General features: G+C 45.3%; 2 protein-coding genes and 6 long non-coding RNA genes across 14 annotated transcripts; 2 read left to right on the top strand and 6 right to left on the bottom strand.

The window, feature by feature from the left end:
• Nucleotides 1-13,594: 13,594 nt before the first annotated feature.
• LOC137474934 (uncharacterized) lies at nt 13,595-16,077 on the top strand. The gene is made up of 3 exons (XR_010999558.1): nt 13,595-13,749; nt 15,225-15,283; nt 15,379-16,077. It is a non-coding gene; the product is annotated as an uncharacterized lncRNA (long non-coding RNA).
• Nucleotides 16,078-22,583: 6,506 nt separating this feature from the next.
• On the bottom strand, nt 22,584-28,502 carry LOC137473595 (uncharacterized). The gene is made up of 2 exons (XR_010998880.1): nt 28,288-28,502; nt 22,584-22,794 (listed from the first exon to the last, which is right to left on the bottom strand). It is a non-coding gene; the product is annotated as an uncharacterized lncRNA (long non-coding RNA).
• A 16,973-nt stretch (nt 28,503-45,475) lies between these two features.
• LOC137474933 (uncharacterized) lies at nt 45,476-51,010 on the bottom strand. Its single transcript, XR_010999557.1, has 2 exons — nt 50,691-51,010; nt 45,476-45,642 (listed from the first exon to the last, which is right to left on the bottom strand). It is a non-coding gene; the product is annotated as an uncharacterized lncRNA (long non-coding RNA).
• Nucleotides 51,011-75,747: 24,737 nt separating this feature from the next.
• Nucleotides 75,748-207,172, bottom strand: CHCHD3 (coiled-coil-helix-coiled-coil-helix domain containing 3). Of its 3 annotated transcripts, none has more exons than XM_068189374.1 (9): nt 206,943-207,172; nt 205,351-205,426; nt 185,663-185,747; nt 169,694-169,838; nt 129,023-129,037; nt 128,035-128,118; nt 102,219-102,289; nt 81,476-81,611; nt 75,748-76,457 (listed from the first exon to the last, which is right to left on the bottom strand). In XM_068189374.1, exons 1-9 carry the CDS (start codon nt 207,021-207,023, stop codon nt 76,431-76,433), a joined length of 720 nt encoding a protein of 239 aa, XP_068045475.1. In that variant the 5' UTR covers nt 207,024-207,172; the 3' UTR covers nt 75,748-76,430. The 3 variants fall into 3 exon arrangements, with proteins under 3 accessions (XP_068045475.1, XP_068045477.1, XP_068045478.1); XM_068189376.1 differs by having other exon boundaries at nt 205,357-205,426; XM_068189377.1 differs by lacking the exon at nt 129,023-129,037.
• Nucleotides 207,173-245,165: 37,993 nt separating this feature from the next.
• Nucleotides 245,166-249,450, bottom strand: LOC137473593 (uncharacterized). 2 transcript variants are annotated; one of them, XR_010998878.1, is made up of 4 exons: nt 248,507-249,450; nt 247,495-247,511; nt 247,342-247,390; nt 245,166-245,960 (listed from the first exon to the last, which is right to left on the bottom strand). It is a non-coding gene; the product is annotated as an uncharacterized lncRNA (long non-coding RNA). The 2 variants fall into 2 exon arrangements; XR_010998879.1 differs by lacking the exon at nt 247,495-247,511.
• Nucleotides 249,451-258,642: 9,192 nt separating this feature from the next.
• EXOC4 (exocyst complex component 4) lies at nt 258,643-568,357 on the top strand. Of its 3 annotated transcripts, XM_068189371.1 has the most exons (18): nt 258,643-258,802; nt 278,277-278,466; nt 283,220-283,414; nt 297,741-297,925; nt 300,054-300,163; nt 308,347-308,590; nt 314,641-314,818; nt 353,271-353,416; nt 358,013-358,101; nt 423,145-423,241; nt 494,508-494,727; nt 515,011-515,147; nt 522,615-522,770; nt 525,808-525,986; nt 541,307-541,448; nt 544,881-545,059; nt 546,332-546,491; nt 567,085-568,357. In XM_068189371.1, the coding sequence occupies exons 1-18, from the start codon at nt 258,717-258,719 to the stop codon at nt 567,320-567,322; spliced, it is 2,931 nt and encodes a 976-aa protein (XP_068045472.1). In that variant the 5' UTR covers nt 258,643-258,716; the 3' UTR covers nt 567,323-568,357. The 3 variants fall into 3 exon arrangements, with proteins under 3 accessions (XP_068045472.1, XP_068045473.1, XP_068045474.1); XM_068189372.1 differs by lacking the exons at nt 494,508-494,727; nt 515,011-515,147; nt 522,615-522,770; ... (3 more) ...; nt 546,332-546,491; nt 567,085-568,357 and adding an exon at nt 456,464-456,695; XM_068189373.1 differs by lacking the exons at nt 423,145-423,241; nt 494,508-494,727; nt 515,011-515,147; ... (4 more) ...; nt 546,332-546,491; nt 567,085-568,357 and adding an exon at nt 405,084-405,115.
• LOC137473592 (uncharacterized) lies at nt 264,251-268,091 on the bottom strand. Of its 2 annotated transcripts, none has more exons than XR_010998877.1 (3): nt 267,636-268,091; nt 265,526-265,625; nt 264,251-265,018 (listed from the first exon to the last, which is right to left on the bottom strand). It is a non-coding gene; the product is annotated as an uncharacterized lncRNA (long non-coding RNA). The 2 variants fall into 2 exon arrangements; XR_010998876.1 differs by lacking the exon at nt 267,636-268,091 and adding an exon at nt 266,654-266,693.
• Nucleotides 506,620-508,564, bottom strand: LOC137473589 (uncharacterized). The gene is made up of 2 exons (XR_010998875.1): nt 508,095-508,564; nt 506,620-508,009 (listed from the first exon to the last, which is right to left on the bottom strand). It is a non-coding gene; the product is annotated as an uncharacterized lncRNA (long non-coding RNA).
• Nucleotides 568,358-576,716: the final 8,359 nt, after the last annotated feature.

Here is a 576,716-nt window from a genome sequence, read left to right as displayed (position 1 = left end):
TTGTGCTGGAGGTGTGGCAGCTCAGGGGTGTCCCCAGAGCCACAGAAGAGTCTCAGGTGGGATCTAAAAACACCAGGAGTCACGGATGGATGGATAGATGCATGGATGGATGGATGGATGGATGATGGATGGATGGATGGATGGATGGATGGATGGATGATGGATAGATGGATGGGTGGATGGATGGATGACGAATGGATGGATGGATGGATGGATGGATGGATGGATGGATGGAAGGATGGATGGATGATGGATGGATGGATGGATGGATGGATGACGAATGGATGGATGGATGGATGGAAGGATGGATGATGGATGGATGGATGATGGATGGATGACGAATGGATGGATGGATGGATGGATGGATGGATGGAAGGATGGATGATGGATGGATGGATGGATGGATGACGAATGGATGGATGGATGGATGGAAGGATGGATGATGGATGGATGGATGGATGATGGATGGATTGAAAGAAGGATGGATGGATGGATGGATGGGTGGATGATGGATGGATGGATGGATGGATGGATGGATGGATGGATGGATGGATGATGGATGGATGGATGGATTGATGGGATGGATGGATGGATGGATGGATGGATGGATGGATGATGGATGGATGGATGGATGGATACTGATGTTACCCAGCACTTCCCATCACCTAAACCCCAGAATTACCCCAACAAGATTCCATCCAGCAAGATCCCCGCTACAGACGCCTGGGAAAGGGCCCTCTCTATTTAGAAACATCCAGAATTTGGGTTTTTTCTCTCAGGAATTTGTCCAACAGTTTTTGACCCTGTGCAAATCCCTGCTGTGAGGATGCAGCCTGCAGAAGCAGCCCCCACCTGGAGGATGTCCTGGTGTTTGTTTTCAGCTTGGTTTTTACAAAGTGCTGCCTGCCTGTCAGAGTGGATGCCCCCTGGTTATTGTATCTCTCAGTGGTATCTGTGGTTTTACAGACATCTCCAGGATGTCGTTTCTGGCTCTAAGCCACAAATTGAGCAAGATTTGCAAGGAAACACAAAACTTCGCAGTGCCTGTGCTCCTGGCTTGCTGCAAATCACTCTTGCCTCCAACACAAATTTATTTTTCAGCCCTGTCCAAACTCCTTGAAGTTGAATTCGCCTCCCCAAACTCTTTTTACCAGCCAAACATAGATATTTGCTGTAAGGGAAGATAAATCCTTCTGTAGAGTGTCAAAGGACTTCAACCACCAGCTCCAGCTTTATCTGAGCTGGCTGAATCCCACCTGTGGGGTTTGGGAAGGGAAATTCAGCCTCCTCCTTCCCACACATCTCCTACAAACACAGGCAGCTTCCCCCCATCGCAGCACTGTTTAGAAGCTCAATTAACTAATGGCCTCACAGTGCTGGCGAGACGGATGGCACCCTAGGAACAGAAGTTGTACTTCCATGGCTTTTTTAATAATAAAAAAATAAAACCCACCTGACAAATCCATGGCTAGAAGGGCCCAAGTTGTCAAAAGAGATGGACAGTGAGTAACTGAGAAGGGGATAAGATTCCAATTCATCTTCCAGCTGGCGTTTGTTTCATTTTTATATCTCCCCTTCAGCTCGAGGGCCTGAGAACAAGGTAGGAGAAAGAAATTTTGTTGTGGACTTATGAATGTCTCTGATAAAGACCAAAAAATCCTCCGGGGCATGACAGTGACCCTCCTGTGTGTTTGCTGGTTTTGCTATTTCTAAAAGTAAAAATCAGGCAGGAAAGGTAAAAAAAAAAAAAAAAATACAAACCAAAAAACAGCTAGAAAAGACCTTTTCAGGTTAGTTTTTAGTGTCATAAATAAGTGGAGAGGTGAGCTAAGCTGTTGTTTTTCATAGAATCACAGAGTCATAGACTGGTTTGGCCTGGAAGGGCTTTAAAAGCCCATCCAGTGCCGCCCCCTGCCATGAGCAAGGACACTTTTTACTATCCCAGGTTGCTCCAAACCCCATCCAGGTAGCTCCAAACACTTTCAGAGATGAGAAATTCACAATTTTTGAGTCCAGACAAGTCGGGAAGGTACAAACCTTTCTCCAACATATTTTTTCCAGCGCTTTTAGCCCAGGATCCTTTCCCTTGCTGCAGGCCTGGCCAGTGTCACTGCCCAGAGATGAATTCCTGCAGCACTTCAGGCTCCTCTGAGCTTTCTGCAGCAGCCTCATGCTGTCACCAGCGCCGTTTGCAGAGCCTGAAATACCTGAGCAGGGCAAATCCCCCCAGCTCCCAGAAAATCCAATTTCATGGGCACAGCTAAACGTGTGTGTGATGTGTTGCTGGGTGAATTCCTGAAGATCATTGCCTCCTCAGGGCTGTAATTCCAGCTCTTTTCTTGCATGGTGTTTTCCCACCATGGGGCCACTCCCAAGGAGTGGGATGCAGGAGCAGTGTGGGTGTTGGAAGCCTGGTTACTGAGAATTTTAAACGTTCTGTTTAAAATAAACAGGATTAAAATAAACAGAATTATCAATTTCTGTTTAAAATAAACTAACACACACTAACCCCCAAAAGAACGCTACGTTTGACCTAAAGCTGTGGAAAAAGCTTCCAAAATTAAACGATTAAATTAAGGTTGTGAGTGTTTAGTTTGAATAAAAGTGTGCAATATCACATACTAAAAAAGTTAGAATTCAAAGTTTTAAAATATAATAATATGTATAAACCAAAAGTTTTTAAACAAAAACTAATCCTTCTTCTTCATAAGTTTAAGTAATATTATATAATTAAATAAAAAAGTCCACATTACAAACCACAAGTAATTAGTAATTAAATTAAAAATAAAAATAATTTAAGTATCATTTCTTAATTAAACAATTTATCGTTTAAAAAACCTTATAAAAATACAACTCCATTTTTTTAGTTTATTATCATAAAACACTATAAAACTCACAATTTATAGAACTATTGCACAAATAAAAGCTAATAAACATCTGAATCCAAGCAAGTTGTTCAGTGGGCTCTGGGCACTTTAACTCTGCATTTTCTGGCTCTTGTGGCTTTAAATCATAATTTAATGTTGCATTAAGACAGAGGTTTTCCCATGGAAACAGTGATTTTCATTATCTTTTATCCCAATGAATTGACTTGGAGAGGGGTTTGAGAGTGACATTCAAAATGTGGGGAAACTGGAGAGATTGACTCAATTCCTATACAAAAAAACACATTTTGGGGTTACTTTAAGGGAGGGTGAACACACCATAAAACCACTTTGTTGAGGGTGAATGATGGTATGAGACCTTTGTAGGAACAAGAACCACATCCATAAAAATAGAGCAACAAACCCACCAAAGGGGCTTTCTTAGTTTTGTTTTATGTGGAAGTATTTTTTTTTTAAATACACAAAAATCACAGCTCTGTGCTCTTAGTAAAGGGAATTTTTCCACCTTTCTGTCCTTCCTCTGAGCTTCACCTCTCCTCATATCCTTCCTTCTTTGTTCTTTTTCTGAGCACTCTCTGTGACTCCCTCTGCTCCTACATTGAGTGTTTGCCCCATTTCTCCAGTCCCTGAAGACTCTGGGTTTTTATTTAATGATCTTTGAGAGACAAAACGAGTTTTTATGAATTTGCAGAGCACTGGACAAATATTAAATGGTTATTATTCATTTTCCTGCCTTGTGAGCAGGGCTGGGGGTTACAACTATTGAATAATTTTCAGAACCACTGTTTTAGGTATTTTTTTATCCATATTTATTTTATCAGAGAGAGCCAAGGATTCAATGCTCTGCCCTTGGATGGGATTGTGGGCAAGGAATGTGCCAAAGATCACTTTTGGAAGTTTCTTTTTTACTTGCTTGGACATCAAGGCTCCTCCTGACCTTTCCAGGAATAAACTGCTCCCAATTTACAACATCACAACAACTAATAGCAGAGATAGAAGATTGCAAAGGATTTAATGGATAAAATTGTTATTAATATTAAAAAAAAAGGCATGACAAACTGGATCACAGGACCCTTTCCAGGCCTTGCATCCAGGACTAGGACAGTGATTCCACATCCACAAAACTTGTGGAAGAACAGCTTTTGTATTCCCACACACTTTGCAATAGTATCTCCTGCATCCAGTGGAAGTGCATCCCAAAAAATACAATTTACTTAGCAGGGAAAACAAAAATAAAAATAATGGAAGGAAAGAACAGCATGGCAAGCAAGCAGCAGGAATTGAGAGAAGATTTCATGGATTGTCTAGGAGCACATCTGGATATATGGAATAATCCAGCAAGGAGCTGTAATCATCACCTGACACTTTTTGTTGTTGTTATTATTCTAATTGTTAATTAGATGTTGACATTAATTCATTTCCTACCTCACAGCCTGCTGGACACCAGAGATTCCTGTTGTTTCCAGCAGCTTTTGGACCAGGACATTTCACTTGTTGCATTTCAGAGCTGCAAGAAAGACACTAGCAAGAGAAAAACAAAAAAAAAAAAAAATAAGGCAGAGATAGAGACTTAGTAGAGTCTGTAAAAAAAGAAAATACTTATGCAAAATAAATGGGGATAAATGTTGAGGCCAGGGATGGTGTTTGCAAAAATGGCAGCCATTGGCCAACGTTCCCTTTCTGATTATTCCTCATTTGTGGAAGAAAATCAGGCATTATCTCCAGGGAGGCTTTCTGAGGTAAATAGATGAGCAGGCATGTCCAGCTGATTTTTGCCATCCCCAGTGTTTATGTTTCATATTTTTTCCTGGGCACACTTCAATCAGATTCCATCAAAACTCGTGGCCGGATCGGGGGGGGTCGGGGCTGAAATGAAGATGAAACGTTGCTCCAGACGATTTCCAGCTGTCCAAAACTTGATCTAGGAGGAGCTGAGCCATTTGTTGGTCACTTTCAGAGCCTCGGTGGGTGGAAGTTTAGTGCAGATTTGGGATTTTTTGTTCTCTGCTCTCACCAGCTCTCCCTGTTAAGAGGAATTTCTCAAATCCTTGGGGTGTGTAGGGCAGTATTTTCTTTTTTTTCACTGCAGCTTTGAAACCAGGGGGCTGAATTTGAGCACTTTTCCATCTGGGCACATCCAGAGGGACTGGTGGAGCCACAGAGTCTGGACCAGCCCCTCTGCAGAGTCACCTGCCAGCTGTGTCCTCTATGTCACCCAGGAGAGTTGTGCTAGGCTTGAACCATATCCAGACAAAGCCCAGCTTAGGAAAACTTGACCTCTCAAATCAAGTTTTTCATGATGTAATTTTTTAACATATTTTTCTTCAGGTCCTGAGTTACAGCAGGACTCCGGGTGAGGTACAACATTTCAACGGGGCTTTGTTACTTGAAAAAATTATAATTTGGGGCCTGATGGGCATCCCCACAGTTATGCCCCACTCAGAATTTTTCCAAAATAATTTGTTGCCAAGGAATTGTGTTCATACTGAGCCACCACATGAGCTGGGTACTTTAGAGACAGCAGGAATACACCATTTGCACATTCTCCTTGCTCCATCCATCTTTGGACAAGGCTGGATATAATTTGCCTGATCAGGTGGAAGTGATTCTTCGGGAAATTCCTTTTTTGTTTTTTTTTTTTTTGCGTGGTGCACGAGATGACAGCTGCATGAGTGGTAAAGAAATCCATTAATTTCCTATGGATTTGGTGTCCTAGAACAAAATAAGTTATTTTTCTCACAGCTGAGTCTGGTGGCACAGGGAAGAGGCAAGTCAAGGACTCATCCTGCCAAAGGAGAAGGATCTTAATTTGCTGAACATCTGCAGCCCCTGCACCATGGGAAAGATTTGGGACTTTCACAGCTCCTCCACAAGATGGGTTGGATCTCCCCTCACTCTATAACTGGGGAAACATCATCCTAAGAGGGTGCCTCGGTGCACGGCGTGTCTTAACCTGAATTAGATGATTTTTTAGCTGTTTTATTGAATGCTGTTGATTCACACCTCTCAGCCCTTGGCTGCTCCTGGCTCTCTGCCCTCGGCTGACGAGGAGCAGGGCTGTGCATCTGTGTCTGGCTGCTGCCACACGAAGCAGGTCTCCTCTGTCACACTCAGATGAGACTTGGCTCCGTCCTGCACGGCAGGCAGAAGGAAATCCACAGGAATCACAGTTCCCCAGGTATAAAAGCATGAAGGAAAAAAAGTAAAATAACAGGCTGGCAGTTTGCAGAGAGCTGATGGAAGGCACTGATGTTGCTCTGCCAGAGTTTGTGATTTCCCTGCCGGCCTCTCAACATCTCAGGGTGTCTTGAACCAGTGGAAGGGTTTTGTGTGGAACAGCAAACGTTGGGCAGATGTGGCTGAGGAGCAAAGCCAGCACACGTGAGCCCTGCAGGCTGTGAAGCCAGAGGGCTGCAGAAGGACCCCAGGTGCCAGTGCTTTTCAAACCCTGAACTGCTTTCCTTTTCCACTCTGGACTGGTGATGGTGAGATTAATGGCTGGACTGAGCCTGTGCTCTCCAAAGTTTCTTGCTACAACGACTGATCCCTGAAGATTATCCCTACATCTTCTTCAAGCTCTTTGTATTTAAACATTTCCTTCACAAAGGCAGCTTTCAAGCCTGCATTTGAGAAAAAAATATTAAGCTGTTTTGACAGAGAAGAGACACATATCAGAAAGGGTTTCTCTCTGCAGCCTCAGACCTCCCCAGCTCCTATTTATGCTGCTTTTGAGCATAAGGAGAGTCTGCTTTTATCTGTCCAATGGATTTCTGTTGCTGTGATCATTTCTCCCCTGGGAAAGGTGTCTGTGGCTCTTTCCACCACCACAGAAACACAAAAGACCCCTTTCTTTTTTTTTTTGTCAGGGAGCCAATGTCGAGAATTTCCTGCTCTCTCACTTGGGGGTAGTGACTGACTGGGAAAGAACATCTCAATTGAGTTTCCCCAGATGAAACACCACTTACCCTTCTCTTCCCAGTGCCCTGAACACCAATGCTCTCCAAACACTGTTTTCTTCTTCATGGGGGATTGGGGAAAAAAAAAAAAAAAAGAAAAGGAAAAAGAAAAGAAGAAGAAGAAGAAGAGGAACAAGAACAAGAAGAAGAAGAAGAAAAAGAAGAAGAACAAGAACAAGAAGAACAAGAAGAACAAGAAGAACAAGAAGAACAAGAAGAAGAGGAGGAAGAAGAAGAAGAAGCAGCTTTGCTAATTTGTGGCTTAGAAGAATGTCCAATCCCTGTGTCTCCAGCAGGTATTAAAGATTGCCAAGATGTGCCCTGTGGATGATAAATCGTCCTCCAACTTCGAGCAGTGCTGGGTGGTGCCTCAAAGTGCAGGGAGAAGGAGGGCAGGGGAAGCCAGGAGAGCAGAGCCCAGGCCCCACCATGAGTGGAAGGCTCCATCCTCCATCTGTGGAATGCTTTCCATCTGGGTGTAAGTGAATTATTGTGCTGGGGGCTGATAGCCCCACTCGATAGCCTGCTTGCCTTTAATGGGTTGATAAAAGGATGGTGACAAGGAGATTAATAGAGATAATACTCCAGGCTTCTTGCAGGAGAACCATTATCATTAACAGCATTAATTAGCCCATAATACACTGTACAAAAACATCAGATCCATCCAGTCCAAAGGGAAGCAACCTGACAATTGTCAGTAATGTGATAGCTCGGCATTAGCATGCACTGATCATTGAATATCTTTATCATCCTAACCTGGCCTCTGGAAAAGGGAAGAATTCCCAAGGCTGCCTTGCAGGCAGCATCTCCAGCCAAGTCATTAAAAAGATACATGATTATGGAAGTGAGAGCTGCAAGGATGGGAGCAGACTCCAGAACCCTTTGCTGTCAAGCCAGCCCATGCAGGATTAGTCCAGTTGTACCCTCTGGAAACCTTTTTAAAGGCACATTCAGGTGGACTGAATTCCCTCTAAACCTGATAGCATTTCCCAGCAGAGACTGGCAGGGCCTTTGGAGAGCCTCCTGGAGAGATCTGATGAAGAGAAGTGGAGAGATTAACCCATAGGAAGTCACATGAAGAGGTAGAATTAGAATTAGAATTAGAATTAAAATTGAATTAGAATGAATTAGAATTAGAATTAGAATTAGAATTAGAATTAGAATTAGAATTAGAATTATCCATTTCTCTATAGAGGTATAGGTAGAATTTGAGTATAGCCCCAGACTGAGAGGTTCCAACCTAAAATCAGCCTCATCATCCAGCAGCCTGGATGTGCAGAGATGATAAATTATATAAAGGCAGAGAGAAGCATTGCCCTGTTACCCTTGGGCCAAACCCCAAGGCTCGTGTTACGGAGAGAAATGAACTGTGGAATCAGTTTGGGTTTAAGGTGACCAGTTTTCTTTGCAAGAAATGTATCCCAGAATCACAAGTGAGCCCCTTGGATCAAAGCTGAACCAGGGACATCTGGCTCATGCTCAACAAAAGTTTGTCTCAGCTGAAAAGCTCTAATTGGGGAATTTCACAGCCATTCCTGTTCAGCCACTTTAGCATTTTATTGTGAACATGAATTCCAGTCTCTCCTATGATCCAAACTGAACTTTTTTGCTGAAAATTGATCTCACTTCTTCTTACTTTTCTCCTAGAAAACCCCGAATTGCTCTCATCACTTTTTCAAGTATCTCCAGCCTCCTGGAAGACTATTATTCCATCTCCACTTGGCTTCTGTTTCCTTGGCTGAAGAAATACCATTCCTTCAGCCTGTTTTGCTGATTCCAAAAGTAATCAAACTGCCAGAGAGGTTTCCCTCTGAGCACAAAGCCCCTCTCAGCCAGGAGCCCTGAGACTTTTTTCACGAAGCTTTTCTGCAGGTTGCTTTTTTTCCCCACCAGCACTAAGTGCATCAAGAGGAACGTGGAATTCGAATCCAGCTGCTCCTGGTGTCTCAGCAGCCTGAGGAATGTGGACTCTGGGAAGGTTTTTGGGAGGTGCTGGGGGGTTAGGCTGGTATCCAAATGGATCTATTGCCTGACACTGGAGGTTATCACATGACTCTCTGCATCAGCTGTGGCTTTGAGACAACCTTTCCAGGGAGCTCCCAGAAAAAGGCTGAGAGGATTTTTAACTCAGAACCCCAGGGCTGATTTTAATAAAAACCCAAAAGCAACATCTCCAGGAGATGTTTTGTCCCAGGTGCTGAACTTAGGCTGGAATGAAACACTGCTCTTGTGGAGAGAGACCCAAACTTTGTTCAGCCTGGATGTCCAACCTTTAGAGGAATTACACTTGATGAGACTTGAATTACACTTATGCATCTCTTGTTTTAACTTTCCTGTCTCACAAACAACTCGGATCCAAATGGAAGGAAAGGTTTATTTATTTATTTATTTATTTATTTATTCAGTGATAGAGACAATCTTTGTGTTCGCTATTCCTTGGGTTGCCACCCTTTCTCTATCTAAAAGAATTTATTTTGCTTTCTCACTAACAGCTTCAGTCCAAACAGAAGGAAAGGGTGAGTTATTTATTTATTTATTTATTTATTTATCTAATTGCTTTTTTATTTAGTTTGTGATACGGGCAAATGTTTATGCTCCAAATTCCCTGGGATTCAGCACTTTTATGTCTAAAAGCATTTCTTTGACTCTCAAAGTTGGTGCTTTGACCAAACCCATCCTTCCAAGAAGAGGGACAACCATGACAAGCCTGTCCTGGTGTGGTGAGATGAACACCTCTCAGCAAGGCTTTTGCAGCTCCATTTCCCAGCTCTTCCATTTCCACACTGTCCTTCCAAGAGGGATCTGGCTTGGCAATGCCAGGGAAGAACTGTGCTTGTCCACAGAATTGTATTTTTTGGTGACACAGTTGAGCTGTGGGCTTGGAAGTGCTGGTTTAAAGGTTGGATTCCATGACCTGAACAATTCTCTGACTTCACCTGTGCTCAAGAATCAGCTATGGAAGCATTTCTAGCTGTCCAAATCCTGCAAAAAAAGCCCATTCTGCTTGGGAGGAAGGGAGGGGAAGAACGAAGTCTTCCTTGGGGGTATGAAAGCTGAGGGAAATGAAACAGAGCAGGCAGCAGAAAGACTGACAGCCAGAGCCTGCTGGATCTATGACTATTGACTGCAAGCTTGGTTAAGGTGGCAGTTCCCAGTTATAGCATCACCCACCTAAAAGCAGAAAGGAAATATCAATAATGAAATGGTAAATGCAAAAAAGAAAAAAAAAAAAAAAAAGAGCAGAGCAAGGCTGTGAAATAACAGGACTGCACTGATTAAGACAGACAGAAAGTGATGGTGCTGCAACAACTCTTGGCAGTGCTGGGAATGAAAGTCTACATTTCATTGTGAAAAAAAACATAAAAGGAGATGAATTTGTTCCCGTGCTGCCTGCAGCTTTTGGTAGGCTGTAAAACAGTTTGCCTGGTTTCTCTAAAGGAATTGCTTTGAGCAAATATCCAAGTCAGGAGGGTTATTCTTTTTTTTCCTTGCAGAAGACACCTGGATATAGCACCTACTCGTCCAGTTCTGGATGGACCCACACCTCTCCCTGTATTTTATGAGGTCTGAAATGGCTGGAGGTCAGTGGTTTCTGAAGAAAACAAATGAAGCAATTGGTTCTTGCTGCTTGGTGCATATTTCCCATTGCTTGAGGAGAAAATTGGCCCTGGAACTGTGAACATGCATCAGCGTGTGAGGGAGCAGGGGTCAGGCAGGCACAGCATTGTTGTAAATAACAGGGAAATTTATCCCTTTGTATGGTGCTGGGATCCAGGGCTTATTTCCCTGGAGCTCCACACGTCCCAAGTTATTTATGATCTCTAATGACCCCATCCCAAATGGTGGCTGCTCCACAGATGGGCCCGGTTCCCCAAAGGGGACTGTCCCAGGAGCTGGGCAGCACCAGCCACCTCCTCCCCACTCTGTTATTGCCCAGGGCACCCTGGAGGAGCACCTTGCTTTGGGGTCAGGCTCAGTTCTTTACTATCTTGAAGAAATACTGGTTGTGCACAAAACTTTGAAGTGATTTTGAAGCGCAAGGCGAAGCCATGTTTTGTGCAAAGAGTTTCCTTGCAAGGGAAGTTTTTAACATTATGGCGCTCCTCTACTCAAGATCAGCACCCTAAATCCATGGATTTCCTCCCCAGTCCTTTGTGGGCCCTCAGCATTTTGGGGTCTGTGCTGAGTTGCCCCCAGATCACACAAGGCTGAGCTTTACAGGGTCATCACTTGTTCTATAAAACTTTGGAAGCCACTTGGAAAAAGAGCCACTTGTTTTCTGTTGGGATTGAAACGGTTTTGACCAAAAATGGGGCAGCTTTTTGCACCTCCTGCCCATTCCTTCGATCAGCACCCACCCTGGGAGGAGGATCTAATGAATTGCAAGAGGATGGGACTGGCCCTGCCCTGTCAGGGCTCCTTGCATGGATTTATCCATGGAGAAATCCATGGATTTCCTCCCTTGACATCTCCAGCTCTGTGTGTGGCAGGCACATTCTTCTCTCTCTCAGGATTTTTTCACAGAGGACCACAGAGGAAAGGAAGAGAAAACAATTTCTATTTCTGCTCCTTGTTTTCCCATGTGGAATGTGTTTGGAGAATTGTTTACCTGGGGTGATTGCTTGGTTGGATTCTGGTGAGGATTGTTTGAGCCTGGTGGCCAATCCAATCCACCTGTGGCTGGACTCTCAGAGAGGGTCACGAGTTGTGAGTTAGATATGGTAGTTAGAAAAGTAGGTTTGTAGTTTTAGTATCTCCTTTAAATAGTAAATTAATGTATTATAGTAGAATTATAATAAAGAAATCATTCAGCCTTCTGAACTGGAGTCAGACATCAGCATTTCTTCCCACCAGGGTCACCTACATTTACAATATCTGTGAGTCTTGCTTGCAGAAAAATTTCACATAATCTCTTTTCCTGATGCAAAATCACCTCAGGAAACCTCGGCCTCCCTTTGCAGCTCCTTTTCCCCACACCCAAAAAGTGTCCCAGGACAGCTTCTTGTGGCACCACACCAAAACTCACATCCCTGAAACATCTGGGCAAAAAAAAACCAAAAAAAACCTGCTGGGGGTTGTTTTGTTGGTGCTCTCTTGGATGAGGAGTTGTGCATTTAAGGGTTATTTTCAACCAGGTTTATTTATGAGATTTTCAAGATCATCCCTATTCAAAATACCAAGTTTGTGATGGCACAAAATCTGTCCTTCCCCCCTAAGGCGAAGGCAGCTGCTCCCCCTTATTTTTTTAGCACAGATCAGCCCCTGCAGTCCCAGGCTCAGATTGGATATTTGAGAAAATTTCTTCCCTGAAAGGGTTTTCAAGCCCTGGCACAGGCTGCCCAGGGAAGTGGTGGAATCACCACCCCTGAAAATGTTCAAAAAATGTGCAGATGTGGCACTCGGGGGATGTGGTTTAGTGGTTGGGCTTGGCAGTGCTGAGTTAATGACTGGATTTAATGATCTTCGAGGTCTTTTGCAGACTTAATCATCCCATGGGTAGCCTGTAAAAGAGAGGAAAAAAATCTGTTTTACCAGGGGAATATTTCCTCAGCTGGTGTAAAAGTTGTAGCAACGCGTTTCCAAAGGCCAGGATGGATGATGGCAGCCCAAGGATTTCCCACCAAACTCCACAAATTCTGGATGAAACAAGCACAATTCATTGCTAGTCCTTAGCAAAACAAGCACACAGCTTGGTGCTTAAATTCCCCCACCAACTCAGCTATTTTTATGTACAGACAGCCAGCTCTGTATTTATTTTCCCTGCTTGTTTTACAGGAGCAGGGCTTGACACACAGGGCATCAGGCAAATAACTCGCCCAGTGCTTCAAAAAAAAAAAACAGAAAAAAACCCAGAAAAAAAGTCAGGAATCACAGCCTGGCACCATGCAAATAAACACATCTGTCCTCTGGAAAACTGCAGGCGTGGGATTTGGGGGAAGGTGGGGGATTGGGAGCAGGGGGAAGGTGCAAGAAAAGGAGCTGAGTTCAATGAGTGCTTGAGTGGGAGCCACTTCAGAGGCTGCTTTGTGGGGCCTGCATCACACATTCACGTTCATCTCCCCTCAAAGCAGTTTGAGTTTCCTTTACTCACTACCAAGGCAACAAATTCCTGCAGGGAGTGGTTGTAAACAGCAGTGAGAGCAGCCACTTGTAGAGGTTCAATGGCCAAGCCCAGAGCAGCTCAAAAAATCCAGAAAAAAAACACTTTTCTGGCATCTAAAGACATCTCCCTACCGAACCCTGGGGTCGCCCTCACCAACACGCAGTGCAGGGTGCCCCTGTGCGGGACAGGGAGCGTCAGATGTGCTGCTCAGAGGCTGAGGGATGCTCAGACACGCTCAGTGACCTGTGTTGATGGTGCTGGCGGTTTTCCTTCTCGCATCTGACTCCAAACTCCTGTCCCTCAGCTCAGCTGCTCTGAAAACTGAGCAAGCAGAGGTGGTTTGGAAGGAGCTGGGAGCCGAGTGAGCTGTGCAGGGCATTCCGTTAATGGTGATGATCTGACCTGTGGGCACTGCAGGTGTCACAGCCTGGATTCGACCCTCAGCAACCCACACTGGGGCAGGGACTGTCCCCACACCTCCTGGGGAGCCAAACCTCAGCCCTGTGACACGACAAGGAGAGGGGCAGCTTCGCCTGTCACCTCTCCCAGCAGGACTGCAGGCCTCAGGGAGAGAAGGGCTGGAGCTCAGCTGGTGGAGCCTTGGCTTAGTTACAGCATCGCTGGTGACCCCGTGGCCTTTGTGACAAAGTGTGCTCAGCCCTGGGGCTGGAGAGCTTGGACACCTCTGGCTGATTTATCCAGAGGCACCAACACAGCCCAGCAAGGTCCCAGCCCCGGGAAGTTTGTGGAAGATGGATAACACAGCACAGATATTAATGGGCCATAGGGGAAGGCAGCAGGAAACGTGAGGAGGGTCTGTACCTGACACTTTGCTTCCAAGTATAATTGTGCCTCGTCTGGTTGATGGAGGGACTTGAACCTGGAGCTTCCAGTGCTGGGAGCACAAATCTCCAGGGGATGTGTGGAAGCGTGGGGGCATGGCTGCACTGCTGACCCACCAACGGGGAGGTTCAAAGCTGAATCTCCAGCCAGGCATTCCCAGTTGAGAGCAGGAACAGAGGAAAGCTTCTCCACGCCCATCCTCATTGTCTGCCCTTGGCCAAGCCTGAGAACAGCAGAGAATTTCCCTACACTGCACATTCCTCCCCAACAGCTGGGCAAGTTTGGGGTCCCTGTTGGCACAGCTCCTTGTTTGTTCAATCCTTGGGTGCTAAGGGTGGCTTCCTGTCCCACCAAAATCCAAACTGATCACCTGGTCCTTCCTCAAGACAAACTATCACAGGTAATGCAACACATCCTAAAATACAGATGGGAAAGAGATCAGCCAGGCTGAGCCTTGGAACACGGCTCCTGTGAGGATTGGGATTGTTCAGCCTGGAGGAGGCTCCAGGCAGAGATTCTGGGACCTTTTAGTGCCTAAAAGGGCTCCAGGAGAGCTACAGAGGGACTGGGGACAAGGCCTGCAGGGACAGGACACAGGGAATGGCTCCCACTGCCAGAGGGCAGGGATGGATGGGATCTTGGGAATTAGGAATTCCTGGCTGGGCTGGAATTGCCAGAGAAGCTGGGGCTGCTCCCGGATCCCTGGCAGTGTCCAAGCCCTTTAATGATTGCAATGTGAAGTTTCCAACCAAGTGGAGGAGAGGTGGGAATTTATCACTCTGCTACACGGGACAATAAAATTCAAAGAATTCACAGAATGACCGGGTTGGAAGAGACCCTCAACATTATCGAGTCCAACCCATGCCCCAACACCTCAAATGCATCCCAGCTTCTGCCTTCAACCTTTTCTTGACAAGACTTCTCCAGTTATCAAAAGCAACCAGAGATTTTTGGATGCTTCTTTTTCACAGGGCCAATTTCCTGCCCCTCGAAGAGGATGGAGCTCCAAGAAGCCCTCTGAATGGCAAATCCCCCTGAAGGGTTTCCCAAAGGCCACCTAAATATTAATCCTCCAAATTCCCTCAGGAATTGATTCCCAGTCGCTGTACTCCAGTCTGCACCTGATTTTTCCACGTGTCCCATCATCTCAAGTGCCTGACTCTTTTCAAGGTTTGTCCTACTTTGTTTCAGCTGAGGGTTTGAAGCAGATTGAGGACAAATGGGGGTTTGGAGTGCTCCTCCCACCCCATTTCCTGCTGGCAATGCGATTTATCTTTCCCCAGACACACAATATTATGTGATTTTGATGTTCAGATGAACAATGATAATCAAGAAGACAAGAAGGAAAAGATTCATTTAATTTTTCTCTGTTCATGTGATAGGTTTTATGCTCCTGCTTCCCTCCCCCTGTTTACTCTGAGCTTTCACTGATTCTAGGATCTGTTACTGGGTATTCCTTGGAAACAACTCATCTCTGTTTACTGTCTCTGCAGGAGGTACTATTGCCTCTCACAGCTTAAATTCATGATTTGTTTTTCCTGTTTGTCTGTGTTTTTCCATCTCCAACCTTCCTTCTTGCCTCCATTTCCAGAGCACGTGGATATTCCAGCTTCTTTGGAGACAAACCTTAGTGTGGCAGGATATTAAAGGTGTGCAGGACAAGGGCTCAAGGTCAGGAGCTGCTCTGGGTGCCCTGTTTTGGTACCTCAGTGATGGAACCTCACCAGCCAAGGGACTCCCCTCCATGATAACCCACGGGGTGAAGGGGACAAAACCCCAAATTTAACCATTTGTAGACCGAGTCACCTGACTATGAGACAGGACTTGTCTTCCAGGACAGTGGTGATTGATTTTGGAAAGACCAAGATGGTCTTCTAGCAGCGAGGGAAAGGACAGACCTCACGATTATTTCCTCCATGACTTTGGACATCAGGAGGAATTTCCTCATGGAAAGGGTGGCCAGGCATTGGCAGGGGCTGCTCAGGGAGGTTTGGTCCCCATCCATCCCTGGAGGTGTCCAAGGAATTCCTGGATGTGGCACTCCGTGCTCTGGGCTGCTGACAAGGTGGGGATTGGGCACAGCTTGGACTCCATGACCTTGGAGATCTTTTCCCACTTCAGTGATCCTGGGATTCTGTGACCTTCATTTCCATGGGCACCAATGTACCTCCGCTGTTTTTCCTGAGAGAGGGATACAGTGCCTGGAGATGAGGCTGGGAGATCTCCATGGCTTACTTTGAGGTGACAGATAAGCTGTAGCCCTCAGCTTGGTCACTGATTATACAGGAACATTTTCAAAAGAGCCATATTTCTTTTTTCTTTTATTTTTTTTTTTTTTTTAGGAAGCACTCCTCATCTGACAGTGCAGGTTTCCTGGGGTCAGATCTCTAGGGTCTGGATTCTTGTCCTGGGGTCAGCTCTAGGGTCTGGATTCTTGTCCTGGGGTCAGCTCTAGGGTCTGGATTCTTGTCCTGGGGTCAGCTCTAGGGTCTGGATTTTTGTCCTGGGGTCAGTTCTAGGGTCTGGATTCTTGGCCAAGACCATCAGGATGGGCACCAGCCTCGTCTCCTCCTCCAGCACTCAGCTGTGTCAGAAGGAGCTCACCCCAGTCCCAGTAGGAATGACGATGTGAGGGATGATCCTTCAGTCTGAGGACGCTGGACAAGGTTGTCGTGGAGCAGCCTCAGTTTCTGGTGTTTGTCACCACCCCGGTGGCCATGCTTGGGTCAGCCCCTGCTCTCCCCATCTACAGAGACTTCCTGCAGGGGTGGCTGGAGAGGGCAAGGCTGACCCAGCTCACTGCAGGGTGCCAAGGACAGAGAGCAGAGGGGACAGAAGGGGGAAAGTCCAGCAGAGACCCAGCCTGTGGAAAACCATCCATGCCTGCACTGACCCTTCCCCGGCTGAGCCAAGGCTGCAGCTCTCATTTCCAGGCAGCAAGCTGGAACTGTTTCCTTGCCTCTCTGCAGATGCCAAAGGTGCCTGAGCTGAGACAGAAGCTTTCAGGGTGGCTCGTCATGAAATGCAGCACCACAAACCTTCCCAGGGCTGGAGCTGAGCCTTCCCCAGCTCTGTGTGGAAACTGTGCCTTGCTCCATGGCCCAGCACAGCCTGCCAGGAGTGGGACAGGCACAACCTTTGCCTGTCAGGCTGGGGGATTTCTCTCTGTGTCTCTCTCTCTCTTTCCCTGTCTCGGTGCCTTTGGTGCAATGCAGTATTTTCTGCTCTGGCTGCTTTGCTCACTGGAGCCCTGCGAGCGCTGGAGGAAATGAGGGAGCTGCTCTGCAAAGCTCCATTCCCATCTCCAGAGGGTCCATGCTCAGCCCAGGGATGGAGCAGAAGACTCCAGAAGGTATTTTACACCCTGGCTCTGCTGCTCTTAGCAAAGTGAGGACTGGGAATGGAGAACCAGCAAAGCTGTCCAGTGGGACAGCCCAGTTTCTGAGGATTTCGGGTTCATAGCAGCTCAGAAAACATCTCAAGATGTTTCTTTCTCCATCAGCTGATGTGGAGAGGATTAGGGAATGCATCAGTGATGCATTGCTTGTCACATCTAGGATGGAAAAAAAAAAAAAAAAAAAACAAAAGGTAAATCCAGAGTTTTTCTGGTCAGCAATAGGGAAAAGCCCATGTGCACCAACCTTTTGGCGTCCATGTCCACACCACAGAGCACCTGACCCATGGCTTGTCCATCACTCTGGGACAGAAAAATTAAATTTTGATAGAGTTTTTTATCTCCAAAATGCCTGAAACATAAAAGCTATCACCCAAAAGTGTTTTGACTTTTGTCTGAAAACACAAAGGGGTTTGAACAGAACTGTGGAAGTGAGGAGAGGGAGGGAAGGAGGGAAAGGGAAAAGGGAAAAAGGGAAAAAGGGGAAAAGGGAAAAAAAAAGGGAAAAAGGGAAAAAGGGGAAAGGGGAAAGGGGGAAGGGGGAAGGGGGAAGGGGGAAGGGGAAAAAAAAGGGAAAGGGAAAGGGAAAGGGAAAGGGAAAGGGGAAAGGGGAAAGGGGAAAGGGGAAAGGGGAAAGGGGAAAGGGGAAAGGGGAAAGGGGAAAGGGGAAAGGGGAAAGGGGAAAGGGGAAAGGGGAAAGGGGAAAGGGGAAAGGGGAAAGGGGAAAGGGGAAGGAAAGGAAAGGAAAGGAAAGGAAAGGAAAGGAAAGGAAAGGAAAGGAAAGGAAAGGAAAGGAAAGGAAAGGAAAGGAACCCAGAATTCCCATTTTCTCCTCACTCCTGTCCCCTCTAATGAGAATCAGGCAGAATTCCTCTTTCCCCAGCAGCCTTGGAGCCTGTTTGAAGCAATTTGGAGGCAATTGAATGAAAAGGAATAAACGAGTGGATATTGCAGTTTATGGATGGCTGAGTCAAACCCAGAGGCAGTGATTAGAGGCCCACAGTCCCTTTCATGCCCACAGTAAGAAAATTACTTACATTTGTTCCATTTTAGCTCCAAACAGGAGGTGCAGTTGTAGTGGGCTGGAATGTCAGTTATGTCACCTTTTAATATTCATCTGGAGGGAAAACAGAACAGATTTTTTTATTTTAATTTAAATAAAGTGTTGGTCAATCCAAAGCAAATTTCTCTGGCTTTGATCATCTCCTGTGAGTTTGGATGCAAAGAAATGAGGGTGGGGAAAAGAGAGAATAAATAATTACAACTTCCCTGCTTTTTCACCCACCTTCATTTGCCCTACAAATAATTTCTGAGGCAGCTTTTTACCCACCTGGCCCCTTCTTATCATGATCTATGGTGGTTCCTCACCTTCCTCACCTGTTACCAGTCTTGATATTCTTAAACTACCTCCTCACATCAGTGTCACTCTCATGATTTTGGGTTGTTTATTTATTAATATGGGAAAGATTCCATAAGATTTAAAATGTATTTGTCAGCTTATGACTCTTACATTCTTGTTTTTAGCACTCCTGGGATTTAGCCACCATGGCATCTGAGTCTGAATTTGGATATCAAACCACATCCTCTGCAAACTGATGGAAATATGACATTTTCCAAGACTTTCAGAGACATTACAAACAACAGCAAAAAGAAAAAAAAAACAGGTAAAAATATCTGAAAAGTCACAGACACTTAAAGCATCAACTGATGAAGACATATCACCTTTTCAGTGGATTAAAAAATGAGAGAAATAAAACAAACACCTGGTGGATGCTGAATTTCCATGCTGCTGGTGGTAACTCTCACTCTGGTCCTAAGTGCTGCAGTGTTTGTGCTGTTGTTTGGCCAACTCAACTGGGAAGGGATTTTTAGAGCTCACATTTGGCAAAGACAAAAGTGGAATGCCAAAATGATGCCACAGGAACCTGCAGGCCCGCAGAGCCATGGGTTTTCCAGAGGGGAAGGAAGAGGATGATGAACATGGGCTGAGCTGTGGGATGGGAGCCCAGCTCCTGGGGCAGCTGCAGAGCAGTTGGGTTTATGTCACTCTGTCTCGTGGAGAGGATTTGTTTAAAAAATGGACACTTGGAAACAGCATTTTATCAGTTCTTAGGGAAGCTGGAGCTTTCTTTTTAAAAAAAGTTATTTCTGATGAAAAATGTGCCCATTCAGAGAACCCCCTTCTTTTTTCGTTCTTATTCTTCTTTATTCTTTTCATTTTTTCTTTTTATTTTTTCTTTTTCTTTTTTTCTTTTTCATCTTTTTCCTTTTTTTCTTTTTTAATCTTTTTTCTCTTTTTCTTTTTCATATTTTTTATCTTTTTTCTTCTCTTTTTTTTCTTTTCCTCCTTCTTTTTTTCTTATTTCTTCTTCCCTTTGACTTTTTTCCTTTTTCTTGTTTTTTTCTTCCTATTTTCTTTTTTCTTTTTGTCTTTTTTCTTTTTGTCTTTTTTCTTTTTTTTTCCCTCTTTTCTTTTTATCTTTTTTTTTCTCATCTATTTTTCCTTTTCTATCTTGTTTTTTTTCCTAGTTTTTTTCTTTTTTCTTTTTCTTTTTTCTTGGTTTTTTTTTTTTATTTTTTATTTTGGGGGTGTTTTTTGTTGTTGTTCACTTTTTTTTCTTTCCTCTCTTTAATTTTTTTCTTTTCTCTTTTTTTTTTTTTGTTTTGTTTCTCCTTTTTCCTTTTTTTAACTTGTTTGTTTGTTTTCCAAAAACAGTACCAGCAACAGAAATCCAGCAAACAAATCCAAGAACTTCCTATAGAAAAAGCCCCCAGGCTCCTGACCAAGCACCCAAGTGAGGAGATCTGATTTCCCAAAGAACCTGCAGGACCCCGCATTTTTATGAGGAATACTGCGCCCATCAGAAACCATTCCTGGCTTTTTACAAGGACTCAGTCAAAACCCTCTGAGATCTTGGTCTTCTCCTTGGGACGGGAGATCTGTGCTTTGTTTTGGGTGCCAATGTAGGAATTCCATAAACAGGAACAACTGAAGTGCTTCACAAAGCAACCCCAACCACAGAACCATGGAATCTTAGCTTGGAAAAGCCTTCAGGATCATCAGGTCCAACCATTCCCAGCACTGCCAAGGCCACCACTGACCATGTCCCCAAGTGCCACATGCACATGGCTGTGAAATGCCTCAGGGATGTGACTCCACCCTGCCCTGGGCAGCTGTGCCAATCCTACAGCAGGGGCCAGAGATGATTCACAGAATTCACAGAATTCCCAGAACCCCTGGGCTGGGAGAGACCTCCAAGAGCATCAAGTCCAGCCCAGCCCCAACAGCTCAGCCAGACCCTGGCACCCAGTGCCACCTCCAGGCTCTTTAAACACATCCAGGGCTGGTGACCCCACCACCTCCCCGGGCAGCCATTCCAGAACTTTGTCACCCTTTCTGGAAAAGCTTTTTCCTGATATCCAACCTGAATTTCCCTGGGCTCAGCTTGAGCCTGTGTGCTCTGGTTCTGCCAGTGCTGCCTGGAGAAAGAGCCCAGCCCCAGCTGAGCACAGGCACCTTTCAGGAGCTGTGGAGAGTGCTGAGGCCACCCTGAGTCTCCTTTTCTCCAGGCTGAGCACCCCCAGCTCCCTCAGCCGTTCCTCACAGGGTTTGAGTTCCCAGCCCCTCTCCAGGCTCGTTGCCTCCTCTGGATGCATTCAAGAAAGGTTAACATTGTCCCTGTCCCTGCACTGCAGCAAACACCAGTCCTGCCAACTGCAGAGTTCTGGGAGCCACTTTCCCACCTCCTCCTCACTCACGAACCATTTGGAGCTCGGCCACAGCCCTGGAAGAGAGCCCAGATATTGATGTTCCTGGACCTTGGCTCATGGCAGCCAGTGTTTGGTTTTGTGAACAACTGCTGATTAAACAGAAATTCCCTGCCGGGCAAACAAAAAGAATCTTTTCTTCCCCATTTTTGCCCATCCATTTCTATGCCTGGGCTGGACCAGGAGTGTTTTGCCAGACAAAATGTCCTTGGTAAAGTCCAAGCTTTGGCTCACACCTGTGCTGATGTTCCCAGGGCTTCAGAGCCTGAAGAAACTGGGAGATAGTATTGGATGAGGAGAAAGTTAAACTAACATTTAGGTAAAATTCCAAAATTATCTTCAGTGCTCTCCATCAGCCCAGCAGGGTCTGGTCTCTGTCCCTAACATCAGTTTCCACTGGTGACAGCCAGACTACAAACCTCACTTTACTCAGCCCTTCAAAATGCCCTCAATTTCCCTAAGATAAAAATGATGTGAGAACTCTGCAGTTGCAAAGCTGAGATGCAAAGAAATTACAGTGGGGTAAACAGAGAATAAATAATTACCACTTGAGCCAAAAGTAGCTCAAATTTGGCTCAATTTGGCCTCCAAGAGATCATTCTGTCCATCCCAACAAGGCTTTGTTATCTCCAGCTGGAGTCTGTGTCTTCCCCCAGGTTTGTGTTTGCATGGCTCGTGACCCAGCTGCTTTCAGCTCTGGTGGAACTCTGTAGTTCGGGGTGCTGTACATCCCAAAATATTTATAAAGGGAATAAAGTAGATGATGTTTGGGAACAAAAATAATAAAGGTAATGTATTGTTTTGAAGACAGAGGATGGCTGGAGGCTGGCAGTTCTTGGCCATGAGCTCATCCACACTGTACAGTTAAAATGGTATTCACAGTTCACAGAATCATGGAATGTGCTGAACTGGAAGGGGTCCATCAGGATCATCCAGTCCAGCTCCTGGCCCTGCACCCCAACAATCCCACCCTCTGCACCCCTGAGAACATTGTCCAAACACTCCTGGAGCTCTGGCGGCCTTGGGGCTGTGCCCATTCCCTGGGGAGCCTCGGCAGTACCCCACAACCCTCTGGGGAAATTCCTGTTTCAGCCCTGCATTTAGGGATAAACGTAATTTTCCCATCACAAATTATTTCTCAAAGCAGTATTTTTTTCCCCCCAAACTAACTGTTTTCCCAGCAGCATCTTCAACACCAAACCCAGCAGCTCAGTGGCTCAAACCTGAAGTGTTTGGGTGAGCATTTTTCACTTGCCTTTAGCCTCATTCTCTCACAGTGGGAGACTTCCTACCTGGAATAAAGCATGGAATCACATAATGTTTTGGATAGGAAGTGACCATAAAGTTCCTCTAGTTCCAACCCCCTGCCATAAGCAGGGACATGAAATCTCTGTCAGGGTTCCACCACCCTTTTTCCTCTAAGATCCTAGAGGAAGATGCTTATCAAGAAATACATCCAGAAAATAATGGAGCAATTCTCTTTAGGCAGAGGAGAATGATCCACTGGAATCAATTTTTCTTACTTCCCAGCCTTTGTCTTCCCGAGTTAACATTTTCACTGAACTGAAAACTTGTGTGAATGTAAAGATAGAAATGTCTTCATCCAGCTGTAACTGCAATGGAATCCCATGGAATAAAAGTAAAATGGGGGTTTCCAGCTGTCTTTCACCCTTCCATTGAAGTTAACTCTTCTGGAAGGAGCTTGGCATCCCACTTTGGGATGACAGAAGAGATGCTGGATGATTTCAGTGATGCCATTTCTGGGTTGGCTCTGTCACTGCTGCTCATCTCTGCTCAAGAGGCTGAAAAGTCATCCAATTTCCCTTGGACAAGTGACCCTCTGACCTGGACAGCAGTTCCTGTCAGTGGAAATATCCCTTGTTTAGATTGACTTTGAGGCAGTGACCTGGAGGGGAAAGCCTCTGGTGTCCCCTTACTAATCGTGGTCAAGCCAAAGGGACTTGTAGGACACAGTTACTGGAAAAATAGCAAAGCACCTACATGAGTATTTTGAGTCCCAAACATCAAAGAGCCACTAAATCCGTGGAGAATATCTCTGAAAATAACGTGTTTGGATGGAAGTAAGTAAAGAAAAAAGAGCTTTACCCTGACTTATTCCCGATTCACACCAGCCTAAAAAGCCTAGAGGAGACTGATGGCAATGGCTAAATGAAATGTGGTGCCCTTGGAAGAAGGGAAAATTATTCAGTTTGAATAATTTTGAGTAATTTGTCTTGGGCTGAACCCAATTTTTAGAGAGCTCAATCACCTCTGGACACTGAACTGAGTAACCCAGAGGAGGCTCAAGGAGAAAAGCTTCTCTTAAATGCCTGACTCTGAGTTTACAGGAGAATATTTCACATCCTCACTTCCACTTGGATGGAAAATGAAAACAGAAGTGGTTTGCGGCGTTTGATTCCAGAACCAGGAAGTTCAAAACCAGAGTTAAAATCAGATATTTAAGAGGAAAAAAGAAGAAAAAATCCTAAACCAGCTTGATGTTGAGGTCTGGGGCAAGCCTTGCTCTGTTCAAGTCCACATTCCCAGCCCCAGTGATTTGGCTGTGGGAACAGCTGTACCTCAGGAGTCACCAAGACGTGGGATACAACCAAGGTAGCTCTTGATATACTTTCCCCAGCACCAGGAGAATTCAGATGAATTCTCTCCTCTTAGACTGGGATGGAACTGGCAGCTGTGCCTGGGTGCAGATCTCAGCGGTGGAGAAGTCTCCTGCAATTTTCCCTCTGAAGTTTCCTTCACGTGGGAGAGCCCCAGGGGCTGGCACAGGGTCCCCCTTTTCCTTCTGCTCCCTTCACTCCACAAACAATCCAAAACAGGGCACAAGACACCCCCACCCACTTTCAGCCCAAGTTTTAGGACAAAGGAAAGCAGCTGCCTCAAAGAGCAGGCCTGGGATGATGTCGTCCTTACTGAACTGCCTCGCCAGCGTTTTGTACGGCACTTTAAAACACCATCAAGGCACCATCAAACTGTCTTTCACTTCCAAACCCAAATGGCCATGGAATGGAGCCCAGAGTGAAATGTTAAATTGGATCCCATCAAACCGGCTCAGATCACACAGGCTAAGCGGGAATGAATGGCTCCTAACGATGGAGTTCATCATTATAAAGTAATGACAAAGGATACAGAACCACCGGGGTCTCCAGCAGAGCAACCAACCCTTCACCCACCCCCTCCTCTCTCTCCAAATGCCTGCTGATTTTTTCCTATTAGGGTGAAACTTTTTTTTTTTTTTTTTCCTGGGGTGTGTTTTTTTTCTCCCTGTAACTGCCAAAGGCTCTCAGGGCTCATTCAGGATAAATTATTCAGTCTAAACGGAGATGCCATAAATCTTAAGTGGCAAACAATAGATGATTCTCCCTTTAGACACACGGAGCCTGCAAAACTAATCTCCTGCTAAGCAATGGTGTGTCCCGCTCCAGCTGCTGATGGCAAAATTTACAGGGGGTAGCATTTGTTTCCTTATGTGCATCTATATTTAGGTTGCCACAGGGCCTCCCCTTCCCACAACAACGTGTGAACTGGTCACCGTGGGAGAGAGAGAGACAGGGAAACAGCTCACCCAGTTTGGGAAAGGCTCCATCATGCAAACTTCCAGCTATTTCGCCTGTTAAATAAGGACACTTCAAAGTGGGAGAAAGGATGGAGCAGCTTGTGTAAGTGAATTAGGATTAGCAGCCCCATGTGTTGTTTTGCTGAGATTTAAGCCTCTCACGTTACGTGTGCTTCTCTCTTTGGAAAGCTTGGCATGAAATCCATACTGCTTAAAGCAACTTTATGCATCCTGAACCCAGCGGACCCAGCTGGAAGGAGGTGAAGCTTCAGACCCACCTGCAGCACTCTAATCCCTGCTCCATCACCCAGGCCAGCTCCTCCCTTTTCCTCCTCCAGAATTCAAAGCACACATGTGGCAGGCACATTCTTCTCTCTCTCAGGATTTTTCATAGAGGAGCACAGAGGAAAGAAAGAGAAAACAATTTCTATTTCTGCTCCTTGTTTTTCCCATGTAGAATGTGTTTGGAGAATTGTTTACCTGGGGTGATTGCTTGTTTGGATTCTGGTGAGGATTGTTTGAGCCTGGTGGCCAATCCAATCCACCTGCGGCTGGACTCTCACGAGAAAATCACAAGTTGTGTTAGCTGGATATGGTAGTTAGAAAAAGTAGTTTTAGTATCTCCTTTAAATAGCATATTAATGTATTATAGTATTGTTATAATAAAGAAATCATTCAGCCTTCTGAACTGGAGTCAGACATCAGCATTTCTTCCCACAGGGTTCACCTGCACTTACAATAACTTTGCAGCATCTGGAGGGTTTTGCCGCTCCTTAAGGAGGAGAACCAGCTCCAAACACAGAAAATCCCCAGCCCAAGCTTCGGTGCCAGGAGCCAGTTGAAACAACACTGTGGGCTAGCACCAGCTCCGGTCACCGCGCGGGAACGGCTGCCAGCGGATCCTGGGGAAAGCACATTTCCCCTGGCTGGGTGAGGAGTTGCCCTTCTGTGTTTAAATCTCTCCTCACACTGCACACCCACTCCTCCCCGCCATCTGCCAGGCGCGCCGTGCCCCGGGCCAAGTCTGGAGCCGGCTGCTTCTCCCGGCAGAACCTTCCCCAGCTCAGATCTGCCCGAGCGCTTCCGCACGCTCCAACTGCTCCTCTCCACACCCAGAGGAGCCAAGTTGGGAGCCCTGCTGCCATTCCCCCTACCCCCACATCTGCTGGAGCAACACTGAGCAACTGCTTGGGCTCCTCTCTACCTTCCAGGGCCATCTGGACAAGCTCAGACCTCGTGCCGAGGGGGATGGAGGAGGGCCAGCAGCACCTTGGTGTTGTCAGCCAGGAGGAAAGTTATAGTCTGGAAGCAGGAGGTTTATGTACATACATGAAATGCTCACGGCTTCCTCCAGCTCCTTTATGTCTGCCGAGTCCTCTGGGGATGGCATGGACTCCTAATGGATGCTGCATTAGCTAATCCAGTGATTCAATTACTCCTAAATACTCTCTGGTGGCCGGGGCTGGCCTTCCTGCTCACTTACTGGAAATAAGGGGAGGGGAGCAGAGCTTCCATTATAAGAAGCATCTCCCTCTGTTTTCTTTGTCTTGTCCTTCCACAGGGAGTGCTCAGCTTCCAAGGGCAGGGATGGAGGCAGACAGACCTGACTAGGATCCACTGCCTCCTTCCCCACGGGACAGGCACAAACCCTTCCTGACTCCATGACTTGGGGGGGTCACACCAGCCCAGCACAGCGATGCCCCAGTAGCCACCAGCTGCTGTGAGCTGGCCCGTACTCACCTAGCTCAGGTGAAGCCAGAGGTGCTGAGTCCTGGTGACACTCAAATCCCTGTCAGCCTGGGAACAGAATCCAGGTGATGTCACGGGTTGCCTCACCCATTTGCTATGGCCATCCTTCAGCTGGACAGCCCTGTGTCCAGTGCTGGGGGTGTGACAGACATTGAGGGGCTGGAGAGTGTCCAGAAGGCAGCTGGGAAGAGTCTGGAACCCCAGGAGCAGCTGAGGGAGCTGGGAAGGGGCTCAGCCTGGAGCAAAGGAGGCTCAGGGGGGACCCTGTGGCTCTGCACAAGTCCCTGACAGGAGGGGACAGCCGGGGGTTCGGGCTGTGCTCCCAGGGAACAGGGATGGGATGAAATGGCCTCAAGTTGCACCAAGGGAGGTTTCTACTGGATATTGGGGAAAAATTTCTTCCCTGAAAGGGTTGTCCAGCCCTGGCACAGATGTAGTACAATCACCATCCCAGGAGGGATTTCAATCCATGTGGATGGGGCACTTGGAGACATGGTCAGTGGTGACCTTGGCAGTGCTGGGGAATGGCTGGATTTGATGATCTTAGAGGGTTTTCCCAACCTAAATGATTCCATGATTTTATGATCCCTAAAGGGGATGGCAAAACTGTGGATACTGGGCTAGACAGATGCCTACCCAAGAAATCATTATGGCTTCTACTGCCCAAATTCACCTTGCAGCTTTAAAGGGACATTTCTTCATTTCCTACACACTCTGCCTCTGGGTGGATAAACCCGTGTGTCCCACAGCAAATCTTAGTGCTTTGCAGTATGGACAGAGATTTAGAAGCCCAAGATCACCATTAGTCTCAGTTCTTGAAAGTTGAAAGACGTCTTGAAAGATGAGATAAAAAACAAATTTGCCACTTGGAGGAGTAAGAAGCTCCTGCCAGAGAAGAGGAGGTTTGATCCTGAAATGTAGGGTGGCTGCAAATTGGGGTGGATACACACATGGAAATAGTGCTCCCCTCTGGAAAGTGCCCAGCCAGACCACAGGAGGGGTTGCCATCAGTCTCAAGTGGCTTTTACATAATAAAACGCTTCCTTAGAAAAACTATTTCTTCGAAACAGACAGAAAAACGAGGAAAAAATTTGCACAGAATGGGAGTGCCAGGTACCCTTTGATTTGTCAGGGATGAGCCATCAAAGAAGATCCACTTTTGGCTTAACTTTTACGTTAGGATTTCTATATTCAGTTTTGACCAGGGAAGAGCTAAAGTATGTACAAAAAACATTGTCTGCATGGCCTTGAAAGAGAAAGATAAAATCTTACAAGCTTCTGCCAAAAACTTCATATGGCCAGAAACCACAAGGCAGATTTCTTACATTGGTTCTTAGCCCTAAAGAGCAGAAGAGACCAAATGGATATATTAAAAAAATATATAAAAAATTAAAGCGCATTAAAAATAAAAACATGAAATATTCAAAAGTATATTTAATATATATGTCTGTATATACACAAATACTTCTCTTCAAGGCTGTTCCAGTATTTTCAGGGCTGAAAATTCCAAATTATATTTAGGGAAAACCCTTTGTCTTAATCCAGCAGTCATAGGTGGGACACATAACATGGAGAGAGTGGGAAGGGAGGTATAAAGAGAAAACCTGCAACACAGGACAGGCACAAGAGGCCATAAATTCAGGGGAAAAGAATCAGACACAGCTTGAAATTCAGATAAATAGTGCCTTTTCTTTGCATTGCAGGACTAATTTAGAGAAGAAATTATGGATGAGGAAGGGATTGGAGTCACCTCAGAAGGTGGAACAAATAATGAAATACCTTTGGTCCTGTAACCCAGGAGGTGCAAAGTTCCTGCTGCTCTTTGCCTTGGTGGGTCTGGAGACAATCACGTGGTTGTGGGGACCCCTCAGCCCCAGGGACAGGAGACAGCCAGGCCAGACCCTATTTAACATCCCTAAAATCCTTCTCAACCCTTCAGACCAAACTTCAGGAATTCAGGAAGAGCCAGAGTGAGACAGGAGGACCACAGGCCTTTCCAAGCCCTGTTTGTGCACCTCAGTGGTGGCAACGATGGAGTTAACTGTGCTCCCATCTCCATGTGGAGCAGGCAGCCTGCCAGAGGCTCCAAGTCTGGGAAATCAGCAGGCACATCTTGGCTCCCTGGGAACAGATTGTTACCTCGGCTCAGCTCCGGGTGAGAGGACTCCATGGTCATGGCCGAGCGTCCCCGTGTCACAGCAGGGGACTGGGCACCTGCAAGGGGGAAATGGCTTTGGATCTCCACCAAGTTCTGGCTCCAAGTCGTTGCTCCACCAGCATCCCCTGTCCTGGTGTAACCTGCTGATCTGTGGATGCTTCGTGTTCCTCCCCTGGCAACCCCCAGACTCCCACGCTGCTCTCAGGGGGTGGAAGTTCCCCAGATCTGCCCTGAATCCTTCCCCTCCTTCTGACTCCAGTGCAAGGACCACCAGACTTGGTGGTTTGAGCTGGCTTACAGGGCACTGACACACACTGAAATCTTGTGAGAGTCTAGAGGGGGCAAGGTGGGCACAGCACCATCCCCTCTCCCGGCAGCCACCTCACCCAAAATGCTGTGGCTGTGCAGCTGAGCACCTCTGTCCACCTGAGGAGCATCTTCCCAAGACAAATGGACAAGATCCAAGAGGGAATTGCCTTCTCCAGCATTATTTCTGGGGCAGAACCATCAATTGAGCTTCACGTAGTGGAGCTGATGCCTTAAGTTTTAGCTTTCACATTTTCCAGATTCTGTACTGCATTGGTATCTAACTCTGAACTTCATATAAAGTGTTGGCAGTTCTCCTCACAGCTCAGTCAGACAAAGAAATCATTTTCCAGCCCCAGAACCAAGGACACCATTGCAGCTTCAGACCCAAGAAATACAAACAACAGGGAACTGAGGAGAGCAATCTGGGAGGATGGGACTGCATAACCTGGAGCTGGAATTGGACAATGAACCACAATATGGAAATGGACCAAAACTTATAGAAGTGTGAAAACTCGCAACCTGTTTTCTATCTTGGGTCCATCTTGAGTGGAGCCACAGCCAGGCTCCTGCACTGCCCAAAGTGTATCCTTTGAAGGCCTTTTTAATAAATCCCTTCTTTATTCCTTTAACTCTGTCTAGCCTCTGTTCCAGGGAGCCTCTCAAGGCATCAGAGCCACACCATCAAGCCCCCTTCTAGAACCTTCCAAATCAGAAAACACAGCTGTCAGGAGACCTGGGTAAATTCTGGAATGTGATCCATTTAGCGGGGGAAAAGCCCAGCAAATCCACAGCTCACCCTGTGCTGTTCCCTCGAGCTGGAGCTCAGACATAGAATTATGGGCCTGTTACTTGGGCTGGAGGGAAAATCCATCAGGAGTCATCAGCGTAGGGCACGCAGTGCTCATTGGAGCAGCTTCAGCTCGGGCCAGCACAAGCCGGGGGGACTCCATCTGCTCCAGCCAGCTTTGTCACAGTGCCATGCTTGCATTTTATTTGTGCGTCCTCGCTGCAATTACCAGGATCTGCACAGGATCTCCAGCCCCTCCAGCCCCTCTCCTCTCCAGCCCCTGTTTGCTCTCAGCATGCAGAGAATTCAAAGCTGCACTCCCGGCAGCACGAGGAGTTGGAGCAGAACTGTCCGCAGCGTCACCGAATCAGCTGGAAAGTTTGCAGAGCTGCAGCGAGGCAGGCGGGCTCATTTTTCTCAGCTGATGAAAAGCCTGGAGAGCATTTTTATTAAATCCATTGAGGGGAAACCCCAGGATCGGTGGCAGAAGGGGACAAGGGGTTGTTATGGAGAAAAATCCTCTCTTAAACCACACAGAGCTCTTGGAGAGAGGCCCAGTGGAGGCACAATGAATTTATGAAAAGTTATCAACAACTCCTACAATTGAAATGGCCACAGCGCTGTAACAAATCAGCTCTAAAAAATACACTCTCAAACCCCACTGGGAGGTGGAATCCAGACTGTGTGACAATATGGCTTCATCACAGCCCACACAGCAACCTGGGGACAAGTCCTTGTGCAGGCACAGAGCTGCTGTTCGCCCACCCGACCCAGAACAGACCCACCAGGGTTATATCCAGCAGCCAGGCACCAAGCAGGTGCTGGTGAGAAGCACCTCTGTGATGTGCAGCTTTGAAAGCCTGTGCTGTACTTTGAGTCCTTGCTCTGAACCCACCCCAGTCCATATCCCTTCTTTACTGAAGCCTTCTGCTCCTTGGTGTCTGTCCCTGACCAGGAATTCAGCTGTGCCTGCTGCTTGCACAGAGCCTTTCCCTGATGTAGTACCTGATGCCAGCTCCTGCCCCTTCCCTGCTCCTTGATTTTGTTTCATGCCCTGGTTTTTTTTTGCCTTCCATCCAACTCTAACCATCCCTTGCTCGTGCTTTGTGCAGCAACAGTCACAATTTGGGGACCTCCAACACTGGCTTAGTTTCCAATCACAGAATCATGGAATGGTTTGGGTTGGAAGGGACCTTAAAGATGATCTCATTCCAACCCCCTGTCATGGGCAGGGACACCTTCCACTATCCCAGATTGCTCCAAGCCCCATCCAGCCTGGCCTCCTTCCAGGGATCCAGGGGCAGCCACAGCTTCTCTGGGCACCCTGTTCCCACAATAACCTGTATCTGAACATAGTGAATATCCAGGTGTCCTCTTCCCACTGCAGGATTTGGATCCCACTGCAGGATATTTACATGGAATTCAGGATTTGAAAGCAGCCTGGCAGAAGACTGGGGGTTTTGCCATCAAAGAGGCCAAAAGGAAGTTGGCCAAGTGCCTTACCCATAGGGAGTCTCTGTGAGGGAATCCCTCACCGCCATGGAGCATTTCTGTGGCAGATGCTCAGTGGAGTTGATTAGAGAGAAATAATCTCCCCCTCCCAGACCACCCCTGGCCCTCCCTCTCAATTCAGGTGGGGAAAGGGGCTGAAGAGAGAAATCTCTCTCCTTTTCAAGCGCTTCCTCCTCCACACTACAAAGTGTTGCTCCCACCCTCCTGTGCAAAGTGGGAACGTGCAGCACATCACCCTTTCCCTGGGAAGCAGACTCCCAAGGAACAAGTCCTACTATTTTCTGCAAGTGAACTTTAAAGAGGAGGAAGCCTTTGTTTCTGGGCTCCTTTTAGATGCTGATCAATACCAGAGCTTCAAACCGCCACAAACACACCTTTCCCTGCAGTCAAACCAAGCCTGGAGTCTCCTTTTGCTCCTTCTGATGCTGGCCAACCTTTCTTCCAGCCCTGCTTCCCCACCCCTCTGCCCACAGAGCGGGACCCAGGTCTGTCACATTCTGTATTCCAGCCAGCTCCACATCCACCAAGCCAATTAGTGACCGATGCCTCTTCCTGGGGTGGGCCAGCAGAGAGGGTGACATCTCGGTGACACAGGGTGTCGGAGTCCAGGACATCCCTCTGGCTGCCCTGGCTGTCTCGAGACTCTGGCAGAGGGCTCAGAAACCTTGGCATGAAGTCAAAAACACCTGTGGCTTTGATTTTAGCCTGTGGAAAACTGCCAACTCTGTATGAGGAATTACAAGCCACAAGGGTTTGAGTAGTGTGGTAGTTGAATTAACACAGGGTGAAAAAGTAGAATTTTGGGGTTTTTAGAATATAGTTCAGGGTGTCAAGATGGAGGAATTTGGGCCTGTCCTGGCCTTCTTCTCCTTCTCCTTGTCCTCCATGTCTTGCTGTGATGGTGACACTTTTCTGTTGGTTTAAGGTAGAGACACTGTCCAACATAAATGACAGATATTGGCACGTTATTGTAAACAGACTATACGTAACTTTTGGTATAAAAGGTAAACACCTCCCGAGAGGGCAGACAGAATGCCATGGCCTCCTTGCTAGCCAGAGCTCAGCAGGTCAGAGAAAGAATGTTCTAGATAAGGAAAAATAAACAACCTTGGGAACACGATCCAAAGCATTCCAGACTCCTTCTATGGCTGTGGCAGGCAAGGAAGCAAAGAATTTTACAATCTTGGGGTCGTTCCAAAACAAAGCAAACCCCGACAATGGGGCAGCCCATCTCAATCCCAGCTGCATGTCCAGCTCATCCATAATGCAGCTGGGCTGCTCACGGCTTCTCCCTGTTACTTTCAACACCGGATGAGCAGGAAAATCACTGATCATTAGCAACAACAGACAGAAGGATCCCAAGGGCAAAATTTGTGTTGTGCTCATAAAACCAACCCTCCTCGCAGGCAGTCTGGCTCCCCGTGGCAGGGCTGCAGCTCAGAGCATCTTGGAAAACACAGGTTTTATTTCAGCAGTGCCCAAAAAATCAAGGCCACCTTATGCGAGGCACAACAGGGTTTAAGGAGATCATCTCTGCCCTGTCGAGTTTAAAATTCAAATAGTCAAGAAAATGTGGGAAGGGAACAAGAGACTTAGGGAGGTGAGCTGGCTTTCCAGAATCGGATTGGAAATTAGTTCAGGGCTAGGAATGCCCCTGTGGTGTCCAGCCAGAGGCAGAATCACAGCAGCATGGTGGGACTGTCCTGTTAAGAACATATTTAAATATTCCAAATGCTGGAGTGTTTATCATTTTTCATGGTTGTACACCCTGGCCATCAGGAATTGATGCCGCTGGTATTTAGCATGGAGTGCTACTCTCCTCAGTCATAACCCAGTTTACTGCCCAACATTATTTCTCTCCTTCCCTGGTTTTTACACTCTTCAGAGATCTTGAGTGTTTTAGGATCTGTTGTAGGATGTGCTCCAACATGTCATTGCCTAGTGGAATTACACACCTGCTCCCTGATCCTCTCACTGCTCTTCCCTGAATAATTCTGGTTTGTGAAAGTAATTCAGGTTATACTGTGCCAAATTACCAGCACTGGTCATTTGGAGGTAGCCCCACAAGAGAAAACTACTTTTATTTGAAGATCATACCAGAAAATAGTGTTTCCCACCCTGCATATGTGCCACCACCATGTGCAGACACCTTCCAGGTACCTGACAGGATGGCACCAAAATGTCACACCCTTAATCCCAAGCCTTGGTAAAGTCAGGTTGATTTAAAGTGAGGCAATGGCCTGACAACTTCTTCCCATCAAATCAGCTGGGAGCAGCAGGGTCTCTCTTTGGGATGCAGCTGATCCCTCAGCCTGGTTTTATAGGGATTAAAGAAAAACCTCTGACCTCATTTGGGACCCATAAACAGAAACCATAACACCTGATGCCAGCCCAGCACCATGAATGGCTGTGGCCAAAATTATGTGTCATTGCTAGATAAAAATTCATGTTTGAAACCACCCTCCATGGCTGCAACATCCTGTGAGGAGAAGACCATTCCTTTGGAAACCAGGGAAGGATGTTTATAGCAGCATTGTCCATATAGATTTAGAGAAATAAATATATAACTATAGAAAGGAAGCAATTCAGGCATAACTGTTCTGAGCAACCTGGCCTAGAGGAATGTGTCCCTGCCATGGCAGAGTGGTTGGAAAAAGAGGGTTTTTAAGGTCCTTTCAAACCCAAACCACTCTATAATGATTCTATAATTTAATTTTTTTCTTTTTTTAAAATCTTGGCTCATTCAATGGTAATTTGAAACTGTGTTTTGCAGAGCTGGAAAAGCATCAAATCTCACCAGGATTTTCATTTGGGGCTGGTACCCTCTAATGTTTGTTTTTTTTTACTACTGATTCAGACATGGGACATCATTGAATTTTTGGGCGATAATGAAGTGAGGCCAGTTGCTGGCATTCAGGAGGACACAACCATTTTGCAGGCTGATCTTAACAGAGAAGGTGAGGAGGCACAGAAGTAGAATATGAATTTTACTGTGACCGAGTGTGGAGTGACTCACGGGGGTAGGAGCAGTCTCAAGCACAGCTCAAATGATGCTGAATGAGCAGCACAAGTAAAATTCAGACTTCACCCACAGATTCAACATTGCACAGGGATGTAATATAATGGCTAGGGGGGTCAGGGGTCAGCAGGAGAAGCAGGTGAGGGCACCAGCAGGCTCAGCTAACGACCACTGAAGTAGTTAGAGGAAGACTCATTTTCTCCCCTTAAAGGCTGTCAGGCGAGCCGGGCTGCTCACACCCTGCTTCCTGATCTTTATTACTTTGCCAAAGTTTAATTGGCCCAGCTGATGCTTCCCAAGCTGAGAGCCTGCTGCAGGCCGGGGAGTTGGTTATTTGTGTGTTGTTTGCCAGAGGAGGTGGAAGCAGGGAGGAGGGGAGAGAGCTCAGGTTTCAATACAAAATGACTGCAGTGCATTCCGAGTCAAAATGCATGGGGCAAACCATGAGAAAAGATTGTTTCAGCTTTCATGGGGAGCAGGGCTGGCCCTTCCATGTTTTGGAACAGGGTTTTGACACGAGAAAAGAGAGGTGGAGTCATTCTGATACCTGGGGAATGGCTTTTTCCACTCCCTGGAAGCAGTGTATTTGCTAAGTTAAAAATCCTCCAAAAACTTCAGCTTTCCAATTATTCAAGAAAAGCTTGTTAGTACATGGTGACCACATCCCCTGAGTCATTTGTGTGCACTGGCCATGCTCCTTCCCCTTACTCATCCAGGAAAGCAGCTGGATAAACCCTGGAAGATTTGCCTTGCTAGCCCACCCCAGCAATGCTCCCCTCTTATTAAGGACAAGAATTTGGAGCAAGAAAACTTTTCTCCATAAACTCATCAGGGCCTCTTTTGGCTTCCCAGGCATTGACTGATGAAAGGAATGCAATGGGATGGAATGGAGTACAGAATTTAGAATAAAAAAGTAGAATAGACTAGACTAGGCTAGACTAGATTAGACTAGACAAGAATATTTTGTTTGGAAGGGTCCTAGAGTTGGACCATCCTGCCCAACTGCCTGACCAGTTTAGGGCTGTCCAAAAGTTCAAGCCTGCTTTTGAGGGCATTGTCCAATGCCTCTTCAACACCAACAGGTCTGGGGCATTGACCATCACTCTAGGAAGCCTTTCCCAGTGTTTCAGTGAAGAAATGCTTCCTAGTATCTGGTTGAAACCTACCCTGGCAGAGTTTTGAACCATTCCCACATGTCCTGTCAGTGGATACCGGGGAGATCAGCACCTCCCTCTCTGCTTTCCATCCTCAGGAACATGTAGAGAGCCCCTCTGCCTCCTTTTCTCCAAACTAGATAAACACAAAGCCCTTGGACATCCATCACAGGACATTTCTTACAGCCCTGTCACCAGCAAGAGTAAAGAACAGAGAAGGAATGAGAGAGAAGAAGAACTTGACGCAAGCAGATGTTGGCTGAGAGTCTCTGGATTGATAGGACAGATACTGATTGTCCAAGCCATGACAAGGCATCATTTTGGGATGCACTGTTGGGCTTGGACCAAAACCTCTCCAAGAATCCTGCTGCCAGCCCAGATCCTGGCCCGTGTTTGTCAGCACTGACGTAGCCTGGTGCTCCTATCCCACAATTTTTCCACTGTCAGGAGACAGAAATTAGATTTTTCTACTTTCACCTGCTGCTCAACACAGAGCACCCATCACACTCAGCACAACTCTGCAGGATGAATCTCAGAGATGAATCCTGGTGACAACCAACAGAGCAGGCACAAAGGGGGAATTCACAGAAATTCAGCCTTTTTTCCTTATTAAAAAAGGAGAAAAGCTAAGAAGAAGAAGAAGAAATATGTTTATAACCCTGAGCAAAATGAACATCGGTGGTTTAAAATCAAAGCTAAGAAAGGCCCAAATTTCCGGTGTGGATACTTGAATCCAACCCCTTTCATATATATTATTACATTATAATCTTGATTACATGGCTGAATGGGTTTTGTCTGCAGAGTTTGGTTCCCAGAACACAACTTTCTTACGGAGACAGGCACCAGGTTTCTCCCTGTCATTCAGGGGGTGACCCCATCCCTTCTTTCCATGGGATTATGAATTTCCTTTCAACACACTCTCCCAAGATGAAGCTGTGGTGTGATCCTCACATTAAATCCTAGGAGCTGATACACAGATAAAAAAGATACATCCATTAGGGCTGCTTGATTTCAGCTGCAAAAACTTGTTTCTTTCCAAAGCTGAGCCTTTTTTAGAGCTTTCTTTGTTAGATCTCTAAGGTACCATTATATTTTAGCTGCAATTTTAGCTATTCAGCATTTTTACAAAGTGAATTTCTTGGTTTCAATGAATGGTCAACAAAGAAGATTTTAGTCTAAATTACTTTCTGTGTGTGCAGGATGAAGGGACTTTTGTGGGAGAGCCAAGGCTGAAATAGGGCTGGTCACAACCCAAAAATTCTCTTTTGAAGAAGGATAAATGAAAAATCAAGATTTATTTTTTAAAATTACTAATCAGGTTTTAAATGTTTGAAATACATTAATGAATCTGAGACCTTCTACAAAGGATGAGAGGGCAAAAAGAAGTAGAGTTGTGGTCAGGTTCTGTTTCTGGAATGAGTTTAGGCCAAAATTTAGTCCCTGATCAGAATCAAGCCACTGCTGCAGACCACAGCCTTTGCAGCTCCTCTGCAGTAGAGGAGACAGACCCTGTTTTAAAAAATGGGATCATTCTGACAGTTTTCCTTCCCTTAATAAATCAAGGGAACTGGAGATTTGATAAACCCCAAAGTTTTAAGTGAAAATGCCACAAAGTCAACAGGAAAAAAAGAATAAATTGGAGAATGACTTGGGCTGGAAGGAACATCAGGGGGTGTCTGGCCCAGCTCCCCACTCAAAGCAAGGCCAACTGCAAAGTTAGATCAGCTCTGAATTCAGATGAGGTTGCTCAAGGTCTTCTCCTTGGGCTGTGGGTTCAGCAGAGAAACAATCCAGTGTCATAGTTTAATCCCAGCTGAAAGCAGCTCCACACATCCATGGGATGGGGAGACAGCGGGAAGGGTAACAGTGAGAAAATTCATGGGTTGGGACGAAGATGTTTTGATAGGGAAAGCAAAAACGACTCACAAGCAAAGCAAGAGAGGGAATTGACTGCCCAATTCCCATCACAGCCACTGCCAGGACAGTAGGGCTCCATCACATGGAATGGTGACTTGGGAACAAAATGCCATCACTCCAACCATCCCCACAGCCCTCTCCTCCTCCCAGCTTTATATACTGACCATATGGTCTGGAATGTCCCTTTGGTCACTGGGGTCAGCTGTCCTGGCCCTGACCCCTCCCAAGCTCTTGGTCTGGAATGTCTCCTTGGTCACTGGGGTCAGCTGTCCTGGCCCTGACCCCTCCCAAGCTCTTGGTCTGGAATGTCCCCTTGGTCACTGGAGTCAGCTGTCCCCTCCCAAGCTCTTGTGAGCCCCAGCCTCCCCAGGGCTGGGTGGGATGAGGAGATTAAAAGGCCTTGGCTCTGTGCAAGAGCTGCTGAGCAATAACCAAACATCCCTGTGTTAGCAAATCCAAAACGGCCCAATTCCAGCTGCTATGATAAAAATTTACTTTACACCAGCCAAAAACAGCATATCCAGGGGTTTCCCTTGGAAAGGCTCCTCAGTCATGGGCAGACACTTGTGTCCAGGGGCTCTTCTCCCTCTGCTCAGGAGGTTCCTGGCTATAAACATGTCCTGATTCACCAGAGTAATAAACTGCCTTGTCCACATCCCAGCTGTATGACATGGATTTGTCCATCCACTGCCCTAATCCAAAAATGTCCCAGCTTTGGAAACTGTCACCAACACTGCCTTACTTTGCGGTGGGATAACCCAAACCACGTACCTTGCTCTCCCTGGAGAACTCCATAGCCCTAATAATAAAAACACATTTAATTGTTGTAGATGTCGGCGAACCCAATGGGAAGAATGATGATGTCTGACTTATTTCAGAAGGCTGAATGATTTCTTTATTATAATTATGCTATAATACATTAATATACTATATAAAAGAGGATACTAAAAACTACATGCTACTCTGTCTAACTATCATATCTAACTCACTCACAACTCATGACCCTGTTCTCCAGAGCCCAGACACAGGTGGATCCCATTGGCCATCAGGCTCAAACAATCCACCATGATCCAACCAAGCATTCACTCCAGATAAACAATTCTCCAAGCACATTCCACAAGAGAAAAGCAAGGAGCAGAAATAGAAATTGTTTTCTCTTTCACTTCTCTCTGTGCACCTTTATAAAAATCCTGAGTGAGAGAGAAATGTGCTTGCCACGTTTAATTGTATCCATCGTATGTTCAATATAATGCCATGCCAAAGAAATGAGCGCTGAGCGTGTCACCAGCCAGAGGTGTGACAAAGGTGACGTTCCAGGCCACGGGAGCATCTCACGAGGGGCAGTTTTGGTGACATTCTCCCATCCTTTACCCTCGTGCAATTAGAGCTCTTCTCCTTATCCCTGTCCCCACGTGGGCACAAGCCACCAGCATCCTGCCCCTTCCCAACTTCTGAGCGCTCCTCTTTGTAGCCTTAATGTCCTTTTAATGCAGAATTTGGGATGTAATTATTTATTTACATGACCGTGCAGCCTGGAGGGGCTCGCTTACAAGGCTTGCGTGAGAAGGCCGTGATTACTGGGGCTTTGCAGAAGATGATTAAAGCAGCGTGACTAAAGTGTTTCAAGTGATCTGTCCAGAAGAAGGGCAATGCATAAAGTGCCCTCTTCCTGCAGCTGCTGCCTGTGTTCAGAGACAGATTTGTTAACTGCAGTGACAAAAGGAAGCTTTTTTCCGCTATTCCTTCTCATCGCCTCGGCGTTAATCAAATACAGCCTGCGCTGGGTTTTACTCCTTCCAGTTGCCCGCTCAAATTGTTGACTCATTTCCAGGCAGCTCCACGCTCACCAGGCTCTTGACAGCAGCGAGGTGGGAGACGGGTCCCCAAAGGCATAATTTGAAGACAGGATATTTTACAGAGCTGTCAAGAAGTTCTTCATTTGGGCTGCCGAGCCTTTATTACTCGTGACGTGCTGTAAAACAGAGAGGACCCAACTCGCATCTCGCATTTCAGGATGAGTTTGCAAGAGTGAAAAAGAAAAAAAAAACCTCCACACCAGCAAGAGCCCTTCTCTTCAGTGTGGAGCTTATCTGAGATGCTGCTTCGCCAAGGGAGATAAACGTGGGTCCTCTCAATCTGATTATCACAGCCATTTCACAGGCTCGATACCATCATTAATCCACGGGCCACTATGAAATTAAACTGGCTGATCTGCTCGGATAGAGGCCAGGCTTGAATGGCTGAGGGATGAAAAGGAAGGGTGTAAAAGGGGAGGATGGAGGAATTTCTTTTCAACTCCTGGTTCGTACAAAGCCAGGCTGAATATTCATGGTGGGTGGCAAAGTTTGGGAGAAATGGTGAGGGGGGGAAAATAGGAAATCTTAACTTGAGGGAGCTTGTCTGGTCACAAATATTTTCCCTAAACATTTATAATGGAAATGCTGGATGCTGCCTGCTTTTGGTACACAGATGGAATTAGCTATCTGCTCCAAAATCACAGAATAAGCTGAATTAGAAGGGACCCAGGAGGGCCCTCAAGTTCAACTCCCAGCCCTGCAACGAGAAAGGAAGAAACAGGTGGAATTTAGGAGCATTTACAGGGATTTTAGAGCATCTTCCCCTGGACAAAGTGGGAAGGATGTACCTTGGAATTACAAAACCTCTCCTGAACAGTAGCAGCAGCCTCCTCTCCCACCTGTAAAGGTTAGGTTTCCATGAAATCTATGTGATCCTGTGGGAAGAATCATCAGCACAGCCACGTGGCCTTATCCAGGAGAAAGGGGAGAAAAGGATGAAGCAACACCTGAATGTGGTTTGTATTTGCAAAAATGACACTCACAAGGAGGGATCTCACAAAGGAACCATTTTCCAGAAGGCAAGACCCCTCCTTCTAAATAATCCCCACCCTGAGGTAAAACTCCTCTATGCAAATACCAGGTTTACTCCCCAGAAGAGTTCCTCCTCAAGCAGAGAATGAAAGGGGGGAATTCTGCCCCATGCAGTGTGTGATTCCGCCCCAAAGTGTGGTTTTTCTGAAAAGTGGCAAACTCCACCAGTTTCAGTGATGCCACAGAGAGCAGAGGTGGGGCTCGGTGACACAGAAAAGGCCTCAGATTGTCCCCGCCACCGCGGGCTCGCTTTGGTCCTGTCAAACTTCCACCGCAGCAGCACCAATCCCACAGAAACAGAAGCAGCAGGAGAGTGTGGGAGAGGCTGGAAAGGCTTTCATGGGAGGAGAGAGGGGCTGGTCACCTTGCCTTTGAAGAGGCAGAGCCCCAGCCTGGAGTTGGAGCCTTTAGAAACAGAGCCGTGTGAGGAGTTATAAATGGAGGGAGCTTTTAATCTCTGAGCGAGCTACAAATCGAAGGTGAACCTCATTAATTTGGACACTTTGTGTGCTAAAAAATGAGAAGCGTTTCACGTAATGGGGAGCTCTTAATAGGTGTTGTTTTTTTGCTAAATTATCATATTAAGCAGAAGATAATTAACAAGCATTTTCTTAATGTGGTGCTTTACTGATAAAATCTCATTGTCTATAAATCATCAAGACACTAAAAAAAAAAAAAAAAAAAAAAAAGCCAGAAATTGCTTTTTAATTATGCTGGGCATGATGGATAAAAAGTCCAGGTTCAATTGTTGGGGAACTAGGAAGGAAAGACAAGAATCTCCAACCTGCTGGGGCATGCATGAGGTCCCTTCAGGTAAATCAAACCCTTAGGGCTGGTTTTTAAAACACTTTACAGTACTTAGGGACACGGATGTGTCATTATTGAAATTGCTTCATCAAGGGTATGGTGTGGCAGAAGTTTCAGAAAAAATGTCAGCTCCCAGTGATACTTTAGAGGACATGGGGGTGCTTCCTCTAAGAAAAAAAAAAATCCTGGAAAGGAAAGTGAGCTGAGATGAAGCCTTCAAGGTATTTTTTGAAAGTAGTGGGATATTTAATACCCACTTGCTGTCAGAAAGATGCAGCACAGTGATGATGCACTGGTTCTGTGTGGCCTGAGAGCAGGGAACTGCCAACACAGCCATCCCTGGATGGCTTGGTGTCTCAGGTTGGAAATTCAAGATGTTGCTGAGGTGTGTGTTTGCTCCCCATCTGTCAGAGGTGGGGCAGTTCTCTGCTGCCCCTGGGGCAGTTTTCTTTACCTCTCCCACACCCAATCCTCCCTCCAGGAGATCTCTGCTGTTCATGGCCACTGAGTGTCCCTGCAGGGCTGAGAAAATTCCATCATCCCATGGGGAGATGCTCCACCCAGGGGAGGAGCCAAGCATTCCTACCTGGATCCAATCTGACTCCTGCAACACCGCAGCAGCCTTTGCCCACTGCATTGCCAGAGGAGCAGCTTTCTTCTCCACTGCATTCCCAGAGGGAGCCCAGGCCCATCTCCAGCAGCCCTGGAGCTTCAGAGGAAAACTCCGGCCTTGTCCAGGATCCCTGCTCCAGCAGAAGCACAGCTGGCACTGCAGGAGGGCTGAGCCACCATGGGATGGGACTGCTGCCACCTCCCTGACCCACAGGGGGTCAGCTCTGTTCAGACTCTGGCAGTGGAATTTTGTATTAATGCATTTTTATTTTTATATTTACTTTTTTTTTTTTCCTAATAAAGAACTGTTATTCCTACTCCCATATCTTTGCCTGAGAGCCCCTTAATTTCGAAATTGTAATAATTCAGAGGGAGGGGGTTTGCATTTTCCATTTCAGGGGAGGCTCCTGCCTTCCTTAGCAGACACCTGTCTGTACAAACCAAGACACTTGGAGAGCAAAACTTGGGTGATGTCCAAAGCACCAAGGCCTCACCAAGCCCCTTCAGCTGTGGCCAGCACTGCTCATTGCACACCAAGCCAGGAGATGGTGGAAGGGGCGCTCCAGTAAACCCAGTGCCGGAAAGACAGGTTGGAATTGGCGGGAAGCTCATCCCATTCTACGATGCCCTGCATTCCACTTTGATTCTACCAGTTTTTACTCCATGTAGCCATCCAAATAATCCCTAAGAGTTTTCTGTATTAATTCTAATCCATGTCTCTCTATCCCTTGCTTCAGGACAAAAGAAAGCTGTGGTTAAACCCAAAGCTGACCTGCAGTTTCCCAAGTCCCTCCTGTTCCTCCCAACCCAGCTGTCTGTTTATCAGGACAATGTCTGCACAGGAGAATGTCTCCTCTCTGTCTTGTCTTGTGCCCAGACCTGGGACCAGCACTGAGGCAGTGGGTGCTGCTCTGCCTCTTCCCAGCTCTCATGGGAAAAGGAGAGACAGAGCTGGAGAGACAGCATGAGGTGACAACGCATGAGAGTGGAAAATAAGGGGAAACTGGAGGAGAGCAGAGCCCTCAGCCTGACCCTCTGTTTGTGACCTGCCCTTGGCACTTGATTTTACATCCAGCAGCACAAGGACTTGTCAGAGGTGACTCAAGACCACCAGGAGCCTTCATCCGAAGCTCACACAGTGGAAACTCTTCCAGCAGCACTCCCTCCCTGACAGCTCCTCTCCCTCTCCTCCTTGTCTCCTCTAGGTCACGGCCAGAGCTCAACTGGAATTACCTGGGGCTGCTGCTGCACCAGCTCTGACCTCAGCTGCAAATGTTTTCAGGGCAGGGTGACTGACAGGGAGCCCTGGCTGAGCAGTGGGAGCTGCACACCCTGGGTGTCTTCTCCCTCCAGCCATAGTGGGGAGGGCAGGGTTGTCTGGGGCTGTTACAGCGAATTTCCTCCGTGATTTATGGGCAGGGAAAAACCATTTGTAATTTAAAACTGCTTTCAGTGTTCATGTGTCTATGTATATGTAATATATATATAATATAAACCTTAATTTTATTTTTATATTTTTATATTTTTATATTTTTATATTTTTATATTTTTATATTTTTATATTTTTATCTATATTATATATAATACAATGAAGGTTGTTTATTATTACAATGAATTTATAAAATAGATTCATTATAATTTTATTTATATATGTATTTATTATATTTATTTTTATGTATTTATAGATTTATTTATATATTTACTTGTATATTTATTTTATCTATTTATGTATTATAATAAATATATGAATATATATTTATTCTATTTATAATTTTATAAATTATGTTTTAATTTTTTGTAATATATTACTTTTTAATATTTATATTTATTAATATATAAAATATACATTATAGATGCTTATATATCATATATTAGATATAAAATTTAAATTATTAAATCAGTTACATTATATATATAATTTATATGCTATATAAGATTGTATATATTAAATTAATATTATATAGAGAGAATAATTTTATTATATAAAATTATATGTAATATATATATTGTATAAGTAACCAAATATATGTAAAATCAAACCTAGCAAAAAGGAGAGGCCCAGGGGTGTTTGCCAGGCAGGGAATGTGCAGCAAGTTTTACAACTGTCTGGCATTTTCAGGGCATTTGGCCACGAAAGCTCTGGATTGAATTGCTTAGCATCCCTCTGTGTCTCCCTGAGACTCCTCCGTGCATCACAAAGCTGGGGAGCACCACGTGAAGTTGCAAAAGGAGCTGTTTTTGTGAATGAGATAATCAGTGCTGCCTGATCAGCCGCGGTGCCTCCGTGTAATCCCTGCACCTCCAGAGCAGGGCACAAAGCCACGTCCAGATAATCCCCTTGGGTTTTTCCTTGGAGCTGCCTGTGGGCCCTGAGGCAGGAGAGGAAGGAAGGATTATCCTGCCAAGAGCCGAAGCACGTCTGTGTTCTTACAGCTTGGGCCTCCTTAGGCCAAATTCCAGGTAAAAAACTCCAGGAATGAGGCCACCATGGGGCCACCAGCCATGTGGCACCTTTGGGTCCCTGTAATGATGGTACAGAGGTGACCCCATTGACCAGCCATGGTCAGCCCCAGAGCCCTGAGCCTGCAGATGGGACATCCACCCACGAGATCATCATCTCCTCCAGCAGCTGAGAACACGCCTCAACCACAACTGTTTTGTTCATTTTCTTTGTGCTGGTGAATGCTTTTCAGGTTTTTTAAATAAACATGTTTTTTCCCCTTTTCTCCAAGGAAATATTTTCCTGAACCAGCTGGGGGACAGGCCGCTTGAATCTGCTTTCTCAAGAACCCCTTTAGAGGTTTTCTCCCAAATTCACCCTAAACCAGGACAAAGGTGAAATCCCAGCCCATAAACGGTGCCAGGCTGCCTCGTTGAGAGGCGTAGGACCAGGGGAAAAGGAAATTTGGGGTTACTGAGGGTGCTCAGAGCACCTGAGGGAGGGAGAGGAGCTGCTCTGGGGTCTGGGCTGCTCCTGCATTTCACTACAGAGCCCCTGGATCAAACAAACAGCAAAACCCAGGAGGAATCCCAGAAACTCTTACATCCCCTCTGGATTTTTGTGCTGTGGAGGAAGGGTGTGATGTGCAGGGAAAGGTGGGCAGGAGTATGGCTGTGCTTGGGTGAGGGTGCACAAATGCACACCTGTGGCTGACCAAAAAGCACATTTCTGACCCCACATCTTCTGCATGAGTCAATTTGCTGATAAAAACAGCCTCAGAGCTGCCTTGCTGAAACCAACAGGTGAACATCCATCCTTGGGATCTAAGTGTGACCTCTGTGAGTGGGCAGGATGGGCTGTTCCAGCTCTTGGGCTGGCCTGAAAGGCAGGAGGGGGCATTTTCCTCTCTTCCAACAGGTAATTCACACAATGAGGTGAATACAAAGGATTTGGGATTAGAATGGGGGAGCCTGCAGGAATGATAGGAAGGCAAGGGGCTGTCCTGCAGAGTGGGGATGGTTATCAGAGGAAAAGAATGGCCAATCATTAATTCATGTGTTTTAAAGGCTCTCAGTGGTTAAAAACACTGAAGAGATGCTACAGAGAGAGAGAGCCTGAGTGAAACCTCAAAGCCAACAGGGTGGGTTTGGCTTCCTTCCCCTGAAGTGCTCTGCACTTCAGTTTAAAACACAGAAAACTGCATTCCCCTTTCTACAAAATCCACTCCAGAAAGAAGCAGCAGTTCCTGTTGACTGTCTTGGGAGAGCCCGGCTCCCTCCAGACAGAGGAATCTCCCGTGCTGACACACATCCATACCCACCTCTTCCTGCTCTGAGCGTCTCCAAAGGGAGCCATCACTCTCTCCAAAGCACTCTGCTGCTGTCAGTGGTGATAGGCAACGTAATGATACCTTTTATTGGGTCAATACATCAGCTGGAAAACAGCAGCCATCCCTTTCTGCAGGTGATGGCCAGAGAGTGACCTGTGTTGAGTGGGCAGGATGGGCTGTTCCAGCTCTTGGGCTGGCCGGAAAGGCAGGAGGGGGTATTTTCCTCTCTTCCAACAGGTAGCATGGTGTATTTTCCTCTCTTCCAACAGGTAGCAGGGTGCATTTAGCTCTGTTCTTTTGTCTCTCGGTGCTTTATTGCATTTCCTGTTCTCTGAGCAGCCTCAATAAAACATCTTTCTGAAGGGTTCTCGGCTGTGCAGTAAATATCCCCCTTCATCTGCCAGCTCAGATAGAGATCAATCAATCAGAGGAAGTCCCTGGGGATGCCAGGGTGCATCACTCAAGGTTAGGGACCAGACAGGCAGGTGACAGCAGAAGGATTGCAGAGCTTCTGCCAGGCATTAACCCCCACCACCCATCATCCTGCTAGCCAAAGTAATATTAAAAAAAAAAGGGTTGGAGGATCCTCCAAAGATGGGAAAGTTTCGTGTCCCATCCTCAGCAGAGTTTCCTTAAACAGCCTGGAGGGAAAGAGGCATCCCTGGATGTCAGAGTCCAGGACATACCTCTGGCTGCCCTGGCTATCTCGAGACCCTGGCATGGGGTTTGGAGACCTTGGCATGAAGTCAAAAACACCTGTGGCTTCGATTTTAGCCCGTGGAATTTTGTATGAGGAATTTTGTATGAGGAATTTGCCAATTTTGTATGAGGAATTGCAGGCCACAAGGGTTTGAGTAGTGTGATGGTTGAATTAACACAGGGTGAAAAAGTAGAATTTTGGGGTTTTTAGAATATAGTTCAGGAGGTCAAGATGGAGGAATTTGGGCCTGTCCTGACCTTCTTCTCCTTCTCCTCATCCTCCATGTCTTGCTGTGATGGTGACACTTTTCTGTTGGTTTAAGGTAGAGACACACTGTCCAACATAAATGACAGATATTGGCACGTTATTGTAAACATGGCACACGGAGTTTTTTGTATAAAAGGTAAACACCACCCTAGAGTGCAGACAGAATGCCATGGCCTCCTTGCTAGACGGAGCTCAGCAGGTCAGAGAAAGAATGTTCTAGATAAGGAAAAATAAACAACCTTGAGAAGCTGATCCCACACATTTCAGACTCCTTCTTTGGCTGCATGGGCTGGGGAATGAGGACTTTTACAATCTTGGGGTCATCCCAACACAGCAGGCCCCGATACCTGGAATCACTCATTTGGGTGGCTTGGTGTGGTCAGAACAGGATGCCTTGGGCTCTCCTGCCAGGGCACATCAAATCCAGCCATGGACTGGGGGGCACCACACATGCAAGGATTTGGGAACCTTCCCGTGGAGAATAATCTCCATGGGCAAGGACTGGTGGTGGCTCTGTGCTGCCAGTACAACATGAAATGGTAAATTTCCAGCTGGTAAACCCAGGGTGGCTCCAGTTTGAGCCACAGGAGTCAGTGTCAGAGCAGCTGTCCCCATGGAAAGAGTTTCCCGACTAAGCCTCAACAACAAGGTTTTCCTGCTGTCTGTGCTTCCCAGCTCTGATATTAACACTTTGGTGCCTTCCAAGATGCAAAGAGGAATCCAAAGGATGAATTTATTGCTCTGTTGTTAACATATTAAAATGTCAATATTGGCCTTGGATGGGAGAGGGGAGTGTGGAAGCTCTTCCTGCGAGGAAGCTGCAACCCTAAGTAACAATGACCTTTTAATTGGTCCATTATAAGGTCAGAGCTTGGCCACCACGCTGGGAGAGCTCCCTAAGCAGTTAATCCACTTAGCAGAGCCTGGATCTTTGGAGAGGGTGTAAGTGGTGTGGTTGTTGTCTGAGCTGCATTTGAGAGTCATTAAAGGGTTGCTTTGTGCAAGAGGAGTCTCGTTTTAACAGCATCAGCTCCTGGCTGGAGCAGGAATTACCCTTCGCTGAAGCTGCAGCGATAGATTTCAGCTTATAGTTTCTGTGGATAATAAATGACAGCTCTCAGACATCCTAGAAAAGGGCTTCCAACTGGAGTGGGGAAGCAGAGAATCCATCCAGGCTCAGGAGTGAATTAAACCCCAGCTCTCTGCAGACAGCTCCTCTCTCCAGATGGACAGGGGGTGAGAGGCTGGGTAATGTTTGCAGGAGGTGTTTCCTAAATTCCTCATTTCCTAATTTGGGATTTGCAAAAGGTTTATCCTAAGGGGAAAGGTGTCACTTTAGTTACAGAAACCCCTGACCAGGCAGCACCAGCCAAATTCTGTCCTCTGGTAAATTCATAGGATGAGGCAACAACTGAATCTGAAGGATTTGGGATTAGAATGGGGGAGCCTGCAGGAATGACAGGAAGGAAAGGGGCTGTCCTGCAGAGTGGGGATGGTTATCAGAGGAAAAGAATGGCCAGTCATTAATTCATGTGTTTTAAAGGCTCTCAGTGGTTAAAAACACTGAAGAGATGCTACAGAGAGAGAGCCTGAGTGAAACCTCAAAGCCAACAGGGTGGGTTTGGCTTCCTTCCCCTGTCTGCTCTCCCTGCCTTTCACTCTGGTGGAGCTACATCAGGATGCTGTGCTCTACCAAAAATTATTATCCCAACTGCAGGGGACCCTCTAAATCCTTTCCTGGTCAGAGGGACAGTCCTGAACCTCTCCTCCAAGACAAGGAGCCCCAGTTACTGAGAAATGAGAGGGTGGATGGAAGTTGCGGCCCAGCAAGGGCACTCAGACCATGGGGCTCACCACGAGGCTGCAACAGGACAAAGTCCCGCAGGCCCTCTCCTGAAGATGATGGGAATCCTGGTGGGATCACCTGCAGAGAGGAGAGCTCAGGCTGTGGAGGTGCAAACTGCTTAGGTGGGGCAAGATGACACCAAGAGTCAGGGTCAGGAGGGGGACCTGAGCCACCCATGGCTCCTCCTGGTGACCACAGCACTGGGATGAGCTGCCCCATGGACAGAGCTGCACCTTGCCCAAACTCCACCTGCTCATCCCTTCACATTCCTCTCTCCAAGCTTCTATTCCCAGATATTCACAGAATTCACAGAATGTCTGGGTTGGAAGAGACCTTCAAGATCATCGAGTCCAACCCATGCCCTAGCACCTCAACTAGATCATGGCATCGAGTGCCATATCCAGTCTTTTTTTTAAACACATCCAGGGACGATGATTCCACCACCTCCCCAGGCAGTCCATTCCAGTACTTTATCACCCTTACTGAAAAAAACCTTTTCCTAATATCCAACCTATATTTCCCTTGACGCAGCTTGAGACTGCTCTGCCTCAGCCTCCCAACCCCCAGACCCATCTGTATCTGAGCCAGCTTTGACTCCCAGCCTCAGCCCAGATCAGAGCCTTGCAGACAGAAGCATCTTTGTGCCCAAGCTCTGACCTTTGGCTCGGCTCCTGATCCCAGCAGGCTGGATGTGTCCAGCTGTTTTTCTTGCTGGAAAGAAGGACAGGAGAGGGGGCTGAATGAAGCTGGGGTCTATTCTTGGCTCCATCTCAGACTTCCTCCCTGACCCTTGGCCAAATGACCTCCTCTGTCTATTCCCAGGGGTCATTCCCTGCTGCAGTTGGTATCCACTGGAAGTGCTCATAGCAGGAAGAGGTTCAAAGGGTGGAGGATAAATTTGGGTGGATAAGTGTTGCTGCAATTGAGCCTAAAATCCAAATCTGGACTTTCCAAAATCTCAGATGGCCAAGGACTGCAAGGAAACGAGAGGAATTGTACAGATTTACTGCCACACCTTCTTCATCTCCCAGACCTTTTCCACCCCCACATCCCAGCCCTCCCCAGCACAGCTTCCTCCTCCTCTAGGCAGGATAAATCCAGACCCCACATCTGCCCCTTCCTCCCCATCTCTGGGGACATTGGTCTTACTGATGTTCCTCCACCTATTGCTGCACACCTCAAACCTGGAAAATAACCAAAATTTTGACATTTCTCAAGTGTCAGACTTGGCCTTTGGGTCCACAGGCCATATTCTTGGAGAGTTTGGGTCCTACACCCAAAAACTTGTTGTGGGCAAAACCAGATCAGGCCAAATTGAGGACAACAATGAGTTTAATGATTGGGGGTGTGATGCTCACCTTGCCAGAGTCCTTGTGGGTCCCACAGTCAAAGAGCAGAAATTCTGGTGGGTCATCACCATCCTGCAAGGATGGGAGGGATCTGGGAACAGATCTCCCCAGAGAAGTTGTGGAGTCTCCTTCCCTGGAGATATTCAAAAGCTGTCTGGACACAATCCTGAGTAGCTGCTGGAGCAAGGGGGTTGGACTAGGTGACCTCCAGTGGTCCCTCCCAACCTTCCCCATTCTGTGATTCTGGGATATCCATCCCAATCCTAATGGAAAAAAACTGGGAGAAGGTATTGACCTGCACTCTGCATGGTAAGATGGCCACATTTCCTACCCTGTAGACAAGTACAGTTTTTACCTCTACACTCACAAGGGAAGCAACCAATCATACTTACCAATATTTTTTACAAACTTTTACTTCATTAAGTTTACCCCAAAAAGTAAAAACAGACAATAAACCCACATACACAGCTCAAACATTAGCCACATTTTTAATAGAGTCGAGTGTTCACCACGCTTTTAGAATTCCCTATTCCCCCACAAGTCAAACAATTATTAAAAAGACACACCACACTCTAAAAACACATTCTAGATCAGCAGAAGTGGGGAGTGGCCCAAGCAACACCTCAGACGAGGCTGAGCAAAGCTTTATATGTCTTTAATTTTTTGAATAGCTCATTTGTAGGACCTAATCCTTATTAGACCTAACCTTGTTAGGATTAGCCTCCTAATCCTGGAGGCTGCAGTCAGACCACCCCAGGCAACCCGTGGATCCCGTCAGTCTGTCCTGGCACTACAAAGACCCTCTTGGTCATTGCCACGAGGGCAGGAAGACCCAACAGAGCCCTTCAATGTTCTTATTGCCTTCCACCCTCAAGAGATCAGCTCCACCATCATTCCCATGTCCATTTTTCCATTTTGATGATCACCCAGGACTGCATTTCAGACATTCCATGGCAGCAAAAACAAAGGAGGACAAAGCTGAGCATCCCGGGGGAATGAGCTGAATTCTACCCTCGAGCCCACAAAGGTCAAACCCCAAAATTCTTAGAACTCATTTAAAGTCCAGATACAAGATTAATTTGACTGACAAAGGACTAATTGGTTTCAGGACTAATTAAGTACATATACTTGTCTTTGCTTAATCAGTGAAATTTCCAGTGGCATTAAAATGTCCAAGAATACAAATCCCAGGAGATTTAAAGCAAATAGTTAAAATCAACTTAGATCCAATTATCATATAAATCACTAATGACCTGGGTAAATTGGAAGCTCTTTGGCTCAGCCTCTAGGGAAGAATAAACCTGATAAAAATGAACATGGTACCTGGATTAATGCACAGGCTCAGGGGAATTCATGGCAAATATTCCAGGAGGACTTTTTCACTGACATTGTTATTCTGTGCAAAATGCCAATATTTCTAAACAAACAGTTTCCACAAGAAGGTTTGGAGGAAACTTTCAGCAGGAACTTTGTGTTCAGCATCCAAAGCTAAAATCACTCAAGAACTGCCATCTATCCATTGCTGGGCATATTCCTGATGGATGCTTTTCCTGGGGGGCTATTAGTAATTTCCATGTTGTCTTCCCACCCTCTGCTTTTCATCTTGCTCATGGTTGCAGTCTGATATTCCAGTTATTTGGAAAAAAAAAAAAAGAAAAAAAAAAAAGAAAAAAATAAAGAAAAAGAAAAAAGAAGAAAAAAAGAAGGAAAAAAGAAGGTGATTAATGATTTTGCATTTGGGTTTGGATTATTTTCATCTACACTCATTTTTAGGTGCATGTCAGAAGATCCAATCTTCACTAACCACCTAAGCTGTCTCATCTTGACCTGTTTATTTTGCTTATTCCGACCTTATTCTCCATTCCTGGGAACATGAAGTTTGGAAAAAGTGGTACATGAAGGGAAAAAAAAGGAATAAAAAAGACTAAATACTTGAATAATCTATGAAATACAGATTTTATACATCCAGTGATCACAAACCCCGGGGTTTGCCAAATTGCAATGCACTTTAGGAAGTGTTGCCAATAATTGACATTCAAATCCTTCCTGTCCCGACTCCAGAGTTCAGCCAGGAACTGCTCCCAGTCAGAAAATCCCTCCCATTCCAGAATGTTGGTTCTATTGGTCGTTTCTTAATGCCCCACCTAGGAGTTAATCTGAGTACAGAGAGGCACAAATGGGACGAAGAATTAACAGCAAATATCTCAGCACGACGGGATAAAGTGATTAAAGAAATGTCCTTGGACCTTGGGCCATCAGCCACGCCAAAAATACATGAAATTAAAGCTGTGGTCCCTCCAGCTTCTGCAGAGCCGTGTTTGGACATGATTTTGTCCTTTTCCCTTTTATTCCAAGCTCCTGCTCTGGAATCAGAGCAGATTTTTGTTGAGCCCACCCAACAGAGAGGCAGCATGAAAGAGGATGCACAACGGGCTTCCAAGGGATCTACAGGGGCAGAAAACCCTCCCAAAAGTCACATCAGCTTGAGCAGGGAACCTGGTTTTTACAGGATGGAGTCCATTCAAGCCACACTGGGCATTCCTGGTTGACCAAAGCACCTGATGAGACCCAGGTGGAGGAGATGAAACCAGCCACGCCCTCCTCCTTGTCTCCCCTCTTCATCTCTGCCCTTCCCACTCCATTGTGTTATTTTTGCTTTGCTACGTGCCCAGGAACTCTCTGTGAGCTTAAAAAACTCAGGTTCCCAGGCAAGTAATGAATATTTTTGTCATTTCATGGCACAGAGCACGTCAGTGCTTGAGGTGCATGTGGATACTTTTTGTTTGCTTTTAAAGGGAAAAAAAAAAGGCAAAGTAGAAAACAAAAGAAACCCAAATTCCTCCTGGCTCAGCCTCTTGCTCCTCAGGGATCTCCAAAAACTCTCAGAGGTGGTCCAAGCACAGCAGCTCATCACTGTTCCTTTTCTCCCGTTTCATTAGGGGGATTATTAGGGGTCAGAGGCTAAAACAGCTCACAAAAATTTAAGCCTGTGGCTAAAAAAAGCTCTGATGGAGAAGCTCTCTCAACCCCTTGCTGCCAAAAATGCCCAGCAGCACCAAAGTGTCCCAGGTGTAGGCAGGCAGCAGATTTGGGATGGATTTGGAGGTGGGAGAGGAGGAGGAGGAGAGGCTGAGCTGCAGGGCAGTGGTGGAAGTGAACTGGCTGCTGCTCTGGTTTTGCTGCTTTTCCCATCCTTCCTGGGTTAAAGGAAATCCTGGGAAAATTTTTGGATGTCAGGTCCCCACAAAGCCAAAGTAAGGCTTGCTCCAAGACATGAGAGATGATGAAGCAGGGCTGGAGAGATGGAAGTTCAAGGGTTGCTATTATAAAGGGATCTCCCTGCAGCTGGTGAGAGGATGAATTTGGTCCCTGAATTTTGTTTTTTGGGTTTTTTTCCTGTTTTTGTTAAGGTTGGGATTGAAGGTACTTGAGATGGTATTTTGTGTTTAAGTTTAGATGTTTATTATTTCTTATTTATAAGTTGTGAGTTCTATAGTATTCTACCAACAAGTTAAAAAACTGTAAACTATTTATCTTTATAAGGATTTTTAAGGCTAAACTATGTAATTAAGAAATGGTACTTAAATTATTTTTAACTCAATAACTAATTATTTGAAGCCTGCAATGCGGGCTTTTCTGTCTAATTACAAAATACTACTTAAACTTATGAAGAAGAAGGTGAAGAAGAAGAACTAGTTACTGTCTTAAAACTTCTATTTTGTTCTATATATATTGGTCTAGTCTAAAACTTTAAACTTTATCACTTCTACTCAGTGATATTATACACTTCTAATCAAACAATACAGTTGTAATCTTAGTGTTATTAATCAATTTTGGAAGGTTTCTCCACAGTTTTAGGTTAAATAAAGTATTTTCTTGTGGGTCTGTGCCCTTCAGCACAGAAAGTTTAAAATTCTCAGCATCCAGGGTTTTAACACCTGAATAAAAGACCTGATCCTGCAGCTCCCTGTCAGGACCTCAAACACCTGGGCACAGACCCCACCAGGCCATCACCACGGGCTGTGGAGTGACAGCCCCAAGAGAAGTGAGGGAGCACCAACCCCTCCATCTGCAGGGCCCTCCTGGACCAGGCTGGGGCTGACGGTGCTCCAAAAGGCTGGGAAAAAACCCCACCAGGGCTGCAAAACCAGGCCTGAAAGGACAATTCCCACCAGCTCCTGGGATGAGGTGTGACCCTGACACGTGGGCTGGACTATCCTGATGTTACCCTGTGGATTTCTTCTCTCTCAGGGTTCCTATGGGTCAGGGTGACCCCAAGAGAGATCCAAAAAGAGTCTTTGCTTCCTTAACCCGAACGTCGCCAAAGAAGAGGTCTGGAATGCTTCCAGTTGCTTTTCCAAGGTTGTTTATTTCTTCTTATCTATAATATTTTCTCTCTGACCTGCCGAGCTCTGGATAGCAAGGAGGTCATAACATTCTGTCTGCCCTCTTGGGCAGTGTTTGCATTTTATATCAAAAGTTACGTGTGCTATGTTTACAATTTATTACCAATACCTAATATTTATGTTGGACAGTGTGTCCCTACCTTAAACCAATAGAAAAGTGTCACCATCACAGCAAGACATGCAGGACAAGAAGAACAAGAAGAATGTCAGGACACGCCCAAATCCCTCCAACTTGTCCCCCTGAACCCTTTATCCTAAAAACCCCAAAATTCTATTTTTTCACCCTGTGTTAGTTTAAATATCGCACTACTCAAACCCTTGTGGCTTGTAATTCCTCATCCAGAGTTGGCAGTTTTTTCCACAGACTAAAATCAAAGCCACAGGTGTTTTTGACTTCTTGCCAGGGTCTCTGAGACCCCTGCCAGGTTCTTGAGACAGCCAGGGCAGCCAGAGGGATGTCCTGGATTCAGACATAACCCCAGAGGACCTCCATGCTTTTAAATCACTCCCTGCTTTTTATTCTGTGCCATCCCTGTGTTGTGTTACGTTACTAAAGTATCCAACCTCATTTTATATTCATTTATGACCCCACTTGATGGCTCTCTGCCCAGCTCCACAGGCAGGCACCGTGTGCTGAGCTTGCCCACCCAGATATTCCTCACACTGGACAATTCCAAGCTGGGCTCAGCCAGTCCACATCCACTCACTTTGGCCTAGGGTCTGAATTTCAGAGCTAAAAATATCTTTACATCTCTGTGAGCACCAACTGGGCTGCACTCAGGCAGGGAGGGACATCCAAGTGGAAAACCACATCCTCCCTCACGTGACAAGTCACATTTGGCCTGGAGAAGTGGCTTTTCTCTGGGGAGTCTTCATCTCTAGTCAGTTCATGAGATAAAAATAGGTCAGATCTTGTTCCTCCTCAGGGTTCTCCATTGTGGGTTTGTTGTTTATTTTTTTTTTCTCTTTGTGCTGGAAAATCCCTCCCAGACATCCCAGGGAGCTGAATCTGGGATTTCCCTGCACACCCACCGGTGGCTACCAGCTTGGGTGTCCCCAGAGCTGTGGGTTTGGGGTGGAAAGGCTGGGATTTGCTCTGCTGGCTGCAATCCCCAAAATTTCCAGGGGAACACCCACGACGCCTCAGGTTTTAGCTTTTATATTTTTCAGACTCTGAGCTGCTTTAGTGTGCGGGTCTGAGCTTCATATTATGGGATGGTGAGCTCTCTGCACAGAGCAGGGAGACAAAACCATTCCTGCTCCAGCTGGGCACCAAGGACAAATGATCCAAACCTCAGGCCCAGGAGCACAAACAACGTGGGCTGAGGAGAGAAAAACAAGCAGGATGGGACTGCATGGGCTAAAGCTGGAATGGGACAATGAACTCCAACGTGCCAATGGAGCAGAGCTGATCCCAGTGAGAGCCCCCGGGAGCGCTCGTGCATTTTGGGACCATTTGGGTTCATCTTGGGTGCAGCCCTGGCTGGGCTCTGGTGCTGCCCAAGGTGGATCCATGAGGAGATCCTTTCAGTAAATCCCTGCTTTGTTCTTTAGCTCCATCTGTCCTAGGTCAGATTCTCAACGCATCACCCACAGCCAGGGCAGCTCAGCACTGACTGGAGCCTCCCCACAGGCAGTGGGACACAGAAATTCCCGCTCTCTGTGGGGTGTCAGTGTTGGCAAACCCCGATTTGGCTGTTACTAAGCTCCGTGGAGCTGATGGGTGAGCTCAGGGAAGCCCAGATCCCAAATCCATGGGCTGAGGAGAGGGTTGTGTGTGCACAGGGAGCCACAGGAGACACTTCCCTGCACAGTCAAGGCTGCAAACGCAGCTTCTGGGACAAAACCCAGGGACAGCCCAGGGCTGGGTGGCATGGAGAGCACACAAAGATGCTTGAAGATGTGGTTTCGAAGCTCATGGAAGCTTTATAGATCTTAGCCCCTTGCTGTAAAAATAAAATCAAACTTTGTTATGTAACTCCCAACCCCTTTAAAGCTTCCAGCAGATCCCTTTAAAATATATATATATTAAAAAAGGGAATATTTTAATCTGGAAAACCCCTCAACCATCAAAGTAGTCAAAAAAAAAATCCTAACAAACAACAGCAAAGCAAATAAAACCCACACCCTGGCCAGGGGGAAGTTACAATACAGCCAAACTGGGAGCCTTCCCCTCCCACCCTCACCGGGGTCTCCCCAGTGGCAAGGCAGACCCCCGGGGGTTTTGCCTGCAAGTTTTTTGCTGTGGGGGCTTTTCCTCAACTTTTCCTTTTCCCACCACTGCTGTTTAATGAATAGAGCCTAATCAATAGTCCTAATAAAGCTTCCCAGGTGGTAGGAGGGAAAGAGACACCTCATAATTACCATTTTAGTGGGAGAATTGATTCTCCCTCCAGTGACTCAGCACCCCAGGTCACAAATCTGACTTCTTCTTTGGCTCTGACTGGTTATGGCCTTGCCGGCGTGGACAGATGTCCCCGGTGTCACATCATCCAGCCGAGGCAGAGAGGCCAGGATGTCCCAGCTGCAGCCTGAGGTTTTCCAACATCCCAGCACCCCATGGAATTGATTTTCCAGGGAATTGGTGGCATTAATGCCACTTAAATCCACCCCATCGCTTGGCAGGTGCTTCTAAGAGCAGGGTTTGGACTGGCTGGTGACCAAGGAAGGGAGGTCACAGCCTGGCAGGGAAAGTTTTCCTCAGTGCCTCCTAGCAGGGCATTTCTGGGGGTATTCCTCCTTGGAGAAACTTTGCATGTGTCCAGGGCTTTACAGCAAATGTTTTCTGTCTCCAGAGCAACACAGCTCGGTGAGCAGGGAGAGCCTGAGTGCTCCTCAGCGGGGAAGGAGAAGCAGATTCCCTGGGAAATTCAGCTCCTGGCTCTTCTGCCAAGGCCACCAGCACTGGGAGCAGTGGGTGCCTCTGTACAAACCCCTCTGGGCTGGATCCAGGGTGATCCTCTGGGTCTTTTCCAATCCAAATGATTCTGTGATTCTGTGATCATCGGCCTGGGGTGGGGCTGAGCCTCCTGCTCCTGCCAGGCTGCTCTGGGACAGGAAAAGCCCAGCATCCAATGAGCCCCACGTGCTCCAGGTTCTCCCTGTCCAGCCTTTTTGTGAATGAATTAAAACCAAAAACTGGTCTCATGAAGGAAAACTGCTGTATCCAGCAAAGACCAGGGATCAGCAGGCAAGCAGCTCCCTGAGAATCCTGAGGATGGGATAATTTGCCCAAAAAAACTCCCACAGACCCATCCTCCCCCTGCTTTTGTCCCATGTTTGATGGAGATAGGGATAAACAGGGAGCACAATCTGCAGCAGCACGGAGAACTGAAGAGGGAAGAGATCAATCTCTCCGTGTCCAGGATGCCAAGGCTCCATCCAGAGATGCCCTGCATCATCCATACCCTCCAGGTGATGCCTGGAGAGGCTACCTGGAACACAGGCTGGACAGAGTTAAAGCAATAAAGTAAGGATTTAGTAAAGGCCTTCACAGGAGAGACCTTGGGCAGTGCAAGAGCCTGGCCATGGAGGGACCCAAGATGGACTCTGAGTCACGAGTGTTCACACTTTTATAAGTTTTGTTCCATTTCCATATTGGTGTTCATTGTCCAATTCCAGCTCCAGGTTATGCAGTCCCATCCTCCCAGACTGCTCTCCTCAATTCCCTGTTGTTTGCACTTTTTGGACCCAAATCTGCCCAAACCCCAAGCTGTCCTTGGTTCTCAGGCCGGAAAAGGATTCCTTTGTCTGACTGAGCTGTGAGGAGAACTTGCTGACACTTTGTATGAAGTTCAGAGTCACACACTAATGCAGAATCTAGAAAATATGAAAGCTAAACCTTAAGGCATCACAGGGATCTCACCCACCCCTCTCCATGGGAGAAGAGCATTCCCAGCCCCTGGATGCAGAGCTGAGCTCAGCACTCAGCACAGAGCAGACAGCTGGGTTTAAGGTCCTGAATGCCATTTTTCTGTCCCAGTTTCACGAGGCTGTGATGAAGAGTTCCCAGCAGCAGCTCCAGCCCCAGCACAGCCTGGCAGGAGCAGCCGAGTGGGAATGAAGACAAAGCTCTGGGAGGGTTTGATGGACGACAGGCAGAGCTGCTGGTGCTCACCCAGCACCCAAACGAGGACACAAATCAATGCCAAGTGCTTGAACTCCAGGGAGAAAAGGAAAATCAACACATCCATCACACTCTGGCACACATCCACTGGAGTTCGAGCGCTGGCAGAGCTTCGGAGCAGTGGAGCAGCTGGATGAATGCAGGCTGGGGTGGGCATTCAAAGGATGGGAGCTCCCCTTTCCTGCACTAAGAGGAAAAATGCTTCACCTTCAGTGTCATCATTGGGATACACATGTTTTGCCTGAAAAAAAAAAAGATTTAGCCCCACTTTAAGGAAGGGACACTGAGGGGATGAATCCTAACCCATGGCTGAGCTTTGGAGAAGAAGAATAAATTTGGGTTAGGAAAGATACTGGGGAGGAATTCCTGGCTGGGAGGGTGGTGAGGCCCTGGCACAGGGTGCCCAGAGCAGCTGTGGCTGCCCCTGGATGTGTCCAAGGCCAGGTCAGACAGGGCTTGGAGCACCCTGGGATGGTGGAAGGTGTCCCTGCCATGGCAGGGGGTTGGAATGAGATGAATTTTAAGGTTCCTTCCAACCCAAACCATTCCAGGATTCTAGAGAGGGGTAAGACACCAGACCACAGCCACAGATCCTCACCTTTCTTCTAGCTCTGGAATGTGGAAGAGGCTCCCAGGGACCTCCTGTCCCTCTCTGTGTCCCCACTTCATTAAGGTGATGGAGTTCACTGCAGCCCACGTGGGACTGAGGCACGGCCTGGAGTTTATTAAACCCTGCCAAGCATTGATTCTTTTTCCCTGTCAGTGATCAGCATCCTCTGGGGGGGTCCTGGGCATGCAAATGAAGCTTTAGCTGGATTCCACAGAGCTTGGTTGGCCAGTTTTATCTGACACTGGGCACTTTGGCAACACCACAGGGGGAAGCTGTGTTCTCCCCAGCCTGGATGTCTGAAACACCACAATGTTCTACAGCCTCCTCCTTCTCCCAGGCTGAGCCATCCTCTTCCTTGTGGAAATTCCAAACCATCCACCCTAACAAACAACTGCTGCACCAGTTTGTTTAAGATTATTAAGATCATGGCTATCAGACTGCTCTAAGCATTGCAAAGAGCCTAAGAACACGGAGCAAATTTATAAAAATCAGATTTAATGAGGAGGTTCTTAATAGTGGGAGTCATTTAGGGAGACTTTCCCATCTGTCAGAAGTCACTGGACTCTGGCAGAGTGTCCTGCAGAGATTCAGTCTGTCTGCACACCCTGGTGGGCACTTCCAGCCTGCTCCTACTTTGTCATGGCTGTGACCTGACTTTGCCCAGAAAAATGCAGAAGTGCCCATTTGGATTTATCACAGAACCATGGAATAGTTTGGGTTGGAAGGAATCTTAAAGATCAGCCTGTTCCAACAACCTGCCATGGCAGGGACACCTTCCACTGCCCCAGGGTGCTCCAAGCCCCATCCAACCTGGACTTGGACACTTCCAGGGATCCAGGGGCAGCCACAGCTTCTCTGGGCAACCTGTGCCAGGGAAGAGTTTCTTCCCAATATCCCATCTAACCCTGCTCCCTTTAACCAGATTTGGAGAGAAAAGCACCAGGACCTATTGTAAATGCAGGTGAACCCTGTGGGAAGAAATGATGATGCCTGACTCCAGTTCAGAAGGCTGAATGATTTCTTTATTATAACTATACTGTAATGCATTAATATACTATTTAAAGGAGATACTAAAACTACAAACCTGCTTTTTCTAACTACCATATCTAACTCACAACTCTGACCCTCTCTGAGGGTCCAGCCACAGGTGGATTGGATTGGTCATCAGGCTCAAACAATCCTCACCAGAATCCAACCAAGCAATCACCCCAGGTAAACAATTCTCCAAACACATTCCACATGGGAAAAACAAGGAGCAGAAATAGAAATTGTTTTTCTTTCTTCTCTCTGTGCTCCTCTATGAAAAATCCTGAGAGAAAAGAATGTGCCTGCCACAAGGACCAGCCTCCAGCTCCCAGATCAGCTGCTTTGAATCCTGGACAGAACCACAATGCAGAGATCCACTGGAATCCATAAAAAAACACTCTCCTGAGCATTCCCAAGGCTCACTTGGGTCACACACAGAGGCTGGGAGGACTTAATCAGAGTTAAACTCAGATTTATAACCACAAACTCATTTCTAAACCTGCAGCACTTTGGGGTCATTGCCCAGCTCACAAGGTTGGAGCAGAAGCCCTTCAAATTCCTGTGGGATCCAGCAGAAGGGAAAACTTGAAGCAGCCCCCTGGGTATTCCCATGTTCCCTACAAGGACCAGGAGACACTTTATGGGGAGCACTGGCTCCCTGCTGCCCCTGTAATGTCCCTGCTGCAGAGGGCATCAATCCCTCCCTCCCTTTTCCCTAAAAACAGGATGCAGCTGCTCTTCTGGATTTCTCCACCCCGGGGTTTTTTGAACCAATGTTGGTGTGCAAACAGAAGGTTTGGAAAATGGACTCATCAAGGGCACTGTAAACTCTTGGATTTAGGGAGCAGGTTTTGTGCCAGCCCGTGTGGTGCCAGCCACCAAAGCGTGACCAGAGATGCTTCAATGATCCCAAATAATTCCCTTTTAATGGGCAAAATGAGAGCTGGTGCAAACTGGCCAAACATCTGCCAGGGAGGGTGAGGTGAAGTTCACCCTGCCCCAGGGTGGGAAAGGATCTTCTGGAGCTGTCTGGAAGAACACGGGGGCTTCATCCAAAACATCCAAATCCTTTTCTGTGACATCTCCTTCTGACACCTCTCCAGACTGGCCCCTTCCAGGCCCAGGGGTCTCCTTCTCCCACAGAAAATGCACTCAGACCCCCAGAATTGCAAATTACAACAGCTCTGGGTGCAAAGAAAACACAATTTTGTTATTTGACTGGGTATTTGAAATTGCAAGAAGCTCTGAAATCTGTAAAACAGGGCTGTGCTCCATTCTCACAGAGACATCAGCCAGAGCCTCTCCCCACCATGCCCAGGCTCACCTGCTGATACTCCCTTTTTGCCAACACAGGGCCAAGAAGGAAAACCAGTGCAAGACAAACCAGTGAATATCAAAACAGTGAATATCAAAACAGTGCAGGACAAACCAGTGAACATCAAAACAGTGAATATCAAACCAGTGCAGGACAAACCAGTGAACATCAAAACAGTGAACATCAAACCAGTGCAGGACAAACCAGTGAACATCAAACCACTGCAGAGCAAACCAGTGAACATCAAACCAGTGAATATCAAACCAGTGCCCACCAAACCAGTGCAGGACAAACCAGTGCCCACAAACCAGTGCAGAGCAAACCAGTCCCAATCAAACCAGTGCCAATCAAACCAGTGCAGGACAAACCAGTGAACATCAAAACAGTGCCCACCAAACCAGTGCAGGACAAACCAGTGCCCACAAACCAGTGCAGAGCAAACCAGTCCCAATCAAACCAGTGCCAATCAAACCAGCGCACAGCAGTTACCCCAAAACTCTCCCTGAGCACCCCATGCTCCCCCCACCTCAAAATCTGGGTGCTGGTCCCCTGTTCCCCCCAAGCCCAGCCCTCTGTTGCTCCTTATCTCCACTATAGAAGCCCCCAGTAGCTTGTTCCTGTCTGTATCTTAAATCTTACTTTTTAAATGGCTTTCACCTCTCAGGAACACTCTGAAAAGGACCAGAATAAACATTTGCCTTTTTAATCAGAGCGCACACGAGGAGTGACCCCTGGGGAGAGCCCAGCAGCTGTGGCCAGATGTGTGTTCAGGTCAATCCCCAGCTGTTGTCATTGCCCAGGAGCAGACAGGCACAGCTCCATCTATTACAGCAAACCAGACAGGGTCGGGGCACAGAGCAAACTCCAGCTCACAATTACACATCCTTTTAAGCTCTGGCAGCTCTGTCACAATCTCAGAGCACCCTGAGCAGCCTCCCAGCCACTGGGCAGGCCTGGGAGGTCTTCACTGGGCTAAAGCACTCTGAATCATGGGATGGTTTGGGTGGGAAGGACCTTAAAGCTCATCTTGTTCCCATACACCTTCCACTGTCCCAGTCCTCCCAGTCCTGGCCAGCCTGACCTCCCCAAATCACAGACTGGGTTTGGTCACCCTGTTCTGGAAAATGAGGACATTTCATCATGGAAACACAACTATGCCACGCTGAATTGACCTCTTTCCCATTTTATTTGTGGTGGACAAACAGCCCTGGGCTCTTCTGCATCCTCTGCTCTCTCTGCAGAGTCCTCCTCACACTCTGAGGGTGGAAGCCATTCAGACAGAGGAAGGGGCAGAGAGGGCTGAAGGAGGAATTCTGTAAAAAAACCAAAAAAAAACAAAACAGCCCCCAGGTTGTTCCCCAGGAGCTCCAAAGCTGGCATCAGCATGGCCCTTGAGTGCCACCCTCCTGCCCTGAGATCAGCCCTGGCTGTAGAGCTCCTTGCCGAGGGAAAAGCCTCACTCAGTCTCAGGAGAGATTTGGGAGAGCTGTAACCAACCCCCCCCCCGCCCCACCCCTGCACCCCAAACTTCAGTGCCTGATGCTTTCACATTTTACCTTTGGAGATGGGAAGAAAGAGAAGCTCCCTTCCCATCTCCAGGGGAATGGCTGGGATGGGAGCCCACCCAGCTGGATGGGGCAGATTTGGGGTGTGTTGGGAGCCTGGGGGGACCCTGGCTGCCCCATCCCCTCCTGCCACCCGAGCTGGGGGAAAGACTGGGGAAAAGAACGTGCTGAGAGATTTCCAGTGTGCTGTCACCATGGAAACCCCTTCCCCAGCATCCCAGGGATGCTCACGGTGGCCACAGAGCCCTGGGAGAGCACCCCGGGTGGGAATGGGCAGGGGAAGCAGAACAGGCGTGGCAGGCACATTCTTCTCTCTGTTAGGATTTTTTCATAGAGGAGCACAGAGGAAAGGAAGAGAAAACAATTTCTATTTCTGCTCCTTGTTTTTCCCATGTGGAATGTGTTTGGAGAATTGTTTACCTGGGGTGATTGCTTGGTTGGATTCTGGTGAGGATTGTTTGAGCCTGATGGCCAATCCAATCCACCTGTGGCTGGACTCTGGCGAACAGGGTCACAAGTTGTGAGTTAGATTTGGTAGTTAGAAAAAGCAAGTTTGTAGTTTTAGTATCTCCTTTAAATAGTATATTAATGTATTATAGCATAGTTATAATAAAGAAATCATTCAGCCTTCTGAGCTGGAGTCAGACATCAGCATTTCTTCCCACCAAGCTCACCTACACTTACAATAAACAGGGGAGTCCCTGTCCCTAGGAGCAGGACAGGGTCATGTTGCTATTGGACACAAAATGAGTACACAGAAGCTTGGTAACTTCAAAAGAGGAAAATACATAATTTTATTTCTGACTTTGCAATATATAGAATTCCAAAAGTGACAGTGGATTGGAGGATGGAATTGCCACCTCTCCAACCACACTGCTCAAACCAACAGTCTATTAATTCTTTCTTCTTACAAAGAAGAATGTAAAACAATCATTATTTACAGGAACAGTGCGTGAGAACTCCAGTAGAAATATGTAAAGCTCAGAAGGTATAAGAAGTTTTATGAGAACTTTAAAACTTTCAAAAGAACTATAAAAGAAAACACTTCTGAAAATCAGGGCAACAGGGTCAGTCTGCACACCCCAGCCACGGGGAGTGGCAAACTGAGCCCTGCCTTAGCCCTGGCACTGCCTGGCAGGGTTGGCAGCCCCTGAGGAGCCTGGGGGACAAGGCTGGGGACAAGCAGGGACATCCTGGGGGCACGGGGGGGAACGGAGCCAGTCCAGGGTGCTGCAAACCAAGGGTCAGAAGGAAAGTCCCTTTAGTCCCATCCTCTGGAGTAACCCACCATGGGCAATCTGCCACAAAACCAGGAGAGCAGGACAGGGAAAATACTCCATGAAAATGCCCTGCTCATCATTGCCTCCTGCAGCAGCTGTGCTCAGGCATCCATCACGGTGCCCTCCTGAGGAGCCCTGGTCCCTTCTCCACCCCATGCTCGAGCCAGCACCATCCTGGGCACAGCAAAGCCCCCCAAACTCACAGGGTGTTCACAGGGAGCCGTGCAAATCCCCTTCTGCTTCCCAGGAAAGTGGTGAAGGAAGGATGGAGGATGCATGGGACATCCAGACCCCACCATCACAGTCTCCCTCTCCTCCACCACCTCAAGCAGCTGCTCCCAAGTCTTTGCAAGACCAGGTCTGCAGGAAAGGAGTTTTGGGGCCACACCATCATCTCTTGGAGGTGCTACAGAAACACTTGGAGGTGGCAAACCCCACCTTGAACCGTGGTTTTAAGCTCTGTTGTCCTCAAGGGAAACTGAGCTGGATCAGGATCAGAAAACCTACGTTTTGTAGGTGTTTGACACCTTCTTCAGCATGTTTCAGGATTTTATTTTTGTTTGTTTTGTACCACACAGTATTTATTGTGTGTTTTACCAAACGGCAAGAAAGAAGTAAACAGCAAATGATCAAAGCAAGAGAAATTTTCTATCTAAAGGCAGGCGAGCCAGATGGAATTAATTAATGAAGATGTTTAGCAAGAGAGGGGTTGGTATGCTAACAGGTTGTTCCCAGAAGTGTCAATCTAATCCAATAAACAACTTGTGGGGGTGTAAGAAATGCTGCTTTTGTCCCTTCCTTCCCCTTACAAAGGGCTGAGTGAAAACTTTTGTTGTCACTGTTTCATCCTGGTGAGAGGGTTTGAGTTAACAGCACCCAAAAAATAATTCCCTGCTCCTTTTGGAAACATCCTGTCTGCATGTCTTGATCCTGTTGCTTGAGGCAAAAGAGGAGTCAGGGATGCAGAAGCAAATTCCATGCTCAGCCTGCCAGCAAGGGAATTAATTATGGCCAACAAAAACAATGTGGACATCACTGCAACAACTGCAGCCAGCCAGGAACCCTCTTCCCCATCAGAGGATAATTCAGGATGTTGTGTCAGGTTTTATTTTTATTCCACAAGATATTACCAGACATAAACCTCCGCGATGCCCCACGGGACGGCCCCTTCAATCACCCTGCTCTGTGATCTGCCCCATAACTCAGGTTTACAGTCCAGCTCTCTGCCACAGATTATTGATCAATCATCTGGCTCGGGCTGCAGCAGGATGGGAGGCCAAGCCAAGGGAAGAGGAGCTGGCAGCGTGCTCTGGGCAGCAGGGATGTGCGCAGAGCCACGGGGGGTGTTCAGAATTCCTGAGGGCTGCAGGGATGGGGATCCAACAGTGTCGGCATCTCCCGGCAGAGAGAGGAGTGAGCTGAGGGAGATTCCAGAGCAGAGCAAGGACTTGGCTCCATCTGCATCCAGTTAATCAGCTGCAGGATGGACCGCGGGGACAAAACAATGATCCAAGTCTTATTCATGGAAATCCATGGTTTGGGTTGGAAAGGAGCTTAAAGCCCACCCACTGCCACCCCTGCCATAGCAGGGACACCTTCCACCATCCCAGGCTGCTCCAAGCCCCGTCCAGCCTGGCCTTGGACATTCCAGGGATGGAGCATTTGGGAAACCACACCAGGTCCTCACTGAGGGCAAAGGCATGTTATTTTTGTGCAGAAAAAAAAAAAAAAAAGTCTGAAATCTGTTTCTGTGCAGCCTTACCTGGGTTTTTCCAAGCTCGGGGTCTGAGACACATGGAGATAAATGACACTGCTGAAAAAGAAGCACTCAAACCCCTCTCAAAATGCATGTTGGAAGGGATGGAGGGGGGCTGCAGGAAGAAGAGGCACTGACCCAAGGGCTTCCAGCTGTAGGTGATGAACAGAGGGTGGTACAACCCTGAAATAAAATTATCCTGATGCTTTCTTTCCCTGTGTCTCTGACATCTCTCAGGAGCCCGCTGTGACCACAGCAGCTTGGGGTTGCTAAGTGATCTTCCCTCAAGACAAACAGGTTTAGAGTAACCATACCAAGGACAAACACCAAATAAGAGGTTCCCCTGGGTAAGGAAGTCTCCAGGACAGATCCAGACTCAATGTGTCTCAAAGCAGGAAAGTTCCCAGCTCTGGGATGATGGGGCAGGATTGTGACTGGAAAATGGCCTCGCTCATCTTCATCTCACATCTCCACGGGTCTGTGCTGGAAAAGGAGGTGGGAGGAAGGGTAGATCTGGATGTTTTTTGCAGTGGCAGCCCCGTATTGGCATCTCCACAGGAGATCCTCTCCCAGTGAGAATCTGGTTTGTCAAGGTGAACATTCCCTCTGGGGCTCCTGAGGGAATGTGGAGATCTCGAAGGTCCCTTCCAACCCCACCCAACCATTCTGTGATTCTGTGAACTTTCAGGTAAAGTTTTAAACCCAAATGGGGTGAGATTTGCTGTGTTATCCCCACACCCTGGCTAGGAAAGGTCAGATTTGTTTGTAGACCTGCTGACACCCCGTGAATGCTGTGAGCAGACACCTCCCCAGCCTCCTCCAGCATGGATCGACAACAGCTTTTAAAAATTACCCTCAGGGAATGAAAAGTTTGGCATTCACACCCCCTTAGGTGGCTGCAACTACAGAGAATGAACATCAAGCTGCAGCCAAAGGGACGTCCCTGGAGCCTGGAACGGCCTTGGTGACGTGAATTGATGTGAAGTAGCAGCAATCCTTTGTGTTTCCTTCTTCAGCAATTTGGCTTCTCTCCCAGTCAGCCTTGAAGGGATCTTTCCTGGCCATGGGGACAAGGGCACTGCACTGATGGGTGTCTGAAGGCCCAGTTCAGGTGTGTTTAACACCTGAAACCCCAGCCCAGGTGTATTTAACACCTATAATTACAGCCCAGGTATATTTAGCACCCAAACCCACAGCCCAGGTGTACTGAGAACCTGTAATTACAGCCCAGGTGTATTTTACACCTGAAAACACAGCCCAGGTGTATTGAACACCTAAAACCCCATCCCAGGTGTATTTTACACCTGAGAACCCATCCCTGGAGTACTGAAGACCTGTAACTACAGCCCAGGTGTGCTGAACACCTGAAACCCCAGCCCAGGTGTGTTTAACACCTGAAACCCCAGCCCAGGTGCATTGAACACCTGTAATTACAGCCCAGGTGTATTTTACACCTAAAACCACAGCCCAGCTGTATTGAACACCTAAAACCCCATCCCAGGTGTATTTTACACCTGAGAAACCATCCCAGGTGTATTGAAGACCTGTAACTACAGCCCAGGTGTACTGAACACCTGAAACCCCAGCCCAAGTGTGTTTAACACCTGAAACCCCAGCCCAGGTGTATTTTACACCTGAGAACCCATCCCAGGTGTGTTTAACACCTGAAACCCCAGCTCAGGTGTATTTTACACCTGAGAACCCATCCCAGGTGTGTTTAACACCTGAAACCCCAGCCCAGGTGTGTTTAACACCTGAAACCCCAGCTCAGGTGTATTTTACACCTGAGAACCCATCCCAGGTGTGTTTAACACCTGAAACCCCAGCCCAGGTGTGTTTAACACCTGAAACCCCAGCTCAGGTGTATTTTACACCTGAGAACCCAGCCCAGGTGTGTTTAACACCTGAAACCCCAGCCCAGGTGTGTTTAAGAGCTGTGTGCTCAGGACCACAGCCCCTCTGCAGGCACCCCAGGCACGGAGCTGTGCTGCAGGTCCCCACATCCCCACACTGCTGCTGCTTCTCCTGGGACTAGAACAGAAACAAGAATTTGGGTTTTGTTCCTTGTCCCTCCCTGCACTGCAAAGAGAAGGGTGTGAAATGCAGGCAGGTTAGAGAGAATCTCCCTGGCAATATTTCACACTGCCCCCGGTCCCTTTTTTCCTGCTGAGGATTCCCAGCCTGAATATTGAGCAACCCGAGCTCCCAAACACTCTGGGAGGTGATGGATTGCTGCTGAATGCAGGCTGAAGTTTTAAGCCAACAATTACTTTTCTCTGAAGACTTTTTCCCCACCAGAAACTGGGGGGCAGAGCATCTCAGAATTGTTTTTATGACCAATGCTGTCTCCTCCAGGGGAACTGGGATCTTTAAGGGATGCTGGGTTATGAATTGCTCTCATTACTGGGGGGGGGGAATGCCCTGGGCCACGTTGGTGGTTTTTGTACATGATCTTGCTCTCTGTGAGGGGATTAATCACCACTTTTAAGGAGGATCAGAGCTGAAATGATTTAACCTCTGAGCAGAAACTCCATTTAAAAAGGAAGGAGCCCACTCAGGGATCCTGAGCCTTCTCCTTCCTGCAGCAGGGAGGGAACTGGGGCTCCCCAGGGGCAGCTGGGATGGACCTGGGCACTAGGGATGTTTGTAATCCCTTAAATCAGGTGGAGAATCACTTGTGGCAGGGGAAAGAGATCACTGAAGAACAAACCCAGGAGAAGGGCTGAACCTCCAGAGCATCAGTTTGGTGTTTCTGCTGCTTGTCTTTAGTTTGTTGGAAGTCAGAGTGTGACACGTTGTACACCACCCCATAAAAAATTAAATAACCACTGAAAAAAAGGCAGCTTTCCCCTTAATCCAACAACATTAAATACATTTAATAAAAGGTTGCCTCTGCTTGAGGGTCATGAACTTCCTACAGGCAACTTTTGGGGCCCTTGCCTGCCCTCAGCACCCCATGGTCTTGAGCAAGTGATTGTTGCAGGCTGAGACCCAAGGAAAATAAACACCACAGGGCATCAGGGACAGCAGTGACAAACTGATATTTTGGTATTTTTAAACCAAGCTGGGCAAAGTGGTTGTTTGGACTCATGTTTTTCACCTGCTGAGCTCAAGGGCAGAGCTGCTGAGCCATTTCAGCTTTCCCAGCAAGCCCAGGGTGTCCCAGGGAGGACTCGGTGGCCACACAGCTCCAGGACAAATCCAACACCATTCCTTAATTCAGCTTGTCCAAAGCAAAACTCAGAAAAAGGAGAGAAACAGCCACCCACACAGCCAGAGCCCACTCCTGGTGGGTCCATTACACATTCCGTGTCCTCCAGTGCCCATGGAGTGTTCTCCAGCCTGGCAGAGATATTTCCCCCAGGAAACAGAGGCATGAAAAGGCTGAACGATGCATTTAGTGATGCTCAAATTAGAAACCACGTCCCCTGATCACAGAATCATCGGGGTTGGAGAAGATCTCTGGGACCATCGAGTCCAAGCTGTGCCTGATCCCCACCTTGTCCCCAGCCCAAAGCACTGAGTGCCATATCCAGGAATTCCTTGGACACCTCCAGGGATGGGGACTCCAAACCTCCCTGGCCTGACCACCCTTTCCATGGGGAAATTCCTCCCGATGCCCAGCCTGGGTGACCCCCATGGAGCACTGGGCATCTCTTGCATGGACCAAAACTCAAATTCTGGTTGATTCAACTGGGGAAAGAAGGGAGGTGACACCACCTTGTCTTGAGTCCCACCTCCTGGAATGTTCAAAAAAGCCCTGGAGGTGGCACTTGAGGACATGGTGTAGCGCTGGCTGTGGGCTGATGGTTGGATCTGATGATGTTTAAGATCTTTTCCAACCTTAACCGATTCCATGACCTCACCTTGAGCACGGGGTCCCCTGGGACCTGCAGGAAGCTCCAACCTCGCTGGGCAGCAGCAGGGAAGGGCCTGAAAGGCCACCAGGTCCCAGAGGTATTGGGAGGAGCAGCCCAGCGAAGAGCTGGGGCTCCGTGCGAGCCCCGAGTCACCGAGGTTCGATGACACACACGGGTTTGATTCTCTCTCCAGCTCCTTGGTAACAGCTTTGCTCAACCCCCCCAAAGTGCTGCCACGTCAGACTAAAATCTTTCCATTTAAAGAAAAATAAACCCCACAGCAAGGCCAGGCTCGGAGGTGACTCACAGTGATGCCGCTTCAGAGGCTCCCTGAGGGTGCACTTGGCATCCAAGGAGCACACGGAGCTCGCTGATTCTGATCAGAGGCACACCCCAGACCTCTCGGTGCTTCCCGGGAAAACACCTGCTCCAGAGGGCCTGGAGTGGATCACAGCCAGCTCTTGTTTTACTGGAGGTTATTTAATATCCCTGGCTGTCTCTCTCCCGCCTCCTCTCTCCAGGAATTTCCCCCCAGACCTGCAGGAACACAGAACTCAGGCACTCGTTTGCCACAGCATTCCCTTGCTGCTCCTCTGAGACCAAACTGGGACCAAGGCACAGGAGCTGGGAGATTTCCCTTCTGTTTGATGCTAAAAAAAGTGGTTTTCTTTCTAAATCAGTTCCATCCACCTGCTCCAGCCTCACTCAGGTGTCCCCTTCCCAGCACTTCACATTATTCCCAAAAAAAGCAACAGGACCAACATCCACGGTGTAAAACACAAATCTCTCCTGCTCTGCTCCTTTCCTGTGCTCAGCAGCTGGATCCTGGTCACACACTTGTTGTGGCAAAGGTAATTTTTTCAGGCAAAAGCAGAGGTTTCATTTATCTGCCCAATTCCAGGAGTGGGACTTCTAGCAAAAACAGAGCTCAGAGCCCTTTCCTTGCCCTCAACCCCCCCCTGGCTATCAGCCAGAGCTCACTCAATGCTGCAAACTCCTTTATCAGGCTCTGCTGTTTAAAGGCAGCTCTGGGATACAGATTTCTTGTTTGCCTGCTTTTCACAGAGAGTCAGATTAGAAGACATTCAAGCTGACTTTGACCTTTTCAAAGCAAACCCAGTGTTAATAACATTAAAACTGAGGAGGGGGAATAAAAAAATTCTCACTACCTGACACAGGAAACAGGAGAGATCCAGTGAATTCTCATACCTGGCAAAAATATTTTATCTGTTAATAGGCTTTCATCTCCTTGTTCCCACTACACTTCACCCACTGAACCTTTTGCAGATCTGATCCCTCCACCACGATCAGACTTGTGAGCAACGTGGCAAGGAGCTGAAGGAACTTGTGAATTTCTTGCTATCAGTTTTTATGGAATAGTGGACTCCAGCATGTGCCAAGTCCCTCCCAGCCCTGCTATTTCTGTATCAGCAACAGATGAACACGAGGAAGAATCTGCTTCGTTTGCAGTTTACTGGGGAATTAGATCTACTTCCTGCAGCTCCAGCCTGCCAAATGAGCACCGGCAGTTTGGTCTTCATTTTGGGATTACTGGGACAGCTGCGCTGCCCTGTCCACCCACAGGACTTGGTGAGGGAGGAAGGATGATTTTCCTGGGCAGAAAATATCTGGTTTCATATGACACGGGCAGAAAAAACTCCCCTCCAGGTGCTGAGCTGCACCCCAAGCTGGAAGTGGCTCCAAGGCCAGGGTGGATGGGGCTTGGAGCAGCCTGGCCTAGTGGAAGGTGTCCCTGCTCATGGCAAGGGTGGGGGATGAGATGATCTGGAAGGTCCCTTCCCATCCAAACCAACCAGGGATTCCATGGAATGCCTCTGCTGAAGCAGCAAAGCAGCCCAGGGGTGACGGGTTGTGAGGGATCCAAGACAGGGAGGAGGGATCAACTTCAGCAGTGACACTGGGACACACCCAGGCGGCTCCCCAAGAACTGTCCCCACCCAAAAGGTGTCCCCAGCATTCTTAAGGAAATATAAAACCTTGCAATAAACACACCACTGCTGGGTGATCTGCCTGGAATCCTGCCCTGACCATGGCATAAGCACTTCTGGGTGTCATCAGAAGGTGGCTCAAAAGATTTTGGGCACAAAACCCGTGACAAACTGGGAGTTTAGGGTTATTTTCCCTCCAAACCACCCCATTTCCACCAATGTCAGCTGCAGCTTCCCATGCAGGGGGTGAAGGGTTAACCTCGGGGGGTGCTGCAGCCTGAAACTCAAGGTGCTCCCTCCAGCACTTCCCAGCAGTTACTGGCTTGAGAGAGAATCAAACTAATTACCTTAGTAATTACCAAACTAATTACCTCTCTAATTACCCAGTGTCGTTGTTCACATGGAGCTGACATCCTTGAGGAGGAGCCCTGGCTCAGTGCCCCAGGTTCTCTTGGAATTTTGCTGCCTCTCTCAAGGACTTGAAGACCCAGGTCCCCCTCACACCATGGCTGAGCTCTGGTCCTGTCCCTCTTCCCCAGGGAGGGGCTGATGCTGCTCCAGAACTCTGATGATCAAACCAGAGCTGGCCTTGCTGCCAGGCCCTGTTTGACACTTCGGAGAGCAGCCAGGGAGGTGACAGAGCCAACACAGAGCTGAAAGCAGCAGGGTGTTCACCAGCAGGACCCACCAGCAGCACCCCTGCCCCTGTGCCTCGCCTCCACGTGAATCCTGCCCTGGGGGTCACTCACTGCTTGTAGGAATATAAAAAGGTAAAAGACTTTAGAAAGTGCAAAAAGGCCCCAGAAAGTAGACATGAAGCTGAGAAAGGCTGGGAAATTTCAAAACCTTCTCATGGGAAGCCAGGAAGTTAAGAACCAAGTGAATGCATTTATATTTATCATAAGGAACAAGAAAGAACAAGAACTTATTGATAGTCCTAGATATATGCTTTGCAAAGATAGAAAAAGTTCCCATCTTAAATAATGAATTATTGTGTATTGTTTGAGGCTCACAGAAGTCCTTTTGTTAATGTCAAACCCACGTGGGTCCTTTTCTAATTGCTTAGAGTATAATGACTTTACACCTTTTCCTTTACGCTGTTGGTTCACAGAATATGCAGAAAAAGGCTTTGCATGGGCTGCCATCTTGTCTCTGATCTGTGTTTGCATGGATGTTGTTATTTTCCTGTGCCTCTTGCTTTTTGATTGTATGAGGCAGACAGATAATAAATCCTAAGTCTGCAACCAGTCAGGGTCCCGTCCCGTTTGTGAGACATGCACCCATCCGGCAGAAGTGCTGCCCCGTGTGAGGGCACCACAGTGTCCTGAGCTCTGCTGTGACAGTGGGAACAGCCCCCAGCTCCTCAGGAGTCAGTGCTGGAAAGCAGGAACATGAGTGGTGTCACCAGTGCTGGCCATGGCCCCCAGAGGGCTTTGTGGGAAGAGAGGCTGAGCACAGAAAGGGCTCTCCTGGCTGCAGGACCTCACCACCTTCTGCTCTCTCCTCCCACATCCCCTCTTGTGTCTCCAGCCAACTCCCAGAGTGTCAGCTCAACACAAACCATCACAAATTATGGACTGAGCAGGTCACAGAATCCACATCTGCAGCTGTTTGTGGCCAGCTGTAAATCCTTGTCTGCATTTGCCTGCAGCACCCAGTTCCTGATGGAACAGGACTGACCATGGGCAGGGAGCCACAGCGTGCTGTCCCCTGGCACGGGACAAACCATGACTTCTGGGTCCTGCAAATCCCATTTGACACCCTGGACAGAAATCCTGGCACTTCTCCACTCTCTCTGTCCCTGCTACTGGTGAAGGAAGCTGGCCTTGCTCTGTCCCAGCAGTGCCTGCTGTCACCAACAGCTGGTGTTGGTTTGGGATCTGCAGCTGCTGAAAAAGGTCACAGAATCATAAAATTATGAACAGGAGGGAAAGTTCTCCATAGGTTTCCCATGCTAAAAACTCCAGGAAATGTGGTAGTATATTTCTCTTTCTCTTAGGATTTTTTATAGAGGTGTACAGAGAGAAAGAAAAAACAATTTTTATTTTTGTTTTTTGTTTTTCTCATGTGGAATGTGTTTAGAGAATTTTTTACTTAGGGTGTTTGATTGGATTCTAGTGAAGATTGTTTGGGCTTGATGGCCAATCAGATTTACTTGTGTTTGGACTTTTGAGAACAGGGTTATAAGTTGTCGGTAGTTAGATATGGTAGTTAGAAAAGTAGGTTTGTAGTTTTAGTATCTTCCTTTAAATAGTATATTAATGTGTTATAGCATAGTTATAATAAAGAAATCATTCAGCCTTCTGAACTGGAGTTGGACGTCATAATTTCTTCCCAGTGGGTTCACCTGCATTTTACAATAAGGAAGCTTCCAGGATTTTAGTATTTCAGCACCCACACCAGCAAGTGGTGAGAAGGAAAGAATCCAAACACCTACAGCAGGACAGGGATGCAGGTACACAAAACCACAGGTGGCAAAAACAGAGATGGTGGTGAAATACCAGAAATATCCAGAACTACTGCTCTACTTTAAAGTCAAAGGTTGTCCACACCATGGACAGTTCTGCAGTCCACACCATGGATAGTTCCGAAGCCCACACCATGGACAGTTCTGAAGTCCACACCATGGACAGTTCCAAAGTTGAGACCAAGGACAGTTCTGCAGTCCACACCATGGACAGTTCTGAAGTCCACATCAAGGATGGTTCTGAAGCTCACACCAAGGACAGTTCTAAAGCCTACACCATGGACAGTTCCAAAGTTGAGACCAAGGACAGTTCTGCAGTCCACACCATGGACAGTTCTGAAGCCCACACCACAGACAGATCTAAAGTCCACACCATGGACAGTTCTGAAGCCCACACCATGGACAGTTCTGAAGCCCACACCATGGACAGTTCCAAAGCCCACAACATCTACAGTTCTACAGTCCACACCATGGACAGTTCTGAATCCCACACCATGGACAGTTCCAAAGCCCACACCATGGACAGTTCCGAAGCCCACACCATGGACAGTTCTGAATCCCACACCATGGACAGTTCCAAAGCCCACACCATGGACAGTTCCGAAGCCCACACCATGGACAGTTCTGAAGCCCACACCATGGACAGTTCTGAAGCCCACACCACCACCAGGGCCATTTTTAAAGTCCTTACCCTGCTGCTGCCACCAGCCTCGCCCAAGCCCAAGCCACACAGGCTGCAGATGCCAGCCCTGATGCCACAGAAGATGTTTAAAGAACACAACACCTCAAACACAGTTGAACAAAGCAGGCAAGGCTGGCTCTCATTGCTCGAGGCTGTCAGGATGAGAAACCAATAAACATTTGGCAGTAACAGAGACCTTCCTTCCTGACACAGCTCTTCCCCTGATTTTACAGCATCATCTGGCCTGAAAAACGTCTGCTTTTCCTCTATGCTGTGTTTTGCTGCCAATTCTGAGTCTGGCAAGGCTGGCTCTGCCAACTTCTTGGCTCTCTGTTACAAAAGAGAACATTAGAGAGAAGGATTTGTGAGTTAGCTGATTTGTAAACACTACAGCAAGTCACCGTGTAAACACGGTGCTTATGGCCCTGTTGTTGCTCCCGAGCAGTTTACCTGGCACCTGATGTTGAACTCCAGGATCCTCCCCTCCCACCAACATTACAGTTGCTTGGCATGTAAAAAAAAAATCCCAGCTTCTCTGGGTAGCATTAAAAAAAATCCTTAATTAAACAGTGCTCACAAAGCATCTTGATAATTAGGAAACTCACTGGTAATATTTTGCATGAATAATAAATGAGATCCACAGGTACACCCGCAGTTGTTCAGTAGGATGAGGTTCAAACACAGCCAATTAGAGAGGGAGAACAGGTAAATAAACAGCAGAAGGCTCCAGACTCGCTGCTCATTTGACATCATTACTTTCACTATTGTGTAAAAAGTCCCTTCTAAGACTCCTTGGGACAAGGAGTGTGGCAGTTTTTTTACCTGAAGAAAAGGAATTAAAGGAAACTGGGTTCTTGCACAAAGCTGCTTTGGAGATTTTGGGGGGTTTCTGCCCTTTCACAGAATCCCAGAATGGTTTGGGTGGGAAGGGATGCTAAGACCACATCATTCCAACCCCCTTCCATGGGCAGGGGCACCTTCCACCATCCCAGGCTGCTCCAAGCCCCATCCAGCCTGGGCTGGGACACTCCCAGGGATGGGGAACCCACCCCTTCTCCAGGCAACAAGAGCTTGTGCTGCTCCATTGACAAGCATTTCCCAAGGAGGGAAGTGGTGGTGGATAAATCACAACACTCGCATCACGTGGGATCCTTTTAGGTGGCTGTGATGGAAAACAGCTCAATCCAAGCCCCGTTCCTGACACCAGGGCTGGTTGTGCATGAAAGTCTGTGCTTGAAAGCTTCAGCAACAACATCTGCTGGGAAAGCGTGATTGACACAGCAGAGGGAACACCATCCACCCCCGAGGAGTGGGAAGGGAGACAGACTGCAGCATCAATCTTGTGCATAAGATAGATTTATTGTTGGTACAGAGCGAGGCATTTTTGTCAGGACTTGATACGAACGAGGAGCACAACAGAACCATCCCATGGAAATAAAGGCCATGGAGCACCCTAAGCGCTGGGTCACAAACATCATTCCAGCAGAAGGCCTGCAGAGAGAGACTTCATCAAGCCAGGTCATTTGGGAAATAAGTTAAAGCACAATTTACAATTCTACACTGCGAGGAGAACTCTGACACCAGGACACCAGGACCAGGGGTTACTCCCAAGGAACGGCCGCGTCCCGGCGCTGCAAGGGTTGCACCCCCTGCCTCTGACAGAGAGACATTTCTGAGGAGATTCTACAGTGAAGTAGCAGCATTTGAAGGATATTTCCCCTCTCTGAGGTCAGAGAAAGGCTCTTTTCTTTCCCTTCCTTCAATCACCCATAAGTGGGCTTTGATGCGGCGGAGCAGCGGCCTCGGACGGGCGAGCTCTGATGGAACAAGATCCAGGTCTCGGCTTCCCGAGCGCTCAGGCTGATTGAGCCGTGAGGATGCTGCCCTTCAAATGGCTCTTCCACTCCTTCTCTTTATTGGGCTGCCCTGCAAATGGGCTGCTGGGTCATTCTTGGGGAGAAAAAAAAAAGCTCTTCTGCTGAAATTAGTTGATGGTCTTGTGCTTGATTCGGACAATGCCTTTATCCTCCTCTCCCAAGCATTCTCTGCTGCAAAAATGATCAGAGGGGAGGGAGGAGAGAGGGAGAAACACATATTTCAGTAACTCCAAGTTATTCTGAAGTTTGGCTTCAATTCCTTCCTAGGATTGCAATTTTTAAAAAATAAAAACACAGAACAAGAAGCATTGTTGATAAACACATCGTGCCAGAGACAAGTCACAGAAGCAGAATGAAGCAGTTTGAGGACTCAACAAGGCAGTGGTCTGGAGGCCTGGAGAGTCTCACTAATGATCCATTTTCATCCCCCCTCATGCTATCACGGCTTTAGTGCTGTGGCTATTAAAGGAAATTAAAACACCTGACCTTGAAATAAGAAAATCCCGTTCCCAGCAAACTCTTGAGGAAAAATATCCTGAAAAACATCCAACACTGAGTATCCCTTGCCTGGCCCATTCCTGGGTTCTGAGTCAGAATCAAAACCCCAACAGTCTGAACATGTTGCACTCATCTTGGGCTTCATTAAAGAACCACAGATCATGGAATGGTTTGGGTTGGAAAAGACCTTAAAAATAATTTAATTCTTTTCACTAGACCAGGTTTCCTGTCCCTGGAAATGTTCCAGGCCTGGTTGGACAGGGCTTGGAGCACCCTGGGATAGTAGAAGATGTCCCTGGAATGAGATGATCTTTAAGGCCCCTTCCAACCCAAACCATTCTTCTTGCCTCCAAAACCCATCAAACAAGTAAGGACTAATTATAAGTCTCCTTGCAAGAAATGGCAGGAAGGGATTTGATAATTCTGAGGCTTTATGTCAGGAACAAACCCAAGTTTAAACCTTGAAATCTTATAGGTGACCTCCAAACAGCTGATTCAGGTGTTTGAGCAACACTACAGAGCTTGGAAGTCTGGACTGCATTGTCACAGTCATGGAAATGAAGGAAAATTAACAGTAAAGGGAATTAAAACCATGCCAGGTTTGGCTTCAACCAAATTCTCATATTATTCCTAAAAATAACCTGGTAAACTGTGCTATTCCACCCAGTTCCTAAAAGGGTTAAGAGCTGCACTTAGACTGGATTTTAGGAAAAATGTCTTTCCCAAAAGGACTGTCCAGCCTGGCACAGCTGCCCAGGGGGCAGGGGTAGAGTCCTTCTTCCTGGAGGGATTTAAAGCCCTTTAAAATGTGGATGTGGCACTCGGGGACATGGTCAGTGGTGGCCTTGGCAGTGCTGGGAATGCTTGGACTCCATGACCCTGGAGGTATTTTCCAACCTTAACAATTCTGACTTCAGAGTTCTCCGAGGCATCCACACCAACAGGTGGTGCCTGTCCTTGTGCCCACAAAATCCTCCAGCATCCACAGAGGAGAAGAGGCTGATGGCATAAAAGGAGTCAGTTTTGTGCTCCTTGGGTGCATTTGCAAACAAAAATCCGGGGAAATTTCATCCATTACCAAGACCTCCAATCCATGGCACCCCCATGGAGACTTCTGGAAAGCTCAGGAAGGCTCCTCTACCTGGAAAACTCCTTTTTGCACAGGAATTACTGACTCAATCCAAGCCATCTCTGGGCTGAATATTAACTTTATGTCCATTTAACACTGCACAAGTTAACAGAGGAAATCCCCAAGAGATCTGAGGAAAAATGGGCTACTTTTGTTCACTGTCCTAAAGAAAGAAATTGCAAATATTTGTTCATCATATCCAGATTTCTGCCCACAAAATTCCACCTTCAGACAAACAAGGGTGTTCCAAGCCTTGCTTTGATTTTATGTACATTTTGGGGTTTTTTTAGTGTTTTTTCTTTCCTTTTTAAAATTAATGCATTAAAAAAAATATGTATATATATATATATATATTTACATAACCCCATGGAGGGAAGCTGGTCCATAAATAACTTCCTTAACGAGGGCAGTGTTAAATGATGAGGTCTTTTTGTTGCATTTCAATTCAGTGTTTCCAGATACACAAACTCCATGTATTTTTCTCTTAGACTGGAAATTGGTATCAAGTAAAAATACTGGAGGATGAGGCTAAAATCCTGGTTTTATTCTATTTAGGATGCATAATTAAGGACCCACTTGGTCCAACAAATGAAAATAGTGGTTACAAGGCTGAAGGATAACATTTTGTAGCCAGGCTGTCAGGCACCAGCAGCTGCTGGTATTGTTATTTTAAGTATTCTTAAACCTCACCTGCCTCTAGAGGCCTGAATCCTTCTGGAATTCAATGGTTTAACAGGAAAATATTTCACAGATTGTTAAACCATGCAGTAAGTTGTGCTTTTCTATAAGAATCAGAACTTCTTGTAACCCAGGAGGGAGAAAAATTGAGAAAAACACCCCAAAAATGTACATTTTAACAGCTATTGTCCATATGAATGTCTAGAAAACCAGGAAAAAGGATTAAAAAGCCATGGCTGGAGTTACTTCAGCATAAATAAATGCCAGACACAATCCAAATATCTTCCCCTTAATGGCTCCATTAGGTTAAGTTTTCCTCTCCATTACTGGCATTATCATTATAATAACATACAAACATTAATAACAGAGTTTAATTTATCTCCCCAGCTTCTCATGACTTTGGGAAGAGATTTCAAGGGAAGATACAACAATGTGTCAAACCCCTCTGAATTAACAACTCTCTGGGCTTTTCTAAAGAGGGGAGAAAAGGACAGATAGAGACATGAGATTACAGACAGCATGAGAAATAAGGAGCACACAGAAGAGAGGGGGAGATAATTATAAGCAAGATAGGAAAGAAAGAGGAGTCAATAAATTCAATTTATGAAAAGCACAGAGTGTGCTCAGCCCGAGCACAAGTGCCCAGACTCACCGCCAGGAAATCGGATTAGTTCACTTATTTGCTTTTCAATATCTTGCTCTATTCCCTCTAGCAAATTTTCTTCTTCCTTTGTTTCTTGTAGCCAGTGTCAGTTAACTTTTTCATTTCTGAATCTGCCATTTATCCCCCTCCTCTGGCTCCCAACCAAGTGCACAGGGAAGGTAATTTTGAAGTGATTTTATAGCAGCATTTAGGAATTATTTCAAAGTAGCTGTCTGGACATGTGGGCAAACAGTGAGTAAAAATAATTACAATTACAGCTGCAGCCCATGGAGGATGGGCTGCAGTTCATTATGAAAAACAATTGCTCCTGCTTGCAAATATTTCCATCATGAAAGGCTTCTCCTTCTCTGTTATCATGAGAGAAACCTCTCTGAATTCTCATCTTGAAGCATGTGTGAAACAGAGTAAGAAACATTTAGGAAACACTTTTAACTACTTGACAGGCTTGGATGAAGATCTTCAGAAAAAAAAAAAAAAAAGGTGTTTAAAAGGGTTCAAAAACCTAATGTTCATATTTATGCAATTTGCTTTTCCTGCACCTTCTGAACATGAATTAATTCATCCCCATCAGAGTCTTCTGAAGAAATTCCTATCAGATACAAACTCGAGTTAGAGCTTAAACATGTCTAAGTAATTAATCCTTTTTTTTTTCTGGTTACTTAAAAAAATTATAAAAAAAATTATACATACAGTAAATTAGTGCTGCAGATGCTGCAGGGCCATGGGGAAATCCACTAGAGAATAAACCAAAACAGGGCTACAAGTGACAGAACAAGAGGAAACAGCCTCCAGTTGCACCAGGGGGGGTTTAGGTTGGATATTGTGGAAGATTTCTTCACTCAAAGGCTTGTCCAGCCAGGGCAGGGCTGGAGTCCCCATTCCTGGGGGGATTTCAAAGCCCTGTGGATGTGGCACTTGGGGACAGGGTCAGTGGTGGCCTTGGCAGAGCTGAGGAACAACTGGACTGGATGGGCTTAAGAATCTTAATGATTCTGTGATTCTTATGTTACTCACTGGAGAATAACTAGGAAAAGAATCATTTTCCTAAAAAAGGAGATTGGTGCGTTCCAAAATGGGCAGGAGGAGAAATGGAATCACACAAGGGCTTGGGTTGGAAGGGACCTTAAAGCCCATCCAGTGCCACCCCACCCACAGGCAGGGACACCTCCCACCATCCCAGGGTGCTCCAAGCTGGCCTTGGACACTTCCAGGGATGGCACAACATAAAGGATATAATAATAAAAAATATATAATAAACAATAAAGGATATAATATAGGAAGTGAATTGGAAGGGACAGGGAGCTCTCAGTGACTGAGGAACAACGAGCAGTGTTAATTCCAGCAGATCTTTGGGAATACCAGCTTGAGGCTGCAGCATTTTAAAGCAGAAGGTCACGGAGAAGGATCAGAGGCAAAGTCTCAGGGATTTTCTGCCCAGGCAGAGTTAAGCCCAGGGAAGGTGATTACCATGATCAAACACCAGCCGTGCTCGCCAGGTCTCCACTATCACCTGAACATGGGTGTCCTCACGTGCTCAAATATTAACTCACAGATTTGGGCAGAAATAAAGATCAACAGACTGATTTAAGCAATTTTACACATCCTGCATGTGAGCTGTGAGCACATCTCCTGGTTTGTTTAAGAACACAGCTGAGGTCAATAGATGCATTTCTGCATTTGAAAGATGCAAGCTGATGAAAAAGAGTCAAACTGAGAAAGTGTAGCTTCTTTTAATTGAATGATTTACATATTACTGTCATTTTCCTTCATGCTGCACTAATAAAGCATAAAGATTTTAATTGGCAGTGACATCCATACCCTACAAAACTGGAAGAGAGGAGGGCAAGAGCACGTAAAGGGCAAGTTTAGAGCTTTGCATAACACATGACAGAAGAAATCAAGAATTCCAAGTGGTCACCAATGCAGTTTGAGACATCCATGAGTTTCTCATATTTATGGCAAAGACTACCAGGTATTTTAATCCCCTTTTTTACTGCTAAAACTGTAGATAACAGGAAACAGCTGCCAACAGCAAGAGCTGCTACACTAAACAAGAGCTCCCCAGGGGAAGAGACGGAAACCTGAGCATTTAAATCAACTCCAAGTGGTCTCCACAGAGAACACATGCACTGGGAAATGCTCAGGCATGGAGGAAAGATTAATTGGAAATTCCTCTGCTCATCATTCCATCATTTTTCAGTGAGAATAAGTCCAGCTCACCTGTTTGGCATGATTGACACAGTGCAGGTACTGGCTAGCCAGGGCAGAGCAGCTCAGGGTCTCTTGGGCATGTTCCCGGTAGCACTGGAGGATTTTATCCTGCAGCTCCCCACAGATGGGGTGGGACTCGTATCTCCTGTGGGAACAGAGAACAGCTTCAAGGTTTCCTTCAAAAATATCTAAGGAAAGACAAAAAACTTTATTATTATTATTATTATTATTATTATTATTATTATTATTGATTTGGGTTGGGTTGGGTTGGGTTGGGTTGGAAGGGACAAAGCACATCCAGTTCCACCCCCTGCCCTGGGCAGGGATGCCTTCCACTATCCCAGGGTGCTCCAAGCCTTGTCCAATCCTGCCTTGGACACTTCCAGAGGAAAGAATTCTTCCCTGTGAGGGTGGTGAGGTCCTGGCACTGATTGCTCAGGGCTGCCCTGATGCCTCAGGTTTAGCTTTTATATTTTCATAGCTCAGGTTTAGCTTTTATATTCTGAGCTGCTTTAGTGTGCGGGTCTGGGCTTCATATTATGGGATGGTGAGCTCTCTGCACAGAGCAGGGAGACAAAACCATTCCTGCTCCAGCTGGGCACCAAGGACAAATGATCCAAACCTCAGGCCCAGGAGCACAAACAACGTGGGCTGAGGAGAGAAAAACAAGCAGGATGGGACTGCATGGGCTAAAGCTGGAATGGGACAATGAACTCCAACGTGCCAATGGAGCAGAGCTGATCCCAGTGAGAGCCCCCGGGAGCGCTCGTGCATTTTGGGACCATTTGGGTTCATCTTGGGTGCAGCCCTGGCTGGGCTCTGGTGCTGCCCAATGTGGATCCATGGAGGAGATACTTGCAATAAATCCCTGCTTTGTTCTTTAGCTCCATCTAATCTCTGTTCTAGCTCAGCCTTGTCAAGGCATCATCCCCATCCCTGGCAGTGTCCAAGGCCAGGCTGGACGGCGCTTGGAGCACCCTGGGATGGTGGAAGGTGTCCCTGCCTATGGAAATGGGGTTGGAACTGGGTGATCCTCAAGGTCCCTCCCAACCCAACCCACTCTGTGATTCTGATTCTCATTTTGCTGATTGGCCAAGGCAGATTTCCTCCAGCAGGGAAATGAAACACGAAGCACAGACGCTGCTCCTTTGGGGAATTGATTGCTTGACAATCACTGAAGACGTTGTGCTAAAATAAAGAGACTGTTAAGTCACCTTGATTTTACAGTATATACCTATATAAAACATCTCTTCCTCCTTTCATTCATTACCCTGAATCTGTGAAATCTAAACCAGAATTTAAATGCAGTCCCAGGTGCTTCCACACTTGATGATCTCCAAGTTCAAACTTCTGCAGACTCTTACAGAGGAGGATTTTCCCTTAATCCCCCCTCTGCTGAGATCAGCACATGCTTCAAAGGCATGTCAGGCATCAAAATGTGCAACCACAAACTGCTGCACATGGAGGGAGGATGGCAAGGTCTGGATTGGGACAGGGAACACAGAAACAGCAGGGATGTTCTCTGTAGCCATCTCCCAGCAGTGATGATTTAGGTCCAACTAAACCAGAGCTCGATTAAAATGCCCAAACCCCTGGTGTGAATTGATAAATCAATACAAGAGAGCCTGAATGAACTAAAAATACCCACAGTAAACCTTGCTGGGCCTTTATTCACAGGTGATTTTGAAGTGAACTCTTATATACAGGTGAAGGGGGAAAGGAATGGGCTGCTCTAGCATCACTGCATAAATTCTGTCAATGTACATAAGGCCATTTCAATGGAGGAACTCTCTAACCCGTGATAAAGAGCTTTTGAATTGTGCGGTTTTTTTTCCCAGAGTCATGCCATCCATTACCAAAATCCAAGTATGTAAAATCCAGGTATTATTCCTTATTTGAATGTTCCAAAGGATTCTGTACATTGCCAACCCTATGGGAGCCCTGTGAGACACATCATCTCCTGCCCCTCAGTGACTTGTTTTCACACTCTGACTTTTTCCCTCCCATTCAGGGGGGATTTTTGAAAACCTGCTCTCAGTTCTGGCCTTGTGAGAACAAGGCCACTTCCTTCAAGCCAACCAAGTCCATTTCTTGGATTAATCTGAAGGTGAGAACTGTCTCTGTATTGATCAGCTGTGCTTGTTCCACTCCCCTAATGCTCTGTTGGCACTTTTGGGAAAGCACTAAATGAAATTATTGCCTGGCATTAGAGGGCCATAAACCACAGGCTGCAGGATCTCCTGTTGGGAAAGGAGGTTCCAATGTGCATTATGGGAACCCCTCCAAAGGGTTTCCCACTGATTTCTGGACTCACAGGAGTCCAGATGGATGGTCAGAAACAACAGCAAGGAAACTCCTCCAAAGGGGAATGAAATATCTCCATAACAGAGAACCTCCTGAAGCTGCTATGATTGCATCAAATAATGCTTAAATGGGATATTGGGAAGGAATTCCTGGCTGGAATGGAGAAGCTGTGGCTACCCCTGGATCCCTGGAAGTGCCCAAGGCCAGGCTGGATGGGGCTTGAAGCAGCCTGGGATAGTGGAGGGTGTCCCTGCCATGGCAGAGGGTGGGACTGGATGGGCTTTAAGGTCCCTTCCAACCCAAACCATTCTGTGGTTCCATGAATAAAGGTCATTTTACAGAAGTATTTAAGGGTCTGTGGGGTTTGACTGAGGGAAAAGCTCGTAAGAAAAGGTAAATAGTGAAAACCCAGCAATTACATGGAATCTATTGGGAAAATGTGGAGGTTTTAAATGCCTGAGTAGATAAAGCAACCTGGTCTGGTCCCAGGCAGGGCCAGGAGATCATTAGAGCAGGAGGTCCCTTGCCTGAACTATCCCACGTCCTGAGAGCGATCTGTATTTTGGGACATGTGGCAGGAAGTGTCACCAGAGTATCACGGAGTGGTTTGGGCTGGAAAGGACCTGAAAGTCCATCCAGTGCCACCCCTGCCTTGGACAGGAACACCTTCCAAACCCCAATCCAACCAGTCTCACCACCCCCACAACCAGGAATTCCTTCCCAATATCCCATCTAAATCCCCCCTCTTTCAATTTCAATCTCTTGCCACTTGTCCTATCACGATCTGCTCCTGTAAAATAAAAAAGATTGTGTCCTACACCATATTTAATTAATTCATTCATTAATTGCTCAGGGATTTCACAACTAAACTGAAGGAAAACCACAAACCATGGAAGTGCAGCAGGAATGCCAGGGAATGCTGACAGATCTCCAGCGGCAGTGCAACTCCAGAACCCCTTAACAGAACCAACGCACTCAAAATCTCCACCGCTTTTCTCAGCACAAGTCAATATGAGCAGCAGCCACGTGGCACGCGAGGGACAGCGTGCTTTTATTAAGTTTGCAATTCCTTGATCTGCTTTCCCTTCTCCAGCTGCTCCTGAAGCACCTCCCATGCCAGAATAATCTTTCAGTGCTGGAATAAACCTCTGAGGGAGCCGTGCACCCACCTTTTCCAGAGAGCTGATGCATCACAACCTCATAAAGGTAATAGGATGAAAACACAAAAGGAAACGAGAGAGAGACAGTCTTAAAAAGAAATATTCTATGCTAAAGCATGAAAAGAAAATTTAATGAAGGGAACTTTGTACTCATCTGGGCTCTCTCAAAGAGCATAGCTTATTGTGCTCCTGGGGGCTTGGGGAGAGGAGCCCCTTCATGGCATTCAAACAAAATGTCTACTAAAGAGGAAATTTGAAATCACCACGGTGAGCTTTGCGAGTTTCGCGCTAAAACTGACACTCTCACTGAAGGAATCTGAATGGCTGATGAGTTTCCAGCTGTGCAGGTATCTGGCATAATCCCCCCCCTCCCAGATCAGGACTTCAGGCAATTGTCATAAAATATGGGGAAAAAAAATAGCAACAAAAAAAGAGAGTGTGAGATAAAAATAGTGCCATGAGATGGGCAGGAGTACCCAGGGCTTAATTTAATTCCTCATTAAAGTGCTGACACCTATCAAAGGCAGCTGATTTTATTTATGTAACCCTTGGCTACTTCTGAAGTACTGAATTAAACAGACCAGACTCATCCTCTGTGTCCGAGCAGCACAGCACAGCTCTTTAAGATCAAATCTTGCTGTGCCTCCTCCACAGAGCAGCTCAGCACATCCAAACCACAAACTGGGGGTGGTTCCCAGCATGGGGCCGTGCTGGGGAAGTCCAGGGAAGTCTTAACTTGAAAACAAAACCCTACAAATGAACGTGATCCCACTGAGCCCCAGAGCAGCAGCACAGGAGGGTGTTGGAGAGGATGTTCTGACCTGTTTTATTTAGTCCTGCTGATGGAGAAGAGGAGCCACGCTGTGACCAGACCCGGCAGAATGCAAAATAAACAACAAAAAAAGGAAGGTGTTTCTTTTCTCAGTGTTCTCAGAATAAACACGAAGATAAGGAAGAACAAATGGATGGAAACAAATGGTGAAACAAAGGAAACGGAGGCAATCCACACCCTCGAGGTGGGCAGCCCATGAAGTGTGTAACAGCTGAATTGTTTTCAGGTGCTTTATGAAGAGCCAAGAGGGGTTTCAGAAGGATTTGTGGGAGTTTAATCAATTAACATTGTCTGTGTCCAGCAGAAATTCCTTCTGAGAAACAGCAAAACGTGTTTCATGGAATCATGGCATTGTTTGGGTTGGAAGGGACCTTAAAGCTCACCCAGTGCCACCCCTGCCATGGGCAGGGACACCTCCCACTGTCCCAGGCTGCTCCAAGCCCCATCCAGCCTGGCCTTGGACATTCCAGGGATCCAGGGGCAGCCACAGCTGCTCTGGGCAGTTTGGAAAGAGGATGAGTGAGGGGTAAAGGTGGAGTCACAAGTGCTTCAGAGAGAAGCCAGCAGGGAACTGGAAATAGCAGGGAAGCAGAAATGGGACAGGCAGGGCTGGGAGAGTGAAGATGTGTGATTTTCCTGATGAGGAAGCCAGCAGCAGGATGAAAGGGGATGCTGTGAATTTGGGGTAGCAAAATCTGCTTTCACCAGACACAGGGCAAGATTCTGTTTCTTTTGGCCAAGAGTAAAAAAAAAAAAAAAAAAAGTAAAATAAGGGTTGGTAGCCTGAGCAGAGATGGAATTAGCTGAGCAGATGGACAGGAAAGGCCACAGTGGAGGGATTCAGCAAGAGAAACGTGAGCCCAGCTCAGGAGACCCTGAGGGAAGGGAAGCTCCAAGCTGAAGTGTGGAGGACACCTCTGAAACAGCAGCAAGGCGCTTGTGCTCTCCATCACCACCCAAAAAGGTGCTGGTGAGAGGATTCTTCTTTGTTTAACATTACCTCACCCAAAAAGCCTCTCCCAGCAGCATTGCTGCCGAGCGAATCCACAGGATGGGTTTGTAGTGCAGAAAATAATTGTAAAACACAGCCCAGGGAAAAAGAAAGACAAAAGGGCATATGGTAATGAAGGTCCTCATTGCTGCACCATTATTTTTAGTTTTTACATTAATTTACTCTTTATATTAAACTATTTTTAAAGATTGTTTTCGCACATGCAGTAGGTGATGACTCGAAGGCGCGTTACGGAACGTGTGAGGCACAAACCAAATGGTTCCGTTCTTCCCTGAGTGGTTTGGAAGGAATAACACAGATCTGATTGCTGAATATCTACAAATGCTGGTCCCCAATCAAGCTGTGCCCACACAGAGCCCTCACAATCACTGCGTGGGAAGTGCTGCCAGCAAAAGATCAAGTACTGCAGAGTTGATTCTTGCTTTTATTTACACTTGGATGCAGAGTGTGACTTCTCCAAAAGGTGTAAAAGAAAGAATTTTCCTAATGAATCTCTGCTGAAATGCTGGAAGAGAACCATGGTGGTTTCTGCTCTGCAATTGAGAATGCAAAATCTACAGAGTAATGCTAAATACATGACTTAAAGATTGGAATACAGCTTACTCCACCTTTTGTGCCACTCTTAATCAAGTCCAGTGTTAATCTTCCCCGTGTTATTTTTATATCCTTTCTTCAAAAACCCCAGCACCCCCAAAATCCCAGGGAAATGTTTGTCATCCTCTCATTTATTTCACCTCTTACCCAGCCTTGTCAAAAGCAAATAAAGATCTATTTCAAACTTTCTGACCTTTGGAATTGGGAAGGGATCCAGAACTGGAAGGGCTTTAAGGTCCCTACCAACCCAAACCATTCCAGGATTGAGCAATTCCACATTTGCACATGGGAAGTTATACACATCCTTAAAGCCTTTCTTGGGCAAGGACTGAAGAGGCAGACAACAGGATGAAGATCAGGAAAAAATATCTTGGCTGTGAATCCTAATTTGTTGGATGAGCAATCTTCAGGCCCTCAGACCACAGGACAACCAGATCTCTTCAGCCCAGAGAAGGATCCAGCAAGAGCTGGATCTCAATTATCAATGAATTACAGGATGAAATCATCAATGGATTACAAGACAGAGGCAACCAGACAGGTTTCCTAGCAGTGGGTTTACAGTGCAAAAAAAAAAAAATCCAAACCTTTCCCAAAGAACAGCTAATGAAAAGCTGGGACTCACTGTCCAAGGATACTGGGGTTATCAAAAGCACATTTAGGTACAAAAGTAATCCTGCAGGAAGGTGTGAGGTGCCCAGCAAGAGATTGAAAGCAAGATCTGCCTCAGGAAAGCCCCATGCCACCACTTGTTTGAAGACAAAATGGTACCACTGATCATTTCCTTCATTTTTACAGTATTCCCTAAAAAAACACTCCCAGCTCAAGAGACTCTGATCTGACCTGCTGTGGTTGCCTAAATTCCTAATAGCTTGAGGAGCAAGCTATCAAATAAAGACAGGATTCCCATCCACTCTGACAGACAAAGTGAGTTTGAATACTTTTATTTAAACTGATATGAACCGATTTGCATGATCCCAAACCACTGCTTGTTTATGAAATTCCCCTCCCCTCCAAAAATAGAAGAAAAACCCTCTTCAAATCCAGAGCACACCACCATTAATGCACAAATGTACCTCTCCCACAGCTGGTTCCTGCAGCTGCAAAGGGAGCAGCATGTTGGAGTTACCCAAATTTAGGATGCACTTTTCTTTTTAGCTTAAGGGACAGTTTTTAGTGAATAGCAGGATACTAAAATAAACAATCACATGGATGGCAATGATACAAATTCCTTCTAACAGGGGCAGGGATGCTGCTACAAAGTAGGAAGGAGAATTTAGCAACTGCAGGCTTTAATTAGAAGGAACTCAAGGAGGAGCAGTTTTAACTCTGTGGAATATTTTGTAGTACCTAAATGTTATATATAGAAATATATAGAGAAATACTTCTTGGCCTCGCACAGATCAAACCCAGCTCCTAATTTTGAGAAATTCTGAGCCAAAGAATGATCCCAGATGTAGCCAAGCCTGTCCCACCACTGCTGAGGACAAAATCCAAACTCTTCCCAGCTCCAGAGTCCCATCAGCTCAGCGTGGATGGAGCCAACCCCTCCAACTCCATGATCAGCAGACCAACATTTGCATCCAAACCTCATCATGTAAACCCAGATCACAGACTATTTTTAGAGCTTGCATGTGGTATCACTTGAGCTCAGCCTTACTCACTTAAAAAAGAATTATTTAATGAAGACTGGCAAGACTCCACTTGGCTGCTCAGGAGAACACAAGTCAAGGATCATCACTGCAAACAACACCATGGGCTAGAATTCCTTACTATTTACTCCTAATAAGGAATCTGGAGGGGGTTTCTGAAGTTTAGGGAAGCAAAGGAATCGAAGCTCTCCTCAGCTCCAGCTCCAGCTCGTGGAAAGGCAGATCCAGGCTCTGGGAGCCTGAATTGATGCTTTGCTGGTATTTCTTATAGAAATGGCTGATGCCAGCTGCAGGACTACTTGGATATATAAATTACCATTACATGATAGATTAAACCTCGATATTTCTAATTTTCAAAGGAAAAAAATAATTCTGCAACAGTTTGAAACCTGCTTCTATATGAAGGTGGCAAAAAAGACTGAGTTTCATCCACTTAAATTTTCCATTTTAATGTTATCCCTATCCCTGCATTAAACTTTCCACAGTAACTTTACATCACTGAGTGTGTAAAGCACACAGACACACAAAAAAATACAGACAGATCCAAATGAGCAGCATAAACCAAATCCAGGACAGCAAAGCACATTGTGGATTTATTACTGCCACTTATTTCCTGAGAGCTACAACTCACTGCAGGCTTTGTAAAGGCCTAAGATCACACCATCATCCCCAAACCCCGGTGATAAAATCTTTACTGAGCCTCACACTAAAAAAAAAAAAAAAAACAAAAAAAAAAAATCTAAAACCAACCAGTTTTGCCTTTCTAAAGGTGCTAAATAATATGTTCTAACAAGCAGGCACTTTTCTCCTCTCTAGCAAAGGTCAACTACAGCACTCAACACAAAGCACCACAAGACACTAACTCGTGGCACATTATTATCCAAATATTACTCTCCAGAGCAATATATATTTAACTATTCTCTTCAGCTATAAAAGGCCCCAAACCCCTGTTAACTGACCACAAAAATAGAAGATATTATGGGCAGAAGCAGCATCCAGAAAAAGCAATCACCAGTTAAACACTTCAAGCCTCGCCGCTTGCGTGGGTGACGATTACTCGAGGCAACTGAAGGTTGTAATCTTAGGAGAAAACAGAATAAATGCCAATTTTTCATTTGGGCATGAAGTTATTTAAGAAAACAGGCTTGGATTCACTCTGCTAAGCCACAAAGGCCACGTGTGATTCTACAAATCTTGGATTGGGATGAGGCCGAGCCACTCTTTCCATAAAACAGAATCAGCTGGGCTGCAGCAACAATCAAATGTCATCAAGTCCAACAAAGAGCAATAATCCCACTGAGAAGGTGCTGAAAACCAGTGGCCCTGCACCTTGCTCTAATTTATCTTAGCCTTAAGATATCTGGATGATTTTTTCTCTTTTTTGAAGTGCTTTTGTTGTTGTGTTTTTTCTACACAATGATGTTATTGATGTACTGTAGATGTTTTGGAGTTTTATTTTTTTTTTAGTGTTGCTTGGGTTAGTTAATGGTAGATGGTAGGATTGTGCTTTTATTTTCGGGGTAGTTGGTTTTAGGAGTACTGTATGTTCTTCTAGGTGAAAGTAAACTGTATTTTGTTGTTAAAGGAATGGAGAAAAATATGTTGGTAATGTTAATAGGGGTATATAATTTTGTTGTTCTGGATTCTAGTTTGTATTGGAGTTTTAACATGTTTGGTATAGTAGTGTTTAATGGTGGAGTTATTTTATTTAAGGTATGATAGTTCACAGTTAATATTTATTTTTAAATAATAATAATTTTAATAATAAATTTATTTTTAATAATAAAAATAAAACAGTACTGTTTGGTATAGTAGTGTTCAATGGTGGAGCCATTTTATTTAAGGTATGATACTTTATAGTTAATCTTTATTTTAAATAATAATAATTATTGTTTTAATAATAAATTAGTTTAATAATAAAAACAAAACAATAAATTTAATTTTAATAAATAATAAAATAAGAATATTTTAATAATAAATGTACAATGCATTACAGAAACATTAAAACAGAATGCCCTCAACATCCTTTGTGGCACCTGAGGAAGGAAAATGTTCCTCCCACCAGGACCAGGTCAGGAACTGGAGATGGAGGGATGAGCTGTAAATGACAACACTCACTTTTTTTTTTTTTCATTATTCTCATTATTTAAATTATTTTTCAAATTTTCAAGTAATTTTTCACCGCCTGTTGGTGGGTGTTTCCCTCAGGCTGTTGCAAGACATGACAACAGAGATGCTCCCAGGGCTGGAGACCCTGGCAGAGCTGGGGGTGCTCACCTGGAGAGGAGAAGGCTCCAGGGAGAGCTTCCAGCACATTCCAGGCCCTGAAGGGGCTCCAGGAGAGCTGCAGAGGGACTGGGGACAAGGCCTGCAGGGACAGGACACAGGGAATGGCTCCCACTGCCAGAGGGCAGGGATGGATGGGATCTTGGGAATTAGGAATTCCTGGCTGGGCTGGAATTGTCAAGAGAATTCACAGAACCCCTGGGGTGGGAGAGACTCCAAGAGTCCAGCCCAGCCCCAACAGCTCAGCCAGACCCTGGCACCCAGTGCCACCTCCAGGCTCTTTAAACACATCCAGGGCTGGTGACCCCACCACCTCCCTGGGCAGCCATTCCAGAACTTTGTCACCCTTTCTGGAAAAGCTTTTTCCTGATATCCAACCTGAATTTCCCTGGGCTCAGCTTGAGCCTGTGTGCTCTGGTTCTGCCAGTGCTGCCTGGAGAAAGAGCCCAGCCCCAGCTGAGCACAGGCACCTTTCAGGAGCTGTGGAGAGTGCTGAGGCCACCCTGAGTCTCCTTTTCTCCAGGCTGAGCACCCCCAGCTCCCTCAGCCGTTCCTCACAGGGTTTGTGTTCCCAGTCCCTCACCCTCACAGCAGCTGGGGCTGTCCCTGGATCCCTGGAATGTCCAAGGCCAGGTTGGACACTGGGGCTGGGAGCAGTTTGGGGCAGTGGGAGGTGTCCGGCCATGGCACTGGATGGTCTGGAATGTCTCTTCCAACCCAAACCATTCCCTGGATCTGTGAGGGCACCAGGGGAGCAGTCTGAGGCAGAAGGCAGAGAGTGCTGATGGGAAACCTCAGCGCCAGCTCACAAAAACCTTTCAAAGGTGTCTCCTCACCCCCTCCACGTGCTGGCAGCATTAATTAAGACACTGACTTATTTAACAGAACTTCATTCTGCTCTAAGAAAATCATTCTTGTGTTTTATAACCTCAGCACAGATGATTTTAAGCTCCTACTTCTTTTTGCAAGGTCTTCAGGTAGTTTGGTAAAGGGATGCTTTTAAGTTAAAGCAGCTCAAGTTTGACAAAGTTTAGATTAACCACTCACATTTTTCCCAGTTAGGTCGTGCCCCTTGATTTCAATTGGTTCTCACTAAAGTTTTCTGCTAATTGCTGCCGAGTGAAGAATTCATCTTGCTGCTGCTGAGGCTCATCTTGTTACAAAGGATGGTGCCAGGCTGAGAGAGGGAAAATAGTTCTGAAACCTGGTGATCTTTGCCATCATGCTGGGATTTTTGGGTTTGTTTTCAAGGGGCTTAAATGCAACAGTGTCACAGAACAGTGATAATTTAGGGGAAAATGAATCAGTGATGGGAATTGTAAGAGAAATAGCATTTTTTACCACAGACCTTTCCTCCTCCTCCTCCTCCTGGCATCATTTGTTCAAGCAGGTATAATTTCAGTGAGCTCCTTCATCCCATACAAACAAGAAAGACCTCTTTTGGGGCTGCAGCCATGAGAAACCAGCAGGATTTTCTCACCTTCATCCCACTCCAAGGGAAAGGTGAGTCCACTTAAAAGCTGAGGAGAGAATAAGTGCAACCCCCCACCCCAAAAGGTAGAGGGAGTTCATAGAGACAATAATGAACATAATTACAGTTAGTTATTGTTTGCTCTACTCACAACCCTACTTTATAATGCTCCTGCCAGCAGAGCTGCTTTATGGGATGTCTTTTTCATGCAGCAACCTTTTCATAAATCAAAGCCTCCAAGCAATACCAGGCAGTTTCTCCTGCAGCCTGTTTGAAAATAAAAGTTAACACCGAGCCCTGGCTGTTATCAATCTTCATAAATGTGTCCATGATACAGCAAATCTGTTCCATATTACCCCAGCTCTGCTCCTAATGCATGCACAGGAGCAAACCCAGGGGCTTAATGGAGCTCCTAAATGGCTTGGAAGTGGGAGCCACGCTAAGTGGCATGGGAAGTTTGAAAGGAAAAACTGCCTTGCTCATTTCTTTCCATGCTGGATGAAATTATTCCCCTTCTAGCTTGAAGAATGTGTACTGTGCTACAAGGGGAATTTTCACCCACAAAACAGAGACCCCCCAGGAAAACGTGGGTCATGTTCAAGGAACTGCACTTAGAAGGGGAAATTATCAGGATTTCACTCATTCCTTTTAGCACAGATCTGTGGGACTGAGGGTTTTCATATTCAAGCACTGAACTGAAAATCTGACAGAATTAATAAACTTATTGCAGTGGCACCCACACCCTCTGAAGGAGGAGAAGGGGAACCTGATCTGTATTAATTTGTATTTTCCAGGGCCTGAAGGGGCTCCAGGAGAGCTGCAGAGGGACTGGGGACAAGGCCTGCAGGGACAGGACACAGGGAATGGCTCCCACTGCCAGAGGGCAGGGATGGTTGGGATCTTGGGAATTAGGAATTCCTGGCTGGGCTGGAATTGCCAGAGCAGCTGGGGCTGCCCCTGGATCCCTGGAATGTCCAAGGCCAGGCTGGACACTGGGGCTGGAGCAGCCTGGGACAGTGGGAGGTGTCCCTGCCATGGCAGGGGTGGCACTGGGTGTTCTTTAAGGTCCCTTCCCACCCAAACAATTCTGTGATCCTATGATTTAACCACTTTAAAGAAACCTAAAGAATCATTTTACAAACCTTATTTTCCAAGTCTGAGAGCCCTTTGCAAGCACCCCCATGATTTGAGACTATTTCCCCAAATATTTACTGCCTACTTTGCCTTTAAACTGTGATTTCCCTCAGGTGCAGTCCAAGCAGAATGGCTGTGGTGTATTTTTTCCTTGATTTTTCAACACTACTGGAAAGGAGATTTAAAAAAAAAAAAAAAAAGAGAGGGGAACCACATGTCAAGTGGTAACAGAGATAACTAGTAATTCATTCTTCACCCTGTACCCAGGAACAGGTGAATTCTCCTTAAAAAAAATCCCACCAGCAGCTCTGGGAAACATTCTCCCCTCCCCAAAGGGAGGTCTGTGCTGGAGGCTCCCAGGTGAGATTTGTAGGATTTGATCCTACAGATGGCTTGGCCTCATTAAAAACATCCTTAGAAAAGGTATTTGTAAATCTCAGCCACAAAAGATTAGGAAATACAGAACAAATGAATAATAAAAAGGAGCTGCTGTGGGGTTTCACCTCCCAGCTTTAATGCTGTAATTGGGAAATCTGCGACTCTTGTTCACAGGAAATCCCAACAAAGGATAAGGCATTAAAACAAGAGGTTTTATTATTCCTTGTTGGGAATAAACCTGGGGAGGGAGGAGGCAACCAGATGTGCCCTGGAATGCCAAACACACCAGGAGGAGTTGCTCATTCCTCAGCAGCAGCTCCCAACCCACTGCCAGAGCAGGGATTGTCCCCAGTGAGGGCATCCAGGAATTCCCCCAGCACTGGGCTGATTCCCAGCACAAATATTTATAAACATGCAAACGATTTATAAATTCCCAAAGGAGAATCAAAAGCAATTCCAGGAGGCCACCAAGGTGAGAGGGCAGAGTTTCAATCACTTTTTTCATAGGGAAATCTTTAAAATGACTTTGTTTCTCTGTAAGCAGAAAATGCTTGGAAATGGAGATGCAGAAAATACAGAAAATGGAAAAAAGCAGCAGTGGCTGAACACATTTCTCTTTCCAACCCATCCACTCTGAACAGGAAAAGGACCTTCTGAATAGGGAAAGGACCTGCAGATCATAAAATCACAGAGTGCTTCAGCTTGGAAAACACCTTAAAGATCATCAAGTTCATCCAGTTCCAACTCCCCTCCCACAGGCAAATTTTCCCACAGTTATCCCACAATATCCTACAGAGTTATCCCACTCCATCCTACTCAGTTATCCCTCTCTATCCTACACAGTTATCCCCCCCACAACAATATCCTACAATAATTATCCTGTTCTACCTGTGCCCCCTCCCAGAAAATCTTTTATGTATTAATTCATGTATTAAAAAAAAAAAAATCCTACTCCTGACTCGGTGCTTTACAAATATTAATTTTAAGATTGCTTTCTCCATTGCAGAGAGTAAAGGATCTCACTGCAGGAAAAGCTGGGGATAGCCTGAGGGGAGATTTAATGAATGTATCCATGATTTCTAGAAAGGGGAAAAAAAAAGATTATGCCAAAGATGGAAAGAACTGACTTGCCCTCTTTATTAATGTGCTATCTAAATTTTGAATAATGGATTTTAAAAGTTAATGTAACTCTCAAAAAACACTGTCAGAGCTTCAATCCTGCCTCCTGACCAAACAAGCAGGTTTAAATTTCACATCAGAGCTCAGAGATTTCAATGAAAACACATCCCCATGCACAGATTCTCTGTGAAAGGCAAACACAGATATTCCACCAGGCTCCCAGTTTGTTCTGAAGGGATCTGCATCCAGCTCCAAATGCACAATTCATGTTTTATCCAGCCCTGAGGAGAACCCTCGCTCCTAATGGACTGCACTGATCAAAGAAACAAAGTTAAATACCTGAGTGGCTGCAGGGAAACGCAGAGTTGTCACGGCTGAAGTGACAATCACAGGTAAACACACGGCAAAGTGGCTTTAGGGAATTCTGAGATTCCAAAGGATCACTGGAGAACGGCCAAAGGATTCTCTTATTTGTTTATAGGTGCAGAGCAACTGAGACAGAGGAACTGCTGCCCACCAAGTCCCCTCTTTAAACTGGAACTGGGCGGTTTTTAAGGTCCCTGGGTCAAAGCACAATCTCTTGTACAAAGCAGCAGAAAGTCCAAGAGATTTCTTGAGTGAGCTCTGCTCCTGCAGCCCTCAGGTGAATCCAAGCCCTGACTGAAAAAACTGAGCAAAGAAAGGAGTTTATTCTAAAGGAACAGGGTTTGAGATGTGCAGGATAAACAAGAGGCTGGAAAGATTAACTAAAGTCTCTTTACCAGTGTCTCTTCCCACCTGAAGCAGCTCTGTGCACTCAGAATCTGGGCTGGTTTCAAGCTAAGAGGGGTGACAGCATCACTTCCATGCAGGAAAACTGCCCCTACACTTGGCTTGTGGAGTGAAACGTGTTTGAGATCACACACCTCTGCTTGAAGCACTTCAGAAACCTCTCCTGGTGGCAGCACAGCTGTGTGTGAAGAGGTGCAAGAGCAGAAAGAGAAATGAGACCTCTGGGTACCTCTGTTGCTAAGAAAAGCTGAGTGGCTGAGCTGAGCTATGGTATTTAATTCTTTAATTCCCAGCATCACTTACAAACAGCTCACACCTCTCGTGCTGGAATGCAAGCCTCTCTGAGCTCCTCAGAGAGAGAGACGAATGCAGGGGTTGAGTCAAAGCCTTTAGAGAAATTAAGATATACTAAGCCACACAGATATGAAGTAGTAGTGTAGGTTTAAGTTTTAAGTGGAAGTGTAAGTTATAGTTTTAAGTAAGTAGAAATACATTTTAAGTCCCTTAAGAAACTGTGCTAGCTAGTAAAGGCCCTAAGGCCTAGCTTGAAAGTTCTTAAAGCAACTTAGTTCCAAACATAACAAAAACATAGCAGAACCTTGCCACTAGAATAGATAGAATTATTCACATGAACAGATAAAATTACATGTGCAAATAGAACTATTCACGTAAATAGATAAACTTATACATGCAAATTTTAAGTAAGAAAACAGCACATTTGCATAAATAGATAATAATATATATGTAGTTTTTTAGGTAAGAACTGACACTACTTTTGCACATTAGAATCAAGTTTAGATTGGTTCAGAAAGAATGTTTTAGAATCGTGTTTTTAGCTGATTGGATGTTTCATGAATAAAAAGCCCCATAAGTGGGATGCTAAGATCATCACCATCAACAACAATGACCACCACAGCATCAACTCAAGAAAAAGGAGAAGGAGGAGAAGCAGGAGAAGGAGGAGGAGGAGAAGCAGGAGAAGGAGGAGAAGCAGGAGGAGGAGGAGGAGCAGGAGCAGGAGCAGGAGCAGGAGGAGGAGGAGAAGCAGGAGGAAGAGGAGGAGCAGGAGGAGGAGGAGAAGGAGAAGGAGAAGGGGAAGGGGAAGGGGAAGGGGAAGGGGAAGGAGAAGGAGAAGGAGAAGGAGAAGGAGAAGGAGAAGGAGAAGGAGAAGGAGAAGGAGAAGGAGAAGGAGAAGGAGAAGGAGAAGGAGAAGGAGAAGGAGAAGGAGAAGGAGAAGGAGAAGGAGAAGGAGAAGGAGGCAACAGAAAAAGATGAAGGCAACAGAAGAAGAAGAAGACAACAGAAGAAGAAGACAACAGAAGAAGAAGACAACAGAAGAAGAAGAAGAAGAAGAAGAAGAAGAAGACAACAGAAGAAGAAAAGAAGAAAGAAGAAAAAGGGCTGTGGCTCCTGCTGCTGGGGACATTGGACTCTGTGCCAGGGAACAATTGTTGCTGCTGCTGTTCCTGCACAGAACCTGGCACTCCATACCAGAGAGCAGCCTTGCAGCCCTGCAGCCTTGCAGCCCTGCAGCCTTGCAGCTGCTGCTCCAGCCTGGGACTCTATGCCAGAAAGCTTTAGCATGGACTTTAACACCCTGAACTCTCTGCCTTTGAGACTGATGTATTCATGCAATAAACAACTTTACAGCAACCCACAACTGCTCGTGTCTCTTTGAAGACCCCAAATCCACCAACACCTCGACACTCTCTAAGGGATGTCAGGAGGAACTTGGGACCATCATCTCCAGACAGAACACGTGACAAAAAAATCAAGGATACCACCAGCAACAGCGTCATCAGGGCAAAAAACCCTGCAGTGATTCTCTCCTGACAAAGCACAACATATATTTGCTGTATTTGTAAGAGAAAACATTAATTCAGGAGGTTTCTGTGCAGAGCTCACTGCCCTTGGCTAAGCAAAAAAAAAAAAGCTGAACTAAAGGCACAAAGCCTGCAGGATTTTTTGTAGCTTCCTATTTTCTGTTATTGACAAAACAGCATGTGGTATTTCATAAATAACTGGTAATTTGTAGTTTTAACTTCAGGTTTTAAAAGCAGCTACTTTTAATTCAGGGCCAGGCTGGTGCAATTTGGTCTAGGGAGGGTGTCCCTGCCCAATGGGAATGGGATGAGCTTTAAGGTCCCTTCAACCCCAACCATTTTGGGAATCAATGATGTTATTTAAGGTACAAACTGGAAGTCTGGGTCTGCACAAGGAGAAATAAAGCACAAATTCCTTGCCTGGCTCTCTGCAACACAGATTTCTATGTTACAGAGGTATGAGAGCATGATGGTGACTGAAGATATTTGCATTAAGAAACTATCAATATTTCTAATTTACAGGCAGTGCAAGGGCCCTTCAAAAGTCACCATATGTGCCCCAACATCAGAAGGGTAACGAAGACAGGGAAATAAAGCCACACTTCCCTGGACTCGGTCCAAAGTCATCAATAAAAAGCTGATTTTCTCTCTACCCTTCTTTTTTTCCCCTCAGTGTCCAGAGAATTGGCACCACTGCTTTGTGAGACAATTATATCTGAATATCCAAGTGTTGCTGTTATTAATTTACTGTGGTTTCATTATGCTCCTTCTCAGCTTCACAGCTCACAACAACATCAGTCAGAACACACAGGAAATACTGCAAATATTTCAAATATTCACAGCTGAGCATCAAACAGAACTTCATGGGGGAGGTGTCCATGGCAGGGGGTGGAACTGGATGATCCTTAAGGTCCTTCCCAGCCTAAACCACCCTGTGATTTTCTGATGGCAACAATGCCTTAAATTTTATTTTCAGTAAATATTAACGATCCAAGCTTTGTGACAGAGAAATCCTAATTAAAGGGAGATATGAAATTGATGATTTGTCACTTATTCCCATTCATTCTAGGGGGATTGATGGAGAGAGTCATGTCCAAAAGACTCATAAGAAAGGAATAAAGCCCCCCCCAAAGTCTGTGATTCAGAATAAACACCCAACACTTCCAGCTGCATCCTTTGCATTACAACTGTCACTGGCCAAGCAAACTTTGGGCAATTAATTCCACTATTGGGGAAATCCTCACCCCAAACTGATCAGTCAATCCCCCAGGAGGACTTGGGGTTTCCATCAGTGTGGATGGCTGGGAATTAAGTTTTCCCCCAAAAAAAACCCAGCAGCAAGAAGCAATTCCATGCTGTCCACGAGAGCAGCGGAGCAGGAGAGGAATGGCAGAATCTTTAGGAAAAAGCATGGATGCACAGCTATGAATTCTAAATACACCACCAGAAATCAAAACCCACCGAAGATAAAAACATTTATTTTAGGCTGCCTTTGCCCTGTCTGCTTCTTAAATGAATAATGAAGATGTCACTTGGCTCGAGACACCACGGGGGAATAAAATGTCACCACTGCAGCTGCCGAATTTCCCGCTGCCAGCCCTCCAAATTAAGGGAAAAAACCCACAAAACAAAGGGAGAATTTGATTAGGAAAAGTTCAAATCCTTGCCCAAAGCCCAGCTCTTCCTGTACTGTTGCATTCTTCTTTTCTTGTGTAAACTCCTCATTATAACAGAGCCATCTTCATAATGGAATAATTGGGGTTATAATGTAACTGTGGGAAGGTAATTCCAGCTTTAGGAGGGGCAGCATGGCCCTGTAATGTTGTTTTAATGTGATTTGGGGACTGCAGGAACTGCCTGAACCTGCTCATTTAGGATTTGATCAATGGGAATTAGGCTGGTAAAGAGATGAAGCATTTGATAATTCCCAATTTGATCAATGTGAATCAGGGCCTTCGTGGAGATAAAACATTCCTCATGGATATTTGGAATATCAGTTTAATGCAGGCAGCAATAGGAACTGCAGACACAAGACTTGCCAGGTCCCTGATCCAAACCCATGTGGGATATTTGTATTTTTTCCCCTTTTAATGGAGTTTAATTATCCCTAAAGACTGATGAAGCTACAGTTGATGTAATTTCAGGGATTAAATGGAGGAAAGAAAATCCAGGAAATATTTAAGATATAACAACACCATCCAATTCTTGCTCTGGGAAGTGATGCAGCTTAAAAAGTGGAAGAAATTCAAGTTATAGCACTTAAACTGGGTACCTAATTCTAGACATGCCTAAAATAAAGTCAGACTATTTGCTAGTAACACCACAATTAGATCCATTAATCTTGCACTTGGAGCCTGCAATCACAGGCAGCACATGGCTTTATGCATTAACAAAATTTAGCAGCTCAACCTTATTTAATTCTTCTTTTACAGCCAATTAAACAACTCTTTAAACACCACTGGAGCCTCTGTCCTCTCAATCCTCACGTGCAATTAAACTGCACATGAGAAGTGCCAAAAGAGCATCTCCAGGTCTCACTAAATCATTCCTCACTTATCCATGAACTTCCATAAAAGAGGCAGTGATAAAATAACACCTCCTGCATTGAAACCCTCAATAAAAAGACACGGTGTTTAAAAGGATTTTATGTAAGGAAAAATCTTTAAATTGTAAAGTAATATTGGTATTTCAGGCACTTCATCAAATCTGCCACTATTTATGTGCATATTTCAGGCACCTTTTTCTTTCCTGATTTTTTCCTTTTGTTTTCTTGGAAGGCAATGGACCAGTACAGGATCCACTGATGTAAAAATTCCCAATAATTTTTAGGAAATTTGGTTTGAAGCGCAAAAGCAGCACAGTGATTGCAGTACTGCTATTACAGAGCAGACAAATGGATGACTTCAATTTATACCTTTAGTTTCCAGAAAATTAAGAGTGCTAGGAATGTGATTCCTGGTCCAAATCCTCCTCCTCAGTTAATATTCCTTGATTTCTGCACCCTACAAAATGGTTTTCTTAAATTTCTTTGATGCTCAGAACTGGCCCCTGCTCTCTCTATCAATCAGCTCCATTTGTGCACAAACAGGAACCCAAAGTATGTGATTTCCTTAGGAAATCCTTTATGTATCAGGAGGAAAAACCCAATCCCAAACTCACCTCTGCCCACTAAACCCACCCAGAGCCCTTAGCAAAACTTCAAATCCCAACAAAAGCTTCTTTTGGAATAATGCATGTGAAATGAGGCAATCATTTGATTTAGAAAGCTGAAAATATCCCCCTGTAATAGAGGAAGGAGACACCCAGGTGGGAATTTCATCCCAACCTTCCTGGATTTCCAGACATGATGGAAAACCTTCCAAATTATGCTTAAATCAGACCTTGGTCAATGGTCATCCTGTCCCTCTTGTTTAAGGGACAGATGAATTTAGTGCTCAATATACTCTGACCATCAAACACTACCAAATATTTATATATACACCAAGAATATTCAACAATTCCTGCTGTTAAAGAGATAAAATGAGTTTTTCTTTTGCTTTAAAATTTTATTTGTACCATTATCAGCAGCTCAGAAAGGATTTATCTCTTCCTGCTCGTCAAAAACCAAAACAAAACACAAACCAGAAGGAAATCCCTCCACAAATCTACAAAAATCGTGGCAGAATAATTCATTTTCTGCAGCATTTCTCGGTTAGAGGAGAGAATTGAGGTTGTAAAAAGTTCTGTGTCCTCACTAAAATGATAAATGGGCCCTCGAGCCTGAGGGATGAAGCAGCCCAAAGGGAAGGTCCAAGGCTAAGGGTCACTGTCACTTTGATCCATCAATTACCAGATCTGCACTTCACTTTCTTCAGGACTAATAAAAATTATTTAATCTGACCTTCACTGTTGAGGGCAGAGTGAAATTCCTCATTTAAATCCTTCCCATGGTGCGATTGTGATGCCAAGGTGGAATCTCATTTTTGGTGCTCCATCAGATCTATTTTTAGACTATTTAATGCTTCTTATCAGCTATAAATTAATAAATGTATGCAAAGTGTGCATCCCATTTCTCTGCAGCTTATGGTTCCTGTACATTGGCCTCCAAATTCTCCCAAATTCCCTCCTTTCAACAACCAGAGGGACTGATAGGATCTGTGAGGGAGGAAAGGGGAATGATTGTGCATTTTAATGTGGTAAGAACTCATCCAGCTGCCAGGAAAAAACAGGAGGGACTCACTTGAACCGAGCTGAGACTTCATCAGCAGCTTTTTGGTATTGCTCAGTGGTGACTTTGTAGAACTGGGCACTCTGGAAAAAAAAAAAACGGAATAAATACAGATTTCAGTTAGTATCATTTACAGGCATGCTACCATGTAGTCAATAAAGCTGATTTTGGATTTAAGTTGTTTCAAAAAACTGTCAAAACTTAACCATAAAAGGACAGATTTTCAGAAATCGCTTTTTTTGGGGGTTTTTCTTTTTTTTTAAATAAGTGTGTCCTGATTATGCAAAAGGAATGGCTCCTGGGGAAGAAACTCTCAAGGGACATGAGGCAAGAATCCCATATTTAGCACAAGGTGCTTCTGGAGTCTTTGCAACTTCTTCATTAGAAATTAAAATCCAAATACTGATCCTAGACTTCTCTGCAGTGCCCTGTTTGTGTTCCTCACACCCATCTCCCCCCTGCCTCACAGGTAAACTTGAGCCAAACTTCCAAATCCCACAATAAATTAACAATAGCTCGACTTTCCCTTTTGCTCTTTGTCTTGAAAATGCCTCTCTGAGGATTTACCGGAATATTCCAAACTCTCAGGTTGCTTCAAACAGTTGCTAATTTCAGTTTTTAAAGCCAGACAGTTTCAGAACAGATTTTCATCTCCCCTAAACCCAGGGATGGCTGCGACTCAGTTCTACAAAATCATTCATTCCCAAAGTACAGGTGAGAGGTGCTCACCAAGCAACAGAAGTTTCCTAGGTGTGAAAATGCTGTGCCAGGGAAGGCTCAGCTTTGATATTGGGAAAATTCCTTCATGGAAAGGGTGGTCAGGCTCTGGAACAGCTGCAGGGGTGGAGTCCCCACCCCTGGAGGGATTTCCAAGCCTTGTGGAGGTGGCATTTGAGGACACGGCTCAGTGGTGGCCTTGGCAGTGCTGGGAATGGTTGGACTCGATGATCTCAAAGGTCTTTTCCAGCCTGAAGAATTCTGTGATCCTCCAGGCTGAGATAAATCACTGGAATGTTGTTTTGCTCCATGTCTCAATAACACAGAGGTGACATTTTTCAGGAGGTTTTTATAGCCTGGGCACAGCTGGACCTCAGCTCTAATAACCAAGGCACCTGGCTGCCCAGCTGGAGGGAGAAAGCAAAGTTTGAGCAGCTCCAAACTTCTCTGAAACCATTTTCCTGGGAGTGCTGCTGGAAACAGGGCATGGAGAGGCAAAAAGCTCGTGCTGGCACTTGCAAGAACTCTGGTGTAGCTTTTGAGTCATCGGCATCCCAGGGAGTGATGTTAACATGGCAACAAAATCCTGACAATGCCACGCTGTGTGATTACATCAAAGCCAGCTGAATCTTTATTTTAACAACCTGGACTTTCTCCTGTGCTTTGGAGTTATTGATGCCTCAATATTGATTTGCCATCTTCCAAATATTTAACTTGTGTCAGGCTGAGGGAGCTGGGATTGTTCACCCTGGAGAAGAAAATGTTTTAGGAGAGCTCAGAGCTCCTGAAGGGGCTCCAGGAGAGCTGCAGAGGGACTGGGGACAAGGCCTGCAGGGACAGGACACAGGGAATGGCTCCCACTGCCAGAGGGCAGGGATGGATGGGATCTTGGGAATTAGGAATTCCTGGCTGGGCTGGAATTGCCAGAGCAGCTGGGGCTGCCCCTGGATCCCTGGAAGTGTCCAAGGCCAGGCTGGAGCAGCCTGGGATGGTGGAAGGTGTCCCTGCCATGGCAGGGGTGGCACTGGATGGGATTTAACCCTATTCCATAATACACATGGATGCCATGATCCAGTCCATGGGAAGCATCATTCCAATTTTAATTTTGGGTAAAATAAAGCAGTTTAGCTTAAGACATTGATGTATGGAAAAGCAATATGATGAAAACATTTTTAGGGGGGAAAAAATGGAAAAGGCTTTAAGTGGAGAGATCACTCTTCCGTAAAAGTCACAGATGACACAGGTCTGTGGTCACTGGGTGAGTAAACATGTCCTGAGGAATATTTATCATTTTATGAGCAGTGCAGGTCTCACTCCTGCAAAAACACTTCCTGAAATTCTAAAAGAGGCAGCACCAACTACAAAAAATTACAAAGAAAAACATTTTTCCTTCCCACTTAAAAGATTTCATCTTCCAAGCTTCTTCCTGCGAACGATAATCTTGAAATGTACTGAAATCAGTGAATAAAATGCCAGCTCCAGACAGGGGTAAAATTGTATTGCAGGGCTAATATTTTCTCACAAATGATAACAAATTGGGTAAGAGGCACTGCAGGCAAAGGTCAGGCCCGGATCAGCAGGAGCAGAGAGCTCTGCTGCACTCCCCACTGCCAGCCCCACTCCTCATCACTCATTTGCACTAAAGCCCAGCTTTCCACGCACGCTCATTTATTTTTTCATAAATCATCGTCGGCCAGCGAGCAAATGAAAGTGAAATTCTCCTCACACCACTGACCCCCTGGCATTCAGCAATCCCAGCCAGGCCCAGGGGGATGGGATGGGATGGGATGGGATGGGATGGGATGGGATGGGATGGGATGGGATGGGATGGGATGGGATGGGGGAAATGATGCCTCAGGTTTTAGCTTTTATATTTTTCAGACTCTGAGCTGCTTTAGTGTGCGGGTCTGGTCTTCATATTATGGGATGGTGAGCTCTCTGCACAGAGCAGGGAGACAAAACCATTCCTGCTCCAGCTGGGCACCAAGGACAAATGATCCAAACCTCAGGCCCAGGAGCACAAACAACGTGGGCTGAGGAGAGAAAAACAAGCAGGATGGGACTGCATGGGCTAAAGCTGGAATGGGACAATGAACTCCAACGTGCCAATGGAGCAGAGCTGATCCCAGTGAGAGCCCCCGGGAGCGCTCGTGCATTTTGGGACCATTTGGGTTCATCTTGGGTGCAGCCCTGGCTGGGCTCTGGTGCTGCCCAAGGTGGATCCATGAGGAGATCCTTGCAATAAATCCCTGCTTTATGCTTTAGCTCCATCTAATCTCTGTTCTAGCTCAGCCTCCTCAAGGCACCAGGATGAGCCCATGACAGGCAGTGGGGCGAGCGTGGCTGGGGCAGGTCTGAGATGATGAATGGTTCTCCATCACCCCCTGTCCCCTCCCAGGCCAGCACAGGCTGGAATCTTATTTAGGCTGCCATTTATCTTTCTTTGGGCCAGTCAATAAAGATGAACACAACAGTTGTAAGGATCGATTGCCATTTTTTCTCATTTTCAAGCATGAAGGAGCATTTCTGACATAAAAACAATATTTGGGGTGTACTTGTTCTGCTTTTTAATTGCAGTTCAAGTGATCAACTGAGCTGCTCTGTATGCCCAGAAGTTTTAATCCTACAAGCTATCAAGAAATCATTTGTTATCGTGGCTGAAGTGTGCTGTTTGTTGGCTCAGGTCTGCTATTGAAACTCGCTCAGATTCTCTTTTAGAGATAAACTCTCCTTAACCCATAGATGAAGTTTCATTTTCCAAGTCCTCCCTAATCCTCCAGATAAAAGTGAAGTGGTCATTTCCCTAAATACAGATTAAAAATGGTGCGGTAGCATCATTTCCTCATCTCCAGATAAAGGCAGACATTTATTATCCTCATCCCTGGCAGTGTTCAAGGCCAGGTTGGGCAGGGCTTGGAGCACCCTGGGACAGTGGGAGGAGTCCCTGCCATGGGAGGGGTGGCACTGGATGAGTTTAAAGATCCCTTCAAACCCAAACCCAGTGGTTTTGGCCCAAACATAGTGAAGATATTCAATTAAAATTGAGTAACAGGTGGGGTCTTTTCCAGACCTACCCTCAAAGTGAACTGAGAGAAACAATGGCTGAACGAGAAGTTATAGAGAACTTCAAATTTACTTCTAAATTCATCCAATTTGCCCAGATACATACACAGAACCACAGCAAATATACATAATGCCATAAGTCAGGAAGAGAAAAGTGAGACCTTGCCACGGGTGAAAGTGTTTTCACCACGTTTGCCACTGAAATAATTTTCTCTGAGCAAAAATGGAAGCAGAAGCTTCTTTAAGCTGGAGGAATAAGAGGAGAATTATTTCTCTCGAGAGCTCTGATTTCAAAGGTCTGTGTCAGAAAATAAATTCCTGGAGCCCCTCAGAAGGTCACTGTTTTGTCTGCATGGAGGAACTCAAAGCATGAGTACACGTTTCACTCTGGGCTGAAAATCTTCAGATTTGCAAGCAGGGAAAGTTCTGAGAGATCCTGTGTCATCCAAGCTGACAAAAGATTATCAAAAGAACCAGGAGAACTTGAGATCCCTCATTTAATTTCACCAGAGATGCTTCACCTATATGCACTATTTTATTAAAAATGTGGTGAAACTGTTTTTACTGCAGACAGACCATGACTGATTTTGGTATTGAATTCTTGCTTTTAAGCCCTTAAAGCCCTGAAGAGATTCATTAGGAGAGTAACATTCATGCAAACTCTTTAATTTTTTAAAAATTAAATTTAATAGTTACATAGTTAACAGTTGATTTGACAAAGAAAAAAAAGACTTTTGACTTGCATACAAAAGAGACAAACCTGCCCTTTGCTTCAAGTTAGTGCTGGGAAAGACAAAAATGAGCCCAGCTTGACTCCAGCTCAGCTCAGCACCTGCTCCACCCACCAAAGGAACCAAGGGCTTGGGCTGTTTGGCACCTTTGAGAATCAGGGGAGAACTTTTAATTTAAAGACTTCTTTTTCCTTCTCATCCTCCCCCACGAAAAGACTCAAAGCATCGGCAGGCAAAGATTATCCTGTTCCCTGAATGGCAAATTGAGAAGTTTTCTGTGCCTCTTTTTAATCCATTTCTGCTGCAGTTAAGCTTCTTTTCTCCCTTAATTGTACTTGTGGCCATTTCATCTCAGGGTCTTTAACAAAGCCATTTGTGGATAATAGGGAGCATTTTGTTTTAATCATCCTGTTGACACAGAGCCTGAGATCTGAAGAGATCAGCCTTAAAAGAGATTTCCAAAGCCACAAGGAAATTGTTTCACTTATTTTAGTCCAAACTCAAGATCGACCAGGTTGCTCCAAGCCCCATCCTTGGACTTGGGCATTTTCAGGGATCCAGGACAGCCCCAGCTGCTCTGGCAATTCCAGCCCAGCCAGGAATTCCCAATTCCCAAGATCCCATCCATCCCTGCCCTCTGGCAGTGGGAGCCATTCCCTGTGTCCTGTCCCTGCAGGCCTTGTCCCCAGTCCCTCTGCAGCTCTCCTGGAGCCCCTTCAGGCCCTGGAATGTGCTGGAAGCTCTCCCTGGAGCCTTCTCCTCTCCAGGTGAGCACCCCCATCTCTCTCAGCCTGGCTCCAGAGAGGCTCCAGCCCTGCAGCAGCTCCATGGATTCCTCTGGACTACAGAGAAAAAGGCAAGATTGGAAGAAATAAACTTGAAAACCTCCAGTCATGTTTCATCTTTGGAACTGCCACCAAGTGAGCGAGGAGAGAAGGAATTAGGGAAGAAAAAAGAACAAAAAAAGAATTAAACCATCAACTGTTCTGTGCCTCCACCCCAGTTCCAAATTACATTAAATTAAAGCTTTATAAATATGACCATTCTGATGGCATTTTCATTTGAATTTAAAGCCTCTATTTGTCCCTGAATTGATTTTAATAAGCTATGGAAAACCAAGCATTTAACATCAGACAGCTTCCCAAGCAACAGTGCATCTTCATTCTGCCTCCAAATGATCTATGGATGAGGGAATTTCTTCTGAAATGTCAGCAGATCAGGCCTGTGCTTGAATTTTTAGATAAGTTATTCTTTATACAAGTTCTGACTGCTCTCATTTGATCCAGCTGCTCTAGTCAGTCAATTGATGCAGTTTTTATTCTACAGATGAAACTAAGGATGTCCAAATCCACATTCAGAGATCCTACATAACACTTAAACTTCTACTCTTGCTTATAAACCCTATGATGAGCTCCTTTTTAATGAGGGGACTGACTGTCCTCACTGGGGAAAAGCTCTCTGGATCTGCCACAGGGCTGAAAATCAGGTCTTTATGAAATCTATCCAAATGGAGCATCACTGGCTGTTGCCCAAAGCAAAACAGTTTTCCACTCCTGAACTACAGCATCAAAGGTGCCTTCGGAGAAGGACCCAACAAATCCCTCCCACCACAATTCAGAACAACTCAGGGACTAAAGATGAACGGACAGAGCAGGGCATGAGCTTTTACAGCAGAGGAGAACTTCTTCATGTGCAACAGGTGGGAGAAGTGGCTGCAAGGCAGGGAGAGGGAATTCAAACTGAAAGAGAAGCCCCACAGGAAGAAAAAAAAAAGAAGCAAAAGAAGCAACATGGGATCCTGGACTGAGGCTACAGAGGACAGCCAGATAAGGAAGTTGAGATCAAGGCAATTATCAGGATTTTGGAGCTTGCCTAGAGCCCCCTATTTCAAATTCAAGTGCAATTCCCTCTCTTCTGCCTTTAGAAAACGTCCTCTGTTTGTTGTCTCCTGGAAGAAGCTGGGTCAGGACCAGGCTGTCCCTGTGACAGAAGAGATGCCTGAACTGTTATGGACTGGAGGGAGGATTTGGGACACCCAAAACCACCCAGTACCTGCTCCTACAGAGAGGTAAAACCCAAAAAGTATCCAAAGGTGTTGAAAATGCCACAGATCCAGCCAAACAAAAACCTGGAAGGTGTCCCTGCCTGTGGCAGGTTGGGATGACATGAAGTTTAAGGTCCCAAAGCAATCTGTGATTCCAAGAAACAAAGGAGCAACCTGCAGAATGGAAATTCACTTCCCATCAGTGTTTGTTGGATTCCATGATGGGTGTTTGTCAAAGATTTCAGTGATATTCAAATATGTCAAAGATAATTCAGAGTGCAGCAAGCAGGGTAAAATACTTCACTCAGTTACCAGCAGAAAATGGGGGAAAACAGAGCCATTTTTGACCTTTTCTTTTGAATTTCCAACTCTGTTTTTCAGGCACCACTAACTAATGCCTTTAACTGCAACTAGTAATAGCTCTGAAGTTTCTCCCCAGCCATGCCTCACTTCCCTTTTCTGCCCTGCTAGAACATCGATCTCTAATTTGTTAACACTCAGAGCTGCCAAAGAAAATGAAAACCTTGGTGAAAAGGACAAATCTATTCCAAGTTCTTACAGCTATTCAGCCAAGCAGCTAATCTGCATGTAATTGTAGTAGTGGTGTTAATACAAATGTGCTTAGGCTTAGAGATGCACCTGAAAATGCACAACTGTATTTATGGCCCCTCCTGATGACGAGAAGCCTCATTTAAATCTTTCCCGTTTACAATTTCCCTTCTCAGCTCAGCCCTGTTGCTATTCCATGGTTTAAATTATGTTTTCCCAATGGGGCTATTTCTCCACGACCTAAAGCAGGCTTTGCCCCCCAAAATGAGTGTGGTACATCTTTGAGGCACACAGGAATGGGAATTGTTGCTGCCAGGGGTGATGGCCGAGAAATTTAAGTTGGGAATTCCCTTCTGTTGGCGGCATCGGGAGCAGACGGCAGCACAGGGATGAGGATTTCAAATTCCTGGTGCTGGTTGCTTTTATGGAATTAATTCTTAAATACTGGTCCAGGGGGTCACTTATGCAAAGCAAAAACCACACCACGGGGAATCATCAGCTCAAAGCAAACCAGGATCAGCACGAATCCTAAAATCCTGGAATGGTTTGGGACCTTCAAGATTATCCAGTTCCACCCCCCTGCCATGGGCAGGGACACCTCCAGCTAGCCCAGGGTGCCTTCCAGGAATGGCTGTGACTTCCAGGGAAATGCCAGGGTTTTATTCCAAGGTACAGAGCTGTCCATTCTGCACGTACCATTTCCAAACACAGAGCTTTGCTACAGCAGCACCAAGTCAGCTCAGCCAAAATCTTCCATTCCATTCCTGCACAGCTCAGCTCATCCTGCATGGATGACTCCCACAAACTCCTGAGGCATTGGAGACTCAAAGGAAGACAATTTGAGGTCAGCCATGAAGCTCTTTTGGCAAAACTTCAGCAGAGACAGCGCTGAGTCCAGGGCAGCCTGTCCATGGTCTACAGCAGCCACAATTTTAAGAGGAAGTCTCAAAGTCAGAGAAAATCTGAGGAAATCCCTTTAACCACCACTTGTTTCCAACTCATTTTGGCCAGTTTTTGGAGGCAGAGATCCTGTGAAAGTGGTGAAAAAAGTACCTTCCTCTAAGGATAGTTAAGGGACAGGGATCACAAGAGGTTGCGGTATCTCCAGCCTTGGAGGTCCCCAAAAATCCCCCTGTCAAAGCCCTCATCAATCTGCTCAGAGCAGGTGCTTGGACCTCCCAGGGCCCCTTGCAGTCAGAATAACTCCATAAATATGGAAATTCAGATCTGCTATCAGGGTGAAAATCTCTTTTGGCTTGTAGATGTGCAATCTTCTCTGCAGCTGGAGGTGAAATTCATCTTGTGGCAGAAGCCCAACAGAAAGAATCACAGATTAGCTCTGTCTTCTTTCAAATCAATGGAAAATGGCTGGCTTTAGCTCTGTTTATTAGATCTCCCCCATCACTGCTGCCTGAGATTGGCTGCCTCAGGCCATAATGAGTGCAAGATTACCATTTTTTGAAAAGCACAAATAACACTCACATGCCAGCCCGACAGAGACCACAAATAAAGTTCCTGAAGAAAAATTCTAAAATATTCTGTCTCTCTCAATCCAACAACCCTGGAAACAATGTCATGGCACAGGCTTGTTGCTGTTTCTCCCTCTGCTTTAAAAAGTTTTGTCTGTGGTTTTCTTTTGAGCTGGTATTTATGAGAACTTTCCTCAGGAACCAGCTTGATCAATCCGATCAAATTCTCATTTTGTGGAATTATGAGCTGCAGTATCCAAATAGGATGAGTTTGATATTCAAAACCACTTTAGCATTTGCATTTGGTCAGAGCTGTGAACTTCTTTGAATGTTGCTGACACAAATAATGTGAATTTTGGTCTCTCTGTCAGGTGATATTTTGATGGTCGGGATCAGCAGGAGAACAAAGAGGGGGAGAATATGGAGAGCAGGTTTTTCACTGTGCAAAGTTCATGACCCAAGTGAAAACAGCCACAAGAGAAGGCAGAAAATCTGATACCAACTGACTGGCAGCTGATGCTGCCACAAGAAAAGCCAAACTGCAAAAATCTGAGGATCAATAACAGGTTTTGGTGATGGTGAAGCAACTAAAGAACTTCAAGGATGGTCTCTGGCAGCTGCTTTGAACACCAGGTGAGAGCAGTGAGGAGGAATCAGCACTGGTACAACAAAAATGCTGAGGATATGAACAATCCCTGATGAAAAACAATGTAGGTATTTGTTTGGATGAGTGATAAGCACCTGAATCCAAGAAAACTGCATTTTACATCCAGATTAGATGGAGAAATCTGCTCATATTTAATTTAGTGAAGCAAGAAAGGAAACAAGTTCTGAGTGTGTTTAATCAAAGGAATGGGAGAATTTTTCAGTGCTTTTCCAAGAGTGGATCCCAGCAGACCCACTGAGCTCAGGAACTGCCTCCTCAAGGAAAAGCAGCCACAACTAAGGCAGGTGGGCTCTCCCTAAAAACCTGCTCAGAATAAATCCAGGACCTAGGAAAATGAAAGCATGACAGAGTGGAATTACCAGCACAAACACAATGATCTGGAAGTTTAAAAAGTCACAGCATTGCTCTCAGTAAGGCAAAATCCATCAAATTCCTACAGCTGGATGACACACGAGGCCAAATAATTCAAACACAGACTCCTACAAACCTTCCTAATTTCTATCTGTGTTTTGTGACCTCTGAAGATGATTCCCACTCTTTCCTGGGCTCTTTTTTCCTGCATTCCTCATGGGTTCTGTTTATTCCCACTGGTCATTTTTCCATCTCCCTCCCACAGTGCATCATTGAAGCCAGAGCTGTTATTCTGCATTTCAGCCATCCCACAGGTATTTGGGGGATGTTCTGTCCTACAGATGGATTTTTTTTTTCCACTGTAACCTTTATTTTTCCTTCCCATTCCAAGTGTTCCATTGTGCTGCACACCTGCATTTCTCCAGACATTCCACCCTGCTTGGCCTGAACAGACTTTCAGTTGTTTTGTGAATTCACAGCCATTTCTTGTAGTAAAATCTGTGAATTCAGTATTTCCCTGTGTAGGGTTATAAAAGGTCTGCCAATCCCTGTGTCCATCCTGGAATTTGTCTTTTAGGATGGAGTTCACCCCTGGAAGTGTCCAAGGCCAGGTTGGATGGGGCTTGGAGCACTCTGGTATTTGGGGGATGTTCTGTCCTACAGATGGATTTTTTTTTTCCACTGTAACCTTTATTTTTCCTTCCCATTCCAAGTGTTCCATTGTGCTGCACAACTGCATTTCTCCAGACATTTCACTTTTTCCCTGCTTGGCCTGAACAGACTTTCAGCTGTTGTGAATTCACTTTGTGTCACACACACTGTCCCCCTACGATGGCCATTTCTTGCAGTAAAATCTGTGAATTCAATATTTCCCTGTAGGAAATTCCTGTGTAGGGTTTTAAAAGGTCTGCCAATCCCTGTGCCCATCCTGGAATTTGTCTTTTAGGATGGGGTTCACTCCTGGAAGTGTCCAAGGCCAGGTTGGATGGGGCTTGGAGCACTCTGGGATAGTGGAAGGTGGCCCTGCCATGGAATTGGATGGGCTTTAATGTCCCTCCTGACCCAAACCACTCTGAGATGTACAAAGACACCATAATTTAGACCCACAAATGCTCTGTTACAGACTTGTGTTATGCCCAAATAACACCTCACAACTGAGAGAAGAATTCCACATTGCAGTTCTTTCAAAAAGCCACAAACACAACCATTTCATTTACAATTCTCCTTCACTCCTCACAGCAGCAGGTCCAGCTGGATAAATTCCATCCCTGTATTGATTCCCCAGCTGTCTGATAACGTATGGAAAAACTTGTAAATTTGGATTTTTTATTTTACTTTATAAAGCATGAGAGCATTGAGGATGAACTTGATATAACCAATATTTTCTTCTCCTTTTTCTCCCTCCAAGTACAAAAGTGACTCTCAAAAGCTCCCACATCTATGATCTGGGCAGCTCCAGGAGAAACATCTCTTTTGCTACTATAAAATCTGGAATCACCTCGTAGGGACAACGCCCTCAGGCACAGGGTGGGATTTTTGGGGTTGTCCTGTGCAGGGCCAGGAATTCCTGCCAGCAGGAATTGTATTTATAGCACCTGTACCCTGAAATTTCCCATTAACTTTGTCTTCAAATTCTTAAATCCTGGGCAAGAAGAGGAGTAAAACACTGCCAGTAAACTCAGTCACATAAAAAGAGGTTCACATGTCTGAAAACTTTTAATTGCATCAACTACTGCAGTAAAAAGACATCAAAGGTCCCCTCAAACACTTGCACTAAATCCTTGCTCTGTCAACCACTGGTAAAACTCCCACTGCAAAAATATCCCACATGCTGCATGGTACAAACACACACAGCACTTTACACCTGATTTTCCAATATAAAAGCACAGGTCTTGTAAGGATTTTTCAGTTTTTCATGAAGTTCTTTCAATTTTACAAGTACCTGAAATAATCTCTTGTCAGTTCATGGCAACAATTCAAAGAAAAAAATTCACTGATGTTTTCTGAATTTAAAAGGGTCATTTACTGCTTTTTAAAAGGCCTTTAAAAAAACCCAATTTCTGCACATTTTCTAACAAAAGGAAGCCCAACCTCTGCTATTATCCAATAATTCATCTCACCTATACACAGCATTATTTTGTTTTGCTCAGCTGAGATCCCACTGAAAAGCTCCTGCCTGCTCAGCCACAAGAGATTCTCAAACCATCAGCATCCTGCAGATTATTTTAAACAGATAATTAAAGAAAGTTTCCCAAAAATTCAGTGACAGGAGCAGCAGAAACTCTTCAGAAGTAAGGAGGCTCATGAAAGCTGTTAGAGAGGCGCAATGAATACAGTCTGGGCTGGATTTGTTTCACGGGGCGTGTTCGGCTGGCAAGGAATTACTTGGAAGCGTGAAGTGTAAAAAAAATACTGCACCTATTCAGAGGAATTAGAGGGACATGGGAGAAAAGATATCAACAGTTTTTGATTTAAAGACAGCAAATGGAAGAGTTTCAGCTACAGGGAACTGCATGGAGTAAGGACAGGCTGAGCTCCTAAGCTCTGGCACACAGGGAATGGCATTCCCTGATTTCACACTGGGGCTCTCCTTTCATGCCAAAACAACTTTGAGTTTCTTCTTAAAGAATAACAAGATGGTTTGGGTTGGAAGGGACCTTAAAGCTCATCTCATTACACCCCATCCATGGGCAGGGACACCTTCCACCATCCCAGGCTGCTCCAGCCCCAGTGTCCAGCCTGGCCTTGGACATTCCAGGGATCCAGGGGCAGCCCCAGCTGCTCTGGCAATCCCAGCCCAGCCAGGAATTCCTAATTCCCAAGATCCCATCCATCCCTGCCCTCTGGCAGTGGGAGCCATTCCCTGTGTCCTGTCCCTGCAGGCCTTGTCCCCAGTCCCTCTGCAGCTCTCCTGGAGCCCCTTTAGGGCCTGGAATGTGCTGGAAGCTCTCCCTGGAGCCTTCTCCTCTCCAGGGGAACATTCCCAGCTCTCCCAGCCTGACATTGGATCCATCTCCTCTCCAAGAAATTCATGGACCCAGGGGCTTCACTTGGAATCTCAGGAAACCATGAAGGGTCTCCCTTCCCTTTTCCTCCCTTTTCTGTCCCCATCTTCCATAAAGATCCTTCGGGATGGATTCTGAGTGTCCCAAATCCCAGAATCTCAGACCAGTTTGGGTGGGAAGGGACCTCAAAGCTCATTCCAGGGACACCTCCCCTATGCAGGGTGCTCCAATCGTTCCTTGGACATTCCAGGGATCCAGGGGCAGCCCCAGCTGCTCTGGCAATTCCAGCCCAGCCAGGAATTCCTAATTCCCAAGATCCCATCCATCCCTGCCCTCTGGCAGTGGGAGCCATTCCCTGTGTCCTGTCCCTGCAGGCCTTGTCCCCAGTCCCTCTGCAGCTCTCCTGGAGCCCCTTCAGGCCCTGGAATGTGCTGGAAGCTCTCCCTGGATCCTTCTCCTCTCCAGGGAACATTCCCAGCTCTCCCAGGCTGGCTCAGAGCAGAGGGGCTCCAGCCCTGCAGCAGCTCCATGGATTCCTCTGGAATCTCTCCAGCAGCTCCAGGTGCTGCTGCTGTTGTCCCCAGGGCTGGGGCAGCTCTGCAGGTGGGGTCTCACCTGAGTGGGGCACAGGGACAGAATTCCCTCTCCTCTTCCTCTTTATAGAGGCAATCCAGAGCTTCCAAAAAGGTTGTGTTTTTCTTTTTTTTTTTAGGTATGTTGTGTCCTTTTTCAGCTTTACCTGCTGAATACAAAGCTCTAGAAACTGGAAACCAGCAGGAGATGGGAATGAGAAAAGGAGGGAAAATCTTCCTATTATTGTTGTAATCCCAAAAAGCCACACACACATCCAGTGTGTGCAAATACCACAGAGTGGGGTTTGCTGAAAACTGATGCATGAGTTATTTCAGTCTAACCCAGAACAGTCCCTAATATTCAGTTTTGTGACCTGCATTTTGCTGTCCCACTGCTCTGCACAGCCAATCCACGTGAAACAGGGGCCGCCCGATATGACAAACAGCAATTCCTCATCTTAAAAGCTGGAATCTGATCCAAAAAGGGAAGTAGGATGCACACATGTCAGACAAGGAGTGCCAGAAATGAGTAAATAATCATTCAAAATCACGCCCTCACAAGTTGCTGAATAAAATGGTTACAGGAAAAGATTGCACATTTTAACTCATGTCTCTGGATAAATAATGAATTGTGTGCTGCCTCTTTGTACAGAATTTATCAGAGAATTCACTCAATATCTGGACGGTTCCACTGCTCTCCTCTTGCCTGCTGAAAGTGAGGCAGTGAAAAAATGGGGAATTTCCCCAGGCATGAAACAAGCAGTTCCAGTGAGGCCCTGGGCTGGAATTGCCAGAGCAGCTGGGGCTGCCCCTGGATCCCTGGAATGTCCAAGGCCAGGATGGACACTGGGGCTTGAAGCAGCCTGGGACAGTGGAAGAATCCCTGGGGTTGGACTCGGATGAGCTTTAAGGTCTTTTCCAACCCAAAGCATTCTGATTCCATAATTCTCTGAACTCCTGAAATCCATAGGAAGCTTGGCATGAACAGACATCAGAGCTGGCACGGAACAAAAATTATCTGCAGTGCTTTTAAAAACACATGTGGTACCAAACAACAGAAAATATTCTGCATTATTGTCTCAGTCTGTGAGAAGCAGAGAATATCTTCTTTGAGACTTAAGTTGATAAATAGACAAATTTTGTTGCAAAAAAAAAATCTCTGAACTGGATTAAGGTGGCACCAGATATGAAAAAGATAAGACATTGAAAACAATCATAACTCTCTTCTGAGAATCAGACAAACATTTGAACTCCTCTGCTATGGTTCATTTGGATTTGCATAAACTCCCTAAGTGACTCTGGCCTGCAAAGGGTTAAACCCCCTGCCATGGGGGAAAAAATCAAGACTTCTAAAGTGGCAGGAGAGCATCTCCTGATTTCAAACACATGATTATCCGGCCCTGTTTCAAAAGGAAAGGCCTTTAGAGGCACAGCAATGTGCATGTGAATAGATCTGCATTGGAGTCCCAGCTCTCAGGTATGAAAATGCTTTTGGTTCCAAAGGAGTGAGATCTAGGAACTTTCATTTCTCCCTGACACACTGAAGGGGCTGAACATGCCATCAGAACCAGCAGCTCTGAATTTGAAAGGGTCATTTCTGTCCCCAGCTCTGAGGGTTCAGCCACTTCTGCTGTGTCACATTCCCAATTAAAACCAAGACCAACGATGAGCCCAGCTGAGCAGAGCTGGGCCTATTCCACATCGAGCTGGTGGCAGACACAGAATCCACAAAGAGGGTGGAAAAAAGTTCAATCAGAATAAAAAAGAGAAGAAACTTCCACCTTGCAAGGATTAGTGTATAAATGGCACATTATTTTTCCAGGAGGATCTCCCAAATACAGAAATTGATGCCATCTCGTCTCTCCTGAAGGATTAGGGGGTCAGAGATATTGAAGGAAATTTGCAGTGCCCAAGACCAATTGGTTTTGCTCTTTAAAGCAAAAATTTGGCTGCAAAGAAGTTGTCACTAGGCTTGTCACCAAGTCCATTACTGATTTTCTCTCTTCTCTCCTGTTTTCTGCCATTTTCTTCCTACAACTCCCTCTGATCATCTTTAATGAGAATTCCCTTCACCTAGTTTTAAATTCAGTGTTTCAGTTTCAAGGGAGTTTCACAGAACACAGAAAAATACAGAATTTCGCTTTTTGTAGTGAATTCTCAAGGCAAAAGAAAAACCTTTACTTAAACTTTCATTCCTGTGGCCAAGTCTGGCCAAAGCTGGGATCTGTGTCACAAATAATGTGAGACAGACCTGGTGCAGTGTTGGATTAAGCTGTTCTCTGACCCAGAGATGGGGCAGCTGAGAGGTGTTTTTAAAACTTTCATTCCATTTTCAGTCTCACGAGAAGGGTGAGACAATACAGATGTTATAATTCACACCATCACAATCAGAAACCAATTATTTCTTAATTACAACACATTGTAAGTGTTTCTTGGTCTGTCAGCTTTAGCCACACCATGCTGCAGATGCCTTAAAGCCAATCCTCTAAAATTACCCCTCGTGGGTCCTGCTACACTGCATCTTTCACAGTTCTATCTCTCCAAAGTGTCCAGCCTGATTTGTAAGGCCACCCTTGGAAACTTGTTTCCAGTTCCATTTCTCTCCCAGCAATGTCTGTCCCACTCCAGGGCATTTCTAAGTCAGCATTTCTCATCTCAAGGTTTGCATCCAGATGCACGCTGGGTGAGCTTTCTGTCAGGCTTTGAGAATTCTCTACAAACCCATTTCCCACAGTGCAGCTCTCTTCTCTCTGCACTGGGGTCACATCCCAGGATTTTGGTTCAGCTCTCGCTGTGAACGGACTCTCCCTGATTTTAAAGATGTTGCCACTGGACACAACTGCTCCTGGGCAGGGCTTGACCTCCTGCACATAAAAGCACAACAAATGAGGTGAAAAAATGATAAACTCAGAGCAGGACGTGGTGCAGAACCCAGATTTCCTCAAGCATTGTAAAAGCTGTATCCTTTACACAAAGCTTTCCCCAAACCCAGCATCCTCTGTGTTTAAATTACAGAAACAAAAATGACTTTTTTTTTTTTTTTTCCTGTAACACAACGGTGAACCAACAAAACTCATATGGAAAAAGCTGGGTCTAAGTCAAAGCTTATTGTTCATAAACCTAAATCAACTTCCCAAAAATCCATTGCTGCCACATGTCAGTGGTCCACCTCCAGCTCCTCCAGATCCCTCTCTCCCACCGAAGGCCAAGTTATTAATAAATTGTTTTTCCACTTAGATTGGATTGATCATTTATTTTCAAAATCCCTTTTCCCATCATTTACTCATTACCCGCCTCCTCTTGATGTAAGAGGACATTTATTTCCTTCTGCATTTATTGTGCTGGCAAACAGAAACACTGAGCAGCATTTCCTGGGGATTCTCTAATTTATCTATCAGTTATGGGACTGGACTATTTTTAGGGGCAGGAAAAAATAAAATATCACTCAGAGTGACAGCAGTGAAAATGAAGGCAGTGAGCCTTCCTGTAATAAAGGAAGAGTGTTCCTATGATTCCATTATTTCAGCCCTTGGGTTTGCAGGACTATTTACAATTAAAAAAAGGCATATTTTCTCATAAACATTATTGCTTTCTAATGAGAATAATTACTAACTAATGCTTAGGCAAAAAGGGACTGTTTTCCTCTAATCATAAAATCATTCAGGTTGGAAAACCCCTCTGAGGTCATCGAGTCCAACCATTCCCAGCACTGCCAAGGACATCACTGCCATGTCCTTGTCCCCAAGTGCCACACGCACAGGGCTTCTTTATCCCTCCAGGGATGGGGACTCCATCTCTGCCAGGGTGGGCAGCCCTTTCCAGGAAGGAATTTTCCCTAAAATCCCCCCTGGGGCTCCCCTGGCCCAGCCTGAGGCCGTTCCCTCTCCTCCTGTCCCTGTTCCCTGGAGCACAGCCCGACCCCCCCGGCTGTCCCCTCCTGTCAGGGACTCGTGCAGAGCCACAAGGTCCCCCTGAGCCTCCTCTGCTCCAGGCTGAGCCCCTTCCCAGCTCCCTCAGCCTCTCCTGGGGCTCCAGACCCTTCCCAGCTCCCTCAGCTTCTTCTGGTTCTCCAGAGCCTCCCCAGCTCCATTCCCTTCCCTGGACACGCTCAGCCCCTCTGATTTGATGTCCCTCAGCAGGGCCAGCACAGGGAAATGGTCACTTCAATTTAGAGCTGTAATCATTTCTAATTACGTTACCTCAACTAAGAAATCCTCCCCGAGGGTTGCTTTAATCCAACATTAACTTAGCACAGTATTTGTTCCCAAACTTCAGCTTGTGATGGGAAGATGGTGGGAGGAGGGAACAGACCCGGGTGAAGCGAAAGCTGCTTATTCATTACCTCCCCATATGTTAAAACATTTTGCCATATTCTATGCAAAGCGATAAATACAGCTCTTAACATTCAAAAAACTCCTTCCCTTTGGTCCTTTTTGCCTATTTAAAACGGTTCCCTCTCGTGACAGCTTTTCTTTGCTCAGTAAGAAGGCGAAGGGGAAAAGCTCAGATGAAGCTACACTCAAAAAAATCCCCACAATCACCAGGGGGCTGAGGAAATGCTGGAATTTTGACTCAAAAAGTGACTGGTGCTGGATAAACGTGGCTTCACTGGGATTTCACTATCCCAGGCTGCTCCAGCCCCAGTGTCCAGCCTGGCCTTGGACATTCCAGGGATCCAGGGGCAGCCCCAGCTGCTCTGGCAATTCCAGCCCAGCCAGGAATTCCCAATTCCCAAGATCCCATCCATCCCTGCCCTCTGGCAGTGGGAGCCATTCCCTGTGTCCTGTCCCTGCAGGCCTTGTCCCCAGTCCCTCTGCAGCTCTCCTGGAGCCCCTTCAGGCCCTGGAATGTGCTGGAAGCTCTCCCTGGAGCCTTCCCTTCTCCAGGCTGGGCACTCCCAGATAGTTTGGAGCAACCTGGGATAGTGGAAGGTGTCCCTGCCCATGGCAGGGGGTGGAGCTGGATGAGCTTTTAGGTGCCTTCCAACCCAAATTATCCTGTGATTCTATAAACACAGGGGTTCTGTGTTAGCAATTTCCACCCAGATACCATCACCCCTTGGACTTGTGCTGATTCTTCCAAAACAAAAACATGGAATTAAGTCATATTTTTCCTTGGACTGAAACTACAAAATAATCAGAAATCTTTCTAAACAGTTTTTTTTTTTTTTTTTTTTTTTTTGCACATGCTAGAGAAATAAAAAACTGCAGCAACCTGTGGTTCCACGTTAAAAGTTACCAGGTGTCTTAGTGCACAGCAGGAAAAATCCTGGAATATTGGTTATCATGGGTTTTTTTTTGTTCTCTATAAAGACACACATACATAATGCAAAATAATCTATATACAAACATTTAGAGAAACATCAATATCTGCTATTCAGCGTGGAACAACTCTTCATTTTGTTATTAAGCAGCATTTTAGCCTTGCTATTGATTGGATATGTGATAGTGAAAGATGAGACTGAAGCAGGTCTTTTTCATAGCAAACATGAAACTCTGCATTTTTCGTGCGCTTGGGGGAAAAATGCATGGCTGAGGTGTGTGTTTAATAATAAACATCTTAGCTACTTAGTCAGAAAGGGTAAATAGAAGATTATGAGGAGGGAAAAAAATGAAATCAAGGCTGAGACCCAATTGTTCAGAATAATGATTGTGGCTGGGCAAGATATGGAGGCAGAGCATTAAATACAACCTCCAGCCTGGCTGTCAATCAGGTGGAGGTTTCAGATATTGTAATTGGTAGCAAGTTTCCTAATCTCAACCTGCCAGGCAAGAAGCAATTCAACAAAAGCTCTGTCCCCCAAACAGAACGAAATCTGAAAAGAGGAATTTTCTAATGTTGGCAAGATCACTGGGTGGGTTGACAGCTTTATTATGCTAAACTGACAAAAACATTACACTCTGGTCAGTGCTAAAAAGGGTGGTTTTTCAGGAGCAATGTGGAAATACAAAGCACTGGGAAAGTCTGATGAACTCCTACTTTTATCTCCCTGGTGCAGCACATGAGCTGAGACGTAGAAAAGTCTCTTGGCCCAAGTACAAAATGAGAAATTAATATATCTTGATTTTCTCCTCAGGTCTCCCACCGCAGCCATTTGGGAGAGCTGCAAGAAGTCACTGTGGCAGCTGAATATCCATTTAAAAAGGAAAAGGCCCCACTAACTCCACAGAAATAACACAATTCATTAACAATGAGGTGATATGGCAGTCGGTGGAATTCATCACATGGAAGCTGTAATGTATTTTATTGCTTCTATTGGAAAAGTGCTTGGAAATAGAGTTAAAGTATTGACTCTGTGTGTGTGGGTGCATATATACATTTATTTATTTGATACAGAAAGAGAAATAGAGCCAGGCAAATAGAAACAGGACACAACCACCAAGACTATCTCAAAAACAGGAGCAGAGTGGGAATGATGGAACTATTTTCTTTCAAACCACGAATATTTAGGGAATATTGGAGTAATTCCATGCCTTCATGGGAACAAGAACACCAGGTTTATTGAGCTGTCCCTGCCTCTTCCCTAAGTGCTCATCAGCCAAAATAATTTCCTACTTGGCTGGATCCAGCCTCAAGTCTCCAAACGTGCACCTACACCCCTGCTAGCTGGCTTTGGAATGTGTGAAGGAATGCACATAAATGTGGGGAGAGTAAACATGTTTGCTCTGGCAAATACAGACTTCTAAACACTCTGAGAGGTGAGAGCAGAATCATCCTCTGCTTATGGAATTCTCGCTGCTACAGCCACGTGAGATCACTAAGAGTAAACAGACTGATAACTGAACACAAATACAAACAAAAAAAAACCCTTTAAATTGCTAAATTACCTTGTAGGGAATGAAAATGTTTATGGTTATTATCCTGCTTTGTACCAGTCCCCCCTCTGTTATCTACATCTTGCAAACTCCACTTTACAAAAAGCCCAGCAAACAGCTTCTGATTACTGAGTTGTTGGGATCTGAAAAGGTAAACAAGGCTCTGAAGCATCTGAACAAATGTGGGGCTGGCACTGCTGGCACCTGAGCACTTGTGCTGATGAGAAACTCCCACAAAAGCCAATTCCTGGCTGGGAAGCTGCAGATCAGCTCCTCAGCTCAGCACTGCAGCTATCACTGCAGAGCATGTTGGGCCATCCTAAGCCTTGAACAGAATAAGGAAGAGATCATTAAGTTATAATTTCCCCACACAATTGGTATAAGCAATTCCTACCAACAGGATTAGGATGAATACAAGATCCCAGAATAAAGCTGCTCAGCAGTGAGGATGGCAGTTTAGTGTCTAGTAAATTTGATTTCTCTGAAAATCCTGACACATCATAATAGCAAAATCCTATTTACTGTAGCAAGCAGGATGGATAATACCATTTAACACCTGGGATAGAATGTGCCATCAGCTCAGAGCTTTGTGCTCTGTGTGCTCATCTTACCTTAAGGTTAATGCTCCTTGACAGCCTCCATGGAAAGCAGAATCCCCAAATTAAGTGCCTAGCTTGGGATTTGCAAATCCTTCCTCGACATTTAAGGCAGGGGAAAAATGGATGCAGAGAAGTGGATCAACATTTCCTGAACTTAGTCTGCATCCCCAGGCTGGGATCTGGCACTGAGCCCTCTGTGGAGCAGGAATGTCCCCACACAAAGGCCACCACAGCCCCACCACAAGGCTGTGTGGGGGCTGTGGAATGGGCCAGGAACTGTCAGAGCAGTGAGTTCTAGGCTGTTAAAGGTGTGGTGAATCCAAGGTAACACTGAAACCTCCAAATTCCTACAGAATGGCAGAATCGTGGAATTTTCTAGGTTGGAAATCTGAAATCTGATGATCTCTGAGATCAATCAAGGCCACTAGCAAACCATGTCCCCAAAGTGTCACATCTTCAGGTTGTTTAAATCCCTCCAGGGATGGGGACTCCATCTCTGCCAGGTCTGGACAGCCCTTTTAGGAAAGGAATTTTTCCAATTTCCAAACCTCCCCTGGCCCAGCCTGAGGCCGTTCCCTCTCCTCCTGTCCCTGTTCCCTGGAGCACAGCCCGACCCCCCCGGCTGTCCCCTCCTGTCAGGGACTCGTGCAGAGCCACAAGGTCCCCCCTGAGCCTCCTTTGCTCCAGGCTGAGCCCCTTCCCAGCTCTCTGAGATTCGTGCTGCAGGATAATCCTATTGCCTCACCCCACAACCACACCTTCACACCAAACTGCTCAACACCCAAAAGTATTTCTAGGAAACTCAGGAGCACAGAAACTTGGCTCCAGTGGAAAATATTATGATTAATATGGGGATCCATATCTTGCTCATTCACACTGATAAACTAAGTAGTTGTGTCATACAGCAGGGTATTAAAATTAATTTCCTTCTGCTGCCATGACTTGGGGCAGGATCCTCCTAATGATGCATATTAGCATGAGGAAGCAGTGCAACATGAAAATAGCTGGGCTTGCTGGAGGAAATTGGAACTGGGGAGTCCCATCAGTCTCAGAGACAGAGCAGGAGCAGACACAGCTCACTGAGTGTCTGTGTGATGCCAAAACTACAGCGAGAAGCAGGAGAGGGTCATGTGCCCTTCGTAAGAAATGCTGTAAAGCAAAAGCCAAGGGGTGAAGGAAAACTGGGATGTCGTCTGCTCTGCATGGAAATTGTGTGCAAGTGTTGGTGGGGGCTGGAAGCTGCACAGCAAAGGGACCCTGGAGATACAGAGCTGGTTATGAATAAAGTCTGTGGACACCAGGGCTTGGGACTGGCACTGAAACCAGGCAAAAATACTACACCTCTCCACTGGAATTAGAGGGACAAGAGAGCGAGGATACCAACAATTTGTCCTATAAACACCAGAACTGGAACAGCTTCAGTTACAGGAAGTGCATGAGTAAGGACAGAGATCCTGAGCATGTGGCACACAGGGTAGGAATGGCCTTCCCTGAAAAAGGGCTCTGATTTCACACTGGGGCTCTTATCTATTCCAAAACAAATTTATTTTCTCCTTAGAGAGTCACAGAATGGTTTGGGTTAGACAAGACCACCAGGATCACCCAGTGCCACCCCTGCCATGGCAGGGACACCTCCCACTGTCCCAGGCTGCTCCAGCCCCAGGGTCCAGCCTGGCCTTGGGCATTCCAGGGATCCAGGGGCAGCCCCAGCTGCTCTGGCAATTCCAGCCCAGCCAGGAATTCCTAATTCCCAAGATCCCATCCATCCCTGCCCTCTGGCAGTGGGAGCCATTCCCTGTGTCCTGTCCCTGCAGGCCTTGTCCCCAGTCCCTCTGCAGCTCTCCTGGAGCCCCTTCAGGCCCTGGAATGTGCTGGAAGCTCTCCCTGGAGCCTTCTCCTCTCCAGGTGAGCACCCCCAGTTCTCCCAGGCTGGCTCAGAGCAGAGGGGCTCCAGCCCTGCAGCAGCTCCATGGATTCCTCTGGGCTCTCTCCAGCAGCTCCAGGTGCTGCTGCTGTTGTCCCCAGGGCTGGGGCAGCTCTGCAGGTGGGGTCTCACCTGAGTGGGGCACAGGGACAGAATCCACCCTTCCCATGCTGCCCACGGGGGCTTCTGGGTCCCACTGCCCAGGGCCAGGGCATGTCCAGCTTCTCCTTCACCAAAATCCCCAAGTCCTTCCCCCACGGCTGCTCTCCATCCTTTTCTCCCCTCAGCCTGGATTTGTGCTTGGATTGCCCTGACCCATGTGAAGGACCTTGCACTTGTAAGTAAATAATTAACACAGCGTGGGGCACAAAAACTCCGTGACTTCAGCCCTGTTTTATCTCTGAGTTTTGCTGTAGTCAAGGGCCACCTTCATCCCCTGGGTGGACAATGGAAAACAGCGACAAATCCCCTTCCAAGCTCCACGTGTGTACACCTAAATCACAGCTGCACACCCCAGTCAGATGCAGAGCAGGGCAAGGCTGTTCTTTAACTGCTTTGTTAAACTCTCTGCTATTGCTCTGCTGCTGTGGAGCATGTAATAACTAATAGCTTATGTGCTATCTTTGACCTAGAAACACTGGCAGCTGTTCGGGGAATTGCTGGGTTTTGGGGAAGTATCAAAAGGTTTTTAGCACATAAACCAAATTTATGAACAGTTATTCCCCCTGAGAATAGAATTGTTGATGTTTTACTATCGCAGCTGTCACTTGTGCACAGTTATTTTGTCCTGTATTAATACCCTGCAAAGGTTGAGCATCTTCCCTCAGTCACTGAAATATTTTATAATTGACAGGCTTCATCTGGCACTGAATATGGATAATTTTCTCCATAAGGAGCACACTGTGCTGACACTAATCTGTTCTGTTGTCATCTCCCTTTATTATCAACGTCTGCATTGTTTTTTCAGCAGCACTGAGGAACACAAATACGAAGCTTCTAATTGAAAAGGCTAAATAATCAAAAAGCCAATTAATCATCGAGATGAGCTCTGACACTCCATGATGCAACAGGCAGAAATACCACACAGGCATAACTGAAGTGTTTTTAAAGTGTGCTTATTTGATGTGGGGATGATCTGAGATTGTAATTAGCATTCTTTGTCACAGGTGACAGCCTCGGATTGAACATTTCTTCATCCTGACATGAATTCTCTGAGCTCCACTTGCTCCCACCCCACCTCCTGTTCCGAAATTCCCTCTGTTGAGCAGCCCATGCTCTATCTCTGTGCACCTCCCACTGAAATCAGGACAAGTTCAGGAACAACAAACCAGCCTCTTTCCATGCTCTGTCATTTCCAGACCTTTTTTTTTTTTTTTTAACTCTATTTCCATCCCCATTTTCAAAATTCCCAGCACAGAAGCTCCCAGATGACCCCAGTGAGGGAAGGTGGGATTGCAGGAGCTGTGACCCCTCTGCTTGTCCAGGTTTTCACGCTGAAATCTCCACCTCTCTGAAGAAATTCCATGTCAGGTTTGGAACACAGAGTTCGCTCCTCTCAGAGCTGGAACAGCACTTTTTTGTGTAGGAGAGAGATGAAAATTTACCTTGATGACAAAGTGGATGACAACTTGGAAAAGCAGAGGATTTTAACTCACAACTAAGGAGTCAGAATGAAAAGAGAAGGCTTGGTACCACAGAAACTCCACTCTGAACGCAGAGCAAACATCACCCATGGTACAAAACAAGGAATTCTGGGATTTCCAATCCAGGCAGAGAATCCAAGAGATGGCAGAATTTCCTATTTCACATCCCCTGGGGGTGGCACTCCAGCAGAACTCAAATAAAGTTAGTTAAAGTTCATTATCTCCCTTGCACAGCACAAAAATGTATTTACACACATTGGAGTCTTCCCTAACAGGGGCAAGTGAAGCCACTGTGCCAGCGATCTACATGAATGCAAAAAATGACCACGAAAAACATCTAAAAAGATGTGAGAGGTAAAAAAAGGTGAAAGAAAAAGCTGTCCAAGATCCATGGTTTGTCAGACATCTTTTGCCATGAATTATTCCACACTAAGAGCATAGCTACAACCCCCCCAGAAAAATCCAGTCTGGATAAAATCCCACTGAAGCTTTTTCCTCTAACACCAAGCCAGTTACTGGAGAAAAAAAGAAAGTGTTCTGTGGAGTTTTTTTGAGGAGGATCTTAAATTTTAAATGAAATATATGAAATAATTTTAAAACATGTTTAAATAATGCACCGATTTAGAATCATTAAACTGATTTCCCCTCATCCTTTCAAACTCTTTTTCATTGCCAAGAACATGGGACTTCATTAATGTCATCTTCACAAAGGGAGGACAAAACACCGACACGGTGTCGGATGTACCCTCCATTTAAAATATTCATTAAGACCAATTACACACACTGATAATTTATGCAACATGTTCTTCCTCCTAATCCAGAAAAACAAGGGGTTTACTTCTGGCCTGCTAAGCTGCATCAATGAATATGGATCTTGTTAATAATTTTCACAATCGACTAACACCAAAAAAAATCTGAATTAATCACCAATATATAAGCTCAGGAAGAAGGCAGAGGGGTAAAGGAGGCAAATGTATTCAGGCTGGAGGTTACAACCAACCTGGGAGCCAGGAAATGATGACAGCAGTAATTATTTGAAATTAACATCCTATAAAATAATACCCTGTAAAGAATAGGAATGTTAACAGCAATATGTTAAGCCACTGTAAGCAAGTCCCACAGCTTTCCAAGCTGCTCTCTACAGTTTAATTTCAAGACTGTGATGAGATAAAGACACAGAAGTGCCTTTTAAACATGGTATAAACTTGGAATTAAAATTGAACTCTCCATGTACTGATGGAGCAATCACTAATTCCACCCACTGAAAGCAGAAATTCACTATGTCCCTTCACACTTCACTTTTTTTTGTTCTTATTTTAATTTAAATTATTTTACTTGGTGACACTTCTTCACTTCCACTGGCTCTTCATCAGTGCTAGTATAAAATAACCTCATTATTTCATTTTTCTGTCTGTAATTACCATGACAGATGAAATCCCACGGCGAATGTGAGAACTTTGTTAGTAAAGAAAACAAATATTCTCCCATCACACCTTCCACCTTGTCAATATTAAGCCAGAAACAGCAGAAGCAATACAAAAATAACCCCTCTGGCCAAAATTTTAATCTTTATCTCCTTAAAAAAGTCATCTTGCAAATATAACCAGGAGCAGAAATGAACAGAAAGGGGGAAAAAAGGGAAAAATGTTCATTAAAAGGGGAAAAAAAAAAGGTTTTACCCTCTCTTCCAGCCGAGCCAGCTGCTCTTTGTAGTAGGCATCGTGTTTCTTCAGCTCCCTGTCCTTCTCTTCCAGCTGCCTGGCCTAAAAAAAAGGAACAGAATAATAAAAATACTGAATCAAGGATATTTTCCACAGTTCTGGGCTTTTTCCTCCCCTCCTCAACATCTCTGCCTGAGTTTGCCCAAATGGATTTGGAACCGTCACCAGAATGCACCAGGCTGGGATTTATTATTGGTTTTGATTTGAATTAACTTGGCAAATCACTTCTAAACTTAGGAAAACCTAATTCTAAACAGGTGGATATTTGGAAGAACAAAATCCTTTTATATATTTGCTAGAGTGCATCCAAAACTCTCCCGTTCTGTTGAATTAGCAATCACTCCTCTGGAAACTCCCAGATTGACTGAAGTATTCACTAAGCTGAAAAACTTGACCACAGGATCACTCCCATGTCCAATAATCTAATATAATATAGAATAATTTAAAATATTTATATTTTCAATCCTAATATGACCTGAGTGTTCTTTTAAGACATACTGCTCCCAGCAAATCGATGGTTTTGAGTTTTCATCTGCAGTATTTCCCATTTTCAATGATTAAGAAGACTCATTAAAAATTAGAAAAGCATTTTAAAAACATTTAAAAACATTAAAAAGCACATATGCACAGAGGAATTTATTAAAAATATATAAAGCTGTAAGTCCTGCAGTGTAAATAGCAGATAAGGGATTTTTAACAAGCTATGAAGGATTTAACACCTAAATTATCAATGGAAATATTTTCCAGGTTCAGCATTTTTTAATAAAATATCTTTAGTGACTCATAATTATCTAATAAAGGTCATTACAACAATTACACCACATATTGTACAGATACAAGATTTGATTCCCTTTGTCAAGATCAATTTTTTGGGTTTTTTAGCAAACACCCAAGGAATACATTAAAAATTTTGGATTTTCCCTTGTTTCCTCATTCAACTGCTTACCTTTGTTTCTATGTCCTGAAGCATGTAAAAAATGTTAAAATTCAAATTAAATTTATAATATAATGCTGAACAGAAAGAGTGCAAAAGTAAAAAAAGAAACAACCCACATGCATGTCAGGTGTATCTAGAAAAATACAGGAAACTACTTGGAAATTCTTGGGGTATTTTGTGCAACTTCTTCAAAAATACCCCAAAAAGCCGTATTTTGGATGAATCAAAAAAAAAAAAAAATCCATGGAACACATGCCCTGTCCACCAGCATTTAAATCAGCCTTGCCTCGTTAATTACAGCTTTTCCAGAGCTCATTCCGTGAAATACTCCAGCCAAATTCCCATATTTTGTATTGGTCATGGTTTGTTTCTCCTTACAGATAATCCCTGATGACGTCCCAGACCCGGTGGTTACAGAACCCCTAAAATTCACTGCAGGTTTTGTGTCCCCCCCAAACCATCCTCTCCCAAATACGGATTCATGGAATGGTTTGGGTTGGAAGGGATCTGAAAAATCATCTCATTCCAACCCCAACACCTTCCACTATCCCAGCTTGCTCCAAGCCTTGTCCAACCTGGCCTTCGACACTTCCAGAGATCCAGGGGCAGCCAAGTTTCTCTAGAAACTTGTGCCAGAACACCTCATATTCCAGATCTAACATTCCATATCTCATATTCCAGATCTAATATTCCAGAGCTCATATTCCAGAGCTCATATTCCAAATCTCATGTTCCAGATCTAAAATTCCATATCTCATATTTGAGATTTCATATTCCAGATCTAACATTCCATATCTCATATTCCAGACCTAACATTCCATATCTAATACTCCGTACCTTATATTCCATATCAAATATTTCATATCTCACATTCCAGATCAAATATTCCATATCTCATATTATATATTGCATATTCCAGATCTAACATTTCATATCTCAAATTCCACATCTCATATTCCAGATCTAACAATCCCTATCTCACATTCCAGATCTAATATTCCATATCTCATATTCCAGATTTAATATTCCAGATCTAACATTCCATATCTCATATTCCACATCCCATATTCCAGATCTAACATTCCCCATCTCATATTCCAGATCTAATATTCCATATCTCATATTCCAGATTTAATATTCCAGATCTAACATTCCATATCTCATATTCCACATCCCATATTCCAGATCTAACATTCCCATCTCACATTCCAGATCTAATATTCCCTATCTCATATTCCCTATCTCATATTCCAGATCTCATATTCCACATCTCATATTCTATATTGCATATTCCAGATCTAACATTCTGTATCTCATATTCCATATCTCATATTCCAGATCTAACATTCCCCATCTCACATTCCAGATCTAATATTCCGTATCTCATATTCCCTATCTCATATTCCAGATCTCTTATTCCACATCTCATGTTCTATATTGCATAATCCAGATCTAGCATTCCGTATCTCATATTCCATATCTAATATTCCAGATCTAATATTCCAGATCTAACATTCCCCATCTCACATTCCAGATCTAATATTCTGTATCTCATATTCCCTATCTCACATTTCAGATCTCATATTCCACATCTCATGTTCTATATTGCATAATCCAGATCTAACATTCTGTATCTCATATTCCAGATCTCATAATCCAGATCTAACATTCCCTATCTCATATTCCAGATCTCATATTCCACATCCCATGTTCCAGATCTAACATTCCCTATCTCACATTCCAGATCTCATATTCCACATCTCATATTCTATATTGCATATTCCAGATCTAACATTCCGTATCTCACATTCCATATCTAATATTCCATATCTAATATTCCAGATCTAACATTCCCTATCTCACATTCCAGATCTAACATTCCCCATCTCACATTCCAGATCTAATATCCCATATATCATATTCCCTATCTCACATTCCAGATCTCATATTCCACATCTCATGTTCCAGATCTGATATGCCATATCTCATATTCCCTATCTGCAAGGCATCTTCATGGGTACCCAATGCAAATATTCCATGTGTAACCATCCCATGATCCCCAAAACAATGATCTGCAGAACATTCCTGTTGTGCAAAACAGGCCAGTGGCAAAGAAAACATACCATTAATATTCCACAAAGCTCAGGAGAACTCGGTTAAGGTCTAGTTCTTACAATCCAATTGTGTTCCCCACGATTCTATCCATGAGCTAGAACTAAAACTGACTTTGGAAAGGCAATGGGATGGAATAAAACCCAGGGAAGAACCTCCTGACTGAATTCACTTGCCCCACTTCTGACGATTCACGAGGGCACAGCTTTGCAGGGTGTAAAGCACAACGGGTCAAGGGCACAGCAGTGACAGAAGAAGACAAAACCCATCCTTATCCTCCAGGATTTAAGCTGAGCTTAAATCCTTTTCCTCTGTCTTGCTGTGATCAGGAAATGCAATAACATTTATTGCAAGAATATCCCTCTGAATGGAAGATTTTGCCCTGGGAATTTGATTTACTTGGGAAGTTGGTTCATTTTTTGGGGTGATTTTTGGGTTTGGCTCCCTGTCACCCCTCAAAATAACTAATCATCCAACCAGCTGGATTTTACTGCTCTACAGTGACACTGCTCATTGCAATGATCTGCCACTGATAAAGGAGAAATATTGTATATAAAATACTAAATAATCTGTTTATCCAAAGGCTTGCTTCCCTGTGTTGTGAAAGTAACTGGAAGATTTGGTTGGCAAGAAAGAAACTCGGAAAAAAGAGTTTCTTCCACCCCTGACACTTGTACAGTAACACAGACACAGTAAAGTTCAAATGAATAAATAATAAATAAAATTATTCATTTATACAGGAGACTATAAATATGCCAATAGAGGAGAACTGAGTGCCAAAATAAAAACCTGTAAAGTAATATCATATTTATGGGGCTGCAGCAACAAGATCCCTGTGAATGTCAATGAGCTGCAAGAAAATAATTAAGAACAGCCATATTTTCAATTAGCTGAGCGCTGCACTTTGGGTGTAAGTGAGGTACTGGAACAGGTTGGCTGTTTCTTCATGAAAAGCTCTGACAAACAAAACCTTTGCTTGGGTGTTTTCTAAAGAACAGCTTCAAAAAGCCACCTTTGCTTCCCAAAGCACCCGAATTTATTACCCAAAACAGATCACTAATATTAAATATAGGTCCTTCACAATCACAGGGAAATTGGACCAACCAATTAAAAGGTAGCACCTGGATTTGGCACAGCGCTGATAGGAATTGCCATCACTGGAAAAATGGATTTCTTCTCGATGAAAAAGTTCCAGGAATCATCTTGTACCTGACTGCAGGGACACCTGTGACATAACCAAGCCCTGCTCACGCTGCATACAACAAAAACACATTTATTTTGTCCTCTGTGAGGCAGAATAAAGCAGCAGTTGAAAAGTTATGTTTAATAATTAAATTTTAAAATTAAAAAAAAAAAAAAAGGAATCTACTGCTGGATGGAACCAGATTCCAAGAGTGTGTGGCCATAAATTGCTATAATTTAAGGAATGGATAGAAAAAAATCATTATCAGGCTTGTATGTAGGTTTGTAGGCAGATTTCAGACTCAGCTCCTGAAGCCTTTGGCAGTCCAAGGTTTGGAGCTGCCCCTCAGCACAAACTCCAAGAATTCCTTTTAAATTATCACTACGCACAAAATCATCCCTAAGCACAAAAAAAAATCATGTGGACACATCACTTGAAAAGAGGGATGCTCATTTCCACTTGTGAAGGTGGAGAATTGTTAGGAATTGGAAATGGCAGCACCAATAATGCATCATAAAACGGAGTCTTTGACAAGTGTAATTAAAACAAGCCTTTGTAATTACCACTAAATGTGCTACATTAGTACATTTTCTAAAAATAATGAAGTCCTAAAAGAGTGAGTCGAGCAGATAAAAAAGATCGCATTGAGAGGAGGAGGCTAATGGAGAAAATTAAAAAATTGAATTTATGAACAAGTAAGGATCTAGTGTAGAACAGAAGATGTGACAAGAAGCTTCATTAACTGAATCTCATTATAGACCAAAGGAGAAAAACACAAATGTACAAATGCCAAGAAAAGAGTTACAGATTCCAATCCTAATGTGAGTCATGGGAATATGCACAGGAAAACCCACAGGAACGTCACTCTCCACCAAGGCAGAAATTCATTGACGTTGTTGCCCCTGATGCCTTGTGGAGGCTGAGCTAGAACAGAGATTAGATGGAGTTACAGAATAAAGCAGTGATTTATTACAAGGATCTCCTCATGGATCCACCTTGGGCAGCACCAGAGCCCAGCCAGGGCTGCACCCAAGATGAACCCAAATGGTCCCAAAATGCACGAGCGCTCCCGGGGGCTCTCACTGGGATCAGCTCTGCTCCATGGGCACGTTGGAGTTCATTGTCCCATTCCAGCTTTAGCCCATGCAGTCCCATCCTGCTTGTTTTTCTCTCCTCAGCCCACGTTGTTTGTGCTCCTGGGCCTGAGGTTTGGATCATTTGTCCTTGGTGCCCAGCTGGAGCAGGAATTGTTTTGTCTCCCTGCTCTGTGCAGAGAGCTCACCATCCCATAATGTGAAGCTCAGACCCACACACCAAAGCAGCTCAGAATCTGAAAAATATAAAAGCTAAAACCTGAGGCATCACCCAACAAGAGCTTCTATTATGCCAGAATAAACAGCTGAACAAGGAAAATCTCAGAATGCCCAATCCTCACCTTGTCCCCAGCCCAGAGCCCTGAGTGCCACCTCCAGGTGTTCCTTGGATACCTCCAGGGATGGGGACTCCAAACCTCCCTGGGCAGCCCCTCCAGGATGTGGGACACTGGAGGAGGAGCTGGAAGATTTAGGGAGAGCAGACAGACCCAGAGAGATCCCAGAGGTTTCTGCTCAAACAGGGCCAAGGAAGAGGGCACAGCTGGCACTCCAGGGCTGTATCCAGCTGGGGTTTGAGAACTTCCCAGCCTGGAGACAGAAAAGCTCTGAAGAGCCTTCTCCATCTGCAAGGTCCCTCAGACCACCTGCAGGGACAGGGCTCATGGAGGAAAAGCAGCAGGAGGGAAGTTTTGAGTCACCACTCACTCACTTGAGAGGGACCCTAGGTTGTTCCAGCTTGATTTATTTTATGATTCTACCCCAAAACGAGGGACGAAAAAATCACACATTTCTACCAAATGACCAGAAATGAGCAATTACAGAATCCCAGCCTGGTTTGGGGTGGAAGAGACTTTCAAGTTGATCTCATTCCAACTCCTTCCACCAGCCCAGGTTGCTCCCAGCCCTGTCCAACCCATCCTTGTACAATATCAGCACTAAAGAAAAGCTGCCACTTCTCACCAAACTCTGAATGAACCATCTGGTTTGCTCAGCTCCAAAACAACAGACTCTGAAGACTTTATTTCCTTGCAAATAAAAATTAAAATACACTCATGACTATTCTAGTGATTAGCAACAGGCAGAAAAGCCTCGTGTTTCCATCCAACCGTGGTTCAAAGGAAAAAGAGACGCTGAAAAAAATCTGAATTACATCTCTGCGTGTCACTGGGAATGAAAGAGAGGCATGACTTATTCCTGAAACTCTATCCATGCTTTTCAGTCAGCCAACACAGTCCAAGGAGATCAAACATTTTAAAGACTATCTGTACTGCTGCCAGGTATTTGCAGCAATTCAAATATTGTCTCTAACCGTGGCTGACAGCTTCTGATGTTTCAGTCATATGTCAAATATGTAGTTTTTCACTAAACTGAAAGAAGCAGACTGCTCCCCATGAGCCAAAGTGGATAAAACAGAGCAAGAGGACCGTTATCCTGTAAAATTCAGGGAAAAATCTGTCAGTAAATTGATTTAGGACTGTGTTATACATCTATCTTTGTTCTTACACTGCTATTGTAGCAAATCATAAATATTTTTGCCATTTTTTACCGTGTTCAGAATTGATATTAATGATGATTTTGCAGAAATACTTTTCAATTCCTAAATTAAACAACAAAAGGGTAAAGGTTATTGCTAAGCACAGTCAGCCAATATTTGATGCATTTTTAAACATGATGTAAAACAAAGCAAAACATAAGGAAGCACTGCCCTTCCAAAAAATCACCACTGAAGTCCAAAACCAAGCCAGAGAGAAGAAATTTGCACCTCAGTTGCCTCAAAACCAAATATTCAGAAAAAAATGTTGAATTTAAGCTTGCCACATAGGACTCTTCATTCTTCTGTCCAAACCACAGCACCATTTATCAACAGTGCTGTATTACCATCATTTTAAAAGCCCCAATTCTCATGCTTTGTAAACTGAAGATTGAATGGACTGCACATAAAGAGTGAAATAATTCTTAGGGATGCTGCGTTAATAAAAGCAATAAAGATTCACCACCTCATTGAAGCCCCTTCAGAGCCAATCTCATTTGGAATCCCATTGAAAATCTCCTGTATTTTGTGTTTATTAGAGGCCTCTCAGCATCAGGGGCCATTCTCCAGAGTTATTTTCCATCTGTGAACATCTCACTTCTATCAAGTGATCCAAACTCTGCATGAATTGATATCATTCCCTCTCAGCCTCATTGGAAGTGGCTGCCCAATCTGTGATCCTGAGAACCAATTCCCACTGAAGGCAAAAAATGACGATGACCAAGGAGGGAAATCCACTTTGGAATAGCAAATAAATGGACATTTATTGCTGCTCTGCTATTCAAGGCATTGATTTCTGCTCAAGACAAAGAACTGAGTCACTCGTAATTACATCAGGTGTTTCTCAATTTGAAAGATACAACACAAGCAGAACCTTCATCTCTGGATGCTCAAAAAGGCAATAAAAAACCAGATATTTGTTGTCTTAAAGGTATTTTAGCTGTGTTTTGTGGAATTTTGATCTTGTTAATTTGAATTCTTCTATTTAGTAATAAACAAACCACCCAAACTCATTGATTCTGTCTCAAATTATGCAGCCATTTTATTTCCCAGATATTTTCCTCTTCAGCTGGAGAATAAAAGAACTGTAACCAGCAGATAATTTCAGACTGAAGATGTAACTCAGAAACAAATTCATCTTTAAACAGACTATTTGACTTAACGTGAAATACAGTGATTAGCCTCAGCATTGCCAAGGGAAGATAATTTTGCTGGACTTTTGGAATGTCCAACTTTCCCCATAGACCTTTTGGCATTGAGACACACAAAAAATTAATGTGGTAAGGAAAATATTTACACTAGTGGTGTGCACATATATCAAATGAAACATTTATCCCAATTAATAAGTCAGGTTTTAGCTCTGTTTCATTTTTTCCAGCACTCTGAAAACTGAATTCAAACAATTAACAGGACAGTTTGCAGTTCTTCACTTTATATCCATAAAGTATTTAACTAAGTGTGAAAATCCTAAGTTAATACCATGTAGTTACCATAACTCTTTAAATTACTACCTACAAACAAAGATCCAGCAAAGCCTTGGGAAAGTGGGAGAACACAGCAGGATTTAATGCTCTTTGTATTTTAATTACTAAATTACAACGCTGGTCTTTCAGCGTTTTCTTTAAAGATTGAACAACTTATTCTGAAATAAAAGCACCAGAGAATTATTACCTTGAGCAGAGCAGCTCTGAAAGGGGCTGGGATTGATTTATGCATCGATTATTGGTGAGCATCTTCCTTTTATATAATCCTATAACACATGCCATTGAATTTCTGTGTCCAACTTCCACTCACTGCACTTTTATTTCTCTTCTCATTTGACTGCAGAGTCCCCAGGGCAGAGCCTGGAACTCACTACACATCTGTGCAGTGTTTAACATAATTATACTTCAAGCTCTGCTGGTGTTTGTGTTACTCTAACAGAAATAAATAATAGTCTAAGCACTGAAAATATTCAAACTGGATGGAAAAAGCTGATTTAATGCAAGACAGGATGGGAAACAAAGACCTGAGTTTTGTGAAGACCATAGTAGAAAAATAAATTACGATTTTTTTTTAATAAGCCCTTGCCCTGTTCAGATGGTAAATGTCTGAGTGTGGCAGAAATTTGGGACTGGGCAACTAAACAAACCCTCAAACTTATGAATACAATTAAGTAATTGGAGGCAGGAAATACATGGAAGAGAGAGACTGATGCTGACATTTCTATTCCATGCTCTGACATCCCTGTCATGAACACTGGCTGACATAACATTTAAAAGGTTTAACACTGCAGGGATTGTTCCAAAAGCATGGTTCTACTAAAATGTTTATACAGTTCAGTGTAAATTTTTGTCACACTTGGAAAGAATAAAGCAGCTGTGCGACAGGATATTCAAAAATAATTCAATAGCATCTTACGCACAGAAAAATGTAAAGCAAGTAATAATGAACTTCAATGAAATCCTCAAGGGTTTCATGGAAATTACTGGATTGAAATGGCCAAAAAGATCAAGCCAGAGTAGATCATGGCAGGTAAAATCCCAGAAGAGTTTGGGTTGGAAGGGACCTTGTAGTGCCACCCCTGCCATGGCAGGGACACCTCCCACTGTTCCCAGGGTGCTCCAAGCCACATCCAACCCTGGACACTTCCAGGGATGGATCCAATGAGGATGAGTGGAAAATAACGTGAAGGCAAAAGTCAGCACCAGCCAAGTGAAGCTTTTTTAGCCTGACTACAAAGCCCCAGAGACAAACTTGATATTCCTGCAGGAAAAGCCAAGGAAAACTTGTTCCGTGTGTTAAAACAACAAAATAAAAACAGGAGGAGATTTAGGAAGAAAAGGGGAAGGAAAAGACAGCACCACACTGAGACCACAGTATTTGATACAAATAAAATTCAGATCCTCCCAGAGCTCTGGTCACTCTCTGTATATTTATATTCTGGTCACAGCAGAGGAAAGTTTTGGAAAAGAAAAAGCTGGAGATACATAAAGACCAAACCCCTGAGAAGAGCACTGTGTACAGGAGAGAGGTACACAAAATAATTAAATGTTCAGAGAAGGTGAGCCAGGCTCTTCTATTTACTCTCTCTCATAATACAAGACCAAGGAAATATTCAGTGAACAGTGAAATTGAAAAGCAACAAATTTGAAACCAATTAAATGCATAATTAACCTGCAGAACTCATTGCCACAAGTTATCAGCGAAGCCGATCACTCAGCAAAACCTGGAAAGTTGAGATGTTTGTATTACCTCTGAAAACATCCACACTTTTACCTTTAGGCTACCTCAGACTCTGGATTCCTTGAAGCATTAACCCTCCTTTAACAATATAATATTATTATAAAACAATTAACTACATTGAGATCTGTCATGTGTCAATTACTCGAGATCATAAGCAGAAGGAAACTCCAAGGAACTATTTCATTTCTGGTGATGTCTGACAAAAACCCTGATTTGAGTCCTAAATTTCAGCCCCTTTCAGCTGCTGTTTTTACACAGCCAGGTAAACAAAGTAAGTTTAAAATCAACCTTGCCAGCTTTTTATACCACACTCAAGATGAGAATTTATATGGGGGTGACAGATCCACACCCAGAGCTTTGTGCAGAGCTGCCTCTCCTTGTTTGGGGCAACAGCTAAAGGGGGTGAGGAACTGCTGTTAAATGGAACTCAAGGTATAAAACAACAGCATCTCATCAGCAGGGAAAGTAAGAGTTAATGAGGAATTCAATACTGCTGAGCCACAAACCCTGACTGGATCCAATGGCTTGAGCAAGTCTCTGCTCAGTGAATTTTCCAAAATCATCCTCATCGTCCTGAACACAGAGAAATCCAGGCAGCAAAAAGAGCAATGTCCAGCCTGAAGAAGAACAAAAATGCTGAGGAGCACATGGAAGACAGGGACAGTGATTCCATGGCCCAGGTTCACCAAAGGAAACCACCACTGGTGGCTCCTCAGGCTTCTCCCTTCCCACTTCCACTCTGGAGAGGAGAAGGCTCCAGGGAAACTTCAGAGCCTGGGGGCTCCAGGAGAGCTGCAGAGGGACTGGGGACAAGGCCTGCAGGGACAGGACACAGGGAATGGCTCCCACTGCCAGAGGGCAGGGATGGATGGGATCTTGGGAATTAGGAATTCGTGGCTGGGCTGGAATTGCCAGAGCAGCTGGGGCTGCCCCTGGATCCCTGCAATGTCCAAGGCCAGGCTGGACACTGGGGCTGGAGCAGCCTGGGACAGTGGGAGGTGTCCCTGCTCAAGTAATCCATGGTGCCCTTCCTGCATCTCCCAAAAATAACCCCAAAATTGAGGAAGCACCATCCTGTGCAGGAGGATGAGCTGTGCCCACGGTTCAACTCCTTGTGTAGCCTCAGGAAAGATTCTCTTCTCTTCTCTTCTCTTCTCTTCTCTTCTCTTCTCTTCTCTTCTCTTCTCTTCTCTTCTCTTCTCTTCTCTTCTCTTCTCTTCTCTTCTCTTCTCTTCTCTTCTCTTCTCTTCTCTTCCCTTCCCTTCCCTTCCCTTCCCTTCCCTTCCCTTCCCTTCCCTTCCCTTCCCTTCCCTTCCCTTCCCTTCCCTTTCTCCTTTCCTTTCTCCTTTCCTTTCTCCTTTCCTTTCTCCTTTCCTTTCCTTTCCTTTCCTTTCCTTTCCTTTCCTTTCCTTTCCTTTCCTTTCCTTTCCTTTCCTTTCCTTTCCTTTCCTTTCCTTTCCTTTCCTTTCCTTTCCTTTCCTTTCCTTTCCTTTTCCTTTTCCTTTTCCTTTCCTTTTCCTTTTCCTTTTTCTCTTCCCCTCTTCCCTTTTCCCCTGGCTCTCAGTCATGCCTGCTAGGAGTCTGAGTGCTGTCTGTGCAGAGTTTGGAGACTCCACAATCCCTGCATTTTCTAAAGGAACACCATTATTCTAACATGAACGTTTTTTCTGCTGTGGGTGAGAGCATCTGGAAAGGAAAGCAAACACTTAAAAGTGCTTTCTAAAAAAGAGGTTTCATCCCTGTCAATAGGATGCTTCAGGAAAATAGAAGCTGCCAAGTATATCTATAATAACGGGGGTGGGGGGGGAAACCACCACCCTCTTTTGGGAGTTGCTAAAACATGTCGATTTTTATACTGTCTTTTTTTCCTGCCCAATGCTGTGAGTGCTCAAAAGCAAAGCTCTGCTGGATTTGTGAAGTGTAATTTTTTTCCTGCATGCCTCCAATCTATTTGTCATGCAATACAGCTTGTCCTAGCCCACAGTGAGAATTAATGCTTAATTTTCTAAACGTGGAGAGACACACCAACTATTTGCACAAGTAATGGTACTGGTATTTTCATGAAATTGGGAATGGCAAAGAATTGCTCAAATTAGATTAATTTGGAAATAATAGAAGAGTTACAACTTTGCTCTGTCCTTTAAGAGGAAGAGGGAAAATCTGCAGAACAAAACATGACTGATCATAAATAGAGAAAAGGATCTCATAAAATGTTTATTCAGCCTTTAGAACAGACTACACGACACCCTGCTGAGATTCAGGTTATTCAACAAGATGTGGTTCTGCAATGAAATTGGAAAAACACCTGGGTAGGAATTGCAGGAATTCTCCCCTGGGAGGGTGGGGAGGCACTGGGATGGAATTCCCAGAGCAGCTGTGGCTGCCCCTGGATCCATGGAAGTGCCCAAGGCCAGGCTGGATGAAGCTTGGAGCAGCCTGGGATGGTGGAAGTGTCCCTGCCATGGCAGGGGTGGCACTGGATGGCGAGGCTGGAGAGGGGCTGGGAACACAAACCCTGTGAGGAACGGCTGAGGGAGCTGGGGGTGCTCAGCCTGGAGAAAAGGAGACTCAGGGTGGCCTCAGCACTCTCCACAGCTCCTGAAAGGTGCCTGTGCTCAGCTGGGGCTGGGCTCTTTCTCCAGGCAGCACTGGCAGAACCAGAGCACACAGGCTCAAGCTGAGCCCAGGGAAATTCAGGTTGGATATCAGGAAAAAGCTTTTCCAGAAAGGGTGACAAAGTTCTGGAATGGCTGCCCGGGCAGGTGGTGGGGTCACCAGCCCTGGATGTGTTTAAAGAGCCTGGAGGTGGCACTGGGTGCCAGGGTCTGGCTGAGCTGTTGGGGCTGGGCTGGACTCGATGCTCTTGGAGGTCTCTCCCACCCCAGGGGTTCTGGGAATTCTGTGGATTACCTTCAAGTTTCCTTCTACCCCACTCTAAAGAAATTCTCCTTTTAAAAATTTTAGCGCTAGAGGAGTAACAAATACAACGGAGGTTAAGAGACTTCAAAAAGAAATTTCAAAAGGAGGGAAAAATACACCTTTGCAGCACAGGAAACAAGAAATTATATGACATGTTTTATATATAGCTATAATTACATTTAATTGCCTTGCTACTATCAGCAAGTTATCCCATCTATCAGCGTGGTAACTCAGATACTCAAGTTCACCTGACACTCTGCCTTTATTTAACACAGATACCCATGGATGGAGAGGCTAAAAAAAACTGGTTTTCCAAGAGAAATCCCACCTTTCTCGTGATATTTTCTTATTATTTTTATTAATAAGTTCTCATTTCTTATTCTGTAGCAATCTCTGACCATCCAAAATGATATAAAAATTATTTATATGCAAGAAAATACAGGGATCTTCTGGTGCATTTGGAATTATGGAATCACAGAAGGGTTTGGGTTGAAAGGGATCTGGAAAATCATCTCATTCCAGAAATTCCAGAGGCAAGCTGGAATTGGGAATTTCTGTTAGGTGGAATATCACCCCAGGTGCAGAAATTCAGCTGCTGCAAACTAAAATTCAAGAGAGTCTTGTTTGCTCCTGTGAAAGCTGAAATCTGTAACACAGAGTGAGCAATAATCTTATTTAATGATGGGGAAAAACCTCACATCACCTGAAACTTAACTGGAGTTGATTAAGAAAAAAACCAGACACGGCATTTTCCCTGAAATTTAAGCTGTGAGGGTTCAAAATCTTAAGAGAGAAATGAATTTTCATGTCTCTGAATCTCAGCCAAAAAGTCCAAAATGCACAAGGTCTGTGCTTCACATAAACAGAGCTGCTGCATCAATGAAGACCTAAAAACAACCCAAAAAATCCCCAAAAAATTGAGATAAAATCAATGAGCAATCCTCAGAGTGGAATCTACCAAATTAAAGCCAGACATTTTTATTATATTTGATTTTTTTTCCCTGTCAGTGAGTTTTGAGGTCTCACCTTTCAGTGCTTTTACTTCTGCCAAAGTCTACATTACTCTAAAACCAGGGAAATATTCCAGAAAACATATTTTTATTCCTAAATCCATATTCTAGCAGCAAACAAGTTGATTTTCAAGGAACCATGGAAGTATTTAATGTTCAGGATACCCAAATTAAATGAGAGCCAATAATGGAGTTGTGGTCAAGTGACATAAAAAATGCAGGCAGGGATTTGGAATTCTTAATTCCACCAAAATTAAGCTGGAAAGTGAACACAGGTGGATTTTTTCCTCACTCTGAGTATAAAATTTTCACCATCTGTGTGTGTGATTAGATATACATATATTTATATTATTTACAAATGTATTTATTATTTTATTTATTTATATTTATTTACATTAATACAATTAAAAATATATTTATAAATAGAGTTATTTTTATTTATGTCTATACTTAATTCTGTGGGACCAAAATCAGACAGTGATATTTTTACAGGGTTGGGGTTTTTTCTGTTTATTTTTAATATAACATGGAGTATCAAAACCCCTGCAGCTCAGCTCCTCAAAAAAACTCCAAAGCTTTAACACAAACACTCCCAAACTGCTCAAAAGTGAAAAGAATATTTTAAATGCATTTTTTGCACAACAGAAAAGAAAATCTTAGGACAAAGATTCACCCTTTGGAGGTATAAAACTGTATAAAATAATTTATAAGGGTGCAAGCACAGGAGCCCTCAGTGTGCTTTGAGCTCCATGAGAGGAATCACTTTTATCCTCCTATTCCCTGAGTATAATTTAGTTTTCTGTCTATTATTGAGGGGAGGAATAATTGTGCCAAGGATTTTATTGCCCTCTCTGCTTGCAGATGTATTTACATATTAAAAAAATTAAAAAACCAAAAAAAAATTCCTTAGAAGTTGGGCAGCAGAGATGGTAAAACCCCAACCACAGCTCATCTCCTGCTCCTGAGATGTTCTCAGAGCAAGACTGATAAATCAAAAAGATACAGAAATGCAAGAATTATGGAAAAATGAAAATAAAATGGGAAAAACAATGAAGGATTTGGCAAGAAAACATAGAAGGCTGATAGAATTCTCCTCCTGAAGGCTACGAAAGGCTTGCTGGGGAGGTGGGTGAGGAGGATAAAGAGAGAATGGTTCTCCCTGAAAATTTATTCCTCCCCATGGAAGTCAGAGGAGGAATTGGGGTCAAAATCCAGGTGAAAATCTCCCATTTCCATAGGGGTAAATCCCTGCTTTGGCAGGAAACCAGGAATTCTGGAAGGAAGAGCTCTGGGATCTGGAGTAAGGATGGAGGAGGATTCTCCTTCCAGGTCTCACTTGGCTCAATTCCACCTTTGGACACCAACAAGGAAATGGGAAAGGAGCGGGAAATCCTTTTATAACTCCAATTTTATATATTCTAGCAATAAAACATGATTAGAATAGAATAGAATAGAATAGAATAGAATAGAATAATGTTGTATTGTAATATAATATTGTAATATAATACTTATACTATTATTATTATTCATATAATTCCAAAATTATAACTAATAAAGACAACTGGACAAGGGGAGGTGAGCCACAAAACGACCTCTTCCACCTCCCCACCAGCAGCTGATTCCCTCAAGGATGGACTGCAGAGGTAAGAAAAGTTTTTTTTGGTCCACACAAGCTTTAAAAATAAGATTTGTGATGTGCCATCAAGGAGAAGAACCAAAAAGGATCAAATCAAGGCAACAGAAGTTTCAGCTGAGGGTGGACAAGTCAAAGGTGACAAAACCCCACGTTATGGCTTGAGAACCTGGTTTACCAAAAACCACTGGGAACTGCAACTGGAAGAAGAGAATTTTCTTCTTTTCTGGTGGATTTTTTTTTCTTTTTTTGAAGCTATCGATGGATTTTTTAAAATTAAGTTGCACCCACAGGATGAGGAATGGGAGATACAATCATGCTGCTCTTTTCCTTGGGATGTCTGCAGTAAAATCATTTCTAATATTTCCAGAGGTACAAAAAAAAACCAGGTGTGGAATGCTCAGAAATTCTTAATTACTCTTGTAAGCAATTCAAAGATTGCCTTGCTATTAAAAAAAAAAACAACAAAAAACTCTGGATAAAAAGGAATAAAAACATCTAAGAGAATCAGTTAAATGGAGTAGGTTAATAATTTGTATTATCACTGAGGTTTAGATAGTCATAAACCCATAATGACAGGGAAATTTAGATTTAAAGGAGAAATTACATCTATAACCTTACCCACTTGCCTGAATATTAAATTTTAAAAAAATTAATGACCTGCTTATGAAAAATATCAGATCAGAACCATCTCAGCTCAGTGCAGAGGGAGGCTGGATCCCCATTTATTGTGAAACCATTCCCACTACTGGAAGCACTCTGGAATTCCATCAATAAAAGTCATTATCATAAAACCTGGCTCCACTCTGCCCTAACCCTTTCTCCCCAAAACACTGAATTATTGGAAAAATTATTTACATTTTACACCAGTGCCCACATGTGGGACAGTCTCAAACATCACTTCAGGCTGAAGAGCCAAATTCAAGGGATCCTCTTTTCTGAAATTGTTGGTGCTGACCCCACAATTCCTTAAAAGCTTCACAAGGAACAAAAATTATGCCAAATAATCAAGTTATAAACACTCTTTATTTAACAGATTTGACTGATTCTCGTTAGCACAACTTCCTCCTGCCTTAAATAAATCACAGGGTTTTTTGTTTGGTTTTTTTGTTTTTGTTTTTTTTTTTTAACTATGGAGTCTACTTTTATGTAGAAATATTAAAAACATAAAAATAAAAAAAAGCCAAGCACTCAGCGTGCAACAAAATCCAGCCATGCAAGCTCCGCATGCACACAGGGAGATCTAAAGCAGGAACAAATTAATTTCATCTTATTATTTGAAGGTCCAGGACTGGAAAGAGCTGCTGAACATTTGTGGGGAACCTGTGTCACTCTGATCTGGATTGTCACAGAAAACGCAGAAAAAGCCACGTGATGTTTTCAAATTCAAACCATTCCTAATAAATGAAAGCAGGGCAGAGAACTCCGAGGATTAAATGGGTTCAGGAGAGTCAGAGGGTGAAAATAATAAAAATACAAATTTTCTACAATGCTCTCCCACCATGTCAGATCCTTATTTCTCCAAAATTTTGTCCTAAAATTATTTTTTTCGCTACATCATGAAAACCATTGTGGAAGGAGGAATGCACAGTAAAATATCAGCTGTACCTGATGTCATTCTGCCCCTGACTCCAATGAAACTGTGACTAAGAATTAAATCAACCCAGGAAGAGAAACAGGAACTTTTCTGTTCTAAAATTAAAAATCAGAGGGCAGGAGTTTCATTTTCCCACCTGTTAGTACAGCAGGGTTAATTAAATCCATTCCTCTGTATTTCAGTCTCTATTTCCAGAAAGAAAAACTGGCAGTGATAATTTTATAGAGTATTTGATCAGCACTGATGCTGGGAATGCAAAGCAATCAATGCTCACTCTTATAAACAACCCAGGTAAAATATTAAATACATTAAAATTAAAATCTTGTGATAATTCAGCCTCAGGGTAACTTTGAGCTAGTGTCTTGAAAATGCTTTTTTATTAATTTTCTGTGCTCCAAGCAGTTTCTTAGTGATGATCATGTGAAGATTTCCACCACAAGCCAACAAAAAATCATTAATTCAAAGCATAGATTTGGGGAGACCTTTTTGTTTTGGTTGGGTTTGGTTGGGGGTGTATTTGGGTTTTACTGGTTGGTTTTTTTTTCCTCAGAACTAAGCTTTTTTCACTGTTTTAACCTTCTCAGAAATATCCCCATCCCTGAAAGTGTCCAAGGCCAGGCTGGATGGGGCTTGGAGCAATCTGGGATAGAGGAAAGGGTGGAACAAGATGATCCCAAAGATCCTTTCAACCCAACCCAACCCATCCTGGGATTCTCACTGCTAAAACCACATTTTGAGGAAATCCAACCCCCTTCAGCTGAGCCAGGTTTAGCAGGGGATTTAGCCCAGCTCTTCTGGAATTCCATAAAGATATTTTTGGTTTTCTTTCTGAATAACTGTCACTGATTTTGAGCTGGCAGTGCCCCTACTCCGAGTTCATCCTTTTGGGGCACACCGGAAGTTGTCAGGACTGCCCTGTACAGGCTGCCTTCTTAAATATTCAATCAGCAGAGCTTTGGGGAGAGAAAAAATTCCTTCCCCAAAGGGTTGTCCAGGGCAGCGCTGGAGTCCCCATCCTGGAGGGATTTAAAGCCATGTGGAGATGGCACTTGGGGACATGGTCAGAGGTGGCCTTGGCAGTGTTGGATGGTTGGATTCAATCTGGGAGGGTTTTTCCAACCTAAATAATTCTATGATTGTATGAGAGTTGTAAAGTCTCAAGTGGTGCAAACTGCAGAGGATAATTTCATTTTTAATATCTGCAGATACATTTTTTAAAATATCTTTTTAAATGGTCTTGGCTTTGCAGAATTCTGGAATGGCTTTGATACCATCCCAGAGCTGAGTGCAAACAACCCAAACTGCTGATTTGGGACCAAATGCTGTGGTCAGATACAGTTTGTTGACTAAATTTGTTTAAGTTGAACTGATGTTTTCACTTCTGCTTGCAAGTTTGAGCTCATTTGCTGTTTTCTGCTGCAGAATTCCAGAACTGGGCAGTGCCGAGTTCCAGGCAAAGACACAAACTCCCAGAAATATCTTAAACCAAATCTGATGGAGTTATAAAAGCACAAATTCTTGAGCTGCTCCTGAAGATACCAATTTTTAGCAGCCCTGATTGCAGGTGCTTTCTGGCTGTGCTTGGTTTGTTGGTTATTTGGTTATTTCTTTTTGCTCAGTTGTGCTCAACACCCTGGACCTCAAATTCACTGCTTTTTTTCCCAAGAAACAAAAGAATGAGCAATTTGGAGTTATCTGCTTCAGCAGCCATCCCTGGAAAAGGATCCCTCTCCAAAAATGAGCAGGGGCTGAAGCACTGAAAGCAGCAGCTGCTTCTCCATCCCCACCAAAAGGCCTGAGCCGAGTCCTACAAATACAACCTCAACCTCACCAGAGCAACCAGAAATGACCAACAAACCAAGCACAGCCAGGAAGAACCTGCAATCAGGGCTGCTAAAAATTGGTATCTTCAGGAGCAGCTCAAGAATTTGTGCTTTTTTAACTCCACCAAATTTGGTTTAAGGTATTTCTGGGAGTTTGTGTCTTTGCCTGGAACTCAGCACTGCCCAGTTCTGGAATTCTGCAGCAGAAAACAGCAAATGAGCTCAAACTTGCAAGCAGAAGTGAAAACATCAGTTCAACTTAAACAAATTTAGTCAACAAACTGTATCTGACCACAGCATTTGGTCCCAAATCAGCAGTTTGATACCTTCCTAATACATCTTCTCCCTTTAGCTCCACTAGCAAAAATCACCTTTAGAGACCAAAAGCATAAAACAACCAAAGAAAAACCAAAATATTTTGCTACATCAGGCCTGGTGTAGTGGAAGGTGTCCCTGCCATGGCAGGTGTGGCAATGGATGATCTCTAAGGTCCTTCAAACCCGAACCACTCCATTATTCTGTGAAATGAATATGAGTTTTGATGAAAAATTCCCTCCTCTCACCTACACCCATCCTTTGTGCCCATGGAAATATTGCAGACCTGGTGGTGACAAATCCAGCACATCCAGAACGTGGTAATTTCTCTCTTTTCACTCCAATTGTGTTTAATTATTATCTTTCATGTGGACAACTGTTACAGGCATGACACCCAAACGATCAGGGAAGGTCATGTAAAAGGAAATTAAAGACAGGAACAATGATTATGGACGGAAGGCTCAGTTTGATGAAGCTCATTCTCTGAAATTATTCCTTATCTCAGCCTCCATCAGCACTCACCAGCTCAAGCTACAGCCTGGTTTTCTCCAAGAAATTTTTATTATTAACTGCAGCTCTTAATATTAACTTTGCTGAGGTAAAAACAAGCTGATCGAGACACAGGCGTGTTTTGAAATTCAAGTGCCACTACAGGTCGTGCTGGAAAATAAAATAATGGAGGAAATACTGTGTACAAAAGATCTTTCTCAACCACTGAGTTAAAGAGCCTGGAAAAAAAAAGCAATTTCAGGTAATTCTGTGCATTTTTAAGGCCTGGCAAGAAGTATTGTGATAAAGAAATCTTCCAGACACACAAAATGCATTCCTGTTAAGTGTAGAGTTCTTCATGGGCATGTTAAAAAATAACCCAAAAATAAAATACCTGTGCTGGGGAACAAGGGGATTACATGGAATGATTAGTGCAGGGCTGGAATTGCTAAACTGTCATCCACAGGTTTTAGTTGTCCATAAAACCAGACAAAATTATGGTTTTTTGGGAAAATTACATCTTTAAAACTACTCTTTTCTTTTCAAGTACAACATATTATTGATCTAAGTCATGTTCATTCTCTCTTTATTACACTCAATTTGGATTTCCAAAGGAAAAAAATATTTTAAACAATAAAGAATTGCTAAAATATCTCTATTTGTAAATATTTAACTCAATATTGGTTGTATCCTGCTTATTTTCACACCCTCCAGCTTGAAAATAATTTCCTCCATAAGCAGAAAAATAAATAAAAGACAACTAATAAGGGGAAAAAAAAATCTCTGTTTTTTGAATTATTTTTCTCTCAAAGCTTGTCTGTTTGTAGCCCCTCAAAGCCTTCTCTGACTGAAGATATTAATGAAGAATTCTGGAAATTAAAGCTGGAATGTTGCTGCACTGCAGGGATTTGCCACATGGGGGATCCCAAAGTGAATGGACTTGAAAGGAAGTCAGGGGGAAAAAGCCATGAGATGATGCCATGGAAAAAAGGGAAAAAAGGACAAATCCAAGCAGATGTATATAAGCATGGAAATGTGTTGTTCACTAAGCAGCTTTAGAAAAATATCCTCTTTTTTCCCCTCCTCTGAAGCCAGAGCTATGCAGGTAAATTGCTTCTAGCAGTATAAAATGATAAAAAATCCATAATTTTATTTATTGTCAGTATTCAAATATTTTCTATTTCACAGAGATGTCAACTTAAAAATGAATTATCCATCTGTAAATGCATCCCTGCACAGAAACAGATGCATGGGGATTAGCACACGTGTCAAATCTCTATTTCATGCTAAATATTTTCACTATTATTTCAAGAATTCACACTTATTCACACCTAGGAGTAAGTCTGAGGTCTAAAGCAAACCACAATTCATTCCACGAGTAAATTAAATTTTGTTTCACTTCACTGCTAGGGATATGGGGGCGGGAAGGAGGAAAAGGTTTTTGCTGGAACTCAGATTGGTACCAATAATTTGGGCATTAATTTGTACTTTTTGCACTCCCTTTAACATCCCTTAGACTTCAGCAGAGCACAGCATGCAGGTGGCAGCTGCTCTCAAAGAGAAAAATACATGAAAAGGCCATGTTTAAAAACATTTACTGCCCAAGGGAAATGATAGAAGACATGGATTAAAATCCCATTTTTTCATCATTATATATCAATGCCTGTTTATTTTATTTTGTTACCACTTTGGAAGGAGATCTTTCTGAGGCCAGTACTTGATAAAAACCGCACTACTCTAAGTGGTGTTTTAAAAAGGATTTCAGATCAAAGCCTCAGAATAATTCAATTACAGAATCATTGAATCATTTAGGTTGGAGAAACCTTCTAAGATCATTGAGTCCAAGCATTCCCAGCCCTGCCAAGGCCACCACTGCCCATGTCCCCAAGTGCCACATGCACAGGGCTTTGAATCCCTCCAGGAATGGGGACTCCACCTCTTCCAGGACAGCTGTGCCAGGGCTGGACAAACCTTTCCAGGAAGGAATTTTCCCCAAAATCCCCCTGAGGCTGCCCTGGCCCAGCCTGAGGCCGTTCCCTCTCCTCCTGTCCCTGTTCCCTGGAGCACAGCCCGACCCCCCCGGCTGTCCCCTCCTGTCAGGGACTCGTGCAGAGCCACAAGGTCCCCCTGAGCCTCCTTTGCTCCAGGCTGAGCCCCTTCCCAGCTCCCTCAGCCTCTCCTGGGGCTCCATTCCCTTCCCAGCTCCCTCAGCCTCTCCTGGGGCTCCATTCCCTTCCCAGCTCCCTCAGCTGCTCCTGGGGCTCCATTCCCTTCCCAGCTCCCTCAGCCTCTCCTGGAGCTCCATTCCCTTCCCAGCTCCCTCAGCCTCTGCTGGGGCTCCATTCCCTTCCCAGCTCCCTCAGCCTCTCCTGGGGCTCCATTCCCTTCCCAGCTCCCTCAGCCTCTCCTGGGGCTCCATTCCCTTCCCAGCTCCCTCAGCCTCTCCTGGGGCTCCATTCCCTTCCCAGCTCCCTCAGCCTCTCCTGGGGCTCCATTCCCTTCCCAGCTCCCTCAGCCTCTCCTGGGGCTCCATTCCCTTCCCAGCTCCCTCAGCCTCTCCTGGGGCTCCATTCCCTTCCCAGCTCCCTCAGCCTCTCCTGGGGCTCCATTCCCTTCCCAGCTCCCTCAGCCTCTCCTGGGGCTCCATTCCCTTCCCAGCTCCCTCAGCCTCTCCTGGGGCTCCATTCCCTTCCCAGCTCCCTCAGCCTCTCCTGGGGCTCCATTCCCTTCCCAGCTCCCTCAGCCTCTCCTGGGGCTCCATTCCCTTCCCAGCTCCCTCAGCCTCTCCTGGGGCTCCATTCCCTTCCCAGCTCCCTCAGCCTCTCCTGGAGCTCCATTCCCTTCCCAGCTCCCTCAGCCTCTCCTGGGACTCCAGCCCCTTCCCAGCTCCGTTCCCTGGATGCTCTCCAGCCCCTCCAGGTCCTTCCTGAACTGAGGAGCCCAGAACTGACCCCAGGATTCCAGGGGGTCCCTCAGCAGTGCCCAGCTCAGGGGACAGTCCCTTCCCTAACCCTGCTGGCCACTCCATTCCTGCTAAAATCCAGCTGCCATCGGCCTCTTGCCCACCTGGGCACAGCTGGGGATGTCCAGCTGCTGTCACCAGCACCCCGAGGGCTTTTTCCAGCTTTCCAGCCCTTCTGCCCCAGCCTGTGGTGCTCCATGGGGCTGGTGGGACCCAAGTGCAGAAGGAGCAGGAGCAGCCCCAGGCCCCACTTCATTCACTCAGACACTGCTCCAGTCACGTCCACTAACTCCAAGACAGGAATTTAGTGGCTCCACCAATCAGTATCACAAAGCTGGTCCCAAATAAACTCTGGCTGCTGCACCAGAGCAGACCTAACCCAAAATTACATGAGCAACATGTTCCAACTCCCCCAAGCAGCCTCATGGTAAAAGGTAACAGGATCACAATTCCCACTTTAGACACAGCTGAGTCCTTGCCTAGGAGCCGTTAAAGCTCCACACAAAGCTGCAGACCACGTCAGATGTTAATTCCACATCCTCTGCTCTGAAGGAAATCCAAGCCTTCCCTGAGCTCTTACTGCTGACTAATTTTAGGCTGAGCTTGTACTGGTCTTCCTCTCCCTGGTCTAACACTCAGGTGTCGTGGTACACTGGATTTCAACAATACAAGGACTGTATTTTTCTCATTTAACAGCAAAATTTCACATAGATCTTCACACCATAAATTAGTACTGTGTTCAATCCCAGGAAAAAAATATTTCAGTGAATAGTGTGAGAAAATGTACTTAATTATATATTTAACTCGCAAAAGCCCTTTGAGAGCCCCGGAGATAGAATTCATTCTATAGAAGCTCTCTTTATTAATAAAAGTACTTATACCAATTACTTTGAACTTCTGTAGACAGTGCCTTATTTCAAACTATTTTAATCAATCCTCACCAAATCTCTTGGCAACGGCCTGCAGAAGTATACAGAGGCAAGGGAGTCGTGGTGCTTCAGTGGAGCTACCACTTCTTTATGTTTATTATTCATCTTTACTATGCTTTTTAATTAATCACACAAAATAAAACGTGGTTTGCCAGCCTCCAAGTTCTCCTTTATTAAAAAAGTGATTACATCCAGTAATCTGGAGTTAATATTAGAAAGGCTTAGACAATTTTCCAGTCTATACTACTCACAAAGTAACTAATCATTGCAGAAGATTTAAATTAATTTGGGTCAAATGAGATTCAACATCATCTTGCAGGTGCAGCTGCTCCCTCTGCAAAGGTTGCTGATCCCACTGCCACGGTTCCGTGTCAGTCCAGCGGCGAGGGAATGGGATTAGCTCAAAGCATTCATTCCAACTTTCCCAGCAGAGGGATAATGCCCTAAACAAATCAGGGAAGCGTTTGCATGAATGGCTGCAGGGTGAGGGACACTCAGCTCCTGCAAGGGGAACAGGAGGAGCTGCTGGAGGCCTTCACTTCCTCCACTGATATTCCTGGATGGAGAAGGTCCTGGCCAGAGCCTGGAGTCTGTCCAGGCAGGAAATGATGGGGATGAGCCATCCACTGACTCCTTGTTTCAGCTCCTACCCTGTGGTGCTCTGCCTGCCAATAATCCTGAAATTATGGGCAACGGGAGATGATTTCCTCTAGAGCCAGCCTGGGAGAGCTGGGGGTGCTCACCTGGAGAGGAGAAGGCTCCAGGGAGAGCTTCCAGCACATTCCAGGGCCTGAAGGGGCTCCAGGAGAGCTGCAGAGGGACTGGGGACAAGGCCTGCAGGGACAGGACACAGGGAATGGCTCCCACTGCCAGAGGGCAGGGATGGATGGGATCTTGGGAATTGGGAATTCCTGGCTGGGCTGGAATTGCCAGAGCAGCTGGGGCTGTCCTGGATCCCTGGAATGTCCAAGGCCAGGCTGGACCCTGGGGCTGGAGCAGCCTGGGACAGTGGGAGGTGTCCCTGCCATGGCAGGGGTGGCACTGGAGGGACTTTAAAGTCCCTTCTCACCCAAACTATTCCAGGATTCTCTATCTGAACACTCTCATTCTCTGTAACCAGGGGGATGGAATGGGACGAGCTTTAAGAATCCCTCCCAAGCCAAACCACTCTGTGATTCCATGATTTATATTTTATGGAATTATTAATACATTTTACACAAGAAATGACAAGCATCTTAAAAGCAGGAAGTCATCTCTTCAACAGAAGTTACTTATCATAAAAACCAAAATGAGCTTGATTTTACAAGCACCCATTTTATCTCCTACTGAGATCAAGTGATCGTGGCCCAGCCCCAGGGGTTACTCTGACTATTTTATTCCCTCTTTGGAGCCAAAGCCAGCTTGAGGACCATGAGCAGTGCCAGATTCTCCCCAGCTGACAGCTCATGTTAAGCTAAGCCCAGGCTGGTGTCCATTAGCAGGAAAAGTGGGATTGCTCTGGCAGAGCTCGGCTGGTAGTGCCCGTGTGGGAGCTCTGTGATTTAGTGAAATCACTAACAACTGCTCAGCCAGTAATTAAACCATAAAGGCCAGAAAGCTTCAGCCTTTTGAAAGCAATAACCATCAGAATTCCCAGCGCCAGAGGACAATTCCCATCTCAGATCATCAGCCCTGTCTGTGCTATCATTCACTGCCAGCTCACCCTCAACTCTGCCCCTGACTGCTCACCCCAAATGCCCATCCCTCACCACATCTGCAGCTATTTCTCATCACGAGATGGGGATAAAGTTTTAGCAGCTCTGTTTATTCACTCCCAGACTGGCAGTCACCAGGATACAAAAAAAAAAATAAATTTAAAAAAACCCAAAAAAAACCACCACCATGTGAAGTCAAATAAAACTTGAAAGACTGGCCAATTGTTTTCTTCCCATTTTTTACACCAAAGGCTGCATTAGCTAAATTTCACGATTCCCCTAAGTGCCTTTAAAATTACAAGCAATTTAGACTGTGATTCACTTTCATGCAGACTCTGACTGCATGCAATTTTTTCCCCCCGTCTCAATTATATCTTAATATTATGGGGGCTGAAATGCATTAAATAAATCATATTTCATAGTAAAGCAATAATACTTACATGCATTTTAGAAGAAATCGTCCTGCGTTATAAATGTATTTATAATGTCATTACCTTATTTTCCACATTGACTGAAATATTAGACAGCAGCCACTGCTCCGAGCTACGGATGGAAGCTTTTAGCAAACCTTATGTTTATTCTGCTCTGGTAATTAGCTGGTTTAGTTAATATAATACAACGTTTACAAACAGCAATTTATCCAATATACAAACTCGCTCCTGTAATTAGTGAAACATTGTTATTGATTAAGATTTAATATGGCTGTTGCTGTTTCTGCAATGTTCTACACAAAGGGAACCATCACTAATTTGTCCGAGGACAGTTCCCCAGTCAAAGTCATCTCCTGGCAGAGGACCATGAATTTCATTATCTAGAAAATATTTTCTGCAATGTTCTACCCAGGTTTAAGCAGTTTTAAAGGAGCAGGTACCAACAAAGAGAAATTCAAGAAGTAATTACATACCCACTCTCTCACAGAGATCAAAACTATTTGATTATTCCTTTAATACAAAACAAGTTTAAGGTGACATTTCTATTATAAATCTACTCAAAAATACTTTGAAGAACACACACAAAACCCAAAATATCTCTGCCATCGCTGAAAATTCAACACTACAATGGTATTAAACACAAATATCAAGTGTTTCATCAGTACTATCAGTGAAATAATGAGCACTGGGACAGGGTGTCCAGGGCAGGGGTGCAGTCCTCATCCCTGGAGAGATTCAAAGCCACGTGGAGGTGGCACTTGGGGACGTGGGTCAGTGGTGGCCTGGGCAGCGCTGAGGAATGGCTGGACCAGAGGAACTTAAGGACTTTTCCAACCCCACTGATTGTATTTTGTGTAGGAGTATAAACATGAAAACTGATTTGTCAAAAAGAAGATTCCTTTGGGGAATGTTTGCAGTTTTCACAGGAAAATAAAAAGTTGATGTTATCTCCTTCCTCAGTTAAGGATGAACTCCCACCACCAACACTGGAACCTGAACTGCAATTTCTATTAATGGCACTCTAGATTCATCCTTAAATCCAGCACTTTTACCCCAAGTCAAATATCAATTCTGGACACTTCCTCTACACCACTCACTGGATTAAGCAGTTCCCTTTTAGGAATATCACATTTTATACTTTCATTAGCAAAAGGAAATCAGGCAGCTCTAAGTGAAGCCCCATTTTAGCCCTTTAGATGTTCACATCAGGCACCACACCTCAGGAAAACACAGAGGTAACACACTCAGAAGTACCAAAACACTGTATGAATAAACAGAACTAGTTCTCTATTCAGACATTTATCTACAACTTTGAAAATTTCAGTCAGCTTTTAAATTCCACATTTTAAAAAATGCTGCTGTCCAAAAGATTTCAGTTTTGTTGTCTGGGCTTTTTTTTTTTTTTTAATCTCCAGGCATGTTTTATTTTAACAATGCTACTTTGTTTGGAGATTTTTTCACTAAGAAAAAATTAGGACATTTTCACTGGCAAAGCAAAGGGCATATTTAAGAACACAAAGCAGTCTAAAAACCTTCCGGTGTGCTTGAGAAAATGTATGAATTATCTGAAAGTTCAGTATAAAGTAGAAAAATCATCAATATTCTGGTCTGGAAACAGAGACATCCTCACAATATTACATTAGGTGTTTAGACACTTCTGGAAATAATAGAAATAACCAATAAAAATTAGACTATTAATTAAAATGAGCAAAATTACATCTAGACACTACATATATAACTTGCCCGAGTGGGTGACATCCCTGCCTAAAACAGGGGGGTTGGAGTGAAATCATCTTTAGTGTCCCTTCTAACTCAAATACATTCTATAATATATTTTAAATCCATTTAAGGTTGTGGAGCTCAGAGCAAGACTCAAGGACTCACTTTGGAATGGACTCTAATCATTTAACCCACTTCCATCCATACAATGACCAGGGGAATACTGCAGGAACGAGGTTTCTGTTACAGAGAAATTCATGAAAATGATGATATCCATTAAAATGCTCCAAAAACGTCGAGTTTATCATCTTTGCTACAGAACAGAGCAGGCTGAGCATAAATTATTTATGATGTGTAACAGTTTAATGGAGTATAAAATAGCTTTTTTTCTTCTCACAAGTAGTACAAGCCCTGATTTTTTTTTTTTGTTGTCAGCTCCACACTCGGCGATGCGCTCAACCCATTTACAGATGTGACATGCAACAATTTGTAAAATTGTTCTATAGAAACTCTAACTTAAAGGAACAACTTACACAAGCTATTTATTACTCTCTTAAAAGTGCTATCACAGCATGCTGCCAAGAACACAGCAGGAAATCCCAAAAAAGCACAGGCAGCTCCTCCAGAAATTTAGGGAAGCCCTTGCATGAGAACCTGCAGCACAACACCAAAACTCCTCTAAATCCACTTCCATTCCCCTGTGGCCACATCCATAATTCATCCTGCCCCAATCATGGACATGCCCCAGTCCTAAGGAATGCAGGAATGAGTACAAATTTGGGACTTTAAAGCCAAAGAGTTAAAACCTTAAATTAACAGAATTATAGAGTGTACAACAGATCTCAAAGGAAAAAGGGAGCCTAGTGTAAAGCCCCTGACTCTCCCCAACTCTTCACAAATTATTAAAAGGAAAAAAAAAATGTTCTGATAGGGAATCCTGGAATGGTTTGTGTTGGAAAGGACTTTTGGGATCATTTAATTCCAGCCCCTTGCCATGGGCAGGGACACCTTTCACTGTCCCAGGCTGCTCCAAGCCCTGTCCAGCCTGGCCTTGGACACTGCCAGGGATCCAGCGACAGCCACAGCTTCTCTGGGAATTCTATTCCAGGGCCGCCCACTCTCATCAGACAAAATTTCTTCCTTCTATCCAACCTAAATCCATCCTCTTTCAGTTTCAAACCACTGCTCCCTGTCCTGTCACATGGATGTTTCTGGTTTATAATCAACAACTTTTGTGTACCACGGATGTGGGGGCCATGATAATATTTACATCTTTTGTGTGAAAAGCACCTTAATTATTTAAGTTTAACACCTTAATTAATTATGTAAGTTTAATCACCTTAATTATATAACAGGAAGACAACCAGAAGCCCTCAAGCCAGAGAGGCATTTACAGAGACACGGCCACTTCTTCGGAAAAAACCACTTCATCAGAAAGCTGACATCTGAACCAGCTCAGACTGCACTCTGAAAGCGCCTGTATTTCTTTAATATTAAAGAGATCTGAGGGTGAAAAATTCTGGCACAGCTGATGACACCTGTAACCACCTGAAATGTTGGCAAGGAAAATGTTCCTCTCTGGGCCAATGACTGTGCAGGGATACTTTGGATTAAAGCTTTACAGCTAGGCCACTACACAGAAAAAAATCTAAATACTAAACTTTTAAGGCAGCATAAACTGGAGATTCCCCTAATTAGTTTTGTTCCTCTGCATAATTAATCATCACACGCTTAAAACCAAATGTGAACAGTAAAACTGATTTTAAAACCCCCTCTTTTCCTTCCAAGTTATGATCAGACTTGCACTGAAAACTACTGGGAAAAAATAGTCGTCTCCTTACTGTTCCACCAGTACAAAAACCTTGTGTCACCCTCTCCATAAAATAAAATTACTTTCCATTCATTTTCCACTCCACAGACCCTCGAGCTACAGTTCCAGAAGCACGAGAGAGAGTTAAAGATGCTCCACGCTTCATCTCCACCTTTTCTGAGGGCCTAAGCCAAATTCATTCCATCCATGTCAAAAAGAGAGAAAACCCTTCACTAATAATAAGCAGAATTTCATTTTCTTCTGCTGAGAAATTTCAGCATTCATGGAGTTTCCAAGGAATCTGGTTAAGAGCTAGCAGAGACGTGCCCACCATGACAGTTTCAGGGCATTTCCTCTTTTTATCTCAAATAAAGTCAAGTTTAACTTAACCATGCCCATAAGACCCTGGGGTAAAATAAAATAAAATAGAAAAAGGGAGCCCAGAGATCTCCAGAGCTTTGTAGAACACAAAAAGTCCTTGCAGGAATGCAGGGATTATAGGGAATTCTGCTGGCAATTATTCCTTCCACCAACTCTGGAACATTGCAGCATCAGGCAACAGAGGCCAAGAGGACAAAATTAAATAAAAGAATGAAGAAACTCCCAGGCATCAGAGAAAAGAGGCAGAAGTTTGTCCTGAAAATAGGGACAAAAGGATCTTGTGGCTCTTCCATAAGGAGAGGAGAAAAAGGGAGAGACTTGGAGAAAAAGAAAGGAAAAATGAAGAACCGGGGTGACCAAGGCCAGGAGGAACCTCCAGGTGCTGGCAGAGATGTAAGGAAACAGATTTGAGGTGTTGGGAAAAATTTAGATAGAAATATGACCAAAAAAAATAACCAGTTTAAGAGCAGAATGTATGAAAGAAATAGCCACATTTAAAAAGAAGAATTAAAACTCAGATATGAGCCGACACCAAACCAGCACTGACTCACAATTCCAACACTAAAAACTATTTTTGTTTTCAGGACAACTTGGGAAGTTTAAAGAATGTCCTGGGTTTGTCCAGCAGTTCACATGGAATAAGAGCTTTATCACTCTCCCCAATATCTAAAACATGATATGAACTTCTCTGGACTTTGGAAGGATGAAGAAGAGGAAAATTTGTTTTTTAAAAGAGAAAAAAATTACTGTCAAGCAAGCAACACCAAAACAACAAAACACAGCAAAATCATTATTTCAGGAGTTATTTTATGTGATATTTCTTCTCTGGTGAACTTCAGTTCTGAACTTTGTATTTCTGTAATCTTTAAATCTCATTTATTTATCACTTTTACCCACTCTCGGGCACCAGACTCAGCACTCTGAACAGATAATTACAAACAGCTTTTTTCACGATATTCCACATCCAATTCACCCTCACAAGGAAAAAAATTTTCCTAATCTCCAATTCAAACCTACTCTCTGTCAGTTTGGTGTCACCTGCAGATGTGCTGAGGGTCAATATCCCGTTATATTCCTCAAGGTCAAGTCTGTTCGTAGAAAAATTTAAAATTCACTTTCCAGACCTATCAAAGGTGGCTATTTTTGTGCTGTGCATTCTCTCACTGGCAGGTAGTTGGTTCAAAGAATGATTTGCTCAAGTTCAGTATCTCCTTCCTACATCATTACTTTGAAAGGGAATAACTACAAGCGTTTGGGAGTTTTTCTCGAGCTTCAAACAGGCAGATAAAAGTGAGCAGGGAAATTAAAATACGACATGAGTTACTACGATGTAAAACAAAGATCCAGCTGACCTCTTTATCTGAGCACTTCTTCAGATGTCCCTTTATGAAGGCAGAAACAACCCCCACTAATTATCCTTCTTTCCAGAGCATTACAAGAAAACCTGGTAGTTATTCCACAGAAGTATTTCCTCACTCCAAAACACCATGTACACGAAGCCATTGCTGTGAGTCTGCTGGCATGACTTGAATATTTGGGATATTTGAATATTTCAGCTGTTTTACACACTGGAAATGACTCGTTATTGCTGCACACAATAATTCTCTTCATTCCCAGAAGATTTCCAAGCAGCTTTCTGGCTCCAAAGGCAGGAACCTCAATGGGTTCTTCACAGGCTTAAAGACATAATCAAATTTTGAAAGTCAACCTGTAACCTCCAAAATGACTTGAACTATTTTAATTCACACTCACACTCTCCATGCTCCACACTCCAACACTTCACTCAGCCTGCAGCCCAAACTCCTTTCTCAAAGTCATGGCTTTTTGCCTTTGTGGATTTGAAATGCCCTGATTTTGGAATGCAAGCATTCAAGGTGTGTTAATGACTCGGAATTGTGACAGCTGCTGCAGAAAGCAGCCCTTGGCTCCAGCACAGCCCCATTAAGCATCCATCAGAAACTACTCTGCATTTACTCATTTATTACTCCTGCATGGCCCAAGGGGGGAAGAGGGGGAACAGCAAGACTTTCTTCCTCTGAAGCAGTATCATAAGCCACTTGCTTATCCTAATGTCATGATTCCCACTGTTTATCTGCATGATAATTAGGAAAATGAGAAGTAACGAGGTTTATTTATTTATTTATAAGCATGATTTGAATTCAAATATCTCCAAGAAAAAGACACTGCAGTATCTTATCATGTTATCAGAGGGGTGGATTTTCCGAAGTCAACTAAATTACTGAAAGTAAAGAGACAAGAAATATTATCATCTTCTTTTGATTCAGCCACCCCAAATTTATGTTGACAAACTTCTCCTATATTACTCCTGTGTGAAACTTTTTAGAGCACTGACAGCTGAAACTAATTTCTGCTTTCAAAATTAAAGTTTTATTGGCTACTTGTTGAAATCAGGACTTGTGTGAAGTGGAAGAGATGCCTCAGGGTTTAGCTTTTGTATTTTTCAGATTCTGTGCTGCTTTAGTGTGTGGGTCTGGGCTTTATATTATGGGATGGTGAGCTCTCTGCACAGAGCAGGGAGACAAAACAATTCCTGCTCCAGCTGGGCACCAAGGACAAATGATCCAAACCTCAGGCCCAGGAGCACAAACAACGTGGGCTGAGGAGAGAAAAACAAGCAGGATGGGACTGCATGGGCTAAAGCTGGAATGGGACAATGAACTCCAACGTGCCAATGGAGCAGAGCTGATCCCAGTGAGAGCCCCCGGGAGCGCTCGTGTATTTTGGGACCATTTGGGTTCATCTTGGGTGCAGCCCTGGCTGGGCTCTGGTGCTGCCCAAGGTGGATCCATGAGGAGATCCTTGCAATAAATCCCTGCTTTGTTCTTTAGCTCTGCCCAGCCTCTGTTCTATGTCAGTCTTCACAAGGCATCAGAAGATGCCTCTGTCTTAAAATCCTTATATTATTTACATTATTCAAAGTTTATTTTTGTTTTCCATTTGTAGTATTGTGTCAGATTCTCCAAACACCCAACTGTACACACAAACACCACCAGCATCACAATTCCTGGCAGGAGGTGGAATTCCCAGCTCCAAAGTCCCCTGCACTTTGCAGGGCTGAGTGCAATCAAAGACCCTCAGCCTTACGAGGATTGGGCTGTCAGGAGATTGTTACTACTGAACTAAAAGGGTGTTTTAACATCCTCTATTTATTAAGCCTTACATTAAACTCTTCCTTTCTTTAAAAAACAAGGAGGCAGAGTAGTTTTTCCCCCAGGCACATCTTGGTACAGCTACCAAAGAACAGATTATGTAACACTTGATAGGACTGAAAATTTTCTTAAAATTTGTATAAAACCCCCCAAAACCTACAGACTTCACCATGACATTCCATTTTTTTCCTCATCCTCTCCCTGAAATATCCTTTTTAATTAACTTGTGTACACCTGCTTTAACTGTATTGGCACTTATTGCTACAACACTTGAGCACCTCAATATATTCCAGACAGGCACTGATATGAAAAGATATTAAAAAGATATTAAAAAACCCTTAAAAACTTGAAATTACATCTGAAAAGGACTTCCCTCAGGCTCTTCTCCAAGACGAGCAAATCAAGTTGCTGGAACCCTGGCTGCTGAGAATTTGAGACTCTCTGTGCTGGCAGGCACTGACCCCCAAGAGAACACTGCATTGACCTGAGGCCATGCAGAAGCTTCCAAAATGGAATGACAGAACTGGGATTGTGGGGATGGAGTTTGAATAGAAGTGTGTGACATCACAGGGTGGGAAACTCAGAGTTTAGGGGTTTAGAATACAGTAATATCTATAAAGCAAGATGGAGGTTTTGGGGCAGAGGCTGCTCCTTCTTCTTCACCTCCTTCTCCATGGGTTTGGGTGGTTTTGTGTAATTGGATAAAAAAGTCCACATTGCAGGGCACAGGTGGTTGGTTATCGGGTTAAAAGTGAAAATAATTTAGGTGTCATTTCTTAATTGGACAGTTTATCCTCAAAAGGCCTTGTAGAGAGGGAGATGGGGCTCCATTTTTAGTTTGTTAGAGTGAAGTGCTGTAGAACTCAGGGTTTGTGAGACTGTAACATAGATAAGAACTAATAAACACCTGAGTCTGAACAAGAAATACCATCTCACACATTTAATCTTGACTCTGGCAAAAAGAAGATAAAAACTCTACACCAAGTGACCTCAGCCACTCCTGAAAACAGCCCTAAAACAAACTGCCTGACGACTTCCCTCCCCTTGTCCCTCAAAACACCTAAATCTGGTAATTCAACCCAAAACGAGGACAACCAGAGCACTCTAAAAGTGAACATATCCCTACCCAAAAAACCAGTTTAACGTGACAGCAAGGAAATACTGAATAAAATCAGAGGAAGAGAGGCCCAGGCGATTGTTTTGTTGAGTGGAGGAGCCTCGCCCGCGTCGCGCTTTGAGCGCGGTGTCAAACGAACACGTTTTAATCCCTCGCCTGGATTTGTAGCATGTCATGTACAAGGACAAGCCCTGACAAGGCTTTGATGCGGTTTTTGTTGTGTCACACAACTGGCAGGGTGTACACGCTCCAAAGGCCCACGAGTAATCAAAAGGAGCCTGGCTTGGAATATTTATAGACAAAGAAGGGGATTTTCAACGTTCTTCTCGTGCTACCTCCAGGGCAGAAGGAAGACTTGTCCCTGAAAGAGGGAAGGTGTGTGGAAAAAGGGATTATTAGCCTCACTTTTTGCCCATGCATGACAAGGAATGATGATATTCATTTGGGGAGATAGCAGGGCAATTTTGTTGCCGTTCAATAAAAAGGGAGTAGCACGAACAAATTGGTTAATGAATGAGGGAGGAGAGAGCAGAGTATTATGCAGTGAATCTATAAAAATGAACTCAATTTGAATTCAACCCAAAGAACAAATTGATGGAGCAGCAGGCTTTGTAAAGCACTAGATCTTCATCTGAATGCTGAAATAACACAGTGATTAATTTTGCTTCAGTCAAATATCTTGGGGTTTGCTATATAAGAATTAAAAAATAACATGCTTTAAATGCTGCTTGACTATCAAAACACATTCACCATTCAAAAAGAAAGCTTAAAGAGAATAAATGCTCCTTTTCTGTACTTTGCTTGCCTTCAAAATTCTCATTTTGCCATGGTTTTCCTGTCTGTCAAACTTTGACACGGAGGTAAAAAAAGCCATTAACTGTTACACAGAAAAATTATAAAAAAATACATCTATAACATGTTGCCAAGTGAAATGCTGAAGGAAGGAGAAAATTATTTCTACTGTTCCACTGTAACAAATATTTTGAATGTCAGCATGGGCATTGTAAAGGGACAGAAGAGAAGAAACCCAGGAAAAAGCAAATTGTGGTTCCCAGGCCCTTCATGGCAATTTCAGAGAGGAAGTAAAACATTTATTTACCAGTTTATGTGACAAATCATACTGGGATTCCAACTCCAACACCACCCACAGACTATTTTAAATTCTTTTTACCGTTTTCCTCTATCACGGTGGAAGGAAAACTGTTCACTCATTAATTTTATTAATTAATTTTCACCAAATGGGCCTTCCCTTCTTCAAGGCCAGATAAGAAAATCACTCATGATTTGCAAATATGTGACAGGCAGCCCCTTTTCTCACCGGGGAGAAAATGATCAACTTTATTTGCTTAGCAAGAGCTTCTTGCTCACACAGTAGTTTCACATCACCTGTATAAGATCCCCTAAAAGACCTACCCCAAAAACCTAAATTTCTATCCCAAACCTTTTAGTGCTGCAGTAGAAATGCTAAAAAAGAGGGAGAGGAAGAAGGAATGTGTGCCAGGAGAGACATAAACCAAAGGAGCAATATTCTGTTTATTCCAAGGAACAGGAGTGCAGTCAGTGCAGTAGAATTGTGTATATTCCTAATATAAATGTCTTGCTAATTGTAGCCCACTTCCTTCTCCAAAAACCAACCAGATTTCTTTCCCCCAAAACAAAACACACAAAAAAAAGACAGCTCCCATCCTCAATATTCCAAAATACCTTCTTCCTCCTGTCTCCTAGGACAGAAACAACCAAATCCAGGTTTGCCCATAGGAAAAAGAGTTTTTGCTGTAACAAAACTGCTACTTCCAAGCCATAAAAACATCACAAAAAAACCCCATGTGTGTAGGACTAAATAAGGTTTTATGAGTGAAACTCCCCAAATCTCCACTTCCAAGGAGGTTTCATGAAAAATTTCTACTTCCTAAATTATAAAACTGAGGAACAAGAGACAAAACAACTGTCAGTAGATTTAATTTTGTACCATGTGCTTCCCAAACCTTAAATCTCACGTTCAAATATGAGCCTTTAGTATTTTCACTGCCATAAATTGTGAATTACAGTCTCTGCTTGTGCTTACTTCTCTAAAAGCCCTCCCTGAACCAAGCAGTCCTGTTTTGCCTCAGGCTGTGTAGTTTACCTCAAATTATTTCAGAATCATCTAAAAAGATTCATTTTTCTATTAAAATGATGAATGAGCTAAATGAGGTATGTAATAAATACTGCAGGTTTGTAAACAGACTTTTCTCCTGAGAACTAATGCCTTAACTCATTTAATTCTTCCCCCTGGTATTTCCTAGTGAAGTCATCCTTAAAATATGGTTTGTCCAGGCCTGGTTGGAAAAAGCAGGAAGGGTCAGGATTTAATCTGTTTATGGAAAATAGGAAACGTCCTCATGACAAAGTTAATGAATTGAGGACAGGAAAAATAAATGTCCCCCAAAGGGGAGGTCATTGCCCAGCACTGACTGGGACCAGTCACCCCAGGGTGATGGGGAAAACACCAAACCATTTCAGGCACAGAGGAGCAAAAGACACAGTTTTAACAACCTGTATTAAATTATGACAACAGGTCAGATTTCCTCCTCACATAACTCAACACACTTCAGCTCTGATATTGCCAGGAATGTATTTTGTCTATTGATTTCAGGGCTCAGACAAGTAAAAGAACTTCACATCTCAAATAGGATTTTGCCAGGGAAAAAAATCTCCAATAATTTGATTATCACAGTGACCTAAACTGCAAAAAAAAAAAAAAAAAAAAAAAGTGCTTTATAATATAAAGATACTTCTACCAAATTGATTTTTTTTTTGAGCAAGGAATTTTTTGATAGAACTTCTTGTGCAGAAAGTAATTTACAAAACAATGAGATTCCTCAGCACCACCAGATTTCACTCTCAAACAGGTGCTTCAACTGGAAAAACACATGGACAAATAGATGTAATTGCATTAGTATGGATACAGACTTCTAATGATAGCAATAATCAAATTTTAATGTTCTGGTTACAGCACATGAACAGAACAATATTTCTGTGCCTCTTCAAAGGGAAATGAGACTTTAATGTCATTGGCAGCTCAATAAAACCATTTTCTAACATAAAGGCTCCTAATGACAACTCGTTTCAGTCCACACAGAGGAGCAAATGTGTTCACAGTACACTCCAGGTCATTATTAGGAGATGGAAAGACAACAGGTCCTTTGCACTTTGGATAACTATTGATTTTCTACTCCATAATCTCCTCATCTCACCCTGACTTTCATAATGACTCAAGTGATGGAACATCAATAAACTATTTATGGCAAAGCCACCACACTGAAAGCCACTCTACAAGACTGTGCCCAACTCAACCAGGCCCAATTCTTAGATTTGTAGCAAAAATCTCCAATAATAAATATGGCAGAGAACAGGTCTAAGTGATGAAATATAATTGAAGTATTCTTGGAACCTTCATAAGGACCTTCAGCTCCACCCTTTGCTGCAGAGAACCACACCACCATCAAAAGTCTTTATGGCTGGACTGAAAGAAAAGATTTGATTTATTCTGAAGCCCTTTTTCAAGAGGAATGGGCAGAAAAAAACCATCATATCCACACTAAGAGCGTGTGGAAAAAAAGGAAGTATTTTTAACCAGCTGCAGTTCTTGACTTCAAGCACGTGATGCACTTTGTCCTTCGGCTGAAATCACACTGAGATGCTTTGCAAATGTCACAATTCCAAAGTGAGTAAAGCTAAAGGTACAAAACCACCTCGTTTGGTGGCAAGGCCAGTTCAAGCAGTTCTCATTTTGCCCCCCTGACAATTGCCCTCCACACAGACTCTGCAGTTTCCTCAAAGGAGCTGCTTTTGGAGTTGTTATAAAGCAGACTGGCTGCATTTGGAAAGGGCTCCAGGATGGCTTTGTGAAGTATTTGCCTCAGCTCATATCTGCACTGACACGACAGAAAAGGAGAAAAGAAGAAAATAAATGAATTCTTCACCATCAAAGCACTCCTTGCACCCAACTCTGCTGTACTGGGAGCCCTGGAAACAGCCCTGAAGACAGGGGAAGAGCAGAGGGGATAAAAAAAAAAAAAAAAAGGATAATCTTGGAATTATAGAATGGTTTGGGTTGGATGGGATCTGAAAAATCATCTCATTCCACCCCCTGCCATGGGCAGGGACACCTTCCACTGTCCCAGGCTGCTCCAAGTCCCATCCTTGGACACTTCAGGGATGGAGCAGCCACAGCTTCTCTGGGAAAACTCTGCCAGGGCCTCCCCATCTCATTCTTCCAGGTTCAGCTCATTCCAGGATCAAATATCCCCCAGCCAGAGATGAGGGAGAAGCCAGAGGAGCTCCAAGACCTCCCCAGCACCTGGAGAGCATCACTTTTCCAAGACACAGCCCCAAATCTGTGGGATGAGGCAAGCCAGGCTGTGTCCAAAATACTCCCAGTCAGTGGCATTTAAAGGATTGCTACAGGGATCAACGCAGCTGCCTTAATTTCTGCTGAGTTAAGCACCAAGAGCTGATTAAATCCTCACAGTGACCCCACAAGGGATTGCCAGGGTTTGGAAATGCCACTCTGAACAATAATTTCTACATTTGCTGCCACAGATGTCAGAATTACTGCTTTGCAAACCTTTGGATCACCCCAAAATATGTTTGATGATCCAAAATATTTGGATCACCCCAAAATATGTGGGTGATCCACATATCCTTCTTTATAACACATCATTTCATCCTTTTTGCCCCCCTCATTTGTATAAAAAAGCTAATTCTAACATTTGGGATAACACCATCAATTTCTTCTTTCTGAGATTATAAGCAGCAGCTGGTATTAAAATTCTTCAAGAATGGGAAATGTGACTTCATTTTACACCTATTTATTAAAACCTGAATTAGCACCCTTCACAAAGGAAAACTCAAATTCTTTCTTCCTCACTGTAATTTCTTTTTCCTTGCACTATTGGAATAATTTAGCAGCAGCAAAGGAATTTATTTTGCCACTGACACTGCAGGAACACTTTTGTTTTTCTCCAAGAAGAGTCTGACAAATCAAATCTGGGCTCCATAAATTACAAACCTGCTGTAGCAGTTTACTAGAACGCAGAATTCTTCACAGTACCTGACAAAGGATACACAGAAATACATTTCCCTATGGTACAGATTCTGAATTCAGCTTTGATACAGGAAATAAATGCACGGGTTAGGGTAAGCAGTGAGGCCAAAGAAATAAAATCTGGCCAGTTAAAATAAAGGAGCTGACTTATAGGAAGGTGAGAATTACTCAGTATTTTCATTTTTAAGGAAACATACAAAACCTTATTGTTATTTTGCAATCTTAGAGTACACACTTCAAAGAAAGAAAAAGCTACAGTGGGAATGGCAAATTTGCAGGAGTGATAACAAACCTGCACCCAAGAACCACCAGGTATTTCCAAATTTCACAGCTGGAACCAGGAAGATGGATCAAAACCGAGATGACACAACTGCTAACTTTGATATCCTGAAGCAAATGAAAATTAACCAGCAAAATAACTAAATAAAGCAGTTTCATATCCATAATAAAGAATTCCTCGAGCATTTGGCTGAGGAGAAATCCAGCCTGTGCTTCCCAAAATCACCACAACAGGGAGAAAAAGATGCAAACCCCCAGTAATTATGCAAATAATAGTCTCCATTATAAATCTTCAGCTCCTCATTAGCTCCAGGAAACAAAACCCTTCTCTCTCCCCCACAACATTAAGAAATCAAGGATTTAAAGCATATAACTAAGGCTGTACCTTGGTCATAATTCCTTCCCATTCTTCTTTGTTCCCATGTTTTACAATGACAAAATATTCAACATTTGTTTACAACACTGAAATTATTTTTCAACAATAATGTTACCACAGAGGTGAAAAAGCATCCAGAAATGGCTGGAAAAGATACTAACACTGAGGTGGAATTGGTTTGGTTTTAAATTGGGATTTGGAAAAATAACATGAACATCAGATTTTAAATCCCACAGCAGAAACAAAGCTATTGCTTATTGAAGTGATTGATTACAAAGATACCAACCCATAAACCTTAAAACTTTGGATTTTACTCCAGATTTAGAGAGCCCAACAAATATTTATGTTGCTGCTGACATAAGTAATTCCCATTTATTTTCACAGCAATGCTCACATTAAGTATTTTCAACTTTTTGCCTTGAAAATAATGATTTCTTTAGTATTCACACAAGTATATTTATATTTTTAAAGCATATTCCCACCTCAGACAGTAATGATTATTGTTAGAAAGAAGAGTCAATAGAGACTCACTGCAGCAAGCAAACACTCTATAGAGGAAGTTATAAATCTGCTAGACATTTGAAATGGACTGAACTGTATAATGTCAGTTTTCTGAGGAAAATAGCCAACCATATGTTCCAATTTCCTAGTCAGGAAGGTTTAATACATCAGCTCTAACGAGAAATTATTCTTTCAAACAGAATTTTTCACTGAGCTGGTTCCAAAGTTAGAAACAAGCAGCAAAACCCCTTAAAAGAAGGATATTTAACCAAAATAAAATGACACGCTGCTACCTAGCCATGAAAAAAAAAATAAATAAGAGATCTGCTCTCCTCTTCTACCAATAGGCCTGAGGAGAAAGTTGCTTGGAAAATCTGTGATTTCTGTAAATATTTGAAAGCCTGAGAAGAGAGATGTGGGACTTCAGGGGACTCTTCAACATGCAGTTTATCGTATCCAAGATGCTACAGCAATCCAGGGTCCTGGGTGACAGAGCCACACCTACAGCTGCCAGCTCCAGCTGTAGACAAGCCTGAAGACCCCTCAGTTTTGCTTACATTGCATGATGCATTTTTCTTTGCTGGGCATCTTAATATATCATCAACCAATCTGTCCCTTTACTATTACCCACAGCCTATCATAACTACTGTCATTACCATGCTATGGTCAATGCTATCCAGCCACATGAGTTAGTGCGTTACAGCTTAAGCTGAAAGTTCTTTTTCAGTTTTCTTGCAGTGGAAAATTCTTCTTTGTAATCTTAGAGTACACCCTTCAAAGAATGAACAAGCCACAGTGGAAATGGAAAATATCTGTTTGGTGATAACAAACCTGCACCCAAGAACAACCAGATATTTCCAAATTGCACAGATGGAACCAGGAAGACTGATTAAAACCGAGATGACGCAACTGCTAACTTTGATATTCTGAAGCAAGTAAAAATTAACCAGCCAGATAACTAAACTATTTTCTACTCGCCACATTGACATGTCTTGTTTGCCTGTGGTATCTTTCTGCTTGGTAAAAACATCTTTTTGTTTGTGGCCAGCTTATCCTTTGCACTAAGTCATAAAACCTCTTTTCAACTCAACTTAACCTCTGCTTTCTTAGTTGTCCAGCAAGACTGGCTCAGCAATTCTCAATTTACACACCTATTACTCTTCTATATCAAAACTTGCTTCTATTTCCATTTCCTTCTCAAATTCTACATTCAGAGAACTTTCTGCCAAGCACACATAGCTGTGAAACTTTCTTGTCAAACTTCCATCCTTCCCAACATTTGAGGACTCACAAAGCGCTGAGCCTTCTGCCGCTCCTCCTCTGTGGCCGCTCTCTCCCGAAGGATGGCTCGAGTCAGGTGCTCGTTTGAGGAGATCCTCTCCCGTTCCAGGAGCTTGCCAAACTCATCCCGAACGTACATTTGTTCTTGTTTCAACCTACAGGAGGTGCAGGGAGACTTAGGCTGAGAGAAAATTCAAAATCTACTTTCCAAGTGTAGTTTCAAGTCACTTTAAAAGCTGTCACAGAAATGCTTCTTACTCTTGGCTTCTTAGGACACCTAAATACAAATAATCACTAAAAGAATACAGAAGTTGTTTTCAAATTGAAGTATCAGAATCTGAATACACAAAAGTTACAAGTTTTGACATCACTGTTCATCAAATCACATAAACTAAAACTGATTCAAATAAATATATGCAGATGGGTTTTTGTCTGGTTTTATGGAACCATTTTTCCAGGAAAATCCTTTCTCCAGCAGCCAAGCAGGCACTCAATTTCCACCTAAAAGCTTTCCTGCACTGGGAAAGTGCTTTCCTCCCTCTAAACACACCATAAACCCAAGGACTTCATCCATTTCCCAAGCTCCACGAAGATCGAAGAACCATCATCAACCTTTTCCAGCGATCTGAGAGGAGCAGAGAAAATACTTATTGAACTTGCTGGAACAGAGTTAATAAAAGCAACTTCAGGCGCAGAAAATTCTCAATATTTCTATGTCACAAGCCATAAATAGATTTGGAACCTTCAGTGGAGTGCTTGAGACAAGCACACCATGTCTCATTTTCATGGAAACACTCAGTGAATAAAACTTGCGTGTTGTGACTCCGAGCATGGAACTCAGAGCAGTAATGGAGCTATGAAACACTGGGTTTCAAATAGTTTGGGTTTTTTTTTGTTTTTTTTTTTTGAAAGAGTGATGGAGAGGAAGCTTCAATATTCTCAGTGCATTTATCTGTTGTCAAGGGAGCTCTGGAGAACAAATCCTAATGAGTCGGGTCACTTTGTAAAAGGTACCAGCATTAGAGCACATTAGATTCTTCTCCAGGGAATACGTTTAAGTGAGGTAGGGAGGAAAAAAGACAATTACAAGATGTATTACTTCAGTGCTCAGCTCCAAACCCTCTGAAATGCAGCAACCAGCTGGGAATCTTTATAAAAGTTTATTAAGCTGCATCTTCAATTACTCCAGTTTAAAAAAAAAAAAAAGTCAGATTATGCAGACATGGACCAAATTCCATTAAGTGATTTCCCAAGGTCCCCCAAATTACTCCAGCAGGATTGATATAACAAATCCTTCTTACAATCATAACAATCCTTCATACAGCACAGTCAAAACATGCTGGTTGTCTTTTGGATTGGAGAAATCATGTTTTCTCTAAAAGGGAAAAAAGTGTCAAAATAGTAGTCTTAGCACCTTTTTCTGGTGAGCAAAAAAGAGCATTTAATGCTTCCCAAGACTGAAGGAAGATCCTTCCTCATCCTTCTTGGATTTGACCCCCTGCAAGTGGTTTTCCCTTAAAAATGTCTCTTCTTTATGCTGCTGTACATAGCAGAGTCATTAAAAGATATGAAATATATTTTACAGATAAAATAGCTGAAAAATGCAGCCCAAAGTTTCCACGTTATAAACTCTGAGAAATTAAAAAATAAAAAAAAAACCCTCATGAACAAAAAGCACCCAAAAAAAACCCGAAACAAAGCAACCCCACAACACTCAGATATTTACATTTAATTCTTCTTTACATCAAATTAGATCTTCTCCCTAATCTCTCATTTAAATCTAGATCAAGACACTCAAATCACCTCAGTCAAAGAAAATGCATTTTACTGTTTGGTTTTTTCCTCCCTTTCCATTTGCTTGCAGGGTGTTCTGCTATAGAAGAAAATGACACTAATTCATTATCAAATTTTATACAATTTAGGCCAAAAAGGAACTTTTTAATGTCCAACACGGCCCCTGGCAGCACTTCAAGCAAAAATTTCAACTCTTTTTTTATCAACTCTCACCCACCTTTGTGTGACCAGGTTTGCACAACACAACGAGTTAAATTCCTCAAGCATCCACCAAACTTTCATTTAGGGCAGTTTTTACTCCCAAAACAAAATTCCTAAACAGCCATCCCAACTGATTGAAATTCAGCAGAGTTTTTTAACAAAATAAGCGGGATTTTGAAGTAATTTTCATTTATTTGAGTTCCATAATTGGGTGGCTTGTAGGAGCTTAATGAAACAAACATTCCCAGATCCTGCTGATTGCAAACATTCGCCTGCATCAACCTCCAGTAGGGTTTTTTCCTTGGCATTACAAATTCATTTTCCTGGCATTTAGCATGTACCAAATAAAGGCAAACATCAGCTGGATCTACAGTAATAAATTATATTATTATATTATTACCTAGGCAAAAGTAAAAAACAGAAAATATTATATATATATATATATATATATATATATGTGTGTGTGTGTGTGTGTGTGTGTGTGTATGTGTGTATATATATACTTGTCACTACTCCAGGAATTCCACAGGAATTTTTCAAGGGACATTTTTAATTACAGCAGAGATAAAGGCTCAAATTAATGGTTCTTGTGTTTGAGCACAGAACTCCAGACAACAGAGAGCATTACACTGATCATTTATACAGAAAGGATGTTAAAAAAGCTGCTGAAGCAGCAGAAAAGGCTGCTGGCTATACATTTTCCCCACACAATTGATATCTTTTTGAATAAAATCCTTCTAAATAATTATGAAATACTGCTTTAAGAAGTGTGGAGTGGCTGATTTAATGAAGTGTGGCATGCAAGGCAATCACTTCTCATGGAGCTATTGGAAAACACATATCAAGCATTAAGAAGCAGCTCCAGTTTAAGTCTGCGTTAACACTTCACAATATTTCTTTTCTCAACTGCTTTATAGCATACAGCAAACACAAAAAAAGCAACAATTCCTGCCTTTCCCCAGCACTGTCGTTGAGAACTTCAACACTCTTAACTCAATGCTATGAAGAAAATGTATATATCTGTATTTTTTGGTAAGAGGATGGGTAAATCCTGACAAACCAATCACCCAGTATTTAGGGATCTCAGAAGATTCATTCCTGTTGGAGGGGCATAACAAGAATTTGAGTAGTTTTGTTATCACATTGTCATATTTAGGCTCCACTGTTAAGACAAATGTTTGACTGTTTTAGTCCTGAAGTCATTTTAATCAAAAGAATGTTTGCAGTACATTCCACCTCTAAATCAGATTTGGCTCACATTGAACACAAAAGCCACGACATCACCTCGAGGAGCAATTACATAACAACAAGCAAAAGAATTCTGGAAGACACTCCCAGATATAAATATATATATATATATATAAATATAAAAAAATTAAAATATATTTAAAATATAAATAAATAAAAAGCCAGGTTTTGTTAATTTTGATTTTCTGAGATGTGGGCAGGAGGTACAGAAATCAAATCCATGTGATCAAACCACTCATTCCAACCTCTTCTTCATTTGGTCTGAAGCTCTGCTTCAGACCAAATGGAAAATACTTCACCAAGTATTCATGTTCAGCATTCCATCTTTTTATTCCTCTCTTTTCTTTCTGGAAGAGCATGGAATGTGGGATTTTAGTGGCATTTGTTATTGTACAGCTTTTGAACTATGAATGTCCTACATGCAAGATTAGGCACAAGAGAATTTACCTGTGAATTTGTCAAATGTTTCAGTGCATTATCTAAAACACACTGAAACACTTAAATCTCTTAAAATCAAGCAATAACAACATAATAACACAAAGCAAAATAAGAGGAAAAATAATTTCTCAATTAAGTCACAACTTAAAATTAATAACTGACAACCATCGTATCAGGTCCAACAAGGTAAGAGAAGCCAAATATAGAAGTGGCTCCACTTTCCAATTAGAAATTAGAATTTGAAACACAGAAGTAGAAATTTAAGACTCAAACAAGACAGTATCTGTGAGGGCCAAGGAGCTTTCTGTATCACAAGAAATACAAAAATACAATCTAAAAAAACCAAATTAATAAAACTTTGCTGCACTCCAAGTAGTTTCCATCCTTTTCACATCTAGTTTTTAATTAAGTTCAAGAAAAGCAAATTGTTAATTTTGCCATGTGGATTTATGGCCCAGGACTCTCCTTATGCCCAGCAGGACCCCTGTTAGCCACAATAACAAGATGAGTAATTTAATTCTAAATCCACAAGAACTCCCTCTTTTGTTTACTTCAAAATATCCATTTCTGTTGTTCTTGAAAAACACCTGCAGATGTTAATTAAGAAAAAAGCACCTTTTAATTCAGAGACAACAGCAACACACTGAGAAAAGCTGAAAAATATTAGTTTTGTGCTTTGATGGCCACTTCACGGTTTATTCTCCATTAATCAAGAATCCACAGAAATCCAAAACTGGCAAACAATACTCTTAGAGAAATACAGTGATTTGTCATTTCCAGCCCTTATTTTCAGATATTGGAAATTTATTACACTATCAAAGCCTAAGCATTTCCTTTTTGCTATTTTTTCAGGGCAGTGATTACTTGCCAGTTGTTTTATCTTTATTACAGTCTCCAAGCTACACAATCTGATTGATCTGTGACGTTCCACCATAAACTCACTCAAGCCTAAAGCATGAACCGTGTCATTTTTCATTACTTCCAACCAAGCAAAAATCAAAATATTCCCTGTTCCAAAGTCCACTGTCAGGAAAATCATCCTGTCCTCTATGAATCAGGGAAAAATTTAATGAGGTATCATTCAATATGGAACCCAAAAACTCACTCCAACTGGAGATAAGATACAACATGAGGAGGATTCATGAGGTTTTCTGCTTTCTTGAACCCCAGCATCTCCTTAATTCCTCCTGACAGACTCGCAGAAGATCCCAAAATGTTTTGAGCAATGAGTTTAGGCCACGCTGCAATATTAATGAGTGAATTATATTTGTGAGTTTCAATATTTCATGAGCGGAACACGGGATGTGCCGCGGAAAGCCATGGCTGGAAATCGGCGGAGCTGACGAGGAATTTGAAAGGATGTGAGAGACATCAGGAAAACATCTCCCAGCTGAGCTGAGCTCTGAGAGGTGTGAAATGGAGATTTCTCTGACTCCATCTCACCTGTCTGCAACGTCGGGGAAATTACCTCAAGTTCATCTGATTTTTACAAACACATAACTAAGGACAGAGACAGGGAAACAAATTATCTGGAAGGTCAAGACTCAGAAAACACAAAGAAGTTCTTCAAAACTGAAGTTTCTACCACTGTTCACTCATTAAAAACATTATTCTCCATTCACATAAGACTTTGCACAGCACAAGTGACAGGAGCTGTTCCTAACATTAGTAGCAACCACATTCTTAACAACTGTTCGAAAATTTCACCTTTAAACCCTTCAGATCACGCAAGTAATTAACAGAAAATATCATTTTTCTGCACCTGAAAGCTGTGGTGTCAAAAGGACATTCTGCCTTCACATTTTTGGTGCTCCTGTTGCTCAGCCTGAAGAAAAGGAGGCTCAGGGTGGACCTTCTGGCTCTCCACAACTCCCTGATAGGAGGGGACAGCCAGGGGAGGATTTGGGATCTAACCCGAGGGAACAGGGACAGGAGGAGAGGGAATGGCCTCAGGCTGTGCCAGGGGAGTTTTTGCTTGGATATTGGGAAAATTTCTTCAAGGAAAGGGCTGTCCAGCCCTGGCACATCTGCCCAGGGACCGTTGGAGTCCCCATCCTTGGAAGGATTTAAACAACTTGAAGATGTGGCACATCCCATGTGGTTTAGTGGTGGCTTGGCAGAGCTTGGACTCCATCTTAAAGGAATTTCCAGCAAAAAGATTCCATGATTTCAAGATTCCAAATCCAAACCCAGAATTCTGAAGCTTTAAAATCACGGGAATATATGAATTCAAAAAGGATCACGCAGCTCATCAAACCCAGAGTTATCACCATTTCATGAGGCCTTAGTGCAAAACCAGTCAAATGTGACAACAGGGACCAAATTGGTCCCACTTTACCCACCAGACCCAGCACCATTAAAACTCTCTGACAAATCCATCACAAGTGACCAAGAGCTCTTGTGACTCTGGCACAGGCAGAAGAAAGAAGGGATCACACTTCTGAGCAGTTATGCTTGAACTTCACATTATTAAATTTAATGAGAACTCCATCGCTTCCTTCCATATCCACTTCTTCCTCAGGGTGACTGCTCCTCCTTAACATTTGCCATACATGAATATAAATTAGCCCTTGATTCATTATACATGGTACTGAGAACAGTGAAGTGATTCCAGCACTGATCCCTGAGCTGGCACTGACCTTTTCCCATCCCAATAACTCCTCCCTCGTCTTTGGTCCATCCCACACGGTCACACAACTCCCACATGGGTTTGGGATGTATTCCACAGCAGAGACACGGAGGGCAAGGGATCGGGGGATTCTCATCTTTCTTTAGGCTGAACTCCCACCTGGAGTTCTGTGTCCAGCTCTGGGACCCTCAACAGCAGCAGCACCTGGAGCTGCTGGAGCAAATCCGGAGGATTCCATGGATCTGCTGCAGGGCTGGAGCCCCTCTGCTCTGAGCCAGCCTGGGACAGCTGGGGGTGCTCAGCTGGAGAGGAGAGGGCTCCAGGGAGAGCTTCCAGCACATTCCAGGGCCTGAAGGGGCTCCAGGAGAGCTGCAGAGGGACTGGGGACAAGGCCTGCAGGGACAGGACACAGGGAATGGCTCCCACTGCCAGAGGGCAGGGATGGATGGGATCTTGGGAATTAGGAATTCCTGGCTGGGCTGGAATTGCCAGAGCAGCTGGGGCTGCCCCTGGATCCCTGGAATGTCCAAGGCCAGGCTGGACCCTGGGGCTGGAGCAGCCTGGGACAGTGGGAGGTGTCCCTGCCCCTGTGGAATGAGATTATCTTGAAGGTGCCTCCCAACCCAAACTATCCCATGATTCCATAATTCCATGATGTCTGTTCTCAAACCCAAGCAAACACTGAAAATACAATTTTAAGAGCTTCCACCTCATCCCACATAACCATCACGCCCCAGTTGCTCCTATTTCAAACAGCAGACTTGTCACATCACCCAAACACTCAGTCCAAGCCACACCATCCAGCAGAAGAACCTCATTATCCCCCTCCCTTTCCCAGCTGCCTTCCAACCCCAGCCTAACATCTGTCAAAGGAAAAATCCCTGCTAATGGCTGGCCACGTGATTTTATGTGCCAGTCCTTGATCAGAAGATCCAAGATTCATTTCATATCTCAGTTATCGACTCAACTTACTCCAATTAATTCAATTTATCAACAGCACTTCCATGGACAGCTTGTGAACACTCAGAGCAACAAGGACAGTGACTCTCGTCAGTGGTTGAGTTTTCTTGGAGATTCCTGAGTTGTGGGAGTGTTTTTGGGGCAGTGTTTGGTGTTGGAAGGAGGAGGGGTGAGTAGAAAGGGGGGCAGGTTGTTTGAGGGGATTTTTAATTACACTTCATAAAGCCACTATTTTAAAATATGTGCATTTAGATCAGTATTATATAGAGGCAAAATAGATGAGCAAATTCCCACTTTTATGCCGGAGGGACATGGAGAACCCGAGTTAGAATTGTAAAACTGCTTTACATAATTTGTGTATGTTTAGCTAGTCACATAACTCTACTTGAAATTACTTTCCAACTTAATATCCTTCCCCTTGGGATCTGCAAAAGCAGTCCTGGAATTATGACAACATTAATTATCCATTAAAATGAAGTGACAGGTAAAATTTTTATTAGTATCATTATTATTATTACTATTTTTAAGTGTTTCTCAGCTGCTCATTTGCTGCTTTTCAAAATGAAAGAGCTCAGCAGTTTGAAAGCAAAGGTTTGTTTAAAATTGCCAGGGGGGGAATAGTTTTCCTCTTTCTTACCTGAATCTGAAACTATGAAGCAGGATTATTTTTGTGGATGCTCTCTCACTAGCTGCAAGTCATTTTCCCATCTCTCCTGAAAATAAACTGATCAAGATGAACCTCGGTATCCAAGTTGTCAGCTGAGATGGCAGGTTCTAAAATCCATGTGAAAAATAAGCCCTTGAAAATTGGGGTTTATAAAGGCAGGAGTGAATTATAGCTCTGCTTTCTCCAATTTCCACCTCCCATCTCCAAGATTCATCTCTCCATATCCTGAGAGCCAGACATAATGGTATTAATGGAGAATCAGAGCAGGAAATCTTAGAGAGTAACTCTGCCATTGCCAAACGCCTTTTTTCTTCTGAAAACAATACCTTTTTTCACTGAAAACAATAAAACTTGAACAGGCTTCTAAGGCAGCTTGATACTTCTCAACTTCATAAACATTTTTATGCTTCCTTGACATTTTGCACGTAAAAATCACACACTAAACTTTCCTGGTTTGAAGAGCTGGCTGCCCAAAAAGGCACCTGTTGGAGCCCTGACTGCTGAAAATTTTAGACTTTCTATACTGACAGGTACTGACCCTCAAGAGAACACTGCACTTGACCTAAAGCTGTAAAAAGCCTGCAAAATTGAATGATAAAACTAAAATTATAAGTGTATAGTTTAATAAAAGTGTATAATGTCACCTAATAAAAAACTAAGAGTTTAAAGTTTTAGAATATAGTAATATAAATGAAACAAGACAGAAGTTTTAAAACAAAACTAGTCCTTCTTCTTCACCTTTTTCTTCATGAGTTTAAATAATATGGCATAATTAAATAAAAAATCCACATTATGAGACACAAGTAGTTAATTATTAAGATAAAAGTAAAAATAATTTAAGTATCATTTCTTAATTAGACAGTTTATCCTTAAAAAAACCTTATAAAAAAAGAAATACGTCTCCGTTTTTAACTTATTGGAATTAAATACTACAGAAATCACAACTTATAAAGAGTGTAGAACTAAGAAACATCTGAATCCAAACAAGACACACCATCTCATGATATAATGCCAACCTTAACAGAAAAAAAAATCAACAGGCACCACCTACAGCTAAAGGCTCTCAGCAAAATCTTTTACTGAGCTTCACATCAGACAAGAGAAGTATCTGCTGAGAGAGGGGGAAAAAATGTTGGAGAAAAGGAATGGCTGGGAAGGAAAAATAGGAGGAACTCAAGGTGGGACGTGAGGCCAAAATCCACTGCTGCCTCCAGTCCTGTGGCTGAAGGGGCCCTTTGGCACTCCAAGGTTTTTTTTATAAATTTTAAATTTTTAAGTTATTATTATAGTTAGGTTCCTCATAACTATATTATTATTACTATTGTTACTATTCTTACTATTCTTAATGTTATTATTATTATTATTCTTACTATTCTTAATGTTATTAATATTGTTGTTCAAATAATATAATAAGAATATATAATATAATATATAATTATATATTATACTAATATTATGTAACAATATATTTAATTAATAATTAATATTGTTATCCTCACACGACCCATTAAATGTTGGGTTTTGGTTTTTGGTTTTTTTTTGTTGAGGTTGGGATTGAAGGTATTTGAGATCACAGCTTGTGTTTAGATTTAGGTGTTTATTATTTCTTATTTCTCTTATAGTTTTATAGGTAGTGAGTTGTGCAGCTCTTCATTAGTAAGGTACAAAATGGCCAACAATCTTTTCCTATAAGGTCTTTTAAGGTTAAATTATTTAATTAATAAATTATACTTAAATTATTTTTAATTTTAACTTAATAACTATTCACTTAAAGTTCACCATGCGGATTTTTCTGTCTAATTACAAAATACTACCCAACCCATGAAGAAGGTGAAGAAGAAAGACAAGCCTTTGCCCTAAAACTTCCACCTTAGCTCTGCATATATTACTATATTCTAAAACCCTAAACTCTTAAGTTTTCTACTTTGTGATATCACACACTTCTAATTAACTACACACCTGTAATCCCAGTTCTGTCATTCCATTTTGGAAGCCTTCTCCACAGCCTCAGGTCAATGCAGTGTTCTCTTGGGGGTCAGTGCCTGGCAGCACAGAAAACCTAAAATTCTTAGCAGACAGAACTCCAGAAGGGAAAAGGACTTATTTTAAATTTTCATAAAATCAGTTGCCCCTATAAAATCCCCTTGCCTTCCTCGATGTGATTATCAATTAGGATGTCTGGTTTTACCAAACCAGTGCAGCTTCCCTTGCCAGGAGATATTAAACACTTATTTTTGAGCTATCTCAAATCAAAAGAATTATCAACACTTTTACTGCTTCAGAGTATTCCCAGCTTTTCCTCTGACTGTCAGCAGCAGAGAAGATGCAGAGTTTTTCCAGACTCTTTTCCCACTTAATTCAAACAATACCAACAGGTCCCTGTGGCAGAAGACAAAATAACAACTATTTCCTAAAATGGAGCTTTTTGCTCCCCCTGAGGACAATCCTACATGAAAAAGCAGGTTTCCCAATTCAACATAGCTGATTACTTGGGAAAAAATAATCATTTAGGAGGAAAAGAATGCTTTGAAGAAGTTTTCACCACAATTAGTTCACTCCCCATATGAACTACAGATACATTAAGATGCTCCTCATACCTTTGCCTCACTGAAATATAAAATGAATATTGTAAAGAAATCCATAATTTTATTTTCCCCCTTGTTCTCCACATGTGTGCCAGGAAACTGGAATAAACATGTCATTACAAGAGAAATCAATAGGAAGTTTTAGAGTATCCACTAGCACAGAAAGGTCAAGCCCCAGTATTGATTTCAATATAACAATTTTGGTTTGTAGTTTCCCAAAGGCTTCTTGTCCAATACTCTTCTTCATTCTTCTCTCACATTATATCTCACTGGTGAATTTGTTCTGCACCAGCTCTTTACTCCAGGTTTACTAAGAGCTCATCATTTATGCAATGTACTGCTGAGACATGACAAAAAAAAAAAGGGTTGGAGGGAAGAGCTCAGAGCATCAATGAAACCCCAGAGTGATGAGCAGCTATCTCCAGACCCTCCTTGAAGCACAAAAAAAACAACAAATAAAAAATCTAATGGTTACAACTTCCATAAACCACCACGGAGCAACTCTGTGCACCAGGGCAGAGTCAAAGCTGATTTACAGCTTTTGACAGAAAGCTTCCTCCAAACAGATGAGGATGGCACAAATTGAGGTTGCAATCAGTTGTCCAGCTGGTGACAGATAAAATGTCACATCCTCTGAAGCCCAGTGAGCCATGGAGAACAGAATCCAACAATTCATTCCCAGGGAATGTGTCTTAGGTCGAAAGATGTGACTGGGGTGTGTGTTCTCTCCCCATCTGTCAGAGCTGGGGCAGTTCTCTGCTGTCCATGGGGCAGTTTTCTTTATCTCTCCCACACCCAATCCTCCCTCCAGGAGATCTCTGCTGTTCATGGCCACTGAGTGTCCCTGCAGGGCTGAGAAAATTCCATCATCCCATGGGGAGATGCTCCGCCCAGGGGAGGAGCCAAGCATTCCTACCTGGATCCAATCTGACTCCTGCAACACCACAGCAGCCTTTGCCCACTGCATTGCCAGAGGAGCAGCTTTCTTCTCCACTGCATTCCCAGAGGGAGCCCAGGCCCATCTCCAGCAGCCCTGGAGCTTCAGAGGAAAACTCCAGCCTTGTCCAGGATCCCTGCTCCAGCAGAAGCACAGCTGGCATTGCAGGAGGGCTGAGCCACCATGGGATGGGACTGCTGCCACCTCCCTGACCCACAGGGGGTCAGCTCTGTTCTGACTCTGGCAGTGGGTTGTTTTCTGGTTTGTACTATTGCATTTGTATCTTTAATTTTCCTAGCAAAGAACTGTTTTTCCTATTCCCATATCTTTGCCTGAGGTCTCCTTAATTTCAAAATTATAACAATTCAGAGGGAAGGGGGTTTACATTTTCCATTTCAGGGGAGGCTCCTGCCTTCCTGAGCAGACACCTGTCTGTTCAAACCAAGACAGAATGCTCGATGAGCTCGTCTGCATTACTCAAGGAAAGGATTTTTCATGTGCTTTTCAAGAGAAAAGTTACGCAAGTTTGACCAACTGGTCATAGGTGATGAGATGGCAGAGACGCACAAAAAACACAGTTATCAAAAGCCACCAGACAATCCTGGAATGGTTTGGGCGGAAAGGAGCTTAAATCCCATCCAGTGCCACCCCTGCCATGGCAGGGACACCTCCCACTGTCCCAGGCTGCTCCAGCCCCAGGGTCCAGCCTGGCCTTGGGCATTCCAGGGATCCAGGGGCAGCCCCAGCTGCTCTGGCAATTCCAGCCCAGCCAGGAATTCCTAATTCCCAAGATCCCATCCACCCCTGCCCTCTGGCAGTGGGAGCCATTCCCTGTGTCCTGTCCCTGCAGGCCTTGTCCCCAGTCCCTCTGCAGCTCTCCTGGAGCCCCTTCAGGCCCTGGAATGTGCTGGAAGCTCTCCCTGGAGCCTTCTCCTCTCCTCCTCGATCATACTTTAAGCGCTTCTACGACAGAGCTGGCAGCAGAATTACTGTAAGGCCACCAAAACAAACCAAAGTCTATTTTTAAGCCTTTTCCTGCCTTACAATTCCTCCTTCCAGCAGGAGTTTTCCTTTAAGAATTAAGCCCTGGAATCAGAGCACGTCACAGGACAGTCACAAGCGAACAGCACAGGGACAGGTTTCTGGCACACAAACACCATTCCAGGGATGAATATATTGAAGACTTCAACAAAATACATTTCCTGCACTATTGAAGGCACTGCCATGCATAGCAGCTTGCAAAAACACCTCACTCTACATATAATTAATATTTGCCCCTTGCCAAATCATATTTAAAAAGTGGAAGCCGGGAAACACTCGCCAAGCAAGAAACTGAACCCCGCCCAAATATAATTAGCCTGAGCTAAATGATTAGCAAAATAAAAAGACTGAAATTTCTCTGATTTTCAGGGGGGGGGAAAAAGGCAAGTCATCATTCAGGAACGTTCCATTTCCATGGGAAATCACATCCATCACTTGCCTCTGAAGCAGTGGTTTGTATATTTTAGTGGAGGAATCCAGCACTCTGATGAGCTTGGCAGTATCTAAAATTTTATCATTATGCTGATGATGGAAGTTGTTCTTTTTGCTGTCTCAAAATACTTTTTACTTTGCCTGCACTTTTCATTTAAAGCAAACTTGAAAAACAGATTTACTGAGCACCATCAGTATCATGGAGCCCAACAAATGAACAGCTTTGTATCCAAGGACAAAGTTAATGGATGGAGTGGATAAATTCCACTCTGTTCTCTGATGGGAGAAGGAAATTCACTTACTTCCCCAATGCCTGTGCTCAAAGCCATAACATTAAAAAATTTTCTCATTTTCTTGGGAAATTAGAAAAAAATGCTAAACATTTGCTGAGTTTGTCTAGAATAGGCAGAGAAAAGGCAAAATTCAAATTATCACCCATTGGTCAATTGAGTCATGTGGATTTCTCTTATTTATTATTCAGAATTCTCTTAATTATCATTTCTTACCTGTCACCACTGTCAAGCTCAAGTTTTTGAGCTTGAGTTTTTGAGTCCATCCTCTCATTTTTGTGTTCCCTTGAGTATCACCCTAAGACTGCAGCTCTGCCACATTAACTGCTCACAGTTACTACTGCAAAATCTACAAATTCTGTTGTAAATTAATCATCATCAATTTTCTAAATGAACTTTCCAAAATGGAAACGCTTTTCAGATGAAACATTTCAAAATGTTCAAAAACCAAAGTGAAGAACAACAGTTGGGCCGAGTAAAAGGAGGAGTAAAGTGGAATCAGTGCAGAATTTTGGAAATATATTCTAAGGTGGGTCTAAACCACTATTTTATTAATTATTCCAAGTCCTGTTAAATAGAAACTGTAATGCATATATTGTTAGAGAGTTGATGGCATTAAAATACAATTTAAGAGTCATTCTTCAGCTCTAATCCCCAAAATAAGCACAGATTTTAACTTTATATAGCAGCCCATCTGTACTGTGTATGGATGTGTGAATAAAATAATTTATCTACAAGTTCAAATTAAGATTTCTTCCCTTCAGTCTGGAATGAGTAAAAGACATTTTGCAATCAAATCCAAATGTGCTCATGCACTGCTCATGAACAGCACCAAAATCAGTTATTAGGCAGCTGGAATCAGACAACAGTCCAAAGTGTCAGATATTTTTATGTTGCAATGTTATTTCATTGAAATGTTGGGAAAAAACCCTGGTTTAGAGAAAGAAGTGAGAATATAAATATGTAAAATATACCATCCGTGGTAAAACAATCCATAAAAAAGAACGTGGAGGTAAAAAACTTTATTTTTTGTGTCACATCCCAACAGGATTTATCTTTAAATTAGTGGGTTATGAAATGAAATTGTTAATAAATCACAAGTGCAAGGTCAAGAAGCTTAAACGTAGAGCTCAGGGTTTTGTTCTGTTTTCCAAAACAGCATCAATGAGTTTGTATTTATATTACAAATTACTACAGCTTATAGTCCACATTTCTATTAGCTGGAACATTCTGCACATGGAAGACAAAAGCATTTATGTGAATAATGTGAGTTTCCTGAAAGCTTTTAAAACACAAACCTCCACCAGAATTCAGCCCATAAAGACCATAAGTTTTACGTATGAAAAAAGATCTGTTTCATCCAAGACAAAAAAAGTCTCTATGCTCTGTTAAAAACAGATTTTCATAATGCATATACTGTGAAAAAATTATAATAAAACAATCTTTGCTATGGCAGAAAATTAATTAAATAAAAATTGGAAAAGATGTAAAGCTGTTAACAAGTTTTGATATTTTTCCTTTCTTTATCATCATCATCATTAATTTACTTTGATATTTTACCCAATCTGCTCCCTCCCTTTCACAGACCAATGCACAACCCCTGCGAGGTGAATTCTGGAAGGTACTGAAAGTGTCACATGAGAAAACGCTGAAGTTGCAAACCAAGTATTTCCAGATTTTAATCCCATTTAGCTGAAGTCTTGAGCACTCAAGAAGCTCAACAACAACCCATGTTTTCCTGTCAAAGCCCAGCTGAGGAGGGGGGGATTTCACTCTAACTTATTGATTTCCTTTATTGCTGATGCAAAAAAAAGAAAGAGAAAAGCCTGATTTTTTTTTCCCTGGGACATTAATACAGTCCTATCTAATTATATACTCCATCAACCTAACTCAATTAAACAACAGAATGCTGGGTAGGAAACAACTGAGATCTATGCAGACAGTTGAAGTAGTACTAATTACAGCCTAATTTTTTTTTAATCCATCATAATGAGCCTTTCTCCCCACCATTCTCAGTGGAGGACAGTGTGGAATATTTATATTTATATTTATATTTATATTTATATTTATATTTATATTTATACTCGGTGTGTTGTGTTATCTATTTACAACAATCACTGAAAGGAGAAATAAACACAGAAGTTCAGCAGATACCAATATTTCGAAATTTAAAAGAAGAATTTTTAATTGCTAATAATGGCTCTGATCAGGCTTTCAGAGTCACTGCAATCTCTGAGAAAAAAATGCCTAAGAAAGGAATATTTCAATATGCAGAAAGGAATCAAAAGGGTTTTACTGGTGTGAACTGGTTTGATACAGCATTTTACATAGTCAAAGTACCTCAAAACATCCTGGGAATTGCAGAATTCCCAGAAACCTCCAGAATTCCCATTTCTGCTGTTGTTCCAAGGTACTTTTGCTCAGCCCCCGGGGTCACAGGGCCCCCACCCCTGCTCTGTCTCAGCAGCACAAAGTGATTATTTGGGCTCCAGAGAAATCAGCAAAGCTTGAGCTTAAAAGGCAGCAAAAAAGCCAAGCTCAAGAGGTCAAAAGGGATTTAGAGCAACAGTTTGGATCAGCTCTTACAAGGAAATTCCAGCTCATTTGTTGTTGAACATGGATTTAATATCCAAACCTGCTGCAGCCCCCAGAGCTCACCCAGCCAGTTTGTGCACAAAATATCCAGTAAGCAGATAAATAAAAAAAAAGCATTAAGTCCAAGTTTGTTTGAAATACTGTTATTATTAATGAACCAACCTCCTTTTCTGAGCTTCAGAGTCTCTCCTGGCTCGTTCCAGTGCCAGTTCCTCAGCTATTCTTTTCTTCAGCTCTTCATCATTAACTGCAATTAAAAGAAAATTCAATGAAATGTTAACAGAACACAACTTATCCCCAATTACAGAAACAACTGCATAATACAGTGCCCTCAATTGTTCATTTGCTTTTTTCCTCACAGCAGTTGGAGTTGCTTTCTTGTGGTTCAACCATCTTTGAAATTTTAGCACAACAGTGAGCCTTTAAAAAATTTTCTTATTAAACAGCTTTTCAATTAGTGCAATCTTTCGAAAATTAAACAACATGGACTATACATTAAATTAAATATTTTTCTTCAGAAGTATGTCTTTGTAAAGTAAAACCATGGGGATGAGACAGAGACATAAACAGTAAAGTCATAAAATGCTGCTTTTTATTCATATAGAACCAAAAGAAATATCTTTGTGTAACGAATCAAGTATTTGCAGATGCATTTTACACAACAAAGCTCTTACAACACCCTAAATATTCATACTTCTAGATCCTAGACAACGATTTTGCCCCAAATTCTTCTGATTTTGTTGAATCCAGGAGATATGGAAAGAATATTTCCTTCACTTAGATTCTGTCAGATGAATCAATGAAACTCTGGTTAAGAACAAAAAGAACAGGGAAGCAACTTCTTCGAGAATACAGAGAATTCAAGAAAAAAGAGGGAGAAAAGCTGGAGAGCCACCAATCCTACAAGGCTGAAAAACATCTCCAAAACCCCCCAAATCCATCTTAATCCTAATCCTGCCTGGAATAAAGCCCTACCGACACCAAGCTGAACCTGGGCCATGCTCTGGATTTCCAGGGAATTCCCTCACTCCTGGCTCAGATCCCCCTCCATGGAAGCCCAGAGCTCCAGGACGTGATCCCATCCCACAACACCCAGGAAAACAGAGCTGCTGAATCCTAAAAAGGGACACAAAACCCCTGCACAGGGAGGTGAAGCCCAGAGAATTTCATTTTCAGGCACTGGAGGGTCTCTGTGACCTCATCTCCAGGAGCTGGATTTATCTGCAAAGATTATCCAAAATCATTATTCCACATTTCTGTTATAGTTCAGCCTCCCTGCAATTCTGCTCATGGTAAAGCAGCCTCACAAAAGGGTTTTATGAATGGATGAAGCAGCTTCATCAATTTTATGGGAGTTCTGGCCAACTAATCCAGTTAGAAATATCTTTGGAAAAGCAGCAGGAATCGATAGGCATCGTGCCAGGCCCAGGAAATGCTGAGATCACAGAAACAGAGGGAAAAGTGGGGGGAAACTTGTGAATTACCAGTGAGATCCCAGCCCAAAAATACTTTAAAATTAAATTTCAGAGGGAAATATGAACCTTTCAACAGATCTCTAGCAAAAAGCTGGGTGAAAAAGGAAACCCCCATTTTATTGGGATTATCTTGACTGACATAACAACATTAATTATCTTGTTCACCAGCATCTACAGAATGAAATTTATGGTTCTGGTGCAAAAAAATGACTACAAGAACTCCAAGAGACCAGAGGATGGTTTATGTCATAATGAGGAAAGATTCGGGCAGCAGCCAATAAAGACATTTGACCTTAACAATCAATTAGGGTGCCCATCGATCAGGCAAATACTAATAGGGAATAAAAGTGGAGCTATAGATCATTCAATAGAATTATTGTAAGATGTAATTGGGTAGCTCCCAAATGGGAGCTTTATGATGTTTCAGTTAAAAAAAAAAAAAAGAAAAGAAAAAAACTGCAGTTCTACAAGGAGGAGGGATTTGTTCTAGGGGAAAAAGCATTTCAAAAGAGAAAAGATAACTTATTTGAGAGGGGATCAGGAAAAGAGTGTTTAAATGTTAAATAACATTTTTGATGGCCATCTCTGGTCACACTACAGGGCATTAAAAACACATAGCTGACCACCGACATACTAGAGAATGTTAAACCAGGAGGGTGTAAGACTGCTAAAATATTAATATATTAACATTATTCTATTAAAAATTAAATTATTATTGCATAGCCATTCCTACCACCATGCCCTTTAATAGCAGAAGTTCCTCAGGATGCTGAAATCAGCGTCAGCTTCATCCCAGAGCAAAGTGGGAAGATCTTCAGGTACATTTAGGCAGGTCACACCTGCATCCCAGGGCTTCCTCTGCTCCTCCAGGAGCACAAACCAAAGTGCGAGGTGAGTGTGAGAGTGTTTAATGCACAGCTCCCATCACAAACCCATTTGTGAGGCAGGCAGCGAAGGGAACACACTCCAAACCCCCAGGAACAGCTGCTCTGTCCCCTCAGCACCCCCAGGGATGAGCGTTTGATTGGCAGCGTTCTCCTGGGATAACGGGAATGGAAAAGCACCGGGATAATGGGGATGGGCACCCCCAAAGAGGCTGCACTGATGCCTTGAGAAGGCTGAGCTAGAAGAGAGGCTGGGCAGAGTTAAAGAATAAAGTAGGGATTTCTTAAAATGATCTCCTCAATGGATGCACCTTGGGCAGCACAAGAGCCCAGCCAGGGCTGCACCCAAGATTCACAGAATCACAAGGTTGGAAGAGATCTTCAAGACCATTGAGTCCACCCCAGCCCCAACACCTCTCAACTCAACCATGGCACATCCAGGGCTGGTGACCCCACCACCTCCCCGGGCAGCCATTCCAGAACTTTGTCACCCTTTCTGGAAAAGCTTTTTCCTGATATCCAACCTGAATTTCCCTGGGCACAGCTTGAGGCTGTGTGCTCTGGTTCTGCCAGTGCTGCCTGGAGAAAGAGCCCAGCCCCAGCTGAGCACAGGCACCTTTCAGGAGCTGTGGAGAGTGCTGAGGCCACCCTGAGTCTCCTTTTCTCCAGGCTGAGCACCCCCAGCTCCCTCAGCCGTTCCTCACAGGGTTTGTGTTCCCAGCCCCTCTCCAGCCTCCTTGTCCCCTCTGGATGTGCTCAAGCATTCAAGATGAACCCAAATGGTCCCAAAATGCACGAGCGCTCCCGGGGGCTCTCACTGGGATCAGCTCTGCTCCATTGGCACCTTGGAGTTCATTGTCCCATTCCAGCTTTAGCCCATGCAGTCCCATCCTGCTTGTTTTTCTCTCCTCAGCCCACGTTGTTTGTGCTCCTGGGCCTGAGGTTTGGATCATTTGTCCTTGGTGCCCAGCTGGAGCAGGAATGGTTTTGTCTCCCTGCTCTGTGCAGAGAGCTCACCATCCCATAATATGAAGCTCAGACCCGCACACTGAAGAAGCACAGAACCTGAAAACCATAAAAGCTAAACTCTGAGGCATCAGCACAATGCTCTGAGAGGCACCAAACTGCTCCCAGACACAGAATGGTTGTCCTGGTTTGTGGAGGCAGGGTTTGGGACCAGGGAATATGGAGGTGGTTTGTGGGAGCTTCCTCCACGTCCAGCAGAGCCAATTCCAGCCAGCTCCAGGATGGACCCACCAGGCTGGGCCAACCAGGAGTGGTGGTGATGCCTCCGGGATAACGGATTTAAGAAGAAAAAAAAAAAGTTTTGTGCAGCTGGACAGAGCAGAGTGGAGTGAGAATATGAGAGGAACAGCCCTACAGAAACCCAGGAGCTGCTTCAGAGCTGAAATTCCCAGGAGATTCCATGGGAATTCTATTATGTCTCCCCTGTCCAGCTGTGGAGAGCACTGAGGGAGAAGCTTTGGTGGGAGTCTGGAATCCACACAGGCTCAACAGTGAAAATCCAGAAAGCTCCTGCCAGGATCTGGCAGGGACTGTCCAGGCACAAGGAGGTTTTGCCATTTTGGTGGACTCTGGGAAACAGCACCCTGACTTTTCTCATTTATGCACTAATTCTTCAGGAAAAGTTTGAAGGACAATTTCTTCCTAAAATCAAATCTAAACCCACCCTCCTTCAGCTTAAGGCCATTCTCCCTTGTCCTGTGCCCTTGTGAAAAAGCAGATTTCAACACTTCTCCATTCAGTGTTCTCCAGAGCCCAAGATTCCAATCCATCCAACATCCTCTGGCAAACCTAAGAAAGGCTTATCCCACCACCTTTTTTAAATGCCACAAACCTTGATTTCTACTACAAATATCTTTTATTAAGAGTGTACAAAGCCATATGCTTAACCCTTTGTATGAATGTGCCAAGCCATTTGCTCAACCCTTTGTATTTATTTTTTATAAATATTCATTGAATATTTATTCAATATTTTATTTTTGTTAATTTGAAGCCCACTTGCGCTTCAAAATCAGACAAATAAAGAACCAGAAAGCCAAGATATTTCCCAGGATCCAAAAGGTTTTGGGTAGTTTCAAGGACAACTGATAAGGACAGAAGAGCAAAAGGGACTGAAGGACTTCTCACTTCCTATCAGTTCCTGATGTTTCAGATGCATAAAATATGCTCTGCCTTGGAACTCCAAAGGCCACCCATGAGCAGGATGGGAGCAAAGCTTCACGTGATGCCAATTCTTGAGGAACCATCAGAAATTTTACCTCCACATCTACAATAGTTTGGCACAGAATGATTTTTACAACTCTTAAAGTATTTGACTCCAACTCCTCAGCCTTTGTTAATCAAAAGATCCAAATCCATACATTCTTCCTCTCTCTCTCTAAAGCAGTTGCTTCACGGAAAAGAAACAATCAGCAGGATGTCAGGATTACACCCCAAGCAGTAAACAACAAACCTCAGGGAAAGCAGACACCTGCAGCCTCAGAAATGTTAGCCTGAGAAATCAGGAATGCGATATGGACAAATTATTCAAATAACTTCCAGCCTGCAGAGCTGGGAATCTGCCCATTAGCCCTGCATTTGGAAAAAAAAATCCATTAATGCAAACAGCATTTAGTAGCAGGCACCTTCACTAAATTCTCTGGAAAGGGCAGGTGCATTAAGTTATTAATGAAGAGACACTTAGGTTTGATACAATCAAATGCCTTTTAGAAAATACTTAGCTAGGTAATGTTCAGATAACGAATTCAAACAAAAAAACACCACACAAAAGAGGCCCAAGTTCTGTTTTTCCTTCTAGTTGAGCTCGGCTATTTAAAAGAAAAATGCTGTCCAGTGAACAGGATAGTGGGAGGTTGTTCCAAGATCTCCACACAACCTGTTTTTCTTCTCCAGGCTGAACAGCCCCAACTCTCTCAGTCTCGCTCTGTAGAGGACGTGTTCCAGTCCTTTTATTAAATTTGTGGCCTCCTCTGGGCTTATCCAACATGAGAAGGAAGAAGGCTGAAGGGAAAAGAGAGGATGGAAAGAATTAAAGAATATGAAATATTAGTCAAAAATGAGGCACACCTCCTTCAGCACCGTGTTCAATCAGCCTATCCACACCACACTGCAAGCCAGGATAAACTTTGCTAAAATCTCTTTCACTTCCACTAAAATTCATGGACTTGAAACAACAATCCCTTTGAAACATTCCCCAAACAGAGACAACAGCTCCAAGGTACCTCTCAGCCACAGGAAGACTCCTTTTAGTGCTGGAAAAACCAAATCCAGTGAATTCTTGCAGTTTCTTGCTTTCACCTCTGGCATCTGGCGTTGACAGCCAACATCAGGGCAGTCAAACCATGGATCCCATCCAAGGGGAAGTTCTCCCATCCCTTTAAGTAGGAATATTAGGGGATAGGAATATAACCAGATCCTTTGGGACAGGGCACCTGGGGGCTGCCTTCAGCCCCATCATCTGCCTCAGCTGCTGGCACAGGGCAGTGGCAGCTTTGGGGGAATTAATGAAGATGTCACCAGGAAGGTTCCTAATTGTGCATTAAGGCTCATAAATATTGGATGAGGAAGCCCACGTGCCTGGTGCCTTCCCAGCTCACATTGAGGGCTCGCACACATCAGGGCTCCTCCACAATTAAAACAATTTCCCACCCACATTTCAACTTCAGACGTGTAAAACACAGTTATTATAATATGCAAATAGCCTTGATTTATTCTTTCTGCCTAATAAAAGCTCTGGTTTGGACCCTATCTAAATTCCACAGGTCACCCAAAAATCTTCAGTAAGAACAGGATGAAATTGTTCCTACAGCCTTGGAATTGTCCAAGGCTTGGAGCAACCTGGGATAGTGGAAGAGATGATTTCAATGTCAATTCAAGCTGTAGGAAATGTATTCGGTGTGTTTAAATCAGGTGGGAAGACAACAACACCATAAAATCTATTCTGCTTTCCTTAGTTTTTAGTTCTCAAAGAGCCCTGGATTTGCTGGGAGCAGCATAGGAGAGAAAATAGGAAATTATTTTAAAAATTTATCAGGTTTCAAATACTGCTGTACCTGGTCTTTAACCTTATGAATAACCCAAATTAGCCTGGCACTCAATAAAAACAATAATGAACCATCCCTTCAGTGAAAAAACACTAAAAAAGTCATTTCTGTGCTTTAAAACCCAGCATTTAAACTGCTTAAATATTATTATTTCCATAAATATTATTCTTTTTAAAAAGCATTCTCAAGAATAAACTCTACTTTCAGATTCATACAAGTTCAACTACCAACACATCCAGCAACTTTTCCACTGAAATTCCCAATTCCAGGCACTTCTTCCAATCAGCAATTCAGTACAAACAAAGCTGCCCTCCAAGGACAGAAATTTTCATTAACTGTTAAATATTGGTAATGTGCAGGAATATTTCAGATGAGCTCATAGGCTAATGAAATACAAAAACAATGCAATTAAGTGTGCATAATTTGAAAATATTTAATATTTTACTTTCCAAAGGCGCTCTTGCATAGATTACATTCCCTATTTTCCAATGTAAATGTGGGTATCAATCAATTTATACTAATTTCAATTAGAAACAAGACAGTGCATGGCCTAGAAGTAACAAAACAAAGTCAGTTCCTATAATATTTGGAATATTCTCCTTTCAATATCCTGTTAATGTTGGGATAAAGCAAATCACACTGGATTTATGAGGGGGCTGGAAAAAAGAGAATGAGGAGGATTTCCCCGTGATTCTTTGAATTAGGTTCCACCTGCCTGTGCTAACAGCTCTGTTTTATAAAAATAATTCGTTTCTGAGTCACACTACCAAAAATATGTGGGTTTGACATATTTTTGATATTTTGAAATCTCCTATCTTGAAAGATTTTAATTTGATAAACAGGTGACAGACACAGGGATGTTGTGCAAGAGAAAAAAACATGAAATATGTTCAATACAACTCAAAATATGTGAGAGTCCATAAAATCAGATATTTCCCACCAATAAGTGCACTGAGTTAAAAAAGCCAGTTAATAAAAATTCCCTTAATTTTTAGTTTCTGCAGGAACTCCTGCTGTGTGGATAAATGATTGTGTGGAGTTTTAATGTGACTTTTTCAATTTTTCTTGATGCCCCTGGAAGGTAGGGAATTATTTCAACCAAACCTTCTTCACAACCCATCCTTCCCCCCCAACTCTGTAATCAAATATAGAGATAATAACTTATTTCAGCAGCTGCTTAGCCATAAGTCATTTTGCCCTCCTGTTAATTTAAAATAATTAATAAAAATAATGAAACAGAAGTATCAAACACCTTTAAAATACCATCCTTGCCTTAAACTGAATACAGCAGTGGAGAAAATTTCCATTTCAGCTGTTTTAGTAATCCCTGCTCCACATACAGTGGAAGGCTTTTCTTGTGGAACACAATGGATGAAAGCATCAGGATTCCATAATTCAACATTAAAAAATAATAATCATATTGTAAGCAACGATAAGAAGGATTTGATGATTCTGCTTTCAAGAGGATTAAGCATGTGGTGTCCTTTCAGGACAATTTAAGTTGTCCAGTTCCTGATCTTTATGGTTCAGAAGTTTCTTGTAAAGCTATTTTATCCGACAGTGCAGGCAAATTTACTGGTGTTCTTTTCATCTTCTTGGAAAAAATCTGTTTTAAATTCTTTCTCATGTATTTCAACAAATTCCTTCTACCACTGCAGAGGGCAGGGAAATAATTATGGATTTTTACATGTAGCAGATAAGTAAAAGGGTTTTTTAACTGAAACACCTCTTAAAAGTCACTACTAATGGCAAAGAATTGCCAAGCAGTCCTTCTCAGTCCAACACTCCCAAATGGGCCTCCCTGCACTGCCAGGGCCACAAAAATAGCAAATTCTGATGTTCGGTTCATCTGCCACCATCACCTCTAAGGAGGGATCTCCAGCTGTGATTGTGCACTATCAGTGGCACTGAAAAGTCATTCTTCCCCCATTTCAGCTCTGCACTGGAGCCACTTTGGGCAGGAACAAGGAGATCACAAAGCTGCTCATCACTCACTCACAGAGGCCTTGAGGGAGGGTATTTTTATACCTTTCCATGGGCAGGAGTACAGGCTCCAGGCACGGAATTTTACTGTCAAATGTTCACATCCCGGCTCTTTGTGGCACAGGTGGCTCTGCTTTTATAGATCAGCACACCCCAAACCTGCACCCAGCGCTCATTTTAACTCGTGTTCATTACAGCCATTCATTAAGTTATTCCTTGATGTCATAGATCAAATGTGTGTGACATAAATTCTTTTTTTAAGGTGGGGATATTGGCACAGGTTGCCCAGAGAAGCTGTGGCTGTCCCTGGATCCCTGGAAGTGTCCAAGGCCAGGCTGGATGGGACTTGGAGCAGCCTGGGATAGTGGAAGGTGTCCCTGCCATAGCACAGAATGATCTTTAAGGTCCTTCCAAGCCAAACCAGTCCATAATTCTATGATCTTAAGGGTCTTTTCCAACCTAAATGAGTGAGGAAATTCAGCAAGAAGGAGGATGGAAAGAATAATGCAGAATTTTAAAAGCATGGGTAAGGTGGAAGGGGAAGCAGGTGAGACTCAGAGAAGCAAATCTACAATTAAAGCAGGAAAAGACAAGAATGATGGAAAAAGCAAGCGGACAATAATGATGGAAAAGGTGCTTTAAGAGAGGTTTTGTAACCATTCTGCAGCAGGTCCACATCCAGCATGAATTTTCCCCATCTGCCCTGAGCACATCCCTCTGAGGAAGCTTTTATGAATGCCACGAATCTCTGCACCAATGCCACTGACACCAATCCAGTCACAAGATTTCAAAAAACATGTGAATAAATTAATTATCCATGAGAAATCTACCTCTGTGGGTAAAACTGGTTAATAACTTTAAAAGCTGTTCTGGGAGAGAAAAACATAAGAGTCCATAATCCTGTGAAAAAAACAAGCAGTGGAAGTGTCCTTATAGGGAAAGGTTAATGAAAAAAAAAGAAGATAACACTCATCAATAGCTCTGCTGATCCCATTAAACAGATTTCTCTGTGGTTGGAGTCACATGGGAAGATAAATCAGGATATCAAACTTCCACATTGTACATTTAAAACCATTTAACACCCGAGCATTAAATTTTAAAGGGATTTAAAAATTTTTCCCAGCAGAAGCTGAATATTGAGGAAAGTAAAAAAGGTGACTATCTCCACATCAAGTCCTAATTTCATTTATCGATGACAGGGGCACCAAAAGGCTGCACAAATTCTGAAAGCAATCACTTCATCTCAAACTGGGGACAAAGAAAGCAGCAGTGAGAAATAAGTGGATCTTTAGCAGCTGTTGTGGTGTGCTCAAATCTCATCTCCTGTTCATTCAGTCAGGTGATAACAAGAGGCTGCTACAAAGGATCCAGCAGAGCAGAGCAAACCATAATTGTACAATTTGTTTATTCAGCTCTGATGGAAAACCCAGCACGTTCAGGCTTGGAATTGCTGACTGAAGAAGGGATGAGGGAAAGAATTTAAACGTTTGTACAACGTCCTGGACATGAGAATCACTTTTAAAAAGGAGAATTTCCAAGTATTTCCTTATTCCTTGAAGACAAGATTTCTATATTCCAACACAGCAGCTTGTTTATTTTGGAGAATAATCTGGAAGTGAGTTCAGTGACCAAGTGGAAAAACATTTATTTCATGTAATATTAACAGCAGGAGCCAAGAAGTCAGCTTAGAAATAGCCAATATTCACATTTTAAATATCTGCACCCTCTAATAACTCCTAGAAAGGGTTTATTTCTCTCAAGGAAACTGGAGGTGATTTACACACTTTGTGATGCTTTCTCTCCAACTCCTGCCAAACCAGCTTTTTTTATTGAATTATCATCACACAGCTACAGTATTGTCAACTTTGAAATGTGTGTTTTCAGCCCAATATTCAGGCCTGTATTGCTGCTTTTAATAATAACTGAAAGCAGGCTGTAAACAATACGTAATTATGATGTTTATGGTTATTTTCATTATTCAGAAATTGTATAAAAATAAAAGATAATGCTGAAATGCTTGAAATTCTCACAACATCATTAATCCAACACCTGCATTTTTAATGATTTGCAATGAGATCTGCTAATAAAAATCACTTGTACCAATGACTGGTCTCAGCTGATGCAATACTTAACTATAAATGGTGTTTTTTTAGTATTACAAATTGTAAGCAGGAAGAAAACCAAGGTACTACAGGGGAAAAAAAGAGGCTGAAGAGGTGAAATATGAAAATCTTAAGGAGAAAGAATAATTTGATTATCACAAAGATGCTCCCTGATAATTCAGGAATTCCCGAGGTTCGCTTTGAATTTAACATTCTCTTTTCTTCTGCCAACAGAGTAGAATAAAAACAAAAATAAATGTGTTCAACACTGGCATAGAAACACAAAACCACAGAGTTTTGACCACTGTGATCTGGTATCAGTGCTGCTCCTCCAGCAGCAAAAATTCCAGCTTCCTTAGGTTTCTGATTAACACCAAAATCACTCTTCTGAATAACCACTGCCTTTTAATGCTTCCTACCCATTTCTCCTGATATTCCTTTTGTCCTCCTTAAATTTCCTAAATTGGTGCCATCTCCCCTCGTTGAGAAATGTCAATCAGTAGGATCAGGGATGATGGAGACCTTTATCAAGGATAAACTGCCTCCCTCAAAAGGAAGGGGGAAAAGGAAAGGGGAAAGGAAGAAGAAGAAGAAGAAGAGGAGGAAAGGAAGAAGAAGAAGAAGAGGAGGAAAGGAAGAAGAAGAAGAAGAGGAGGAAAGGAAGAAGAAGAAGGGGAGGAGGAAAGGAAGAAGAAGAAGAGGAGGAAAGGAAGAAGAGGAAAGTAGGAAAACTAAAGGTGAAGCATCTTGGACAAACCATTCAACTTCTTCAGTGAAAACTTCCAGAGATAAAAGGAGAAGCAGAACCTTTCTGGGAAGAACCACCATCTCCCACCCTAAAAAAGCAGCTGAGATTAAATGCTTGTTTTTATGTGATTAACATGAGGTGAAATCAAACGTGGTTAATGAAGCTAAAAATGAGAATCTGATAAATTGGTTTCGTGAAGCATTGCCAGAGGCACACAATAAACCTTGCAAAAAAAAAAAAAAAAAAAAGGGAGAAATGTCCTTTCCTTGCTCCTTAAATTTCAATTTCAACCAACAGGTAAGACTATCTGAAGCCAAATTTTCAGCCTGGTGTTGGCCAAAACCTTAATATGACATCGTTGAAAGTCAAGGAGTTCAAAACACAAGTAAAGCAGAAAAAATTGCGGCAGTAAAAGTTTTTCCCATTCCCTTGAGGCTGAGGAAAAGGCTCTCTAAATGGTACCTCCTGTTTAACTAAAAAACAACTGCACAAGGCTTTCAAGCAGCAGCACCAACAAAACACTTAACCTGCCTCAGCTGACAAGTGATGAAGAGCTTTAGGAACACTTTGCTGCAGCCTGAAGATGAAAGAATAAAACAAAGCTTTTCTTTTCATTTTAATGCGATTAAATCGTCCACTTAAAGTGTTTTTTTTTTTCTACCACACTGAGGAGTCTCTCTCTGTAAATAAATTGGGATGGGAAGAAAAGTAGCAATTTACTATTAAAACCTAAAGGTTTTATTACGTGGAGGTCTCCTCATGCTGCTGAAGTGGTGTTATATATCTAACAAGTGCTATTTTTCTATAATACAAAGGAAACAAATGCACTTAAACTCCTCTGCTCCTCCAGTCAGTGCAGAGATAAATTTGGATAAGAATATCTGCTGTACTATAAAACCAGAGGGGATTCTACACAGCACAATGACAATTTCCTTGCTTGCTGCTATCAAGATTCGTGTTGGCGAAATCAAACAGCTCTAATTTACTCATTGGGTTTATCTCCTTAAAATGGTCAATTGTTTATTTTGTTCTTTAAGATTAAAAAAAAAAAAAATCATTCAAACTTCCCCAAATGACTTCTATTCCAACAATCCCTTAAATTACAAAGCTCTTTATCTGAGCCAGCTATCTGGACTTTCTGACCTATAATCCCAGGAAGGTCTCTGAAGGACAAAGGAGGAATGGGACAGAACAGAGACAATTCTGCAAGAACACACATGGGAGATTTCTAACAAAGACCATGACAAATAGGTCCCAAACATGCATTTTCTGATTTTTAATGCATAAAGTAACCAAAACTAAGAAAAAATGAAAGGAAAAAAAGCCCAAACAAAACAAAGCATGCTGTTAGAGAGGTTTTTAATTAATTTTAACACACATAAAACTCCCAAACTCAAAAACCCTTCTACACAAGTCTGGCTCGTAAACAGTAGCTAAAACTCTGGCTGCATTTTCAACAAGCTCAGCCTAAGGCTGGGCTCAAAGTCCTAAAGCTTTGCCAGGATTTAACTACAAAACAATTTACTCAGAACTAGCAAAAGGCAATGGCACCACTTCCATCCATAAATGCATAAAGATTCAGTCCTTAAAAGTCATTATTTCCTGATGTTTTGCAAAGGGCTCCATGAACTTAACTCTTCCTCCTGAATTGAGCTTAGTAAAAATTAATACAAAATCACACAGCAGCCACCAACAGCTGTTTTCCAAAATTATTTTCCTGCTAAGCACTGGAAGATGAGGCTTTAACAAGCACAAATCTTGTGCTCCCACATTAAAAAGCAGAAGGTTTTAACTTTTAACTCACAAGCCATTGCTAAGCAAATACTTTGGATGTGCTTGTTAAACAGCAGCTACGACAAAAATCCCTTTATTTGTGTGCTACACAAGATTTGGAGAGGCAACGTCTGCACTCAGCAAACCCTAATAGAGCACAGGCAGCCTAAAGCAGAATAGCATGAAATTTAATTTCCCCAAATCCACCAGAGACCCAAAAAGCACATGGAAGGCAGTACATAAAAATTACCTGTTCCTAAGAATAGATGGAAACAAAAAGCGATGTTTCTAAATGAAGGCTCCTTGAAAAATAAATTCTGCCTCTCTGCAAGAAGCCACACACAGAAAATCATTTGTAAGAGGCAAAAACTATAGAAGAAAGTGACTGTCACTGCAATGAGTGTGCCTGAGACCTATTTACTTCCACAAATGAGGACAGGACCTGGCACATCCAGGGCTCCTGCTTTAAATTTCATCTGGAATAGCCCAAGTTTTCCATCAGTTGTAAAATCAGAAACCATTAAATCAATTAAATGTCCCCATGATATCTGACAATAGTCATGGGATAAACTGCCTTTCGCCCTGGCCCTCATGTAGGGAATGAAAGCAAAACCACAGCTTAATCCCACAGATTGAAACACTGAATTCCTCCATTTGCAGAACCCTTGTAAACCTCAGAATTGGTTTCTTTAGTTCCCTTTCCAACATTGAGTAACAACCAATAAAGCAACAGTGGGAGCAGAAGGGGGGCTGGGAATCACTCAGCGCCATTCCAGCCTTCAGTGCCTCCCACGGGGGCCACTTTTCCCATAGAGAGTTGAGCTGGATTATTTAATTCCAAGGAAAGAAACAAAAAGAGGAAGGGACAGACAGAGAAACACCCCTGCTACATTTGGCCTGGCCAAACTGCACAGTGACACAACCACAGAATCCCACAATGGGTTGGAGTTTTCAGCTGGTCCAGTCCCCCCTGCCAAGGACACCCACCATCCCAGGGTGCTCCAACCTGGCACTGGGCACTTCCAGGGAATCCAGAGCCAGGCACAGCTTCCCTGGGCAACCTCTGCCAGGGCCTCGCCACCCTCACTGGAAAAAACTTCCTCCAACCCAGATTTCTATCATGTCAAACTCGAGGTTCATGTTAAGTGGCATTTCTTGGAGCATATTTAGATATATTTCATTATATATTTAAGATGTTCTGGTGGGGAGTTTCTGGTGGTTTAAATCACTGCACACCACGTTAGGATAATGAGCACATGAGGTTCATTGTAACATCAATTATAGGTTAAAAACATCACATTTGCAGGAGATGTTCCAACACCTTTTGCCTTTTATTCCTGCTTGCCTTTAGTGTAAAATACCTCATTCCAGGGGATGTCTCAGCACTTAGAAAGTACCAAAACCAGGCAGCCCAGAGGTGCAGGGCTGCCAAAATCCCAACAACAGTGCTTCGGAGGAGATTCAAAATCCTGCTTGGGAATAGAGAACCACAGAGTAATCCAGCCTTTTCATTCATGCCCTGCAAGATGGAAATTCACCAGGTTCTAGATGCTCATGGAATGGTTTGGGTGGGAAGGGACCTCAAAGCCCATCCAGTGCCACCCCATCCATGGCAGGGACACCTCCCACTGTCCCAGGCTGCTCCAGCCCCAGGGTCCAGCCTGGCCCTGGGCACTGCCAGGGATCCAGGGGCACATTCCTTTTACACAATCATGGATATTTTCCATATTCGATTCCCCTGATTTGCCAGTTTTTCCCTGGAATTTCAGCACCATTTGACAAGGGTTTACCCAGCCACCTGAAAGCACCCACAGAACACCCTGCACATCACCTACACAGCAAAAACTTTTAATTTCTGCAGCACTTCCTCCAATTCCAGTGCAAAATTCCATCTTCCCCACTCTCCTGCAATCCAATAACAGGAATGTCAAGCTCCTCTAAAAATTTACTGTTCCACTGCCAGCACTACAACTTTGGCACCTTTAACAACCTGGTGAGTTACAACACGTTGCACCTTTGGATAATAAAACATTTCCATCAATACCTTTAACCTCACTGAAAATTAATATTATTATTTTATTGTTATTATTATTATTAAAAGAATATAAATATATAATGTGTAATATACATAAATATATAACATTAAAATATATATTTATATATAATGCAATAATAATGTTGAATATAATACTATATATTGATATTATATACTAACATATAATGGTATAGTGATAATATTATTAATAATATATAACAATATATAAATATATTGTTATAAATTTTATTATTATGTATTGTACTTATTATGAATATTATTATTAATGATAGTAATATTAATTTAGATCATGGCCTTTCAGGCTATCAGTGATGTACAACCATCTCACTGTTGCCTGAGGGTCCTACTCGATTTATTTCAGGTTTCCAGTAAAAGTTTAAAACTCTTTTTAGAAAGAACTCCCAGAGCTGTAAACAGGGGAGGGCAAATACACACAAATGCAAAAGCTAAGCTCTCCTGGCTCCTGCTGCAGGAAGGAAAGTGGAAACCCCTCATCAGGAACTTCCTGAGCTTTCCAGGTGTCTCACAGCAAAGGGAATCAACCCAGGCACTGCCAAACCTCTGTTTTTTTTTTTCCTGTTCTAAAAATAAGAGCAATTCTAGAAAGAGACAATACAAATGTCAGTTTATTTCATCTTTCAGTTCATGCAGAGAAAAAGTGCTGTTGGAATAAAAAGGTGGATGGAAGCAATTAATACATGAAAGGGCAAAGAACTGCCAGGGTTTATTTGCAGAGGATTCTTGCTTAACTGGCAGAAATTCAACCCAACTCTCTAAACTTCTAGGTGCTCACAAAAACTGAAAACACAAAATAATTCTCACAAGCAATACTGCAGAGTCCTCCTTCTCATTTCTCCTGAGACATTCCAGTTTTAAATTCAGCTTTTCATGCAGTATCCAGCTATCCATAATTATTAATAATGTCAGGACATGCTGCAACTCTTCAAGAATATTAAATTAAAAAAATTAATAATCCTAATTTTCTTGAGTACTGGAATGTGCTTCCATGTAACAGGAACAGGAATGTCCTTAAGGATCTCCCACCCTCCCCAACTGTATCCCTGAGAGCTTTCTCCTATGTGACCCCACAACCAAAAGGTGAAGTTTGTTCTCCTAAAGTTCAGTTAAATCCTGGGTTTGTCTCCAATTAGAACCCAACACTTGAAATCCTCATTCCTGAACATCCCAATAATATCTTTACATGTTTCTGACTGACACAAGGTATCCAGAGCCACTGAAACTCCACCAAAACCAGACAGCAACACCAAAAAAAAAAGACACCAAACCCACAAAAATTAATCCATGAAAACAAGAAGGTATCACCCAGCTCCTGAGGAGGCAGGGACTACACCCCTACACAGTATTTTCTGACAGGGGGCCCTGGCTGATTTATTTAATGAGGACATAATAATAAATACAGTGTGAAAAAAAAGGAGAAAAAAAACCTCTGCGCCCTTAATAGAATCTGTTTCTGCAAAGGGGAAAAAAATTACTGAGATACTTACACTCTTGATAATTTAAGCATTTATTCTTCCTTTTCCCCCCCTAATAAACTATTAGTTTTTCCAATATGCACTAAGCTAAAATGAATGAAACCATTCCCTCTGTCTGAAGCTTTAGGTATAATACACACCCAGGGAAAAAAAAAACTAAACCTCGTTGCCTGACCAAATTACTTTCCATCAATATTGCTTTAGGAATTACAGACAGTCTTGAAAGATTTTACACTTGTTAAATATTTTAGTGCATTTAATATTACTCAGAAGCCAGCAAGTGAGCCAAGCAAGCCGAGATGCTTTCAGACATTGTCTTTAGATGTCAAGTTTCAATGTAAAGTGGATGTAATTTCATTTTCTGACCCCAAACTGAAGTCAATAAATTCATCATTATTGGCCAGCAACAAGACACACATTCTTCCATGTAACTTAATCCATTATTCCTCCACCAAAAGCTATCAGAGGCTTGCCTAGAAGAAAGGGCTGGGTTTAAGAGCTCTAAAGTTTCTCCCTGTAGACATCTTTCCTTGTTTTTGTAAAGTGTTAATTGTCTGGGATACAGAAGCACTTCCCCAAAATCACAAGTTTTTCAAGGAAAAATACACTTGGATGTTTTCCAAGCTTGAGAAGGTCAAGGGTGGCAAGCACACTTCTCTCTCACTCAGGATTTTTATAAAGGTGCACAGAGAGAAGTGAAAGAGAAAACAATTTCTATTTCTGCTCCTTGTTTTTCTCTTGTGGAATGTGTTTGGAGAATTGTTTACCAGGAGCAAATGCCTGGTGTGATAACGGTGGATTGTTTGGGACTGATGGCCAATGGGATCCACCTGTGTCTGGACTCTGGAGAACAGGGTCACGAGTTGTGAGTAAGATATGAGAGTTAGACAGAGTAGCATGTAGTTTTTAGTATCCTCTTTTATATAGTATATTAATGTATTATAGCATAATTATAATAAAGAATTCATTCAGCCTTCTGAAATAAGTCAGATATCATCATTCTTCCCATTGGGTTCGCCGACATCTACAACAGTCAAGCAATTCATAGAATCCTGGAATGGTTTGGGCAGAAAGGGACCTTAAACAGCTTTTAATTCCACCCCATCCATGGGCAGGGACACCTTCCATCATCCCAGGCTGCTCCAGCCCCAGGGTCCAGCCTGGCCTTGGACATTGCAGGGATCCAGGGGCAGCCCCAGCTGCTCTGGCAATTCCAGCCCAGCCAGGAATTCCTAATTCCCAAGATCCCATCCATCCCTGCCCTCTGGCAGTGGGAGCCATTCCCTGTGTCCTGTCCCTGCAGGCCTTGTCCCCAGTCCCTCTGCAGCTCTCCTGGAGCCCCTTCAGGCCCTGGAATGTGCTGGAAGCTCTCCCTGGATCTTTTTCCTCTCCAGGAGAAAATTCCCAGCTCTGCCAACCTGACATTGGATCCATCTGCTCTCCAATTCATTAATGGACTGAGGGGCTTCACTTGGAATCTCAGGAAACCATGAAGGGTCTCCCTTCCCTTTTCCTCTCTTTTCTATCCCCATTTTCCATAAAAATCCCTCAGGATGGATTCTGAGTGTCCCAAATCCCAGAATCCCGGACCAGTTTGGGTGGGAAGGGACCTCAAAGCTCATTCCAGGGACACCTCCCCTATGCAGGGTGCTCCAATCCTTCCTTGGACATTGCAGGGATCCAGGGGCAGCCCCAGCTGCTCTGGCAATTCCAGCCCAGCCAGGAATTCCTAATTCCCAAGATCCCATCCATCCCTGCCCTCTGGCAGTGGGAGCCATTCCCTGGGTCCTGTCCCTGCAGGCCTTGTCCCCAGTCCCTCTCCATCTTTCTTTAGGCCACAGTGAGGTCACCCCAAGCTTCTCTTCTCCAGGCTGAAGAATCCCAGTTGTCCCAGCCTTTCCTCACAGCAGAGGTGTTCCACCTCCCTGATAAACTCTAGATTCACTCCAAGTCTTTCAACTAAAAGTAAAACCCAAAACAAACAAAAAAGAACCTAACTAACCAACCAAAATAAAAAAAATTAAAAACACTATTTCCCACAAAGAGAAACAAAAATTAAAGCTCAAGATATGCAACAGTGTGAATTAGCAGAGAATTCCTGGGGTCTTACATCCCTCCCACACCCCAAAAATCCCAGGAGCTTGCTCACAAGACCATTCCCAGAATTCACATTTATAGACGAACAGCAAACAGCACAGCAAAGCATGTAAGACATGCAAGTGTTGCTCCATAAAAATCCTTTATCTGGAATAGTTTCCTCACCATAATGAAATCCAAGGACACAATGACACAAAGGCTACTATTTTTTAAAAAATTAGGAAAGAAGATTCCCAGTCCATGCTTCCCTGCCCACTGCAGGGGGCTTGGAATGAAGAGATCTTTTAAATCCCTTCCAACCAAACCACTCTGGGATTCTGGGATAGATCCCTCCAATTAACAGGAAATCACATTTATGCTCCAGAAAAAAAGAAAGACGCTAAATTCTGTTTACTCAAGTCTTGCTGCGAGGCTGCCACTGGGGTTTCATCAGTGCTGAGTTTGTTGGGATTTCCTGTAAGGCAAAAGGTCCTTGGGGAATTCTGCTCTCGTGAACGCTTCTGGAGCACGGAGAAGAGCCTTACTTGAACTTCCCAGGTTTCAGGGAGAGCCCAAATCACCTGCTGCAGTCTCTGCCACTGCTCCTCACTCATGCAGCAGCTGTCCTGCTCCTTGTGCTGAAGGATTTTAAATTAGAGCAGAGCACTCCTGCCATGAGGTTTGATGCATTTCAACAGCCCTCAGTAATGAAATATAAGGAGTTAAGAAAACCATTGATCTATGTGAGCTGTACATCACTTATTTCCACCACTCCAGGGTGGGAAAAGAGCACATTCTCCTTTTAATCTTTCCTTAAGTGTCTTTCAGCAGAACATTCCCAAACTGAAAGTCAGTTTTGATTAAAGGACTAAGAATTTTCCCTTCAGAACTCAAGACATATTTGGATATTTGCTTGTTCTAGGGTGTTTTGGAGTTTTTTTAAGTCTTTAACAATGGATAACAACATGAAAAGCCAACTCCAATTTGTGTTTTACACTTGAATGTCAGCCAGAAAAAAAAAAAAAAAAAGAAGAGGAATTAACTCCTCTAAAAGTCTACAAGCTAAAGATGAGCCAAAAAAGTTAATGTCAAAAAAAACCATCCCTGTGAAAGGCCAAGGAGTTCATCATGATGCTCTGAAGGGCACATCTGATTTCTTTTTTCCCATGGAAAGCTGAAAAGCAGGAGCAAACCTGCACCTGATCCTCGGTGCTGTCTCCCACTGGGTGAGGAAGGTTCCTTCATCCGATCGATGACGCTGTCCGACAACTGCAAAACACAACAGGGGCACACTTGAGCTCCTCCCTCATCCCCATTTCCCCTCCAAATGGAATAAAACCTGACAGAAACAGAGCCTGGGGCTTCTCTACAAGACATGGCAGCTGCTAGAATTCAACCCCCAACACAAAACAACGCCCTTACTTGTTCAGAGCCCTCCGCTCACAAACAAGCAGAATAAAATGATTTTGGCTCTCGCTGAGGATACAGGGATGAGTAAAGGAAATAACACTTTTGGGGGTGTTGCTGGCAATTAAGCAGCATTTTTGCCTTTCTCAGTGATTTAATCTGCCTTTCTGAGGTGCAGAGCACTCAATCCAGGAAGAATTTCTTCCTGGGAAAGCCCTCCAAGGACTTGTGGTCACAGGTGATCACAGTGGAACACAAAGTTCATTCTGATGTTGACACAAGCACAGAAAAACACTCAAAATATGCAGGATCCATCAGTGCAAGAGCAGCTTCCAGTTCCAGATCCATGGAAGCCCATGGGTAAAACTAACAAAAGGGAAAGAATTATTAGAATAAGGGCTTCTGGTTTCCAATCAAATCACAGATTTATTTAGGTTGGAAGAGACCTTAAAGAGTTTTAATTCCAGCCCCTGCCATGGCAGGGACACCTTCCATTGTCCCAGGGTGCTCCAAGTCCCATCCAGCCCAGCCTTGGACACTGCCAGGGATCCAGGGGCAGCCACAGCCACATTTCAGAGCACATGAAATCCACTCTCTATGGAATATATAAATTATATTACACTTATATCACTGTCACCTATTTACTCAAGAGCATAAAATGACCAGAAATGGAAAATACCCATCTGCTGAAGCAGAATGAACTCTCAGGGCTCCTCCTGCACCTCTCCCCGCTAAAAGCAGCAATAGATGATAAATTATCACTCCTGGTAGGAGCCACACAGTGCCTGGCATGGGGAAAAATCCCTAAGCTGCAGGAATTCCCGAAGTGCCTTGTGCCACAAGTTGTGTCCGGGATATTACAGACAGCAGGGGTGGCATTCCTGCCACCTGCCCTGGAACTGGACGTGGCTGCCCCTGCATCGCTGGAATGTCCGAGGCCAGGCTGGACACTGGGGCTGGGATCACCCTGGGACAGTGGCAGGCGTCCCTGCCACGGCAGGGGTGCCACTGGACGTTCTCTCGTGTCCTCCCAAGGCCAAGCACGCAGTGAGCGAGGACAAACGGAGACGGGCGCGCAGGAAGCTGCAGCCTCGGCGGGCACGGCAGCAGGACTCGGGAAAGGGAGGAGCTCGCTGTGGAGGTCACGCAAAGACAAACGCAGCTCCCGCAGGCACACACCGCCCCTAGACCGCCTCACCCCGCGGGCCGCACGGCTCCTTATCCCCGCTGAGAGGGGAAATCACTGCGGGACAGGGAGGGGAGCGGGACACGAGCGGGGGCAGCGGCAGGGACACAGGGGAGGGAGAGCGGGAAGGGGAGCCGCGGCCAGGCCAAGCCCGCAGCGCTCCGGCGAGCCCCGGGCCGGCCCCGCGCTCACCCGCACGCCCTTGACCACGGTGATATTCTCATTCTCGTCCGCCTCGAAGGTGACGCGCCGGGTGCTGCCGCCGCCGCCCATCTCGGCCCGCGGACACACGCACGGCCCCAAGGAGACTCGGCGAGCACGCTGCCAGCGCGCCCCGCAGCAACGCCGCTCCCCATTGGCCCGCCGCGCGCCCCCGCCCGTAGAACGCCGCTCCCTATTGGCTGAGCCGGCGCGTCGCCATGGAAACGGCGCAGCCACACCCCCCCGAGCGACAGGTAGCCGGAAAGGTGCGGGAACTTTTTCGGGGCGAACTTCACGGGGGGCGCGGGGACTACAAGTCCCGTGATGCTCCGCGGAGGGAGGAAGGGGGACGGGCGTACCCGCCCGCGCGGGGCGCGCTGGGTAGTGTAGTCATGTCCGTCCCTGAATCCCTGCGGTACCCGAGCACCTCCGCGCTGCTGAAAATCCTCTGAGGAGCAGCTGAGGGAGCTGGGAAGGGGCTGGAGCCCCAGGAGAGGCTGAGGGAGCTGGGAAGGGAATGGAGCCCCAGGAGAGGCTGAGGGAGCTGGGAAGGGGCTGGAGCTCCAGGAGAGGCTGAGGGAGCTGGGAAGGGAATGGAGCCCCAGGAGAGGCTGAGGGAGCTGGGAAGGGAATGGAGCCCCAGGAGAGGCTGAGGGAGCTGGGAAGGGAATGGAGCCCCAGGAGAGGCTGAGGGAGCTGGGAAGGGAATGGAGCCCCAGGAGAGGCTGAGGGAGCTGGGAAGGGAATGGAGCCCCAGGAGAGGCTGAGGGAGCTGGGAAGGGAATGGAGCCCCAGGAGAGGCTGAGGGAGCTGGGAAGGGAATGGAGCCCCAGCAGAGGCTGAGGGAGCTGGGAAGGGAATGGAGCCCCAGGAGAGGCTGAGGGAGCTGGGAAGGGGCTGGAGCTCCAGGAGAGGCTGAGGGAGCTGGGAAGGGAATGGAGCCCCAGGAGAGGCTGAGGGAGCTGGGAAGGGAATGGAGCCCCAGGAGAGGCTGAGGGAGCTGGGAAGGGAATGGAGCTCCAGGAGAGGCTGAGGGAGCTGGGAAGGGAATGGAGCCCCAGGAGAGGCTGAGGGAGCTGGGAAGGGAATGGAGCCCCAGGAGAGGCTGAGGGAGCTGGGAAGGGAATGGAGCCCCAGGAGAGGCTGAGGGAGCTGGGAAGGGGCTCAGCCTGGAGCAGAGGAGGCTCAGGGGGACCTTGTGGCTCTGCACGAGTCCCTGACAGGAGGGGACAGCCGGGGGGGTCGGGCTGTGCTCCAGGGAACAGGGACAGGAGGAGAGGGAATGGCCCCAGGCTGGGCCAGGGGAGGGGCAGGGGGGATTTTGGGAAAATTCCTTCCTGGAAAAGGTTGTAAAGCATTGGAATGAGCTGCCCGGGGTGGGAGTAGAGTCCCCTCCTTGACCCTCATTCATGGAGAAGGCCTCGTAAGCCTCAAAGTAAACTAGAGACCGCAAAAGTGTGGAATAGATCGTAGGGATTGTAGAGAGTAGCTTAGTGTGTCACATGGGTGAGAAATGTAGATTTTAGGATTTTTAGCATATTATAAATGTTGTAAACGCCAATCACTTGGTTTTTAAAATTTTAAGTTTAATAATAATAAAATAGTTATAAAAATAGTAATACAATTAGAGTAATGAAAATTTAGAGTTAGGACAATACAAGACAATAAAAAGCAAAGAATTACGGATGTCCGGATGCTCTCGGGCACTTAAGCCCAATAAGCATGCCTTGTGAACAAAGGAATAACCTTTAAAAGCAGTAGCCTGTTGCATATTCATACATCTCGTACGTGATGCATAAATCCCTTGCAAATTAAGAACTTTTCTGGTTTTTGTCAACTTCTTCCCCTTAATCCTGGTGGTTCCATAAAGACGGAGAGAAGGTGGAAGGATGTTTGTCTTTTCCGATAAGGAGGCAGTAATTCTTTATGGGCCCCCATCATTGTCATCTCTGTGTGAAGAGTTTCTTCATTATCTCATCCCTTGCTTGAGCTAGTAAAAAAAAAAAAAAAACCACATACATAGGCTCTATTTTAACTACAAAACCACATTTACCATACTATTAAAATGTTAATACAGCACTTCTAATCAATATAACATAATACATATAGTATTCAATTTAATATTTGCGTAAAGCCAATCATAAAATATGCATTTTTCACAATAAAGAAGTACAAAATAAAAAAATACAAAATATTACCTCAAGTTCCTTCTTTCTTCTTCTTCTTTCTTCTTCTTAAATTTAAATAATATCTTATAATTAAGTAAAAAAAATCCACATTACAAATCTTTAAAAATCAGTTATTAAATGTAAAAAAAAAAATCTAAGTATCACTTTTTAATTAGGTAATTTAGTTTTTAATTAAACTTAAAAGGACAACACAAATTCATTAACCATTTTATACTGTTTTCACATATACAAAGTCTAAGTACGAACAGTATACTAAAGTCTTAATAAAATAACAACAAAACAAAAACCTAAAAAAAACCCCAAAAAATCCTATACATCTACTTTACCTAACAGAAGGCTACTTCAAGAAGGTTTCCCCCCTACCAAAAAATAATCCAGGCAGGGATTTAAAGCCCCGTGGATGTGGCACTTGGGGACATGGGTCAGTGGTGGCCTCGGCAGGGCTGGGAATGGTTGGACTCGATGCTCTGAGAGGACTTTTCCAAGCTAAACACTTCCACGGGGCCCTGGTGTGCCGTGGGGTCAGTGCCTTGCTGCAGCCCTGGGCCTGAGCTGGTGCCTCATCCCCTTTCCCACATGGAATTCCCATTAGCACAGCCCCTTTGGGCATGTAATTTCCTCTACAGTAGATTAATAATGCTATAAATGAATTGTCTTTTCAGCCTCCAGGATAAACTGCATCTGGATCTGGCCCTTCTGGGAGCCTCCTCTTTTTTCCTCCTGAAGTCCCAAATCTTCTGCCGGGTCAAATGCTAACAGGTAACAACAACCATGGTGTTTGGGAAACTTTCTCTTTGCTTCTTTTCCCCTTCCCAGTCCATTTCTTGGCCCAAGGAGGGAGAACCCATTTGCACCAAAGGGATCCCAAAACCTTCCCCTGCCCTTTGTCCCGAGGTGGTTTTTGCACAACAATCCCAGCAGCTTTTTGCAGCCTGTGCGACGTCGCTATTGGACACAAAATGAGCACACAGAAGCTCGGTAAGTTCAAAAGAGAAATAGACTCAGTTTTATTCAAACATCTGCTATTTATAGAATTCCAAAGGTGACCGTGGGTTGGAGGATGGAATTACCACCTCTCCAACCACACTGGTCCAAAGATCAATCAATCATTTCTCTCCACCCACAGAGAAATACAGAAACTATTCTATTTCTACATGAAATTGTGTGGGAGCTCTGACTCTCAAATATGTAAACATGATCAGAAGGCTAAGGAAGCTTTATGAGAACTTTAAAACTTTCAAAAGAACTCTGACTCAGTGTCGTGGTTTGACATGGAAGTGAATTTTTTCAGGAGGAGGAGTGTTTTGGAAGGTCTTCATCCTAGGTTTAGTGTCTGTGTTTTTTATAGTAGTAGTAGTTTAATAAAGTTTTTTTCTTTGTTATCAAGCTTGGGCCTGCTCTGCTCTGTTCCTGATCACATCTCACAGCAATTATTTAGAAAGGTGCATTTTCATGGGGGCGCTGGCATGGCGCCAGTGTCGAACCATGACACTCTCAAATGTGTAAACATGATCAGAAGGCTAAGGAAGCTTTATGAGAACTTTAAAACTTTCACAAGAACTATAAAAGAAAACTTAACACTTCTAAAAATCAGGGCAACATCGTGATTTCTCATCTCGTTTCTCTGCCTGCACACAGCCACCAGCAGCAGCATCAGCTGAGCTGCCCCTGCCTCCTTGATCCGTTTCCAACCAATTTTTATTTGGGTATAAAGTGTCTGTCAGCCAACGTTGCAGCAGTGTCTGCCTTCCTTGGGGCTTAACATATTGCTGGAGCCTTGGCTGATGGCCACTTTGCTACCAAATAAAAATTGCTGGGGAGTATTTCAAGGACATGAAGCTGTTCTCCTGAGGGGTGTGGCGTGATGTTTATGGGCTGTTTTTATAGATGTTAAACCACTTTCTACAAGGGGGCACTGTTAAGAATTCACCATCCCTGGAACTGTGGGGTTTTTTCCAGGGAACAAATGTGGATCTCTCTCTCTCTGTCTTCATTCTGAGTACCTGACAGCGATGAGTTTTCTTTATTTTTCTCCTCTGGGGATGTTTTTAAAGGGTCAAATTGTGTTTATTCAGTGAGTGATGGAACTTGTGGAAGTGCTCAGCTCCAAATCAGAAGCAGCTCTCCCCAGTTATATTTGGCAGAGTCCAGACACAACCCTCGCCTCGCTGAACAGAGAGATTTATATTTAGGAATTAAGACTTTAACAACAGCTCTTTCCTACCAGGGGCTTTTTATGATTGTTTTCTATGGCTGGAAATAACAGAACATATGCAGAGATTTCAGCAGTGGGGGAGAAAAAAGGGGACAAATGGGCAGAATTAAATCTCAAAATGGCTTTGGGTCATTTTGCTGTGTCTGGGAAGTTCAGTGGCAGTGGAAAGAAGGACTGAGGTACCCCAGAATTTATGGCTCCCCTCTAATAGGTGGAAATGAAAGAGTCTGCTGCAGGCCAGGGCTATCTATATGTCAGGAGCTTCTCTCTGTGGACTGTCAGACCTATTGGAGAGCTCTTTGGAGGGTATTGCTAGATGGAAAAAAAAAATACTGTTAGAAATTAATGTTGGAAAAAGCTACAACAAATTTGCAGTCCAAAAATCATTTGTTAACTGCTGGCAAATAAACCCGTGTCCAGCTCACAACTCTCAGGAGCAATTTGCAAAGAGAAAGGGAAGTTGTGCTGTGTAAAAGTGGAACATTTTATATGTTCACATAAATAATGGGCTTATTTTAGGAGTAGTGTAATTGTACACTGGGATTGTAGGAGTTCCCTTCAGGGGTTAGTAGAGAGTGCGTTTCTACCAGGGAAAAAGGCAACAAAAAAGCAGAATGGCAAATAAATGTGTAGTAATCAATAAACATCTATTAATCGCCTCTGATGTTGATTGATCTGAACCGACTTCAGACGTGTGTAAGTAGAAAATCCACCTCAAACTGGTAAACTCCAGGTATTGAATTGAGAATCTGGAAAACAAGCAGGAACTTCAAATCAGAGAAATCACAGAAAAGTTTGGAAAAGCCCTTTAAGATAAAGTCTGACCACTCCCCAGCACTGCCAAGGCCACCCGTGTCCCCAAGTGCCACATGCACAGGGCTTTAAATCCCCCCAGGAATGGGGACTCCACCCCTGTGCCAGGGCTGCACAGCCCTTTCCAGGAGGGAATTCCCCAAAATCCCCCTGAGCCCAGCCTGAGGCCGTTCCCTCTCCTCCTGTCCCTGTTCCCTGGAGCACAGCCCGACCCCCCCGGCTGTCCCCTCCTGTCAGGGACTCGTGCAGAGCCACAAGGTCCCCCTGAGCCTCCTCTGCTCCAGGCTGAGCCCCTTCCCAGCTCCCTCAGCCTCTCCTGGGGCTCCATTCCCTTCCCAGCTCCCTCAGCCTCTCCTGGGGCTCCATTCCCTTCCCAGCTCCCTCAGCCTCTCCTGGGGCTCCATTCCCTTCCCAGCTCCCTCAGCCTCTCCTGGGGCTCCATTCCCTTCCCAGCTCCCTCAGCCTCTCCTGGGGCTCCATTCCCTTCCCAGCTCCCTCAGCCTCTCCTGGGGCTCCATTCCCTTCCCAGCTCCCTCAGCCTCTCCTGGGGCTCCAGACCCTTCCCATCTCCCTCAGCCTCTCCTGGGGCTCCATTCCCTTCCCAGCTCCCTCAGCCTCTCCTGGGGCTCCATTCCCTTCCCAGCTCCCTCAGCCTCTCCTGGGGCTCCAGACCCTTCCCAGCTGCCTTCTGGACCTGCTCCAGCCCCTCAGGGTCCTTCTTGTCATGAGGGTCCCAAAACTGACCACAGCAATCGAGGTGGGGCCTCCGCAGTGCCCAAAACAATGGTTAGGTTATCATTATTATTATCATTATTATTATTATTATTATTTTATTTTTAGGTTAAAAGCTTTCACTCTTTGTGCTGCCATGTGCTTTTCCACCTTTGCCATTTTTATGGCCAGGTTATAAATGCCTGATTCTTTGTTAAAACACAACGCTCTTGTCCAATCCAGTTTGTCCTTGTCTGAACATATTCCACTGTGGCAGAAATATTTCTTCCCCCACTCAATACTCAGTTTTTCTGATGTACTCAACCAGTACTGAAGGACAGCCTTGCCAGGCATTCCCAAATAAATCCTGATGAGCCCAGGAGCAAATAACAATTAAAATTCCGGCTCTTGTGTGAGGAATTTTAAAATGCCATGGAAACCCTGGATAGGTGAGGTGCTGACGGCTCATTGCACTCCTGCTGTCAGGTTTTGCTCTGTGGAGCATTGTCCTGCTCAGTCACTGTCACACTGAGTGACTTTGCCAGGTGTCCCTTGGTGGTCCTGTGTGCTCCATGGAAACGTTCAGCGTGGAAGGGCTGGGATTGTTCCTCAGCTCCTCCTCAGCAGCCACTGAGCGTTGCAGCATTGTCTGCAAGGTCTCAGAGCATGGAAACAGCTCTTTCCTGTGGAGCCTTCTGCTGGAAATGGGATCCCACTGATGCCTAAAGAGGCTGCCTGGAACAGAGGCTAGAAGAGTTAAAGGAATAAAGAAGGTATTTATTAAAAGGCCTTCAAAGGACACACCTTGGGCAGTGCAAGAGCCTGGCCATGGCTGCACCCAAGGTGGACCAAAGATGGACCCAAAATGGACTCAAGATGGACTCAAGATGGACTCTGAGTCACGAGTGTTCACACTTTTGTAAGTTTGGTCCATTTCCATACTGGGGTTCATTGTCCAATTCCAGCTCCAGGTTATGCAGTCCCATCCTCCCGGACTGCTCTCCTCAATTCCCTGTTGTTTGCACTTTTTGGGCTCAAATCTGCCCAAAAACCAAGCTGTCCTTGGTTCTGGGGCTGGAAAAGGATTGGTTTTTTCTGACTGAACTGTGAGGAGAATTTGCCAACACTTTATATGAAGTTCAGAGTCACACATTAAGGCAGTACAAAATCGAAAAAAATATGAACGCTAAAACTTAAGGCATCACAATGAGAAAATAATGAGTATCTTCAGGACATGCAGACAATCAGGAATGATTTGGGTTGGAAGGGATCTTAAAGCCCCTCCAGTGCCACCCCTGCCATGGCAGGGACACCTCCCACTGTCCCAGGCTGCTCCAGCCCCAGTGTCCAGCCTGGCCTTGGGCACTGCCAGGGATCCAGAACAGCCCCAGCTGCTCTGGCAATTCCAGCCCAGCCAGGAATTCCTAATTCCCAAGATCCCATCCATCCCTGCCCTCTGGCAGTGGGAACCATTCCCTGTGTCCTGTCCCTGCAGGCCTTGTCCCCAGTCCCTCTGCAGCTCTCCTGGAGCCCCTTTAGCTCCTGGAATGTGCTGGAAGCTCTCCCTGGATCCTTCTCCTCTCCAGGGGAGCACCCCCAGCTCTCCCAGGCTGGCTCAGAGCAGAGGGGCTCCAGCCCTGCAGCAGCTCCATGGATTCCTCTGGAATCTCTCCAGCAGCTCCAGGTGCTGCTGCTGTTGTCCCCAGGGCTGGGGCAGCTCTGCAGGTGGGGTCTCACCTGAGAGGGGCAGAATCCCCCTGTCCCTCCCCTGCTGCCCACAGGGGGTTCTGGCCCTCAGTGCCCACCAGGGCATGTCCTGCTCTCACCCACCAATGCCCCCAAGTCCTTCTGCCAGGACTCTCCACCCATTGTCCCTCCAGCCTGGATTTGTGCTTGGGCTACCCTGACCCTTGTGCAGGACCTTGGCACCACCCCTGCTGTGCCATACCCTGGTGCTGTTGGTGCTGTTGGCACAAGTTTCAGTTCCTGTCAGGTTCACACTCTGATCAGTGATGATTTTTTCTGAGCAAAAAGTAAAAAGAAAAGCTGAGTTCCATGCTTGATGTGTTACATGCAGGACCCTCAGGTTTACCTGTGGACTTCAAAGTGTGATGTGTTACCATAATGTCACATTAATCTGTGATAATTTATGTTGATATCCTTTTATCTGACTGGTGTGGTTCCCATCAGCAGCAAGTGAGCTGTGGGATTTGTAGCCAGCCCGACTGTCATCTCCAAGCCCACATTTGATTCATGGTCTCATTTCCTGTTTTTTTCCTCCCACTGCTCACAGACCTTTTTTTCTTCTTTCCTTTTCCATGGTCCATTTATTAAATGTAGAGTTAGAAACACAATTAGAATTTACTCAAGTCTATAATGTCTGAATATTAAATCTTTGGAGCAATAAAAATTCTTTCCCACACATTTCTTATCTATGTTTTCTTTTCAGCTGATGAACTTGGGCCTAATTACTGAATGACCAAAAAGAAAGGACCTGATTTGATCCATTCCAAGCAATCACTGTGTGAATAATCCTGACATTCCCAAGCACAGATAGAGCTCCTCTAATCTTAAATTAAGCTTCATTCCAGCACCCAAAACCTGAACTTTAGGGATGACTTCTCATCCATTCCTCAGTACAAATAAAATGTAAATGAAGATGGTTGTGGTCATATAGAGCACATTGTGTATGGGGGGTTTTGTCTTGTTAACAGACAGAAATCACCAAGGGATTTCAGAAATTAATTTTTAAGTGGCTGTTTCCAGCAGAGTGCTGGACTGGATGCCACAAAGAGCTCCATGGGTTCAGGTGATCCCTGAGGACAGGGATTGCCTGTCAGGGGTGGTGTCCTGTGCCTGGCTAAATCCAGGAGGGCAGGGCTGAGCTGGAGCTGGGCTCCAGCTGCTCGGGCACAAAAGCAGGAGGATTTCGTGTTTAACATCAGTGTCAGTTCCAATGTTCCCTGACCTTCACCAGGCTCTGTCCCCTGTGGAGTTTTTCATCAGAGAACTTGGCTGGGCTGGAGCATCATCCAGGACACATCCCAGAGCCTCCTGCAGGGAGCATCAAGGGCTCGGGACTTCCATGGAGAAAGCTGCTGGTGTTGAGTCACGAGGCCTGGGAGCAGCACTTTCACCATCAGGGTTTTGATCATTCTCTGTCCTTTCTGCTCTGTCTGAACAGAGAGAGATTTGAAGTTCTCTCTGTTAATATTCACTTCTTTCATCACATCGTTAAATACCTCCCTCCCCTCCTCTTTTTTTTTTTTTTGGGGGGGGCGGGGGGCTGAACTGCAGAATTCCCCTCTGGAAAACATTATCTAATGTCTCTGTTTATTTGTTTATTTTTGGTGCTTCCTCAGCAGCTAGGAAGTGCTGTAGTTGAGATGGAGACAGTACAAAGCAACACTCTCCATTTTCAGAAGGCTCCAAACTGTTTTCATTCTGGCATGCATGCTTTTTATACATTCTTACAAAACTCATAAATTTACACTTATTGATCACGAGAGACAAACAAAGTGCTCATTGGAACAGGCAGCTGCACTTTCTCTTATTTCTCCTTCTTTCTTTCTTGGTTTCCGTGTCAATGACCTTGGTAGGAAATTCTTTCAGGGGTAAATGGATCCTCTTATCGAACATGGATCCTCTTATCAAACATGGATTCTCTTATCAAACTTCTCCCTGGCTCACAGAAGTCGCTGTAGAACCTCTTCCACAAGGAAGGCCAGGCCTGGTGTGCACAGGGAGCACAGGGGAAAGAGCAGCGTGGTCATGGTGACCTCCATGGAAATGTGGAAGAGTCACTGGGAGGGACTGAGTGTCCATGGGGACATGGATATTGCTGATGAGCTCAGCCCCAGCCCAGGAAAAAAGCCCAAGAGGGAAAGAAAAGACAGGAAAAATTAGAAGAGAAATTACTTTTCTAATGTGAAAGGTGGGTTCTCCTTGAGGGAGCATGTGAGGAAAAGCTCTGAAGTCACAGAGGATGGGGAAGTCTTTACTGTCCCCCAGTAATACAAATAAAACAAAAAAAATCAGGATACAAACACGTGCTTGGATACGAATACAACAGCCTTCACCCTTCTGTAATTAACTTTTCTCTGCCTTGTCTCTTTATTTATGGGTAGGATCCTTCTACTTCCACACTGCTCTTGTCCTGAATCCCATTCCCAGTCCTTTCAGCAGACATGAGAGGCGTCATCCCATGTTGGGACATCACCTCCACTGTCATTAAAATTGACTTTTCTTCTTAGCAGCTCGTAAACTAAGTAAGAAACTTGAAAAAGGTGTAGGATGCAACTTAAAAATTGTGTAAAATACAGCTTAAAATGGAATAGGATTCCTGTAAAATTCTTCAGAGTTTTTGTTAGTTTACTGTTCAAAAGAAAAAGCAATTCTTAGCAGTCCTGGATATTCATTCATTGAAACCTCTCCATTTCTACAGGGAAATTCAAGCCTCAGTCTTCGGGTTGATCTTTGGGGAAAAAGTGAAACCCTTGGTTAAACCCAGTGGCCTAAAGTTTATTAGAGGAAAATGGATCAACATCACTTTGCTCCACAATGCCTAATAAAATATTTTATTCTTCAAGAGACCTTAATTCCGTGTATCCAAACCCAAAATGGAGAGCAGTCAGATTGTTTCTTTACACAATTTTCTTGGAGAGCTTTCCCCAGGGAGATCGTGGCTCTTTAATTGAAATGTGCTTGTATTTCCTTCAGCTCATTATAGGAGCTTTAAACGAGACCCAGTCTGTGGGAATCAGCAGGGAAAAGTCCTTTATTTGCCATCCAGGTTACTCCACTGGCACTGTTTGCTTTTCCAGTAGTAAATTTTCCAACAGGCTGACAGCTCCGTGGTTAAAGTGCCATAGTAATTAAAGAGGAGATTAAACAATTCAGGAGAACAGTGACTAATTGAAAGAGGTGAATTTCCCTCTGAATGCAGCATGAGGGACACCAGTGATGACATTCTGCCCCAAAAATGTGTTCCAGAGGTCGGTGCACTGCGGATACAAACCCAGGAAACAACTCAGTGGTGGAAATAAAGCTTGCCAGTGAGTCAGGGAGTTCAGTGTTTGTGCCTTGACTGAAAGATGACTGATGGGTTATTTGATTACAGAGCTGAAACACTTCCACAAGGAGAAAACCCTGGAGCTTTTCAGCCTCACAGAAGGAAGTGTAACAGAGGATGGGTGTTAAAGGAGGAGAAGTACTTTTTATGAGACAGATCTGCAAGGATTTGGGACAAGCCTGAAGGAAAAGTAAATCCCCTGTGTCCAACCTGGGTGCCTGGAGCAGGTTCTCCTTCGGGAGTGTTGGCAAGGGAAGGAAATGTTGTGGCAGGAGGGCAAAGTGGATTAACTGGTGTTGAAAATGAGGTCCCCGGAGCTGCCACGCATCTCAAAATCATCAATTAATCTGCATATTGTGGGCACACGGAAGATCAAGGTGAGGAACAGACTCTTGCACTGCTCTGAAAACTCAGGTGTCTCCTCAGATTGGGTTGGGGACAGCAGGGGGAGTCTGGGGAACTGTCCCATCCTACTGCTGGTGTCAGACACCTCAGTGTGCTGAAGATGTGATTTTAGGAAGAAATTCTTTACTGTGAAGGTGGTGACACTGGCACAGGTTGCCCAGAGAAGCTGTGGCTGCCCCATCCCTTTGGAAGTATCCAAGGCCAGGTTGGACAGGGCTTGGAGCAGCCTGGGACAGTGGGAGGTGTCCTTGCCATGGCAGGGGTGGCACTGGACGGGCTTTGAGGTCCCTTCAACCCAAACCATCCTGGGATTCTGTGATCCCCAGAAATGGGAGCTGGCTGACCCTCACTGAGCCAGCCTGCCACTCCAATTTTTGCCCAACACAATTCCTTCCAGGGAGGCCAGAGCTTTCATTGTGAGCTGGATGAAATCTCTGCTCCATGGCTGAGTTTGCCTCACCCTAGCAGGGAGGGAGCAGTGGCCCTTCCATGATGAGCTTGGAATGGGAAACCAGCATAAAAATAAGCATTGTAGGAATCAAAGTGGAAAAGAACTTTGGTTGTCCTTTCCTTTGGCACAGCCTTGACAAGGACCTCTTGCCTTTGCTGACACCTCAGCAGCTCTAACATATTAAAACTAAACGTATTCCTAAATTATTTTCTTAATCAGATTCTTATTAAGATAAAATACACCCATCTAACATGAATATTTCTGTCCATGGCAGCTGTTGTGGCCACACACTGGGGAAAGCTGGATCTACAGATGTTTGATCCCTTATTGGGGAAGGTTTTTATCTCTAATGTTCCACTCACACAGCCCAGAGCTCTCAGGTTTGTGTGGAGAGGTCGCCAGCTTCTCCAGATGTTTGTTCTGTGAAATTTGCTCTTTTCCTTTCTGGAAGAAATCGTGCAGTCAACTGCTTGTGTGTGCAACAGAGGCAATCCAAGCAAAACCCAGAGTTGTGTGTTATTTGCCAGCATGATCGGGAATGGTGCAACAGCAAACTGATTAATTATGCATGACCCAGGCAGATTATTTACTCAGTCAGACACTAACACAGGATCTTTTGTCTTGTTTTCGGTCTTGCTTGCTAATCTGTTTGATTTGGCAGTTTGTAAATAACTGGTTAATAAAATTTGGGAATATTAAACCTGAGTGGTGAGTAAAGGGCAGCCAATGCTCACATCAAAGGGCAGAGAAAGAGACAGATCGTTTTTAATCAGCTGCAGTGGGGAAGAAGTAACAAAGCAGGGAGAGGAAACAAAGACAGGCACCCAAAATGCAGATTTGTGACCCCACCTGGGGTGCTGTGTCCAGGCCTGGGGCTCAGAATCACCTCTGCTAATGCACCATTTCTGTCTGACACAACTGGCATCACCCTGTAAATGCTTTATGGCTTTAGCAGCCTTTCCCCTCCCATCATCGAATATTTAACAGGTCTAATTTAACACTGGGCTGTTTTGGCTGAGCTGGTTGGGCCATGGACTGAACGATGCAGATCAGAGGAAATTGTTTATCAGTCACACACTGAGGAAGGACATTTTGTGTTTCCATCTCCAATCCCTGTTATCCCACAATCTCTTATATCAAGGTTGTGGCTGCCCCTGGATCCCTGGAATGTCCAAGGTCAGGTTGGACAGAGCTTGGAGCAGCCTGGGATGGTGGAAGGTCCCTGCCCATGGCAGGGGGTTGGAATTAAAAGTGCTTTAAGTTCCCTTCCAACCCAAACTATTCTGTGTTTCTGTGGTCATAGTTTTGAAAAGCTTTAGTTTACATTGAGAAATGCACCTATATAATATATAATAAATAATATTATATATATCATATATAATAATTATAGAGTATAGAATATAGAATATGTAATATTATGTATTACATATTATATTATATTTTATTGTATTATATTATGTAATATTATATATAATATGTAATATATATAATCTATAATATATAAAATATAATATAGAATATAGACTATAGAATATGTAATGTATAAATTGATAGTTTATATTGAATAACATTTTGCTCACAAAGGCATTTGGAAAGGGAAGCACTTTTATCCGTATATTACAGGTACAGAGCAGGGGAGTGTCTGGCTTGGGATCACACAACCCCTGGCAGAGCTGAGAGTTCCTCAGGGTTTACACTCTGGATCCACTATATATAAATATATATAATACACAGATAAATATATATGGTATATATTTAATATAACAGGATCCACTCTGTGGATCATCCTGAACATCTGGTGTGGCACCCATCCCGATCCCATCCCTGCTCCAATTTATTTCCAGCTCCGTGCTGTGCTCCACAAGGTCTCTGACCCTACAGGGGACCATTTGCTGATCCCTGGCAGTGTCTGTGCTGGAGGAATGTTAAACACCTGATCCCACAGAGATTCCTCCTGCAGGACACATCCCTTCCATGCTGGGATAACGGGGTGGGTCTGATCAGCAGCCGTGGGAGGGTTTTCCACACCCTGGGACCGTGCGTGGCCCCACACTTTTATTTTCTGCACACTCTTCAATCCCAGCTCTCCAGGCAGTGATTAATGCTCTCAAGGACTTCTCCATGGCAACAATCAATCTGGCATTCCCTAATTTTCAAGTGCTTTACTTTGCCACATTAACAGGGTTTCCTGTTAAAGGACGTGCGCTGTGTCCTGTATGTTTTTAATGCGGGATTTGAGTCCTGAATGGGAAGCTTAAATTTGTACATTTCCTTTTAGTCCAAAGATTTCTGAGGTAACAGCAGCAGAGTGCTTTTCCCTCCAGACGATGTGGTGGCCTGTGATAACTGATAAGATTTTTGTCCTATATTTCTATCTAGGGTTAGTAAATAAATGTTTCCACACCGCAGAGATGCAGAAGCTGACAAGAGCATCGGAATCCATTGGAACAGGGAGGCAGGAGGTCCAGACAGACACGAATGGGAACAGCAAGGGGCAATTTCCTTCTCAATCACGGAGCCTGTGCCCAGCAGTGTGTCCTCAGCAGAGTCCAGTATGTAAATTGAGTTTCTATTTTCGTGGCTTCGAGGTAACCAGCAACAGATGGTGTTTTGAAACACTCGTAATTTTGGCTAATAGAGTCACTGCTGCCAACTGTCCTGTCCTCCAAGCAGTGATTAATATATTATTAGCAATAAATATTACCTAATGATGATACAAACAGTCCAAACCCTGGAGTCCTTAGTCCTGAGCAGCTCCCACACTCCCCAAGACTTTGTGCTCCCACCTTTGGATGGCAAAGCTGTTTCACTCGATCCACATTCCCAATGCTCATTTTTATTAACACACATCCTATGGGCATCCTCCAGATGCCACCTCTCCGGTGGGAATTCCATATGGCTGTCAGGAACAGAGCTTGCTCATGCAGGACTCTGCCATGGAAACTTTGATCAGAGCTTCCACTGAATTCCCAGAGCACGGGAGTCAAAAAACTCTCGCCGGCATTGCGCGCTCGGATCCAGATGGTCCCTTCCAACTCCAGGGGAAGCATTTGAAAGGAAAAGTGAAGTCCCATCTTTTATGGTTGTTGCAATAACCTGGACAGGGCTGGAAGGAGAGCCAGGACTTCTACCTGAGTGAGTGAGCAGTGCAAGGCCAACCATTCCCGACAAAGGAGCTTCTTGTGTTCCTGCCTGTTTGGAAACAGGACAGAGCGCATGGAAAATGCAGCAGAAGGTGGGAGAGACTCCAGCTTGTGGCCAGGCTTCAAAAAAGGGAAGCAGGATAAGCCTGGAAGTCACTGTGCTGTAAAAGCAATGCTTACACTTAAATGAAGGGGAAGAATAATGTTAGGGAAAAAAAGCACTTCAGGATAAGTCAGTGTTATCCTGAAGGATCAGGGCAGAGGCAAGTGAAACAGAGATACTGGAGCCTGGAATGGCAGGTGCAGTACAAGCACATTGCATTATATATTATATTATATTATATTATATTATATTATATTATATTATGCTATATTATATTATATTATATTACATTACATGATATTACATTATGCTATATTATACAATTTATGCTATATTGTATTACATTATATTGTAATTTATATATAATATACAATAATAGGTTATATACAATATATATTATAATATATATTGTATATAGCAGTATCATATAATATTATACTGTATTATATTTATTATATTATTCCAAGTGGAGAGACTCATCTCTCTCTTTGTACGAAAGGTACAAAGCCCTTGCACATCCATGCAGCTCAGAATAACCTTCCCAAAACCAGCATCCCAGGAATATCATCCCTCTCCCAGAGAAAGCAGCAGCATTTCAGTTCTCTCCTGTGTAGCACATCCAACGTTTTCAGGCAGCTGCTGAAAAAAAGGAGTGCCTGATCTGGAATTCCTGGATTTCCCCCAGTGCCCAGGTGGGACATGCTGCTGTTCCCTGGAGTCTTGCTCCTGCTCCTCTGCACACTTTGCTCATCCACACCAATTTCTCGGGCACTTTTGCCAGAGAAAGCATTGATGATTTAAAAACTTGGCCCAAAACTTCAGAGCAGCAGAGGCAATAAACATTAGTCACTGTAGCAAACTAATTTGTTTTCCATATGGCATTTTCAATGGAGTGTGGAAGATTCACAAGTGAAATAATAATTACAAATGAGGAATACTTTGGAAAAAAGGTGGTTTTCTCCCAGTGCATCACTTTAAAGGGTTTCTAATTAAGTCAATACTTGATTATGCTGGAGATGACATTGGCTGCCAAACTGCAGTTTGTTGGGTTTTGTTCTCAGGGAAAGATTGTTCCCAAGGGCAGTAAAATTCCTGCATCTATTCAGCCTGCGGGGCTGCTGAGATGTGAGAGAGGTGAGAGAGGCGTTTAATTCCCTTGGGAATATCAGGAGGTGAACATTTTCTTAATAACACTCCTGCCTATAATAGAAAATTCTGCTCAGCAAGATGAGGGTCTGATATTTCTGATTCAGCCGAGCCGAGGACAGATGCTCTGAGATACCCTTGATCTATACCTGGCAAAATCCAAATCAGAGCTGGGAATTGTTCTCCAAGGGAAAAGGGACAGACCTCCCTGAGATCTCAGCCCAAAGATAACAGGAATGCAGAGCGCCTTGTTCTCCTTTCAAACTCTGGTGTGGGGCGTTGTCACCACCCTGAGCTCTTCTTCCCTGTCAGGGGTGTGATGTCCATGGGGGGGTTTCTTCTCCTCACTCCTGGCTGTTCCCAGGGGTGTGTCCATCCTCCCGTCCCCACCCAGGGCTGGTTTTTACTGGGAAGTGGCCATGGGGGTGTCCCCAGAGATGAGCTCAGGCACAAAGTCCTTGTTCAGGGGACATTTGTGGTCACAGGGACACCCAGCTCAGCAAGTCCAGAGCTGTCCTGAGACCTGAGACCTTTTGGTGTTGGATCAGTCCACAGACTTCTGCAAGTGATGGCCAGAATCTCCTTTACCAGGCTGCAGTTTCAGCCCAGACTCTGAACCACTGGCAGGTTTGGATCTGGAGGTTCAATTTTAAAATATAAAATGTAAATTTTGATGAAGGTCCAAGATCTGTTTCAGGTCTCTGTTCATTTTCCAGTCTAGTCTTGTAAGGACATCTTTCCTGCAGGGAGTTTTGCAGAGATTTTCTACTTGTAAATAGGAAGAAATATAAGAGTGATTTGTTCCTACTCCCTTGTAACCAAGGGATTTTTACTCCAACATCCATTTTCCACCTCACAAAGCAGGTTCAGGCCAGTCCTCAGCTCTGATTTTCACTGCTAGTCAATCAGGGAACTTGCAGAAGTGCCACATCCACAGATGACCGAGCTTGTGCAAAGATTCAGACCCCGTGCCTGCTTTTTTTTTTTTTTTTTCAGTAGCACAAATGCTGATTGTACTTTTCTTTCTTTCATGCAACTTGGGCCCTGTCTATTCAGATCTTTATACAAATTTGGATTGCAGTTCTTATCTTTTAATGGTTGTCCAGCACAGAGCAGCCGTGGCAGAGCCCTGCTCTGGAGGCAGCAGAACGGGGCTGGATTAATTAAATGACCCTCAATGAAAGACAGCCAAGGCCTGGGGCCTCACATCCACAGGGAAATGTCCATTTCTGTCACATTTGTTGTTCCAGGGCCTAAAATGCTTTAAGGGTGAGATTTTTCAAAAGACCCTGTGGAGAATGTAATTCTTCTTTCTCTCACTCGACTCCTTTTGGGAAGTGCCCAAACCAGACATTTATATTTTTTTTGTCAGGATTATCCCAAAATAGGCCACAGGCCATGTTCTGCTACAGTTGAATTTGGAGGAACATGTTCTTTTTTGCAAATGTATCCAGTCAGCAGAAGAGATGGAAAAGCTAAATCACAGATCCATGGAAAGGTTTGGGTTGAAGGGACCTTAAATCCCATCCAGTGCCACCCCTGCCATGGGCAGGGACCTTCCACCATCCCAGGCTGCTCCAAGCTCTGTCCAACCTGACCTTGGACATTCCAGGGATCCAGGGGCAGCCACAACCTTGATATAAGAGGTTGTGGGATAACGGGGATTGAAGATAGAAATACAAAATGTCCTTCCTCAGTGTGTGACTGATAAACAATTTCCTCTGATCTGCACAGGTGCTAAAACCATAAAGTATTTACAGGGTGATGTCAGTTGTGTCAGACAGAAATGGTGCATTAGCAGAGGTGATTCTAAGCTCTAATATCTGACTTGAGACTGTTCCAGGTTTGGGAACATGCAGAGCTATTGTCATGGAAATTTATGAACAAACTCCTGAAGCCACATTTGTTTTCTGTTTGTTGTTTTTCCCTGACTTTCATGAGTCCAGGGTTGCCAGTGCTGGAGGATAATTGATGTTGAATTTTATTGTCTGGTGTTGTATCATCACCATTTCCCACCTGGGTTTGGTTTTGTTTTTTTGTTTTGTTTTTTTTTTTTTTTTTTTTTTTTTTTTTGTTTTTTTGTTTTTTTTTCTTTTTTTGGTTGGTGGAATTCTAAGATATTGTGAAACTTGTAAAAGCCAGAGCACAGACCTCTAATGTCACTATCAGAGATATTGTCCAGAAGTCGTTCCCATCTGCCCTCTCCCCATCCTCCTTCACCAGGATTATTCTGAACATGACAGATTTGGTACAGAAAGTGCCCGAAGTCCAGGGAGGAGGACGAGATACAATTGCCCTACATCAGAATATGCAACTGTGAGCAGAGGAAAAACCCTTGCCCTCAGGAGAGACGTAATAAAATTAACTTACATGTCAAGAGCCTCACTTTGAACACAAAAAGATCCACATCACATTTAAAAGATGTCAGAAGAGGATTCAATTGTGTCATTGTGCAGTTCAAGCCCTTAAAGAACTTTGCCAAAATTGTTAAGACTCTCTCCATCCTTGGGTGTTAATTAAATTGTGAGATCATGCAGGCAGTGTTGTGGTATTACTGAGGTTGCAGCGTTTGAAATGGTCCCTGTCAGCTGCTGAAAACTCTGCCAAAATACTGCTTTGGGGGTGACATTTTTCACAAGGTTTGTCTTCAGAGCAGGGGCAGCATCCTGGAGTTGGGAAAAGATGCCTTGGCATGATTTTGGGGAAGAGCCCACCTAGGAAAGGCTGTTGTGCATGAGCCAGCCGAGGTCTGTTCAACTCTGAGCATCAACAGCTCCCGTGGAACTGTGTCAGGCTGGATTTTAGGGAAAGGTTCTTCCCCCAGAGGGTGCTGGGCACTGCCCAGGGAATGGCCACATTCCCAAGGAATTCCCATTCCCACACCACTTCCAGGGATGCACAGGGTGGGATTGCTGGGGTGTCTGTGCAGGAGCTGGACTGGATGAACCTCGTGGTCCCTTCCAACTCTGGATATTCCGTGATCCTCTGATTCCGTAATGACAGAACAGGGGCAGGGGATTATATCACTCTGGAACTGCGGGGTGGGGGATTTGAGACAGAGATCACTCGAGCTGGAATCCAGCCAGGTCACTGGATTAACCCCCTGGCTGCTGGGAAGTGCCGAGGGGTCTTTCATGGCCCGAAGTGCGGAGGAGCTCGTCTCCTCTGCTGGCAGGAGAGGAGCAAATTATTTACTCTCTTTAACACTGGGCTTCTGTACCGCCAGCGTCACAAAAGATATTCCTTCTCAGGCAGATGTTGGCTGCCAGTGGGAAGCTGAGAAATGCCAGTTTTAATTAAAAGCTTTATTTTCAAATACAATCCGGAGATTATAAGCGGTGAGAGGGACTTCTCCGCTGGGAGGCTTCAATGTGCGGCCCTGAGCAAAACAGCAGTAATTGAAAGACAAGGCCTAATTCCCCTTCTCCCAGCTGGGTCTGAGCACGAGGCAGGGACTTCAATCCAGCCCTTGAAGGAGGGCTGGCAGCATCTCGGATTTGTCATTGCCTCTGTTGTCAGAGGGAAGGCAGCCAGAGCAAGGCTTTACATCCTCCTGTCCCTTCTCTCTCAAGTCTGCTTAGGAAGAACAAACAAAGGAGAGGGGCAAAAAAGGAGAGGGCCCTGCAGATTTCCGTTAGAAAATGGCGTTTCCACGTTATTTTTGGTGCACTTGCACCGATTTCTGTCCATTCCTGGATGGTTCTGTGTTAGAACCCTAGTTACTTGGAATATGAGACTTTTCTGTACTAACACTGACCCCCAGGAGAACACTGCATTTGACCTGAGGCAGTGGAGATTGAATAATCCAAAACCGAATAATAGAACTAAGATTACGAGTGTGTAGTTTGAATAGAAGCGTGTAATATCACATAGTAGAAAACGGAGAGTTTAAGGTTTTAAGATATAGTAATATATATATAACAATATACAAGTTTTAGAGCAGTAACTAATCCTTCTTCACCTTCTTCTTCATAAGTTTAAGTAGCATTGTATAATATCACATAGTAGAAAACGGAGAGTTTAAGGTTTTAAGATATAGTAATATATATATAACAATATACAAGTTTTAGAGCAGTAACTAATCCTTCTTCACCTTCTTCTTCATAAGTTTAAGTAGCATTGTGTAATTAAATAAGACAGTCCACATTACAAACCATGAGTAGTTAGTTATTAAGTTAAAAGTAAAAATAATTTAAGTATCATTTCTTAATTAGAAAGTTTATCCTTAAAAGACCTTGTAGAGAGAGAGAGACAGCTCCATTTTTAACTTGTTAGAGTGAAGTCCTGTAAAACTCACAGTTTGTAAAACTATAATATAAATAAGAACTGATAAACATCTAAATCCAAATAAGAAATACTATCTCACACATTTAATCCCAGCCCTAGAATAAAAAGAAAATAAAACTCAACAGTTCTGGGTCACAGGAAGGCTTTTATGAATTCAGCAAATTTAACCATTTTCCATCTCAAATGAGCACATAGGAAAAATGGGACAACACCAGACATGAGCCCTCTACGCTGCCTTTCCTTAGATGGATAATCCCCAGGGCTTTTATTGGCCACTTTTAAAGGCATTCACTACTTTTTAACAAAAAATCAGCTCACATCAACAGTTCCACCTGTTCTACAAATCAGCCTCAATGTACCCATCCTCTGTCTTTGGAGGGTTTTTGTGGTGTCTGCACATCAACTTCTGATTCCTTGATGGGTTCTGCTTCTCACTTACTGGAAGTCAAAATCACAGAATCACAGAATCACAGAATAAAATAAAGAAAATAGAATAAATTCTCTCCCTTCTGGATGTAATTCCTACTTTCAGTTATCCACATGAGATCCTTTTGTCCTGGACAGCAGTGATCAAAGCCTCGCTGGGAAACTTCTGCTAATGCCTGACCAGTCTCATATAAAAATTTGTCCTTATTTCTAGTCTGAACCCCTCCTGCTCCAGTGTCCACTCCCTCCAAGTCTTCCTGATGCCTTGGGAAGGTTGAACTGGAGCAGAGGCTGGGCAGAGCTAAAGAACAAAGCAGGGATTCATTGCAAGGATCTCCTCCATGGATCCACCTTGGGCAGCACCAGAGCCCAGCCAGGGCTGCACCCAAGATGAACCCAAATGGTCCCAAAATGCACGAGCGCTCCCGGGGGCTCTCGCTGGGATCAGCTCTGCTCCATTGGCACGTTGGAGTTCATTGTCCCATTCCAGCTTTAGCCCATGCAGTCCCATCCTGCTTGTTTTTCTCTCCTCAGCCCACGGTGTTTGTGCTCCTGGGCCTGAGGTTTGGATCATTTGTCCTTGGTGCCCAGCTGGAGCAGGAATTGTTTTGTCTCCCTGCTCTGTGCAGAGAGCTCACCATCCCATAATATGAAGCTCAGACCCACACACTAAAGCAGCTCAGAATCTGAAAAACATAAAAGCTAAAACCTGAGGCATCACTCCCACAAAACATCACCATGAAGGGCCTGGTTAAACTGGCCAGGAATGATTTATGCTTGGCAAATCCATGCTAACCCTTCCTGCTTGTTTATTCTCCTTCTTGACCCCAAGGATACAGTACAGGAAGAATCCCACCATGGTTTTCCCAGGTATCAAAGTGAGTTCTTTACATCCCCAGATCATTTTTTGTTGGCCTTTTATATTTTTTTTTTGTCAGCCAAATCACAGAGTCATGGAATGGGTTGGGTGGGAAGAGACCTGAGCGATGATCCAGTTCCAGCCCCTGCCATGGCAGGGACACCTCCCACCGTCCCAGGCTGCTCCAAGCCCCAATGTCATACCTGGCCTTGGACACTTCCAGGGATCAGGGGCAGCCACAGCTTCTGTGGACAACAACCTCTGAGGAAACTCAGGTCACCTTATCTGTCACATTCTATTTAAATATGAGAACTGATTTAATAATGACAAAAGGGTAATGATGCAGTTTTTATTGGGCTGATGAATAAAAATGGGTTTGCTTTTAGAAACGCTGTTTTTTGACTAAAATAGCAGGGAAATCCAGAGTTAAAAGCATGAACTCTGCAGGCTTTTTATGGAATCATGGAATACACTCAGGTAGAAGGGATCAACAAGGATCCAGCTCCTGGCCCTGCACCGGCACCCCCACAATCCCACCCTGTCTCTGGGAGCATTGTCCAATGCTCCTGGGCTCTAGCAGCCTTGGGAACATGACCATGGATTTCTGGGAATTTATATCCCAGGTTGTGCTTGCCCTCACCTGAGATGAAAGTGACCCATTTCCCTAAGTCCTTGTTCTTAGTTTGTATTGGCCTGAACTTGGAAAAACCCTAAATTGGGGCAGAGCTGCAGGGCTTTCCCTCCCTCTTCCCAGACTTTTTTTCCCCTGCCTCTCCCAAGCCCCGCTGCTGTTGTACCATATCAAGCTCTGTACATATATTTAAATGTAATAAGATAGATTACAAGAATTGATTTTCCCCAGGGTCGGGTCGATAAGGCTGCATAAGCAGGGAATATACAATGGATCAGGAAGAGCTGGCTGGAGTAGATTAATTAATGAGATGCAGGATAGAAATATCCGAGGAGCCGTGGCTCCTCTCGGCTCACCTGAGCTATTAACAGGAATCCCTGGCGGCATCGAACGCTCGCTGCCAGCCCAACAATACACAAATTTCTCTTGGAGTAATCACAGCACTGACAGAGCTTTTGAAGATCCAAAGGTTACTCTGCCCTTAGTCTTTCAAGGGGAAATCACAGTGGGAAGTAAATAAACTTTTGAGCAGCACAGCGCTGACCTACCTAATCTTTATTGCAATCTAACGGGGGAAAATAAAAAACCTGCTGTAAATTCCGAGTCGCTTCTTGTTTTCCCAGGGATGTTCAGTGTTTGGAAACAACAGGGAAAAAAGGAGAGGGAAAGAAAAAAAAGAGATGCTGCTTTCTGGCAGAGTTGGGAAAAATATATTGGAAAAGATCACGGAGTCCAACTGTCAACACAACACCATTAAATCATGTCCTCAAGTGCCACATCCACGTATTTTTTGAACACTTTCAGGGAGGGGATTCCACCACTGCCCTGGACAGCTGTTCCAGGGTTGGACAACCCCTTTGGGAAGGACTTTTCCCAAAATCCACCCTGAGGCTCCCCTGGCCCAACCTGAGGCCGTTCCCTCTCCTCCTATTTTCTGGAAGCAGAGCCTGACCTTGCATGTGCTGCATCCTCCTTACTACATTTCTTTTCTGTTATACTTTCTTGACTGTTTTTTTGGTTTGGTTTGTGGTTTTTTTTGGTTTTTTTTTTTTTTTTTTTTTTTGCCTCCAGATAAAATATTTGTTTAAATTTTTTTTGAAAAATTTCCTGCAAAAGAAAAAGACATTTTAAACATCAACACTTTCTTCTGAAAGACATTGCTAAGCTCATCAGGAAAAATGGGTTAAAAGTTCAGCCTGAGCCAACTCTGACACGTGGTGCAGTCACTGCAACTTCAAGATAATTTCAGAGCAAGGACGGGGTTTAGCTCTGTGAATTAGGATAGGCTGGACACAAAAGAAACAGGGCTATAACACTGGATTTTCACACCAGCAGTGATTTTCCAAGCTCATTCACCGAGCAGTGAGATTTTCCTAACAGGTTGCTTGACCTTTTCACTACCATTATTTATGGGCCAGTAATGTGCAGCATCTTTTAAAGCCTGGAAGGAGCCCTGCTGGGTGAAAGGTTGATATTTTAAGGGAACTTTCTTCTGCTTCAAGTTTATTATTGCTGAAAGTAGTGCTGTCGACATCTGACATTTATGGAGTCTGTTTAACCTCTGCAAATCCCTGAACATTTGGCAAATGAATGACCAGGTGCTGAAGGTTTTCCTGGCTTCTGCAATATCACCAGTGACATCCTAATTTACACCAAATGTCTGTATGGGGCCTGGCAAGGCAATGTCCTTAATCAGGACAACTAATTCCTCCCTAGGAGACAAATTTTGGGATGCTTTGCTGCTTCTTTATGATTTTTCATGATCTTTAGAGAAGCTGGGGGCACTCAGCCCTTGTCTGTGTTTTCCAACTTTTTTTTCTTGATCAATTTATCACCATTCCCTCACCTTCGTTTCCTTGGGCAGCCACAGAAGGTCAACACAGCTCTGATTTTGCCAATATTTCCTTGGGTTTTGTGTGTGTGTGCCACGAGCACTGTGTGTAACGCTGGATTCCTGGTCTTGGGAAGGATAAAGTGGAGCTGGAAAAGGTTATATGGGAAGGAAAAGGTTATATGGGAAGGTTGGGAATCAGCAGGGTGGCTCCCACAGCAGGAATGGTTATAGAGGTACCACAGAGAAAAAATAAGGGGAAAGGGAGAATTATGTTAGAAATCTATAAAAATATTAAGGTCTTGGAGAAAGTGAGTTGGAAACAGTTGTTCACTGACTTTTGAAGCCAAGACTTAAAGGAACATCAGTGAAATGAGATGACTGGTTCAGAGCAGAGAAGGAAAGGCCTCCCACTTCCTACTGCAAGAGGCGGGTGCTGAAATGTCCCAAGCAGCTCAGAGAAGCATGAGTGGATAAAGCCCCCAAAGGTTGTTAAACACTAAGATGGCAATTAAGACATACAAAATTCATTACCTACAAATTTCTGGAGGCTGGGAGAGCACACCAAGCAAGGCTGTTTGGGTGTTTGAGCAGGACACTGAACAAGATACACCTTTGGCGTGAGCTGGGATATTTTTTCTTATGTTCCTCTCTATGAATTGGTAAAGTTCAGGTCCTTAAATTAGAGGTCAGGCCTGCCTTTTTTTTTTTTTTTCCCTGTGGAATGACCCAATTTTTCCCTGTTTTCTGTGTCTGCTTTAAATGGAGACCTGGCAACTCCATTTCATCTGGAAGCAAATCCACAATTCACAGCATAAATTGGAGTAACAGAACCAGTGGGATGTTTTCTGAAGGGGAATTGTCGTGGTGCATTTGATGCAGACCTCGGGTTCTTGATGTGATGTGTTCCTCTGTCTAGGAAATGTTTCATTCGTCTTTTCCTCCCAAAGGTGATTTCACTTGGTGTTTTCATTCTGGGGCTTGAAAGTGGTGGTAGCACGTCCTGGAATTTAGCAGCAGTGCTAAATCCATGCTGGGGATGTTCTGATTTGAATTAGTTATTCCCCAGTTGTGACTGCAGATGGAAAAATGGAATAGATGCTAAGAGAACAGCTGAGTTTTATTTTATTTATATCACTGCCTTGCCTAAGTGCTCTGACATATTGCACGTGTTGTCAGCATGTAACGCGAGGGTAACGCAGTCTGCTGGGTTGGATCACATCAGCCTGGGCTCCACAGGTGTTTACTATGACAGGTTATGACAGAAAGTGCTTCATCCCACCCTGGAGTGCTCAGCTTTGCACACAGACACATCTCCAGTTAGACCAGACTCAGGATGGTTGTGGGATCAACAAAGATTCCTTGTGAGGGATCTGCATCTCCACATTAAACCAGGCTAGCTGGGGAGCTAATCTTTGCTTTCTCCTGGGCAGGAGACATTCCCTGTTTCACCTGTCTTAACTTTCTGCTCAGCAATGTCCTTGGAGCAGCTCCAGTCTCTCTCCATTGCCTGCAGAGACAAATCAGCCAATGCAAACCAGAGAAACACAAAAACAAATTCAAGGGGAAGGGACCTTAAAGCTCATCCCATTCCAACCTCCTGCCATGGGCAGGGGCACCTCCCACTGTCCCAGGGTGCTCCAAGCCCTGTCCAGCCTGGCCTGTGACACTTCCAGGGATCCAGGGGCAGCCACAGCTGCTCTGGTCAACCTGTTCTAATGCTTAGATATTCTGAATAAAGAATTTATTCCTAATATCTAATCCAGCCTTGCTCTCTGTCAGTTTAAAACTACTCCCTCTGTCCTGGCACTATCTGCCTGTATAAAATGTCCCTCTGCCTCCTTTTTGGAAGCCCCCTTTAGGCACTGGAAGGGGCTGTAAGGTCTCCCCAGAGCCTTCCCTTCTCCAGGTGAACACCCCCAGCTCTCCCAGGCTGTCTCCATAAGGGAATAGTATACAGACACTCACATCAATGGGCTTTGCAGCATTTGGACATGCAGCATTATCAAATATGATGCTAAACCAGCATTCCCATGGCTCAGCACCAATGCAAGAAGCAGGAATGCTGTGGGTCTTCCTCCTCCCTCTCCTCATCCCATCCAGTTCATTAGCCCACTGTCATTATTCTGGGTGTCTGAACTGCTGTGCTGCTGCAGAAATGCAAAGTTCAAGCACGCTGCCCCTGCTGCTTCTCTGGGTATCTCAGGCATGTCCATGTAGGACAGCCCTGCTGTGCTGCGCAGGATCCCACTGACACCCTGCATCCACTCCAGCTGCTCCCAGAAGGACAGCTCAGATGGGCAGACGTGGGAAAAGTTGGAATTTCATGTTCAAATGTGTCCTTGAGACGGTCGTAACAAACAGAAGAACACCATGCACTTAGGAATTTCTCTCCTTTTTTCATTTTAGCAGCACGCTGTCTTTTTATATCCCCTCACAAAGTTTATACCTATTCACTGGCCACGATAAATCAACATAATGTTCATTGGTGCAAGGTGGCCTCCACCACTGTTTTCCACCAAAATCTAACTGCAGGCCCCTCGTTTATCTCTTCTCCTCCTCCGTTTCCACGCTGATGGCCTTGGTAGAACTCCTTTCACGGGCAAAGGCGACTCTTACCAGCTTCTCTTCTTCAGCTAACTCCTTCTGACTCACAGACCAGCTGTGAGCCCTTCCACACAAATGGTCCCCAAAGCAGATTGCTGTGGTTACATCGTCATTGCTTCCACTGCCTGCTGGTGGAAGCAGCAAATTCCATAATTCCATACTGGGAATGGTGCAGAGGAGGGTGGGAACACCTCCTGTGCTCAGGGATAAGAGACTGTGTGGGGACTGAGGGTGTGGAGGAGCAAGGGCTCTCTGCCTGTTGACATTTGGAATTATTATTGCTGCTGTTTGTCACTCTCCCAGTCAGAAAACGAGGTACAGAGTTTGGCACAAAAGAGATGGACCTTGCCCAAAATAGATGCACCTTGCCATGAAATCAGTCCACTACAGGATGGGTTTTCCCTGGCTGAGGATACTAAGCAATTAAGAAAATTAAGCATTTATTAACCTGCTCTGAGATCTTCGCCCTTCTCAGGAGGCATGAAAAGCAAGTGAGACATCTCAGCATGTCTGGAGAGTCTGGGAAAAATGGGACACAGATTGGGATGTTCATCAGTTATTAATCACAGAATCTCAGAACGGTTTGGCTTGAAAGGGACCTTAAAGATCATCCAGTGCCACGCCCTGCCATGGGTAGGGACACCTTCCACTATCCCACGTTGCTCCAAGCCCCATCCAACCCAGCCTTGGATCCAGGGGCAGCCACAGCTTCCCTGGAAAACCTGTGCCAGGGTCTCAGGAGTAGCTGAGCATCAGTTGTGTATCTCAAGGTACTTGGCTCCAGGAGAAGCAGTGCCTTGTCATCAGTGCCACGGGAACAGCATTTTAGGGATTGATGAAGCAGAGATAGACAGTGGCATATTGATTTAGGAAAGGTGGGAAGGTAATTTAGCTGTCAGGACAAATAAGGGAGGGGTGGATTTTCGCAGTATTCAGTAGGAAGGGGGAGAAAGGAGAAGTCAAACATGATCTTGGGTTTCATCAGCCAGAAGGCAAGAAGAAGAATGGTGTTATTAAGTGTGTTTAGTTAACAGAGGTAATAGAGGGAGTTTAGAGGGAAGTGACTCCTTTGGGAAGCTGGAGCTGAGTTCTGCAGCTCCTGGAGTGCCCCAGTGGAAATTCAGATAAAGCTGTAAACAACTGCAGATGAGTGGAAGGTGAAAATGAATGATGGGATAAACAAGATCCCGAATATCAAATGAGGTCAGGCAAAGCAGATTAATGTCACCTAATTTGTGCTCCCCAGATGAAAGAATATGCAAATTGAGACCTCAGGAAGGTGGGGGAAGATGCAAATCAGAAGAGATGGACTGGAGAACAGAAGGCAGATCCCTGCAAGCCATTGATGAACAGGAGAGTTCCAAAGCTGCCTTAGATTGAAACTACCACTCGATGGGTACAAAACCCCAGAGGATTCCAAAATACAGGGAAAAATGGGAGGAAGAAGGGGATGGCTGCAGAGAGAGATATACTCAGGGAATATCCACAGAGATGACAGTGCCACCAAACCATGGAAGTCAAGAGAAAGCAAGAACTCAAAGGGAAAGATCACGATGGGGGATAAAAATAAAGCAAGGTTTGGCCACTTGTTCAGGTAGGAATCATTCCGAAGTGGTTTCCATGGAGACAGATGATGCTGGGTGGAGGCAGGTGAATGGAGAGGGGAAAAAATGAATGCAAGAGAGATACATGGATAAAAGGAGTGAAAGGAGATGGGGCAATAACTGGAATCACAGAAGGCTCTAGAAGAGTGTGTTTTGTGCAGGGGAGAGTGTTTTTGAAAGGGGAATTAAAGAATGAAAGGGAGAAGAAAGTGTCCATATAGCAGACGAGAGGTGGAAAGGAAAGTTGGAGCTAATTTTAAGATTTGAAAGTGAGTTTCATGCAAAATTAATTTAAACCAACACGAGAGCTGCAAAGCTTCAGAAGGAGCAGGTCCCACTTGTGCAAGTCCTATTTGAAAAATTAGGAACAGCCACATTTGCACACAGATGAGATTTTAGACCCAACTGTTCCCAGCTTTATTCCCATTCCATATCCGCTTGCACTGAGCTGATCATGGCAACGTCTGCTTTCTGGCAGCTCTGGGTCTTGCCAAATCCCTGCGGACCTAAATTGCAGCCCAAATTTAATTTACAGAGCCTGGATTATCACACATAGTGCCCAGACAGAGAAATGAGCTCTCCTCTGCTGTCTGCATTAAAAACCAGCACTGGTTTGACAGCTGTGGAGAAGCAGGGCCTTGGGAAGCCAGGCAGGGATTTAATTCCTGATGCAGAGCAAAGGATATTGATGGATTCTTGGACAACAGTGTCCAAACTTTCCATGGACTGGGAAAACCCATCAGCTCTTCTCCTGAAACTCACAGGATGGTGAGTCCTGACCATGAAATCACCCCATATGGAAAACAATGACATCTCTACCCTTCCCAGCCAGGATTTTCCTCATTTGTTTCAGCAGTGGCTCAGTCCAGGAGCCAGCATGGACATCACTCATTTCACCCTTCCCTTCCCAAAATTCACACCCTGGTAGGAGCCTGCAGGCACAGAGGTGCCACTTGGTGGCTTCCAGTGGTGCCACTTGGTGGCTTCCAGTGGTGCCACTCGGTGGCTTCCAGCTGGAAAGGGCTGGGCTGGGGCATGGCCAGGACAAAACTGCAAATGGAAGAACATTCCACTTTTAAATCCCTTTATCTTTTTCGGGATTAAGCCCAAGTGGCAGCAGCCATAGAAGCATAGAATTATAGGATGGTTTGGGTTGGAAGGGACCTTAAAAATCACCTCATTCCAAGACCCATCCATGGGCAGGGACACCTTCCACTAGACCAGGTTCTCAGAGCCCCTCCTTGGGCCCCATCTAGGGCTCCCCTGGCCAAAGCAAGGTCCTAAATCACTTGGATTTATCTGAAATCACCACTATATCTGACTAAAAACTACATATCAGAACTGCTCCTCTGTGTGTCTTTCCGCACTCATTCAGAAGAACTATGGCAGATCATAAAAACCCAGCAACATCCCCCAAGCCCAGAGGGTTTAATGAAGAATTAAGGAGATTGTAACTGCATAGCTGAAATAATACTGAGGAAATGGAATTATTCCACCCATATTAAATGCATATATTGTGGGGGTTTCTCCAAGCCAAAATGACTCTGCTAAGCCATGGTGTGAAATCCAGGCTGTTTTCACACGGGTGCATTAAACAAAGCTGCCTGCTGCAGTACAGCAGCTCTGAAGAGAGCAGAAAGGCAGCAGGATGAAAAAGTGCTCCCGACGTACGGTTATGTCAGCTCTAAATTGTCTCACAGATGTTTCTGGCTCCATTAAATGGAACACTGGGTAATTTATAGAAGTCATTTTTAACAATTTGATTGTTGGTATATATCTGCTGAATTGATTGGCTGGGGAGACAGATCTTTATTTTTATAATGGCAATAACATCCTTTGCAGATTACTGCTCAATTTATCCCTGATGTTAACCGTGCTAGCCAGCAACTCTCCATTTATATTATGCTGTTATTTCTTAATTATCAGCTTAATTGCAGGGAAGAGTCTAAGATGGATGAGATTGGCTGGGCTGGACAAGAAACCACACAAGTGAGGAGTTCAGCACTTTCCCTTTGGAGCTGCTCCCAGCTCCAGCTGAGATCAGTGGGATTAAAACATTCCAGCTTTGTGCTTTCAAATCTTTTTTTGAAGTCTGCTAATCCTGTGTGGATTAGAGTGATAGTTCCCACTGAAATCAACGGGTTACAGACGAGACCCACTCAGATAATGTTCCCATTTTTGCATCTAATGATGCTGGAGATGCTTGTCCTGGCAAAGAAGGAGCTTCCTATTCAGATCAGAAGGCTTTGATAGGCCCGTGGGGATGTCCATGGATGACCACAGCAGTGGCTGATGTTTTTGAGGGCAGTCAGTGTCATTTGACTCCCAGATGGCTCAGCTCTTGCTGCTCTGTGTTTTGGGAGAAATTTGTCCCCAGCCTCTCATAGTCCAGATGTGGTTTATACCTTGAAGCTTGGCAGTATTTTGTCTGCTCTGAGCTCTTTTGAAAAAGTGCATTTGTTTCAGCTGCCTGTTCGAATTTGACAAAATAGCATTCACACCTTTGCTTTCAGTCCTTCAAGTCTCCAAGCCTCAGTGCTATTCTGGGACAGTGAGATTTGCAGATTAATTAAGCAATCTTTGATAAAATACCTTTTTACATTGAATTTGTCACCTTTCAGCTTTGTTTCACCATTCCCAGGATAGAACAGAACTGGAAGTCTCACTCTGCTCTTCATAAGTTTCTTGTTTTCCTGCATATTTCTGTCAATTAAATAATTAAAATTCTGAGGTACAGTTCTCTTCTGCATTTTCAGTCACCTAAGAGAAGACATCACTCAGTGAAATAGATAAGGAACTCAAGTCTTCCCCAAATTCCAAGCTAAATTCCTATGTTTTGTGCTATTAAAAACTAGTCCTTGGTAGATGAAAATCTCTTTTCAGGTGTTAACTTCAAAAACCAAATGCAGGAATTATATTCAGTGTTCCCCTGACCTTGGACAATGTTTTGTTTGACCAAGAATTTGGGAGGGGGGATTAAGTCCATAGTCTGGTAAGCAAGGGACTCTCTGAAATACTCTGGTTTTCCTGGAATGAAAGGGTGGAGGAAAGGAGTGAAAGAGTCTGTTGGAAAACAATGGAAAGACCCTTTCTGCTTTTTGGACTTTGTAAATTTTGAGGCAGGAAGGAAAAGCAATGGAAGCAGAGGTAACTCGTTCTCCCCTTGCTCAGGGTGAGTTAACAGTAGGTGTAGTGAGCACTTAAAAATACTGGTGTTATTTACCTTTGGTGCTGCTCCTGGAGAGGTTTATCCCTCCCTTCTCATGTCACAGCCAAGTTTCTTCCACTCAGACAGTGACACCACTGATTTATAGAATCATGGAATGGTTTGGGTTGGAAGGGACCCGAGAGATCATCTCATTCCACCCCTGCCATGGCAGGGACACCTCCCACTGTCCCAGGCTGCTCCAGCCCCAGGGTCCAGCCTGGCCTTGGACATTCCAGGGATCCAGGGACAGCCCCAGCTGCTCTGGCAATTCCAGCCCAGCCAGGAATTCCTAATTCCCAAGATCCCATCCATCCCTGCCCTCTGGCAGTGGGAGCCATTCCCTGTGTCCTGTCCCTGCAGGCCTTGTCCCCAGTCCCTCTCCAATTTATGTCACAGGCTCTTCATTCTCTTTCATCAAGGAGTGAACTGTTACTGAAATTCTGCTCAGAGGTTCTTATTAACCCCTGGATTGTTTGGGGATTGTTGAGAGCAGGATCAGAGCCCTGGGCTGGGATTTTTTTTTTATAAAATCTATTCTGTATGTATTAAAAAGAATTGTGTCCACATTGCTTAAATGTCACCAAGCCCAGCAGGCTCAGGGTGACATCAATGGCTTGGATATAGAGAGGCAGCAGCTCCCCTGGAGTTTATCAGTGCAAATCAAACCAGTCTCCACTCAGCTGGTAATCCAGGGCTTCTAAGTGATGCTCAAATCCAATTTATTAAAAACACATTTGTTTTTCAAGCACCCAGGATTCCTGATTAATTTCCAGCACCGTGGGTTATTTAATGCTGTGGGTCTCATTGTCATCTTTGATTTTCCACAGAGCGCTTGATTGATAGGAGCTATTGTGAGCCCGTTCTTTGAGCGCATTGTTCTTGTCAAACAGCAACGTGCATCTTATTGATGGAAAGTCAGCGTGCCTTTTATAGATGGCAAAATCAGCCTGCGCGCTCGGGGACCATGTGCTGAGCATATGCACAAATGAAGGAGGGCTGGTGAATTCCACCAGGAAAGTTTAATGTTGTCAGGAAGTTCCTGTGCCAGTGGAACAGTCGAATTCAGCTGGTGTGACATACCCAGCAAGCCATGACTCAGATGTTAATCAGTGTTAGATGCTCTTTTTATTTTTGTGCTACTGCTGAGAGGTACAAAATCAAGTGTCTTGTACAGAGAGCGCAAATCAATTTGAAATTAAATTAGCCTTTTGTTTGGGAGGCACTTGGGATTTGTTTGGGCTTTGTTGACTGCCCCCAGCAATGGCTTTGCAAATTGCAGGTGGTAAAGGGGAGAAGAAGACTCTGCCTCATATTTTGGTTCATCCTTCTGCTGCCTGTAGGATTTCACCCTATACAAAACCATCTCCTTTGCCCCTGGAGAGCCAAATCCTACCTGCTGCTCTGAGGTGTTGCTGGGGAAGGGAGTGCAAACTGCTTTTTAGGGGAGCAGTGAGATCTTTGATGCCTTGAGAAGGCTGAGCTGGAGCAGAGGCTGGGCAGAGCTTAAGAACAAAGCAGGGATTTATTGCAAGGATCTCCTCATGGATCCACCTTGGGCAGCACCAGAGCCCAGCCAGGGCTGCACCCAAGATGAACCCAAATGGTCCCAAAATGCACGAGCGCTCCCGGGGGCTCTCACTGGGATCAGCTCTGCTCCATTGGCACGTTGGAGTTCATTGTCCCATTCCAGCTTTAGCCCATGCAGTCCCATCCTGCTTGTTTTTCTCTCCTCAGCCCACGTTGTTTGTGCTCCTGGGCCTGAGGTTTGGATCATTTGTCCTTGGTGCCCAGCTGGAGCAGGAATGGTTTTGTCTCCCTGCTCTGTGCAGAGAGCTCACCATCCCATAATGTGAAGCCAAGACCCACACACTAAAGCAGCTCAGAATGTGAAAAACATAAAAGCTCAAACCTGAGGCATCATCTTCAGGCATGAAAACCAGGAGTGAAAGGGTCTCTGTGCTCCTGTCAGGGCACCCTCACAACTCCTGGGCTGTGGCACTGATTGAACTCACAGAAATGCAAATCCAAAGGTCAGACAACTTGGGAGTGGAGCTACAACCTGGAGGAAGAGGTTTCTCACATTCGGGGTTGCTTTAAGAGCAGAGAAGTCACCTCTGAATATCAATAGGCACCTTCACAAGTCTTCCAGCTAATGATACATGAGCCACAAAAGTAAATATTTTCCTTTTCTCCTCTTGTTAAGGATAGAGATAATATCTTCTCACTCTAATCCCACATAATCAAATGTAGGACAGATAACACATTAGAAGGTGGAAGACAGGAATTAAATTCTTTGTATTAGAGTCTGGGAATTAAATTGTTTGTATTAGAACCAGGGGAGATGTAGAAACCACAATGTTATTTTTTTTCTGCCATTTTCTGCACTTCTAGCAGGATATTTCTGGAGGATTCTTTGTAGGTCCAAGGACTTTGTAAGGCTTTGCATATGGGAGAAGAGTTCAAGGATTACTCCATCCCATGGCTGAGCAGAGCCAAATCCTCACCATGGACTGGTAGCTCTGTGTCTGGTGGACTGTTCTGAAATGAAATCAGATGCAAACTCCCACAGTGAGCTGTGGTGGGCCAGGCTGGTTGAAAGAGGATTTTGTGATCAAAATCTTGCTAATCTTTAATCTAAATCTTCATCCTTATGCCACAGCAAGGCCTCTTCATAAGGACTTTTTGATATTAGGGTTCATGTCCATGAGTGGTTTTATGTCAGCTTCATTTTTGGCAGTTCTAAACTCCACGATGAAACTTTCTTGGCTGGTCAGGCTGTCCACAGAGCTGCTAAAAATCTCTTTTTGCACTGCTGTCAGCAAGAGAATGCTTGTGTTTGTGGGGATTTTCTTCCCTACTGTTTGGGGGTGTGACATATTTACTGCCTCTGTTTGCCAAATGTGGGGGTTTTTTAGGGGAATGCCTGAGTCAGGATAAGAAAAATGGCTGGAAAAACTCACTAGCTATGGAAGAAAGTGGCTTAAACCTCCTCAGCACCCTTGACTCAGGGCTGAGCTCCTGTGTGCAGATTCTGAACCTTCCCTTATGAATCAGCCCCTCTCCGCAGCTGCTCTAAGCTTTGACATAAAGTTGTATAAATCTCCCACTAAAATCCCTGATTTTCCCAGTGCTGGTAAAGGAAGAACATTAATTACCTGAAATTGTCTCTGCTCCACTGAGGCACAGCATTTGCCTCCAGCATAGCTGATTTTCCAGGATGAAAGCGACTCCACACACGCCTTCCTTTCCTCTTTACTCTTGCCCACACTCCTTGAAAAATCCCCTTGTACCCCTCAGCATAAAAAGCCCCAAACTTTTAGATTAATCAAGATATAAATTGCACTCCTGGGAGGGAGAAACTTCTCAGTGTCTCAAAAAAAAAAAAAAATCCACACTTTTTACTCTGCTGCAGTCCAGCACCTTGGCTTCAACAAGTGTGCAAGGAGCTGAGAGCCAACAGATTGTCTGCTTTGAAACTGAGACACAGCAATGCATCAAACATGCAAATCTGCTCTGCTGCTGCAGCTCCTTTCCAGGATATTTGCCCAAGGGAGCCGAGCAGCTGCTGCAGGAGCTTTGATAGTTTTAGCACGGAAAATCCATTATTCATACACACACACACTGGAGGGAGGATTAATGGGGCTTCAAAGTTGTGGAAGGATGTTCCAATCTGTCCAAGCCAAGAGTGGAATCTCCAGCTCCAGAAGGAGCAGGGTGGGAGTTGGGTCAGCTTTTGAGAGGAGCAGGGCTGACATCACTTCCAGGTGCTGCATCCCACTGGATGAATCACAGGATCACTAAGGGTGGAAAAGACCTCCAAAATCGAGTCCAGCCTTTGATCCCCACCTTGTCAGCCACAACAGAGCACGTCCAGTTGTTCCTGGAACAATTCCTTCAACTGTTTTTCTGGAAGCTGTGGGTGTGACTGTGCTTTGTTAACCCTGTGACGGGGTGAGAAGGAGCTGCCCTCTCCTGCCAACCCTCCTGCCCAGCGTCTCCTCCTGCCATCATGGAATCATTGAGATTGGAAAAACCCTCTAAGATCGTGGGATCCAGCCATTCCCCCAGCACTGCCATGCCCACCCCTAATCCATGTCCCCAAGTGCCACATCCACGTGGCTTTTAAACCCTGCCAGTGGTATCCCTCTGCCCACTCAGGTGAGGTCCCACCTGCAGAGCTGCCTCCAGCTCTGTTTCCAGGAAGGACCTCAAGATGTTGGAGAGAGTCCAGAGGAGGCACCAGGATGAGCAGAGGGATGGAGCAGCTCTGCTAGGAGGAAAGGCTGGGAGAGCTGGGATGGTTCAGCCTGGGGAAGAGAAGCTTTGGGGTGAGCTCAGTGTGGCCTTCCAGGTCCTGAAGGAGCCAACAAGATGTAGGAGGACTGTTTGCAAGGGATGGAGAGATAGGACAAGGGGGGATGGCTTCACATAGAAAGAGAGTAGGAGGAGATTGGCTATTAGGAAAAAATTCCTGTCTATGAAGGTGGTGAGGCCCGGGCAGAGAGTACTCAGAGAAGCTGTGGCTGCCCCTGGATCCCTGGAAGTATCCAAAGTCAGGCTGGACAGGGCTTGGAGCACCCTGGGATGGTGGAAGGTGTCCCTGACATGGCAGGAGGTTGGAATGAGATGAGCTTTAAGGTACCTCCCAACCCAAACCATTCCACAATTCTGATTCTCTAGTGACTCCACCATAGCCAGTTCCATGCTTGATCACCCTCTGGTGAAGAAACTTTTTCCAATATCCATCCTAAACTTCTCTGATCACTAGACCTCCCACATATTTTCTCACCCAAGGCACTTTCTGGTGTGCCTCAGACCCTCAGAAGAAACACATCTGCACCTGAGCACAGTTGCAGAGTCTGTCCAGGCACAGATCAGGAGCAGAGCTGGTACCTGGAGATAACATAGAGGTATCCACAGCTGTCTGGAAATAACAGAATTTTCACACTCTGTGCCTGGGCTACTTGAGTATTGTAATATTTTACCTGCGTACACTCGTGCCTTGTATCATCACCAAAATGTTACAAACAGACACCAGCAAAAAAGAAGGAAACACAGTGACTGAGGTGGGAAGAGACCTCTGGATGTCACCTGGTCCAACTGCAATATCTGAAGCAGTGAAGGATTAGTGGAAGCCTTTGGGTGAGTAGACAATCAAATCCCCGTGTCCTGAGCCTCACTAATGTGAGTCACAATAGTATGTTCTAAAATCCTCAGATTTATCTCTGAAATAATCAGTGTTCACAGCAAGCCCCAGGGATGGAGAGGTTACTGGGGGGGTGCAGCACTTGAGGAGGCTGAGAAGAATAAATTAAAAGAAGCCCATGTGGGGTCCTCTAGTCTTGGGTCCCTCCTAAACAGGACAGACAATGTTGGCATCTTCCTGAAAAAGATTTTTGACATTCTGATGCATCCTTTTTAATTCATCAATAAATCCCTCTTTATTTGATCATCCAAATTTCCCTGAAATCCTGATTTCCCCAGAGCATCTTGCTAAAAGTGCAAAACTAGAGGGAACAAAAAAAAAAAAAAAAAAGAAAAAAGAAAAAAGAAAAAAGAAAGAACAAGAAAGGAGCAAGCACTAGTCCTTTTCTCTTTAATGAGTTCATTTGCTGGTGTTCAACTCACAGATTTGCTACTGATGTTAAATTAGCTGGTTAAATTAGCTAATTATAGAAAATGTGTACAATTCTCTCCATTTGGGACAACTGGCAGGGAACAGCTACTCAGCTAAACTGGTGAAGAAGTTACATTTTAGACCATAGAAATTAGAAATAAAGGAAACATTCAAATGAATCAGTGGCCTCTGGTCAGTATCCTGAGCATCCACAATTCAGTATTTGAGCAGCCTGGTCTGGTGAAAACTGTCCCTGCCCATGGCAGGGGGTTGGAATGAGATGAAATTTTAGGTCCCTTCCACCCCAAAATATTCTGGGATTCTTTGAGTGAACCAGCCATGTGTTTTTGATGGAGCTGCATTAATACATTTTATATTTTTACATTTTAACATGCCTGGCTATGGGCTGTGTTTGTGTTTGCACTCACTTTACACAGCAGCAATGGGATGGTCCATGTTAGTCTGGTGTCATGGGACACTCAGGAATTCTGGATTCTCTTCCTGGCTCTGCAACCACCCTTGGCTTGAAAATGTCATAGAACCAAAGAATTAGTAAGGCTGGAAAAGATCTTCAAAATCATCAAGTCCAACCTTCAACTGAATGCCCACTAAACCATGTCACAAAGAGCCACTTCAATCTTTTTTTTTAACACTTCCAGGGATGGGGACTCCAGCACTGCCCTGGGCAGCTGTGCCAGGGCTGGACAGCCCTTTCAGGGATGAAATCTTTCCTAATATCCAACCCAAACCTCCCCTGCCCAGCCTGAGGCCATTCCCTCTCCTCCTGTCCCTGTTCCCTGGAGCACAGCCTGACCTCCCCGGCTGTCCCCTCCTGTCAGGGACTCGTGCAGAGCCACAAGATCCCCCCTGAGCCTCCTCTGCTCCAGGCTGAGCCCCTTCCCAGCTCCCTCAGCTTTTTCTGGTTCTCCACACCCTTCCCATCTCCATTCCCCTCCCTGGACATGCTCCAGCCCCTCAGTGACTTTCTTGACATGAGGGGCCCCAAACAGCCCCCAGGTTTTGAGGTGCCTCAGCTGGAAGGGGATTTTATCCTGGGCAAGTGCAGCCAAATAAATGCAAGTTGATTCAACTCTTGGAGCCCACAAGCTGATCCAAATGACTCCTCCTATCCCTCTGTGCCTTTTGCATTCAGGCACCACACAGAGATTCCTTTGACTGGCATTTGCTGACACTTTAGCATAAATTTACACTTTTTGCTGCCTGTGAAAGCCAGCACATCTCATTAAAAACCGATATTGATACACCGTCGTGGCACCTTGCTCGGGATGCAAATTCAATTTCTCCTTGTTGCCATACCCTGTTGAGCAAACATATGTCATGGCCTTTGAGGCTGAACGTGGCAGATGTCTAATTGACCTGAATAAATTTCCAGCATACGCCATAATGGGTCAGTGGAAGGTCCTAGAATCCCCTACAAAATTTTAATCAAACCTAATGAGACCAACAAGTGAATGCAGAGCTGAGTTGTGCGATGCAGCAAATGCATCTAGAACCACGGGCGATTAATTTAACCCCAATTTTCTCTTCCTGGAGCTTCAGAGGACTTTGCTGGCTGCAAGGCAGGGAAGAGGTTGAAGCAGAGCCAGGTGGATCCCATCCCAGCAACATCATGGAAGATTTCTCCCTCCAAAGGGAGTGGTCCCGGTTAGGGAGGAGATACTGTGAATAGACCTGTCATGAAATGAAATTTCATCAAAGATCGGAGCCAGAAAGCCACAAAACCCTGTAGGACAGAAGTGCTTTGCTAGTAGTGAGCTGTCTGCCCTTGGAGGAGAGCCAGAACCAGACACATCCCAAATAATTCTTCAACTTGAGCTTCCTCCTGCAGCTACCTGCTGGAGTGATGGAATGTGTACTCCCAGCCCAGAATGTCTGAATGCAGATGTAGCCGGCACTTATGTTAAAATAATTTGAAAAGAACCAGGGTCATGTCAAGCCTTAGTACCAAATGTGGTAGAAATTCTGAGGCTGACTGTGTGGGCCTGGGACACCACCCCAGCTTTTTGTCACCTCCCCCTAATTAACCCATTTAGCCAAGACTGAGGCTTCTTATTCCAGCAGCACCTGCTTGTGCCACCACACTGCGCAAATCAGTTTGCAAATATGCAAATTAAAGCGTATTTGCTGCTTGCCTTGATGAGTTACAGTCCCCATCAGTAACTCAAGGGACAAGTCTGGACATAAGAGGTGCCCAGCAAGCAGAAATTCCATTTTCAAAGAATTAAGGAGATAATTCAGAGGAAAGTAAGTAAAGGTGGAGAAACAAAGGCAATTTAGGTTTGTGCTTCAGAGCCCATAAGGAGCCAGTACCAGGTAAGGAGAGGACTCAGGAGTCCTGCACTTGAGGCAGTGTGGGATGGATCCCAAAAATTACCAAGGAATCAGGGAATGACTGGACCAGCATCTCACTGAACTCAGGGTATCCTGCACAAACACGGAGCTTTTGTCAGTTTTCATCAGGTTTAAGTGAAGGTAAATTTCCCGTTTCATCCAAGTTTTTCTTTCTGTTGTGGAATCTTTTGATTGAAGCTGATGAAATGGCCTTTGAGCCTGCCAGGAAAGTTTGCCTCCAATTCTGACCACAAAAAGCCTCAGAGCTGCTGCACAAGCTGAAAGTGCCTTTGGGAAATTTAATCAGATCATTTTTGTCATGGCTTCCAAAGCAGAACGAAAAATTGGGCACCTGACAGAAATCTGCCAGGTTGGAGCAGGGAAGGCAGGAGCTGAGAGAAGGTAAAGCACAAAAATGTGTGTTTGCTGCTTCCTGCATTATTGCTGCATTAGAGGTGTCAGTCTGCCACAGAAATTCGGGATGCAGAGATGGTGGATTCAGATTCAGCAAAGCCCATTACGTTTACCAAAGCTCAGGAGAGATGTCCCAGCAAGACAGTGATGTAATAACTACACGAAAATGTATTTTCAAAAAGATGGGCCCTTGGCTAAACTGTGTGCACCAGGGGATCTCTCAGCAGAAAGCTTCACTTATTACTTTCTTAAAATCCTTATTACATTTCCAGCTCTATAAAACTGAGTAATTACTGTCTTCAATTACCTCTTGGCGCCAACTTGATTAATGTCCTTTACACCGATTGCTTTGTGAACTGTTGGAGAGAAAAGATGATCTGGGTCAACTCTATAAATGACTTTTTCAATGCCTTGTTAAGCTGAAAAGTAGGAACTTGGGTTCTCAGAGAAGGGTCATCACTTGGTTGCTCTGAGGTGCTAGAATGGATGGACAGGTGGGAGCCAGATTTCAAACTCAGGGTCCAAAATTTTGGTGATCCAGTGGATCAGCCTTATGAAGTTGGTTCCCTCTCTTTCCCTGCAAATTCCTTTGCTCTAAATCCCTGGCCCTGAGGCTGCAGAGATGGCACTAAGTGGGAGGATCAATGGTTGTCTGTTCTGGCTTTAATAATTAAAGCTATTGAGCCGTTATGTCTTGGATCAACAAACAGGGCTCACAGGTCACTCTGCCTGGCCTTGTAAATTGATTGTTTTTCTACAGACAGCATTAGGGTCAGGGGGTTTGCCTGACCTGTTCTCCCAGGTCTGGCTATAAACAACTGCTGATTGGGATCATCTGGCCACACTTTGGCTCAAGCCATTCATTATTCTTAGCACAAAAAGACTTCTCTCCTCCAGCAGAAGTGAGCAGTGTGTCAGCACCCTGGAGCAGGGACCATGGAATGGGACAGCAAATAGGATTTGCTGCTGGTGTAGCTCTACTACAACCTCAGGATCTGATAGCTCATTAAAAGCCTGAATTCTTTCTGTTGGCCCAAGTCATTTTGGGACCTGAGTGCTGTGAATAGCTAGGCAAGTGCTCCAGAAAATTTTAGCGGCTGCACATCTCCTGATTCAGCACCCAGTGCTGACAATGAGGAAAACACAGGAATTTCCTGAACTGCCAGGGAATGATCTGGAAGTGGGTAGAAGGAAGGTGGGAGAGGAACACAGCCACTTGTTGGAGATACTCCTTAATAACTCCAACTGCCCAAAGAAATCTCACTCTGCCACGTGGCCTCCTGCCCCACAGAGCCCCATTCCCCTCCCAGTCATTGGGAGGAAGGCTAAGCCAAGTCCTAAAAGGAGGAGGGTTAGGCTGCCTGGAATGGCTGCTGGCTCTTTCCCTCAACACAGCAGGGAACGATCCATGGAGCACTTCCAGAATCCAGGCTGAGTCTTTCTCTGATATCACAATCTCCCTTCTTCTTTACAAAATCAGCCAAGCACTTGTCTTAACTTCCTGATCCCAGCTTTTTTGTGGATCCATCTCTTCTCCAAAGTCCCCACACCACGGGCCACTTGAGGCAACTCCAAGTCCCCACATGGGCCAGTGTGTCTTGGGAAGTGCAACCACACATGGATACCTCCAGCTAAGGACCCCACTATTTTTTGCTGCCAGCTGATTTTTGAGTTCACCCGGGTCATGACCTTCAAAGAACCCCTGCTGCCAGGCTCCATTTTTAACCTATAGAGCCAATTACCAGCAGCACTAATTAGAGGGATGCTGAGCTAAACACTCATTTCTGCTGTGTCTCAGGCAGGGCTTGCAGCTGGCTCTGAGCATCCCATTGTGGATGCTGCCCCTCTCTCTGCCTCCCCTAACAGCTTTTAAAGCTCTCCCAGGCACATCCACATGGTCTGCAGCCAATCTCCGATTGCGGCATAAATGTTTCCATTATGATCCAAGCCTTGGAGACACATTCCAAACCTTTGGCTCTTCCTCCTGCCCGGCTTCCATGTGGCAGGAGAAGGTCAGCCTGAAAACACTTTGTAATTGATGAGGATTAATGTTGTTTTGCAATGCCAAATCCAGATCCGAGTTGCCAAAGGTGTTCTTTGCACAGAGGATTTTCAAGCAGAGACAATGGGAAATTTGCTCCTTGCAGCACAGTAGAACAATTCCCAGCAGAACATTAGTCCATGCTTGGGTTTCATTCTGTTATAATCTCACCTGTCTGTACTTTGGTGTTTAACTCCAAGCTGTCCCCTCTCATTCCTTCATCAGGCTCACAGTGCCACTTTCCTAATCAGGGCTTTCTGCACCCCTCATTCTCAGCCTGAATTTTCTCCCTTTTCCTTTGATACCTGTGTGAGTTTGGAACACTTCAATTTTACCTGGCTTAATGCCAGATCTCAATTTTTTTCTTTCTTTTTTTTTTTTTTAATATGTTTTGCTCATTTTCACCTTTTGGGTGGGTTTTTAAATTTGAAGAACTTCAGGCTGGGCCTGAAGGAGCCTTACTGATTTCAGTGTGGGGCTGTGTGGTCCCCAAGAGGGGAGGGGTGAAAAGAACTGCTCAGGGTTGGATGGGTGCTCTAATCCCTGTGCTACCACGACAGGAGGCCACTCCTTCCTGTGACCAAGGGGTTCAGACAGTGGGCTGTGTACATCTCAGCGTGTATGGGATGGGGAAAGGGTGACAACACCAGATTTTTTAAAGTGGGAGACAGGATTTGCCTCATTCTGGCTGAGAATAAAGGCAGGGAACAGCTCTGCTGGGCTAAAGAGGCTTCTGAGCTGCAGAATGAAAATTTTCTGTCTCAAGAGAGGGCTACTGGTGAAAATGTTGGCACTTAGAGAGCCTGCTGGGATTTCAAAAAGAGAATTTTCCTGCATTTCCCAGATTCATTATCATGGACACCTTCCAGAGGAGAGAGCTGGACCCAGAGGTTCCAGGTGTGTGCCAGCCCAGCTGCTCCACTTGCTGTGATCCTTGGTGGCTCCAGGCTCCTCTCTGTATTCCCTGCTCTTTCCCAGCTCAGGGAGAACTGAGCACGCGGGGACACTGTGGAAAGAAGGAATCCAAACAAGGGAAAAAAAAATCTCTGGATTTTGTTTTCCTTCTGCAGCATGTTGATTTTTATTTCCAGCTGTGGAGGGAATAAAATTCTCATAGATATTCCAGCTCCTTCTTATTCCGTGGAAGCAGGGGAGCATTAACTTTGAAGAAATACACTGAGGAATATCTCTACCCCCATGGCTTTTCCTGCAACTTCTGTACCCACTGAACTAAACCCACTTCAGGCAAATGCCTCCTTGCTGAAGAGGCCAGAGCATTTTGCAAAGGTTCCAAAATTTACTGAACTCATAATGACCACAGCCGGTTGCCGAGACTGTGATTGAGAGACCGAGAGGTTCATAACCCAAGGCTACAAACTTATTGCTTCTTCCCTTGGAAAAATGAAAGTGAGGCTGTGTTTATGTCCTCTGGTTCCTTTCTACCTCGGTGTGAAAAGCACACAGCTAAGGCCGTTCTCTGTTCTGCACTTTTCAACTCCTCCTGTCTGCCTGAATCCATGGCTGCCCTGTTTAATGCCATGAGCACGTTTGGGTGGGGCCACTCTCCTCCCTGGGACAGTGATCCACGAGGGAATCTTGCTGCTGACACAAAGAATTCCAGGAGAACACAAAGCTAGCATGGATATTCGTTCTTATCATGTATCCACATTCTGTGGCCCCCAACAAAGAAAGATGCTGACCTCAGTTTCAGGAGGGTGTCGCAAGCACAGGGACAGAAGAAGGTGGAGAGGTCTGGAGATCTTCTACCACAGTGGCACCAAATCACAGAGTCATGGAATGGTTTGGGTGGGAAGGTACCTTAAATCCCATCCAGTGCCACCCCCTGCCATGGGCAGAGACATCTTCCACCATCCCAGGGTGCTCCAAGCCCTGTCCAACCTGGCCTTGGACACTTCCAGGGATTTAGGGGCAGCCACAGCTGCTCTGGGAATTCCAGCCCAGGCAGGAATTCCCTCCCAATATCCCATCCATCCCTGCCCTCTGGCAGAGTAAATCCATTCCCCCTTGTTCTAACACTCCATACCCCTGTCCAAAGTCCCTCACCTGTTTTCTTGCAGGCCCAGGAAATGGCTGAAGGCCTGAGGAAAGGAAAACAGGACACATGGGACACAATTTCAGTCCGAAGAACAAATTCTGTTGGGACAGGTATGATGGGCCTGGGTGAGCAGCCCGCCAGCAGATCTTTCTCAGTGACAATTTCCTGCGTCAAGTCCCTTCATCTAAATTATGAAAAAAGTAGGAAAAAGTTGTCACATGTTCACTTTAAGAGCAGTGAAACCAACGCGGGTTCCACAATTTCCATTTCAGCCTTCACTGAGGTGTATTTTATTATCCTGCTTAATTATGCTACATAAATCTCCACTATGCTATGGTTAAAATGTGGCCTCTGCCCTGATGAGTTTATAATTCAAATAGATGAGGTACATGAGTTAAGGAGAAAGATCTAATACAGGAACCAGCAGCACAATGATTTGTAAATTTAGGTTGTGTCACTACAATTTTAAAAATATCAGTGGTGTTTAGTGGAAGATATTAGGAAAATGTGAAGGTGAAGGAAGAGGGGACACAGTAGGAAGCAGAAAATGATTTGGGGAAGGATGGGGAGTGGATGGTGGCAGTGAAGGGGCGATGAAAGACAGCAAAAGGAGCAGCTGTATGGCCTTCAGTGCTCCGTCATCTCCAGCACCTGCTCTGACAGACACCTCTTAGTTTGTGGGAAATACCTGTTACTTGTGCTGATCTAATTTTTCACCAGACCCCTGCAGCTGGGTACTCCTTGAAATGTTTTTCTTCCCCAAACCCATAAAGATCATGAGGAAAAAAAAAAGATATCACATTGTAGGACTTGCCTTTCCTGAAGGGGAATTGTTACACAGCAACAGCAGTCACACCAATGCAGTTTTTAACGCAGAGATGAGGAGACCTTTTAGTTCATTTTAACACGTTACATTTCATTTTTTAGATGTACAGCAGCTAACACTTCATTTTCTTGCTGAGCATTTACTGTTGCCTGACCAGACTTTCAATGGGAATCACAAAACCTCTGCTGAATCATTTGGATACACCACCACCTCTAGGACTGACAGCTTAAATTCCTGCAATTCCAAGTAAATCTCACAAAAGACTCATCTTTCTTGTGTTCCAAAGGTCATGTGGACCTCAAAGGTCACCTCTGCCCCACTGTCATCTTTTAAAGCGCTGTCAGATCTTTTGGTGACTGAAAGATTATGGGTAAAACAGCCCAAAATCCGCCACCCTGATGTGCCTCCAACCCTGCAGTGGTGAAGGAGTTGTGGGGTTCATCTGCAAGGCTCTGTCTTGCTGATTTTATCCTTCTTGATGACAGAAAAAATTGAAGACATCAGTCTTCAGCCTTATTCAGTGCCCACAGAACACTGCTGTGCAATAAAGTTGATTTAAGTCTGTTCCTCTAGATTTGGTGCTTCACTTGGCCCTTTATCACAAGGCTTTCAAAGCCTGCAGCACCCTGAGCATCCTCACTCTGCCCACAAACCCTTCACACCACCAAATATTTGGGAATTACCATCACTGACCACTTGCAGATTGGTTGCTGCTCAACAGGTTCCAGTTGGAACTCTGAGGCTGCCTGATGGATTTGCCCAGAAATGTTAGATTTGTCCAGCCTGAGAGCCAGGGCAGTGACTTCAGGGTTGATCTTCCCCACCAAACTGGAATAATTCCAGCGTGATGCATTGAAAAGTTTTTGGGTGAGGGGAAAGTCAAACCCTTCTCCATCACCTAAGCTGCGGAACTGAGTCTGGGCACATAAAATCATGGAATTGTTAAGACTGGAAAAGATCTTGAAGACCATCAAGTCCAACTGTCAACCCAGCACCACCATGTTCCCCATTAAACCGTGCCCTCAAGTGCCCCATCCTCACATTTTTTGAACACTTCCAGGGATGGTCAGTCCACTGCCCTGGGTAGCCTGCTCTAATTCTTTCCCATAAAAAAAAAAAAAAAATTCCTAATATCCAATATAAACCTCCCCTGGCCCAACTTGAGGCCATTTCCTCTTGTCCTGACCTATGATGTCCCAGGCATGGGCATGGGGAGGGATCACAACAGTGGTCAGGATGAATTTAAGTGGCACCATTAAAGGCAACAGAGCCAAAAACCATCAGCCACATGTGACAGACACAGGATCATTGAAGCTCAGAGTGGGATATTACAGTACAGAAGGTCTGAAGGGCTTTAAATGAAAGAAATTCCCCAAAAGAAACCCTTTTTCTCCCTGATTTTTGTTTTTTAGTGAAAATGAAGGACAAAGAGGTTCTGGTCAAACAGTGGGAGGCTCAGATTTCTAACAGCAGCATGGGAAGCCCTTTCAAAGGCACCTCTCATTTTCTGTAAAATCCCAGAATCATTTGGGTTGGGAAAGACCTCCAAGACCATCCAGTCCAAGCTGTGACCGATCCCCACTTTGTCACCAGCCCAGAGCACTGAGTGCCACCTCCAGGCCTTCCCTGGACATCTCCAGGGGTGGGGACTCTACTACCTCCCTCAGCACTCATTCCAGTGCTTGCCAACCCTTTCCATGAAAAAATTCCTCCTGATGTCCAAATTGAACATTCCCTGGTGCAGCTTGAGGCCGTTTCCTCTCATCCCATCGCTTGTTCCACGGGAGCAGAGCCTGACCAGGCAATTGGTCATTTGAATATCATCAAAGTCCCTGTGTTGAGCTGCAGACTGAGCACAGATCATTCAAGTTTCTTCCCCTCTTGGCAGCAAATCCTTGAGATTGTCAGGTAAGTGGGGACTGGTGTTGTGTGCTTGATTTTAGCATCCGTGGGCCACAGTTCCTCCTGTGAAACGGGGGTTGTGGTGCCTGTCAGTGATAGATTTACTTTGTCAAAAGCGCTCTAGAAGTACAACAACCATCGTATTATCCTGCTCTTATATCACCTTGGAGCAAATTAAATTTGAGGCCAGCAGGACTGTTCAGCTGCTGAATCTTGTGCCCCATTTTCTGCAAGACAAGCCTTGAAATTGGCTGGCTGATGTCTCATTTCAGGAGGATTGATGCCACCACTGCTTCCCTTGGAAATACAAGAGCGCGTTGCTGGTACCGGGAGTTTTACTCACTTCAGTTCAAGTTCTTGTTGTTTCTCTTGCCTGGAGCTTCTACTTACACAAACCAGAAAATATCCAAAGCTGCATTCAGCAGGATGAAATATTTCTGTGAGCACTGGAATTTCTGAAGTCTTATCTCCAGCATATGTCATGCTCAGCTGCCTGTGGTTTAATAAGGCGGAGCTCTGATATGAGGGTTTTTCCTGGGGTTGAGGCATCCATTAACTCTTCCTCCCAAATGGATTTGCTGGGATAGATGATCCAAGTGTTCCCACTCCCCCTCAGTGCCAGAGGGACTTCTGGGACTTTCTTTTCTATCCAGCCACCTGTTTTTCCCCAAGCTGTAGGAATTTAGGCTTGGATATCACTCGAGGCAAGGGCTGATGCCCAACAAATCCTCAAGTCAAAACATGAGGAACTTAATGGAGCTGGTTTAAAATAAGAAATTTGTGGGTAGGATCTAAAAACTTCTTTACAGAAGGGAGGGAAAAAACCCATAATTAAACATGGGAGAGTCGTAATGGGATTGTTGTTTTTTATGTCTCTCATATACCCAAAGTTTTCCATGGTTCCAAAGGAAGATTAAGACTTAAGGATTTTAATTTCAAGAAGCCAAAAAACAGCCTGCACCCGTTCACCTGAGGACGTGGAAAATGCCTGCGGACAATTGTAAAAACAGCATTCCCTTAGTGAGGATAAGTAAAATAAAGGGGAGAAATAAACCAAATAACTGCATTTTTTTTGAATGGTTAAGAGGAGAACATCCTCTCTTACAGCATTTTACCTGCCTGTGAGGAGCAACGCCTCACACCTGCTCTGCTTTCCTTCAGGGACTGCATTACCAGAGGTTCTGTGGATTTGACATTGGAAAAGCAGCAGTATTTTTCCATTTAACTTAATCTTAGCTATTATTTTTCTGCAGCAGCAGAACACAGCGCAACGTGGGAAATGTCAGGAGGCAAAAAACAATAAGGAGACATTTGAATCATATCTCTGCCTTGATTCCCAGCATTGAGCCAGGCAACTTCTTCTTCTGCCCCAGGAGTTTCTTCTTATTCACAGAGACAAAAAGAATTTATGGCAGCTATGTGCTGGAAAGAGAAACTGATCGTGGCTGTGCAGAAAATCCAAAAAACAACATAAATCAGCTTTAGCTCACACTTATTTAATGGTAAATAGGAATAACAAGGTCATCCAGATGTGTGACTAATCCTAAAGCCAAATCCTAGTGTTTCAGCACACTTTTACTCAATTCTTTACTCAGGCAATTTGGCAAAGCTTGGTAAAGCTTCATAAGAAAACCAGAATTATTTGTAAGTAGAGGGTGGCTGGAACCTGATTCATTTACCCGTGCACCAATTTCAGCTTAATGCAGCTGATGTGGGGGCGACCAGCTCTGTAAGAAAGGTAAAATAGATTTTATTAAACCAACTGAGAGATGCCAACAGGATTAGGCTCACTTTCTACAGGCAGAACTGCTCCTCCAGCTTAGATGGAAATTCTGGCCTTCACTCTGCTCCCATCTACACTGCTGGAAGTCAAAGGGGATTTCATTATAACCAATATTAAGGCATTACACACAAGGCAATTGGACCTGTAAGAAGCTGGTGTGGGCTGAACCCTTTGGTCTGACATTTTCACTAATGTTTGAAATGAAATAACAAAGCACTTGTGGTATTTTTTTCAAATGTTAAAGCTGTGGTTGAAAGACCCCTATGTGTACGTCAGCCCTAAATCTCTTAGGTTTAGGAATTCCCAAGAATTCCCAGGAAACACTTAGAAAATGTCAGGGAATAGACTGTGGAAAGGGATTGCAGGTAAAATTACCTCAGGAAAGGAGGGAAGCAATCCCTTAGTGTCACACAAGTCACATGGGGAATGGAACTCTGGCCAGTAGAGTTTGTAAAACACTTCCCAAGGGAATAAACCATATTTCCCAAAAAACTGCTCTGCCTGTGCCTCTTCAGAATTCTCTTTGGCAGAACTCTGCACTATGTGGGAAACTGGCCCAGCTCACCCCTCCTTTCCTTTTTTGTTATTGAAGGGAGGTTGGATGGGAAGGACGAGTGAAACCATCTGTGATTCCCAGTCCCTTCTGAATGGGGGACCCACTACTGAGCCAATCTGATCTCTATTGACAAGTTGTGACAAGGATTCATTCATCATCATGAACGTTTTGTTTGTCAGTTTGGACTTTCTTTCATTTCAGTAATCCAGGAACCACCCATTTTACCAGATACACCTCAGAGCACTAAAACACTATGTGAAAGGAATGTGAAAAAGAAAAAAAATCTTTTGCCTGTTCTCCCTTCCATCAGTTTTCAGATTGAGTCCCTTCTCTCTAAATTGTGTAAGGAAAAATGATGTTCTCATTAGCCTTCAGCCTCATTTTATCATATATTATTAATCAAGAAAGACCTCAGCCTTCACATGCTGCATCAGCCAGGCCTCTGTCGATTTCTCCCCTTTCATTTAAAGAAAACATAAATTCCTACCTGTGGCTTTGCTTGGGTGAGGAGTGGAGGGAAAGGGCTGGTCAATGAAACCAGGCAGTGTGTCAGCAATTAGAGCCCAGGACTGAGAGGCAGCCAGGTCACAGTTCTGGGCCAGATTTGCTGTTGTTCTGATGAAGTTCCTCCTCAATGAGGTGATTATTGCAGCTGTCAGGAATGAAAAGGTGGGACCCATCGATTTCACCCCCACTGCGAGCTCCAGGCCCTGCTGGTCCAGAGCAGTCGATGGGAATTGCCAATTAACAAAAACAATATTGGCAAGTCGGCACTTTGAGGAAAAGCTCCCTCCAGCCAGTGCACAAATCTCTTGCCATTCAAATCACCGTCCTTGGGAAAAGGCATTGGCAAACCTGCTCAGAAGAACAAGGAAAATGAGATTTTTATTTTGGTATAGCAGCATAGGAAATTGCGGAGCTGAGAGCTCGTCTGCACAGGGGAAATGTAGCAGAACAGCTTCATGGGAGCACACTGAAATGCACACCCTACCTGGAGATAAAAATCACTTTACTTTGGAGTAATTCTTCTCTTCTGAAAACACATTGCTTCTTCAGGAATAAAGTATCTTTTATTTCAGAATTTAAGCGCCCATGCACTTACTCTGCCCTTCTGCTAATGATCATAGATACAGCTGTTGATTAACAAATAGAGGCTCTTCCACAACAGCTACGGTGGAATTCTTCCCCTTGTAAATAAGGAATTATCATGCTTCCAATTACCTGGTGTTTCAAATACAGCTCGTAGAAATGGGTACTCTTGACTCACCTACAGATTTCAGCATTTTCCATGCAATTAAATCGTTAAGGTGCAGCTTTGGGCAGAAAAAACACTTCTGGAAGAGCAGAGTGTTTGACCAGTTTTGTGTTTACAAAACACCCAGCAGCTCCGAGGGATGTAAATGATGGCTGATCCTGCCTTTCCTAAGGAATTCTGCACCTGCAACAACAGTCCTGGGGTTTGCATGGTGTTTTTTAACACAAGCTGTCAAAGGACGAGACTGAAAAGTGTCCTTATCCCTCACCTAGAAATGGGGAAAGTGAGCCAGCTCTTGGGAGAGGTTTGCTTGATGTTTGGTGAAAAACAAGCTTTGGATTTTCAGCCCTGGACAGGGTGACATCCACCTTTCCTTTTTCCAAAGGTGATCCCACGGCAAGGGATGGAGTGTATCCATGGTAAAGCAAGGACTGTGGGCAAGGAGGCTGGTGTTCAGTATTGTGGAATCTCAGCATTGTAGGATCGTGGAATATCTTGTGTTGGAAGACACGGTGAGGATTGGGTGTTGCAGCATTTTTGAGGTTGTGAACAGATTCCAATCCGTCACCTCCATCTGCTCCAAAACCAGAATTCCTGTGCCAAATGCTCAGGTTTGCTTTCAGAGCTCACTTCAGGGACCACCTGGGCTGGCTCATCTTTGGCCATCTCACTGCCTTCCCACGGAAAACTGGGGAAAATTATTCTTAATAACATGGTAGCTTAAAGATATTAAACTACGGGAAGCGTCAGCAATTCTCGTGGGTGTATTTGTGATCAAACACTCGTTCAGGCTGTGACACACTGTGAGTATTTAGCACTACCAATTCATCGAACACGTTAATTTAAGTACTTAACGCACTTTACCCACTCTTAACTCTATAAACATTTAAATCTCTCACTGCTCAAGCAACCCTGCTCCGTGCGGACCCTGAAGGGATGCTTTGGTCCCTCGTACCTCCACCGTTTCCTGCCGCTCCCAGAGTGAATGATAGCCTTTGGGCACCGGTGTCTTTGCAGGTGTATCTTGTGAGGTCGATAATTTTTTAACCTTTTACTCATTTTTCACCACCTGCCCAAGGTTTGCGTGGGAATTTGTATCGCCGCGGCCACAAAAACTACACCTCCCAGAAGGCTCCGCGGAGCCTCCATGCTGCGTGCCCCGCCCTCCTCGCTTTCTATTGGGTGGCAGCCCACCCTCCTCGTCTATGATTGGCTGCGGCGCGCTAGCACGTGTGTCCGCGCCGTGTTTGGGGGGGGCGCAAGATGGCGGCGGGCGACGCGGTTGGGAGGTACCGCAGCACTGTGGGCAGGAGCAAGGACCCCTCGGGGCTGCTCATCTCGGTTATCAGGTAGGGACGGCCCCGCTCCTCATCCTCCGGGCCTCTGAGGGTGACCTAGGGCCGGGTGCGGGCCATGCTGTGCTGGGGAGGCCTGCCCGGCTCGGGCTTCCGGGATGTGGGGTCCCTCCTGGGCATGGGGTGACCCGAGGCTTGGGTCCCTGCTGGCCCTGGAGCGCTGGGGAGGCTGCAGTGCTGGAGAAAACCTTGTCCTGGTGGCTGTCCCGCTGCCCTGCCGCCCTGCCCGGCGCGCTTCCTCCTGCTCCAAGTGCTTTGCTTCGTCCTGCGGCCAGAGGAACCCGGACAGGCGGGATGGAGGGGCTGGGACCAGCGGGGTGAGGTTCATCAAGGCCGGGTGCCGGGTCCTGTGTTTTGGCCACAGTAACCCCCGACACTGCTCCAGCCTGGGGCACAGGGGCTGGGAGTTCGTGCGGCAGAACAGGACCCGGGGGTGCTGCCTGACCGCGGCTGAACACGAGCCCAGGCGGGCAAGAAGGACAGTGGCACCTGGTCTGTGCCTAAAATAGTGTGGCCTCAGGACGGGGAAGTTGATTCCCCCTGTTCTAGGCACTGATGAGGCCGTACGTCGAGTGCTGTGTCCAGATCTGGGCTCCTCAACTCAGGAAGGACATTGAGCGGCTGGAGCAGCTCCAGGAATGGAGCTGGGAAGGGGCTGGAGCCCCAGGAGAGGCTGAGGGAGCTGGGAAGGGAATGGAGCCCCAGGAGAGGCTGAGGGAGCTGGGAAGGGGCTGGAGCTCCAGGAGCAGCTGAGGGAGCTGGGAAGGGAATGGAGCCCCAGGAGAGGCTGAGGGAGCTGGGAAGGGGCTGGAGCCCCAGGAGAGGCTGAGGGAGCTGGGAAGGGGCTGGAGCCCCAGGAGAGGCTGAGGGAGCTGGGAAGGGAATGGAGCTCCAGGAGAGGCTGAGGGAGCTGGGAAGGGAATGGAGCCCCAGGAGAGGCTGAGGGAGCTGGGAAGGGAATGGAGCCCCAGCAGAGGCTGAGGGAGCTGGGAAGGGGCTCAGCCTGGAGCAGAGGAGGCTCAGGGGGACCTTGTGGCTCTGCACGAGTCCCTGACAGGAGGGGACAGCCGGGGGAGGTCGGGCTGTGCTCCCAGCAGGAGAGGGAACGGCCTCCGGCTGGGCCAGGGGAGCCTCAGGGGGGATTTCAGGAGGAATTTCTACGCAAGGAGAGTCTTCAAACACTGTAGGGATTCCATCACTCCAGGGGCAGTGGTGGAGTCCCCATCCCTGGAGGTCTTGAAGAAAACCCTGGACGTGGCACTTGGTGCTCTGGTGTGGCTGATAAGGTGGGGATCTGTCACAGGTCGGACTCAATGGTCTTGGAGATTTTTTCATGGCATCAGGGAGTTTGGAATAAACCCTGCAGGCAGTACCAGCTTAATGCCCTTCATGAAGGCCAAGGCACTGTCATGTTACTGCTGTGGGGTCCATAAATGACCCCTACCCTCAAACACAGCAGCACTGAGTAAAATTCATCTGGCTGGAAATCTGGGGGACCAGCAAGTCCAGCGGGTGGACTCCATCCTGTGTGGGAATGCCGGAGTGGGCAAAGTGCCGCTGCTTCCAAGTCTGTTTTGCTGGCATTGAAAAGAAAGAGTGGTGTCCAGTCATGTTTAGCCATGGATTTTTATCTGCCCGTATTCCTGAACTTGGCTCTGCTGGACGATGGTTCTGTGATAGACTTGGATGTGAATTCACTGTTCCCTCCCAGTACTTTCTGTGCTGCTTAAAACCAGAGGATTGCCCACAAGGAAGGTTTTGAATGTTCTTGCGTATTTTAAATATTCTCACACGTTTTGAATGTTCTTACACAGTGGGTGTGGGCAGCTGCAGTCACACCAGCAGGATGCTGGCAGTTGTACGGAGCTCCCAAACTTTGGCTCCTACTCCAGTGTCTTGGAGAGAATCTGTGGTCATTCTGTTTTTGGAGAAGTTATTGTGCCACTAGTTCTGTATCTAGGAAGAGTTATGATTTAAATATCTTCTCTGAATTATGATGTTTAGGACAAAATTCAATTCTTTTTCATTGCTCTGAAATCATTGACATCTTGCAGAACTTGAGGGAGGTTTTGGTTCTATTAAATAAAAAAGCAGCTGGTGCCACTGGCTGTGGAAGAATAATAAACATGCACTGGTTGTGCAGCATTTCCTGTTGTAATCATCTTTTTTCCATGTTTCCTGTAATTTCCAAGAGTATTTTAAGGTCTTCCTTTTGTACCTCTATTTTAATAAATCTGGGCTTATTAAATTTATTTAAAACCAGGAGAGTGAGCTCACAGTGCTTGTTCTCCAAATAAAATGTCTGTCTCATAATCTTTGGCTTCCAGGCACTGATACCTTGGCTAGTTTAGGCCTGGTTTTTAGACACAACATCGAGTTATTGACTTTATGAAATTAAAATTATTCAATAGAACAGCCTGATAACTAAACTTCCAGAATTTAATTAGAACTTGGTTTGGATGTAGAGATTCTCTGCAGAGCTTGATGTGTCAGGTTGAGCCAGACCATGAAAACCTGAGGGTAGAACTGATTGCAGAGGAAGGAAAAAGTGTTGTGGTAATAATATTGATGTTTCTTAGGTTAGCCAAGTGCAGAAAGCAGATGGTGTGAAAAGGAATTGAAATCACTTTTCTCCATACGTTGTTTTTGTGTAGGAGCTCAGGTGAGGACGAACTTGCCAAGCAACGGGTGAATTTTTTAATGGTTTGTATGGTCATAAAATACCCCTGCAGACAAATTTAAACCTGGGTGGCTTAAATGTAATTTTACTCAGCTTCAGAAAAATATTACAAATCTTAACAGCGAGCTGTTGGTTTGAAATGTGGCTGAGTTTCCTTTTGTTGATGGCTTTATTTCCAAAACATTTATGCATAATAGAGGCTTCTGCCAATCCTTGTGGTTTTACACTTGCATGTCCCTGTTTATTTAGGCTGTTTATTTCTCCCTTGTTGCTGTGTGAAAGGTCCATAAAGGGAACAGTGGATGAAAAACAGCAAAACTTTGACTGCTTTTTTCTGCTGTAAACAAACAAAACCAGAGGAGCTTCTTCAAGTATTGATGTTTTACTTGATTATAGCAAAGACAGGGATGTTTTCCAAAAAACAAACATTGTATAGGTCTGGAAAATCTTTGTATTGTCTATGAAATGCTTTGAAGTGTGAAGCTGAAAGGCTTTTTTTAAATAGAAATTATTTTATTAATGAAGGGATAATTTCTGGTATTTACTCGAGCTCAGCGGCTCTCACTCACAAGAGACTGAATAATTCCCTTTTCTGTGATCCCAGATTTAGGGATTCTTGTAGTTTTGTGACTGGACTTCCCAGGAGAAAGTGTCTCACTTCCAGGGAGAGTGTTTGGGGTGAGATCCATGACCAAGTTTAACTTCCATAGCAGCACTAAAATCCAGTCAGAAATGGAATTGTATGGGGTCTAGTTTGGGAAATTTAAGTTATCCCTGCTCTCTGTGGTGCTGCTTTTGAGCAGCTCTGAATACAAAAAGCTCCGAGATGAAGGAAAACCAAACAGGAAAGAGTGTCCCCCTTGTCATTCCTTTCTGTCCCTCTGAAGTGTCACTTTTTCCTGTTGTGTCAGGGAACACATTTGTTCTTTGCCAGTTGTTTCCTGTAGAAGGATCCATGCACTCATGGAATTCACCTTGGTTTTCTGGTTGTTGCCAAGATCAAAGACTAAAGGCAGCCTCAAGGACGGATTAATTTGGAAGAATGTTCCATGAGCACTGTCAGGAGTGAGGGACATGCAGCTGTCCCAGGACAGGACTGATCCATCCCAAAAGAGCCAGGAGCTCCTAGGGAATTCCCAATTCCCAGCAGTGCTGGGGTCACACTGAGTTCTTGGCCAGTTCCCCTCTTGTTTCTCCCAAAGGAGAAATAAGGGATTGTCCCCAACAGTAAATCTTCTGGGAGTAAAGAGTGTCTGGGAATTCCCAAATTCCCAGCAGTGCTGGGGTCACACTGAGTTCTTGGCCAGTTCCCCTCTTGTTTCTCCCAAAGGAGAAATAAAGGGATTGTCCCCAACAGTAAATCTTCTGGGAGTAAAGAGTGTCTGGGAAGCTTAGTGGGCATTTGCAAAGTCTGCCCTTAAATTCCCACTTAGGCTGCAGCTCCAGGGAGCTTTCCTTCTTTTCCCTGTGCCTTTACAGCTATTGGAAGTATCTTCAATTTGTTCTCGTCCTCAAAGTGCCCAGAAGAAATGAGCATTATTTGCTACAAGAAGAGAGCTCCTGGGATTGTGACTTCCAGAGTGGATATTGGATATCAGGGCTTTACAGCTTCTATCCCTGTGCTGCTGCACTTGTGCTCATTCCTCAGCACACTCACCTCCAAAACCTCATTCCTTTGTGGATAAGAAAGACCCCTCAAGTTCATTAAATAAAAGGTACTTTGTAAGGTCATGATGCTGTCACAGAAATCTGCTGATCCCAGGGGCTTTGGCAATGTCTTTTTAAAAACCATGCAGATAACAGAGCAAATTTGGCTCTCCTGCTGGAGGACAACTTGAGGAATATTTTCTTCTATCACTCAGAGGACAAACACGTGTTTGTATATTGATTTTTCTTAACCTTTTGTTTTGTTGGTAGCTGGTTGAAGCACCTTTTGTATTTTGAAACAAGCAACCTGGCATTTAGCAAATGCTTTTTTTTTAAGACTGAGAGATCTTGTCAGATTTTTAATTGGTGAATGTGTCCGCTTTTTATTTATTTTTGAGTGTTTTTCTTCCCAATTAAAGGTTGCTGTTTTTTAAAACTGGCCTTTAATAGCGTCTTTAATTGGGGGAAAACAAACTTCAGCAGTGACTCCGTAAGACCTCAGTGAAATTTTTGTGCTGAGTTTTCACCGAAGCAGACGCACCCAACAGATCTCTGCAGAAGTTGAGATTGCAGGCAAAAAACCTTGACCGCACTTTATTTTTCACAAGTGGGATTCTTTTTTTTTAATGCTTGTGGCTATTATTTTCATTATAAGTGAACTTGCTGAATGGATTTTTGCTGATGACCTGGCATTTGATCTTTTCTGTGTCTAAAACAGCGGAGCTGAGATCTCAGTTTGTGATGGAGAGTGAGGAATGGGGATGTGGAGCTGTTGCATTTGAGATATAGCTGCTACAAGGAATAAACTCGAGTTATTCTGATCTGTAATGGTCTCTTAAAACCACTTTTATTGCAAATGGTGTTTCCCAGTGTTATAAAGGTAGCAATTCTTCTACGAGAAAAGTACTTCAGAAATTCCCTGAAAATAAATTGTATATGGCAGAATGCGGTTGTAAACTATAAATTTCCTTGAAATGATCTCCAGGCACTTGTATAAAATGTTTAGGTATTTTGCAAGTGTTGGGCTGTAGATTGATACAGACCCTTGGCTGCATTTAAAAATGAGTAAATGTGAATACACAACCACATAGCAAAGGACAAGAGGTGTGAGTGTGCCAAGTTAAAAGCTCAAAGCACTTTATTTTTCAGCTCTTATTTTACCTTTAGCCAGTGCAGAGCTGGAGTTGAACCTACCCTGGCAAAACTAGGAACTGGAAATACTGGGTTTTGTTAGGAAATGATTGTGCTTTTAACTCTTCCAGAGGTGTTGCCTTCAACAGCTCTTGGTTCTGGTGCAGTTTTGAAACCTTCAGGTGAATGATGAAATTCCCCAAGCCTCCTGCTGGTTCCTGCAGGTGGGATACCAAGGATGGGTTCATGGTGCAGCCTGGGGAGTGGTTCCCAAAATACTCTTTATGCCTTAATGATCCAGGTGACAGGTCTGAGTAGCACTGTCCAGCCTCTGCTCTTGCAGATCTGGAAATACTGATCCTTAGGGCTTTGACTTTCTCCTGGGAATGTGGTAATACGTGGAATGTATGATTTAATTTTTGGATCTAAAATTAATTGCCAAAAGAAGAGTTGGTCCCTGTGGTTTCCTGTACATGGAGACAGTCCTGGACAGGGTCTCGCACAGTGGAGTGGCAGCTGAGTCCCTCTGCTTGTGCCTGGAGGTGTAAGTGGCATCTCCTGGGGCTGTGTGCTGCCTCCATCCCTGTTCCTACCTGGAAAATGTGCAGCTGCTTCGTGTCCCTGGGGTTTTCCTGTGAGTGGGACTGAAACTCTTCCTGTGCTGCTGTTGGAGCCACATGAAGGAGGGGAATTCTGTTGAAGCCACTGCAATCTAATCTTTGTTTCAGAAACCAGCTTGATCACTCACTCCCCTGGCATCATTTGTATTGGGGTGAGGAAATTGGATTAAAGGTTGGTTAATTTAGCAAAATAAAAATTCCCTGCTGGTATTTATTTAGATGGCTGGAGGCTGCTCAGTCTTTTTGCTACATCTCTCCTGTACCCATCTGCAATTCCTCAATGATAAAAAGATCACCAGCTTCTGTTGAAAATGCTCTAACCAACTGTGTAAACAGCATGAAAGATTAATGGAATGTAAGTAGAGGAAGAAAATGTTTTAAAATGCTCTGTTTGCTCTGGGTGCTTAACAGGATTGTGAACAGACTTGGTGCTGCTGTTCTTGTAGTGAGTTATTTCTTTGCAGAAGGGAGAGTGAGTTCCCTGCAGGCCGAGTACCTTTGTTCCCCTTGGTGAGGGTGGAGGGTGCTGGCCTCAGGATTTCAGTTCTTTTTTAATTTATTATTTATAGTTGTTCAATGAGTTCTCAGAATGCCTCATTTCCCATGCCCATTGACTCGGACACTACAGTTTTTGACTGCCTGCTTTCCAGCACCTCATGGTCTTTGTGAAGAAGTATCTTTCCTGAATGCTTTAATTCATTTCCACAAATCCAGAATTTCACAGAAACAATCCATTAACCTATGAAGATAATAAGAAAACATTCAACGTGTTGCTGCCAAGTTAAATTGTTAAATACCTTTTGGAGTCTTATTTTTTTTTCCTTCTGTCTGGCTTTGTTTTATAAGGACCTAACTTACAGTGGTTTCCATGAGTCTCTGGAGAGGTTTCAAAACCTGAATTATCAAATTATACACTTTGAGGTTAAATAGTGCTGGAAGCTGTAGATCACCCCATTTGGGACTTCTTTTTAAGACAACAGTTTTCAATTATAAAATTCAAATAAGTCCATTTAGTTTAATGAACCTGTGGAAATTTGTAGCTCAGTGGAGACACAGTGGGTTGAAGTAGAGTTGTTCTTGTCCCAGGGAGCTTTATAAAACATTTTCGGTGTGATCTCTTGAAATGGAGCTGCTTGTGATGTCTCATGGGGTGTAAGGGCAGTCAGGAGGAAGAATGTGTGCTGAACTACTCTGGACAGGCTCTTTTCCCCAGAGAGGATATTTCTAAACCCATAAAAATAAGGTTGGAAGCAGGGGGAAACATGAATAAACCCCTGAATAAAAATAAGGTTGGAAGCAGGGGGAAATATGAATAAACCCTTGAATTTCAGAAAGGAGCAGATTCTAGTCTGTCCTCACTTATGCATTTTATTCTGATTAAGTCAGGGACTTAAATACTGGTAAGGTAAATATGTTCAAAATGTGTCTTTGATCTCAGGTGTTGCTTGACATTTTCACAGCAAGGCCCAGCCCTTGAAATGATCAGTGTCAAAGTCACTGTGTGATGCTGTTTTCAGATTTGAGGGGGGGAAGGCAGTAACAAATGAGTGCATTTGTCATGGGTTATTGCTTGCAGAGCACTTAAATGCATCTTCCACACCTCTGGGAAGTCAACACTTGATGCTACCAACAACTTGCACTTCAAACTCCCTCACTGCAGCAATTCCTGGGATCATTTTCAGCTTGACAGTGCCTGAGGAGCTCTCGGCTCACGGCAGCATGTGCAGGGCAGTGAATGTGGGAGATGATCCCTCTCATCTCGTGTACCTTGTTCCCCTCTCACACGCTGACCTCTCCTCCCTTCTCTGGTATTTTATTCCCCCCCTCACAGGCTGACTTCTCCTCTCTTCTCAGGTATTTTATTCCCCCCCTCACATGATGACCTCTCCTCTCTTCTCGGGTACCTTGTCCCTCCCTCACAGGCTGACCTCTCCTCTCTTCTGGGGTATTTTATTCCCCCCATCACAGGCTGACCTCTCCTCCCTTCTCGGGTACCTTGTTCTCCCCCTCACAGGCTGACCTCTCCTCTCTTCTCGGGTATTTTGCTGACCTCTCCTCCCTTCTCGGGTATTTTATTCCCCCTCTCACACGCTGACCTCTCCTCCCATCTCGGGTACCTTGTCCCTCCCTCACATGATGACCTCTCCTCTCTTCTCGGGTATTTTATTCCCCCCATCACAGGTTGACCTCTGCTCCCATCTCGGGTACCTTGTTCTCCCCCTCACAGGCTGACCTCTCCTCTCTTCTCGGGTATTTTGTTCCTCGCAGGCTGACCTCTCCTCTCTTCTCGGGTACCTTGTCCCCCCCTCACAGGCTGACCTCTCCTCTCTTCTCGGGTATTTTATTTCCCCCATCACAGGCTGACCTCTCCTCCCTTCTCGGGTACCTTGTCCCTCCCTCACAGGCTGACCTCTCCTCTCTTCTCGGGTATTTTGTTCCTCGCAGGCTGACCTCTCCTCCCTTCTCGGGTATTTTGTTCCTCGCAGGCTGACCTCTCCTCCCTTCCCCGGTGCTGTTCCCTGGCTCTCGGCGCTCCCGCCTGGCCGAGCCGCTGCCCTCGGGCTCGGTGCCGCTCTCTCCTGCGGCTGTGCTCGGCCTCGGCTGCCGGAGCACCACACAGGCTACAGCGATCACAAGGGCTCGAACGCAAATGAGAAAGCAAATGCTGCAATTGCTGTGTGGCCATCAGCAATGGGAATAAGTGCATTCTAATAGGTTTCTTTTTACTCTGCTTTTTTTGTCCTCCTACTTTTCAATGCTGAAGTTTCCTTGACACACTGCAGCTGTTTCCTGCAGAGAGGAACCTGAGCTTTCTAGACATACACAGTGCTCTGCTGAAATTATTATTTGTTGCTTCTAGCAACTGCTTTCATTGTTTAACTCCACAAATCCTATGTGGTTCGCAACTTTCTTTTGGCTAAGGCTGTACTTTTCTGTACCTTGTTGTACTCTAGTTTGTATTTTAGGTCCTTTGGTGTGGTGTAACATAGAGAACAACAAGACAAAACAATCCCCTTAATTTTCCTTCCTGAGGGGTGATTTTGATAGTTTCAATGTTGTGCATTTTATTATCTGGACTGGTGCGAGTATGTGTGGTAAGTATGTGACACATATCGCATGAATCCCCCTGTGCTGGGCACTGCTGAGGTCCCATCTCAAATCCTGAGGGCAATTTTGTGCCCTAGTGGTAAGAAGGACATTGAGGGGCTGGAGCAGCTCCAGAAGGCAGCTGGGAAGGGGCTGGAGCCCCAGGAGAGGCTGAGGGAGCTGGGAAGGGAATGGAGCCCCAGGAGAGGCTGAGGGAGCTGGGAAGGGAATGGAGCCCCAGCAGAGGCTGAGGGAGCTGGGAAGGGAATGGAGCCCCAGGAGAGGCTGAGGGAGCTGGGAAGGGATTGGAGCCCCAGGAGAGGCTGAGGGAGCTGGGAAGGGGCTGGAGCCCCAGGAGAGGCTGAGGGAGCTGGGAAGGGAATGGAGCCCCAGGAGCAGCTGAGGGAGCTGGGAAGGGAATGGAGCCCCAGGAGAGGCTGAGGGAGCTGGGAAGGGAATGGAGCCCCAGGAGAGGCTGAGGGAGCTGGGAAGGGAATGGAGCCCCAGGAGAGGCTGAGGGAGCTGGGAAGGGAATGGAGCCCCAGGAGAGGCTGAGGGAGCTGGGAAGGGAATGGAGCCCCAGGAGAGGCTGAGGGAGCTGGGAAGGGAATGGAGCCCCAGGAGAGGCTGAGGGAGCTGGGAAGGGAATGGAGCCCCAGGAGAGGCTGAGGGAGCTGGGAAGGGAATGGAGCCCCAGGAGAGGCTGAGGGAGCTGGGAAGGGGCTCAGCCTGGAGCAAAGGAGGCTCAGGGGGACCTTGTGGCTCTGCACGAGTCCCTGACAGGAGGGGACAGCCGGGGGGGTCAGGCTGTGCTCCAGGGAACAGGGACAGGAGGAGAGGGAATGGCCTCAGGCTGGGCCAGGGGAAGTTTAGATTTTGATAACAGGAAAAATTCCTCTGTGAAGGGCTGTCCAGGGCAGTGGTAGAATCTCCATTCCTGAAGGGATTTTAAAAAACAGCGTGGATGTGGCACTTGGCGATGTGGGTCAGTGGTGGCTTGGCAGTTCTGGAGGAACAGTTTGACATGGTGAATTTATGGGTCTTTTCCAGCCTTAATGCAATAAATAGTGAAACTTATTCAGCAGAGTTTTTATAATACTTCTGTGTAGTACCTCCCCAGCATTTGTTATCTGCAGATTCCTGAGGGAGCACTAAAAGAATTATCCTTTAACTCTCACCCAAACCATAAACCAGTGAAAACCTCGCCCAATTTCTTCAGGAGGAATGGACCTTGTGTATCCCAGAAATTCTGGATTTTGCCCAGGGCTGCTGCTGTTAAACAGATTTTTGGTGGTTTTGCTGGAGGAACAGGTCAATACATCAGTGAGTTCTGCCTTGGCCACACATGAAATGCAGCTGGAGCTTTGAGCAGGACAAGCTTTCAGCCACACTGCTTTGAGCAGTTGGTACCACAGACTGTGTGTTTGGAGCTTCAAAGGTGTTTTAAAGTGAGGAACTGGGAGCCTCAACAAGGTGTGTGATACAGCACAGAGCACTTGGAACAGGTGGTGGGAAGTTTACTGTGGATTCCTGTGAAAACTGGAGCTTTGTTTGATTCCCCCCCAGTGATTCAGCACTCAGTTCAACTGTACTTCACTAAAATGTTATTTTTCCTGATCAGATGAGAAATATTTAAATTTTATCAGCTTGCTTTTTTTTTTTGGTGGTGTTTCCCACTGTCTTTAATGAGTATTTACATTTGAGCGATGCTGAGTGAAGAAGAGTGAATTCATGCTCAAAGAAACCTGATCCAGAAGAAAAAGAGGATTATTCCTGGATTTCCAAGCTGCACCTGTGTGTCCCGTAATACTCTTTTCTGCCTTTAACCACAAATATTTACATAAGTCTGCTCTGATATTGGGGATCAGAGAAAAAAAAAGACTTTTAGAGGGACACAATGACACTGAACACCCACAGTTGTGGTCAAAGCCAGCAGGGTCTTCAACCCTCCTTTCCTGTAAGAATTACCTGGTCCTAACTGAGCATCAATTTCCTAAAAGTTGTATTTGCATTATCTTTTCTTTCAGTTTTGCTTCATAAAAAGAATCTGCAGAAGCATAATGCCCACATACTGTTACTGCAATGTTCTTCCTGTGAAACAGATTTTCTAGTCAGGAAATGGATAATTAAGCCTCAGTTTGCCATCCCTAGCTTAGCAGTAATCACACTTAACAGGGCTGGCCCTAGGGCAGGTAAAATAGGCAGGCAGTTATCCACCCAGCCTGGCTGGAGGCATCAGAAAAAGCAAATTTACAGAAATGAAACATTTATTATTCATTAATGTTAACAGTTTTCTCTTAAAAATTGACATAATCTAATTTTCTTGGTGTTTTATTGGGCAGGTAGGAAGCTGACTACAGGCTGGCAAAAGTAATTGCTCATCTGCACTAGAAAACAGAGAAAAAATGTAAAACAAACTGTGTGAGGAAAAATGAGTCCTCAGTGTAAACAGAAATTCTTACTAAATCTCAAATCTGATTCCTGTTCAAGGTGTAATTGTGAAGTTGGTGCCTGTAAATGGATCATCTTAAAGGTTGTAGCTGTTTTTTTTTTTTGCCACAGTGCAAAATATAAGGGGGTGGGGGGCAGCAAATGGAGGATTTGGTGGCAAAAATATTCCTGTGAAGGGAATGAACTGACAGGGGATGAGATGAAGTAGGGGGGGTGTGGATGGCACCTCAAATTCAGGTTCACAACACTGAGCTTGTGAGTGCTCCAAAGGTATTCAGCACCTTCCCAACCTAAATGGGGACGGATTGTGGGCATTTGGAGCTTGAAAATTCATGGATTTGTCTCTACCCGAGTTATTTTTGTTGTTGACCCTTGTAGAATAAAATAGAGGGGGAAATAGGACAAAGGGGAATGGCATTATGGTGAAGGAGGTTGGATTTATATGAGGTTTAAAGAAGAAATTCTTGGCTGGGAGGGTGGGGAGGGGATGGGCTGGAATTGCCAGAGCAGCTGTGGCTGTCCCTGGATCCTTGGCAGTGTCCAAGGCCAGGTTAGATGGGGCTTGGAGCAGCCTGGGACAGTGGGAGGTGTCTCTGCCATGGCAGGGGTGGCACTGGAAGGGCTTTAAGGTTCCTTCCCACCCAAACCATTCCATGGAAATAGAGCTGCTTCTCCAGTGCTTCAGTCTGGGGTACATTCACAGGGTGCTGTGTGCTAGAACTGAATCCTCCCCATCAAACAGGAAACAGACTTGAAAATAGAGGTGGAGGAGACTCCAGATTTGTTTAGAAACCTATTTTTTTTCACATTTGCTTTGGACATCTATATGAACAAAATCCTCTGGAAGCTTTGTGGTTTAGCAACGCCAGTGGAGCTCTTTGGGCCTGTGACTGCCTGTAGGACCTGCCATGGTGCTGGGAAAAGCATTTCACAGAATCCCTGGGGTGGGAGAGACCTCCAAGAGCATCGAGTCCAGCCCAGCCCCAACAGCTCAGCCAGACCCTGGCACCCAGTGCCACCTCCAGGCTCTTTAAACACATCCAGGGCTGGTGACCCCACCACCTCCCCGGGCAGCCATTCCAGAACTTTGTCACCCTTTCTGGAAAAGCTTTTTCCTGCTATCCAACCTGAATTTCCCTGGGCACAGCTTGAGCCTGTGTGCTCTGGTTCTGCCAGTGCTGCCTGGAGAAAGAGCCCAGCCCCAGCTGAGCACAGGCACCTTTCAGGAGCTGTGGAGAGTGCTGAGGCCACCCTGAGTCTCCTTTTCTCCAGGCTGAGCACCCCCAGCTCCCTCAGCCGTTCCTCACAGGGTTTGTGTTCCCAGCCCCTCTCCAGCCTCGTTGCCTCCTCTGGAAGTGCTCAAGCGTCCCAAGGTCCTTCCCAAACTGAGGGGCCAGGACTGGACACAGCACTCGAGGTGTGCCCTCACCAGTGCTGAGCACAGGGCAGAATGACCTCCCTGCTCCTGCTGCCCACACCATTCCTGATCCAGGCCAGGAGCTATTGGCCTTCGTGGCCACCAGGGCACACTGCTGGCTCATGTTCAGCCAGCTGTTGACCAGCGCGCCCAGGTCCCTTTCTGCCTGGGCCCTGTCCAGCCACACCATCCTCAGCCTAGAGCACTGCAGGGGGTTACTGTGGCCAAAGTGCAGGACTCGGCACTTGGACTTAGTAAACTTCATTCTGTTTCCTGTGGTTCTTCTCAGTTTGTACTGAGCTTCTTGGTGTGGGGACTGAGCAGACAAATCTGGTGTGCAGTTCATCCACATCAAAGCTCTTTTTGTAGGAGTTTGGTGCAGATGAGCTGCCCACATTTGTGGGAACAAGAGTGATACACATAATAAAGATTAACGTGTGTGTGATGTGTGTTGTCTGGTGGGATCCACAATGTTAAATCCTGGTTTGAGGCTGGGATGCTTTTGAAGCTGGAAAATAGCATTTTTACAGAGGAAGGTGAGTGGTTTCTCAGTTTTGCAGCTGATCATCCCTCTAGCATTGCTGTGCTCCTGGAGTTATCTGTTGTGCCACATGATGAGTGGTACAATGGTGTTTGTTTTCTTTTGATGCTGACTAGCTCAGTAAACATCATGTTCTCTCAGCTCCCAACAATAACAGAAGTGTATTAGCTTGTGGAGAAATGATAACTTATTTTCTGTCCTTTTACAGCATCTGCCTGTTGTTCTCTTGTGTTGTTTGAATGCTGGAGAGTTTCCTTGTTCTTCCTTTCCTCCCTAAATTAGTGTATCACAGTGTGGGAGTAATTTTGGACAGAAGATGAAACTGGGTGGTAGTTGTTCATTGGGCACATGCACATCTGGGCCAGATCTATTGGAAAGCATTGATTTGTCAAAGCACAAAGAGATATCCAACACTACCTGTAGTGTGAAATAACTTCCTATGGAGCGTGCTGGTGTTAGATGTTGCTGGGACCAGATAAATTACATTGGTTTGTAGAGAAAAATTTCTTTTATTGCTGGAGAATATGTGGCATTTTTGAAGCTCTGTCTGTATTTCTATGGTAAATACACACCACAATTTTATACCTTACAAAAATGAGACACGGTGTGACTTCCTTCAAGAGGCACAGAACAGCTGGGCTTGAAAGGGACCTTAAAACCCATCCAGTTCAATGGGCAGGGACACCTCCCACTGTCCCAGGCTGCTCCCAGCATCCAGCCTGGCCTTGGACATTCCAGGGATCCAGCCCCAGCTGCTCTGGCAATGCCAGCCCAGCCAGGAATTCCTAATTCCCAAGATCCCATCCATCCCTGCCCTCTGGCAGTGGGAGCCATTCCCTGTGTCCTGTCCCTGCAGGCCTTGTCCCCAGTCCCTCTGCAGCTCTCCTGGAGCCCCTTTAGGGGCTGGAATGTGCTGGAAGCTCTCCCTGGAGCCTTCTCCTCTCCAGGTGAGCATCCCCAGCTCTCACCTGCTGCTCTTCTCAAAACTGAGCATTTTACTGTGAGAGCCATTTAATTTTGCTCTCCGAGGAAAAAGTCTGAGACTGAGGTCTGTGGGGGGGAAAAGAAGCTTCTGAATACTTAGTTGAGCATTTATAATAAGTACATAAATCAAAAATCTTGCCTTTCTCTTCACTAAAAAGTGAATTATCCTTTATCTTTTGGTGGCTACAGTCTGTGCAGCTGCTTTAAGAGGACAGGTGAGAGTAAATTCAAACTTCTTCTGGGTTGTGGCACTTTGTCCCTTCACCTGAAGTGCTGAGGCAGGAAGGTTGTTGGAGAGCTTGGAGTTCATTCAGTTTTTTAGATAGGTGCAGCAGTGGTAGAGCTGGCAGTTCTATATATATATATATATATATATATATATATATATATATATATCCATGTGAATACTTTTTCCTGTGTATTTACCTTTGGAAATGAGCTATTCCTGGCTTTCATGGAAGCTGTTTGGAGGAAGCAGTTGAAGGCTTTGGGTGTTTGCACAATGACAAGGTTTCAGGACTCTTGAAAAAATCTTTCCATCTCCTCCCTCTGCTCGTTGGGTTGGATGCTGGAAATAGGAGATGAAAAATGCTTGTGACCTACAGATCAACTTCTACTAAAATGAATAGTCCCAAAGGACTTTTTTTATTAATCTAATTCCAGTGTAAATTCAGTGACCTCAGGGAAATAACAAGGTTCATTTATTTTCTCCTGAGGAAAGTGCTGTACATCCCATGATAAAAACATTTCAGGATTGTGTCTGATCATCTTCTCCTCTATCCTGTCTCCCATCTGTGGGAGTGACTCCAGTGAATGAAGCATTTTGCTTTTGTGTAATCTGTATTTTTAACTATGTAAAATCAGAAGTCTATGAGATTTGGTTCAATGAATTTCTGTTTCACCGTAGCATAAAAATGTCTCTCAGCAGACTCACAGCCAGTTGGAATTACTGTAATCCTGGTGAGCTCTTGCTAATGAGACAGGCATCTGCAGCCATCCAGCTGCCAAGTACAAATTCCAGGTATCTTACAGAGGAGGAGGATTCTCATTCGGAAAAAAATCAAAGTGAAAAAAACAAGTGAAGTGCTCAGGAATCCCTCCTGGAAACCCCCACCGAGTTCATCATCTGCTACTCGGGATCTAAACTGATTTTCCTTCTGTTTGTCCTCTGTTTGGAATATTTTTCAGGGAGTTCTGAAATGCTGATGTATATTTATCATAGCTTCATAATCCTGTCCTGTTTTGTGATTCCCCCTTCAAAGTTCTTCCTGCAAAGTTCCTTTCCCAAACAATTTGGATCCTTTCTGTTTGACAAACAGTGTGTTGACTTTTCTTCTTCCTTGCAACACATTTTAATAGGACTAAAATAAGCAGAGATGCCCTTGGCTCACTTTTCGGCAGTGCTAGCAGGAGCATGTATAATCTCAAGAATATTAAGTATTCCTTGCTTTCCTCTCTTTTTTTTTTTTTTTTTGTGCAGAGCAAGAAAAAGAAATGGCTCCTGTACCATGAGACTTAAATGGGAAATTCAGGTGTACAAATTTTCAAATTCCAAGTGATTAATCCAGACTCATTATCACTGGAAATAAACAGATCCTAAACCCGAAACCTTACATTTCTAAAACTTACTGTGTTTTCCAGTAAAATGAAGGGAAAAAAAAATCTCTTTTTCATTTGGGTTTTGATTTAAACTCTTAGCCTGTCTGTAAGGAAGTAATCTACAGGTGTTTCAGGCAAATTCATGTGAGAGGAGGGCTAAGAAGAAACCTGTTGGGGAAAATTTGTTGTGGTGTGGAATTTTTTATCCTTTTTGGTGTAGGATGTGATGCCTGGGAACATTATTTAGTGGTGGCCTTGGCAGTGCTGGGTTAATGGTTGGACTCCATGATCTCAGAGGTATTTTCCAACCATAATAATTCTGTGATGGTTTGAACCAGCACAGATTAAAGGACTGCAAATAAATACAAGCTTTCTGATCAGAATATGAATGTGTTTTTTTTAGTGGTGATTGTTCCTACAGGATTTTCCCAAACCAGTGTAATTAAGTGTAGTGGTTTTGGTTTGTTAATTTGAGATTTCATTAATTTTTAGATTTGTTAGTTAATGTACTAATTAGTGTGTTGGGTTTGGTGTTGGTTAATTACTAATATACTTATTTCTTGTTGTGAGATAGGATTAGGAGAAAGGTAAAGTAGGTTTAAAATTTAAAAGTATATAAAGAAAAATTTATTAATAGTAACTAACAGAAAGAGTAATAAGAATTAAAACAAAACCAGGATGTTCCCAGTACAGGTGTTTATTCTGCATCCAACAGAGGCAGCTGGAAATCCTGGAATGTGGCAATTGACTGAGCCTGAAACTTTGGTTCATCTTGGTTTAGTTGCCTTTTCCAGGGTGAGAGGAGACCAGAACTGTTCATGTTCATATATGATGTCAGTAGGAATAATCTGGTGGGATCTCCAAGGTTTCTGATTTCCATCTGTCCTGGTTTTGTCCTTCTGCCACTTTTGGGGTTTCTGAGATGGGAACTGCTGGAATCTCTCAGGCTTCACAAGCAACTCCACTTTTCTGGGCAGATGTTTTTAGCAAAATGTATTTTTCCTATAGAAAAGACAAGCTAAATTCAAATGCAAGGACAAAAATACTGGGCAACGCAATATAGATCTTCTTTAAAAATATGGCTGAGATTTGTTAGGAAGCCTGGGTTGGATGGGAATTTTCTGGAGCAGTGGAATCCTTGTGGCATCCTCTGACATGAGCAATGTAGTCTTAGCTTTGGAGAGAGATCTTCAGCTTTTGTAACCAACTCCTGGCACTGCAGATGGATTCTGTGGCAAATCCAGAATTGTGAAATTGAATTTTGTTTGATTAAAACTACCAACTTTCCTAGTTTGTGCTCTGGGCCAATTTGGTTCTGCTGCTCCCTTGTCTGTCTCCATCCAGGATTCTCCTGCGATCTGTGCCACAGGTCAGAGAGGATGGATGTTTTCAATAACTGCAGGGACAGGCAGCTCCAAACTCAAAACAAAATGTCAATTCCTGAGGAGGATGTTCCTTGTGTCCAGTGTATCCATGCTGAAGAACGTTCTTCCAGCAGAAATAAGCAGTTCTTCACAAAGAAAATGGATTTATCTGCAAGGGCTCTTAACAGAGGATGACTTTCTGCCAGCCTTGCACGTGATTTCATTTTAGAGTCATGGAATGGTTTGGATTGGAAGGGACTCGAAGATGGTCATGGGCAGGGAGCCTTTCACTAAAATTTGTATTTTCTGGGCCCTAAGCAACTTTGTCTAGTGTTCCTACTTCTCAGAGCCTTTTTAAAGAGCTCTGGCTAAAATTTTTTTTTTTTTTTTTTTTTTTTTTTTTTTTTTTTTTTTTTTTGAGGAGCTGATTTAAGACACAATTAAAAGGTTTGGGAGTAGAAAATTAATGTAATAACATGAGAAAGGATTCCTCTTTCTGTAGCTACCATGCAGCATGAAACATGAAATACAGTGAGTTTTATGCTTTGGAAGAAGCTGCTTTGAGGGGAGACTTGTGGGGAGCTGCAGCTTCTTCAGGAGGGGCAGCTCTGATCTCTGCTCTCTGTGACAGAAACAGGTCCTGAGGGACTTTATTTCACTTCTGTGCATGTACTTTAAAGGTACCTCGTCAGGGGAGGTTGAGGTTGGATATCAGGAAAAGGTTCTTATTGCTCTTTCTGCAATTTTTAATCCTCTCAAAGGGAGAAGGGATGGCATTGATTCTTGAACAGAAATTTGTAGGGACATCAAGAAGCTTTGAGCTATGTCCAGTTTCACAAAGTTTTCAGCAGTTTTGTTGCAATCGCAGACTTAGTTGATTTCCATAAAAAGAATCTTACTACATGATGTTAGAGGTTAAAATAATTGAGGGGGGAAATAGGGTCTTGAGGCCTTTTCTTGTTGTATTGGTATATACTTGAAAACTGACTGTTGGAAGACCTGGATAGATTTGTGATGGATTTCTGTGTCCCTGTGACCTCCCTTATCTTTGGCAGATAAGTTACAGGAGCTACAACACTGCACAAGTTGCACTGATTCCCAAGACTAAAGTTAGGATTTTTTTCCTTATAGCTCTTCATAAATTATAAATCAAGAAATATTTCAGATGTTACATTGTGCCTATATTAATGACTCTCTGGCAGTATGATAACCAATAGTGACCTTTCCCTGAAAAGGGAAAAGAAAAGCTCTAAAGGTGTGGGAAAATCAGAAAAATAGAAACTTCCACAGACATGGAAGGGTTTGATTTGCAGGCTTGGAAGAAGCTTGGATTGATGTAAAAATACAATACAATACACAGATATTAAGCAGAAAAATCATAAACTTATGTTTCTGTAGTTGTAAGTAAGAATATGCCTTAAATGAGTGAGAAATTATATTGATAAGAGAGGATTATATTGATAAGATGGTGAAGAGTTTATAATGTAGGGGCGTGGTTGTGTAAGCTAAGCGTTTAGAAGTTGCAATAGAAGTATATTTGTGCATGTGAGACAGAAGACTATTGGACAAAAGTATCTGCAGTGCAGCAGAAGTAAGTAAAGGTGAGAGGTTAGAAAAGCAAAATAAACCCTGTAGCAACTGTTTATTGGTTTAGAAAGTTCTGTCTTGCCTTGTAACAAAGAACTTGTGACTGCTCTTGAGCTATGGCCACCTGCTTGCTCCTCTAAAATCTCACAGCCTCTGAGACTGTTGTTTATCTGAGCAATAAATTGCTCTCAGCCTGAAAATAGTCCCATCCCTTCATTACAAACGGCAACGATAATAATATGAAGGGTTTGAAAGCTGGCAGAGTAATAAACCACAGTATTGATGGGTTTTATTTTCTCACAGTGCATTGATCTCTACTGAATAAACTCCAAGTAACTTTTGTCATCTTGGTGTCCTCAGGACTTTATCCACCAGCGATGACGTGGAGGACCGGGAGAATGAGAAGGGGCGGCTGGAGGAGGCGTACGAAAAGTGCGACCGCGACCTGGACGAGCTCATCGTGCAGCACTACACGGAGCTGACCACGGCCATCCGCACCTACCAGAGCATCACCGAGCGCATCACCAACTCCCGCAACAAGATCAAGCAGGTGGGAGCCAGCCCTGAGCGTTCCTGCCTTTGTGGTGTGGGAAGTGCATTGGTAGAGAGTTTGTATGCCTTGTGTCTTGGTTTGAACAGACAGGTGTCTGCTAAGGAAGGCAGGAAATGGAAAATGCAAACCCTTTCCCTCTGAATTGTTATAATTTTGAAATTAAGGGGCTCTCAGGCAAAGATACGGGAGTAGGAATAACAGTTCTTTGCTAGGAAAATTAAAAATACAAATGCAATAGTACAAAACAGAAAACAACCCACTGCCAGAGTCAGAACAGAGCTGACCCCCTGTGGGTCAGGGTGGTGGCAGCAGTCCCATCCCATGGTGGCTCAGCCCTCCTGCAGTGCCAGCTGTGCTTCTGCTGGAGCAGGGATCCTGGACAAGGCTGGAGTTTTCCTCTGAAGCTCCAGGGCTGCTGGGGATGGGCCTGGGCTCCCTCTGGGAATGCAGTGGAGAAGAAAGCTGCTCCTCTGGCAATGCAGTGGGCAAAGGCTGCTGTGGTGTTGCAGGAGTCAGATTGGATCCAGGTAGGAATGCTTGGCTCCTCCCCTGGGCGGAGCATCTCCCCATGGGATGATGGAATTTTCTCAGCCCTGCAGGGACACTCAGTGGCCATGAACAGCAGAGATCTCCTGGAGGGAGGATTGGGTGTGGGAGAGGTAAAGAAAACTGCCCCATGGACAGCAGATAACTGTTAAGAAGATAACCCATCTCTAACAAATAGCAAATAGAATACACATCCCCACTATCATCTTTCAACCTAAGACAGATTGTTATAGTGACAGTGCTAGTGCCTTGTGTGCTTCACTGTACACAGCAGACAATAAACAAAGCCATCAAAGAAGTGTTTTCCATTCAAGAGAGAGGGGGAAATGTGGGAAATGGGTTTGTAGAGAATTCTCAAAGCCTGACAGAAAGCTCACCCAGCGTGCATCTGGATGCAAACCTTGAGATGAGAAATGCTGACTTAGAAATGCCCTGGAGTGGGACAGACATTGCTGGGAGAGAAATGGAACTGGAAACAAGTTTCCAAGGGTGGCCTTACAAATCAGGCTGGACACTTTGGAGAGATAGAACTGTGAAAGATGCAGTGTAGTAGGACCCACGAGGGGTAATTTTAAAGGATTGGCTTTAAGGCATCTGCAGCATGGTGTGGCTAAAGCTGACAGACCAAGAAACACTTATAAGGTGTTGTAATTAAGAAATAATTGGCTTCTGATTGTGATGGTGTGAATTATAACATCTGTATTGTCTCACCCTTCACATGAGACTGAAAATGGAATAAAAGTTTTAAAAACACCTCTCAGCTGCCCCATCTCTGGGTCAGAAAAGACCATAATCTGACCTGTGTCAGCTCCACAGGCTGTGCTCCAGCTGCAAATCTCCTTTTTTCCTGGCTACTGTTGTTTTATTGGTGGTTTTGCTACCAGTAACTGCCAGTGATGGAAGCTCCAAGCTTCCGTTCTAAGCTTTTGATTCTCCCTCTCTTTTTCAAGCTTCTCATCATCATTTTAAATTGAATGAAAGTTGAGTTGAGAAAGTACTGTTACCACTAAATTCCCACCTGGAGAATTGTGTCCAACCCTGTTGGAACAAGTCTAGAGGAGGCCCCAGAGCTGCTCCAGGGCTGGAGCCCCTCTGCTCTGATCCAGCTTGGGAGAGCTGGGGGTGCTCACCTGGAGAGAAGGCGCCTCCAGGGAGAGCTTCCAGCACATTCCAGGGCCTAAAGGGGCTCCAGGAGAGCTGCAGAGGGACTGGGGACAAGGCCTGCAGGGACAGGACACAGGGAATGGCTCCCACTGCCAGAGGGCAGGGGTGGATGGGATCTTGGGAATGAGGAATTCCTGGCTGGGCTGGAATTGCCAGAGCAGCTGGGGCTGCCCCTGGATCCCTGGAATGTCCAAGGCCAGGCTGGACACTGGGGCTGGGAGCAGCCTGGGACAGTGGGAGGTGTCCCTGCCATGGCAGGGGTTGAAAGATGATTTTTAAGTTCTTTTCAACCCCACATCTTGGCATGACTCTAAATCTAAGCTAGGCCTGTATACCAGTGACTCTGTGTCACTACAGGACCATCCAGTCCTACCACTGTCCCAAGCTCTGTCTTACTGACAACGTTTTCTGTAGGATCTCCCTGAGAACAGAAGTTCTTAAAAGTCAAACTGAGAGGTGGATGTGAAGCACAAACCTCTCCCTGTTCATTTATTGTCTGGGCATGTTGCTCTCAGGTTTTTGAAGTCTCCAGGGCTGCTGAGCTCACACCTTTCCATCTCATCTTTTCATGTTTTGCTATCTTGGCCTTCAACCACCTCCTGAATAGTCTGGGTGATTCATCATCTTTGGTTTTTGCTCACAGAATATGAATTTTGATGCTATTTCCAATCTCAGCTGTGTTGTGTGAACATGAGCTCTGTGCCCCCAAATCTTTCTGCATTTTGAGTGCTCACACTTTGAGGTATGGTGCCAGTAAATAACTCTGGCACTCATGGCTGGGGACTTGTTTGAGCTATTCTGTCCCTGCAGCAGCCGATGACTTCTTTGGGCTCCTATCTTGCACTTCCTGTGCAGTTTGCTGTACCGAAACTTTGCACAACAGGCACCAAATTTTTCTTACTTTATTTTTTTATTTCCTGGCTCTGTGGAAGTCTCAGCTTAAAACCTTTCCCAGAAGTGCTTTAGGAGCAGCACATTTTTACCCTTGTGAGGTTACATACTGACCCTTCTGGCTTTGAAAATTCATTTAACATTTTCAAAGAAAATGAGACCATTCTGCTGCTTTCCAAGGGTAAGAGTTCATTCCAGGATTTATGGACAAAGCTCAGCACTCTGAAAGCAGAGATCAATTCCACTAAATTTGAAATCAACTGTAGGCAGTGGCCTGGTTTCACACGGTGTGCAAAGCTTTGCAGAGGTCAGCACAAGCAGAGAGTGGTGTGACCTTTGGGTCCCACCTAGAAGAATGACTGTGAGGGTGAAGGACCTTCTGGTATTTAAGTTTGCTTATTAGTTTTGGTCAATATGTATTGAAGTGGTTTTGACCTAATCTCACAGGAGGCCCCAGATCTGGTTTGTCATCAATCTGTGTTACACTCCCAGGCTTGCTCTTCGTGTTCCCTCTGTGCAAGGTGGGAGTTGTACAAGTGACAGATATTCCAGATCCTTCTGTGGATCTGCCTTTTGTGGACTCCTGGTAGGAAAGGTTTAGTTTTGGGTTTAGCTACAGAGGTGTCACCTCTGTAAAACTGAATTACGAAGCAGAACTGATCTGGGCTCCAAAGGGGAGTTTTTTTTTAAAGATCTGCTGTTCATTCCTTGCCCTGCTCCCAGATGTGGATGGAGTTGATGATCTTTCTTGCAAGGACAGGAGCAGGAATGTCTGGTGAGATTCCTTCTGGCCCCATGATTGTTTTGCTGACCTAATTTGGCTCTCTGTAGCTGCAGTCCACTGATGAAGCTGTGCCAGGTCAGTGAAACATTTCCAATTAATGTATTGAACAGGGGTTAGATGTGAAATGATCTCTGTGTGTCTTTTAGTTTGCCTCTGCTTTTTAGGACACTCCTAGATGAGGGTTTTTTTGTTGACTGAGGATTTTTCCATGCTTCTCTTTTCAGAAGGACATTTTGGAGTGCAGTATTGGAATCTCAAATTCTCCTGCCTTTGGGGAGAGGCTGTTTTATGGAGCTGTTGTTATTTACCAGTGTCCAGTATTGGTCCACTGATGTGTTTTTCACATAGATTTTTTTTAAACTGCTTTCAGGTGAACAAGGCAGGAGAAAGTGCAGTTGAAGTGGGATTTGTGGAGTGCTTTAAAGGCTAATTATTTAAAAATAAATTGAAGGGCTCCTTCTGAGTGTCTCTCTTCATGTGTAATTCAGTGAGAGTTCAGCCTGAGAAAAGGTTGGGCCCCAAGTATTCATAACTTATCACAAAACAAGAGTGGTGTGAAGGCAATGTGTGAAGCTGTGCTGCTAATTGCTTCCACATTTTAGTATGGATTGTTGATTTGCATTAAGCAGGAAAAAGCTAGGTTACACTGACCTTACCAGGGAGAATCTGAAAGCAGGGAATGCTGAGAGTTGAGAGAATGGAGAAGGAAAACTCTTGGTGTTGCCTAAATGGAGAAAAATTAGAGATTTTGCCACTTGGACGATGGCATGAGGCTCAGAACCAAACTGTGTGGGTTTGTAATGGCTTGATAAATAATGGAAATGCTGATTTGAACTCAAATTCTGAGTAAATGTTCTCTTCCAAAAAATTGGTATTGCTCAAGTTACTGGAAAAATGGCTTTACTCTTAGCTGGTCTTGTTTCAGAGAAAAAACACCAAACTTGAAGAAAGGAGGAGACTGCCAAAAGATTTAATAGGCAGGTGGAAAATGTTTGCAGCAGGAAAATTAGTGGTGGCTTATTTGCTTCCAAAGAAAATTTGATTCTTGCTCTTTGCCAAAATACTGAACTGGATCTTGGGAAATGGCCTTGGTTGTGGTTAACAGGATCTGGTGTTTTATTGCATTGTGGTACTTCAGTTCAATTTTCACTAGTGGTATAAAACTTGCAATAAAGACCATTTCAGCTATGAGAGAAGTTCCGTTTTTAGGGTCTGCAAAGTTCTCCTCAGCCAAGGCAGCACGAAGGAAATCGGATTTCGTTTTACCCTGGTGATATTTTTGGAGTTCCTAATAAAGCAGACATGGGGAAGGGCTGCTCTCAGTTGCAGGGACAGATGTCGTTAACCCTTGCTGTGCTGCTGCAGGTGAAGGAGAACCTGCTGTCCTGCAAGATGCTGCTGCACTGCAAACGGGACGAGCTGCGCAAGCTGTGGATCGAGGGCATCGAGCACAAGCACGTCCTGAACCTCCTGGACGAGATCGAGAACATCAAGCAGGTCCCTCAGAAGCTGGAGCAGTGCATGGCCAGCAAGCGCTACCTCAACGCCACCGACATGCTGGTACTCCCTCTTCCCCACTCCTTTCTTTTTTGACCCCACCTTCTTTTTTTGCCCACCTTCATTTTTGGCCCCTCCTTCTTTTTTTTGCCCCTCCTCCTTTTTTTGGCCCCCCTTTTGCCTCCTTTTTTGTCCCCCTTTCCCTCCCATCTCCTTCTTTTGCAGTCTCATGCTTTATTTCAAAATTAATTTTCCAAACACCTGCCTGGATCATCATCTTTCTTAAAATCTCACCAGTTATTTCAAACCCGTTTTTATAACAGAAGGAACTGTCCTGTGTCCCTCCTCTTTCATCCCCAGAATTCACTCACAACTTTGGTCATTATTCACAGGGGAGGTTCTTGCACAATTTAGGTGGGTTTGCTTCATTGTCTGCATGAGAGGACAAAGCCTTAAGGTTTAGGTTGGGCATTAGGAGGAATGTCTTCACAAAAAGGGTGATCAGAGGTGGGAATGCGCTGCTCTGAGGGGTTTGGAGTCCCCAGCCCTGGAGGTGTCCTTAGAATTCCTGGATGTGGCACTCAGTGGTGGGGATTAGATCCATAGGTTAGATTTGATCATCTCAGACATCTTTTCCAACCTAATTGGCTTTGTGACTCTGTAATTCTTTTCCCAGGGCTCTTGATCCTTTCTTCTTACTTCCAGCTCCTGGTTAATGTCTTTTTCTCCTTTACTTCAGGTGTTTTTTTCCTCTTCAATTCCATCACTTTTATTAGCTTGCCTTTCAGTTCCAGTCTTGTCCAGGAGTTTCCTGGACTTCTCTAATAACAATCTTTCTTTTTCTAAACTTAACAAGCACATTTCCTGACCAGGCTCCAGTCCTTCCTTTCCTGGAACTGTCTTTAGGAATTAAAAACAAGAGAGGTGATTTTTTTTTCTTCTCCGTCCTGACATGTGGAGTGTTCAGTCCAGTTCTGGGTTCTCCAATAAAGACAGATGGAATTACTGGGTCCAGGCCAGTGGGGGATTACAGGGTTGGTTAAGGAGCACCTCACACGTGGAGAGAGGCTGAGAGAATTCTCAGGGAGATGTTTTTCATGGTTACTATTGTTTCATGGGAGGGTGCAAATGAAACAGAGCCAGACTCTCCTTTATGGTGCCCAGGGACGGGAGAAGAGGACAAGGAATAGTTTGACCCTAAACAAGCCCTTTTTTTACTGTAGGGATGGTTGAACAATTGAAGAGGTTCAAGCTCTATAGACCCAGAGAGGTTTTGGAGTCTCCCTCTATGGAAAATTTCCAAATCCAGACTGGACATGGCTCTAAGTGCCCATGCTTGGGCAGGGAAGTGGATTTGGTATTCTCCAGAGGTCCTTTCCATCCTGAACCACAGAAAGTAGAGGCAAAAGTGCTACCTCTGTTTCTTACTCCTCTTTGCCAGACAGTGCCTTTAAGGCCATCTTTTCATTGCCTTATTTTGTTGTTTGTTTTCCACTTCACTGCCCTTTGTTGTCTCTCTTAGCTGTGCCTCTTCTTTTTAATAAGTCATTACCCAACAGGAGAAAGAGCTGGAAATTGTCACCCTGAGCTTTAATTTCCTCCTTTTTGCTTTATCTTATTTCACCTTAAACATGACTTTGTAAAACTTACCTTGTTCTCTCTGCTGGATTTCCCACAGCTGGATGCCACTCCCATCCCACCCTCCCATGGCCTGTGGAACCCACTTGGTTTTTGTTGTTGCTGTCACATCCTCGTGTCTGGTTTCACTCTGCCATCACCTTCCTTTTGTTTTTCTGTCCCTCCTCCTCTCCTGTGCCAGCCCTGCTGCAGTCACAGGATCATGGAATAGTTTGGGTTGGAAAAGGGACCTGAAATCTCATCCAGTGCCACCCCTGCCCTGGCAGGGACACCTTCCACTGTCCCAGGCTGCTCCAAGCCCTGTCCAGCCTGGCCTTGAACAGCTCCAGAAATGGGAGAATCAAAGTGTGGTGTTTGCCTGATATTTTCAATTGTCAGATGTAAAAAAAGGTGTTAGTTAAGGGGTGTTCAGTGTAGGTACCAAAATATGATACTCACAGTTGCCACCAGTATAAGTTGAAATGTTGGTGCTTTTTTCACCAGTTTGCTTGGGGTTTTTTTTGGTTTGTTTTTGTTTTTGTTTTTTTTTTTTTGTGGGTTCCTTTTTGAATTAAAAAAAAATTCTTTTCAAAATGCCAGACAAGTAATCTATTTCCTGTTTGAAATCTGTGTTAGGAAGTGTAAGAAGAAAAATAACCTTGCTTAAGATTTCTCATAACTATGCTTTAGAAATGGTTTTCAACCTGTGTATTTGATATTTACGGTTTTGCAATATTTTGTGCACTTTTATTTTAAATATAAGCACTTATGTGTATATAAATATGTGTGCTTGGGTAAAGTTGCCTGTGGCTATGAGGGAGAGACAGCATTAGATCTCTCTGATTTATAGACTACTGCAGCATTTCTGTTGCTGCTCTGTTTGGTTGTTTTTTTGTTTTCAGCATAGCAAATATTTTCTAATAAATCAAATAGTAATGATATAAAAAACAGCTGTTAGTTCATGGGCTTTTTTTGAATATATATCAAGGAATGCAGAGAAACCTCAAGTGGAAATTGAACACTCAATTTCAGCCACTCATTGACACTTGGAATTCTCATTTGAAGACAAATGTGCCTGTATAAAGAAACAGTAATTCACCTGCATTTGGAGCTTTTCCCTGGCCAAAAATCACTGCAAGCTCATTGGCTTTTGCCATCTTGTGTTAACACAGCTCTGCGAGGCTGTGATGTTGTAATCACTCACTGGCTGGGGATAATTCCCTTCTCCTTTGATATGATAGGAACATTATGTAAGATCATTACTGATCTGTCAGGGAGGCACAGTGTCCATAGATCTGCCTGTCCTTTGGTTTCATTCCTCAAGGTAAACAGCTGCTCGTGGCTCAGGAGAAGCCCAAAGTGCTCTGACAAGGAGTTTGTAGCCCTCACCCTGCAGTTGCAGCCCTGATTAATGCTGTTCCTGTAGCCTTGTGATCCATACAGTCAGAATTAGACCTTTGCAGCCCTTTGCTGGCTGGATGCAATCCTTCCACAGGCATCATTCCAGCCTGCTGCATCCCATCCCTGCAGCCTGCTCTTTGTATTCCACTCACATTAATTGAAGTAATTTTGCCACTGAAGCGTGTTTCAAACCTCTGCATTTAAATTGAAATTTTAATTCCCTTATTGTTTGGAAAAGACGGCTGAGGATGGCTTGTTACAGGTTTCATTATCACTCAAAACTCTCCAGCTGCTGGTTCTAATGTGCAGTGACTGAGTAATGCAGGCAGGGATTGTTAATAAAAGACTGGCAGCTTTTCCCACTTGGATAAACACAATGCAGAGGTACTTTGTGACAGCTTACATTTGTATGAAGTTAATATTTTTTTTAAGTGACAGCTTTTTTTCTTTCTGATTCTGTATCCAGCCAGAGCAGCACACAAATATCAGGTGTTCCCGTTGCGTGTTCCTCCAGCATCTTGATGATTCCAGGAGCACAGGCAGTAGAATCAGGTTTGCTGTCCTATAATTGCACATTACAGGGTGTCTAAAAGAACCCATTTCCAGCATCCTTTGAGTTGTGAAGCTTTGGAGAATTAGGGAATGTGTGGAACAGATAAAATGCCCGTTTGAGCTGGAATGCATTTTTGTTATTTTCCATTTCTTTATGTGCCTTTTTTATAGAGTGAGTTTGTACATTTGCCTGAAATGGAGCTGGTTTTTTACACACTGAATTACTGACAGCAATATTCATTTTTATGGGGCACTTGAGTGCACGTGCAGCCATTTGTGGGTGGTTTTTGTTTAATGTAAAAAAAGAAAAGGGTTCAGGGGGGACCTCCTGGCTCTGCACAAGTCCCTGACAGGAGGGGGCAGCCAGGGAAGATCAGGCTCTGCTCACAGGGACAGGAGGAGGAAATGGCCTCAAGCTGGGCCAGGGGAGGCTCAGGGTGGATTTTGGGGAGAATTTCTTCATGGAAAGGGCAGTGGTGGTGGAGTCCCCATCCCTGGAGGGATTTGAAGCCATGCACATGAGGCATTTGGGGTCATGGACCAATGGTGGCCTTGGCGGTGCTGGGAATGGTTGGACTCGATGGTCTGAGAGCTGTTTTCCAACCTAAACAATTCTTTAATTCTGCCATCTGCTACTGAGGGGAAATTCCGACCCAGGAGGAGCTTCCTAAGAACAGTCTCCAGAGAGGGGAGCAGAGCAGGGGCCAGGGTCAGATTGATGTCACTTCCCTGGAAGCCTGAGCGTGGCCGCTGGAATGAGGAATCCAAGTTCTTCCAGAGAAGAGGTTTTGGGAGTGCTCCACACCACCAGAAGCCAGAGATCAGCAGCAGGACAGACAGCAGTGGCCAGGACAGGAGATTCACCCTTGCAGGGAACAGTTTCATGTCCAGTCTCCCCAGCACTGGGCTGTGCATTGATTATGCTCTGTGTAGTAATTAATAAACTAATTGGCTCAAGATTGTGGAGATCTGTGCTTTTACTTTAATTCTTCTGATTCCACAGTTGACCCATGAGGGAAAACTTAGTATTTGCCATTTGTTTCTATAATTTAAGAGCCGAAATGCTGAAAACAGTGAAGAAACATTGCTGAATAAAGTAATTTAAGGTCATGTCATATAATTAAATAAAAACTCTTCAGGCTGCTTTGGTTTTGTGTCTGGATTTGCCCTTGTGGCACGTAGTAAACTCTGAAACTGCAGAAATCTATCCCTGGGAGCAGAGGGAGGATCATGGCTATTTCCACCTGAATTTCTTTTTATTAGGAAGACAAGAGGGAAGAAGGAAGGATGGAGCCCTTTGATTTTTCTTCACTTCACTTCCCCCATCCTTGTGTTACAGAGTGAGGAATTGGTGTTTTCCTCATGGGCTTGTCCTTCTCCAGTGTTTTTCCCAGGAAATAAAAAGCTGTCAGTATTTTGCTTCTCCAGAAGCAGGGAATGCTCCAACACCTACTTTTCTTTCTTTTCCAGTGTTAAAGACTTAGACTTCATGTTTTTAATGTCAGGAAAATAATAATATGATGTGAGTAATAGCAGGAGGATTTTTTGGAGCTGATCGCTTTCTCACGACACATTTGGCATTTTACAAAAAAAAAAGTGGTTTTGTTTTTTTTAAAGGCAGGACTTTAGAACACAACTGAATGGCTGGGTGACAACAGGGGCAGAAGTGGAAGGGCTGTTAATAAGTGGAAATGCTGTGCAGAAATCATGGAATTCCAGAATGGTTTGGGTGGGAAGGAACCTTAAAGCCCATCCAGTGCCACCCCTGCCATGGGCAGGGACACCTCCCACTGTCCCAGGCTGCACCAAGCCCCATCTAACCTGGCCTTGGGCACTTCCAGGGATCCAGGGACAGCCACAGCTGCTCTGGGAAATAAATGAAGGTGGCACAGGAAGAGGAGATAGAGGAGAAATTAAGCAGGGCAGGGACAACCTGGAGAACAGCGAGGACAAGGAGCCCCACTTGCTGTGGGAAGAGGGAGTCAAACAAGGCCTTTAAAATATTGAAATGTTTTCTCAGGGGCTGAGGGCCATTTTTGCTCTGTGTGCAAAATATTTACTCATCCCATAATGAGCATCTCATCCCAGAGCAGCTGTGGCCGCCCCTGGATCCCTGGCAGTGCCCAAGGCCAGGCTGGGCAGGGCTTGGAGCAGCCTGGGGCAGTGGGAGGTGTCCCTGCATTGGCAGGAGTGGCTGTGGATGGGCTTTGAGATCCCTTCAACCCAAATTCTGATTCTCTGTCCTCCTCAGCAACCTCCAGTGCTCCTCACGTTGCTGTGCACTCCACCTTAGTCCTCTGGAACAGTCTTTGGAGTGCCAGCAGCTCCCTGGACATGGCTGGGAGGTTTCATTTTTATGACTTGACTGCAGCTGCCGCCTGTGGCTGTCCTCAGCATGGCACGAGGAGAGTCTTTCAATTAAAATTGCCTTGTAGTGAGCTGAGTTCTTACACCTTAAGTAGCCTGGAATAATGAAATAAATAAAAATAGCAGTACAGTTCTCAGCCTGCGTTTTATTTACTGCCTGCCTTTCAGCTGGAACAAGGAAAATCAATAAAACCACTTTCCTTTTGTTTCTGCATTCCTTAGTGCAGCGCAGGGATTCAGGTGCTGCCGGGGAAGAGTTTTATATTTTGGAATTAAGTGGGAATAAGAGAGCTGGGTTTGTTTGGGATTCTGTAGAAATGTTTTCATAGGTAAATTTAAATTTTGGCTGTGCCTAAAGTTCTCTTTTGAGAAGTGAGGTCTCCGGGGTTTTATCTCATTTCATGTGAGGTTTCTGTTAATTGCTAATGATTGGCTAATCTGATTTCTTAGGGTGAGAGACAGGTGAGGAAGAGGCACCTCTTTTTTTGTTAATTTTATTAATTCCATGTGTACCTGGAATATGTGCTGGTCATTCCAAAAACCATGGAAATCATGGGCTTTGTGTGTCTGGGGCCACACAAGGAGGATCTGAGGTTTGGTTTGTCCAGGTTGAGTTTGATAGAATAATGGTAAATTCTTTATGCAAAAGGATTGGGGGTGTTTATTCTTAGATCACTTTTCACCTCTCTTCTGTAATTTTTTCCTGTTTTTTTTCCTTAAATGTCTTAAATTTAAGAATTTTTTAATATATATTTAAGAAATTAATTTTTTTAATTTAATTTTTTTTTCCTTAACTATTTCTTTGATTATTTTTTAATAAACTTTAGGCTAGTTTTAAACACATTAGAACATGGAATTTCTGCCCCTTAGAAAACACTTTATTTTTTTTCCCCTGGCCATGGTTATCAGTGACTTGCTCTCACTCTTTTCCTGCTGTAATTTGCATTATCAGGGCAGTCTCTTGCATGAAGTTTGAGTACCTAAAGCTCGTGTGCATGGCCGTGTGTTTGACCCCAGCTCTCCTCAGGGAATCATCAGGGGGCTCTTGGCTCTGCTAATAACAGCCCTTCATTCCAGCAGACGTAAGTTTATTTAATAAGAAATCAGGCTGTGATGAAGGTGGAGCAGAGTTGGAATACAGAGGAGGCTTTTCCAGCAGTCATTGGTCTTTCCAGGAATTCTTTTTTAAACTCTGGGGTGTAAGACAGAATTTTATCTCCAGTAAAACATTGCAGCAACACCATGAAAGAATTGTTGAAGGGTTATGGGACTCTATAAAATAATCCAGATTGAATAAATCTGGATAAGTAAATCACATATAAATCTGATTGGATTGCTTTGAAAATGCAGCTTTAGAGCTGGTGGAAAGGTGTAATAAATTCAATTTTCACTAAAGCATTTGAAACATTTGGGATGAAAATGAAAATGAGAAGTGAAAGGAGAAAGTCTTGGGTAATTCTGTCATGCCAGGAGATAATTCTGCCATTTCAGGGAAGTCATTTGTCCATAGTGGTGGAGAAATTGCAGAATTTGTGTTCAGGTCCAAGTGAGCAGTTGGATAAGCCTCTTGTTTTTAGCCCCTCTCTTCCTTGAGCACCACTTTTGGTTCCAGCACTTTGTTGCTAGAAAGACATTGATGAATTACAGCGAGTGGAGGAGGAAGGAGAATGATTGATGGGTGACTGAGGCAAATGCAAAAGAATTAAATTTCTGTAGCTGGAAGAAAGGACAGCAAGTGAGGAACATAATTTTATAAATATTTAAAAGTTTGCAGAGGGAAAACAGTGTTTGGTCATTGCCATTGGAACACTTCAGAAAAATAAAAGCTGTTTGTCCTTTGTGTTAAGGTGTTTCAGACCAGGTTTGTCCAAAATAACCCTTTTACTTTTGTTTGTACATTTTTTCCTCTCCTTCCCCCCTCAGATCAGTTTGCTTGTCCCAGGATGAGCTGTTTCCCTGCAAACTGAGCACTTTTTTTGTGTGTGTAGCTCAGAATCTTTCAAAGTGATTTTCCAGCCCTCTCAGCTTCAGTTATCTGTGTCATTCCCCCCCTTTTTGTGCATCATTTGCTCACAAATCCTTTCATGCCATGAGGTAGAGTGAGTTCAGCTCTTCCCAAAATATTGCAAAAGAACCATAATCACAATTTACAGCTCTTCCTCTGCTTTTTGCTTGTTGATTCTTACACGATTTTGAAAAGTGAACAAGATTGGGAGCAATTTCTTCCCTCACCTGAATATCCGTCGTGTTAGCACCCAGTGCTGTCCATCAGGTCAATCCTCATCTCCTGGGTTCCTCTGCTCCTCTTCCAGTTCTTAGGGAGAAGGAGGCAGTGGCAGTCAGGAATATCATCACTGATCTCTGTGCTTTTCCTGTTTTCCATGATTTTACCTGAACACACTCTGCTTTAGGATCATCAGGGTGGTTTTTAAGTTCCAGGGTCATCTTGGTAATTCCTATTCACTGATTTGTTTTGATGCCACCCAATTCGGTAGCAGACAATTCCCAACCCTTGGATTTCTTATTTCTTAAGTTTTCCTTGTATCCCATTATTTGGCTGGCCCATCCTCAAAGGCCATCACTTTTCAGCTTCATCCTGATTCACCTTGCAACGAAAACACCGCAACAAATCTACAGATGAAACACAGCCTTGATAAAACTTGATAGCCTTGATAAAACTTGTGTCAAGGTTTGAATTAAAAGATACTAAATCCAAAAGATGCATCCAAAAGATATTGGAATTGAAAACCATTCTATCCAAAAGATACTGGAATTAAAACCACAGCCTTGATAAAACCTGTCAAGGTTGGAATTAAAAGATATAAATGCAGTTTAAAGCAGGTTTAATCAGGTGCTCGTTAAGTGTTGCCAGCAGCGGGGGCTGCAAATGCTTCACAAGCTTTTGGTTTTTGGAATTCTGTGATTCCCTGGATTGTCCATCAAAAATGTGGGAATTTTGCAGCCTTAAATTCAGGAGCTCCTTGCTTATTTTATTGCTTATAAACTTATGAGTGATTTGGAGGTTTGAGGTGGGAAAAAGCAGAGAACACAAACAAGCCCTGCTGAAGTGAACGTTTTCTCACTGCTCTCCAGGTACAACTCATGTCAAACAGCTTTATTTATTCACCTCCCTTTTCACAAGTTGCTTTTTCCATGGCTTTTGCTCAATCTGTCACAGTTCCTGTGCTGAGGCAGTGGGTGGCACAGCAACTGGGTGGCACCTAGGAGTGTCTCTTGCTGCTCTTCTGCCTCTCACACTGTTGGATTAAGCTCTTTTCTGACCCAGAGATGGGGCAGCTGAGAGGTGTTTTTAAAACTTTTATTCCATTTTCAGTCTCATGTGAAGAGTGAGACAATACAGATGTTATAATTCACACCATCACAATCAGAAACCAATTATTTCTTAATTACAACACATTGTAAGTGTTTCTTGGCCTGTCAGCTTTAGCCACACCATGCTGCAGATGCCTTAAAGCCAATCCTCTAAAATTACCCCTCGTGGGTCCTGCTACACTGCATCTTTCACAGTTCTATCTCTCCAAAGTGTCCAGCCTGATTTGTAAGGCCACCCTTGGAAACTTGTTTCCAGTTCCATTTCTCTCCCAGCAATGTCTGTCCCACTCCAGGGCATTTCTAAGTCAGCATTTCTCACCTCAAGGTTTGCATCCAGATGCACGCTGGGTGAGCTTTCTGTCAGGCTTTGAGAATTCTCTACAAACCCATTTCCCACATTTCCCCCTCTCTCTTGAATGGAAAACGCTTCTTTGATGGCTTTGTTTATTGTCTGCTGTGTACAGTGAAGCACACAAGGCACTAGCACTAATACTGTCACCAGAACAACCAATGTCATTATAACATTAAACTCAGTTTAATGTGGATGGGGCCTGTCAGTTAATGGGGCCTCTCAATTGCCCCATCTCTGGGTCATAAAAGGGCTTAATCCGACATCACAGCACTTTGGTTCACAGTTTTGGGTGGGAAGGGACCTTAAATCCCATCCAGTGCCACCCCTGCCATAGCAGGAACACCTTCCACCATCCCAGGGTGCTCCAAGCCCTGTCCAACCTGGCCTGGGACACTTTCAGAGATCCAGGGGCTGCTCTGGGAATTCTATTCCAGGGAAGAGGGGGATCAGCATTTGTGGGTGTTGTGTCTCTCTGCCCACTGCCAAGCCCCAAAAGCTGCAGTGTGAGCACTTTCCTGTTCCACAGCAGTTTCCAGGCTAAGTCCTTATCTCCTGCACGTCAGGTGCAAATGGAATTGAGTGACCTGCTTGTTTAGATCTGCCTACACTTATTTAAGCTAGTTTTTAGTCATTTTCCTTTCCTGCACCTTGTGAAAGTGTGTTCCTTGTAAAGGCAGCAGATCAGTTCTCCTTTTAAATGTCAGCATTGTTGTATTCACCAGCGAGGCAGCTGGAACCTTCTGGGTTGTTGCTTATTTATTTACTCTTTTATTCTGAGGGCTCAGCTTTTTCCCTTTTGTCAGATTGTGTTTGTCTACGACTTTTTTTTTTAATCTGGAATTATGACCCACCACGTTGTTTCCTCTAAGCCTTTCCCAGTTGCGTGTTCATGTTTTCATATCTATTTTCCAAATTCAGAACAAACTGGTTTCCCAAACAGAAAGGATTTGGTTTTCTAGTTAAATAATTAATAATTGAGGACGGAATTCTTCCCTGTGAGGGTTGGGAGACCCTGGCACAGCTTGCCCAGGGAAGCTGTGGATTCCTGATCCCTGGAAGTGTCCAAGGTGAGGTTGGATGGAGCTTGGAGCACCCTCTGGCATAGTGGAAGGTGTCCCTGCCCATGGGGACTGGGTGATCTTTAATGTCCCTTCCAACCCAAACCATTCCATGATTCCATGATTCTGTCATTATTTAGGGTTTTTTTTTTTCCATCTCTGAAAAAAGATTGAGACTTTTTTCTTTATCTCTGCTCACTTCCAGGCCTGTGGGGGTTCAGCAGAGCCTTTGAGGGAATAAATAGATTTCCCTGTAAGCAGATTGGGAAACTTTGGCTCAAGTCAGGAAAGAAAGAATTTTGACAAATACCCTTGTTAGCACTTAGGTTCTCATTTGTTGTGAAATGCTGAATTAAACCCTTCCAAATTTCCTCTTACACTAAGCAAGTGTTTAGCTGTGTTTTCTTTTTAAGGCAATTAAGCCTTGCTATAAACTGCCTGTGACCTTTAAACAAGCTGCCTAATGGTGCTGGTGCCACGGTTATTTTCTATAAACTTGCAATTTTTAGCTTATACAAAGCACAGCTCTTTTTCCAGGCTTATTTCATCTCTACTTCCTAAGGGGTCTTTGCTTATTTGTAGGTACTAATAAGTAGAGAGAGATAAGAAGATTTGAACATCAGGAATTGCTATCAGATCATCTAAGCCAAATTCTGGGCTAATCCAAGCCAATATTTTAATTAGTGTTTGACTAAATTACACTTATTGTGTGTTCATGAGCAGCTTTCAACGGGAGAGAGAGCTGAATTCAAGAATTAAAGGAGGTGCTGCGGGGGACTGCCCATTCTTTTGGTACAATTAGCTCATTGTAAAGCAGTTTTTTTTTTCCACAAGAATAACAGCTTGTTTATTGTTGATTCCCTTTCCAGCTGCTCTGTGTTGCTGTGGCTCCTCTCTGCACCCCAGCCCCTGCCAAAAGATTAATGTGGGGGAGCACTTTTACCTGCAATTATCTTTTGTGTCCAGCTAGTGTAGCACAATGCCGTGATCCCCCTGCAGAAAAACCAACAAAAATCACTTTATTTCCATTTAACTGAGCTGTGTGTGTAGAAAAAAGACCCAGCGAGGACCATCAGCTGCTTTTCCTGGAGCCTTGAACCCCTTGTAGTCCTTCTGTACATCTCATTTCCAGGTTTTCTTGGGCTGCTTTTCCCTTATCAGTATTAACTGGAGTCTTGCAGGATAACTCTTCCTTTCTCTATCCAATTCCACATCTTTTAGTGCTTTTGGATGCCAGCAGCTGATGGGTTAAAAACCAGGGAAAGCTGATTGGCATCTCTTGCATAATCCAGGTTTTGGTGTGTTAGGAGCTGAGTAGCTGCATAGAGTCAAAAAAGTTCCTTCTAAAGCTCCACTGTTGATCTCCCTTTAATGTATATTTAATTTTGTGCCTTTTTTATTGATGTTTTTCTTCCTTTTGGTTGTTTGTGCTGTTCTGGGCTGGTCTATCCAGCACAGAAAGGTTTTAATCTCATATTTTTTTATTCTGGAATATAATCTTGGGTGCTGCTTTGTTGCCAGGATCTAAATCATCTTTCTGTAAGCAAAACTGCAGAAAGGAAAAATGTTTGGTTTGGTTTTTAGCATAATATTTCTATTGCCATCTAAACCAACTGGAGACCTTCCTTGGACTTCCATGAACACGAGTGTAATAAATGGTTGAAAATTCAATTTTTTTTTTCTTTAAAAGATGTCCTTGAGAGATGTATTTTGGCCTTAATATTTTTGGTGAGCAATGACCTCTTTAGGAACTGGCAAGACAAAACCAGAGCTGAGTGGAAAGTTTAAATTCCCATTCTTTGCATTGCAGAGAAAATTTTCCTGGATTTTTTTTTTTTTTTGCTGTCACTTTTCACTTCTTTTCTGGCTCCTTTTTCATCTCTCAGTTTCTCAGTATGACAAATGTTGCTGCTGTTCCTTGCTCTGGTGGGATTTTTGGTCCAGCTCCCAGGGTAGTTGCAGCTCCCCTGAAGCAACTGGGGGAGATCCCAAATGCCTTCGGGATGGGGAAATCTGGGGGAAAAAGCTCCACCTGCCAAAGGAAAAAGTGCCTTTGGGATGGGGAAATTGGGTTTTTCCTTCATCTTTGGGGCGTTTTTATGGTGTGTGATGTTCCCAGATGGATACTGGGAAGGAAGAGGATGGACAGTGTAGTGTGGCAAGTGAGGAGATTTAAAAATTAATATAAAAAGCTTGGCTGTCCCATGGATATTCCAAGTTTTTCCTGGGCTTGGAGGCCAGCAAAGGAAAACTCAGGTGATCAGAACACCTGGTGATGGATGTTCTTTCAGGAGAGTGACTTTGGAATAGGGAAATTTTCTCTTTTGGGGAGAAAAGCTCCACCTGCCAAAGGAAGAGGAGAGGAATTAACATTTCCACTTCTGCCTGAATTTCCCACTTGGTGTCTGCTGTGCTCCTCTACTTGTGTGAGCTCTGCTGGGGAGAAGGAAATTGGGCTTTTCCTTTCATCTTCGAGGTGGTTTTATGGTGTGTGATGCCCAAACTTCCCTAACTGTTCCCCGAGGGATACTGGGAAGGAAGAAGATGGACAGTGTAGTGTGGCAAGTGAGGAGATTTAAAAATTAATATAAAAATCTTGGCTGTCCCATGGACATTCCAAGTTTTTCCTGGGCTTGGAGACCAGCAAAGGAATACTCTGGTGATGGATGTTCTTTCAGCAGAGTTAATATTTACTGGTACTGAGGGAGCAGCCCTTGGCTGGGCTGGCTGCTCACTGTATCTTTGCTTTTAATTTTTAATGTTTGGCTGACAGGTTTGTTCTGAACCGAGATCCTGAAGTGCAAGCAAATGTCTTATTTCACTGACAGCATCCTCAGTTCGCAGGGGATGGGTTTTTAAATTTTATTTTAAACCTCTGCATGCCAAACATGCTCTTTCCAGTTTCTTACAACATCAGCACTGAGAGTTTGGTAGCTGCAGAGGGATGCTATCATTTATTTATTGGTAACTGGAAATCTCTGTTAAATAGAAAACCAACTGGGAGGGATGCACAGTGAGAGTGTTGCTTTTAGGCACTGATCTGTCATTCCTGGTGGGTTTTGTCTGTGTTTGGCTTTTGCCCACATTTATTTTTAGGATAGAAAAGAAAATTAGGAAATTTAAGTGCCCATAGGATGTCAGCTGGTCATGATTTCAGATATTCAAATGGTGTAGCCACAGGACACAACCCTTGTGCAGCCTAAAGGATGAGGCCTTCTAAGCTTTTTCAGTCATGAGTTTGAACAAATTAAATTTAAGCCATTTCCTCCCCATTTGCAAAATTTGGAATAATGGTTTTTTTGGTGTTTCTGTAATGGAAAGAATAGCAACCATCAAACACTATTTGTCACTATCTTCTTCTAACACTTTTCTACTTAATAATCCTCTTATTTGGGGATAAACCATGCTTTGATTTTTATTTAAGAACTGTGTTTTCACTAACTTGTTTTATACATATGCTTAATATTTGAAGGCTGCACATTAAATCTGAATTATTTGGACGTTGGAGCCCTTCTATATAATTTATTTGGGAATAGAAATAAAGAAATATTACTTCAAGATTCTCTGCTTTAGTAGGGTTTTAAGGACAGGATCATCCTGAGATTCAGACAGTCCCCTAATCCAAGAGGAAAATCACAAAACCAAACAAATTGATGGCGAGAGTCGAACGAATGGAAGTCTAAAAACTGTCCCCTTGTTTTCCCCACAGGTGTCAGCAGTGGATTCCCTGGAGGGTCCCCTCCTGCAGGTGGAGGGGCTGAGTGACCTGAGGCTGGAGCTGCACAGCAAGAAGATGAACCTGCACCTGGTGCTGATCGACGAACTGCACCGGCACCTCTACATCAAATCCACCAACCGCGTGGGGCAGCGCGGCAAGGACAGAGCGCGCCTCGGGTGGGACAGCCTTCCACGTCCCCAGCCACAAAGCTGGCACCCCACGCTTGCATTTCTGCCATGCTGTCTTGGTTTGAACAGACAGGTGTCTGCTCAGGAAGGCAGGAGCCTCCCCAGAAATGGAAAATGCAAACCTACTCCCTCCGAATAATTATAATTTTAAAGTTAAGGGGCTCTCAGGCAAAGATATGGGAATAGGAATAACAGTTCTTTGCTAGGAAAATTAAAAATGCAAATGCAATAGTACAAAACAGAAAACAACCCACTGCCAGAGTCAGAACAGAGCTGACCCCTGTGGGTCAGGGAGGTGGCAGCAGTCCCATCCCATGGTGGCTCAGCCCTCCTGCAGTGCCAGCTGTGCTTCTGCTGGAGCAGGGATCCTGGACAAGGCTGGAGTTTTCCTCTGAAGCTCCAGGGCTGCTGGAGATGGGCCTGGGCTCCCTCTGGGAATGCAGTGGAGAAGAAAGCTGCTCCTCTGGCAATGCAGTGGGCAAAGGCTGCTGTGGTGTTGCAGGAGTCAGATTGGATCCAGGTAGGAATGCTTGGCTCCTCCCCTGGGCGGAGCATCTCCCCATGGGATGATGGAATTTTCTCAGCCCTGCAGGGACACTCAGTGGCCATGAACAGAAGAGATCTCCTGGAGGGAGGGTTGGGTGTGGGAGAGATAAAGAAAACTGCCCCATGGACAGCAGAGAACTGCCCCACCTCTGACAGATGGGGATAGAATGCACACCCCCATTTCCAACCTAAGACACATGCAAATCCCTCAGCACTGTGGCTGTGGAGAGCAGAAAATTCAGATTTGTTGATGCACCTCCGAGCCCCATTCGTGTTCTTTTGCTTTTCTCAGTGCTTCTCTTGGGGTTTTGCTGCTTCCCACAGCTCCTCTGTGCATTCTCTCCCTTCCCTGATCTTATCCCTCTCCTACAAATGTCATGGTCATGAGGCTCAGGTCAGGGAAACGCTTCTCATTTTCTAGGAAATATCCAAGTTTTAAAAGCCTCCCAGACAACCATAAGGTGATGAGATGGAGGCCACAATACATAAGTGTCTGAGCTGAAATATGTTGGTTTTGATGTGTTTCCCAGGTGTTTTAAAGGTGTTAAAACTTCTTACCCAGTTGGTGCCTGTGGTCAGTGGAAATTTAGTTAATATAGGCTATTTTTTCCTGATTTTGCTAATTCTGAGTTGCTGCAGGGAAGGAAGAAAGTGGCTGGAAAAGAGAGAGACAATGTTGGGAGGTAATTTTTGCAGAGTAGGAGCGGTGGGGAGCAAAAGATGAGCCAGCACTTGATAGAGATGAAGAGAACGGATAAATGAGCATTTTATTGTGAGAATGAACAAAAATCTTCTTGCCAAAAGTGCAAGGCAAGATAACCAGTTGCATTAAAGGAATTTATGGAGGAAAGGATTGGTTGAAATTGAAATTTCTAGGAAGGAGGATTGCTAGCAAGTCATCAGTCTCTTCCTTACTCATCTTCTTAATTAAAAACAGCCACAAAGCTTTGGTGTACCCAGACTGGGGGAACTGCTAATTAACTGTGCTATTGTGGCTGCTACAGGGACCTTCTTCTTACTCTGGATTCTCTTTTTTTCACTTTCCCTGATGCACATTGTGGATATTTGATAACAGGAACTCTTGCAGCAAGGGTGTCTTTTTGCTTTGGATGGTTCTTCTGCAGGACACCAAGCTTAACCTTTGTTTTTTCACATTTCCATGAGCATTTTGACCTCTAAGCAAACATCCTGAGCTCCACTGTAGGAGCCTTCCACAATTCTTTCTGCTAAAAATGCTTTCTTGCTTGTGTCCCCCTGCCACGTCCAGCAGCTGGGGCACTGTGACACATTTTTGGCAACTAATACAATGTGAATTTTTTTAATGTTTTAATCTTTGAGTAAGGAGGTTCATTTGGGGAGTGATGCACATGGGTGGGCTCAAAACAGGAATCTGAAGGGCAGGAAAAAAGGGTGGAGGTTTCTGGTGGGAATAAAGAAGTTTGGAGGATTAAAAAGTTGACAGAAGGCATGGAAATGGGAACATCTATTAGGCTTAATCTGTGGATTATTTGTTGTGAATAAATATTGTAAATAATAATCTGCTTGCTTTAATTCTTTTTCCCTCACGCAGGTCCCTCGTGAAAGACGCCTCTCCTGTGCCTCTGATGGATGTCACTAATTTATCTACACCTCGGAAATTCCTTGAGACTTCCCAGTTCAGTACTCCTGGAAGCTCCAGCAGTGAGTATTTAAGCCATATATATTCATTTGTAGATCTTCAGCTGATTTTGCTGGAGTAGGAGGGGGTAGGTCATCCCCTCATGGCTCAGGGGAGACAAAAACCTGGGAGGTGATTTCTGCAGTGACACAGAACGAGTGGGTGCTGTGTCCAGGGGCAGAACTTGGCTTTTCTTCCTCATGGAAAATCATCTTTTCTCTCTCCTAACCCCCACCAGCTTCTTAAATCCACTCAGTTTCCTGTGCCTGTTCTCACCTTGATCATGCTCTTGATATTTTGAGCTGCAGAGATTTGCAGTGGGTTCATTCTGTGTGGTTTCCTCAGCATTATTTACTGCAGGCAGCCAGCTTCGTGTAGATATTACTGAAGTTTTTTATTGTGTGGGAGCCAAAAGGTCAAATCTGTTCCTTGTGGGAGCTTTGTAACTTTGACTAAAGGTCTGGCTGTACACAGGAATAATCTGGGGCTGATCTTTTATTCCTGTTACTGCAACAAACACCCAGGAAAAAACTCTGGGACTTTTGTCTGAGGCTTTGGAAGGGCTGCAGAGAGGGGAAATTAATCTTTGTATTGTTTCAGGAGATTAATAAGTGGGGTTGTCCTTGATGAATAATACAGAAGTGACCTCCAGTCTGTTCCCCCTTTCAAACCTGACTGTTTCAGTATTCCTCAAATGCAGAGAATATTTCCTTCTCTTTTCAGCCTTATTAATTCTTTTGTCCTTTTGTTTCTAGTTTTGTCACACTTGCCTCCCAGATTGTTCCATTTGATTACTCTTATCTTCTGCTCCTGGAAGGGTTTTGTTCTTCTGCTCTGCTCCTGCCAGGCTGGTCTTGGAGCCTGGGGCTGTTTTTCTGTGTCCTGGAGGTTTGTGAGAAATCACAAACTTGCAGAGCTGGAAACTGCAGCCTGGTCACTCAAAATCTGAAAGAGAAGAAACATATGAAAATTCTGAGGGAAAATCTTAAGAATTTCTGTTCTGCTCTGTGATCAGTGGGAAGTTCAGTTCAGTTTTCTTGCAAAAGATCACAGGATTTTGAGGAACTGAGGAAATAAACCACAAAAACCTGAATCCCAGCCTCACCACTGGAAATAGAATGGTTTGGGTTGGAAGGGACCTGATAGACCATCTACTTCCAACCCCTCTAAATGTTAAAATATTCCTTTTTCAGTGATATTTATAGTGTCTGCTGCTTTCTCCCCCTAAAATATTGCTCTTCTTCATAGTAATAAAACCCAAAAAGCCTGAAGTTGTGGAGCTGATGGGGATCTCCCACCTCACGGCTGCGGAACAGAGCAGGAGATGCCCCTCTTGATCACTTTTTTAGCAGATCTCTTCTTGCTCTTCTCACCCAATGCACCAGAAAATCTTTTCCTTGGCTCCTTCTCGTGCTCTGCATCACTCAGTGAAGTGCTGGGCAAGTGTCCCTCAGCCTGGCAAAGATGTGGATTCTAACAGAAAACATTTCATCGGCATAAAATATGCAGATGGTTCTGCTTCAAGTGCACAATGTACTTATGTAGATTTTTTCCCCTGTAATTTTATTTAAAAGTAGCCTTTTCCAGGACTGAACAACTAGCAGAGAATTTCAAACTTATGCCTATGCATAACAAAAGCTGTTTCTGCCTGTAGTCACTTAAGTTATTTGGCTTTTTGTTGATGAAACAAAGTGTCTGTGCATATTAATGGGTGTCATTCTAAAGCACTGACTCATTCATCCCATCCCAGCAAAGATACCAAAATTTGGAGTCCTTCCTGCACTCCCTTCCCAGAGGAGATGTTACCTTGTGCTGTAGAATCTTTATAAGGAAATTAAAGCTGTTCCTGCTGCACGAAAAATAAACAAATCCTTTGGAAATGCTCACCTGAGGATTGGAGATGTGGCAGTTCACCAGTAACACTTTCCCTTCATGCCAGTTCAGAGGAATAAATTTCTATTTCTCTGCTTGAACTTTCTGTACTCTGAAGGGTATTTAGGAAGGTTCCTGCTTTGCCAGGCTCTTCCTGGAACTCTAAAACGTGCTCGCAAACACAAGAGTGCCTTTTCCTGGGAAATCTGGGACAATACTTCTTAGAAATCCAGCAGAAGATGAGCTGGTGGTGGCAGCTCATAAATACTGCTGTGGGTGAGATATGTAGATTTTATGCTGAATTGCTGATTTATTTCAATGGTTCTTTGGAGCAAAAAGAGTTTGTAGGGCCAGGCAGTGTGGTGGTTCTAAGGTCAGGTCTAGGAACTGCTCCTGGCTCTCTTTCTTCAAGAACCAGAGACTTCTGTGACAACACGTGGAGACCTCCAAACCTGCTTCTGCAGGATCCCTGCAGGAGCCAGAGCTTGGAATATCCAATTTTCAAGGTGAATCTAAAAAATGCCATTGTGCCAGTTCGTTGTCACAGGTGTCTCTGCTCCAAACATGCTCAATAAATCTTCAGAAGATTTCTTCTCTTCCTATGACCTGGGTAAATTCCCTTTATCATTTCTTCTCAGAACTGAATGATCTGGGAATGTGTTTGAGGAAGAAAAGGGAAAATCAAGGAGATTTTAGGTCCATGTGGTGAAAGCCAGGAAAGTAACACATAATTGCTCTTTCTGTGAAATTTCATGAGTTGTTCCTCTGTGTGGTCCCAACATCAAATAACTGGCTACAATCCACTTATTTTTTTATTTGGAGACTTAATTATGATGCTTGTATAGATTAGGAGGATTTTGAAGTGGGCTTTCTTCTGGGTTTGGCAGTGATGCAGAGCAGAAAATTCCCGTAATCTTCCCAGGACCCATTTCTCCAGGAGCTGCCCATTTGTAGCTCCATGAAGGTGTCAGAACAAGGATTCAGCACCAGGAATTAGCAGGTGATGTTCCTTCAAATCTGAAATTATGCCTTTGGGCCACCAGGAACTCGTGTGCTTTTCTCTGGAAGGATTGAAGGTACAAAGGATATCACCAGGAGGACATAAATCATGGAAAATAGTACATTCCATTTTGCAAGACTCCCATAAAAGCCCGTGGATAATGAAACCTTCATAATGAGGAGCAGCAAATTTTGGCTGTTCACTGGAATGAAAAACAAGACCCAAGAGCCTTTTTTTTCAGCTGCTTTGCTTAAATGAGTTCCCAAAGTTGGGTTTTTAGGGATCAGAACGGAGCTGTTAAAAAGCTCCTTGCAGCAGGTTGGTTCCTTGGGAAATGGCAGCACCGAGCAAATGAATTCCAGTTGGAACAGAGGTTTTTGTAGGGCATCATCAGAGCAGGGATCAGGAAACTCCTCCCTCTGTAACTCTGGCTGTTACACATGGTTCAGCTTTTAGGGACTTCACCCACAGCTCAACTTTTGCCTGCTTGAACACAGAGCTGAGCATTTTCAGGTGAAAAATGGTTTGGAAAAGAGAAATTTGTGAAAATGGCTGCAATTGTATTAGAGAGTGTGGCAAAATCATCATTCCTTCAAGCTGTTGTCTTAGAAGGCTTTTGTTAGGGTGTATTTAAATGTTCTGCTTCACAAGAGGTTTGCAGACTTTGTTAGGACAAGAGGATCAGCCCAGTCAGAGTGGGTTCAGGAAAGGCAGGTCCTGCTTGACCAACCTCATCTTCTGTGGACAAAGTGACCCCCTTGGAGGATGAGGGAAAGGCTGGGGGATGTGTCAGCTCTAGCTAGACTTTGGTCAAGCCTTTGTTTCCCAGAACATTCTCCTGGAGAAAGCTGTTTAACCTTCATCAATGACCTGGTGAGGGGATCCAGGGCACCCCCAGCAGTGACACTGGGTTGGGTGGGAGATGATCTGCTGGACAGACAGGTGTTTGCTGAGGAACGCAGGAGCCTCCCCAGAAATGGAAAATGCAAACCCCCTCCCTCTGAACTGTTGTAATTTTGAAATTAAGGGGCTCTCAGGCAAAGATATTGGAATAGGAATAACAGTTCTTTACTGGGAAAATTAAAAATACAAATGCAATAGTACAAAACAGAAAACAACCCACTGCCAGAGTCAGAACAGAGCTGACCCCCTGTGGGTCAGGGAGGTGGCAGCAGTCCCATCCCATGGTGGCTCAGCCCTCCTGCAGTGCCAGCTGTGCTTCTGCTGGAGCAGGGATCCTGGACAAGGCTGGAGTTTTCCTCTGAAGCTCCAGGGCTGCTGGAGATGGGCCTGGGCTCCCTCTGGGAATGCAGTGGAGAAGAAAGCTGCTCCTCTGGGAATGAAGTGGGCAAAGGCTGCTGTGGTGTTGCAGGAGTCAGATTGGATCCAGGTAGGAATGCTTGGCTCCTCCCCTGGGCGGAGCATCTCCCCATGGGATGATGGAATTTTCTCAGCCCTGCAGGGACACTCAGTGGCCATGAACAGCAGAGATCTCCTGGAGGGAGGATTGGGTGTGGGAGAGATAAAGAAAACTGCCCCAGGAGCAGCAGAGAACTGCCCCACCTCTGACAGATGGGGATAGAATAGTCCCACATCTTACAGCCCAGGACATGGAGGCTTAAAAAGCTCAGCAGAGCCCTTGGGTGGATCCCATCTGCTCGAGGGACCTGTGAGTGGTGTGGACTGACCATTTCCCTTGCATTCTGGGCTTTGTTCTGCTCCCCATCCCTGCTTTCCCCTGGCTGCCCTGAGAACAGGGTTTTGCTGTTAAAGACTGAGACAGAGAAGGCATTTGGTGCCTCAGCCTCAGATTTCCACCACATCCAGAAAAGGTTGGAGATTCTCCCTGGCCCACCTTTGCTTGCTGATGTGTTTATAGAAATATTATTATTGTCCTTTACAGCAGTAACCAGGTTAAGTTTTAGCTGGGCTTTGGCCCTTCTTATTTTCTCCCTTCGCAACCTCACAACGTCCTTCTGTTCCTTCTGGGCTACCTTCTGCTTCTTCCAAAGGCCAGGAACTCTCCTTTTCCCCTAAATTCCAGTCAAAGCTCTCTGTCCAGCCAGGCTGGTCTTTTTCCTGCCTTGGCTTATTGGGACAGGCTGCTCCTGTGCCTTTAGGATTTCCTTCCTGAAGGATGTCCAGCCTTCCTGGACCCCTCTGCCCTGCAGGACAGGCTCCCAAGGGAGTCTCAGCCAGGCTCCTGGACAAACCCAGTCTGCCCTCTGACAGTCCAAGGTGGCAGATCTGCTCTCCCCCCACTTCCTTCCAAGAATCAAAGCTGGGAATAACTTCTCCATCCCAAAGAATAACAAAGTTATTCATGTTCCCAGTTTAGGAGTAAATAAAGCTCTCCCTTCTGGAGAGCTGATCTCCAGGGACAGCTTTCCTCAACCATGGACTCCTCTGCCCACAGGGAGCAGCACGTGGGGCTACAAATTTCCAGCTGAACTCCTTAATAAATGCCAGGGTCCTTTGATGCCTTTCTGGAAGAGGAAGGGGACAGGAGGAGCTTGTTCCTGGGCCAAAGCTTTGTGGCCAAACAGCCCCTTGATGACATTAAATAGCAGGAGAGGATGTTTGAAGTGTGAAAGACAGGAGGAAAAGGCAGGACAGTTATCCAGGGTTGGGATCTTGTCAGATCTCACAGATAAATGGGCCCCCAGAGCTACCCAGGGCTCCTGTTTAATAGGGACAATGTGCAGGGAACACACTGAAAATAGGTTCCCACTGTTTTATCAAACAACCAGATCTGACAGAGCCTCCAGCCCCGTGTGCAGCTCCCAGATATCGAATTGCTCACTTGGCTCTTGTTTGTGAGAGATGTAAATCAATGTCCTGACTACTTGGGGATGCTGGAAATTGGTTTGCTCTTTTGAAAATGGAAGAGTTTGTCTCGGTGTGCTGGCAGAGTTCTCAGCAAGATTGCTGCTTTTACTCCTCTTAAATGCTCTCCTCACATTTGGCTACAACTCCATTTCCTCCCTCTTGGGTGTTCATTGTGTGATATTAAGAATAATTTACAAGCTGCTTACAGAGGGGGTGCAGCCTGATGACAGGACCTGTCCTCTGAGAGGCTGGGAAATATCTGTATTGAACTCAGAGAAACAAGATATTTAGGGTTTTTTTTTTTAAAAGAATAGGCTAAACCTTTCTTCCTGTAGCATTTCCAGTGTTTTTTCACAGCTCTGGTTCCAAAGAGCTCATTCTCTGTATCTGTGCCTGAGTTTTGCTGTGGGTTTTGGAGAATAACAAATAACAATAACAGAGTGGGCAGAGACCAGGCCTGCAGCCACAAAGTCCTTTGCAGCTTTGTGGGGTGAAAGGTCTGTGATGGAGCAGAGCTTTGAGCAGGAACAGTTCTGCATCCAGTTGTTAAATTCCAATTGGTGTTTGAAATGTCTTTATTTTATCTTTGCTTTTCTTGATTTTTTTTTTTTTTAATTAACAAGTTCTGAGTGTTTCTAGTTGCTTGTCCTGTAACTTGCTCACATTTAATTGAAAGAAGCGTGTGTGAGAGAGAAAAAAAAGCACTGTTTGATCTTCCTGGTGTTCATTGTCAGAGGATCATGGAATAGTTTGGAGCTGGAAGGGTCTTTTTAAAGGTCATCCAGTCCAACCCTCCTGCCATGGCAGGGACACCTCCCACTGTCCCAGGCTGCTCCAGCCCCAGGGTCCAGCCTGGCCTTGGACATTCCAGGGATCAGGGGCAGCCCCAGCTGCTCTGGCAATTCCAGCCCAGCCAGGAATTCCCAATTCCCAAGATCCCATCCATCCCTGCCCTCTGGCAGTGGGAGCCATTCCCTGTGTCCTGTCCCTGCAGGCCTTGTCCCCAGTCCCTCTGCAGCTCTCCTGGAGCCCCTTCAGGCCCTGGAATGTGCTGGAAGCTCTCCCTGGAGCCTTCTCCTCTCTCTCCAGGGGAGCATTCCCAGCTCTCCCAGCTGGCTCCAGGCTGGGTCCATCCTCACCTCACTCTCACCTGCTGCTCTGGCTTCAAATGTGAGACTGTGTGAGCCATGAGCTTGGTTTGAGCCAGAGGTGCAGAGTTTGGGATCACACTGCAGGAAGAAGCAGCCTCTTGATTGATTGAGCCTGAGGTGGTATAAACTGGCACCCATTTTTTGTGATTATTTATAAATTGGCACCATGCTTGGGCTGTTGTTTTCTTGATCTTGCTCTACCATAGCCCCGGTGCTGCTCCTCTGGTCAGAGCCCAGCTTCAGGCAGCTCCCTGTGCCATTCCTCACTCCTGCCACGTTCCTTCCACCCTTCTGCTGGATCTTTTGACATTTCTTCAGCTTCTTGGAAAAGTTTCACAGTAAAAAAAAAAAAATCTGTTGAGGAGTTGAAACCACGGGAGTCATCTGTCACCCAGCAGCCTTTTCAGAGCTCAGCCCCAGTCAGATAAAACAGCCTTTGGGTTTTAATTTTGATCCAAGGATCTGGCATGGTGGATGGCACAGAGTGGCTGTAGATCTTCCAAGATGCTTTTAATTCACTTTGCCTTGAAAACACTTACTTCACATAAGTGTTTAAATATATTTATTAAATGTTTCACCCAGTCTTTAACAGAGCCACGCTTTTGTTGTTGCTGGGTGTTATCTGTAAATTAAGAAATGTTCCTTAATGAACCTACTTAGAACAAGCAGAGTCTCTCTTGCTTTTCCCATCCCCTGTCGCTTAGCAACAGGATTTCTCCCTGTGCAGTCCCTGTTACTTCAGGACCATATCTGCAATATCCTCTCTAATTCTTCTCACTTTACCCTTCTAGAAGCCTTGCTGGAAGATTTGAGGAACTTCATCAACCCCTTGACAGACGTAATAAAGCAGAAAAAGATAAAATCAAACAATCAGTCACTTCGGCAGTGCAAACTTTGCTGAATTCATCAGCAGTCTCTTAAGCTTGATAGTGTTTGTAATGAAAATTCCTCTCTTGTGAAGAAAATAGCAAGGAAAACCAGCTGGGGTGGAAACTGAGGGGGGTTCAGCTCCTTGAAACACATTCAGGGGATTTGTAGGGATATTGTACCTTCTCATTTATGAATATCTTAATTGCAGCAGACTTCCTCTATTTCCTAACATGGAATTTACACCATGAGTTGTTCCTAAATCAATCCAGTGTGCAGGCTGCTGTGTTTATGTCCAGGGAAGCCCTCAGGCAAACAGAAACATTCACTGCTTCCCCTCAAAATCCCAGTGTTTCTGGTTTCCTTGTTCATCCTTCATCCTCCACGTGCTGGGAGTTCTGAGAAGCCGGAGGAGCTCCCGTGCTGCTTCTTCAGGGTGCTGCTGTTGGGTTCAATTGATAAAACCTGGGATTAAAATCTCTTCCAGTGCGAGACTGCAGCCTTCTGGAAATCAAAGAGGACACGGACCTGGATCCAGAGGAGAACAGCGCTGTCTTCATGGGAATCCTCATCAAGGGGCTGGCCAAGCTGAAGAAAATCCCAGAAACAGTGAAAGCCATCCAGGATCGCTTGGAACAGGAGCTCAAGCAGATTGTGAAGCGCTCCACCACTCAGGTGGCTGACAGTGGGTACCAGAGAGGGGAGAACATTTCCCAGGAAAATCAGCCTAGGTAAGGAGATTTCAACTCCCAGCCCTTGATTGCTGAAAAAAAAAAATCCTAATTGATAATATAATTTGAAATGAGAAAATTCAGCTCGGTGATTTCGAGTGTAGCAGAGTCCAATTAAGCTGATGCAGGTGCAAGGCTTTGAAGTCATGTATGGAACTAATTCTATCACAAATGTATGGCCAAGTCTCTAATTGTTTTGCAGCCCCATTTACATTAATAGCAAGGTGTGGAAGCCAGCTGAGCACTGTGTTTGTGCTGCTCCTCAGAATTCACTGGAACTGGCCTTTGGAACAAAAGGATTCCAGCAGGAATCTCTTCCAGCTGAAATAGTCATCTCCACATTGTCATGATCATTGTCCAAAGGGAATTGAGGGCAGAAAAGTAAAGTGTGTGTCTTCATTATGTGCAATATTTGTAGTGGGAAATCACTCCCAAGGAAAACATCAGCTTGATAAAAACTCCTTTTTTAATTCCTCTCATTTGCCCTGCTGTGGAAGCAATTCTGTTTTGAAGACATTGTAGAGGTACTCTGCTGATAACTCAGTGAAAATGAGCTTTTTTTAGATGGGTCAGAAGGCAGAATTTTAGTTTCTGATGCCAGGAGTGTAACATATTCTTGATACTTGTTTTATGAACCAGTCTGGAGAGGTTGTGTGGCTCCTGGTTGTCTGTTGGAATTGATAAATTGGATCAGATCATATATCAATGCCATTAACCTGCCCAGAGGGTTGAGTGAGGCACACAAAGGTTTAATGGGTTTTGGCATCTGTTGAAGAATGTGAGCCTTTAAGATGCTCATATTCTAGAGCCATTGAAAGTGTCCTGAATTCTTGTGGAATACAGCCATAATTAGAACTGGTTCTAAAGCTAAATCACACGTGAAGTTTACAGCAAGCAGGTGAATTCATTTATATTGAAAAGAATAAATTACAGTATGGAAGGGTGTCCCCACCCCTTAAATTAGCTTCGGTTTTAAATCAAAGCTCAGAGACTTTCCCACTGTCAGGGGAGAAATAAATCTGAACAACAACCTGCTGCTTCTACAGAGCTCTGTAAGACCCCAGATTTGAGCACAATGCAGTGCCAGCACTGCTGAACTGCTCACGAGGCTGTCAGATGATCCCTGAAGTCCCTTCCAACCCAAACCATTCTGTGTCTGAGGATGAGGCTGATGATCTGCTTGGGGAAATTTTGGTGTAATTCATTTTGAGACCCCATGCAGCAATGATTTAGAGCCCCTCTCGTTGTACAAGACAGAAATGATTTGTAGAACCTGGCCAGAAAAGCTGCAGATCTGATAACAGCCACTGCTGATCTCATTCTTCCTACTTTTTAAATTTAACTCTCTTTCCCTTCCTTCCTTAATAAGCTTTTCCATGTAGCTTTGTGCTGCTATCTTTTACATCTGTGTATAAAAATATTGTTAATTACTCCCAGATTTTTAAACTCAGTATTTTTCTGGTTTGTGATGGCTCTTTGAGTGCTCTCTCAGATCCTCAGAGCTTCAGGAAGGGCAGGAGCAGGTTTCAAGTAGCTCCTTGTCCCTGAGGGAAGATAAGTTTGAAAACTCTGCCTGAATCTCACCACGTTTCAGCTGAGCTCAGCTTTAAGTGGACAATTTTAAAGCTTAGGGAAATTCTCTAACATTTTTAGACCTCTGTGCTTGAAAGAAGTTTATGGAGAAAGGCTTAACTATAGGAATTGCCATTGCCTTATCCTTAATTAGTGGCTCATTAGTCACACCTTCACATTTAGAAATCCTTATCTGGAGTTGTGGAGGACAAAATGTCCCAGAAGAGGCTGTGTTGAGTTTCCTTGGGCTGCTGCTGCACAAACCTGTGGGACTCTCCTGAATTTTGGAAGAGTTTGCACTTTAGAATAACAATGTGGGTGGATGCCTTGAGGGACAGATTTATGAGGCATTTTGGTAAGGAAACATTAAAAATACAGTGCATGAAGAGATGGGAGATTGACACTTTTGCTCCTAAATCCTCTTGCTTGGATTCCATGTGCTTTTCTCTACATGTCCATATTATATTTTGACTTTTGCCCTCATCTCCAGGCTTTGAAATAAACACAGGAATTGTGTCCAGGCCACCTCTCTGGCCATCACTTCACTCCCATTATTGCCTGGACCGTGGAAGTCCCTTCTGGGTGTGTGTCACTGTCCCCAACACATTTCCCCTCTCTCTGGCTGCAGGGCTTATGAGGTGGCTGTGACAAATTTTCCTGTCACTGCATGTCCCTGTTCAGCTCAGGGCACTCCCTGCCCCAACCCCATCCAGGCCAGACTGTTTGATGCAATTTGCAATATATATTGATGCAATTTGATGGGTTTTGTCTCGTTGCCTCTGTCTCTTCTGGGTCACCTTCTTTCAAAAATGACCTGACAGATTTGTAGGACTTTTGGGGAAAAGGAAATAAGGTAAGAGGTGCTGGCTAAGCTGAAAGCAGGGAGATGTGGGAATACACAATGTCACGTAGTGGGGTGGCAGCTGCTGACACTGGAGTGTGGATCTGGGGGATTTCATGTCCATCAGTCTGGAACGTGGGAGCAGGGAGACACTGGAATTCCAAACAAAAAGGATCGGATCAGTGCAGTATTGCCTCAGTCATGGCTCCATAAACAAGTTCAGGCTTGTTGCCCTGATTTTTAGAAGTGTCAAGTTTTCTTTTATAGTTCTTTTGAAAGTTTTAAAGTTCTCATAAAGCTTCCTTAGCCTTCTGATCATGTTTACACATTTGAGAGTGTCATGGTTCGACACTGGTGCCATGCCAGCGCCCCCATGAAAATGCACCTTTCTAAATAATTGCTGTGAGATGTGATCAGGAACAGAGCAGAGCAGGCCCAAGCTTGATAACAAAGAAAAAAACTTTATTAAACTACTACTACTGTAAAAAACACAGACACTAAACCTAGGATGAAGACCTTCCAAAACACTCCTCCTCCTGAAAAAATTCACTTCCATGTCAAACCACGACACTGAGTCAGAGTTCTTTTGAAAGTTTTAAAGTTCTCATAAAGCTTCCTTAGCCTTCTGATCATGTTTACATATTTGAGAGTCAGAGCTCCCACACAATTTCATGTAGAAATAGAATAGTTTCTGTATTTCTCTGTGGGTGGAGAGAAATGATTGATTATCTTTGGACCAGTGTGGTTGGAGAGGTGGTAATTCCATCCTCCAACCCACGGTCACCTTTGGAATTCTATAAATAGCAGATGTTTGACTAAAACTGAGTCTATTTCTCTTTTGAACTTACCGAGCTTCTGTGTGCTCATTTTGTGTCCAAGAGCGACACAGGCTCACCCAGTGAGAATAAAGTGAACTTGTCCAGCTCTCCAGGTAGTTCAGTTCTGCAAAAACATTCTTTCCTGGGGCAGCAAGGAGGTGTACAGATAACTGACTTTGCCACGGGATGTTGGAAGAAGCTGGGCTGGCACCGAGAACATTTTCTCAGTGGTAGAGAATTAATTTGGTTCCATAATGTCACATTTTTTAGCATTTGCTGCTATTACGAAATATCAAGAAAAGGGATCCATACACAATTTATTGGGTTTTGTTTGAATAGGTATCTTGGTTCCAGGGGCTCTTTATTTTTGTGGCTCTTTTATTTTTTTTGTTACAGATGTTGTGGCTCAGGGCCCAAGCTAACCTTCCAAAAAATAATTAGGGAAATGTCAGCTTCAAAAAAAAAAATAAATTAGAAATTCTGAAGATTTTGAGAAAAAACAATTTTTATTGGATAGCCAGCATTCTTATCAGAGCTAAGATCTGAATTTCAATATCCAGATGTGATTAGAGAGTAAGCCCAATGTTTCCTATGGCTCAAGCCTTTCTCTAGTGAGTGTTTTGTTCCTTACAATAGAAGCTCTTAGCAGTTCAAAGAGAAGTGGCCAGAACCCTGCTGTAATACTTGGCCTCAAAACATGGTATAGATTTAAAATCATTAAAATAAAAATGAAGAAAAGTCGAGAATTTTGAGTTGAGAAGGTCACAGATTAATTCAGAGGGCTGGAGCCAGGCTGGGAGAGCTGAGGGTGCAAGGCTCCAGGGAGAGCTTCCAGCACATTCCAGCCCCTAAAGGGGCTCCAGGAGAGCTGCAGAGGGACTGGGGACAAGGCCTGCAGGGACAGGACACAGGGAATGGCTCCCACTGCCAGAGGGCAGGGATGGATGGGATCTTGGGAATTAGGAATTCCTGGCTGGGCTGGGATTGCCAGAGCAGCTGGGGCTGCCCCTGGATCCCTGCAATGTCCAAGGAAGGACTGGAGCACCCTGGATAACGGGAAGTGTCCCTGGAATGAGCTTTGAGGTCCCTTCCCACCCAAACTGGTCCGGGATTCTGGGATTTGGGACACTCAGAATCCATCCCGAGGGATCTTTATGGAAAATGGGGACAGAAAAGAGAGGAAAAGGGAAGGGAGACCCTTCATGGTTTCCTGAGATTCCAAGTGAAGCCCCTGGGTCCATGAATTTCTTGGAGAGGAGATGGATCCAATGTCAGGCTGAGAGGGCTGGAAATGTTCCCCTGGAGAGGAGAAGGCTCCAGGGAGAGCTTCCAGCACATTCCAGGGCCTGAAGGGGCTCCAGGAGAGCTGCAGAGGGACTGGGGACAAGGCCTGCAGGGACAGGACACAGGGAATGGCTCCCACTGCCAGAGGGCAGGGATGGATGGGATCTTGGGAATTGGGAATTCCTGGCTGGGCTGGAATTGCCAGAGCAGCTGGGGCTGCCCCTGGATCCCTGGAATGTCCAAGGCCAGGCTGGACCCTGGGGCTGGGAGCAGCCTGGGATAGTGCCCAGGGATGATCTTGAGGGTGTCCCCAAACCCATTCCCTGTTCCTGTGAGCACTGGAGGTGCTGGAGAAGGAGTGGGAGCAGCCCCTGCTGTGTCCTGCCCTAGGGATTGCAGCTTCTGCTGGGCAGACTTGGAGCATGTGGTGGCTGCAAAGCTGCTGCAGGAAATGTGATGGAGCCTGTCTGTCAGAGCTACAAGTGCCTAACATATGGATTTGGGAAGTGTTATCTTCACGTTTTGGTGGGGTTACGTGGGGACTCGAGTTGCTCATTAAACGGCGGTGAACTCCGGTGGGATTTTTCTGTTCTCCAACAGTAAAAAGTGTGATGGTGCTGCCTCGTCACAAACTGTTCAGGACTTTGCAGAGGTGCTTTAATTATGATAATTGGGCATTAGGGAACCATAGGAGCAGGTACAGTGCAGTGCATTTAGATGATGTTACAGCTATAGCAAATATAGGAGTAAAATCATGGCAAGTGATGAGGGTTGATATCACAGAATCACAGAATGATGAGGATGAAGAGACCTCTAAGATCATCAAGTCCAGCCTATGCCCTAACACCTCAGCTAGACTACAGCACCAAGTGCCATGTCCAGTTTTTTTTTTAACACATCCAGAGATGGTGATTCGACCACCTGCCTGGGAAGACAATTCCAGTACTTTATTATTCTTCCAGTGAAATTTTTTTCCTAATATCCAACCTATACCTTCCCTGATGTAGCTTGTGACTGTGTCCTCTTGTTCTGTCAGTGTTTAGCTTTCTGATATATTTTACCTTTCTGGTATTTCCTGTCTTTTGAAACATGCCATATTAATTTAATAACTCAAAAAGAATTCCTTTTATCCTGGTTGTGTGGATAAGTCAGTTTTTATTGCCCTGAGACCCATGCTTTTTTCTGGGGGAAGAAGAGGTTGTTTCCTCCCTGCCTGGGGTCTCACAATGGGCTCTAATATTATGTTAGTCCAGTTTAATCACTGTGGAGTTATTAATGGTTTTGTCTCCCCTGTAGCCCTAAAAAGGACACTTTTAAAGTGAGCAATGCTTATGTAGGGAAGGCAATGAGGAGAAAAATCCTCAGGAATGTTCAGACAGCAAACCTGAGCTGAAATGAGTCCCCTGAGCCCAGAGAGAGGTGACCTCCCCATGTCACGAAACAGGACATGAAACCACAGTGCCCTGTCCCCCTGCCCTGCTGTGAGCCTGGGGAACGTTCCAGAAGCTGAGCAGAGCTGTTTCTGTGGTTCCCAGGCTGCTGCTGGAGCTGCTGGAGCTGCTCTTTGACAAGTTCAACGCCGTGGCCGCCGCGCACTCGGTGGTGCTGGGCCACCTGCAGCAGACAGTGGCCTCCCCCTGCAGCCAGTACGACGGGGAGATCAAGCTCTACGACATGGTGGACGTGTGGGTGAAGATCCAGGATGTGCTGCAGGTAAGAATCCTGTCAGTCTGCTGGCCCCAAGTTGGGCAGCTCCCCTGGCAGGGGAGACCCTCCTGGAGCAGTTCTGTGCCAGGAACGAGAGAGGCACTGGACTTTTTCGGTCGTCAGCTTCTGTTTATTGTTATCTTATCAAAACTTCATCACACTGTCTGCACCAGACTCTGCGTGCAGGAAAAACAGCACAAAAATGGCCAACAATCTCTTATTACAAGGCCTTTTAAGTCTAATCAAAAACTGAGCTACCCAATTAAGAAGTGACTCCTAAATTATTTTCCTTTCTAACCCAATAACTGACCCCTAAAGACCCGCAGTGCGGATTTTTCTACCCAATTACAAGACACCACCTAAACCCAAGAAGAAAGAGGAACAAGAAGAAAGAAGAAGGGAACTCAAGACAACACCCTGTACCCTCCATCTTGAACCCATCTATAACATACTAAAAATCCTAAAACCTATATTTCTCACCCATGTGACATACTACACTACTCTCTACAATCCCTACAATCTATTTCACATTTTTGTGGATTCTAGTTTACTTTGAGGCTTAGGAAGTTTTCTCCATGAATGAGGGTCAAAGTCAGTGCCCCCCTGGGGGTCAGGACACCCCAGAGCAGACAGAGAAATATTCCCAGTGCCCTGGGTTTCCACAGAATCCCTCATGTGGGCGTGTTTTCAGCTTGGAGCATAGCTGTAACAAGTACAAAATAATACAAAAATCCCCATAAAGTACAAAAATAAATACAAAACCTCTTTAGAACCGTGCCAGAGAATACCTGTTGTGCTCAACACTCAGAAGTGCTGGGATTTATCTTTGGTTTTTTTGGTAAGTGGCCACATTTACAACAGATTGTAGAACTCCAAAGAGCTTAAATATCAGCAAAAAAAAAAAAAAAATCCTGTGGAGTCATCCTTATGGTGTTTGGAAAGGTTGATTCCTTTTGCCTACCAAGTGATTTATCAGCAGCTTTCAAAGTGACATTTTTGTTCTGTGTTACCATGTCATGCCTGTCTTATAAAGTGTCACAGCTCTAATGGCTTGTCTTCTGCTGTCATTATGGCTGGGTTTAGGCAGCTCAGACACTTGGCTGCCGGCGTGTTTGCAGCAAATTCTTATTTGATTCTTCCTCTTAACTGCAAGAGTCTAAAGCTGTGCCTTGCATAGGCTTTATTCAGGTGCTGTGCCTCTCACCCAGGGATCTGTGGCTCTCTCAAGCAGCAGAGCTCTCATCTGTCACAGCTGTTCTCCCATTCTTGCTGTGTTGTATGTTTTGTGTTATGCTCAACACGTGTTTAGTATTTTCTTTTATTTATTTATTTGGAGATTGCCTTTCTACACAGTGCACAGATGGGGAACTTCACCTGCCATGTGATAGAGGAGGTCAAAGAAGTGAGCCTGGCATTATTTACAGGAGGTGGATGGATTTATGTTGGTCATTCCAGCTCTGGGCTGGTGATGGAAAATGCTCTCTGCCTCCTGCCCTAACTCACTTTTTCAGTTTTGGGCTGGTTTGTAGCTGTTGCTCTGCAGGATTGTTTTACTGTGCAGTGATGCAGTTTTTTTTTCCTTACCCAAATATTCCGATGACTTTAAATATTTGGACATGATGAATGTAAGGTGTTGGCCTTCAATCCCCTTCACAGACTCACTCCTTACCCACATATTTGTCTTTCTAGAGGAATTACTGTCAAAAAAAATCCCCATCACTTTTCCCTATGCCACAAACTTGCAGCTCCCTTCAGTACTGTTCTTGCAAAAATTTGCTTGGAAATGTCCAGCCAGAGTTTCATGAGGGGTTTTCTGAACAACAAAAAAAGTCACACAACTGAAGTGGGAATAAATAAGGGAAGAATAAAAGAGAAGAATTAAATTTAAGGATATGGAGAATCTGCAGCCATCTTCCTTTGATCCATGAGGCCCAGAAAAACTTTGAGCTTTGAGTTCTGCAGATTTTGCTCCAGAAAGACAAAACCTTGGAGTAAGAACACTCCCAAGATTGTTCCTTCAGTGTAGCAGAACATCAAGGCTGGATATTCCCGTCCTCTGTGGGAGTTTGGGATGGGTTCAGTCTGGTGTGTGGTGAAATTTGGAGTGATTTCTATTGGCTGTTCCTGAACAGCACTGCTGGAACTCAAAGCCTGTGGAGGTGTGAGCACTGAGGAGTGAAAGTGCTTTCTGTGCTGGGCAGACAGTGCCTGACCAGGATCTGGCCAAGAAAAACAAAAACAACCCACTTGGAAAGGTTTCATTGTTCTTGGGTGTCAGGGGGAGTCGGAAAAGCTTCCAGAAGAGCTTTTACAATGCGTAAAAGCAGCACTTTAAGATCCATGATCTCTTGCTGGTTTAAGGTAAGAGAAGAATATTGACTGACATGAAAGGGAGGAAATGCTGCATTTCTTTGTTCAAAATCTTGTTGGTGTTTGTACCTTAGTTCCACTGGAGTGGCTTAAAATATTTTTACCTTAGAGTGTAAGAAAACCTTTGATCCCAAAGCCTAAATTATCTCTAGCCTGCTTTTTTTCTGTAAGGATAATTTTTGGAGAGGAGATCTTAGGTTTGCAGCAGAGGGAGGAGAAAACTCAGGTTTAAAAGTGTTTAAAGCTGTTGGGGGAGGCTGAAAACTTGGAGGAAGCGGCTGAGGGAAGTGATGCCATTCCTTCAAGCCCCAAAGAATGGAATTTAGTCAGCACAGCAGAACAATCTCACACGAGTGCAGTTCCCAGGGATCATGTTCTGTACGTGTGCATTGTGCATCTCTGCGTGTGAAATTCATTACAGCAGGGTTATCTCTCCAGGTCTTCACAAAATAACAGGAGCTCGTGGTGGGCTGCAGATTGGGGTTTGCGGGGGGTGAGTTGTTTTCTGCAGCTCGTTTTTGGAGCTGGGTTTCTGAAAGCTCCCTAATAACTGCAGCAGGCACTCTGGTGTAGTGTGAGAGGTGGCTCAGCGTTGAGCAGTGTTGAGGTACAAAACATGCAGATATGAAATATTTTTGACCTTCTTTGAGAATGGAGGAATAACACAGAACACAGAGTGACCTATTCCAGTTGGTAGGGGAGTGCTAGAAAACAAACAAACAAACAAACAAAAGCAGTTTGTCAAAATATTAGAGCAGCCTTGTTCAGGAAAACACTGTTTGGAGTTATTTTCTTGTCTCAGCCAGCGTAGCCCTTGGTCATTTTGTTCCATCAATGGGAGAAGGGGAGAAATTTGTTTAAATTTTAACTTAAAGTTTGGCATTTTGTGTGGAGCTAATTGAGCTCTTCAGTGCAGGAGCGGGTGGAACATCCTCCGGAACAACCTCATTCATGCAGGATCACGGCCTTGGCTGGAGAGAACTGGGAGCCACGTGCTGATGTCAGTGCTTGTGTCAGGATAAATAGTGAGGGGTTTCGGAGGTTTTCTGGGACGATTCCTGTGCTGGATCATGCAGGACTGTTGGAATGAGTCCCTCTGCTCTGGAGCCAGCCTGGGAGAGCTGGGAATGTTCCCCTGGAGAAGGGAAGGATGCAGGGAGAGCTCAGAGCCCCTGCCAGGCCTAAAGGGGCTCCAGGAGAGCTGCAGAGGGACTGGGGACAAGGCAGGCAGGGACAGGACACGGGGAATGGTGCAGGACCCTGCTGCAGGAGAAGCCACCAGTGACTTGTCCTGTTGGTGACATGACCAGTTAACAGCTCAGGCTGGAGCTGTTTGCCTCCAAGGAAGAGATCTTCTCTCCTTTCTTAGTGGTGAATTTGTAGTTGATGATTCTCCATTTTTTGGGGTCTATATTTTCCTCCCTCCCACAAAAGAGAGGGAAAATCACACATATTATCTCTGGGACATAAATCTTTAGCAGGCTCTCTGGTGGGCTGTCTGCTGAGAAGACACTGACAACTAATATGTTCCTTTTTTGGGGGTTTTTCTGTCTAATGCTTTCCTGTGTTTTCCAAAATTGGTGTCTTTTAGCAGCCCAAACATTGCTGAAACCATAAGGAAACTGGGGAAGGAGGAACTGAAGCTTCCTCTCTGCCCACACACTCCTGTTGTGCTACTGCAAAGCTGGGGATAGCAGACACTGAGCCTTGAGAAACCTCTCTTAAGGATGCTCCACCATCCTCACATCCTTCCTTATCTAAAGGAATGGCATTTGATGGGGGGAGCAGGGAAATGGGATCATTTTGTGCCTCACATCTGGGCCTGATGCTGTGCAGTGGGAGTGATCTTGCAGAAGAGCTGCATTTAAATTGCATTTGCTGTGTCACACTTGCCCAGGAGTCCTGGGAGAGCACTTGGAGATGAATTTCAGGGCTCTGCTGCAGGAACCTGAATCCCTGTCTGGTTTTTAAGGGAATTAATGGCATAAAATCCTGGCCCCCTTGGGTCCAGGGGAGCAGGGTAATGTCTCTGCAGTTCAGCTGATAGCTTGAGAAGACTGAGCTAGAACAGAGGCTGGGCAGAGCTAAAGAACAAAGCAGGGATTTATTGCAAGGATCTCCTCCATGGATCCACCTTGGGCAGCACCAGAGCCCAGCCAGGGCTGCACCCAAGATGAACCCAAATGGTCCCAAAATGCACGAGCGCTCCCGGGGGCTCTCACTGGGATCAGCTCTGCTCCATTGGCACGTTGGAGTTCATTGTCCCATTCCAGCTTTAGCCCATGCAGTCCCATCCTGCTTGTTTTTCTCTCCTCAGCCCACGGTGTTTGTGCTCCTGGGCCTGAGGTTTGGATCATTTGTCCTTGGTGCCCAGCTGGAGCAGGAATGGTTTTGTCTCCCTGCTCTGTGCAGAGAGCTCATCATCCCATAATGTGAAGCTCAGAACTGAACACTAAAGCAGCACAGAATCTGGAAAATATAAAAGCTAAATCTGAGGCATCAGAGCAGCCTCAGTTACTCGGTGGGAAAGGTGTGGAGAGGTTTCATCCCCATCCCAGCCTCTGCCAGCTGTGCTGTCATCCCACTGCTTCCTTTTCCACAGCCCAGGATGTTCTCCTTGCTCTGGCAAGGTTCTCCTGTCAGGAATCTGATTTGAGGGAGTTGATTTGGCCAAGGGTTTGCTGCTGGCTGCTTTTTCTGCTCGCTCAGGTCCCTGAACTGTGGCAGGGCTGGCACAGGAGCAGGCGAGGGAGGGAAGGCACCGTGGAAAAGGGAAGGGAAAAGATTCTTTTCTGGCAAGGGAAGGGTTTTTCTATCAGCTGAAGCTGCTCCGTGGAGCTGCTCATGGAAAACCCAAGTGCTTTTTGCTGGGTGGCTCAGCACAGGTCTGAACCTTTGCATTTAAAAGCTGAATGAGCTATTTGTGACACAGTTGGTACTCAGAAAGTCAAATCAGCTCTTTGCATGAGCGCTGTTAATGTGCCATAAATCTTGGTTGGAATGCCAGAGCAATAGCTGAAATTGCTGCTGCCTTTGGGAAGTTCACCAGGTGATGTTTTGAACCCGAAGCAGTTACTTTTCACAAAGCGGCTCCACAGATATTTAATGGCTTTGTGGTCATCCTCCAAATAATGGGCCTGACAGTCTTTGTGGTTCTTTTTAAATGGTCTGAAGTGTGTGGAACTGCTGCCCTTGGACTCCTGACTGGTTTGTCTCATTAATGCTCATCTCCTTGAGAGGACGTTGGTCATAAAAGGAAGATTTGTCTGCAGCTTTAAAAAACAAATACAGCTTCACTCAGTCTCTAGCAGGAGAAAGTGAGGAGGGAGAATTCCACTCCTCACAATGCTGATATTTAAAAATGGAATTTAAATAATTAGAGTAGGTCACTTGATACTTTTCCCTCCCCCCTGGTATTTGACATGAGCTCAGCATATGCAGGAATAAATCCAGCAGGGTGTTACAGTGTTTTCTGCAAATATGTGCTGCTAAGAACATGAGAATTTCTGGGGAAGTTTATGGTCCAGGAAGAGTTTCATCTTTCTGGATCTAAGAAGGGACCAACTGATTTTGCAGGAAGGTATTTTTTTAAATTTTGGCCTAAACAAAAAGATTTGTAATGTCCTGCCCCCCCCCCAAATGTTTTATAGATTTGCTCCAATTTACCTTAAAAAATCAAGTCTTTTTGCAATTACAAACAGCAAATAAATTGGAGCTTTTGTTAAGCTCTTAAGAAGATGCAATTGGAATTTGGGATGGTGGAAATGGCCTTGATAAAGGTGAAAAAACGTGTCAGGAAGCGCAGAGAGATTTCATGGAATCACTGGAAGGGCACAGGAAATGGCAATGGCATCTGGCATTTCAAAAAAAAGAATATGAAGTAGAAATGCCCCAGACTGATCTGTTTTCTCTCTGACTGGACAATCCTGGCTGAGCTGTGTTCAAAACTAACTGAATTATGTGGTAACAGGTACCTGGACGAGCTCCAGAGCTGAGCTGGCTGCAGACATTGGATTCTTTTCTTTCCCAGGAATGGCCCTTGTTGACCGAGCTGTGCCATATTTTATTTTATATTCTGTTAGCAGGGTGTCAGGGTCCGCAAATACATGCAGGGTCCCTGATAGGTTCTTTTTGGAGATCTCAAAGCACAAAAGACACAGCAGGGGACACAACACTTTGCTTAAACAAAAATGCACTTTTATTTAGTGCCAACAACTGCGATAGTGGGAGAGAAATAAAGAGATAGAGTGAAAGATAGAGAAAGAGGGGAAGGGGATTATAGCTACCAGTCTGAAGAGACGAGGCCCTCGGAGCTTGACGAGATGCTCATAGGCTGTCTTCTCCAGGTGGGGTCCGGACAAAGTCCTCAAAACTCCTTCAGTCTTTTATAAGGTTCTTCAAAGCGGGTGGCATCTGGCCAAAGCAGCAGTTCTCCTGGCTACATGGTGGGTGTGGACTCATTTTGGGAACCAGTTGTAATCATCGTGTCAGTGCAGGACCAAGAGTACAGGACCGAAGGTACAGGACGAACTGATTAGGGCTCAGTCCACCATGACCAGTCCATTGTTCTCGCACTGAGTTCCCATGGCATCGCATACCAGTCCTTAAGGCTTGGCAGATTTTCCACCTCAGCCAGGCTAGAGCTACTTTTCAGGGTCTAGGGTCTCAGTCCTTGGAGGCAGTCGTGAGGCAAACATGAGGGATTTTCGGACAGACCCTGACACAGGGTGACAGAGCAGAATTTTTCTCCCACACTTCTTCATTAACAACATTTTGTTTGGACACATTTTATCCTGGAGCTGTTGATCCAATGCATTTCATAAACACCCAACATTTATGCTGAAGTTCAAAGAAATCAATCCCAGAATAAAAATTATTTGTTTGAACAAATAATTCAACAATGTACAGCTCATTGCAGAGGAGGTCAATGGGCTTTGGGGAGATTTTAAAAAATATTAACTCCTTTAATGAAATATTTGCAGGTTTATGAGCAAGAAAAAAATTCATCATCTTTGTTCCATGCTGTAGAGCATCAAGCTGCTCTGAACTTCACTTAGGGTGAATTTTCCTTTTAATTGGTTATCACATTTAGTTACGTTATAGTTTCAAAGAGGTTTTGGAGTTTATGCCTAAATATTCATGTAACTCAAGCCATGTGAGTTAAAAGCAACTTCAGCTCTGCTGAAGGTGCCGGAAAAGGTGCCCAAATTCTTGGAGAGAGAAGTAATTTCAAAAAGCTGTTTGGTGGAGTTGTGAAAGTCAAAGTCAGCTCTGCTGGGTGTTAGGCTGAGAGGAGAAGGTTGGGAATGCAGGATAGGGAATGACACATTCCCTACTCTGATATTTGGCAGTTGGCACAAAACCTGTGCCTTGTGAACCCTGGGCCATCATTAAATTCTTTTTAATTGATACAACTTGAGAACGCTGACTTTTTTCCAGATTTTTCTTCCCAGTGATGCCACTTGGAAGTTTTTCTTTCTCAAGTTGGAAGGTTCTCTGATAAGGACTAAAAGGGGGTGTGAAGTGACCATCACACCTGGTGTGACTCTGTGATTCGAACAGCAAGGTGAGTTTTGGAAATAAAGGATGCAGAATTCCCAGCCTGTACAGGGCTTGTTAGGCTACATCTTCTTGGAGCTGATAAATAACGGGATGATGTGGAAAAAATGGAAATTCTGCTGCAGATTTGTGCCGTATCTTTTATTTTAACCATTTTTGAACAGTTTTGTCAGCTCTGATGTGGATTTTTTTCCTCTCTGTTTTCTGTCAGTGTCTGCTGCACTTCATCCCTGCTGTCAGCTGGAATTAGGAGGTGCTACAAGGAGTTCATCAGCATTTGTGGACATGTTTTATAGGACTATAAACCTCTCTTTTGATGTGCTGAGCTCAAACTTTGTCCCTGTGTGAGTGCCTTTAAAGGCAGCGACTTGTTCTGATGCCCTGTGAAGGCTGAGCTGGAGCAGAGGCTGGACTAAAGAATCAAGCAGGGATTTATTCAAAGGCTCTCCTCCATGGATCCACCTTGGGCAGCACCAGAGCCCAGCCAGGGCTGCACCCAAGATGAACCCAAATGGTCCCAAAATGCACGAGCGCTCCCGGGGGCTCTCACTGGGATCAGCTCTGCTCCATTGGCACGTTGGAGTTCATTGTCCCATTCCAGCTTTAGCCCATGCAGTCCCATCCTGCTTGTTTTTCTCTCCTCAGCCCACGTTGTTTGTGCTCCTGGGCCTGAGGTTTGGATCATTTGTCCTTGGTGCCCAGCTGGAGCAGGAATGGTTTTGTCTCCCTGCTCTGTGCAGAGAGCTCACCATCCCATAATATGAAGCCCAGACCCGCACACTAAAGCAGCTCAGAATCTGAAAAATATAAAAGCCAAACCTGAGGCACCAGTTCCCTTCCCAGCACCATCAAACCACTGTGAAAGGAAAAAGGCCAAAAACTCCTCGTGTCCTCCCTGCAGGATTCCTCCTCTGACAGCAGAGCTGAGGGATCCATGCAGGCAAATTCCTGCTAATGGGAAAAAGGAGTTGATCTCCAAGGAAAATAATTGGAAATTGTTTTGTTCAAAAGCCTTTTCTGCTCCTTTGCTGTTCTTCTTGTGCTTACCCTGTATGACATTTGCAAAACCTTAGGGTAGAATCGTATTTTTTTCTTGAGGTTTTCCAGCTCTTGCTGTTTCTTTCCTTATAGGAAATCTCTGCTTTTATTTTGGGGACCTGAAGGCTTTTTTTTTTTGCTTTTTTTTTTTTTTTTTTTTTTTTTTTTATGTAGGAAGCTACGGAAATGCATCAACCAAAATTCTTCCAGCATCATAGAATGCTTTGTCTTGGAAAGGATTTTCCAGATCATCACATTGCAACCCTGTGCCATGGGCAGGGACACCTTCCCCTAGACCAGGTTTCTCCAAGCCCCATCCATCCTGTATCTGCAGGCTTTTGTATTTTATTTTGTATTTTTTTGTACTTTTTTTTAATGGTTGTGCTGCCCAGCTGCCTTTTGAAGTAGTTCTATTCAGGAATTTTGCAAATATCTCTCGGTGGATTTTGAGCAGCAGATCATTTGGTTTCCAGGTACACAAGGGTTTCAGTAGATAAAACATAGGTAATAAATAATGGATATAAAGGCTTGAGTGGGACTGTGATTGTTGAGGGCACTGAAAAAAAAAATTTAAGCACATAATCAGCCTCAAAGCTCTTTCTTCATTACTTAACATTCATTTTTTGGCTTCAGCCATATTTGCTGTAAGAACTTTTAGCCATTCAGCTCCAAAAGATGGAGTTTCTGCTTCCAGCTAACTCATGTGAATGTGTCTGTAGAAGCCAGCAGCAAGTGGCTGATGATTCACCGGTGTTCTCAGGGCTGAGAGAGGCTGCAGAGCTCCAAGCCTGCGTGTTCTGAGGGAAATGACAAAGTCCCAGTTCATGCTGTGTCATGGTTTGAACAGACAGGTGTCTGCTGAGGAAGGCAGGAGCCTCCCCTGAAATGGAAAATGTAAACTCCCTCCCTCTGAATTGTTGTAATTTTGAAATTAAGGAGACCTCAGGCAAAGATATGGGAATAGGAATAACAGTTCTTTAATAGGAAAATTAAAGATACAAATGCAATAGTACAAAACTGAAAACAACCCACTGCCAGAGTCAGAACAGAGCTGACCCCCTGTGGGTCAGGGAGGTGGCAGCAGTCCCATCCCATGGTGGCTCAGCCCTCCTGCAGTGCCAGCTGTGCTTCTGCTGGAGCAGGGATCCTGCACAAGGCTGGAGTTTTCCTCTGAAGCTCCAGGGCTGCTGGAGATGGGCCTGGGCTCCCTCTGGGAATGCAGTGGAGAAGAAAGCTGCTCCTCTGGCAATGCAGTGGGCAAAGGCTGCTGTGGTGTTGCAGGAGTCAGATTGTATCCAGGTAGGAATGCTTGGCTCCTCCCCTGGGCGGAGCATCTCCCCATGGGATGATGGAATTTTCTCAGCCCTGCAGGGACACTCAGTGGCCATGAACAGCAGAGATCTCCTGGAGGGAGGGTTGGGTGTGGGAGATAAAGAAAACTGCCCCATGAACAGCAGAGAACTGCCCCACCTCTGACAGATGGGGATAGAACGCACACCTCAGCTAAATCTCTCAACCTAAGACCTGCTGGGTACCACCAATCCCCCACTGCCCCCAAACCCTTCTGTTTCACTCAGAGGGGTTCTGGTCATGGCTCTATGGGTTCAGCATTGTTGGACATCTAAACATAGACTTCAGGCTCCATTTATTTGTCAGAAATAAGCTGGGGAGGAGCTGCTTTCCCTCTGTTTTCATGGCTGAAATGGAAAATCTGGAGAATTCTGGCGTGTATTTCATCCCTTCATTATATTATCATATTATCCTTCCTTTGTGGGCAGTGGTAATATGAGTTAGGCAGACTCTGGAATTATTTTTTTATTTCTTTATTGTAAATGTCCCACTTTCCTCTTTTTAAGTGAACTGAAGAACGATTCCAAAAATCTGAACTAGAATAAAAGATTATATTTGCTTCAGCTCCCTTTTTTTTTTTTTTTTTTTTTTTTTTTTTGGTTGGTTGGTTTTTCATGCTATTAGATTGGAAGAATTTTGCTGATTGGAGAATCACGGAATGGTTTGGGTTGGAAGGGATCTAGAATTAGATGAGCTTCAAGATCCCTTCCAACCCAAACCATCGTGTGATTCTAGCACTGGAAAGATCCTTATCTATCAGAATACAGAATATGAGTACAAAAACAACAGCAGGATTCACCAGCATGTTCATTGTAATGAAACAACTGGAAAGGAGTCACTGTGTCCCTTCTAGGAATCGTGGAAACCCATTTCCACCTGGGAGAAGGGGGACAGGAGGGAGCCAGGTAATTAAATGTGGCCTGAACACAGTGATTTTGCTCTCAGGGTGTAATTAAATCCCCTGGAAAGCTCTTTGGGGTCTTCATTTACTGGCAGAACTTTGGGGAACTTCATTTACTGGGTTTGCCCTGGGTGAAGCTGGGAGCTGCAATCTGATTTAAAAATAACAGTGTTGCACTGTTAATCCATATTTTCCAGTCAGAAAAGCTGCACTCCCTTTGCTTTGCATTGGCTTGGGAAAAAACCCAAAATATTAAAGAGCAGCACCAGGAGAGAAGGAAAATCCCTTTGTGCTCCACTCTGTGGGCCCAGTGCTTTTATTGAGTGGAGCTTTGCCCTTTATTTTTAGTGTTCCAGAGCCCTGGAATGTCACTGATCACATCTTGCCACTGTTCCTGTGGGTGAAATGTTATTTTCCAGTGGAAAATGTGGTGGTGGTGCCCACTATTCTCAGTGCAGCATTGACTGAGGGGCCCTGGAAAGTGCTGTAAAAATAATTCTCAAGCTGTTAACTCAGACCTTGCATTTCTGCAGTTTCTGGTGAACCACCCTATGAATTTCTGTGATGGATGAGGTTTTCCAAAAGAGCCAAAGGCATTTAGGTTCCAACTCCCTTGGCAATCTAGTGGGAATTGGACAACTAATTACTTTGGATTCTTTGGAAAATCCCAGATCTAATTTTGTATTATAATAACATGATTTCAAAGGAAGGTAGACCTCCAAGAAAAATAACATTTGGTGTAATTCTTTACTTTTTTTAATGGACACTAGAGCTGTTTTTCTGGCCAATTCTCCTGTGTTGAAGCTCCTTTGGAAAAGGCTTGGAGCAGGAGGTTGGATGGATGGGCTGGATGCTGCCTTTTCCAAGGGCTGACCCGTGGCCCTGTGCAACACCTGAGATGAAAACTCCTGTCTGATGCACTCCAATTGCACAGAGGTTAATTGTGCCATTAATTTTCTCTCCTGGGCTTAAACAGTTGGAATTTGCTGCCCGTGACAGGGAGAATAATCCAAATTAGTTACACCTCCCAGCAGGTCAGTAAATAAATAAATCAGAGGCGCCCCTTAAGTGTAATATCCAGAATCTGTTTTTACTGACAGAGGACACTGGAACAACATCAGATTTATCTGGGACACAGTAAAGGGATGATCTCACTTTATTACAGTGATTTGATGCTCATTCCCTCGCTGTTTAATCAGAGTGTCACATGGCTGGTGGCCTCCTAGAAAAACTGCATTTTCCAGCCCCTTTTCCTGCCAGAGTGATCAATGATGGTGCCTCTGAATTGTTCCTCTCGTGATGATTTGCTTTAATTCACGAGGGTGACTTGCCCTCAGAGCCCACCGTGGTCCTAAGGTGGAAAAATGAAGATGTTCCCAGAGATTTCTCTGGATGCAACAGCTGTGGTGGAGAATGTTCCCAAAATCTTGTGATCTCTCAGGAAAAGTGATGCTGATTCCTTTCTGTTACATAAAAATAATGAAAAAAAATAAACATAAAAAAGTTAATCAATATATACCTAACTATAATAATAACTTTAAACTTAAAATTAAAAAAAAAATTGCAACAACCTTCCTTCTACCTCAAACTACTTCAAAAACAACCTTAATTAAATCAACTAAGTTATTAACTAAATAAACAATCTCATACAATTTCTCTCACATTAAACAATTTATTAACTAATATTCAAAATAAAATATGTACAACTCTAGAAAACAAAATAATTAATTTTCTTTTTTAATACATAAACATAAACATAAAAACTTCAATAAAATCTATTATCTAAACCTTCCCAACCATTCAGTATCTATACATAAAAATACACAACAATTGCAAACAAATAGAACCGAACTCAGCATCAGATCCTGCATTGCATGGGGATTGCAGCTCTCCCACAGGATACTTTTCCTTTTAGTGGGACCAATTTTGAAGTGTGGATTTGTGAGGGTTCATCCCTGCCAAGCCCACACTGATTTTTCAGTGTCCTTCCTGCCCTGCAGTTCTTTAGTGCTCACCAGGACTGCTTGGATATGTAGAAAATAGAGATTTCAAAGTATTTCTCAGAAAATCTGTGCTTTTGCTTTCACACTGTGAGGAATAGCAGAAAAAAAAAAAAACCCAAGGATTCCAGAGGATAGCACATTTGTGAAAATTACTGTGAAAATAATTTCCAGTGCATGGGGAGGTTTTGGTTCTGCTTTTGGTGTGGGGACAGGCCAAAACCCTGGAAAGCATCACATTGCAAGAAAAATTTGAGCATCCTGATTCAGCTTTTTAGTGGGGAGTGGGAATTGAAGGAGAGAGAATCCCATCCCTGCCTCCATGTGTGGTTCAGGACTGGGCTGTCACACCAGCAACTCGTTCATGCTTTGCCTGGAGCAGAACTGTGAATCTCTTTCTGTTAATTATTAATTTGTCGTTTTCAAATCTTAGTCTTTTGCAGCTGTTTGGAAGGATGAGGGGGTTGGAACTGGATTATCCTTAAGGTCCCTTCCCAGCCCATTCAGTGATTTTCTGATCTTTGTGCAACAGGCACCTGAGCGCATCTGGGTTTATGCAGATCAGAGGATGTGATTTGCAGGAATTTGTACAGTCAGCCTTCCCTTAATGGCAACCTGTGTGATTCCTTGAATTTCCTGAGGTTGCAGGTTGTTTAAAGCAGGTTAGAATTTGATCCTGGTATTCCCAAATCCCGCTTTCCTTAGCTATGATTCTTTCAGCATAATGTTCTTTGGTTTAATATTCTTCAGAGACTGAGTTGGAGCGATGTTCTTTGTTACTTGTGCCTCATATCTGCTGTTTCGCCTCTGCTCCCTTTGCTTTATCTCTTAGCTGTGTTTTCTGAGAGCCAGCCACATGTGCATCTGAATTTTTGCACTGAATTTTCAGCCTGCAATGTGTTCTGTGCTCCAACAGCAGCAGCAGCAGAACGATTTTGGGTGCTCACAGTCCACCCAAGCACGCTTCGACATTGGCTGCAAAGTCACTTGGATGAAAATCCCAACGTCAAACAGGGACTGAAGGGATTCTGCAGATTCAGAGGAGACTGAGATTTTATCAGATTTATCCCCAAGGTCACCAAAATGTGCTCTGCCTTTCCAGGAGTCTTTATTGCCACACTGGGTTGGGTCACTCCTCATGTGCTGCTCAGCCCCCTGGGAGGTGCCAGCCTTGGCATTTTCTGGGAGTGCTTTTTCAAGGCCAGGAGTTCAAATTGAAGGTTTGCTTAAACATTCTTCTCTTCTACATTTCGTTTTGCTGCGAGCTATAAAATTACCCATTTCCTAAAAGATCAAGTTGAGGGTTCGCAGATTAATTGATGGTCTAAAAACAGCCTCCTGTGATATTTCCTCATGGCCTGTGTAGGATTATTGTGTGATCTGGCAGGGAATTGTTCTTTTGGATGCATAATTTTGTGCTGTATTCATGATCCTGACGACTTTTGGCTTTATTTTGAAAGGTGCTGTAGAAGGAATGTGAATCCCTTTGACATTTCCAAGCTACAGCCCCCTCAAAATTGTAACTCAGTGTCTGCTGGAGGAGTAGATGCTGGAAAACAGGAGCAGCACAGTGAGCAAATACATCCAGGGCAGGGCAATACAGTTAATTTTAGGGGGAATTCAGTAATTTGGATTAATTTTTTTTCTGTTTGAGGAACAGACAGGGGGCTCTTCCACAACCCCACTTTCCCTGTCATCCAGTGTCCACGAATTCCTGAAAAAAGTCTTTATCTTTCCAAAAGTCTTTATCTTTCCACTGTAGTCCTGGCTGAGATATTGGAAAGGCAAAATTTCCTGAGGGTGTGGAGAGTATTTGAAATGCTTTTGTGAGCAGAGAACTGAAACTTTTGGAGTTTTTTGGGTGTCTGTTTGAAAAGGCTCGGCATGATATTGAAAGAGAGCTGCCCAGTAAAAAAGTGGGTGCAGGGGTTGTTGGTCCTTTTAAGCTTCACAGTGCCATTTTTGGGGTTTTGGGGGATGTTTTGCTAATGTGGCATTAAGGAACAGGGGAAAAAACAATGGCTTTTCCATTACAGAGGAAAAATTGATCTTTTTCGGGCTGTAATTGATTTGTATTTGTGGGCTTTTTTGCCTTGCTAAATAGTCTGGCTGTGTCAAAATAACCCCAGCCCCAGCACCTCGGGAAGATCCTGATGATGCTGGCATTTCTGCACCTGCTTAATTTGGGTTTGCAAGGGAGGCCAGCGAGGCTGCCTGGGAGACTTCACTTCAGCAATGTGCTGGCGTGGCAGAACAGAGCCTGGTGCACTGTAATGAATCTGAAATCATTTCCACCACGAATTTGCTGAACCTCAGCTTATTTTTGCAATCCTGAAAATGGCTCATTAATTGCTGGGAGCCTGACCATCCCTTTGGACCAAAGAAGTTGGGGCCAAATTAGAGTTTCTCTTAAGCAGAGCTGACTTGTTCCTTTAGAGTGGCCCTGGGTGGTTCTCTTTGTTTTAAAGGAGACTTTGGGTTGAATTTTTAGCTTTATCTGCCTCATTTTGTATCTGAATTTTTACAGAATCCTAGAATGGGTGATACTGGCACACACTGGTAAGTTTTGAGCCTTCTGTACTCCTGGTTACCCTTTGTGCTGGATGCTCCAGGTGTGGCCTCTGCACTCACCCAAATTCCTGCTGGTTTCTCCCTCAGCTTCTGAACCATCCCATCCTTGGATTGATGCCTTGGGAAGGCTGACCTAGAGTAGAGACTAGGACATACTTACAGAACAAAGCAGGGATTTATTGCAAGGATCTCCTCATGGATCCACCTTGGGCAGCACCAGAGCCCAGCCAGGGCTGCACCCAAGATGAACCCAAATGGTCCCAAAATGCACGAGCGCTCCCGGGGGCTCTCACTGGGATCAGCTCTGCTCCATGGGCACGTTGGAGTTCATTGTCCCATTCCAGCTTTAGCCCATGCAGTCCCATCCTGCTTGTTTTTCTCTCCTCAGCCCACGTTGTTTGTGCTCCTGGGCCTGAGGTTTGGATCATTTGTCCTTGGTGCCCAGCTGGAGCAGGAATTGTTTTGTCTCCCTGCTCTGCGCAGAGAGCTCACCATCCCATAATGTGAAGCTCAGAACTGCACACCAAAGCAGCTCAGAATCTGAAAAATAGAAAAGCTAAACCCTGAGGCATCAGATTAGGATCACTTTTTCTGGGGTAATCTGTTCATATTTTAGTGATTTCCCTACCTGTGATACTGTGTTTCACTAGAGGGTGAGGTTGTGCTCTGTAAATGCTCACGTAAATTGTAAATACAACTCGTACAACTTGATGCTGCTGCTTTCCTGCACAGATTGAAAACAACTTGCATTTAAATCTTCTTTTCTTTAGGATCTCAGGTGCTGTAATACCCTCTCAGATCCTTGTTCTCCTGTGATCTGGCTGATGGAACAGGCTGGGTTGTTTTGGACTGGATGTTCAGGAGCTGTTCTGTTGCCTGCCCGGTGTGTTTTCCTCATTCCCCAAATTCCCATCTTCCCTGAATTTCCTGCTCTGCTCCTTCCTTTCTGCTGCATTATTGTCTGCAATAATTCCTATTGATTGTGTGTGCTGGGGATGATTTCCTCTGCTGAGCACAGTTGTGAGGTATTGGAAGTCATTTCTCAGGGAAGGGTTTGGGCTTCCTGAGATCTAGAAGGCTGTTTAAAATCTCATCTGTGGCCTGATTTGAGGAGGTTTGATACTCTTGTTAGGGGAATTACCATTTTATGAAGGCCACTTGGTGCATTCCTGTCTCTTTGGCTACCTTTGTTTTCAGCGAGCAGGAAAAGCTGTTTAAGTTTAAAAAACCTTACATTATGAATTAAATTTCATATTCCATTTTGGGGTTCTCCAAACAGTTTACTGAGAGCAAAAAACAGCAAAAAAAATCAGTTTAGTCACTGTCAGATCAGTCTGGTGGAGACTTGAGGGAAAAAGAGCATTCTGAGTTGGAGAGAGATTTATTTCCAATATTGCCCTGCAAGTTATGAATTGTTGAGAGAGGTGAATAATCCACGTGCCATAATCTGTCAGAATTGGAACAGGTTCTTGCAAAATATTCTATTTCTAGGACTGAGCCAAGAGTTTAGAAATCACCTCTTCCTATCTGATGTTTGAGCTGGGATTTCCTGAACTTGCAGGGTTTTCAGGGAGGTTTGATCTATGGGATGGGAGCTCTGACCCTGATCCAGAGGAGCAATTAATGGGATGGGCTGATGGAGGGACCCTTCCCAGGCTGGAAGTGGTGCCTGAGGGCTCTGCTGGCTCCTGGCCAGGCTGCCCAGCACCTTGCAGGATAAAGGCAATATTTTTATAATAAATACTATATTTTATTTAATTCTATATTTTATATAATTTGAATTTTATACAATTTGAATTTTCTAGAATCCCTAAAATTTTAGAGATTTTAAGGCGTGGGAGCAGGGCCAGGAGCTGGACTGGATGATCCTGGTGGGTCCCTTCCCACTGAGGATATTCTGTGATTGCTATAAATATTTTATAATAAATAAGCACAAGTCCAGCCTTTTCCAGAAGGTGGTGGCAGCTCATTTTCATATCTTTACTGGGAAATAGCCCAGCCTGAATCTCCCAAGGTTCAGAGTGTGTTTTATGGAATATCAAGTGTGTTTTATTGAGTATCTCTGGCACTTCTGGACCAGGAGGATAAGGAAATAAAGTTGTCATTTGTATTCTGCTGTTTGTCACCCTGCAAACAGGAGGATCTGGGGATAACAGTTCATTATTTACTTAACAAAATCTGTCACGTTGGGGATTAAAAATGTCATTTCTCCAGAAGTGGAGGGGTTGGATGTACTGCAGGAGCCAGGTACCTGTGTCAGAGCTGCTGTGTTTCCACGTGGGAATGGATAACAACATTTTCTCCTGTGCTTTCAGCCCTGCCCCGCGCTGAAAATGGGGAATTGCCATTTTTTTAAAGACGGGGCATCTAATTGCTCCAAGAACTGGAGTGTTCTGTATTCCTGCATGATCCTCATCAAAAAGCTGCCCTTGGAACTCCATTCCTAACCTGCTGAACAGATTCCCAAGAAATCCCAAACCTAAATAGGCAAGGTTGATTTACAGCTCCAGTTAAATCCCAGAATCATCCAGATCATCTTGTCCAAACCTCAACCTGTCGTCAGAGGAAGAACAATGTGGGAAAAGTAGAAAGGTTTTGGGGTTTTGGTTGTGTTGGGATTTTTTCTTTCTCTGGTTCTCCAAACTCATGAGCTTCCCCAAAAAAGAGAAGAGTTTTGAGCCCACAGGTTGCTCAGCTCCTGTGACATTCATGTTTCAGGCACTTCTGAAATCTTCAGTTTAAAACCTTGACCTGGGTTGGGAGAATGGGATTCAAGTGGAACTTTTTGCAGAGAAGTTGCTGCAGAGTGTAGGGAGCAATTAGAGAAGGCAGGAGACACCTTCTTGCTAATAAAATCCAAGACAGCTCAGTGACCCAACAGCTCCAGGGCACAGAGTAAAGGAGATTTTTTACTGATTATTTTTTCAGAGAGAGCAAGTGGTGGTTTTTTTTTTTTGTTCTGTTTCTTTTAAGAGAGCCAAAATGAATAATAGGCCCTTTCTGCAAATATAACTTAAATAAGAGATCTTAAAGGTAGTAGGACAGTGACAAAGAAAACACTTTCTGCAGTTTCATCTTTACAAATGGAAATGTCTAAAATCTGTGATGGCTCTTCAGTCAGAGGCAGATGAAGGGGTATTATGTGGCTGCATCTTGTTGTCATGATAATTCAAGAGGGACCATTTTCTTATCCATCTGAAAGCTGGGTGGTGATCGATGTCAAATATTTGTCCTGGGTGGTAAAGTAAATATTTGCCATCTACCTGTCCCCATCAGTGAGCAAATCACTTGCAAACACCGTGTTTTGAGGGGGAGGAGGAGGAAAGAAGTGGCATAAAAATTAAAGATGAAGCCGCTGAATGAAAAGGAGACACTAAATAAACCTTAAAAGTTAAATAAAGACGAGGTGGATGGATTCCCTTGTGATGGAGAAAGCCGAATTATAGAGTGCATTATGCAAAGGTGGTGAGATGACAAATGTCAGTGGGAATCGGTAAAGCTGTTTGCAGACGAGGCACGGAGGACAGACTTGTTGTAGGAGGTGGGGGAACATGCCTTTATTTAAAGAATTCCCCTGTCTAGGGAGAGAAAAATTCAGAGTAAGAGGGACAAAACCCCTGTGCTGTAGGAACTGGAGGGTGTAGGCAGGAATTCTGTCTGGAGTGGGAATGGAGTGGAATTTCTCCTTTATATAATGGAATGAAGCTGTGTCAGGTGGTTTAGGTTGGATTTTAGGAAAATTTCTTCCCTCTGAAGATGGTGGGCAGTGCCCAGGCTCCCCAGGGAATGGGCACATTCCCACGGCTGCTCCAGGAGCATTTGGATAATGGGGCAGGATTTTAGGGTGCTTGGACTGGATGGTCCTGGTGGGTCCCTTCCCACTCAGGATATTCTGTGATTAAACACCCAGAGGAGTAGGCTGAGTATCAAATAATCAAGCTAACAGAAAAGGAGGTAAAGCAAAACCCCAAATTCCAAAGTCCTAAACAGGCAAAGAAAGCGAAATTCCTCGTTGGCTGCTGCTTCTCAGTTGTCCAGTCTTGGAATGATCTTGCTTTGGAGAGAAAGAAAAGCACCAAACAGACAAACACTGCAGCTGCCAAGGCTGGAGCTGTGTTTATTTGGCACAAATAACTTAAAATGTCGAAATTGAGCCGCAGGAGAGCTGAAAAGCTGAGATATTTTTGAGAGGAGGCTGTAGGAGGGAAGTGAAGATGACTGTTGTGGGTTTTGTGGAGCAAATCTATTTGATGGATCTTTAGACCCCTAAAAACAAGACACCTGCAGAAGGCATCGTGGGTTTGTTGAATTGAACAAGATTTTGTGTTAAAAAAAAACAAAAACATTCAACGTTATGGGAAAGAGAAATGATTTCTTTGAAATCAGTCTGGAGTTGTGAGAGTGTAGATGAGGAAACAACCCAGAAACTCTTCCCTTCTGATAATAAAAACACCCAGGCAGAGCTAGAGCCTTTAGAAAGAACTTAAAAATGAATTTAAGCTCCAAGGCACGATGTCAGAAGACATTTTTAGGAAGGAGGAGTCTGAAGTCACTGAGGAGCCAGGAGAAATCAGCAGCCTCTCCTTAAAGCCTCCAGCTGAGGATTGGAGAACAAGCAGAAATGTCTTATTTACATCTACAAAAGACCCTGCAAATTATTTATGTAGTGGAAAAATTGGCTCTTGTGAGGTTTATTTATTTATTTAATCACTCAGAGCACTTGAAATGGATAAAGAACTTTGCATTGGGGTTATTTCGTTGGTTGCTGGCGTTTTTTGTTTTATTTTTAATTGGCAATAAAACACTGACCAGGAGATGTAAACTAAGCATCGATGGAAAATTATCACAATGGAAGGAAGAAAGGTTAATTCTGCTTTGGTGATGATGCTTGTGGTGCTGAGCAGGGCTTCAAAAAGGGCTGTGCAGGTTGACAGCAAATTTTGATGCCTGCCACAAAATCTTCTGTGTTATTTGGGACAGGAAGGGACTGATGGATCTGTGAGATGTTTACATAAGTGTGGTGAAGGGGAAAATGAAATTATTAGTGGAGATTCCATGGTTCTAAAAGAGGCAAAGGCAGGAAAGTGTCATTTTTAGGAGGCTCAGTGGCAGCTGCTGTGAATGTGCAAAGTGTGATCCACTTGTGGGAGATGGTGGGGAGTGTAAAGGATGGATAGCCAAGGGAATTTTATATTATTTTATAGAAAGGAATGCTGGCAGCCTCACTGGTGTCTGCCAGGAATTGTCTGGGCTCACCCTGAAGGATATTGCAGGACAGGAAGGGATTAGGATTGAGGCAAGGCGTGTTTGGAGCACATTCATGCTGTGTCTTGGTTTGAACAGACAGGTGTCTGCTAAAGAAGGCAGGAGCCTCCCCAGAAATGGAAAATGCAAACCCCCTCCCTCTGAACTGTTGTAATTTTGAAATTAAGGGGCTCTCGGGCAAAGATATGGGAATAGGAATAACAGTTCTTTGCTAGGAAAATTAAAGATACAAATGCAATAGTACAAAACAGAAAACAACCCACTGCCAGAGTCAGAACAGAGCTGACCCCCTGTGGGTCAGGGAGGTGGCAGCAGTCCCATCCCATGGTGGCTCAGCCCTCCTGCAGTGCCAGCTGTGCTTCTGCTGGAGCAGGGATCCTGCACAAGGCTGGAGTTTTCCTCTGAAGCTCCAGGGCTGCTGGAGATGGGCCTGGGCTCCCTCTGGGAATGCAGTGGGGAAGAAAGCTGCTCCTCTGGCAATGCAGTGGGCAAAGGCTGCTGTGGTGTTGCAGGAGTCAGATTGGATCCAGGCAGGAATGCTTGGCTCCTCCCCTGGGCGGAGCATCTCCCCATGGGATGATGGAATTTTCTGAGCCATTCAGGGACACTCAGTGGCCATGAACAGCAGAGATCTCCTGGAGGGAGGGTTGGGTGTGGGAGAGATAAAGAAAACTGCCCCATGGACAGCAGAGAACTGCCCCAGCTCTGACAGATGGGGATAGAATACACACTTATCTTACAACCCAGGACAACCTTCTGCCCTGGGAAAAAAGGCTGGAAAGGTTGGGTTGGATTCCCTTAGGAAGAGAACAGATGAGGAGGAATGATAAATTAACGGGTGGGAAAGGGAAGGGGCAATTCCTGCCTCTTCCTGCTCCAAGACACAGAACCACAGAATAATTTGGGTTGGAGGGGACCTTAAAGCCCATCCCGTTCCCACCCAAGCCATGGGCAGGGACACCTTCCACCATCGCAGGGTGCTCCAAACCCCGATGTCCAACCTGGCTTTGGACACTTCCAGGGATGGGACAGGGGCCATCAGCAGGGCTGTGGGGCAGGGAAAGGGTTTTGGGACTGCAATTGAGTGGAGGAGCTGCTGCTTGAATCAAACTCCCTGTGCCAAGATCCATGTTCATGGAAGCATGGAATTAAGGTTGGAAAAGAACTTGGAGATCACCAAGTCCAGCCGTCACCACCACCATGGTCACCACTAAAATATGCCCTCAAATGCCACATCCACACATTTTTTGGACACTTCCAGGGATGGTGACTCCACCAGTTCTTCATCATTTACTGTCTCTGCATAGGTTTAAAATTTACTGCTAGAAATGGACTGAAGGAGGCACGTGGGGAGATGTTCAGGCATTAAATATGTTCAAAAAATCTGTGTTTCACACAAGTTATGGGCAGATTTCAGGTGAAGTGAATGAAACTCCTTGCCTGCTCTGCCTGACAAATGTCAGATTTAAGGAGATAAATCAAATCTGTGGGGTTTAGATGCTTCCCTGTGGGTTTTGTTTCCTCTTACAGAGAATTTTATTGCGGACTGTCACCTTCCTGTCCCTCTTTGTAGTACCAGATATGAGGTCAGGACTGAGGGAATCAAAATAAGCTGAAAAGTTGGACCAATCTGAAGAAAATGTTCTGAAACCCAGTGATTATTATAGCACTATTTTATATTAAAATATATATAATTTATAGATAATAATATATAGATATATTATATATTAATAGATATACAATATATTTATAAATATATAAACATATTTTATATGTATAAATATATAATATTTATAAATATATAGGTGTATTTAATAAAAATTTAAAATAAATATTTATAAATATATAACTGTATGTATAAATATAGAAAGTGTATTTATCACTATGTGGTCCCTTCCAACTCAGAGTATTCTGGGATTATTGTATTATCTGAAGAAAATAATACATGAAATACTATGAAATAATAAGAAATACTATGAAATACTATGAAATCCAGTAGTGCAATGGTGGCCACGTTGTGCCAGGGGAGGCTTAGGTTGGGTATCAGGGAAAATTCCCTCATGGAAAGGATTTTAAAGTCCTGGCACAGCTGCCCAGGGCAGTGGTGGAGTCCCCATCCCTGGAAGTGTCCACAGTCAAGAGGAGGATGGGGTTTAATGGTGAGCATGGTGATGGTTGGATCTGGTGATCTGGGAGGTCTTTTCCAGCCTAAATGATTCCAGGATTCTGTGACCAAGGATTTAGGGGAAAAAACCTAAGGTGGAGGGAGGTCTTTGGCTTCGAATCTATCAAGAGAGTTGGAAAGGGGAGTGTAATTGTGTTTTCCAGGATGTGATCCTATAGGAAGTGCTGAGTTACAGCCTGGCCAGGGAGACTGGAACATTCCCTGTTTTCCTGTCTGTCCCAATGGAGAGCGTGTGTAAGCAGGGAGTGACTTTGGGATGTTTATTGTGGTTCTGCATCCCCCTTAACAACTTTCCAAGCATCTCTCAGACAAGGACAGCATTCCTGGGAAGTGTTGGGGATGGACTAGGTGATCTCCTGAGGTCTCTTCCAATTTTTTTGTGATTCCTGGAAAATCTCTGGGATTACAGCCCCGCCACCCACAGGGACAGGTGAAACACCAGGGAGCCAATTCACCAGCTCAGGGGTGTCAGAGCTGTGGAACTTTTCCTGTGGGATTCAGCTCCAAAGGCTGCCCTGCAGGTTGGGATCAGGAAGAACGTGGCAGTTAGATGTGGAATTAACGGGAGGGGGAAGGGACGTGTTGCATTTAACTTCACACTCGTGATTTAAGTGCCAGAATTAAAATCATCAGCTCCCTGTGTGGTCTCCTTATTTGTAAGAACTCAAGTGACATTAAAATTGGATTAAAATGAGCTTTTGGTTGAAGGGCCGATATTAAAATCAAGGGAAGCTGAAGGAGGAGAGGAGGGGGTGGCTTCCCTGCAAACTCCCCGTTGGCAGAGGGGAACTGTGTGTTTTTATATGGATCTGCACCCATCCTCCTCCTCTTAAAAGCTTTATCCTCACTGCAGCCATGCCCCAGCATCCTGCTTGCCTTGATTTATCAATTATTTACACTTGGGCTGTAATGCATTTAAACTTTTGGAAAATAAAGGTGGATATTAGTGCTGCATTTCTGACTGATAGGATCGGGGGAGCTGCAGCAGACTAATGGAAGGGAATAAAGGGAGCACTTGGGAGCTGCTGGCTCATCCTTGACAGTGATTTGTGTGTCTGCAGGATTTCCAAGTGCTCTGGGTATTTGAAATGTGCCTGTTGCCTTTCCTTTGTCTGGCTGCAACCTGTGGGCCTGGATATTTTTTTTTTGCCCCTCCTTAGATCCTTGTCTTCTTGGTGCCATTTTTATTTGAATCTTGGAGATATTAATGAATGCACTCTGGATCTTTTGGATTCCTGGGCCTGGAGCTTTGTTCCACCCTGTGTGGTCTCTCCTAAGCCTCTTCCTTTTATCCCTTGTAAATAAAAGTGACAAATCTCCCTGTCCCGTTGTCCAGCTGAGTACTGGAACTTCTTCCATCTTCTCTTCTCTCTCAACCTCCATGAACTGCTGCTGTGGGGATTTTTAACTGATTTCTTTTTTTTTTTTTTTTTGTAAATTTATTTTATTTGAAATAATACGTTTGCTGGAAGCTGTTCCTGCTGGGAGGGGGAGGGAGAACTCCCAACTAACAGCTTTTTTTAATCCATGGGAAGGGATTGGTGTCACACACCAATAAATAGGTGACTCTCCTCGCTGCCAACATTATTAGATTGCAGGAGACAGTAAATTCACAGACTCCCTCGTGAGTCACAAATGTCTTAAAAAACCTCACAAGTAATTATCTGAAATGGAGACAAGTTAATGTAGGTTTGTCTCTTCTAATTCTTGTTCATGGTTAGCAGCCATGTAGTAATTAGCTTTTTTTTTGCTGAAGTTATATTTATATATGTTAAATGTACCGTGACACAACTGGACATGTAAACTGATGTACTGACAGTCCTCTTGACTTTTTTTTTTTTTTTTTTTGGGTTACAAGGGATGAAAGAAGGGGTTTTTTGAGTAATTGTGGTAGCTTGAAGTGATGGGTGATGCCTGTGCAGCACCCTGAGTAAATAAATGCATTTTTGACCTCTGAAGTTTCAGAGCAGGAGGGAGTTGGTGCAGGAGGAGTGGCTGAATCTCACAGGATGGAATTTGCCGTGGTAGTGGCAGCTTTTCTCCTGAGCAAGCAGCACTTCAGTGCTTGGAAAACTGGCAGAGTGCATCTGCTTTATCCTGGCTCCACCCTGTGGCATTCCCCTGCCAGTGGCACACACATTCCAAGGAATTCTGCATCTCCCTGGACCTGGGGCTTGGTGCCAGTGCAGGATTTGGTGTTTTGTAAGGGCTGAGGTGTTAAATACATGCACTGCGTTTTTCTGCTCCTGTCCCAGGCAGGGGCAGTTTTGTTTGGAATTATCCATTCCTGTCTTTGTTGTTCAGTGCCATGTACCAAGAAAATGAATATTCAGGGATATTGGAACCTGAATTCAGATATCCAGCCTTCTGGCCCACATTAGTTGCTGACATGATGCATTTTACCTCTTTTCCTTCAGTTTTCAAACCAAACCAGTCCCTGCCTCTCTCGTGCAAATGCAGTGGAAGCAAAGAAGATCATCATTGAAAATTGCCTGTGTGGAATTCCAGAAGGAAGGGCCAGGCTCTGCGATTCCTGTTGGGGACAATCTGGATGAATTCACACCTCAAACAGTGGCAGAGGTGTTCTGCAGTAAAAGGCAGGATGGAGATGTCAGGCTGCTGCTCAGGAGAGATTCTTTCTGAGCAGCAGCACCCATACATTGCTCAAATCCTATCAGAACACAAAGTGGAGGGGTTTTAGTGCGAGGCTTTTAGCTTTAAAGTGCATTCCTGTTGCTGCTGCATTTACACTTCCTTTTGGCAGTCTGAGGAGCTGTTTTTACTGGAGGGAACAATGACGTGTGTGGTTGGGTTGAGTGTTGGAAGCCACGGAGTGATTCCAGCAGCACTTACGTTCTTCTGGGCAAACAGAAGTGATGGCTGCAGGTCTGGCTGCAGAATTTTTATCTAAAATGATTTGAACACTTGCCAAATCCAGTGTGTTCTAGCAGGGCAAAGAGTGTTCTCAGGGCTGGGGAGTGCTTTGGAATTTAAGTGGAGGATTCAGGGCTTTCCAGCTGGAGGCTCTGGTGAGGCAGCCCCAGCTGCTCTGGCAATTCCAGCCCAGCCAGGAATTCCCAATTCCCAAGATCCCATCCATCCCTGCCCTCTGGCAGTGGGAGCCATTCCCTGTGTCCTGTCCCTGCAGGCCTTGTCCCCAGTCCCTCTGCAGCTCTCCTGGAGCCCCTTCAGGCCCTGGAATGTGCTGGAAGCTCTCCCTGGAGCCTTCTCTCCAGGTGAGCACCCCCAGCTCTGCCCTATCCTTCTCAGTTCCAGTTGCATTCTGATAATCAATTGGGATTTTTTACCTGCCAATAACAGAGGAGGAAGGATAATCTTTACCTGGGAATTGAAAGCCTCTTGCTTCTCCCTGCCCATTCCTCATCCCTCTGTAGGAATTAATTTCATTGTTCCTACTCCATCCCTTTAAAGGAGTCAGAAGTGTCTTGAAGGTCACATTCCTCCTTGAAACTAATGATGGTGTTTTTCCTAATCCCATTACAAGGCCCCTGGTATCATTAGATGGAGCTGGTACTGTTGAGCTTCATTTGATAAGCTGATGAAAGGGGGAGGAAAAGGCTCCCTGATGCAGAAAGGCATTCAGGGATCTGCTGGAATGGAACATGTTCACAAACATTATAATCTGCTTAACAGTGGCATTTTGGTGCTGCACCTTTAGAGAGCAGCATAAAAGGCAGAAGGGAGCAATGCTGATGGATGCTTTAAAAGCTGGAATGCCTCATGCACAGCAGCTGTAAACAGCTGGACATTTTTATTGGTTTTTTTTTTTTTTTTTTTTCCCCTAAGCCTGAAAATGGGAATCTTGTCTATGCTGTGAGCTCCCCCCTCTGGCTTCACAGCATTTGGGATAACATCAAAGACCCCAAAGCTTTACAGAAACAGGTACTTCTGCAACGAGCTCAGGGGCACTTCCCTTGTTCAAATGTGATTTTAAACCTCCAAAACCAGGCTGCTGCCAGCACTGCGACAACTCCCACCCGTTTGGGAAGGGGATGAATACAAAGCCATGGGTACTGTAGGTTTGACAAAGAGGTTCTGTAGTTCTGCTCTCATTTCAAAGACGCCAGTGGCCTTAAAGCTGGGCTTGAAATGGTGGCTGCTGGGTTGGTGTCAAAGGGGAACGTGCCCTTTCATCAACCTCTTGGTGGCACTGGGCTCTTTCGTACAGAAACCTCCATTTCTGCCCTGGAATTTCGCTGTTCTTTTGTAGGAACTCTTCATACCACTAATTTTCGGGGCCGTGTCTCTCTTTTAGGTGCTTTGCCTCCGGGCCACGGTTGTAAGTTCCAGATGCGGTTGGATCTTAGAGGGTTTGGTCAATTAGGAAATGCCAGTGTGGGTTTAAAAGGGGTCAGGAAAGCATTTGGGGTTGGTTAAAGGGGGATGGTGGGTGCCAGGGTCTTAAATCTGAAAAAGGTGAGATCTGAAAGTCAGTCCTGACAAGCAAGAGTTGAAATAGGAATCTACAAAATGTAGGATTTTTTAAATGCAGCATCACAACCCTTCCTGTGACATCTGTTTAAAAACCTTTTATAGATAATGAGGCAACAACCCCGAGTCTAACTATAGCAGATTTCCTTTTTTTACTCCACTTTTCCTCCTTCACAGGTTTGTAAATCCCTCTTTGGGTGATGTCTCCTGTTGCAGCAGCAGAATACGAAGAGATGGGTGGAAGTTTCCTGGGGTGGAAGTTTCCCTGCTCATCCTCCTTTTTTCAAGTCACTCTGATGATGTTTCTAATTGATCGGGAGGAAGAGGAAGCAACTGGAGGCTCTGTAGTTCTCTTGCTCACTTAATTTAACTTTCATGGTCCTTACACCATTTCTTTCTCACTATTTTCCCTCTATTTACACTCTTTTCTCACTATTTGCTCTTCCAAGGCAAAAGTCTGCTCCTGAAATCCCTTGCTCAGCCTCTGAGCTAATCCCAGGTACAGCTGCTCTTCCCTCAGGTTGGGATTTGAACAAAATACTTATTTTACAATGTTTTGCCATAAAGGATCCTTGGTGGATCCCACAGCTGTGCTGGCTGCTGGACAGCCCTGCAGGGAAGGGCAGGATGCACACACTGATAACAAAATCCACATGTCCCTGCCAGCGAGTTGAAATCAGAGACTGAAATCCTCCTGGTTTATGAGAATAAATCTTAACTCAGATTTAAAACAGGGCTTGGACTCCTGTCTGAGCGCCACATTCAGTTTTTATATTGGTTCTAGCATGTCTGGAGGTTATAAATGTGCAAATCCAGTAAATCATCAGCATGAGGGAGGGAGCCCAGGGCTTGAACTGGTCCCTGGGAGCATCGTGGGTGGCTCAGGGCTGGAGCTGAGGAGCAGCAAGCAGACTCTGCCTGCTCTCAGGAGTGTCTGGCACCAAAGCCCGCTGCAGACACACTAAATTTCCTCCTGCTGGAGAAGTTTGTGTACTTTTGACTGGTGCTAATTGATGGGCTGTGCCCTGGAGGGGCATAAATCTCTGCAAGTCAGATTTATGAGGACCCTTATGTTTGTTTGGCAGCGTGAGGCTTGTTCCAGGGATAAATGGAGCGAGCAGGGAGAGCTGACACGCTGAAAAATGGGAGATCCTATTTCTCCCCTGGAATGCTGCACTTTCAGAGCCATAAAACCTGAATTCCTGGCGTTTGGGACAAGCAGCTCAGAGCTGGGGAGCCGAGGACTGGGAGATGTGCAGGTGTTTCCTGAGGGAAGCATCCCCAGGTATTTCTGTTCCCGTGTGCTGGAGGGATATCACATGTTTTTGTCAAGTGCCTGATTAAGTTTGACATTTGAAAATAGAACTTCACGCCGAAATAAGTACTGTACTTGTGAGTATTTAATTAAGATGTTTAGTTCCTGTCAAGGTTGGTAGTTTCTCTTTCCTGTTAAGGGCAATACGTCTTCAACTGCTGAAATTTCAGAAACCTGTACTTAACCTTTACTCGTCATTCCATTTGCATAGAAATCTGATTAACAACTTTTAAAGTTCAGAAGCTGCGACTAAACGCAATTAAAGCCCTTGTGGAGTCTGTTATTAAGAGCTGGCATTTAATGAAGACTGAGGGCACACTACTGTTACCATCCACACTGGAGCAGGATGTCTTCAGCAATTAGCTGAAGGCATGGAATACACAAAGTGTGCTGTATTACCCAGCACTGAACATGCTTGGTATTTAAGAAACATGCTTCCTTTTTTTTTTTTTTTTAATTTTTGCCCCTCTCTTTGCTGGATTTTGTGTGGCAGTTTGAGCTGCAGAAGCTCAGCTCAGGTGGGTTCAGCACAGCCCTGGTTTTGCTGTGCATTAGAATTCTCCCCTGAAGGGTGGATGGCACTGAACATGGGTGGAGGAAGCCCCTTGCTTTGTGATTTAAAAATGTTTAGCTTTACTTCACTTATGAGTATAAATTTCTAGCTGTATTCTTCCCCATCTCCAAATTGTGCAGAGCCACTGGAGCTTGGCTAAATTATAATTGCAGAGCAGAAATCTGTACTCAATTACTTGCTCAACTCTTCCACTCCTCCTTGACCTTTTTGTGTGCTGCATGAACTAAAGGAAGTCCAGTCAAACAGAGGGGGATTTAATCCTTCAGGGCAATGCTTTATTTTGTGCCATCTACGAAGCAGGTGGTAATTGCACCTTTCTGATCAAGTTCCTTTTTTTTGGAGCATTTTAGGCTGCATTTGGCTCGTAACTGAACCAGATTTATTTCACCAAGTTATCGCTGACATCAGAAGGACCACGTGCTAAAGAGATGCATGGACTAGAATGGTAGGATCATGGAATGGTTTGGGTTGGAAAGGACTTCAAAAATCATCATTCCAACCCCCTTCCATGGCAGGGACACCTTCCACTACCCCAGGCTGCTCCAAGCCCCATCCAGCCTGGCCTTGGACACTTCCAGGGATCCAGGAGCAGCCACAGCTTCTCTGGGAATTCTACTACAGCCCCTTCCCAACCTCCCAGCCAGGAATTTCTTCCTGATATCCCATCTAAATCTCCCCTCCTTGTGTGTAAATGTATGTGCAGACATAATATGTAAAAACACACACGCACAAAGATATTTTTATTTGGTCATCAAAAGCATGGGAATTACAAGCTACCACCCTGAAGCTGGCTGGGCTCACTTGTCAAAAATTCCGAAAGGATTTCTTTTTCTTTATTTGTTTTGTGCTTTGTTTGGGTGCCAAGAGCCTGATACCAAAATGAGGAAGTGGCCTTGTTACTCGGATCGTTTCTGCCACCGTAATCTGTGTTTGCAGAACAGCCGAGGTGCCTGGAGAAAAATAAACGCTGTCCATTTGTTTTATGACCCAGTTAGTCAAACTGACTATTGGTAGCTTAAATAAATTTGTCACCAGTGTTTGTTTCTCTTTTATTAAAATATATAAATAAACCAGCTGAAATACAGGGAAAGATGGAGGGGGAGAAAATGACAGCTCAGATCTTGTTCCCATTTATCGAGACCAGGTTGGATGGGGCTTGGAGCAGCCTGGGACAGTGGGAGATGTCCCTGTTCATGCCAGGGAAGTGGAATGGGATGAACTTTAAGATCCCACCCAGAACCATTCCAGGATTCAACACAGCACATTTGGCTTCAAACTGCAGCATGAAAATGGAATCCCTTCTGTTTTTCCAGCAGTATTAACTCACAGGCCAGGCTGGAAATCCTGGCAGCACCTGGCCTCCAAAAACAGCCTCAAGATTCCCTCTGTGCCTGCACTGAGAGGTTCCTGGTGCTCCCCCAGTGCCACCAGCCCCCACCGATTCCCTGTGGCTGACAGCCCCAGCTTCCCTCTTGTTCTGCTCGCGTCGTCCTCGTGGAGGATTTTAATCCATCTCACATTTCAGTGTTACAAGCTGTGCTCTGGCCCTGCACTTCTGAAAACCCACAGCCAGACAGAACCTGAAAATTCACTTTAAAGGCGAGAAAAACTCAGATATTAAAAATATCCACTTGAAAGCCACCCAAAACCACCTCCATTTAAATCCTTAGACGGGGCACTTGTTACTGAGCCAGGGTCCCTTTTGTGGCAGCTGCTGTGGCAGTTTGGGTGAAAATCGTGCTTTTCAAGTAATTCTGAGGTTTGTTCCTTCCCTCCCTCCCTCTCTGGAGGGAGATGAAATTTCCCAGGTGTGCAGTAATTCCCAATTAGCATTGATAATGAGGGGAGCACTGATAGCATTATCTGCAGAGTTTGGGAGGGATTTTTTTACTCTTTCCCAAAAATAGAAAAAAGGAATTTGTCTCGTACAGGAGTAGAATTGTGAGGTGCCTTTAAAGAATTAATTCTGGAAGGGATTTTATTATTATGTTTCAGTTAAATGAATTGGAGGAGCAACAAGAAGATTAGATAAAGCAGGTTGAGCTGCATTACAGGTGTTCACAGCCCCTAAAAATTTTAAGTTTTGTTCCTTCAGACTTCCCTTCTTGCTTCCCCTTTGGTGTGTTTGCCAGGTGTGTGCTCAGCCCATGTTCTCCATGTGATAAAACTGACACTGGAAGCTCAGAGCTCTTAGAATTCAATTAACTGTTCTTTTTTTTTTTTTTTTTAATTGAAATGCCACAATTCCTGCAGCATTTTAATTATCAAGACTTTTGATACAGCAAATTACTGGTAATTAGCTACAGACTGCTGCCTCACCGAGCTTTTCTTGCCGGGTGCTGGCACTTTGTGAACAGTTCTCCTGTCTGCAGAGCTTGTGTCTTGGTGTGAACAGACAGGTGTCTGCTGAGGGAGGCAGGAGCCTTCCCAGGAATGGAAAATGCAAACCCCCTCCCTCCAAATTATTATAATTTTGAAATTAAGGGGCTCTCAGGCAAAGATATGGGAGTAGGAATAACAGTTCTTTGCTAGGAAAATTAAAAATACAAATGCAATAGTACAAAACAGAAAACAACCCACTGCCCGAGTCAGAACAGAGCTGACCCCCTGTGGGTCAGGGAGGTGACCGAAGCCACCATTTAATGGGACTTTTAATATTAAATTTCCAGGCTGCTCTTGTGCACCTTCCATCTCTTTTCCCTGATTTCTTGGTTTGTCATGCCAGGGTTTGATTTGGCATTACAGATGTGAGACCAAAGCTCTGCTTTTTACAGCCATTTCCAGTGAACCGATTAATACCCATTACCTTTAATATCCCCAAATTTTCCAGACTCAACTTTACACAATAATCCTGTAGATCAAGACTTCCTTTACTTTCTGTAGAAGTAGAAATTTTCCTCTGCTGACACTGAAATCCTCACAGTACGTTGATTGTATTATTGAAATTAGGAATAAAAGCGCTAACAGGACATGCGATTTTCTGTGTTCACTGTATTACTTGCCATTTTTCTCCCCAAACATTGTAATTTATAAACCTTCTCCAGTAATTTTCCATAGGAATGTGAGCCAGGAAAAGTTGAGGTCCGTTCAATCCGGAAAGGGTTTGAAGCAACATTTAAAGAATTTAAATTTAATTAACATTTAAAGCCACATTTAAAGAATTATGGAGTGGTTTGGGTTGGAAAGGACCTTAAGGATCATCCAGTTCCAACCTCAGCACCCCCCACTGTCCCAGGCTGCTCCAGCCCCAGTGTCCAGCCTGGCCTTGGACATTCCAGGGATCCAGGGGCAGCCCCAGCTGCTCTGGGAAAAGCCCTTTTCATGTGCTACCATTGATTCACCTTCTAATTACTGCTGGTTTTTAAAATGAAGATGGGTTGAATTGAGACTGAAAATGAGAAGGTTTCCATCCCACAAAAGAAAAGGAGGCTGGAATAATCTGGTGTTTCTCCTGGAATACAGAGGACAAAAAGAGGAATTAAGATTTCTGGGAGCTTGTAAAATCCAGTGTCAGTGATTTTCTCATTTCTAGCTGAACATTGTCCTGCACCTGCCTGGATTTCTTTGTTGACTTGGGGTGTTTTGGCTTTTGTCACATCCTTGGTGGACATAAATCTTTATCTCTTTCTGTTTATTTAAAGCTAAATTTGTCACCATCATAAGAATACTTCAACCAGGACCTTTTCATCTTCTGGAAATCCCTCTTGCTGGACATGAATTCTATTATTCACCCTTAATTCTTTTTTAATAGAATCTTCTATCATCTGTTCTGTGATATTGCCCCTGATCAATATGAGGTGGAGAGGCCAGTAATTACCTGGGCTTCTCATTCACCCTTGAAAAATTCGTGGTGTGTTGGTTTTCCTTGGATTTTCTGGACCCCCCAAGTACAGGAAGGATGATGAAAATCAGGGATTATGGTATGGAGTAGGAAACTGGTTTGGTGATGGAGCAGAGTGTCCACACTGCAGCTTCCATCTGAATTCAGGGGATGTGAGGGTGTGAGATACCAATTAAAGCTTTTCATTTATAGAATACAATTTATTCAGAGCTCAGCCCTCCTATCTAAAACTTCACAAAAAGTACAAAAAAGCTGAATGAATTTATTTGTCACCCTGGCCAGGTGTGTTTTACTGCTCTTGCTTTGTTCAGGTCAACCCTGGGCTTGATAAGGTATAAAAACCTATCCAGCTTGTCCTGGGCTCAGCCAAGGAAGGAAAATGTGTGTTGGATCAGGCCCTTTTCTGATTCAGAGATGGGGTAACTGAGAGGTGTTTTAAAAAATTGTGTTCCATTTTCAGTCTCATGTGAAGGGTGAGATATAATTCACACCATCACAATCAGGAAAAAAAATGTGTCATTGTAACTACCTTATATCTACAAAGTAAATTCATAATTGCTGTTACTTATTACTATTACCAATTATTTCTTAATTACAACACATTGTAAGTGTTTCTTGGTCTGTCAGCTTTAGCCACACCATGCTGCAGATGCCTTAAAGCCAATCCTTTAAAATTACCCCTCGTGGGTCCTGCTACACTGCATCTTTCACAGTCTATCTCTCCAAAGTGTCCAGCCTGATTTGTAAGGCCACCCTTGGAAACTTGTTTCCAGTTCCATTTCTCTCCCAGCAATGTCTGTCCCACTCCAGGGCATTTCTAAGTCAGCATTTCTCATCTCAAGGTTTGCATCCAGATGCACGCTGGGTGAGCTTTCTGTCAGGCTTTGTAGAGAATTCTCTACAAAGCCATTTCCCACAAATGTGGCTGTGGAGTGTCCCAGGAGCAGATTTGTCCTTGTGGCAGTGTTGCAGTTCACAAGGACAGAGCAGAGCCAGTGTCACCAGCTCCACGTGACAGACGGGCCACACACACTGCCCTGACCATTCGGAATTTCGGAATTTAATTACACCTCCAAATCCATAAAAATTGCTTTTTTAATAAACCACTTTCAATTCATTTTCATTCCCAAAGAGCAGTTGGATGCAGAGTGCTTTCTTCTCCTGCATTTATGGACAGCTTTATTTGTTTGAGGGATGTAAACACAGCCCACGGATGGCAGGATTCTGCCATGGAGCACAAACTCCAAATCCTTGTTCCAGATGAATGGGATGCTGCAAAATTCGCAGTCCCTCATAAATCTTGCTCTGCAGCCACGTGATTAATGTCTAACAAGGTTTTTGACTGATGCCTCAGCAAATCCTAAGCAGGTGTTGTGGGATCAAATCAAGGAATCCCTTACTTGGCTGCTTCAGGAAAGTTCCTCTGGCTTACACAGGCTGGAAGGGCCTGGTTTTGGGTGGCTTTCAAGTGGATATTTTTAATATCTGAGTTTTTCTTGCCTTTAAAGTGGATTTTCAGGTTCTGTCTGGCTGTGGGTTTTCAGAAGTGCAGGGCCAGAGCACAGCTTGTAACACTGAAATGTGAGATGGATTAAAATCCTCCACGAGGACGACGCGAGCAGAACAAGAGGGAAGCTGGGGCTGTCAGCCACAAGGAATCGGTGGGGGCTGGTGGCACTGGGGGAGCACCAGGAACCTCTCAGTGCAGGGACAGAGGGAATCTTGAGGCTGTTTTTGGAGGCCAGGTGCTGCCAGGATTTCCAGCCTGGCCCGTGAGTTAATACTGCTGGAAAAACAGAAGGGATTCCATTTTCATGCTGCACTTTGAAGCCCAATGTGCTGTGTTGAATCCTGGAATGGTTTTGGGTGGGATCTTAAAGTTCATCCCATTCCATGCCATCCATGGCAGGGACACCTCCCACTGTCCCAGGCTGCTCCAGCCCCAGGGTCCAGCCTGGCCTTGAACATTCCAGGGATCCAGGGGCAGCCCCAGCTGCTCTGGCAATTCCAGCCCAGCCAGGAATTCCCAATTCCCAAGATCCCATCCATCCCTGCCCTCTGGCAGTGGGAGCCATTCCCTGTGTCCTGTCCCTGCAGGCCTTGTCCCCAGTCCCTCTGCAGCTCTCCTGGAGCCCCTTTAGTCCTGCCAGGAGCTCTGAGCTTCCCTGAATCCTCTCTGGAGATCTCTCCTGTCCCTTTGGCTGTGTCCTGCCACATTGCCAGTTAATTACTTCATCCCAAAGAATTTGTGGAACTGTCGAATTCAGGGCACTGGAGCAGAAAGAGCTTTGATCTGCCTGGCCCAGTTTCTGCTACACTTGAATTTTTTAACTGGAAAATGAACTCCCAATTCCTGTCTCCCTGCTTTCATCTTCTCAGAGGTATCCACATCCCTGGAAGTGTCCAAGGCCAGGTTGGACACTGGGGCTTGGAGCACCCTGGGCTAGTGGGAGGGTCCCTGCCCAGGGAGGGGTGGCACTGGAGGGGCTTTAAGATCCCTCCCAGTCCAAACCATTCTGGAATCTGATGAATTTTGAGGATAATTATCAAAATCAGCTTTTACAGCTGCTGACTTTTTCACAGCCTTGCATCCAGCCATCCTCCCCTGCCTGTCTAGTAAATAGTTTAATCAAGTAAATTAACAATAAATTAACATTTTTCTCTCATTTTTTTCACAATTTTTGGCATTTTCTGAATATCTTAGAGCAAACTCATCTCACAATTCTCTGTTTCACCTGTTACCCACAGGGATAATTCATTCTGCTCCCAACCCAAACCTCTCTTGGCTTATTGTAATCCTGGATTTCACACTTAATATTCCCCCCTCCTTGATATAAAGTGACACCAGAATCGTGGAATCCATCATAAGTAGGTTTCATCCATAATGGAAGAACAAATTGCTTTATTTTTTTCCTTTTTTTCCCCAACTTGATTAAGTTTGAGTGTTTAATTAGATTTTTGTGGCGATTTTCGGGTTTTAATTTAAGTGGAGAAGATGAAATGCAAATAGGTGAATACAAACGGGTTTGCTAAATTAGTGTCAAAAATTAGCAGAGTGATTATTTTTACCAATAAACACAAATTTTCAAAGCCTGTGCTCAGGTAAAGTTTTAATTGAGATGGTTTAGGAATCAGATTTTCTGTGTGTTTGTATTATTTTTTTTCCAAGCCATCCCAAATTGTTTCTAATTAGGGGCACGATTTCATTTGCCTGGATATTTATTCCTGTGTAATTTGTTTCAACTTAGGCAGCACAGGAGTGATGAATTCTTTTCATTACCTCCAACTCTCTTTGATGGGCTTTGACTGGCTAATTATTCACATGGAACACATTCCCAACAGCCTCTGAGTAGGTAAAAATTCCTGAAAATAAACAGACTTTTGAAATACACTGCCAAAAGTTCATTTTTGAGGGCTTTTGTTTCATCTTCAGACACAAGGAAATCAAAATGGAATCACTTGGAGTCTGGTTTTACTTCTGCACCTTAAATAATAACAAATACTTGGCTGCAAAGGTTTCACAAGGGACCTTTGTGTCACAAAGGGAGCCCCCAGCCCCTCACTGAGTGATTTGGGGTTGGAAAATCAATCCTAAACTCCACTGGCAGTTGTGGGAATTCATATTTTCAATGATGAAAGAAGCATGTTTGGGTTGGGAGCTAGTAAAGGACATTTTTTTTGCAGCTTTCCAGGGTATTTTCCATCACATGGGACCCCCAGCGCACACATGGATGTTTCCTATTTCTCCATATGATTATGTTGGAAGTATTTAAGCACATAAATCCATTTATAAACCAAGGTATTTTAACTGCACTGCTCACTATTGCAACCCTTTGTTTTTCAGAGCATTAATTATATTTATAATCAGTGTATAAAGCTCACCCATCCTCTCCCCATGGCTTCCATGGATGGGATCACTTTTGGGAACTTTCTGCGGGTTCCTTTTGGGACTTGGAGCAGACTGAGTTGGTCAAAAAACCCATCCCTGAAAGTGTCCAAGGCCAGGCTGGACAGGACTTGGAGCAACCTGGTCTGCTGGTCGTGGCAAGGGGTGGGACTGGGTGATCTTGAAGATCCTTCCCAACCCAAACCATTCTTAGGAATATAAAATAAATTTTTACCAAATTAGAGCCAGTCCTTGGGATATAATTTTTTAAAAATAAAGCCACGTTTCTGTCAATTAGAATTTTTGTGAATTTTGGTTGTTTTCCCACACAGAACCTAAAAATCCCAGGCATTCCAGGGATATGCTAATGCTCTTTCAGCCCAGCTGCTGAGCTCTCTCCTGTAGGCACAGAGTTTGTGGTAATTGGGGTGGGGCTATGGCTGAGCTTCATCCCTAATGGGCACAGCTGTGAAAGTCAGTGAGCAGCACTGGCACAGTGAGCCATGGGGTGCCCAGGTGTGCTGACCCACCACCCTGGGAGCAGAGGGCACACGGGTGCATGGCATGAACATCAGGGGATAAAAGGGGGGTAAAGAACAAGGGCAGATGCCTGCAGCCTGCTGAAGTGACGTGATGTTACTCTGTATGGGTTGAAGCCTTCTGATACTGCATGGTGACACTCTGGGTGTGGTGGCTGTCTCAACTGTGACACCAATGCAGTACAGGATTTGAAAAATAGAAAAGCTAAAATTCCAGGGCATCACCAGAATATGCTTCAACCTCATCATGGGATGGTTGGGTGGGAAGGTGTAGGTACAGAGTTTGTGGTAATTGGGGGTGGGGCTGTGGCCCAGCCTTATCCCCAATGGGCTACAGCAGTGAGGAGCAGGTGAACAGTGTTAAAGGTAATGAGCCATGGGGTGCCCAGGTGTGCTGACCCCACCCAGGGAGCAGAGGGCACACAGCTGCATGGCATGAACATCAGGGGATAAAAGGCTGGGCTAAAGGGCAGAAGCTTGCAGCCTTGTGAAGTGCTGTGGTGTTACTCTGTATGGGCAGATGCTTAAAGCCTTCTGAAATTGCATGGTGATGCTCTGGGGATGGTGGCCCTCTCGACTGCAGCATGTGCTGAGCTCTCTCCCTCCCCTCAGATGCTGCTGACCGAGTACCTGGACATGAAGAACACGCGCACCGCCTCGGAGCCCTCGGCCCAGCTCAGCTATGCCAGCTCTGGCCGCGAATTCGCCGCCTTCTTTGCCAAGAAGAAACCCCAGAGACCCAAGAACCCTCTCTTTAAGTAAGTGCAGGGGTTTTTAAAGATGTGCCTAAGCTGCCTTTGGTGCCTCGAGTGCTGCTGGTAATTGCAGTTTCACAGTGTGAGAGGTGTGGAAGTTCTGGGATGGGGATTTAATGCCCGGAGCTGAAGATCTGTTACGGATTCAGTGCTGGGTTTTAGAGCTGAGCTCTTCCTAGGACTCACTCCAGGACTGGGAATCCCATTACAGGAGCTGCTGCAGAGCATGGAGTGATCCATTCTGCCTCTCTTTGTCCATGGTAAATTCAGGAGCTGTTAGAGGGAGCGATAAAGGGCACTGGACAAAGGGAATTAAGATAACTGTGTAATTACTGCATAGACTAAGTACTTAATCCTGTCACTAATTCCTTTAATTCAGCGGTCAGGCTGCAAAGAATTAAGTGGTTGGAAGGAGAGTGTAAGGGAGAGGAGGATGAGAGAGGCTGGGTGGCCAGGGGAAGGATTTGGGAGAGCAAATTTGTGCAGCATTAAGGAGTGAGGAGTTGCTGAGCAGTGCTGGTGGGAGAGGAGAGTCACACCTGGATTTGGGGGAGCTGTGCTGGAATTTTCTTCTCTTCCACCACCTACCTGTGCTGGCCATTCTCTTGGGCCTCTTGAGGATTACGGAGAGGACCTAAAAGTGCTGTTTTGTGCTCCCAGTAGATGTCCTCTCATAGCACCTGAGATCCCAGTTAGAAATCCAAGTCTTCCACTGTGCTCTCCCAGGATGAGCTCTCCAGCAACCTCCTGTTATTAGAGGTGAAGTGTTGCCTCCTTCCCCTGTCAACCCAAGGTTGTTACCCCCTCACCCTTTTATTTTAACCCCCTTATGGCTGTTTTGGTCTGAGAATTCCATTTGGAATTTACTGTGACCTGCAGATGGCTATTGGAGCAAAACAGGGCTGCTCATCCTGTGTCTGTCCCCGGGTGTACAAGGACCCAAGTTTGGGGTTTGAGGACTGAGTTTGGGATTACAGTTGGAGGAATGAGGATGCTGTGGCTCCCCTGGAGCAGGCTGAGGCTGGGCAGAGTTTCTCAGCAGAGAGGAGGTGGCTGCAGTTGTTTAAAGGAAGGTGAATTGCCTCGTGGGAGCAGCATCTCTCACCGCTCCTGGCGCTGTCACCGAGCGGTGCCGTCCCCGCAGTGACAGCAGCACTTATTGGGATCTCTCATTTGGTTATCTGTCAGCTGTCACCATATCTGTGGAAATCTCCCTTGAAATGGGATTGCTCAGCCCACTGAGGTTTGTACGTGTTTGATGGAGTGTTATTCTTGTCTCCCCTCCCATCTTCGGTGCTTTCTGTGCCAGGCTCCTTTCCCTGCCTTTCCATTAGCTCTGTCCAAATCTTGCCTCTTGTCACCACAATATCTGCATTTCATCCCTCAGCAGTCTCTTAGGGCAGGGCTCCACCTCGTGTTTTGCTCACGGGGTGATGCAGGTGTTGGTGCTGTGTCCTGTGGTAGCTGTGAGCTCCTTTAATTAATATTAAATACTGAGCTCATTTAATTAATACTGAATATTTCTGCTAGTTATGTCCTCAAGGAATAGTGGGAAGTTGTCCTGCTCTCTGGAAATCAGGAGCTGGTGTTTAGAAGAAACTTGGAATCCTTATTTCCTTAGCTTTAAAACAGGTAAAATAAAAAAAAAACCTAAACATTTATTTAGTTGCAATGTTGGCTTGAAAAAGAAAGCTCCAGTTGAAGGGTAGTTTGGGAATTTGGACAATTCATGCCATTATAAACCTGGCTTTCTTCTCTTCCCAAAAGTAGCTAAGGCCACGCTTAGGTTGCCAGCTCAGATTTCCAAGATGGAAATTGGGAAATAAGACAGGAGTGAATTGTACAAGGAAGAGTTAAACACCCAATAAATCAGACTTGGCTGGAATTCTGTGTAATTCTAAAGAAAACAAAAATGTTTTGAAAGTTTTGCGGGAGGATCAGCATTGGGAAGGGAGTTACAAGGAGGTAAGAGGGAGCAGGAATGTGGGGAAGGGCAGCTCGAGGAGGTGGCAGAGGAAGGGAAACGGGAGAAGACCTGGATGGTTGTGGAAGAGAAGGGAAATGGGAGAAGACCTGGATGGTTGTGGAAGAGAAGGGAAACGGGAGAAGACCTGGGTGGTTGTGCAAGAGAAGGGAAATGGGGGAGAAGACCTGGGTGGTTGTGCAAGAGAAGGGAAATGGGGGAGAAGACCTGGGTAGTTGTGGAAGAGAAGGGAAATGGGGGAGAAGACCTGGGTGGTTGTGGAAGAGAAGGGAAATGGGGGAGAAGACCTGGGTGGTTGTGGAAGAGAAGGGAAATGGGGGAGAAGACCTGGGTGGTTGTGGAAGAGAAGGGAAATGGGGGAGAAGACCTGGGTGGTTGTGGAAGAGAAGGGAAATGGGGGAGAAGACCTGGGTGGTTGTGGAAGAGAAGGGAAATGGGGGAGAAGACCTGGATGGTTGTGGAAGAGAAGGGAAATGGGGGAGAAGACCTGGGTGGTTGTGGAAGAGAAGGGAAATGGGGGAGAAGACCTGGGTGGTTGTGGAAGAGAAGGGAAATGGGGGAGAAGACCTGGATGGTTGTGGAAGAGAAGGGAAATGAGGGAGAAGACCTGGATGGTTGTGGAAGTGAAGGGAAATGGGGGAGAAGACCTGGATGGTTGTGGAAGAGAAGGGATGAGAGCTGGGTTTGGAGCCTGGAAAGGCCTGTGGGATAATGCTGCTCTTATTGTCTCCCTGAGGCCAGAAGGGAGCAAGTGGGGAACACAGAGCCAAGAATTTACAGCTCATTTAATTAAAATCAGAAGGGTTTGTTGTATTTTGATAAATTATTAGTTCAGTTGCAATAACACAGACACTCACAGTCCAAATTAAAGTAGAAAAGACTCATTAATGGTAATAACCTTAACACTAGTGCCCAGGAAAGCTGTGAAATGTTTTCCCCCTGTCTCTGGTGTGATGCTCATGTTCCCAGTGTCCCTGTGGGCGGCAGAGGCTGATTCCATCTTCCTGAGCTGTGCGATTGTGGAGGGAATGAGGAGTGTTTCAGCAAATCCTCAACATCTTGAGATCTTCTTGTGACAGAAGTTTCCTTTCCAAGTCTAGTGTCTGATGCCTCAGGTTTTAGCTTTTATATTTTCAGATTCTGATCTTCATATCAGGGGATGGTGAGCTCTCTGCACAGAGCAGGAGACAAAACAATTCCTGCTCCAGCTGGGCACCAAGGACAAATGATCCAAACCTCAGGCCCAGGAGCACAAACAACGTGGGCTGAGGAGAGAAAAACAAGCAGGATGGGACTGCATGGGCTAAAGCTGGAATGGGACAATGAACTCCAACGTGCCAATGGAGCAGAGCTGATCCCAGTGAGAGCCCCCGGGAGCGCTCGTGCATTTTGGGACCATTTGGGTTCATCTTGGGTGCAGCCCTGGCTGGGCTCTGGTGCTGCCCAAGGTGGATCCATGAGGAGATCCTTGCAATAAATCCCTGCTTTGTTCTTTAGCTCTGCCCAGCCTCTGTTCTAGCTCAGCCTTCTCAAGGCATTATGTCCACTGGGACTGTTTGAAGGTGCTCTGTCCCCACCACGAGCTCCCTTCTCCCTGGTCCCCAGAGCCCATCCAGGCACTCCCAGAAAAATGGGTTTTTTGCTTCTTTTTTCTGCTAAGGTCGGGATTAAATGTGTGAGATGGTATTTCTTGTTTGGACTCAGATGTTTATTAGTTCTTATCTATATTACAGTCTCACAAGCTGTGAGTTTTGTAGTACTTAATTTTAATAAGCTAAAAATGAAGACATATCTCCTGTTCTACAAGGTTTTCTGAGAATAAACTGTCTAATTAAGAAATGACACTTAAATTATTTTTAACCCAATAACTAACTATTTGTGGCTTTCAATGTGGACTTTTTTATCTAATTACACCATACTACCCAAACTTATCAAGAAGGTAAAGGACCAGCTTCTGCCCTAAAACTTCTGTCTTGCTTTATATATATTACTATATTCTAATACCCTAAACTCTAAGTTTTCCACCATGTGATATTGCACACTTCTATTCAAACTATACACTTACAGTCTTAGTTTTATCATTCAGTTTTGGAAGTTTTTTTCTACAGCCTGAGGTCAAATGCAGTGTTCTCTTGGGGGTCAGTGCCTGACAGCACAGAAAGACTAAAATTCTCAGTAACCAGGGTTCCAACACACAGGGCTGGGTTTTTTTTTGGTTTTTTTTTTTTTTTTGAAAATGCCTGCCTGGAGCAACAGCCCTTGGCCATGGGGGTGTTCCCAGCACTGAGCTCAGGCAGGTCAGGCACAAAGCCCTTGGCCATGGGACACTTGTGGTCACAGGGAGCTGTCCTCAATCACTGAGGTGTCAGATCAGGGCCCAGTTTGGGACCTTTTACTGTAAGTGCCAAAAATCCTGTTGATGGGGCAGAAATAGTTGGAAAATACTTGGATTGGTCCTTGTGGATTGTTAGAGTCATACAATATATAATAATTGATTGGTCCCTAATTTCCAGGAGAACAATATATTTACATTTTTATATTATTAAGAGCTGAGTGGTGCTCACAAGAAGGATGCTTCCAGTGCCTGAAATTGACTGAATTCCTTTGAATTCCAGGTTTGAATCCTCATCCCATGCCATCAGCATGAGTGCCTACCTGCGGGAGCAGAGGAGGGAGCTGTACAGCAGGAGTGGGGAGCTGCAAGGTATGGAAAGGGGTCCTTGCTAATTGGATAATTCCCTTCTGCAGGAGCTGGAATATCCTGTCCAGCCTCTGGCAGGTATTGATCTCTGCCCTGAACCTCTCCAGGTTTTAACCTTTTGTTTATTATGAGGTTGTGAAGGGTTTCTCTTTATTCTCTCAGCATTGTCAGCTGGAGGTCGAGGTCTTAAAAAAATGTTCATAGAACAAAAGGTGAAATACAAACGACCTCACCTTGAGCAGTGAGTTTGGGTGTTGGAGCTACCTTGGATATTTATCTGCGATTTGTTTCCTGTGATACTTACCCTGCATTGATTTGGGAGCTGAGCTCAGGGAGCTCAAATTTGAAGCTAGATGGACTGAAGTGACCAATTCTTTGTGTTTGGTACACTTGAGGAGCTGCAGAGCGTTTGCAGATGGTCAGTCTGGGGACTTGGGCTGCTTTTGATGATTTATATTCCCCTGGCAAGTGCTGTGTGTGCCCAGGAAGTGTTCCCTGCTCCAGGCATGGCATCATTTCCCTTGTTTTTCCTGAGTGATCCAGTGGTTGAGCTTGGCAGCAGAATCAAGGGAGTATCCTAAGACTGCCATGATCATGTACAGCAGGGCTAAATTCTTTTGTATCATCTATTCCAGTTTCTTCCTGGGCTAATCATAACAGGAGAATTATTTATGCTCTTCAAATATTACAGTGATGACAGAATTCAGGGCAGAATTTCTCCTGGAACTCTTGTCCATGTTAATTTTCAGCTGGCATTGAATTGAGAATGTTTTATAATTTGCAAGAGAATTTTTGGATGCATATGTGTTCCCTTCCTCCTTCCATAACCTGTCCTCAGCAACAACTTAAACCCACAAGGGTGTGAAAAAAAGCCTTGAGAGGCAGAGATCGCTCTTGTGACAGCCTGATTCACTTGGGTGACTCCAGAGGTGATCTCAGCACTGATGATCAGGGGTGTAATGGTTCTGTGGTGATTTCTGAGATTGTCTTGGTTTGGAAAGACAGGTGTCTGTTAGGGAAGGGAGGAGCCTCCTTTGAAATGGAAATCTCTCTGAATTGTTATAATTTTGAAATTAAGGGGCTCTCAGGCAAAGATATGGGAATAGGAATAACAGTTTTTTGCTAGGAAAATTAAAAATACAAATGCAATAGTACAAAACAGAAAACAACCCACTGCCAGAGTCAGAACAGAGCTGACCCCCTGTGGGTCAGGGAGGTGGCAGCAGTCCCATCCCATGGTGGCTCAGCCCTCCTGCAGTGCCAGCTGTGCTTCTGCTGGAGCAGGGATCCTGGACAAGGTTGGAGTTTTCCTCTGAAGCTCCAGGGCTGCTGGAGATGGGCCTGGGCTCCCTCTGGGAATGCAGTGGAGAAGAAAGCTGCTCCTCTGGCAATGCAGTGGGCAAAGGCTGCTGTGGTGTTGCAGGAGTCAGATTGGATCCAGGTAGGAATGCTTGGCTCCTCCCCTGGGCGGAGCATCTCCCCATGGGATGATGGAATTTTCTCAGCCCTGCAGGGACACTCAGTGGCCATGAACAGCAGAGATCTCCTGGAGGGAGGATTGGGTGTGGGAGAGATAAAGAAAACTGCCCCAGGAGCAGCAGAGAACTGCCCCATCAGACAGGAATAGAATACACACCCCCACTTGCAACCTAAGACAGAGTTCCTTTTGGTGGATTGAGAAGGAAGAGCCTGGGGGTGACACCTGCCCACCCCCTGCTCCCACAGCCTGTGGGAATAAAGGGCAGTGGAAGTACCTGTCAGCTGAATTGGGATCTCAGCTTTTACACACTTGGGAGGTGTTGAGCTCACAGCTCTCTCTGCCTTTTGGGATTCAGGTTCTCACCTTCAAAAGAGTCACATTGCCAGGAATTGGCTGGGAGATGTCCCCCAGGTCAGTGGGATGATGTTCCATCCCATTATCAGGTTTCCAGGAGGATTTAAGTAGTTACTGCTCCTTAATTATGGGCTCTCTTACAAAACTGTGTGGGACAAGTGTGGGCTCAAAGCCAAGAATTTTGTGGCTGTTGAGAATGTTGAGCTTTTTGGGGCCATCAGAGAGCCTGCAACACTTGCTCCAGAATTTCCCGTCCCTTTGGGATGAGTCCTGTTGCCTTCTGTCATTCCCAGCTGTCCATGTGGCTTTAAAAACAAGCAGAGAACAGAATTGATCATTCTCCATATCCATGTCCTCCTCCAGGTGCCTTGTGGCTCAGATTTGGGGATTTTTCTGGTTATTGCTGTTACACTGAGGGTTTTAAGGAGCTCCTGTTGTGGGTTTGGAGCTTGTTCAGAGCCAGATTTCATGGGAGAGTGATTCCTTAGGGATACAAGAGAAATCTTGGGGCAGCATTTGGGGTGAGCAGGACACTGGGAGCATTTCCAGGAGAGGAAGATGCAGCAGAGCTGCTCAAGGGAGTGTGGGGTGGGCTAGAACAAAGCCCAGGAGCTGACAAAAAAGTAAAGGACAAAACAGGAATTAGTGTGGAGAGGGCCAAGATCCTGCTGCCCTTTGCAGCTCAACTGGAAGAGCCTGGACGTGATGCAATAGGTGACAAAAAGTCAGTGTGGGGAGGCAGTGGGGACAATAGATGAGATGACTTTGCTGAGGTTCTTTACAGTTGAGCCATCAAGGAAAGTTTCCCTTTGAACTTGACGTTAAAAATGCAGTAACCTCTGTCTCTATTATGAGCTGCTGTTCCCTTTTAGGTTGCTCATTAATCTTGCTGAATCCCAGACCACAGCAAGATCTGCATTTGGATTTTTATATATATATATTTTTTTTTATCCCTTTTAAAGAGAAATACAATTTAATTGTTCAATCAGGTTAGTGGAAAGCAGGCACGTGACACTCTGTCTTCTGTGAACACTGCACAGTTTCTGTTCCCAACAGCCTTATCCACAGGGATGATTTTTCAGTGGCAGCAGGGGGAGGGTGACTTGTTAGGGAATCTTTTTTCCTGAAAAGATCTTCAAAGAAACATATGCATGAAAAGAAAGGAATTTATAAAAGTTTAGCTCATGCTAACTTTTCGGCATAAGAATTTAATTTAAATAGCATTAAAAATGTGTGAAGATCAGAGTGATGCTTTGGCATTAACCCCTTTGATTTGGACTGAAATAGTGCAGAGCATGAGGCTCACATTATCCCCCAGTGGGAGAAAGGGACCTGCTGCAAGTGGTTTAGAGCTGGAATTCTTCTGTCTCTTTCCACTGAAATTGCAGGAGAAAGACTTTGGCCATGTGTTTTTCCCTTGAAGTTGGCCACACAAGTTCTCTGACAACTGTCATTAAAAAAAAAAAGGTGGGGGCAAGTACAAAAGTGAAATATTTCCTTTTGGACTGGTACAGGCTGGGGAGAGCTGGGGGTGCTCACCTGGAGAAGGGAAGGCTCCAGGGAGAGCTTCCAGCACATTCCAGGCCCTGAAGGGGCTCCAGGAGAGCTGCAGAGGGACTGGGGACAAGGCCTGCAGGGACAGGACACAGGGAATGGCTCCCACTGCCAGAGGGCAGGGATGGATGGGATCTTGGGAATTAGGAATTCCTGGCTGAACTGGAATTGCCAGAGCAGCTGGGATCCCTGGAAGTGTCCAAGGCCAGGCTGGACACTGGGGCTGGAGCAGCCTGGGATGGTGGGAGGTGTCCCTGGTGGCACTGGAGGGGCTTTAAGGTCCTTTCCCAACCCAAAGCATTCCATGATTCTCCAAATGGCACAGAATTCCAACTGCCACTTCATCACCCCCCCCCCCCCCCCCCCCGCTCCTGTTTTTGCATTTGGCTTCCAGAACCGGTTTCTATTCAGTGGGAAATATTTAGGAATTGTGCACTCTGTTTAGGTTGGATTTGGTTGGTAATGCCAAGCAGGTGCCACTCTGTCACAGCCAGGTCAGCTCTGCCCTGTCCTGCACCTGGGGCTGACCATGGACTGGGAAGTGCTCCAGAGCTCCTGTGGTTCCCAAGGATATGAATGGACTCCATACCTGCTCAGCACCTCTAAAAATGTTGGCTTGTTGTTTCTTTCATTCCCTGCAAGCTCAGTGCACTTCTGCAGCAATTCAACTTCTCCGTGGCTTTATGGAGCAGGATTTTATTGGGAATGTGGCTGTGGGATGGATTGTCCAGGGAAGGATGATGGGAGCAGGAGTAGGATCAGAATTCCAGCGCCAGCACTCAGATCCCACTGGTTTTTATTGATTATTGAAGGTATTGATTTATAGACAAACAGTGGCAGCCCTGCCACTCAGGAGGATGCTCCATGTGCTCTTCCTTGAGGAACCACCCCTACAAATGCTTTTGTTACATTGAAGGATAAAAAATATTCTTGGATTGTTGTCATGCCTTCTGGTTTTTTCCCTTTTCATTTTTTTGGGGGGGATTTTATGAAAAGTTCTTTTTCTGATCCTGCTGCTTTGGCAACTTGTGGAAGAGTTTGTGCTCTGCTGGCACTGGAATTTGGGACAGGGCTTGTTGTACAAGGAAAGGAGAAAAAAGTCACCTGACTTCATAGAGAAAGCCTTTCCTAGAACAAAGGATGAAATGTGTGCCCCAAAGCTGCTGAATCCTCCCAACTACTGGACACATCTTGTGTGCTGAACTGAAACAGCAAAACTTCAATATTACTTTATGAAGTTATTTAGGTAATTTCTGTCCAGAGCATTCCAGGGATGTGGTGCACTTCTTCCTACTTAAAAAAAAAAAAAAATGGATAAGATCCCCTTGCTTCTGTGTGAAGGAACAGGAGGGGAATTGAATGAGATTATTTTTAAGGACCCTTCCAACCAAACCATTCTGGGACTCTGAAGTTTCAATTTTTCAGATGTGATTTTAAATACCCAGAACTTTTGCTTAGGTTTTTTCTCCTGTTGGGAGTAGTAAGAGTACTGTATCAATTTATTTATAAACTAAAAATCTAATGCAAGAGGCTCTTGTGGATTTTAAACAGGCAGCACTTAAATATCTAAAAGCTGACCAGTAGTTTAGCTGGAAGTGAGGAGCACTTCCAGACCTTGGAACGTCCAAGGCCAGGCAGGACAGGGCTTGGAGCAGCCTGGGACAGTGGAAGGTGTCCCTGCCCATGGCAGGGGTGGCACTGGATGGGATTTAATCCCAACCCAAACCAATCTGGGATTGTAGGAACCTTCCAGTTTGCTCACCTCTGGCAAAGGATGGCAAATGTGGCAGTAAAACATAATAACACAATGAATTATAGTGGATAATTTTTAGAATTAAAAAATCCACTGATCTTTTTCTTGCTGGCTGGGTGGTGAATGGAAAGCCTTGAATACCCCTCAGACACCAATCTAAATTTGGGAAGTGGATTTGTGCTACTCCCCACTCTGCTGCTCATCCACTCTCCACGCAAGCCTGAAAAATTCCTTACCATAAGGTTTTGAGCAATTAAAGCAAATCAACGAGAAACTCTGCTAATTAAGATTTGGATGCCAAGAAATAGCAGCAGGGGCACCCAGGATCTGATATGACAAGGGCACCATGTAAGGCCAGGTCCAGGGAAAATGCAGTTATTTGTAGGTGCCTTGTTCCATTTGGATTCACCCAGGGGCTGCCGCAGGGAGCCAGCTGTGCTCAGCAGTGACAGAAACCAAGGCTGACATTTGGGATAATGAAAATTCGGTTCAGCACCTCTCCGAGATGGGGATGATAATGTGTTGTCAGTCAGAGGTGCTGGGGAGGGGGAGAGGGAACAGGATTCGTGTCTGGTTAAAGGAGACGTTGTGACAGGTGGCCTGTGCTAGTTAAATATATTCCTTAAGGAAGGACGGGGAATAAACCAGCGCAAAAATCAGCTGGGAAGGGGGAGCTGATGTGATATCCCGAATTTCCTGCCACGCCACTGCTTTTGTCTTGTGATGAGCAACATCACAGTTGGCTTTGAGCTTGGGCAGGGCTGGGGGAGAGGGGAGAGCAGGGATTTTCAGGGTTTTGCCAGCTCTGAAGCAATCAGCTCCCCCAGCCCCTGCAAAGCCACTCCTGATTTCCTCGGCGTGTGTTTGTCCCGGTGCAGCGGATTAGAGACATGGCCTCTTCAAAGGCTGCCCAATCAAGGAGGGGTTATTAAAACCAGGCTGCTTTATGACTGAGAATTAATTAGAGCAGCATTTCCATGCAAAACATCCAATTTTTTGATTAGCAATGGAGCAGGGTTGCAATTAACACTCTAGGAAGCTTAAATTTCCAGCGTTTTGATTCTCAGGAAATGAGATTATCAAACTGGGGTCAGGCCCTTGACAGCAAAAGGGGGATTATGTGTAAGAAAAACGTTTGTTTCTTGATTTTTCCTCAGAGATTGTTACTAAAGCTACAAGAGTTCAGAGAGAGACACCTAAAAAAAGGAGGCAGGAGGGTCCCTTTGCTTTGCCAGTGCAAAGAGCTCCTGGTGTTGGGGAGAGCACGTTTGGCATTTCATCTACAGCAACAGGTTCCCATTGCTGGGTGGGGTCAGCCCTCCTTTTCCCATCCATGTGGGTTTGTTTTTTTTTCCTTTTCAACAATGTTTTTGATCCCTTCCACGTGTCTAAATGTGTGTATTGCTGCTTATTAAAGGCTGACCTCGGCCAGCAGTCGAGTCTGTGAAAAAGGATCAGGGCACCTCTGTTAATCCTGGAGAACATTTAGGGGGGTTGAATTTCCCACTTAATTCTTGTCATTTCTCGGGGAGATGGGAGGTGTTGAAAGTCAGGCTCGGGCTGTGAAATCTCTGCTTTGTGTCGGGCACTGAGCAAGGTAAGGCAGGAGGAGGAATTTTGGTGTCAGCGCAATATTTGATGCCAGTGAGCACCGGGAGCATCACTGTCATGGAATGGTTTGGGTTGGAAAGGACCTTAAAGATCACCCAGTTCCAACCCCATTGCCATGGGCAGGGACACCTTCCTCTGTCCCAGGGTGCTCCAAGCCTCATCCAGCCTGACCTTGGACACTTCCAGGGATCCAGGATCAGCCACAGCTTCTCTGGGCCTCCCCACCTCGGTCTTGACCAGGCTCCTCTTCCTTTAATCTTCAACCCTTACACTGCTCTCACTTCAGGACCCAAACACCCTTCAGGTGTCACATGGTCCTTTTGGAGCAGGAAAACCAAAAGTAGTGGCATCAAGGTGGTGTAGAGGCAAGGAGCTTCTCAAATAGAAATGGAGAATCAATGCTGGAATAATGCCTCAGGTTTTAGTTTTTATATTTTCAGACTCTGAGCTGCTTTGATGTGCGGGTCTGAGCTTCATATTATGGGATGGTGAGCTCTCTGCACAGAGCAGGGAGACAAAACAATTCCTGCTCCAGCTGGGCACCAAGGACAAATGATCCAAACCTCAGGCCCAGGAGCACAAACAACGTGGGCTGAGGAGAGAAAAACAAGCAGGATGGGACTGCATGGGCTAAAGCTGGAATGGGACAATGAACTCCAACGTGCCAATGGAGCAGAGCTGATCCCAGTGAGAGCCCCCGGGAGCGCTCGTGCATTTTGGGACCATTTGGGTTCATCTTGGGTGCAGCCCTGGCTGGGCTCTGGTGCTGCCCAAGGTGGATCCATGGAGGAGATCCTTGCAATAAATCCCTGCTTTGTTCTTTAGCTCTGCCCAGCCTCTGCTCCAGCTCAGCCTTCAGAAGCCATCAGAATCAGCTTTGATTTCTGTCACCAGTTTGGATTCTCCATCCTCACAACTCTCCCACTTTTGCCACGCTTCTCTCCCCTGTTGATGTGAGGAAGCACCATCCTCCTCTTATAAAATGCCCCAGAAATCCTCCTCTGTCACTCATTCTGCTCCAGCAGGACTGGTTGGGTTGTGTTGTTGCAGTTGGGACCCGCTGTGTCCCAGTGCATTGTTTGCTAAGCAATCCTTGATTTTCAAGGCACTTATTTACAGCTCTTTTCCAGCTTTGAATCTGGATTACTGAAGCATTTGAGGGCTTTGTGGTGAATTTACAAAGTCGACATGGAATTATCTTGTATTATGCATATTAGAACAGCATAGGTGGAGAATGTTTATGCCTGTGAACTACAATACCCTGCTTTATATCAATTACTGGAGTTTTTTCCAGGAGAAGCAGGCTTTTGGAAGTACCGAGCCATGGAATTTTTGCTTTTGCCTAAATGTCAGTAGTGAATCAGTTTTTAAACACCAGAGAGTTAGGCTGTGAAATGAGGAATAAAATATCCATGGGAGTTCAGATCAGCTGGGTCAGAATTCAACCTGGTGGAAGTTGATAAGTTGATCGTTGATCAGTTTAGCCTGATTTTTTTTTTTTTTTTTCTTTTTTTTTTTTTTTTTTGGGATCTTGAATCACCAGACTGGCCAAAACTGCAATGCATTTCCTTTAAATACATTGTTGGGAAGAGATTTTATACTATATATATATATTCACAATATATTTGGACTCTTGGGATCCTTGTGGGTCCCTTCCAACTGAGGATATTCTATGATTCCGTCTTCTTTCTAAAGTGATTAATTGCTATGTTGGGATTGTTTATTTTTTATTATTTTTTTTGTTTTGTTTCTTCTGGCCTTTTTGATATTGAACAGTCCTGGGATGCTCATGGATGTTTATGTTTTCTCTTGAAGTCTTGCTGACACTTGACTTTTTCATCAAGTTCTTCTTTTCATATTGAAGTTTCTCCACATCCATCATTTTTGCAGGTCAAATTTCTTTGTTTTCACCAGCTTGCTTAGCAAGACCTTGATAAATACATTGCTGAAACATTCCTTTTCTGTCTCCCATTTGATAGGAGTGTATAATCCTAATTTTGAAAGCAGCCCAATGCAATTATCTGTGGGGGGGGCCGAGCCACTTTCTTGCCTCTTCTGCAAATTTTATCCCTTTCAAGCTGAGATTTCTCCAGGAAGTAATTCCACATCACAGGGGATGGCAAATTCCAGCAGAGACCTTCGGGGTGAGCGTGGAGGGAGCTGCTGCTGCTGCTCTTGTACCTGTTCAGGGGGTAAAGAAGTGTTTAATCTCTGGCCCTGTCATTCTGCTGCCTCTAATCTGTGTCTGAAATCCCTTCAAAATGCGACATTGTTGTTTTTCAAGGAGCATAACAAATGCACCCCAGACAGCTGTATTAGCATTTGGGGTTTTTCCCTCGCAGCCAAGAGGTTTTTATCTTAATAATGTTGAAATGGAACTTTACAGTGGCAGAGGAATAGGCAGGCTCAGAAAACTCTGCTTTTGAAGAGGGCTAAAGCCGTTTAGGTGAGCATGAATTAACATTTCCCTCAGTCTTGTAAAGGTCAGCCTTTAATTGAGATTCACTACGCTCAGCCCAAAGCCCAGGTTGCAGAGTCCTCTCTCCAAAAGGAGGCACAAATTGGCAGCATAATCTCATCAGAGGCTGAGGTTAGGTGGTAATAAATCACTCAATTCAAAGAGAATGAGGCTGCCATGGAGCACAAAACACGCCAGATGCTCCAAAGACTTTTGTGGCTTCAAGTTGGAATAACAGTTGGAGGATCTGTAGATGACTGGAGTTTTTTCCTAATAAGGAAGAACTGTTGGGGAGAAAGTAATTTTTACCTAATTAAAGGATTGAAATGCTACACATTTGATTTATTGTTGGTTGTTATCCATTTTACACACACAGGAATTGGAGGTGTTGCTCTCCTGTGTTTCCATGTGTGCATCATAGATCAGAAATTATTGCCAAAAAAAAAGACAACAGCTTTCATAGATCCATTATTCCCTGCCTTTTGTGAGGAGATAAATGTTTGCTGGGGAGGTGATTCTCTTCTGCAGGATGAAGATGGAACTTTAGTCGATGAAGGGATGTGATTTAGGGGTCTGAAGATACAAAAACTGACAATTTCTCAAGGGCTCTGTGGGCTAAGTGCATCAATTGCTGTTGGAGTTTTTGTTTCCCTCATGGGGAAGATTTTTTTTCCTGAGCTTTGAATGCTCCTGAGATTTAAGGTGGGTTTTTAAATCTCTTACCTGCTGGATTTTTGTTGTTTTTGAAGCTTGAATGGAATTATCCCTTCTGGAGTGGGTGGCTCCCTATGATGGTTTGGGATGGCAGCCTCATAATTTAAATTCTATTCAAAGGTCCATCAGGTGAAGTCATAGGAGGCCATCATGTGCATGTTGAATCCATCTTTAAAGGGGCTCATTTTGGTGATTATTCCAATTTAACTGGCCTGAGAGGTGTGAACTTGGAAGTATTAATTGAAAAATTTTGGAGTGGACCACCTAGCACTGGGAATACAGAACCTTCCTCTCCTACTGGCCCCGAGTACCTCTGCAGCTGGACAATAATAACATGAGGAGTGGAGGCTCCGTGGGGTGATCCTTGTGGTCAGCTTCCTTTGGGACATCCAAAAGGGTAAATCCATGTTTTTTCTCCAAAGGGCAAGGCTGGGCTTTGGGATCCATTTGAGTTATTCCAGGCCTCAAAGGTTATTTCTGAACCTGAGAAATTTGGTGGAGTTGCACATCCCAGAGTGATTGGAGCTGGCAGTTGGCTCTCAGAAGGATCTGGGTTGGCTGAAGCAGGAGGGAAAGGTGCCTTGGAAGGGTTCTTTCCAAGTTAACTGTCATCAGAAAATGTGATCTTGGGCAAAATGAGAGACATTTCTCTGCCTCAGTTTCCCAGAGCATTTTGCAGTGTTAGGGCTTCTCAGGAGTCGATGGATTGCCTTGACATGGCTTTTCTTCTATGGATATTCCCTCTCTCCTCCTAAAATTATGAGGCTCCTTTTTCCTTATGACAAGGGCTCTCTTTTCATCAGTAGGTTCAGAGTTTCAGCAAATATCTGGTGCTGTCACAGAGTCCTTGGGTTTTGTGTCTCCAGTGGCGACCAGGATCGCATTAATTGGCTCTGTTTGGGAGAGGAGTGCTCCTCTGAAGCCTCCTCCCCAAGAATTCATTTGATCATACACCAGGCAGAGATTGGTCACCCTGTATAGTCATTAATGTGCCACATTTGTGTGATTTCCGAAGGCAAAGAGGACAGGGAGGGTGTTCCATGTTCCAAGTGGTGTTTGCAACCCCCCACATCAATGTGCACACCAGAGCCTGCATTTAAATTCATGTTCTGGATATCAATTTCCCAAATTTTCCCGCTTCTCTTGCCAGTCTTTTGAGCCTTTCAGTCACCAGAAAGGCAGAGAAGTTGTTGAAACCAGATTTTTCTGTGTTTTCTCCACATACAACTCATGCAGCTGCCTGCAGGAGGTTGTTCCAGGCGTGCTGGAGAAAGCCAGACTGATTCTTTTTCCTCGAAGCATTGGATGCAGCAAATCCTCACCGCAGATCTCATTAATGTTTTCATATTTCACTGTAATTACTTAATGATACAATACCAAAGCCTTGCTGCTCAGTAGCTAGATTTTTACATAATATCAAAAAATCCTGTAAGTGACTGGGGGCTTCGAGTACATCTGTGCTCCTCTTTGGGGATTTTAATTGCACTGATCGTGGGGTTGTGTTTGACTTAATTGTCACCAGGAGTTACTGGATGAGTTCCCTCCAAGCCCTGCATTCACTGCATCTCAATGGCATCAAGGAATGGGATTTTTGTGGGAACAAATGGCACTTATTTTGTCTGCTTAATGAACGTGGAAGTGATTTCAAATGGCCTCTTCCCTCCCATGGCCCTTCCATAACAGGGGATGTGTTCATATGAGGGGGGAAAGCTGTAATTCCAGTATTAAGTGGTTTACAGCACTCAGGGCTGAGCCCTCAAGCAAAGGGAAATGCCAATTTGGCCTGACCCCAGGGTGAGGAGGGATGTGTCAGTGGATGGTTGTACAGAAATCAGTGTTGGTGCCTTTTCAGCTGCTGTGGAATGTGAGGATTTATCTGGAGTTAGCTTCAAGTTACTGGAACTGTAAGCAGACAAAATTTAAAGTCTTAAAGAGTTCAGGAGCCGTGATGTGAAATGGAATCATAAACTTGGAAACGCTCTCAAAGGTTATTGAGTCCAAGTGTTCCTCCAGAACTGCAGGGCCACCAAGGTGCTGAAGGGCCTGCAGCATGTCCGTGCCCAGCAGAGGCTGAGGGAGCTGGGGCTGCTCAGGGCAGAGGGGACACGGCTGAGGGACCCCATCCATGGGGATCCGTGTCCACAGGGAGCTTCCAAAGGGCGGAGCAGGCTCTGCTCCGGGGCCCAGCAGCGGCACCGGGGCAACGGGCAGGGACTGAGCCCAGGAATTCCCCCTGCATGTGGGGCAGAACTTCATGGAACTCACAGAACCCCTGGGTTGGGAGAGACCTCCAAGAGCATCGAGTCCAGCCCAGCCCCAACAGCTCAGCCAGACCCTGGCACCCAGTGCCACCTCCAGGCTCTTTAAACACATCCAAGGCTGGTGACCCCACCACCTCCCCGGGCAGCCATTCCAGAACTTTGTCACCCTTTCTGGAAAAGCTTTTTCCTGATGTCCAACCTGAATTTCCCTGGGCTCAGCTTGAGCCTGTGTGCTCTGGTTCTGCCAGTGCTGCCTGGAGAAAGAGCCCAGCCCCAGCTGAGCACAGGCACCTTTCAGGAGCTGTGGAGAGTGCTGAGGCCACCCTGAGTCTCCTTTTCTCCAGGCTGAGCACCCCCAGCTCCCTCAGCCGTTCCTCACAGGGTTTGTGCTCCCAGCCCCTCTCCCTCCTCTGGACGTGCTCGAGCATCTCAACGTCCTTGCCGAGCTGAGGGGCCAGAACTTCTGCCCTGGGCAGTGCCCAGCCCTGAGCAGAGCCCAGAGCGGGGCTGGAGTCTCCTCCCTGGGGACATTCCAGAGGCACCCGGGCACTGCCCTGTGCCCTGTGCTCTGGGACGGCCCTGCTGGAGCAGGGAGTGGGACCAGTGACCCACTGGGTCCTTTCCAACCCCACCCATCCTGGGATTCCATCTCTGCATTAACAGGCTGTGCTGTTCTGTGCATTGTTTCCATCTTTATTATTTCTCCACGTGAGTTAATTTGTAAGTGAAGCATTTTGGTGCAGAAAACAAAAATAATTCACCACCACCAACTTCTTTATGTGATCTCCCTTCTCTGACTTAAACCAACCTCAAGATATTCCTAAATGCAACTTTCTCATTAAAACGTGGATAAAAATGAATTCCTTGCAATCTTTGCTTCCTAATTAGTTCCCTGGAAGAGGGAAGTGCTGGAACTCTATTAGTGGTAATGGCTGGGATGTGTGTGTAAAGAGGAGATGGTGCTTTGCAAGATGCATTTCTGTGTAAATATCTGACACTTAATTCACATCTCTTATCCCTAATTGAGGGGTTTGGTGGGGCTTTTGGTATTTTATGGATCTGGGAAAAAAAGCCTCAACAACAGGCCCTTCCTTGCTTGGTAAGTGAAGAAGCCAAATGTTGGTTCAGGGGTGTGCTAAGGAGCCCAGGTGAGTTCCTCTCACAAACACCTCAGGTCTCACTTGGAGTTTCAGTGGACCAGTTTGGCATTATTCCATCAATCCCAGCAAACTGGGCACTTGTCTCTATTCTCCCAATGTCTCTGTCATTATATCCTGCCTTGCTGCTGGAATATTCTCCCAGAGCCTCTCTGGAATATAGGATAGAGTATTACAGAGAAAAGCCAGGGGTGGAGTTTATTCAAAAATTTATAGTTCCTTATCCTTCTTGTTTCAAGAACTCATTTCATGTATCTACGTTTATGTAATTGATTTTCTTGATTGTTCCATAATTCTTTATCAGAGTCTATGGTTTTTAATCCAGAATTTTTGACCTGTTCACACATTTGTGTGTTTGAGCTCTTCAGACCACGGGGCTTTGTGTTTTCATTGGCACAGGGATTTTGGGGTGGGAGTACCCTGAGCCACTGGGCTGGGTGGAAATGCTCCTGTGCCACCTGCACACCTCAGATCCACCTGGTCTCCTGCAGCCATGAAGTGTTTGTGTCTCTAAAGGCTTTATTTTTATGACTTTTGTAACTGGAGGATCCAATTTAGGAATTTAACAAAGAGTCACCTGCTGGAGCTTGGCCTTTACCTTTGTATGACAAAAGATGCTTTTCCTATATCAGGTGCTGCAGCTACAAAGCAGAAAGGGGAGAATAACTTTATTTTTTCCTTCTGTTGAGTGGTGATGGAGATCTGAAATACAGAGATAAATCTGCTTGGGGCAGGAAAAAATACGGCATCTCTTGTCTTGGGACTTGAGGAGCAAATCCTCCATTGCCAGTTAAAAGTTGCTACAGAAAGTGAGATGAAGGAGTTCCAGGACTCAGAATTTTGTGCTTCTCTGCCTCTGCTTGGACTCCTTTGGAAAAACTGGAGTCCTTGCACAGAAAACTTGGTACAATAGTAAAAAATTATTTGTAGTAGTTTAAACATCTGTCATGAAGGACTGGTTTTTGCTCACTCAAAGAATCACCATCAAAAGTATCAAGCAAAAATGTTACAATCTGAATTTATAAGAATGGAAATTGTCATTTAGGGTTTACTCTTGTACTCTGTGGATGAAACAGGCAAAGGGAAATGGAGTTAGAATTGATTTGGAGTGATTTCCACAGAGACCAAAAGGACAAGGCAGACCCCCCCCTCCAGTGGACAACAGTTTAAGGGAATTAGCAGTGTGGATCTCATTAGGATGGATTTAACACACTGCCAGTAAATTGCTGAGGGTTTCCTGTGGATAGGGGATCTCTGCCATGGGTAAGGATGGATCTGTCCTAGGGAAAAAATTCCAAGGCCTGAGGGGCATCTCAAGGGAATTTTGAAGCATTGAGAGCGTGGTAGGCAAAGCTTCATCCTCTATCCAAGCTGCCATTTCTGATACCTCCTCTTTTATTTACTCTATTCACATTCTCCTCAGCCAGAAGTGATTAAAACCAAGTTAATTGGAATATTATGTTCTCCTGGTTTAATAGTGCACTGTGAACCCACTAGTAAAAGACGGAAGAAAACAGATTTTATGTGGAAATTTCTTTCATTTACTTTGTATTTCTTCATTCCATGCTATAATAGCACAATCCCTATCACCTTAAAAAACATCTTAAAATGTAATTAGTGTAATTTATCCAGGAGACACCTGGATATCTTTTCATTAGTAAAAATCAGTCCCAGGTTGCCTTTCTGGCCTGGTTTAGTAAATGAATCTGATCTCTCAGGGCTACACAAAATCTGGTTGAGATGGGAACCAAAATGATTGTGTTGGGTTTTTTTAATGTTGTTTGTTAACTCTGCATTTAGTGGATACAGAAAATCAGAGCAAGAACCATGGGAAGGTTTGGGTTGGAAGGGACCTTAAAGATCATCAAGTTCCAGCCCCTGGCATGGGCAGGGAACCCATAAAGTCACACAGAATTGAATCACAGAAAGAGAGCAGGAATGAATTTCCCTCTTTTCCCACTGGAATAAAGGAAATCCACATCAATCCCAGCTGATTTCCTTTTTTTTTTTTACTGGTCTGGGAGGTTTTCTTGGAAGTGTTCTAAGCAAAGCCCTGTTGGGTTGGTGTGTTGGATGACACATGAACCAGTTCTTTCTCAGCTTGCAGGAAATCAGTTGTCTTAGGGTACAACCATAAATACCTTATTGCCAAGACTAAAAATGCTTCATTTTATCTTTTTTTTTTCAGTCTTTTTTTCCCCTTACTGGATGTCGAAACTTCTGAATTAGTCCAAGCCAGTCATAAACCATGTCTTCTGCACTGAGTCATTAAAACAAAGTCATGCCAGACAATTGAATTAAATGTGGAGGAAGAAGATTTAAACGTCTTTCTCTCTGTTTTAATAGGAACTTGATGAAAATGGCAGTGGATAAGCAAATTATAATACATTTGGATGAAGAAGTGGCAAGTTGGAGTGAGAGGTTGGAATGTCTGGATGGGAAGTTAATGAAGCAGTTGTGAAGCAGAATGAGGGGATGGATGTGGTGGATGTAATACCAGGGAAATTAAGCAGGTTAATTCCAAGCCTTGCTGCAAGATTTCCATTACTCTGCACTCTGAGAGCAGATTATTACAGTTATTTAATGTGTTTAACCCTCTTAATGCTTTTGGATTGTGCTTATGCAGAAAACCAGAGGATGGAAGTGTTTTAACTTCACTTCTTTTTTTGCAGCAAAAGGGATTTTGTTTTTAATTTGAAGATAGCTACATATGGCACACTCAGTGTCCATTTGCTGATACTTCCATGGAGAGCACAGCAGGGATTTAAGTGGAACTATTTACCTGGAGAAAAGGGCTCTGCTTGGCTTCCAGACTGTTTTCCAGTGTGGTCTCTTTTATTTTATTTGTTGCTAAGCTTCCTCCTTTGCCCTGTTTCCTCCATTCCCTCCCTTTCCCCCCAGGAGTTTTCAGCCTGGAGAAGAGAAAACTCCAGGGAGACCTCAGAGCCTCTTCCAGGGCCTCCAGGGGCTCCAGAAGAGCTGGAGAAAGACTTGAAGAAAGTGAACAAATCCTGAAAATTTGGATGCATACTTGGAGGGTTTTTGTTTCTTCACTAAAAGTGAAACCTGACTTTCAATGTCCCTTAACCGACCTATTTTTGCTTAAAAAATGCTTCCATTTCTCCTCAGTGTCTCAGGAATATCCTAAAGCAGCTCTTAGGCTGGGATGTTTGTGTTCAGGTTTGGCTGAGCCCTCAAAAACTGGGGGAAAAAATTTTATTCCAGTTGTGGTGCCTGGTCTTTTAAGAAATACAGGGACAGGCTCTGAATTTCCCTGGGTGAATGCATTGAGTGGTCAAGTCTTTCATGCAATTTCATGTCCTAGAGGTCTCACCATTTTTTAAAGACCCAAAAGTTGTTGAAACTGATAGACTTTGGAGACGGGGGAGCCTCAATAAATAGAATTGTGTTTGCCTTGCTTTCTGTAGAAATCTCCTCAAAATCCAGGGTAATGTTATGACTTTTTGCCTAACAAGTTTTATATGAAATACATAAATATGCTTTTAGTTAAGTTTTTGTCAGCATTCACAAGGGAGAAGTGGAGACAGCAAAGGAATACCTATATTGGGGCATGAAATGGGTATTTTAGGGATAGAAATAGGTATTTAGGGGCAAGGAATATTTACTTTAGGGCAAGAAATGGGTGTTTTAGGGCAGGGGAGGAGAAGAAGAGGCTGCTGGGCTGGCAGGTCAAGGAGCACAAGCCTTTCACACCTGTGGAGTCTGTTCTGCTCTTCCCTTAAAGTGCTCTTAGGCAGAACCAGATTTCTTCCCACAACGTGGGTTTCAAATTACGTTGAGTGGATATTGCTGTTAGGGGTTACTCAGGAAAACTCATCAAGAAATTATCTGTATTCACATCTCATTAAGTCAGGAGGAGGGGATGGTTTAGATGTCAGTGACACAGGCGCCTGCCTTGGTCTGGAGTGATTTTGGTTGTGGTCTGAACCATCTCCCAGGAGCACCTGAACTATTAAGAATAACCTGATCCATGGAGATGGATTAGGAACCTGCAAGTGTTTTGTGCTCCCAGTCCATACCCCTGAACTGACACATGATCTTGGCTTTTCTCCACACCACAAATTAAAGGTGTTTGGGTTTTTTAGGGTTTCTAACAGAGCCTGCCCTTGAGATGGTTAGCGCTGGGCTTTTACAGAGAAATCATCTGCTTTTTGAGCACAGCTGCTGCTGTTGGGTGAAGGTTTTCACAGATCAAACCAGCTGTGCAGAATTATTTCCCCAGTGAGACCAAAGCACCCCCATGCTTTCAGCTCTGCTCGGAAATTTCAGTGTATTGGAGAAGGGAAGTATTATTAAAAAATAATAAATCTGTTCTTTGACAGGACTAGCAAATGTTCCTGGTTTCTGAGAAGCAAGAGCTCTGTGTATTTACTTGGACCTTTTCTATTCGATGCCTGCTTCTGACATTCTGGACATTTATGGATGCATTTGCTTTGTCTGGCTTTCAGAGGAGGAAGCCATCTGGTACTGTCAGTGTTATTGGATCACCCTTCCAAAAAGAAAAGGAGATTTTGCTTTTCATCTTCCATTTGAAATAGCTCATTAATTAAAAATATACTTATTGAGAGACATAATACATTAAATATATATATATATAAATATATATTGGGAAACATAATGCATTAGGCTGTGATCTTGAATTATGCAGGGGAGGGCACAAGCCAAGGAGAGAAGTTGAAACCTCCCTTGGCAGCAAAATCAGACCATGAAGTCCTGTCAAACACTGCACATAAAGAGTGCTGGGGACAGAGGGAAGGAAGGGGAGGCAAGGCTTTCCCTCAGTTATCTGCACTTCATGCTGGAGTTGAGCATCATTTCCTACCAAAGGGCAAAGCCCCAAACATCTTCATCTTGTGTTCCTGACTTTCCTGGTGGGTTGTTCTCAGCTGGTTGCCTCGACAGCTCCTCCTCAAGCTGATAAATGAGGGTTGCATTGTTTTTATTACCCTCAATATGTTGTCTACTGTGCTGTTAATGCTCAGTGGCAAGAGAAATTCCTGCTCAAGCTCATGCCGGGAATCGCTGAAGTATCCAAGAGTCCCCAGAAGCAGATGTGAGGGATCTGATTTTCTCTGCTTGTTAACTCATCTACAGAAGATTAAAATGAATCTTTTTTGCTCCAGAAATTCTTGAGGTTAAGGCCGTGGGTTCATCCTGACAGCTGGCAGAGAGTCCTTAATGGAATTGCGAGCCAGGCTGCTGCAGCATCTCTCCCCTTCCTCCTCCAGGGCAACGAGGTGTGAAAATGGGGAAAATTCCTCTTGTCCTCATCTGGGAACAGGACACTCCTTCACACAGGAGATGTTTTATACCTCTCTCCCAGGATTTACGTGAGCAGTGGACATGTTTTATGACAAGTCCTGCCTTGTTTTTCCTCTGTCCCTTATGTTCTTTCCCCTTTGGGATGCATCTTGTCCTGGTAACCTGAGGAGGCACTGACCCCACACGCCCTGGTGAGGCTTTATCTGCCACTGGAACTTCTCCGTCGTCCCCAGCCTTACCGTGAGGGCTCTTTTTGCCACCATCTCTTTTCCCTTTATCTCCCAGCCCACATGGTCAGCTGACTCCATTTCCCCACTGTCCTTTTGATGCCTTGTTGGGACTACCTAAGAACTGGGAATAAATTAAGGGAATACAATTAATTAGGCAAATAAAAGCAGTTCTATTTACTGAAGGGCCTCCAGGTATATTTAGGGCGGATGAAGCCCACCCAGGGGCTACACCCAAAAAACGGACCAAGGGTTACGGGTATTCACACTTTTATAAGTTTGGTCCACTTGCATGTTGGGGGTTAATCTTCCAATTACAGCTTCAGGTAATGAAGTCATTTACCCCCAGTTTTGGCCCCCCCAACTCACTTTTGTTTACATTTCTCCGGGCTTGAGAGACAGTGAGGTGTCCTTGATTCCCAGGTCTAGAGAGGAATTGTTGTGTCTGACCAAAACGGGAAAGCAGCAGCTGACAGTCTATATGGAGTTCAGAGTCACACACTGAAGAATTGCAGGATTACAAAGAAATGAAAAATATTGTGAAAAGCGCCAATCACTTGTTTTTAGAATTTTTTAAAAGTTTAAGAATAATAAAATGGCTATTAAAATAGTAATACAATTAGAAAAATAAAAATGTAGAGTTAGGACAATTGCAAGACAATAAAAAGCAAAGAATTACGGACGTCCGGCTGTTTTTGGGCACTGAGCTGCCAAAAACATGCCTTGTGAACAAAGGAATAACCCTTAAAAGCAATAGCCTGTTGAATATTCATATATCTTGTACATGATGCATAAATTCCTTGCAAATTAAGAACTTTTCTATTTTTTGTCAACTTCTTCCCCTTAATCCTGGTGGTTCCATAAAGATGGAGAGAAGGTGGAAGAATGTTTGTATTTTCTGATAAGGAGGCAGTAACTCTTTATGTGTCCTGTCGCTGTTATCTCTGTGTGAAGAGTTTCTTGATTATCTCATCCCTTTCTTGAGCTAGTAAAAAATATCTTACACCGCAGAGTTTCTATTTTAACATTATGTTGTAACCTAAAACTGTATTTAACACACCACTTAACAAGGATGAATACAGTATTACAAAATAACCCTCCATAACACAGATAGTATTTAATTTCGTATTTGTGAAGATCCAGTCATAAAATACGTATTTTTCACAATATAAAAGCTAAGGCAGCACTTTGAGCTCCATTGTTGCCAGGGAACGCCGCCATCTTGGGGAGAGCCCTGCCGCCATTTCCCCTTTCTCTCCCTCTCCGTGGGTGCCATCTTGGGGTGGGCCCTGCCGCCATTTCCCCTTTCTCTCCCTCTCCGTGGGTGCCATCTTGGGGTGGACCCTGCCGCCATTTCCCCTTTCTCTCCCTATCCGTGGGCGCCATTTTGGGGCGGTCACTGCCGCCATTTCCCCTTTCTCTCCCTATCTGTGCGCGCCATCTTGGGGCGGGCACTGCCGCCATTTCCCCTTTCTCTCCCTATCCGTGGGTGCCATCTTGAGGTGGGCCCTGCCGCCATTTCCCCTTTCTCTTCCTATCTGTGCGCACCATCTTAGGGCAGGCCCTGCCGCCATTTCCCCTTTCTCTCCCTATCCGTGCACGCCATCTTGGGGCGGGCCCTGCCGCCATTTCCCCTTTCTCTCCCTATCTGTGCGCACCATCTTGGGGCGGGCACTGCCGCCATTTCCCCTTTCTCTCCCTATCCGTGCGCGCCATCTTGGGGAGGGCCCTGCCGCCATTTCCCCTTTCTCTCCCTATCCGTGGGCACCATCTTGGGGCGGGCCCTGCCGCCATTTCCCCTTTCTCTCCCTATCCGTGGGCACCATCTTGGGGCGGGCCCTGCCGCCATTTCCCCTTTCTCTCCCTATCCGTGCGCGCCATCTTGGGGAGGGCCCTGCCGCCATTTCCCCTTTCTCTCCCTATCCGTGGGCGCCATCTTGGGGTGGGGCACTGCCGCCATTTTGGAGTCTCCTTGTTCCCGTGGGGTTCCCGAGATTTAGTGATTTTGTATCTAATGATTATTTACTTTTCTACTTTTGCCTGTTGCCATTTCACTTGTTGTTTTTTCATTGATATCAACTCACAGTCATGGCGTATTGGTGGAAGGGGATTGGTTGAATTTTAGTGGAGGTAACTTATTTTAGAGTGTCCACCTCTTTAAATTGTCTTCAACCAAGACAAGGGGCTCCAAAAGAGCTGGAGAGTGACTTTGGACAGAGGCCTGAAGGGGCAGTAGAAGGGGGAATGGATTCCTCCTGCCAGAGGGCAGGGTTAGATGGGATATTGGGAAGAAATTCCTGGCTGGGAGGGTGGGCAGGCCCTGGCACAGGGTACCCAGAGCAGCTGTGGCTGCCCCTGGATCGCTGGCAGTGTCCAAGGCCAGGCTGGATGGGACTTGGAGCACCCTGGGATAGTGGAAGGTGTCCCTGCCCCTACAGGGGGCGGAACTGGATGAGATTTAATGTCCCTTCCAAACCACACCATCCTAAGATTCCATGAATCCCAACATCAACTTCTAGGAAACATTTCCCAGCTTTGGGCAGTGTTTTATAATTTTTTTGACAACACAGATGTCAGAGGAGAGGGAAGACTTCCGACTCCAATGGTAGAAAAACAAACCAAGTGAAGTTCTCTGCTCTTTCAGGCCTGACTGATGGGTAGAGTTTAAATTTCAGGTCTGTATTGTGCCCTCAGTACCTGAGTGTATATATTCAAAAAAAAAGAACCTATTCAGTTGGTAAACAATGTTCAGGAGGAATAAAAAGCTGCTCCATTGATGTGTTCTGTCTGTTTGTATCTTTGCATTGTGTACTCCTGTGTTCTGGGACTGCTGGAGAAGATCTCGAATGCAGGGAGCACAAGTCTAATTATTTTGTTCACTAGAGGCAATAATTGGCTTGTTCAGAAGTAATGAGATAACTCAGATGTAAATTCGTTTTGGAGAGGGGAATTTTAATAATGGATAATCTAGGAAATTATATCATGAATTAAACAATATTCTGTTTATAAAAGGAACAAGTAGTGTAACTACAGAAGGTTGGGGCCATTTCAACTCATTCACAGCTGGAAGGAAAATCTGGGTGATTGCTGTTGACTCCTGTGTGAGTGCTGACTGCTCTGAGCTTGTGCAGAGGGGTTTGAACAAGGCTCTTATCCCGTGAGGATTTCCAGCATTCAGGAACTTCCCTATGGAGAGAGTTTATGAGATTAATTTTATGGTGAAAGTATATGAGGGGCCCTTGTAAGTGTAAACCTTATGAACAAGTTCTGGTGAACAGAATCTAGACTTGAGCAGTTGTGTCTTGATGTTTTTCCTTATTTTTTTCCCTTAGCATTCCTCAGAACATCCTTCAGGCAGTTTTGCTGAGCCACTGTGTGTTTCCCTATAGAAACAGGGTCTGCTGTTACAGCTCTGATTTCAAAGGGCTGGTCTTCCTCATTTAATGTCACAGCTTTATTTTCCTGATTCTCAAGCAGAACTGCTCTGTGCAGATTCCACAACCAGTGATGGCTTATATGGGAATAAATCACATGGACTCCATTTTCTTCATGGTGGAAAAAGCCCGTTCTTTAGTCACATAACTCCTTTTTATACAGTTTTACAGACCTCGTGTGGGACTCCAGTTGGTCAGGAGATTTCTTGCCAATCGCTTTATTGGTCAGTAACAAGTTGTTATTCTGTAATGATTGGTCACTCAAACCCCTGGTGTGTATGTGCAGGGAAAGCTGTTTGTGAGAGATAGTTCTCATTTTTCTATTTAATAGTGTAAAAGCAGTTTATACAGGCGCTGTTTTTTTTTCACCCAGGAATAGATTGTTTTGCTAGCCAACTGCTCACACCAGGATTGCTCTCACATGGGAACTTGCAAAGGGCTGGCCTGACAAGGCCAGCCACTGATTCCAGGAGAACAGGCTGGATTTTATAAGGCCTTTCATTTATAATTATTCTACCTTACTGCAACAGGCTTCCTCTGGGGCTCCTGAGGAGTCTCCATGCCTTGAACTTTCAGCCTTGGCTTAGTGAGCTTTGCTCTGGTGGAAGGTGTGAAACAAGATTATCTTTAGGGTCCCTTCCAACCCAAACCATCCTGGGATTCTGTGAACCTGCTAAAGCAAAGTGTTGGTGTCCTCAGGAGCTGTAAAGGTGAGGATGAGTTAGGTGGGCACTTTCTGCCCTCCACTTTAACTCCGACTCTTTTGTCTGTGAATTCAGGGAATTGAGCAGGGTGAAGATTTTAGATGCTTGTTGAATTATCCTGGATTTAATCAGAGAATATTTGTTGGCTTTTTTAGCACCCTTCTACTCCTTTCCCCTCACCTTTGTTTCACCCCCTCTGGAAGATCTGAGTTACGTGCCAAGCCCTTCTGGTTGGCCTTGTGCTGAAGAAGTGTGGCTAATTTTAATCAAGCCTGAACTGTCATTCCGGTTCATCAATGTCACATTAGCGTCATTTCTCTTCATCAATGTCACATTAACAGTAAATCCCAACTCCCTGATTATTAAAGTGGATGGAAATCACAGCTCTGTGTGTGGCCAAATAGCTGCTCATCAGCAGGGTGCTTGATGGGCCCTGATGGTTTCATTCAGGACTTAATCAAGGACTCTCTGTTCTGCTGGGTTTATCCTAGTGCTGTGGAGTCACATTAGCACCTGCACACCCTCCCTATTCCCGTTCCACTCACATCTGGAGCAGAAACCTGGATTTCAGCTGAAGCAGTGCTGGAATTAACAGCTTAAGCCCTCGGTGTAATGAGACAATTAAGAATTGGTGTTAAAGACTGGGAATATTGGGAAGGTGGGGAGTCCTTAGGGAGGGAGGATGAACAAACGTGTTTAGGGCAGAGCACTGCCGGTTTGTCCCTGGAATAAATCTTCATTGCCTCATTAACCTGGGGTTTGTTTGATTATTGCCTCGATTTCTTCCCTTTTCCCCGTGCTCTTTCCCTGTATCTCTGCCTTGCCCCATTCCCACCAGTTCGTCCCAGTTTTGTCTGGTTACAACTACAGACTGTTGGTCGTGCCTGAATTTGTGCAGGGTGATCCACACTTGGCTCTGAAGGTCCAAGGTAAAGCTTAGGGGTTTTAATCCAGCCTAACCTTTGTTACTTCAGTGGGCTCTTTTTGTCTTTTTGTTTTCTCTGTGGCCAGACAAAAACTTCCGCATGTCAGCAGAACGAGAGGGGACAGGATGAAGCTGCTCAGGCACCAAATTAAATTCCTATGATCCCTTAAGTTTCTCCACACTTAGAACAGTATATTTATGATAGAATTCCATACAAATATCCATGGATGTGTGAGCATTTAGGACTCAGTAAAGGAGTAAGATTTGAGCAAAGGGGTTTGTGATGCATTTTCTACACTCCAGCCCAGGCTCTTTCTGCCTGAAGCCACTTGAGCTGCTGAATTTCCAAGACATCTTTTCCCCAGTTCCTGCCTCAGTTTCTGTGTGTAGTGAGCACTTTCCCAAGAATTTTTGCCCAACTTTTAGTGCATCATTGAGTCAGCCCTGCCACAGACTTCATTGGCATTAGACTTAATTAGTGCCAGCCTCGTTAAAGGGAAGACAAAAGGCTGTCCTGGGGTGTTTGTCAGTGACAGATCTGCTCTGTCAAGGGGAGTCACAGTTAACCTTTAACTGGTTTGGATGGCAGCTAAAAGGTGCTTCCATCCTCTTCAGCTGTCTCCAGGCCTGGTTAAAGGTCAGAATTTTGCTTCTGGCACCAGGATCCTGCCAGGGCACTGTTGTTTTCCCAAGAGCCCACCTCACCCAGGGTCTGATTTCCAAGCTATACCCTCAAAAGACAACCAAAAGGCAAATAAAAGAAAGAAAATGCAGGTTCCATCTAAAAAACAACCAAGTAGCAGAGCACATGCTTTGGAAAGAACAAATTCCTGTGTGCACTGTTCATTAGTGAGGCCTGGATTTAATTGGAGTCCTTAAACCAAAAGCCCTGGTGGCTTCTTTACCCTGGTGTCACTTGTCAAGGAATCCACTCATTAGGAAGAAGCTCAGCCCCTTATTTCCTCCTGTACTTTTCTCTTTTTGGGGTCTGTTTTTAGGAGATATTAAAAATCAAATTCAAATACCGTGCTCCTCGGGTGGGATTTGTCAGAGTTCAGCATCTCCTGCCTCCAAATTCTTCCCTCTGGAGCAGCAGCTGAATCAAAGCTCAGCTTCAGCAGCACTGGGCAGCTGGAAGAGAGTGAGAAAAGGGATGTTGGAAGGAGACCTGGGGGGTGGCAGAGCTTGTTTTATCCCCTGAAGATTCTGGAGCCATAGAAAGCCTTTGGACTCAAGATCCACAGTGCAAATGAGCACAGAAGATGCTTGCAAACCCAACTGGACTTTTAAAATCTGGACTTTTTATCATCCACATGGCCACAGCAGCATCTGAGGCGGAAACCTTACCCTGGAGCTCAGCAGATCCAAAGGCAAGTTATGAAGTTCATTTCTGGCTCTAAAATCAGCTCAGGTTTGGGTTTATCGGCTGGTGAGCAGCAATTTAAGGCTGTAGTGGACTCTGGAAGACGTAAAAATCAGAGTAGCTGAAGGCAAGTGTAAAGTATTTTCCTTTCTCAGTATCTTTCATGTTGTTAGAGCTGTGTGCTAAATAATAGGATTATTGGTATATTGGTACATGGTTTTGTAAGGCTTTAATTGAACAAGGATCCTTTACAACTGATTTCAAACTCGTTTATGTGTGGCACTGTGATATACTTTTTTATTTTGGAAATCTGGATCTTGATAAAACCCGAGTACTTTTGCCTTTTTTCAGTGATACCCACCTATGGTGGAAAAAACACCCATCTTTTGGGATCATTTATCAATGAATTGGTGTTGAGTTTTTCCTGGAACTGCCACGCAGGGGAAATGAAAAGCAATGATACAATTTACAAACAAGAGTAATTTCAGCTGTTTATACACTATTGCATCTCTGCTCCCCAAGGAAACTGCTGAAGGAACATTGTAAGTTTAAGAACAGCTTTATTTTTATAAACACTTCTTTTAATTGCCGAGCTGAAGTTGTGTTTATTACTGAAAATTCCCAAGGCTTTCTGCAAACACTGCCATCTCAATTTAGTTATGTATTTTCATCCTCCTGGTTTTGCTCTGTTTTTCCTCATGTCTTCTTAAACTCATTTAGTCTCCAGGTTTCCATATATTGTGTAAAGTATCCCTGTTTGCCTGAGACCAATTCCAGCTTTCTAAGTGAACAATACTAAAAGTTAACAAAAGACTTTGTTTTTAAATACTATCCTCATATAAGGCATGGAAGTGTTACAGAAATATTCTCATTTATTCAGTATAAGCCTTGTCTGAAGTATCTTAATGTTGATTTTCCAGAGTAATAAAAGAAGCAGAGAGGGATTTACCTCACTGATGTGCAGCAGCAAAGGCTGTATTTTATAACCTATTTTACCTTTCTTGGATGTCATGGAATGGTTTGGGTGGGAAGGGAATTTAAAGCTCATCCAGTCCATGGGCAGGGACACCTTCCACTGTCCCAGGCTGCTCCAAGCCCTGCCCAACCTGGCCTTGGACACTTCCAGGGGTCCAGTGGCAGCCACAACTTCTCTGGGAATTCCATCCCAGCCCTTCCCCACCCTCCTAGCCAGGAATTCCTTCCATTGGGAAGGTTCCTGCCTTCTCTGTCTTCCTTTTGCTTGAAGATTGATTTGCTTCCTTTTGCAAGAGGATTGAGCTTCATTCCACCTTGCAGTGATCCCCCCTCTTCTGGTTTTGTCACTCATCCAGAATCCCAGTTTCCCAGCCAAGGATTAACCTCTATCCCATTTTGGGGATGAGAAGGAGGAGGAGAATCCAGTTCACCTTGCAATGGCACCTCCACTGCTGGAGGAGGATCCCTGGATATCCCTGGTCCAGCCAGCACGGAGTGAATGTGAAAGGATGGACTCCCCAGGCTCTACACTCCATTTCTTCAATTCCCTTCGAGACCTTTCCCAGTGGATTCAGTAGGATTGTGACCTATTTTTGCTATTGCTGCCTTGAAAAATTCAAATTACGCTCTGTGAGTACTCTGGAGCTGTTTTATAGTCACTACAAAAAGCAGCTGTGGAGGGGGAGTCAGTAGCTGGGATGTGCTTTTCTGCCTCACTCCTGTTCTGCTGTCCCAAATATGGTTTTTAGGGAGAAGCTGAGTGTAACTCCCGTCTGTGGTTGGGTGAGAATATAGGACAATCCCAACTATTCATTTTGGGGCTGGTGAGAATTTCTTAAAGCTCAAGTGACCTGACAAATGAGCGGTTTTTGTTTGTTCTTTGGTTTTTACTTCTTCTCCCCAGTCTCCCTCTAATCGTTTCAGCACACACAGAAACGGATTTCTTGCAAAACTCTCATGGCACAGCAACCTGTCCTGTGATTCCCACCAAACACTCCTTACCTTCTGTGTGAAACCCATTTCCCTAAATTCTCCCATTCCAACATCTTGATTTCCGAGTGCCTGTCCCACTTTTCTTTCTTTGCCATTAACAGGAATTTCTGAATACATCTCCTCGCAACAAATTAAACGAGGTTACAGCTTGGCACAAGAGCCTCAGCTCGCCTTTGTGTCTTCAATCTTTGAACTTTGGCTTTGTCCTTTTGCTTGTTGTTCCCTGAATGCTCTGGCACAAGGACAAAATTAAAAAGCACTTTAGCTGCTGCTGAATGGTGGGTGATGCTGAACCCTGGTCTTGAAATGGAAATTAAAGCCCCATCTTTTTTACATTCCTTTTCTTAAGCAACAGGATATTGATCCGCTGGGTTGAAGTCTTTAAAAGAGCAGCTCTGTTATCTTTCTCCCCGGTTTATTTTTCTGGAGGAGCACGTTTCAGTTGCCTCGGCGTTCAGCGGCCTGAAAGAACGTGGAGATCAGATTTAGGTTATTAGAGGGATAAATCTTGTGCTTCATTCGGCGCTTTCTTATCCTGCCTCATGCCACTGATAAAAGCGGCGGGATCTGAGGCCTTCCAGCTTTGTCTGGAAGTTTTTTAACTGTGGGAAGGGTTCCTGTTAAATGCCTATTTGAGATTAAAGTCAGATGCATCAAAACCACTGATGTGTTAAGCCCGAGCGAGCTGAGTTCCTCTTTGGAGTTTCAATGTGCTGTAGTGCAGTTGGACACGGGTCTTTGTAGGGACGCTGTCCCAACTCTTCCATGCAGTCATTTCCTGGGAGCTGCTGCGTAAGAGCCGAGCTTGGACCCGTTTTGGGAGCAGTGGTGGCTTTGTAGTGGCTATTCCCAGCAGCAAGCCCGAGCTCTGGGTGGTAGTATCTGTGTAGTAGGGGCTGTGTAGGTGCTCACTGCTGGCAGCACGTTCCAATCCGCCTCGGTTCAGCTCCATCCCTTCTTCACGACTCTGGAGATTCCAGGAAAGATTCAAAACTGGCTCCTCTGCACTCACAGAGAACTCCTGCAGCACGAGTGGAAAATCCAACTCCTGCAGGTCAGGCAGAGGGGGAGGCACTGCAGCGTCCTGGAGTTGTTCCATGATCCCATCCCAGGATTCCATCATTCCTGGATGTGCTACTGGAGACACTACCTAGAATAGAGGCTGGACAGAGTTAGAGAATAAAGTGGATATTTATTAAAGGCCTTCAACAGATACACCCTGGGCAGTGCAAGAGCCTGGCAGAGGCAATGTTGGAGTTCTGCATGTTGAGAATTTGAGAGTTTCTGTGCTGTCAGGCACTGACCCCCAAGAGAACACTGCATTTCACCTGAGGCCGTGGAGAAGGCTTCCAAAATGGAATGACAGAACTGGGATTACAAGTGTGTAGTTGATTAGAAGTGTGTGATATCACAGGGTGGAAAACTTGGAGTTTGGGGTTTTAGAATATAGTAATACATATAGAGCTAAGATGGAAGTTTTAGGGCAGTAGCTGGTCCTTCTTCTTCACCTCCTTCTTCATGGGTTTGGGTGGTATTTTGTAATTAGGGTTCCCAAGATTTACAATGGTCATGAGTTTTTTGGGCAGATATAAGTTTGGTCTATTTGCATATCAGGGGTTAATTGTTCAGTCACACCTTCAGGTGATGAAGTCACATTCCCCCAGTTTGCTCCTCCCAATTCACTTTTGTTTGTGCTTTTCGCGCCTGAGGCTGTGAGGTGCCCTTGGTTCTTGAGCCCAGAGGGATTGTTCTGTCTGCCCAAACTGTGAGGAGAGCTTACAAACACTGTGTGGAGTTCAGAGCTACACACTAATGCAGTACAGGACCTGGAAATCATAAAAGCCAAAACTTCAGGCATCAGGGGAGGACTGCAGCATCCTGGGGTTGTTCCACGATCCCATCCCAGCGTTCCGTCGTTCCCGGACGGTTGCCAGAGCAGATGGATCTCCATATGGACACTCGCTGGGGCTCTGCCACCTGTACTCAGGCTGGGCTTAGCCCAGGAGATGAAGCAAAGGGAGTGCAGCAGTGAAATCAGGAACCACTCCAGTTTTTATGGGGCTTGCTGTTGTCACAGCAATTACTGGAACAACTGAAAAAAAAAAAAAAACAAAAAACAAATGGATTTAATGAGTGTTTCAGCAATCCAGGAACAAGTGTTTCCAGCACCTCGTTGCTGGGGTGAGGTGGGCTCTACACGTTCTTGTCTCCAGAAATACAAAATTATTTGCTTTGATACAGCTTTGGGGAGAAAAAAAAAATGGAATTAAACAAGTTGGTTGTCATTAAAAGTATTGCTGCTGACTGATTTAAACATGTCTTCATCTCCCAGAAATAATGATGTTCCAATTAATGATTAAGAGGAGCAGGTTTGAATTTTAAAAAAGCAGGGAAAATACATGCTATGAATGATTTGCCATAGATTTATTCTGTTAATGTGAGATTTTTCTACAACATAGATATGATATCTAAATTTACATTTCTTTGGGTTTTTTTCAAGCAGCTCTGTTACTGCTTTGGATATTCTGTATGAGGTGGATCCTGTATTAGTAGGGATTTTTAAAAAAAAAAAAATAGAAATATGTAAATTTTAACAGTTTGGAGATTTTTAACATCCTGTTTGATTTTGCAATAATCTGTCATTTGGGCTCTGTTTTATATTTCTTAGGCTTTGTTCTGGTGTCAGGATTGCAGTGAGAGGTGTGCAATATTTTATAATCCAAGTGAAGTGGCACCAGAGACCTGAAGTTCTGGTCCTTCCAGGAGTTTTTGAGGTGGATTTAAATCATTCCAGTGTGTGTATCAGAGACACTTTTAATGTATATTGGATGGTGTTCAGGCTGGAAATGATGGATTTAAGGAGTTGGATGTAACAGGTAACGACTTGAGGACAAATCCAAAGAGATTTGTCCACACAAGGATGTTGCTTGAGGGCCTTCCTTCCCCAGTAACTCCATGTGGAATGGGAAAAGTCAGATGTGTGAATTCACTTTGTCACCTCCTATTTTATTTAAAAGCTTTCCTGCTCAGATCCAGCCAAAACAGTTTCAGTCATGGACTGAAAATTTCAGCATTTTTAGTCAGTCAAGACATTTTTTACAGCTCAGTGTCCTCAAGGTCGTGGCTATCTCTATTTAATTTTCTGTCTGTTGTGGAAAGAATAGAGAAGTCCTATATAATTAACTTTTTTTGGTTCTCTTTCCACCCAAATATGTGCACTGGAACTGGATGAGCTTTAAGGTCCCTTCCAACCCGGACCATTCTGGGATTCCCTGAATTATGCATTTATCTTTATTTTTTTAATGTTCCCCTTTCCTAGGGCTTCACTGAGCACGGAGAGGACAGGTTTTAATGCCCTATCCAGCTTTGACATGCTGTGGAACAGGAGCAAATTGTTCCATTTCCCAGGAAGAATTCAGAAGTGAATTCACATCCCAGGAGTGACTGTGATGCACACAAACCCCATGTCCCTGAGGAAGGTGCTGGCTGGGGTGATTCCCAAAATTCCCCGTGATTCCCAAAATTCCCCAGCACAGAGTGAAGCCATTAAATCCAGGCAGCTCCCTGCACTCCTGGTGTGCCACCAGGATTGGTGTGGCTTTAATGACTGGACTTGTTTTCTCCAGGAAAAGCTCTTCCCAGGAACCCGACAGATCACCTCTGCCGTGCTTCCAGACGTCCTGGCTCTCTAATTCTTCTCCCTAACGAGTTTTGTGCTGCACGATAAAATATTCATGTTCCAATAGGTTCTAAACTAATTATCTGCAGCCGGCACTTGCCTGAGCAGTCGTTTGCTGTTAGCTTGGCTCAAGTTAATGGCTTGTATTTCAGTACAAATAGTCCCTCCTGGCTGTTTCCTGTCACTGATTCTTATCCTAAATGGAATTTCCATATGTGTCTGGCAGCTAATTCTTGTGACATCCAAAGGAGCTTTCTCCTCCTGCGCCCAGGAAGAGGAGGAGGATGTGTTATAGATAATATTTTATGTATTATGCAGTTGCTGCAACTGCGTTTTCCTTGGAAGCAAATGTCTCTGGGTCTGATCTCTTCACACTGTGCAGTTGTACTCAGAGCTCTCCTACACCTCGTGCATTTTTATCAGCTCGAAAATACGAGTTGTTCTACAGACAGGGACCATTCTGGCCAGGTATTGAAGTTAAACAGCAGGAAAAAGGGAAGAAATTGAAATATCACAGGAAAACACACAGGTGAAGTAAAACCTCGGTGTTCATCTGGAGGTGTCACATTACATTTGAAAATCCTCATGATGTTGATTTGGAGCTTAAAAGTGCCCTTAAAAAGGACTGTGATAAAGGCTGAATAAAAATGGTTCCAAAAGGGCTAAAAACATAGTGGATTTTCATTATTCTGCCTGTGGTAATCAAGGGTTTTTCTCCATCCTTTTCTCAAGAGACAAGCCTGTATTTAAAATATTGACAGATCTTAATCTTTTAATGTTGCCATATGCCCACTTAGAGTAAAAATGTAAATACTTCCATACTCTAAATGTATGGCAGTGATTTTGACTAATCACACATCCCTATGCTTAATTGTTGCTGGGATCAAGGCCTGCAAGTGCTAACATGGAAATAAATGAGAAATCTTTGGTTTTCCTTCTTCTTTAAAAAAAAAAAAAACACCATCATATTTATAGTGTGACTAATTTAAACAGCTTGCAGGAAAAAAAAAAATCTGCTGAGGTTTCTGCTGATTTTTTCCCACATTAGTTCTAATGGGATGTTGTATCTGCCATGTCTAAAAAATGGATTTAGACATAAAATTTAGTAGACATGTGTGTTACAGAACTGGAGAGAGAGTCATGCTTTTGGTGTTTATTTGATACCTGAAAATATTATTCTGTTTTCACTTAAACAAGTTGAGACTTTGTGCAATCCAAGGGATGTTTTCCAGCTCCTCATGGACCTTACATGGGTGCACCCTTGGAGAGCTGCTGGAAGCAGAGGGGATTCACCCAAGATCTGCTGGAAAAGAAACTTCTCCAAAATCCCTGGTGTTGCAGAAATGAGCAGAACCTCTCCCCAGCCTGCACGGGTCACTCCACCTCATCCCAGATCCGTTCATTTTCCCATTACTCTGGGTTATTTCTTGTGGCATTTCACCACTAACCCAAGTTTGTGAGTCTGGTGAGCATCTTTAGGTCTGTGCAAAGCCTGCAAAGCCCCTCTAAGATCCCTCATCTGTGGGATTCCATCTTTAGGTCAACAGAACTTTGCAGATGACACCAGGCTGGGTGGGAGTGTGGATCTGCTGGAGAGTGCAGAGGGACCTGGACAGGCTAGATCCATGGGCTGGGAACAGCTGGGTGAGGTTCACCAAGGCCAAGTGTTGTGTCCTTGGGTCCCACCAACCCCGTGGAGCACCACAGGCTGGGGCAGAGGGGCTGGAAAGCTGGAAAAAGCCCTGGGGGTGCTGGTGACAGCAGCTGGACATCCCCAGCTGTGCCCAGGTGGGCAAGAAGCCGATGGCACCTGGATTTTAGCAGGAATGGAGTGGCCAGCAGGGTTAGGGAAGGGACTGTCCCCTGAGCTGGGCACTGCTGAGGGACCCCCTGGAATCCTGGGGTCAGTTCTGGGCTCCTCAGTTCAGGAAGGACCTGGAGGGGCTGGAGAGCATCCAGGGAACGGAGCTGGGAAGGGGCTGGAGCCCCAGGAGAGGCTGAGGGAGCTGGGAAGGGAATGGAGCCCCAGGAGAGGCTGAGGGAGCTGGGAAGGGGCTGGAGTCCCAGGAGAGGCTGAGGGAGCTGGGAAGGGAATGGAGCTCCAGGAGAGGCTGAGGGAGCTGGGAAGGGAATGGAGCCCCAGGAGAGGCTGAGGGAGCTGGGAAGGGAATGGAGCTCCAGGAGAGGCTGAGGGAGCTGGGAAGGGAATGGAGCCCCAGGAGAGGCTGAGGGAGCTGGGAAGGGGCTGGAGTCCCAGGAGAGGCTGAGGGAGCTGGGAAGGGAATGGAGCCCCAGGAGAGGCTGAGGGAGCTGGGAAGGGAATGGAGCCCCAGGAGAGGCTGAGGGAGCTGGGAAGGGAATGGAGCCCCAGGAGAGGCTGAGGGAGCTGGGAAGGGAATGGAGCCCCAGGAGAGGCTGAGGGAGCTGGGAAGGGTCTGGAGCCCCAGGAGAGGCTGAGGGAGCTGGGAAGGGAATGGAGCCCCAGGAGAGGCTGAGGGAGCTGGGAAGGGAATGGAGCCCCAGGAGAGGCTGAGGGAGCTGGGAAGGGTCTGGAGCCCCAGGAGAGGCTGAGGGAGCTGGGAAGGGAATGGAGCCCCAGCAGAGGCTGAGGGAGCTGGGAAGGGGCTCAGCCTGGAGCAAAGGAGGCTCAGGGGGACCTTGTGGCTCTGCACGAGTCCCTGACAGGAGGGGACAGCCGGGGGGGTCGGGCTGTGCTCCAGGGAACAGGGACAGGAGGAGAGGGAACGGCCTCAGGCTGGGCCAGGGCAGCCTCAGCTGGATATCAGCAGGAATTTCCCCATGGAAAGGCTTGATAGGAATTGGAAGGGGCTGCCCAGAGAGGTTTGGAGTCCCCATGCCTGGAAGTGTCCAAGGAAGGCCTGGATGTGGCACATGGGGACAAGCTGGGGATCGGTCACAGGTTGGACTCGATGGTCTCACAGGTGTTTTCCAACTGTCACTGTTTCATATTGATGCTAAATTTTGCACATCCTCAGTATTTTATGGAATTTAGGAGTCTTTAAACAAAACCAATTCTCCCAGCAGTGCAGATTGGTGCTCATGGGATTTGTTCCTTTTCCTCCTTGACTCTGTTATCCAAATAATCCTTGTCTCTGCAGTGTGAATATCCAGGAAGGCTGGAAGTGCTGACACTTGAATTTCTCATGCAGGGAAGCAGAGAAATGATCCTTTAGTGTGGGACTTGAGGGAATACAAGTTTTTTCCTGTGTTATTTGTATTCTTGAATGCAATTGTTTTATAAATCCATCATTTACTTGTGCTCTTCCTGAATTGCTCATCCCTCTCCGAGTGGAGTTGAAGAAATAATTTTCTGCTAAGTGAAAGATGTCTGATAGGAGGTAGAAATTGATATCTTGATCCTGGCTGTGCTTCCAGGTATTTATCAGTGATAATTTCTTCAATATCCTCTTGATTTTGGGAAAAAATAACCCTGTCTCTTCAGAAGTGAGTGGAATGAATGTTATCTTACCATGAGATTAATGTAGATTTAAAATTCACTTGATAGCAGCTCTTTTGTGGTTTTAGCTTGATTTTCTAGGAAATTAGTCCCATCCTAAAGGAAATGAGTCCTTTAGGTTCATTCTGTCCATCCCTCCCCACTGATGGGACCGATATCAGCCAAATCCGAAAGGAGCAGGAGGTGCAAAGTCGTAGAATTCTGGGGGAAGAAGTTTGTGAACGTGAGCAGCTGCAAGAGGAATAAAAACAGGGAAAAACAAGGAAAATTTGGCCACTGAGGTTGGCAGAAGCCATCTCTCAGGGATGAGAGACAGAGCTTCAGACCACCCCTGTTTGGAGTCTCCTGAGCAAATGCCATAGGAATTTATGGATATTTATGGATATATGGATTTATGGATATTATAGTGTGGTAGCTGAAGGGACAAAGGCAGCACTTCTGTTTCTCCAAGTGGTGATCCTTCAGTGGGTTTTTGGGGAACTGGAAGTGCAAATAGAATTTAGTTATTCCTAGGCATCTTTATTACAGACTTTGGGCCTGATTTTTGTGTTCAACATCCTCCACTCTGCTCAAACTGAAAACAAGAGGTACAAGTGTTCATCCTGTCTGCAAACAGTGGAAGTTTATTTTTCTCAGGTTGGAACTGAGTCCCTCATGGACAGTTCTTTCTCCCAGATCCATGATTCTTCATTAAATGTAGTTACATATCAAAATTAACTCCTGTTTCTTGATAACTTCACCTCATTAATCTTGATTTTGAGAGATTTAACGAGGCTGCAGAACTTCCTGGTGTTCTCCCAAAGACAGGAGCATCCTGGGGACTTGCAGCACCTCTGGAATGGTCATCAGTGAAATACTTGGTGGACAGCAGTGAGATTTTCGTGTTGCTTTGAGCAGAATTTAACGTGGAGTGTGAGCAGGACAAAGCTGTGAACGAGCACGAGGGGTGCTGAGGTTAATTAGCTCTGGTGAGAGGCACTGAGCACGGTTTGTGTCCTGCTGGCTGTGCAATTGTAATTCAGAGACACGTGTTCAGTGTGGTTTAGGTTTGTCCTGGGTCTTCCTAGGAGTTCCTTCACCTCTCAGTGGTGGGGTCAGCCACATCCACACATTTATTGAACATTTCCAGGACCCCGGACAGTCTATTCCGATGTTTCACAACCCTCTCCATGAAAAAAAAAATCCCAAATATCCAACCTAAACCTCCCCTGGCACAGCTTGAGGCCGTTTCCCCTCATCCTGTCACTTGTTTCCTGGGAGGGGAGCAGGACCTCCACCTGGCTCCACTCTCCTTTAACGCTTCATAGGAATATTTATTTAATATTTATTTGGCCCCTTCTGGGAAGGAAAACACTGGCCACACTTGAGCATTTCTGTAAAGGACTTAAGAGGGAGAAAAAGAGAATTAAACCCAGGTCCTGAGTTGAACTGAAATAATCCTGAGTAAATCAGGAAAAATCTTGGAAAATAAGAGCTGTATTTGCACCGAGTAGCTCAGATATGGCACAAAGTGTTAAAGGGCTCCAGGAAGAAAATAAAAGCTTAGCATGCCATTAATTGTTACAACTCTAATTCCTTGACTCATCCCTCTTTTTATTTTTTCCTTTGGTTATTTTTTTCCTTATTTTGCTCCCTGGCTCCCCGTGGCCTTAGAAAATTCCTAATCAAATTTGATAATAGAAAAAAATGATTAGTCAGGTGTGTGGTTCTGCTGGGAGAGAGCATGGTTGAGGATGATGAGAAAGAAAAAAAATTCTTGAATTTCACTTGAGCTTCCCAAAACTCTGACCTGAAACTGTGGAAGAGGAGCCAGAGAGGCTCCAGCAGGGAAGGGTTAAACATGAAGTTCAAGAGTTTTCGGTGGCATAAATAAGGATAAAAAGGGCTGTAAACTTTATTTTGAGAGCCCTTTAAGAAAAGTAAGCTTTGTTCACCAAGTTTTTAAGAAAGGAGATCAATCTGGTGCCATTGTGACTGAGCATTCTCCAGGAACATCTGTAAACTGTTGAGTTTAATTGCCCTGCAGCTGCCTCTGGTGGGAGTTTGGGGGGGATTTTTGTTCCCTTTCACTCAGTCTCTCATTTCCTTTTCTCTGTGCTCTCCTGGTGTCATTGCGTTCTTTTTTGGTTTTTTGGGTTTTTTTTTTTTTTTTTTTTTTTTTTTTTTAAATGTTAAAAAGTAAATAACAACACAAACACAGCTCCTTGAAAGAGCCCTGAAGAGGGCTTGGCTGGAGGAGCATCTCTTGCTGCTGGAGCATCAATGGGTTCCAGCTGCTCCCAGCCAGGAGAAGGAGGCTGGGAGTGAAAGGTTCTGGGGAGCTTGGTTTGTTGGATTTGTTTGCTTTCCATTTTGATTTTTCCCCCCATTTTTAGTTTCTTTTCAGGATTGATTTTGGTGTTTATCGAGTTAACAGGCAGTGCTGGGTGGTTCATGGAGCAAGAACAGGAAGGACAAACCATTTTCAGCTGACTTTTCTTTTGTGCAGCTGAGCTGTGAATACAACAGTGGGTTTTTAGTGTTCTTTCTCCCCTCAGAGTCCCTTGGAAATAATATAAAAGATGAGTTTGGCTGTTGTTTTCTTATGGAATCAATGTTGTCATTGGCAGAGGAGACAGAATTAGGTGACAATAAGGGGCTACAAAAGTGCAGCTAGGACCTTAAACTTATTTTTATTATTGTTATTAATGAGAGAGGGATTTGGCAGGGACACGATACAGGGAATGGCTCCCACTGCCAGAGGGCAGGGATGGATGGGATCTTGGGAATTAGGAATTCCTGGCTGGGCTGGAATTGCCAGAGCAGCTGGGGCTGCCCCTGGATCCCTAGAATGCCCAAGGAAAGACTGGAGCACCCTGGATAGGGCAGGTGTTCCTGGAATGAGCTTTGAGGTCCCTTCCCACCCAAACTGGCCCCAGATTCTGGGATTTGGGACACTCAGAATCCATCCTGAGGGATTTTTATGGAAAATGGGGACAGAAAAGAGAGGAAAAGGGAAGGGAGACGCTTCATGGTTTCCTGAGATTCCAAGTGAAGCTCCTCAGTCCATGAATTTCTTGGAAAGCAGATGGATCCAGTGTCAGGCTGGGAGAGCTGGGAATGCTCATCTGGAGAGGAGAAGGCTCCAGGGAGAGCTTCCAGCACATTCCAGGCCCTGAAGGGGCTCCAGGAGAGCTGCAGAGGGACTGGGGACAAGGCCTGCAGGGACAGGACACAGGGAATGGCTCCCACTGCCAGAGGGCAGGGATGGATGGCATCTTGGGAATTGAGAATTCCTGGCTGGGCTGGAATTGCCAGAGCAGCTGGGGCTGCCCCTGGATCCCTGCAATGTCCAAGGCCAGGCTGGACCCTGGGGCTGGAGCAGCCTGGGACAGTGGGAGGTGTCCCTGCCCATTAATTTTAACTGAGGAATTTTAAGGTCCCTTGCCACCCAACCCATTCCAGTATTCAGTCAATCCTGTGATTATTATTTTCTCCCCAAAGCAAATGATTGTTTTTCCTAGGTACTAAATAACTAATTATTCAATTTTACCATTTTTTGAACTTAGAACATTAAAACTGGCTCTGCAGATTTAGAATATATCCATTTTTTTCCCTTTCCAAGATAAAGATGCACTTTATATTGGAAAAGGACTCAGTAGTTTAACATCTCTGAACACTGGTAAATCGCAGAACTCGAGTTTTGCAAAACCTGAATCAGCAAATTTAGGAAAGAGCAGCAATAATTACAAAAATTAATATTTTTCAATGGGGTGGATGGAGGGAATCACAGAATCACTGGAAAATCTGTGCAGAGAGGGAGCCAAATATGTATTTACATCTAATATTAAATAAAGGCGTGTTAAAAACTCAATAACATTTGATGGAACATCTGGCAAAGTGTGTGGCATTGTTAAAAAATATTTTAAACAGCCAAAATATTTGCTGTTACAAAATGAAAACAAACTTCTGTGTGTCTGGGGCTGGGATATAATTGCATCCAGAGCAGAATATATTATTTTCTAAAATCCTGTTAACAGCCTTCCCTGCTGGAGATGGATATTTCCAATTAGGATTACAGCATTTGGAGCGCTGCCTGCGTCACCGAATCCAGCTCCTGCCTGTTCCTCAGGCAGGGCAATCCTTCAGTCCTGCTTGTAAACTTGTCCCACCCCGTGGGGACAGCGGTGGTTGGGACGTGTGACCTCCCAATTCCGTGGGAAGGGTAAATCCCAGCGGCGTCGCTCCTGTTGGGAAAAGTTCTTAATGACCCGTTTTCCTTCCAGCTTGTTCCTGTGCCAGGGAGGATTAAGCTGTTTGTGAGGAGCAGCTGGGGTTTTTTCTTCGGGAGCTGTGGGATACGAGGCGGGCTGGATGGATAAACCTGCGTCGGGGGGGAAGTTGGCGTGGCTTCAGTGGAGGAAGCTGTCGGAAGGCGCGGGATTAGGGAACACGGAGCGCCGGCCTCAATGGGACGCTCCACTCGGCGTGTGCTGACCCCGCAGCAGCTGGGCCACTCTGGTGGTTGTGATCTCCAAAGGAATTCCCATCTGGAGGCAGCTCGAGGCTTAGTTTTGGAATTGCTGTTGGGATTAGTACGGGAATGACCACAGAGCTGCTGAATAAGAGGCCAGGATGGTCCAGCAGGTATTTGTACCTTTGAAGGATGGCAGGCGGGTTAGAAATCAAAAAACTTGAAAAAAAAAGGGAGAAGGGAAGTGAAATAAGTTGAGATTTAATTAATGTCTGGCCTTTTTATGGACCACACATCTCTTTTAAGGGGAAAATTGAGCAAGGAAAGGTTTAAGGGAAATGGCTGTGAGAAAAGCAGGGAATGGTGAGGGACAGGCTGTGGAATAAATCCAAAGTGAACAGAGGAATGACTGCAGAAAAAAGAGTTTGGGTTGCAAGGGATCTTAAAGCTCATCTCATTCCACCCCCTGCGATGGGCAGGGACACCTTTCACTGTCCCAGGCTGCTCCAAGCCCCATCCAGCCTGGCCTTGGACATTTCCAGGGGCAGCCACAGCTGCTCTGGGAAGTCCATCCCAGCCCCTTCCCACCCTCCCAGGGAAGAATTCCTTCCTGATATCCAATCTCAACATTCCCTCCTTCAGTTTAGGACTGGGGATGAAGTTGAGGGAATAAAAACAAAGCAGAAGAACAGACTGGAGAAGAGGGGCTGTAAATGTTTTCATGGATATGGATGTTTTCCCAGCACGCTCCCACCATCAGGAGAAGGTGGAAAGTTTAGGGAAGAAGGTAAAATATCAATAAGAATGAGGTTGATATTTAACAGATTATCATAGAAGTGATTTGGCTTAATGTTGTGGAAGGAACAGATGTCAGAGGGAACAAATCCCAAGGGGGGCATAAGAACATGGAGAAATGGAAGGAAACACCAGAACAGGTGATCAGATGTGGCAGATTTCTGAAATCTGGCTGAACTCCTAAAAGACCACATTGGGAAGTGTGAAAGTGGGATGGGAGCTGAGCCAGCCTCAGAGAAACAGAGACTGGTTTAATCCTTTGGTAATAATTATTTTTTTGGGGGGGGGTTGGGTTGGAACAGTAGCCAAAGAAAATACTGCAACTTGTAAGTGGTCAAACACTGAGAAAAACACAAAAAAATAAAGGAATAACTTGGGTTTTGGTAGTATCTGCTTTTTCTGTATTTTATTTTATCATTTTTTAAAGTCCTGGGGTTTTATCAGCTGCAAATTATGGGAATGGAGAAGCAAATCCGTGTTAGGGCACTGGTGATGTGAGGACTCCACTGTTCCTCAGTGCTGATCATTATCCACATGCAAAACCAACACATTAAGCAAAAAAAAAAAAAAAAAATCAGTTAAAATTATTTCTAAAGATACAAAGAAGCTTCAACAAGAAGAAGTCTGAATATCTGGAATTCGTTAAAAACTGAAAATTGTGTGTAAATATTTATGAGGAGGAACGGGAGGCTTCCCATCTCGGGAGGCTTCCTGTCAATCAGAACACCCAGATACGTTCAAGATGATTGAAATTCCTCAAAAGGTGCATCATTCACAGTAAATCTCCCATTTGAAGGGAGTGAGGACAGGAAAAAAGCATCAAGGTTTGAGAAAGGGCGGCTTTTTTTTTTTGGGTTTTGGTGACTCCTTGTGGGTTAGTGCTGAGTTTTGTGGCATGGCCGGTGAGAGGGGCACACGTGGTGGGAGCAGCTCCAGCCCACGGAGTGTCAGCTCAGGGCCTGCTTGGGTGGGGAAAGAAGGAGAAAAACCAAGCTGGAAATTGTGGTCAGACTGATTTGTTGTGTGGTGCCATGGCTGAGGGAAAAGAGAATTCCTTTTTTTTTTTTTTTTTTTTTTTTTTTTTTTTTTTTTTTTTTGGTGGCAAGTATAGGGATAAAAGGGAATTCAAGGATGTAAAGGAAAGGCCTTTCGCAGGGCTTGGAGCAGACACTCAAAAGATGCCTCAGAAATGGGCAGGGACACCTCCCACTGTCCCAGGCTGCTCCAGCCCCAGTGTCCAGCCTGGCCTTGGACATTGCAGGGATCCAGGGGCAGCCCCAGCTGCTCTGGCAATTCCAGCCCAGCCAGGAATTCCCAATTCCCAAGATCCCATCCATCCCTGCCCTCTGGCAGTGGGAGCCATTCCCTGTGTCCTGTCCCTGCAGGCCTTGTCCCCAGTCCCTCTGCAGCTCTCCTGGAGCCCCTTTAGGGGCTGGAATGTGCTGGAAGCTCTCCCTGGAGCCTTCTCCTCTCCAGGGGAACATTCTCAGCTCTCCCAGGCTGGCTCAGAGCAGAGGGGCTCCAGCCCTGCAGCAGCTCCATGGATTCCTCTGGAATCTCTCCAGCAGCTCCAGGTGCTGCTGCTGTTGTCCCCAGGGCTGGGGCAGCTCTGCAGGTGGGGTCTCACCTGAGAGGGGCACAGGGACAGAATTCCCTCCCCTGCTGCCCACACGGGGGGAACAACCCCAAGTCCCTCTCATCGTGGCTGCTCTCAATAAATTCACATCAGGGTGGATTTGTACACCTTGACCCTTCACGTGCCACATCTCGTCTCTGTGTTGCTGTTGTTTACAGCAGGTTTTGTTGGTTTAAGCTACAGAACTAAAAATCAAATTGCACCAAGATTAAACAGAGAGAAAACCTGCTGTTGAGTTCTTACCCCTCAAACCTTGAAGTAGCTCGGCTACTTCAAACTCCAGGAAAAGAGATGGGCTTGTGCAGAATAACCAAGAACGCGCTTTGAGCGAATGAGGAACGTGCTTTGAGCGAATTTTTGAGCCAGGGGAGGTCACAACCGGGTTTTTTTTTTTGTTTGTTTGTTTGTTTTCCAAAGAGCAGAGTTTCCTTGGACAGCTGTTGGCCAAGGTGTGCCTGGTCTGCTGATGGTGGCAGCAACCGGAGCCGGTGGCTTTTAAAAGAGCAACCAAACAAACCTGGCACTGGCAGGGATGGGGAATGTTGCAAATCCCAGCTGTGTTCCCTCAAAGGGCAGAGGATTCCTTGATGAGCCCCCTTTTGTCCTAAACTTTCCTCTGTTCCAGCTGAATAAAGCAACGATCCTCCCAGTCCTAACGACCACGGGTTTCTGGAAATGTAAAATTACCAGATCTCATTAATGCCGGGCTCTATCATTCATCAAAGCACTTCTTATGCCTCATGCTGGCTCCTTTTCTCTCCTCCTCTTAATCTTTCTCTCATTATAAGGATGTGTCTGCCCTTTGGACCTATCTGCTTCCAAGGAGTTGACACCTGCGGGGATCTCATTTGGGAAAGACTCGTTAACTCTTTGAGAGTTGAAACAGCTGAAATGTAGGGAAAACAATCCGGTGGGAGCAGAGGATGCTGTAAATACCCCGGGGACAAAGACCAGGCAGAGGATGGCACATGAAGGAAAAGGAATTCTTTGTGTCCCTCTGCCTTTATCCTGATAGATATCCTCAGTCTCATGGTCAACAGGTCCCTGCAAATGCAGTTAATGGCTTGAATTTTTTTTATTTTTTCCGCTTTTCTCTTACAAGGATTTTCTGCTGCTTTGGAGACTTCTCTCAGCCTAATGCACTTTTCACATGTAGCTGGAAAGCTGAAAAAAAACCCTAACGATTTCAAAATGAGCTCAATTGCCATGAAATTAGACCTGGCTGGGGACAAAAGCGTTTGACACGTACCTGGAAACTGCTCCTCCAGATGATCCTCAGAGTTCTGTAGCAGCTTTTTATCTCAAGAACTAAAGCACTTTGCAAACAGTCAGATTACAGAAGTGCTGCACTGATCAGGTATTTTAGCCAAATAAATACTATTTATAAAGGAATTTTCAAAAGAGCTTTCAGAGATACCTGTCACAGTTTCAGCATCCTTATTCAGTGACTCGAAGCTCTTATCTGTCTCAGTAGGGGATGCCAATTTACTGATGTACTTTTCAGTTAAAATCCAGCTTCCATAAGGCAGATTAGCAGTCAGAAAATGCAAGTCTCTTTGGGGGGAAAAAAATAGTTTGAAAGTTGTTTTAAAGTTGATTCTGTGATAAATGAGCCAATTGAGGAGATGTATCAGGTGCCACCAAAAAAAAAAAAAAAACCAAAAGTCACTGGAAATTGCTGGATCTGTGTTGTTCTGAGCACCCCACCCATCCAGCCAAGCAGCTGAGTTCCCTTGTTCATCCTTTCCCCTCTGTATCCATCTGTTCCTGCCTCAAATCCCATTCCCTTTGTGAGCTCCACAGGATCACAGACATTTTGTCATTATGAAAAGCAGGCTCGTGCTCTGATCAACATCTCCACTCTCAGATATCGATAGTGCAGGTTTTAATTGCTTCATTAAGTAAAACACTGCTTCTCGTGCAGTGTTTGCCAGGCTCCTGTCAATATTTGATCCTGACGGAGCTGATGTGGTGTAAGAGTTGTCAAGGAATATTGGCTTGGAGGGATGCAGGAAAGTTCTGCAGGAACGAGGTTGAGTAGAGGCTGTATTTCCATTAATCATCTCTAAATACAGCATGACAGCATTGGAGAGGCTGCTGGAGTCACTCAGTCATTGAGACAACAAATCACTCAAGTAGAGGAACACTTCTATCAGAACTTGGCCTTTCTTTGATCTTCTACTGAAAAACCAGCCCAGAAGTTCACTGCTTTGACATTTATCGATGTTATTTTGATAATCCCATCTGGATTTTATCATGGTCACTTTGCATTTTCATGTTTTAATATAGTCTCAGAGTACTTTCTACTCCTCTCCTGTGTTTCCTCATCTCATCTTTTAATTTCTTTTTTTTTTTTTTTTTTTTTTTTTTGTAGGATCAGCTTATTTTTCTCCTGGCATCTCAGGAGTTCCTTAAATATTGATAGGATTCATGTCCTCACCTTACTGGGAACAGTCTCCTGTGTCTTGGATCATGTTTGCTTTTATGGCTCCATGGTCTGTGTGGCCCCAGGACTTCTGCCATTGATGGAAGCACTTGAATTTGTCTTCTAACATTCCAAGTCATGCAGTGTTTACCTCATAGCAAACATTCTCAGTACCTGAATGCACTGAAAGAGGCAGTAGCAAATGATATTCCCTTGCTCCAGTGGCCAAGGAGTATCCAATTCTCCTGTGTGTTGGTAATGACTTTATCTCTGGTTCCATCAGCACCTGCTTTTTGCACATTAACTTCTGATCAAAGAATAAGTAGGAGGATCTCCTGAGCTCATCCTCATGGATTTTCTTTAGGAACTTCTCTGCAGTGCAGAAGTTGTTCTCTCAGTATAAATAATTCTATTTTTTTATTCCTTAAATTAATTAACCCCTGCACAGTCCTGTCACCTTTCCTCCCTTCTCCACCCTTATGTTTCCTTTCTCTCTGGGTACTTTTATTACAATTATTAAGTCATTGAATGTATTATTGAAGAAACTTGCTTCAAATACCAGAGCAGCTGTGGCTGCCCCGCTCCTGGAAGTGTCCCAGGCCAGGTTGGACGGGGTTTGGAGCAACCTGGGATGATGGAAGGTGTCCACTGGGGGGGGAACTAAATGATATTTAAGCTCCCTTCCATCCCAAGTCATTCTGATGGATCATATTCCAGAAGGAATTCAGCCTTAAATCTCTGAATTCTCTGCTTTTCTGCTCCTGGGTGGTGCCAGCACCATGGGAGCTCTTACCCACATCCTTGTGGCCACCACCCTCACAATCATTGCCTGAGCACCACGGAAGCACCAAGAGATTTTTGGCTGCTGCTTCCCCCTAGCCACTGCTCCCCTGCTCAGGTGGAGCCCATCCCTTTTCCCAGAAGGACGAGCTGCTTTCATCAGCTCCGTTTCATCAATTTGATTTCTGCTGGCAGCCGGGCTGGCTGTGGTTGACAGGTTCTGTCTGAGAAGGGCTCTGGTAATTGCTCGTTCTGTTCGGTGCCTGTGTTGGTGACAGATGGTCACACTGAATGTTTAAAATGTTCAGGACCCCTGCATGATCCCGAAGCTTATGAACAACAAACTTTGCCAGCATTTCTGTTGTCTATTAATTTAAAATGTTTGCTTGAATTACTATTTTTTCCCCTTACGTTTCAGGCATGTTTTGCTGGGTTTGTGCTTTTCTAAAACGTTCTCTTTTCCCATTTTTTTTTTCCTATTAAAGAAAGTCTCAAGATGTTCATACAGACTGGCAGAAGAAAGTGCCAACTGCTGTTGCAGACTTGTTAACAAATTTATTTTTGCCTGAGAATGGCACATATGGCCCAGAGCGGAAATATTAGGGGTCTGTGGTCCTTGTGAGGGCTGGCAGATATTGTCTTGGAAAAAAATATCTTTTGGGTCAGTCATAAATTTCATTTTTATTACTGGAAGGACTTCTCAATTTTTCAATTTTTTTTTTTTTTCTGAGCTGATGGTCTTCAATCATTTCACAGTCCTGTGACAGCTCCAGAGCTGCAAAAAAGAGGTGGTGGGAAAGTGGCCAATTTATTTATGGCCTCTCTTTATGGAACTTGAGTAGCTGCAAACGAGGGAAGTTGGTTTATGAGGCCCATTGGAATTTCATGGACGACAGCCTGTGGTTTAGGGTGGTTTGGCTGACCTGCAGGGTTTGGTGCTTTATCTCCTTCATCTGTATTCACAAGACTTGCAAATCCAGATTATAAGGACAACAAGGTCTTATATCCTTAATTCTCAATTTCTCCCAGTTTGAAATGTTGGACGTCTTTTTTCTAGGTAGGTTTTCAATCCTGCAAACTCTATAAGCAAAACAATGTTTGGCTTCCTACAGATTCCTCATCTTCTGATAAAGAATGTGATTTATTATTTGTGTTTTCAAGACCAGGTTGGGCAGGGCTTGGAGCACTCTGGGATAGTGGGAAGTGCCCCTGCCCATGGCAGGGGATGGCACTGGACGGGATTTAAGGTCCCTTCCAACCCAAACTATTCTGGGATTCTGTGATTATTTCCAAATTCAGAACTGTCTTGTGCAGGACCAGGAGCTGGACTCAACGATCCTTTCAGCTCAGGATATTCTCTGATTCCATGAGATTCCGTGGCACATTTCTGTCCATGCACAGCTGGATTTTTACACCATGGTCAAAACTTTACTGACATCTCAGATTCTTCCTTGCTCTGCCAAGGTTCAGTGAGGGCTGGAATAACCTTCCCCAGGTTTATCCCGCTGGATCAGCTTTGTGCATTCAGCTGGTGTGCGCAGTAAAAGGGCTGAAAATGAGTTCCTTGCTCTTGCAATCCCTCCTGATGGATGTCTGGATAATTGTCCTATCTGCATATTTGAAAAGGAGAAGGAAACGATGCCGGCTCCAAGGAGTGAAGGTTATTCTGGAGATCTGGAGGGAGGGGATTGACGCAGCCAGGATGTGTTGGAATCAAATCAGTAAATTAATCAACATCTTGTTATCCAGCGTTGAGTGCTGGATTTAATTAGGTAAAAAAGGAACTGATGTGTGCATAAATATATATATAAATATATATATATATATACGTGTGTGTGGAGGAATGGTTCAATATGACCGGACTCTGGGATTGCCTGGGGTACACGAGGGGAGCAGGCCAAGGATGGGTGAGTTTTCCCCCAGCTGGCAGTGGGAGATGCAAGTGGATTCAGAGCTGGAGATGTCTCTGCCCACAGCACACCTGCACCTCCCACTGCTTTTCCTCGGTGAATTTTTTGGGGTTCTGCTGTTTTGACCAGACCTCTGGCTATAAATGCAGTATCAGCCATTTTATTGTAGGTTTTTGTTTACTTTGTATTAGGCACCTCTTTTTGTTCATTTGGTTGATTTAGTCCAAGATTTCTGTGGTGGTTTTTTACCTGTTTCTAGATAGGATTTTTTTTTTTAAATTAAAATTTCATGTAAAGAATCCATAAGCTTCTCAATATTCCCTGCTTATTGTAGTGCTTATATATAAAGTTTGACTTGATGATTTTCCAACCTAAATAATTCTCTGACTCCTCTGACTCCTTTTCTCTGTTTCTCACATCATTTCATTGATGAGATCCTCGGCGCTGCTCCTCCTCATCTTTGGCTTGGAATTTTCAATCCTTGCATTCATTTTCTTCATTCAGTGGGAAAATACTGGAGCAGGTGGATATGATCTTTGGTGCTTCTCCCCACTGCTTTTTTAGATTTTTTTTTTCTTTGAAGCTGTATTTTGGAAATGAAGGACTTGGATTTCCAAGTGGCTCCTGAACAGGTGCCTCAGCCCAGAACTAGGGACTTAAATCAGCAACAATTTCGTCACCTGAAGGAAATCTGGAATTAAACACACTGAGATATGGAAACTATTTTTGTTTTCCTGGTGTTTCAGCTGATTTGAGGAGTGCAGGCATCCCCTACCCTGCTTTGCTAAAACCCTGTGTCACTCCAAGGATGGTTTTCATCGCTCTTTCCAAGGCTTGTGGATGAGCTGGGATTATCAAGGAGGTTCTTCACCCTCAGGGAAAGCAAGGATGTATCAAAATACTCATTTTGAGTAAACCCTGTGCAGGTTGATGCTAGTTTGAGAGGCTCCAGGATGGGTCTGTCCTGGTGGAACCATGAGAACCAAACCAGAGCTGGTGAAGCTCCCCAGGAACCACCTGAGTGTGGTGGCAATGATCGTAGACATTGGCAAGATGTTGGCTGGGCACTGGAATAGGGAATGGTGACATTCCCAAGGCTGACGGAGCTCCAGGAGTGTTTGGACAATGCTCAGGCACTGTGGTAGGATTGTTGGGATGGTCCTGTGGGACCAGGAGTTGGGCTTTATCCTTGTGGGTCCCTTCCAACTCGAGATTTTCTCTGATTTTATGAAGACAACACACACACACGTGGAAGCTCTTGGCCTCTTTCCATGGAGCTCAAGACTCCTTGTGGGTCACTTCCAGCTCAGAACCTTCCATGATTCTGTGGTGGAGGAGACTGGAAAACTCCCAGAGCACTTCTGGGAAAGCCTCTGTGGTTTCACTGCCTCGGGTCCTTGAGATTCCTTTCCCAGTTTGTGTGCTCCAGATCATTTGATCAACTCTTTGGGATTGTCTGGGACTGACTTCCAGCAAGGACTGCTCTGTTCCAGCACACGGCTCGTTATTTTCTAAGGTAATTAGAGAGATTGATTACTTACCCAAGTTCCTTTCCCCCCCTCTTCTCCATGGGAATGGGACCAAATAAAGCCAAAGAGAGGGAATGAATGAACCCATCTGGTTCCCCTGGCAGGACATCAACTTTGTCAAACTGTCACCCCCAAAAAGTCCAGTAACACCAGTCCAGAGCTGAAGTGCTCCAGATGTGTGGCAACCACCTCGAACATCTGGGTGGGGAAGTGGCTTCAGATGGAAAATATTCCAAGCAGGAAGGTCACATTCAGGTGAGCCAAGGGCAGCACAGAGCTCTGAAGGATCTGCTTTTCTCTGTGTCCAGTTTGGAGCTGGGATGGAGCAGGAGCTCTTTCCACAGCACTGCTTTTACTGCAGGATTTGTTCTTGCCAAACTTACTTGATTTTTAAATTTATTTTTTAGCTGTTGTTGAGGTTTTTTGTAGTGGCAGTGTATTTTTGGGAATGGTTCCTTCCCTCAGGAGCTGCTGAGGTGCTGAATTCTCCTTCCCTTGCTTTGTCCTTCAGAGTCTCCAATTCCAAGAGGTCACGTTATGCAAAATTAGCACAAGTTGTGTCAAATATTGTTCTCAAATGATGTCGGTATTAAATTGGCATTTTGTCACCTGGTGCCTTTCAGTGCCCTTTGGGACTCTGCTTTCTCATTAGGTTTGTTTTAGGAGATGTTTTAATGACTGTCAGTCCTAGCTTGATGGCCACAGTGATGGTGAGGATGAAATCACCTCCAGGAGCTGGGTGATCTTGGGAGTCCAAGGAAAAGGGATGAAATTGAATCCTGAATGCACCTGGGAACTGAGCTGAGCTGAACTTGCAGCTAATCCATTGGAAATGGTAGGGGATAAGGAAAACGTGTGGTTCCAGAATTACTCCAAGCTGCCCAGCAGAGACTGGACAGTTTTAATGTCACTGTACCAGTCCTCTGAAATGTTGGATGCAATTTCTGGCTGTTTATATTGGGGGAAAAAAGGACTATTTCATGCTGGAATTTGATCACATTGCCTACAAAAAAAGGTATCAGGCACCTCAGACTGAAAACTGGAGTTGCCACAGACAGGAATGAAGTGGCCAAAAGGAATTTTAACCTAGAAATGAAGAAAAAAAATGTTTCTAACAATTAGAGAAATGAAGTCTGAAGAGTGAAGGCAAGAACTGGGCTTGAGCTTGAGGTGAGTGTGAAGGGGAGAAGTTGGAGGTTGTGTGGAGGAGCTGAAGGGGCAAATAATGGCCCTGGCAGCCCTTTCAAGCTTTTTGTCCTCATTTGAAATCCTTTAGGTTTTAGTTTGTATGGAAATGGGAGGATTTCACAGCAACTGCAAGGAAAACTTGCTGGAATCATCCAGAGTTTGCTTTTGTTGGTTACAGCTGCAAAGGGAAGAAATGGATTTATTTTAGAAAACAGCTGCCACTCTTGTTTCTCACAGAAACCAAACATTTTTCACAGAATTCCAGAATTATTTGTGTTGGAAGGGACCTCAAAGCTCATCCCACTCCCTGCCATGGGCAGGGACACTTTCCACTAGCCCTGGTTGCTCCAAACCCTTTCCAACCTGACCCAGGTACTTTTTATTGGTACTGAAATCTAAGAAATGTTGAAATCCTAAAAGACCTTGTGGTTGCTGCCTTCTCCTGGGTTTGTGAAAAATATCAGGTGTTCACAGTTGGAATTAACTTGGAAGCAGAAGCTGGATCATATCAAAATAATGATAAATAAAATTCCTCCCAAAATGCCAAAGTCCGGGGAGGCAGATGACTTTGAAATGGTCCATAGTGACTGATCCAGTAACTGAGATTTCCTTCTGTGTCAGGAGCCTGAGTTAGTCCAGAAGAAAAAAAAAATCAACCAGTAGAACCAAAATTACATAAATAATGAAAGAGCTAAAATTGCCTCAGTTTTGTAATGTAGATGAAGGCAAGGTGTCATGACAGGAGCACATTTACATATTAGAATTATTTAATTATCGGATCTTGTCCTCTAAAGAAGCAAACCGACCATGAATATTCATGGCTTCAATTAAAATATTAATGACAGGCTGAGGTTTTGGTTTTCAGGTCTCCAAACAGCCGTAAACAGATTTATTTAAATGCAGTGAGGAGTGGAGGTCAAAAAGGAACTGCCTTTTTGGATTTGGGTGCAGAGGCTTCTGTTCTCCTTGAAGGCAGGAGGATTTTATTTGCTTCGCATTTGCTTTGGGACGGTTTTGGAGAGGAATTTTGTGGATTCCTGTGCTCTGCCCCCACATCTGGAAGAATCTGCAGCTGTAGCCATTTCACTTCTTCAGTGCCACCACCACGAGCATGTTTGGTGTCATCCCAGAAATGAAGTTAAACCATCCTGCTGGCTTTTAATTAAGGAAGTTGAAGGTTTCATCAATAATTAAATGTACCCAGTTGCAGGCAAAAAAACATTTCCAGCGTGTAAATAGTTATAAAGAAGAGAATTCAGATCTTGAGGTGGTAAAAACCTAATGAAGGACTACTCCAAAAGAATTCTACTCACTCTTAAATCTGATTTTGCTAATAAAAAGCAATTCCTTGAGAAAAAACAGTCAGAAGAGATGCAGCACTTTTGGATTTATCTGCTGGGAGGAGGAGATGCATTTGATGATTTCATTTCAATGATGCATTTCATTTATCCAACAAAAACAATTTTACATTTTCCCATCTCTACCTGGTGCATTTTTCCATTTCTGGCTGTTACAGGGACACTGACAAAGCTCCTGGAATTAAAAATCTCTTGGGATTTGGCTGAGTTTGCCAGGCAGAGGGTGGGGAAGGAGGAAAGATCCCTTGGATGACACAAGGAGATCACAGATGAAGGAGTTGAACTCCAAGAGCTTCACAGTCACAGTTCTGTACAGACCTTATTTAATATTTAATACGCAACTTTTAGGTTTCTGAACGAAAAGAATGTTCCTGTTTTAGTTGAAGCCCCTTTTCTCCAAGGCTTACATGGTAAATAGAGACAGGTTTTGTGGATGCTCCACCAGGAGGATGGAATGAGATGATCTTTAAGGTCCTTTCCAACCCAAACCAGTCTGGGAATCCATGAGAACCCTGAGATACTCTGAATTATTTCCACACTGAGCCATTTTACAGCTTTTGGTGACAAGACTCTGAGGTTTTTTTTTTGCTTGCAAAGAGTTAAAGGCAGCTCCTGACAGCCAGGGCATAAATTCTGCATAGACAACCCTGCATTTGTTTTGAACTTTAAAAAAAACCAATGCTCTGATTAGTTGGAACAGCTTTTCCCTGAGGAAAGACTATGGAGTGGTAATTTCATTACAAAATACAGTGCTTGGAGATGAGCTGGAGTTGGAATTTTTTTTTCCCCACCCTAAGGGATTTGACATTTCTATTTCTTGACATTTCTCTCATTGTTAGACTGGTTTTTTTTGTGCTGCTTTTTCCCCTCCCTTGGTGCAATTGGAGCTCTCCTTGAACCTTGGTGTGCCTCTTTTCTTGGAGGTAAAACTGATAATAGTTTGAATTAGTTCAACAAGCAGATGGTTGGGAAAGGAGCCTGTGTGGAAGTGTGGAGCACTGGGACATGTGATCTATTGCCAAAAAAAAAAAAAAAAAAAAAAAAAGAAGCACAAGTCTCTTGAACAGGGATATGTGTAAAACTGTCATTAGGGAAGGATGTTATGTGGTAAAAAGAGATGTAAAAATAGCAATGGGTTGCTCAGAGCTCTGGCTTGAGGTGTGTTAAGTGTGTCAAAAGCAGCACCTGAGACAGGGTTGCTCCTGCAGCCCATTATTTTAGGAACAGTGGATGCTGGGACAATGGATTTCTCAAATTTCAGCTGCTTCCCTTCCCTGTTCTTCCCTGCAGTCTCTGAGTTCAGCGGTAGCAAAGCGAGGCAGATCCTCCAGTGCCTTGGAAGGTTTGTCCTTCATTCCCAGGGGTGTTTTTCCACCTCCATCCCTGGTGATTCCATGGGGGATGTGTCCTGCTGTGTTCTGGGAATGGGGAGCAGCCTCCTGGCAGAGCTCTCAGCTCCCTGCCAGCAGAATGTTGGGAATGATGGGGGTTTTATCCCCTACTGATGCCTTGAGAAGGCTGAGCTAGAACAGAGGCCGGGCAGAGTTACAGAATAAAGCAGGGATTTATTGCAAGGATCTCCTCCATGGATCCACCTTGGGCAGCACCAGAGCCCAGCCAGGGCTGCACCCAAGATGAACCCAAATGGTCCCAAAATGCACGAGCGCTCCCGGGGGCTCTCACTGGGATCAGCTCTGCTCCATTGGCACGTTGGAGTTCATTGTCCCATTCCAGCTTTAGCCCATGCAGTCCCATCCTGCTTGTTTTTCTCTCCTCAGCCCACGTTGTTTGTGCTCCTGGGCCTGAGGTTTGGATCATTTGTCCTTGGTGCCCAGCTGGAGCAGGAATTGTTTTGTCTCCCTGCTCTGTGCAGAGAGCTCACCATCCCATAATGTGAAGCTCAGAACTGCACACTAAAGCAGCTCAGAATGTGAAAAATATAAAAACTAAACCCTGAGCATCACTACAACCGAAATCCCAGCTCGACAGACAAGGAATTCAGTTCAGCACTTAATGTGGCTCCTTTGCAGAGCATGGCTTTATTTTCATGATATAAACCTATTTTGTATCAGCCTAAATTCATTCTCTGGGCACCGTCTTGTTCACAGCTTTATTTTGATTCCTCCTAATGTTTCATCTGGATATTTTCTTGGAAATTGAGGAACATCTTTACTCCAGCAGCTGGCTAGGGGTGAGAAGTCCAGAAGAATCCATGGAGCTGCTCCAGGGCTGGAGCCCCTCTGCTCTGAGCCAGCCTGGGAGAGCTGGGGGTGCTCACCTGGAGAGGAGAAGGCTCCAGGGAGAGCTTCCAGCACATTCCAGCCCCTAAAGGGGCTCCAGGAGAGCTGCAGAGGGACTGGGGACAAGGCCTGCAGGGACAGGACACAGGGAATGGCTCCCACTGCCAGAGGGCAGGGATGGATGGGATCTTGGGAATTAGGAATTCCTGGCTGGGCTGGGATTGCCAGAGCAGCTGGGGCTGCCCCTGGATCCAAGGATCCCCTCCAGCTCAGGACTTTCTGATTGCCAATGATTCTCTGATTCCTCAGTGCCCATGAGCACCTTGCAGGGGAGTTTGATCCAAACCTCAGAACTGGGGAGGAGGTGGAAAACTTTAACTTCTGCTGTGTTGTGGGACTTTTTATTCCCGAGTGTTGCTCCAAACAGCCCATCCCTTTTCCTGTGTCACGTTTGTTTGCTTTCCCCAGCTCTGAGTGGCCCTTGTAGGGGAAGACCTCTTGGAATCCTCCCTCCCTCAGATTCCCCCTCTTCTCTTTCTGATTTTTCTTGATGCACTGAGGTGTTCAGAGCAAGTTTGTGGCTGTTAGAAGCTGAAGGGTGAGGAGCAGAGCACGGGGGAATGTCGAGATTTTCGGTGGATCTTACATCTTCAAGGAGACGAGAGCAGTTGTTGGTTGCTATAAATTTGTTTATTGCATGAATTCACCAGTCTTGAAGGCAAAGAGTTCAAGGTGTTAAAGTCCGTGCTAAAGCTTTCTGCCATAAAGTCCTGAGCAAAAGCAGCAACAGCTGCTTCCTGGCATAGAGTCCAATATTCCCAGCAGAAGCAGCAGCCACTATCTCTTTTTTCTTCTTCTTTTTCTTCTTTTTTTACTTTTCCTTCTTTTTATTTCTTCTTCTTCTTCTTCTTCTTCTTCTTCTTCTTCTTCTGCTGCTGCTGCTGCTGCTGCTGCCGCTGCTTCTTCAGCTTCTTCAGCTTTTTTGACTTCTTTTCCTTCTTTGTCTTCTTCTTCTTTCTCATCTTCTTCATCTTCTTCTTTGTTGTCATCATCTTCTTTGTCTTCTTCTTCGTTTTCTTCTTCGTCTTCATCATCTTCTTCTTCTTTGTTGGCTTCTTTTTCTTCTTCGTCATCTTCTTTGTCTTCATCTTCTTCTTCATCTCTCTTGCACCCCATTGCAGGGGCATTTTATTCCTAAAACATCCAATCAGCTAAAAACACGATTCTAAAACATTCTCTCTACACCAATCTAAGCTTAATTTCTAATGTGCGAAAGTAGTGTCATATTATATGTGTAAGTTTTGTTCTTACACAAAACCTACACATATAATATTATCTATTCTACCTAGAATTCTAGGAAGAATATTATCTAGTCTACCTAGAAACGTGAGCAATGTTCTGCTATGTTTTTGTTATGACTGGAACTAAGTTATCTGAACTTTAAACTAGGCTTTAGGGCCTCTTACTAGATATGCAGTCTCTTAAGGCACTTAAGATATATTTCTGTTTACTTAAAACTAAAACTTACACTTCTATTTCACGTCTGTGTGGCTTAATTTCAGCTTCTCTAAAGGCTCTGATTCAAACCCTGCATTTCTTCCTCTCTCTGAAGGACTCAGAGAGGCTTCTGTTCCCTTCATTCCAGCAGGGGAACCTCTGAACTCCCCACTCTGCTCCAGTGAGGAGTGACTTCCATCTGTTTTTAAAGAGGGAATGCTGGATTTTCAGGCTGCAGCCACAGCTCAGCTTGGACAGCCTGGAATGTGCTCCGAGGTCTCGGGATAACTTTGGGTTGTGTCGTTTCTCTCCCTTCTTTTAAAATATCAGCTTGATGTCAAGTTGACTTTTTTGCTTTTGCCATTTCTGGTTGCCCTGTACCAGTGGGTGCTCCTGCTTCCTGCAGCTGAACGTGAGAGCACAGATTCCTTTAATTTTGAAGTTATCAAGATTCCAGATTTTTATACTTTACCAACTGCTCAGTTCCTGTAGTTGGTAGCTGCTGGATCAGCAGAAACCACAAATAAATTCATTTTTCTGGTGAAGCCGAAACATTCAAGTTTGGCTTCTTTAGCTTTTAACTGTTGAAGCTTTTAAGTGAAATTAAAAGAAAGGAAATTTGTAATAATTGATTTTTTTCCACATGTACTTCCTGAGCTTTTTATAAATTGACAGAATGATTTGGGTTGAAAAAGGGTCTTAAAGATGATCCAGTGCCACCCCTGCCATGGGCAGGGACCCCTTCCACTATCCCAGGGGGCTCCAACCTGCCTTTGGACACTCCCAGGGATGGGGCAGCTTCTCTGCACCACCTGCTCCAATTTTCTTATCCTTGATACCTGTGCAGCAGGAGCAACAAATACAAAGGAAACAAAAATAAAGAAATCAATTAAGATTTTTCTATAAAACCGAGTTCTTGATTGTTATGTAGGGGAAATGTCAAATTTCCTGGCGATAGAAATGTACAGAAACATATGGAAAAGGCTGGTCAGCCTTCTCCCTGGAATTTGTGATATTGGAAACATCCTGATCCTGACACAGTGGCTGCTGTGAAATGGTGTTTTATTAAATCACCAGGTTATTCTTGTGCCACCAGTGGCTTTGATTAACACTGAATTAGGGTCATATCCTACAATAACAGCATTTCTAAATCCCTGGCTGCGTTTGAAAGAGTTGTGATTAAAATTCTGGCTGTTTTCCTGCAATTTCTGATGTCTCTGAGGGCTGAGTCCCCTCCTCTTTATTGGCATTTGAGTTTGGTTGCAGCCCCTGGGGTTTGGTGCCAATATCAGTGACAATCTCAGGGGGAGCAACTCTGCATGAAAATGCAAGAAATAAAAGCTGAAACAAAATTAACAGAGAGCTCACACATTGCCAGGGACCACGGTGGGGGCTGTTTCCTCAAGTCTTAATTCATCTTTGATTGAATTCCAAAGGCCAAACAAAGCAAGGGGGATGAGGAGGTGGGGAAACCCATCTGAAAGGGATTATGGATGAACAGGTTGAAGGATGCTGCCTGACAGCTCCCACTCCTGCCCCTGCAGGGAGTGGCTCTGTGCATTTTGTGCACAATCCACTGCCTTTCCCCGGGGGGAAAAGCTGGGTTATTCCTGGGGATCATTGTGCTTATTGCTGGAAAATGAACTCATTCCCAGCCGTGGAGGTGCAGGTGAGGAGTCAGGAGGTTCCTTTGTTGGTGGGAATTTATGGAGGCACCCCGGTGTGGAATCGCCCAGGAGGATTTATTCTGCCTGGTTGTACCTGCCAGGTTTGTAACATTCTCAGACTTGTCAAAAGATGGGTGAATTTATCTTCATTAGAACCGACTCCTTCATTAATACATGGAAAACAAGCCCATGACAGCTTTCCTGGGGGCTGCTGGATCCCAGCTGTGTGCCAGCCTCAAAATCCTCGCTTTTACCATCATGGTAAAAAACTGAAGCAGTTTTAGACCTCTTGGTTGGACTCAGTGATCGCAGAGATCTTTTCCAACCTTAATAATGCCATCATTCCATGTCTGCTTCTTCCAGATGACTGTACAACATTTTACTTGTCTCCTGGACAAGGCCTGCAGGGACAGGACACAGGGAATGGCTCCCACTGCCAGAGGGCAGGGATGGATGGGACCTTGGGAATTGGGAATTCCTGGCTGGGCTGGAATTGCCAGAGCAGCTGGGGCTGCCCCTGGATCCCTGCAATGTCCAAGGCCAGGCTGGACAGTGGGAGGTGACCCTGCCCATTGAAACTGAACAATCCTTAAGGTCCCTTGCCACCCAAATAATTTTGTCCTTCTGTAATTCCAGCCAATGCCTTTGTCTAAAATGTCCTGGAGCTTCTAAATATAAAAAAAAAAAAAAAAAAAAAAAAGAAAAAAAAAAGAAAAAAGAAAATATGAAACAGGTTTTAGAGTTAAACAGCTTGTAAGAAAATAAACCAGCAAATGACACCGTGTCAGGAAATATCTTACTTTATTTCACTTGCTTTTTGTTACCTCACGGTGAGGTTGTTTTTTTTTTTTTTCCTTTCTGACATTAAAACTGAATAGAAAACATGTCAGGGATATAAAAAATTCAGGTAGGAGCCATTTGCTGCTACAGGAGATAAGATAAAGGAAGAAAGCTCTGAGCAGAGAACAGTGGAAAAGTGGATGCAGGGTGTGAGTAATCACAGCTCATTAGCTCCAGTGTGTTTTCCAGCTCGGGATAAGGAATTCTGCTGCAGCCATGCTTTGGAAGAGCTCAGATCTGTACACGGGGAGTTTTAGGCAAACCAACAAAATCCTAAATATGCACGTTGACAAATCCATTAATCAAAGTGCCTGCTGCTCAGTCGTGTGGCCTGGGGGAGAGGAGGAAAAAAAAAAAAGAAAAAGAAATCACAACAAGAAAAAGAGGAGAAATATGCATTTTAAACAATTTCTGTAGCTGGAAGGAGACTTTACATATGTGGCTGACACGGTGATCAAATGATAAAGGAGCCTCAAATTGAACCCCAACCTTTTGTGCAGGCTGTGAAAGCCGAGGCACGGCGCCGTTTTTCAAGGCAGATGGAGTGTGAGCAACTAATAAATCAGGTTTTGAAACATTAAAGAGCAACTTATTTAAATGCATATGGTGTTGGATCTCAGACAAGGCGGGATAGGGGAGCGCGGAGGGATTGGGAACATCAGCACAGCAATATGGCAGAGCAGGGGCGCGGGGGCTGCATCCAAATCAGGCACCAGTCCTGGGATGTGCCACAGGAACAGGCTGGGAGAAGCTGTTTCAGGCAGGGATTTTGGAATTGTTGGTCAGTTTGGGACATTATTCTGTGTTCAGTGGGAAGCTGAAGTCAAAGCACGAATTTAAAATAGTGAATAAAACGATGGCTCCTTTCTCCTGACATTTCTCAGACCAGCTTTGCCAGGGGAAAGTTGGAGCCACAATCTCAATTCCCCTTTTGGGGAACTGAAATGCAAAAGCCTGATCAGGGTCAGAGAGGCCACATCGGTCTTGTGGCTGGCATCCAGATCTGCCTCTCCTGCTTTGGGAAATCTCTGTTCCTTCAGGGATGAAGCAGAGTTTGATCTGCAAACCTGAACAGCAACTCCAGCTCTGCTCAGAATCCCAGCGTGGTTTGGGTGGGAAGGGACCTCAAAGCCCCTCCAGTGCCACCCCTGCCATGGCAGGGACACGTTCCATCATCCCAGGTGCTCCCAGCCCCAGGGTCCAGCCTGACCTTGGACATTCCAGGGATCCAGGGGCAGCCCCAGCTGCTCTGGCAATTCCAGCCCAGCCAGGAATTCCCAATTCCCAATCTCCCATCCATCCCTGCCCTCTGGCAGTGGGAGCCATTCCCTGTGTCCTGTCCCTGCAGGCCTTGTCCCCAGTCCCTCTGCAGCTCTCCTGGAGCCCCTTTAGGGCCTGGAATGTGCTGGAAGCTCTCCCTGAAGCCTTCTCCTCTCCAGGGGAGCACTCTCAGCTTGGCTCCAGAGCAGAGGGGCTCCAGCCCTGGAGCATCTTACCCACTCCTTCTTTCCCATTTTATACCTGTGAGGGATTTGTGAAGGTTCAGCCATTAGACTTTACTTGATTTGGCCATCCTTTAAGTTCTGCCCTGCATTTTTAGTGTTTCATGGAAAGATTTTAGGTTGGAACCTCCCACTCTGGGGACCATCACGCCAACTGCTGCTTTTGGCAGAACAGTTGGGAATTTATCGCTGATGGAAATACTGAAGTGGGATGAACTTCATAACCTTCAGGGTGAGCTTAAAGTATTTCCAGAGTGACTGGAGAGATGTCAGCAGGGAGGGCTGTGGCTTTAGGGTGCTCCTGCCCTTGGCTGTGCCAGTTTGGTGTCCCCTGTGCCCTGTTCAGGCTGGTGACAAGGAGCTGGGAGCAGCTCTTGGAGTCACTCAATCATCTCCCAGCTCCCTTCCTGCCCCTGCAGGCTCCTGGCCCCAGGTCTGACAGCAGCCAGTGCTTTACAAGTAGTTACCACCTAATTCCATCGATTTCACTCTTCTGGAGTTCCCTGGTCGCTCTGATCTCTGTTAAATTTGGGGAAATGTGGGTGCATGTGTGTTTTTAACCATCAGCCCCTTATTCCTGATGGTCTGATGTGTAAATTCCCACTTGCCGTGATTAAAAGAAGAGCGGGTGATTAAGAGAAGCAAACAAGAAATGCAATCTTTCCTCTGTCAGAAACCTTTGCTAAATTGTTTCTCCCCTCCAGCAAGGAAGTAATCAACTGTTGGCTGGAGCTTATTCTTGTCTATCCTGATAAGGTGGATTTTTTTATCTGGTGCATCTCTGTTCCCTCATTCCTATTCCAGGAGAGGGAATGGGAGCCCCACGTGCCAGGTCGGAGCAGGGATCACTCAAGGCAGTTTGGGGGTGGAGAGGGCAGAAGGAACAAAAAATCATCATTACAGAAGAGCAGACAGAACAATGTGCCTGAAATAATCCTCAAAATGCCACTGGAAGAGTCCAAGGCCAGGCTGGATGGAGCTCTGGGCATCCTGGGACAGTGGAAGATGTCCTTGCCCATGGCAGGGGGTGGCACTGGATGGGTTTTAAGGTCCCTTCCAGCCCAAACCATTCTGGGAGTCTCTGAAATGAATGAAGTTTGAGGATTCAAGACATGCAAAAGAGTTTAAGAGATGACAAATTGTGTTTGGCTCCATGTGAAAATAAATGAAGTGTGTGAGTGCCAATGCAGTGAATCAATGCAGGAGAAACAGAACCTGGTGTTCCTGACCTGAGTGATTCATGGAGCCAGCCTGGGAGAGCTGGGGGTGCTCCCCTGGAGAGGAGAAGGCTCCAGGGAGAGCTTCCAGCACATTCCAGGGCCTGAAGGGGCTCCAGGAGAGCTGCAGAGGGACTGGGGACAAGGCCTGCAGGGACAGGACACAGGGAATGGCTCCCACTGCCAGAGGGCAGGGATGGATGGGATCTTGGGAATTGGGAATTCCTGGCTGGGCTGGGATTGCCAGAGCAGCTGGGGCTGCCCCTGGATCCCTGGAATGTCCAAGGCCAGGCTGGACACTGGGGCTGGAGCAGCCTGGGACAGTGGGAGGTGTCCCTGCCATGGCAGGAGGGTTGGAACTTTTGAAACTTCCAACCCAGATAATTCTGAGATTTATTTGGGTGGTCTAACATACAGAAATATGAAAATGCAGGAGATTTCCATTGTAAAACTCCTCAGTTGCTGTTCACAGATCCATCTCTTCTCTGCTGAGCTGTTTTGTGATCACCCGCTTTGCTCTCTCCAGGCATCTTTTGCTTTCCTCCCTTCCCACTGAATGGAATTTGAATTTCCATGTCTTGAAGGTGATGTGCAGGCAGTAACTGTGCTGTTGATTCCCACACAATCAAGAACTTTTGGGAAGCACCATGCCATGGAAACTGGTTCCTTTGCTGCTCTCAGCTTGTGCTGCTCCCTCAGAGTTGAGGAGCTGCTGGGATGTGCAGGATGTGTTGATTGCTCAATTGTTGCTTCAAAGCCTCATCCTTTATTCTTCTTTATTCCTCTGTTCTGCATAGATTAACATGGAGTGGCTCCCTAGCAAAGGTGCTCTGATCATGGAGAGGGGCCCAGGAATTCTTCACTCCATGCCTGGAAACTGTTTAGGTGAATTGTGCACTGCAGAGAGATCAATGAGCCTGTCCTGTGCTAACACAGGGATGGGAAAGGAGCTTAAGTTTCCCTGTGCTCCTCATGATTTTGGGATGTTGCTGTTGCCATTGATCCCAGATGAATATTTATTGGATGTTTTGAAAAGGGATGTACTTACCTTTGTGTCTGAAAGGTTTGAGAGACTGGTAGGATTGAAAATGTGGCAGGACTGAGGATAAAACTCATTTAGACAGATAAAACTCTGAAACAATGAGGTAACGTCTGAAGGCTCCTGAAGTGGCAGCATAAGAAATCGCACCCTTTTTTAGCTCTTGTGTGAGAGACAGAGAGAGCTTTTCTCAGGATGTTGTTAAAAAGTTACTTCATTACTTACAATGAATTTTAAAACCTGCACTGCAGATCTTTGAAGGGGCTGAGCTGCCTCTTTGATGTGCTCAGGTCTTTCAAGGAACAGATGAACACAAAGGGAAATGTGTGATTCCTCCTTAGCACGTTGGAAGATCGAGAGAATAGAATCCTAAAATTCTTTGGGTGGGAATGGACTTTAAAGATCATCCAATTCCAACCCTCCCCTCTGCTCTGGAGCCAGCCTGGGAGAGCTGGGGGTGCTCACCTGGAGAGGAGAAGGCTCCAGGGAGAGCTTCCAGCACATTCCAGGGCCTGAAGGGGCTCCAGGAGAGCTGCAGAGGGACTGGGGACAAGGCCTGCAGGGACAGGACACAGGGAATGGCTCCCACTGCCAGAGGGCAGGGATGGATGGGATCTTGGGAATTAGGAATTCCTGGCTGGGCTGGGATTGCCAGAGCAGCTGGGGCTGCCCCTGGATCCCTGCAATGTCCAAGGCCAGGCTGGACCCTGGGGCTGGAGCAGCCTGGGACAGTGGGAGGTGTCCCTGCCATGGCAGGGGTGGCACTGGAGGGGCTTTGAGGTCCCTTCCCACCCGAACCATCCTGAGATTCTCTGACATTTTCTGTAAACATGGAAGTTTTCCATGCAAACATTTAAATTTTAACATACCGAGCAGAATGGAAAACTAAAGCTCTCCTAATGTTTGTTCTGACTTTCAGCACCTGCAGAGATTCCAGTTTCCCTGCTCATCTCTTTTTTCATGTTGAAGCCTGACATTTTAGGCTCCATTTCAGACACACCGAGCTCTGTCACTAATGGCCCCGTCTCTGTCACCACTTGCAGTGACATTCAGGTGGGCACACTTCATTGCCAGCACGGCAGGAGGGTGTCATTAACTCCGTGACAAATTTCACTTCATCTCCAAGTTTTCCTTATTTTTCTTTTGTTCCTCATAATTTATTGCCGGGGAGATTAAACCAGCAAACTTTGCTCCTGTGTGGAGACTGCTACAACAATCGTGCTTCCAGAGAGATGGGAAAGTTTGGGATGTTTTCCTGGACACACCAGCAGTGCAGAATTTGCCAGCTCAGCTCTGGTTTGGGAGGCTCCAAATCGGATGTCTGGTGGTCATTGATAAGGAGAGAAAAAAGGCATTATTTCCACTCCTCGTGGAATTATGGAATGATTTGGGTTGGAAGGGACCTCAAAGCCCATCCAGTGCCACCCCTGCCATGGCAGGGACACCTCCCAGTGTCCCAGGCTGCTCCAGCCCCAGTGTCCAGCCTGGCCTTGGACATTCCAGGGATCCAGGGGCAGCCCCAGCTGCTCTGGCAATTCCAGCCCAGCCAGGAATTCCTAATTCCCAAGATCCCATCCATCCCTGCCCTCTGGCAGTGGGAGCCATTCCCTGTGTCCTGTCCCTGCAGGCCTTGTCCCCAGTCCCTCTGCAGCTCTCCTGGAGCCCCTTTAGGGGCTGGAATGTGCTGGAAGCTCTCCCTGGAGCCTTCCCTTCTCCAGGGGAACATTCCCAGCTCTCCCAGGCTGGCTCCAGAGCAGAGGGGCTCCAGCCCTGCAGCAGCTCCATGGATTCCTCTGGGCTCTCTCCCACAGGTCAGGGACCTTCCTTCCTCTGCAGCCTGGCCCATGGGAGGTGTCCCTGCCCATGCAGTGGTTGCAGCTGGGTGATCTTTAGGGTCCCTTCCCACCCAAACCATCCTGGGATTCTCTGCTCCCTGTTTCCTCCAGAGCTGCCAGTTCTGGGTTATTTGGATGAAGAAATCCTTCAGCTCCCTTCAGGAGATGCTCTTGGTGGAATCCGTCAGGATGAAGGAATATTCCTGGCGTATTTTATGGAGATGTTGGTGGCTCTCCAGCACAGGGAATTGGCTGCAGTGGAGGAATCTTGGCTGGTCCATGTGAATAACACATTTCAGACCCTGATACAATCAGAGGGATTCCCTGTGGAGATCTCCAATTCACTGGGAAAGGAATCCTTCACTCTCCAGGATTTTCCATAACAGAACTGCAGTGCTTTGAGCAGTGGAGGAGGGAGAGCAATGGCACTGATGTTGCACTGCTGTGTAGTTGGGATGTCCAAAGCATCGTCAGGAATAAGATTTACACCTCAGCACCTTTTTTGGGGGTAAAATATTTAAATACAAGCAAAATCCCTCCCCCCTGTAGCCTGCACCTACCTGCAGAGCACCCACGATTACTAATGGAAGGCTGAGAGCCAAGATGTAAAAGCGCATTTTTCTCTCGGTGCCAGGGTTCTGTTCTCCTCAAATCCATCATCATCTGGCCCAGCAGATCAGACAGATTGTTTTATTCCTCGCCGTGGAGTTCATCCCAGTCAATAATATTGATTAGTGCAGGGTGACTTGATGGAACAAGAATAACACCCCTCTCTTAATTGGAGCTTGCATTTCCTCATCCCTGCCTCAGCAGCTCATGCTTGGCTGGCTTCTTCAATAATTCTGTTCAGACACAGAGCCCACTGGAGATCGCAGGATCTGACATTAACAGGGGAAGTGAATAATTTTCTTTTCCTTGAACTCAACGCCTCTTTTCTTCCCCGATTAAACTGCCACGTTGTGAGAGTTCACTCTTTAAGCTGCCAGCTGAAATCTTTGCATTTTTTTTAGAGCTGCCTCTTTCTAAATACCGTCAGGAAAGTTTAAAAAGCTCTGTCTTCAGCTGCTTTGTGCTTCCCAAGCCCATATGTTGGGTAGGGTTTGTGAAGTAGCTCTGTGTGCTCCGGGTTCATTCGAGGAGCTGAGTCAGCTCTGGAAATGTTGTGACTGCAGGCTTTCAGTTCCCCAGGATTTCCCACTCCATGGGGAATTCAGAGCTGGAGCTTTTACTCTCACATCTTTGAAACTATGGGAATTCTTGTAGGAAACACTCCTGACCTAGAGGGTTATTTAGGGTATGAAATGCTGCTGGTGGTGACCTGCTCAGTCTTTGCACATTGCTGCAGAAGGGTCAAACAAATTCAGTCACCAAAGAGCTTTTTCTGTAGATTGGTTGTTCTAAAGCACATAAAATTCCCTTGGGAATGAAGGTTGCAGTCATTTCCTCATCACTTGTGTTGCTGCTCTTTCACATTTGGAGAAATCCTTTTTGTTGGAGGCAGAGGAGATGTGATCAGGGTCAAAACCTTCAATGACCTCCTGGGGTAGTTTTGATTTCAAAACTTTGTCATTTCCCTGCCTCTAAAGCTGTCCCAACAATGTGATTAGCTTCTGTATTTATTATTGATCATCAATCTTTAAGGAGATTTCACAGGGAAAGGGTTTGATAATACCTGAGATTCAAACTTTGCCCAAGCTCCTTTTTGGGCTGGAATTCCCAGAGCAGCTGTGGCTGCCCCTGGATCCTGGAAGTGTCCCAGGCCAGGTTGGATGGGGCTTGGAGCAGCCTGGGATGGTGGAAGGTGTCCTCATGGGATTGGAACTGGATGGGCTTTGTGGTCCCTTCCAACCCAAACCACTCCATGATGATTTATTTATGCGTGGGGTGTCTGGCCTGTTGTCCTAAAAATGTTTTCCTCAGGAATGGTTCCATGTGGACTTTGTTGCTATCAGGACATGCAGCGTTTTCAAGAAGTTGGTATTTTCCCTCCCCTCTCTTTTCTCTCCCAGTATCCAAATTTAAGGTACTTTGCTGCAGGAGCTGCATGTGGAAGTAATTTTGGAGTGACACTGGTCAGGTTTTATTGTCACTCCAAAGCCTGGAGCTGTGGTGTGTAAATGATGTTCCCTGGATTGTGTTTTCCTGCAAAATTCTGCAAATTTCTTTTTCCTGTAGCTTGGAGAGCGTTTATACCCAGGTGGAACCCAGAGAAGGGAAAGTTCCAGGCAGGAATGCCAAGACTCAGAGTTGGGAATGAGCTCCTGGGAGAGCCAGTAATGCTAAATACAAAAAATGGGTTAAAATGTCAGTCACTGGCACCCAAACCAGGGCTGGAACTGCGCCATCCCCAGTCAGAGGTGCAGCACTTGGAAGCAGGAAAATTCTGGGAGTTGCTGCTTTCCAGACCCTTTCCAATCACTTCAAAGCACACCCGAGCCACGTGGCTGAGGGGTTGGGTGTTTGTCACCCGAGGCGAAGGACCTGGGTTTGGTGGGTTTTGTGACAAAATGTCCCTGACTCCGGAATGAGGATCCCAAAGTCACCTCAAAGCACCCCCTGCACTGGGAGGGCACGGGGAGCGAAGCCTGGCGTTAATTACTGATCTTTCAGCAGGAAATAGGCATCTAATTCCTGTTTAATTATCGCTTGCTAAATGTTTAATTATCACTTACTCTCTGAAAATCAAGGGATGTCGAGATCTGTTAGACAACTTGTCCCACGTTATTTTCCAGGAGGACCAGATGATAACTTAATTGAAGGTGGTGGGTCCAAGTTTGTCTGCAAACCAGGAGCCAGGAACATCACCATCATCTTCCACCCCCTGCTCAGGTAAAATCTGCCTTTCTGCACATCTCTACAGCTGCAAAGCATTTGAATAAGTAGAATGAAACCTTTGATTGGTGGGGATGTTGGGCAAATTCCAGTTCTGAGATCCCAGAGCCAAGGGGTTGCTCTGAGGTTGTTGATGGTGTGAAGTTGCAGTGTGTAAAAAAAAAAAAACAACTTTTCCTAAAATATTTAAATATTTAATATTAAATATTTTCCTAAAATTACTCAATATTTAAATATTTAACATTAAATATTTTTTCTAAAATAACCTAGTTAATTTTAATGTTAAATATAATTTAAAATGAAATATTTAAATATTTAATATATAAATATTTAAAAACATTTATTTAAAAAATTATTTTTCTTTCAATATGTTTAATCTTTAAATCTTTTTCAAACTGAACTGTGATGTCAGGTGAGATTTCCTGTCTGGGTGACCCTGTGTCACCGAGCAGTGTCATTTATTGACCTAAGCTGGGGGAAGTTTATTTGCAACCTGCCACAAATTGTTTCTTGCTGTTCTTTGTGCTTATTAAAAAGTCAGAGGAACTGCAAGGTGAGTTCATTGATAAAACGCTGTGGGCTGGGGACTGCAAATTAATTCCTGATCCAGAGTGAGCCAGTGATTACCAAAATTGTCACAGCTGGAGCTTTAAACAGAGCAAGACATTTAATGAACCTCTTCTCACTGTATCATTCACCTCTGATGCCTGAATTTTGCAGCTTTTCTAGCAGTTTGTCCTGTTGGTTTTGTGGAAATTCAATAATATAAGCTTTGTCTCAGTTCATGTCAACCTCCCAGCTCTTTTTTTTCCTGGGAGGGTTTTCCTTTCTCCCCAGCCTTTCCCAGCTCTTTGGAGAGCATTTCCCTCCTTGCCTGTGTTTGTATGAATTCACTGTCCTGAGTCACTTAACAGCAGGGGCTTCTCTCCAATGCTAAACCCACGAAGTCACAAAATAGTCACAAAAAATGATTGGAATCTGATCCCCAGAGGAAGGAATCTCCTCCTGCCACCTCCGTGGCTGAGAGCTCGGCTTATCTGTGACTTCTCAGGACTTAAAAACACAGTTGGAAAAGGCATAAATGCCTCCAAACCTAAATTTCTGGTGTTAAAACAGCAGGGATTGGAATAATCTCGAGAACATCCTGAAATGTGTTATGGTGTGCAAGATCTTGCCTTGATAAAAAGAGTTTATCTCTTGCTACGTGCCCACAGCGAAGTGGAGAATTCCGTAAGCACATTTCATTTCCACCTCTGTCTCTTTTAAACTGAAGAAATGTGCTAAAAATAAATTTGCTACAGGATAATTAGTAGTTTTTGGCTATTTTATGATGGGAAAAGATGGACAACTGAAATTCAGTGTTCTTCAAGGTGTGGCTGTGATGATGTGGACTTCAATTTCTAAACCATTAATGAATTTACAGACAGCTTGCAAGCTCAGAGAGTGGGTGATGCTCCTGTTTTGATTGGTGAGATCTTCCCCATTGATTGAAATACTTTCTCTTTGCCTTCTTCCTTTATTTTCCCCCACTTTTTTTCCTCCCATCTGAGCGAAACACGAGTGCTCTGCTTTAAATAGCACTTCTCCCAAACACTTCACTTTGCATTCCCAGCCTGCAAGTCAGGCAGGAGGAATCATTTGCCTCATAAAAAATAATTGCATCGAGATGAAGGTAGCTGTGTACAGTGTATTCTTCATGCCAACCACCTGCAACATCTCCACTCCCTTGCATTGAGGATTTCATCAATAACTTCAGGAAAAGAAGGAAAACGGGGAATGACCCAGTTTGCCCTTTTCTCCCTGCGGGATGGGAGAGTTTGGGGGCAGGAGTGGGCTCTAAAAACCATTTTAATGGGATTGTATTCATTTTAATGTTTTATGTGCTGAGAGATTTAACTCATGATGGCTCAGGGATGAATGGGATGCAGAGAATCTGGGATGATGACATGATTTCTTTAGCTGACAGTAATTCCCTACAGGGAATTCTGTTCCTGAAGGGATAGCCACGGCCTGTCCCACCAGCAGCTGAAATGCTGAGTACGGTGAATTTGCTCAAATACTGATGCTTGCAGTGACTTCTGGCACATGGGATCAGAAAATCATCATCCCTTGGTTAGATCCTTGTTGCCCTTTACCAGATGTTCCTATTTTAAATGCCCAGTTCTCCTGGAGGTAATTTCTGCAGAGCTGTGAAGTTTCCACCTGTTTTATTTTCCTTTTTGAGGTTCTTTATGACCTGCCCCCCTCACCTTTCATCCCTGTCCCCTGTACATGCTTGAAATGGATCTGGTTTGATTTGAAATGATCAATATTTTATTTACAAGGGTTTTTTCCCCCTTGTTTTTATTAAAGTCCCATAAATACATTGCCAGAGGAGCTTCAGCACTGCATGGACTCACTGATTTTATGAGGCAGCTGAGTGCTTCTGAAAGTATTAAACAAACTGGATCACTGAGAAACCAGACCCTGGTGTGCTGATTGAAAGCCTGAGCATCACATAAAGTGATGGCTTTAAAATATAATTCAGCCCTGGAATGTTGAGGGGAGAGTTGGAAGCAGAGCAGTGATACTCACCTGTGGGAACTTCTCTCTTTTGTTCTCCTGCTATGAGAAGTGTCAGTGCTGATCACATCAGAGGTGCACAAGCACAGGGACAAATTTGCTGCTTATAAAGCCACTTTTTAATCCTTTTTTATTTACAAACTGAGGGTGGAACTTGGCTCAAGATCCTCTTGAAGAACACAGGGTCAGACTTCAAGGGGGGGTGTGCAAATGAATGCATTCCCAATAACCAAAGCTTAGAGGAACTCTTAATTAAAACCATGGGCAGCATAAGGAAAAATACCTAAACATGGTTTTCAAAGCTTTCCTTTCCTTTAGAGCAGGGAGACAGAGTTGGGAAGTGAGATTTGTGTTGTTCAGGATGTGGGTCCCTAATTTCCACAAAGACAGCTGAGACATACCAAGGCCCAGATTAATTACCAGCACTTAATGACAGCACCACACACACGGAATAAACGAAGAGTGCATTTCTGAGAGACAAGTGGGCATTCTAGAGGAGATGATTCCTGGGAATAGGTTTTCCTAGCTACATCTGGAAACTAATTGCACTTAGAAATTGAGGCAGAACCCACCTCTGATCTTCCTTAATTACATTTCATGGGAGGTGCCAGAGTATAAAAGTTACCAAAGGAGTCCAGTTGCTTCCTTCATCCTTTGCTGACAACCAGCACTGGAGTTACTGGGCTGTGGAATAACATCTCCCTTTGGAAGAAGGAATCACAGGAGCAATCCCAACGCCCTTCATTCTGGAGTATGGAACAGCCTGGGTGATGTCTGTCGTACCATTTGTTTGGTGGGGATTTTTTTTTCTTTTGATGTATTTTATTTTTTTTTAATGTTTATTTGTTTCAGCTGGCATTTGAAAGGCACTTGGCTCCTCGGGGTAATAATCATTTTACATATGCTTTATAGAGTGTGTTTATTACCAGACAATTGAGGAACAGATGTCTGCAGTCTCGGGGCTGGAGGGGGAGGAATGGGAAGGGTTGGAGATGGAGGGGATGGATGGTGGTGCCGAGGCACACGCAGCTGAACGGTGCTGGATGCTGGATATTGAGGCCGGGGGGGTTTCCATTTATTACCATCAGCCACACTTCATTAGGATCAAGCAGCAATTAAAAGGCTTGGAGGATGGAGGAGAAAGCCAAGTGCTCATTGATTCGGAAGGAGGAGTCACTTGCCAACAGGACGTGACCTTGGGAAGGAGGAGTGGGGAGGAGGAACTGTCCTGGCACGCTTGGGATCTCCACAGGGTCTGCTGAGATCTCCCCTCTGCCAGGTGGGCAGGACTGGGTTGTGCCAGTGGTGTTCTGATCATTCCCTTGGGGTTCAGAGTCTGGAGAGAAAGAGAAAAACAAAAAGTAAGGGAAAAAGGGAAGAAGGAAAAGCAAAATTCCCAACTTGCCACTGCTGACATCGTTTGGGATGCAAAGAGGAAAGTTTAGTGCTCTGTGTGTGCAAAGTTTTCTGCCTCTTTTTTTGGGGGGATTGATGGGGGTGAGGGGAAGAGAGCAGCAGTAGTTTGACCTTTTCATGTAAGATGAAGTATTTCTGTTAATTCCTACAGTCTCCATCACTGAAAGCAGTAGGCTTGACAGCAAACTTGGAATTAACTGTTTCTTCCAGTTACTTTAATGCAAATGAAAGAGTGATTGCTCTGCTATTAAATAAAAAAATCCTTCAGGGACTAACTGGGGAGGGTGATGATGGACTTTTGCTGTAGATATCAGAATGTCCCTCTCCAGTGGTGGCTCTGAGCTGCTGATGGTCAAGTGTCACATCCAAGGAATTCCCTGTCCTTGGGAGGGAAGTGCACAAGGTGCAGGACAAGTGCATCCACCCAGGTGCACGAGTATAGGAGGGATGTTCTATGGGAATAATCCTGTCAGGCTGCTGTTGAAATCAGGATATGTCAAGATGAAAGGTGCTGGAGGTAGAATTTAAATCCTGTTTATTTTGAAAATGTTGGGAGGGGACAGCAAAGTTGTCATGGGACATCAAAATCCTTTAGTCTTTGAGCATCAACTGCTGCTGGTGTTAAGAACTACCTCATTAAATTGGTCTAAAACTCAGTGTATAACTCAGAACCCCTGTGTATCTTACCAATAACCCCTTTTATATCTGTACAGTTATAATAATAACAATAATCATCCCATTTTATTTTAAAATGGGCTGTAATATCTTGTAATTGCACACTATAAAATTAATACTTGATAATATAGGGACTGTTGGTCTTGGGAAGCAAAAGGAGTGTGAAAATTAGATGAGTTTGGTACATTTGAACTATGCTGAATCACACCAAATAGTTAAAAAAAAATATGTGGTATTTTAAAGTCTAAGGGTTATTTATTATTAGTGAAGTAGATAATGTCGAGTCCTCCTGTGGCACAAATACTGCTAAATAATGAGAGCTGATGCCTTTAGCTTTCTGAATCAAACCTAAAATACTTGATTTCAGAGAAATCAATAAGGCTGACTCAAGCTGGGCGAGGGAACTTGGAGTGTTCACTACCTAAAGTTTGTGTTTGAGTCTGAGTAATGTGCAGAGGATCAGGGTAAATTAAAAAAAAAAAATCTGAGGTGCTGCTAAGTGCACAGGAAACAGGATGTGGAAACTTTTTAAGGTAGAGGGTCCTAGATAAGAACCCTCCAGATTTCATCAGGTCTTATATTTTGACAGATCCCCTTCAAAGGGTGGGAAAATATCACTTAGTTAATGGAATTCTTGCTTTTGCAAGCTAGGGAATCTCTTCCTGCTCTCTGGGGCAGGGAGATGGGGCCTCTGGTGAGAAGGATAAGGCTCAGATCAGGAGATCACAAATTCCCAGGATCACTGAGGTGGGAAAAGCCCTCCAAGGTCATCCGGTCCAAGCTGTGCCCGATCCCCACCTTGTCCCCAGCCCAGAGCCCTGAATGCCACCTCCAGGAATTCCTTGGACACCTCCAGGGATGGGCACTCCAAAGCTCCCTGGCCATCTCCTTCCAATTCCTATCAACCCCTTCCATGAGGAAATTCTTCCTGGTGTCCACACTGAGGCTGCCCTGGCCCAGCCTGAGGCCGTTCCCTCTCCTCCTGTCCCTGTTCCCTGGAGCACAGCCCGACCCCCCCGGCTGTCCCCTCCTGTCAGGGACTCGTGCAGAGCCACAAGGTCCCCCTGAGCCTCCTTTGCTCCAGGCTGAGCCCCTTCCCAGCTCCCTCAGCCTCTCCTGGGGCTCCATTCCCTTCCCAGCTCCCTCAGCCTCTCCTGGAGCTCCATTCCCTTCCCAGCTCCCTCAGCCTCTCCTGGGGCTCCATTCCCTTCCCAGCTCCCTCAGCCTCTCCTGGAGCTCCATTCCCTTCCCAGCTCCCTCAGCCTCTCCTGGGGCTCCAGACCCTTCCCAGCTCCCTCAGCCTCTCCTGGGGCTCCATTCCCTTCCCAGCTCCCTCAGCCTCTCCTGGGGCTCCATTCCCTTCCCAGCTCCCTCAGCTTCTTCTGGGGCTCCAGCCCCTTCCCAGCTCCGTTCCCTGGACACTCTCCAGCCCCTCCAGGGCTCTCCTGTCACAAGGGATCCAGCACTGGACACTCATGAGTGACCCCAAACTGGACACTGCCCTCGAGGGGCCTCAGCAGTGCCAGCACCACGAGATCTGGAATCCTTCTTACAAAATTCAACACTGGCAACAAGGAAGGGACCTTAAAGATCATTTAGTTCCAACCGCCCACCATGGACAGGGCACCTTCCACTAGGAGAACTTTCCCCTGGATAGTCCCAGCTTTATTTTAGAAATTCCACTCTTGATGCAACTTCTCATCCACTGGTGGTTCCTTCCAGTGACCTGAATGGGAATCTTCAGGGAGCAATTGGACACCTAGCTAGGGAGTGTTTTTCCCTCCCTGTGCCCATTTAATGAGTGTTTAGGAGGCTTTTAGCTGCTGTTGACGTTCAGTACTTTCTGTCTGCCAGCAGCAGGGATGGATGTTCCTCTCAGGCGAATCCCAACCCTTTTCCTCCCTGACAAGCCCTCACGAAGTTGGCATTGCTGAAGGATAGAGACACGTCTCAGCAGAGCTCCTTGTTGTGACACTGCTAAGAAAAGGTTTCCTCCTGACTGGGGCCATCACAGGGGTTGGGGACTCACACGGAGAAGGGATGGGGAACAGCTTCACATTTTGTGCCTTTTTTTTTTTTTTTTTTTTTTCCCCGACGCTTTATGAGAACTGACAGTCTTGCTGTGTGTGTCTGATTAAAGATGACAGTTTATAAAAACCTTAAGGTGAGGCTGTTCATTTTCCATGACAGAAAATAAAGCGATCCCCACCCCGCCCCCCACCGCCACCTCCCACACAAACAAAAACTCTCACACGCCAAAAAAAAAAAGAAAAAAAAAAAACCAAAAAACTCTCTTAATATGTGAGGCATTGATTTTATATTGTCTGTCAGAGAATGTGCTTCAGCAGATCAGTCAAGTTTGGAGTTTTCAAACATGCTTCATCCAAAGGGAAAATCAACAGCCTGTCAGAAATTTCACATGTCTCCAGCTCCTCCTTCCCTTTGGATGAAATACAAGCTGAAGGAACAGAGAAATTTTGACATTTGCAAGAGCTGAGGCTGAATAGCTGAAAACAGTGTTAATGTAATTCCATGGTAATGAGGTACTTTGAACCAGGCTTGTGTTCATAGAGCCAACAAAGCAGGATGAGCTCGTTCCTTCATGGGATCACAGAATGGTTTGGGTTGGAAGGGACATTAAAGATGGCCCAGATCCACCCCCTGCCAAGGCACATCTCCCACTATCCCAGGGTGCTCCAAGCCCCCATGTCCAACCTGGCCTTGGACACTTCCAGGGATCTAGGGGCAGCCCCAGCTGCTCTGGGAAACCTTAAATTTACCTCTGGCACTTCACTCGTGGTCTCATGGAGGAGGATCAAGCTTCCCCACGTTGCTGAGCACTGTTTCTCTGATTCTGGCACAGGGACTGATGATGGCATGCAAATTTTCAGTGATTTATTTACTCCTTGGGAACAGAACAGTTCAGTCAGGAGGGATCTAACATGATGGCTTCATCTAATCCTCTGAGCAGCTCAGGGCTCACCACATGGCCAGAGAAGTTCTGAGCAAAGCTGGAAGGGCAGAATGGATCCATGGATTCGTTTGAACCAGCTCAGGTACAAAATTCCTGAAAAAAACCTGAGTTCCATACTGAGATGCATGTTTAAGACTCACTGAGGTTGGAAAAGCCCTTTAAGATCATCAAGTCCAACCATTAACCAGCACTGCCAAGGCCACCACATGTCCCCAAAGTGCCACAGGAATTATCAGACATTTAAAATCTCAATCATGAGGTGAGATTCTGCCATGCAGGAGCTGATGCCTTTCAAGCAGCTCCTTTGCTATTGAGGAATGAACTTCCAGTAGTAGCTAAAACTTGCTTTAATAGCCCCAACTTTCCTTTCAAATACAGGAAATAATACTCTGATATTGCTAAAAAAATCAGAGCAACAGAAGAGCTCCCGTGGCAGAACCAGAAAAGCATCTTTGATTTTTGTGGTGGAAGAAAAGGGAAAAAGGACTTGACAAATTCTAAGTTTGTAATCTGTCTATGGAAGCTGTTCAAAAAAATACTTCAGTGAGGATTTTCCTTGAATGGGGAAAATCCAAGGATGAAAACACAGTGTGGTTTAAGTCCACTTTATGGTTCTATTACCCTAAAAATTTTTATACAATGCCTGTGGTTGCTTTCATCAAGCTTTATGAATTTTTGATTGAAGGCAGGAGAGCTGGTGCTTGATGAGAACAAAAAAAGTGGTTCCTCTATTTAGGATTTGCTGTTAAAAGCAAAGGTCTGAAGCCTGGAATGAGGGTGCCTTTTGGACTCCACATCCCCCATGGAGCCATCAGAGCAATGAAAGGAAAGATTATTAATTTGATTTTTTGTCATTATCGTGTTTTACATCAGTGTGGTGGTGTTTAGCTCAAGGGTTTGCTGGGAGAAGCCCTTGGTGGTGAGCTGGAATTCCCTTGGAGCTGGGCACCTCGTGTGGGAGCTTTCAGCTTTGTGTTTTACCTGGATTGTTCTTGCAGGCTTTTTTTCTTTAAAGCCTTTTGTACAGTTTAAAGTGTTTGGGGAAACCAGAGCTGTTCCCTCAGAGCATGGAGGTGAATTCTTGTCTCCTCCACGGATGCTAAAAGAGAAAGAAGGGAGATTTTCAAAGTGTTTAATTTTCATTTAAGATAATCTGAACTGTTTATTTCAACTATTCCCCTCTTTTCAGTTTCCTGAGCTGAGCTACAAAAAATGGGTTTGAAGTTCCTTCACCACTAAGCTGCATTTTCCCATCCTGCTGAATTCCTGCATATTACAGTCCAGGACCCTCATTTATTCCTCTTTTATTGGGATTATTTGCTTCAGACACATCAGATGTGGCTCCACAAACACTTGCAGGGTTTTCCTGGGCATGTGGCAAAAGGAAAGTCCTGGCAGAACCTTGGGAAAAGCCTTTTAGGGATGCAAGCCCTTGGAAAAACAGGTTTTTCAAGCACCAGGTCATGACATAAAATAACATTTTGGTGGGATTTTCCTGAGGGATTTAACCTTAAATTCTGTTGACTTTTAGAGATCTGCAGAATAGGCATAAATACATTTTGCAGGCCAGAAGCTGGCCTTTAGTTTGGTTATTTTGGGTCCTGGGAATCTTGAATTTCAGATAGCTCAGCAGGAATTGCACTTTGTGGAATATCCCTGAAAAGCACCATAGTTCCTTTCCTCTGGTAACATCCAAACTTTTCAAAGACAAAATTCATTCACACCTAAGTGTGAAATTGCTCTGTCCATGGAAATCTTGATGCTGGAACTGCACCAGGAAGAAGCTGTGGGTGAAGTGTGGAGTTGAATGGTTCTGAATTCTGTTATTCTAAATCTGAATTCTGTTATTCTAAATCTGCAGATTTAGAATAAATGGGAAAAACTGGAAGTCTTACATTCCCACTGTTGTTAATCAAGCTCCATATTTTTCCATTTTATTGCAATTTTGTCTCTCCAAGTTGTATTTTTACAAATGGGTTTGCTCTCGAGGTGTGACAGGTCTGAGACAGCTCCAAGAGTCCTTACTAATTAAAGCTTTATACACACTGTGAGGTGAAATAATGCTGCTAAATAAGTGCAGGTCCCTCAAAAGTTCCTTGGTTTTGGGATACCCGAGTTTGATGTTTTTCACCTGAGCCAGAGAACTCATTCAGGGTATACAAGACAGAACTGTTCCTTATACAGAGAAAAACTGGAGACCTTCTAGAAATAACAGTAATTACACCAAGAAGGGGAAAATGTTGACAAGTGTTATTTTCTAGCAGCTCTCCCTGAGGAAATCCTGGTGGATTTTGGAGGCAGATGAGTGACAGCCTGGTCTGGTGGATAGCCAGAAACTCAGAACTGCTCCACAAAGCAGGGAAATTTATATACTCTAAAGCTTTATAATCTTACAGGGAGGAAATAAAACCATCCCCTCGTGCTGCATCTTTGCAAAAGGTGGAGGCAAGTCTGGAGTCTGGGATTATTCCTCATTTTATTCCTTGGGGTTGTGCAGTTTGTCACTGCAAACCGTCATTTGTGACAATCATTCCTCTTGATGTGCCCAGGCTGAGGGATGTGAGGCAAAATTGGACTTGTGGTGCACCCTGACAACCAGGCTGGACCTGCAGCACAGTCATTAATCTGAACTGAAAAAAAGTTGTTGATAAAAGGTAATAAAAGTTGGGAATCCCTCGATTGCTGGTTGCTGTCTTAGCTTAACATTGGGATTTTGGTGTCTCGCCTTTGCCTGGCTCCTAAAGTCTTGTTTCATCTCCTTCCCAGGCAGTTACTCCAAGTTCTTCGTGGCACTGAGTGTTTGGAATAGAATAGAATTATGGAATCATGGAATGGTGTGGGTTGGAGGGACGTTAAAGTTCATCAGTGCCATGGGCTGGGACACCTTCCACCATCCCAGGGTGCTCCAAGCCCATCCAGCCTGGCCTTGGACACTTCCAGGGATGGAGCAGCCACAACCTCTCCGTGTTTTCTGCTTCCAGGTCAATCTTTCCTGTGCAAGAGGTGCCAAACTTTTTACTTTTCTGACAGAAAAGTTCATCCAAGCTCCCCTCAGCTGCCTTGTCCCCACTGCTGACCCCATCACCTGTGGGGTTCTTCACTCCACCACACAAAACCCACTTTTCCCATCTGCCATCTGCATCCCTTGGGAGCCTCCTAGGGGAAATTTTTGCCACTTCTTCCCTGTTAAGAAAAAAACAAATAGAAGTTGTCAAGGATGGGGAAGTATTGTTGCAGTGAGCAGAATGGGTGCTTATTAGCAGTTATGGACACGCCCAGGTCAAGAGTGAAGTGTTTCTTTCTGTTTAGCTTGCTGAAAGGCTGGGATGGGTTTAATTGCTGGTTGTCATTTGTAATGGAGTAGATGCAGTATTCGAATTATTCAGATAATTTGTTGTAATTACCCACCATCAGGAGCTTTACAATGCTCAAAATACAATCTTTGAAGCAGTGGAACTGAGTCCTTTGAATGGAAGGCAGCAGCTCCTGAGAGCACAATATCATTTATAGACGTCAGTCAACTCAGTGAGGTAAACAAACCAAAGGTGCTCTTCCACAAATTCTTCCAGTGCCCTAAACCTTCCCAAAAATCTTGGCAGAACAAGCAACATGCCTGGAGTGCTGATAAATCAAAGCTTTTGCAGAGTTCCTCAAAGCAGACAGGGTTTGAGAAGCATTGTGTGCCGTGAATAAAGCGTTATCCAGAAAAACCTCCCCGTGTCAATGCCCCAGGGATTGTTACTGACTCTGGCTCTGCTTCAACAGGAGAGAAAACTTCTCTGAGGTGCTGCTGCCCCTGATTCTGCGTGAGAAACGCTGGTGAGAAGTGGGAAATGGGGCACAGCTTTCTGGGGAGGCAGAGGGGCCGATTTGCATTGCCCTCCTCTCCACACCCAAATGAATCAACAGATGCAAACGAAGCAGGGGAGGCTGAGCTCCCAAATTTGTATTCTTCTGGCTCAGGGCCTGAGCCTCGTCTGGCAAAGACAGAGAGAGGGAGTGAAAAAACCCCAGAGCGTCATGAACACAAGTGTGGGCTCCCTGTGACCTTTACCTACTGTGATAATTCTGATGTAGAACGACCAAATTCCTGGAGATGTTTAATCAGCAAAGTTGAATTTTGATGAAAGCGCGTGTCACAGGGCCATTGCTGCTGCAGGAATTAATTCTGACTCAGAGCAACGTTCTGGCTTCGTGAGGATTAACACCAGTGAACTGTCACCTTTTCAAATTCCTCCCAGCCCTGGTGGCCCAAAGCTTCATTTAAGGTGAAAAAATGTCACCTGGCACCCAAAATCCCCAAGTGCTGGGATGATCCCACAGCAGGGGAGGGGGATTCTGTCCCTGTGCCCCACTCAGGTGAGACCCCACCTGCAGAGCTGCCCCAGCCCTGGGGACAACAGCAGAAGGACATGGAGCTGCTGGAGAGAGCCCAGAGGAATCCATGGAGCTGCTGCAGGGCTGGAGCCCCTCTGCTCTGAGCCAGCCTGGGAGAGCTGGGAATGCTCCCCTGGAGAGGAGAAGGATCCAGGGAGAGCTTCCAGCACATTCCAGCCCCTAAAGGGGCTCCAGGAGAGCTGGAGAGGGACTGGGGACAAGGCCTGCAGGGACAGGACACAGGGAATGGCTCCCACTGCCAGAGGGCAGGGATGGATGGGATCTTGGGAATTGGGAATTCCTGGCTGGGCTGGAATTGCCAGAGCAGCTGGGGCTGCCCCTGGATCCCTGGAATGTCCAAGGCCAGGCTGGACCCTGGGGCTGGAGCAGCCTGGGACAGTGGGAGGTGTCCCTGCCCATGATCTGAAAAGGTCCCTTCCACCCTGAACCATTCAATAGTTCCATGATAAATTATCCAGTATTGGGACATCAAACTCCACACCCACTCAGACGTGGAATTTATTTGGGTAACAAAGCATCAAATGAAAGCTGAATTAAGGCTTTTTGTGTATATTCTGTATTTTTAGCCTAGATTTTGGATGAGGAGGTGTAAATTGATTATATTTTTATTTGTCTCCAGGGAAGCACGTCTCTGTGTAGTCTCATGATGGGAATGACATCACTGCAAATTCCCTAAAATCATGACCTAGAATGTTCTTTAACCCAGGCATTTAAAAAACACTTATTCCTCTAATTTAATGCATTTTAGCAAAAAACAGAGATGGAAAGTCCAGTGCTGTGACAACAGGGACATTTTTCTTCTTTCAAAAAAAAGTTGAAATAAAATCTTTCCTAGAATTCTTTCCAATTCCCAAAGCTCAGGTAGATCCTGTTGGAGACTTGTCTTTTTCCTTCAGGTGTTGAATTTCAAAGGCAATTCAAAATACATTGCTTTCCTCTCCTTTTCATGCAAATCCAGCTGGGATAACTGGGAGTGACAGTGTATTTTTATGGAGTTTAATGGGCATAAATCTCTCTCTGGCTGGAATCAGCCTGGGGAATGACGAGCCAAGCCCAGGAGATGATCCATGTCCGTGTGTCCCTGTCCCCCACAGCCACTTCCAAAGAGTTCCCCGGGTTTGCTGGCAGCTCCCAGCAGCTCCAGAAGGTAAAAAAAGTCAAATTGTCAAAAGGCATTAGCAGCTGTCGCTTCGTGGACCTTCACACTGGAATTCCCCCGTTGGAATTGCACTGGAGTGGTTCTGGTTTCCCTCTACTTCAAATAAGTAGGACAATGCTGGACAAAACTGCTGGAATTTAACCAGTTTGTGGTTATGGCTGCGAAACAGTGGTGAATTCAGGAGTCTGAGGCTCAGTTTTCTCCTTCTAATTATTGTTTTTAGACTCAAACTCCCCAGTTCCTCTGCTCCAGGTCCACGTTGAAAGCTATGCCACAATAAATCTCTGATCCCAACTCCTCCAGGACATCCCTGCTCCAAAGAAACCACTGTAGCAGAGGTCTGAGACGGGGATTCTTTAAATAAATCCCTTTTCTCTCCCTCTGACTATGAGAAGTGGATTTTTGGGAGCCTTATTTACACTTCTTTTTTCCCAGATTCTCAAAGTGCTTGCTGCTGCCCACGGCTGCTGAGCCTGCGCTTCGTGGGAAGTTATTTTTACAGATTCATTTTCTGCACAAAGTCATCCCGAAATAGAAAGGTTTTGCTTTCGTTTATATGCTTCGAGTTCCCAAATTTTCAAGCATATATTAGTAATGCTTTGGTTTCCTAATTAAATACCTAATTATATTTAGCAGTTTTAGGGTTTTTTTGCCGCTTTCTGGTGGCTTTTGCTGCTCTGATCTTTGCTGTTTGTGACATTTCCAACATATGTTTGAATTCTTCCAGCTCCTGTGCCTTGTCATTTCATTGCTCATTTTTTTTAGCACTGATATGTAACTTTTGGAAAATAATTGCACAATAACAACTCCAGTGTTAATACTTTTTTTTCCTTTTGGAAAGCCGCAGGAGCTGTAGGTATTCCCTCAAAGAGATGGAATAGGAGCTGTGGTGCTGCAGGTGGGCTGAGAACAAGGACCCAGGTGGTGCTGGAATTTAACCACTTTGTGGTTTTTTTGGTTATGGCTGCGAAACAGTGGTGAACTTAGGAGTTTGGGGCTCAGTCCTATGCTCTGCCATGAGCTTTTTGCCTTCTAATTATTCTTTTTAGGCTCAAATTCCCCAGTAGCAAAGTAGTTGGGGTGGTATAAAAAAGAGTATTACATGTATTTTTACAGCGATTTGTGTAAAATCCTCTTTTAGGAGCAAAATTTATCGAAGGGAGAAAAAGAAAAGCAAAACAAGAGCACAGGAGTCACCTTAAACCTGGCCTGGAGGTGCTTTTTACAGTAAATCTTTTGACACTTTTGATATCCATGTCACAACAAAGTTAGGGGGGAAAATTCCCACCTCGTGTGACAGGTGACCCCAAAGAGGGCAGCCGTGTCACAGGCCATTAATGTCCATCCTCCCAAAGCTCAGCCTGGCTTTTCCTTTGTTCATGGGGCCCAGAGGTGGCCGAGGGGGATGGCAGGAAGGTTCCAGGCTCCAGGGCTGGCTGTCTGCTGCAGCATCTGGAAAATGCTGCTGGCCCAGCAGGGATTTGTGCCCAGTGCCTGGCAAGGGCTGGGTGACTCCGGTGTCACTTTGGGTTTAGCAGGGAATGTTGGTTTATGGGGGGAGACGAAGCCTGGCTGCCTCAGGGGGGTGGAATTGGGGTTGCAGCTGGAGAATCCCCAGCTGGAAAATCACTGCCTGTGCTTCAACTTCCCTGCTTTGGGGTTTTTTCCCCCCTTTGTTCAGCTGTTTCCTGTGGAACAAAAAAGCGCAGCAAAATGGTGCCCCCCACTTTCCACATGTCACTGTCCTTTTTTTTTTTTTGGTTGTATTTATGTACAAAATTCTCTCACTTGCACTGAGGATGCTGTGAAGGTTTTGGGGTAAAACATGAGGATTATCAGATTTTGTTCCTTCTAATAGAAATTACTGCAGTAACTCAGTACTGGTGCAGTCTGGTGTGTTTTTATGGGATCCAGAGCAGGATGAATTAAAAAAGATGGATATTCATGGGTTATTGAAAGGTGCTGAGCTGTGTTAGTGTGAGAGGAAAATCAGCTTTTTCCTGCAGTCACAGAATCCCAGAATGGCTGGGTTGGAAAGGACTTAAAGCTCATCTCATTCCACCATCTCATCCATGGGCATCCGTCTCATCCATGAGCAGGGACACCTCCCACTGTCCCAGGCTGCTCCAGCCCCAGGGTCCAGCCTGGCCTTGGGCATTCCAGGGATCCAGGGGCAGCCCCAGCTGCTCTGGCAATTCCAGCCCAGCCAGGAATTCCTAATTCCCAAGATCCCATCCATCCCTGCCCTCTGGCAGTGGGAGCCATTCCCTGTGTCCTGTCCCTGCAGGCCTTGTCCCCAGTCCCTCTGCAGCTCTCCTGGAGCCCCTTTAGGGGCTGGAATGTGCTGGAAGCTCTCCCTGGAGCCTTCTCTTCTCCAGGTGAGCACCCCCAGCTCTCCCAGCCTGGCTCCAGCCCTGGAGAAGTTCCATGGATTCCTCTGGACTCTCTCCAGCAGTTCCAGGTCCTGCTGATGCTGGGCCTGGGTTGGTCTGAGCCTTCCAAGGGCTCCTCAAGCTCCTCCTCATCTCATGCTTAAGGACAAACCACAGCTGATAATGAAATGTGCAGGTTTTCCTTCAGGATATCTATAACCACGGTGAGAAATTTCCTCTTGCTTTGCATGTCAGATAGGTGGGAATATGAATTCCTACAGACAGATTCCATCCAGGGGTGAGGACAGTGTGAACAGATATTTTTCACCTTCTGAGTTACATCTGAAAGGGGTGGCAAGATCCAGTTCTCTGTTTCCTGGAATGAATGTCAGAAAGGACGTGGCCTCATTATCCTGCTTCCCCTTTTCCATCCACAGGAACTCTGGCAGCTTTGTGGGTGTTGTTCAAATTTTGCCATTGATCCTTGGATTTCCATAATTCCACCATTCACCAAGGAAGTGATGGAGTACATGTGTGTATTATAATTATGTGATGACATGCAAATGATGTCTTCTAGGTGAAGAAGCCAGGATTCCGTTACTGATTAAAAGTTTAAAAACACCCTTTTGGTTAAGCTCAGGGTAGTGATTTTCCTTGCTTTAAGTCCCATGACTCTTGCTTTTGCTGAGTTCACAGCTTTTCCTTAGACCTCTCCAGTCAAATATCCAAAGCGACCCCATTTCCTTGACTCATTGCCATAGTTAATTATTAGAATAATTATTGTCATTATTTTAATGCTTTATATTTTAAGTCACATATTACAGTGAGGGTGGGTGATTTTCATTTCTCTTGGCTGCATTTCACAACAATTAATTAAAACAGGTAAATTTCTGGGAAGAAAGTACTGAAGAGCCCTGTGGGGTTGAGACATCAGTGGCTCTTCCCTTATTCTAAATTTGGATGAATCAAATCCTTGTTTTCCCTTTTCCCCTTGGGTTGAATCTTCCACTAAGAAACTTCTAAAAGGAGATGGGGTGGGTGGACGCACAGGATTTCAGGTTTGAGATCAGGGCTGGTTGGACGTTTGAGGAAGTAACTTTGAGTTGTGCCCGAGGAGGTTTAGCTTGGGTATTAGGAGAAATTTCTCCATGGAAGGGGTTGTCAAGTGCTGGAGCTGGCTGTCCAGGGAAGCAGTGGAGTCCCATCCATGGAAATACTCAAAAACCATGTGGATTGAGGTCGTGGTGGTGCTGGGTGGACTTAAAGGTCTTTTCCAAGCTTACCAATTCCATGTTTCTCTAATTTCCTTTGAAAAGATGAATCTGTTGTCAAAACCAGCTGAAGAGGCAGCACCAACTCCCCCCTCCCCTAATGACCTTTAAACCTGCTTTAATAGGAATTCCTTCTTTAACTGCCGTGGCCCGTTGTGGATAAATCCCAGAAAATTCACCCCACTTTCATCTTGCCTTTTTTTTTTAAGGACTCTTCCTCTTTTCTGACCATTTTGGTACAAATCAGCATCACAATTGTACCGAAAATCCATTTTTCTAAACTTTCTGTTACTTTGCTGCTATCTCCCAGAGACCAGAGCAGAAGGGAAGGGGATCAAACCTGATCCCAGCAACAAATTCACTTGGGGAAGGGTTCAGACCCTCCTCTCTTTAATGTCACTGCTGTCCCACGGTGACCTGATGCTGAGATGGATTTGCTTCCCCCCGACTCGTGTCACAGCAGGTACTGCCCTGACCTTTACAAACAACACGTTAACATTTATAAATTTTATTTTCCTGTGGCTTGTGGGGAGAAATGGTTCCAGGAGGACAGGAGGGGGTGTGGCAGCACATTCCCAATGCATCCCTTTCTCACCCCATCCACTCTTCCGCGTTTGTTTTGTCGGTGCCTGTTGGTCTTTGGCTTTAATAGACTGGTTGTTTTATTGTATTTTCTACTTTGTGTGGCCATCACCAAACACAGATTAAAGGCAAACCTTCTGTAGACCATGGTTGATTTTTGGTGTCTTTGGGAAGGAGGAGTTTTCTTGGTTGTTTCAATCCAATTTCTGATGGAGACACCTGATAGGGCTTAGGATGATCCTTGCCCATTTCTGAGCAAATATTGCAAAATCCTGGCTGTGTTCTGGCTCTAAGCTGAAGTTTTCTCCCACAAGAGCAACACAGATTTAGAGCTCACCCTCTTTGGGTTTGGCTCAGTAGTGGCAAACTTTAAATTTCATTTCTTGCCGCCTCTCCTGAATTTAATTATGAACCAAAACTGAGTCTGAAGGGGAAAATGTGATTGCTGTCCAAAATTATATCCCATGAATAAATGCAAGTAGGAATTTGGCTAAGGAATAAATGGATTTAATTTTCCCTTTCCATCCCTTGGTAAGACACAGTTTGTTGTCTTTTTTTTCCTCGCTGTAAATTCAGATATCTGAATTCTGTGCTCACACTCCTGGCACTTGTGTAGTAATTTTTGGTTTCAAACTTGCTTTAATAATGCAAATTAATAAAAATGGCTTAAGAAACAGAGAATCAATGTGCTCTAAAGGACAGCTCTGGAATGCAGCTAATGAGGGGCAGGTGTTTGTTTGGAGTGACCTGTTCTGGTTTCAGAACTGGACATTTAGAGGTTAAAATAAAATTAGGATGAAAAACAAAATGTCAGTTTTGTGGTCTGAATCTGGTGTATTCCCCAGAACGGATGGGGAAGAGCTGGAGGTATCCTTGGGGAAGGTGTTCATGGTTGGAAAGAGATGATCTTTAAGATCCCTCCCAATCCAAACCATTCTGTGTTTCCATGGTTCTGGTGCCTAATTCTTGGAAGACTTACATTTTCTTTAGAGGGGAATAACTTAGTAATGTTTTCATGCATGGGACATGGAGCTTTAAATAGTCCATTTCAGGGAAAATCTGACTTGTAGAATTTAGGAGGAGTTAAAGGAGACCTCAGTTTGGTTTTGCAGTAAGTCTGCTGCAGCAGAAGGACCAAGATGTTCCTCTCACTTTGTTTTAGCTCTGGATCAGTTTGCAGAAACTTAATTTGTTTTTAATTCATAAAAAGAGATTTTAAAGAAGGGGCAGATTTGATGTAAATCCCAGAATTATGGAATGGTTTGGGTTGACGGGATGTTGAAGCTCATCCAGTTCCACGCCCTTCCATGGGCAGGGACACCTTCCACTATCCCAGGTTGCTCCAAACCTCATCCAGCCTGGCCTTGGACTTTTCCAGGGATGGAACAGTGTTTGGATTAAAGCAATCAAACCTTTATCAAAAAGCTTTTATAATTGAATTGGAGATCCAAAAAATGGGATCCTACTCCTTGCAGGACTCAATCCCAGATCTCTTACTGAGCTGCCAGGTGCTGCTCCAGCACAGAACAGCTTTGCTGCCTCTGCTCTGCTCCTCTCCTGGTGAAGATCATCTTGTGTCCTACCCAACTCTGCCATCACAAAAGGTTTGGGGATGGCAGTGGATGTGTCACCAGCTGGTTGCCACCGTGCTCCTGTCCCCTCCCACGGTGTGGGATTTGCTCAAGCAGCCAAGCAATTGCTGCTTAATGAGCATCCTCTGATAACGACTGGAATTAATTTCTTGGAGATGACACTGTAATAATTAATACAGCCCTCTTGGGCTGCATGGCATGGAATTGAGTCCAGGAACTGGAGATATTAAAGTGTCACCATCCTTGTCCCCACATGTGAAATGTCATCATCAGCTCCTGCAATCTGCCTTTATTACAGCCATATTAAAATGGATGTTTTACATCTTCATTGCAGCCTATTAACAGCATTTCCTTGATTTAGGGAATGGCTCCGGGATGCAAACACAGCCCCATTTCCATGAATAAATTTAGCACTTTAATGCTATTTATTTACTCCACGCTGTAAAATGGAATAAGATAAATAATGGGTCCCGCCGGGGCGTGGGCTGAGGTGGTGATCAGCGTCTCAGCAGGTCGGGGAACACAGCTCCAGCAAAGGAATAGTGATGGAAATTTAAGGGGCTCCCAGGGATGCCGTTCATATGCCTGGATCTAATAAAGGAGGAATTACAGTGTTAACAACGTGTCTGGCACTGGGATTGGGATGGATTGAGACCAGCAGGGGGGAATGAACAGCTGGATCACCAGAATCTCAGTGTCCCATCGGAGCTGGGGACAGCTGGAGTTTGGAGGATCTGATGTCCCATCCACATGCAATTTGCTGGCTGTTGGATACCTGGGAGTGCTTCTTTACTGCCTGGAAAATCCAGCTCAGGACAAGCTTTCTGCTCATCCAGACGTTCCTTGGACACCTCCAGGGATGGGCACTCCAAAGCTCCCTGGGCAGCCCCTGCCAAGGCCTGACCCCCTTTCCATGGGGAAATTCCTGCTGGTGTCCACACTGAGGCTCCCCATGCCCAGCCTGAGGCCGTTCCCTCTCCTCCTGTCCCTGTTCCCTGGAGCACAGCCCGACCCCCCCGGCTGTCCCCTCCTGTCAGGGACTCGTGCAGAGCCACAAGGTCCCCCTGAGCCTCCTTTGCTCCAGGCTGAGCCCCTTCCCAGCTCCCTCAGCCTCTCCTGGGGCTCCAGACCCTTCCCAGCTCCATTCCCTGCCCTGGACACTCTCCAGCTCTTTGAGATCTCTCTCGTCCTGAGGGTCCCAGAACTGGACACACCATGGAAGCTAAAACGTGTCTGGAGACATCCAGACAATTAGAAATAGTAAAAATCCAATTGAGGTTGCCTCAATTTCCAGCTGGATTAACCACTTCTATTTTCAGGTGCTGTCTTTTGTTTTCAGCAAAACATCAGCTTTGTGTGGAGCAAATGGATTCTTTTAATGGGAATGAAACCATGTATTTAATAGATAATTAATTCCAGGGAAAATTGCAGGGACGATTTGTGACCACCCTTAGTCATGGCAGCTCCATGGATCCACAGGCACACGCAGAGCAGATGTGCTGGACTAGGAAAGGGCTCTTCAGACCCATCCCTTTTCCAACCAGGCCTGCATAAAATCCGAATATAATTTACATATCATTGAGACGGCTGGAATCCCCGGGTGGACAGGAGGATACGTATCTTGTGTTCCGTCTCCTTCTCATTCTGGTTAAATAAATCCTTTCCCTGTGTGGGAGAATAAAGCTTTCCATGAGCTGTGGTATGCAGGAGCTCCTTCCCATCAGCAATTCACACAGTGCTTGAATGGAATCTTGCAGGAACAGCCTCCACTGGATATTTTTAGGAGGGGGAGGAGGGCATCAGGAAACCACTAGAGACATCTCTTCTGCCTCTGGATACACATCCTGGAATAAAGGGAGCCGGTTGCTGCCTAATGCAAAGAGGAATTGGAAGCCTGGCAACGACTTTTGCCAAGATTTTCACCTTCCCGGGCAAAATCCGCTCTCATTTCTTTGCAGAAAGCTCCAGGAATTTTGTGTGGAGAGGAGGAGAGAGCAGAAATTACTGCTGGGTGAAGTAAATTAGTTCAGGGACATGGCAGGCTTCCCTAACGTTTTGTTTATGGATGCTGGATGTTTGGGGAGGTGTGGGAATGAGCCAGCTCTAATTGCTTTGGGTGAGCGAGGTTGATTTGTGTGTCTGCATCTGCCCCACTCTCATTTTTGGAATCACAGACTGCATCCCGGTGGCCTCCTAGGTAGGACAAGAGGATACAAAGAGCAGGAATCCCTGAGGAGAGAACTTCCTTGCTCTGCTCTTGCCTGAAAACGCCGATGTGGAGTGTGTTGGAAGAAATGCTCATATTTCCAGGAAACTTGGCATTGGAGGAAGCTTCTCACTGGTTTTCAGTTTGAGAAACAGGGAATCAACAACATCCTGGCCTGTCTCAGCCCCAGGGTGGGCACAGCCCTGGGGCAGGGACTGTCCCTGTGCTGGCCCTACTGAGGGACCCTCTGGAATCTTGGGGGCAGCTCTGGGCTGAATGGAGAAGTTGCTTTACCAATGTAAGATATTTAAATGCTCCAAGGAGAGCTCAGAGCCCCTGGCAGAGCCTGAAGGGGCTCCAGGAGAGCTGCAGAGGGACTGGGGACAAGGCCTGCAGGGACAGGACACAGGGAATGGCTCCCACTGCCAGAGGGCAGGGATGGATGGGATCTTGGGAATTAGGAATTCCTGGCTGGGCTGGGATTGCCAGAGCAGCTGGGGCTGCCCCTGGATCCCTGGAATGTCCAAGGCCAGGCTGGACACTGGGGCTGGAGCAGCCTGGGACAGTGGGAGGTGTCCCTGCCATGGCAGGGGTGGCACTGGAGGGGCTTTAAAGTCCCTTCCAACCCAAGCCATGCTGGGATTCTGCAAATATCTTTTGGGATATGTAGGATTGGGAAAGGAGCATGACCTTGCTTTTCCAAGACACTCAGAAAAGAGAATAAGGGGATAGAAGGAATCATGAAGAGGAAAATCCACTCCTGAACTGCAGGTGGAATTCTGTGCTGGGAAGAAATCCCAGTTTCTGATGCTGTAGGAGAATAACTGTGGGGGAACAGGGAGTGTTGGCTATTCTTACAGATTTTTCCAATAATAGTGCTGCTCTTCAGCCTGGGAAATCCAAATATTCCATCTTTGTCTTTCCATCCCTACATGGGAGCACTGTGTGACATCCAAAACCACATCTTTGGTGGCTCTGTGCACATGGTGCTAAAGATCCCACAGCGCTGGGAATTAACCCAGGGCCGTCCCTTCCTAATCCAAAATGCGTTTTGATGTCCAGAGTTGCCCTTGGCCACTGTTTGAATAAATTAAGATTCCAGCGTTGCCTCATATTTGCTAACTCGCCGTAGAATGAACTGGGAGTCAGATCCTCATTTAGTTAAAATAAATGTACTTCCATGGTTTTAAACAAATTTCAACCAGCGGACGATTTTGCCTGGGGGGATTTAAGAGGCTGCGTGTTGGATCAGGTTCTGAGTTGCATTATAATGAGCAGGAAATGTGGAATATATGTGGAATTTAAGGGAAGAGGTTTATACCAGGCTGGTTTTTACCTCATGCCTCATTTTCCTAATAGGAATGGAAACAAATGACTTTGCTATTGAACTGGGGTGGAAACAAATGGATGTGCCATCAAATTTGTGGCTCCGGGAGGAGAACCAGTCAATACAACTTTGGAATGAACATTCCTTCATTTTCAGCCGGTAGATGCAGCTTTCCCTTCATGTTTTTATTGTTTGGGCCCTGTGAAGAAAACATTTCAATGAGGGAAAAGAGATCAAGGAACGTTTTCAAAGTCAGCTCTTCCCCCCACCAAACCTTTCAATCTCCCGGCTCGTTTTCCGTACTCCGTGACCCTCTTGAATGTCATCTGCTCCTTTCCAACTGTAAAGCTTTTCCCTCTCCCCTCCTTTCCCTTGTGGGTCTCCTCTCTTTTGAGCTGGCCTTTCTTCCTTTGTGAGCCTTCGCTCCTCCTCCTCCTCCTCCTCCTCCTCCAGCTGCCTCACTGGGGCTGACACCTTTTGTCAGAGTTATCAGGCAGATCAGAGGACTGGGGGGAACTGGTACAAATTCTTCTGGGTCAACAGTTTGTTTCCTGATGATCCTTTGATTTCTCAGGACAAGGTATAATTGACCCATGTCAAATTTGTGGCTAAGCTCAAGTTTGAACGAGTGTGGTTTTAACCAGCTGAGGTTTTGTGAGGGTTTTGTTTTTTTTTTTTTTGAGGGAAACAGTGATTTGGAGGAAAGGAGAGAGAAGAATTGGTAGTTGAGTTTTTAGCTCTTTTCTCCCTGAACATTGCATCTCTTGGGTTTTTAATAAATGGTCTCTGGGCAAAACAGGGTAAGAAAATGATCAGGATGGTCAAGGGAGACACTTGAAATTTTGGCAGGTTTGGCTTGTGATTCTTTTTAATTCTTCCAAGGAATTCTATCAGGCCTTCACAGATCCACCCCCACAGCTGGGAGATGCCACTGGGCTGTTCCCACCTGGTTATTTTGAACAGCTGCTGCATTTCCCTCCTCTGACACTCAGCAGTGGCTTTCTGGATATCTTTACTGTAGGGGTTTGAGTAACATCCCTTGACCTTACATGAAAGGCCAAGAACATCCCTTTAGATCATGGAATTAATGTCTTTTTTCCCACTCTGTAAAATGTTCCCCTTCTCTCTTAACACCAAGCTTTCCTCTCCCTCCAAACTGGAAGGAAGTTGTTTTTCTGTGCTTCCAAATTCATGAATATTCACTCAAGAATTTCAGAGTGTTTGGAGCACAGGGGCTCTGTTGTTCTTCACAAATCTCCCAACCCTCCCTGCTTACATGATCCATCATCACCTGCGGCATCCATGGCCGAATTCCCAATCCTGTCAGCCCAGCCCAGGGAAGGGGCTGGAGCTGGTTGTGTTTCTGGGTCTCCTCAGGTCCATGGCATCACCCATCAATCAAAAAGCTGTGAAAGGAGCTCGTTAAAGCTCTGCCAGCTCCTTTTGCCCCAAATTGGGGGACGAGTTGCCGACAGCTCTCGGGGACCTGCCAGGCGTGTGCCAGCTCCATCTCAGTGTGGAGGAGGACACTTTGGGATTGTTCTGGGTGTGCCTGGACAGACCTGGACCTCGTGTTCCAGGTGCACATTGGTGTTTTCATCATAAATCCTATTTTTTGAAGACTTACTCTCTCAGAACTCACTAAGCACATGAGGTCAGTTTGCAAATCCTGGAGAGGGAGTTTTTTTTCCATAAGAACAGTTTGAGGCTTGCTCTACAATGAAGGAAGACCCAACGTGCTGATGTGTTTGTAGGGACCCAAACGATGCAATTTTTCCAAAAAGACTTAAATCCTGCACTGTCACAGTGGTGTCACTGGGTTTGGGCCTCTGGAAAAGAGCCTGGCTTTATTTACAAGCTTGTGAAGAGTTGAGAAGTTCATATTAAAAAGTAAAATGGGAAAACCTTTCAAACTCTCTCTGCCACCTCTCTAAAATAATATTTACAGCATCTAAGTCTGCCAAAGTGAAATGTAATTTCAGTTTGTATTAGACAGTGACTGAGGTTAGAATGAGCACCCTGTGTTTTATTATCTTCCCTAACATGTACTTAAGGGAAATTATGACTTTCTTAAATCTTTTAACTCATCCAGTTTATTCTTTGCTTGCTGCAGGTAACTGAGTATATCCTTGTGATTAAAATATTTCTCTTGGTTTTTATAGGGAACAAACACTTCTGATCTAACTCTGATCTGTGGCAGGGTTTACATGGTGAAGAGTCTGTTGTGTTGTTAAATGCTCTCATCTTTATTCATGTCCCAGGATGATTCAGCCTTCCCTGTAAATTACAGGATCAGGAGCACTTTACAACCTCGAGGAGTTTAGCTGGCATCCAGAATAAAACAAACGGGGGCCTGTTTTAAGGTCTGGGTAATCTGTTTGTACACAAGGAGGATCGAGCTGAGCCCTGGTGCAGTCGAGTGGATTTTTGGCTTTAATAACTCACAGAAAACACAGTGCTGAGAAGGATTTTGTGTCTTAGGTTGAAAGATGTTAGTGGGGGTGTGTATTCTATTCCTGTCTGATGGGGCAGTTCTCTGCTGTCCATGGGGCAGTTTTCTTTATCTCTCCCACACCCAATCCTCCCTCCAGGAGATCTCTGCTGTTCATGGCCACTGAGTGTCCCTGCAGGGCTGAGAAAATTCCATCATCCCATGGGGAGATGCTCCGCCCAGGGGAGGAGCCAAGCATTCCTACCTGGATCCAATCTGACTCCTGCAACACCACAGCAGCCTTTGCCCACTGCATTGCCAGAGGAGCAGCTTTCTTCTCCACTGCATTCCCAGAGGGAGCCCAGGCCCATCTCCAGCAGCCCTGGAGCTTCAGAGGAAAACTCCAGCCTTGTCCAGGATCCCTGCTCCAGCAGAAGCACAGCTGGCACTGCAGGAGGGCTGAGCCACCATGGGATGGGACTGCTGCCACCTCCCTGACCCACAGGGGGTCAGCTCTGTTCTGACTCTGGCAGTGGGTTGTTTTCTGTTTTGTACTATTGCATTTGTATTTTTAATTTTCCTAGCAAAAAACTGTTATTCCTACTCCCATATCTTTGCCTGAGAGCCCCTTAATTTCAAAATTATAATAATTCATGGAGAGGGAGTTTACATTTTCCATTTCAGGGGAGGCTCCTGCCTTCTTTAGCAGACACCTCTTTTCAAACCAAGACATTTTGGCTCTCTCAAATTGATGCTGTTTGATGAGAGATGCCCTCAGAAGCGTTGCTGGCTGTCATCAGTGTAAATTCCCTGCCTGGATTCCTTAATTCCCGTCTAAAAGCAGAATCAGGGGAGATTAGCAACTCCCTCTGAATGTGGTAACTGGCTCTCTCTGAGCTGTGCTGGCAGTAATTACCACGTTAAGTTCCCTCTGTTTGTTCATCCTTACAGTAAATTAAGAAGGGAAGATTTGGGACTTGTCTACAAGTTGATGGGCTTTGCAAATAGAGATGTGCCTTCAAAGAGTCATTTAAAGCAATTATTTGAGAGCAGTTCTTTGCTGATGGAGACAAAACATGCTATTAGAAGGGTTTAAAAAAAAAAAAAAAGATAAGACCAGCACAGCAGTTATTTTCTTAATGTGCTCTCGTTTATGGCTTTTTAGTCTGGAATCGTGGAAACCCCCAGCTTCCTAAAACTGTTTTTATACATTAACAGGGATTTTGAGCTACACCTGTAGCTCTGCTCCCAGGAAACCTCCTGGTGAAGGGCTGGGACATGATACCCGACTATATTTAGATGGATTTTTGACTGGAGTGGGGCCGACTCGAAAAATCTTTGTTTTAATATTCCAGTGTGTTTTTTTTTTAATTATTGGAAAGGCAGCGCTCTGCCTTTTCAGGGAAAGTGTGTTCCCACCAGGCAGTGGGACAAATGGGTCCTCCTCCCTGGATCCCAGGCTGCTGCGTCCCCACAGGCACATTGGCATGGGAGAGATTTGGGACCTGGCACCAGAGTTCATGTGAGCCCCCCAAAAAAGAGATCCTGGATCTCCAGAGAATCCTTGCAGAGAGACAGCAGCAATTTGTTTTCATCCCAGCTGAGACAGAAATATCAGTTCTGGTTTGTGTCTCCTCCTAGGGGGGTTGTCCACTCCTCTTTAATTCACTTGGGGTGTACCCCCAAAGGTCAGCTCGTCTCAGACTCCCAAAACCACCCCCTGCTGCTCCATGGATTGCAAGTCATCGCTCTTTTGAGGTTTGCACAAATCCACGGTGTGTTCCTGAGCTCCTCTGCTTCTTGAGCTGCTCTGTGCAAGCACTTCCAGTGTGTTCTGTGGTGATTTATTTTTCTCCTAAGAAAACACTCAGTCCCATCTGTAGAGACAGGAGTGCCTGCAGCTTTCTGCTTTCTCCATTTTTTTGTGTTTTTCTTTGTCCAGACACAGTGAAAGCTCACATTCCACTTCAGCTTTTCTCATTCCTTGGCTGAATTGGTCTCAGTGTGCTGAAATCTCTCATTCCCACCTCCAGTCCCTTTTCCTGCTCATCCTCATTCCTGTCCATACCAGCTCCACCTTCATGGAATCACCACTGAAGGGTTTGGGTTGCAAGGACCTTCCTGATCATCCAGTCCACCCTTTTGCCATAGGTAGACAACCTTCCACAAGATTTATTTCCCTCCTAAAGATTTCCAAAGGGCATAATATTAGCCCGAGTTTTCCTCCTTGTGTGACAGTTGTTCCATCCTGTTGCTGGAAACTGGGATTGATGTGGTTTTAGGGATGCTCAAGGAGCAGCTCTGTGTGGCTACATCTCCTCTGAGCTGAACAAGTGCTGCTATCCAGAGTTATCCCTGCACATCCAGAGGTTATGTGTCTTGGGAAGTGATAGAAGGAATCCTGGGAGGACAAAGTCCAGAGGGAACTCTTGACTCTGCAGCTTTGATGATCAGTCTGGAGTTGTTCTCTTGGCTTAACTTGTTTGCACCTTAAATGCATTAGGACACCTTTGGCCAGGTAAATCTCAGTTGTTCTCTCTCAGCTCCCTGCAAAGGCAGGGCCCGGGGTGCAGCTCAGCTGCCCCTTGGACTGCAGCATTCCCACCAGGCTTCCTGCTCTCCTCACTTTTGTGGCCTCCTCTGGACTTGCCCCAGCAGCTCCACGTCCTTCTGATGCTGGAAGCAGCTCTGCAGGTGGGGTCTCACCTGAGCTGGGCAGAAGGGGATGATCCCAGCCCTCACCTCCTGCCCACGATGGATTCTCTTGGCTTTCTGGGCTGAGTGGACATGGCCAGGGCATGTCCAGCTTTTCATCCACCACCACCAGTCCCTCTGGTCAGGGCTGCTCTCAGTCCCTTCTTTAGGGAAACCCTGACCCACTTCAGCACCTTGCACTTGCCCTTCTTGAACTTCATCAAATTCCCCACTCCTGGAGCTGACAAAACCCCAGAGCTTTAATCAGTAACTGCTAGGACAGGAATTTAAACTTCAGATTTGGAAGCTGCCCTGCTGTAACTGATGCACGTACCCCCCCCCGAGTGCTGCACCACTGTGTTTTTCTTTACAAAAACGCCTGGATTGAACACTTGTGATGTTACAGGATGTTATTGGGGGCTGTTAAAGACGGAGGAGTCATCAGAGGCGGGCTCAGAAAAGGGGACTAGAAAAAGCCATCAGCTCTCTTGTTGCTGAAACAATGGCAGATGGGGTACACAGAACAAGCTATTGAACAACAGCAATCGAAAATGAACTCTATTATTTCTCACTGCTCCTTCTGTCAGTGATTGAGGCATTGCAGAGCACAAGCAGGAAAATAATAGGTTGCTTTCACAATGGGAGAAGTTTAACGAGTGCTAAATCATTCATTCAACATCAGGGCTGTCAGTGAGACTCCATCAGTGCTGCTGGTGCCTGGCTGTCCTGATTGCTCCACTTGCCTTCCACACCCAATCTCCTGGCAATGAGGCCCTCAGCATCCAAATTTTCTGCCCATGGAGTGGGATTGAAATGCTCAGGGCTATGATCAGGGAGATGCTTCAGGGTGAGGTTGAGCACAGGGCTATGATCAGGGAGATGCTTCAAGGTAGGCTGAGCACGGAGGTTTTCAGGGAGATGCTTCAGGGTGAGGCTGAGCTCAGAGGTTTTCACACAATTCCACTGGCACACAGCACCTGAGGTGGGGCACAAAGCCAGAGGATGGGGTTTGGGAGTGGAATATTTTCTGTGGGTACTGATGAGCACTCTGGCATTGTGAGGATGTCTCAGCCCATGTTACCCTGGGTTGCCTTTCTGTTGTAGAGTTTGATTTTCTCGTTTCTGTGCTTGGTAGAGCTTGATTTTGGGACTTGGTGTGAGCTGTTCCTTCCGTGTCTGTCACTCGTGTTCATCCTAAAGCTGGAAGTGCATTGGGCGTCCTCGTAATCACTTGCTAATAATCACAGAAATATGGAATGGTTTGGGTTGGAAGGGATCTGAAAGATCCTGCCAACCCTGTGGGAAACTGAAATGTAAGGAATTATCAGAACGCTGGGCCTGTTAGCCAAAACTTAGAATTAAACACAGGATTTGATCTGAGACCTTGGAAAAGGCTTCCAAACTCAGGTGCTAGAAGCGAGAATGTGGATTTATAGTTTGAAGCAGAGACATGTTAAGTTAAGAAGAAGGAAATTTATTTAGAGTTTTAGAGTTCAAGGTGTAGAAAAAATAAAAGTAATTACACAGGTAAACAAGGAGCTTGGAATGCAGCACTGTAGGTTTGTGTGCCATAGTATGATTGGCTAAGAAAGCTTACACTGTAGCATGAGACCTTAAATATTTCATAAGATGAAATATTTAAGGATTGGGTCAAAAACATAAATATCCTTGTTGGAAGTGTTTTATTGGTCAGCAAATCCTTAAAAGGTCTTCTGCCTAGGGGTCTTGTGACCTTCTGAGCCATGCAGTAACAATGTGAGCTCACCCTTCCTGCCTGTATAGAAGATAAGAAAATAGATTGCATCATCTAAAAAACTCAGAGGTTCCGTCTCTAACTCATTAAAAACTCGTTCAAAAATCCCCACAGAACCCCATCCATGGGCAGGGACACCTCCCACTGTCCCAGGCTGCTCCAAGCCCCAGTGTCCAGCCTGGCCTTGGGCATTCCAGGGATCCAGGGGCAGCCCCAGCTGCTCTGGCAATTCCAGCCCAGCCAGGAATTCCTAATTCCCAAGATCCCATCCATCCCTGCCCTCTGGCAGTGGGAGGAAGCCATTCCCTGTGTCCCAGGTCCCTCTTCAGCTCTCCCAAAAGGGGCTCTGAGCTCTCCCTGGAGCTTTCTCTTCCAGTTCTGAGTGTTTCCATCTCAGCTGATGAGTTTGCTGGGACTTAAATTGGGACAACTGATTTCTAAGGAGGCTTTTGCCTGGAGATTGAGAAGCACCTGGCAGGTTCTGTGTTGGGAAGGGGTCATTTTCCTGTTTTCTATGGATGGAAAAGCATAGGTGTAGGAGAAGCCATGAATAACCTGGCACAGAGAGAGGTAAAGCTCCGTGTCCTTGTCCCCACTCCCTCCCTGTGACCTCTGCACACCTCCCCCATCGCTGTAGCTCTGAAGGCTTCTGAAATTGGTTGTAAAACAGCAATAAGAGAAATAATTTGTTGGATTGTAGCAGGAACACATTCCAGGAGGTGACCTTTGTATTTCACTGTAGCCAGAAGCGTTCTCTGCTCTCTGGGCTTTTCCTCTTATTTTCCAATGCACTTGTAGGAACCCAGAAATAAGTTTTCCTTTAGAATGTGACTGTTTCACGTGGGGAATGGGATGAATTGAAGCTGCTCTGCCTTCTGTCCATGTGGTGGAGTCCAGTCCTCAAAGCAGGATGTTGCTCTAAGGGCAGCAGTAACAAGCAAGAGGGGAAAAAATGGGATCAAGGAGAGGTGAGTAAAGAAAGTCTTGACAGCATCTTTCCTCAAACTGTTGGAAAAACACTTTTTTTTCCCATTGCTTCTGCTCTGCTCATCAGGCAAAAGCTCTGCCTGCCTCCAGAAAATCCTCTTTAAAGCAGAAATCTGTGTCAGTAGAGCAGAAACAGAGGTGATACAGCTCTCCCAGATATCCCAGGGCTGCAGGGCCACTTTTCAGCCCAGCCCATCCTAAAATGGTTTACAAATAGCTCAAGGCAATCAGCTCACAGTGGCCACATCCCAGACCCTATCAGCTGCCCAGTGCTTTCACTTCCACTTGCATCCAGTCCAAAGCCTTGGAGATCAGAGGCTTGGGGTGTGAAGAGCCCATTCATCATTCCAGGCTTGAGTCTTAATCACCAACAGCCTAATTTGGCCCATTAGGAGCACTAAATATCCAAGTCCTCTTCATGCTTCACTTCCAGTTTGAAATTTTGCCGGTTAGTTGAAAAACAAAATAAGAAATCATCTGTCATGTATTTGTCTGGAAATTAAAACTGATTATTCCCTCTTGGAGCAGAAGTTTCTCTTGCCTTGATGGCTGTGGACCCCTTGGAGGAATACATGAAATTGTTAGAAACATTTTCTCCTTTTTTGTGCGCGTGTGATTTTATTTTTTTTCTCCTAATTTATTTCCTATTCCTGTGCTTCAGGGCGTACAAATCAATATAATCACTCTTTGGTCCTGATTTAACATTTTCTCAGCTCTGAATGCAGGGATTGAGTTACCTCAGAGAAGCTGCTTCGCTCTGGGTAATTTGGAGGCTTGTTGTTAATATTTAGCAATTTGGGCAATTTGTACTTGGTTGCTTTATCTTCTTTTCATTCATCCCACTCAGTGCCTCTCCCTGTGTATTTGTGCCCCTCAATAATGTTGTGCGAAGCCTCTCTCCCAGGATTTTTACCCATCCAGGGGGGAAAAGTGAGACTTTGCCCCTTCAGGGAACATTGTGAGTTGGAAGGGACCCACGAGGATCCTTGAGTCCAACTCCTGGCCCCGCACACGACACCCCAAGAGCTGTCCATAGGTCTCAGAGGAATAATCCATCAACATTAGGGCCCAAACCTGGCAAATCTGAGCCCAAGCTGCTCCTTCCCCAGTGAATTAGGGGAAGCAGAGACACAACAGTTCCATGGAAAAGACTCTGACAAAGCCAAGCTGTCACGTGAACGACAACAGCAAAAAATTGGGAAAAGCCTTGGTTTCCTACTCCATCAAATACAGAGCAGCAGAACAACCTCATCAGCTGAAGGAGAAAAATTATGGAGTTTCCCATGATTTATTATGTGGAGATCTCCAGCCTCATTTGTTGGGAGTCAATATTTTGCCCACTGGCCATGGGAGCCCCACAGAACGTGGACGTTCCATTCTGAAGCAGCTCCCGTTGGCATTTCTTTAATTAACTCATAATTTATGGGGCTGTGTTTTACATCTGCCCCCCACCCCGTGCCCCCAGAGTTTGTTCCAGCCAGCTCTGAAAGAAATGAGCTGTGGAGTTGTTACTCTCCTTGATTAAGTCAATAAAATCCATTTGTCTTATCAGGTGAGGAGCTCCGTTTGGCCTCCCAGATTCTGCTTTTTATTTGGTGGGGGCGAAAACAACAGCCAAGGCAATGATAAAATATGTGAGAATCAGAGCTGACCAGGCAGTGCCTGGAATTGACGTGATGATTTGGAATTCTCAGATGGTGACAGTGATTGTTCTACTGAAGAATGCTTTGTTGGTTTTAGATGATGAATTTTAATGATTTGGGTGTTTTTTTAATTAATTACCATTGCTGTGAAACATAGGAGATGCTTCATGTGCTGTCTTTCCTAAGGATCAGCCAGATTTCTGCTCTTTCATCCCAAAAGGTCACATTCCTGTCTTTCACTTGCTGTAACCTTCACAATGTCATCAAGGCCAGGGTTTTTATTTTCGTTTTTATTTTTATTTTCATTTTCACCTGCTGTGATTCTCAAACTGCACCTCAAAGGGCTCCTTGTCAAGGGTGGCAATTCCAAGTTTAATTTAGTTTAATAAAAACAGGGTTTGTCCATTAACTTTCTTCCTGATCATGAAAAAGCTCCTCAGCTTTCAAGAGAAATGTGAAATAGCATTAAAACCCAGCCTCTGTTAAGGTCCTGGATCCCTGGAAGTGTCCCAAGTCCAGGTTGGACAGGGCTTGGAGTACCCTGGCTGGTGGAAGGTGGAAGGAACTGGGTGGACTTTAAAGTCTTTTTCAACCCACAGAGCTCAGTAAATACAGGCAGTGTCTGAGTCCTTCTGCCAACAGCATTGAGGTTTTCAGATCCTTTTAATATTCCTTAATTCTGCTCCTGACCAGGCAGGCTGGGCCTGCTGGAAGCTGGGTAGGAGCAGCAGCGCTCAGGTGGATGTGGAGGGATCAGAGCAATTTATTATTATTATTATTATTATTATTATTATTATTATTATTATTATTATTATTATTCCTCCTGTAAGTCCTGGGGAGACACTTTCCTGAGAGAACAGTGCCCTGACCTCACTAAATCACTTTCATCCCAATTTTGAGCACTTCCAAACCCCCAAAGGACTGGCAGGAGCAGCAAGGACCAGACTCCTCTGGAGTTCCTCTTCTGTATTTTCTCCCTGCACTTTTGAGTGGCTGTTCTGGTGTTCCAGCTCCCTCACAAAACCAGCCCAGGGCTTCCTGGTTGCATCACAGCAGGAAAAAGTCAAATTTGGGCTGTTTCCTGTGATTATTTGACGTGAGCCAGCACTGACACTTCAAAACAGGCAGAGTTTCTGAACACAAACATCCTCAAAAAACTTTGGAATGTCTCTTCCAGAGCTTTCCAGTGTAAACTCCCAAATCCCTCCTGGATTAGAGTTGCCTCAGAGCTGTCACGTTTTGGCTGCCGTTGTTCTGCAGTGCTTTTGCAATTGCTGATTCACAGAGCAATAAACCCCCAGGACTTTGGGTTGGAATCTCTGAAAACAAAGCAGCACCGAGGAATGGATTTCACCTTGCCACGAGGAGCTCTTGGCAACATTTACAGTCTGTAGAGACAATTCATCTTCCTCTCCCTTGTAACTGCTGTGCTGAAATCCCATTGTGAGGCAATAAAAAAAGGGAATATTCTCATTTCAGTCAGAGTTTTTGCGTCAGATCACCTTTTTAGAGCTCTCTTGGAATGCTGTCTGCTCATTGCACAGTCACCGTGGTTCCAAGCCAGTTTAACCAGTGGTGGGTGGCAAAGTGACAGCTGCTAAATTGAGATAATTCGATGTTTTCTGATTAGCAAAACCACAAAAGCCAGAGGTGAAAAACCATTTTAGATGATGTGGGTGCAATATCTCTGTTTGTTACAAGCATTTTAGTGATGAATCAGCCCTTCAGCCTCAGTGGGGGCCCAGCGGGGCACAGGCAGATGAAAAGAGGATGAAATGTGGCTAAAGTGGGCAAACAAGGGATGAGAGAAGAGAAGGATAATTACTGCCAATTTATGGATGGGGAATGAACAACGAGGAAGATCAAGGGATTGATTGAAGAATCATTAAGGGCCTTGTTCATCGTGTTCATCGCTAAACCATGGCCTCAGGTGCCACATCCAGAGGTTTTTGGAACACTCCCAGGGATGGTGATTCCAGCCCTTCCCTGGGCAGCCTCTTCCAGTTCGTGTTCCAATCCCTGTGGGCTGTTCAGAGCTCTGCACTCCCCTGGCCTTGATCCAACCAACAGCTGGAGCAACTTTGGATCTTTAATTCTTTGGAGTTTTAGGGAATCAGGAGCTGAACCAAAATTCCTGTTGGGTCCTTAAAATCTGATACCATCCACCAGCTCAAGGAATAGTTCTTCTCCCATTTCTCAGCTTTGCTGATGCGTTTGGAGGCAACAATTGAGCATATTTTGGGGGAAAAAACCAGCCCCAGATGCTTATTTCAGAAGGGAAGAAAACAGCATTGTTAAAGCTGCATTTAAGTCGTTATCTCTTCTTATTACTGCTGCTTCTTTTAAGAAGTCTCTCCAGTTTGGCTTTCAAGAATAACAAACCCGGAGTGGAAAGCAGAGCTGGGGGCTGCTGGGCTATTCAACATCTGGGGGTTGGGAGGCAAAGAGAAAGGGGGAAATCTATGAACTATCAAAATGTTGTTGGCTTTTCATTCCCAGATCAATGTGGGATCTCTCAGTGCATCACAATGTGAAATAGTGCATAATATCACAGTCCTAAATTGGCCCAAATTACTGTGTTTTTAAGCCAAGCCAGCTTTGTTTAAATAATGGCTTTGCCATGGAGATTTGTCTCATTGATTGGATGCTTCGGAGTGGCAGAGTGAGAAAAATGAATTTGTGTCAGGCTGAATTACAGGTTTCCATATATTATTTAAGCGTTGCTCTTTACCTCTCCCTCTGTCAATCATCATTTCCTTGCAGATTGCTCTATTTTTAATATTTCTCAGAGTTGAATGTTACTTTCTTCTCCAGCAGCAGCTTTGAAGCAAGTGTTATTTTAGTGATGATGTTAATAGTAATTAATAATTACAGGATTTATGAATGTGTGTCTTGCCGTTCTCCCCCTTCAACTCTCCTGAAACCCCACCTGCAGAGCTGCCCCTGCCCTGGGGACAACAGCAGCAGCACCTGGAGCTGCTGGAGAGAGTCCAGAGGAATCCATGGAGTTGCTGCAGGGCTGGAGCCCCTCTGCTCTGAGCCAGCCTGGGAGAGCTGGGAATGCTCACCTGGAGAGGAGAAGGCTCCAGGGAGAGCTTCCAGCACATTCCAGGACCTGAAGGGGCTCCAGGAGAGCTGCAGAGGGACTGGGGACAAGGCCTGCAGGGACAGGACACAGGGAATGGCTCCCACTGCCAGAGGGCAGGGATGGATGGGATCTTGGGAATTAGGAATTCCTGGCTGGGCTGGAATTGCCAGAGCAGCTGGGGCTGCCCCTGGATCCCTGGAATGTCCAAGGCCAGGCTGGACACTGGGGCTGGAGCAGCCTGGGACAGTGGGAGGTGAATGATCTTTCAGGTCCTTTCCAACATAAACCATTCCATGATTCCATTATTTGCAGTCAAGAAGTTTTTCTCTTTGCATTTACTGATCAGCTGGTTTTCTGTCCAGTCCCCCTGGACTTGGTCAATCTGCTGCTCCCCTTGCTGTAGGATTACCAAAGGGAAATTGCAGCACACAGTGGGGCTGGAACAGGAAATCAAGAGCTGGAAGTAGAGGAGCTGGAAGTGGAGGCTCCTCTTTCAGCCACTCTCACTGGCACCTCACACTGCTCAGGGAGATTTTCTCCTATTCCTTATTTCCATGGTTTTAGGAGATCCCCACAGAGCTTTTGCTGAAGTCCCATGAAATCCCACATTTCTTGTTCATCAGTGGAGTGACTGAGCAGGAATGAGCTGCTCAAAAGCAAAAAGTCAATACCTATCACTTTTTCATCAAACCTTTAAACATTCCATGAAAAACAGACTGTTTGAGATCCCAGAAGGAGGGCACAGCAGAGAGGGCAAAGCTTCAGGAAATCTTTAGGTAACAGTTTACAGACCCAAGTGCCAGGAGAAGCAATTCCTTCCTTTTTGCAGGAAAATTGTTGGCCCTGGGTTTGTTCCTACAGGAACATGTGCTCACGTGCAAAAGGATGGAGCACAAGAGATTAATTCCCTTTCTCTTTTCCTCCAGTTTAAAGATTTCTTCCCAATTAATTTTCAAGAACCATGGCAGGTGAGAAGACCTGGTAGGCTCTTGTTGTGCTGTTCACCTTGTGGGTTCTGGAAAAAGAAGGAGGGACAGAAGGTGCATTTTTATTGTGGAGCTGGTGTTCAATAGTCAGGAGTGCTGCAGGTGTAGCCTGAGGAAAAGAAATTCCAGATGGGAGGGGAAGAATTTGCTGCTGTGCAAATGAAGAAGCATTCTAGGGATAGATCTAGTGATAAATAATCCATGGTCTGGGGGACACACTCTTCCTGACAGGAAGCTGGATCCAGGTGGGATTGGCCTCTTCTCCCAGGGAATGAACAACAGGATGAGAGCAGACGGCCTCAGGGCGAACCAGCAGAGGCTCAGGGTGGACATCAGCAGGAATTTCCTCATGGAAAGGCTGGTCAGGCACTGGAAGGGCCTGCCCAGGGAGGTTTGGAGGTGTCCAGGGAGGTGGCACTCCGAGCTGTGGGCTGAGGCATCAGGCACAGCTTGGACTCGGTGGTCCAGGAGGGTTTTTCCAACCTCAGTGATCCTGGGATTGTGTGGCTGCAAAACCAGCTGGGTGGCTGGGCCCAGAGGCTGGTGGGCAGTGGATTTACAGCAGTGGTGTCCAGTGGGGCCAGGCCTGTCTAAGGTCTTTATCACAGATCTGGATCGAGGGCACCTTCAGTCAGTTCTCAGATCACACCGGGTTGGGTGGGATGTGGACCTGCCAGAGGGCAGGGAGCTCTGCAGGGGGATCTGGACAGGCTGGATCCACGGCTGAGGCACAACAGGACCACATACTGGGTTGTGCCCTTGCGTGACAATCACATCTAATGCCACAGGCTCCATGCCACAGCTGGATTGTTGATGGGAAAAGCAGTTTGGAGGAGTACAACCAGATGTGCTGCAGCCGAACATCTCCCTCGTGTCTTCTCCCAAAGTGTCTAGGTTTGGAAAGTCTGCTAAGGAAGGCAGGAGCCTCCCCTGAAATGGGAAAAAAAAAAAAGTAGACCCCCTCCCTCCGAATTGTTATAAATTGGAAATTAAGGGGGGCTCTCAGGCAAAAATATGGGAGCAGGAATAACAGTTCTTTATTAGGGAAGAAAATAAAAAGATAAAATAAACAATGCAGTGAACCAAAACAACACTGACAGAATACAGCCTGACACCCTGTTGGACAAGGGTGTTGGCAGCAGTCCAATTGGAATTGTGGCTGCAGTCCTTCTGGAGTGGCAGGTGTGGTTCTGTTGGAGCAGTGATCCTGTAAAAAAGGGGTGTAGTCTTCCTGCAGTGGAAGAGGCAGCTGTTCCTCTGGGAAATCCAGTGCAGGAAAAGCCGTGCTGGTGTTCCAGAAACTCAAGATTATATCCAGGTAGGAATGCTTGGCTCCTCCCTCTGGGCGGATCATCTCACAATGGATGTTACAGTTCTTATCAGTCATGCAGTGACATTCCATAGCCTATTTTCAGCAGATGTCTCCCCTGAGAGAGGATTGGTTGTGGAAGAGATAAGGAAAACTGCCCACTTAACAGAAGACAACTGCCACAGAGATGGCAAATGGAATACATCTTGCTCTCAATCTGGGATACAAGGCCACCACGGGAGCTGCTCATCCCTTGGGGTGGGACGTGAATCCTCTCCCTGTTGTGGGAAATCACTCCCTCTGCACCACTCCTAAATCCTTGTCTCTGACATTTGGGAATAGTTGGATATTAACAGTTCTGTCTTGCAATTAGAAATGCTGGCACAGTTCTTGGAGCGGCCTGGTCCAGTGGAAGGTGTCCCTGCTCATGGCCAGGGTCTGGAACAAGATTTCAGGTCTCTGCCCACCAAACCATCCTGGGATTCATTCCATGAAAATTCACTTTTTAAAACTAAAACAGCCTCTGAACAAGGCCAGTGAGGGAGCAGTGCTGAGTTCTGCCATCAAGCTGCTCTTTCCTGCAGTTGTGGCCGTGGTTTTGTGTTCTCTCAGCTGACACCATTTATGAAGTTTTGCAGGGAATTCTGGAACAACCATAGAATTTCATTTTACAACTCATTGCAGAGGGTGAAATTGTTTGTATTGAGCTGGGGTGTAAATGCTGGGGGTTTTTTGCAGGCAAAAAAACTTAAATTGACCGTCCACTTTCCTTGTCCAGCCTCACTAAAAAAGCAAGAAACAAAGCAGAGTTAAATTAAATTTCAATTTGGTTTCATAACCAGAAAGAGCAGGTTGATATTTTGTGAAACAGAGGGGAAAACTCTTCTTGGAAGGATTTTCTTCATCTTCTAAGTGTGGTTTATTGTAAAATTTTATTACTTAGAGCTGAATTCAGTGAAAAGTTCTAAGTGCTGACAGCTCCATTCCATTCCATTCCATTCCATTCCATTCCATTCCATTCCATTCCATTCCATTCCATTCCATTCCATCCCCTGTGTTTAAAATCTCTGAATAATCCTGGAGAGATGATTGCACCTGCTAATTACCTTTACAAACATTATTGAACCATCTCACTACACCTGCTGATTTCTCCTCCTGGTCAAACAGTTGAGAATAATGCAGTAAACGTATTTTAATATTATATTTTTCATTTTCTTTATCTCATTAATGGTTGTTCATCTTGAAAAGTGGAGTAGTTTATTTGACCTGCACCATACCTGCCCTGTTTGTGAACACTGTAGATCTTGTTTGAAAAATGACACTATTTTTCAATACTAAAAATTTGATACAAAAATTGTGGCTTTTTCTTGAAAAAAATCATGATTAGATGAAAGAGAAATGAAGAGAGTGGTATCTGCAAACTCAGGAGTTCTTCTGCACTATTTATGCTTCTTATCATATCTGAAACAACCTAGGAAATCAATTCCTGCAATCCCTATCCACGTCAAACCAGGCTTATCAACAGGAGCCTCCTGGAAGTTGTTCTTGTCTGCTTGAAAGCAGATGGATCTTGAGGACTGGGATACAATCCCTTTCTTCTGTTACACTTGCAGGTGATGTTGTGGAATGAAGGGTTTTTTTTTTTTTTTTTCATGGAAGAAGGGTGATAAAAATTGCTTTTTAAATTGTTCCAATCAAAGCAGCTTTTTATAAAAGTTTCTGGTGATAAGGGCAGAGCTCAGTGAGATGGGCGATGAACAGCTGGAAATGAGAGAGGTTTCATTTTGATTTAGTGATTGGAGTTGAGACAGTCAAAAAATCAGTTAGAGCCAGGTGGAGGACAGAAACAAAACCAAAACAAATCCACAAAAATTCCTTTGGCCAGAATTGCTGCCGTGAATCCAGAGGAATCCACGGAGCTGCTCTGAGGGCAGGAGCCAGCCTGGGAGAGCTGGGGGTGCTCACCTGGAGAGGAGAAGGCTCCAGGGAGAGCTTCCAGCACATTCCAGGGCCTGAAGGGGCTCCAGGAGAGCTGCAGAGGGACTGGGGACAAGGCCTGCAGGGACAGGACACAGGGAATGGCTCCCACTGCCAGAGGGCAGGGATGGATGGGATCTTGGGAATTAGGAATTCCTGGCTGGGCTGGAATTGCCAGAGCAGCTGGGGCTGCCCCTGATCCCTGGAATGTCCAAGGCCAGGCTGGACCCTGGGGCTGGAGCAGCCTGGGACAGTGGGAGGTGTCCCTGCCATGGCAGGGGTGGAATGAGATGTTCTTTCAGGTTCCTTCCCACCCAAACCATTCCATGTTTTAGAAAGAAGGAATTAAATGCAACCACGTTGGGAATGCAGGAGACAAAACACTTTTTCTGGACGAGGACGTTGCTCCCATCAGGGACATCCAGCTGTTGCTGTCTGTGGACGACACCAGTGGGGGGTTTCTTCCAGGCTTTACTTTCCCTTCTTTATTTCTTTCATTTTTTTGTTCCCAGTCACAAACATTCAGCTGGATATTGGGTCACTTAATTGCATTTTGTTTTTCTCTGGCTGCTGTTCTTATCAGGGCAGCACAAGACTCAGGGAGTTCAGTCGGTATTTGCGTAATCAATTTAAAAAATGACAAAGGAGTCCTGGTAATTAGGGCAAAGCTGCTGCTTATGATTTTTCAATAATTACTTCAGCTACCTCCTTCTCCAGCACCTCCAGAAAATGGGGGCTGATTGAAGGAGGGGGATCTTGCTTGACTGAGGATGTGTCGGAATTCCACAAATCCAAGCGGGAATTCAAATTGGGGCTTTTTGTTTCAGCACATGAAGGAGTTCTCAAGGAGACAGGGGAAGAGTGGAGTTGATTTTTATTTTTCCTTGATGCCACAGAGCAGCTGTGCCATTCTCTCTTTACCTGTTTATCCTCATTTCCCTGAACATCAGCTGCCCTGGCAGCAACCCAGGGCTTGGATGTCTGGCAAGATCTCTGGGAACAGAGGAAGACAAAAAGTTTTGAGGGATGTGTTGCTCATTTCTCCTTAGCTTTGTGGCATCCGTGGATTTCTGAGACCACTTATTTCCTGGATAGTCTGAGATCCAGAAGGGAAAGGGGAACTGATGGTTTGTCCACCCCAAACAAAGAAAAACCCCAGCAGAGTTTTTGTTTTTGGGGATGGGAGGAAAAAAAAGCCTGAATCAGTGCTGAATCATCCATAAAAATGTTCAGTGGCATTTTCTGATCACTCCCTTTGCTCAGCCAGGGAATCCACGGGGTGGGTGAGGGATGAGGTCTTCACTGTTGTGCCAACAGAGCCTCTCTGAGATGGTGCAGAGCAGGGCTGGGGTCAGCCCTGGATGCCACCTTTCCCACCCAGATCCTGCCTCACTTGGAAAGGGAACACCCAGCATCCAGAGGAGCGGCCTGGGTGGCTGGGAGAGGTCATGGTAAACTCATAATCCATGTTGGAAAGCCACAGGATGGTTTGAGTTGGAAGGGACTGTAAAGATCATCTCGTTCCAACCCAAACCGTGGGCAGGGACACCTCCCACTGTCCCAGGGTGCTCCAAGCTGGCCTTGGACACTTCCAGGGATGAAGAGCCCCAGCTGCTGCTCGGTTTTGGTGTGTGAAGGCCCTTTAATGGTCCTTCCCTGGCCAGCCTGGGCAAGACTTTCTGCCTTAAACACTGCTGTGTAACAGGGAAAAATCTGTTCCATTATCCTGCACTCTCTTCCCTTCTCCATAAATTGACTTTTTACCCCAGGGCTCAATAAAAGCTCTGTTGTCCTTTAATGTCCTTTTCCAAACCAGCTGTGCTGGAGAGGAGCAGACCTGAGCTGGAGGACTGACCTGCGCTGGTTCTAAAGGAACTCAGAGCCCTTTCCAGCTTCTCTCCATCCTTCCAAGCCATGGAAATGTCCCCTCTGTTATTCCTGCCTCCAGAAGAACCAGAATATGGATCCCACACAATCCTGGCCCTGAGCAGCACCTTCTGCCCACCAGAGATCTCACCACAGCCTTGGAGAAAGGAGCAGGATGATTTCTTGGATTGTTGTTTTTTTGGGTTTTTTTAATAGTTGAATCTATCACACTTCCTTTTTACCCCTGTTTCCAAAAGTTCTGCTTTTCACGTGGGAAGTGTTGGAATTAATTTGGAAGTGTTACTGAGGAGTCCTGGTAGACACAGCTGTAAAAGCACCAGGACCTGCAAAAGCCCCCAAAGAGCTGTCAGAGCTTGGCTCTCACCGGAGAAATCTAAAATTTATATTTTTTTTAATTTTTTTTTTCCTTTTCCCCAAATGTGCCGAAGCTTTTTGTCATTTCTCACGATTCCTAGGCAGCTTTTTAAAATCTCAATTTGCCACGTCCTGGTGCTGTGCTCCTGCTGTGCTGCCATATGGTGGTGACCCAGGTGTCCATGCTTGGTGCCAGCCGTGGCTTCACAGGGAAGGAGGTGGAACCAGGGAATTTTAACGAGGAGCTGCCCCCTCCTTCCCCTGCTCTCACCGAGGCACAGACCATTAAAAGACTGAACCCTTCAAAGGTGGCATCCAAAGTGTGATTTGTAAGATTGTCACATCATTGCAGCCCTCAATTTTCTCCCCTTGGTCTGAAGACCTCAAGAATCAGCCCAAGCTCAGTGTCTGTAGCTGCTTTTTTTTTGTGAGGGAGACAGATGGGCCCTTCTCCCCATCCTGAAAATTCAGTTGCGTGTTTATTTTGAGACAAAAGTTGCCAAATATGTGGCTCTTGATGGCCCAGATGAGCCACACAAAGAAACCCTGGGTCAGTATTTTTGTAGTATTGTGGCTACTGATCTCAAGATCCTAAAAGTTCTTCCCAGTTCACCCAGTTGCAGCTTCCACACCTTCCACCATCCCAGGATGCTCCAAGCCCCAGTGTCCAGCCTGGTGTTGGACACTTCCAGGGATCCAGGGGCAGCCACAGCTTCTCTGGGAATTCTCTTCCAGAGCCTTCTCACCGTCCCAGCCAGGAATTCCTTCCCAATATCCCATCTAACCCTGTCCTCTGGCATTTTAAAGCCACCCGCCTTTGTCCTGTCTTTATCTACTTGTGGAAAAAGTCCCTCTCCCTTTTTTATGAGCCCCTTGTAAGTGCTGCAGGGACTGATATCATCAGTTTTCCAAGGCACGGGGAATATTGGGATTAAATTCCAGCCCAGTCTTCTGTATCATTAGTCCTCCTGTAATTCACTTTATACACTGCTCTCCCTCAGAAGGTCCTGTAAGGGTTTGGAAAAGAAACATCCAAAACCACACAACACCTGGAAAGCTGTAGGTCTGGAAGCAGGAATGTCATTTTTTTCCAGGTGGCAAATTCTCCCTGTTCAGACCAACATCCAGAGTGCCTTGGGAAGGTGCTGGAGATTGTTGTGCTGCCCTGACTGCTGAAAAAAAAAAAACCCTTCAGCTGCTCCCCTGGAGGATTTTCTTGCTTCTCCATCCCAACCACGTGCCATTAATTAGCTTTAGTCTGGTTGTTGTAATTGCACTGATGTTCCCTGCACGTTGAAATTCAGTCATTTCAAGTTGTAGCTGCAGCCTGAAATGGCTGCACCAAATTATGGCTAAAAAACATATTCTGGAAATGTGTCATTCCCATTAGTGAGGTCTTTGGGATGCACCGATGGTGACAGAGCAAACAAAGAGCCTCAAACGAGCTGTGCCATTCCTGCCTCTCATCTCCTGCCCAGATCTGCCATCCTTATTAATCACAATTAATTATTGAGGGAAATATCCTCATCATAGAAACAAAAAACCCAGGTTGGAAGGGAGCCCAAGGATCATCAGATCCAACCTTTCCTGGCAAAGCACAGCCTGGACAAGGTGGCCCAGCAGCCTGTCCAGCCCAATCTGGAAATTCCCAACCCTGGGGAATCCAGCACTCCCTGGGGAGATTATTCCAATGGCTTCTTGTTCTCCTTGAGAAAATTTTTCCCCTTGTGTGCCACCAGAATCTCCCCAGGAGTAACTTGTGCCCATCACCCCTTGTTTTACCTGTCTGACTCCTGGAAAAAGGGATTTTCCTTCACTCCCAAGAAGGTACTCAACTTAGGATGATGTTTTCTAGAAGATACCTGGGTGTTGGAAATGGGTCACCCAAAGCCTGCAGTGTGGTTTCACAGAATCCCAGGATGGGTGGGGCTGGAAAGGACCCAGTGGGTCACTGGTCCCACTCCCTGCTCCAGCAGGGCCGTCCCAGAGCACAGGGCACAGGGCAGTGCCCGGGTGCCTCTGGAATGTCCCCAGGGAGGAGACTCCAGCCCCGCTCTGGGCTCTGCTCAGGGCTGGGCACTGCCCAGGGCAGAAGTTCTGGCCCCTCAGCTCGGCAAGGACGTTGAGATGCTCGAGCACGTCCAGAGGAGGGAGAGGGGCTGGGAACACAAACCCTGTGAGGAACGGCTGAGGGAGCTGGGGGTGCTCAGCCTGGAGAAAAGGAGACTCAGGGTGGCCTCAGCACTCTCCACAGCTCCTGAAAGGTGCCTGTGCTCAGCTGGGGCTGGGCTCTTTCTCCAGGCAGCACTGGCAGAACCAGAGCACACAGGCTCAAGCTGAGCCCAGGGAAATTCAGGTTGGATATCAGGAAAAAGCTTTTCCAGAAAGGGTGACAAAGTTCTGGAATGGCTGCCCGGGGAGGTGGTGGGGTCACCGGCCCTGGATGTGTTTAAAGAGCCTGGAGGTGGCACTGGGTGCCAGGGTCTGGCTGAGCTGTTGGGGCTGGGCTGGACTCGATGCTCTTGGAGGTCTCTCCCAGCCCAGGGGTTCTGTGAGTTCCATGAAGTTCTGCCCCACATGCAGGGGGAATTCCTGGGCTCAGTCCCTGCCCGTTGCCCCGGTGCCGCTGCTGGGCCCCGGAGCAGAGCCTGCTCCGCCCTTTGGAAGCTCCCTGTGGACACGGATCCCCATGGATGGGGTCCCTCAGCCGTGTCCCCTCTGCCCTGAGCAGCCCCAGCTCCCTCAGCCTCTGCTGGGCACGGACATGCTGCAGGCCCTGAGCCATCCTCACATCCCTCCTGTGGCCCTGCCCCAGCAGCCCCAGGTCCCTCCTGTCCTGAGGAGCCCGCAGCTGGACACTCCAGATGTGCCTCACAGACCTCCCTGTCCCACCTGGGTGAGGACTTGGGGCACTGGAACCAAGCACCATTTTGATTCGCACAGATTTGCAGATGTCACCACGCTGCTGAGCCATATTTCCCACAAATTCCCATTTTCCTCGGGAAAACCTGGCTAGAACTTGTTTAGCCAGACTATTAATAGCAAAATACTCCAAAAATTAAGGTATTTCTGTTTGATCCCTCAGTAATGCCACTGCTGCTTTGACTTGCTAATGTCTCTCCACGCTGCCCTAAACTCCTGCAAGCCAAACTAAACTGCTTTTCTGTGTGTTTAGAAAGCATTAAGGTTTTACAATCTATTACACAAACCCTTCCTCAGAGCTGCAGCTGGATTTCCTCTGATCACCTCTATTCCATCACTTCAGAAAGCATTCTTGATCCAAAGAAAAAGCCTTTTATCCCGTTCTCTGATCATCTGTTTGCTCACAGTAGGTAAAACAAAAGGCTGAGCTCCATCCCAGAAATCCTTTGTGCACTTCCCCGTTTTAAATTCCCTGTCAGAGATTTCTCCCAGGATAAGCAAGCGTTAAAATCCCGGTTTAGCCCGGCTGAGGTTGGTTTTTTTGTCCCAGTGTATTGTGCTTCGCAGGGAAGGTGGTGGATGCTGGTTTCAGAATTCGATTGTTTCCGAGAGAAGATTTGATTCTGCTGGAAGTTATTGAACGTAATAACACTTTATTGCTCTTTTTAAGCAGCTCAGAGTTTCTTGCAGAGGCTTTGACAGAAGGAAAAGTGAGAGGAGGTGGTAAAGCGCAGGGCAGGAGGAAGGTGGTGGAAAAGGCAAATGGGATCTAGGGAAGAGTTTCATTAGGAAATTAACGAAGTGTTAATGAGAAGGGTTAATGTCATTGCACTGGACTGTTTTGGAATTTTCCCTGTGGTACCTGTGGCTGATTCTGGTTGTTCAGTTTCACAGAACGGGTGAGAAGAGCTCTTGGAAAGAGCAGAAATTCCTGCAGGAGCAGAGTGAAATAAAAATATTGAGTGGTTTCTGTTTGGAAGAGGAAAGCTTGGATCTGGGCAAAGTCCAAACTCCAGCCAGAAACAGGAGAGGAAAACTCCAGGCCAAGAATTGGAGAGGGAATCCCCTCTCTGCACACAAAACCTAAAAAAAAAAAAAAAAAATGTGGGGTTTTGCCCAAAATGTATGATTTCCCTCCCCAGATTCTGGGTGTGCATCACAATTTTTCACCAAAGTCAATGAAATTGAAATTAGGGTCCACCTGAAGCTGTGCCCAAGGCAGGTTGGTTGATTTTGGATGTTGATTCAGTTTGTGTTGCTGAATAAAACTTGTTCTGTAGAAATTCAGGATTTTTTGCAGGATAGGATTAAGGTGGGGGAAAGAAAACGCCTTCCAAAGGTTCTGTTTCCATCAGATGGGATAGAGGCTGAATCTTGGTGCAGTGATAATGCTGAATAACCCACTTGGACTGTCCAATATCATATTAAAATATCATAAAAAGGACTTTTATATCCCATTTCTGCTGCTGTTTTAATTTATTGGAGAAGATTCCCTATAAACCAGCACTGATTAAACAGCTGCACCTGTGTTTATATTGTCCAACTTATTACTTTTATTGGGAATATTTATTGTGCCTCAGATGAATTCTCTGTTGTTTAATCTCTCGTTTCTTTGGGAGGTTTATTTGCAAGATTTCTTTTCTTCCCCTAGACCAAGCTCCTTTAGGTTTTCCTTTCCTTCCTTTAGGTTTCCCTTCAAGGTTGGATGGGGCTCTGAGCAACCTGATCTTGATAAAGATGTCCCTGCCCATGGCAAAAGGGCTGGATCAGGTGACCTTTAAAGGTCCTTTCCAACCCATTCTGTGATTCCACGAAATAGAAAATACGTCCATAATCCTCATTTCTGGTTTTAAAGACCAAGTTCTTTGGGACCAGGGTGGTTTTCCAGAGATTATTTGTGTTAAGACCTGTTTTTTTGGGGGATTCTGTGGGTGTAGCACAACTGGAACAGCAACTTCCAGAGTCTTTGGCTTTGGGATGTGTGTGTCCATCCCTTGCTTCAGTTCTCTGGGATGTTTGGGCTCTTTTAGTCATAGACAGCAGCCTTTAATTTCAGCAGCTTTTCAATTTCATTAAATTCTTCATAGATTCTCCTTCCTCTTAATCATATGGATGCTGACATGGCACATGTGGCCATCAAAACACACAAAAAAAAAAGAGTTTAAAATGGAATAAAAAAGTGACTTTCCTGCTTCAGATCTAAAGATCTTTGACAAGGAAGTGCTTCTGTTGTGACAGAGGGGAATAAAAACATCCCATGGTGGGAAAACACCCCCAGAACCTTGAGCAAACTCAGTGCCTGCAATTCCAAATCACACCCTGAGTTCCTCTGGTCCTTACTCCATGAATTTTAAGCCAGCAGGAAGCCTGATCTTCTAGTTTATCACCCAGAAATGAAATAAAAAAAATGAAAGGGAAGGGAAACCGTGGCTAAATCAGTGCTCCTCAAAGCCTGCAGGCAGCATGGTAATACAAATAATAAATTGGGAAATAATAAAGAGCAGAGTGGTGGTGAGGAGCTTCAGGCTGACAACAGGATTGATAAACACAGAGTTTTACATCAAGAAAAAAAATCCTTTGGGGCTTCAACCTTCAGTGACTGTAGAGTGTCAGGAAAGAAATTATCATTTTTGTTGTTGTTGTTTACCTCAGAAAATTTGGGAAGAGATTGAGAATGGAAAAAAGATGCTTCAAGGAGCCCTCCTGGAAAAAGTCCAAGCATTGCAAAGTTCCACAGATGAATTGATTTAATTAGGCTGTATCAACACTGCTGCTGCTGCTTCAGAGACAGACTCATAAAAGATATTAAAGATGCAATTGGGGTGTTGCATTTTTGTTTCAAAGATGCCCATGACTCCTCAGCCATAAAGAGCTTCCCCCCATTCCTTTCCCTTTATTTTTACTGATTAAAATGTCTTTGCTGGCTGGAAATACTTAAACAGGGACAAAAACAAGGCAAAATTCCTCATTTCTGTGTGATGCCTAAATTATTTAGGAGGAAATTACAACCTTAAAGGATTGAGGATGGAACTGGTGTGGGGAAAATGGGATTGAGTACAAACAAAAAGGGGTTGTTCTCCTCTCTGGAGGATCTGTGTTGGTGCCAGTGGCCAAGGTGTCCATCCAGATATTGGTGAATATTTGGGGTGGGAGGAGCTTCCTTCAGATTCTTAGTGACCCACCGGTGATGCTGAATTCCCTGGAGTTCGTTCCACAGGGACAAGAGGGTTTTTGGGGAATTTGCAGATAAATTTTGAACCTTCATCCCTCTGCTCACAAACACAGGGATGGATAAAACCCCGGGGGGAAGTGAGAGTGAGCTGGATGTAGGGCAGGTGTAGGAACTTCCAGTTCTTGGGGTGAAGGACTCTGAGTCATGGATAAACCTTTGCTTAACTCCAAAAAAAAAAAAAAAAAAAAGTGGAGAAACCATCTGGTGAAATTCAGGGTGTGTTTCAGAAAAAAGTTGGATTTTTTTCTGGAATAAACCACTTCCAGTGGATCATGGCAGTCTTTGTGAGGGAACTTTCCAAGTTTTTTTGGGTTATTGGAGACACATTTTGTGTCTCCACAATCACTGATATGACCTTGGGAATTATCCCATGCTGTGGTGGATGAAGGATGGGAGAATCCTTCTTCATGCAAACTTATTGACTGTCAGAGGGAAAATGCCAGGAAAATCCAACTTTTCCATGCTCAATACCATGGACTTGGTATCTGCAGGCCTGAAATCTGTGATTGAAGTCAGGACTTTCCACTTCAACATGAGGGAACTCCACCTGGACATGAGGAAAATCTTCTTTCCTGTGCAGTGACAGCACTGGAATTGATTGTCCCTGGAGGGGGTGGGCTCCCCTTTCCCTGGGGATGTTCCAGAGTTGTCTGGATGCAATTCTGTGCCAGTGCTCTGGGATTGCTGTTCTGGAGCAGGGAGTGAGACCAGATGATCCCACTGAGATCCTTTCCATCCTGGGATGCTGTGAACATCAGGAAACATGGTTTTCCTGTGAGGGTGTCAAACACTGGAGCAGGTGGCCCAGGGAGGCTGTGGAATTTTCATCCTTGAAGATCCCCAAAACCCACCTGGACTCGGTCTTGGACAATTCTCCACCTTCAGCTCTTCCCTAACTCCATGCCTCGACATCAGGGTGCATTTTCCAGGCTGCCAGAACAAGATAAAGGGTTAGAGATGACAAATCGAGCTTTTATATTGTTTTAATTTAGGGAACCAGGAATTTTCCTTCACAACCCTGAAACCCAGCGCTGTTCAAAGTTTTTGTGCACAGCTCTTCCATGTCATAGAAAATAGACAGGGATGGGACAATGCAGGGAATTCCAGGCAGTGCAGGGAATTCCACATCGTTTCCTGGGGTCTGTGTGTGTTTCAGAGGGGTTGGGCAGAGCCTGATTTCTGCTCTTCTCTACCCAAAATTGTTTTATAATCACCGTGTTAAAATAAAACCCACACTGTACAATTACTTTGTTATGCATTTTGCTGTGCTGGTTTATTTGTTTAATTAAGTTCCTCGCTAATTAGAGCTGTATGTACTTGTGTTAATTATTATTTGCTTAACACAATCAGCAGTGTAATTCTTTTCTGAGAAGCCACACACTTTCCAGTTCGACTAAATTACTGATTCTGTGGGCTCTCCAAAAGAATAGTTGCTCCATTTTTGTCAAATGAGAGGCTGCATTCTTTAATGTGAATGAAATTCAATTTAGATTACCTGAAACTTCACGTAATATATTGTATTTTTAATTGGTGATTAAGCAAAGAAAGAAAAAGCTGGTTTGATTTGTACCTTGGCACGAAGATGTCTATTTTTTCTGACTGAATTACAAAATTGGACAGCTCTGCTATTTATCACCCTCCGAGACCTTTTTCTGTCTGACAAAGAAAAAGTATGTTTGTCTTGAGGCTTTGGAAAGAAACTGCTTTCTCATGCTTGAAAAATGCAACCCTGTGCAACTTCTGACCTTTTAGCAAGCTTTTAATTAATTTTTTTTTTAATGGAGAGCTATAAACACACTACACAGCCAGAGCCCTGTCGGGGTTTTAACACTGTGCCCATTTCAGGGGCAAATTTCTGTTCTAAAACAGAAAGGAAAGCGATGCCATAAACATCCTTAATCGTGTTCCAGAAGGGAGTTAATAGCCAGGTATTGTTATTTATCAGTAGGGTTTGTGTTCATCCACACTCCCACACCCACCTGGGTTGTGTCTCCCTCTGTCTCGGAAGTCTTTAGGGCTTTGACTTCTGCAGGTTGTTGCTTATTTGAGTTGCTGATCAGTTCTGCAAAATGTGTTTGGTATTTGGGGGAACCGCCATGGATCCATGTGTTTTAGTTGGGAACAACAGGACAGCAGGAAAAGGAGGAAGCAAGTCCTACAGGAGGAGCAGGTGGAGGAAATAATTCTCCTGAAGGAAAATATAAACATGGCCAGGATTATGGAGGGAGGTAGGGAGGATTTGTCCTCATCCCAGGAAGGCTGGGGATGTTTCTTTGCATTTTTCAAGAAATGTGGCATTGAATGGGAACTTCATCAGCAGAGGAGCAGAATATTAATGAGTGTGTGGAGCCTAAAAAGTCCTTCCTAAATTCTGAAATGAAACCGGGCAGGAAATGCAAACTCTCCTGGAGTCCTCTGTAATTCACACACGAGGCAATCTATTAAACATTCACTATTTGCAGCTATTTTCAGCTCTGCCACAAAATCAGCAAAAAGATTTTGTTTAAAAAGACAAATTCGGAGCTTGGCTCTTGGTTATGTGCATCCAGTTGTGGCATTTTTCACCTGTGGTTTGACTTCTGCCCCGTGACTGAGTTACCTTGGGAATAGAGGAGTGAAAGCAGCAAGAATTGCAAAGTGCTTCCACGGCATGGCCTGAAATGCTTTGCTGAGCAAATGTTCAAAATGCACCTTGTCTGTTCATAATCGCCATGGAAAATGTGCCGGGAAATGGGAATTTTACAGAAATGAGGGATTCGCTCCTCCGTACAGAGCGATGGGCACGAGGGCACTGTTGGAGACTGTGATTGAAAAATCACAGGGGGAGAAAAAAAAAAAAGGCATTGAAGAATCACAGGAGAAAATACAGAGAAGTGGAAGAATCAATAATGACGTTAATGAGAACTGCTGGAAATGCCCATTAGTGGGAATCACTGTTTCAGGAGTCATTTCCAGCCATCAGTCCTGTTGCCTTCCCACACGAGGAGCATCTCAGGGATGTGAACCAATTCCTAAGATTCCCACTCTGGAGGACTGGAGGATCCATTGAAGGATTCTCCTTTACCTCAGTGTGTTTTTCTCTCAGGGGTTGTGTGGAAAACATCAGGTGGTCCCCTCAGTCCCTTTGCACTTCTGTTGTCCACCTGGAGAAGGAGATGAGACCATTTCACTGTATAAGCATGAAGGGAAAGTTAAATAAGGATTTCTTTGGTGAAATCTTGCTGGTGGTACCCTCAGGAGGGAGTGATTAATTCCAATCACTCGTTCCAATTCTGGAACGAACTCCAGAGCAGTTGGCAACAAGGTCAGAACTTCCCACGAGCATCACAAGCATCCACAGTGAATAAAGGGCTAAAAAGGGTATCAAAGAGTCATGGAATGGTTTGGGTGGGAAGGGACCTTAAAATCCTCCAGTCTCACCCCCTGCCATGGGGATGGACACCTTTCATCATCCCAGCCTGCTCCAAGCCCCGTCCAACCTGGCCTTGGACACTTCCAGGGTTCCAGGGATCCACAGCTTCTCCGGGAATTCTATCCCAAGGCTCTGCACCCTCACAGGGAAGAATTATCTTTTGCCCCCTTAAATTCATACCTGAATCCATAAATTTGTCTTCCTTTGGGTGACTTTGTGCAGCAAAGGTGTCGATGCCACCAGGAATTCCATGAGGAGGTTTCCATCCGGCTCCTCTTCTGTGCTCCCCCATGCTCTTGCAGAAACAGAGCTGGATTAATTTAAGCCTGCTCTCATTAATGAAAATAAGACAGAACTAAGGTCTGAGTGTGCAGGGGACAGCACAAAACTCAATTCCACGTTCAGTGTGGTTGTTTGGATGGAATTGTTTCATCGGTCACCTCCTGGTTCCACAGAGCTCCCACTTTCCCCTGGGTTTGCGTTCCAATCCTTCTCTTTAGGGCTGCCTACAGAAACGAGGAAGAAAGGCAACACTTCTAATCCATCATTTATTCCAAACAGGAGGGTTTAGGAATTGGGGAGGTAGGGAATGTTTAATAAGACAACAAATTTCACTCACCAGCTCGTTTCAAAGAGGATTTTAGTATTCTGGAAGAAAATTAGCAGATCCAGCACCAGCCCGGGCCCTGACATGTGTTTGCTAATGACAGTTAATTAGGGGCTGTCTGCAGCAATCATGGGCTGTCAGGCCTCATCCGGGCTGGGGACACCAGAGCTGCCTCCCCCCTCCTCCCCTAATTGGAGTGGCTTGCCAGGATTCACTGTGAATATCCGAGGAGGTGCTTTGACACTTAACAGAGCCTTTCCCTCATGGTGGGCAGGGCTGGAATTCCTGCTGGGCTTGGCATGGTGAGAGGGATATGATTTCCTGGGATATTTCTGCATTTCTCCCATCTCCAGCCTTTCTCAAGGATTGCTTCTCAGGATTCCCTATAAAAACTGGGAGATGTTTAATCCCACACGGCTTTTCCAGGGGTGCTCCTCTCCTCTCCAGCTTTGGGTCATCATTATCCCGGGAAATGTGGGTCCAGGAGGGATGTAATTCTGTTGTAACTCATTCAAGCTTTTATGGAATTCTGGAAATCCTGATTCCCAGCAATTCCTGGTGCTCGCTGTGGTGTTTCAGGAAAGTTGGCTTTGGAGCAGTTGCAATGTAGAACCAAGTTCTCCTCCCACTTCATTTTTATCTCAATAAATCACAGAATGAGATGGAAGGGACCTTAAATCCCAGTTCCAACCCCATGGGCTGGGACACCTCCCACTGTCCCAGGCTGCTCCAAGCCCCAAAGTCCAGCCTGGCCTTGGACACTTCCAGGGATCCAGGGGCAGCTCCTCTGGGCCCCCTGTGCCAGGGCCTCCCCAAAAAGCAGAATTTCCTGACTGGTCACCTATTTGTGGATGTTTTGGCCCTTTGCTCAGCTCCCCACTGCACTTGGAAGTCCTTTGAAGTGAAGTTTGATGCTGGGATTTCATAATTTAGGGAGTTTCCCTGGGTTTGCGTCAAATCCTGGTTTACCAAGTTCTTTGTCTGGTTTTTGCTGACCTTGAGGTCTGGTGGGACAGAGTTGTCTCCAGGTGATGTTCTGGAGGCACCATCAGGGTGTTCTGAGAGTTCTCTTGGGCCTTTGATTTAAGAGTTGGACTTGATGATCCTTGTAGGTCCTCCCAACTCTGAATATTTGTGAATCTGGGACTCCTCACCCCCAGTTGCCTCTCAAGGCCCAAGTGGTGGAATCCCAGAGTGGGAGACATTCTTGGTTTGGTTGGGAATCCAGAGTGACCTGGAAATCACAGCTGGATGTGGAAAACACTGAATTGGAAAATCTCTCCCAGGAATTTCAGAGCAGGAAAATTCACCTGGCTGGATTTCTCAACACTCTTGAAAACCAGGATTCTTGGCAAGTGTCCTGCAGCTCAGGATCACTTGGAATTGTGGCTTCAGAGCAGTGATGGTGACAACCTTTGTGTCTTTTTGCATCAAATTTTTCTGTAATTGCTCCATCTAATCCCTTATTAGGCTTTAATATTGCTCCTGTCATGTCAGACTTTTTCAAAGGTCATTTAAATGAAACACTGACAGTATTTTCCCTCTAATTTGTCCCTTTCCTGGCTGCTTCAGAGATTGTTGTGGCATTAATGATGATTTCATGGTCAGGCCCTGCTCCTCCATAGGAGTGATGCAATTTTGCCCCCGCTGTGTCTTCAAACAAGGAATCTTCAAATGTCCCTGGGATGTCTCCCACTGCTCCAGAAGATTTGATAAAATGGAGAGCTGATAAAGCAATCAAACAAATCCTATTTATGCATCTTTGGGAGGATAATTCATGCACCAGTGAGCGCTGGCAATGGGAAATTACCATTGGAGTTGAAATTTCCATTCCAAAGTTGCATTGTACTTTTGTTTTTGCAGGCTGTGAGTTTCTGCTTGAAATTTATATCCAGTTGCCACTTGTACTGTACAAGCAAGAAGCTTGAATACAAAATATTTAATGCTCTTGTCTATAAATTGATATTTTGTAATAGTTTACTCGATGCTGCTGAATTTTACATTTTGTCTCTGGCATCTCAATAGCTCAGACATACAGTCCTTTATGTGAGGGGTGTTCTTCTTAAATCTAAATAACAAAAACAGCAGTTGGAAATTGATTTTCTGGGCATTGTTCAACATCCTCTCATCCCTTGTACTCTGTCATCGTCACTCACTTGGGGGTTTATTTGGGATATAAAAAAGTGGGAGATAAAAACAAGAAATTTGAGGTCTGGGTTTTTTGTGGTGGTTTTTTTTTGTTTTGTTTTGTTTTGTTTTGTTTTGTTTTGGGTTTTTTTTGGTTTTTTTTTTTTTTTTTTTTTTTGTTTTGTTTTTTTTTTTTTTTTTTTTTTTTTCCTGGATTCTTCATGGAAAGGGCTGGAAGAGCATTGGAAGGAGCTGCCCAGGGCAGTGGGGAGTCCCCATTCCTGGAGGGGTTTCAGAGCCTTGTGGATGTGGCACCTGGGGACACGGCCAGTGGTGGCCTTGGCAGAGCTGGATCTTCCAGACTTCTGTCTTTGCTTGTTTTTTTTTTTATTTTAGGCATCTGTGCTATGTGGGACCCCTGTCTGGCTTTCACCCATTCATTATTTTTCCCAATAATCATTAATCCGTGAGATATTTTGGAAAGGAGTTCATGCCCAGATTTTACAAAGAGGGTTTGTGCAGGTCACGTAGAACCACCCCAAAGGTCAGGAACAGATTCAACAATCTTGGTTTTTCGTCCTGCTTTGGTGGTCTGACCTCCATAAAACCTTTAGAAATCCTGTTTGGGAAGCAGAGGAATTCCCTGTGCCTGGAGAAGTTCGGGACTGACAGAGGGTAACTTCATGGAGTGTTCCAGGCCAGGCTGGACAGGGCTTTGAGCAACCTGGGGCAGTGGAAGTTGTCTCTTCTCAATCCTTCTTTCCATCCTTTCCAAGCAGCCTTTGAAATCTAACCAAGCTCTGGGAAGAGTTTCAGTTTCTCTAATCATGTGACCACTTTCTGTTCAAGTGGAATAATGGAAGGAAACTGAGGAAACCTCCTTGTTTTTTCCTGAGGATGCCTTTCCTTGCCTTTTTTCTCATTCATTTAACTTTTGGGTGCTGAGTTCTTTGAGGCCGTGGCAAACGGAGGAGGTGAGAGGAGAGCACAGCAGGAGGGATCAAGTACAAGGGGCATTATTATTTTTTAACTAACTTCTCTTGACTTAATTCAGACCCTGTTCTACTGTCAACATGAGGCTTTGTAAATCCAAGGAGCACTGAGGATGTTTTTGGATGGAAATCCAGTGCGGCGCCTTTTTAATGCTGAGTGCATCTGTTGAGATATAAATCCAATACTTTTCCATATATGCCATACCCTGATCCTAAAGCGGGGATGAATTAAATGAGTAAAGAAACATAGAAGATTTTCTTTTCTATTTTGGGATTTTTCTATTTAATTAAAACCTCCAATCAAATCAATTTTTTTTTCCCTTAGGTCCTCCACTGGTCCAGGACTCAGAGTTTAGGCTGATTTCCTTAACTTCATCTTAAATTTTTGCAGTTATTTTTTAATCAGAACATCCCTGAGCTCTGCATGTCCTCAGTTTTCAGCTAATTCTGAAGGTTGTTAATCACTTTTGGAATTTGCTTCCCACACCACTCTTCCATGGAATTGTGTATTCTGTATTTTGTATTCTGTCTCCTCAACCCCCATCCCACCCCTCCAACCTCACATCCCATGAATATCCCAACTGATTTAATTCCCCCAGTGCTGGGAGACTGGTTTGTGCTCACTGCTGCATGGAACTTCTTGGTGATTTATGGGATTATCCTTCCTCCTGTCCCTATTTTTGTACAAATCCAGGGATCTCTGAGACCCCTTCACAGATGGATCTCTTGGGAATGCCAAAGGTGTCTCTTCCCCAAGCCCTTTTTTCCTCCTCCTTTATTTTCTTCACAGCCACTGACCAGAAACATTCTGTTGTCATTCTGCCCTTTCTCCTTTTTCCTCACTTTTTGCCCCATTTCTTCCCACTTTTTGCTCCTCTCAAAAACTCCTGAAAACTGCACGTCTCCCAAATCCCTCAGCTTCCAAAGATAAGCTGATCTGGAGCTACTTAGGTAGAGCCTATCTCAAATAATGCGCGGTTGTGATACGGAAAGAAATATTTATAAACCATTGAATTCTTCAATTTGGCAGAATCTGGGGTTTATTTAACATTTTCCAAGGGCCCATCTGCTGCTGCTGTGCTGCTATCACTGCAATTATGATTTCATTGATAAGGGGATGGGGGTGTAAATAAATATAGGGAGGGAGGAACTGAGAGGGGTTTTTTTTCAGGTGTTTTTTCATAGGGGCTGAGTGCTGCATGCTGATGTTAAAAGGGGATAAATCCAAGGAGAACAAAGCTCTTGGATTCCTCTTCCCGCTCTCCTTACTGGAATTTCTGTCTGAGGAATATGGCAGAGGCTGAGATTCCATCTGTGTTCAGCCTTCTCCCCTAAATTCTGTAATTAAATGACATCACAGAGGTTTAAATCCATCAGCAGAAGGCTGGAACATCCCATTAAAATAATGGAATTTGAAAATCACCTAATTCCATGGGAAGAGACTCCTTCCACTATCCCAGGTTGCTCCAAGCCCCATCCAACTTGGAACACTTCCAGCTAAAATCAATATATTCTGAAAATGTATTTCTTTACAATAAAAAGAATCAGCATGATCATAAATTTGGCTGAATAATAAATTATTCACAGCATTCAAGCACTATTAGTTAGAGGAAAAAGATGAAATATGCAGAGGACTAACATGATTCACACAGGGCTGGATGAGTTAGGACAAGTATTAGGATTCCTGGTGCAGTTTTTACAGTGCAGGGCAATAAAAATTCATGGAAAAAATCCAAACTGAAACTGCTGCAACATCCATCATATCTATGAAGCTGCATTGCTACATTGTACATATATTTTTCCTCTCTTTTTGGTAATTGAAAAGAATTGGGAGTTGTAAGGAGAGAGTATAAGGAAACTGAGCACAATTTACAGTGCAGGTGGCCACAAAGGCAGGGTTTATATCAGAAAAACCCACTCATGTTTTCTCAGATTGCTGCTGAATGTCTTGGTGGTTCCCAGGATTTATTCCCACCTCTTTCAGCTTCCCAAGCCCGGAGCTCTGTCATGCCCTGCAGGAATATAAACACAAACATGAGGCTTTATTTGCAGGGACACTTCTGAATTCAGACTGGAGGAGTTCCCACCCTTGGTGCTGCAAAATCCTTGTAACCCAATAAATGTGGGGTTTTGCCAATCCTCTGGAAAACCACGAGCTCTGACTGACCCTATGCTTTTGGGATCATAACTGGATTAGGAAGAACTCTTTGATTGACAGTGAAGAGTTAATTAGGCTAACGACTTCCTGGCGCTGTGCCTCTGGAGTGTCCCTTCGGAAAATCATGAAGTTCTGAGTGTGACTCCCCCATCCCATCCTATCCCATCCCATCCCATCCCATCCCATCCCATCCCATCCCATCCCATCCCAGCAGGAGTGGTGCTGCCTGGCAGGCAGGGCAGGGATGAAATCCTGCTAAATCTGCCCATCTGTTCCTATCCTTAATTAGTGTCATTCGTGTCAGGAATGGGAGATTCCCCATCCTCGATGTAATTATGGACACGTTTCACTGGAGGGTTCCTCTTCCAGTGTGTAACAATGGGAGAGCTCAGAGCCCCTGCCAGGGCCTAAAGGAGCTCCAGAAGAGCTGCAGAGGGACTGGGGACAAGGCCTGCAGGGACAGGACACAGGGAATGGCTCCCACTGCCAGAGGGCAGGGATGGATGGGATCTTGGGAATGAGGAATTCCTGTCTGGGCTGGGATTGCCAGAGCAGCTGGGGCTGCCCCTGGATCCCTGGCAGTGCCCAAGGCCAGGCTGGAGCAGCCTGGGACAGTGGGAGGTGTCTCTGCCCATGGCAGGGGTAGAATGAGGTAATTTTCCAGATCCCTTCCAACTCAAACCATTCCATGCAGAGCTCCCAGATGCTGGGAAGTGCTGTCTACATGACCTTAATGTGGGAAAGGATGGGACCTGTCCCTTTCCAAAGGGCAGGGGAAGGATGAGGACAATGGCAGGGTCACCACTTCGTGCCTCTCATTATGGGGTGGGAATTCTCTACAACCTCACAAATATCTGAGCAGCCTCTTCCAGCTGGGTTTGAGAGGAATACTCCTGGTCAGCACACTGCACTGGGGTCTGCTCTGTGTTTGTGTGTAAACATAATTTCTTGTCACACCAAAACACCACCCTTTGATCTGATAATCTGTAATTAAGAGCCAGAGCGTGCCTTACTCTGTCCTTCCAGCCCCATTTTCCACAATTCCATGCTGAAAGAAACAAATCTGCTCCTTGTGTGCCACGTGTCAGCTGTGCACTGTAATTATGGGATAATCAACCTGACACACACATGAACATCCAGTGACATTTCCCAGGGGCAGGAAATCGTTTTCCCACTGGCAAAAACAGCCCTGGATGTGTTTGTGCTCTTGTTTGCAGCAGCTTTATTAGGTAATGAATTAAGTGTGATTTGTAAGGATCACTCTGTGGGCAGAAGCCAAGTGTCTGGGAAGGAGACAGCAGCTGTCAGGAATTCCTCATTCCAGGTTTGAGGATCAGGAGTTGGGAGAAAAAAAAAAAAGCCACAAATGGGAATTAATGTAATTAGTTTGATTTGGAATAATGTAACTCCCAGTGCTGAGGCCATTGGAGCAAATGCCTTCACTCTTTGGAGAAGAGGAATGGGATCCTTAATGGAGGCACAGCATCCAATTTGTCCAAATTTGCTGCCTCCAGTAGCACAGAGCTGTTGCAAATCCATGCTCCTCATTAGCCTGGCCCAGACCCTGCATGCCAAATGAGGTGGATGATCCAAGGCAACCCCAGATCCCAGTTCTCCATCTCTGTTTCCTCTGGAAGCTGATTCTGTTTACCCCAAACACATCCTGCAAACACCTCTCCTTGTAAAAGGAGCCCGCTGAGCCTTCTCTCAACCCTCCAGAGGAGCAACAAAATCCTGGTGGTGTTTCCTTGCCATAAATTCCTTCATGTGGGAAACCTCCAGTCGTATTTTGAGCCAGAGCTGCAAACTCTGGCTCTGTGGCCAAGGTGTGAATTTATTAATGAGGAGAGCCTGGAGCACAGCTGGGTCTTTGATCACTGGGTCTTGCCTTCCTAAATGGCAATATTGGTGTGTCCCCACTGAGCTCAGCTTCTCAGCCAATTAACTAATGAAAGTGATTAGCTTGGAACTGTGGGTGGGTTAAAGTCACCTGGCTGGATTTGTGATCTCGACCTCAAAAGTGCAGAATTGTAACCCTGGCAGCTCTTTATAAACAGGATCTCCATGTTTCTGTGCAAACACCTGGAACCGAACACCACAGATTGGTTTAGGTTGGAAGAGACATTAAAATTCATCCCATGCCACCCCCTGCCATGGGAAGGGACAACTTCCACTATCCCAGGGTGCTCCAAACCCCGTCCAGCCTGGCCATGGACACTTCCAGGGATTCAGGGGCAGCCACAGCTGCTCTGGAAAACCTGTTTTTTCTCTTCTGTGGTGTTGTGAGCCCAGGGTTGGTGAGAAAGGAAAGTCCTTGTGCTCCCATTGATCCACTGGGGTGTGTGATTTCTTACCTGGGTGTCCTGGAGGAATTTGGGTTGTCCCCACTCTTCTGTCATAATTCCATGGGATTGAGTGTGGCTAAAACCAAACTCTTGTGCCCAGGTAGGCAAGAGATCAGCAGCCCCTGGGCTGTGCCAGCCCCAGTGTGGGCAGAGCTGCAGGGCAGGGACTGTCCCCTGAGGGACACCCTGGAATTCTGGGGACAGCTCCGGACAGGAGAGGCCTGGAAGGGCTGGAGAGTGTCCAGGGAAGGGGCAAAGGAGCTGGGAAGGGGCTGGAGCAGTTGAGGGAGCTGGGAAGGGGCTCAGCCTGGAGCAAAGGAGGCTCAGGGGGACCTTGTGGCTCTGCACGAGTCCCTGACAGGAGGGGACAGCCGGGGGGGTTGGGCTGTGCTCCAGGGAACAGGGACAGGAGGAGAGGGAACGGCCTCAGGCTGGGCCAGGGGAGCCTCAGGGGGGATTTTGGGAAAATTCCTTCCTGGAAAGGGCTGTGCAGCCCTGGCACAGGGGTGGGAAATCCCCATCCCTGGAGGGATTTAAAAGCCCTGTGGATGTGGCACCTGGGGACATGGTCAGTGGTGGCATTGGCAGGGCTGGGAATGGTTGGACTTGATGGTCTGAGAGGACTTTTCCAAGCTGAAAGATTCTGTGATTGTCCTGTCCACTTTCTCAAGTCAGGCAATAAGGGATGGAAATTATTTGGGATCTGTGTTCTTCTACTCCATCCCGTGCGTTTCAGGGTCATACCAACAGTTTTGGGTACATGACTAAAATGTGAAAAAGAGGGTTATTTGATGAAAGAATGAACTTGATGTTGACTGGAATAGAGGGAATTCATGCTCTGCCAGAGATTTCTGAAGTGATGGTGTCTTATTTCCAGCTGTTAAATGAAGTCGTCTGGGAATTCCACAGGCTTGTCCGTACAACTCTGTTTCTCCAAATTTTTCCATGGACTCAGGTTATGGAATGTTCAGCTGGCTCTCCTGGCCTTTTCTCCATGTTGAATGATAGAAAATCCAGCTGCTGTGAGAGGACGGCCAGAATCACTCCTCACACAGCCCTGGTGGTGTCCCTAACAGGACATCTCAGCCTGTCCCAAGTCCTCCTGGAGCTCCACCAAGGCACTCCAGCACTGTCTCCAGGTGGGCTCTGGAGTTACGACCTTAACTGGGATTTCCCTGTGCCCCGGTGAGGGATTGTGCCACCTGTCCAGTGATTTATTGGAATGTCAGCACGAGGCAGACAGGACTAACTGGAGTCACAGGCACAGACAGTGATGGGGCTCTTTGCTGTCTGATGGTGCAGCCAATCTGATCTGATCCTGGCTCTTGCAGGCTCACAGAATCTGCCCCACCAAATCCAGGGGCTTTGAAACCTCTGGCTGGTCCCAGTTGTTCTTCCAAAGCTATTCCTGCATTCCCATTCCAAATCAGAATAAAACAATGGAATAACCCCCAGTTTGCCCATTTGTAAAGCTGTCACTACAGCTCCTCCATTAACAGAGCCATTTGAAAGATTTATCCTCAGCATATGTTGCTTTTTAAAAGGGGCCAGATTGAGAGCTGGGGGGTTGGAGCACAAAGGACAAGCCTCCAGATCCAATTGACAAAAAAAATAATGGGAATAACAAGTTAATTTTTACAGAGCTTTTGTGCTCAGGAGAAAATGTGAAGTTGTGGGGGGTATCATTACATTCCAGTGGTGGTCAACAAACTGAATGTAATGGGACATTAAAGGAAATGGGATTTAATAATAGGAAAAGCTGAAGTTGGTGAACTTCATGTTTCACTTGTTTAATAGAGTGACATTGTATGGTGGCTCTGTTAACATAATTATTGCTGTGATACCCAAGTGTTTTACACACATTTAATGCTGCCTCACAGCATTTCTGAGTGATGGGCAGGAATTCCTGTGGAATTGTCGGGATTGTTTAAAATTACAGTGGTTTTAAAATAGAGCTGGACAAATTTTCTACCCTGCATGGAGCAAAATAGTGGAGAAATGGTGTTACCTGTTGTGGGGAAGAAAGCCTTGACTTTGCTTTCATATAACTTGAAAAAAGGAGAAATGGTGGAATCCTCCAGGTTTGGCTTCATGCCCTGGGTTCAGGTAAAACAAGGACATCACAGACCTTTAGAGAGAGGGCTTGGTGGAGTAGTCGGGGCATTTATCTTCTGTAGGACTGGATTTAAATTACAAATGGATCTACTAATGGTGATTTAATCCAGTGGTCATTTTGGGTTATCATCTCCATCTCAGAGCAATCTTGTCACTTGCAGGCAACTTGGCTCCACCTCAGTCTGGTTTTGGGCTGTAAATGTAGGGATTCAAGGATGGGAGAGGAGAAATTTGGTACAGAGAAGCAAAGAGGTGGCTGGAATAGGAGCTGGGTTTACTCAGTTCTGTATGAAGTGAAGATATATCAATTATCAGTTTATTTTATTGGTGACAAAGGATGAAGTAGGAGCTCAGCAAAGCTGGATTTGAGGCTGAAGGTGAAGCCTGGTGCTGTGCTGGGCTGGACATCCGAGCTCTGCTCCCCTGGAAAAGCAGCATTTCACATTTCACATTTCACATTTCTCTATTCCTTGGATGTACACATTTGGGGTTTTTTGGTAATGATCCCATCCCCCCCTGAGTTTGGAGCATCTCTGGCTTTGCAAACATTGATTTGCAAACAGAAACTCAGGTTCTGTCTACCTGAACACCCCCAAAAAGGTCCTCCATAAATGAGGAAAAGACAAAACAATTCTCTCACAGGTTTCCTGCTTCCAGGTTGGTGTTGTAAGGAACCTGCAGCTGTTTTGGAGGATGAAAAGCAGACTCATGGCATAGAGGGAATGAAGTTGTTTGTTCTCCAGATGAACTCAAGTGGCCTCGTGGTGTCCTCCGGAGTCTGTAGGGGGTGAGCAGGGCCAAAGCCTCTCCAAAGGCTCCCTGTGGGTGTCTCTGTTTGAAAAGACAGGTGTCTGCTCAGGAAGGCAGGAGCCTCCCCTGAAGTGGAAAATGTAGACCCCCTCCCTCAGAATTGTTGTAATTTTGAAAATAAGGGGCTCTCAGGCAAAGATATGGGAATAGGAATAACAGTTCTTTACTGGGAAAATTAAAAATACAAATGCAATAGTACAAAACAGAAAACAAACCACTGCCAGAGTCAGAACAGAGCTGACCCCCTGTGGGTCAGGGAGGTGGCAGCAGTCCCATCCCATGGTGGCTCAGCCCTCCTGCAGTGCCAGCTGTGCTTCTGCTGGAGCAGGGATCCTGGACAAGGCTGGAGTTTTCCTCTGAAGCTCCAGGGCTGCTGGAGATGGGCCTGGGCTCCCTCTGGGAATGCAGTGGAGAAGAAAGCTGCTCCTCTGGCAATGCAGTGGGCAAAGGCTGCTGCGGTGTTGCAGGAGTCAGATTGGATCCAGGTAGGAATGCTTGGCTCCTCCCCTGGGCGGAGCATCTCCCCATGGGATGATGGAATTTTCTCAGCCCTGCAGGGACACTCAGTGGCCATGAACAGCAGAGATCTCCTGGAGGGAGGATTGGGTGTGGGAGAGATAAAGAAAACTGCCCCAGGAGCAGCAGAGAACTGCCCCACCTCTGACAGATGAGGATACACACCCCAGCCTGAGACAGTGGGGCTGGTGGGGCTGTTCCACACTGGGGGATTTCACAACACACACCCGGAGCTCTCCTGGAATGCAGCTCCTGGAGGGAGCAAGCGTTACCCCCTGTGCTGTACTTGCTCACCAGGGACAGGGGTTTGGCTCAGAGAGCCTTTAGGGCCCAAACAAAGCTGGAGTTTTATCAGGTTTGATCGAGAACCTCTGCAAAGATGTGGAGCCAACTGGGGCCATCTGCTGTAGGGGGGTGAAAGCCAACAGCAGTCCCAGAATGGTTTGGGATGGAGGGTCCTAAAAGCTCATCCTAAGTGCCACCCCTGCCATGGGCAGGGACACCTCCCATTGTCCCAGGCTGCTCTAACCTGGCCTTGGAATTCCACCCCAGCCCCTCCCCACCTTCCCAGCCAGGAATTCCTTCCCAATCTCCCATTTACTTTCAGCTGAAACCCACTGAGCCATTCCCTAAGTAAAGCAGCCCCATTCCCTTGTCCCACACAATATTTTTCCCAGTGTTTTTTCCCACTGCCCGGGGCTGTGATGCTGATTCACTTCACAGCCTTCCTCTCACAGTGGCAACTCCGAGTTGTGCCATTTTGTTCCTTTTGGAACGCATTGTCTCCAAGAGGGTCCTGGCTGCTCCTCGTTCAGATTTCCCCCCGTTGGGAAAATCCCACCTGAGGTTTGGCAAAGCATGGAATTGCTGCTGATTCCTGAATTTCCCTCCTGCCCTCGCAGGAGATGAGAGGATGGGGAGCAAGGGTCTAAGCATCCATCCAACCTCGCCAGAAACTTCCACTGGCTGGGGTCTTGGGATATTTGGGAAGGACGAGGAAGCAATCTGAGCTGCAGGGCACGAGGTGAACATTTCTCCACATCCTGAATCTCTACACCTGATTAATTTTGCCTCTACATCTCCTGGTCCCAAATACAAGCCAATATTCCCCTCTGGAGACATCAGAAGAAATTGCACCTTGAGAGAGTCCCGTTACATCAGAAATTTGTTTCCTTCAGGTGGCAGCTGAGCATTAAAGAAACAATATTTTTAGCAGCAGTTGAGAGCTAAATTTTAATTTAATTTTTTTTTGTCAGAGTGTTTGTGGGTGTTTGCAGGGCCTCAGAGACAACGAAACACTGATTTTTCTGTCACACCTGCAGGGGAAGGAGGCATTTCTTACCTCAATCTCATGGCTGAGCAACCACAACACAGAAATCGATTCTTTGAATCTTGTATTTTTTTAGCTGCTGTTAAAAAAGAGAAGTCCTGGGCTCTTTCATCTTCCAGCACTAAAGCTCTCGGCTCTGTGGGGACACAGAACCTTTTTACAGTAACCAAAAGAACTACCTCGAGTAGTTGAGCCTTTTTATGATTAGGGAATTTGTGTTTGCACAGGGGCAGGACTGAATTTGGTGATTTATCCAAAATAACCCATTAAACTCAGCTTGGGGTTATGGGATCAACTCTGGCTGGTGCTGCCAGGTACTTGTAATTAATTATTAATTAATAATTTAGAGAAAAACACCCCAAATGTAATGTTTGCTGTTAGCAGCAGTCATTCCTCTGGTTGTCACCTTCCTGGATGTTTTCTAGGCTATTCAATATTTTAAAATAGCAGAAAATTCATGCTTTTTTTCTGGTATTTGGTGTTTATTTTGGTCTGGTTTTGTTAATATTTAAAGCACACTTAAAGTAGCAAAACCTGCTTTGAGTCTCCCAGAGCTGTGTACACTTCTTCTGGTGATAATTTTAATTGTAATCACATTTTGGGGTCACCTAGGAAGGATCTTAAACCTGTTTTCCTCTCTTTGGAGTGACTTTGTACAAAATCAGCTCCATTACCTTGCATGGCCACAATGTTTATCAGCAAGGTGTGAAACATCAATCCTGGGGTGGCTGATCGTGGACCAAAATAATTCCCTGCAGTGAATTTTTTAGGCAAAATAATGTGATTTTTGTTACTTTAGCATCTGATTGGTTTGACTTCAGTGGCAATGATCCATGGTCCATGTGCTGCCATGAATTATTTGAATTTAATTGCATTTATTGTGTTCAGCACTAGGGTAATGATCAGGATCTTTTGTTCTACATCTCCAGGTCCTGCCAGGCCTAAAGGGGCTCCAGGAGAGCTGCAGAGGGACTGGGGACAAGGCCTGCAGGGACAGGACACAGGGAATGGCTCCCACTGCCAGAGGGCAGGGATGGATGGGATCTTGGGAATTGGGAATTCCTGGCTGGGCTGGGATTGCCAGAGCAGCTGGGGCTGCCCCTGGATCCCTGGAATGTCTAAGGCCAGGCTGGACACTGGGGCTGGAGCAGCCTGGGACAGTGGGAGGTGTCCCTGCCATGGCAGGGGTGGAATGAGAATCTTCCAGTTTTTTTCCAAACCAATTCTTTCCATGATAATGTTGACCCTCTCCCAAAATTCCCACTGTTGAGGTGAGGTGGCTTCCTGAGTGTGTCATGGACAGTGTGGGATCTTCCAGGTTTCTCTCTTGATTTAATGTGTCCTCAGACTTTCCAGAACTCGCAGTCCTGGGTATTTTATCCCTAATTTCCATGAATCTGGAAAACCATTTTGGAATTTTCTGTTCTGTCAGCAACTGGGATTCAAGGTATTTCTGATGTTTCTTTAATATTTCCGTGCTTTGTGGAAGCTCCCCAAAAGGTTCATGTTAGGTGCTTGGATGTTTCATGACTAAGGCAGAGAACAGTTCAGGATCACACAAAAATGACATGTAAATTTGGGCTGAATGTCAGAAAAAATTGTCTTAATAAGGTTCTGGAATATTTGATATTTTTTCCTGTCGTTCATTTGTTTGAGGAGAGAATTTCAGATATTATTACCATCATCATTAAGGCAAGGAGTCACTGATGCTCTGCAATTCCAATGCTTTCTGTTTCTTTTAATGATGTTTCAGAAGACATCTGAGAACAAGGAGTCAGAAGAAAGCCTTGGGAATGCAGGAGTTGTAGGTTTCTAAATCAATCCACGCAGCTTTTTTAGGTTTTATGCTTTTTATCCCACAGTTTCAGCTTAGGTAAGACAGTGCTCACAGCCAATTAAGTTGTGAGTTAGAATGAATTAAATTTCCTGAAATGAGGCGCTTTTTTTTTTCTTTTTTTAATCCAAATGACTGTCATTTACCAAAAGCTACTTCATTTCCCTGAAAGTGCTTTTCTGTCTAAGGGGAATGCTTAATTGCAGCCACAAATCACCTCAAATGCTTTTATAGGAGGATAAAACAAGTTGAAAATTGTGCATCATTTTAAAAATGCAGGTTCTGAATTCAGGATAAGGTGCAAATTTCTATTTTTTTTTTTCCCTTGGCTGCTCTGTTGAAGAACTCCATCCTCACTGTGACATCTCCTAAAAGTTTCCTTCAGAGCAGGGACATCCCTACGAGCCTTTTTTGAGGATTTTGGGCAATTCCCAGGAATATCTACAAGTGACCATGATTCAAAATTTGGTGATGCTCTTCAATCTGAATTTTTATTCAGACAAAGCGTTTTTGCATTTTGGAGGTGGGACACAATTGAAATCAGGCTGGGAGAGCTGGGGATGTTCACCTGGAGAAGGGAAGGATCCAGGGAGAGCTTCCAGCACATTCCAGGCCCTGAAGGGGCTCCAGGAGAGCTGCAGAGGGACTGGGGACAAGGCCTGCAGGGACAGGACACAGGGAATGGCTCCCACTGCCAGAGGGCAGGGATGGATGGGATCTTGGGAATTGGGAATTCCTGGCTGGGCTGGAATTGCCAGAGCAGCTGGGGCTGCCCCTGGATCCCTGCAATGTCCAAGGCCAGGCTGGACCCTGGGGCTGGAGCAGCCTGGGACAGTGGGAGGTGTCTCTGCTCATGGACAAGGTGGAATAAGAAGATCCCAGAGGTCTCTTCCAGCCCAAACCATTCTGGGATAAATATTGGTTTATGGGATAGCAGTAGGTCAAATTGCCTTTTTTTTTTTTTTTTTTTTTTTTTTTTGACATCTAAAAGTTCCACAGATGGCTTGGATGAGTAACACAACATTTTTGGAGAGGACTCTTAGGATGTATTTTTTTCCGTGCTGTTAAACACTTTCTTGTTCTTTATAGAGACTGAATTCTGTTGGAGTAAGGCAGCCAGCAGCATTTGAAATTGAAATAAATAAATAGCACAGTGTGTGGCTGTGTCTGCCAGGCAGAAAATAGGGAATATCTGTTGGCTCCTTAATGCCACCCAACATTTCCCATTTCAAACACTCATTTTCAGTTCCTTGTAGTTTGGCTGATCTTTTATTGCCAACTGGGGCTGATTTTTTAGAGAAACATATCTGAGATACTTGTTTTTTTCTGAGAAGGAGGAGAAATTCTGGTTGAATTCTCGTGAGTTTTCCTTTGGCTGGAAATTTCTATATCCACATTTCTCAGCAAGAGGAGCAGTTGGATCAAGGGCATGGAAAATAACCCCAAATTTTTCTTTTTTGGACCCCTTGAAAGAAGTGCAGTGCTCACACTTCTGCTTCATGGTAGCTGAAATTCCCAATGGACACAATTCCAGCCGAAATTCCCAATGGACACAATTCCAGCCAGAGCTCAGCAAGACCAGCCAAAGGCAAGGGCTGGTTCCTGAGTTGACAACTCTCTCCCCTCGTGGTGTTTTTTGGGCCCCCAAATCTGCTTCTCTCTTGTAGAGAAACACAGGATGACCAAATGGGATCGGGAACCATGGAAAATAAGAGTTTGTTTTTTTTTTTTACTTACAGCTTTCTTTACTTTAGCTGCAGCTAGCTCTAAATTTTCTGTTCTTTCATTTCTAAAGTCTACTTTCCCAGCTTTCTAAAAATCTTCTTACCTTTTCTAATTCCCACAAACCGATGGTGAAATTCCCACAAACAGGAGGGGTGTGACAGGATGAGAAGGCAGGAAGAGGGAAGCTGGGAAGCAGAGAGCCCTATGGGACCTTGTGGCAGAAGAGTCTCTCTTGGCGTCACATTTATTCAGGTGACAATTAGACTTTGCATCCCTAATTCATGGAATCATGGAATGATTTGGGTTGGAAAGGACCTTAAAGATCATCCAGTTCCAACCTCAACATCTCCCACTATCCCAGGGTGCTCCAAGTGCCATCCAGCCTGGCATTGGACACTCCCAGGGATCCCAGAGCAACTCTCTTTTCACTTAAATACAAAAAAAAAAAAAAATGTTTTCCATTTTTAATCTGTTCTTAATGGAATTCTGAGTAACTCTCCCAGTCTAGGGTACGGAGGGTGCACCAGTGCTGCCATTCAACGTCCCAGAAGGATTCCTGGTGCAAATCTCACCTACCCCTGGAAATTCGTGCCTCTTGCTTGAGCCCCTTGGTCCTGTGCCCTGCGGGATTTTGAAGGCTGAAGCTCCAGAGTGGCTGCCTTGGGTGCAGAGCAGTGTGGGACTCACTCTGCCTGCTGGAAATTTGGAGAGGTCATCTCTGAACCACAGCAGATGCCAGCAAATGGGATCCCAGTTGTCCTCTGAGGCTGTAAAAAGTAACTTTTCCCACTGGATTATCGAATCCAGGAACTCCTGGGCTGTTCCCTGCTGGCAGCCACACTCTGACATGCATAGCTTGTTTTTCTTTACCTTTTCTCTGCTTCCATTTCCCTCGGCTGAGATCTTTGGGATTAAATTAAGACTTCACTGGTTTCCATTCCCATAATCAGTTCATCAAATTATCCTTGAGCATCCCAACTGAAGGTCTCCCATCCACTCCTCCAGTTCTCCGTGCCCTGCACGGCTTCATTCTTAATAATTTCTTGCTGCTGTCGAGTTGAATTCTGCTTCCTAAGCTCCTGATCATTTGTTGTTTATCACAAGTGATGCTGAACACTCACAAATCCCCCTTCAGTCAGTGCTGTCTGGCAGCTCCCTCATAATCCATGATTATTTTATGGTTCCTATCAAGGAAAACAGGGATATGGTTTGATCCTGACCAGCATTAGGTGAACTCTTTATCTTGTCCGTGCCAAGACGTTAAAACTTAATAAGACACATCAAGGAGAAGTCTGGAGATGAAGGCACAGATCTTTAGGAAGGATCTGGAATGGTGATTAATGCCAGGCACTGGGAAGCAAAAATTCTTGGTGACAGCATTTTCCAGCTCTGACCTTTTGTCTGTGGTGCAGGAGACACTCGGGAACACCATCAAGATATTGTGGGATGAGGAGTTGCCACTCCTGTTGTAGGTCAGCACATCTGAGCTCTGGTGGTTTGCATGTGGTCATTCTCCCTCTAAAAGGCTTCTTTTACTTTCTTTGGCCATTTCTGAGCATTTTCTGGATTGTAAAAGTGTTTAAAAGTTGTTCCTGTCTCTTTGCTGGATGATGCTCATTGCCATTGAGCTTATGATCTTCTCCTTCCCACCTGAATGGGGTTTAACAGTAAAATTCACATACTGGGGGAGTTTTGTGCTCTGTAAATAAACTTATAAAGGAAGAGTCAGAGATTTACTGACAGCCATGAAAGGACACAATAAATGAGTTCAACACTGTCCCATCAACCCTGGCAATGTCCCCTTAAGGACATGAGTGGTGTCACTCGGAGCTGGTGACATCAGCTCTGATATTTCTGGGATCAGCTCTGTGGAGTCTCTGCTCTCTTCCCAGAACACTCCACCATTTCCTTGTTTTTCAAAGCTGATTCCCATTCTCACCCTGTGAAATCCAGGGAATAAAGCTGCCTGGCTCTGTGCTTCCCCTCCCTGCAGCATCTCTCCCTTTGGAGAACCAATCTTCCAACTGAGCTCCAAAGGGATTCCCCCACAGAAGCTGCATTGTCCAAAGGTGTCACTCCAGACCCGTGGAGTCAACAGGGAGAGGATTTAGGGAGAAAAGAGCTCAGACTGGAAAGAAATCATCCATGGGAACTGGCTCTTCAGTCAGTGCTGGGAAGGGAAGCACCTCTTCTGGAGAGAGGAACGGGGAGGTAGAAAATGATGGATAATTAAGCAGATCTCATTGAAGGGTTTGGGAATAAGGTCAGTGGTAAGGACTAAAATCACAGATTCCTTGAGGTTGGAAAAGACCTCTAAGATCATCAAATCCAACCATTGTTCACCACCAAACCATGTCCTAAGCACCATATCCCTGTTTTTTTTTTTTTTTTTTTTGTCAGGGATGATGACTCCACACTTCCCTGCCAGCCTGCTTCATCTCCTGACCACTTCTCAGTGCATAAATTATTCCTAATATCCAACCTAAACCTTCCTCAGCACAGCTCACAACAGCATATCTCAATCCATTATGGCTCCTGATACTCAATCCCTAATTGTTTTGAAAGGAATACCAATTCCACTGCCTCAGATGTAGTTAAAGGCATGACAAGGTAATTTCTGGGATAAACTCCTCCGTGGTAAACCAGATGGCAGCACAGAAATAAAGATATTTGAGGGAGATGGCAAACATTTGGTGCTAAAATATTCCCAGAGTCATCCTGCTGCTCTGTGTGCTCAGGAATGGGATCCTGGGATGGAACAATAAAGGGTGATAAAAATACACCATGACACAGACATCCATAATGCAGGAGGATAATGGCATCATGCATAGACATTGCTTTTTTTTCATGTCTTCTCTGGATTTTGAGCTGGAATATTCTGTTGTTCAGTTTAGAGGTGGGGGAACCCACCTGTGGGAATCAAGTGACCATGCCCAGAAGGAACCTTGGCTTTTTAAAGGGATTTGTGTCATCTTAGCTTTTTTAGTGGTTATTTTATTTTTATAAGGCCATCTTCCCAGCACGTCCCAAATGGAAAAGCCAAATTTTTTAATACAAACCTCTTCCCAGCACGTCCCAAATGGAAAAAGCCAATTTTTTTTATACAAAAATCTTCCCAGCATGTCCACAATGGAAAAGCCAAATATTTTTATAAGGTCATCTTCCAGCATGTCCCAAAAGGAAAAGCCAATTTTTTTTGAACAAACAAACAGGAATTGTGCCTGGGATGTGGATTTTCTCTCATTTTATCTATCTTATCTTCAGCAATTTAATCTTTATCTCACCAATTGTTTGTATTTTTTTTTCCCTAAATTTACCCTGTGGACCTTTTCTCCTCTTCATCCCTCAAGTTGGGACAGTCCATGGTCATTCCCACACTGAAATGTTGGAGTGAAATGTTGCTCTGAAACGTTGGAGTGGCAAAGGCAACGCCAACAAATCTAAAGCATCTCCATGATTTAATTACAATTTGTCCTTCCCCTTTCTGCTTTCCAGGTTTATCCAGGAGATCGAGTTGGCCATGGAGCTGGGCCCAGCCAAGCAGTGCCCGCTGCGGGAGTTCCTCACCATGTACATCAAGAACATCTTCCTCAACCAGGTCCTGGCCGAGATCAACAAAGAGATTGAAGGCGTCACCAAGGCCTCGGATCCCCTGAAGATCCTGGCCAACGCCGACACCATGAAGATCCTGGGAGTGCAGAGGCCTCTGCTGCAGGTGGGAGCTGAGGGGCCCCTCAGGACATCCCTGGTTGTCCTTGTCCGACCGTGACCTGGTTGTGTATCCAATAAGGAAATATGTGGAGCTGCTCTGAGGGCTGGAGCCAGGCTGGGAGAGCTGGGGGTGCTCACCTGGAGAGGAGAAAGATCCAAGGAGAGCTTCCAGCACATTCCAGCCCCTAAAGGGGCTCCAGGAGAGCTGCAGAGGGACTGGGTACAAGGCCTGCAGGGACAGGACACGGGGAATGGCTTCCACTGCCAGAGGGCAGGGATGGATGGGATCTTGGGAAGGAATATTTTCATGTGTGTCTCCCTGAGAAGTTCTGGGGACACCTGCCAGTCACAGAGCTGTGCCATCAGGCTGAATACACATTCCAAGCTCCCAGGAGGAGCAGGGATGGAATCCAATCCTCCCAAGCACGTTGGTGATTGATGTGGAGCCCCACGGCTCCCTCCATCAGAAAAAGCTGTGAGGGATTTGGGTTGCAGGTGGAGTGTTTGTAGGAGAAGTCTCCTTTGAAACACCTTTTTTAAACTCCAGTGTGGAGCAGTGATAAAAGCAGCAAGTTGTCACCCCAACTCCGTGGGGAAGAGGACAGTGTGGAATCCCACCCCAAAATTCTGGATTTCGTGTGTAGCCTGGGACTGCAAGGAATGAACTGACTCTGGCTGATGGTCATGTCAAGCTCTTCTAATCCTTTGAAATTATTCCCTCTTTCCTGGGAAATCCTCTCATCAGGGATGGATAATACTGGCAGAGTCCTTAGAAAGCAGCACCTTTTTATGTGGCCATTTTCTATCCCAGTTTACCGCTGTAAAACACAGGGATATTACAATGCCACACAATAATAGGAATAACTGTATTATTGTTACCATTTCCAGAATTTTTGATGGATTAATGGTCACTAACTCTGTACCTGTCTGAGTACAGCAGGGCTGGGATGGTCCTTTCAGAGCCAAAACAAAATCAAGTTCCAGAACAGCATTTCCAGAAGTCCCTAGAGGGGAACAGCTTCTTTAGAAAGGGGCCAAAATTCTCTTTGCAGGAGCTGAAATTATGTTTTGGAGCTGCACAGAATCCCTGGATTGTTTCCTTCCCAAGCTTTACCAACCTTAATATGGATAAAGTATTTTTTGTGGCTCATGGCTTCATTTCACATGAAAATGTATTCTATAATATCAATATATTTCCTTAAAGTTCGTTCAGGGTTGAACACTCAGAGTGGCTTGGAATTTTCTCATCCAGTTCCTACAATTTGTTCCTCTTGATGGATGGAAATTATTTTGAACTGGTATTATTCTTGGTCAAACTGTCTGTGGTCAGGAGGTCTCCTTGTTCCCGACATTAGAGAAGGGTAATTCTCTGAATAGAGAAGAAAAATTGCTGCCTCTTTGAACCAACTCATCCAAATAGCTCCCTAAAATAATCCTATTGATTTTCCATTAAAAGAAAAAAAAAAAAAAAAAAAAAAAGGCTGTTTCTGGAGTCTTTCCCCCCCATCACCTCATGGACATGATGGAAATGTGGTGAATGAAGCTGTCCCCCAGTTTTTTCCCATCCGCAGTTCCTGGTTTAACCATCCCACTCTTTGCTATCCCAAAGATCGCTCTGAATCCTCTCCAGCTGTGACTGGAACGGGACTGGGGAATTTATCAGCCCCCCCCCCCGCCGATAAAGCTGCTTTGGGATCACTATCAGCACATGTTTGAGCTGAATTAGGTGGGAGATAAGAGCTTTTCGAGCACTGCGTCCCCACTGATGAATCACCCATTCCTGTAAAGATTATCCTTTAAAAAAAAAATTGTCCTCTCTAAATATTCCATTTTAGCGCCTTGTTTTCCATTCTTCCCTCCTCAAATGTAAAACACTTGAAACCCTTTTCCTTTGCAGAGCGACTGAATCACCGTGAAACTCATTTGTCTCAAAATTATTCAGCATTAAATTTGAGGCTGTAATTGTTTAAATCGATCCTAAATTAGGCTACAAGTGCCTCGACAGCTTCTTGCAGCCTGTTCTTGTAGGGCTCTCAACGAGGTGATAAATCTTCCCACCCAGGTGGTCACTGGCCTTAAAAACCTGTTGCTCCATCTCCGAAAAAATGCAAATTGCTTCGCTCTGGAGCAGCAGTGGGATTTTTCCTTTCCTTCAAAGCCTCTGTTGTTTCTTATCTCAGCACGGTGTGGATGATGCTCCTAATACTTTTCTGGCCAAACTCCAGCAGCTGAAAATCCCCCCAAAATAAACCTCCTCAAAAGTCAGGGTGTGCAGCTGTTTTGGAGGATAACGACTTGCTGGAGCTAATTACCACAGCACCCACTCCATGCATGGAGTCACCCACTTGTGGCTTTCCAAGGAGACATCCTTGAGAGCTTCTGGAATGTTTTCTTCCCATCAAATGAGTGGTTATTAAGGAGAAGGATGGTCCCAGCTAGCAGCTTTAGATGGCTCACCCATGCTGATGGCTCCACGCTTTGATGGAGGCTGGATGTTATTATTTATTATTGTAAACAAATTAATTGTCTTTCCAGGCTGGCTCCCTGCCAGCAGCATCCATTAAGGAGCAGGCATGGCTGATCCATGGGGTTTTTTCCCATTCAAGGATCATTTTAAAGCAATTTTAATGGTTCTGAGCCTCATATTTCAATTTTGTTTTTTGCAGTGTCATGGTGTTACAACCAAGATGTTTTCAGCTCTTGTTTATGTGTTTCACAACAAGAGGGTAAAACCCACCGACTGCAGAATTTGTGCTAGATCTCCTTTTCTAGCTTAAAATGAGAGACAAAATTATCTTTTGGTGGGAGCCTGAGTCCCCCTGTTGCTTCCAGTGTTTCTTCAGATAATTTCTCCTCTGGGGGGAACATTCAGTGCAGTTCCTGCCTTTTGTGGAAGCTTTCAGAAGGCTCCTGTGTAAGTCAGCTGCAGATGTGTGAGTTCTCCACCGAGGAGTTCTGAGCTGCACAAAAGCAATTGCTTTAGGCAGAACGTCAGGGTTTTAATTTATTTTAGGAACTCAACTTTCACTGGCACGTTCAGTGCATCCCAGGGCAGGGGAGTTGCGTGTGGACATTTTCAAGCAGTGCCCCTGGCAGGCAGAATTATTTTAGAATTATTTTCGTCCTCTTCAGATCTGCAGAAGCGGAGTCACGCTTCACAAACCATCCCACAGATGTGAGTCACGTCTGACCTGAAGGGAACAGCCCCGTGTTTGAGGTCTCTGGATCCCCTTAATCCCTGAAATCACTGGATGCCTCTTCCATGTCGTGTGTTGGAGTTGGTCAGGAAGTGGATAACCCTCGTTTGCTCAGTGATGAATCATTAAATTGTGGGATATTTTGGTTCAAAAGGGACCTTTAAAGGGTTGGAAGGGACCTTTAAAGGCCTTTCAGTCCAGCCCTGCTGCCATGAGCAGGACATCCTCCACTATCCTTGCTCCAAGCCCCATCCAACCTGGCCTGGAGCATTTCCACTGAGGGTCGGGTGCTAAATGTTGATGCGGGTCCTCTCTGAGGCCACCGATGTGTTTTGTTCCCCTCAGCAGGACTCTGCCATGTTCTCCCCTGTGAGGGAGGTGAGGCCCTGGCACAGCGTGTCCAGAGAAGCTGTGTTTGCCCCTGGATCCCTGGCAGTGTCCGAGGACAGGCTGGATGGGGCTTGGAGCAGCCTGGGACGGTGGAACGTGTCCCTGCCCATGGCAGGGGTGGAAGGGGATGGGCTTTAAAGTCTCTTCCAACCCAAACCATCCTGGGAGTCCATGAAGGGACCTCACCCTCACTCTGGCAGCTTATTTTCAGTGCCAGCTCATCAAGTACTCCCTAGCCCCATAAAACCACTAAAACTTCCTTGTAATTCACTTTATTTTCTCTTTTTCCCCCCCTCTTGCATTCAGTTTTTCCTCACAAGTTGTGAGTAAACCAAACATATCTGCCCCCAGCCTCCATCCCAGGCCTTAATTGATTATTTTAGTTTCCCAGAGAGCCCCGCCAGGCTCCCTCAGTGGCAGCACTGCTCTCATAAATCCTCATTTTGCCTCACAGGGCTGGTGTCAGCCCCAGCTCCCGTTACCTCCCTGGCCAGAGGAGAAGCCTTTTAGCCTGGCCACCCTCCTGGTTGGTTGAAGCTCCAGCTGCACGTTCCTCATTTGCAAACTCACTAAGAATCCCTGGCACCAGAGCAGGGCCCTGGGATGCTGAGGCAGAGCAGCTTCTCCTCACTGCTGAAAATCCAGTGTGAGGTCACAGATCCAAGTGCCACAGGAGTGACACTCATTCAGTTTTCCCTTTTTCCTCCAGCTCCTTTTTTTTCCAAGATTTGTGCAGTTTTAAACCAGTGCTTTGCCTTCGCCCGGGTTGTTTTGGTGATGGATGAGCTGGAATTTCAGGAGGAAACTGGAAAGGCAAAGTCTGATAAACTTCATTTAAAGGAAGCTGTATTGCTCCATCACCAGCATTCCTCCAGGAATGTCTTCCATGGAATCCCAGGATGGTTTGGGTCAGAAGGGACCTTAAAGCCCATCCAGTGCCACCCCCTGCCATGGGCAGGGACACTTTCCACCATCCCAGTTTGCTCCAAGCCCTGGCCTTTGACACTTCCAGGGCTGGGACATCAAAAACTTCCACAAACTTCTCTAGGAAACCTGGTCCTTCCATATCTCTCTTTCCCTAGGAAAGTTTAATATTTGCTGTTCCAAAACACACCAGAGGTTTAATTTGGGACCTTGGTTGAACTGGGCTCTCTGCACCCATCAGCTGAAGTTTGGGTAACCCTCTCACATCACAGATATTTTTCCCTTCCCTCTGCTTGGGATTTAAATCCCAAATCCAGCCTGGAACAGTCTCCCATGAAACACTTGATGGATGGCTCCAGGAGAAGAAACTTCCCTGTGTTCTTTCCAGGCTCCTCCAAAATCCCATTATTTTTCTTCCCTCGCATTTTGAAGCCTGGGCCCATTTCATTGAGGAAGAATAACTCTCATTCCCAGGTTTTGAAATGTTTTCCTAATCACAAGTGCCGCATGAGAAGAGCCATCACATTTTGAATAATTGATGGCTACTTTATTGAGTTGTCAGCACTAATTCATCCTCCTTTTGAAGTGCTGCGATGTTCAAAGGAGTCATCCTTTCACAACATGCTCATTTTTCGAGGAAAAGTTCATTTTTATAATCAGGTTTTTTTTTGTTTTTTTTTTTTTTTTTTCCCTCCCCCACTGTGGAATGTAATTGTAGCTGAGAGGGAGGGATGAGGCACCTTCCAGCACCCTCTAAAATGCCTTTATTCCTCCTTTGGCTGCTCATTTCTCTGCCTCCCTCCTCTCGCAGAGGTTTAATTATACGTGTTTTAAAAGTGCATTTTGAAATATGACACCCAGCTCTGCCGCAGAACAAAAGAGACATTAATCTATTGTTGAAAGGGAAGGTAAAAAGCTCTTTTTTTCTGTGTGGCAGGGGCTGCCCCTCCCTGACAAGCAGCGTTCAGTGGGAGTAGTTGGGATTTTGGAGGCAGGGACTTGTCAACAGGAAAATTATAAAAGGAACAACAATGCGGGAATGCTGCCATTCCTCTGGAATATTCCTCCTGGCGCCCTGGGTTTTCTCCCTACCTCTGGAATCTCTCTCCTGAAGTGGATAAACTTTGCAGTTGCAAGGTTCATAGCGCTTTAATTTACATCTGAAAGAACTGAGGGAAGGCAGTAAATTAAAATTTTCCCCTTCTGGTTCTAATCTGTAAATAGAGCCTTTCCATGAAAATAAAATAAAATAAAATAAAATAAAATAAAATAAAATAAAATAAAATAACATAAATTACAGTTTCCCTCACACACACAAAGCTATCAGAACTTTTTTTTTTTTTTTTTTTTTTTTTTTACAAATTATTTGCTTTTTGTGCTGGGATTTTTGCTTTGAGTGAGCTACAGTGTTGAGAAGGGAAAAGCTTTTTCCTCTCACCATGAAGCTGTACAAGGTCTGGTCATCCTGGGGCTGATTCAGGATTTCCTGGGGAATTCACACCATTGGGATGCGCTCTTTAATTAAAATATTTAAGGACTTTGTTTCTGTAAAGAAAACTTCTACAAGGTGTGAAAATCGAGGAAATGCTACAACTCTACAGGAGAGCCCTGGCCAGGGCTGGTTTAATTAATTAATTAATTCTGTGTTTAACTCTATTTTTTTATCATTTAGGGGTGGTGTCAATGTTGCGTGACAGGTTGAACCCTTGTTGGGCATTCCCTGTTTAATTCCTGCTCTGTCATTTTCTATCACAAAATTAAAAATACTAATCCCTGTCCTTCCAATTAGCAAGGAGATACTGGGGATGCTCCATATCCCCGAAAGTGTCCAAGGCCAGCTTGGAACAACCTGGGATAGTGGAAGGTGTCCCTCCCATGGCAGTGGGGCAGAACTGGATGATCTTTAATTTCCCTTCCAACCCAAATCCCTCTGGGATTCCATGACCCATTTTCCTGGAATATGAACTGCCAAAATGTGCAGGATCTGGGGGTTTAGAGCTCCAAGTGCTGGACAAGTCATGGACCTGAAAATAAAAATTCAGTGGGAATAATTTGGGCTGTCCCTCAACTTGTTTTGATCAAAAACTTTGTGTCTCGCCCTGGAATTTCAGTTTATTGTTTTTCTCAAGTACTGGACCAACAAAACCTTTTTTGAGGTCAATATTGATTTAGCAGAAAGATGAGCTGTTTTTCAGAGGACTCGGCTTTGTCACAAGCCATTTTCAACTTCTTCTCACCCAGAGTGGTCTTAGCAAGGATGGTTTGGAAGGACTCGGGATCTAGCAACCAGGAATGCTTTACTTTTGTGGGAACACAGCTGCTTAGCACCACCTCGAGCATTTGACCTCACTTTTGTACCCTGAGGTCTCTAGAAAATTCTCTTTGAATTCCTCTGAATTCTCTCTAAATGCTCAGCTCTGAATTCCTGTTGGTGAGGGAATGTCTCCTGGGACATGGGTGAGTGGGGCATGGAGGTGAGGATGGGATTTATGTGACTCGGGGTGAAAAACCCTCCCTTTTCACACAGGGTGCTCTGTGTAACTGCTGTGATTCTGCTGAGGGACAGGAGCTTGTGAAAGCAGTTTAGCCAAAAAAAAACAAAACAAAACAACAAAAAAAAAAAAAACTTTCTAAAGGGTATTTAATTGGCTCTTCACCTGGAGAGAGTTCAGGAAACTCCTTTTGGGAAGTTGATGTAGCCACATCCCTCAGCCACCTCTGTTCTGCTGAAGTGGAAGATCTGTAAATACAGATTGACCTCGTGTTGCAGCAACCACTGAATATTTAAAATTCCTCTTTCCTCCCCAAAAATTCCCCTTTTTTTTTGCCCAGTGATGGACCCAATTTGTCTGTTTCCCAGATGGGACGATTATCCCATTTTTCCAACACTTACCTGTTGGATGCATGTTCCCCATCAAGCCATGTGTTTTTCGGGATAAGACAGGAAAGGTCTTTTCTATGTAGGTATAAAACAAAAAGCAGAAACTGAGTAGTATCCTGGTAGTAGCTGAGTAGTAACATGGTTGTAACTGAGCTAGTCCAGTTTGCTCCTTCTGTGTGAAACTGAGTGAAATTTACTGCCATTAATTGCAACAACATCGGAGATGAATTCCCACCATTCCATCCGCGTGAGATTAACTTCTCCTTGCCTCTCTTTGCGTTCCAAGGGCTCTCCCATGAGCGATCTTGAGTACCACCTGCCTTCCCAATAAAGCCTGGAATTCTTCTGCAAATATGACAACAAATATGGCAACAAACATGACAACATTCCAGAGACAAACAATCTCCACTCCGAGTTAATTCCCGTTTCCCAGCAGGATTGCGCGGTGACCCCGCTGGGTTTGGAAGCGCTGCTGTTTGGTTAATAGATGAATGTTTTGTGTGGATGGCTCCATCCCAGCTAAGTTTGGCTGCCTCGCCTTCCCCACTGAATGCCTGCATGGATTTATCCACAGGACAATCACCGGCGTGGCTCGCGGGAAAACAACGGGAGGTAAAACAAAGCGCTCCTTCCCCGCCATCCGTAACTGCCTGGGAGGCTTCTCGGAGATGCTCTGGCTGCTGGGAAGGGGAGATGGCTCTGTCAGGAAATGATGCATAAATTCCACGTGGGAAGGGAAGAATCCATGGCCCCATCCAGCCCATTTTCCAAGCAGGATTGCTCATTACGGTGCTGGCCGGGGATTGAACAACAGCAGCACTGCTGTTATCAGACATCTCCTGTAATGAGCTGACCCAGTGGGTTTTTCACTTCCCTGTTTGATGTCTTTTATTCTTTATTCCTCCTAAAATGTGTTTTTTTGGGGGGAAAAGACAACTTCTTTTCCGTGCTGCTTTTTTGCTGGGTTTTGGGAGTGGGGTTTTGCCATCGCACAGGGCTTTGCGATGACAGAAATCCTGAGTTAGGAGCAGGTGGTTGCTAAAATGCTGAGTAGTTCCTTAGATTCCCAGTTCAGGGAGTGGAAATACTCAGTGTTTAGTGTAGGAAGCTGTGAAGTGCAGCTGAATAATTCTTGTTTCGTTTTGGTTCGGTTTTTGGATTAATGGGCGGGTCTTTGGGAAGATCGTGATGAAAACAGTTGGGATCTGAAGGATGCAAAGGTGTCCTTGATGTGTGATTCAGGATTTATCTTTACTGCAAGGCATGGAGGGGCAGGACACAGGGAATGGCTTCCCACTGCCAGAGGGCAGGGATGGATGGGATCTTGGGAATTAGGAATTCCTGGCTGGGCTGGAATTGCCAGAGCAGCTGGGGCTGCCCCTGGATCCCTGGAAGTGTCTAAGGCCAGGCTGGACACTGGGGCTGGAGCACCTGGGATGGTGGAGGGTGTCCCTGCCCATGGATAGGGTAGCAGTTGGATGGGCTTGAAGCTTGAAGGTTCCTTGGAACCCAGATGATTCTGGGATTGCTTTGGGAGTATCTGTGTCCTGTCTATGAGATTCCCAGAAAATCACAGAATCCTTATGACTGGAAAAGTCCTCCAGGAGCATCAGCTCCAACCTCTGCCCAATCCCCACCTTGTCCCCAGAACACTGATTGTCACATCCAGGCCTTCCTTGGACACCTCCAGGGATGGAAACTCCACCACAAGTCCAAGTGATCCCATTTCCACACTGCTTTAAACTGGTGTGGCCGAGCTTTCCTAGTGGAGACGGTCAGTCTGAAAGGGAAAGTGCCCTGCAGGCCTCTGGCATTTTCCAAATCCATCCCTACTTCCAGAAACTGGGATACATCCTCACACCATGGCTCCTCCTTGGAATCATCTTCCTTTGGGAATGGCTCCACCCTTGGACCTGTCACCAGGTGGGGCCTGAGGCAAGAAGAGACAACAGAAGGAGAAGAGAGCGAGTTAAAAATGTTCCAGTTTGGCTCCCAGCCTACAGACATCTTGTAATTCCTGCTTCTCCTGGCAGGATCAAAGGCTGGTGTTGCCTGTTCTCCCATCTCCCCTGCTCCGAGTCTGTCATTCCCACTTCTCTGGGGGTTTGGGGTGGTCACTGAGGTTTGATGAATTCCATGTTAACACGAACTGTCGGATCCTGGGAGCAGCCTCCACGCACGAGGAATTTCCAAATAATCCTTTGGAGACATCCAGGGACAGAGCTGTGATCTCCTTGGGCTTTGATGTGTGGAGCACAAGGCTGAATTTATTGATGCCGGCACGTGCAGCTTCCCTGAGTTTTCTCCTGTCTGTGCTTTTTGGGGGCAGGATTCAGGCTGGATTTTCCCTTTTGGGATGTGCAAAGATGCCCTGAAGCACCCTTAAATTGATCAATTTGACCTCTGCTCGTGCCATGATACAAAAATGCACGAGCATTTTTTGTTGTTGGTCAATGCCACAAAAAAAAAAAAAAAAAAAAAAAAAAAAAAAAAAAAAAAAAAAGGCAAGAGAATAAGTGAAACTACAGATTTTTTATTTTATTTTATTTTGTAATCTGCTTTGTTTTGCAGGACCCAAGGCAATTCTCTTCGTAGCTTCCAGCTTGGGAAAATCTGCATAAAGCCAAGGGTTCCATAAAATTAAAATCTGGCAGGATTAAGGATATTTGGGTTCTGTTCTTGTGTGGAGACCTTGAGTCCATCACCTCCCATTCCCAAGTGGTTTTGCTTTTTGAGTCATTCCTGGGAGGAGAAGCAGGGAGGAGCCCTCAGCTCTGCTTGGCTTCTGACTGGAGGTGCTTGGGAAGCCCCTCCTTGCATTGGGATTTCTCCATCCCAGCACTGGATTTGTTTGAAATCCTTTGGAATCAAAGGAGGTGGAGATTGGGAATTCCAATGTCTTGCTTGTCTTGGAGTTCAGTTGTTCCAGCACTGGCCTGTGCAATAAAATATTGAAATTCAAGCCCTGCTGAACGAACGATCTGAGAGAAAAATTTTTCTCCTTCCTGTCCTTTTCCTAACCAATTCCCGTCTTTCCAATGCTTTTATGTATAAATTGCATTCCAGCACTGGGATGTACAAATGGAAATGTGAAAAATTTTGCCCATTCTGTTGACAATCACCTGAAGAACCAAATTGTCACCCTCTGACCACCTCTGGCTTCTTGTGTGGAAATCAGGGTGAAAATGGAAGTGGAAATGAATGGAAATGGAATTTCAGGGAAATTCCCCTTGGAAATATTTCTCTCCTTCAAATTTAAGACCAGCCTTAGCCCTGCATAAAATCAATCCACAGAAAATAGAACTGTGAATTTACCTGCCAGTCATGGGATTGGCAATCCCTTTGGGATGCCTCAGGGGGGTGAATCCATAGCAAGGCCTCTGCTCTGTCCCCATGTTTGCCAGGGATTGCTTTGGTGAACAAAGAATTCTTCATTAATTAGAGTTGGGTTAACAAAGGGTGAGAAAGAAATGTAAATTTTGGTGCTGAAAGGTGAATTTTGGTGCATAAAGGTGAGGTTTGAGTGTCTTTGGGGATCCCCCCTATAGCAAAATGTCACTGCTGGTGACACTGGCCTGGTCACACCGCGTTCTCTCACCCCTGCAAATGAGACTTTTAGACACTTATGCCAAAATCTGACAAATTGGCTTCTAATTTCAGTGAAAGGACATCTTTGTGAGCCCAGGAGTTCAGCCTGGCTTAGCTCAGGGTTCCTCTTACGCTTTACCCCTCGTTCCTGGATGTCACCCTTTGTTTTCCAGTGATCTCTTGCACTTTCATTAATTTTGTTGAATTTAGATCATAATTACAGCCTTTTTTTCTGGACAGCACCAATCCAGGGGCACAACAACATTTTCTTTTGGGAGCTCAGCCCCGCTAAACCTTTCTCAATCAGTTTTTTTCCAATTTCTTTTAGTTTTCCATCATCCACCTGCCTTTGCCGTGGTCGCTGTGTCTTCCCAGGAGCATCACTGAGCATTCATATCCACCATCTCCAGCAAGACATTTTTAATAGATAAATATATTTTAAATACTGGGGTTTCGAGACTGTGAAAATGAAAAAAAATAGATCTCAGAGCACATAAAAAATACCACGGAGGGGTTTTATTCTCCAAACTGGGCCAGCTGTATGAAAACATTTATTAAAAACGAGCTCCCAAACAGACGGCTCTGCTCCCGAGCATCATTAATTCCGCGCTCCACGTTCCATTTGTGCCGTGCTGCAGCTGCTAATGATGTTCTAGAGCAGGGATGACAAAGGAGAGGGAAAGCTGCCACTCACCACTGGTGAAATAAATTTGTCACCTTGCCACCAGCTCACCTGTAATTGGGGGAGTTGTGTAAAAAAGCCCGAGTAAAAGCCACTTCTAGGAATATTCAGGGATGGGGGTGAAAATGTCAGGGATGTTTTTTTTTTTCAGCTCCTACAGCACAAACCAGGCTGGGAATCATTGGCTGTGAGTCCCTTTACCCTGCACAAATGTATATTGATTAATAAAGGGAGAGCCTGGCCTGTGCTGGCACTTCTAAGTGATAAACAGTTCTGCAGCAGTGCAGAGGGTGTATTAAAGGCTAAGAGCTAATGACTTTTCTGGTGGATGTAACACATTAAAAGCAGCGGGAAGCTGCAGCTATTTTATCACCTCACTAATGTCCCTGACAACATTCACTTGGTGGGAGTGAATGGATGGGAATCCATTTGGAGGAGTAAATTAAAATACCTTAAAAAATGCCTTTAATAATAGCTCCAGAACTCAGCAGGATCAGAGAAGGGAGAGATACAAAAGACCAATTAAATTATACCGTCCATCTCCCTGCCAAGGCACTGATATTCCTGATAATGCTGTGGCTGCTGGATCATTCCAGGAGGATTTCGGTGTCTCAGGTGAGGGAATAATGTCAGGGCTGGAAGTTGGGGCTGTCACAAACTTCCCCCTGTGTCCAACCAAATTTTCCTTTCCCTGCCCCTCTGCACTGCACGTGAAATGGGAATAAATGAAATAGAATCCTTGTACAAGTGACAATTTTCCTATTCCCTGCTTTTTAAGTTTGGGAAGCTGGGTTGGGAGCCAGCTTGGGATCAGGGATGTATTGGTTTGAAGATTATGGAAAGGCATCTCCTCATGTGGATACTTCCAGTCCAGCTGGGATTTTTGGAGGTATTGAGAGCACCTTGGCAGGGAATTCTTGGATTGTCCAGAACTGGAACAGCTGCCCAGGGAAGTGATGGAGTCTTCATCCCTGGAAGAGTTCAAAAACCGTGTGGAGGTGGCACCTGAGGACGTGGTTTGGTGGTGGCCATGGCTGATGGTTGGACTCAGTGATCTGAGAGGTCTTTTCCAACCTTAACCTTGATCCTGCTGAGATCCAACCCCTTTTTGGGATGCTGGGAAGCTCCTGGGTGCTGGCTAAGGGTTGATGTGCTGAGAATTTTGTGGGGAATTCAGGAGATTTGAACAGTTTCTGGTGTGTTTTGGGTGGACAGATTGACTTTGCTGGTGCTGGAGGACAAAATGCCACCACTTTTACATATTCCAGGGTCAGAGCTCCTGGGATGGAGCTTTTGTTGGAGTGGGGTTTTTAAGCATAGCTTGGGCGTCTTTTCTTGTGGAATTTGAGTTCAAAATCAGAATAAATTCACCAGATCTGCCAGCAAAGTTCACCCAGTGATTTCTCCACCCAGTAATTTCCTCATGAAGTCCATAATTCCATTGGGAATGTGGTGACTCTCCCAGGAGAGCACCTGGTCTTGATTTTGAGCCTGTGAGAGATGGAGAATCCAGCTCACCCAGATGTTCCTGTGGTTCATTTAGAGACACAGAGCTCATTTCTGCTCTCCTGTGATCCAGCTTCAGCTCCCATCTGCTGGATCTCTTCATGGCTGGCTGGGAAGTCTGGAATTAAGTAAAAACGAGGAGCTTGGAAAGGATTCCAATGTCACAGGTGTTCAGGAGGTCACAAAGGAAAGGGTTTTTTTACCTTTTTCTGTGCAAATATCATCAAAGTGTCATGAAAGACAAGTCCAGGTCATCAGGGCTACGAAGAACAGTTGAGTGGAGCATTTCTCTTTGGAAAAACTTTCCATGTGGAGTTATCCAGTCACATTTTCCTGTCTTGACACTAGCAAAATTTGTTTCTGCCAGGACAAACTAACTGAAGTTGATGGGAGTGAACATCACACTTCACACTGAGGGTAGTGGGGAAGAGCTGAGCTGCAGCCCAGGGGTTAAATCCATGTCCTGCCTGAAAATCCATGCAGGGAGAGGTTGGATGAAGGGACTCAGTTTAATTGGAAATTGAGGAAATGGAGCCAGGCTGGGAGAACTGGGAGTGCTCACCTGGAGAAGGGAAGGCTCCAGGGAGAGCTTCCAGCACATTCTAGCCCCTAAAGGGGCTCCAGGAGAGCTGCAGAGGGACTGGGGACAAGGCCTGCAGGGACAGGACACAGGGAATGGCTCCCACTGCCAGAGGGCAGGGATGGATGGGATCTTGGGAATTAGGAATTCCTGGCTGGGCTGGAATTGCCAGAGCAGCTGGGGCTGCCCCTGGATCCCTGGAATGCCCAGGGCCAGGCTGGACACTGGGGCTGGAGCAGCCTGGGACAGTGGGAGGTGTCCCTGCCATGGCAGGGGTGGCACTGGATGATCCTGAAGCTCCTTTCCTGTTGAGTCTTAACTTCTTTTTGTAAGGGTTGGGATTAAATGTGTGATATGGTATTTCTTGTTCAGACTCAGATGTTTATTAGTTCTTATCTACGTTACAGTCTCACAAGCTGTGAGGTCTACAGCACTTCACTCTTACAAACTAAAAATGGAGCTCCATCTCTCTCTCTACAAGGCCTTTTGAGGATAAACTGTCCAATTAAGAAATGACACCTAAATTATTTTCACTTTTAACCCAATAACCAACCACCTGTGCCCTGCAATGTGGACTTTTTTATCCAGTTACACAAAACCACCCAAACCCATGGAGAAGGAGGTGAAGAAGAAGGAGCAGCCTCTGCCCCAAAACCTCCATCTTGCTTTATAGATATTACTGTATTCTAAACCCCTAAACTCTGAGTTTCCCACCCTGTGATGTCACACACTTCTATTCAAACTCCACACCCACAATCCCAGTTCTGTCATTCCATTTTGGAAGCTTCTCCATGGCCTCAGGTCAATGCAGTGTTCTCTTGGGGGTCAGTGCCTTTCAGCACAGAAAACCTAAAATTCTCAGTAGCCAGGGTTCCAACACCATCCCACCCAAACCAATGTATGATTCTATGAAATCTTTCTAAGGAAGCTTTTCCTTGCAGTGAAGCCCTATCTGGAGCACAGGTTTATCTCCAATTTAACAAAGAATATGATGAAAATCCCCTTTCACCCACACCCCATCCTTGTGCCTCCTCTCCAGTCTTCCCCAGCTTTGGGATTTGGCCTCTCATAGTCCAGAAAAGCCAAGAGTGTTTCAGCTCTGTGGGTTGAATTTGAAATTACAGAGCTGCTGATTTATTTTTGAATCCTTGCAGAGTTTGCAAACCCTCGTGGCAGCCTCTCCTCTCTATGCTTCAACAGGGTCCGATTTGTTCTGCATTTGCTGGGCTTGCGCAGGGCTGGCCCCAAGAAATGTTAACTTTGTGTCCCAAATATTGAATAGGATGTTTAGAGGAGGGAAACTCTTCTGCATGGCCACAGTAATACAGGAATTAGCAGATTTTATGGTTCATGTTCTCCTTTAAAAAAAAAAAAAAAAAAAATGTACATTTTGCTTTTCATCAATATTCCAGTTCACTGGAGCAAAGCTTTCCTGGATCACACAGTGCCAGGTAAATAAGATTTATCCAAGACCTTGTTTGTGCACTCATTTGGCTCCTGCAACATCACATTTAAAGCAGGGAGAGAATTCCAGCAGATCCTGGGCTCACATCCATGGGGTGAGTTCACTCAGGACCTTGCAGGATAAATCCCATAAAAATTAAAATATCACCTGCATTGAAAAAAGAAAAAAATCCCTTGGAGTCAGGAGTATTTGGGAAGCAAAGTTGTAGTAGGGTGTAGTATAACCATAGTAATGGGCACAACTGGTACTGGAGTAATGGATTTTCCTGGGAAAAGGCTGCGAGAGGAAAGCAGGCTGTCAGATTGGAGACTGTAAAAAGAGATTTTGCTGCTAAACACGGCTTTGAATGGAATTGATACATTCTAAAAACTCCAGGCCTTTGTAAAACCTGGATGTGCCAGGAAGAAAAGTGGAAAAATGGTGTTATCACTCCACATGGGATAACCACGGATCAGAAGAGGGAATTTATACACTCCTTTTCCCTCTGTTAGCTAAAAAAATAAATTAATTTAGTTGGTTCAGGGCTGGTTTTACTCCTATTTTATTGTTTTACTGTTCTCTTTTATTTTAGTGTTGGTGCTGGAGTAGGGCTCCAGGTCGGCTCCCCAGGGCACTGATGGATCCAACTCTTCCCATTCCCACTCCTGTGGCCTCAGGGCTGGTGTTGGCTATTTTAGAGCCACCAAAGAGCATCAAACAGCCCATTTATCCCAAAATTCCAGGCAAACTGGCTACCTAGCTCCTGCTTTTCAGGTTTCAGTGATTCCCATCTCTGACTCTGCTCATTTAGTGAGAGTTCTTCCATTTTTGGGAGAAACTTGGGCAAAAAGCCCCAGTTTTTTATCTCCCTTTCCCATTGCCCTCCAAGGCACCTACAGCACTTGATATTTATTAGCACTTGATATTTATTAGATATTTATTTATTAAATACCTGGGTAGGTATTTAAGGAATTTAAGTTTTGTCCCTTGGGAGTGGTCCCAAATCCAGAGCTGTGGCTCAGCACTGAGACTGAAGAGCTTTGAAAATGAAAACTTTCCCTCTTTCCTGTCCTGCTTTAATTACAGCTGGGCTCTGCTTGGTGCTTAAAAATCGTCAGGTGTCAGCTAAACTCCAGCTTAAAAATTAGATCAGGCTTTAATAATTCTTCTCCTTTAAGGCAGCCCTCATCTGGTGCTTTCCTCTGCCAAGGCATCTCGAGGAGATATTTTGTGATGGGCAATAATCAAGGAAAAATGGACAACTTTTCCAGTGCCAAGGTCTCTTCCTCCATCTGCTGTGTTTTGGTGAAGACATTTCTGAGCAGGATATTCCCATCTTTTGTCTGCATTCCCCAGGGAAATGCAGCGAGGGAATGGAGGTTCTCCCTCCCAAGGCATGGGAAAAGCTGTGATTTCTGAAAAAAAAAAAAAAAAAAAAATCAAGGGGGAAGATTGTTCCCCTAATCCAAGCGCTCCTCACAAGCGAGCTAGAAAATAAAATTGAGCACTTCCCATCCTTGGGAAAGTCCCAGCCCAGGTTGGACGGGGGTTGGAATAACCTGGGATAGTGGAAGGTGTCCTGCCCGTGGCAGGGGTGGCAGTGGATGGACTTTAGGGTCTCTTCCAGCCCAAACTGTTCTCTGATTTTATGCAAAGCTGAAAGTTTTGGAGGTTTGAGCTGTTGGTTTGAATTTCTGCATGCCGAGGACTCGTTGAAAATCACCTTTATTGTCCTGAAACTGTGTTTTTAAGGAACCCTTAAAAAGACAGCTGCATTGTTTTACCTCCAGAGCTCTCTTCCTCCAGTCATTTCTAACCCTCTTCACTGGGGTTCCACATGGCAATAACCCCAAAGGAATGGCTGGAATACTGAAATCCCAAAGGAATGGCTGGAATACTGAAATCCCAAAGGAATGGCTGGAATACTGAAGTCCCAAAGGAATGGCTGGAATACTGAAATCCCAAAGGAATGGCTGGAATACCGAAATCCCAAAGGAATGGCTGGAATACTGAAGTCCCAAAGGAATGGCTGGAATACTGAAATCCCAAAGGAATGGCTGGAATACTGAAGTCCCAAAGGAATGGCTGGAATAATATCTCCAGAATACTTATGGAATTTATATATATATCCATAGATAATATGGAATACATAATATGGAATATATAAATGCCATGTATTGCTGGTGTAATATCTGCTTGTTCTGTGCCACCCTGCAGTCAGAGCAGGAATTCTGCCTGCCCTGGAGCTGCTTTGCATCGCCAGAAGCTCCAGCCCAGCTGGGAATAAGGAGCAAATCAAGGGATAATGGCAAATGTTTGCAAAACCCATTAAAGACAAACCCCACAGTGTTAATAACCAGCGGTGCTCTCTGTTTTATCCTCATCCCCAACCACAGCTGAGGGACAGGAGGGCGTCGGGAGGAATTTCTTTTTATTTTTAGCAGCCTTCAGCCTCTTTGAAAACCTTGCTGGAGGAGTAATGAACCATCCCCTCGGCGTGGCGTTGGGATTCAGGTGTGAGGGGCTGGAAATTGTTCCCGGGATGAGTTTCCTTGTTAGTGTGGGTTTTTTTTTTTTAACAGGCTCCATTGAAGTGCCTCGCCATAAAATTAAGCTTTGATCACATCCATTTGCTGTTAACGAATCCAGATGGGGCAGAGGCAACGGGATTGTGGCTCTGGGCTAATGTGTGAGCTGCCTTTCATTTTGGGGACTTTCAGATGCTCCAAGGCTGGCCCAGCTAACGAATCCAGCTGTCCCAAATGTCTCCTCAGACAGGGTGTCCCCAGGGACACCTGCAGAGGTGGCAGCAGGGCTTCGGGAAAGGTTGAGATGTCTCAGGGAAATGGCCATTACGTATCTGGCAGCGTCTTCTTTCATATGGTAATCCCCTTTCTTCTCCCTTTTTTTATTATTTTTTTTTAATCATTCAAGTAGCTTTGTGTTCCCTTTACATCAATAGGTTTTATTCTAAAATCCAGACACCGGCAGGACCTTTGCTGGAATTTTAATGTTGTTGAGGAAAATGAGTGGGGAAAACTCCATAAACCCCACAACACTTTCTGTATTAACAGCCACTCGTGGGTTTTTAGGTTGTTGGTTTTTTTTTCCAAATGCTGAGTTACAAAAAGAAATTGAAATGAGCTGGATCGAGGCCAGGTGTGATTCCTCCTCGTGTGGTTTTGTGTCCACCCTAGGAGGGTTCACAGGAGGATCCCTGGCAGGACAGATCCTGCTCCTGGGAAGATCCTGCAGGGGATCAGTTGATTCCATGGATCTGCTGGAAACCCCACCCTGGAAAAGGAAAAATCTGATTATCCACACAAAAAGGAATTGCTTTTGTCTTCTGTGTTGCTACATGAGCAAAGGAGGATTTTCTTCTTTTTATTCCTGAGGAGTCAGTGGTGACTTTAATCCCTCAGCACGTTTCTCAGCCCATCGTGGGCATGCCTTTAATCTCAAACCACATCAGGCTCTGCTCAGGTGAGACCCCACCTGCAGAGCTGCTTCAGTCCTGGGGACACAGCAGAAGGACCAGGAGCAAATCCAGAGGAATCCATGGAGCTGCTGCAGGGCTGGACCCCTCTGCTCTGAGCCAGCCTGGGAGAGCTGGGGGTGCTCACCTGGAGAAGGGAAGGCTCCAGGGAGAGCTTCCAGCACATTCCAGGGCCCAAAGGGGCTCCAGGAGAGCTGCAGAGGGACTGGGGACAAGGCCTGCAGGGACAGGACACAGGGAATGGCTCCCACTGCCAGAGGGCAGGGATGGATGGGATCTTGGGAATTAGGAATTCCTGGCTGGGCTGGAATTGCCAGAGCAGCTGGGGCTGCCCCTGGATCCCTGGAAGTGTCCAAGGCCAGGCTGGACCCTGGGGCTGGAGCAGCCTGGGACAGTGGGAGGTGTCCCTGCCATGGATGGCATGGAATGGGATGATCTTTTCTTCTCCAAGTGCAGTTGGGAGCCAGGAATATCCCAGGAACAGCACAGGTGGTGCCTGAGCCCTCAGGGAACCCCCTATCCCAAGGATTCGTGAGAGTTCCCAAAGAGAACGGGGTTGGAAGGTGCTTTTAAACCAAGTCAGGGACAGGGAGCAGAGCAGGATCAGTTCCTGTCCCTCAGGGGTTGCTTTGGAGGAGTAGGATCAGGGATCAGGACGATGCTGCCACGCTGTAATAGGGAAATCAGTGGAGAGGTGGAAGCTGGGCTGGTGGGGGTGTGGCAGAGGTGGCCGTGTGGGGGTTGATGAGATTTTGCTGTGAGTCACCACCTTCTCCTCATGTCCTGATGAACACAGGAAGGGGGACTCTTTCCAAATCCCTGGGATTCTCCCATATAATTTGAGTCCAGAATTTCTCAAATCAGCCAGGGTTCCCAAATGCTTCAGTATCTTCCTTTGCCTTTTCTGCAGTTCAGGAATAACCCTTCACTCTACTGAGACCATTAATAATTCGATTTATATCAACCTGGGACTTCTGTGACCTCCCCTCTGTCTTGTTTGCAGCAACAAAATCAAACACAGTGGGCAAAATAAATACAAACTGTGCCAAGTCACCTTGAGAGGGCCTCAGAAATCCCAGAATTCCTATGGAGCAGTAGAAATCTTGGACATTGTTGGATATATGATACCTCCTGCAGGCTGGAGGAAACCAAACCTGCTCATTGGGTGTTTTAGTGTCACTGTGGGCTCTGTTTGTGGTGGCAAGGTGAGGATTGATCAAAGCTTGAACTGGATGGTCTGGGAAGTCTCTTCCAACCTCAGTAATTCCAGGATATGTAGGATATGGAGCAGCACTTTGCACTGTGTGTACCTCTAAAAATCACTTTTGCCTTTTGAGGTTTCACCTAATGAAGGAAAGACTTGGTGAACTTCAGGAAGTGGCTCAGAAACCCAAAATTCCCGAGCTGATATTCAAACCCTTAAACCACTTTCCTCCTTTCCTTGCCCAGTTTTTTCCTTTCCCTCATTTGTTCAGCCTCGCGGGAGCCGCTGGCAGAGCATCAGCTGCACCTTTGTGACAACAATTAGCAAAGCAGGAGAGGGCTGAGATAAAGCTTCACTGAGCTGCTGCTCACACCTGGGTTTTGTCCCCTCCCCAGAGCACGGTGATCGTGGAGAAGACTGTGCAGGACCTGATGGACCTCATGCATGACCTGAGCGCCTACTCGGACCAGTTCCTCAACATGGTGTGCGTGAAGCTGCAGGAGTACAAGGACACCTGCACCCTGGCCTACAGGTACAGCCCAGGACAACAGCCCAGGGGGGAATGGCTGCTCTTTGGGCTTGGCTGTTGTCTTGGTTTGAACAGACAGGTGTCTGCTCAGGAAGGCAGGAGCCTCCCCTGAAATGGAAAAGGCAAACCCCCTCCCTCTGAATTGTTGTAATTTTGAAATTAAGGGGCTCTCAGGCAAAGATATGGGAATAGGAATAACAGTTCTTTGCTAGGAAAATTAAAAATACAAATGCAATAGTACAAAACAGAAAACAACCCACTGCCAGAGTCAGAACAGAGCTGACCCCCTGTGGGTCAGGGAGGTGGCAGCAGTCCCATCCCATGGTGGCTCAGCCCTCCTGCAGTGCCAGCTGTGCTTCTGCTGGAGCAGGGATCCTGGACAAGGCTGGAGCTTTCCTCTGAAGCTCCAGGGCTGCTGGAGATGGGCCTGGGCTCCCTCTGGGAATGCAGTGGAGAAGAAAGCTGCTCCTCTGGCAATGCAGTGGGCAAAGGCTGCTGTGGTGTTGCAGGAGTCAGATTGGATCCAGGTAGGAATGCTTGGCTCCTCCCCTGGGTGGAGCATCTCCCCATGGGATGATGGAATTTTCTCAGCCCTGCAGGGACACTCAGTGGCCATGAAGAGAAGAGATCTCCTGGAGGGAGGATTGGGTGTGGGAGAGATAAAGAAAACTGCCCCAGGAGCAGCAGAGAACTGCCCCATCAGATAGGAATAGAATACACACCCCCACTTCTGCCAGCAGTGGTCAGGAGTGGTCAGGGGTGTTTCCTTCTAGGGATAAAAAAGCTGGAATAATGGTCAGTGGAATTGTGGGGAGTTGTGGTTTCCCAGTGGATTTATCCACATCACAGCGTGGTGTAGGGTCTTGAGATGTGGATGGCAGTAGTGGTAGAGCTTAGAAATTACTCCAGTTCTTCCCTTAGTCAGGCAGGATGAGACCTTCCAGGCCCTAAAGGAGCTCCAGAAGAGCTGCAGAGGGACTGGGGACAAGGCCTGCAGGGACAGGACACAGGGAATGGCTCCCACTGCCAGAGGGCAGGGATGGATGGGATCTTGGGAATTAGGAATTTCTGGCTGGGCTGGAATTGCCAGAGCAGCTGGGGCTGCCCCTGGATCCCTGGAATTGTCCAAGGCCAGGTTGGACAGGGCTTGGATCACCTTGGGACAGTGGAAGGTGTCCCTGCCATGGCAGGGGGTAGAAGTGGATGGTCACTTCCAACCCAAACCATTCCAGAATTCCATGATAAAAGGTGACCTCAAGTTGGCCACTGAGAGTCTAAAATGTCATCTTTAAAAATAAATGGCTGAATGTGACTTTTGCTCTCTGGTAAAGTAATTCAGATTCTTCGTTTGAACATTTGCAAGGAATTCAGATTTATTTGAATTAATTCCATTGAGATTTGGGTATTCAGGTCTCATGGCAACTTAGGAATTTCAAGATGGGAGGAAATAGCCCTAAGTTGCAGTAGGAGAGGTTTGGACTGGATATTAGGAAAAATTTCTTCCCTGAAACATTGGTCAGGCATTGGAAGGAGCTGCCCAGGGCAAGGGTGGAGTCCCTGTCCCTGGGGGGATTTAAAGCCCTGTGGATGTGACACCTGGGGACATGGGTGGCCTTTGCAGTGCTGGGAATGGTTGGATTCCATCCCAGAGGCCTTTTCCAACCTAAATGATTTGGTGATTTTAGGAATCAGTAACCACATGAATCCACACACTGCGTTTGGTGAAAGTCTCCCAAATCAATTCTGTAAACTGACAGGGAGTGACCAAATGCTCTGTCCTTGTCCCACTGGCATTTTGGGATGATCCACCCCTAACATTCCCCAACCGGAGCACAGAAGATCAAGGCAGCACAATCCCACTGGCTGTGGACGTGTTTGGGTTTAAACCCTTCAAGTACTTGATTTATCAGTGATTTCCTGGGCACATATCAATAACTTCTAAGGGCATCCCAGTTATCCATCTGTAAAATGGCCCTCCTGGACAGGAAAACCAGGATCATGCCCTGTCCCATGGGGATAAGTAATTCCATTAAAAACCACTACAAGATGCTGCAGGAATGCGGGCTGGAATAGCTGCTCTACATCATCCCCTCCGTGGCTATTGAGCCTGAAAATGCCCTTGTGCTTCCTGACCAAGAAATTACTTCCCATTGCCTGATTTTATTCAGGAAAAACTTCATCCGGCAAATGGGCTCATCATCATCATCATTAGTATTATTATTAACAACAGCAGTGAGCAGAGGCTGAACTTTGCTTGAACACCCCCCTAAATCGAGAACTGCTCTTGTGCCATTGTCCAAAATATTCCTTTTTCACCCAAAACTTCCCTGCCTGGAGCCAGACAATGGATTTGATTTGTTTGGCTTGAACTTGGCGGTCCTTCCTTCCTTCCTTTGCCATTCCTGGCTTTGGCACCTGCTGAGGGCTAATTAGGACAACGCTAATTTGGCCATCTCCTGATTGCAGTGAGAGGAAAAAACAGGAAACGTTCTTGTTTTGCTGCTGGCAAAGGACTGAAATAGAAATCCGTATCCATTCCCGGGAATGCAGGGGAGCGGAGCAGCTCCCGGCCTTCCTGCTTCCATCCGCAGGGATGTTATGCCCTCTGCAGGGATCTGGGCTCCACACAGCCCTGCCCTTTGCTCCAGGGTTTTCCCTGAGGTGTTGGGAGGGATAAATCCTGGTGTTGGCAAAGTTGGTGGAGTCAGGATTTTTTACAGCTCCTTAAAATCAGGATGAACTCCTTGGAGCTGGGAGTCAATCCCACATGGCAAAGCTGGCGGAGCATGGGCTGCTCTTGGGATGGCAAAGAGTGAGAATTTGGGAAGGCAGAGAGGTGTTTTTGTAGGATTCGTTCCTTCAGGGGGAATGTGAGCAAATGTGGGTGAAAAGCATCCAAAGGGAGGCTCCTCCAGGCAGGATTTGATCCGGAGTTCTCTGCGGGAACAGCTCGGGAAGGACGTCAGCACTGGGAAATGCACAGCTGAGATTGTTCATGTCTGAGCTCCCTTTGGCTCGTGTTTTCCAGGGATTTAAAAAGAAAAATATCAAACCTAAGGGGGCTGGATGGGATTGGATGTTCCTATAAATAGCAGCTCTCGTGTGTTAATTGATGATGAATTTTGGGAGTTCAGCGTAGGTGAGGTGCCTCCTGCAAATCGCATTTTTGTCCAAAATTCCCATTCCAGTTTGCCACCCAAACTGTTTACAAACGTCAGCTCTGATTTCTGACTAATTGATGAGAGGCTGGGGCTGAAAACGCAAATAAAACAGGGAGATGGAGCCCCCAAACCTCCTGCCGTGCTGGCAGCACTTCCCAGTCGTGTCCAACCCCCGTCTCCAGCAGATTTCCAGGAGAGCAGCTCAACTCCGAAGTTTAAAACAATTTTATGTTGAAAACCTGAGTATAAAACCGTTTTTGTGGGATTTTTGGAGATACTGAAAGGAGAAACCTGCCCAGTTCACAGTTGCTGCCCTTAACATGAGCCCTTCTTTTTAATCCTCTGCCAACACCCTTCTCCAGCAAAATTTGCTGCCTCAAATACAAAAATTCATCTCTTTCCATGTTTTTCTGCACAAATTTGCCAATATTATTCATGTCCACGCTGAAGTTGCACACTTCTATTTTGCTGTCCACTCTAAGCTCTGTCTTGTGTGTCCACCCCCTTCTTCCCCATCTTCATCCTCACCTTGTTCATTTTTGAACCTCTCTGAAGGCTCTGAATCCCTCGCCCAGATGAGTCTTCTTAGTCTTAAAAAGAAATGGGGATCACCAAAATGTGGTTCAGAGAGTTCAAGAAGTGATTAAATCCTCTGGAGGTGCTCAGCTCCCTCTTTGGAGGCAGCTTCTTGTGACCAACCTCCTTTGGCTGAACTCTCTCAGCTAAATTTGGGGGGGAAAAATGGGAAATAACTGGGCCTGGATCGCTCAAAATGGTGAAGAGAAGAAACCCCTCCTGCTCTCCAGCCAGGCAAAATAAATCTAAGCCCCCTTTTTATTGAGAAAGAGCAGATTCATTCATCCAAAATGGGGCAGCAAAACAGGAATTTTTGATTCCCTGGGAAATGCTTTTACCACTCATTTTGCTGCTTTTTAGTGGTATCTTCCCCTCCTTGCATGACCTTTTGGGGTTTAAGTTGCCTTTTTGACCCTTTTTGGGGCAAAGGTGTCCCCTCAGGCTGTGGGTGCCTGGCCCAGCTGCTTTTTAACCCTTGGCAGCATGAGCTCAGCATGGAAACATCACCCTGGCCGTGGGAAGAGGGAAAAATCATCCAAAAATCCACCTGGCACAAGGCAGAGGAGCCCACTTAGCCCCTGTGACTTCCAGATGTTTCCTGCTGGAAAGCCAAGGCCCCCCCAGCTGTGTCCAGGGATATTCCCATGTTATTTCCCATAAGAGAAATGATTCCTCAGAGTGCAGGATTGGTACCTGGGAAGGTGTGACACACACCAGGATTTTGGCCACAGCATCAAGGCTGTCTCTCCCTCACCAGCAGACTGGGAATGGGAAAGATTTTGGGAAAGACATATCCAGGACAGCTGTTCCAGACTGATATTCCATATTTTAAGATGTCTGCTCCACAATAAAAGGGGTTTTTTTCCATCGTTTTTCCTCCCTCTGTCCTCTGAGGAGGATGGAGCAGCTTGGTGGGCACCTGGATCCTGCCAAGGTCAGCTCCCTATAGCAGCAGCAGGAAAAATTACGGAGGAGTTTGGGATTAGGGGAGTGGGGGTGAAAGGAAGAGTTTTGAGCTGTACTAAAAGATGTCACCCTGTCCTGGGATAATTCGCTCAAGGACACAAATTGGACGGACACTGACTGAAGGTTCAGAGGGGGAACACTGGCTGGGAAGCTGGGAAGAAAATGTGGGAAAAAGGAGTTGGGAAAAGCTGGTTGTCCATCGGGGATGTTCCACCCCCTTCAGCATCTTCTTGATGAGGGTTGGCGTAAAACCAACACCAGTAAAAATCAGGAGGCTGTGGAGCCCTGGGAAAGAGTGAGGATGCAATTCCAAGGGATCCAGGCAGGGCTGGGGCTGTTCCATGGATTACTTTGGAGCTTGCTGATTTCAGTGGATCCATGGATCTTGTCCATGGACTCCCCTGGATCCCTGCCAGTGTCCATGGCCAGGTTGGACAGGGCTAGGAGCATCCAGGGACAATGGGAGGTGTTCCTGCCCATGGCAGGGGTGGATCTGGATGGGCTTTAAGGTCCCTTCCAACCCAAACCATTCCAGGATTCCTGGACCCATGGGTAGCACCAGAAGGTGAGGAATGCAGGAATTGTGGATTAGGCTCTTGGAAAAGTCTGACCCCGGAAAAGGAAAAGCAGGCTGGGTTTGGAGCTTGTCAGAGCATCCCAACATCGTCCCCCGTCCCCTCCCCAGCACTGACTCCACAAACAATTGGGATATTGAGGATAATAAGGATCATAAAACAGAGAGGTGGCTGTGTGTATCTCCATCAGGACACTCCCAAAGGTGCCTTGGAGTCGTGGGTGTCTGAAGGGCCATGATAAGGCTGGAAATAATTGAAGAGAGCAAACAGTGGACATGGAGAGAACTGAGCTGAAAGGGGAAATAACAGGGAGTAATGGGATGAAATGGAGGAAAATAAAACACGAGCTCGGTATCAGGAGTTTTTTTATCCAAGAGTTGGATTTGTTCAAGTGTGAAATAGACTCCCAAGGGAAGGAGAGTATTACTGCAGTCTATTAAATGTGCAGAGGACAAAGCCCTGGCTGATGTGTTCCCTGGAACAGTTGTCTTGCCTTGGCACAGCAATGCCCAGATATCATCAAATCCCCTTTTTCCATCCCAGATGTCAGAGCTGCTGGTGGAGCTCTTTTATTCCCCTCAGTTTTCACCAGGGTGAAAAATAAAAGACCTTTTTTTTTAATTTTTTTTTTTTCCCCTGAGTGGAAAAACACCAACTCCCTCCCAGCAGCAGAAGGCCAAATGGGAATGTTGACGCCGAGGTCTTGTGTGGCTGGAAACAAAGCTCAGCCTTTTGTGTGTGACAGATTGAACGTGAAACTTGAAGGGAATGAAAATTTGTTTGTAAGTGCATGTGACAAATTCGTTTTCACAAATCCTGTGTGGTTCCTGAGCTGAGCTTGTTTTCCTGGAGGATGGGGAAAGGGTGGGATGAGAAATGAGCTGTTCTCTCCGGGATGGATCAGAGCTGGCTCCTGTCTCGGTGCCTTTCTTGCTGTTTTCCTTTGCAAAGCGCGGCTGCTCGGGGTGTTGTTGTTTTTATTTCTATTTATTCCCCAAATCAGCACCTGAATGCTGCTGACACCTCATCTCTGCCCCAGCATTCCAGCCTGGATCCGGGAGAGTGTGGCTGGAATGGCTCTGCCACGTCCGTGTCGGGGTGCTGGGCTGTGGGAGTGTCTCTGTTGGCTCAGTCCATTCCAGCCTGGAGCCAGCTTGGAAGAGCTGGGAATGTTCACCTGGAGAGGAGAAGGATTCAGGGAGAGCTTCCAGCACATTCCAGGGCCTGAAGGGGCTCCAGGAGAGCTGCAGAGGGACTGGGGACAAGGCCTGCAGGGACAGGACACAGGGAATGGCTCCCACTGTCAGAGGGCAGGGATGGATGGGATCTTGGGAATTAGGAATTCCTGGCTGGGCTGGGATTGCCAGAGCAGCTGGGGCTGTCCCTGCATCCCTGAAAATGCCCAAGGCCAGGCTGGACAGGACTTGGAGCAGCCTGGGACAGTGGGAGGTGTCCCTGCCCATGGCACGGGGTGGAAATGAGAATCTTTAAGGTCCTGGATTGGCTCCTCCAAATACAGCATCCAGTTTGTCTCCTGAAATTCCCAGTCAGGAATTCAGATCAGTTACCCTGCCAAAAACGTGAAACAGGGAAATTCTTCCCAATTGGAACCCAGTGTAATCCCTGACTCAGTTTCCCACATAGGATTTAGGTGGAATCTCCATCTGGAGATGCTTTGGATGACTTGGAAAGAAGATCCTGGACCCTTCATTCCCCTTCCTTGCTTCACCCCTGGTCCCCAGGCTGGGCCAGCTGTGGGGGGAGGTGGTGGCTTCCAGCCAGGTGTTCTGGGCTAGTCCCACCTTGCAGTGACCCCACCATGGGCAGAGGCTGCTGAGCTCCACTGACATTCCAGAGGAAAACGATCCATGGAAACACCAGTGCAGGGTGACCTCCTCCAGCTGGGTGCCAAACTGAATTCCCAGAGTTGGAGAATTTAGGAAAATGGCCCTTTTCCCATTTAAAAATGTCTCAAAGTCCATCAGGAGTTGTGTGTTTAAGGGGATTCCCTACCCTGTCCACCCGCCTCGCTGTCCCCTCCGTGTGTGGAATTCCTCTCTGGATCCTTTCCTCACTGCTCAATCCCCATTTGTGTGATATGGAATGTAACAAATAAGACAGAATGAAATGAAAAGTGGCCCAAAAAGCAGGATTTGCTCCTCTCTGAGGTGTTGTTGCCTCTTTCCCTGCAGGACCATCGTGCAGTCGGATGAGAAGCTGGTGATCAGCGCGTCCTGGGCCAAGGACGACGATATCAGCAGGCTCCTGAAATCCCTGCCCAACTGGAGCAACATGGCTCAGCCCAAGCAGCTGAGGCCCAAGAGAGAGGAGGAGGAGGATTTCATAAGGTAAAATATTGTGGGAAGGTGTGAAAGGGTTTCAAGGAGAGCGGCAGCAAAAAGTAGGAACAGATTTACGGTGGTTTCGTAGCTGTCGTGTCCACAGGTGCGAGGAGAATCATGGAATCATCTGGGAAATGGGAAAGACTTTGTAGATCATCAAGTCCAACCATTCCCAGCCCTGCCAAGGCCACCACTGGCCGTGTCCCCAGGTGCCACATCCACATGGCTTTGCAATCCCTCCAGGGCTGGGGACTCCACCCCTGCCCTGGGCGGCCTTTTGGGGGAAGAAATCTTCCAAGTATCCAACCTGAGCTTCTCCTGGTGCAATTTCTGCTCGCTCTGTTGTTCAGACAAAGCCATTTGGAGTTGTCTTTGTGATCCAAGTCAGGGAAGTGCCTGAGATTGGAGAAGGAAAGGATTGTTTTGAATCCAGGCAAATCCTTGTCCTGCTGGTTGGTGCTGCTCTGATCACCCATGTGATGAAGGGAGCAGCATTTTCTGACCTGAAGGAGGGGCCAGCTGGTTGTACTGGGCAGGAATTCCCAAAATCAGTGCTGTCAAAGGAATTTTTAATTTGAGCCATGACCATGGTGGAGTTTCCCCTCCATCCCAACTCCAGGAACTAAGGGGAGCAAATGAAAAATTCCAATATTTCCAGCAGGAATTCTTTTGGAGACAACTCTCTGTGCCCAAACCAGGTTGTTCCTACCTTTCATGCCAGTGAAAGCCTGGAAGGAGGCAGACTCCCTTCCCCTGCTTGCTGGGAATGGCTCAGCTCCTGTGAGATTCCAAAGCCTGCACATCCCCATCCCTATTCATCACTTCCTTGATTGGCACTTGGCTGTGAAACTGGAGGAGGAGGAGGAGGAGAAGCTGTTGAAAATAACAAGTCTAATTTGCCCAGATTGTCATTTTCCTCTTTCCCTGCCTGGAAGCCCCGTGACAGGGAGGATGCAGCCTGGAGAGGATGGGATTTGTGGGGTCACGGAAGGGTTGGCAGCTTGGGCAGGGATTTAAAACATCCCCAGTGGAGCAGGGGGAGGCCGCAGAGCCCTTGAGGTCTCTGTGCAGTCCCTGAGTTGAATTTCGTGGATTCAGTCCTCACCTGCTTTCACATTTATCCTTCATTTCCTCACCTGGGAAGCCCCTCCTGGCTCTCCCTGTGATTCCCAATCCATCAGTGTGGGATAGCAAAGCTCCAATGGGCTCTGCTGGCTGAGTAGAAATTCCTGGCCAGGCAAAAACGGATGGCCGAGCTCAGCCTGATGCTGAAAGAACCAACATTTTCATCCTAATATGCATTTTATTGCATTCATTCCATTCTCCTGGCCATTAATTGAAGTATTTTGTGACAGTGGATCAGAGGAGCTCCAATGGCAAGCCTTTAGGAAAAGCCTATTAAGCCATCCACACAGAATTTCCTGGGAAAAGCTTCTGTGCCGTGGCTTTTTTCAGCCCAGGCTTTAGGACAAAGATCTTTTCTTGGTATCTGTTTGCACAGAGCATCATCTGCTAAGCCCCAGTTCCTCCCAGTGCCCTGTGAAAGCTCCTGTAGCATTAATTTAAATCATAATAATTGGTCTGGGCCAGATTTAGCCATTGATGGCTTAGAAACTTCCTCCAGGATGAGTGGTGGTTGAATAGATCCCTCCTGAAAGCTTCAAAATAAAATTAATTGCTCATCCAATTTTTTGTCATCCTCTTCCCATTTAAGCAGCCTTTCCCCAGCCTTTTCTCCTAATACAAAGGAACATGATTTCTTCACTGCTGCTGCTGCTTCTTTCTCTTGGCACTGCTGATGAATTGGGAATAATTCTGCCTGGACACTGCAGTGGAGCCAAAGGGAAGCAGGTCCTGTGGAATCCTTGGTTAGCAGAGAATGGGAGAGCTCATTTCATTATCATTTCACCTCTAAGATATTTAAAATTTCAATATTTGGTGTTCGTGGGCCCTAATTCTTGGCTAGCAGGGCAGGACTACACATCCCTTCCTGGAAAAGAAGGTTCAAGCCTGATAAAATTTGGGAAAATTTGGGACGTGGAACTACCCAGCAGCATCCCTTTATGAATATTGGTAAATTAAACAAATCCTTGAAGTTCACCAACAGTTTTTGTCCCGTGGCAGCAAAAAAGATCCACGCCCAGCTTTCCTTCCCTCCCTAACTTTCCTGTAACTCATTTGTTTAACTAAAAAGAATCCAAACAAAAAAAAAAAAATCTTTGCAAAAAATAATCCTCTGCCTGTGGACAGAGATTGATTTTGTTGTCTTAACCCCTCGCTGTCTCCTGAGTGAGGAGATGTCAGAAGGCAGCAGCAGAGTTTCCCATTAATATTCCAGTGGGATTGGGCAGCCAGAAGGACCTGCTGGAGCATTTTAGAGGAGCTCAGGGCTTGGTGAGTGTAGTGGTTTTGGTTTGCTAATTTAAGATTTTTTCAATTTTAAAATTTTCTAAATAATGTGCTGATGAGTGTGGTGGGCTTTAGTGCTGGTTAACTATTAGTGTACTTACTTCATGTTGTGAGATAGGATTTAGGAGAAAGGTAAAGTAGGTTTAAAATATTTTAAAGGGTATAAAGAAAATTTTATTAAAAGTAACTGAAAGAAAAAAAAGTAGTAAGAATCAAAACAAACTAGATTTCCTCCCATTCCAAACCACAACAGTGAGAAACAGGCTGCCCTAATCTCTGGAGAAAGGGGATCCCACAGTTCATTCCCCAGGCAGAGGTGCTGCTGATAAACCCCAAAGATGTTCCCAGCTCTGCCCTGGAGAGGGAAAAGCTGTGGGAAAAGAGCTTGGATTCAACTTATATTACCAATATTGTTAAAAAAAATTAAAAATCAGTTTTAAAAAATATTAGTAATAATACCATGTGTCATTAACTTTCATGTCTTTATACAATTTTACAACACAAAACTAACCGATATTTTATTTCTCATATCAAAACACACCCTTCAGTTCATAGCAGAAATATTCACAACAGAAAATCCTGATTTTCTGTCCCTGATTCCACATTCCTCAGGGGGCTTTGCTTTCCATTCCAGGGCTGCTTTTGGCAAAGAATCCGAAGTTCTGATTGGGAATTTGGGAGACAAGCTGATCCCTCAGCAGGAGATCCTGCGGGACGTCAGCGACCTCAAAGCCTTGGCCAACCTGCACGAGAGCCTGGAGTGGCTGGCAGGACGCACCAAGGCAGCTTTCTCCAGCCTCTCAGCATCCCAGAGTGAGTAACTCCCACGGGAAACCTCAGCCTGGGGATTGGAGCAGCAGAAATGGGTTTTTTTGGTTTGTTTTTGTTTTTTTTTTTTTTGGCAGGAATGAGCAGCTTTTGTTCCCGCTCCCCAGGCAGGTTTGTGTCAGAGGGAGGCAGAAAGCGAAGCAGTTGCGGCTCTTCGCTCCTCGTGGGGGCACCAGGGGAGGGCTCCAGGAGCATCACTTCTGTCTGGGTTTGGAATGGCAGGATCTGCTCAGGAAGGCAGGAGCCTCCCCAGAAATGGAAAATGCAAACCCCCTCCCTCTGAATTGTTGTAATTTTGAAATTAAGGGGCTCTCAGGCAAAGATATGGGAATAGGAATAACAGTTTTTTGCTAGGAAAATTAAAAATACAAATGCAATAGTACAAAACAGAAAACAACCCACTGCCAGAGTCAGAACAGAGCTGACCCCCTGTGGGTCAGGGAGGTGGCAGCAGTCCCATCCCATGGTGGCTCAGCCCTCCTGCAGTGCCAGCTGTGCTTCTGCTGGAGCAGGGATCCTGGACAAGGCTGGAGTTTTCCTCTGAAGGTCAAACTCTTAAGTTTCCCACCCTGTGATGTCACACACTTCCATTCAAACTCCACCCCCACAATCCCAGTTCTGCCATTCCATTTTGGAAGCTTCTGCATGGCCTCAGGTCAATGCAGTGTTCTCTTGGGGGTCAGTGCCTGGCAGCTCAGAGAGTCTCAAATTCCCAGCAGCCAGGGTTCCAAGAGCCTTTTTTCTTGGTTTGAGCTCTTCCTCCTGCCCAGCATCCCTGGAATTAAATCTTGTGTGTTTTACAAATCCTGAACAAGCCCTGCTGTCTCAGGGGGTGCAAGGGGACAGCTGAGGAGCTGGGAAAGGAAAAGTATGGAATAAAAAACCCACACAGCTCGAGGGGATCCCAGCACTCAGGAGAATGTGGTGAGGATACAGGGAATTTTTGCAGTTTGGTTTGGAAATTTGCAGCAGAATCGTGGGGGAAAGTGCCCAGGACTGGGGGCAGCTCAGCTCTCCTGGGAGTTGGGAGTTGAAAATCAGCTCCGACTTTTTTTTTTCTGGGAAATCATGAGGGAAAATTGCTGGTGCTGAACGAAGTCACAGTGTTTTGTGTCTGTTAAATCATTCTTGTCAGCAGGGCCTCTCTGGGTGACTGAAATCCTTCCTGTGGTTCTAACTCTGCTCTAGAGCAGGACTGTAAACCCCTCCCTCAGCTTTCCATGGATCAGATCCTTTGGATCCAGAAGGAAAATTAAGGTTATACAATCAGTTAACAATTAAAACCCAAATTACTCCAGGTAGCATTAATATTCCTGTAACCCACACTTGGACTCCTCTATACCTGGGTGACAACACTTGCTCTGTTCCAGCATTTTTTGTTATTAAACAAATAACAAAATTTAAAAAAACCCAGTGGGAAATGCTATCAAAGTTCAGTAGACAAATATTTATTTAGTTACTAGGAGAGTTCTTGGGGCTGAGGATTTATGTTCTAACAGTCAGAGCTGTTAAAACAAAACATCATTTATAATTTGAGGTCTGGTTGAAACGCAGGTTTTTTAATAAATCAATATTTTCCAGATATTAAAGGGCACGAGCAGGACTTTCAGGCCTCAGAAAGGACGTTCCACACAGTGGTGAATAAACATAAAAGCACAAAGTGTAATATTTCACTTGGCAGCGTCCTCCTGACAATAAAAATTCATCTTCCTTTGTAATAACTTCATCCTAAAATGTCTGTACACAAATGCCAGGAGTGTCTGGAACAAGGGGAAGAGGGGCACTGGTAGGAAATGACAGAGGCTGGCCTGACCTCCTGCTTATAAATTAAATTTTCATCCTTTGATTGTTTCTCTTTTTTGCCCCAGCAACTTGAGATTCAGACCTGGTCCCACTCAGGGCATCACCCAAGTGTTCAGTGAGTGATCAGGACCTGAATTTTTGGTGCAATGCCAGAAATTCCCTAATCCCAACAAGCCCACATGGAGGTGGTGGCCCTGGGGGAAGGCAGCAGATTTTCCAGCAAAGCTTCCTTGGATGCAAGCAAATAATAAATATATTTTATTATATTTTTATATTCCTATCTATAATATTATAGATATTATATAACATATTATTTATTATATATAATATATTATATATTATATATAACATATTATATATTATATATAACATATTATATATATCATATTATATATTATATATTATATAATATATTATATCTATACTATTTATAATATATTTTATTTATATATATATATTTTTCTATATAAATATAAAACATTATAATATATATAAAATAAATAAATAAAAACATATTACAAAAAATATATAATGTGTTTTATATTTGTAATATTTTTATTTTATAATAACTATATTTTATAAAATTATAAATAATAAATTCCCTCAGGCACAGCTCTGAGCATCCAGAAAGCACAGGGTGGAGCTGGGCAGGTCTGATTTTGGGAAACCCTAAAAAGAGGCGTGACCTGCTGGTGGCTTTGGGGTGAGGCTGTCAAAGGCCCCTTCCCAGAGATAAAAATTCAATAATCTTTGGCTGTGGACGTGCCACAATTATCCCTCATTTAAACCCAGCCTTGCTAACGGAGAGTTTTATCAGGCTGGGCAGTCTCTGCACTGTTCATTATTTGGTGTTTGCTGAGCTGATGGCTCTTCCATGGCTCTGCCCTTATCTGCTCCCCTTCAGAATTGGATTTTTTATTTCCCAAACCAGTCAGATATGACAAAGTCATTTCCTTCTGCTCTTGTCTTTTGAGGGAATACAAACTCCTTTTAACAATAACCATTTAAGGATTAAAACTGCTGGGAGAGGGTGAATTTGCTGTGGAAGTCGAGTCACTTTTAAAGGGGTTTTATAGGAAAATGGAAGTTGGGTTTCCCCTCCTCATCTTCTGTGCTGCAGACAGAACACAACCTCATCCTTTTCCTCTCTGGAGCTCCAGCCTCCTGAGGTTCCCTGAATATTTTAAAGAAGGAATTATTATGATCCACGAAGGAGTTGGGACAATCTTTTTAAAGATTTTTAACATTTTAAAGACCGTTGCTTGTTTGTAGGGAGGAGGATGAAAGATGAGCTGTTGGCTCCTGGAGTTGGAGCTGCCCTTTAAATTCAGCTGCATCTTGGCACCCTGTGACTTGAGACTGTTGTGATCACCGGGGAATGGCTGACAGGCTTAAACTCAGAGTTGGGAATTGCTTTGGCATGGAATCAAATGGTTTGGGTGGGAAGGACCTTAAATCCCATCCAGTGCCACCCCTGCCATGGCAGGGACACCTCCCACTGTCCCAGGCTGCTCCAGCCCCAGGGTCCAGCCTGGCCTTGGGCATTCCAGGGATCCAGGGGCAGCCCCAGCTGCTCTGGCAATCCCAGCCCAGCCAGGAATTCCCAATTCCCAAGATCCCATCCATCCCTGCCCTCTGGCAGTGGGAGCCATTCCCTGTGTCCTGTCCTTGCAGGCCTTGTCCCCAGTCCCTCTGCAGCTCTCCTGGAGCCCCTTCAGGCCCTGAGCTCCTCCAGCTCAGCTAAATCCCAATTGTCTTTTGTCACAACACAAAGCAACACTCTCCATTTTCAGAAGGCTCCAAACTGTTTTTATTCTAGCATGCATGCTTTTTATACATTCTTACAAAACTCATAAATTTACACTTATTGATCACGAAAGACAAACAAAGTGCTCATTGGAACAGGCAGCTGCACTTTCTCTTATTTCTCCTTCTTTCTTTCTTGGTTTCTGTCGCTATTGGACACGAAATGAGTACACAGAAGCTTGGTAAGTTCAGAAGAGAAAAAGCCAATTTTATTTCTGACCTCGCAATATATAGAATTCTAAAAGTGACAGTGGATTGGAGGATGGAATTGCCACCTCTCCAACCACACTGCTCAAACCAACAGCCCATCAGTTCTCTCCTCCCACAAAGAAGAATGCAAAACAATCATTATTTACATGAACCTTGCGTGAGCACTCCTCTAAAAATACGTAAACATTATTAGAAGGCTGAAGAAGCTTTATGAGAACTTTAAAACTTTCAAAAGAACTATAAAAGAAAAATTAACACTTCTAAAAATCAGGGCAACAGGTTTCCATGTCAACGACCTTGGCAGGAAATTCTTTCAGGGGTAAACATGAATCCTCTTATCAAACATGGATCCTCTTATCAAACCTGGATCCTCTTATCAAACTTCTCTCTGGCTCACAGAAGTTGCTGTAAAACTTCTTCCACCATCTTTCTCTTCCAGAAGGTTCATTGGAATTAAGGTTTTTGCCTTTGTACCGTGCGTGCATGGCTGTCACGGCTCAGTAGCTGCCCTTCCCTCAGCCCCTCCGTGTGGAGAAACTTTTATTTGCTCGGTGTGTCGTGTTCACCTTCTCTGGGTGGGCCTTGCCTGGGTCACCCCTGATGAGTAATGCCAGCATTTTAATGCATTTCCAGTTCTAACTGGAAAAACAGCCACCAGCCTGAGGAGGGACCCCCTGTCCTTCCACTTCCTTCTCCACAAAGAGAAAATCTCTTCAGGAGCACACCTTGAGGCCATTCCACCTCTTCACTGCCGTGTCCCAGTGCCCACAGCAGATATTTTCTCCTCAAATTCCCTAAATTCCAAGGGGCTGTGGAAGATGTTTTCCCCTTTTTCCTCTGCAGATGGGCAGTGCTTCCCCCACAGTCCCAGTTTGGGTGAGCTACGACTTCCATCCGAAGCAGAGGAGGAAAAAATGAGGTTACCTACAGCTTTTAACCAAAATCCTACATCTCTCTGCCACTGCCTGGCTTTAGGAACGATAACACCGAGCATTTGCATCTCATTTTCCAGCCACAGATCTCAAAATGCTTTCCAAGGCTTACTGAGGGCCATGAGAGCATCCTGGGCCACTTTGTCCCTGGAGGATCATCAGGCTCCCCTTTGCTTCCCTGAGCCTGGAATGGGCTTTGATGGCTGAGAGGAGCATCCTGCCCCACTCCAGGAATGATGACTTGAAAATGGACAGCGGAGCCCTTTTCCCTTTTCATTCAAAGTCACTTTCAGGCCCCTCCAGAGTGGTGCAGAGGGGTTTCAGCACAAATGGAAATCGCGCCCGGTGTGGAGGGGAAATTGCTGCCTTTCATTTGGCAGCCAGGCCACCCAGCAGTGCTGAGCTCGGGCAGGGCTTTGTGCTTTACCCCCTAATGAACTGAATTCAGCTCTTAAATGGGGCTCGATTTCTCTCGAGCTGCAGCTGTTTTGTTGTTTTTTTTTTTCCCTGTCACTGAACTTGTAGCACATCTTGCTGTATTGATTGCTCATGGAGAATTTTTTTTTTTAAAGATATATTAATAGAAAACCTTATTTGAAAGCCAGATTAAAGATGATCAATACGAGCCTGCCCTGGGGCAGAGGAAGGACTCGGTGAATGCTGTGGCTTTGTTATTGCAACAAAAGTAAATTTCTGTCTAAACCAGAAAAAGCTGCACATTTCCACCAAATGCAAACCACCTGCCATTAAATTAACAAGGTAAATCTTGAGTGCTTTGATTATTTGGTGGATATCTGCTGCTCCAATATGACTTAATCTAAATGACATCTTTTTATTTAAGCTTCATAAATAGGCTTATTTTCCAATATTTCTTCTTTCCCACTGTCTGAGCAATTGGGGCTCTTCTGGAAGAGCACAAATCCTGGCTAGCTTCCCTTCCCAGGTGCTCTGAACCTCCTTTGTGTGATCGTGGATGGGCCTGCCCTGGGTGCAGGAATTAACCTGGCCTGGGAGCTGCTGGTGGTGGACAAAGCCACTCAGATCCTGTTGGTTCTGAGGAGAAGCAGAGGAAAATAAGGAAAAGCTCTTTTTGGGCATTTTACTGCTTGGCCATGGTTTGTGTCCACAGATCTTTTTGTCCATCCCACAGCTTGGCCTGTTCCTGCTCTGGGATGCTCAGAGATTCCCAATGTTCTCCACAAACATTGGGAATCTCTGAATCTCTCCAAACCTGTGCCCAGGTTTGGCTTCTCCAAACCCCAGCACACCCTCAGCGAGCTTGGGGTGGTGTTTAATGAAGGAATGAGGTCCCTGCCTGATCTCCTGGGTTTCCCAGGTGGGAATGCCCTTGAGCAAGGACAGGGAGCTCTGCCACCCTCACCCGGAGTGAAATGGGGTCTGTCACATCCAAACCAACTCAGGGGTGCTCAGCTGCTAATACATCACCATTTATAGGTTTGATAGAACTACAAATGTACTCAGACTTAGCAAAGCTGCTGAAAACAGCTGGGAGAGCTCAGAGCCTCTACCAGGCCTGCAGGGGCTCCAGGAGAGCTGCAGAGAGACTGGGGACAAGGGATGGGGGGACAGGACACAGGGAATGGCTCCCACTGCCAGAGGGCGATGCCTTGGGAAAGCTGAGCTGGAGCAGAGGCTTGGATAGAGTTACAGAACAAAGCAGGGATTTATTGCAAGGATCTCCTCCATGGATCCACCTTGGGCAGCACCAGAGCCCAGCCAGGGCTGCACCCAAGATGAACCCAAATGGTCCCAAAATGCACGAGCGCTCCCGGGGGCTCTCACTGGGATCAGCTCTGCTCCATTGGCACCTTGGAGTTCATTGTCCCATTCCAGCTTTAGCCCATGCAGCCCCATCCTGCTTGTTTTTCTCTCCCCAGCCCACGGTGTTTGTGCTCCTGGGCCTGAGGTTTGGATCCTTTGTCCTTGGTGCCCAGCTGGAGCAGGAATGGTTTTGTCTCCCTGCTCTGTGCAGAGAGCTCACCATCCCATAATGTGAAGCTCAGACCCACACACTAAAGCAGCTCAGAATCTGAAAAATACAAAAGCTAAACCCTGAGGCATCAAGGGCAGGGATGGATGGGATCTTGGGAATTAGGAATTCCTGCCTGGGCTGGAATTGCCAGAGCAGCTGGGGCTGCCCCTGGATCCCTGGAATGTCCAAGGCCAGGCTGGACCCTGGGGCTGGAGCAGCCTGGGACAGTGGGAGGTCCACTGTCCGTGGGATTGGAACTGGATGGGATTTAAGGTCCCTTCCCACCCAAACCGTTCCAGGATTCTGCAGCCAAGAGCTGAGCAGAGCAATTCAGGCAGAGGACAAGAGTCCAGCTGGGTGTCCCTCTTGGCTGAGTTGACTTTTGCAGGACTAAAACCATGGGAAAAATTGGCATAGCAAAGTGTTAAAACACCTTCAAGACCAGCAGGGACCTGCTGACTTCACAAAGATAACATGCCTGCTTCGATTTAACTGAGCATGAGGAGATTGTTTTGGTTTATTTTAGAATTTTGGCACGAAAATTTCATAGCTTATAAATGGCTCTGCTTTGCTGGAGCCCGGGGATTGAAACCACACAGTCCTCAGTCACCTAAAAGCTCCTGTTTTCCCATCAAAGTGATCTCCTGGTCCCTTCCAGAGCTTTTTTTCCCCCCTCTGGAATGTCTGCATTGAAGCTTTTCCCATGGATCGCAGCCTTCCCCAGCCTCAGCGCTTTCCATGAAATATTTAATGGGATGAGGAAATCAGCCGCTGTTTCCCTGGCCTGGCTGCTCATTTATGGGTTCTTGTGGGAGACAGCACCGGGAATCCGTGCCGGGATCGATCCGTGGGGTCAGCACTTAACTCACCATCATCATTACGCTAATTACCCTCATTCCGTCCTTCCTTCCTCCCACCCACCAGCCCTAAACGCGGGGGATTGGCATGGAATTAAGTGACCCAATTAGCAAAGCTTTCCAGACCGGTTTGCACCCGCGTGTGAGTAATGCCAGGAAATCGGGATTTGTGGGAATGGCTCCAAGGAGCCTGCTGGCCACTCCTGTTGGTTCATCCCATTTCAGTCCTGTTACTTCTTCTGGAGAAAATGACTCCCTGATGGCAAAGATCGGGAGCAGAAAGTCCTCCCTGCTCCTCCTCGGTGGGACAGAGGTGACGCCTTGCCCTGCTCCGGAGGGGGCGAAATAATTGGTGAAATTACGGGATGGGGACTCAAAATCACAGCCAGGGTTTGACCACACCATTGGGTCACTCTGGTCTCACCAGCACTTAAATTCCTCTGGGATCTGGGGGAATGACTCTTAAATAACCAAGAATTGTGGAGAAATCAGGCTGAGTCTGATCACCCTGGTGCTTGTCCCTTTTTCTTTCCCGTTCTTCATCCTGAATTTGACAGCTCTTCATCCTTCTCATGGATGTTCCCATTCCCCACCTTCCTCTGGATTCCCTTGGACAAAACTCATTCTTTGTCTTCCAGACCTCTGGGCTGCTCCTCTTGCTTTGCAAACCAATCTCTTAAAAACAAACAGCCCTCAAAAAAACCACTTTTATCTATAATTGATTAATTGTATCTATAATTGATTATATACATGCATAATTATATCTAAAATTGATTATTATAATTAATTTTATCTGTAATTATCTATTTTTTGTCCAAAACCAAGATTGCTAAGGATCGGTTTCACTGTATTGATTTTCATTATACTTTTACTTCTGGGCATCAGGACACTGATTAACTTCAGGAATTTTATTCCTTTCTCTTCCACTGAGTCCAGCAGACTGGGAGATTTAAGATTCTTTTGCAAATCCATCCCTCTGAGGCCCAGAGAAATCCTGCAGGGAAGTTTTGAGGGCATTTTTTGGGGAGGTGCAGCTCAGTATCCTGGAGGACTCTGAGGAAAAGGGGGGTGAGTTTTTGACTTGCTGTAGATTGATGGAATTATCTACACTGACCTGTGATATTCCCTGTTTTTAAGGAAAATTTGGTGAAGCACATTGGGGAACAAAACAGGCAAAAAAAAAAAAATCCTTCCCAGAACTCAGAAGAAGCTGAAAGGACTTTTTAAAATCAAGTCACTTCTGAGATAATCGAATTCAGCCCAGGAAATAATAATTCTGAGAAGGGCAAGTTCTGGGAAAGTTACATCATAAATGACTGAAAACGGGAAAAATTAACACAGAGGAATTTTCCCAGTTGAGGAGCACTGGAACAGCAAATCCTGGACTTTTTAGGGAATCCTTCCATAGTGAAATCAACTCTGTTCCTAATCCTGTGTTAGCATCCTCCTCTTTATTCTCCCTGCACAATTTTGCTTCCTCCAGTGAAAGAAAAAAACCCATCTTATTAGTTAAAAACGCCTGATTTTTAGAGTTTTTTTTAAATGAATTGGTTTTGGGTGGTTTTCAAGCCTTTTCCAGACTGCAAAGTTCTTTAAGAACAGTGTGGATCAACCAAACCTTCCAGGATGGAGCTCGAACCTCTTAAGTTGCCCCTCTATTTTATTTAACAGATTCCTTTCCCCCCCGCCCGAAAAAATCCTTTTTTTTTTTTTTTTTTTTTTCCAAGGCTGCATCTTTGCAGAAAACAAACCCACTTTTGGGAGGAGTTATTGCCTTTTTAAAAGTGCTAATTTCCTGGGGAAATTTATGCCCGGCAGCAGCGGAGGCAGGCGAGGAGCTCCGCAGGCAGCGCTAACGAGACAATTCATTAAGTGCCGAGTGTACACACGCCGTAAAAAACATTAATTCCCCAAATGAAAAACTAATAGAGTGTTTAGGCTGCTCTTTATCACCAGTGACAGTCTGGGCTCTGCTCATCATTAGTGTTTACCCAGCTGATGGGGGCTGCAGCTCTTCCTTGCCACCTCAAAGGTCGGGGTGCTTTTTTCCAGCTTTGCCCCTTCTCCTGCACTTGGATTTTAAGGAAGTTCTCAGTGCCAGCCCTTCATTTTTGTCTTCTTGCTTTCCTTTTCCTTCTTTCTTGCTAATTTTTTTTTTTTTTTTCCCTGTGTCCCTGTCAGAAGCTCGAGGAGATTTGCAAGGGGAAATCCCTTCCTTAAGTTTCCTCCAGCACATCCCTAATTTTTCTCCGAGAAAACAGGACTCATTCGTGGAAATTTGCTCGGAGATTTATTAATGAGCGGCTCTCCCTGAGCTCCTGTCCTCTTCACTTCTGTTTGTCCTACAAGTGTAGCTTTGTCCCTTTGGCACCAGTGAGTGCCCTTGACACTGATCCCAGTAAAAGGTGAATTCCCAGTAAAATGCTGGGAATTTGGACAATTTAGCTGACATCCCAAATCCAGCTGTGAGGTGCCAGATACCTTGAAGGTTGGACTGATGGCCTTTAAAGTTCCCTCCCAACATTCTTGGTTCCCTTCCAATCCATGATCTTGGAAGTCTTTGGAGAAATCATTCCTTTGAGTGTTTTATTTCCCTGGATTTAATCCCTACAAAAGAGAGCAATTTAGGTAAAAAGCAGCAATATCTGGGTGAATATTTGAAGTATTTGTTCGTATCTAAGAGGCTCAAATATTAACACCTCAGAGAAGAAGGACCCCAAAATCCAGCTTTGCTTCCTGAATTCCCTTCACTCTGAAATGAATCCTATGGGAGAATCAAAATCCAGCTCCAGCTTTTATGGCTCACTCCAGTCCTTTCCTAGAGATCTGGAATTCCCAAATGGACCAATTTAGGAGAAGGCAGGGACTGATCTGTACCTCAAAGTCCCTTTTGGGGGGGGCATGGACACCTTGGTGACGTTCCTGTCCCCTCACAAAGTTTTCCTCACCAGCGGCACCTTTCCCTTTCCCAGCTGAGTCCCAGAGGGACAGACCATGGCTTAACACAGAGGTGGCTTTTAAATAGTGAAATATTTTAAAAATTATTAATTTTTTCATGCTTTTTGGTTGTGCAAGTCAGAGGTTTCCTGGCAGAAATCCTGCTGAAATAAGTCCTTGATGTTGGATCTGATGTTCACACCCTATTCCTTTAAAAAATAATCGCATCTCTAATTCTGCTTGGCTTCACCCAAAGCTTTTTCCTTGAAACACCAGATATTCTCCTTTTTGAAGGTGTTTTAGTAACGATTTTGTGTCCTTGTGGCATCATCTCCTCGTGGTGCTAAAAGCTGTGGGAACGGGGAGGCCCTGCTAGAATGGCAGTGATGGATAAAATCTCATTATCCAGGTTTTTACCTGCTGGGAACTCAAGCACTGAAAGTGGTGCCTGAGATCCCCAGGAAAGTCTCCAGCAGAGAGAAGAGTTAACCCTGACTCTCCAAAGGCTTAATCCAGCACCTACCCCGTGACAAATTCCCTCTTCCCTGTGTTTTTTTGGAGTTACCTCTTCTGGAGAGGAAGGGAGGGCAAAATTCAAATTTAAGGAGCTGTGAACTGGTCCTTAAATTCAGCAGGAGTTTCTTGCTGCATCTCTCTCCCAAAGAAGAGGGATTTTCCCCCAGCAGAGCTGTAAAATGTCTCTGTGAGCCTTTCCTTTCCCCCATAGAGGAAATTAGGGAATGCTGCACAAATCCCGAGCATTTTGAAGGTTCCTTCCTCAGGTTCAGGGCGCAGAGTTTGTCTCCTTGGACTGATTTTGCTCCTGGTGCTGTTGAACTACTGGGATGTGTCAGTGGTCACTCTGCTCACACCTGAGTGGCTCCAGGGCTTTTGTTTAAAATTCCAGAGGTCTGGCAATCTGCATCCATCCATTTACAACCTGCCAGCAGGCACCGTGGAACTGCAGAGTGACTGAAATCCTGGGTGACAAGGCCTGTGCTGAGTTTATTTTCTCCAGCTTTGCTGAAATGAAACATTCCTTTTCCTCTGAGGGAGAGGACTCGGCTGTGATTTCAGCCAGGGAGGAGAAATCCCAAACAAAGCTGGGACTTTTATCCAGCAGCATGGAAAATTCACCCTCAAATTCAGCCTGGGAAGGCTCCAGGATGATCGGGGCCAGTGGAGCAGGACATTGGCCAGGGTCATGTGGTGGCCAGGTGGGCTCATGCTCAGCTGGGTGGGAATGGGTTAGGAAGGAGGAGAAGGGGGAAAAGAATTGGATGCTTGGTCTGTTTTGCCAGCATTCCATATTTTTTTCCCCTTTTCCCAGCATTTCAGCAGTCAGAGATCCCTCCCTTTTTCAGAGTGTGGTGGGTCCACAGCCACGGGAATGCTCAGCCTTTGCCCAAAGAACTGCCCAGCTCCACAACCAGCTCCAAATGGCATTTTCTACTCAAAGCCCTTCAATAATTTAGGCTCCGATTATTTTTTGCTGCTCCAGTTCATTTGTTGGCTTCATGCTGCCAGGGATGATGGAGTAGAACTATCTGGAGTGAGACTTAAAGGAATGGGATTTTCTCTTCTGGATGTCCAGAGAAGAAAGGAAAATTGATGAGCTCTGAAAGGCTTCCTTTGAGCTCCAAAAGCAAAAAAAACCACAGGAGAAATTCAGATTCACCCCCCCAAAAACCCCACCTGAGCCTCCTCCCTGCCAGGGGCCCCCAGAAGGAGTTGAGTGCTTTAAACAGGGAGCAGATTGTGCCCATCTCCCTCCTCCCCTTATCTCCACTGACAAATATAATTACAGCTTCACTTAAAGTGCTGCAAGTGAATTGTGGAGAGGAGAAAAATGGTGTGTGCATCTGCCTGCAGCAGGAAGGAGCTGACTCCTGCTTTTCTGTGATGGCTCCATCCATCTCCAGCACTTCCAGGGTGGCATCTCCGGACAGAGCTGGCTCTGCCAAAGAGAGATGATTCCTGCTCCAAGTGCATCCCCAGGAGGATAAAAACTTCTCAAAATGTAGGATTTTGGGCTTTAAAAAAATGATGGTTTTTATGCATGGTACAGGTGGGGTTTTCTGCTTTCCTGTCACCAGGTAATTATCCCTAGACCTGACCCTGAGCTGAAGTCCTGCCACCCTCCAGGGTCACTTGGAGGACAAACAGCTCTCCCCAGGTGCCTCCTGAGAGTCCTGGGATAATCTGGAATTAGAGCTTGTGTAAATAAGCCCCTCACCCCCTCGCTGATAATTTAATTTTCTTGGTGGGACAGAGCTCAGTGAGCAGAGAGGGGCTGGGAGGAGTCTCAGGGAAGGGGAATGCTCATCATTGCCACCCACCCAGGCAGGATTGTCACCCTCATTTCCCTCTTTATTCCCCTTTCACACTCCAGGCCAGTTCATCATTTCCAGCAGTATTTGCCAGGCTGGGAATTTCTCGGTGTTCCTTGGTTCAAAAAATTACTTCATGAATTTTGCTGTGACCTCAGGAGTTGCTGAGAGGGGTTAATTCCTGGAGTCAATTCCTGGAATTGTTTGGCTTGGAAGGGACCTCAAGGATCACCTCATTCCATCCATGGGCAGGGACACTTCCACTGTCCCAAGCTGCTCCAAGCCCTGTCCAGCCTGGCCTTGGACACTTCCAGGGATGCAGGGGCAGCCAGAGCTTCTCTGGGCATCAAGATCATCTACTTCCACGTTCTGTGATTTCCACACTTAATTGTACAGTTCCCTCCTGTTTGTTCACCTCTGCTTTAATTTGTTTTGCACAAAAATAATTGGGGTTTTCATCCCCTCACTTTGCTTTTTTTTCCTCTTTTCAGGCTGGATCTGAGGGTGTGTTTAATTTTAGGCCGATTATTTTTAGTGTTTAATCCAAAGTTCCTCTCCCAAAGCAGGGCTGTGGCTGTACAAATGTCCCGTTTCTTGAAATTAGTATCACTTCAAATGGAATTTGATTGTCAGCAGCTCCTTGGGGGTGCACAGATCCTTCCTGTGTTGGATCTGGGAAGGGTCTGGAGCAGCTGGAAGAGCTGGGAAAGGGACTCAGCCTGGAGAATATGATCCTGTGATTCAACAAAGAGATGGAGAACTCCATGAGGGAAAGAATAATGTTGCCATGTAAAGAAGCAAATATAAAACATCAGTGAATAAGATTAGGCTGGAAATTCGATCCCAAATTTTACCTTCCCTGTTACAGAAGCATTTTGAAGGACCCAGCAAGGGTAGAAATCATTGATAGGGCACAGGAATCTCGATTTGAGGCCATGGGACACAGGGATTGCGGGGATGGGACTTGGAGATCCAGGAGAACTCTTCACAATCCCATTATTTAATTCAAGTGTTTCAGGGCTGCCTGGTTTCAGGCTATGCTGATCACCCCAGCCAGGATGTCAGCTCCAAAGGGCTGCTTGAATGAGGCCTTGAACTCAGATATTTGGGATGCACTTCCCCAGATTAGGGTGGAATGTGGGATTACAGAGGGTTCCTCTTGATATGTGGCTGCAGGGAGGAGGTTCAGGGCTCAGGCCGTGGGATAGAACACAAGAGGTGAAGTGATGGAGCTGGAGCTGCTCTGGTGGCTGGGATAAAATCCCAGGAGGTTTTTCAAGGAGGTCTCAGTGGCTAGGAAATGATCCATGAGCAGCTCATGGGTGTTGCCTGTGGTTTAATTCATTTTTACAGCCCCAAGGGATGAAGTCCTGGAGTTAGACCTGCACTCATGGCTGGGATAAAATCCCAGGAGGTTTTTCAAGGAGGTCTCAGTGGGAGGGAAATGATCCATGAGCAGCTCATGGGTGTTGCCTGTAGTTTAATTGCTTTTTACTGCCCAAGAGCTGTGGTTAAGGAACAAAACCCAAGTAAGGCTCCTCTGAAGGGATGGGGACTCACCTGTGGTGACCAAAAAGGACCCTCCCACCTGTGGGTGCCTTGGCTCCCAAGCAGCTCCTCCCTCCCTCCCCACAGAGGGAGATAAACACTCCTGGTCTCTGCAGCCACAGGAATTCTCAGCCCAGAGCAATCTCTTCCCAGGAAAATGTCTCCTGGTGGTTGATGAAACCCCTCAGATCCACCTGGGAGTTCAGTCCATTGCAGGAGTGTAGGAATATAAAAAGGTAAAAGACTTTAGAAAGTGCAAAAAGGCCCCAGAAAGTAGACATGAAGCTGAGAAAGGCTGGGAAATTTCAAAACCTTCTCATGGGAAGCTAGGAAGTTAAGAACCAAGTGAATGCATTTATATTTACCATAAGGAACAAGAAAGAACAAGAACTTATTGATAGTCCTAGATATGTGCTTTGCAAAGATAGAAAAAGTTCCCATCTTAAATAATGAATTATTGTGTATTGTTTGAGGCTCACAGAAGTCCTTTTGTTAATGTCAAACCCACGTGGGTCCTTTTCTAATTGCTTAGAGTATAATGACTTTACACCTTTTCCTTTACGCTGTTGGTTCACAGAATATGCAGAAAAAGGCTTTGCATGGGCTGCCATCTTGTCTCTGATCTGTGTTTGCATGGATGTTGTTATTTTCCTGTGCCTCTTGCTTTTTGCTTGTATGAGGCAGACAGATAATAAATCCTAAGTCTGCAGCCAGTCAGGGTCCCGTCCCGTTTGTGAGACACGCACCCATCCGGCAAACAGGAGCACTTTGCTCCTTGATCCACTCCTGAATCAGAGGTGGAGGGAACACCCAGAGCTGGGCTGGGCGCACACAGGAGGCTCTGGATGGGATGGAGAATGTCCCAAATTTAACTCTTCTCTCTTGGCAGCCATGTCCCCAGGCCAGGACAGCCATGCCAGCCTGGAACACCTTCCTGCATCCGAGCAGATCCTGCAGAGCCTGAGTGAGCTGGCCAGGTCCTTCCAGGAGATGGCCGATCGCTGCCTGCTGGTGCTGCACTTGGAAGTCAGGTAAAAACCTGGGATTTGGGGATGGAGTGGGATCTTGGGAGGCTGCAGGCGAAGATCATATCCAGAGGAGACAAATAAACTTGTCCACAACAGCATCAAAGGTTAGTCCAGGAATGCCAGACCTCCAAATTGTGGGTGGCTAAATGTGGGATGGAGGCAGGTTACCAAAAGTGGAATTTCCTAGGGAGGTTTGTATCTTAACTAAAAGAGAATTTAGGAAGAAATTCCTTAATGTCAGTGTGGTGAGGTCCTACCAGAGCAGCTGTGGCTGCCCCTGGATCCCTGGAAGTGTCCAAGGCCAGGCTGGACAGGGCTTGGAGCACCCTGGAATAGAGGGAGGTGTCCCTGCCCATGGAAGGGGTGGCACTGGATGATCTTGCAGGTCCCTCCAACCCAACCCACTCTGTGATTCCATTATTATAGTTCAGAGACCAGGAAAAATGTGATTTTCAGGGACTTCGTCCTTCCAAAACAACACAATGGTGTTTTCACAGTCTAACAGGTGTCTCCACAGTTTGGTGGGGTTTTTTAGGGATTGCAGATAGGAGCTTCTCCTCCTACTTTTTCAAACAGTAACAGGAACTGGGGAACCAGCTGGATTGTTTTCAAGGGCTGGGTAATTTCATGAAGTCTCTGCCTTCACATGCAAAGATCAAAGGCAGCAAATCCCTTTCTTCAGGCTGCCAGCTGCCCACTCCAGGGCTGGGAAGATGCTTTTCCCTGGAGAACTGTTTAGGCCAGGTGTATTTTCATTGCTTCCCTTGGCCCCTGAGGCATCAAATAGAAGGGGAATGTCAGAGATTTGATGGATCATCAGTTTGTTCTTCGGTGACGCATCCCAAGCCACGTCGTGTCCCCGTGTGCTCTGCTGGAGTCAGCGTGGAGCTCTGGAAAAAAAAATCCACATTAATTCTTGTCAGCACTCCTTCATCCTGCCATCCATCACCTACTGGGCTTGGAAGGATTTGAGGAAAAGGTGGTGGAAGTCTGGAAATGGAGCAGTTTTCCAGGTGGGCTGAAGTAACCCAGACTCTTGGGATGGGTTACTAGCCTCTGTGGCTTTTTGCCACCCTTGGGTTAAGCAAAAATCCCTAGAATGGAATTCAGGGATAAATTCCAAGGGAATTTATCAAGGGATAAACTCTGCTGTAATTTAGAGCAGAGCATTGCCCAGCTCCTCCAGTGCTTCCAACAGGAGCCGAGTTTGGAGCTGTGAATTCACCAAACCACAGTGAAACGTCACCGTGTCCAAAGGGTGGAAGGGATTGAGGAGAGGTGCTGACATCAGGAAAACCCCAGTAGGGTGGGAGCTTCTCTGGATCCCTCACTCTGCATTTCCAACCACCTGCAGTAACAGAGAACAATCCCAGTCCCTCTGGTGCCAGTTCCTAGCAGGATTCTCTGATCCTGCACCCGTTCCCTGGATCTGCCATGTCCAAGGTGCACAGCACAGTGGGAATCCATCCACAGAATCCCTGTGGTTTGAGAGACACTCAGAGAACATTTGGGAAGAGCCTGGGAAGTTATCCCACCTCTGGCTGCTGCAGGTGCAACCTGAGGAGACACCAAAACAGCCAGGAATTTGGGAATTGTCTCCTTGAATTCTTCAGGAATTTTGGGAATTCCACACAATTATCCCCTGACTTTCTCCTGCCTCAGAACCCCCGTTCATTCCAGATGCAGGTTGGTGTTGTCTTCTCCTCCTCCAGTGCCCCTGGACATGACCCTGAGGTCACTGAGATCCTGCTTCTTGGATTTGGATGTGCTTCCTTAAAGGAGACATTTGGCACACTCAGCTCACTCACCAAGCCATGGAATCACATCCTACAATCCTGAAAAGGTTTGGGTTGGAAAAGACCTTAAAGATCATCCAGTGCCATGGGCAGGGACACCTTCCCCTATCCCAGGTTGCTCCAAGCCCCATCCAGACTGGGAATGGAAGCAGCTTTTGTTGGAATAACCATGACATTTTAGACTACTTAATGTCTGTTACAGGATTTTCATATTTTAAAACAATATATAAAATTATATATAAGATCCTTTTACTTTGGGGATTACCCAAAACTGGACTTGCTTGTCCACCCCAAGGGTGTTTTCCAGGGAATATGGAAGCCAGGACATCTCTGTCACAGCTTTGGGCCACTCTGGTGTGAGCTTCCTGTGCTCATGTGCTGACCCTGAGTTATGCCCCAAATGCCAGGGATTCTCCCTCCAGCTTTGATTTGTTCCCCTGGCAGGTGAATTTCAGAATCATGGAATCATTTAGGTTGGAAAAGACCTTTAAGATCATGAGGTCCAACCATTCCCAGCTCTGACCCTATCCCCAAGTGCCACATCCACGTGGCTTTAAATCCCTCCAGGGATGGGGACTCCACCACTGCCCTGGGCAGGCTGTGCAGGGCTGGATGACTCTTTCCATGAAGGAATTTTCCCTAAAATCCAACCTAAACCTCTCCTGGTGGAAGTAGAACCCAACCCTGTTCCCCCTGGTGATTACAAAAGCAGAAGGAGCTCTGCTATGGATTTTTCTGGACACAGCACTTTCCTCTCTGGCTTTGAGAGAAATTACTTAATTACTGTTTTTTGCAGAGTCCTAAGAGGGGATTAAACTGCATGGAATTTCTCCTTCCATGGAGGGGGGCAAGTTGGGATTTAAGTGCATGGAATTTCTCCTTCCATGAAGGGATGACGGTTGGGCACGTTGGGATTTGACTGCATGGAATTTCTCCTTCCATGAAGGGATGACGGTTGGGCACGTTGGGATTTGACTGCATGGAATTTCTCTTTCCATGGAGGGGGGCAAAATTGGGATTTGACTGCATGGAATTTCTCCTTCCATGAAGGGATGGTGGTTGTTCACATTGGGACTTGACTGCATGGAATTTCTTCTTCCATGGAGGGATGACGGTTGGGCACGTTGGGATTTGACTGCATGGAATTTCTCTTTCCATGGAGGGGGGCAAGTTGGGATTTAACTGCATGGAATTTCTCCTTCCATGGAGGGATGATGGTTGTTCACATTGGTGAACAGGAACGAGTTGCAGTAGTGTGAAGTGTTTGGGAACAGGCACAGTCTTGGAATTTTAATGATCATTCCGTGACCCCTGGCTCGCTGGTCCTGCCAGTTATCCCTTTTATGAGGTTTTCATGGAAGGAGTTCTTGTTGGAGGACTGGTATTGTATGGGAAGTTGGGGAACCTTGGGAAAATGCAGCGGGATGATGGAGGTGAGATTTGTCACCAAGGATCTGCTGGATCCATCCCGGAAGATGGGACAACAACAACAGGAGGACGCCTTTAACACAGACATCACCACCCATCTCATGAAGTTACTTTTTCACCAGCTTGAGGAAGGGAAAAACCACTTTGCATCCCACAAACACTTTAAAACTGGGGTTGCTGCATTGTGATGTTCCTCCCTCGTGCCTCACAGGGTTCACTGTTTCCACTACCTGATCCCGCTGGCCAAACAAGGGAATTACGCCATTGTGGCCAACGTGGAGAGCATGGACTACGACCCGCTGGTGGTGCGGCTCAACAAGGACATCAGCGCCATCGAGGAGGCCATGAGTGCCAGCCTGCAGCAGCACAAGTTCCAGTACATCTTTGAAGGTCAGGCACTTCTCAAGCCTTCCTCCATAAAGGGTTTTCCATTCTCATCCCAAAGCTCTGCAGGGTTCCTATCAGGGATGAAGCAGACTGAGGTGCTGCTGTCACCTACAGAGCATCAATGAGTGAGAACCATGTGGGAGAGCTGGGGGTGCTCACCTGGAGAGGAGAGGGCTCCAGGGAGAGCTTCCAGCACATTCCAGCCCCTAAAGGGGCTCCAGGAGAGCTGCAGAGGGACTGGGGACAAGGCCTGCAGGGACAGGACACAGGGAATGGCTTCCACTGCCAGAGGGCAGGGATGGATGGGATCTTGGGAATTAGGAATTCCTGGCTGGGCTGGAACTGCCAGAGCAGCTGGGGCTGCCCCTGGATCCCTGGAATGTCCAAGGCCAGGCTGGACACTGGGGCTGGAGCAGCCTGGGACAGTGGGAGGTGTCCCTGCCATGGCAGGGGTGGCACTGGATGGGCTTTGAGGTCCTTTCCCACCCAAACCATCCTGGGAATCTGTGATTCCCTGTTTGTTCAAGAAGAGGGAAATGACTCCACACAGAGCCACGGGGACCATTCACATCCTGTTGAAGTTTAAATTCATACTCATGGTCCTCCTGAATCTCAGGCACCTCTTAAACCCAGGTCTGGGATTTACAGATTTCCCACACTGGCTCCCTGTACATGAACTAAATCCTTAATTTAGACTTTTAATTGGCCTCTGGGCTTGCCCAGACCTGTGCAGTGCAAATCAGGCTGGGTTCTTGCTCTTTGTGATGTGGCACGAGTGGATGCATCATTTTGGGGGTGCCTGTGTCCCCAGCTGTGCCCTTCTGACATCCTTCAGACACAGGAAACTGTTCAGGACTGATCAGAGAGGGGCTGTACATCAGGGGCATTGGAATGCAGCTCATTCCTGCTCCTGGAGACTGAATTTACCAAGAAAAACAGGGAGAACACCACCCTGGATAACAGATTAAAATCCTGTGGTTTTACAGGAGCTGCAGTGACCCATTGCTCTGCCCAGACAGGGAGAGAGGCCGGAAGGGACATTATGTAAAAGCCTGGTTAAAGAACAATGGTTGTGATAACACAGCTCTAAGTTTTGGGGCAGTTTTGTGTTTTTACTAAGGAGGTGAAAAGTCCTAAACCGCACCATGAAGGTTACTGATGGTTTCCAGGTAAAATCCAATTATCCCTTGATCCAGCTCACAGACACCACTTAACAGTGCTCATTTTGGGGTTTTTACCATGAATTATTGGCACTAAATCTCCTCCCCCTTGCAGGCTTGGGCCACCTCATCTCCTGCATCCTCATCAATGGTGCCCACTACTTCAAGCGCATCAGCGAGTCCGGCATCAAGAAGATGTGCAGGAACATCTTCATCCTGCAGCAGAACCTGACCAACATCACCATGTCCCGGGAGGCCGACCTGGACTTCGCCAGGTGAGCACAAACCTCGGCCTTTGTCACTCTTCTGGTGTCCACAGGAGCTGAGGTGGCTCCTTCTGAAAGTCTCAGGTGGCCAGGTGCGTGGCAAGTTCAACCGCTGGAGGTGTTGGTGGCAATTTTGGCTTTCCTTTGGTTGAACAGTGTTCAGAGGGACATGGAATCATGGAATCAGGGGGGTTGTTAAGGTTAGGGAAGATCTCCAAGGTCATCAAGTCCAAATGTGGATCAGTTGAGGCTGATGTGAGGTCCCACCAAAGTGTCTGAGCTTGGCACTTCCTTGGGGCTTCTCCAAGACCAAAACCCATGCAGGGAAAAGCTTCCAGAGGTGGTGGGTAGAACTTAAACAGGATGAAACTGGGGCTTGGATTTATTCCCAGGTGAGAAATATTTTGGTTTGTTGAAGGCTCAGGGTCACCAGATCCAGGCTGGCTTGAAGGGACATCTCCCTCGAGTTCTGTTACCTTGAAATAGCAGGAACAGCAAAATAAACCCAAGATCACCCCAAACCTGGGTATGACAGACCCCCTGCAAACCTCTCCCACATTCTGGGGTTTCTTGACTCAAGGAGGATTGAGGGATAAGCAGGTGAAGGCGAGCCCTGAGCAGTGGTTTTGGCAGCTGGACTCAGGGCTGGCTGCAGGGAGCTCCTCAGCGGATCCTGTCCAGGTCAGGAGGGGACAGCTGAGCCCAGGAGCAGCCAAAGGAAAGGTCTGGAACTTGGAAATGGAGGAATGGGGTCAAATGAGAGAGGTTTGTGTGAAACTTGGATCTGACCCACCACAAACACTTGGTGCCATCACTTGGCCACTGCTGCCGCGGGCTGAATTCAGAGGGAGGTTTGAACTGCCTGGATGAGGAGTGTGACTGAGTGCCTCACCTGTTTGGGATCTCATCTGGGGATGGATCATTGCTGAATTCATTTCTTCAGATCAGCACTGGCATGGGGAAGCTGTGGATGCTGAGGCCTGCAGGAGGGGGAGGGAGGAAGATCCATTAGAAACTCTGCAAGGAATAAACTTCCCAAATTTAATATTTTCTTTCTTGAGTGACTGTCCTGTGGTGAAGGAATTTTCCTGATATCCAAACCTAACCTCCTCTGGCACAACTCGAGGCCATTTCCTTGTGTCCTGTTCCCTGTTCCTTGGAGGCAGAGCCTGACCCCCACCCTCCCACAGCAGCTTTGTGCAGAACTCTTCCCATCAAATCAATTCAGCAACATTTCTTTCATTCCTTTCACAGCTTCATCACTTCCCTCTTTTCTTCTGGGGTGTAATTCCATGCTCTGTTTGATTGTTTAGTTCTTCAGACGACTCCTGAATGTTTAAATGTTTATTACCCAGATTCTCCTTAGACATAAACAAGGCTCTGGTGCATCCAAGCCCTGCTCTGCTCACCTGAATTCACAATCACCTGAGCAAGGTTCTCACGTCACCCCAGGGACTCCACGGTACCCAGGTCTACTCAAACTATTAAATAAACATAACAGCTCCCCTCCAGAAAGCATAAAACAACATCAGGCTGGGATAAAAGTGATTTGTGCCTCTGTGATATGGCTCAGGCAGGAATCTGGAAATGCTCTGTGCTGTGGATAACTCTCAGTTTGGCCTTTTCCAAGATAAAGTGTTTTTCTTATGTACAGGAGCAGTGGCAGAGCTGATGGAGAAATCCAGGGATAAATTCCCTCCCTGCTTCACTTCTCCAGGGAACTGGAGGGTCATGACTGGGACAGGAGACTCCCAGGCCTGCCTGGATATTTCTGTGTCCATGACACGGAGGCTTCCAGCAGCAATTAGCCACAATTAACAATCAACACAGCGCTCTCCACACAGCCCCTCTCCGTGCCTTGAATCTGAATTCTGGAGCAGGTCCCTTCTCAAAGTGAAGCTGTTTGAAATCAGTTTGTAGGAAAGACCAGACCAGTTGAGAAAGGACCAAAAGTTTTTTAAGGTTTTCCTGAGCGTTGTGCTTTTGCTTTTTTTTTTTTTTTTTTTTTTTTTTTTTGCTTTTATTTTTCACTTCTGATATGGTCTTCAAGGCTTTTTAGAGTCCTCAGAGAACACTGGGCATCCCTTTCCCCTCTGCTCAGTGACTTCAGGCAGTAGAAATCCCAACCAGGGAAGCTGGAAGGGGAAACCCTTTCTCCTCTGAAGCCAAAATCACGTAGAAGATTCTCAGCAAGCCTAGGTAACACTTGTTGGTCCTGGTGAGGCTCTTGCTGTTTAAACCCCATTTTTCCAGAGCTCTGTAACCTGCAGGTGACAACAGCAGCATTTGCTGCTTTGGGAGCAGTCCCATGGCAAGGGGAAAATGTGTTTTAAATGAGTTTTGCTTTCAGATTCTCAGTTCAAGGCAGGGAAAGTCTCAGCAGAGCATCACAGGGCAGAGCTGGAGCACATTTCCACTGGAAAAAAAAAATTAAATTGCCAAGTGGTCTGAGGAGTTTTTTCCACCAAGAGAAAGGCTGGTTCTGACTGCTGAGGTGTCACAAAGGATTTGTGGCATTTGCTAAATTTCCTGCAAATATTAATAGGTTTTTCACTCCTGTGTGTGTTCAATATCTAGGCCAGCAGAAATGCAAGAGGTTGTTGGGGCTTCCACTGCTTCCACTGCTTTATTAAGGAAAAAGCAAGATTTTCTCCCTGTGGAACATCCAGGCATGTGCTGCAAAGTCTGGGACTGAGCATGACTTCTAAATACCTCCAAATTACCAGTTTCACACCCAGAATTAGATTTATGGCATGAAAGGCATAAAAGCTTCAAATTTTAATTCCTACTCAGGTCCTTTCCCTCGTGTCTTCTTTCCTCCTCTCCCTCTATCCCCACCCGAAATTCCCAGGCATTTTATGAAGATTTCACCAGAGGTAGTCACAAAGGGTGAGGATTCTGCTTCAGACTCAGCCTCAAATAGAAAAAATCAGTGAAAAACAGCAGCTTTCTGAGTCATACAGGTGTTAGCACTGAGTGTTCTGGAGAGTGAACTGAGGTGGTTGCAAAGGGAACAGAGAGAGCAGGGATGAAATGGGAACATTTTCTCTAACAAGTGTCACTGTGACCTCGGAAATGAAGGTTTCTGAGCAGTGCTGTCATTGTCCCCGGGTCTCAGTGTCCTCCCTGCCTCAGGTGATGGCAGCAGAGGGATCCAGAGGTGTCCCCACCCCTGGAGTGAGCTGGAGCTTTCCCTGTGCTGCCATTCCAGGTGTTCCTGTGGCCACCCCTCCTGCAGGGAACAGGAATCTTTTCCTGCTGTTGATGACAATACCAGGTCTATTGGCTGGGACATTTCCAGGCTGGGACATGTCCCTGTAGCAGATGTGGCACCTCACTGGCACTGCTGGTGGCTCCCTGGGGAAATGGGGTGGGGAGGAGCCATCAGAGCTCCACTTGTTCCTGGTTTGGGCATCAATAAACCCAGATCATGGACTCACAGGATCATGGAAGCTGGAAAAGATTTCCCAGACCATGGAGTCCAAGCTGTGCCCGACCCCCACCTTATCCCCAGCCCAGAGCTCTGAGTGCCACCTCCAGGTGTTCCTTGGACACCTCCAGGGACGGGGACTCCAAACCTCCCTGGACAGCCCCTTCCAATGTTTAACAACTCTTATGGAGAAGGAATTTTCCCAAAATCCACCCTGAGGCTCCCCTGGCCCAGCCTGAGGCCGTTCCCTCTCCTCCTGTCCCTGTTCCTGGAGCACAGCCCGACCCCCCCGGCTGTCCCCTCCTGTCAGGGACTTGTGCAGAGCCACAAGGTCCCCCCTGAGCCTCCTTTGCTCCAGGCTGAGCCCCTTCCCAGCTCCCTCAGCCTCTCCTGGAGCTCCAGCCCCTTCCCAGCTCCCTCAGCCTCTCCTGGAGCTCCAGCCCCTTCCCAGCTCCCTCAGCCTCTCCTGGAGCTCCATTCCCTTCCCAGCTCCCTCAGCCTCTCCTGGAGCTCCAGCCCCTTCCCAGCTCCCTCAGCCTCTCCTGGGGCTCCATTCCCTTCCCAGCTCCCTCAGCCTCTCCTGGGGCTCCATTCCCTTCCCAGCTCCCTCAGCCTCTCCTGGGGCTCCATTCCCTTCCCAGCTCCCTCAGCCTCTCCTGGGGCTCCATTCCCTTCCCAGCTCCCTCAGCCTCTCCTGGGGCTCCAGACCCTTCCCAGCTCCATTCCCTGGACGCTCTCCAGGCCCTCATTGGGGCTGGGGAATGCTGCCATCACTCAAACCCCATCTTTATTCCAAGGCCAGGTTAGACGGGGCTTGGAGCACCCTGGGAGGGTGGAAGATGTCCGTGTCTGTGGCACGGGGTGGCACTGGATGATCCTTGAAGTCCCTTCTCACCCAAACCATTCCATGATCCCGTGAAAGGGGAGGAGGGGAAGGTTTAGGATGGAGGATGCAGGTGGAGCTGGAGCTTTTATCAAACCCACGTCAAACCCTGCATCACTGCCGGGCTGGGTACCAGGGCTGTGCTGCCAGGTTTGCATCCTCGGCGCTCAGGGCTCCTGTCCTGCCAGGCTGGGCAGTTTTTTGTTCGATTATCCCCAGATTTCTGCCGTTCCCTGCTGCACGAGGCCGTCCCAGGCAGCAGGGATCAGCAGTGACCTGCTGCCATCTGCTGGGAGCTGCCGAGGGAAAGGGAAGCATTCCAACATCCCCGTGCTCTGCAGGAAGACTTTTCATTGCCAAATCTCACTTCTCTGTCTGCTTTTACGCGAGATAAATACTGTGGTTGTGCCTGGGTGCCCAGGTTGCCTGAGGGTGGAGGGAATCTTCCTCTGAGAGCCATCTTTGAGCTCGATTTGTGTGTGGAGAGCATCAGGTCCAGCAAATCCTGACCCAGATCCCTTTGTTCAGACTCAGGTGTCCCTGCAGAGCTCCTGAGATGCTCCCTGGCCACCTGTGGGTGAGGGAAGTATCTCAGATGTTCTCCTTGGGGCTGCCCTCAAGTCAGGACTAAATTTGGGGTGTTTAAGATCATTCAGTTTGAGTAAACCCCACATTAGCTGAGTACACAGGGCACTCTATTCCCCCATTTCTTTGAAAGGTAAAAATCCCCAAATCTTCACAGTCTGGATCCCAGGAAGTCCCTTCCCTCCAGGGGATGAGGGCCAGAACAGGCTCTGGAGGAAAAGCTTCCCTTTGCTGGCAGTGTGGGACAGTTGTGCTGTCCCCATCACAGACTGGGCTCCTGTGTCTGGAGCATGTCCTCGTTTGGGCTTGCAGCTTTTAATTAACAAAGCTGCTTTAGTTTTCAATTAAGGACTCGGTTACAACAAAATCCGTATTTTCTTTCCCTTTCTTTTCCGCCTTGTTTGCTCCCCCCTGTAGTTTCTGCTGAGCTTTGATCTCAGTGCAGGTTTAATTAGCTGTAATTAGTGGTTTCACCGCATTAACCAAAAATCCCGATCGCGGAGGATGAAAAACCATCCCTCAGCTTGATGGCCTCATCCTCACCTTCCTCCTTCTGCTTCCCCGGGGGGATTTAGGGGATCACAGGGTCCCTGTGTGTTCCTTCCCCAGACGGGTGCATCCCAGTGATCCACCTTTTTATGGGATCATTGAAGCTCCCTGGAGCGAATCACCCATCCGTGGATTTCATTCCCAGTCAAATCTGCAGCTGCTAGTGGTTTTAGGATGGCACCAGTCTGTGCCTTCACAGCGTTCCCTAGAGCATTTCTTGGGGTGTCTCCCTGCTTTCAGTACACTTGGAATCATGGAATTGTCTAGGTTGGAAAAGCCCTCTAAGATCATTGAGTCCTACACTGCCAAGGCCACCAGTGTTCCATGTCCCCAAGTGCCACAGCCACATGGATTTTAAATCCCTCCAGGAACGGGGGCTCCAGCACTGCCCTGGGCAGCCTTTTTGGGAAGGATTTTCCCAAAATCCCCCTGAGGCTCCCCTGGCCCAGCCTGAGGCCGTTCCCTCTCCTCCTGTCCCTGTTCCCTGGAGCACAGCCCGACCCCCCCGGCTGTCCCCTCTTGTCAGGGACTCGTGCAGAGCCACAAGGTCCCCCCTGAGCCTCCTCTGCTCCAGGCTGAGCCCCTTCCCAGCTCCCTCAGCTTTTCTTGGTCCCTTCCCCAGATCCTTTGGCCTTTTCAGCCAAGTGCCTGCTCCAGGTTTCCCAAACTTCCAGCTTTTCCTGTCCTCCAGGAGCTCCTGGAAGCTGGGGCGTGGCCAAGTCCTTTGCTGAAACTTCTCAGCACAGGATGGAGAGGAGATTTTGGAATATTTTGGAGATTTTGGAAGTTGTGGCTCTGCTCTGAGGGAACCCTGCTCTTCTGCATGGATTTGCCCAGTCCTTCTCCTGAGGGCTGCTCTCAAATATTCCTCCCCAGGACAACCCTTGAGGAGGTCACGGCGCACCCACTCTCCTTGGGGATCGCTCCAAGTGCCAGAAGGAATCATCTGAAAATATCAGCAGGCTCTGGAAGGCACCAGTCCTGCTCAGCCTTTCCAGTGTTGACTCAATGTTTTATTTTGATCAGGCTTTTCAGCCTTTCCCCGAGGCGCTTTTAATCTTCGCTCTGTAACCTTTAAAGAGAGAGGTTTTCGTGGCCTCTGCAATGATTTTCATTGCCTGGACGGGGATGTCTGAGCTACTCCGAGTAAAGAGATTAATTCAATTTTCCTAAACTGGAAATGGACTGAAAAACGGAGAGGCTTCATTGACTTTTCCTCGCTCGCTTCGTGGCGTGTTAGAGAAACAATCAATGGGGTGAACTTCTCAGCCAGCAGAAACCTGGTGTTCCCATTTCCAGGGAACCGGCTCGGGAAGATGGGAATAAACATTTTTAAGAAGTCTGTTTTGGGCAGAGCACGTTCCTCCTCTGCCTTAAAACCATCAGGATATATTCTCCTGGAAATGAGTTACAAACAAATCCCTCATTTATCCCCGAGGTGACAGTCTTTTGCTGATATGTGCTTTCTGGAGACTAATAAGTTTTGAATGTCAGTGGTGGTAGAGGGGAGAAAAAAAAAAATCAAAGTAATTACTTTGTGTTCCCAAGCTCCTTATTTGTGTAGGTGCCTGTGTGTTTATCTCCCTCTGTCATGCTGCATTGCTAATGGTAATTAAAGGCAAGGGATTTTTCTTGCTGGAAGTTTTTTCTTCTTATTTTCCACCTTTAGTGATTTTGGCCTTGGTGATGATGCTTTGCCATCGGCCAGTTACTTGTGGAAGTGCTTTAATAGAAGGTCTGAGTTCAGGAAACTCTGCTTGCCGAGCTGGAATTGGATCCTTTTGTTTATCCAGGCCTGTGGAGTGTGAGGTGGGCATTGCTTTTTTCAGGCTGGGGTTTGAAACCACATCCTGGACGTGTCAGTCCTGGTGGCCACTGTCATCTCTGTGGTGGCTCTGGGAAATTGTGGAGAACTCGTCAATATTTGGTTTATTTGCACAGAATTTGAGTTGTGGGTGGTGGCACCAAAAATAGGGAGAAAACCCACACAGTCCATGGTCAGCAGTGGGGTGGGATGGGCTCCCCACAGGCTCTGGATCCTCGGGAAACCCACCCAGGACACGTTGGCTGGGCTCATGGAGTGGGACAAGGGGTTCTGCCGGGTTCCCAGCCTTGCAGGAGACTTCAGTTTCTCCCTGCACTTCATTTTCCAGAGGAAACATGGAAGACGTTTTGTTGGGAAGAGGTTTTGGCTGGGAAGAGGGCACAGGGCTTTCTCCACAGGCCCCCCCCCAGGCTGCAGAGTCTCAGACCAGATCTAAAGTCTGGATCAGGAGGCCAAAACTGCAGATCCACATGGTGTCCAGGTTCTGCTAAGTTTTTCATCCCACAGAAATATGAGTTTGAGTGTGAAAGCTCATTTTTAGGTCCAGGTAAGGCCTCTGTGTGTGTGTGGTGGATCCACCGCTGGCTTTAGCAGGATTTTGGATTTTGTGTGCACAGAGAGCGGCTTTATTTGTGGGCTTGCTCTAAAACTTCCATAGGAACATTCCAGCAAATCCTCTCCTCTCTGTCCCATCCAAGGACCTTCCCCTGATTCCCTGCACTTCCACAGCTCCAGGCTCTGGAAATCCCATTGAGCAAAACACGAGGGGTTGGGCTGGAGACACGGAAGCAGCAGCGTGCAGGGATGGAAATGGGATCCAGTGGAACTGGAAATGGGATCCAGTGGAATCCAGGCAAGGAAGAAGAGGGAATTACATTGGTTTTCCTTAATTAAAAGGGATTTTTTGCTCTAGAGTAGCCAAGAGTGGCACCTCCCAGCACAAGGAACAGGTTTCAGTGGATCATCTTTGTTTGGAATCAGGGAATCATTTGGGTTGGAAAAGCCCTCTGAGATCATGGAGCCCAACCCTTTACCTGTCACTGCCAAGGCCACCCCTGAGCCTGTCCCCACGTGCCACATCCACATGGCTTTGAGATCCCTCCAGGCATGGGGACTCCACCGAGGCTGGAAAACCCTTTTGGGGAGGAAACTTTCCCTGATACCCAACTTAAACATCTCCTGGAACTTGAGGTTGTTGCCTCTTGTTTTGCCAGCTTGGGAGAAGAGCCCAACCCTCAGACTGAGCTTGAGCAAACATCCAGAGGCATCCCATGGGAACAGATCCCACTGTGAGTGTATGGGAATGTGAACTCTCCCATATGACCTCGGATCTCCTATTTGGGTTAGAAACTGCATTTTTCTCCCGTGCTTAAAGGTGCTGTTCTGGGAGGGTCTGATGAAATTCCCAACAAGCAGCTTTAAGGGAAAGGACAGATTTTTTTAAGAAGGGAATTTGTGTGACACACACAAAAAAAGGAAACGACAAAAAAAAAAAAATAAAATAAAGGAAGAGCCATCAGTGTGTCAGAAGCAGCCATCCCAGGCGTTTGTCTGCAGCTGTAGGAAAGGTAAATATCGGATTGTCAGCTGGAGATGCATCTTTATTGCCTGGCTCCCACCTGCAAATGGCAGCGATTAGGAAAACGTCCTGCCTTTTTCACAGGAGGCGGCAGCTTCCCAGCACGAGCCCCGGAGCCAGAGAGGCACAGGCTGCCCGGAGGAGCAGATTGCTTTGCCCTGTCAGTCAGATCTCATTAGGACCTGCAGAGCCTCAGACCCCGTTATCAGCTCGGGAATTGCTGATCCCGGGGCTGGCTGGTGGAGCTGGAGTCACTGCTCATCACTTCCCTGGGCTCTGCAGTCACAGCTGCCACTGTTCTCCTCTCTCTTCATTAGAGTAAGGCAGGAGTGAAACTTTCCCACCTGCTGGAATCAGAAATGTGTCCTTGGAAGGGGTGGGAGCAGGCAGGGAATGGCTGGGAGGGAGGAAAATGTCAGTGTTGGGACACAAAGGGACAGTGAGGACATGGAAGGGAAGGGAAGGGAAGGGAAGGGAAGGGAAGGGAAGGGAAGGGAAGGGAAGGGAAGGGAAGGGGTCCCAAAGCCAATTCCTGGTGAGATAGAGGAGGGAAAAGGGAAACTGAGGAAAGGACAGGAGTAGCAGAACTGAGAGGACCAACAGGCTCAAGCCATGACACGGGATTGGGGTAGAGCAGGGATGGCAGGTGTAGCCCGGGAACAGCAGGGTTCCAGCTCTTTAAGTCGTTCCTTAAGGGAGGTCTGGACTGGATTTAGGAACATTTTTTCCCCCAGAAAGGGTTATAAAGCACTGGCACAGCTGCCCAGGGCACTGATGGAGTCACCATCCCTGGAAGAGTTCAAAACCGTGTGGATGTGGCACTTGGGGATAAAGGTTAGTGGTGACCATGGTGGTGAAATGGTTGCACTGGACACTTGAATTTTGGCAGGTTGAGATACATTCCTCCATTTCCTATATAGTTAATTACTCTTTAATCAACAAGATCTTTAATTCATTGACTTTTGGTCTGGCTTGGAGGTTTTAGCCAGCTCAGGGCTGGTGGTGAGTCCAGGTGCAAAGGCACACGTTCAGCTAGTGAATAATCCTAAATAAGGATTTCCACCAGCTGCATTCTGCAACCAGGAGTTTCATCCTTCACCTTCTGCTGAGGATCCATGCCTGGGGTTGTGCTGGTCATTCCAGGTGGTGGGATCAGTAACATTCCCAGCTATCACTTCTTATCCTCAGGGTTTATTCCAAAAAAAAAGTCCCAAGATGGTTTTTTTCCACCTTTCAAATGCTGAGAGCTGGGGCTGCTGCTGCTGGGGGCACTGGGGGACCTTCCTTTATCACTGGTGCTGAAGGATTGATTGATGATTATGGGGGGAATTTACCCTCATGCCAGGGAATGTTCTCAACAATCAGCCATCTCCTGGCTCTGGGATCACAGAATCATGGAATGGTTTGGGTTGGAAGAGATCCTAAAGCCCATCCAGTTTCATCCACCTTTCCCTATCCCAGGGTGCTCCAAGTGCCTCACCACCCTCACAATAAACCCTTTCCTCCTAAAACCTAATCCAGATCTCACCTCTTTTAGTTTAAAACTGTCCTTTTGTCCTGTCACTATCTGTGGCTTGTGTAAAAAGTTGCTTTCCATCTTTTTTTAATTCATTCTCTTCAAGGATTTAAGGCTGCAAAGAGTTTGGGATGTAACCAAGATTTTATGGGCTCCATGGAGTCAGCTGGGGACAAGATGCCCCTCAGCATTTTCTGACCCAAGGAGGAACATCTCCACATCATCTTCTTCCCTCCCTTGCTCCCCTTTCCTCCCTCTTCAACTGTGCAGTAACATCTTACTTGGGGGATTCAGCCTTCCCCATGGTGTTCCCCAGGAGCTTTCCCGGGAAAGGCGTGATCCATCCAAGCTGGATTTCAGTGTGATTGCCATAATTACCCTCTGACTTCCACCCTCGAGTGAGATGAGACAGCCCAAAAGGAGAGAGCTGTGATTTTTGCAGTAAAAAAAAAAAAAAAAAAAAAAAAAAAAAAAAAAAAAAGAAAAACAAACAGACTGAGAAATTATTCTTGAAGTGCCAAAGGCGAGAGGCTCCGGGGCAGGAATGAGCGGGGAATGCAGATCAGGCAACGCCGTCTATCCAAGGTGGAGCCTCTGCTAGGGCTGACATTAAAAATTCTGACTCAAATGCAGGAAACATGGAGTGAAGGAGGTGAATTATTGATGGGGAGCAGGGATTACCATATCTGACAGATGGAGACTGTCTGAGAACATTTTGCAGAGTGGCATCTGCACCGTGCCTGATTGGCGTCCCTGAACTTTCGCGCGTCAGATGTCGAATATCAACACACAAACTCTGATGCAGCAATTAAATCTGTCCTCTGATGAACCTGGGCCTCATAGCCAGGAGGCATCCACACATTCAGATAAAGTCCAAATGCCTCAATTCTTATTTTTTTAGGGAGATATTTGAATAATTACATCCAGAGCACTGCATTGAATACACACACGTATGATGATGTCAACATTTAGATATATTCAGGAAATTATGTGCAACGTATCATGTCTTACTCCAATTTTACTGAAAGCTGTAAAGCTCCCCTTGTCTTTTATAATTTGTATTCCAGATTTGAGCTCAAATAATAGAGAAACTCTAAAATTCAGCTGCCACCTCACGTTACAGAGGTGCATTAACACCTAAAGCTGAAATGGGTCTCTCAAGTAGATCTTGTACAGAAGTTGTAAATCAAACACAGATTCCATGTTGTCATGTGTGGAAAAACAAAGAGGAGAAGGAAAGAAGTGCAAATAAGAGCAAGTTTGATGCTTTGGTGGGGAACAGCTTGGATTGGGAAGAAGCAAGATATAAAATATGGCTTTTTTAATAGGATTCAGTGCCTTTGGATCCTGGCTTGTTTTCCTAAGCCCAGCCCAACATGGGAAATAGGTGAATTTTTCTGCCATCTGTTAAAAGTGGGGCGCTGGGGGAAATTCAGATTTCCTTCATGGAGAATGTGCAGATTTTGGGAATCATCAGGAAAATGTGCTTTTAGTCCCTGGAGGGGCTTTCAGGGGTGGAATCTCAAGGAGCATCACTATTAGGAAAAGATCTCTTCAACCAATGAAGGACAGGGCTGGAATACCCATCCCTGGAGGGATTGAAAGCCATGTGGATGTGACATTTGGGGATATGGTCAGTGGTGGCCTTGGCAGTGCTGGGAATGGTTGGACTGGATTATCTCAAAGGGCTTTTCCAACCTGAATGGTTTCGTGATTCCATGATTTTGTGGGGTGGCTGTTGTTGGGTGGGATCCACCCCGATGGACACACAAGGAGATCCCCTCTGGCTCCGTAATCACAGAATGGATGAGGTTGGAGGGGACCACGGTGGAGTCCTTGGTCCTTCTCACCCTCAAAGCAGCCTTTGAGAGAAGTTCTGGATGCAGTGTCTCCAAAGTGCCTCGGGAAATTCTCGAATGGGAATTGCGAGAGATTGATAAATGAATAAATTACTACAGAAAACTCCAGGTCCAGCTCTCGCAGCAGAGTCCTTTGGAGAGCCTGGAGGTTTTGTGCAGTTGAAGATGCGTCTCTGGGAGGAGATGAAAAGCAGTTCAGAGAATTGCTGTGCTTTTGATGGCTCTGAACTACTCCACCATCCAGCAGTAGTGCAGGGATTCTCTTCTCACTCTGTGGGGACCAGTTTTGTTTCCAAGGAGCTGCCGTTGCTCTGCGGTGGAGTCTTTCCGTGAAAAGTGATGAGCAAAGGGATGCAACTCCAAGATATTCCATGAGTAAAACTTGTTTTTTCCGTGCAGCAAAAAGTGGAGATAGAAACCCCATATACTCTGGGTTTTACCCTGCACTGACATTGCCTTGATAATATTTTCATTATGCTCAGATTTGTGCTGTCTGGCAAAAAAACACTGTAGTGGATCTCTGTTGGAAGAAAAAGTTGGGATTATTGGAGCTAAATCCACCAGGAATGGCCAGAAGAGGCCACAGCTGTGCTGCACACAGCAGTGTGGGAGCTCTCTTTTAGTGGTGGTGGGTTTCAATTCCTCTAAATATGACTTCTGCCCTCAGAATGATAGAGAGGGAAAAGCAATTTCAACCAAAAATGCTGGAAATGAGCAGCAGCTGCCCATAAAAACCTGTGGCCTCAAACCTGGAGGTTTCCAAGCATCGGGAGAAGTTGGGATGAAATGTTCTCCAGGCCAGTGGCCACCACAGAAAGCAAGGAGGAGAGGGCTGAAGCTCTGAATCCCTCATCCAGGAGATCCACAGTTCCATGCTGATGTCCACCACTTCTGGACATCTCAAATTTTGGCACTGAGCCCATCCTGGTTTCTTTCTGCCATAGTTACTACACTGGCTCGATGGACCTGACCACAACTACTACAACTTAATGAGCCTGACCACAGCTACTACTGCAGCGTGACACACAACTTCTGACCACAACTACTGCAGGCAAACTTGACTTGATGAACCTCACCACAGCCCACCACAAGTAGACATTGACTTGTTGGACCCAACCATGGCCTGCCCCGGGCAGACATTGACTTGTGGAACCCAACCACAGCCTGCCCCAGGCAGACATTGACTTGTTGGACCCAACCATGACCTACCCCAGGTAGACACCGACTTGTTGGACCCAACCATGACCTACCTCAGGTGGACATTGACCTGTTGGACCCAACCATGGCCTGCCCTGGGCAGACATTGACTTGTGGAACCCAACCACAGCCTGCCCCAGGCAGACATTGACTTGTTGGACCCAACCATGACCTACCCCAGGTAGACACCGACTTGTTGGACCCAACCATGACCTACCTCAGGTAGACATTGACCTGTTGGACCCAACCATGGCCTTCCCCAGGCAGACATTGGCTTGTGGAACCCAACCATGGCCTGCCCCAGGCAGACATTGGCTTGTGGTACCCAACCATGGCCTGCCCCAGGCAGACATTGGCTTGTGGAACCCAACCATGACCTACCCCAGGCAGACACTGACTTGTTGGACCCAAACATGGCCTGCCCCAGGCAGACATTAGCTTGTGGAACCCAACCATGGCCTGTCCCAGGCAGACACTGACTTGTTGGACCCAACCATGACCTACCTCAGGTAGACATTGACTTGTTGGACCCAACCATGGCCTGCCCCAGGCAGACATTGGCTTGAGGGCCCTACTTGAGTTTCTGCCCCAGTTCTGACTGTTCTGTCCCCATCAGGCACATCCCATCCTGTCCTTCACCCACCGTTAGCTCCCAACCATCCCTGGTTTATCAAAGCTCAGCTGCCACCACTGAGCACCTCCCCAGTCACATCCAGTTCCACGTCACTTGATCCTAAATAAAGCTGGGGGGTTGCCACAGTGATTGCTGTTCCCAAAGGGAAGTGAAAATTGTGGGATTTTTTGCTGACTGGAGCAATCTCTGCCGTACTTTCTGTGGAAGTGCTGACTCCCTCTTCTTTCAGGCTACATTCATTTCCACGTTCCCTCCAATTTATGCATGAGGCAAGGGGAAAAATCTCTTAATATTCCTTATAAACTGGCAGATGGTATAGATAATTTTTTTTTTTTACTATATGCAGTAAAATGCAAATGTGTGTGGCTTATTTGCAAATGCTGGCATTAATAACTGATATTTAAACAGGTCAGATTAACACTTTTACTGATATATTAAAAAGATTCTTTTCCAATCATTTGCACACTCAAAATCAATTTTAATACAACATGTAAATTGAATTTAATTTTTTTATACAAAATTGCATTTATCTTCCTGAGCCATTAAATTTACTATTTAATATGTACTTTCCAGCTCACTTGGCTAGAATTTCATTGCTCTTTATCTGTATAAATTTAATTAGCCTTGATATCATCAGTATATTATAGAACTAATTAAAGATTTAGATAAGTGCTGAGGGTGCTTGTTTAATACCCTATAAAGTTCCATTTGGAGAGCGAGAATTTCCATCTTTCATTAGGATCAGCCGGTTTGGAGCTACAAGGAGTGGCTCAGACATTGTTTTTTGAAGAATTATTTAATGGGCTTTAATGGATTTATCCTTCCTTTGAAAAGCTGTGTAATTGCTGTGTCTCACTGCACGCCGGGAGGGGGCTCGGAGGTGTTCAGGGCTCGGGTTTAAGTGCTCCGTGCACGTGGGGATGCTCAGAGATCCCCATTCCCAGAATCCCGGGATTGTTGAGGTGGGAAAAGCCCTGCAAGGTTCCGGAACCCAAGCTGTGCCCGATGCCCACCTTGTCACCAGCTCTGAGTGCCACATCCTTGGACACCTCCAGACATGGGGACTCCAAACCTCCCTGGGCAGCCTTTTCCACTGTTTACCAACTTTTTCCATGAGGAAATTCCTTCTGATCTCCTGCCTGAGCCTCCCCTGGAGCTCGTGTTCCCAGCAGGGCAGCGTTGTCCAAGTGATGAGCCCTGGGAGGAAGGGAAAAGGAAATAAGAAGGAAATATTAATGAGAAAATAATAGATAAGGCAGATAAATGGCAGGATAAAAAGGAGGAGGGAGAACAGGAAGAGCTTTGGGTGGGGGTTGTGATGTTCTGCACGTCCCTTACCCTTCCCTTTGCTAATTAATTCTGCATTTAAGAGGTGATTTCTCATCTGTCTTTGACAAAAAGCTCTGCAGTGGTGACAAACCCAGTGACAGAGCTGCACGTGGCACCCAGAGGTGTTGGCTGGGGGGTTTTTGTCCAAAATGGCTTTGTCTGTGTAAAAAGCAACCCCCAGGTGAGCTGATTTGTATGTAGGGCTTCATACGCTGTCTCTGTGGTTTAAACTTTAAAAGGGAAAATAATTGGATTTTCTAACGAGGCTGTCTCTAATTAGAAGGCTGCGCTTGTGCCCTTTTGAATAAATACACTTGTTTTTCTTGCCTGGCTCTGTACCTGATCAGAGCCTTGCGTGGGTACTGAGCAAGGGGCGAGGGCTTCCCACCTCTGATACCTTTTCCTGCCTTGGATAAATGACTTAATTTTAATTATTCTTCCAGCTTAAAAAAAAAAAATATTATCCTTCCATCCCTTGATTATTTATTAAGGGCTGTGATTTGCAGAGCTACCACAGCAGCGTGAAGCACCACTGTACTCCAAATTCACTTTTATTTCTTCCTCTCCTGCTTTGTTTCCTTTCCCAAATCATTTCCCATCTCAGAATTTTGCACATTTCAGGTTTTTAAGTGAGTTTTTTTGTGTTCTTGTGCTTTTTTATGTTCTTGTGGTAGCACAGTCCCAGAGCCACCTGTGCCTCCTGCCCCAAATCGTGCCACGTGTGGTGATGGGGCAGCTGCTTCCAAGGGGCTGTGGATGAGGTGAGCGCAGAGAAGATGGAAATCACATTGATAGGAACATTTTTGGCCTCATTTTGGGTTTTTTTCAGTCCATGGAGCCATGTAGGAACCATGCAGTCCATGCCATTCCTCACCCCAGGCACGCAGGAGAAGTATCCAGGTCTTGGTGTGGTGTCTGAGAGGAGCTGAGGTTTACCAGAACAGCAAAACCATCTCTGATGTGAACTTCCCTAAAGCACTTTGGGTTCTTCTGGAGGCGCAGAAGGAACATTCCTGTTGTTGTCCCCAAAACTGCTCCGGGTTGATTGAAAATCAAGGAAAAAATCTGAAGAAAAGACAATCAGGATTTACATTCCCTCGTGGGACAGTGTCCTTTATTTTAGGGTTGTAGCTGCAGTTTAGGATGAGCAGTGGTTGGAAAGAGGAACTGGATCCATCCCTGGAAGTGTCCAAGGCCAGGCTGGAGCAACCTGTGGGATAGGGAAGGTGTCCCAGTTGGAATTTGATGGTCTTTAAGGTCCTTTCCAACCCAACCCATCTGTGATTCTGTGAAAAGCAGCTGTCACCTCCCATCCCTGTTTTCCATGTCATCATCAGAAGCTCTGGAGCTGGAACCAGCAGCTCCTGTATTTGCAGATTTTTGATTTAAAATGCTGCTCACTGATGTGTGTGTGCAAACATCCCCGCAGCCTCCACCAGGTGCAGAAATTGCAGTAATTGCTGCTTTACCTGGATTTTCCTTTGGTGTTCTGAGCTTTCAAAATTGTCTTTGCAAACTCCAGCCTGGAACTCATCTCTCCTGCCCCATATCCAGTGCCCTATAACCATTCTCAGCTCTTCCCCATTCCCACCTCTAATAACTCCAAAGGGAAACTATATAACTATACTGGAAATAACTCCAATCCCCATGGGATTTTCTTCTTTCAGCCAGGCTTGAAAATCCATTTCTTTTGCATTACTTGACTAAAGTCACCTAATTTCTTGCTGTTTTTTCCTTTTTTTTTTTTTTTTTGCACTCACTCATCCCCCTCTGTAATTAAATGTCATGGTTCCACCATGACCTTCAAATATCAAAACTGAGTGATTTCATAACCACAGCGCTGGTCTTTTTTATCATCTTCAGTTTCTTGCTTGTCCTGTCTGGTGGTTTTTCATAAAATCACAGCATTTGGGTTGGAAAGGACCTTAAATATCATCCCAACCCCCTGAAATGGGCAGGGACATCTTCCACTATCCCAGGGTGCTCCAGCCTGGCCTTGGACACTTCCAGGAATCAAGGGGCAGCCACAGTTTCTCTGGGAATTCTATTCCAGGGCCTCCCCACCCTCATCATAAAATCTCCCTTCTATCCTGTCTCCCTCTCCCCTCATTTAGTTTTTATCCAGATTTTCCATAAGTGCTTCCTGCTTAACTTTTTTGACTTTCCCATTAGAGCAGCAATTCCAGGTGCTGCCAAAGCACCTCCCTCATCCCCCAGAAGAGAGGGAGATAAGGGACAGAATTTATATTTCTCTTTTTTTTTTTTTTTTTTGGTTCCCTTTGGCTAATTCAGCACCCAAACTGGAATTCCTGCCCAGCAAATCCCTTCCTGTCTGATGCAGAGCAGGCCCCCAGCTACATCAGGAAGGGATAATTAAAGTGGGATCCTTTATTCTGAAACATCACCTCCTCTGAAGCAGAGATCAAGTCATTCTTGGGGAAATCAGGATTTCATTTGGAATTCACCTGGCCACCTTTTGAAAACTTTTTTTTTTTTTTGGGTTAGAGGTGAACATTAGCATTTAAATGGAGAATGGTATTAATAGCCCTCAGAGGAGCTGGGCTCATCCTGATTGCCTTTCCTGAGATTTTTTTCCCCTAAATGAGAAAGCTTCTTAATTTTTATTCTCTTTCTCCAAGAACAGAGTTCAAGAGACCATTTTTTAATATGGATATCTATAGATATATAAGCTCAAAATGTCTCCTTGCAGAACGGGTTCGTGGTTGGCAATTTGCTGTACTTTCTTTCAAAAGTGCTGCTTAAAACCCTACAAAACAAACTGGTTTGGGGGTCAGGTGGATTCTGCACTTTTGGTTTGCCCTTGGGATGGTTATTTTTTTCCTGCAGGTGGGAACCATTTCCATCCCATTAAAGGGATATTTAACCTTCCCTGTCTGCTCTTAGCACAGAGCTGTTCCTCATGTCGTGGTGGATCTTCCAGGAGCAATTCCAGATGGACAAAGGGAGCAGGGAGAGTTCAGTTTTGTCCCCAAAAATGCCCAAAAATTCAAGGCAGCTTTGGACCCAATCCCATTGCCAGTGGTCAGAGGAACAGACCATGGGTGTCTCGCTTGGGATGCGAGTTCAACACATGAAAAATGGATTTTATTTTTTGAAAAATTAACAATTCTTTGCCACCCAAGCCATCAAAATTAGTTAATTATATATTATTAAATGTATAATATATAAATATATATATATTATATATATATAATATATAATATATAAATATATAAATATATTAATAATTAATATTAAATATATAAATATATTAATGATTTGGGATCCCTCAGGCAGTCCTTTATTCCTCATTCCCCAAAATATGCCATCAACACTGGGGCTGGATGCCAGTGTAGTTTTTTTACCATCCTGAAGAGCTGAAGGCTTGGAGCAAATTAATTCCCTTGTAAAGAGCAACTCTTATTCCATAGGAATTCGGGAGGGATGCTCCCTAAGAACCTGTTTCCTGGTTTTGTGTGTAAAATCTCTCCTGTCAGATCAGCCCAACAAATCCCATCGGTGCTTTTCAGCATAACACAAATAAGTGATAACCGAGAGTAAACATGGAAATAAAAGGATTTCTCTGTTGGGATGAGTCCCTGGGGCACTTTGTTCCCAGCAGCTGCATTCCCACAATCCTAGAATGAGTTGGGTTGGAAGGACCTCCCAGATAATCCCTGCCATGGGGCACCTTCCATCATCCCAGGCTGCTCCAAGCTCCATCCAACTTGGCCTTGGACATTCCAGGGATCCAGGGACAGGGAAGTTTTGCTCCAAAGCAAAAGAATCTGTGGCCTTCCCAAGGTGACAGAGCACCTTAAAGGGAAAAAAGGCAAAAAAGGACCAAATCTGCACAAACTGATCACTGGACAAGCCCAGCAGCACAGCCCCATCTTCTCATAGCTCCTTCCTCACCTGTCCTAAATCTGGGCTGACTGAAGAATTCCTGCACCTCACAAACACGGGATTCATCCGTCACTCTTCTCGGGATCAGATTATTTTTTAATTAAAAATTTCCTCTAAAATAAAAGGGGAGCAAGCGAGGCAGCAGGGAAGGAGCACAAGGTGCGCATTTTTAATTGGGCGCAATTAAAAACCTGCTGCTCTGGCATGGCAGCGCCCGCGGCCAGGCCCGATTTGCATGAGTAATTATTCACTCCATTACAGAGTCTGCTCAACTTTGCCTTCCTTGTCTTTGAAAGTATTAATAAATATTGATCAGACTCTCTCCTGTTTGCCTTCGCCCAAGCAGCTCTGATGGACTCAGCCTCTGATGTTATCAAATAATGAAATATGAAAAAGGGAGTGGGATGAGCCTCTTGTTCTGTGATTTTTTATTTAGGCTCTTCATTTTCCTTTCACAAGTGTGTTTGTCCCTGCCATTATAAACCCTCTTTTGATTATCAAGAGGTGGCTGAGGAAGGCGAGTTGTAAAGGATGGAGGGAATAAATAAATGGAGGTCGGGTGAGGGGAATCTGCTCCGTGGAATTCTGGCCAAGTGCTTTGTGGTTTTAAAGTTGAGGTTTAAAACCAAGGAAAAGAATTAAAAGTTACCAAAGGCTCAGTCTGTCATCTGACAAATGGGTTAATAAATAATTATGTGAGATTAGCAAACCTAACCAAAGAGCAAATTTAGCTCCCCAGGATCTCTTTTGGCTTTAATGTGGGCACAGCTGAGCACGGGGAAGCTGATTTACCCTTCCCAGATCATCAGCCTGGGCAGGAAAAGCTCTCAGGGCTCAGCCATGGGATATCTGAGGGGACAAGAGAGGAGGTCAAAGCAGAGGTGGAACTGGATGGGTTTTAAGGTCCCTTTCAACCCAAACCATTCAGTGAGTCTCAACAAAGGAGATTTCTGTAACTTTGACTTTAAGACCTGCCACGTTGGGCACAGGTTACCCAGAGAAGCTGTGACTGCCCCTGGATCTCTGGAAGCATCCAAGGCCAGGCTGGACAGGGCTTGGAGACCCCTGGGATGGTAGGAGGTGTCCCTGCCCATGACAAGGGGTAGAACAAGAGGAGCTTTGAGATCCCTTCCAACCCAAACCATTCTGGGATTTTAGGATGATCTTCAGCAGGAAGATGTCTGCGCTTTGTTCAGCTTTCTCTGCTCGTGGCGCTGCTGAATAAAAGCAACAGCTCATGGAATTCTGCAAAAGCAGAGGTCTGGACCGTCAAGCACCACAGCTTAACCAGGGTGTTTTTCTTTTTGCAGGCAGTATTACGAGATGCTCTACAACACAGCAGACGAGCTGCTGAACCTGGTGGTGGACCAGGGCGTGAAGTACACGGAGCTGGAGTACATCTACGCCCTGAACCTGCTGCACCGCAGCCAGACGGGCGTGGGGGACCAAACCACGCAGAACATGAGGCTGCAGCGCCTCAAGGAGATCATCTGCGAGCAGGCTGCCATCAAACAGGCCACCAAGGACAAGAAAATCACCACCGTGTGACCCCCGCTGCCACCCACGTCACCCGCGGCTGGCGGGTGGCACCTCCAAGTTCTTTTTGTTGGTTTTGTTCTGTTTCAATCAAAGAAAAAGTGGGAATCTTCTGGGCATCGTGGTGAGGAGGGGAAATGCCATTTGAGATTTGGGGTTGGGGTGGTTTTGGTGTGTATCCACATAACGCTTCTTCAGTGTTCTCCCAGAAGTGATTCCACAGCAGGAACCCCAGTGGGATTTGGGGTGGGATATTCGGCTTTGCTCTGTTGCTGCTGCTTTGCCTTGAGATGTAAAGGGAGCTGTGGGGTGGGAGAAGGGAAAATTGGGTCTTGGAAGTTTGGACCACACTAAATAACCAGCACCCTGCCAGTCAATCCCAGACCTGATGATCACACGTGGGATCTTGATGGTTTGGAGATCTTTCTTGGAGCCTGCTCAGCTCTGCTAGTGCTCTCTCCAGGTTGTACCCACGTGAAGTTTCCCACTGTTTCCACTGCTAAAAGATGCGGTTGTTTGTTCCTTCCGGTGGTGATCAGCCAGTTCTCCACGTGGGCGGTAACACGGGACCATTTGTTTCCACTTCTCCTCTTTCATTATCCCAGAGCCATCTGGCGCTGGCTCCTGCAGCACCGGGTGGATGCAGGAGAAAATTGCCAATATAAAATAACAAAAAAGCTTCCTTCTCTTGTCCTGAATAATATCTTTGAGTCCCCCCAGCTCCAGAGATATTTTGTGGCTGTCACTTGATGCACTGGAAGAACAGGCAAGGTTGTGTAGCTCAGCACCAATGATCAGCAAGGGCAGGAGGGCACCAAATCCCGGGTCTGAGGTACACCCAGGGCACCAATTCTGCCCTGCCTTGACCCTCTAAATTCACCTGGCAAAAGGTTCCTTATTCCTACAAAATCAGAACCCACTGCACTTGTATTTGCCAAGAAAACTGGGGACCCAGCTGGGTTTCCTGTGCTGAGAAAGGTTCTCTCTGAGCTGTAGGTGCTTTGTGTGTCAACCTTAAAATTGCAGAATTAAAGGATGTTTAAAAGCCCTGGTGGTTTGTCTGGCTATTTTATTCCTGAGGTGTTTAAAAGATTCCTTTCCATGCCCAAATTCAGTGTTCTCCAAGGCTCCATCAGTGTGGAAATGATTTTCTGAGTCACTCAGTCCAACCCTCAGCTACCACAGACCAACTCCAGAAGCTTCTCACCATCCATGTAAGAAGCAGAACCCATCAGTTCTTGCTGTTAGGAATCTTCCGAGGGTTTTTTTCCCTCATTTTATTCATAATCCAAATTTTTCTCATGTCAATATTGGCCATGAACTGCAGGAGTTCCTCCCTTTCCCTGATGGGTTTGCAGGAGGGGGCAGAATTCCATGAGGGATGGTGATGGGGTGTTCCTGGGATCACAGATCTGTGTTCACCTGCTCGGACACTGCAACATGGAGGTCCTGGAATGCTGGATATTCCCGACCCAGACTTTGGGAAAGGGAAAAGGAGCTGCTTGGGACAAGGAAATCCCCTTTGAGACCCTTTGAGGTGTGAGAGTCATGTGTGAGGAGCTCTGAATTCAGACTGGGCTGCTGTGGCCTGGTGTGCAACTGGTTAATTATTAATTTCTTAATAATCTGAGGCTCTGCTTCGCTGATCTCAGGCTTTGCAGTCCACATTTCCCACCCACCCAGCAGCTGTGCTGGTGGGGGCCAGGACAGATTGGAATAAATTAGAAAAATCTCATCTTTGGGAGTATTTTTGAGTCTAAAACAAATTATTTAAACTGTTTTTCCTCGAGCTGCTCCTCACGTTGTCCATCACAGCCCCACAAGATGTGAACAGAGCAGCAGTGACACTCAGGGACTCACCTACAGCAGGTAGAGAGGAAAGAGAAGATTTTTCAATTGAGGTAATTAACATTTTCAATTAACTGGTGTCTCCTCAAGAGCTCAGACTCTCAGTCCTCTCCAAATCTTCATGAGGGAAGTGAATATCCCAGGGATCATAGCAAGGAGAAAGGCAGGAGCAGCATGTGGGATGTGTGAATCCAGACCCCAAGCACCTCATTCCAGGCCCCCAGGGACATTCCGTGCTCCAGCTTCCTCTCTACACCACAAGAACATTGGACTCCATGATCTTAGAGGTCTTTTCCAACCTTAATTCCAGGATCCTTCCTTGCAGCAGCATCTTAGAATCCTCATCCAAGGATCCTCACTGAACATTTTTTCCTGGGAAGGTGGTTTTGGAATGAACCACGTTTTCTTCCCACCAGGGGAAGAAAACACACCACGGATGTTGTGATTTTGAAGCACAGAAATCAGGTTGTTTATCACCGAGAGTTCAGCCTGGAGAAAAAGAGGCTCAGGGGGGACTCGCTCACTCTCTACAACTCCCTTACAAGAGGTTGTAGCCAGGTGGGATTTGGTTTCTCCTTCCGTAAGCAACAATCTCAAGTTTTACCAGGAAAGGTTTAGATTGGATATGAGGGAAGAGATCCCCTTGCAAAGCGTTGCTGTTTGTTTCAAACCCTCTCTCACAAACAGGAGACACCGTGGGTGTGGGGCAGAGATTTTGGGAACAGTTTTTGTTTACAGAGCTGGGTTGTGGGCAGAGACAAGCTGTCGTGGTTGGGAGTAAATAACTCCTCCGACAATTCCTTCACCGTGTCCACACACCCCCCTGAGCATCTCTCTGCAGCCACACTCGGGGGGCTTCCTCTGGAAGAAGAGGGTGGCGCTGACGCACCAGAGGCTCCTGAGGTGTTTGGGAAGTCCCCTGAGGGCACACTTGGTCACCAGGTGTTTGAAATCCTGGAGTCTCCACACCACACTTTGGGGTTTGGGCCGAGCCCCACAGTCCCTCGTTGGTGCTCAGGTGTCCTCATGGTCCCGCCCAGCTTTATCAGGCTCTGGCTGTCCTGGATTTATCACTTCTGAGGGATGGAACAGAAGCTCAAGGCTCCTGAGAGCACCAGCCCTTGGGAAACTTTTCTGCCCTCCCAGCATTCATTTTTCCTTTCTTGTTGTCTGGTTCCTGTTTCTCCATCCCAGCTGTGGAAATCTGTCACACGGGACGTTTATAACACATTTGCAGTGGGAGATGGTTTCCCAAAGGGGAAAAACCACAAGAGGGTGTTGGAAACTGTGGAAAAATCCTGCTGGGAACCTCCTTTATCTTCGTCCTGAGCTGTGCAAAGCATGACCTACCCCAAATCTGCCCTGCAGGAGGGACCCAGTCCTCACTCTGGGATCTCTTACAAGAGCCAGAACATCTCCAGTTCTGCATCCAGTGCTGGATCCACCATGAGCAGGACCTAGAGCTGCTGGAGAGGGTCCAGAGGAGGCCCCGGAGCTGCTGCAGGGCTGGAGCCCCTCTGGAGCCAGGCTGGGAGAGTTGGGGGTGCTCACCTGGAGAGGAGAGGGCTCCAGGGAGAGCTTCCAGCACATTCCAGGGCCTGAAGGGGCTCCAGGAGAGCTGCAGAGGGACTGGGGACAAGGCCTGCAGGGACAGGACACAGGGAATGGCTCCCACTGCCAGAGGGCAGGGATGGATGGGATCTTGGGAATTGGGAATTCCTGGCTGGGCTGGAATTGCCAGAGCAGCTGGGGCTGCCCCTGGATCCCTGGAATGCCCAAGGCCAGGCTGGACCCTGGTGCTGGAGCAGCCTGGGACAGTGGGAGGTGTCCCTGCCATGGCAGGGGTGGCACTGGAAGGGCTTTAATGTCCCTTCCAACCCAAACCATTCCATGATTGCGTTCTCTTGCACCAATCCTTCCCCACAGATAATTTTGCTGTCCTGACATGACCCTGCAGGACACAACAGTTCACAGACAAAGCCTGGGGATTCTGTTTTGTAAAGCCCCATGAAATGCCGGCAGCACTGCCAGGAATCATTCCGGGGAAGTGCTCCTTTGGTGCTTAAAGAGACAAGGAAATACTTCTCCAGACCACAAACCCGAAATGTTTCCATGGGGGCCGTAAATGTTCGTGAGGGTTTCACAATTTCCTTTTTACAGCCTCATAATCTTTACTGGGTTTTAATTATCCCACGATCTTGAAGCCTGTGCCAGACACAATAGGAAAGGTGGAAGGGAAAGCAAATTGCTCTGATTCCTGTCATAGTTGGAGTGTCAGCCTCCAGCACGTCCTCTTGGGAAAAAAAGGGGGAAAAGGGTTTCTTCCCTTTTTTTATCCTCTTGATTAAGGATGGTACAAACCTGCCTGGCAGATATAAATTCATGTATTGGATGTACGCACACAGGCATGGATAGGATAGGGATGGATGGATGGATGAATGGATGGATGGATGGATGGACAGACGGACGGACCACCCAGGGATATCAAGGTGTGGATCCCCCCCAAACTCATCATCACCTGCCATTCACAGACAGCTCTGGCTGGAGAGGTTTGCTGGGGAGCCTTTCCACTGAGGCTCTCTCTTTGTCTTTAGCTGCAGCAGTTTTATTTTATTAGCATGAATCATAATTGCAAATCTCGTTCTGGCTGTGGTGGATGGCAGTGGAGGGGAAGGCACTCAGACAGGGAGCGGGGAAGACGTGCCAAGAGGAAATTAGCACTGCAGTAATGTCGCTTCTATGGCTCACAGACGAGCAGGGAGCTCTGTTGGAAGTGGAAAGGAGTCGTTTTACAGAGCTGAGACATGGAAAAATCCCACAAATGGCCACTTGCACATCGATCCTGAGGCTTTGAGATCCCTGTGATACACAAGCCCCGCTCACCACCGCAGACCTTGGCCACAAAGCTGCCTGTGCTGTAATTGCAGGAATTCATTCCCCAAGGATTCATCCCACCACCATTTAAATGCCCAGTGACCCACATCAGTTCTATCCCAGAAGCAACCTGGGCCTGGATGTCCAAGGCTGAGTGCAGAACAGGGAATGTGGTACCCTGAGGATTCTGCTCCAAAGAGATGATAAATTCCAAAGAAAGCTGAGATCCAGGGAAGCCAAACGTTGCTCTCCGGAACACAGTCCCTGGTGGACTGGCCCTGTTCTTTCATTCCTGGCCGGGAAATTGGGATTCCATCCTCATCCGAGCTGGAGCTGCCCGTGCCCTGCAGTTCAAGTTCCCGCTTTTGCACTGAGCAGGGAGCGTGCTCGGAAATGAGGTGTTTTACTTTATTTTCCGCTCCTTCCTTTGCTGATTGGATCTAACCACCATGCCAGGAACAAAAAAACCGAGGTGGCTGCGGCCAGCATATAATCATTAAATTTGCTTTTGGATGACCTGTGCGAAATTCGTCGGGAGCGATTTACTGGGCAGTTCATTGCATCGGTGTTCATTATTTACTCTGCTAAGCTGAGGCACAGTGGCAATCAGGGGAGAAAATTGGACTGTTCGGGCCTTGGACTTTGGTGTTTGTAATTTCCTCTACTGAGCTGCAGCATGAAATGTGTTTGGCACAGACAGATCCCCTCTCAGGCTGCCTCAGCTCATCCCGTGGCACCCAGCCACTGTCAGGAGGAGGAAGCAGGGCTGGGAAAAGAAGAGGGAAACACAAAGCAGTTGGAATCCTGGTGCTGAGCACTTCTAAAGGCCTGTGGTGACTTTAATTAATATTAGGGTTATTTTGTAGCCAGCAGGAGCAGAGAGTTCATCCTGCCCCTGTACTGAGCACTGGGGAGGGCACACCTGGGGTGCTGTGTCCAGTTCTGGCCCCTCAGCTCGGGAAGGGCCTTGGGACACATCCAGAGGGGACAATGAGGCTGGAGAGGGGCTGGGAACACAAGCCCTGTGAGGAACGGCTCAGGGAGCTGGGGGTGCTCAGCCTGGAGAAAAGGAGACTCAGGGTGGCCTCAGCACTCTCCACAGCTCCTGAAAGGTGCCTGTGCTCAGCTGGGGCTGGGCTCTTTCTCCAGGCAGCACTGGCAGAACCAGAGCACACAGGCTCAAGCTGAGCCCAGGGAAATTCAGGTTGGATATCAGGAAAAAGCTTTTCCAGAAAGGGTGACAAAGTTCTGGAATGGCTGCCCGGGGAGGTGGTGGGGTCACCAGCCCTGGATGTGTTTAAAGAGCCTGGAGGTGGCACTGGGTGCCAGGGTCTGGCTGAGCTGTTGGGGCTGGGCTGGACTCGATGCTCTTGGAGGTCTTTCCTAGCCCAGGGATTCTGGGAATTCTGTGGATTCCATGCTTCTGCCCCTCAGCTGGGGCAGAGCTGCTGCTCTTGCTCCTGACTGGGTCCCCTCTCCATGGCTGAGCTCTGGCACAGGGAGGCCATGCCTGAGCTGAGCAGAACCAGGACTAAGGGGGCAGAGAGATGGGCCCAGGATGGCCCCAGGGCAGGGACTGTCCCCTGTGCTGGCACTGCCGAGGGACCCCCTGCAGTCCTGGGGACAACTCTGGCCCTTCATGAAAAGAAGGGGTTGGAGCATGTCCAGGGAAGGGGATGGAGCTGGGAAGGGTCTGGAGCCCCAGGAGAGGCTGAGGGAGCTGGGAAGGGAATGGAGCCCCAGGAGAGGCTGAGGGAGCTGGGAAGGGAATGGAGCCCCAGGAGAGGCTGAGGGAGCTGGGAAGGGAATGGAGCCCCAGGAGAGGCTGAGGGAGCTGGGAAGGGGCTGGAGCTCCAGGAGAGGCTGAGGGAGCTGGGAAGGGAATGGAGCCCCAGGAGAGGCTGAGGGAGCTGGGAAGGGAATGGAGCCCCAGGAGAGGCTGAGGGAGCTGGGAAGGGGCTCAGCCTGGAGCAAAGGAGGCTCAGGGGGGACCTTGTGGCTCTGCGCGAGTCCCTGACAGGAGGGGACAGCCGGGGGGGTCGGGCTGTGCTCCAGGGAACAGGGACAGGAGGAGAGGGAACGGCCTCAGGCTGGGCCAGGGGAGCCTCAGGGGGATTTTGGGAAAAAATTCCTTCCCCAGAGGAGTTGTCCATCCCTGGCACAGCTGCCAGGGATTTAAAATCGATGTGGATGTGGCACCTGGGGACACGGCTCAGTGCTGGCCTGGGCAGTGCTGGAGAACAGCTGGACTCGATGACCTTTGCAGTGTTTTCCAACAACTCTGTCATGTCCTGAGCCACTCTTGAACCCTCACCAACACTTCCCAGATTCCTGCAGGGTGCTGCCAGCTGTTCCCACATGGGGCCTTCTCCACATTCCAGGCAGCCACCTCTGATGTGAAACAGACACTCCTGGTCCAACTCCCCACTGCAAAATTTTGGGCAGGTTCAGCAAGAAACACAACAAGATGATGGGGAAATGAGTAAACCCAAACTATTGGCTGCAGGGAACTGATTTAAGGAGCTTGGATGTGCTCCCAGCAGGAATCCCAGGAGCACAGCCTTGGGAAGAAGCTGAAGGGAGAGTGTCAAATAAATTCCCACCTCTGCCCCACCACTGTGAAAGATGGACCTGCAAAGCTGAGTTTAATGGGATTTAAGTTTTCTGCTTTCCACCTCACTTCTCTTCCTACTCAGGAGCATTTGGAGTTTCCTCCTCCCCACACCCAGCTGGGTGCTTCTACTGCCTGGAACTTCCTGACTGCATTTGTGTGGGGCTTTTACGAGTGCAGAGGGCTGCCCATAAATCTGCTTTGCATGTGGCATGGATCTGGGAGCTGATTGTTTTTATAATTGAATAGTAAATCAATGTATTTAAGGCCAGTGCTTGCCATTAACACTCCTGAGTAGGAAGTGCTCCCTCTGTCAATAGTGGGGACGTTTTATGAGGACAATAACTGCAGATTTACAGCTTCAGCTCTGGGTTTTGGGGTTATTTTTTATGGTCAATCAGCGTTTGCTGTTCCAGAGTCAGGAGAATTTGGGGAACATTTCACACCAGAGCTAAGCAGAGTTTGAAATTCAAACAAAGATGGAATATTTAGGGAATCATCTCACCCATTTATGCCCCATTGATGCCTCAGGGTTTAGCTTTAATGTTTTTCAGATTCTGTGCTGCTTTGGTGTGCAGTTCTGAGCTTCATATTATGGGATGGTGAGCTCTCTGCACAGAGCAGGGAGACAAAACAATTCCTGCTCCAGCTGGGCACCAAGGACAAATGATCCAAACCTCAGGCCCAGGAGCACAAACAACGTGGGCTGAGGAGAGAAAAACAAGCAGGATGGGACTGCATGGGCTAAAGCTGGAATGGGACAATGAACTCCAACGTGCCAATGGAGCAGAGCTGATCCCAGTGAGAGCCCCCGGGAGCGCTCGTGCATTTTGGGACCATTTGGGTTCATCTTGGGTGCAGCCCTGGCTGGGCTCTGGTGCTGCCCAAGGTGGATCCATGAGGAGATCCTTGCAATAAATCCCTGCTTTGTTCTTTAGCTCTGCCCAGCCTCTGCTCCAGCTCAGCTTTCACAAGGCATCACCATCAGCCCCATCTCCTGTGGGGGAGACCCATTTCCCTGTGTGCAGGAGGGAAGCAGGGGATGATGACCCCGCAGTTTGAAGAAGGCAAAACCCAGAGATGTGGGCTGTGAAACGGGGGGTTTGGCCAGGACAACATACTAGAGACCACGAAATTTTGGAACAGCCCCAGCAGCACGACAGGGAGCAAAACATTGCTGCCCTTGAGCAGCTCCTGCTTGGCTTTGCAGCTCTGCTGATCCAGAACTGTTCTTCTGGATCACAGCAAACCCCAAAGCCTCCTGATGCCTAAAGAGGCTACTTGGAACACAAGCTAGACAGAGCTTGTCTTATGTTGGAAATGCAGGATGTGGTCGGGGTGTGTGTTCTCTCCCCATCTGTCAGAGGTGGGGCAGTTCTCTGCTCTCCTGGGGCAGTTTTCTTTACCTCTCCCACACCCAATCCTCCCTCCAGGAGATCTCTGCTGTTCATGGCCACTGAGTGTCCCTGCAGGGCTGAGAAAATTCCATCATCCCATGGGGAGATGCTCCGCCCAGGGGAGGAGCCAAGCATTCCTACCTGGATCCAATCTGACTCCTGCAACACCGCAGCAGCCTTTGCCCACTGCATTGCCAGAGGAGCAGCTTTCTTCTCCACTGCATTCCCAGAGGGAGCCCAGGCCCATCTCCAGCAGCCCTGGAGCTTCAGAGGAAAACTCCAGCCTTGTCCAGGATCCCTGCTCCAGCAGAAGCACAGCTGGCACTGCAGGAGGGCTGAGCCACCATGGGATGGGACTGCTGCCACCTCCCTGACCCACAGGGGGTCAGCTCTGTTCTGACTCTGGCAGTGGGTTGTTTTCTGTTTTGTACTATTGCATTTGCATTTTTAATTTTCCTAGCAAAGAACTGTTATTCCTACTCCCATATCTTTGCCTGAGGTCTCCTTAATTTCAAAATTACAACAATTCAGAGGGAGGGGGTTTGCATTTTCCATTTCAGGGGAGGCTCCTGCGTTCCTGAGCAGACACCTGTCTGTTCAAACCCAGAGAGAGTTAAAGCAATAAAGTAAGGATTTAGTAAAGGCCTTCACAGGAGAGACCTTGGGCAGTGCAAGA

Source organism: Anomalospiza imberbis, chromosome 5, assembly GCF_031753505.1.
Source record: "Anomalospiza imberbis isolate Cuckoo-Finch-1a 21T00152 chromosome 5, ASM3175350v1, whole genome shotgun sequence".
In the NCBI taxonomy this organism is placed as follows: Eukaryota; Metazoa; Chordata; class Aves; order Passeriformes; family Viduidae; genus Anomalospiza; species Anomalospiza imberbis.
The sequence above is the reverse complement of the archived record's forward strand: the minus strand, read 5'-3'. Positions and strand labels throughout refer to the sequence as shown.

Coding starts and splice junctions, on each gene's coding strand:
- CHCHD3 (XM_068189374.1), bottom strand. CDS start 207,023: ATGGGCGGCGGCGGCAGCACCCGGCGCGTCACCTTCGAGGCGGACGAG. Junction 205,427..206,942: donor CCGTGGTCAAGGGCGTGCGG/GTGAGCGCGGGG, acceptor TGTGTTTTGCAG/TTGTCGGACAGCGTCATCGA. Junction 81,612..102,218: donor GAAGTCTCAGCTCGGTTCAA/GTGAGTCCCTCC, acceptor CTGTTCCCACAG/GAGATACGAGTCCCACCCCA.
- EXOC4 (XM_068189371.1), top strand. CDS start 258,717: ATGGCGGCGGGCGACGCGGTTGGGAGGTACCGCAGCACTGTGGGCAGG. Junction 515,148..522,614: donor ACCTGCACCCTGGCCTACAG/GTACAGCCCAGG, acceptor CTTTCCCTGCAG/GACCATCGTGCAGTCGGATG. Junction 522,771..525,807: donor GAGGAGGAGGATTTCATAAG/GTAAAATATTGT, acceptor TTTCCATTCCAG/GGCTGCTTTTGGCAAAGAAT.